The 576,716-nt window shown below is 40.6% G+C and overlaps 3 protein-coding genes, 2 non-coding genes and 1 pseudogene across 11 annotated transcripts; 4 read left to right on the top strand and 2 right to left on the bottom strand.

Moving 5' to 3' along the window:
- Positions 1-49,926: 49,926 nt before the first annotated feature.
- Positions 49,927-66,126, bottom strand: ZNF330 (zinc finger protein 330). Of its 4 annotated transcripts, XM_007189342.2 has the most exons (11): positions 65,944-66,122; positions 64,452-64,539; positions 63,924-64,055; positions 62,431-62,450; positions 62,259-62,329; positions 60,107-60,186; positions 57,559-57,685; positions 56,997-57,101; positions 53,224-53,270; positions 52,051-52,168; positions 49,927-50,887 (listed from the first exon to the last, which is right to left on the bottom strand). In XM_007189342.2, exons 3-11 carry the CDS (start codon positions 64,041-64,043, stop codon positions 50,613-50,615), a joined length of 963 nt encoding a protein of 320 aa, XP_007189404.1. In that variant the 5' UTR covers positions 64,044-64,055; positions 64,452-64,539; positions 65,944-66,122; the 3' UTR covers positions 49,927-50,612. The 4 variants fall into 4 exon arrangements, with proteins under 4 accessions (XP_007189404.1, XP_007189405.1, XP_057403403.1 ...); XM_007189343.2 differs by lacking the exon at positions 64,452-64,539 and having other exon boundaries at positions 66,087-66,126; XM_057547420.1 differs by lacking the exon at positions 64,452-64,539 and having other exon boundaries at positions 65,935-66,116.
- Positions 66,127-133,964: 67,838 nt separating this feature from the next.
- Positions 133,965-383,573, top strand: RNF150 (ring finger protein 150). The gene is made up of 7 exons (XM_007189340.3): positions 133,965-134,462; positions 286,449-286,699; positions 301,577-301,648; positions 303,068-303,150; positions 325,617-325,713; positions 331,347-331,557; positions 374,689-383,573. Exons 1-7 carry the CDS (start codon positions 133,967-133,969, stop codon positions 374,805-374,807), a joined length of 1,329 nt encoding a protein of 442 aa, XP_007189402.1. The 5' UTR covers positions 133,965-133,966; the 3' UTR covers positions 374,808-383,573.
- Positions 275,106-277,424, bottom strand: LOC103019891 (ATP-dependent RNA helicase DDX50-like; annotated as a pseudogene).
- On the top strand, positions 307,929-308,035 carry LOC114238755 (U6 spliceosomal RNA). Its single transcript, XR_003624040.1, has one exon. It is a non-coding gene; the product is annotated as a U6 spliceosomal RNA (small nuclear RNA).
- A 40,263-nt stretch (positions 383,574-423,836) lies between the features above and the next one.
- On the top strand, positions 423,837-423,967 carry LOC114238753 (small nucleolar RNA SNORA17). Its single transcript, XR_003624038.1, has one exon. It is a non-coding gene; the product is annotated as a small nucleolar RNA SNORA17 (small nucleolar RNA).
- Positions 423,968-455,512: 31,545 nt separating this feature from the next.
- On the top strand, positions 455,513-564,989 carry TBC1D9 (TBC1 domain family member 9). 4 transcript variants are annotated; one of them, XM_057547066.1, is made up of 22 exons: positions 455,513-455,646; positions 504,097-504,207; positions 515,865-515,983; positions 520,624-520,852; positions 521,293-521,554; positions 523,331-523,538; positions 526,272-526,499; positions 527,385-527,555; positions 528,177-528,327; positions 532,146-532,360; positions 534,470-534,587; positions 535,712-535,997; positions 536,491-536,620; positions 547,605-547,703; positions 547,877-547,945; positions 551,682-551,922; positions 557,320-557,385; positions 558,274-558,360; positions 561,506-561,580; positions 561,675-561,778; positions 562,456-562,636; positions 562,882-563,048. In XM_057547066.1, exons 1-22 carry the CDS (start codon positions 455,517-455,519, stop codon positions 562,902-562,904), a joined length of 3,303 nt encoding a protein of 1,100 aa, XP_057403049.1. In that variant the 5' UTR covers positions 455,513-455,516; the 3' UTR covers positions 562,905-563,048. The 4 variants fall into 4 exon arrangements, with proteins under 4 accessions (XP_057403049.1, XP_057403048.1, XP_057403046.1 ...); XM_057547065.1 differs by lacking the exon at positions 562,456-562,636 and having other exon boundaries at positions 526,272-526,478; positions 562,882-564,989; XM_057547063.1 differs by lacking the exon at positions 562,456-562,636 and having other exon boundaries at positions 562,882-564,989.
- Positions 564,990-576,716: the final 11,727 nt, after the last annotated feature.

Below are 576,716 nucleotides of genomic sequence, written 5' to 3'. Positions count from 1 at the left end.
GTTTTGGGAATCAATAAACACCATAAGGGAGAAGGTTTATATGAAAAAAAAAAAAAATCACAAGTGAGGCTCTTCCCTTTTCTACTAAGGTGCAATTTTCTCCAAGTTTCTTCCTCTTGGTACTAAAGCAAGGCAGCCAAACACAACCAAAACTTTCTGCAGTGTTCCTGAATGCCAGTGGTATTCAAATCAACTGGATCTATATCAGTAAATTAGAGTATATCTCACCATAAATGTCATCGAGAGCTCATCACATTGCGGCATATTTATAAAAATCCTCATGCATTTTTCAACTTTAACAACTTGAGGTCCTTCTCATAACACAACTCAATGTCAGACACAATTTACATTCTTGTTTGTAATAAGCCCTTAACTACCAATTGATGGATCAACTGATTGGTCGATATAAATATTTAAAGAGTATCTTTTCTAGAATTAGGAAACAGACTGCACAAAAGTTAAAAGTTTAAAATTTACTTTTAAATCTGTAATTTGTAAATCAGTTCTTGATGAAGTTCAAGGATGATAAAGGCCCTGAAATTAACACATAAATAGAAGCATTTCTAGTATCAAGGACCGTCTCTTGATTATGATCAAAATGCACCTTTATTTTCATCTCTCACTGTTTGGTTGACCATTGATGTCACATGAGGAAATTTACAGATTCTGGTGCCTGGGCCCCACCCTGAAATATTCTACTTTATTTGGTCTTAGGCAAGTCCTGAGCCTTGGGATTTTTGAAAGCTCCTCTGGTGACCCTACCGTGCCACCAAGATTGGCAGCCATGCTTTCTATACTCTGCAGTGGGAGTCCTCTGTGTCTGAACGAAGGTTTGGGTAAGTCCCTGACTTCTGGCAACTTTCAGATGGTACAGCCTTTTGCTTACTTTTGTATAAAACACAGTCTCCGTTCGGTAATTTGACTTTCCAATCTCATAGATACCAAGCATCTGAATTTCTCTATTTATCTTACTTAATCTCCTCACTTCTCATAGCTCACGTGGCCGGGGGCAGTAGAAGGGTGGCTGGTGGGTCCAGCCCTCCTGCTCTCTACCCGCTCTGCCTGATTCTGGCATTGGAATGCCTAGAAGAAGGACCTTGGTCCTTGTCTTCTTTGAAGAAAGAATTCAGCAAAGAGACTAAGATTGTAAAATAGTAAGCAGCGTTTACTAGAAGCAAAGTATGTGTGGGCAAACTTGGAGTAGTTGGGCTTAATGGGGGGGGGGGGCTTAGCTTACTTACATGGGGGCAGTTTTCTGGGTTGCCTCTGGCCAGTCATCTCACTTGTGCACATATTTGGTCTGGCTCAGGGTCCTTCCTGGTGTGCACGCACATCTCTCAGCCAAGATGAACTTCAGCACGTAGTTTTCTGGGAGGTTAGCAGGACATATTATGGGCTGGTGTCTCCTTGGCAGCAGGAAAGCAGTTGCAGCTGCTCAACCTGGAGCCTCGCTCTTACCTCATGCCCACCTGCTCCCACACTTTATTCTGCTTGCACAGAGGCTGGGGTGGGAGATAAACAGAAAGGTGAGGTGAGGAGAGATGAGTAGCTAACACAGTTCTGATCTGACTGGGAGGTTTCTTTGGACTTTGTGGGCCTGGAAGATGCTTAAAGTGAAGTCCCTGCTGGGTCAGCAGATGCCGAGCCATCTCTTTCCTAAATGATGTTCTTTCATGGCCTCAGAGATTTCCATGCTGGGACACCTCTCCCCTGAAGTATTCCTGGTTTTGAATTCCTTCCACAGTTACTCTGCAGTCCACCCTGGCCTCTTTCATCAGAGGTTGCCTTGCCTCAGTGTAAGTACCAAAATGAAATCTCTCCCTTCCAGCCCACTTCTGGTGCAGGGCAATGCCAGCACATTCCCTGAAGTGTGCTCTCCAGGCTTGACCACAGGAGCACTTAGCAGCCCTTTTATTGTTCTTTCAAATTCCTGGCCCCAGTCAGACTCTGTGCAGTGGCTCGTAACTTTATCAGGCCACCCAAGGCAGAGAGCACATTTCAGGGCATCTACTACTGGGCGTCTACTTGAAGCCCCCCTCAGCTTTGCGTGTTTAGGGCCAGAATGAGGCCAGTGTGAGTGGAACAGAGAGAACCGAGAGGTAGAGTAGGAGATGAAGTCACAGGGTCAGAAGTCAGAGTATAGAAGGTCTTAATAGGCAGGGGGACCCACTGGAAAGCTTTAAGCAGAGGAGTAACATGATGAAATGTCTGGTTTAACAGAGTGGATGATAGAGGAACAAGAGTAGAAATAGGGGCTGGATCAGTTACAAAGTATCTCTGGGAAGACATGCTCTCCTGTCTTCTCCTTCTCCATGGCCCACCCGAGTGTGTAGAGTGTTTCGCACTACCCTGCCTTTTCCTACAGGTCAAGAAGACACTAAGCTCCTTCCTTTATCCTAATCCTCTGCCCAGACCTGAGAAAAAGACAACAGAGAGCTATTGCAGTGAACAAAGTCTTCATGCCAGCCTCAAGAACCTCATTTAGGAAAGAGTTTATAATGATCTAATTGGAGTGAAGCAAATGCAGCTGTGCAAATCTATCAGCCCACTCAAGTTTTGGCCTGCAAAATTCTTTCAAGACTTTTTTCTGCTTAGTTCTGTCAAACAGTCTGAAGACTACACAGATCAATAGCTTTAAGTTATATTCTCCCTCTTGAAGGGTAATTTGACCACATATAATAAAATTTTAAATGCACATAAACTTTGACCCGGCAATTTTTACATCTAGCATTCATCCTACTGAAACACCTAAGTCTGTGCACAAAGTTATATACACAAGAACATTCACTCTGCATTACTTGTAAGAGTGAACACTGAAAACATCATACATGTCTCTCACTAGTATAATGGTTAATTAATTCATGATCATTCATATTACAGATTGTTATGCAGAATAAGGTAGACCTATCTGGACTCTTAGGGAACCAGTGGTAAGTCTTACAGTTAAGTGAAAAAAGTAACTAGTTTCAGAATGATATGTATGGTAAGAACGCAATTTGGGGGGAAAAGATAGGTGGGTAATGAACCCATACATGTTCACAAAATCATCAAACTATTATCAGTGTGGTCTTTGCGGAAGGGAGTGAGTGGAATGAGGAGGCAAAAGGGAACTTTAAGGATTGCTGAGCTCTCTATGTTATGATTTAACCTTTTGCAACAGTAATGCATTTGTACATTTCCTATGTGGCTTTTCTAAAGGGGAAAAAAGAGTTGCAGAAATATGATTGGCCTGAAAATCTCGGGTAGTGCTTCCTACTTTTCACAAAAATGTCCTTACACTCCCCGTCTCCTTGCTCTTTCAGCCTCTTAAATTCCTGGCTTTCGCTGCTCATCAAGCCCTAATTAAGCTCTTGGCTTCCAGGAGCCTTGCAGTGGGGAGGGCTGGTGCCTTTTGGGGGAAAACTCACACTCCATCCAGCAAAGACGCCTTCCTGGGTGCCAAGTCCTCGGTGTAGGCGATGTAAATGCCCAAATGGTCTCCATCCAGGCAGCTGGAACTCTGTAGAGTTCAGTAAATAATAGCAGATTGAATGCTTAACAGATTTCCTTAGGTATGGCTGGAGCTGCGGCCCCAACGCAGAGGTCATCAGTCCCCCACGTGACGGGCCATGGAGTTCCCTGCCTAAATGGGTCAGACAGGTTTTTCCGCCTTGGTACGAGCAAACAGCGCCCTCTTCTGCCCAGAAGCTGAACTTCTCTACAAAGCAACTGCCTCCTGAAGTAACTGAAACTTTCCTTCCGTCAGGATGTGTCTTGCAAAATGGGCCAAAAAGACTGAAAAGTAACGCTGATGAGCCAGGAAGCCATTTGTAGGAAAGCTGTCCCTCTGACTCTGCCCTAAATTCATGTTCCAGCCCTGAATTCATGTACCAATTTATAAGTACCCTATTTTAACTGCAGAAAATATGATGAAAATATTTAAATAATAGGGTAAGTCCTAGCCATTAAACTGGCACACAAAAAAATTAAAGTGCTTAAATTTTATATTGCTATGATGACGAGGAAACGTTATTCTTGGCAAAGCATGGAATACCAGTTCAAGTTTTCTGAGAAATGATCTGGCAATAAGTTACAATTTTTTTAAATCTCTTATTATATGTTAGTCCAGTAGTCATTACATTTGGGAACATTTACTAAGAAAATAGCCTCAAAGAAAATAAAGTACTTTATATAAAGATGTTTAGAGCAGTGTCATATTTCATTGTTATATAGCATAAAACTGGAAAAACTTACATACAAATGGCAAGCTGCAAAGAAATGGTTACATGAACCGCATAGTACAGCAAAGCTTTACTATAAAACCATTAAGAATTGTACTTTCAGGGAGTAACGATATATATACACTGTGGAAAAACACAGAATACAGAATGATGTTCATACTCTGACTGCAATGCAAGCGTGTACAATGGCAAAAGATTTCAGAGTAAATAGTGAGAGTGTAGTATTTGTTCTTATCTACAAAAATGATTAAGTATGAGCAGTAAAGAAAGGTAGGAGAGGGGGAGGAAGCAAGATGGAAAAAACTGTTAGTTATAATTTCATGCTTTATTCCTCCCTGCCTCATTTCAAAGCATTATTTTCTGTTTTGGAAGCCAAGGAAATCTATTTTATTACATTAATAGTTTGTTAATAGAGATATTCACTTACTGATATACAAAAAAGCAAAATAGCCTTAGAAAGCTATGCCAGATCTCCTTTCTCATCTCTTAAACATACAGCTTCTCCCAATTCATCCCTTTGTTCTCTACATCTGTGTCTCTATTTCTGCTTTGTAAATAAGATCGTCTATACCAATTTTTTCAGATTCCATATATGCGTGTTAATATATCATATTTATTTTTCTTTCTGACTTACTTCACTCTGTATGACAGTCTCTAGGTTCATCCATGTCTCTACAAATGACCCAATTTCATTCCTTTTTATGGCTGAGTAATATTCCATTGTATATATGTACCACATCTTCTTTATCCATTCCTCCGGTGATGGACATTTAGGTTGCTTCCATGTCCTGGTTATTGTAAATAGTGCTGCAACGAACATTGTGGAACTTGGGATTGACCTATATACACTATTGATACTATGTATAAAATAGATAACTAATGAGAACCTACTGTATAGCACAGGGAACTCTACTCAGTGCTCTGTGGTGACCTAAATGAGAAGGAAATACAAAAAAGAGGGGATATGTGTATACATGCAGCTGATTCACTTTGCTACAGTATAAACTAACACAATATTGTAAAGCAACTATACCCCAATTTAAAAAAAAAATACAGCTTCACACTTTTGGCTCATATAGACACAAGTTTAAGAAAATTCTAGGTCCATCTGTTAGCATTCATAATCTCGAATCTAAGGTTAAGAATCAAGTTTACCCAGAAGGTTCAGGAATATGAAAATCAATCTAAAACTAACAAAGTTTCCTGAAACCCCTGATGAGGCTGAAATATGACAGCTTCTGGAGGCATCCCGTATTGAGAGTTCAGGCAAAAACAGTGAGCTTTTACAATTCTTACTATTAAGCTCACAGTGTGTTCTCAGTTCTGGCCTGCAGGGATTTAAAGTGTGTGCTTGAAATGCTTAATGAGACACAAGCCTTTGCAAAGCTCAACTGTCTCTTTTTTTGTAAGGACCAGGCCATGGCTCAAAAGCTATCCTGCATCTAAATCACTTGAGGAGTTGTTAAAATCTCATATTCCTGGGTCTCCTCTGCCAGAGATTCCATGGAGGTTGGGGGCAAGGCTGGGAAATCTCTTCTGTTTAGCAAAAGCCCCAGGGGTTCCGATGTAGGCTGACCCACATTGCACTTGGATGAATGCTAGAGTAGCAGAGAGTAGGGTTCCTTCAGTTAACCTCCTTGAAAATGTATAAGTCTCCTTGGAGCTGGGATTCCAGACCCCTATGTTAGAGAACACAGAATCCAACCAATTCTTAGTATCCCCCATTACCCAAACCCTACTGGAAGCTTCCACTGTCTCTCATCTGGGCTCTGGTACTGGCCTCCTCAAGGGTCACCTGCTCCTACACAGGAATCAGAGTGACTTCTGAAGCCCAAGTCAGATCATGTTACCCCTCTCCTCAGCGCCCTCCCAGTTCCTGACCATGACCTACAAGGCCCTACATAAACCTGTTCCTAGCTCCCTCCCTAACCTTACCACCTTTTCCCACACCCCTCTCCCTAATATACAAAGGTGAGCCCACCCTCAGGGCCTTTGTGCTTTCCGATCCCTTTGGCTGCAATGATCCTCCAGCAAAACCCCTCCTACCTTCACTTTAATTTCATTGTCACCTTAAAGAGAGGCTTCCTTTCTTGATATTGTGCTGAAGAACCTAGGAGCAGGAGAGGAATAAAGACGCAGACCTACTAGAGAATGGACTTGAGGACACGGAGAGGGAGAAGGGTAAGCTGGGACGAAGTGAGAGAGTGGCATGGACATATATACACTACCAAATGTAAAATAGATAGCTAGTGGGAAGCAGCCGCCTAGCACAGGGAGATCAGCTCGGTGCTTTGTGACCACCTAGAGGGGTGAGATGGTGGGGTGGGAGGGAGATGCAAGAGGGAGGAGATATGGGGATATATGTATACATATAGCTGATTCACTTTGTTATACAGCAGAAACTAACACACAATTGTAAAGCAATTAGAGTCCAATAAAGATGTTTAAAAAAAAAGAGAGGCTTTCCTTGATTCCCCTAGACCCTGTCATCCTTTGTTCTCTATTTTGCCTTTTGGCACTCATCACATGACAGGTAGTAGATTTGCGTCTTGTGGGAGTAATGGCTTCATCCATCCGTTGTCTGCATTACTGCGTCCCAGCACCGGAGAGCACAGTGTGGCAGATAAAGGATGCCCAATAAATACCAGATGAATGAGTAAATGCGGAGATTTCACATATGGGGTCCATGGGAAACAAGATATTTAGAACCCATGGGAGTCTATTTGGAGAGTTCAAGTTTATATGTGAAGGGGAAGGTCTACTGCCTGGTGGGCTACATTCCTGGGTGCAGAGTGGGATATTCATTTTAAAAAACTAAGGCAGGGCTTCCCTGGTGGCGCAGTGGTTGGGAATCTGCCTGCCAATGCAGGGGACGCGGGTTCGAGCCCTGGTCTGGGAGGATCTCACATGCCGCAGAGCAACTGGGCCCGTGAGCCACAACTACTGAGCCTGCGCGTCTGGAGCCTGTGCTCCACAACAAGAGAGGCCGCGATAGTGAGAGGCCCGCGCACCGCGATGAAGAGTGGCCCCCGCTTGCTGCAACTAGAGAAAGCCCTCACACAGAAACGAAGACCCAACACAGCCATAAATAAATAAATAAATAATTTTTTTTAAAAAAAGTAAGGCAGTCCAAAAAAGAAGGGATATATGTGTGCGTATAGCTGATTCACTTCGCTGTACAGCAGAAATTAACACAACATTGTAAAGCAACTATAAAATAAAAAGTTAATTAAATAAAAATTAATTTAAAAAAAAAAAAAGGAAGGGGTGGGGAATTCCCTGGCAGTCCAGTGGTTAGGGCTCTGCGTTTCCACTGCAGGGGGCATGGATTCGATCCCTGGTCGGGGACCTAATATCCCACATGCCGCGAGGTGTGGCCAAAAAAAAAAAAAAAAAGAAGGGGTTCTTATTCTTGGCTGCAGTAATCAACACTCCCACACCCCTACTCCTGCCCTGAATCTCCTGAATTGTGCTGGAGACTAGGAGACAGTGAAAGGAAGAAAAGTTGTCCAATCTCTTCAGTTTACACCCTTCAGGTTTAAGACAGACAAATGCAGAAAGAATTCCAAACGTGATGTTTTTTGAATGTTTAGCACATTCCTTGGTGCTTCTGGCGTCTTTTACAGTTTCTTTAATGGCTTTTTAAACCAGGCGGAGGCAGAGGCACCAGCAAGCCAGGGAAGGTGAGACTCCACAGAGCTTCTCATTGAGGGGGGCTCGGGGGTTGGCCGTGGGAGCCGGGAATCCCTGGAGCTGTGGAATGTTCCAGATGAAGAGGGGAAGCCCGGCTGCACTCAGGAAGCATGTCTAAGCAAGGGATTTTGGTAAATTGCCCAGAAAGTTCTCAGAAGAAATGCACCCCAGTCTCCAAGTTTCCAGTAATTTATCACAATTTTCTTTTCCGGTTGTAAGGACTCAAAGTTTGGTTCCCAGTTCTGCATCTGTAGTTTTTTATTCGTTTTCCTAAAACGCAGACCTGTGTTGTACAGAATCTTTTTGTGTATGTTGGTCTTGACTTCTCAGTTAAGTTGGGAACTCCTTTGGAACTGGGATTGTGTTTTATACTTTCTCTATTTCCCATGCACCTGGGATAGACCAGAGCTCACAGGGGAAGCGGAGCTAGTGCCCTGCCCCTCAGCTTCCTGCCTGGGTCAAACTTGGCTGGGGGTTTGTAAAGGTTTGAGGGAACTTACTTGTTCCTCTGTGGTACTTCACTCGAGAAGCTAGGGCGTCATTCCTAAATTACAGCTTCAAAACCCAAAGAAGATTCTTTAACAGTCCATATTGACATTATGATATTTATTTTAAAAGATAATACATTTTTACTTCAATTAAAAATTTAAACATTATGGCTCTCTGGTTTCATCTGCCTTTGTTTTGAGTGAAAAACATATCTATGAAGTAATTATAGAAAAACATAGGGGAAGATGATTTTTTGTTGTTAAGTAGTGAGAAAAAGTCAGAAATATTTTATGAAGATCCAATTCAGACTTAGCTATTTATAATGGGGGCTCACTGACTTGTATTTCTTATTTCATGTAATTTTACTTATCAGTAATGGAACTCAATGAAAGAAAATTCTCCATGTGTATAGGAATTTTTGTTTCTTTGTTTTAAAAATTGAATTTTTAGTTAATCAAAAAAAAAAAAAAGACTGCTCTCCAATTTTCATATTGGGCAAAAAGAAAAAATTAATCACTAATTACAAGGAATACTTTGACCAGGCCCAATATTAGTACAGAAATACAAGCTCCTGTATTTCTTTCCACAAATATATTGTCTAGAAAAATGAGGAAAATGTAATACAAAACACCCCAAACTAAAATTTTTAAATAAGGGAATTTTTTTTATATATACTGCAATTTTGTTTCAATCGCACAAATGAAATTAGCATGTAGGAAATTTAAATGAAACAGTACAATAAAAATAGCAGAGAACCAAAAACTCTAATAAGGAAGTACACCTAAAGCATGAAAATTAAACATTCATTAGTGTTTCATCTTTACTTTTGATTGACACTTGATGCTTGCAAATTTTGAAACAAACTTTGAGATCATGATGACTATTCTGAAGAGATTTCAGCACCAGCACTAAGATTTGTACATTCAGTTGGTTTGCAATTGACTTGTTAGCCATTTACATAGTGTATAGTACAGATTTGTCATAGGTCAGATCACAGTGTTGAAGGAAAAAAGTACCTTCTTGTAATTAGAAAGGATCCCCTAAACTGCACTCAGCTTAAGACATCCAATGTACAATAGCACAAAAACCATCATAATATTGTGGCCCCAAGGAACATAGTTTTGATAAGGAAAATAAGCTAAGCTTCTGTTTCCCATTTTAATTACTGAAATCTCTAACAATGACAAAACTGTCACATAGGACAGTAAATGTATACAGTATTCAATCAAACTTCTTGGAAAGAACACATTTAGCAATCTGGGATAATGCAGAATGACAGGAAATAAAACGTCAGTCAACACTGGTTCTTTCTGTCATTTTACACAGACATCATGTTAATACTAGACAAGGCACAAAACGTTTAGTGCATAAACCAGTTTCTTTCTTAAGATCTAGCATTTTTACTATAGTCTTTTATCTTACTTTGGACCACTTGTACCTAGTACTCTATCCTACTATAGACTGTTTAACTTAATCAACAAAATCAAAAGTGATTTCTGACCAGATTTATAGGGGACATAAACATTTGTATCATCAAAGTGTTTGCATAACCAAAAGTACAATAATAAAGATGAAAATGCCTCCTACTTCTTTTAGAAAGTAGTACTTCATAAGCTTGCTGCATCTTTAATGTCTTCACTATTGGATGACAATGAATAGAAAAAAAGGACTGTATACTTGAATTATGATAGCTCATCCATCACAGATCTAAAAATAAAGTTTCTACAGAAACAGGAACTATTTTAACAAGGGAAAAAATTTCCCTCTTTCAAACCTCTTTGAAGTGGTAAAGGCTGCATACTTGCAGCGCTTAGAAAACTATGCTATCAACAAGTTCTGTCTTACGAACTTAGATTAAGAAATCTAGAAAGCAGATGAAAGTGGATTATGTCTTCAAAATTTTAGTAAAACTACTGATAATCAAAGGTTTCAAAGCAAATATGACACATAACAACTCAAGCATAAATCAAGATGGAGAGCCTGGAGAATTCTGATTTCCAAAAATTTCAAAAAATTCTATCATTGCAACATACAGAATTTCTCCCCTATTTTAATCTTAGAAGTTTCAAAGAAAAGGGAGTAGATAACATACACACACGTGAGTGCCCGCACAAACACACACGCACGCACGCACGCACTCACGGTGGTAAGCAGAGTATCTAGTTCCTTCTTCCCACCACCTAAGTCTCACTTTATTTATTAAAAGAAAATTAAGCAGGAACCCCCTCATTGTTTTCCCTTTATCTAATGATTTCTGTGACCTTAATTGCTCCCATCATTGTTACTTTTCTAGTATTTCAGCATAACAAGATTCAAAGGCAGCTTTGTAGTCAGGAACGTGTACCTGAACACCTGTATTACTGCAGGGCGCCTAGGTAATAACAACTGCCAAATTCAGGGATGGAAATTTTGAGTTTCACAGTAAGGTGTAATTCACGTGAAGCTCAGAATCATGTTTCAGACCATTGAACTTACTCAAGTTAAAATACAAATAGCTGAAGACATGATGTAAAAGATTAAGTACTTGGTGCTGTAAACATATTTACCAATTAAAGTCACAAAAAATATTCCTCGTTATTATTCATGCAGATAACTGAGAACGAAGATAGTGCAGAAATTAACTTTAAATAAAACGTTATCCCGGGCTTCCCTGGTGGCGCAGTGGTTGAGAATCTGCCTGCCAATGCAGGGGACACGGGTTCGAGCCCTGGTCTGGGAAGATCCCACATGCCGCGGAGCAACTAAGCCCGTGAGCCACAATTACTGAGCCTGCGCGTCTGGAGCCTGTGCTCCGCAACAAGAGAGGCCGCAACAGTGAGAGGCCCGCGCACCGCGATGAAGAGTGGCCCCCGCTCGCCGCAACTAGAGAAAGCCCTCACGCAGAAACGAAGACCCAACACAGGCAATAAATAAATTAATTAATTAATTAATTTTTAAAAAAAATTTGACTGCCTCTTTAAAAAAAAAAAAACATTATCCCTTCCCTTCCTCCCACTCCCCTATACTCTACAAAGTGTTTTCCCTGGGACTAGGCCTTGAAAAGGCCACTACATATTAGTTTGACATGCATACTGTCTGCAATTAAAAAAGCTAATTTTGTGGTGGTTATAATTACATTATAAAAATGTCCATCTGCATAAATCTAAAAAAGGTTGAAAACCTACAGTAAATCTACAATATATTGTTTTACATTTGACCACTGGTTTGTGTTATGTAAGAGTCACAGATTTGGTAAAGCACTGTATAACAATTTAGGAAGGCATCTAAATCTTTAAATTCTGGACGAATTTTATGTTTAAATCTACACAATTGCATGAAGGCTAAACTCGAGAGACTTCCCATCATTCTAAAATTCCTCACTCCGAACAAATCATTTTTAGGACACTTTCTTATAAATATCACCCTTTGAAAGCACATACAATTCCATTTGTTCCATATTTTATGATCTTCACCTACATAGGGCTGAACTCAATTATTCATGGAATATCAAATATGATAGGAAGCCAAACCTGAGAGAAACATTTACAATACAATAGCATAACTTGCTAAATTCCTCATCACCATCCTCTGAAAAAAACTTCTCAAGCCTCTCTCCTCTTTATTTTAGCAATGGATTGTGGAAAATGTACGATTTTCTCTTGACATGAAAATATTTCAATGCACAGTGATCTTGCCTGACAGATTCAGTATTTTCTGCATAACTGATACAGGAACTCCTATACGACTCTCTTCCATCCTGTTTCAAAGGTCAGAAAAAAGCAGCCAACTGGGAGGGAAATAGCTTATCGCCATAGTAATGTCTGAAGGCTTTCAAAGTATGTTGGTTTTTCCCTCCCTCTGACTGTTTGTCTCCGTTTTCTTCTTACAGCTCACAAAATGTAAGGGTTTTGCTGTTGTTAACACAGTTGTTCTTTGTAGGTTTTTGTTTTTTCCTTTCTCCAGATTAAAGTCCTGTCTCTCCTTAGTCTGATTCTCTATGCAGTATTTGACTTGCTCAGTTCCTGCCTGATTGCATCAATAAGCTCTTCTTTTAGTTAATTCTTTTCTCATTTCATCTAAAATGTCCTTCTTCAGCTTGTCCTAACCCAGTCCCTCCATCTGGACTCCATTGGCACTGGGCTGTGAAGAGGGCTCAGTAAATAAGGGAATTTTAAATAAACTTGTTTATAGCTATTAAGGCAGAAAACTATGAATAAAATCAGTAATAACACCAACTAGCCAATAACTTAGACCAGTAGCTAATAACAATAGCCTAATTGCACCCTAATTTTTATATGTGTTTAATAGACCATTACTAAACCAGAATTATCTTTTATCACTTAAATATAGAATTAGAGAAAAATAACCATAATAGTTTAAAATTATGATAATTCAATCCATCAGGACAAAATTTAAAATTTCAATCAAATACTAAACCTGGTTAGTAAATTTTCTCCTGAGAGAGAAAGCAATGTGATGGATGGACTTCATAAGCTGGCCAGCAATTCAGGCAATATAAAGCTGATGGATAAAAACAAAGTATATTCTGGACTATATATTCCAAAAATCATGATTCAAACTCTAAAACAGTTTATGTCAATTGCATTATTTCCAGACTTCGTAGTGCATTAGAAAGACAGGTTGAATCTTAAGTCCTTTATGGTTTGGGATAAAGCAAACCATGCCATCTATATAGAAGACAATAAAGTATTTATATTTTAATTCTATATAGCAGGGGACATGAATCCAACTGAACCCAAAGCAAGTCATTTAGAATCAAATTTGGAAGAAGAGGATACTAAATCCATCTCTGATCCATCATGAAAGGTTCGGATCTGATCTTAACTAGCAGTTAAGATGCAGTTTCTGGAGAAGCAGTAGTAACTCAGGTTCAATTAGAAGTTCATGAAGCTTAGACCGTAATGTCCACTGCCCACAAAGTCAGTCTCTGTAAATTATCGATAAATGTTGCAATCTTCTGTCACTCTTGCTAGATTTCTCCCCAAAGTCATAAGGTGCAGAGCAATGGTCAATGATAGTGAAATAACTGTGACTAAAATTCTTTAGACTTACATAAACTACCAGGCTAAAAAACACATACTTGCAATTTCTCAAGGAAGAAATTAGCATAAATTGTAAATTGAAAACATAAAAATTAATGAATCGATAAACAGGGATATCTCTTTAAAATTTTGAGATAGATTGCACAGATTCCATCCAGATGGAACCATACATACCAAGGTGTTGATGAGGGTAAACACATCTATAAGAATTAGAAAACTCCCATCATAGACATAATGGCATAAACTGGTTGTATAGTGAGTTTCAGTGCTTTAATCAGCTGTTCCATAGCAGAGCACATTACTAGGAGATAATTTGAGTAGGCTTGGATCAAAAAGTTTGGGGCAGTTGCTGTTGGTTTATTGCATTTTGAAACAAGAACCTCTCTGGGGACCATTAAAATTTGGGTTCATAACTTCAGTATTATGTTCAAGTAATGGTGCTTTTGACCCACAGTTTGCCCTTGTTACTTTTTCTTTTACCAGGACCTCCCATAAGGTTTTATTTTATGGAGGGTTTGGAGAAGCAATAGCAAGCTAGAAATACCATTTGTATTTCATAAACTACCTGGTACCCTCTGTATTTGCACCTGGCATCTACCTCTATAACCTGGCCAAGGCATTTTCGCCTAGTTGTCTTTTCAAACAAGGAATTATAAAAGCAGTGCCTGTATTTGTTTAAAACACAGCTGAAAAAATTAGCTTTCACTTGTCAGCTGTCCACTGATATGAGATGAGAAGTGGTGTGTGTGTGTATGTGTGTGTGTACATGCACACTTGTGTTTTAGTATGCACACATGCACGCACACACACACACGCTTCTCAGGAACAAAGTAACTAATGGAATTCGACCACTCCCATTCCATGTCACTCTTTCCAATTACACTAAAACATTAGCCAAGTTATAAAGACAAGAGAGCACTAGAGCAGTTATGTCAAAGATTAAAGCGAAGGTGAAAAATTGTTTTACCCAGTTCGAAATATTCTCCTTGAAATTGCTAGTGGGTAGCAGAGGCTAAATGACACAGTATATTATCGTAGAGGTTGCTCTGAATCAAAACTATAACCTGAGAGGCCCTATAACAAAATGAGGGAAGTTGTATTTTTGAGATGAGGAGCTTCCTCAAATTATGCACTGGAGTGATCCGAGATTGGCTCTTTCTGGCGATCTTCAGCACCACCCTATTGCTCACCACTATATGTCACTGGTTATTTCCCTCCACTTTCTCTCATCTTTCTCCTTCTCTCACCTCTCTTCTTTCCCTGACTCACTTTCCGTTCCCCTCCATCTTAGCGCTCACACTGTCAACCACGCCTCAAACTGGCCTCTAGCGTTCTAGCTTCTGGCCTGGCTGGATAACTCATTTTCAATCTTTTTCTATCCCAAGACACATGAAGGATGGAGCAGGAACTCCCATCAGTATTCATGGTTCTTTTCAGCACCGATTTTAGGAGGTGGAGAAAGGCAAATGAGATTCTTCCTAGAAAAGGAAAACTTGGCCCAATGAACATGTTTCCCACATTCTCTCCCTACCATATTGGGCATCTCTACTCTGGAGCTTGCTACCCAAAGTGGTTGTCCACAGGCCAGCAATACCGGTGTCACCTGGGAGCTTGTTGGAAATGCAGTGTCTCAAGCTTGTTGGAAATGCAGGATCCAAGACCTCCTGAATCAATCTTCATTTTGACTAGATTCTCATGCTGAAGTCTAAGAAGCACTGCTCTTTCATGATAAGAATACGGTGAAACACAACGTACCTAATGGTATAGATGTCATTCAACCATCAGTAACAACTTATGTAATAGAATATTATGATCTTTGGAGGAAAACAAGCTGTTTTATTTCTAACATTTAATAACTCTAAATCTTTAGCAAATTACTTAACCTTCTGGAACCTCAATTAACTCTTGTATAAAATGGAGATAATAATACCTATCTCGCAGAGATAACACATATGTAATTCTTAGCACAGTGCCAGGCATAGATTAGGTATAAAATAAATGGGGTTTTTGTATTTAATTGTTAAAATTATTATTGATATCATTATTATTGTCATTATTTAATCCACCCTGGCTTAATATGTTATTAAAAATTATTTAGATCAAGTTACACAGACATGCTGTTCATCTTCCCAAAGCTTCAACAAAAAATGGGCAATAACTATATGGGTAATTGCACAAAAACAGTAATGCAATGACAAGATAACACATTCAAATCTGTTTATGCTGAGATTTTAGTGAGCATGACCTTGGGTTTATTACTCTGACCCACTGATTAAATAGCATTATCAGAGTCATAAACTAAAAAAGCAGGAAACCACTAAGAAATGATGAAATCTAAACATTCACCAGATTAAAAATATATCAAAGAAGAGTGGAAAATTTAATAACAGAGAAGATTTTATTCTGTTAGATAAACTTTTTTATCATAATGTCAGCAATAATCTCTAATGGAATTTTTGATGATCTATTACAATCTGAACTGACTAAAATAAATAGAAATTCCTTATAAGCTCAAGCCAAACATTTAATTAAATATACCAAACATAAATGGGATACTTTTTAATCCATCCCCCAAGCAAAAAGGCTTCTTACTCTTTGTTAATTGAAAAATAAATAGATCTCCAGGAGAACAGAGCCACCTCTTTTCAACAGTCTACCCACCATGCAATTGTACTATTTACATCTGTTCTAGGTATGAGTGCTTGCTACTGCTGAGCCTGAAATTAGAGCAGAAATAAATTTTAAAAAACAGTATTTTTAAGTTATTTCAAGCTCTCTCTTTAGTACTTTGCATTTAACTCCCAATCCCCAATATACCTTCATTATGTTTAAAAATATAATTTTAATAAGAGATTATTTATATTGCTTTCACATAACCAAATGTCCTTTTGTAGTTGCTTTTCCAGTAATTGAGATATAACTGAGTCTTTTCCTAAAGACTACACATTAGTTGAACTTAGATGACTAAATAATCAAAACTCATTTCCAATGGGCTTTTACCAAGACCACTTCTCTGCTTTTCCAAGTTATATTTAAATTACTAACATCATTTACCTCTTTATTAATGTTTGAATATTCATAAATTTTATTAATTTAGCTAAGCCAAAGAACATTCTGATTTATAAAAATTCATTTGAAATGTATATTAGAAAATAATAAATCTTTTGAGACTTAGAACAGATTTCAGCAGAAATTCAGTTGGAAATTCCCAGTACAGTAAGTCCCCTATATACAAGCCTTCAAGTTGTGAACTTTCAAAGATGCACACATGCCCCTGTATGCCAGCTGTTGTACTGTACTACTGTATTTTTCAAGGTACTGTACTGTAAGATTAAAAACGTTTTCTTCATTTTTTGTTTTGTTTGTTTTTTATGTATTATTTGCGTGAAAAGTATTATAAACCTATTACAGTACAGTACTACATAGCCGATTGTGTTAGCTGGGTACCTAGGCTAACTTTGTTGGACTTATGAACAAATTGGACTTACGAATGCACTCTTGGAATGGAACTCGTTCGTATGTAGGGGATTTACTTTATATAGAACAGAAAAATGTTAAGCTTTGGAGTTTTCACTACAGACATTCCTTTACCCATTATTCATTTAGGACAGGATTTCCAGACCACAAGTATCTATAGATAACTTGAAACAACAAGGATTAGCTGGAAACCCAGTCATGGGTAGAACTCCAAGTTTGATTTAATTTATAAAGTAGGACACGATCCATTTTGAGGTATCAAACAAACACCCTTTACTTAGTTTCCTCTTTGCCTGTGTTTTTGCTTTGTTTGGGTTTGTTTTTAGCTCAACTTTCAGTCTAGAAATTGGAGGCATGTTCTCAGCCAGCTTAGTAGATTTCAAGAGACTAGAAGTAGAACAGACAATAGAAAGGGCTTCCATTCAGCCATCCTTTCATTCATTCATTCATCAAGGTTAATATGTGTTATTTGCTTCTAATCTCTGGAAACTGGGGGAAAAAAGTCACTGTTCAGCTGTTAAAATGGTTAAGTGAAATATCTTTTCTTTAATAAAAGGAAGAAGATGTTAACCAATGACTATTTAAAATCATGGTTTCCGGGATTTGATTAACAACTATTTATTTAGAAGCCATCATGTGCACTGGCATGTGATGAATAAGAAAGTAGAACCCCTATCCTCATAGATCGTAAAGTTTAGTGAAGCAGAAAGAAGTTAAGATGGCAAAAAGAAGGTGGCAATCCAAGTACAGAGTTCTATGAGAAGATACAAGAGGGGGCCAGAATGAAGGGGTCAGAAACTCTTTCCAGGAAAAAGAAAGATATCTAAGTTGAAATCTGCAGGGTATTGACACATATTTATTGCCATTAATGATCAAAGCAATAAAAAATAAAACAATAACATCATACAACTTGTTCGTATGTTATTACAGTTGACCTTTGAACAACATGAGTTTGAACTACACAGGTTCACTTATAAGTGGATTTTTTTTCACTAAACAGGTACCTCAGTACCACACAATCCAAGTTTGGTTGAATTAGGGGATTCAGAACCGTGGATATGGTCGGCCAACTATAAAGTTATACTTGAACTTTCAACTATGGAGAGGGTTGGTGCCCCTAGCCCCTACGTTGTTCAAGGCCCAACTGTATTTGCAATGATTTTTTTTTTTAATCATATCTTGTATTAGTGAAGATTTGGGAGTAGAGGAAGCAGCCTGAGAGAGTACTGATAAGAATGGAAGAATTGGTATTATCACTCTCTGTACAACATGGCAATATAATACACCAAAAATATAAAAACATGTATACCTTTTGACCTAAAATACCAATTCTAGACACTTACTCTAAAGAAACATTAAAGATATGGGAAAAATATTTACAATACCATCTAAATGTCTAAGTATATGGTGATGATTAAATAAACAATAGTGTATTCATATAATGGAAAATGATTAAGTCATTAAAACATTGTTATACATTTCTTTGACCTAAATGTATCTTAAGTAATTGAAATTGATATTTGATAGTTCACAAATATGTGATAATACATACTTTTGATTGATGCGAGATGCTTATATTTGAAAACATAGAAACATGTTATTAATCATAATTCTATCTTTCAAGGCACCTTGCAAATTGTTTTGTACATATAGTTGTTGAATTATTACTCTAGGTATTTACTTAATGGGGTTTTATGGCGTATTCTTATTACTGCATAGCGTTTAGTCTATATCTCATCAATCAAATAAAACCAATGCAGGGTAACATCACTCCCATGGATTATGTGTGGTCTGGGGCTCTACATAGAGTAATCATTTTTAAGGTTGAGATAAAAATATGGGCTACAAATTTTGATATTCCTATCCTGTTTTCACTTTGGTGTGAAATCCATGTGTGACATTAGAAAAGTCGCATTCCCTCTCTGGTCTTCCGTTTGCCCAATAATACTTATGTGGAATAAGTTATAGAATAGGCTTTCTCCTCCAGCCTATAACTCATAATTTGTTTGCTTTAATGTTTATGTAGAAAGGACAAGTTTTTGAGAAATGCCGTTTCCCTATTCAAGTGTTAGCATGATGAAATTGATTTTAATGATTAATTTTTAACTGTATAATGCATAATGTTTCAACGTCTTGCATGTAATTGCAAATAAATTGTCACGGTATCTAAAATTATATATTTTGTTATTTAAAATGACTATTGTTTCCACTATATTTTTGAACAATTTAAGCTAAAATAAATCAAATTAAATCCTTCAAAAAATTGTTATAAAGAAATATTTATTGACATGGATTCAGTCATGATATAATATTAAGTGAAATAAGAAGATTTCAAATATAAGCTTAGGAGGGACCCAGTTTTGTTAAAAAAGACACACACACACACACACACAAAAGTTCTGGAAAGATATAAAAAGTGTGTTAAAGTTATCTCTGGGTGGGAAGATTATGAATACTTTTTTTTTTTTTTTTTTTGCTTTTTGTGTGTCTCTATTTTTTAATGTTTTACATTGAAGATATGCTGCTTTTATAATTAGAAAAACAAAAATTATGGGGCCAGGACAAAACATATTAAGTTCTAAATATTTATAATCCTTCTGCTTCCTAAGGAGAGTAGATACTGAGAAAAATGTTTCATTTTGCTGCACAAAGGTAGAGGTGAGGACAAATTGAAAAGGTGAGAGAAAGTTGGATTTCTCTATATGGACCCTACATAGTGCCACCCAGAGGAGAATAATAAAAAACATGTGATCCTGGAAGGAGACACAGGGAGAGAGAGTGGAAGACAGAGAACCAAAGGAAGAGAAATGAGGGAAAAGCAGAAATACAGAGATGAGTATTAAGCAGCTACTATAATTAGTAGAACTCTGGAGAAGGGGGAATTTTCAAGAAGTTTTGATATATGTGGCGGCTTCTCCTTTTTGAGGGTTCACAAGAAAATCTTTAGCAAAGATTTTAGAGGAGACACCAGTGGAAACGGCCACTTTCCTATTAAAATGAACAACACACTCTCCCAGAAGTCAAAAAATAATTAACATTTATAATGATGTGACTGAGAACAACAACCAAAAAAGGTTGGAAAGGAGAAGATGACAGAAGATTTTGTTTTTCATGTTCTCAAAGCCATAGACACATGTGTGGGAGTCTCAGAGATGGAGTAGCTATTCTTAGAGCTGGCGATGCCTTGTATGGCTGAAAACAATGTACCACGTGGGAAAAGAACCTAGAGCAGCCCACCCTCAGGAGCAAAGCTAGGAGTCAGACAAGTGGAGGGCCCAGGGCAGAACAGAACACCAAAGGCTTGGCAAGCCTTGGAATAGGAGGAATCTTGAACTGAGAAGAGTCATAAATACCCCAAGTCTTTGATATCAAGGAAAGTGCTGGTTACAGAGGAACAACATAACAAAAGAGTGCAGAGAATTATATTCAATATCTTGTAATAACCTATAATGGAAAAGAATCCAAAAGAGAATACGTATTTTACATATATAACTGAATCACTTTGCTGTACACCTAAAAGTAACACAATATTGTAAATCAACTATAGTTCAATTTAAAAAGCTAAGATGATGAAGCAGAATATATTGACCATTTGTAAAAACAAGACTGTTTAGAAAAGTTCCACGTGGCAACGTTTGCATGCGTTAAGTTTGAGAGCGGAGGGGTTTCTCCTCTTTTTTTTTCTCTCCTTCAGCCTCTTTTCTGAAAATAAGTGCTTTCTCTATTGCACAACATGGTAGAGTTCACAAAAGCCCAGTTCCCACCATTATTTTTTTTCTTTTACTGTTACTTTGAAGATGTTGTCTGATCTTAAGTTATGATAACTTCACACAGCTCAGCAAAAATGGGAAGAGATACTAAATTCCCAGGTTCAACAGCTTGTAGCACCTTTTAGAATCATTTTAAATTCATTAAAATAAAGCAAAACACGGATCTATAAAGCCAGAATTGTTAGAGGAATTACTGTACAAGAAACTATGATTTTATGAGCAAACCATACATACATAAAATACTCTCTGTATTCCTAAACCAAAGTAACCCCATGTTAAAAAAAAAAAAACTGATAAATTTTACATATATTTCATGTTCATCTTCCTCTATCTTTGTCTCTCAATCTAAGAAGATAACATTTTTTTCTTACCCTCAGAATTTGAGGAAATATTACATCGTGAAGCATGTACATTTCAGAGTTACTGCTTGATCAATGAACAATTAAATCTGTTTAATATGTCACAATGATCTTCACGTTAATTTGCCTGGAGTAAAAACAAGAGCTCCACACAAGATTAATCAAATGACTTTTAAGCTCCCAGTTGCTATATGGTTCCAGAATACAAATGGAAGTGCATTATACCCACATGAGCACTCAATGAATTCCTAATGAGCAGGTGTCATCATGCTGATTGCAATATATAGTGATATCACTCTCAGATTAAAGGGTGCCCAGCACTCTGCATTTGAGACCTGGCACTGCAACTACATTCTTTGCTGGATCAATTCAAGCCTCATTTAGGCTGTAAATGAATGTTCTCTGGATGAGTGTATTTTCTAAATGGATTAAATGTATTTTATAAATGGATTTTTTTTTTCAGAATTCTCAAACATCCCTGTTTTTTCCATCAGAAATTATCCTTTCTCTGGCTGGGGAATGGCAGACTACGATTTCTAAAGACCTGATAAGAATTCAAGTTAAATGAACTACGGTGTTCCCTCCTCCTCCATAAAATATCTTGAATTCTTCCTTCCAGAGGCCACTATTGTACAAAGATTATAATGGCATAAAAGAATTGCCAGGAGAAAGAGAATTTTTAAAAAGTCTCCACCTCAAAATGAGTACTTCTTCACTGGTTTATTCAAGAACAAGGATTTCTAAAGAAGAGAGAATGTCAAATCTTCAGTCATTTTTTTCAAAGTTAGACAAGCATGCTCTTTCCTAGTGACTTTCCATTTTTTCAGCAGTTCCAAAGTCCTTTTCTGCTATCTAGTTGGCGTCTCATTCCCTGTTTTTGTAGTGTACTGTGTTCATCCATAAAATCAAACCAATGGGAAAATGTCCTCCTGTGATGCTTGAAAAAATTCTCAAGTTGGAGCCAGCACAAATGGATTAGGAATCATTGTACCCAGACACTATGTCTAATACTTTTCATTTAAGAAGGTACAAGTAAAAAGGCAGAAAAGCTCCAAAGCTTTGCACTCCTTAGAAAAAAAGACAACTGGTTATCAAAAATCAGTCAAAGATAGGTATCAGAGGAAAATTTCAGTGACTGCCAGTTAAGGTACAACCTAATTAAAAATAAAAAATGGGATCCATGTACATCAGTCAGGACTGGCTAGTTTATGCCATGGTGACTGAAAACACTGAAATACCAAGGGCTTAGCACAACAGAAGTGTTTCTTACGCACCCAAAGTCTTCTGCTGTCTGTCCTGGAGGCTTAGTCTCGGCTTTGCTGGCTGCCTTGGTCTCATTGTTAAGGAGATCATCGAGAGGACTTGACCGTGGGTTGACCCATGAGCTGGACCCTGGTAAACAAGAGGCTCTTCCCGCCCCGTCCTCAGGATGTGCACTTACCCACCATGCACACAGCGGGAGCTGCGTTCAAGGACGCGGCTTTCAGAGAGCAATGTGTCATTAAGACCATCTGGACAGTACACATGACTGAACCCAGCTAAGGCTTCTAACAAACTTTTAAGACTCTGGCGGGCGGGTGTGGAGATCACTCATCTCACAGCCTATAAGACATGCCTCCTATGTAAGTTTCCTTGTTTATTAACTCTGCCGCCTACCAACCTGGAGTGGTCTGCTGCTTTTTTTTTCAGTCACTCCTTGCCTCCATGTATGGGGGCTGGTTTGCAAAGCAACACTCCTGGCAGCCAAGATCACACAGCAGGGAAGGAGCACAGCTGGGCAATCTCCTATGGGTGTTACCGAACCACACTTGGGTCCGTTCACCGATGCACAGTAAAGCCAATCTACTGACACCGGGGTGTGGTGAAGGAAAGTGCAGCGTTTATTGTAAGGTGCCAGACAAGGAGTCTGGGACAGATAAAGCTCAAAAAAGCCTGAACTCCCCAATGGGTTTCAGAAAAGGATTTTTAAATGCAAGATGAGGGAAGGGAGTCGCAGGGTGTGTGATCAGCTCCTGCACAATTCTCTGATTTGTTGATGGTGAGGTAACAGGGCAGTGTCACATTATCAGTCCTCAGGCTCTGGTGCTCTGGGGGTTATGTGTTCATGGTCATCAAGCAGTTAACTTCTTCCATTTGCTGGGGGTTTTAGCATCTGTAGATCAACTCAGAAATGTGCATCAGATACTGTTATCTATGTATTTCAGGGAGAAACTAAAGATTCTGTGACTGATATATGGCTGATTTACTGTTTAAATTCTTACCAGTTCTGTGAGGTATCACCTCACTCCAGTTAGAATGGGCATCATCAGAAAATCTACAAATGACAAATGCTGGAGAGGGTGTGGAGAAAAGGGAACCCTCTTGCACTGTTGGTGGGAATGTAAATTGATACAGCCACTATGGAGAACAGTATGGAGGTTCCTTAGAAAACTAAAAATAGAATTACCATATGACCCAGCAATCCCACTACTGGGCATATACCCAGAGAAAACCATAATTCAAAAAGACACATGAACCCCAATGTTCATTGCAGCACTATTTACCATAGCCAGGTCACAGAAACAACCTAAAGGCCCATCGACAGACGAATGGATAAAGAAGAAGTGGTACATATATACAATGGAATATTACTCAGCCATAAAAAGGAACGAAACTGGGTCATTTGTAGAGATGTTGACGAATCTAGAGACTGTCATACAGAGTGAAGTAAGTCAGAAAGAGAAAAACAAATATCGTATATTAACGCATATATGTGGAACCTAGAAAAATGGTACAGATGAACCAGTTTGCAGGGCAGAAATTGAGACACAGATGTAGATAACAAACTTATGGACACCAAGGGGGGAAAACGGTGGGGGAGGGTGGTGGTGGGATGAATTGGGCGACTTGCCAGCCAAATGAGTGAGACATCTTTGATGTAGCTCCTTCAGTCCCAGTCAAGCCTCCAGATGACTGCTGCCTCACCTGATATCTGACTGCAAATTCGTGAGGAACACTCAGTTAAAACCACACAAGGGAGCCACTCCTGGATTCCTGACTCACAGAAACTGAGAGATACTAAATGTTTATAGTTTTAAGACACTAGTTTGGGGACAATTTGTTATGCAGCAATAGATAACTAATATAGTCATTCTCTCCATTGTAATCCTGTAGCTTCAGAGTTAACTCCTAGGGGCAAGAAAAAAGCTCAGCCAGTACTTAACTTCATACCACTACAGTTGATGATGTCATAGCTTTTTGTTTTTTGGCTGCACTGGGTCTTTGTTGCCGCGCCCAGGCTTTCTCTAGTTACGGTGAGTGAGGGCTACTCTTTGTTGTGGCGCACAGGCTTCTCACTGTGGTGGCTTCTCTTGTTGAGGAGCACGGGCTCTAGGCACGTGGGCTTCGGTAGTTGTGGCATGTGGGCTCAGTAGTTGTGGCTCGCGGGCTCAGTAGTTGTGGCTCACGGGCTTAGTTGCTCTGCGGTATGTGGGATCTTCCCGGACTAGGGCTCGAACCCGTGTCCCCTGCACTGGCAGGCAGATTCTTAACCACTGCACCACCAGGGAAGTCCCTGCCATAACATTTTTTTAAACTTCTTATTTTAGATAAATTTTAGGTTTACAATAAAACTGAGAGGAAGGTACGGAGATTTCCCATATGCTCCTTGCCCCCACACTTGCATAGCCTCCCGCATTATCAACAACACTCACTAGAATGGTATGTTTGTTACCAAGGATGAAACTTCACTGACCCATTATAATCACTCAAAGTCCATAGGTTACCTAAGGGTTCATGCTTGATGTTGTACATTCAGTGGGTTTAGATAAGCATGTTATATAATGATATATCCATCATTATAATATCATACATAGCATATGGAATATTTTCACTGTCCTAAAACTCATCTGTGTTCTGCCTATTTATCTCTCCCCTCCCCTGAGCCCTGTTGGCAACCCCTGACCTTTTTACTATCTCTATAGTTTTGCCTTTTCCAGAATGTCATACGGTTGGAATCATATAGTGTGTAGCCTTCTCAGACTAGCTTCTTTTGCTTAGTCATATGGATTTCAGTTTCCTCCATAAGCATTTTGATCAACTTTTTATCCTGTCTGCTCAGCCACCTCCATCCTTCTAACCAAATAAAAAAGAGCTACTCTGATATGTATTCTTTACTCACTCTTTGCTATACTCAGAGGTGGAGAAGCACTGGCCCTTGGAGCCAGTGAACTTGTCCCCTTGCCAGTATATAAGCAACTCTATCAGATTTCAGTGGCCTGGAGGGCTTATTTGTTGGAGATCTGCAGGTCTTCACAGCCTGCAAAGGTCAAGCAGCCAGTACTCCCTACCATCTTCATACTCTTAAGTGGAGACCCAGGAAATTGGCTTTCTACAGAATGAGAAGATGGGGTAGAAAGACTCAGTGCTATAGCCCTTCCCTTCATCTCTGCAAGTTTGAGGCTGTGCTCTTTCTAATACAGGGGTCAGCTAAGAAGGTCAGTTAAACCATTGATTTATGATTTCTCAAAGCAGGGAAGGGCACTATTGGTATGTGGTGCGGGGTAATTCTTTATTACATGAGACCGCTCTGTTCACTGCAGGATGGTAAACATAGCTGACACTACATCGTAAATATCAGGATCTAAGACACACACACACACACACACACACACACACACACACATTTCCAAACTTGAGAACTATTGATAAAAGATATTTCTTGCTACCCAAGATTCCTAAGCTGAGTGATACATTCATTTATTCAATAAATATTTATTATGTGCCAGGCACTCTGCTAGGCAGACAATAGAAATAATTTGATAAGCAAAACAGATAGACCCCTTTTATTGAGTTTATATGTAGAGATGAATATAGACACTAAATAAGAAATAATCAAGATTGAGAACTGGTATAAATGCATTGAAGGAGGATATATATGGTTTTATTAGAGGGTTTAATAGGTAGATTTGAACTAATTTTGAAGGTCAAGAAAAGGTAGCTGAGGAAGACACACAAGAGTTAAGGAAAGAGCATTTCAGGAAAAGAAAACAGCCTGGGCAGAGGCCCCAGAGTGTAAAGGAACATGGCCTAGATAAGAAATGAAAAACAAGTCATGTAGCTGGAACAGAAAAATCGAAGGAGGACATAGTGCAAGACGAGAGTGGAGAAGTATGAGGCCCAAGCCATATCATGGATTTGGGGTGCTGCCCTAAGAGCAAAAATATAGAAGTAAAGCTAGGAGATGTGGGGTCATAAAAAAATAAGAGAAAGTTCCCTATGGAAGCAGAGCTAATGCATCAATGCTGCTAAGGAGTCAAGGCAAAAGGTGTGGTGGCCAGTCTCAGCGACTCACTTGCACAGGGGTGCAGTGGAAGTGAGGCTGCATGACTTCTAGCAGTCGCTCAGAAAAGAGGACCCAGCTTTTGCCTTGCACTTTCTTGACCTGCCTGCCCAAGACATCATGCTGTGTGGAAGCCAAGCAACCACGTGGGGAGGCCACGTGTTGGGGTTCCAGCAACAGCCCCCTGAGGTCCCAGCCAGCACCCAGCGCCAGCCTGCAGGTGAGTGAGGGAGCGCATCTTTGGATGAGTCCAACCCTCAGCCTTGTAGCTACTGCAGCGGACGCTGAGCGGAACAGAGAAAAGCTGCATCTATGAATCTCTCTCCAAATTTCAGACCCAAGAACAAAATGAATATTGACATCGTTTTTGTTTTGTTTTGTTTATCTTCAGCTCTTCCCACTATATCCTTTTGACTTTTTAAAAAATTTTTATTTTATATTAGAATATATTTGATTTACAATGTTAGTTTCAGGTGTACAGCAAAGTGAGTTAGTTATACATATACATATATCTATTCTTTTTCAGATTGTTTTCCCATATAGGTTAGTATAGAGTGCTGAGTAGAGTTTTAAGACACTAAAGTTTTGAGTCATTTGTTCTGCAGCAGTGAATAACTAGAACAGTTACATATTCCATGTGGCGTAGCTAGAAGATGGAAGGGGCCAGTCTGAGGGAGAGCATCAGACTGTACATGATTAAGAAAGCATAACATTCATTATGTTATGCTACTGATGTTAAGGGGTGTATCTGTTGTCCGAGTTTCCAATAGCTTTGTTGACTAGTACAGATGGGAATGAAAAACATCAGCAGGGCTTAGCGAGAATGTCGTCATGGGTGATCTCCGGTGGAGAGATGGATGCGTGAGAAAGCCAGATACGAGAGAGCTGCGTATGAGGACATTGAGACAGAATTATAGACAACTATTTCCAGTCATTTGGTTCTGAAGAGCAGAGAAGAGGGAAATAGGGTGGAGCTGGACAGGGACCAAGAATCCTGTGAAGCTTTCATTTGTATTTGGAACGTGTAAATAGGGAAGGATTGGGCTGCTGGAAGTCAATGGGAAGAATCCACCTGAGAGTGAGGTTGAAAGAAAAAGAGAGAAAAGGGATTTATTTATGTAGGGATTGGGGGTGGAGAGGGGAGGAAATTGGATCTAAAGCAGGGAGAGGAATTAGTCTTAGAAAGACAACTTTTCTATTTCCATGAGAAAAGGGAGGAGCAGATGGGTACATATATAGGTAGGTTTGTACGTTTCATATTAAAATCTAAGACTGCTTGTTCTCTTTAGAGTAGGGGCAAGCTTATCTGCTGAGAGGGAAATGGAAGAAAAGAGCCCAAAATTGGAGGAGTAGAGACAAGGAAGCGAGACAGTGCAGGCTCTTACATCGATGATTGTGACAATTTTCCTCCTTGGCACCCCTTTAAAACCAGGGCACCTCTCTGAGCTTTCTCTCTCTGAAAGGCTCATTCCTTCCAATGGGAGAAATGTTGCTCCTTCATTCACACTCCTATCCCAGCCGCAAATTACCTAAGACTCTTCTGTCAAGATCCTTCACAGGCCCCCCCATCGTTTCCAAATAAGTACCTGAAGTATCTAACAGCAAGGAAACACCCTTATATTATTTACATACATATCTACCTCTTCAGTAGGTAATAATATTTTAAAAGAATGAGCATCATGCCTTTTTCATTTCGTATCTCCCACAATGCCCAGTAATTAGTAGATACACAGTTGTCTACCTAATTATGTTTGTTAACTGTTTTAAATTTGAAGTGATTAGCCACTTAGGGTATTAAGATCGATCCCTCTCATAATTCGTTGAAATGTTACAACTATTTTTCACGCCCTTTGTCGCCGAGCACAGTGGTAAGGCCCCGTAAGAATCACGGGATTGGAAATGGACAACACAGCCAATGTCCAATTCACGAATCACTGGTTTATTGCTCATAATCAGCACACAGCGCTGGTTAGTTTGAGAAGGGAAAATAGGAAAAGGGGTAATGAACCACGCCAAGAAAAGTCCGGGATGGATACATCTCGGCAGGAGCAGTGGTCTCTGGGCTGGCAAATGGGTCTCCCAACAGGTGTGAGTAGGAAGTCACCTACAGAGCCTGGGCCCATCATCGGGAAGGGCTCTCAGCAGCACAGAGTCGGTCCTCCAGCGAAGAGCCCTTAAGTAGCTTGGAACATTGGTCTCACCTTAAGGCGACCGCCAGTAGGGTGTACCGGTGGTTATCCCCCAGGAGGTCTTGTCTCCTTTTGTTCCAATGAATTCTTTCGCAGATGTTGGCAGATTCCTTATTTAAAGGAACACTCTTAGTTTATCATTCTAAGACACCTGCTGTCTATACCCCAGGTTTCAAAACGACTAATATGGAAGTTTACACTGGCTACTGTGACTCCTTTTTGAACTGCTTAACAGAGCTTAAATCCTATGAGTTTCACACAGATGAAACAGTGGGAATCACAACACAAAAGAAATCACATCATAACACATTCCCAACAATAGTACTGAGGAAGTAGAAGAGACATTAATAACAAATTATCTACAAAGACCATTCATGGTCTGCTCATAAATGGAGATGCAGTTTCTTTTCTGTCTGTGTAGTCCAAGCCTGGCCAGCTGTGTGCAAAAATAGATAAAAACAGGGACTCTGAAATCAGAGACCCCTAAGTGGAAGTCTCAGATTCAAAATGACTAGCTGTTTCTTCAAATATACCATCCTCCATTTTCTAATCTATAAATGGGAGAAATGACTACATACATTTCAGGGTTACTGTGAGGATAACAGAAAAACAAAACAAAAAACAAAACAAAACATGTACAAAATACCCAGCACTTAGTAGGGACCTAATAATTCATAGCTATTAGTGTTCATTCAACAAACATCTAATTGAAAATCAATATGGCTGGAGTTGATATGCAGACTATTAATAAGGAAATGATTCTCATATCAGTATTTATATTTGCTTCAAAGACATAACAGCTGTGTAAAAAATGAGAAGTTAAATTTCTTTCACATGAAAAATTTGATTTCTTTAAACCAAATTTATTTCGTAAAAACCATTTGAATGATGAAATAATTGTGGAAAGAATTAATTCTGTCATTTTTGTTTGTATCCACACAGTGATAAATCAAACACTTGCTCTCTTTTGCACTGTATGTGTTTGCTTAGTTCAAATTTATATCAGGTTCTTACTGAGGAAGCATTGCTCTTGAGGCTTCCAGAAAGCAATTTGCTCAGGACCACAGCTCTGCAAGTTTTAAGACAGCCTCTGAAATAACACTGGGCTATGTTATTCATTAAATTCATTTTGATCTTGATAGCTTCTGACCTGCACAGGTCGATAATGACCATGAAGATAGATGTCTAGGGCGTGGAGTTACTAAATGCATTCATATTTTAGAAGTAGATAAAAATGAAGTAAAATTTTCCTACCGATTCTTAGTTAACTAAAAAAGTTTAGGGTAGAGGAAAATAGTTTATCCCAATTCTTCTAACCGTATCCACTTGGGCTAAAAGAGTGAGTACTTGTAGGACTCGGCTCTTCAAAAAATAAAGAGGCCTCTTCAGCCAGAATGATCTTTCCAGCAGCAGTGATCATCCCTAGCACCTAAGTTTTGGTTTTCAAATATAATTTCTCATTAGAAGATGGTTTCTTGGAGACCTGGGTATGTTACATGCAGGGCAGGAAATGTACTCAATAAGCCTGGAACATCTTATCATTCCACATAGCAAAAAAAAAACTACCAAAGAAAACTAGAATCATATCCAAAGGACTCAGGAACCAAGTTGAAGAGGTCCTCCCTGGCCAAAAATAGGTTACTTTGAGCTCCAACAAGAATAAGTAACACAGTAGGCTAAAACCTGTAACATGTTTAAATCCCAAAATTCACAGTGATATTCTAAGAAAAAATAATAATTGGTGAGTTTCAAAGGACACCAGGGAATCCACTATTTGTTTTGAAAACTAGAAAATAAAAGGAAGGAATCAAGCATTATTATGCATTTCTTACAGGAACGATACCACTAAATAGCCTATAGTAGAGGAGGGAATTGCCTCTTTATGAAAGTATCGCAGTAAATAAAAGAAAAAGAATTGCAGCTTCGAATGAACTCATGGATCTAGGCTATGTATACACATATCCATATGCAATGGCTGCTGACTTCTCCAAAAGAGAGACAACCAGATGGCATGTGTTACCTGGTGAGAGTACATGAAGCCACCTACAGTCTTGCCACAGAGATCAAACATGAGTCTGATCAAGCCTTTGTATCCAGGTGCCAATTTCAGGAATTATCAAGGACACAAAAATACACAGAGCCTCACCAAAAGTAGAAAATCATGAAAATCCAGACTGTGTAAAACTCTACATGTCACATGACCTGAATTCTTCAACGGAGAAGTTATCAGCAAATGCAAAGGATAGACGAGGAGCCTATAGATTAAAAGACATTTAAGAGATATATCTAAGTTTTTCTTAACCGTCAAAGCTAAAATATAATGCCTAGGTATACATCTTGGGATAATACAATTACTTTTAAAACAGAAGTGATTATCTAAAAGTGATGACCTACTTTTAAGGGTGGGAGCAAGTCGTGATGAGGTTGGGATACATGGAAGTGTTTTCTGGCATAACTAGAAAAATTCTACTTCTTGACAGGGTTGCTTGGTTTATAATAATTAATCTACATATTTGATTTGTGTGGCTTTCTGAAACTAGGTTTTATTTTTAAATAAAAATGTTTTTTTTTTTAATAAAGAGGACTTTTGAATGGTTATGAATGATAAAGAAGAAAGTAGTCTCCCAGGCTTAGTCTCTGTGTTAAATACAAGGCTTCCCTAAGGATTTTGCAGACTACATATTGATGGTTCAAATGAGAGATTTAGACTCAACCCAACACCTTGGCTGAGGATGAAGATGAACTTTTCGAACTATCAGTCTATAAAGATAATCCCTAAGAGTGGCTTGGTGACCAAACACATTCAATCTGAAAGATGGCCATCTTTCATTCACTCATTTAGTTGTGTATTTATTAACTCACCTAGTAAAAATAAATTTTAGAATGCCTAATTTGTTCTATGCACTGGAGATATAGGGATAAAAACTCAACCAATTTGAAGAGATGGACAACAAAATCATGAATTACAACACTATAATTAATGCTAAAACATATAAATTCATAAGGGTGTATATAAGCATAGAAAAGTTGTAATTAATCCCAAATGAAGAGTCAGGTCACAGAAGACAGCTTAGAGAAAGTGGTGCTTGAGTTAAACTTTGAGAAATGAGTTCAAGGTAGTCCAGTGGCTGAGGAAGGAAAGGAATTCCAGACAGAAGCAAAACTAACAAGATATGAGAGTCATAGAAATTTTGAGGAATGTACATAGATCATTTGTAGGTCATAGATCATTTGTAGAGGGGGTGATGGAGAGAATAGGGGAGTGGAAAAACTTAAAGATAAATAAGGTTTTACAGATAGAAATAGGAGAGAGATAATGGAATGCCCAGCTGTGAGTAGGAACTATTTGTTTGGTGGATAGAGGATGGAGGGAGAATGAATGGATTATGAATGAATGGATGAGAATGCCATGCTAAGAAGTTTAAACTTAATCCTGGAGGTTACCTACAACCACGAAAAGATTTTATTTTTATTTATTTATTTATTTTTTACAGTAGGCCCTTGTTGGTCATCTATTTTAGATATAGCAGTGAGTACATGTCAATCCCGAACTCCCAATCTATCTCTACCCACCACCATTCACCCCTGGTAAGCTTAAGTTCATTCTCTAAGGCTGTGAGTCTGTTTCTGTTTTGTAAATAAGTTCATTTGTATTGGGTTTTTTTAGATTCCGCATATAAGTGATATCATATGATGTTTGTCTTTCTCTGTCTGACTTACTTCATTTAGTATGATCATCTCCATGAAAAGATTTAAACAGAATGATATGAGCAGATTTGCATTTAAGAAAAATCACTTTGACAAATGTGTGCAATACCAAGAAGGTTGGATAGTTGTGAAGAAGAACAAGAGTCCAAGTGAGAAAAAAAAAAAAATCACAGAACTAAGGCAATGGCAGTGAGAATGAGAAGGATGGAATGAATTTGAGATCAATGATAGAATCAAGAGAGGTGACAATTTTGTAATGGGGAAGGTTGATGAAAAAGGCAGATGTACTGATGTTTTCAGGTTTTAGCCTTGGGGTGATGTCATTAACATGATCTTGAAATTGTAAAAAGAGAGTGAGAAAAATATTTTAAATGATATGCAGAACCCAATCAGATGACAATTAAATACCTTAGAAGGCAAAGAAAGAAAAAATCCAATTCACGCAGAGAAGAAAATGAGTTGCAAATCTTGTGAGGGTTTTGCAGATTCATCCGACGTGAGAACTAGGGACTGTGTAACTGGAATCCAGTGAACAGACTTCAAGTCCACCCCATCTGCATTTACATCACAGTTCGAAAGCTTGGGCAGACAGGTGGTGGCATAAAAACAAAAAGTTCACCTTGCATATTTGCCCTGTAAGACCTCACTTTCAGCCCAAACTGCTCATGGCTATGCAACCTCAGTCAGCTGAAAAGCCAACCCTGCAGATCGCTTGGGGTGGTAACCTCAAAATTGTATGAGATGATAACATGATTACACTCTCAACCCCAGGAAGAGTTACATTAAGTATCAAAATTATTAAGTAAATAAAATCTATAATAGTAATATTTTGTGGCAAGGAAAAAATCTGCACATATTAGATATTTTAGGTTTAAGAGACTATTTCTTATTGGATTAATTTTATAATTCTAATCTAAAATGTATAAATGATAGTTGACTTAGACTTGGGGTCTTAAATTGCAATTCTACTAGTTCATAAACAATATTGGAACATTTCAGAGAATGTAAGATTAGGCATAGGTATAAATTTAATTTACTAACAAATATTGTATATTAACACATATATGTGGAATCTAGAAAAATGGTATAGATGATTTTACTTGCAAAGCATAAATAGAGACACAGACGTAGAGAACAAATGTATGGATACCAAGGGGGAAAGGTGGGGGTGGGATTAATTTGGAGATTGGGATTGACATATATACACTATCGATATGATGTATAAAACAGATAACTAATGAGAACCTACTGTATAGCGCAGGGAACTCTACTCAGTGCTCTGTGGTGACCTAAATGGGAAGGAAAGCCAAACAAGAGGAGATATATGTATACGTATAGCTGATTCACTTTACTGTACAGTAGAGACTAACATAACATTATAAGGCAACTAGACTCCAATAAAATCTTTTTTAAAAAACAAATTAAACAAATAAATTTAGTTTACTAGATTTATAAGAATTGATTATTGATTAAGCACTTGGAAAGGTTTTATTTTTATTTTTTAGTGACTCAAATGAAGTACTTTTAAAAGAAATCTAATATCAATATTTAAATGTAGTTTAGAATGTTTAGAGAAAAGGAAGTAAATGGTTAAAACAAACATAAGTGATTAAAATTGCCAATTAATAAATATAATAATTAAATTTGTAGGTTAGACTAAAAATAAAATATTAAAGAAGATGTAGCTCTGATCTTTTTTGGGCCCCTAAGCCATCCATAAGGGCATCAAAAAAAGTAACATTGACAGGTGATTAAGGGGCTACAGGAGAAAGGGCAATTATGGAGTTAAATGATGTGGTGCCTATGGGATATGCATATGAGATATGGATTATATTCTGAATGTTTATTCTTTAAAAAATATAGGCTGAGTGCCTATCAAATCCCATATGCCCTGGCAATATAGTAATGAACAAAATAAACATGATCTGCATATATTATTGGAGAAGAAAAATGGTGAACATGGACCTGGAGATTATCATGCAAAGTGAAGTAAGTCAGACAGAGAAAGACAAATATATGATATCGCTTATATGTGGACTCTAAAAAAAAAAAAAAAATACACATGAACTTATTTACAAAACAGAAACAGACTCACAGACTTAGAGAATGAACTTATGATTACCAAGGGGGAAAGATGGGGGGAGGGATATACTGGGAGTTTGGGATTGACATGTACACACTGCTATATTTAAAATAGATAACTCACAAGGACCTACTGTAAAAAAATAAAAAATAAGTTAAAATGTTTTAAAGTGTAAGTCTTGATAAGTGCAGTAGACAGAATTAAAATAGTGGAAAATGACAGAGAGTGTCTAAGGGCTACTTTAGATTAGGTGGGCAGGAGGTATTTATCTATGGAAGTAAAATTTACAACAAAATTCTAATTATCCAAAAAGAGTCAATGTTCCTACAATAAGAGGAAATGGATTTCTGTTCAGAGGGGTTGGGGCAAAGGCCCTGTGGCAGAAATAAGTTCAGCAAGTTTAAGGAAAATAGAAGCTCTTTGTCTGGTGTCTAGCAGGTAAGGAAAAGGCTAGGAGATGAGGTCAAAGACTCTGCAAAGGTCCTATTTTGTAAGACAAAGTGAGGAGTTTGGATTTTATTCTAAGGGTGGTAAGAAAATTTTAGAGAATTTCAGGCAGAGGAGAAAGATCTAATTTCAATTTTAACAAAATCACTGCATTAAGAATGGATGATAGGGCTTCCCTGGTGGCGCAGTGGTTAAGAATCCGCCTGCCAGTGCAGGGGACACGGGTTCGAGCCCTGGTCCGGGAACATCCCACAGGTCATGGAGCAACTAAACCCGTGCGCCACAACTACTGAGCCTGCGCTCTAGAGCCCGCGAGCCACAACTACTGAAGCCCGTGCGCGTAGAGCCCGTGCTCGGCAACAAGAGAAGCCACAGCAACGAGAAGCCCACGCACCGCAACGAAGAGTAGCCCCTGCTCGCCACAACTAGAGAAAGCTCCTGCACAGCAACGAAGACCCAAACGCAGCCAGAAATAAATAAATTTATGTATAAAAAACAAATAATGGATGATAGAGAGACAAGACCAGTTACCAGATATTGAGATCACCCTGTTGAGACATGATGGTGACTTGGATAAGGGTGATTTCGGATCTGTCTCATAGGTGGAGGAAACAGAACTTGATGATCGGGGTGGGGGGGGGTGGGGGGGAGGTGGGGGGCGTGGGGTGGTGGGGGGCGGGGGGTGGGAGAAATGGAAAAGTGAAAAAGAGGAGTCAGGAATAACTCGTACATTTTAGGTCTGAGCATATGGATGAATGTTGGTGCTTTTGTACTGACATAAGAAAGACACAGAGAGGAACAGACTGAAGAGGTGAGGTGCAAAATTCAATGGTTTAATTTTGTCCGTGATCGCTTGAGATATTTATTATCATTTAAGTGGAAATGTCTAGTACCTGGTTGGAAATGCAACTCTACAATTCAGTAAAGTGATTAGGTTAGACATAGATGGGAGGTTATTTGTATGTACCACAATGTACCTAAATATAACATGGTTTGTTTTCTTCCAAAAAATGATCGCTCAGAAGAGGAGCTCCTATACTTGAATGTCTCACAGGATGGGGCATAATAACAATTATATCAGTAGACTGATCTTATGAGCTGTTATCAGAAGTCAGACAAAGCCATGAGAAATATGTAGAATTCAATTACTACACATAGCCATAAGAGAGTTTGAGAATTCTGAGACTATCTATAAGAACAAAGGATTAAATCAAATTCAAAGATTTTTAGAATTCAAGAGAAAAGGTATTTCTATTCCTTATGACCCCCAAAAGCCAAAGAAATGAAAAATCCAGACAAGGGACCAGTCTCAGTAGGACATGCTAATTTCTATGGGTACAATAAAGAGTTAGGCAGTATATATACTAAGAATCCAAATAAGAAGTCTATGTGTCTATTTTGATTTATAGAGTCATAGCAACTATAAATAAAGTCCTATGTATTCCACCATAGTGACTGACAGGAATCCAGTGTGTTTCATGCCTAGAATCTCTGGTTGTATGTAAACTTAGTTAACTAGGATGTTAATTCTCTTCCTTAATGAGTACGCATCTTTCACCAGTGTGTTTATATTTGTAATTTATTTAAAATTGTTGAATATAACCAGTGGTAAAATTTTACGTTAGTTTGTTCCAGTCTACATCTAAGGGAGGCCAGTTTCCGAAAGCAGGAATTCACATTCCAGGTATAGATAGCTAGCATTTGATTGGAAAGTTCACATTCTTTGTGTGGCTAATAAATGCACGTCAAGTATGTTTAGTTCTTAGCAAAGCTGGGGCTTTGATAATTTGCATGACTCACGGCTTCTCATTGACAAAAATTAGTAATCTTCAGTGTTGTTTAAGATATTGTTTAGAATATTATAGAGACATTCCCCCACATTTGGATGAACCAAAATCTAGAGTCCTGTAAACTACACATTTACGTACAGCACCCAAGGCTGGATCCCTAAATGATCTCACGTTCAGCTGCTGGTTCTGAAGATTTTTGGTTGCCTGTCTCCAATACATGATCAGCCAAATCCTGACACAAGAATATTGCTGAATTTGCCTTCGGTAAGTCTTTCATATAAGAGGCTGTTTATCACCAAAAAGAACAGAGAGCTGTGACTTCAGTAGACTTACAGAACAGGTTACATTACTGTGATGTGACTTAGTGATTGCTCACTAAAAGGCATTGGTGTGGCAGGCAGAATCTAGGCTGACACTTTTCTGCATAATTTCCTAGTTGTGAAGAGGAGCTAACTTTCACCTATTTATTAGTTGTAAGTGACAATAAACATTTACCAAAAATAACAAATTGGTTCCAGGCAGTTTACAAACCCAGGTAAGAATGTGTATTAAATAACCTCAGTAGCTGTCTTTCTAAATAAACATGATTTTTCAATCCCAGTAATATCTAAAACTAATTTTAAGAAGATTAGAAAATCAAGACCAGAATATAGCTATCAATAATTTTGTGTTAAGAAGGAATCTGTGCAAAACACTGTAAATCAACAATACTTCAATAAAAATATTTTTAAATAAAGATAATTTTTAAAAAGAAGTAATCTGTGCATATTTGGTGATATATGTCATTGTAACGATTAAGAGAATTTGGCCTATTTAAGTGACAACTTAAGATCCATATCCGAGTAATTTATGCTTTGGGATTTGGAGTTTACATCTTACTACATTATAGTATTGAAACATTTACAATAACTTGAGTTTCACCATATATATAAGTTTATTTTGTTAGATTTATACAATTTTTTTTAGTATTTGGGAATGTTTATCCTTTAAAGCCAGGTAATTGAAGTAGTTCAAAATGAAATCAAATAGGTTAAATTTATAAATATAGTTTAAAATATTTGAAGATGTTTTATTAACTAAGCTTATAAACAGAAACAAACATTTTTCAAAAGCCGTTTTAAACATATTGTTTATATTTGCTATATTTATAAATAGAATGTAGAGATTTATAACCTCTACTTTAAGGAACAAAAGGCATTATAATATGATAACTCAATATATTATTACATTTTAAAACCAGAAATCAACTCTATTTCTGTGCAAAAGACAACAAACAAATCTCAAGGGCACCAAAAACTCAGATTAGCGGGTAACTCTATTTGAAAATCAAAGTAATATTTAGGGAAAACTCAGGCACAGAGGACTTCAATTAAGTTGTTTTTTTTTAAATTTATTTTATTGAAGTATAGTTGATTTACAATGTTGTGTTAGTTTCTGATGTACAGCAAAGTGATTCATATATAATATATATATGAATATATATTTTTTTCATATTCTTTTACATTATGGTTTATTACATGATATTGAATATAGTTCCCTTTGCTATACAATAGGACCTTGTGTTAATCCACTCTGTATATAATAGTTTGCAGTTAATTCTAGTTTTAGATGCCGATGGAAGCCACCTTTCATAAAATGGAGGCAACTAAATAAAACATAGATTTAACTATCATGGAAGGTATGACCCCACAATTTTAAGTGTTAGGTGCCCTTATAAGCAAATCTACTGAAATTACTTAAAGAAAGAGAGTGATTACTTTGTGGAGATCACAGATGCATCTATAAGACAAATGAAAAAATGGCTGTCCTAATGTTGCACAAATAATGTACAAATATCCCTAATGGGATAAAATGTCCAATGACAATATCATACAAAGTTCCTAAAGGGCCAAAATACAACAAACTAGTGAATAAAACAAACAAACAAAAAAAGCAGACTCACAGATATAGACAAAAAACTGGTGGTTACCAGGGTTGGTGGGAGGGCAATATAGGGGTGAGGGAGTGGGAGGTACAACTCCTGGGTGTAACATAGGCTCAAGGATTTATTGTACAACATAGGAAATATAGACAATATTTTGTAATAACTGTAAATGGAGTATATGCTTTAAAAATTATATTAAAATATTTTTTAAATTATATATTTTAAAAATTCCAGAAGGGCTAAATCTTAAACACTTAAATGGAAGTGAAGATGAACATATTCTGGAAAACTGTCTTTAATGACTTGAAAGTGGCTCTAATGATGACAGAGACTGATGCCCAAGGCCACAGTGAAGATCCTGCATGTATTTATTTCATGGAATGTAAGAATGGAAAAAGTAATATCTCTACATTAATATATTATTTTATATAATATGTGATTGTTAATATGTGCAATCAAATTAACAAGTAAGCATATATTTAGCTAGTGTCTCTATATCCCTAAAAGTGTATATATTTCAGCTGTTAAAATACAATTTTAAACCCTTTTCTTTTGATCGCCTCACTGGGAAAACTGAAAAACACTTTGTGTTTGAAGTCACCTTACATTCAGAAGATAAAATCAAAACCTTGGGACTGGATGAGATTATGTAGGTAGAATGTGTATGGTTACATGTTTAGTTACAACACTTAGATACAGCATTTAAAGCGGAGAAAGAAGGTGAGGCCAGCAAGGGAGAGAAGGAAGGGTCAGTAAGGTAAGAGGAAAACTGCAAGGGCGTGATACAGTGGAAACCAAAGGAAAAATGTTTGAAGGGAAAGATAGCAGCCATCTGTGTAAAACCCTGAGGAAAGGCTAAGTAAGATAACAGGGAGGTGACCCCTGGATGTAGGGTATGGAGATCACTGGTGCACTCCATGAAAACAGTCTCTGAAAAGTGGCTGGTGGGGTTTGGGTAGAAGCCAGATTGGCATTAAGAAGAATGGATGAGGGGGTGACATTACAGACCAAAATCCTCTTTCGATTATTTGCCCCCTTTCTACCAAAAGCTGCCTGGGAAGCTGCAGCTCCATCAGTCACTTCTTCAAGGTTCACCCAGCAGCCCTCCAGCTGGACCAGGGAACCCTGTGGGGATGAAGGTCTTCCCTTTTCTTGTGGGTGGCAGGCCCTCCTCACTCTCTGCCACAGTCATGTTGGTTTTTCTTATTTTCCTGTAACTGTTAAGAACAATACTCTCTTTAGTTATCCTTAAAATAGTGTCTCTATGGCGTAGTCTGATAATTTAGCAGTATGCTCGATTGCTGCTATCATGTCTATTTCTAGGTTTGGCTCACGGCTGAAATATAAATGAAGGTCACGGCAGTCTTGCAGTCTGGTATTAGAAGACATCCACGTGCTGAGGAGTCAGGAATCCTCTGAAAGCCAGCCAAAAGGAGCGTCTTTTTAAGACGAAAAGTGAGTAAATGACAAATGCCAGAGGGAATAAATATCTGATTTTATCACTGAATGCCTTATTATTTGAGATATAGTGTAAAATTATGCAAATGCATTTATTTGAACTACATATGATTATATTCTTACTTATTAATGGCTCTCTTAGCAGAAAATACATTCTTCCTAATAGTAACAGGCTTTCTGCCACAGCAGAAGCTGATGGATGTTTGATCTAAAATCAGAATGTTCTTACTTCCGTTTTATGTCAACAAAAATTAAGGCAACAGCGGAGGCCTCCTACTGAAGGCCAAACACTGAGTCAGAGAAGATCATTTAGAAAAAGGATTGGGCTACCCTTGTTATTCTATGTAGACTCATGAGACACATTTTGATAAATTATAGTTCTTTCTTGTACTGTTCTCTATTGTGATCTTTTGGTCTCTATTTTGGCTCCTCTTCACCCCCATGTACACACCCTACTTTCATGAAAGAGAGACACGGAGTGGGCATTTCAGGCTGGTAGCACTTAGGGAAGAGTTTTTCATAGGGTTCTGTTTAGGATTAAAGCAAAAGCCCCACCTGATAATAAAGTATAATTTTGCCCTTTTCTCTGCATATTTATTTCATCCAATGAAAGGTAGCTGTTATGGGGCTGGAATCTGGTATTCTTTTGTTACTTGACCAAGTAATGTCCTTGGGCAGCAAGTTATGTTTTCTTGTCCCAGTAAGAGCATACATTTTTTTTTTGAATTCATGAATCACTTTTAAGTTTTTTAAATATCAACCACAGAACTTGATCACACTGGCTATGTCAGTAATCTTTCATTTAACATTAACTATTGCCATGCAGAAGGGACTCAAGAAATACTTGTTGAATGGAACGAAGTGTTACCTTTGAGAATTTTTATTTTTTAAAGCTCTAAGTGAAGAAGGTAAATCCAACACCTCCTACTATTATTTCCAAACTATAGGATGAATAAGATTTTAATGAGCAATATTTTTAGAATGCAAACCTGGTGGAGTAGACACTTAGGAAATGTTCAAAGGTTAAGCAAAAAAGCCTGGTACCTTACCCCCAAGAGCTTTACATTTCTGAAACACATTGACAAGCACACATACAACAAAAAGGGGATTTCAAAGAAGAAGGACATTTTGTCAAGTTGAAAGACAAAGAAGATCAAACGTTTTCTTTAGACTCAAGCTCAAAGCTGGGTGGAGAGGACTGGGTGGCATTCCAGACTGAAATTCAGAGGAAAAATATTTTCTTTAAACTTTCCTTTTATCTAACTAAAAGAGTTTCCAGCCAAATAAAGCTTCAGTGACACTACTCCTTTTTCCCCCATGATTGTCTGGCAGCATTAAGTATATTTCTTTTTAAAAATAGAGATACCATCAGCAAAGGAAGATAATTTGATGAGCTCATCGGGTATATTATACACTCATGGGCTTAGACAGTAGTAGGCACCAGAGACTTAAAGGTCAAAACTATGTAGACTATGGGAACCCTACTTTCATTGTTTTTTTTAAAGTTTTTTTTTTTCTTTTGGAAGCTAAGAAAAACTTGATATCTAAGATTAGATTCAAGTAAATAAAGGATGCTTTGTACTAAACCTACAAAATATGAGGAATATACAAGCTTACAGAGATGTTACACAGGTAACATGTAAATCTCAAACTTTAAAATAGTGTGTGTGTGTGTGTGTGTGTACGTGAGCCCTGCATATTTATAATTGTGGTTCTCCTATACAGTCGGTAGTCGTTTCCTGGAATTAACCATGTAAAAAATTTTTTTGCCTCACAGTTGCATGAGCTATTTAGAGAGTCTACTGCTATTTGTACTCTGAACTTTATACCTGTGTTTAGTTCATAGATTTTGGACAAAAACAGCTATGCCCTCGTAACTGCTTCATCCCATGGACTCGTGGGAGTCCGCAGTTACATTCTCAGGGCTGTGCAAGGTCTCAGATATGAAATTCAGTCACAGACCATTTCTTTTCTCTCTGCACATTTTCTTATATTAACTCCAGTGTGGAATTTTCAACATACATCTAGCCCAGGGAAGTTGTACTGTCATGAAACCTTGCTTCTGCAATGTTTAGAATGAGTTTGTTTTGAAATTTCATTAATGATTTAGTCCTCATTGGCCTACAAAAACCTCATAGGCAGTACTGAACAAAGAACTCCAGAGACCAAACATGACAGCCATGATGACTGCCAGTATCAATAATTTAGCAACTTTGGTTTTCATTGCAGCCTGGTGACAGTATCCCAAAGAGTATAGTTTCATGAGTCAGTTTTAGATTTCTTCATTAATGTAAACACTACCAGACAATGTGCTGATATTGTGGAAGATGTTTTCTACCCTTTACTTTCTCTTTTTGGGGAATTGCATCACTATAAATTTCTGCACCTCACTTGTGGTTTACCTAATAATCTTCACAGTAAACTTCACAGTAAACTGAGAGCATTTAAATTTTGTTTGGAAATACTAATCATTCTACGTGAAAACATTTGATTCTACAGTTACAGAAACAGTAACAAAGTGTTATCAGGCCAAAGCATTAACACCTTCATTTAAGGTTTTAGAAATAATTAAGTCTGTTTGTTTCCTATGGCTAACATAACAAATTACCACAAATTTAGTAGCTTGAAACAATGCGAATGTATTATCTTGCAGTTCTGTAGGTTAGGTGTCTGACACAGGTCTCACTGGACTAAACTGAAGGTGTTAGTGCGGCTGCATTCCTTTCTGAAGGCTCCAGGGGAGAATCCAATTCCCTTCCTTTTCCATTTCTAGAGGCTTCCCATATTCCTTGGCTTGTGGTCTCCTTCCTCAAAGCCATCAAGGGAGACCTGAGGTTTTTTTTCCCATTATATCGCTGTGACCTTTTCTTCTGCCCCCTCCTCAAGTTTAAGAATCTTTGTGATTACATTCGGCCCATCCAAGTAATCCAAAATAATCTCCCTGTTTTAAGATCAGCAGATTAGCAAACTTAACTCCATCTGTTATTTTAATTCCTCTTTGCAATGTAACATAACATATTCACAGTTTCCTGGGATTAAGATGTGGACCTCTTCGGGAAGCCATTATTCTGCCTACTGCACAAAGATAGATTTTTAATGATGCCAAAAATCTATGCATGAGTCAGAATCCCATGATCCTATCTATTTAAGCCTCAGGTACATAAGTTAACAAACTTTATTCTGTATGATAATATTCATTTCCTGTTAAGCTATAGACGCAACTCTATGCAGTTCTTAAATTAAAAAAAAAAAAAAAGAAAAAAGCACAGTATTGAAATAGTTGGGATAAACTTAGCAATCTTCAGAAGACTCCAGAATAGGGTTGTAGGCTGGGAAACTAAACTAGGTGACACTTAGGGTTCTTTCTAACTTTGTAAATCTGCTACCGATCTGCAGAGCACTGCTCTTCTATTTATCCCTTCCTCTCCATCACCATGGAGACATAGATGCTTAACTTTTCAGGGTATAGAAATTAATGACAAAATGTCCCTCCTAGAGATTCATCGAAACTACAGAATTCTCACCAAGTTAGCCTTAGGACTTTTTTTCGGTGAATATAAAAATGTAACTTAAAAATTTTTTTTAAATAAAAATAACAATCACTGGTTGCCATGACAAGTAAAAACACATGTTAAACCTTCAATAAATATAATTTTTAAAACATATCACCTAAATATAATGTTGGTAGTAAGAATTTTTCTTATTTTACTGATAGAAAACCACTGACAAGATTTTTTTTAAGACGAGATTACTAATAGAACTAAGTTAACAGAGTTAGGAGTAGATATGCACAGTGCTGCAAGGAGATTTTTTTCAGCCCTTGTTCTTTGATGGATTAAAAATACAAACAGAATCCTTATAAATGTGGATGGAAAAATATGTCAAAGAAGAGTCAGCTCTGCAGAACTAGTTTCTATGTAGTAAAATATATGTTGATTATGACTGCACTTCAGCCATATTGGAGTAGCAGGGACCAGATTTACTCTCCCATCTGGAACAAGAAGGGAAAAAATATAGGAAATAACCATTTTCATGACACAGGACATCAGGTAATGAAGGCGAAAATGATCCCTAAGAGATGAGAAACTAACAAGATGAAACTTACAGTTGCCCCAACTTACTTCCTTAAGAGATTTTGCAAGTTGCCGCACAGGCAAGGTGGAGCCCAGCAGATGCCCTGAGAGGAGGAGAAAGAGGTGAGAGTCTGGATAGGCTTGCACCTAAGCCTCTCAATGTAGTTTGGGAAATTTTAGCAAATTGCACTTAGCACATTCTTTTGCCTTCCTACAAAGATTCTTTATCAGAAACCCTCTGACCTTTATATATGTTGTGTTTTAACTGATTCATTATTAAGAACACTTCAATATGTCTGACTTATCATTGTACTATCTATGTCTGATCCCACAAAATATGATTAAGAATATATTAAGCTGCATCCTTTGAATTGTTGCCATTAGTCAAATAAGTTGCTGGGGTCATTCTGTAAAGCACAGGGGTGCATGCTATATGGTCTATTCACTTCCTGAAACGGATTAATACATTCTGCATGAGCAGAAGCTCGTAGGTGACTTATAAAAGTCACTCTCACACACATCAATACAATATTCCAGCAAAGAACTTGCCAACCCATGACCAAAATGCAGACGAGGAAATTATATTTATCCCACGTTGTTAAGTGTCAGCTACTAGATTTTGTATAGGGATATTAACTTAATAGCTACTTGTCATGGTTGAGGCATGTTGAGCCAAAATAGCCAAATCAGTCGCTCAGTCACCAGATTTATGCTGTGCCCCTGGAAAGGCTTGATCCAGCTGAGGCAGCTCTGCAGCTGAGGCCAACCCAGAAACTGACTGCTACTTCCTCTGCTGGTTTCAGTGGCTTACCTGGTGGCATGACCCAGACCATCATCCTCCAGGGATCTAGTCACCATGCCCTTCACGGGCTGGGGTGCTTGGCCATGTCTATTTACCATCACAAGTGGGCCAAGGAACACCCAGAAAATTCAAGTGAATCCCCTGGATTCCACCCAAATTCCTTTCTGCCCCCATCATATAAAAGCAGCCATACCTCCTCCAGATGAAGAGAGTCACTTATCTATACCAAGATGGTGATTTATCTTCTTGCCTGTTGGTCCCTGGACATAAAAAGCCAAGTTGCAGGCACAGTTTATAGTTCAGTGGAGTGTTTGTATTGGGTACCCTGAAGAAAGGTGTCCCCGTTGAGGACATAGAATTGTAATCAGCAGATCCCAGAGTCAGTTGCAGAGATGGGAAGCAAGATGTTCCCCAGTGAATCTGGGAGAGATGACAACTCCTGCTTCCATGTTTAGTCCCCATGGTGTTTACGCAGGGCTGTCGTAACAAATTACCACAAACTTGGTGGCTTAAAACAACAGAAATGTACTCTCCCACAGTTCAGGAGGCCAGAAGCCTAAAATCAAGTGTTGGCAGAGTATGTTCCTTCTGGAGCCTCTCAGGGAGAACCTGTCCCAAGTTTCTCTCCTAGCTTCTGGTGGTTGCCAGCAATCCTCGGCATTCCTTAGCTTGCAGCTGTATCACCCCAATCTCTGCCTCTGTCTTCACATGGCCTTCTTCCTTGTGTGTCTGTGTGTGTCCTCTCCTGTCTTATAAGGACACCAGTCTTCAATTTAGGGCCTACCCTAAACCCAGCATGACCTCATCTTAAATTAACTCATTACATCTACCAATGTCCTATTTCCATAAAAGGTCATATTCTGAGGTTCTGGGTAGACATGAATTTGGGGGACACAGTATTAATTATAGACTAAATTCTGTCCTCTCAAAATTCACATGTTGACATCCTGACCCCCAATACCTTAGAATGTGACTGTATTTGGAGATAGGGCCTCTAAAGAAGTAACTAAGGTTAAATGAGGTCATATGGATGGGCCTCAATCCAGTATGACTGGTGTCCTTATAAGAAGAGGAAGCAGCATTAGGGGTATGTGTACACAGAGAAAAGGCCATGTGAGGTCACAGTGAAAAAGTGGCCATCTGCAAACCAAAGAGAAAGGCCTTAGGAGAAACCAAACCTGCCAATACCTTGACCTTGGACTTCTAGACTCCACAACTGTGAGAAAATAATTTTCTGTTGTTTAAGCTACTCAGTCTGTAGTATTTTGTTATGGCAGCCCAAGAAGACTGTTAAATACACTGTTTAACTACCACCCCACCTCACACACACACATGGATTCTCTATTGGGAACACAATGGAATAGAGTATCCTTGATTGAATGCGTATCTGTGACTTGAAGGATGAGGTCAAATCCTGGCAGAGTACTGCCTCTGAGCTGCTGCTTGAGTCTTCAGCAACCGTTGCAACATATCCTCGGGCAGGAAGTTTCTGGGTGGCATAGAGTGTGACACAGTGGATCTCGTGGTCACAGGCCTATTCCTGCTCCTTCTTAGCTTTAAAGATGGTCCCCTGAGCTGACACAATGTTATGTGGTTTCTCCTGCCAGTGAATCAAAGCCTTCAGGTGCTGATGCTGGATGAGGCCCTACAAAAAGGAAAGGCAAACCTGTTCCACTGAGAACGGACCACCGGCCTTTCTAGGCTGACTGCTCCGACCTGCCTCATAAAGCAGTGATGCCCTATCAGAGGCCCAGCATCCTTTTCTGCCGCTGATAGGTTTGACATTTTGCAGTGGTGGTAACTCTGGTAGCTTTGATAGATAAGTTGGAGTCCATGCTGGCCCAGGAGGTGTCTAAGTCTCTAAATGCAGAGGGCGTGGCCCTTTCTCTAGAACCTTAGGTGGCTGCATTGTGTTTCTCTTACTGCAGCTTGCCACACACTCCACAAAACACCTTTCTCCACCACTGTGATCTCCAGTACAATAGCACCTCTCCTATGGCCCAGAAAGCAGGGCTGCTTTCCCTGCAACCCAGACCCACTGCAGAGCTCCTTCCTGCTGTGGGTCCCATGCAGAACAGGCAGCCTTAGCATCACCTGGTATATGGCCCGGAACATTATCCTAAGGTATGAAATATGCTGCCTCCAGAACCCAGGAGGCTCAGCGGGCATCGTGCTGCCTTCCTCATGGCAGGAGGTGTATGTAGCAATTTTTCACTGTGGAGGTGATGCACCAGACTACCCCTGACCACTGGACCCCTAAAAATTTTATGGGTGTGGCATATTGTTCATAAGGTTTATCCCCTACTCTCTGTAACACATCTTACTAAGGCCTCATTGTTCTAGCTATTTTTTTCTTTGAATTTTATTTTTTTATACAGCATGTTATTATCTATTTTATACATATTACTGTATATATGTCAATCCCAATCTCCCAATTCATCTCACCACCACCACCACCACCCCACTCCTCCACCCCGTTTTCCTCCCTTGGTGTGCATACGTTTGTCCTCTACATCTGTGTCTCTATTTCTGCCTTGTGCTCTAGCTACTTCTTGCTCATCCATCCTCAGCATACTACCATTGATGAAGCAGGTGCATATTCTTTAGGATAAAGTGGATAAATTAGAGTTAATAAAGCCCTGGGACAAAACTATTGAAGTATAGTGTCCATTCCATGTGAATGCAAATTGTTTCTGATCCCCTTTTTCGATGGAGAGAAATCATTTGCAAAATCCAAGACTACATTCCTTGGACTTGGGCTACATGTATCTGCTCCAACAGAGAGGCCACATCCGGCATGGCATTTGCAATCAAGGTGACTACTTGACTGAACTTGAAGTTGCCTGTAGGCATCTTCCAGGATCCATGCAGTTTCAGCAGGGGAAAGACTGGTGAATTAATATAGATGGGATGGGATTTTCATCTCTGCATTTTTTAGATCCCTAAGGATGCCACTAATTTCTGCCATCATTCCAGGCTATACTATTGCTTTTTGCTATCTTGGCTGGGGTAAGGAGGAGGTAGGAGGGTAGTTAAGTTTCAGAGGCTTCCACTTAGCCTTCCAAACACCCAGTGAAAACACTGTAACCTTGCACTTAGTCAAGACCCCTGTTATTATCCAACCCCTCCCTCACTTTAAGAAGGGAGCAAAAAGGACACTTTGAGTCTCTGGATAGCAGTATCAATTCAGACTCTGTCCGACAGGCCTTGAAATATCTTATTTTCCTCCTCTCCCCAGAGTAGAATTATGAGTGAATGTCTCTAGGTTTTGGGGAAACACTGGGGGACTAACTACCTTGTCCAAATGCCATGGTGCTACAGGGGGTTTCCTCCTGGGGACCTCTTTCATCGGTGGGCTATGGGTCTGAAAAGTGACTCAGGTCCAGAAACTGAGCAAGGGCTGATAATTCTTTATCAGGACAACCACCCTTCGGCCTCCATGTTATCTATCCTTGATGTTGTCCAGTGGTACAAAAACTAAGTAGTACTCTCATTGTTACCCATTTATTTTGCCCCTAAGCTTGCTGTATTCTATTAACCTTCTCCATAACTCTCTGCAGGTCAGGTCCCCTTGACTAACCACTCCCACCTTGGTAGTCATTACCATAATTGTGACCCCACTGACTTTTGGCAAATAGGTACTGCCACTGGCCACTATTATTTCAGGGTCTTATCACCCACTGCCATCAGCAAGCTAGGTTTTACAATAGTTTGTTTCTATTGTCAGAAGTAGCCTACAGAGTTACCACTGAGCTTCTGGGGGGCCCTCGTGCTCCTTTCATCAGCACACGTCTTTAGGGCCTTGTTAAATGGTATGTCTGTTGGGCCTTCCTGTGGAACATAATCATCCAAAGATAAATCTATCCATTCTGGCATATCCACTTCCCTCAACCTTTTCGTTCTTTCCTCCACCATTTGCCACTCAACTTTGTTTAGAATTGGCCATTGCTTTTTCCATGTTTCTAGAAGCCATCCTGGTAGTGAGTTCACATCTCCTGGGATCCTAGCTGGGATGTTAAATCCTATTAAGAGAGTGCTTATCCTGCAACCCAAGGACCCAATGTGGGTGCTATTAGCAAACTCTCCCCTAATTTCATTCTGTCCCTCCTAATCAACAACTTCAGATTCCAGCCTCAATCATTCTCTTCCTGCTCCTCCCAATACATACAGGCCAATTCTTGCAGCTCCTTTGGGGTACAGTCTGTCTCCTGTCTCATCAGGCCCAGCCCCTCTCTGGCTGAGTTTTACTTAACCCTAATTACAGTTGCTCAACCCTAATTCTAGGTCTAGTGGCATGGAGATAGGGCAAGTCCTCAAGGGGGCACAGGTTGCCTGGGGAAAGAGACCTCTGCATCATCATCTCGCTTGGGAGCGGGTGAGGCGCCTTTGTCCTTAAGAGAGAGCAGTGGGCTGTGACTGCGGGCTCAGAAAGTTCAGGAGTCTAGGGAGTGAAAATCTTCAGCGGCATCTGTTGCAATGTCTCCATCTCACTCGTCAGGGTCCTGGATATTCCCAAACAGTCCCTTGACCTTTGCATAACAGACCTGCCGTGATGGGCAACTGTCTTTGAAGTTTATCCATGCAGACTACTAACTCCCGGCTTGGTCCTCAGTTTTCTCAGTTCTCCTGCTGCAAGAGATGAAAGCTTCTTCCGGTGCATCTAGAGGCCCTCTGGCTTCCTGTTGCCTGTTATCGCCCTCAGCTGTTCACTACGTTTCTCCGGAATAAAAATGGCTCAGCAATAGCCATCCGACCTGTTATCCATACGGCTACAACTTTCTCCATACTTTTCAAATGCCAGCCAGTCTGATGATGCATTCCTTTCTACCACACCACCCCGATTCACTGTCAGTGTAAACTGTAACCACTGGAACTCGTGCCAGCAACTGCCTGTTCTCCACCTACCACGGATGATGGGGTTCAGCTGCATCACTTTGTGTCTATCACACACTATTAATCTCTGCTACCTATCTTGCATATTAGACAAAAAAATGAAACAGTTTATACAAAAATATTGGAATGCTTTCCGAAATAGGCTTAAAATACTGAGAATAAGAAATCAAATAAAATATCAAAAGTATATAAGTGAGATACTAGATTTATTCAAAGAGAAATGAAATTTCCTGGGTAAAACATCTGTGTGATAATACTGATTCTGAAAAATGGCTATATAGTCACCTCTGTCTATACATTTAAGCATAAATAATAGGTATTGTTCAGGACACACGCTGTGAAGAAAGAAATGAATGAGTCAATTGCTAAAACACACATATAACTACTTAAGATAACATGAATATTTAATGAAAATTTAGCATAACATCTGACTTTTATCCTGTGGACAAACAAGAAAAAGTACAATAATTCATTTTCCCCATTACATTTTACAAAATCAGAACGATTTTCTAAGCAGTATTAATAAAAACAGCAATTTAATTTCAAACAAATATATTACCGTCCTATTCCTTTATCCTGTATATGTATTTAATTGGCAAACCTACTAGATTACTGAAATCAGTAAAATCCAATCCATGATGCTTAATTGCTTGGATCGATAAACATCTTGCATTTGAAATTCATTTTTCTTATGCTACAAGCCTGATTATCAGTTCCTATGAAAATGCTATGCCCTACTCCTTGCCCCAGTAAGTGTGACTAGTCTTTCACATAAGGCTAAGTGACAGTGTGTACGTCTGAATATCCACACACAATCCATCAAACACACACATTCCAGCTCCTCAGACAAGGTCACCAATGGGCAAGCAGCTTTCCTAGTTCTCTTGTTCCTCATAGTGAGCATAGCCACTGGCATAGGTCCTTCCTAAATTCAAATTAGTAAACAAATCTGATGACTCAGCATCTGAATCCTTTCCACCTTCATCTTCTTCCTCTTCATCATCCTCTGCTTCGTACTCATCTTCTTCCTCATCATGGTAGCTGCTATCACCATACTTATCAGATGCAAGGTTCTTCCAATAGGCATCATACCCAGAAGCTCCATCTCCCTCTTCACCTCCAGTCTGCCTGCCAAATTTCAGGGAGCGTGCTACGAAAGACAGATATGTATGTGGCACCTGATTAGCTCCAATTGTCTACATCCTCATTTTCCTCTACAATATATGAAGTTACATGAACTTGATTGGCTGCTTCTTACTCTCAAATGAAAAAGTCAGTCACATTTTCCTTATTTCCTCACTTAACATTTAACCGGAAAGAAAGGAGACCTTAGAAACAACAATCAGTTCCATCCTACTTAGAGTCTACATACACATCATATATAAGAAATGAGAAAGACGACAGTGTCATTTCATTAAATCTAGACAAAGTAGGAAAACGAAATAAGAATAATAGCATTCTCCATACATAAGTTAAATAAGGCATGTTAAAAACTAAAATGCCCTTTGTTTGATCAATTAAAAGTGCATTTTCAAATCACAGAACAGGTGATTTCATGTCATTACACTCTTCTCAAGAGAGCTACTGTATAATTCAGATGTCCTAGAAGACAAAGTCTGTCATTTCTTCTGCCTTAGTAGCAAAACAAAGTTGAGCGTAAAAAATTATGTCTCACCTCACTGTATAACTATATCTTTGATTAAACCAAGTATTGTCAGAGTCATTTAGAATTATGGTTCCATTATACGTTTGGTAAAGAGTCAAATTCTCTTTAACAAAATCGTGAGCTTCATTACTGTAAGCATGTCTGTAGTAATTGCATTCCTTCATAGAAAAGTTATATAAAAACTATAAAACAATTTCCTACAGTAGTGACGTATAACATAATAAGGATCACTGCTCAAATATCACACACATAAGAATAGCTTCAAAATGAATTCCAACTTCCAAGTACTGAAGATTACCACCACTTGAATAGTGAGGATTTATTGCTACTCAATTATTTAAAATGAAGCTTCAGCAAAAACAGAAAAATCATTCTTTTTGGTCTTAAATTTCAGTATTCACTATGTCATTAACTGAAGCAAATGCCAAATATCAGAGTGAATGATGGTATATTTCTTAAGTTAAATTGAGAAATTTTACCCACAAATTTTCCAAGGCTATAAAATTCCATTTGCATAAGAGAACACATTCATCTTTTCAAATATGAAGAAAAGGCAAAAACAAAAATAGAAAGAGAAAAAAAAGAGATAAATCTTGTCTAAGCAAGAAAGCAAAATCACCCCAGTGGTATTTTAACAAGAGCCTTACTTGACATGCTGAGATCCTTAGTTTCCTGAGTTTCGTGTCCACATTTAGGGCAGGGAGGCCGTTTTCCTTTTTCGTGCTTAAACACCTTGCTCCTTGTATGATCATCACAGAAACAAGCCTATATAGGAGAAATAAAAATGAGCAAGTTAAATAAGTAATTCAAAAAATATACGAAGGCATCACTTAGTATTTCAAGGAAATGTAAAGTTACATATATACTTTTGTTAGGGCAGAGATTAAGAGTTTTGTTGGGACTGGTCATGCTCCTGATTTCAATTCCTTAAAGGAAATGGTCTCTGCCAGGACTCTTCTGAACTATGGCCTAAACACAAGACAGAAAATATATGCAGGGTATGATATGTAGACACGTTTCTTCGTAAATATGAGTATTCACAAAGCCTCTGATGACATAATGGTGACCAGCTCATCTACCTGCACAGAGCACACAGTCTAACTGGGGACACAGACAAGTGGAGAGGCAGCTACACACATTACGCATTGCAAGGGAAGGGAAGAGGAGAAGCGCCAAACCAGACCCAGGATTCAGGAAAGGCTGCCTGGGAGATGTGAAGTCTTAGCCGAGATCTGAAGGAGAATGGGGGTGCAGCAGGGTAAGCAAAGACGGAAGAGTGATCTAAGGCAGAGGAAAACAGCACAGACAGAACTGGAGAAGAGTTGGGGGAGAATTAAGAGATAGGGTTAGGAGTATTAGTAGGAACCAGAGAAATGACTCTGAGAGGCAGTGAATCAGCTGCATCCGTTTAGTGATCTTTGACAAATGGAAATGCTGGAGACAAGGTCTAAGGAAACAGAACATTATAGAAATCTTCACTGTACTCAAACTCTACCAAACAAGTGCATTTTAACATAAAGTAAAATATACTCCCATCATTTTGGTCAGAATGTTCTCTATAAACATAAGGTATAAAAACACTGAGCTAAGATTCAGGAGACACACGCACTGGTGTCAACTCTGAGACAAGCCAACTGGATGACCTCTGAAATGTCTCTAAGCTGTCTCAACTTCATTCACAATCTCTAAAATAAAAGAAGTAAATTACATAATGTTTAAGGACCCTAGTAGATTTATTATAGCTATAAATAATCCAAGAGCTGGTGGATGAGTATGGGGATAGAAAACAAAATCTAAAACTAAAAAATATAAAAGTATACCTTACAACGGAGACAGGAATGCTGACCAAGCCGATTGCATGAAACACCTGTGAGGGAAAGTACATAATATCCACTTTCAAACTTGGAATGAAAACACTATTTCCCACAGATTTATACTTGATGTACTATCTTACATCAATTATCGTTTTTTTTTTCTGTCTCATAACCTAGAGGATACAAAAAAATGAGATGGAATCCCCAGCCAGATGCAAGGAATCCAGCAATTGCACAGACACAGCATTCTTTTATCCTCCAATCCCTTTCTATTGCTCCAAAACTAGGAGATAGCAAACTTCATTAATGATATTTAGGAAACTGAAATGGTAAAACATTTTTTCAGTGACACTGGCTGGACTCTTCACTTAAGGATATAACAGTTCAGGACTTCCCGGGTGGCGCAGTGGTTAAGAATCCGCCTGCCAATGCAGGGGACACAGGTTCGAGCGCTGGTCTGGGAAGATCCCACATGCCACGGAGCAACTAAGCCCGTGAGCCACAACTACTGAGCCCGCGAGCCACAACTACTAAAGCCCGCACACCTAGAGCCCGTGCTCCACAACAAGAGAAGCCACCGCAATGAGAAGCCCGTGCACCGCAACGAAGAGTAGCCCCCGCTCGCCGCAACTAGAGAAAGCCCACATGCAGCAAAGAAAACCCAACACAGCCAAAAAAAAAAGGATATAACTTCAATTTTTAAAAGAATAACTGTTTCCATTAATATATATTCTCTCCTCGTGTTGTAGGCTATTGCCATTTTTTGCAAACTTCTGATATGAGAATAGAATACTTCAGGTGGACTATGAAGAGAAAATAATACTCAAGTGGTCAGGAAAACAGATGGAAAAATCCTAAAATATTTTATCTCTATTTTAGTCAGTAAGCCACATTAATTTTGGTCATTATCTACAATTAATGCAAATATTAATGCAAATAATGCTCCTAAACTTAAGAGCAATTATTTTAGAAAAGCCAATTCGTCTGGCACATATTGAATATGCCAAAAAATGGAAGACAAAAATAATTAAGAGAGGTATAGAAACAAGAAAACAAACTAAGCCTTACCCTGATATAGTCTAAATTATAAACTATTAACTTTCAATTTACTTAGAGGTTTTGAAAAAGTAAAGAAAACAAAAGGAAATCTATCTTTATAATTCAAATATTGCAGATGTTTCTAAGTTGGGGATTCTTTTAAGTTTGCCTGGGTCATGGGGAGCTTTTTCAATCTGAACAGGAAAGTATTTTTTTAAAAACTCAAAGGTGATTTCTCAATTATGTGTATTATTATTGCTTCTGTCCAACCATCCTGCTTCCTTCCACAGTGACACTGCTATTTCAGATGGATTTATATTACTTGTCCTACATGCTAATAATAAAAGTAAAAATCAACTGAGTACTTACTCTCTCTCTCTCTCTCTCTCTCTATATATATATATATATATTAGGAATATATAAGTATACCAAATTACTCCAATAATAACTATATTATTTCAGTCTGTGGACGAAAAAACCTGAAATCTCAATCATTTCTACTTGAAGATATGCCTAGAGAGTTCTTAGGTTCATTCTTCATTCAGTCAAAAGAGGATATGTATCACCAAAATGCTATAAATTCCTTTCAAGTACAGAACCAGAACACAGACTGAAAGTACAAAGTGCCCAACCCAGTTTCCCTGTGCACCAGGCATTTCTGATACAGAATCTTCTCCCATCCCCACCACCTGAACCTTTGACATGCCACAACGACACAATCCCAAGAAACTCGTTGTTGTCTATCACACCCTCACCCTTACGGCCGGGAACCCAAACCGCTAGGATGGGATGCGGCCTTGCCAGGCTTCTTCCCCTAATTACACCTCAAAAACACACTGGCACTCCACTTCACTGCCCTGTTATTTTTCTCCCCAAGAGTTAAAATCTTGAACTTACATAAAAACTGCATTTCTCCCAGATTCTAAAAAATATTGTGACTTTCCTAGTTTTAGACTGGGGAATGGTTTTCTTTTTAAATCTATTTCTATGTCTTCCGAGTATTTTAAAAGAAAGCAGGTTGGAATACATCAAAGCCTGCTGACAATAAGCCATTTAAATTAGAAGTCCCCGGGCCACTTTTATTATTTTAAAAAATAAAGGCAGAGTACACACATGTGTTTTGTTTTTGTTTTTGTTTTTTCTCCTCGAAACATACTTCCCACTGGTTATACAGGCAAAGAAGTATTTTATAGAATTTCCGTATCTTCCAATTCATAGTTGTACGGTCAAACCCAAAAATGATGATATATGACCAATTAAGGGAGTAGAAACAAACTATCTTTGGGACTTATATGTATGATTAGGACAGTGTTTCAGAGAAAATATTTCAAGTAGTGAATGGCAACTGGCAAAGGAAAAATGGCAACGAAAAAATAAAACAATGAAAAAAAAGTAAAGAAAGACGATAAATTACAGTAAACCAAGGAAGCCTGTGAATCTGCAATGAGAATGACTTTAATATGAGGTATCAAAGGCATGGTAATACATTTATCTTAAAATCCTTTCAATTATTCAGTGTCTTTATTTTTCCTTTGTCTTTTACTGAATCACTAAAACTTCTTGATGGAAATATAGCCTTATCACTTACAGTTGCCTGTCTTTGGGGTGTAAATGCTACGAAATACACAAAGTTCCCAAGTCCCAAATAAAATAATTCAATTTTTATATTATACATTCTGCAGAAGCCTAGGAACAGCTCAAAAAGGCTAACTACTCTGAGATGTTCCTTTAATCTTTTGAGATTTTCTTTATAAATATCACAAGAATTACATACATGTGTGTATGTGTGTCTTAGACTGATGACTTATCAACTTTAAATTTATAGATGAGTATAGGGATTAGCATTTCATAGCAGAACAAGAACCAAATTCAAGAAAGTGAATTTGGAATTTCAGTCTTTCCTACAGTGGTATCTACTATTAAATAAGGGCTTTGTAAGTGGCAGGTACCATACTTATGCTTTATATGGATTCTCACTTCAATTAACTCTTTGAAAAAATTAGCATCTTTCTTTAATACGTAACAAAATTCAGGTTTAGAAAGATTTGGTAAGTTGCCCAAAAACATATGGCCAATAAGCAGAATTCAAGTAATGTCTGAATCTAAAACTTGAGCTTTTGAGAATCAACAGAATAGAAATAAAATAAAATGCAATCTATCTCTAAAGATGATACCATGAAACACTGGTTCTCAAACTAGAATATACATGAGAGTTATGTGTGCAGGTTAAATACAGATGCCTGGCACCTGCCACCCACTTAAAGACAGAACCTCCAGGGATGAGGCCTTGACACCTGTACTTTTAAATAACCTCCACAGGTGTTTCTGATGCACAGTCCTGTCTAAGAGTCACTGGAACCAACCAGCAGGAACAAACTAGGGGTGTACCACTTATCTGGGGACACCTGAAAACAGGGTGGGGGAGGGTATGTTAGTTGTTATAATAACTTGGAAGTGAGAATGACATTTAGTATTCAGGATCAGGAATGCTACAAGTCCTGCAATGCCTGATCAATCCCACAAAATGAAGAACTGACCCAACCAAAATGTCACTGGCACACTGCTGGACAAAACTGGACTGTATGTGTTCTGCATTTTTTCTACAAACAGAAAATAGATATTGAATTAAATTACAGTCCATAAGAGGCCGCATGAAAAACTAGATTCCTTTTTCATTAAGTTTAACACTTATACTATTAAGAATCTTGGGTATAAAGAACATCTAATATATAAAAACTTACATTTAAATGTTTCCGCTTCTAAAACCTGGCAGCTGGCTTGATGTTCAAACTGATCATCTTCACAAAGAAAGTTATGGCAAAAAGAACAACTGAAAATTCTGCCTCCTATTGGATTAAAGAACAAAACCCACAAATGTAAATATGATAAAGTTTAATTTAAAAAACTTATCTGTAAAACTGCTCAGAAAAGATGGCAAGTTATTTCAGATTTACACCAAAATAGCACGGCAGTTTTTGTTCTGGCAAAGGCTACAAAGAAAACTGACAAATTGAACCATAAAAGAGTGAACTCCCACTGTACCCTGGCTACCCATATACACTCACAATGCTCAGAGACACTTCCTCCCCTGTAACTCCCCTCCCTACCTGCCTAGGTAAAAATCCTAGTATTGCCTGTTACTGCTGGTATAAATCCCTTTTCCAACTAAACTGATAACCAAAACAGTGCCAGTACTTACGATTGACAGTATCCTAAAAAAAATCATAAAAAAAGAGCATCCAGAACGTGTCAAAGTCAGCCTTCACTTCCAGCAAAGCTCGTCATTTGTAGGTAACCACTCACCGTGATCCCAGACACCCCGTTCACATTCCACACACTCAGCATCGGTAAGCGGGCAGACACAGGCGTGTGTACTGAGACACTTCCTACCGTGACAAACCCAAGCTTCACAGAAGTCACATATTGCACCCTGCAACCAAAGAACATGAAAAATTAACCTTTGACACAACTGGCTACAGCCATAGTTTAAGCAGTGGCAACCACCAAAATTATATACATTTAGCCACTTATCAACCTTCAGTGATCATGAGTGGCTTCATTAAAGAAAATGTACTGTTTAAGCCAAAATTAAAGAGTGTTTCCTGAAAATCAAACTACTTCACCAATAGCTATTTACAATATACAAATCTATAAATCAAAAGAAAAAGAAGCAAAAGGGAAACTATGCACTTACGCTAATATTAATCATTAAAATAAGTCAAAGAGCCGACAGTGTTGCCCCCAAACTGAATTTTACAATAAATCAAATGAAGTCTAGAGCCCATAATTTAAGCGTTCCTGTCTGTAGCAATTCTGGTAACGAAATTAAGTTTTTTCAAATACTAACATTCCTGACTTAAGAAAGTTCCTTATCTGTGTAATTTATAAAATAAGTATATAGCTTTTCTAGAATAAAAGAGAGAAAATATTATACTTCTGCCAGCATCTTTTTTAAGGCAACTTATGCATTAAATCATTATTATAACTCTTTGTTAAATAAAACTAAAATATAATATCTGGAACTAAATGACAGGGTGAGACTTTCCAATTCTCTGTCAAGGTAAGACGGTAAGACTACACACACCTTTAATAACACAATGACATCTACAGAACACTAAGAGCTAGAAAGAATCTTAAGGAAATGGAACTGGACAGTTTTTCCTTTCCAGGTGAGGAGGGACAGGGGCCTGAGACTAAGTCCAAGTTCTACAGCTACATTAGAGCTGAGCTGTGATTCAAATCCAGGTCTTCCAACCCTCAAAATTCACTGTTCTACTATTCAAGGCACTGTAACAAAAGTGGAAAAGAGCAAATAGGAAGAATGTTTTGGGACTTGTAAAAATAGATTACCAGTGTAGATAGCAAGTCCTCGAATCTATCTCTTGGATTACTCAGGGTTCTAGCAAGAGAAGAATGACACATTAAACTGGGTGATCCAGGGGAGTTTAAAGAGATAATTCACAAAGACAGGGAAGGGCTTCGAAAAAACATCAGGGATGATGCAGATACTACCCCTAGGACTGAAGGGCCAAGGGCAGGGAAGGGAGGGAGGTTCTACAGCCGCAAGAGAGAGCCAGCCGTATGCAGAGGACTACCTGGTCATATAGAGAGGAACTGGTGGCCAATCCATGTCGAAACCAGGATAAGCTGGTAGGGCGTAAGCTGGGAGAATAAACACCCGGATGATAATTCCCTCCTATCATCAGGTCTCTTGCCAAAGTCCTTTATGGGCTGAACCCAAAAAGAAGCCCTAAGTAAGACACTGATCCAGTCCACCACACAAGTCAGGCTCCCAGGGCAAATCAGGGGGAAGAGTTGGGGAGAGGGAATCTTAATCAGCAAATAGAAGATGGCCAGAAAACCACTTTTCTAGAATTTAGAGCTAATGATGCATGATTCTACTTTAATGTATTCTTTATATAAGAGGTCATTCATACTCATACAACTCAGTGAATTAAAAAAATAATAATTTGATGAATCTAGACATAAGCGAACTACCAAGGAAGATTACAACAGCTTCTGAATAAAGGTAACACTGACGATGCTATACTTAAAATAAAGAATTTTCACAAGATGATTATGAATAATTCCAGTTCTTCTGTAAGATAGCCACTCATGAAAAATATAAAGGTCTGCCTCATGATGGAAAATTACGTGTTCTTAGAAAATTATGAATATTCTACTATAAATATTACTTTCCTCATGGACTGACATTTGGACCTAAGAATAAATTCACACAATAGAGTATAGTAAAACTGGTCAAAAGGATAACATGTGTTTTGAAAAAACAAGCAAAATGCCTCACACAATGCAACTGTTTCTATTACTTAAAATAATGAATTTTCTTTGAAACGTCTACATGTAACGAAGAGATAACGGCATGTAATGAACTACATGTAACTACATGTAGTAAAGAGCGTAATTCTGTGTTAACTATGTACTCTTTTTTGAAACGTAAAGCTTTAAAAAAACAATTAATCCTAGGTTCTTTTGGAACTAGGTTGCTTATTTAACCAAAAGACTGAATCTTAGTTTAGCAGGACTTTCAGTATAGTAAATAATATTTTGTGATGTCTAATTAAGATATATTAGAAAGGTATCACTAACAAATGAATGTTGTTTAGGTCAACATTAGATGAGTTTCCCTTCCTTATACATTTCCCAATAAGAAAGAAGAAAGCAGTCAAAAACAAGTGGATAATAAGTGAAAATCATACAAAAACATGCCACAGATAATCCAGATAACTCCAGACTGATTACATTTAGAAAAAAATAACTGCATATTGGTCAGAATGCCTTCTCCTTATCCTTGGAAACCTACTGGTCTAAAAGATAACTACAAGAAGCTTACCACCATGGCAAGGCCAGTACTGTAGACACCAGCATGTTTTATGACACAGTCAGAAGACTTCATCATGCACTTTGTTTTCCCTAGCAAAGAAACAAATTTTCACTATTAGTCTTGCAAAGTAGTACATACAAATATTCACTAATTCCTCTTTTTATCTAGCCCAAGTTCCTATGGAAATAAGTTGAAAATAAAGAGAGACCAGCACTATTTACTGCTTATATAACTGAAAAAAGAAAATGGATATAACCGAGACCTCATTACCTGAGTCAGATCTTTTGAGATTAGGAACTTATATGATAATTCATGTTTGTACTAAAATCAAAATTTGAAGGTTATGCTTTGTAATCTAATAATCACTAAAGCAGTTTAAAAATCTTGTGAATTTTCAGATGAATTCAGGCAGATTTTTAAATGATATGCTTTAAAAGTGAATTTTACATTTTATAATTCACAATAAAGGCAGTCTGATTTGAAGTTACTGCTTCTTTCTTTCCCTAGAACATATCAAACCAAAGCAAATCGAATAATAATTATGCAAATTATCTGGTTCATTTTTTTAATGTTTAACCATAGTTAAAAATTTACAAACTTAGCCCCCAGGTAAACATTCTTCTAAAAGAATTGTCCAATAGTGCCCAAATGAGCACAAAAATCAGGAATATAGTGATAAAGCTAAAAATCACAATACAGCCACAAGAGCTCTTATCTAGCAGCGAATCACCAACCCGAAACACTGTCAGGAAATTCACTGATCACATGCTGCGAGAGGATTAATGGCGACATATTAATCACGCATCTCAGACTCCACAAAGCAGAACACGACAGAAACAGAAGATGCTCAATTTTCCACTACCTTGATTACCTAAGGAACAAAGCTAGACAACAGGAAATGGGAAGAGAAACAGGAAATGAGGGGCAGCAGGCCCCCAGCTGCTCCCTGTCTAACACTAAGGACAAGAATCGGTGAGTGGGAAGTGTATCCGTGCACAGCACCACAAACGCTGAAAACAGGGGAAGGGCCTAGCGACAGCTTATCTCAATCTTCTCCACAGTCTATTTTCTCACTCTACATCCATTAGTCTTCTGTAAATAAGGATATTAAAAACTGGCAAATGACTGGTCTATCTAGGCCAGTGTTCTCTTTTCCATTAATTACAGACCTCAAAGCCGTCTTTGAAAGCTAGAACTACACTAGAAACATTCAGGGGTATGGCCCTAAGCCTTCCTAACTTTCTGCAATGTTATCATGCATAACATTTAAATGAGCATATCTCAAACTGTGTTTCACCTGAAACTATTATCCCATAAGCAAAGGGGATACTTGTTCAAATAAAAGTTTGGGGGGCAAATCTGGAGTCAAGACAATTAATCAGGTTTCTTTACTGGAGGTCTTCAGCACCTTTAACACATATACATAGTTAAAACAACTCTCCCAGGTGGGAATGAGGGAATGAAACACACAGCGTGTCTCAAATGTATGCTCTGCTTTAAGAAATACCTACTAATATCTCAAGTATTCTGTGGCAGACTATTTGGGAAACATGGATCTTGTTCTATGAACTACTATTTAGTTTTACTCTGAATAATCATTTACTCTGAATAAAAGTTTCCACTTATACTTGGGAACTAGGTAAGTGGCTTAGGAACGCTATTCTACTCACTTGGGAATACGTGTGAGGAAATTCAAGAATCATTCGCTAAGAACCAAACAGAAAAGCAACTGATCACAAAGACTGGCAGCAGGTAAATGTGGAACAAAATTATTTTCAACAGCCTAACACACTGCAGGCAGTATCAGCAGAAATCAAAATTTAGGAAAGTAAACAAAGGGTATCGACAAGACTAAGACAGTATAAATAAAAATGCAGCATCACCAAATGTTATTAGTCTGAAACCTAATCTTTCCATGTTTAAAACAACACGTGGTACCTTTATCTAAACTGTATCTTAATTATTTTCCAGCATTACATCAAAGAGACAAAACTAAGACTTGACAGTTTTTTGATAGGCCAAATAACATTTTATGTAGTCTTATTAATAGTAAGGCATAACGTTACTGTAAATGATAATGATGAACCCACAGGTTCAAACTGATTAAATGCCAAACAAATGTTTGATAAAAGAAAAGCATGTGTTTTGATCATATACTTACCACACTGTGCACAAATTGGTAACTTCTGTACAGAATTACAAAAATAGCAAAACGCTCTATTCTTCTGCCGTCTTGTCATGTAAAAGAAAATTTTAAAATTTAGTCAATATCAGATAAAAGGTCAGTCTATATTATTACATATAGATAGAAAAAGAAATAAATAAAAATTTACCTCTGACACTTGTCACATTCCTGTAAAATATAAAAACATAACATAAATTTTTCTACTGGCTGAAAACTGCAAAGTTACCCGCATTATAAAGAATACCGTTTTTCATGCTAAAATTTAAGTGACATTTGCCCAAACCCTCCAATTCCACCCATGAATACAAGCATCTACACATACTTTAACAACAAAGGTATGTTTTGGGGCCTACCACACTAGAGAAAGAAGTGGCCTTTTCACAAAAGAGGCTAAATAGTGGTCTGTTTTTTGGATTTTTTTTTTAAGCAATCAGAAAAATAATACAGAACGAACACAAGAAACAGTAGAGAACACAGTATGTTGAAGCTCACAGAAAATCCAGAATTCTAAACATGGTATTAAGAAGCTCTCCACAGTCTGGTCTCTAACCACTTTTCAAACCTCACTGGCCTATTCTCTTTAGATTCAAGTCACTATTTGCCAGCCATTCTCAAAATATGTCTTGTATTTCTTCTTTTCCATGCCTTACTTATTCTAATACTTTTCCCTGAAAAGTCCCTCCTCACTTCTTTACCTGCTGGAAGTCCTGGTGATGATCCCACCTCCTCTGTGAACTGTACCCCATCCCCACACTCACCTTTATCACCTCTTAGTCCTAATGAACCTTAATCCCAATTGTACCTTTTCTGCAGCACTTACCAAAGTCTAGCCCTCACTGTATATATTTAGGTATGAGTGATTTCTTTGTCTGTCCTCCTTCTCTTCTCTAGAAATCACCCTGATATGGACGAGGGAGTCCCCACCGTCCTATCTGTGCTATGTAATCTCACTCCCCCTCACCCCCCCCACCAGCCCAGTACAAATGCTGGTTAATCCTGGGATGGGCACCCACCCAAGCCCAACCCATCAGAGTCCTTTCCCTCTCTCAGGGCAACAATATGTGATGTGAGACATGGGAGCTGTGAACCCAGCGGCTATGAACCCCAAAAAATGGAATAAAACGATCTGAGAAAATGGAACTAAATAAAAGCAAAAGACAGAACTACAAGTTGTTTCAGGTTCCCGCTGTCCCTGCATCCCAGCTACATCCATGCCCTTCCCAACTACACAAGTTAGCCCATTACTTATTCAACAAACTATTTCTCCCTGAAGTTACTTAGGTTGGATTTCTGTCATTGATAAACATAAAGTAATACAGAAAACAACTGAGTTATAAGCTTGTGGAAACCAGGACTATGTCATGGTAATGATGACTTAGGATGAAAAGGCTCCAATTAATAGGACAAACTGAGGAAGGCATACTAGGTTAGAGAAGCTGGAGAATGTCACACAGTTCCTAGTGTGTATTCCTGTTCAGTACATATCTATTTGTCACCAACAGTAGCCAAGGTAATATGACAGGTTTCAGAAACAACAAAATCAAACAAAATTCACCACTACTCAGTGTTAATGAAAACAACAGACATGCCTTTAACATAGATTTATATAGTTTTTCAACCGATAACCAAAAAAACTGTTACCATTGAAGCATTGCACGGGTGTTTAGCTAAATCGATAGTGCTTCTTGATGCTCTTAGTTGTTTTTCACGTTCCCGGCGATTCTCTGCCTTCTTCCTCGCACCAGTCTTTTTTTTAGGCATCTCCCCTTCTTTCTACACAAGCAAACAGAGAAGATATAATTGCCTTGTTGCATCTGCTATTTTAAAGAAACTAAGGAATACCAGAATGAAATCTTCTAATTCTCAAACTTTAAACTCAACCCTGCTATTCTGATGGTTAAGCACATTTTAAGCCTTTATGCATCATTTAGCACACATCATCCCAAATAGATGGCTTTTAAAATAAGGCACTTATTTGTATTACCGAACAGTTCTAAAATATGTAAACATCAAAAAGATTTACCCTAACAGCCAAAATGGTTTTCTTTCCCACAGAGCAAAAAAAAAAGTTCCTCTGATATTCAATATTCTTTAAAAATTACTCTGTACCAAGTGAAAATTATTAGGAATATATAATTAACAAGAATCATTTAAAAGTATATTATTTACCCAGTTTATATCACTTTTTTAAGCCATATATTCAGATGACCTGATGCTGCCAAGTCTTCAAGTATGTCTAATTTATCCCGTGTAATACCTAAATAAAACATCCAATAGTCAAGTCAAATGACAACATTAACTACAGAGCCAAACCTCCCTCTCCGAAAAGATATTAAAGGCATCAGAGTAGCTTTGACTCCCTGAAAGCTGCCTTTCCCGCTACTTTTACCTGCAGTGAGCATGTAATTTTAACAGGGTTCAAATTTAAGAGTATGTGTTTACCACACATATCAAAATAAGGACTTTAAAACTGGCTTTTATCAGGTAGTTGAAAGAACTACCTCATTTAGAAAAACACGGTTTTCACTAAATAACACATTTTTATTTGGCTTTTCATCCCATCTGAAGACACAAGTTCCCTGAGGATTCCAGCCCTATCTTTCTTGACAATATCTTTCTTTGCCTCCCAGCCCTGCCTGGCATAAATTAAGCCCTTAACAAATGAAGAGAGACACGAATGAATGAGTCCATGTGCTTGCTTTGAAACAGAATCTCAAATTTCTTAATATTCTTCAAAATACATGTATTTTTAAAAAAGTCTTTTCTAAGAGTGGTTCTCAAAAATCAACTGTGGAATTCCCTAAAAGCACAGATTTAGACTTCTAGGCTCAATCCAAGATCTACAAATTCCAAACCTCCAAGCACGGTTTTGGGTTTCACTGGTGACTGACACACAACCTTCCTGAAGACAAAAATATTCAAAGAAACCAAAGTCGTGTCCATGATACAGGGAGAGAGTTCCATGAAAGCACACCTTGACACTTACATTTCTCATTACAATACAGCAAAATCATACACCAGCTTGTACCTGGAACAATACTAACGTCACTCATAAAGTTGTCCTACTTTCCGGGTTTCAACTCTAATGTTCGAATGCCCAATCAAAAAACCGCGCGGTGGTTAGTTGCAACTTAAAAATATGAACAAACCAGGCGAGGAGGTTTAGTGGATGGTTACCCGGAGTAACGTCCAAGTCCACTAGGTCACCCTTCCGGTATTTACCATGACAAAACTTACAGGGTGAAAAATTGTGTACTGCCCTCGCCAAAGGAGCTAAAAAAATAATCACAGGGTGATCACCGGTTGAATATCCTGCGTCCCCCGGGGAGAACCAGCTGGGAAAGTTGAGCCTCATTTTTTTCCCCTCTAGTTTGTTTTGTAAACTTAAAGAGTGAATTCTATTTCTTAGCGTTATAGGGGTTTAAGCCCTCCTCCAGGAACGCTCCCACTTCTTCAGGACGCGGCCCGTGCCACGAAATGAGAAAACAGGCCCGGGGCCACTGCGGCTTTGGAGGCAAAGCCTGCAGCCGGAGGACCCAGCGGGGCGCAGGGGGAGCCCAGGGGAGAGTCGGCGGAGGTGCCACGCGACTCGGGGAACCGACGGCCATCCCCGCCCGCGGGGCACCCTCCCTCGCGCGCGCTCCGGGCCGACCTCGCTCACCCTCGCGGGGAAGCCGGGCTCACTCCGGGGGCCGAGGGGCAGGGAATGGCGTGAGGCCGGCCCGCGGTGGCTGCAGATCCAATTCGAGGACCACAATTCCGGGGGAAAAAAATGCTACTAAGCCCCGAGGAAGGCGGACAGACCTGCTTCCAGGTACTAGGAGCCGGACCGGATGTCCTCTGACGTCAGCACGTCGACAGGGGAAGGCCCGCCCACTTCTCTTCGCTCCGCCCCGTCACTCCCCCTTCCGCGGGGGACGGGTCTCCCGATCCTGGGCGGAGGACCTGACTGAGAGGAGAGGAAAGATAGGGGAACAAAAGGAGGGAAAGGGTGGAAACGGCACCTCAGTTTTATGTTTTCAGAAAAGGAGAAATCTAAGCGAAGAGAAAAATCTAAAAAGAAAAAGGAAATGAACTTACGACCTGGTAGTGGATCAGTTGACTCAAACAGAAAATTCTTGCCTAATTCTTCTGGAAACTTTCTGCTACCCGCATATTTTGTGCCCTCACATCCCACTTTTCGTGTTTGCTCCACAAGCTGTCCCTTTAGTTGTCCAGTGAAGTTCTGTACTGCCCTCCTTTGTCTATCTCCACTGGCCTTCTGGAATTCCATTCTTTTGTGAACAAATTCTTCCACATTCTGAGCCTCTAGTGTGTTTGCTGCCTGTCCTTAGCTGAAACGTAACATCCCCCCCACCCCGTTGCAGAGTCCGCTTGCTTTAAACTTGAAAGTGAAGGTTGCTCATTTTCCCACACTTCCTTCATGTCTTGGTTAGGGGGGTGGGGTGTGTCCCCTTGCTTCCCAGTGCCTCACTCACATAATCCATCCTCGTTTTTATGTAGCAGTGCCACTTTTTATCCTTCCTTGTTGCTATGTTTTACCCTCTCCTCACTGATGGAAGACTCTGGAACCTGACTTCCAACTTGTGCCATCACCCAGAATCACATTAATATCTAAATGGAAGACCCATCCTCTTGGGTTCTGGATTTCTTCATCTCCAGTAGCCATCACCTCTGCTCCAAGACAGGCACCCATTCTCATGACTGTACCCCAAGCCTTGTCATGAGGTGGAACTACTCCACCACTAAAATCCAAAATTCAAACATCTAACCAACCAACTTCCTATATCACCAACTCTCTCAGCTGTCCCTAACGAAGACTTCGAATCTCATGATCCCTCTCTTTTCTCCCTATCAATTATCCCCCTGCTTTCTTCCCTTCGTTTCTTCCCCAGTTAATAAAACACAATTCATCACTTCAGTCACAATTTTCCATGTTTTTGTCCTGAGCAAACCAACTGGAACATTCCCAATTCTGTTAATTCAACAGCTTGCCTTTTCTTTCCTACTCTGGACATCTGAGTGTTATTAAGGAGAAAAAAAGTTACACAATCATGATTCTACTCTAAATCCAAAGTCACTGACCTCCACAGGTCTTTCAAAATTGCCCTGCAAGCCTCCTATATTTTCCTAATCAAGCCCATCATTCTCATTTTCCTTGAGGGCTTTATCACATCTTCTCCCCTTTCGTCAAACTTCTACCACTTCCTCCATCAATTTTAGCAGATATTATTGCCTCCTTTCTCACAGAGAAAATAGAGTAGTATTAGTAACAGCTAAACAATATCATTGTGTGCTCCTGGCATTCTAATTACATGTGTAGTGTTAACTCGTAATTTTACACATGATGAAACTTGGTCAGAGAGACTGTGCAACTTATTTCAATATTACCCAGATGGTTTCACTTGCAATGTCGTCTATTGTAGGAGTCTTAAAGCTTTTGGTCTCAAGACCCCTTAAAACCTCTTAAAAATTTAGAACCCTAGCAAGCTTTTGTTTATGTGGGTTATATTCAATTGATATTTACCATATAAAAAATTAAAACAGATAAATTTTAATGTTTATTTATTACAAATCATCCTGATAAATCTATCACATGTTAGCATAAATAGCATATTTCCATGAAAAACAACTATATTTTCCCAAACAAAAAACATAGAAGAGTGGTAATGATTTACAGTTTTGTAAATCTCTTTAATGTAAAGCTTAATAGCAGGCAGGTGAATTCCTGTATCTGCCATTCCATTGAGAAATGTTTTGATGTTTCCATTTTCCCTACAAATAGTTAGCCAAGGAAATGGCGCAGAACCCTCTGGGGAAGAACTGGGGGAATTATTGCAATGTACATCTTTTATGATATTTCAGGGCCTTCTTCCTATGGATCTGGCCTTTTCTCTATTGATGGTTTCCAGATCCAAAAACTGGCTCAGACTTTAAAACTGGGCAAAGAATTGTGACTCATTATTAGAGTATTGCTCTCAGGCTCCTAGTCGTACACTCCCTTGATTTCTTTTGATTGTACAAACTGAGCAATATCCTTGGTTGCTGCCCATCCCATTTTGTTCCCAGAGTCACCATATTTTGTTATCCATCTCCCTAATTTTATGAGGATCAGACCCCTCTCCCTCACTACCTCTCTGTTCTTGTCACTCATTACAGTATGGGCCAGGTTGCATTGTAACTTAAGCCAAGTTATTAACCCAGTGACAGGAGGGAAGCTGGGGGCAGATCCTGAGGGGAGCACAGGTTATACTACAAAGAGGAAGCCTCTGCATGGTTTTCAAGCCAGGGGAGCACAGGCCATTAATCGGGAAAATTGGACCATGTTCAGACTCAGAGGGTTCAGTGGAATCCAGGGATTCAAGATTTTCAGGTATCACAACCCAGCCCATTGCATCAGGGTTTCTTTCCAGTCCAGCACTGTGACCGTGGCACAGCCGACCTAGCCGGGTTGTGTGGTTGTTAATCTTCTTTGGAGCTCTGCCTCACTTACGATTAAGTGCTGGGCCTGTTCCTCAGCTCTTTCTGCCCTCCCACTGCAGGAGATAAAAGCTTCTTTATCTGCTACCAAAGAGGCCTGAATTTTACTCTTAAATTTTTAATAAACTTTAATCATTCTCAGCCCTTTGCTTTTTCCAAAGAATCAATTTTGCTTAACAACTAGTTCCCCTGACCTTAAGATTACTATTTCCCTCGTATTTCTTTCTTTTTTCCCCTCATATTTCTTAAATGTTTGGTACATTGCACCCACTAGTGTGTTACCTTCCATTAGAATACATTCCAGTTCACTACTGATAAAAGTTTAACTATTGCACTGTTACCTTGTGCCAAGGTCCATCTGTCCCTCATCTATCACCTATAAGGAAGTCTGCATTGACAGTCAGTGGCCAATGATTCAAGTCAAAAATCCCATATTAGCTCCTGCTTTCTTGGCTCAACCCTGACATCAACCATCTTGGGTTGGCTTCTCTGGAAGCGTACCCTGAGTCAAAGATGAGTATGGGGAGTTTGTTAGGAAATGCTTTGGGAATACTATCTGAGGAAGGAATGGTAGTAGCCATATTGGACAGAGGGAGGAGTTGGCCTGCAATGTAGTCTCACTGAAGGCCTTGACTTTGAACCTGGCATGTCCCTTCAGAGTTGAGGCAAGTGGGCCCAGCCTTTATATACCTGTGACATCAGTCATTGGATGTGGGCTGACAAGGGAAGCGGGTGTGACCTTGGACCAGATTACTCCTTAAGAGGACTGACAGCTGGATTTTGTCAGCTTGCTGCACTCCCAGCAGCTCAGGGAATAAGTCCTTCACTTCTGAAGAGGAATCTGGGTAGTACCTCCCAGTATTCACTACAAAGAGTGATGGCAAAATCAAGAAATATTCAGACAAAGACAAAGAATCTTTATCATTCACAGACCCTCACTGAAAGAATTCCAGAGAGTGTGCTTAGGGAAGATGAGAACGGAATTCAGAAGGAAGGTGGGGGGAGGGGGGGGAATGCAAAAAGCAATAGTGTATAATCAATTCATTTGACATATAGGGCAAATCTTAAAACATTATCCGTACAAAACAACAAAACTATAATAAACAAATTGGATACAAAAACTAGGTGGAACTGAAATATTCTCTAAAGTCAATGCAATTCAAATCAAATCCTGAGAGGGACTTTAAAGTGGAATTTTACTAGTTAGTCCTAAAATTCATATAGATAAGTAAAGAGCCAGGAATATCCCAGACCATTTTAAACACCAGCAGAAGAGAATACCTTTATTTATTATAAAGTTCCAGTAATTAAAACAGATGTCAACAAATAGACAAATGTGACTGAATAGAAAGCCTAAAGACTCACATACATTTTGCAACTTGGTAGATGGAATAGTCTGCGTTAACATCAGTGAGAAGAGAGGTATTATTCAGTAAATGATGTGGAGACTATTGGTGATCCATATGGAGGAAAATAAAATTAGATCCCTCCCTATTTAATAGCATACATAAAAATAAATTCCAGATGGATTAAAGATCTAAATATACAAAGCAAAAATACAAAACTATTGTAAGAAAATATATGAGAATGCCTTTTTGATCTCAAGTGATTTCTTAAATAAGTCACAAAAAGCAAGAAATTAAAGAAAATAAATAATGCATGTAACTGATTAATAAATTTAATTTAATAAATTTAATTAAATAATGTATGTACTGAATCAAAATTTTAAACTTCAGCATGAATAAAGACACCACAAGAAAAGTGAAAAGGCAAACTAAAAATTAGGGGATTGAATTTGACATGTATATAACTGACAAAAAATTCATATAGAGACTCAATTATCAACTGATCAGAATTATCAAAAGAATCACCATTCAGTGAGAAAACCACAAACAACTGAAAAGAATTACAGGCAAAAGATATAAACAGAAAATTTTATAGAAGAAGAAATCTAAATAGCATTAAAAATATCCAAATCAATATTACAATGGAGTACAATTTTGCACCCATCAGATCGGCCAAAATTTAAAAGTCTGGCAATTCAAAAAATTGAGAAAGGGTAGAGAAACATATTTTAAGTAATTCTGGTAGGAGCATAAATTGTTAAATCTGTAACACTGTTTTGTTTTTTGTTTTTTGTTTTTAGAAATGACAGCTGTACTTTTTTTTAAAGACCCGATTTTATTTTTTATTTATTTATTTTTGGCCATGTGGCATGTGGGCTCTTAGTTCCTCAACCAGGGATCAAACCCGTGCCTCCTGCATTGGAAGTGTGGAATCTTATCCACTGGACCACAGGGAAGTCCCCTGTAGCACTGTTTTTAATAGCAAAAGTTTTTAAACAACCTATCTTAGTTAGGGAAAGGTATAAATTATAGGCAATCTATATAGTAATTAAAATTCATGAACTTAATCTATAAGCATCAACATGGGTAACCACAAAACATTATGTTAAAGAAAAAATCAAATTGAAATACTGTTTATGTAAAATTTGTAATGCAAAAGACCAATTGTATACATAATTTATGGATACATATATATGTAGTAAAAGTACCAAAACATCCATAGAAATGATATTAACTTCAGTTTTTTTATTATCTCCGGTGAGGGAAAGGAAACAGATGGACGATGTGAGAGGTATTAACTGTACTTTTGGATGTCAGAACAACACTAATTTAAAAACATATGTAATACCATGACATCTACCAGAATGACTAAAATTAAAAAGACTGACAATACCAAGTGTTGGTAAAAAAGTGGAGCAACTGGAACTCTCATTCAGTTTAGGGTGTGTAAATCGGGACTACCTTTGAAAATCATTTAGAATTATGTACTAAATACATATTTATGTTTACTAAAATACCTGTAAAAGAATATTTATAGTAGCACTATTTGCAGTAGCCCCCAAACTAGATACAACCCAAGTGTCCCTCAACAGAAGAATGGATAAATGAGTTGTGACATATTCATATAACAAAATATTATAGGCCAACAAGAATGGAGAAACTACAACCTCATGTAACAGGATGGAATAATCTCACAAAAATATTGCTAAACAAAAGAAACCAGCAATGAAAAAGAAGCCAGCGATGAAAAAAGCACATTGTAATTCCCTATACACAAAGCAAAAACAGTCAAAACTCATGCGGTTAGAAGTCAGGACAGTGGTTCCCGTTGGGAGAAGGTAGTAATTAGAAGAGATCACAAGTGGGGTTTCTGGAATACTGGAAATATTCTACCTATGACTGTGTTCAAACTCTAAACATTCCTCAATCTGTAAATTTGTGATTAGTGTCATTTATACATGTAATAGTTTGTTACAAGTTTTGTAAAGGAATACCAATTAAAAATAGAAGCAGAAAATCTGGATGAAAGTTTTCAAAGAAGCCATCTACAGCAGTTCTTCCCAAACATTTCCTGGCATCAGTAGAAAATAAAATTTATAGGGCACACAGGGATAAACAGGGTAGGTCTGTTTGTTGCCAGAGGTAACTTTCTCTGTGACTTTTTCCTTTTCTTCTTTTTTGGTGGGAAGGTAAAAATCCTTATTCATTTATCTTCCTGAGAGTAGTGTTCTTTGCATTTTCATAACGGGCACCTCTCAAACTCATTTTTTCTAGAAGCAGAAGGATTTTCCATTTCTGTCCCAACTCAAGGGCCCAGATGGACGCATACTAGCAACTTATCTGCAGCACACAGATGTGCTGGGGTAGACACCTTGGGGACCTCTGAACTATGGGACTCCTTAACCTACCCATTTAAGGGCTTTTCAGTTTGGCTTCCTTTCCTTTTAATTCTGTGAACCAACATTGGTTTCCTGGCTCAGATAATCACTTTCCAAATCCAGACACCTATATGTCCATCTTTTGTGTATCCCACTATCCTCAAGAATCAGGAGGGAAGTGATTGGGGTTCACAAAATAGCTGCCGGACTGATGTCACTTCAGTTCTTTTAAGCATCACACTTTTTGGTTAGGCTAATAAGTGACCCTTAACACATGGTTAGTGTCTTCTGGAAAAGCCTTATCGTGTTCATAACCATCTAGCAACTTATTTCTCCTCTTTTCACTGCTTATCACACCCTGTTATCCACTGACCCAATTTATTGTAAGCAAGGCTCTAAGTACCCTGACCTATTAGCTTTGAAAAGAGAGGCAAGGTTTCTAAGTAGCTAATGCATGTATAGTCCTTTATTGTTTACTAAGATTTTCACATTCATTATGATATTTAATACCCATAAAAACTCAGTTTATTGTAAAGTAGGTTTTATCTCCATTTTACAAATAGGAGAGCTGAAATTTCATTGTATCAGTCATGACAAACGACAGCTGTTCAAAATTGAATTCAGCATCTTTCCCCCAAAATTGATACCCTCTTATTGGTGTCTTAAGTCAGTGGACAAATGGTGCTGATGCAACTGTTTAAGCCAGAAACCTGGGAGTCAACCCAGACAATCTCTTAACGATCAAGATAATCATTAAGCCTTTGTAATATGACCTTGAAATGATCTGTCAAGATCATTCCCTCAATAAAGTCCAGAACATCTATTTCTGCCAAGATGTCTGAAGAAAATTTATAAGGACAGAACACACACACAATTCTGGATAAAACAAAACAAAAGTAAACCCATAAAAAAAAACTTTCTCCAGGGCATGACTAAACTGACAGGGAAATAATAAAAGTTCGAGGAGACTGGGAAGGATGAGAAAGTGGGAATCCAGACAGTAAGCAAGCTTCAGAGCTGGCATCTGGCTGTGACCATCTGAAAACCCCCAGTGACCTAGAACCTGGATTCTAGTGAACGACATGCACCCCGGAGACAAGGGCCCTGTGGCCAAGAAGAGTAGGATGTTGGGTGAAGACTCTTGCATAAAGCTGGGACCCACAAAGGACAACACCCTAGTACAAAAGCAAAGTTAAAAAAAGAATCTTGCCACCTAGAGGAAGATGGGAGGGATAATTCCCTGTGTCACCTTTGTCTCTTAGTAGAGTGGGAAGCAATAAAAAATAAAAACACCACAAGAGAATTCCTAACCACAAGCCCACCTCCAGGCACTTGTTAGTTTGTTTGATTTTAAGGCTTCCCCACCGTATTCTACAATGAAATAAGGGTAGCAAATACCAAAAAGCATTTGGGCTCCAGAACATTCCTAAAGTTTGACATCCCTGGTCTGCCGTTACTAAGCCCCTTCCCCCCAGGCTCACTGAGAGGATTTAGTACGTGTTCCGTGTAAATTCTTAGCACAGTGGCTAGCGCACATGAGTATGGAGTTCAATAAGTATGGAGTTCTTTCTTCCGTGGCCCCCTGGCTCTAGGGGAGTTGCAGTGCGGCTGTGGTCCAGTCCCTGCTTGCCCATTAGCCCGGCCCCTTCTCCTTGAGGCCTCAGGCCCCCAGTGGTCTTCAGTGGGTCCTCCAGAGTATTCAGTGAGGTATTGTCTTTGCAGCACTGCGGACTCTGAGAGCTCTGGCGGGAAACATTTAAATCAGATTGGGTGGTTACAGGTTATCCCGTGAAGGCTCAACTCCAAATGAGTAACTCATCCTCTTTTTTCAAGTTTCCTCTCTGATTAATTTCTTCCCTTTGCTTTAGGAATGAACATTATTACAACTCTGCCTGAGTGTGGAGCTTCCGATGAAATGAGTTTTTGAAAATTAATTAAAATATTGACAATAAAGATCATACAGCCAAGTCAAACCACCCTACCTACCAAACCTGAAAAGTCAATTACTCTTACTTTTGAACATAGAATGTGATTTTTATCCAATATAGCCATCTGGATGGCAATAGTTACCAGATGTCCAAAAAAAATTATGTTAAAATAAATGAAAATAGTTAGAAGGATCATTGATTCTATTACTTTTCCACTTGGAGACTAGTGGGAAAACAATGTATAGATAACCTTCAGTGTCTTTAAAACAGACTCAATATGTTAATTGTCGAAGTACATTAATGTTTGTACTTGGAGGAAATAAGACATGATTATAAATGGAATCAGATACTTTTTTAAGTAGGAGTATAAAATGTAATCATGATAAATATCTGATATCAGATAATAATTATTGACTTAAATTATAGTTTCATTTTTTTTTGAATAGGATCAAATTATAACTTCAATAAAAATTTCTTGAAATAACAAGCCTAGATGTATCTCATCTCCAGCTGCTTCCATAATTAACCACGATAAAGCCAAACACTTTAAGTTACCAAATATAAAATAAATGGGATTTGTGACTGTGATTTTTTTTCCCTAAAGCCTGCTACTTAGAGATAAGACAACAATTAAAAATTACATCAAAATCAGATATGAAATATATCGGTTGGGAATTGTATTAAGCACATGTAACTGAAAACCCAAATAATAGTGAATTCAGCAAGATAGCGTGTTTTTCTCTTGTGTTACAAGAAGTCCAGAACAGGTACAGAACTTTACTGCCAAAGTCTTTGGGGATCTTTTGGCCAGGCTCTCAAAGAACCTCTTAGGTAGGAAAATTGAGGAAGGGAGAAAGGGCAAAAGGACCCACAACAGCTGAGTCAACCTCTGTCATCGGGCTTTCCTGAAACCCAAACAATGACTCTGGATTCTGATTATTGACCAGAATTGAATCACATGTGCAAGCCTAGCTGCCATTAAGACTGGCAAATGTAGTTTTTCAGCTGGACACATTGCAACCCTGAATAAAATTGAGGTTCTGTTATTAAGGGAGAAATGGATAATGGATATTAAGTAGGAAACTAGCAGTGTCAGCAACATTTTGATTTTTCCACAAGACAGGAAATTTGAAACCTTTAAGGGTGGATTGAAAAAATAATGTGGGTCAAAATGGGAAACAGTGTTCTTTAAAGATCCCTTCCAGTACAAAACTACTAGATCCTGCATGCAACTTAATTTTTAATGCATTGCTGAGCTCACAGGAAGTAAGGGAAATCTCTAACACCACCACTTCCCTTTCCCTGAAAAAAAAAAAAAAAAAAGCTAGAACTGCACCAGGGTGTTAAACAGTAAGCTAACATGAAAGAGGCATTTGTCTGATGGTCAAAACCGCATCAGGAGGCACATGTGAGACTAAGCCTCTTGTCAGCAACCAGTTCAAGGAGCCCAATCAGAGGCTCAGGTTTTAACCTGGGTCTTTGAAGACAGCGAAAGTGGCCCCAGGTCAGTTGTGTCCTCAACTTCAACAAGAAGCAAATGTAGATACTTGCCGAATGAAAGAATTGCCAAGGTAGGTCTCCAGGTTATCCAAAGCATGGATTAAAATCAACCAAGCATGAGATTACAATAAAAGATGAACAAATACCCACAGACGTGGCCTAAATACTCAAAAAAAATCTACAAAAGCGATTCATCATATAAACAGCTTAAAGACGAAAAAGTACATTTTCATCTCATTAGTTGCAGAAAAACATTTCACTCATCACTCATTTGTGATTCTAAACATAGCCATACAACTTATAAATTCTCTTAGCATTTCTAATAATTTTTTTCTGTGAATAATTTTAGCTTTTCTAAGTAGACAATGATATCATCTGTGATTGATGATTTTTCCTTTGTACATTTCCTGCTCCTTATATCTTTTTATTTTCTATTCTTCCCTGAATGAGATGGGTAGGACTTCTAGTACAATGACGACTAGAAGCCATGATAGAAGACATCTCTGTCTGGTTTCTGATTTTAAAGAGAATGCTTTTGTCATATTTTCATTTAAAAGATATTTGAAATTATAGCTTTTAATAGATAACTTTTTTTTTTTTTGGCAGCAGTGGCAACGGGGAGGGGTGTGGATTAAGAATATTCCTTTCTATTACTAAAAGATTTGGTTTTAACCATGAATGAGTGGTGAAACCATGAACTTTAAAAAATACATTTAAAAAGAAAAGCAACCCAGTAGAAAAATGAGTTAAGAATATGAACAGATAATTCATAGACGTGAAACACAAATTGTACATGAAATATATGAAGTTATTTTAGCTTCATTAATAATCAGATAATTTCACACCTAGTCAAATACTCTAGAGAAACTTCTGCACAGAGGTACCAGGAAATGTACACAAGAAGATTCATAGTAGCATAATAGCAAAATACTGCAGACTAGCCCCAATGTCCATCAACAGGAGAATTGATTAATAAACTGTTACATATTCACCCAATGCCATGCTATCTGATAGTGGAAATGAATAAACTATAACAATATGGAGAATTGGTTAAGTTTCAGAATTAGAATATTTGCATATATTATTTTGCATGTAGCAAATATTAAATGTTTTAAATTATAAGTGGTGGGAGAGGCAATTTGCCTCAGATGCACATTCTTGCAAGTGTGCCAAGAATGCAAAACCCTTTAGCAGGGCTGTTTCTCAGGGTTATATTTGTGGTGAGCAACCCTGAAGGTTGAGGTAATGTGTCTTGTTGGACAAAGATCAGGCTTGTTTCCATTTGCTAAAAGAAAATAAAAAAGAAGGCAGTAAATTCCTCAAGCTCAGTGTTCTCTGCCTATGATGCAAACCTACTGTGTGCGTAGCAGCCCTCTGCATCACTTCTAGGAGATTTGAGAATCAAGGGGGACAAATATGACCATCTGATACTCTGGCCAGTGCGGTACTAAAGGACTAAAGTCCTTTATCCTTCACCAGGAGTCTTGTGTCTTCTGCCAGCATCCATGAAGAGTAACAGGCAAACTTGTTAGCCTCTAAATTCAGTAAAATCCCAGACGCTTCATAGACCTTGACAGGAAGTTGGGAGACCAGAAAGACTTCATAAGACCTTGACCCTGTTTAGTCGTTAACCAGATATCTTGCCTTGAACTACTGAGCACCCTCTACAGATTTTTCATTCTTTTTATGTAAAAGGAGAAAATTGAAGTAGATACTCTCTGATATTCCATAATTCCATATTGTGAGTACAGAAAGAATATCTTGAGATATAGAGTGAAGGCACTCATCCAGCTAAAATGGGTCTTGCAGGGAAGCCTTTTTACAATTTCACTTTGTGTCTGAATCTTCGTCACTGAGTGCTTTGGTGGATGGTGTTCCCTTCCTCTTCCTGCCTTCATTTTTCTTTATTTTTCTACACGTGGGTATTGATGCAATGGCAACAGTGATATACAGCTATGCGCCAGCCACTCAGGGCCGTTTTCTTCCTGTGTTCGTCTCTGTATTGCAGAGACCGGAAGCCTAGGTTCTGGGTTAAATTCCACCAGTCACGTGAGATTCAGAAAGCAGAAAACAGGCAGAAGCCATTATTATTCCTCCTGCAGAGCAAGGCAGGCATTCACTTTAGCAAAGAGTAGAAATGAAGCTTTGGCCACTGTATCCAATCATTCTTCTGAGAATAACTCATTTTGGTGCCACAGATAACTGAGATCACCAGTTATAGTTTCTTGTAGTATTTCCATGTTTCATGAGAGGCGGTTTTGCTCACTTTTGTTCTCTCAACCCTTGTTTTTAAAGTGCTTAGTATCTTACGTTAAATCCTTCCTGTTCAAAACACCTGCAATCATTTCTCTTTTACTGACTGAAACCTGTCTGACAAAAAAAAAAAAAAAAAAAAAAATTAAATTTTGAGGACAAGCTACTCTAAATTGATTTTATTTTCTCTCCTGTCATTGTCAAAATTTTAACAGTAAAAATAGAACTAAAGATTCTATTAGACTCTGTAGCCATATCTCTTAGTTTTCCATCGTTTCCATAACATTTCCAAAATTTAGTGACTTGAAACAACATAAAGTTGGGTTTTTGAGGGGTTTTTTGTTTTGTTTTTTTAGGCTTACAACTTCTGTAGGTCAGAAGTCTGGATGGGCTTAAATGAGTATCTGCTTAGGGTTTCGTAAGACCAAAATTAGGGTGTCAGCAGGGCTGAATTCATCAGTGGAGAATGTGGCTCACAGCTCATTCAGCTTTTTGGTTCACTTCAGTTCCATATGGTTGTAGGACTGAAGTCCTCGTGCCTGTGCTGGCCATCACCCAGGGCTCGTCTCTGCTCTTAGAGGCTGCCCACATTTGTTCTCATGTTTTCCATGTGGCCTCCTCCAACAACAGACTCACGTGCAGGGTTGAGTCTCTCCCATATTTGTCATCTCTCTGACTTCTTTTTTTTTTTTTTTTTCTCTCTCTGACTTCTTTTGCTGCATCTCTCTGACTCCAGCCAGAGAAGGTTCTCTGCTGTGGCCGCACAGATAATCCAGGATAAACTCCTGAGCTCGAATAAAGACGCAGACGTAGAGAATGGACTTGAGGACACGGGGAGGGGGAAGGGTAAGCTGGGACGAAGTGAGAGAGTGGCATGGACATATATACACGACTAAATGTAAAATAGATAGCTAGTGGGAAGCAGCCACATAGCACAGGGAGATCAGCTCGGTGCTTTGTGACCACCTAGAGGGGCGGGATAAGGAGGGTGGGAGGGAAATGCAAGAGGGAGGAGATATGTATACATATAGCTGATTCACTTTGTTATACAGCAGAAACTAACACACCACTGTAAAGCAATTATACTCCAATAAAGATGTTTAAAAAAAAAAAAAACTCCTCAGCTCAATTTATCTTTAATTATACCTGCAAAGTCCCTTATGCCAGGTCACATAACATATTCATATGTTCCCAGGATTATAGCATGGTCACCTCTGTGGGGGTGGCGGGAGGGGGAAGATTTTGTTTATCACACCATCTAAACATGTGAGTGCTATTTCTTATATCTTCTTCATCTGACACCCTCACTTGAATCCTTATGATCTGCCTTGACTGTGGGAATCTTCTTTAACCTGGTATTCTGGTTTTCAGACATTCCCTTAAGTAGGAATAAGAGAAGGAGAGGTGGAAAGACACTGCCAATGTTTGATTTTTGGAGAACAATGATAACTCAAGGTGACGAGAGAGAGAAAGTGTTCCAGGAGTGACCCTGCATGGACCTGGAAACACAGTGCGTCATCTTATAAAGATATCACCTTAATGATTTCATTTTTAAAAATCAAGATGCAAGACCCACTTATTCCCTTCTCCACAATTGCACATATTTATTATTTTTAATTGAACAACTTCCCTTCCAACACACACACAAACACACACACACAAGCAACCAAAATTGGGAAACATAGTAATTTCTTAGAATCAGTTTTTGCTCAAAGCCTGATCTGAGGTGGATGGGGAATTTGGAATTGTTCCTTGGGACCTAGAAATTAAGAGGTTACTCTGTGGGATGTGAAGACATCATCAATTCTCGTGTCAAATAAACAAAATATGTGTCTAGTTTTATAGTGAAATGAGATATGTTCCCAGCTATTTGGCTCCCAAGAAGAAATGTTTCTCCTTATAATGGATATCCCTTCACACACAAATCCTGAAACATATTCATGTTTTGAACTGGAACAAAAATATTCATTAGAAGAATGATAACCTTTTGTCCTGCCTCTATAAATCCGTCACCTATCTCAATAACAGAAACTATTTTTCCTCTCTAATTTTGTCCTCCCAGACCCAATTCTCATTCTTTTTGTTTCGTTTATTACCTATGAAGTATAGTCCAGAAAGGAAAAAATGAAATATGCAGAGATAAATAATAGCTTAAAAGAATCTCCTATTTTATCATCTCAGGTCCTTTGGTTTCTGAGCATTCTAGAAAAAAATGGGATATGAAGAATATTTTACAAGCATTGTATATGAATAGCCTGTGTACATTTACCAGCCGCTTAGGGTGTGACAGGAGATACAGAAATTCAAAATGATTTCTTAATACTTAAGGTTTGTACTCTAAAATAAATGCAGTGAATTTCAATGCCACTTATTGGTTTAAAAAAATGCATCAAATCTAGCCTCCTGTTAACATTCTAGTCATATCAAATGACCTTAAAAAGCATGTCAATATTTATTTGATGTAGGATAATTTTAAGAATGTTTATCCTAACTGGGTTAGCTATGTTCAGAAAAGGCCTCAAGGCATGCATTTATAGGAATGTATCAGATGGCCTTGCCAAAATTCTACACTTAAAAATACCTCTGGGTTTCGCTTATATGAAAAAAAGTCCTTTAAAATAATAAATAGTCTGAGCTTGCGGTCAAGCTGAGATTAGAACATTCATATCTCTCACCCTAAAAACATTGATTAATATTCTACCAAAGACCGAGGACCAGCTCAGCAAATGTAGAATGTGCAAAAGAGCATAATCATAATCTTTATATTTATGTTAACAATTTATAGGTTATTGAGAATTTCACCCGAATTATCTTATTTGGACAAGACGTGTATCAGGGTTGTCCCTGTGAGTCCCAAGAGCTCTTGCCAGTTCTGCCACTGACAGTAACCTCAGTTTGTCTCCTTTAAAATCTCTCTCCACCCTCAGGGGAATATCAGTTTAAATGGCACATGTTCATAGAACAGGGAGAAGGAGATGAGCTGAAGAATATATGTACTTATTGTGTCTACTAGACATTCAGTCCTAGAGATGCAAAGATGACTAGGTAAGGAATTTTGTCTTTGTCTGAAAACACTGGGAAGTCCACGAAAGCACTTTAAACCAGGTGAGTGGATCATCGTAATTACTTTTTGCAATGATCTTTCTGGGTGCAGCAGGAAGTATGCCTCCCTTTCAACCCTCACATCCAGTAGATCATAAGTTATCAGTAATAGCTCCCACGTGTCTCCTGGCTTTTCCATTCTCACCACCCCTGCATAAGCTCACTTCTTTCATCTGTTCTCACATGGAAAACACTGGAGAACCTGATTGTAAGCACATCCGCCTGCATCCCTCCTCTAGCTGCAGAAAGACTGATGCTTCCAAACTTCAGCCTGCTCATATCGCTTCTCGATTTGAAATGGACCTCAGAGCTCCTAAAGTCCAAATTCCTTTACAAACCAGGATGCTTCATGGCCTGAAGCCACTGGTCTTGGTCCACAGTGAACTGTTTCCAGTTCCTGAACGTTTTACACAACATCACCTTGGCCTGGAGATCTTTCCTCCCCACTCCCCTCTGCCCTCCTGCTGATCCTTACTCATCCTTCCAAAATTCTTAACAGAAATGTTACTCCTCTGAGGAGATCTAGAGAAGATCTATTTTTTTCTTCACTGTGCTCAGGAGAGCATATTTCTGTTACTCTCATAATTAGAGGCCGAGAAGGCCTGAGCTGACTTGCAGTGGTACTGGTGCCGCTGGTGGTGGTGGATTGACCCAAAGCCACACCTTTCCTTTGCAGTGACCCTTTTCTCTCTCCACCTCAGAACCCAAGCAGCTCTCTTGGAAAAATCAAAAATAAAACACAACAAAATCTCCCTTGAAGGTGCTCCCAAGCTGATTTGCAAAGATACAAGAACAAGTCCCTGAAAGTTTCAGGAAGGGTGAAAACAACCTTTTCCGACCTGGTGCCTTTAGGTCTCTAGTAAAATAAATAGAAGTGATCCTTGTCTATGCAAAGACTGTAGTGGGATGAAATGGTGACTAGGACATAATTAGTTCTCAGTCAATCACACAGCATGATCAGAGGCCACCCTTTTCATTATAATCACATATTTTTGTACTATGATCCTTTATATATATATATGAATATTTATATTTATATATTTATATATATCTACTGTAGATATGTATATTTACTGCTGAAGATAGATCCAACTGCATCGTCATATAATCAAAATGTATATTATGAAACAAAACTGGAAATAAATCTTTTGGCAGTTCCAAAGCGACCATGAATTTTATTTTTAAATGCATGCCAAACAGCATACTTTTGTTTTAAGGATTTATTGCCACTGCTTTCTCCACATCCAGCGTTCCATTTTATGGACTAGTCTGCAGTTGCAGAGTAAAATATTATTGTTTGTTAATTTGGCAGTGGTCTGATCCCTAAAGACTTCTGAAATTATTTCACTGTCGCTATATACTTAATAACTTTCAGTCTTCTTCTCTTAAGACAAATTCTAATGATAAAACATTTGACTACAGACATTAAAATTTAATATGTTGTTATGAAGTAGCAAGAATAATTTTCTTGTGCAATTCACAAACTGATTTTGAAAGCATTTCTATAAAAGATTTCAGAAATCTTTTAAATATTTGCAGAATGCTTTAAAGAAGAGCATAACCTCCTTCAACAAAACTAATTTGAAAAATAATTATTCTATATTAGTGTGATACTTTTAAACAAAAGTCTTACTTTAAACTTATACCTAATAAACATAGATAAAAGTATCTTTAAGAATATATTTATTAACAAAATACTAGGATTCTGACTAAGCTCTGGTTGTGTCTAAGACAAAGATGATTGACATTTTAGTGAACTCAGGGCCATTATTTTTATCTGCCCAGGAAGTTTTCCCATCTCTCTTCTTAAATAACAGAACTTGCTCCCTGATTCCATTTGATCCACGGCTTGAATTCCCTAACGGTGAGATGGCACATGACCCAAACAGGGACCATCAGTATTTTCCCTAGGATTCTGGGAGTGAAACAAAGAAACAAAAATAATAATAATAGTAATTCTTTCTCTTCGGGTCTCTAAGATCAAGCTGTTGGTGGCCATCTTCCAAACTATATGGAAAGAATCTATCTGCAAAATAAAGCCAGGGAAGGGGGGAGGAGAGAAAGGGAGAGACTTGGTGAGGTTGAGTTTCTGACTTAAGAAGTTCCAAGAAGGAAGAAACAGCAGGACTACAGCCATTCTTTCATGTGGGCATTGGGGAAGTGGCATCCCCAGAGAAGAAATGAGGAAGGGGACCTGGTCAAATGTACTTGTAAACACTTCTGGAAAACACATCAATAATATTTACTAGGAGGAGAATCTTCATCTACGTAATGTCTTTAGAAGGATCTTCCTGGTCTATGTAGGGTCACTTAACAAATCTGGAATCTACAGATTTATGGCTCTCCAGAAAATCTCATGCAAGCTATGTAACTATTTGGGTAAAAAATAGAGATGTTTCATAACCAAACAATAGTCTTTTTGTGAGTAATATAGTCTCATGCATTACTTACAGAACTCGAATATAATCCGGGCCAGAGTACATCCAAGTGTGATAAAAAAAAAAAAAAAAGCTGTGTGCAGACACATGAAAGAATGCTCAACATCATTAATCATTAGAGAAATGCAAATCAAAACTACAATGAGGTATCATCTCACACCGGTCAGAATGGCCATCATCAAGAAATCTAGAAACAATAAATGCTGGAGAGGGTGTGGAGAAAAGGGAACACTCTTGCACTGTTGGTGGGAATGTAAATTGATACAGCCACTATGGAGAACAGTATGGAGGTTCCTTAAAAAACTAAAAATAGAACTACCATATGACCCAGCAATCCCACTACTGGGCATATACCCTGAGAAAACCATAATTCAAAAAGAGTCATGTACCAAAATGTTCAGTGCAGCTCTATTTACAATAGCCAGGACATGGAAGCAACCTAAGTGTCCATCATCGGATGAATGGATAAAGAAGATGTGGCACATATATACAATGGAATATTACTCAGCCATAAAAAGAAATGAAATGGAGGTATTTGTAATGAGGTGGATGGAGTTGGAGTCTGTCATACAGAGTGAAGTAAGTCAGAAAGAGAAAAACAAATACAGTATGCTAACACATATATATGGAATATAAGGGGGAAAAAAAAGGTCATGAAGAACCTAGTGGCAAGACGGGAATAAAGACACAGACCTACTAGGGAATGGACTTGAGGACATGGGGAGGGGGAGGGGTGACATGTGACAGGGTGAGAAAGTGTCATGGACATATATACACTACCAAATGTAAAATAGATAGCTAGTGGGAAGCAGCCGCATAGCACAGGGAGATCAGCTCGGTGCTTTGTGACCACCTAGATGGGTGGGATAGGGAGGGTAGGAGGGAGGGAGATGCAAGAGGGAAGAGATATGGGAACATATGTATATGTATAACTGATTCACTTTGTTATAAAGCAGAAACTAACACACCATTGTAAAGCAATTATACTTCAATAAAGATGTTTAAAAAAAAAAAAAGCTGTGTGGACCTGTGTTGGTGGCGCTGATCATTTCCTTGCTTCATCTGTGCATCACAATTACTTGTATCTTTGAAATTATTGATAGAACTTGAAAGAGTAAGGTGTCAAATTAACTTAAGTTTGATGTGATAAGCTGCTCTTTTGTATTATCTCAGTTTCCTACACCTTTTTCTTTTATCTTCTGAGTTCTGTGGGTCAGTAAACTATCCTGTTTAATCCAGTTGAAGTTGGGTCTCTGTCGTTTGCAATCTGTTGAGTTCTGAGTACAGCCATTAATATACTTGATAGATCTGATTTGTTGGGAATTCCGAATACACATGGTACCTGAACTTTTAAATGCCTACTTTTTTTCAACTTATTTCAGGAGCAGTGGTAAACCAGAACTGAAAACAAAGACAGTACTATAAAACCAAATGCAAAGATTTGCTCTCTCACTATGCATAGATATTTCTTGATAGTGCCTTGTATCTTTGTATGGGTTAGCCTTACTCTTTGTTTTCACAAATTTTTGCCCTAGAGCCTTATCAGAAATTACTGTTTTTAAAATTCACTTTCTCCATTCATCCTTTTATACTTCAAATGGTTGACATAGATTTATGAATTTAGCACTTTGAGTGTCAAGATCTATGTGTACATCTATGTAACTAAATAATCTATATTCTTGCTTGCCCACTATGAATATTGAGGGCTTACACAAAAAAATTGAGTTTATTTTTATCTCCTTATTTTATAATTTTGTGCAAGAGACTGGAAAGTAACAAACCTGCTTTTTTGCATTTTTAAAAAATTTATATACAGTAAAATTCATTCTTTGTGGTGTACAGGTCTATGGTTTTTGACAAAAATGTAGTTATATTTACTACCACAATCAAATTAAAATATTGATGATTAAATTGCCAAAAAGGAGGAAATGGAAACACTCAAAATCAAGAAAATATGTATCTAACAAGTAGAAAATTAAATTTGTTTTTTTTTTTTAATTTTATTTATTTATTTATTTATTTATGGCTGTGTTGGGTCTTCGTTTCTGTGCGAGGGCCTTCTCTAGTTGTGGCAAGTGGAGGCCACTCTTCATCGCGGTGCGCGGGCCTCTCACTATCGCGGCCTTTCTTGTTGCGGAGCACAGGCTCCAGACGCACAGGCTCAGTAATTGTGGCTCACGGGCCCAGTTGCTCCGCGGCATGTGGGATCTTCCCAGACCAGGGCTCGAACACGTGTCCTCTGCATTGGCAGGCAGATTCTCAACCACTGCGCCACCAGGGAAGCCCAAATTTATTATTGAATGGTTCAAAACAACACTGATATATATTCAAAGTAAATTTTTGACAATAAAAATAAATGAAGATATTCAAAATTGGGTTGCAGTTGTGAATTCACTGATATTTTAAGATGAATAATTTTCAGTAAAATAAAAATTTTATCATGGCATTTGTATAGCAAACAAAAGCTACAACTCAAATAAAAGGAAATGACACCAAAGGGTAAAAGAAAAATCATTTTTAAAACACTTTGGTTTGGAGACAAAACTTAGTCCAGCTCTTGATATCAGCCACTGATGGGAACAAGATTGGTTCATGCTAATGTTTTGAAAACTGGATATTAATGAAGTAAATCTCATCTTGGGACATACTGAAGATGATACTTCATCAACTTCTAACCGATCTGGAGTTTTGGGGTCAGCTGGCCACCTCTCTGGTCCTCCTCCCTATAAAGCAGATTCTGGGAGAAGGGGAGTGGAAAGAATCAATCATTTGGGCTGATGCAGGGAAAAGAAGGGTCAGTGTGTGAAACTAAAGGAAATGCCAAAATGCATATCTTGGCAAAGAGTCAAGGGCAACTACAGCTGCAATTCATCACCAGTTCCTCAATCCAAAGCCATGTACAGTGGGACGGTGTAAACACTTAGGAGAACTGTTAGTTTAAGGAGTTGGAACCCAAAATGCCAATTCTTCCTAACTTTGTATTTCTACTAAAAGCTTTTCTAAATTGAAGAGGAAGATTCTCAGAATCCACGGTAAACCTGAAGCACGAAGCTTGTGAGGGACAGAACCCAGGGCAACGCATCTAGTTGGCTGGAACTAATGACTTCTAAAACAGATCAATCAGATCCAACAGTTCTTGGTACTTGCATCACTCCTCTCAAGAATCCAAGTCCTAAGAGGGGGGGTCTAACTGGTCTAATCTGGACCTTATGCCCTCCCTGCTTTGCTATAGGAAGACTCGATCAACAATTTCATCATGTGTTCTCAAATGGAGAAGATATGATCCCTCTAAAGGGGGCCAGGGTTTTGGTAGCAGAAGAAAGGGTAAAGACACCTCAAGGTAAAAACCCCTGCCAGAGCCATCAGGCCTCTTTATTTTGCATATATCAAATTAATTTCTATTCTGAGCCCCATCCCATCAGACAGGTGGGAAACTGTAGGCCATTTCTTAGAGATTCTCCATGCACAGGCATCTTGTTGCTGTTCCAGAGCTTTCTGCATCACCAAAGCCTAGGGCAGGGGCACATGGATTCTACTCTACTGTCTACATAGATCACTTGGAGAGTCCCATAATCTTTGCCCACGTGTCTGCCTTCTGCCAGCTCTTTGTCACTTCCAACCCGAGCTTTGCGTGTGGAAATCTTTAACGAGGTACCTGTGATTCCAGCTTCCCAGCATACTCTGCAGCCAGTCCTCCTGGAATCACGTCACATGCTGGCATTTTTGTTAGGGAGCAATGTTCACGTCTCTTATACTGGTAAAACCTTCAGACTGCAAACCCTGTCACAATCCAATAGAACCTTTCAAAAAACTGCAGGAAATCTTTCTCCCCTTGTGTTTCTTCTAAACCATTTCACCCGCACACATTCACTTCACCTTTCTAGCAACTTTACAAAACCTCTAATTATCTTGCAGGCTTAGATTTTGAGCAAAGAAAGTCAAGACACTTTGCAGGTTACTAGCGCTTTCCATTCCAACCACACCTCCAACCCTGCCGCCACCCCCCACCCCCACCCCGCCAGCCACTGAACCAAGCAGAGCTGAGAGTCTAGGGTCAGCTTGTATGGGGCAGCGGAGGGAGAAAGAGAGAGAGAGATTGTCATGGGGCGTTGTTAAAGAAAAGATGCAGGGAGCAAGCCACAAAAATTATTATCTGAAAAGATGATGATCTAATCACACCAAGATCAAGGATTAGCACTCCTGGCAGATAGAAAATGACCTGGAACCAGTCCAGGGATGGAGCTCGGAGGCCTTGCAAAGCCTTTTAAGTAATCCCAGCTCAGGCTCACAAGGGCAAGTTGGGTTCACTTAAAAGGGCAGACACTACATCCAGATTCCCAGGAGAGAATTCCTGGTACCTTGTGAAGGAAGCTCTTCTCTTTTCATTTTTATGAGTGATTTATCAATGTGCGAAGATGCGTGTGTGTGCATGTGTCTGGAAAAAGATGTGTAAGGGGAAGGGGTGGAAAAGTGCTTATTAGTCCTATATTACGTATTTCTTCTTTGAGTATGTGGGCTTATCGTACGTAATAGTAGCTAATATTGTTAGGGGAACCGTTAACCTACACTGCCCGCCCTGGTCAGGTACAGTAGTAACCACTTGCATGAGTTATCTTACAACAGGAGCTCCTGGTAAGGAAGGCGGAACTGACAAGCTACCACCAATGGAAGAATTCGGGAAAGATCAAAAGGAGAGAGGAGACTTCAGTCCATATGTCCTACCAACCTCCCAGAATCCTTCTCGCTGGAATCCATCTTGGCAGAGTGATGCGGGCACCACCAGGAAGGACCCTGAGTCAGAATGATTGGCCAGAGACAACCCGGAAACTAATCCTATCACCATAAAACCCGAGGCTGCGAGCCACGTGGCAGAACAGTTCTCCTGGGTTCCTTTACCCTCCTGCTCTCTGCCCGGGCACCCCTTCCCAATAAAGTCTCTTGCTTTGTCAGCACCTGTGTCTCCTCAGACAATTCATTTCTGAGTGTTAGACAAGAGGCCATTTGTGGGCCCTGGAAGGGGTCCCCCTTCCTGCAACAATATTATTGTGTCCATCCCATGTACCAGAGACCATTCTACGCGCTTTCCATGTTTTAATTAACTCATTTAATCGTCGCCACCACCCTGTGAGGTAGGCGTTATTATTATTGAAACCAAGCAGGGCCCTGTGGGGCTCCTGGGCACAGAGGCCTCTTTTTCTTGTCCCCCGTTTCTTGTAGGCAAGGCTCCAGCCTCCATGACCTTCCTTGAGTTCCAAAGGGCAGATTCGAACAGTTGCTAATCAAGGGAGGAGCAGCCATGAAACCACCCGAGGCGAGATTACAGGGACCAGAGAAGCCCATCAAGATTAGGAGATGGGGCTTCCCTGGTGGCGCAGTGGTTGAGGATCTGCCTGCCAATGCAGGGGACACGGGTTCGAGCCCTGGTCTGGGAAGATCCCACATGCCGCAGAGCAACTAAGCCCATGTACCACAACTACTGAGCCTGCGCTCTAGAGCCTGCGAGCCACAACAACTGAGCCCGTGTGACACAACTACTGAAGCCCGCGTGCCTAGAGCCCGTGCTTTGCGACAAGAGAAGCCACTGCAATGAGAAGCCTGCGCACCGCAACAAAGAGTAGTCCCCGCTCACTGCAACTAAAGACCGCACACAGCAAGGAAGACCCAAACGCAGCCAAAAATCAATCAATCAATTAATTAATTAATTAAAAAAAAAAAAAGAAAGAAACTCTGTCTCTGCGATTCCATTAAGCACCAGTGTACAGAGAAGCTGAGATTTTGGCATCATTATCTGCATTTCTTAGAGCAGGGAACTGAGACTCAAAGTCAAGTAAGAAACACAGTTGGGATTTGAACCCAGGCTGTCTGGCTCCAGAGTCCACGCCTATTGCCACCTTTCATGTGAATTGTGTTTCTCTAAGCCTGCCAGTTTACATGCCGGCTCTTTGGTTAATTCTACCCCTACTGCATACCTTCTATCTGTGGGGTCTACATGGTGGTGCTTTTACATTGTTTGAGCACAAATAAGATGAATAAAATTTTGTCCCTATCCTGGAGGAGCTTACACTTATAAAACTGTAATAGGCAGTGTGATGGCAGTCAATTTTGTCAAATAGACCTAAAAAAGGTCTGTGGTTCTCTATTTATAATTACTCTAAAATTTGATATTATTATTGTAAAACACCTGACATTTATTAGATAAGAGTTTTATGTGGTCCAACCTAAACTATCAAAATAATATTAGCTACTAGGATTCAGTTACGTGTTGAAACACTGTACATTTATTAAAATGTAATGGCTGAATAACTATATAATAAAGTTATACTATATAAAATACTATATAAATAAAGTTTCTAATCCTTTTTCATGAGCTATTGTTACCCAAAAACTGGGTTCACCTCTTGGTGGGTGTCAAGTCAATAGACACAACCAAGCCAAAGATTGGGAGAAAGAAGGGTTTATTATTTGCAACAAGTAATGAGAACACCTGGGATCTTTCCCAAAGCAGCGTCTCCCTGAACAGCAAAATTGGGGAAGTTTTAAGCTCAGGGTCCATGCATATTCATGAGGGGGCTTGAGCAGAGGAGAATTCAGCATAGAATCAGGGCAAAGGCCCAGAGTGTCCAACCTTTAGTTGATTAAAGTCAGGAGAGTCAACACTATCATTCCATCCTCCACCTGGTTGGGGACCTCAGTTCCTGCAAAACTCAAAGATATGTTATTATGTACATCCCTTGAGGAACCAGAACCCTGCCCCGTTGCTGCCCTATGGTTTCTTGACTGCTTCTCCCTTGTTTCTGCATTCCCTCCCTTCCCTTAAGATCATTAATTACTGAGACTTGTTCAAGGGCAAGCCTTGTGCCCAGGCTTAGATCACTAAATGGCTTAGGCCATTCCTAAGCCATTTGTTGTTCTCTTTCTCCAGGGACCCTCTAACTTATCAGCTTACTCTATAGTATGCTAATAAAAATTAATCATCCCTAGAATACTTTCAGCTATCTTTCAATATTTTGAATGTATACAATACTATATCTCCAATTTCATTCATAGGAATTATTGTGATATATAAGGACTCCCCCCGCCCCCCTGATTGAAAGGCATTGGTGCCGGCTAAGGGTACCTGTCAGATTTTTCTGTTGGCGTTTGCCACATTGGAAGTGTGTCATTTAGAGTGTACAATATGTGTGTCTCAAATGGTGTGTCCCGTGAGCAATCAAGTTTTGCAAAACCATGTGCTTATGGGAATTGGGATGGCAATGCTTCATTGCTCTTTACAGTCTACACAGATGTAGCCATTCTTCCTCAGTGGCCATCCTAATTTATCTAAGAACAAATTCAGAATAAGTTATCTTCCTGATCATGTAAAGAGGAAGTGAAACAGCAGTGGGAAATTGGATGGCCAGCTTGTGTTTATCTACAACTAGGGACTTCACCTCACTGCCCCCTCACAGCAGAGTAATTCCTTCGGGCAGAGCTGCCCAAGCATCTCTGCCTCTCTCTGCAAGATTTGCACCAGACAGGTTCATCTCTCATTTCTGGCTCCTACATCCCACTCTGTGGTACCACATTTGGTGACTTCAATAGCGAATGCCCAGCCAGGCTGACCACTGCCCTTACAGCTGCCCTATAGCAGGTAGAGGCAGCAGAGAGTCAGGGGTGATGTGTTTGTCACAAAACAGAATCTCTGGGGAAAAAATCTGGCTTAAAGTCTAAGCTTGTGAAGACGGAGATATTGTCTTCCTCATCATCATGTCCCCAGTGCCCAGAACAGTGCCTGGTACATAGTAGGTGTGAAGCTGAATCCGGTTTCTGTACCCTGACACTGAATTAATTCTCAGAGACAGAGTTTTAGGTGACGAAGAAAAGAAGAGCTTTATTGCTTTGCCAGGCAAATGGGACCACAGTGGGATAATGCCCTCAAAACTGCGTGTCCCAACCTGGAGGGAGTAGTGAGGAGTTTTATAGTAATGGTTCAAAGAGGGCGTGGAATGCTCGTGGACATTCTTCTGATTGGTTGGTGGGGAGGTAAGTGGGAGGTTGGTGACATCATCAACCTTCTGGTTCCAACCGGGTCTCGGGTCTACGTGCTTGTGGGCAGCATACCATTAATTTCTCCCACCTGGTGCAGGTTTCGGTATCTGCAAAACTGCTCAAAGATATTGTTATGTGTATCCCTGAGGGGGAACCCGGACTCTGCCCCAAGGCTGCACTATTGTTTCCTGACTGCTCCTCCCTTGTCTCCACATCCCCTCCCTTCCCTGATTAGCATCTATGTGAACTGGCCCTTTGGAACTCAGAGAAGGTCATGGAGGCTGAAAGAAACCTATTTCCTATAATCAAGAAATGGAGGACACAGGAAGGCTTTTGTGCACAGGAGCCCCACAGGGTCCTGCTCGGTATCAGGTGCTCCACAAATAATCATTAAAGGCAAGAAGGAAGGAACAGAATTTGACTCACCATGTAAAAACCAGAAGTGTCAGATTGTTGGGAAATCACAAGCAAAGAACCTGAGATGATGCAGAGTGGGTTAAGCCCATAAGAGAGCACTGGGGGACTGAATTAGAGCAAACACCATGAGGCAGGGAAGAAAACAAACCAAGTGCACCAAAAAACAGTGTCAACCACTCATTTATTCATTCAACAAATGTGTATTGCATGGTTACTACGTGCCAGGCAATATTCTAATTGCTAAGATACAGTAGCAAATAAAACTGACAAATATCCCTGCCCTCATAGATTATATTACACGGGGGACAGACAATAAATAAGATACATGAATAAAATATACAGTTCGTTAGGGAATTTCCTGGCAGTCCAGTGGTTAGGACTCTGCGCTTTCACTGCCAAGGGCCCGGGTTCGATCCTTGGTCGGGGAGCAAAGATCCCACAAGCCATGCAGCATGGCCAAAATAAATAAGTATATATATAGATATACAGATAGATAGATAGATAGATAAAATATATACAGTTCATTAGATGATGGTGTTAAGAAGAACACTAAAAGCAGGGAAGAGTGACATAAAGTGTAGGAGGAACTGCAGTTTTAGATAAGGTGACCACGGCAGGTGTTATGGAGATGTTTGTGAGTAAAAACCAGGAGAAAGTGAGACATGATCCCTGCAGCTCCCTGGCAGTAGAACCTTCAGCCAGGGAATGGCAGGTGCAAAGGCCCTGAGGTAGAAACTTGCCTGGCGTGTTTGAGGAATGGGAGGGGACAAATGTGGCTCTTTCAGAGGGAGTAAAGAGGAAGGGAGTAAGGGGTGAGGTCAGAGAAAGAAAAGGACACCATAGCATTAGGTTGGAAAGGTCATGGGGAATTACACATGGCAGAGTGTTGTGGATGAGAGGACGACGTGGCCTCTGTCCTGAGTGAGATGGGAAGGAAGCCGCTGCTGGTCTTTTCTCACCCTCTCACCTTAGAACCATCCCACGTGTTCCCTCAGCCTGGAACACTCTTCCCCTGTGCTGTGCCTGACCAATGTCTGTTCATCCTCAGGCCTTTGTCACTTTCTCAGAGAGGCCTCTCCTGATGCCACTGTCTAACCTGCACTTCCCACCACTGTCAACCGGTCATTCTCTCTACCAGCTGCTTTCCTTCAAAACATGAACCACAAACTAGCAGTATACGCATATTTATATAATATCTGTTTCCCTCACCAGGCTATAACCTCCATGAAACAGAGATTGCTCCCTTTTATTCACTACTGAACACTCTGTATACTTAAGTAATTAGCCTTAAAATTATTCATGTATTTTCCTCTCTTGTGTTTCTGCACACAGGACTTTGTCTCTAGCTGGCCTGAGGCGTCCAACCGCCTGCTGGAAGTGGGGAGAAGACATTAAGGTTATTATATTAGGAACAGAGAGAGAATTAAAGAATTAATTTTCATTTTCTCATATTTAAAATAGGGGTTTTGCAGTCAGGCAATTGGCTTGAAGGAATTTCATGTTTTCTAAATCCTTTAGCGAACCAAGAACCAAGCATTCAGGATTCAGATCACTGATGCCCCAGGAGAGGAAGCAGTTATTATGTCATGGAAATCTTGACTGGAAATGGAAGAAACAGTCCAGCTTATGCTCTGTCTGGTTCACAGGGATCTGATGGGGAGGAGGGGCAGGCAGAGGCAGGAGAGTCTACAGAACCAGTGAGGATCAAAAGCAGGAAAGATGGTGAGGCCTGACCAAGCTGAGTAAGAAAACAAACGGGGCTGGGACATACCAGCCTCAGGCTGCAGCAGCAGACACCTGGAGGCCCCCAGAAATGGGACTGTCAGCCCTCAGTGGATGCAAGGCCAGGAAGCATCCCCTGCCAAGACGTTCTTTAAGTGCTTTATAAACAACATAAAGCATTGTCTATATGGATGGATGGATGGATGGACGGACGGATGGATAAATGCATAGATCTAGATAGCTAAAGCTATTGTGTATCAATGCATTACGTTAAGTATCATGTATGTGTATTATAAGTTTTGTGTTTATTGCTACTACGTTTATTATTTGTAAAGCACCCTTTGGATCCAAGCACGCCATCTCCCCTCCCTTGTCAAGCTATATCACCCCACCAGACACACAGATGCCCTCTTGGACAGGAGCTATGTGGAAATACAAGGAAACGTGCATTTTTATGTTTAGTTTGTTTTAGATATGAGTACTATCTAAAAGGGCTGTTTAAATGATGGCATCACACAAAGTTTAGCCTTCCGAGGAAAAGCAGACCAACTAAATAAGCTACATTTTCTTTCCACATCTGAGTGAAAAACTCTTCAAGTTGACTGCATGACGGTGCCCATTTGGGATCCTTAAGCCCCTGTGGGAATCACATATTTACACCGCTGACAGGTAACAAATACCCAGAGGATAATTTGAGAGTTGAAGCTTCTTGATGCCAACACAACGAAGAAAAATTTTGTATACAGGCAACTACAGACAACTAGCAGATTAAAGAAAGGAAGGGGAAGGGAAGTAAGGCCCTTTTCTCTTTGAAAGGACCGAACCTCATTTAGGAGAAGGAAGCTTTATTCTAGCAACCTGGGCCCAGGATGTATTTCAAAAATTATGCTTCAATGATTTACAATTGCCAAGATATGGAAGCAACCTAAATGTACATCAACAGATGAATGGATAAAGAAGATGTGTGTGTGTGTGTGTGTGTGTGTGTGTGTATCTACACACACACACACACACAATGGAATACTACTGAAAAAGAATTAAATTGTGCCATTTGAAGCAACATGGATGGACTTGGAGGGTATTATGCTAAGTGAAGTAAGTCAGACAGAGAAGGACAAATACTGTATGATATCGCTTACACAGGGAATCTAAAAACTACAACAAACTAGTGAATATAACGAAAAGAAGTAAACTCTCGCAGATATAGAGAACAAACTAGTGGTTACCAGTGGAGAGAGAAAAGGAGGAGGGGCAATATAAGTGTAGGAGAGTAAGAGGTATAAACTATTACATATAAAATAAGCTACAAGGATATACTGTACAACATGGGGAATATAGCCAATATTTTATAATAATTATAAATGGAGTATGACCCTTAAAAATCGTGAATCACTATATTGAACATCTGTAACTTTATAATATTGTATACCAACTATAACTCAATAAAAAAAAAAACAATGAAAAGAAAAAATAAATTATGCTTCAGAGAAGGAGAGCAGACTCCATACCTATATTTAAGCCAGTAAGTGTTTCCAGAGCTGATAAATAGGAAGCCAAGGTTGGCTTGAGAAGTGCACAAAGAGAGAGAGTGGAGACATTCTAGTCTCAGGGAGGTTAACTCAGCTATCATTTGTTTCCATTCTGGGTCACAGAATCAAGGCCAAAGAGACCATGGAGGTAAATTTGGGTTTGGAGATGGCATCCCATATAGCCTGCTGTCTTTGAACTGGGGATACATTGCTTCTCCAGCTAAGCAAGATCCCCTGAGACTCATCTTTGTTCAAGGGAAGCTCTACCTGCCCACATGGCCAGGATCCCTGAAGGGCCAGTATTGAGAAAGCATGGGTTTCCTTGGGTCTAAGATCTGTCCCTAGACATAGGACGTGACCAGTCCCAGATTCACCCAGCCACCCTGGGAGGCTCTGGGGGCTGGGGAAAATCAAAGAGTAGATTCAAGGCAAAGATTTAGCTCTTGCATTTTGGGAAAAGGGAGAAGTGACCCCTAAATAAGAGTAAATATCCACTGAAAAATGGGGAAGTTTTATTACAGGGGGATTGTAAGTAGGTAGACCATTTTTTTAAATACCTTCCAGCATAGACTTATTTACTGGTCAACCCGTCTTTCTCTATCATTCCCCTATCCTCCAGTATGGCTAAGGTATGAGGGATCCCTAAAGCCCTCCTTCCTGGCCCAAGGGTATGCAGGGAGTCCCTGGGAGAATAGAAAAGACAAATAAAAATGAGCTTCTTTCAGCATTAAAGGGATTGTAGCAGAATAAGGGGCTTGAGGAAGGAGAGGCAGGGGGTGAGATGTGTGTGTGTGTGAATCTGCCTTCAGTCTTTATTCTTGGTTGGGGAAAATGTGATCGATAAACCTATGGGAACACAGAAGGTTGAGAGCTTGGCTCTTTGTCACATGTAGGATTCTAGAAGGAGAGTGCCTTGCATCTTTGCAGCAGTATTGGTGGTGGTGGTGCGGGGGTCGATCTGGCAGAGGGAAGGCAGAATTTTAGCTGTCTCGGGTAAGATGAGACCCAGAAGTTTGCACATGCCCTTTGGATATGGAGGGAGATGTGAACAAAAGCTGAGTTATAACCAGAGGTTCTGCCATTCAATCTACAAGGGCAATGGGTTGAGATGGAACATCAAAACCAGTGTCAAATTGAAGGGGCTCAGAAGGGGAGCCGAGGAAGGCCGCGTCAGCCAGGGGGTACCTGCGGCCCAGACCACGTGAAGAGAGACAACCATGAGCTACAGCAGCTGGAGATGAGCAGCAGAATGACCAGGGATGGGACCAGTCCCCGCTTAGTGGTCACCACCCAGAGAGCAGCCCAGACCAACGACTTCACAGCTGAGACCAGTGAGGGACCAAAGGTCACTGCATAGATTTAAGGACCCATCTCCCTTCCCCCATCATGAACATGCAGAAGGACAATACATAATTAGGAGATCTACCATCATGATCACCTAGGCTTCTGAAGTGTTTTCCACACTACAGCTGGTAATACATTGCCCTTGCTAGGTAAGAGCACATACTTTCTGACTTTTCCTCACAAGAACACCAATGGCCACTGCTTTTAGGGGTGATATACCAGGATAATTAAAAGTGGAAAATGTTTTTTTTTTGGTTTTGTTCTGTTTTTTTCCTACTTGACCTGTTGATATTTGTTGGACACTTTACTCCTTTAATCAATTTTTCTTTTCAACATGATCAACACAGGAGACCCACATCTAAGTGCTTAAGAAGCTCCAGTGTAGATTGACATGCTGGTCCCTCTAAATCCTGGGGAAATCAATATAGGAAAGATCTTGAGGTGCTAGGTATCTTTTCTTAAGGCTATGATCAGGAAGAGGCTTTCCACAAACTACCTCCCCATTCTCACTCTTTTCACTTTCAACTTCTTCTCACCACTGATTATAAAAATGCTGGGTCTGTCTCTAAATAGAGCCTCCATTGCTATGATATGAGCCACTTACCACTTATGCCCAATCACCATGCAGCACAAAAACAATTATACGCATCTTTAAATATATACCAGATTAACTTTCTTATATATTTTAATTAACTAATTTATTTTTGGCCACGTTGGGTCTTCATTGCTGTGCACAGGCTTTCTCTAGCTGCGGCCAGTGGGGGCTACTCTTCGTTGTGGTGCATGGACTTCTCATTGCGGTGACTTCTCTTGCACAGGCTCTAGACGTGCGGGCTTCAGTAGTTGTGGCACACGGGCTCAGTAGTTGTGGCACACGGGCTTAATTGCTTTGCGGCATGTGGGATCTTCCCGGACCAGGGCTCGAACCTGTGTCCCCTGCATTGCCAGGCGGATTCTTAACCATTGTGCCACCAGGGAAGTCCTAACTTTGCTATCTATTTTAACACTGAACTCTCTTTGGATGAGCACCGTCTTCATGTTTGTAGATCATGACACATGGACATTTGATGACAGCAAAAAAAAAAAAAAAAAAAAATTAGAAAGAACATTTGTATGCAAAAGAGAAAGCATCACTGAGTCAGTAAGAACTTCTGTGCATGAGCAATTGCCAGGGCCCAATCAAAGAAACAAACAAAAAGCAAACACACACACAAAAATACAGGGTATTTTCAAAGAGGTCAAATCAAGGCTACCAAATAAATGAATTTCAAAAAAATTGTTCAGCTGGCAGAATTCATTTATTATTAATTATATACAGATGAAAAAATTTAAATAGTTCAGGTCAATCAATTTCAGCACCTAATCACAATTGTAGGAAGATTATGCAGATTCTATTTTCTTTCTTTCATGTGAAAGTTTAGTACATTAGGTGACTTTATAGAGTTACATACTGAACTACCAACAATTACCAAAAACATTTGTCCATTTTTCTTTTCATTCTTGGTGAAATGAAATGTGAATCCACTTGCCCTTCAAGGGCACTAGTGACTTAAAATACCACAGGTAGAAATTCAGTGACAGGTCATGCGCTAGGAGTTGATGAATAAACACAAAATGCTGTGATTGAGTGGTGAGTTACTAGTATACGATAACATCTCTAGCATGAAGAGATTTTGATTAAACTGTGTACTTTAGGAAGGCCGGGTGGGTGAGGGGCACTTCTATCTCATATTACCTTTTCAAAAAATAATAAATATAGACAAGTTCACCAGAACATTCTCTTGAATGTCCCAAATCATGAGGTTACTGATCTTACTTTATTTACATAAATAACAAATTACTGCAAACTGCTATAAACTTCTACATTTACTACTCTAGAAATTATAGTACCATAGCAAAAGGAAAATAGCACCCTATTTGGGAAGGGGGAACATTTGAAAATAATAAGAAAAGTATAATCTTTTAAAAATACTATATGCTGTTCTGAAACATTTAATCTACCATATAAATGGGTGATTTGCTGATTTTGTGCTGAATGTTTTTTTAATATAAATTTATTTATTTATTTATTTTAGCTGTGTTGGGCCTTCGTTTCTGTGCGAGGGCTTTCTCCAGTTGCGGCAAGTGGGGGCCACTCTTCATCGCGGTGCGCGGGCCTCTCACTATCGCGGCCTCTCTTGTTGCGGAGCACAGGCTCCAGACGCGCAGGCTCAGTAGTTGTGGCTCACGGGCCCAGTTGCTCCGCGGCATGTGGGATCTTCCCAGACCAGGGCTCGAACCCGCATCCCCTGCATTGGCAGGCAGATTCCCAACCACTGCGCCACCAGGGAAGCCATGAATGTTTTTTAAGGAAAGTTCAGATGGCAGGTTTGGCACCAAGCAGAGGAGACACGTACTAAGGTATGAGAGCAGGTCACCACCAAGGATGCAGCTTTAGTCCTGTAATAAAGCAAATTGTAAAGGGTTGGACAGAGTCCCCGTTTAGGACCCGTCGTGGGTTCTCCGGTACCTATTCAAAACCCATTTTCAATTCCCTTCTCCATTGTCTGTTACTTACTCTAAGGGTTGGACAACCGATGAATCATTTTTATTTCCAGCTGCAACAGTCACGTAACCCAATTCTGGTCAGTGAAATGTAAGGGGAGGTAACGGAAGCTCCCTCCTAGCTAAGAGGGTGGGAGTGAGCTCTTATCCCCTGCCACTTGCCCTTGCACCTGTGGGTTAGAGAAGAGGCTGCTGGGAGCCACAGGAGCCCTCTGACAGCCATGTGGGTAGGACCAGGACAGTCACAGAGACCCCCAGCCCCAAAGTCCTGACTTTGTGAGCCACTGAGAGAACGTCGGCGACAACCAACATCCAGATCTCTTGTAACGTGAGAAGACCTCTAAATACCACGTGGTATTTAGAGCCCACTGCATTTTAAATAGATACGCAATGATTTGAGATACCTGTGAATAAGAGGAGAAAGACAAATTGGATGGTCACCAGAGGTGACAGCGCGGCCAAGTCAAAGTTTTTGGCTTTGTTGACTCAGCTGTGTTTTGTTTCCCAGGAGAGAGTATCAGTGCGTGCATCTGAATCGGGGAACCCCAACTTTCTGATCAGTTGAGCAAACTGGGTAGTGGATTTCATTGTATCTTGTCATACTAACAGGAGATCTTCTGGCTTAAGAGTAATTGGTACTAATGAATCTGCCTCCTCTTTCTCCTGGGGCTGCATGTGGCATAAGGGTGGAAAAGTAGCTAGAGGACTCTGGCCTGACAGCGATCTCGTGCATTTAGAGGTTACAAGGGCAGAGTTACTGCCTGTAGCCATCCACAAGCAAAAAGGAAACAAATCTCCCCAAATCCCATTCAACTGTATCGTGGGAGTGGCAGAAGGTGACAATGTCCTTTACTGAAATACGAGTGGGTTTCAGCAGTTGTGAAAGGACACGGCCCTAGCAGTGAAAAGCTCATAAACAAGGGAATATCTTGAGAAAAGAAATTTAACCTTGAAAAGAATATGGAATGTTTATACAATCAAATGACCTTTTTCTTTGCAAGACATCTCATTATCAAACTCCTTTCAATATTAAATCCCCTGGGCAATGAAGGAAGAACTACAAAATGCTTAATCTAAACTGATGAGAAATAACGCCGATCAAAGTTTAATTAGAAATGATGACAAGGAAACTCACAAATTCCAATATGAGAAAAGGAGGCAATATTTACCGAGTTATTCTCTGAGGAAATATGGATTGGGTGTCTACCATCTGCTGCCACTCTTTCCAAATATGGTACCTGCCCTGCTACAGGATACGGTCCCATATGGGAGAGAAACTTTTAACAAGTAAGAGATCTTAATACGTAATTATACATGATATTCCTATACGTATACATGGATTTCTATACATATGCTTCTCTGAAGAAAAGGAGCAGGAATTTTACTAAGAGAGGAAAATTTTTTTTAATTCTCATTTAGAGATCAAATAAGGTTTCCTGGAGAAAGTGACATTGAGTTTAGACCTGAAAAATTCCTAGGTGTTAGTCTAGGTAGGAATATTCAACTTTGCAGGAATACTTTAGACTGCAGAAATACATGATTGAACCTGAAAAAATTTAAACTTGACATTAAGAAGCAATTGGAGAACCTAAACTCGCATCCATGTGAATCCCATCTGCCCTGGTTTTTGTCAGTACAAGTTCAAAGCTTGGTCTGTCCCACCATTCTTTTGCCATCTGTACCCTCCCCCAGCCCGCTCAACCCCAAGAACTCATCTTCTTCAAGCTAAAGACAGTAAGTGAATGATAAATGGGCCTCTCCGCTGCTAATTTTGAGTGGTTGAGAAGAGGCCCTGCTCTTTTGCCCTAAAATTCCTCCAGAACTTGTCCTTTCTGACACATTGCTCACAAGGAAAAAAATTAAGAAAATGTAAGAGAAAATTAACTTCTTTGAATCTGAAGCACAAAGATTGCTCTATTGTTTCTTATTTAGGAAATTATCATTTTTAACCTTGATACAGCTTTGGACCTCAAATTAGATAGAAAGCCTCCAATATGCTAGCATTGTTAATTCAGCTCTGGAGAAAATAGAATGTGCAGGAGTGCTCTTACGCTCTCTCTCTCTCTCTTTCACACACACACACACACACACACAGAGGTTGCAACAGACATTGAGAAAATATCCTTAGTTTCAGCCCTAATTCTCCTCAAATAAAGAAATCCCATTTCAGACACCTCCATAAAGAGAATTTCTACAACCTTCTTTTTCATTTTACAAATACTCTAGAAGTTTTAATAAAACCTAAAGATTTTTAGCTTACTTCCTTCTAATCAAATGACCAGATATGTCAGTTCTATAGATATTTGGGGACAAAATATTGCAGTTTAATTTGAAAGTGTAAAGTTGTCATTTCCCCCTAAAACTTTAGCTATCATATTTACTTTATGTTTATGCCACACCATAACAGTATGAGAGTCTTTATGATAAACAGAACACAAAAGTAAATAAAAACAAACAAAAAACCCTTTGCTCTGAAGGAGTTATCAGCAAACACCTCGGATCTCCCCAAGGTAACAATTCGATTTGCTGAGCAGTTAAGATGATAAAGCACCAAGCCTCTTAATTTATTCTGTTCCATTAATTTTCTTTCATTATGTCAGAGAAAACAGAACAAGAACTGAGTGTGAGAAATAATAGACCCAGGAAAGAAAATGTCAGGGCATGCATCTAGATTGTAGAAATTCTCTTAAAGAAAAATTGGCTTCCTAGGAGAGTTTGACATTCCAGGATAATGCAATGTCCTATGCCAGAGTTTCTGCCCTGATATTAACGTACATTTGAAGCTGTATCATGGATGGGGCAGGGGGCGGGGCATGGAAATCAAGGTTACATGCCCACAGCAATGTACCTGCTCTGTAAATCTGCCATGTTGCCAGACCCTACTATCCTCAGTAGAAATATGGACCGGGTTTAGGATGTATCAGAATGGAACAGCAAAGATCTAAGCCTGAATTTTCCCATCTCTAAGGTGGGTTCATTGGAGGGAATTAGAAACACATTTTAAAGAGAACATTGTAATCTTCCTTTTTATAGGATTGTGTACTACCTTAAGTCCAGGATACTTCCTCTTTTGTGATATTCCTAGTTTCGGATGTAACTATAGATTGTTACTAAAGATAGTATAGAATTAAACTTTTGAATATGTTGAATTTTTTACTAATCCTTGACTTCACATAAAACCAACCGACATGAGCGTGTTCAGTAGAGATGCTCAAAAAACTAAGACGCTCCGAGCTAGTGACATAAAATCTTAAGAATACAAGGCACTAAGTGAGCTATTTTGCTTGTTATCAGAATAAAAGATGAGGAAATAGTTATAAAGTAGATTCCTTGAATATACTAAAAATATAACCATAGTCTTGTGTGGTGAAGGTTCTTTTTCATCAGATTTTTGCTTGCTTTGTGCTCTACTGTTCAGCTGAACGTTTAAATTGTAGCTTGTTTGTGGGTAAAAGTAAACAAAGCAGTACTGCCAATGACTGGATGAGAAAGTTAGTCTAATTCTGAGGCACAGTATTTTGAAGTTCATTTTTGCAATGGACCAAGCCACGTACTTGAATTTAGCTCTTCTCAGTAACATTTTGCTTCAAAGTAAAATGAATATTCTGGTTTTCATAAATCCAGATTTTGACCCCAGTATAATTAACGCCCAAGTGAGTATGGTTATCTTGGGCCTAAAAGAAGGAGGATCCAACCCTGGAAGTTCACCTGGCTGACTTAGCATCATGGGCACATAGCTCACCGGCTGGTGGATGTACAGTTGGGTCACATCTCATCCAGGGGATAGGTTTTAAGGTCAACCGGTGACTCCGTAATATCTTTAATACCCTTTTAACCACTCACAGAGCATAGCAATCATTGCATGGGGTTGAAGGTGACTTGGGAGATTCAGTTACTGGCCCCAGTTTTTCACCTCTATCCTCCCTCACCCACAATGTTGCCACAGTCTCAATGTGGAGAGAGTGTATTTCTCTGCCCCTTGACTTTTGTGACTTGCTTTGGCAAGTTTGCCAGTTCCAACTCTAGGTCTTAAGAGTTCTCATGAGTTTCCACTTGCTCTCTCACACCTCTGCCATCACTATGAGAAGCACTTGCTAGCCCAGCTAGCTCATGGTTCCAGGACAAAATAAGAAATACGTTGAACAGAGCTGATCAGCAAACCCATGAGAGAAGAATAAAAACCTATTGCATGCCACTGAGATTTTGTGGTTCTTTGCTAGAGGAGATTATTGTGGCAATAGCTAATTAAAACACTGATCTTATAAATAGGTATAAAATAGTGTATACAGTATTATACAGTATATATGGAGAGCATATGATGAAAATATAATTTAAGTGTTTTAACTCACTCTTATCAGGACTAGATGATCGCAAGAAAAGAGGCACCTGGGTAGGGTAGGCACAATACCCACCAGCGACAAGCTTTTCAGGGGGTATAGAGATCTGTCTGAAACCTGAAGGAAATGATTGGCTACAAAGTATTGGGGGAAAACTTAACACCATTTAATTAAATATCTACAAAATAAAACGTGATGTCAACTAGTCAACTGTACTTCAGTTCAGGTGTTTTATAATTACGTGTCAGTTGTATTTAATAGGGGACGTGGATACATTTTTATAAGTTTGATTTAAGGTGGAGTAGAGCCTCAAAAGTCACCATCTACCCCTGTGTTCAGAGAAGGTCTTAAAGCAGTCTTGAGAGGTATGTGGAAACCGATTAATTGAGGGAAGAGAAGTTCTCCCATACCCTGCTCACTCAGGGGCAAGCAGTGAGTTTCTCTACTCCCTCCACCCCACCCCACCCTTTTCTTTCTCCAAATACATTTTATGGAATTCACCAATAAGGAGATTACACTATAAGTGTCAATCTTCACGTAGATCACCGTAGAGAAGGAAATCTCTCCCAACAGACATCTTTGTTAGTGGAAAGGGCACTGGAAAACATGAGAAGATCTATGGTTGAGTCCTGCTTCTATTACTTAGTGGGAACACCCCTCTCCCAGGACCACCCCAGATGGGCTGGAGGGAAGGCAGAGCCTCCCTCTTATAAACCTCCCTCTCACAAACCAGTCTTTACAGGCTCACGTTGGAAGCTCTTTCTCCTTGCTTCCTACATAGACTGTGTGTGTACTTATCATAACGTTTACACAACTGTATTAAAATTACATTTTTGCTCTTTCGTTTCCTCCAGAAGACTCTTGCTTTCTTGAAGAAGGATTATGTCTTATTCTTGGTATTCTCAGCTTCTAACACAGTGGTTCGTACATAATATCCATTAATAAGTGTTATGGACAAAAAAAATGAATCTTGATGCTTCATATCTTGGACACAAACTTATCCAGCTGGGTGGAGAGAGTCAGAGTGGAGACAGTGCTATCCCTTTGACAGTCCCACATAGCACTCAGGTTTTAGCAAGAATGAATATTCGATTATTCTCTGGAACACTCTGAAGCCAGCTGACACATGATGTGATTTGCCATTTGCTTACCGTGGCCATTTCCAAAATGAGATTATTTACTGACTGTTCTAGTATGACTGCATGGAACCCTACCTAAGACTCCCACTGTAATGGAGATATAATTTTGGAAATCAAAATAAAAGTTATGACCTTATCTTAGGAAAAAAATGAGTCATTTTTGACTGCTTTAATCATAGACTCTCCTTGGCAAAGACAGAAAAAATCTTTATAGGTTTCACTTTCCTAAGCAAAGAACAGGAGCTGTAACACAGTAATAGAAATAACAAGTTTGAATTAAGGGAGTTCCTTTTTTTTTAAATCTGTTGTGTAAAAATGGATTCTGACAGCTCTGATAATCTAGAAGCAACCTTCAGCCATTCAAGCATTATATGGTGATTTATGTCACAATAAAAAATCATCTACAGGTGCCCCAAGACGTGGGGTAAATATCATCTATAGGATAAAGTTCCTCAAAATAACTGAGAAATTACAGGCTACTTGGTCCAAAGTACAGTCATCAGCACACTGCATAACATCTAACTTATAACTGCTGCAGATATTTATAATAATGGAATATATTATTTAACATGATGAAGCCTGAAAAGGCTCATTAACTCTAAATTTGATTCAGTAACTCCACTTCTTTTCATTTGCAGACTCAAGATTCTGAAGTTCTGTAACATTAGCTTAATTATATGAGCTGTGAACCATCCCTAAATCTAGACTCATGTTTAGTTTAGTGCAAAACAAGTATTAACGTTGGGATTCTTATTTCTAAAATGCTTTTCTGAACAAATTCATTCATCTCCTTTATTTTTCTTCTTGGGATTTCTAGACTACAGCACAAATTAGAAACTGTAGAATCATAGAATTTGAGGGGTTGAGGACATTTGAGGTAACAGAGGTTAGAAAAATGTGTTAAATGATTCGTGACTATGATAAGCTAAATAGTTCTTGTGAAGGTACCAGAACAATAATTACCTTTATAAATGTCAAAAAGAAATGAATGGCAAATAATGCAACAAAATGAAGGTTAGACCTAAAAGATGAAAATGGATAGAATAATCAACAATTAGAGACTTGTATTTAATAACTTAAATAAAGTAGATCCAAACCTGAATAGATCACTCGAAGGAAGATGAGAATGTTGGAATATAGGAGGACATTTACTTCAAAATGTGTCCATGCTCGCTCTAGCCCTGTCATGAATCCCAGGCGAGACATCCTCCTTTAAAATTAAGCACTAAACTTTTTATTGTGATTCTTGGACATTTTCCTGCTGCTCAACATGTGTTTTGTTTCTCCTTCTTAAATGAATTACTCTGAATCTTTACCAAATTATAACCAGCTAAAAATTACCTAAGAAACATTCATTGAGAAATTAATTTTATTCTATGTTTTCCCATGGGGAGATACATTTTTAGATTATTTGTAAAACTTTACCATTATTCTTTTTATTCTTCTTTGCAAAGACGTCTTATACAATTGTATGACACCTGGGATAAGATTCGTTAGGATACCAGCCAGCATGTTTCCTGTAATGCAGATTTCTAATTCCTCCAGTCATTTCCTTCCATAGCTATTCTTGTAGCAGTTGATTTTCCTTAGCCAAATAAGCCATGACAGGTTTCAGACTTTTTCTTTCTTTTTCTTATCTTACAGTGTGTTCTGACTAGCGGGTGTAGAACAGCCATTTTTCAAATTTTAGAAACCATCAGGGTAATCTGGAGGGTTAATGAAAACAGAGGTTGCTGGACCAGCTCCATAGGTCTGGGGTGAGCCTGAAAACATGTATTTGTAACAAGGTACCAGGTGATGCCCGATGCTGCTGATCTGGAATCCAGCTTCCAGGATCATAGCTGTAGAATATTAGGAAACAAGGGAAATAAGCAACCAAGGATTGTTGCAAAGTTCTCACAATTGTTGCAAATTATAACAGATGAAAGTAGCTTGGGAGTTAAAAACCAACAACTGGTGTTGGACTATGTCTGAAATGTCAAGTAAACGAATCAGAAATAAGAAAGATGGAGTTGGAATAGTTTTCAAAGGCTGAAGATGCAAAAACTTTAAGAGGTCTTAGAATTTCTGAAACTGCCATCAAAGCTACCCCCAACCAGGGTGTCTGCCACCTTGACACCCCCAAATATAGGCTATCTACTTCTTTCTACTCACTTTTTAGACTTATTTTGATCTGCTTTGAGCTGACATTTCTAGCGTGCCATTCTAGAAGGTCAAGTTCTTATACTGGATTTGTTTCTTTTTTTAATTTCCCAGGTTTAGCTAAAAAAATATTAAAATTCTATACCTGGGATTAATGTTGTTTTCCCTAATGTGCCTCAGCTTTACTGGAATAATTTGTGGTCAAATCCCTTGTGAGTCTTTCTGCCCTCACATTCTTCTTTCCCTATTCGAAGCTTCTGGAATAATAGATAAACAAATAAAAGTGTGGATTCTGGATAATTTTGTCCTCCCTACTCTCCAGGCCAAATGACTAGATATTTAATTACTATCATTAGCGAACAGAAGATAGAATGTCATCTGTCCAGAAATAAAAGGAAAACCATAGTTTTTCTTGAATTACATATAGGTGCTTCAATTGTCCCTGTATACGTCCTGGGTTATTTATTTAAGGAAATGATACACCTAAAAAGAGATCTAAGAATACAGCCAATGAGTTACAGCGTTGTTCACAATATTAAAAATTAAAAACAAGCAAAATGTCCACCAAGATGGCTTCCAGCTGAAGACTCCACAGTCCCCTAAATCTTAATAGAATCTTAATAGAGAAATAAAAAAGGTAAGGAGAGAAGGCTTGTGGTCTAAAGCAGGGGGTGGCCAAAGGTGGTCCACTGCCTGTTTGGGTGTACATCACAAGCTGTGTACAAAATGTGTATAGCTGCAAGTTTTTCAATTTTTAAATGATTGGGGAAAAAAACAATATGTCAGTAACATTTCATGACTTGTGACAATTTTATGAAATTCAAATTTCAGTATCCATAAACAAAGCATTATTGGAACTCAGCCCCACTTGTTCATTTACATATTGTCTAGAGCCTCTTTTTCACCACAATGACAGATTTGAGAAGTTCCAAAAATAAGCCAGGATGACCCAGCAAGCCTCAAATATTTCCTTATCTGGTCCTTTACAGAAGTTTCAAAGATGTGGAAACAGCTTGTGAAACAAAGTAACACCAACTGTTTCTTTGTTGTTGAACTTCCCTCTGGCTCAATGCAGTTTCCCAGCTCCAGTTGGGGGCTATTTTTTGCAGTGGTTCCCAAACTGACTTGACTGAGGAACGCTCCTTTTTATGGAATGTCTCCTACTGTACATATTTTTAAAACGCCATTTTGGGAAATGCTGTTCTGGTGCACAGGCCCGCAAAGCGGGGATGCAAATTTAAGAAAAAAGAATAAAGAGCTAATGGTGAAATTTCAGATATCTGTGAATGCATTGCAAGCATCGCCCAGGGAAAAAGAGAATTTGAGTTCTAAATGTCTCTCAGATTATATCCATGGGAAATACAGATGACTCTTCCTTGGGAATATAACAATGAGGGAAAAATCAACTTTGAGGAAAGAACTTTTTCTGTTGACAATATCATCGCACCATCTTTATATTATAAAAAAGAAACGGTAATTCTAAATATGCGGAAATGTCACGGAAAAAAATGGCTATGTTGGCTCAGCAGAATGTTTGGTAAATGTTAGCTAAAAACACTAGACATGAGCTATGTATAACTGTAATTCTTAAAGCCTCAGGAAGTCAGTAAATGTTACATAATAAACGCCATCATCATTTCACCAGGGATTTAAACACAGGATCAGCCTGTTCTTTCTGAAATAACAAATTCTCCTTCTGTGAAATAATAGTGACCTCCAGTGGCTGTCTTGTTATAGTGCTTTACATTTTCTCAAACTCTCCTGGAAAAAAAAAATTACAGAAATGCTATGCACTCCTTTCCAGATTTTAAATGTTAATCTTTTTATTTAACAAGTTTGTGTTGAGTGTTTGTTAGGTTGTCTGCACTGTTCCGAGCATCCGCAGAGAAAAGCACTGGGCTAAGAGTCAGAAGACAGAGCCGCAGGGCAAATAAAAGCTGTTTGACTCTGGACAAGACAGCTTTTGACTTACCTAAGTCTTGGTTTTCTCACAATGCTGTTTTGAGTAACAGTGAAAGCATATGTAGAAGCCCTCTTTATACTGTAGTGCACATTACAGAGAGGAGATGGTAATATGTCATGTATGGCTCCTTCCTTAGAATTTTGTAAACATGTCAAGAAAGTCAAGATGCTTGGAGTCGATACAGGAACGGGCAACCGCTCAATTCAGACCCAAGAATAGGAGAAATAGATTGCCTTCTGAAAGCTAAAATGTGAAGTCAACTCCAAATAGACCAGGAAAAAGAAATATGAAGTCCTCTGAGACTATGGTGATCTCACTGAGGTGGACACCATTGGTTGTCCCTTCCCCGTTCTCCCGTATTGGGAGAGCCTTAGTTTCATTCTAGGGTTCACCTTCCATGTTCTATGAATCACTAGGGGCTAAGTCAATCATACTTCTATGCTCCTTTCCAGTGACTGGATTTGTTCATGGTTATATGTCCCAACCAGGTCGATAGGATCTGAATTCTTCCTGGGGGCAGCAGCATGCATGGCCATGGTAAGTTATTCTTGTTATTTAAAAAGTGTTTACAAGAAGTAACCTCCCTCTGCCCCCCATTTTTGAGGGGTTGTTGTCACATTTGCATAGGACACCTGAAGCTTCTGTGGCTATCTATGACTGTGAGAGGAGACATTGATGAAGTCCTGAAGGTGGCAGAGCAGAGACATAGAAAGCACCTGAGTCCTTGATAACGTTGCTCCGTGGGCTATGCCAGCCTTAGAACCATCTACCTCTGGACTTTTTGTAACGTAAGAGGCAAAGTCCACTGTTCTTCAGCCATTTTTAGTTGAGAATTCTAAACTAAACTTGCAGCTGAAGGTATCCTTACACATTCTACTAGGTGTTGCCACTCTCAAGGCCTCTAGGCTTGGAAATATCTGGACCTTGATGGGTTCCTTTATTTTAATCACCTACTGCATATGCTCAGAGAGTTATAATTAAATATAATGTATACCATAATTTTCACATTAGTGGAACAATTAGGGCTCAGACAAAAGAGGAATCTTTACAAAGGAGAAAGTATTGGTAAAATATCTGTTTGATGATGTGACTGACAAGGGATTAATTTCCAGAATATACAAACAGCTCATACAACTTAATATCAACTTCATATCAGAACAAACAACTCAATCAAAAAATGAGTAGAAGATCTACAAAGACATTTCTCCAAAGAAAACACACAGATGGCTAATAGGCACTTGAAAAGATGTTCAACATCACTGATTATTAGAGAAATGTAAATCAAAACTGCAATGAGATATCACCTCACACCAGTCAGAACGGCCATCATCAAAAAGTCTACAAATAATAAATGCTGGCAAGGGTGTGGAGAAATGGGAACCCTCCTACACTTTTGATTGGAATGTAAATTGATACAGCCACTATGGAGAACAGTACGGAGGTTCCTTTAAAAACTAAAAATAGAGCTACCATATGATCAGAAATCCCACTCCTGGGCATATATCCAGAAAAGACAAAAACTCTAATTTGAAAAGATACATGCACCCCAATGTTCATGGCAGCACTATTTACAATAGCCAAGACATGGAAGCAACCTAAGTGTCCATCAACAGATGAATGGTAAAGAAGATGTGGTAAATATATGTATATATATATATACGTATATATATATATATATATATACGTATATATATATATGGACATGGAATATTATTCAGCCACAAAAAAGACTGTAATAATGCCATCTGCAGCAACATGGATGGACCTAGAGATTATCATACTAAGTGAAGTAAGTCAGACAGAGACAAATATCATTTGATATCACTTATATGTGGAATCTAAAGTATCATTCAAATGAACTTATTTAGAAAGCAGAAATAGACTCACAGATATAGAAAACAAACTAATGGTCACCGAAGGGGAAAGGGGGAGGAAAAATTAGGAGTTTGGGATTAACAGATACACACTACTATATATAAAACAGGTAAAAAACAAAGACCTACTCTATAGCGCAGGGAACCATATTCAGTATCTTGTTGAATGGGAAAGAATCTGAAAAAGAATATAGATGTATAGAGATATAACTGAATCACTTTGCTGTACACCTGAAACTAACACAACATTGTAAGTCAATTATACTTCAGTTATATATATATATATATATATATATATATATATATATATATATAAAGATGACATCACCCAGCATTTGCTTTTGTGAAAAAGCACACAGTTCCTATCTCCTGTCACTATGTGCCAAGCATAAAGCTAGTTACCTCTATCCACCTTCAGGCTCATTGAGAGGATTAAATGGGTAACTGAATCTGAAACTTAGGTTCTCAGTGAGTAATGGTTTCCATCTTTTCCTCATCTCTACCATTTTACGTCCTTTTACCCATCAAACCTTATGGAGAGTTCACCTTCTCACACAAGCCCTCCCCAAATTAAACTTATCTGTTCATTTAGGTCTCCCGTGCACTCAAGACAGTGGTCTGAGTTTAGGTACAACTGCTAAGTTTTCTGCTGCATCTGGGCATGTCCTTCTCTCTAATACACACCAGTATTGCAAGGAAGTTAAGCAAGGCAAAGATGTTGGTCTCCATTTATTTGTGAGTATGTGCGTTCTATCATTCTCTGACTCTTCTCAACCCTTTGCCAGTCCCCCAGTATTTAGCTTTCTGACCTAAACATAGTTGTTACCCAATAATTGATGAGAACTGCCTACCTTAGCAACCCTACTGACATAAGAGTGCCCTCGCTGTTTAATACGCAAGCTGTGAAGTTCCTTTTTAGCTTTATAAAAGCCACTTCCTCTCCCGGAGTGGGGAGGATTGGGTGACTTCTGGCTTCATCTGTTCTGTCTGACACTTATCTCAAGTCTGTCTGTAATTTCCTAATGTTCTCAGGATGTGTTCTGATAAAAACCTCCCCATACCCCCAATTAATACTAAAAATTTACAAAAGATTATTCAAATACCTGAGGTTTTTTTTAATACTTGTACAGAGGAGTAAACAGGACCACAAATGTATTAAAATGTAACCCAAAGTAGCCATGATTGACTGATACCATGTATACTGTGTCTTTTTCTGATTTAATAAAAAATACATTTACATCTAAAGACAAGAAAGTTGGAATTTGGCCAAAGAACTGAGAACACCATCACCGGGACACAGAGTCCTGCTTTATGTCAACAATTAAAGCAGAGCTTCCCCTGTCACATACTTGCTGGACATTCTTGAAATGACTAATTTAATAGCAAACACTTAATAAGTACCTTTTATATGCCTGGGACCTTACTAAGAGCTTTTACTTTGAATAATTTAATCATGATTTTTGCATTCAACAATCACAGCAAACTGAGGAGGTGGATATAATGATGATGTCTGTTTTCCTCATAAGGAAACAGGCCCGGAGAGATGGAGAAACCTGGAGATGACCAATAACGTGGCAGATCTGGGATTCAACCTCGGGCCACCTCCCACCTCTCTTATCCGTGCATTACACCATGTGAGTGCTCAGTGCCACCACTCCCCCCATTAGCTATCGATCTGTTCACTAGGCATGCATGAGCGCCTACTGTGTGCAAGGAGCAGAGGGGTTGAAGACACCTTAGACATCATCTCTGCTCTAAGCAACACCACAATCCAGTTGGGAAACAAATAGAAAAATAGGTAAAGGAGACCCTACATCCCTCTGGTCTGTTTTTAACCTACTATGTCATCCCCCCATCCACCATCTTCTATTTCGATAGGTCAGTGCTCAACTGAAGATTTTTTTGCCACTATTGCCTTGCTCCATACGTGAGTCTGATAGGGTTGCCATAACAGAGCCTGGGTGGCTTTAAAGAACAGAAGTTTATTTTCTCACAGTTCTAGGAGCTAGAAGTTCAAGATTAAGGTGTCAGCAAGATTGGTTTCTTCTGAGGACTCTCTTTGGCTTTATAGATGGCTATCCTCGCCTGTGTCTTCACGTGGTCTTCTCTCTATTCCTATCTATGTCTAAACGTCCTCCTGGGTTAGGGCTCATTCTAAAGACCTCATTTTAACTTAATTACCTCTTTAAAGACCCTTTCTCCAAATACAGTCACATTCTTAGGTGCTAGGAGTTAGGACTCCAATATATGAATTTGGGGGGGGGGGCGGGGAGGACACAACGTGGTCCGTTACATGTATTAACTCCGCCTCCCTACCAACTTCTCCAAAAAGTACTTTGACATCTTTAAGGACTGTAAACCTCCAGCACTTGGAAAAATTAAAAGAAGAATTAAAAACTTTTCTCAGCTTGAGGCAGGGAAAGAAGAACATAATTATGTATACTGCAAGAAAAGTGTATAATTAACATGTTGTGAATGATTCCTGGGGACAAGCCTTTGGTTATTCAAAAACCCTGCCTAGAATTGTTTTCACAGGCTAATTTAACCTTCTTCTCATCACAAGACATTACATATATGTGCACCATGAAGTGAAGTTTATCCTAATAACAAAAAAATAGGTTGAACTTCCCTTTTATATCTCCCAGAAATGGTAAGTATATCTCAAACATCTTCTGGGGCAGGACAAAATTAAGAGTTTGCCCTAAGAAGGAAGATAAAGTAAATAGAAGGGTTGGGAAAGTCTTGTTATTACATAATTCATAGTTAGACCCATTATCCACTTTAATGAAATTAAGGGCAGTGCTTCCTGTGGGTGAATTTCACCTTTTTTAACACAAATAAATAATAAAATTGTAATAAACAATAACAAACATATTATATAAAATATACTACAATATATAATATAATATAAATAATATATAATATAATTAATAAAATATATAATCTATAGATAATATATAAAATATATAATATAATAAAAAAGAAATAATAAAAAAGAGTTGGATGGCACTTTGTAATTTGCAGTGTGTTATACTAAAGTGACAGTGTCACGTCACAGGCTGAAATAATATTCAGATATTCCATGTTCATTTTTCAAGGGGGTACCCAGCACTAATACTTAGCTATGTTCATCTCAAAACTTAATACCTTTAGAAAGAAATTCTCATGTTTTCTTTTCATGACTGAAGAAAATTCCACAGTGTGGGTATTTAATCCACTCTCCAGGCAATATAACCAAATTCTTAAGTGAATTTCATCCTAGCATTGTCTTACCCACTGAAGAATCCCTGTGGCATAATTCTCTAATAAAACTTCACAGCTCAGACCTTCATGTATTTCTAATGATTCATAGCAACATTTCCCAAATTGCTTGAGAGGGATTAACAGATTGCTTAAAGGCCATTGTTAGAGAAAATGCCGAATTTTATCACTGTGACTAAACTAAATATTTTCTTTGGACATAAATGAAAGGTTTGTAAAAGAATACATGGTAGACTTACATCATGAATTTTTTCCAAGAAATCAGTATTTCCCAGTAATATCCACCTGTTAAATCCATTAGAACAGCTTTTCATTTCTAAATGAAATTTAAAGCTGTTATACTAAAGACATTTTCCATGAAGAATTTTATTTTATCATGGGAACATATTTCCTTCCTGGAGGAATTTCAAATTATTTGTAAATACAAGTGTTATAAAGATTAAGAACATCATTTCCTTGCCCATAAAATCCAGACAACTTGGCAAGCAAGGAGTCACAGAAAAAATTTTTTTAAAATCTCCCATAATGCCAGAATTGTTCTATTTTAAGGTAAAATGTTAGAATAGATAAAATTTAAGTTTCCTCCTAATACTAATAGTCTTGCAGTTTTCGGATTCTTTCAAAGAGTAAAGTGTAATAATTAGGTAAACTTCTTTTAAAGAAAAACATCTCTTCAGCTCCCAGTGTTGACAAATTACTTTTATAACAATTTACTTAAATAGATTCAAACATAAAACTAGGTTTATTCTTACAATTCTTATACAGCTATTTAAAACAAAACTTATTAACAAGTCCAATAATACAAAAAATTAATTTAAAATAACTTAAAATTTAAATTAAAAAATTAATTTAAAATAATAATGATTCATTCATTCATTCCAGAATTGTTTATTGAGTGTGTACTGCATTCCAGGAACTAATCCAGGAGCTAGACTTCCAGCAGTAAAGAGTGTAGATGAAAAGCCTTGTAAATCAGAATTTACATTCTTGTAGGGGAAAGTGAGAGCAAGAAAGACAACAAAGTGAGGAGGTGAAGGGGAGAGTCATGTGGATAGGCTGTTCTCAAAGCTTTGCCTTTTACCCTAAATGAGATGGAGTGCCGCTAGGGGCTTTTGAGCAAAGGATTGACGCCACCTGCTGTGTTTTACCGGATCACTCAGGCAGCGGTGGAGGTAGGCCAGGCTGAAGAAAGGATCATATTTCCAAGTGGATGATTTTCCTAGAGCAGCGCTCCTGGATTCTCTCTTCCACCTTTCTCTGATTGATGAGATTGGAAGAATCATGAAGGTTCAATCAACACTTTCCTCCCCTCCCTCTGGAATCTATCTGCCCTACAGAGAGGGTACCCTCTGAGCCTCTCTCAGTTGTTCAAAAGCTTAGGGAAGCAGGTTCTACCCTGCAGGGAAGTTCTGTTGTTTTTAGGGGTAAGTCTGCTTCATTCAGGGAGGAAATTGTAGCTAGCCTGAGATTTAGTTACTTTGGCCAAGACGGCTGGGTTTTCACCAAAATCCATTTTCACTATCTTGTGAACGTAGGGCTACATTTCCCTGTTTTTCCAACCTTCCTTAGTGTCAGGTGAGGCCATGTGACTGAGTTCCAGGGGTGGAATGTGAGTTGAACTTTTGTCCGGTACAGGCACATACAAACCTCCTTTGTAACCTTTCACACTCACTCTTCCCAGTCTATTGGCCAGACATAAAGACTTCAGCAGAATACTCTAAAGCCCTTGGGGATGATAGAGCCATATTATGAAAGGTCATTGAATGATCTTATTGAAGCCTGCCTGCCAAGCAGGAACATCCTTACTGGACTTTGAATGAGCAAGAAATAAACTTTTGTTGTATTAAGCCACTGAGATTTTCGAGTTGGCTTGTTAGCAAAACAGCATTACTTATAACGAATACAAGTCAAATCCTCCAAAGAGCTTTTATCAGTCATAAAAGTAATATATTGCCACCATCTGTCTGAATCCTGGTCTATATCTCAATTTGTTCTAATCTTGGAAGGGGAAAGAAGGTGTTATTTATCAATTCCTTAAACCTCCAACAGATTGTATAGTTCTCTTGGTATCAATGATACGGCTGCGTTGCATGGGATATAGGACTTACAATATGGGTGCCAGCAGGGCCATTTGGTGGGTTTCATGTCTAAGAGTTTTCCAAGTTTTGGCCAACATGCAATGGCAACTTTGAGTAGGGAGCAGTGTACGGTCTCATCGCAAATGTTGACTTTTTTTTACCCTTGCATTACACCCTCAACAAGGTTTTCTGAGCACTATATTGCAGATAATTCCAGAAATTGTTGCCTATCATTCCAGGGTGCAGCCCAGTTTCATAAATGAGAAGATGGCCTAACCCACACTTTTAGGATAGTTGATTCATATTACATGGTCACGCCTACACGCTGACCCCTTTTCCTAAAGAATGAAATTAAAATTCTACGCAAGATATTGTGAACATTTCTTACATAAAGCAATTATTTTTTTGTTATAATATAATATTGGGGGTTGGGATAAAAAATGTTGAAGAGGTTTCATATAAGGAGTGTTTCACCTACAGACATTTTTCCTCCAAAAGAAAATAGAGTCAAAGTCTCTATTATTTGGATCCATAATGTGATGTGAATTTAAAAATTACTTTGGCTTAGTCAACAGGACAAACCTGTTTCTGATTCATTAAATGTGCATCCATAAGTAATACAAAGTAGTCAGTCCCACTGTTGGTTAGATATCTCCTTTTCCTGAATCCTAGAAAGATTTAACCAGCAAACTTAAGTTCTCCCTTCTGATGTATCAGGAAAAGGGACCCATGAGAAAATGATTATGTTCCAATGGCAGTATGTAGAAGGCAATGGGACACTGAAAATCTCTGAGCCCTGGACACCCACTGAGGCAGCTGTGGTTGATGTTACATTCATCCTGACACAGTGACACCCTGAGACACAACTTGACTCCTCAAAAGCTCCACAAGATATGAAAGTGGGGAACCTGAACCATGGTAGAACCTGAGCATTGGATCTCCCATAAGATACAGTCATCCAAGTAGACCCTGACCCAGGAGAGACATCTATCTTGGGTGAATAGACGGTTGGGCAATTGATACAATTTCTGTCTGTTCCTTTTTGTCTAGACACCAGAAAATGAGACTTTCTCTCTCTTTTTTTTTTTTTTTTTTTTTTGTCAAACCTGGTTTTAAAGATTATTCAATTTAGTGTGGCCATGGCAAAATACAGCAAGAGTTGAAATAGGCTATAAATCATCGGCTAGCCCACAGATGTTACTCTGTAATAAAAGGTCAACTATACTACTCACAAGAACACAGGTGTGCATGTGCATACACACATATACATACACACACTCACTCCTGTTCATTAGAAATGATCCATGTATATTTAGCTATATAGCCAATTTTAAAATTGCCTTCATAATAGCTTTATATTTCTTTGTTGCCTGCCTCATATTAAGGTAAGCTTCATAATATTCTGCATTTCGCAGATTTTTATTAGTTTAGTCTTATTATTCATGTCAAAAGAAAATATTCATAACTCAATTTGTATTTATTTCTTCATAGGCCAGTGGGGTTTTTTTGATCACTCTAATAATATTTTATAAACTATTTAAATTCTACACAGTTTTATTTGCCATTAAAAAACTTACATAGCACACCTAATTCAGGCAAAGTTCAGGAAATTATTTAGCTAGTCATAAATATTGCCTAGTGTGAGAATTGAGGTATAACTGCTATTATTTATTAATTTTAAAAAATTCTCACCTTTTTTTCCCATATTATTCACATTACCTATGTTTCTCAACCCAGCTAAACATTAGAAGCACTTGGGTTGCTTTTTTTTTTTTTTTTCCCTTTGGCTGCATTGGGTCTTCTTTGTTGTGCACGGGCTTTCTGTAGTTGTGGCAAGCAGGGGCTACTCTTTGTTGTGGTGCGTGGACTTCCCATTGTGGTGTCTTCTCTTGTTGCAGAGCATGGGCTCTAGGCGCCTGGGCTCAGTAGTTGTGGCACACGGGCTTAGTTGTTCCACGGCATGTGGGATCTTCCCGGATCAGGGCTCAAACCCATGTCCCCTGCATTGACAGGCAGATTCTTAATCACTGCGCCACCAGGGAAGTCCTGGGTTGCTTTTAAAATTACCATTGACCCACCCCAAGTCAACTGAATCCAAATCTCAGATATTACACACACACAAAAACACAACAAAAGACTTCCTAGGTGGTTCTAATAGGAAGCCAGGGTTAAGAATGTTGATTTATTCCAAAGTGTGAGATGGGACCTAAATGAACTGATTTGACAGTCCTCTCTTGCATAACTATCGTCACCAGTAAATCTGTGGATGTGAGTCAAGAATTAAGAATTAAGGGTAAAGTGACTTGAAATCTGAAGACCACACCCAGATTTTACACTCTCACTAAATATGATCGAGTATCTATATCTGAGTTTGAAATTTTAAAAATCTCCAAAATGACTTCTACAGCTAGTTAGAAAGCTAGATACATATACAAATACACACATATATATGTATATATGATTATGTATTTCAGTTTTCTCTCTTGTAGTGGGTCCTTGCCAACTATTTGCTTTAATAACACAGAAATAGTTTTAGTATAGATCATTACACATTTAGGGTCCTTGTTTGGTGCCTGATAACCAGTTGTGATAGCAGAAGTAATAGTAGTTATAGCACTAAGAGTTAATATTTTTTAACATATTTATTGGAGTATAATTGCTTTATAATGGTGTGTTAGTTTCTGCTTTATAACAAAGTGAATCCGTTATACATATACATATGTCCCCATATCTCTTCCCTCTTCCATCTCCCTCCCTCCCACCCTCCCTATAAGAGTTAATATTTACTTAGTGTTACTATAAGGAAATTACTATCCTATGTACTTGACATAAGTGAATTTTAGTCTATTTTGTATGCACCCTTATTATCTTCATTTTATATGCTCCATAGAAATGTGTCTGTTGCATTATGCTTTAATGCTTTCCTTTGAATTTTATAAGGGTAGAAATGCCCATTTGAACATGATTTTGCTTTTTGCAAAAGTATAGTCAGAGATATTATCGCACTACAATAATAATCACAATGAAAGCGAATATACTGAAATCAGTAATAAGGAAAACATATCTCTAAAGACAAATTGTCTTCATTCTTTTATCAAACAAACAAAATTTACTTAACCCAATATGTTTCCTATTATGAAATTTTTACTAAATTCAGCACAGAAGAACACTAATATATTCTTATATTAATATATTCTTGTGATGGTCACTTTTTTTTTTTTTTTTTGGCCACACCATGGGGCATGTGGAACTTCTGTGACCAGGGATCAAAACTGTACCCCCTGCAGTGGAAGCGCGGAGTCTTAACCACTGGACCACAAGGGAAGTCCCACATTTTTCTTTCTACTCCTCTTAATTTAGTTTACTTTTTTACTTCTAATTGGCCTACTTTCTATTATATTTGATTTTGTAAATCGATACCAATTGTTTTTCTAGAATAGGGACAATACAAATGTGAAATAAATGTCTTTAAATGACCAGGACTGCATTTCAATCTAGACCTTAGAGAAAATTCCATACCTAAAGTTCAGGTCAGAGGATATGTTGCTCTGTCCTATGGATAAAAATATTCTATTATCAAATTTAAATGCTTAGCTGAAGTAGCATTTCTTGTTACTAGGGTTGCACTGATTAATTAGCTTATCTGTTCCTCCTTCCTTCTTTCTTTCCTTCCATATATTTTATTGAGAATCTACTATATGCCAGCTCTTTCTACACTTTAGGAATATAGATAGGGTCTCTGCTTTCATGACACTTATTTCTAGTATTTAGGAAAGAAACACATAGTCCTGTAGAAAATATTGTCCAAGGTAAATAAATAATCTTTTCCTACATTTCCTCTGATGAAAAAAAATGTCTATATAATTATCTCATCCTTATCTTCTGTCACTGAAGGAAGGAATCATCTCTGCCCTGTTTTCTGGTGTCTAAGCATATTCATGCTCCTAAAAGCATCAGTGAACATCACCTAGAAAATTGAGCTTATCAGCCACAAAGTCCTATAGGGAGACAATCTTCTGCATAGAATTCATGCTCATTCTGAACAAGGGACGGGGCTCCTCCAAAGCAAAGGATCACTGAGAACCAGACTCCAAAGCAACTGTATAGCATATGACAATTGCCAATTTTAGACTATTTCAATAAACTCAATCTTTATCACTGTGGCACAGCTGGTGGCAAGGGGATTGGAAAGGCTGGTAAGCTATGCGCTGTGAGGGTCAGAATTATGTGTTTGGAATAGTGGCTTTTGAGCAAATGCATGTCACGTTACAGATCACAAAATCTTACCTAGTCAAACAGTGTTTATAGTTCTTCACAAAAGGATAAGTCCCACATATATGCAATATGGTGAGGATTCATGGTTTCCCTTCTACACATTTTATTTTTCCCCCAAGTGTTGAGAAAGATAATAATTGAAGGGGGATTTTTTTCCAGGAAGAGTGGTCAGGGGAAATATCTCTGAGAAAATGGCGTTTAAAAATAAAGGAAGAGGGGCTTCCCTGGTGGCACAGTGGTTGAGAATCTGCCTGCCAATGCAGGGGACGCGGGTTCGAGCCCTGGTCTGGGAAGATCCCACATGCCGCGGAGCAACTAGGCCCGTGAACCACAATTACTGAGCCTGTGCGTCTGGAGCCTGTGCTCCGCAACAAGAGAGGCCGCGATAGTGAGAGGCCCGCGCACCGCGATGAAGAGTGGCCCCTGCTCGCCGCAACTAGAGAAAGCCCTCGCACAGAAACGAAGACCCAACACAGCCAAAATAAAATGTAATTAATTAATTAATTAATTAATTAATTTAAAAAAAGAAAAAGTTCACTTTAAAAAAAAAAAAAAAAGGTAAAGGAAGAGGACTTCCCTGGAGGCACAGTGGTTGAGAATCTGCCTGCCAATGCAGGGGAGACGGGTTCGAGCCCTGGTCTGGGAAGATCCCACATGTTGCGGAGCAACTAAGCCCGTGAGCCACAACTACTGAGCCCACGTGCCACAACTACTGAAGCCCGCACACCTAGAGCCTGTGCTCCGCAAAAAGACAAGCCACCGCAATGAGAAGCTCACACACCGCAGCGAAGAGTAGCCCCCGCTCGCCACAATGAAGACCCAGCACAGCCAAAAATAAATGTAAATAAATAAATTTATTTTTTAAAAATTCATTAAAAAACAGAAGTAAAGGAAGAATAGTTTACATCTGCTAATCCCACAAGTTCTCTCCCCCACCCCCCTTCCCCTTGGCAACCACAAGTCTGTTCTCTATGTCTGTGATTCTGTTTCTCTTTTATAGATATATAGGATGTACACACAACAAGGTCCTACTGTTTATCACAGGGAACTATATTCAATATCCTGTGATAAACCGTAATGGAAAAGAATATTAAAAAAAAAAGAATGTCTCTATGTGTATAAATGGGTCACTTTGCTGTACAGCAGAGATTGGCACTACATTGTAAACCAACTATAGTTCAATTTAAAAAAAAAAAAGAGTAAAGGAAGAAGCAGTGGCTCTGTGAACAGTGAGGAAAAGAGCATTCTAGACATGTGCAAAAGCACTGGGACTTTTTTTTTCCCCATTTGAGGATCTAAAAGAAAACCAGGGTAATTCCCTGGTGGTCCAGTGGTTAGGCCTCCGCACTTTCACTGCCAAGAGCCTGGGTTCGATCCCTGGTCGGGGAACTAAGGTCCGGCAAGCCACGTGGTACGGCCAAAAAGAAAAGAAAACTAGTGCAGCTGAGGTGATGAGAGGAGGGTACCAGCCTGAGGAAAGGGCAGGGATAGCTCCCGTAAGTCATGGAATCGTTCAATGAGGCGGGGGGTGACCCAATCAGATTTACATTTAAAATTCACTTGAAATGCTGTGTTGACTCCCATGAAGGAGGGAAGCCTTAGTCCAGTTCAGAGACCACTATAGTCATCTTGCTGGGAGGGTCGTAGCCCGGACTAATGTGGTTACAGGGGAGATGGAGAGGAGAGAGTAGGTTTATGATTTTTTTTTGAAGATTGAATTAATGGAACTGGCTGATGGATTAGATATACGGGTGGGTGAGGGGCAGTGGTGAGGAAAAGGGAGGAATCAAGAACAACTTCTGGCTTGAGTACCTGAGTGGGTGATGGTGTCATTTACTATATAATGAACATAAGAAGGGGAAGAATTAAGAGCTCAGAGTTTGACATAGTAATTATGTGATGTCCATAAATCATCAACAGGGACATGGAAATTAGGCAATGAGATAAATGAGTTTGCGGCTTCAAAAGATAGGTTTGGGAATCATCAGTTATGAGTAGGTATCAAAGACAAGATCACTAAAACTGGAAACATCACCTAAATAGAGAACAAAATGAAAAAAAAAAAAAGGGTCACAGCAACCCTTGGGATCTTTAGGAACCTTTAGGTGCAGAGCCCTAGGGAACCCAACAGTTACACATCACACCGAGGGACCAAAAGAGGAGTTCTGAGGAAATCAAGAAAGGGGAGAGCTTCTCAAGCAGAAGGCCGTGGTCGACCTTGTCGAGTGCTGCTGGGAGGTTACATAAACTGAAGACAGAAATGTCTCCGTTGGATTTGGCAAAGTAGTGGTCCCTGGAGACCGGAGATGTTTCAGTGGGTGATCTGGGCAGAAGACAGAATATAGTGGGTGGAGGATGGAATGGGGTGACAGTCACTATAGCCAGTGTTTTTGAAAAGTTTTGCTATAAAAAGAGAGAGGAAAGGAGGTAGCAGCAGGAAGAAAGATCTATTTTAGGTGACACTTGAGCATGTCTGTGTGCTAATTGGATACTCCGGTTAAAAGGAAGTGATTTATTAGATAACTAATAAGAACCTGCTGCATAGCACAGGGAACTCTACTCAATACTCTGTAATGGCCTATATGGGGAAAGAATCTAAAAAAAAAAAAAAAAAAAGAGTGGATATATGTATATGTATAGCTGATTCACTTTGCTGTATACTTGAAACAACACAACATTGTATATCAACTATACTCCAATAAAAATTTTAAAAAAAAAAGAAGTGATTTATGATGTGGAGAGGGAGACATTAATTCTAAAAGCCAAGTTCTTGGGAAGGCGAAAGGGAACAAGATTCCTAGCAAAAGTGGAAGTGTTGGCCTCGATAGGCGGAAGGGTGTTTTTAGGGAAGATAAAATGAGGCAACGCTGGATGGCTTTTGGATCAGGTGGTGGAAAGATGAGGAATTTGATTCTGGAGGCTTCCTGTTTTCTAAATCAAATTTGAGGTGAGATAGTAAGCTAAAAGTAAGAAACTGAAGAGTGTGTAGAAGGTGTGACGAGAGGAAAGATATGAAAATATTCAAAGGGGAGTGGAAAAGTGAACGTACTGAAGAAACATAGTAACAATGTCGGGAGATGCCAATGTGAGGTTTACATCACCATTTTTTTATTATTATTAATTAATTAATTAATTTATTTATTTATGGCTGTGTTGGGTCTTCTTTTCTGTGCGAGGGCTTTCTCTAGTTGCGGCGAGCGGGGGCCACTCTTCATCGTGGTGCGCGGGCCTCTCACTGTCGTGGCCTCTCTTGTTGCGGAGCACAGGCTCCAGACGCGCAGGCTCAGTAATTGTGGCTCACGGGCCTAGTTACTCCGCGGCATGTGGGATCTTCCCAGACCAGGGCTCGAACCCGTGTCCCCTGCATCGGCAGGCAGACTCTCAACCACTGCGCCACCAGGGAAGCCCCTACATCACCAATTTAAAGCAAAATTGATCAGGTCAGTAGTGAGATCTTTGATGATGAGGATGACAATTATAATGGTAATGGTAATAATGATAATAATAATAATGGATATGAATGGGAATTCTCTTTGACTCTTGTCACCCAAATGTTCTCACCCCACGATGAACTGGGTGGCCGTGCTTGGTGTCACTTTCCTCCATATTTCATTCTTATTATGTTCAAAGAGGGAAGCATTTCTAGAGAGAGGAAGCCTGTTCTATCAAGTATACCGAGTGACTTGTTTCCCCAACTAGAAATTCCAAGTAAATTCTACAGATCCCTTTGGAGACCCTGATATAATCAAGCCTAACAGCAACAATAACAACAAAAGAAGCATATAATTGTAAGCGACCTGAGTAAGAGAGTTATTAAATCCATAGAATGTTCCAGTTGGAGAGGTTTGTTGAAATCATCAATTCTAACACCCTCCTTTTACAGAAGAGGAAGTAGACTCCGAAGGGACTGATCTGAGCTTTCACACTAGTCATTTGCAGCACTGTGGCAAGAACTCAGACCAGAGAGCCCATGTGAAAACCAGCACAGCACCTGGCATATGGGGAAAAAATAAATAGATGTTATTTCCTATCTCTTGTTCCTTCTCAGTGACCTTACCGTATGGTGAATGAGTCAATCGAAAAATAGTAATGCCGTCATCTTGCAACAGGTCTGTGTGACTATAGCTCAACGGACATATAGGCATTAGTATCAAAAATAAAGTAAGTCTGTGTTCTCTATCTGCAGGTTGGTTGAATCTACAGATTCAAAACTCGCAGGTATGGAGGACCGACTGTATTCACCGTACTACACCACTTTATATAAGGAACTTGAGCATCCGCATATTTGGTATCTGGCAGGGGCTCCTGGAACCAATTCCCCGTGGATACAGAGGGACGACTGTATGCCGAAATGAGTGATGAGTCATCCCGCAGTCTTGACCTAGATAGCAAATTAGGCACAGAGCTGGGATTAAAACCCTGACACCTGTGCCTTTCAGTCCTAAGGCTGTCTCCCTTAACTGTGGTGCTTGCTGTTTACCAGCTCTGTGGGAAGGGGCTTCATGGTAAAAAGGGAAATTGTTCATAAAAACATCCTTCTAAACAGCCAGCTCTAAGAGGGCAGGAAGAGGGCCTGGATTCTCTCCCATCTGGTAATTTTGACAAAGTACAGTTTACAGCTGCTCGTGACCATAGCTGTTATCGTCAGTCAGCATGCAATTCTCTGGATGTCTTCACCTGTAGATACATCCTCTCCCATCCCAGCCTTCTGGTGAAAGAGGACAAGATGGTCTTAAAAAGGACAGAAAAAGAAAAGATGCCAGTTTTTTTAAAAATGTACCCAATGAAAAGTAATAGTTTAGAACAAAAACTGAACAACCGTGTAAAAAAAAAAAAATAAGAAAAAGAAAAAAAGAGATGTATAGCAGTGAAAAAGTTTTCTGCTGGTTTTGGCTCAAGTCCCAAGTTAGTTTTTCTAGGCTGACTTTCCATATCTAGTTGGTCAAAAAAATCCATGACATAAAGTTGTTCGGAAGGGGATGTGGTTAATAAGAAAGACAAAGAAGCCCAAATTAACTGTCAAAATCATATCAAAGACTGAAATAACTAGAACTCACTTGATAATTCAAAGGAGCAAAAAAGAAAAAAAAAAGGTTATTTTTTAGCAAAGTATCCTGTTTTGAAATTCGGAAAGTTAGTAAAGGAATAAAGAGCAAAGAAATGAGTATCATTAGTTTCATGCACATTCTCCAAAAAAAAAAAAAAACAGCCATAAGCTTCCATTTCCATCTGCTGTACTTGTAGCAGAAGTTACAGGGACTTTTGGACTATGAAAGTTGTTCTACTTTGCCTGGAGAGCTAGTATGTGGTCTCAGAGAAGCAATACAGCCCACCAGTGTAGCAGGATAAATTGGCTATGAAAGCACAAACGAGTTAAAAGTGACTTCATGGGAGCTGAAGTGAACAAAGAAATTAACCAGAGGCACACAAAGTGAAGTTACAAATCAGAGTCAAGTTAACAAACAAGATGGTGAATATCTAAGACAAAGAGAATACCAAGGCAATAGGATAGCCCTTAAGACCGTAGCCTGGGGACCTCCCTGGCGGTCCAGTGATTGAGACTCCCCCTTCCAATGCAAGGGGTGCAGGTTCGATTCCTGGTCAGGGAGCTAAGATCCCACATGCCTCACTGTCAAAAAACCAAAACATAAAACAGAAGCGATATTGTAACAAATTCTTTAAAATGACTTTAAAAATGGTCCACAAAAAAAAAAAAAAAATCTTTAAAAAAAGGACCGTAGCCTGGTCTTCCAGTACTGGTCAGACTTCCAGTACAAAAGCCCCACCCTCCACCCTTCTGCCCTTGCTAGTTGCACGACTTCAGGCACTTGTGCAATGGGACTAAGCTTATTCTGAGAATTCAATAAGTCAGTCTATGTAAAGTGCTTAAAACACATAGTACCTGCATATATATTAAGTGCTCAAATCTTTGTTACTGTTTATTATTCAACACACTGGTGGATGCTCTTGTGGGCTAGACATGGCAGCGGATGCTTAGAATATGGCAGGCGCTAGAAGTCCTGGAGGAGAAGCTCTGCAAGCCTAGGCCTCTGTAGGTTACCTGCAAACCTGGCTCAGTCATCCCTATATTTTGTTATTTCTATGTAGCATTACTTGCACTCGCTGAATTCTTATGTGCGTGTTTTTAAAACTACCGCCCACTAACTTCACAATTCCCTTGGATGATTCTATCCATCTCTAAAACTAGACTCTAAACTCCTTGAGAGGAGGGCTCCTGTCTGTTCCTCAGCATCCAGCACAGGGCTTAACACAAAGAATGCAACCATAACTACAAAAATGAATAGACAGTCTTTCTTTAACATTTTTTTGGACGTTACATTTTCTAGACTTGTTCCATCCTACTCCTCTTGTGCTGACCTCCCTTGGGGTCTCACTCTTCTTTGTGCCCTTTAGGATCTTCCAACAGTCCTGGAAGGAGGTGTAATCATTCCAGTTTTAAAGAGAAAATTGTGGTGCAGCACTGTGAAAACTGCCCACGTGCCAGGACTGACATTCTAGTCTGGTTCATCTGCCACCAAAGCCCCACGCCTCCACCCCGCACATTGCACCTCCACTCCAAGCAAACGTGGAAGATGGGGAAGACGAAAACGTCGTTGGGACAGCCCATAGGAAACCAAATACCACAGGATATTACTGCACAGGAAATGGATTTTTTTTTCTGGCCGTGCCTTGTGGCTTGCAGGATCTTAGTTCCCCAACTAGGGATTGAACCTGGGCCACAACAGTGAAAGCACCGAGTCCTAACCACTGGACTGCTAGGGAACTCCCAGGAAATGGATTTTTAAAATAATAATGCCAGCCCTCACATGTAAAGTGAATCACCTATTGTATTTTGAGAATTCTTCCCCCTCTACAAACATATGGAAAATATTTTTAAAGAGTTTTCCCTCTTTTCAGTCATGGAGATAATTATTCAGGAGCTTATTGTGAAGAAAGAACCTACCCTGAAGAATGAACGGGCATCAATTTTTAAAAATTACAATCAATCAATCAAATCAATGAAAAGTACAATATGAATCAAATCTTGTATATTGAAACTTTTCCCCATTAAACTTTTATTAAGCCATTAAACGTGTATACATAGGAGGAATTGTATTTTCAAATGATTTAATTCATTTTTTAAAGTCTACAGTATAATGCCCTTTGAACACGCGGTGCACATGAATGGCAAGATGCCAAAGCAAAGCAGCGTCGAGGCTGAGAGCTTCATAAAGTCTAATTTGCTGGCATTTGGAGAAATGGGACCCTGTTATTCTCTGCTGGAGCTGCTCTCTATTTCTGACTCAGACACATATAGGTTGCATGCATTTAAGTCAATTCTGCCTCTACCATTTATGAAAACAAGAATACCTCCACACACCAAAGACACCTGGGGAGACCTACTCAATTCTATCTGGCCTGGGCTGCTTGGCTGGTAGAGAGAGTTCCCCCTCAGGTGGGGACTCCCCATGAAGCTGTGTTCTGGTGATATTTCTTTTTTTTTTCTAAAGAAAGTTTAAATGCTTTTAATCATTTTTCAATTTGTCCTCTATTGAAAATGTATGGGTAAGGGATTAAATTTATTCAAAAGAGGCCCCTACTATAATTCTTCAACTAACTAATTGAGAATACCTGCGGATATATATGAATTTATTACCATTGTGGACATGGTAGTGTGTGCTTAGTGTTCATGGGTGATATTGATCAGAATGTTTCCAATGATGTGGCCAGGTCACACTGCCATCTGGCTGTTTGCCTTTGTGCTTACTTTCTGTGTTGCTCTTTGCTGCAGTTTCTGAGGAATGTACCTAGGAGTTGGCCCAGACCTTGTTTTTGTAGAGATCTTTCATCGGGGCTACTTTATTCTGGTGATATTTCAAAAACAAATACTTGAAGGAGCTCACTTTACTCTGGGGCATGGTGTATTAAGTGAGGCCAACCTTTGGAAAAGTAATCTGGCCATCCAAAATATGTGTTAATAACTTGAAAATCGTTCGTGTGCTTTGATCCAATGATCTTCTTTCTGGAATTCTATGCTGAGGCAAATTACATGAAATTGCCATTTGGATATCTCTAGGCACCTTGAACCTAACATATTCAAAACTCTGGATTCTTATCCCAACCAACTCCTCCTGCAATCTCCCTCATCTCAGAAAATGACCCCTCCATTCTGCCAGTTGCTTAGGCTCCAAATGGTAGAGTCCTTCTGGTATTCTCTCTTTCCTTCACACCCCATTTCAAATGCACCAGAGAATACTGTCTGCTCCATCTTCAAAATAGATCAAGGCTCCAATCACTTCTCACCACGTTCATTGCCACGTTCTTGGCATGAGTTTCTGAATTATATGAGTTTCTGAATTATGGCTATAGCTCCTATTTGTTCTTCTTGCTTCCATACTGGCTCCAATACAGTCAGAATAAACTTTTAAACATGCATAGTCTGCATGTCAGACTATGTCACTTCCTGGCTTCAAACTCTCCAAAGGTTTTTCCTGTCACTCAGAATAAAATCCAAAGAGTTGATAGGCCTCTCATCTCTCTGATCTCATCTCCTTCACTCTTTCTTTCTCATACTCCTCCATTCTCAGTAGTCTCTCTGCCATTCTCCAAGCACATCAAATACAATCTCCCTTCAGGGCCATTGTGTTTATGGTGCTCTCTTCCTAATACAACCCGTCCCCCAATACATATATGGATCCCTCATGTCTTTCAAGATTCTGTTCACAATTCACCTCATCAGAGCAGTTGATCGCGATGTAAAATAGCACCTTACATAAAATAGGTCACCCTCCCTCACTCTGCTGCCTTTTTCTTCATAGAACTGTTATTGCCTGGCATAATCTACAACTTAAAATTTGTCTGTTTCTCCCACCCCAAAATGTCGATTCTATGAAATTTATCTGTTTGAGTCCCTACTGGATACCCAACTCAGTGGTTCAAGTAGCACTACTGGAAGAAAGGAGCATTGTGCTGGTGGAGAATCACCAGCACAAGGCTGGAAACACATTTTAAGACCCACGCCCCAAATGGACTTTTTAGTTTGTCATGAATTGGACCTCAGCTCCTCTGAAATAGTGGCTAGTGGAAATCAAGATCACAGAGATTACTATTATTCTTTTCTGAACCATTTAAGAGCAAGATGCAGACAGAATGCTTCATCCTACTAAATAATTCAGCATACATATTCCCCACATAAGGACATTCTTCTACATAGCTACAATATAAACATTCGAATCAGGTAATCAGCGTTTATAGGATACTACCATCCAATCCACAGACCTCATTCAATTTTGCCAACTGCTTGTTTTTCCTATCTGGTCCAGGAGCCAATCCAGACTTGTTCGTTGCATTTAGTTGTCATGCCTCTTAAGTCTCCTTCAATTTGGATCAATTGGTTTTTCTATCTTTCTCTGTCTCTCATGAGCTTAAAAGCTTTAAAGAATACAAGCCTGTCATTTTTTCAGATGCTTCTCCATCCAATGTCTCTCCATGTTCAGACTCAGGCTGTGCATTCTGAGCAGGACGCAACAGAAAAGAGGCTATGCTCTACTCAGCACATCACATCAGGAGGCACATGATGTGACTCGTTCCCTTCCAGATGATGCTCATCTTGATCACCTGGTCAATTTGGTGTCTTCCAGGTTCTTTCCAATAAATTCCCCCCTTGATCAGTAAGTATTTTTCAGAAGATGCTTTAAGACTAAGCTGACATCCTGCTTCATATCAAACACCCACCCACCAGCCTTGGCATCCACTGAGGACTCCTGCCAAGAATCAACCAACATCGCCAAATGGTGACTTACTATTTCCATCAATCTTATTAGTTGGCATTATTCCATAAGGAACAGCTCTCCTTTTTTTTCCATTTATTTATTTATTCCATCATTATTTATCTATTCATTTATATTGGCATGGATTCATGGATTCCTGTTTTATCCAATAGGTTGTAATCAGTTACTATCACAATTTATTTTGATACTCAAATTGTCCCAGATTTGGCCAGTGGGAGCTCCTTCTTGCTGGCTCATGTGTCCTTTTAGTATGTTCCCATCATGCTTTGAGCACTTCCTATAAAAGTTTCCAAGCTTACTTTGTACTTTCCCAGCCCAAGTACTAAATCAGCCCTGGTTCCATTTAACGGAGGATGGTACTTAGAAACCAAGATCTTCTGGCCACTTGATGTGTCCATTGCTCTGGTCTCTGAATGAAAATAGCTATCGTGTATATGTGTATATATATATATAATGATTTCACACTCATTTTGAATCCAATCCAACACCTCACGGTTCTTTATGAAGCTGAACAGGATCCTGTAGGGCCCTCCTGGGTACAAATCCTTTCCGTGTCCCCCCGTTTTTTGTTTAGTAAATAGGCTTCATTCAGCCTCCTCGACCTTCCCTGGGTTCCAAAAGGAAGATTCAAATAGTTGCTTATCAGGGAAGGAGAAAGAAACAAAGGAGGCGCAGTCAAGAAACAACAGTGCAGTAATGGGGCAGGGTCCTGGTTCCTCCTCAAGGAATGTATATAACAATATCTTTGAGTTCTTCTGCAGGAACTAAGGCCCCTACCCAGGTAGAGGATGGCAACTTCAGGCTGAGCACAGTATTGCTGGAACTCCACTCACCAGCTCTGTTACCTCACCACCAACCAATCAGAAAAAAGTCTGCACACAGGGGAAGATAATGAAGACTCTGACCCCTTCCCCAAATGATTCTCCCTTTAAGACTTTTCATGGTCAAGCAGAATTTTTGGAATTCATTTTTGGACACGAGTCTGCCTTCTCTCCAGGTTGCTGGCCTCCTGAATAAAGCAGCCTTTCCTTTCCAACCAACACCTGTCTCTCCAGTATTGGCTTTTGAGTGGCGAGCGGCAGAACCTGAGTTCGGTAACATTTATAGCTTTCTTTCCTTCCATATTCGTAAATTCCTTCTCCCACCTAAGAAACCTGGTTCCCATTATATTTAATATTTTACTTATTTGCCCAATGTCCCTGTAATTAATCAATCCCTCAGACAGGATGCTACCTCCTTGATCCTGCCGTCTTCTCAGCCTCTAACTTTTCCTCTAAGGGAAAAAAACGACAGGGGTAGTTGTGCATTCTTTTTTTTTTTTTTTTTTTTTAATGAATGATACCATTTTTACTTTTTTTTTTTTTAACTTTGGGTTTATTTATTTTATTTATTTATGGCTGTGTTGGGTCTTCGTTTCTGTGCAAGGGCTTTCTCAAGTTGCGGCAAGTGGGGGCCACTCTTCATCGCGGTGCGCGGGCCTCTCATTATCGCGGCCTCTCTTGTTGTGGAGCACAGGCTCCAGACGCGCAGGCTCAGTAATTGTGGCTCACGGGCCTAGTTGCTCCGTGGCATGTGGGATCTTCCCAGACCAGGGCTCGAACCCGTGTCCCCTGCATTGGCAGGCAGATTCTCAACCACTGCGCCACCAGGGAAGCCCCTGTGCATTCTTAATGACACAGATTCACTAAGTTTTGTGGCTGGAGAAAAACTGCTAAGAGACAGAGAGATATGGGGAACCACTTGGGTTTGTGAGACATCTGTACAAAACCTCGCTGGGGGTTTTTAGGCAAAGGACTCAGATCTCTGGTGGTTCAGGAACCAGCAGCCATGCATTCTTCACTTTTGCCTTTTTGGCATTAGGCACTATAAAAAGCACTGTCCCAATTGCCTAGAAGCCTATTTTCTAAAATGAATAAGTTAGGGAAATACACAAACCCAGCACATCCAATACCATAGAGACAAATGCTTCTAAGTAGTTCTTTTTGTGCCTGCTTCTAATTTGGGTATAGCTGGGATTCTTTGCTCTCCCCTAACAGCCACCAGCTGTTCGTACTGCTTCTGGAAAAACAGCAGTTGTACTGGTGGACAGCCATTAACAGATTTCTGTAAACATGCTAACTAAGGTCCTGGGGAAAAGGTGGACTTTTGTTTTCATCATGAATGGGTCCTGAGTTCCCTGAAAGATTGCCAGTTGGGAAGTACAAGGTGGGTGATTAAGGACCATCACACAAATTGCTTTCGAGACGTGACAAGTATCTCAAGCCAAAGAAACTGTTGGTGTGAAAAGATAACCGCTCAAACGTTAACTGGTAAGGAATTGTGCTGTGTCAAAGTTTTAAGAACACGACTCTAGAGGGGCTGTACTCTCCACTAACTAGTTGTAAGCTCTATGCACAACTGGAGAATATCCTATAAACAATAATAACCCAAACAAACCTGCCTTGCCTATTCATGCTCTAAGTCCTCTGTTACCAGTCATGACAACCAGAATAAACACAGTGAAGAAATAGCTCACCCAATTTCTTTTCTTACAGAGTTTGAAAACGCTCATTCTATAGGAAAACAAATGTCACATGTTTGCTGCCAGAGGGTAAGAAAGAAGCCCATTTCTATACTCATTTTAATACAGTGCAGCATCAGCATGACCTGGGAACTTGTTAGAAAAGCATATTCTGGAACCCACCTCACATGTACTGAATGAGAAACTCTGCAGCAGGGCCCATCAGTCTGAGTTTTAACAGACACAGATACACACACACACACACACACACACACACCGGTGACGGTGATGTACATTTAAATTTGATAGTCACTGCCCTAGATATTCGAGGCGTGGTGTTCGAAGGACCCAGCTACCAACTAACCTTACCAGTTGGCCCTAGGATGAGTAATTAGGGAAAGTTGTTTATGAGAGATACATTTCTCTACATTTGAGACGCAGGAAGTTGTTCCTCTCTTCATAGGTCAAGAGGTCGCTTCCCCTTTTGCCTCCACCTGGACCAAGTCGCAGAGTAGGTTGAATTTGAGACCCGGCAGGGGTCGCTGCTGCCCATAGAGAGACCGAGGCGAGCGTGGCAAGAGAAGACTAGAATCTTTGACATCACATTAAGCTCCTCCTTGCACGCACACATTAGACACACACACAAACATATACAGACACACACACACACACACGGACCGCGTACTCTTCTCTGCCGGCTCTCTCCCGCTACTCCCGAGCCGGCCCCTCCCGCGGCAAGTGTGCGCCGGGCGCAGCCAGAGAGGAGCCGAGCGCCCGCAGCCCAAGGGACCTGGCGCACAGCAGGGGTGGCCGCCGCGCCCCCAGCCGGACCCGCACGCCCCAGCGCTCGGCGACGGCAGCCGGGACTCCTCGCCGGCACCCCGGGCTCGGAGCAGCCGCGCCCGCCCCCGCCGGGGCTGCAGGGCGCCGGGCCGCCACCCCGCACGCTCCCGGGCCCCCTGCTACCCCTATGAGAGAAGGAGAAGCCGGGCGAAGGAGCAGGACGCTCGGCAGCCGGACTCCGCCGCAAGCCCGGAGCGCCCCCTCCGCCCGCGCCCCGCCGGCGCCCGCGAAGCAAGATGCAACCGCCGCGCTCCGGCTGAAAAGGGAAGGGGCCGGCGCCACCCGCTCGCTCGGAAGCCGGTCGCCGCGGCGGCTGCGCGTCCCGGCCGCGGCCCCTCGGGCCCGGGAGTGAGCGGGAGCAGGAGGAGGAGGAGAAGGACCAGCGGCCGGCCCGGCCTTGGCCGGGGCTGGGGAGGAGGAACGGCGCGGGGGGAGCGCGCGGGGGGCGGGGAGGGGGCCCCGGCGGATAAAGATGGCAATGTCTCTCATCCAAGCGTGCCGCAGCCTGGCTCTCTCAACATGGCTGCTTTCCTTTTGTTTCGTGCATCTGCTCTGCCTGGACTTCACCGTGGCCGAGAAGGAAGAATGGTACACCGCCTTCGTGAACATCACCTACGCCGAGCCCGCGCCGGACCCCGGGGCCGGGGCGCCGGGCGGCGGCGGCGGCGGCACCACCGCCGAGCTGCACACCGAGAAGACCGAGTGCGGGCGCTACGGGGAGCACTCGCCCAAGCAGGACGCCCGCGGGGAGGTGGTCATGGCCAGCTCGGCCCACGACCGCCTGGCCTGCGACCCTAACACCAAGTTCGCCGCCCCGGCCCACGGCAAGAACTGGATAGCCCTCATCCCCAAGGGCAACTGCACGTACAGGGATAAGATCCGGAACGCGTTCCTGCAGAACGCCTCCGCCGTGGTCATCTTCAACGTGGGCTCCAACACCAACGAGACCATCACCATGTCCCACGCAGGTAAGCGGCCCCGGCGGGCGCGGGGCGGGGGAGGGGAGCCAGAGGAGGATGCAGGCGCCGAGAAGGATCCAGCGCCTGCCTCCTAGCTCCTTCCTGCGAAGTCCGTGCTTTGCGAAAGACGCGTCTCTGTTCCTCGGACCTACTAAGTTTTGCTCTGCGTTACTTCGTGGGGTTTACAAAGAAGAGAGGACTAACAGCATTGGGGGCACCAGAGAATGCGTTCCATTTAGCATCGCGGCACTCGGACGAAGGTTGGCCGAGGGGGGCTAACTTTTCCGAGGAGGATCTGGTAGGTGGGGTGTGGGGGGCAGGGTTCGGAGGTTGTTCTCGGCTAGTGAGCGGCCCCGCACCTGTTTGGAACCGGGAGATCTGATAACTCAGCTCTGCACTTGGGTGTGTGCATCAGGTATACTCCTGAGGCCGGCGTTTGTGTATCAGGAGGCGGGTAGGGTTACTGGTGCTGGCGCTCGTCACCGCCGACTTGCTCAAGTCGGGTTTCAGCTCTTCGTGGGAGATTGAGTACCGCTCCCCCGCCCCCGCCCCGCGCCGCCCGCTGGGTTGACGCGAGTCATAAATAATACCGAAAATCCTGTGCTCTGCCAAGCTGTCATCCCGAGGAGCTGACAGGCGGGCGCGATGGTAAAGAGTAACAATCCTCAAAAAGCCACCAAGAGCATGGTGGCCGTAAAGTTATGCCTGCTTTTACAGTGTTGCATTATCCTTTGCCCGCTTGGGAGGTTAAATATGCTGAAGGTTTTCTTTATGGCGAGAAGGAGATTTCAGGGTAGAAAGAATAAGCTTTTCGTAATGATCGCAGGGTGCTGGGACGAGAAGTCCGTGACTGTCCTAAAACTCGCTCTTTCCCCGTATGCCTGACGTAACAGTGCTTCCGTGGTAGGAATAACAAAGTCCTCTCCAGGCTTGTCAGCAAAAGCAGCTCGTTTTAGCAGCCTTGCCTCCTTGAGTCCAGGGTTACTTCTTGTTTCTGTGCGTCCGGAGAACCTTGCTCTCCTTCCCCAGAGGGGTTGCTGGGTTTGAGGCTGTGGCATCCGGCAGGAGAAGAAGGGAGTGGAAGTGACAGATGCATTTTCTGATTGGAGTCACCGAATCAAAACATTACCAAAATCTGGCTTTTAAAGAAAATAAACAGTTAATGCTACTGAAATGGAGTACCGAGCTTTGGCCACATGGGGGGTGGTGCATTCTCTGGGGACAAGTTTTCATTCCCAGAGCTCATGTCACCTATTAGGGAAATGTGCAGTGGGTTTGCCTTTGGTAGTCAACACCAGCTGTTTCAGACAAGGAACTTGTCAACCCTAATGCAAACAGGTGGAGTGGGGACAGGTCAGTGCTTCTAACACAGGGGCCAAAGATAATGCAGTGCACTAATTCATGAAGAGGAGGAAGGGACAGTTAACTTCTTGGAAAAGTTAGGATAGAGCACTGAGGAACATTTGGTTTACTTTCTTGAGCTCAACAGTTTTGTAAGTGAAAAGACTGTGCTCTGACCTTGAGTCATAAGAGCACTACTTAAACTTTATGACAGTCAAGGATTTGAAGGACTATGGAAAGAGCTTTTTAAGTCATGTAAAGTACCTTTAAAAGCGTATTTAATATATAAACCTCGGTGGGGGGAGTGTGAAGGAGCGTTTTTGTTGTTGTTGTTCTTTCAACTCCCAGAAGATTGTTAGCTGACTTTGCAGGATCCTTTAAATGTTTCTTTTTGCATATGCATGAAATCGAACTCTGCAGCTTTGAGCACAAAGTTAAGAGGCATCATTTGTTCCTGTCTAAAAAGAACTGCCAACACATTGGGTCAATTAATGGCTCGCCTGTTTTTAAAGGAAGCCATAAGCTGATTTGCCACACAAATAATGCTTGATTAAGATGTAGTGAGAATAAATAAAGGGCTTGGTAATAGTTTGAAAGTCAGACTAAAACAATGTCAAGGAAATTCTCTACTATCTAACTGTTCTGTTTCCAAAAATGTGTTAACGTTGTATCTGCTAATAGCCATGAGGCTTCCATATTATCATTTGATGTATTGCCACATTAGGAGACTGGATTCACTTTAGTCAGAGATTGCATTGATTTCTGCTAAAGTCTCATTATAAGGAGATCCATGACAGTGTGGCTTGGCGAACCTTTCACTTTTAACTTTTTCTACCTGAATGTGAACCAGTGCCAGCACTGGTCTGGCTATCGGTATGTTACACTTAGCTCTAGAATGTGAAGGCTTTACTTTTTCTAGTTGAATTTAGAATTCTGACTCAAATTTATCTTAGGAAATGGTGTACATTTTAGATGCTAATCAAATATTCTTATTTTGTGAACATGGGATGCAGTATAGCAGAGGATCCTTACACTTGTGAACTTTTTACTTCAGTCTCCAAAAAGTGAACTTCAGCCTTTGCATTTTTTTTTTTTTTTTTTAAGTACTAACTGCGCTTTTTTTTTTTTTTTTTTTTTATTTCTTTCGTGTGAGGGCTTTCTCTAGTTGTGGCAAGTGGGGGCCACTCTTCATCGCGGTGCGGGGGCCGCTCTTCATCGCGGTGCGCGGGCCTTTCACTATCGCGGCCCCTCCCGTTGCGGGGCACAGGCTCCAGACGCGCAGGCTCAGTAGTTGTGGCTCACGGGCCCAGTTGCTCCGTGGCATGTGGGATCTTCCCAGACCAGGGCTCGAACCCGTGTCCCCTGCATTGGCAGGCAGATTCTCAACCACTGCACCACCAGGGAAGCCCCAGCCTTTGCATTTTTTAAAAATCTCACCTCTCCTCTAGATCCTTTGTTTTCAGCACTGATAGCTTTCAGGTGAGGAGAAAGTCTGAATTTAGTGTTATGCAACCCACTGTGTAATATCTATGCATTTGCGGTGATGTGACCCCAACACACCCACTATCTTGAAATTCAGTTAAATAGAAATCATTTCCCCTTCCCCTTTCCATAGAGCCTTTCTTACTGATTTTTCCTTTCCCGCTTATGATTTTGGGTTTCTGACACTTCTGCAATTATGGTTTCTCTTTCACAAAGACACAGATTATCCTGGGATAGACTAGTAGCTTTAGTTTGTAACCAGTTCTTTCAAATCTCTTTAAAAATATGACCACATTGAGAGAGAGTTCACATAGCATACAGTTCACTCATTTAAAGTATACAGTTTAATGGCTTTTCCTCTGCCAACAGAGTTGAGGACCCTCACCACTCATTCCAGTAAGAAACCCTGTGTCCATTAATAGTTACTCTTCATTACTCTCCAATATACCAGCCCTAGTTAACCACTAATCTCCTTTCTGTCTCTGTTTGCCTATTCTGGACATTTCATATGGATGGAATCAAGTTATATGTGTTCTTCTGGCCTCTTTCACCAGCATAATGTTTTCAAGGTCTGTTAATGCTGTAGCATGTCTCAGTACTACATTCCTTTTTGTTACCAAATAATATTTCCTTCTATGTATATACCACATTTTCAAAATTCATCAATTAATGGACACTTAGGCTCTTTCCACTTTTTGGTTATTATGCATAATGCTGCTGTGAACATTCATGTGCAAGTTTGTGTGGACATTTCTTTTGGGTACACAGCCAGGTGTGAAATTTCTGGGTCATATGGCAACTGTATGGCTTAACCTTTTGAGGAACTGCATGATTGATTTCCAAAGAAACACACCATTTCACAGTTCCACCAGCAGTGTAGGAGTGTTCCAATTTCTCCACATCCTCATCAACACTTGTTGTTATCTATCTTTGATTTTGGCCTTCCCAGTGGTTGTGAAGCGGTGTCTTCATTGCCCTTTTTGTTTGTGTTTCCCTGATGACTAACAGTTACTTTTTAACATAATCTTAATTCTTCCTCTGCTTTTCCTTTTTCTCCTTTTCCCCTTGCTCGCGGTTATTTGTTTTTTCAGCTCAAACACGTTTTGTCTTGAAGAAGAAAGGAGATTAATAGAGAAAAGAGATCTACCTCTTCCAATTATGAAGGAAAAATAAAGCCCATGGACCAGAGACTTTATATGTCCCCTCTAAAAGGACGTGAGGAACTGCATCTTTCGTGCTTTAGAGAGCTTCTTGCCAGGTTGGCTTTGTGAAAGAGCAACAGGAGGGCTTGAGTAAAAAGCTATGTAGAAATCCAGCCTCCACCCGAGAGCCCCAGAAGTACACTTCCAGGTACAGGTAAAAGCAGCCAGATCCAAACGATCTCCTTGGAGCTGGTCAGATGCCTGTGAACCGTGAAGTATACTCTGAGGGAAGTGATATCAGCCATTTCTAGAGGCAGTTTTGGGAAGTGGTAAGGTAGGAGTTTAGCCTCTCGCCCGCCCCTTGAGTTTGTGTCCTGCTTCTGCTACTTCCTCACTGTGGATCTTTGAGCAAGTTAGCCTCTCAGGACCTCAGTTTCCTCTTCTGTGAAATGGGGGTGCCTCAGTTGGTTGGTATGAGAATTAAATGAGTTCACACATGTACGGTGCTTGCGTCTGTAGCTGGCACCTGGCCGTCAGTACACGCTAATCCTTACAGGCTTCGTGCACAGTGACACACAGGAGCTACTGCGTGAATCACCAGACCCCGGGCGCTCACTGAGGCTCTGGCAGCCTTAGGAAAGGGCTCTGTATTAACCCTCTCCTGCTTTGGACACCAGAGCCATCATGCCAATTTCTCTTCGTGGTTTCTGTGATTCGAGACAGGGTGTCCCAGCTCCCTCTGATGGCTGGTGAATATTTTGAGGATTCTCCTGTGGCATTTGTGCTTTCTCTTGGGTTAAATTGAAATCTCATCAGAGCAATACGAGATGTATCTATATATGGTTTACATATATTTATATGATAAACATGGTAGATCTGTAAGTATGCGGAGTTGGTTAAGTGTCTGAGTCGTGATGTTGAAGAAATGATGCATTTTCTTTTTTCCTTTTTTGAAGAGTGTGATTGCTGGCTTTTCGTCTCTCACTAGTACATAGTTAAAGGGAAAGGAGGAAACTAAACATCTAGGAAGAACTTTTGAGAGACTGGATTCCTAATAGTAACTTAGAGATGGAGCGAGGGAGGAGATGTTTGCAGTAACTATTCAGAAAATAAGCTCAGCCCTTGGCGAGGAGGAACCCAAGATGGAGTATATCTCATGTATTCTAGGACCTTCTCCAAGGTTGGAGGAGAAAACATAGGAGATGTACTGAGGCTCTTTCCTGTGTAAGTGGGTGCTAAGATTTTAATTCATGGGTTCATGCTACATTTACTTTAACTGATGAAGTCCACCTTTGCCTTAACCTCTGTAAAGGAACTAGCTGCTAGAATTTTTTGTTTTTCAGGACGCATATTTTTTAGAGTATTTGTGTGCAGTTTTGTTTTACATTTTCCGTTAAGTAATATGTTTACCTCTCTTCAGCATATGGCTGCCCTCTGCCTGTGTGGTGCTTACTCTGTGTCAGGCATGTTGTAAGCGCTTTGTGTATTAGGTCATTTAATTCTCACAATAACACTGAGCGGTAGGTACTGTTATTGGCGCTGTCCAGGAAACTGAGGCTTAGACAGGGGAAGTGACTTGGTCATGCCGGTAGTAAGTGATAGAGTCAGGCTTGCAAACCTGAGCAATGTCTCCTGAGTCTCTGCTTGTAGCCGCTGCTTCATGTACTTTCTCAACTTGAGAGGATACTATACAGACTAGCTGTGGACAGTGGTGACTTCATAATGGAGACAGGAAGTGATCTAAAGCTGATGCCCATTTCAGAATACTCTAGCACATCTATCAACCAAATGCACTTTGGTTGAAGGGCTTTTTTCTTCCTTCATAACTGGAAGAGGTAGATCGCTCTTCTCTATTAATCTCCTTTCTTCTTTAAGACAAAACATGTTTAAAGCTGAAAAAACAAGCCTTGCAGACTGCATTTTTGCGACAGGAGAGATGGGACCTTATGTTTGGGGCTGCTCTCCTCCAGACTGACCTCTGATTAACCATTTGGCTTCAGTCCATCCCTTTCTATTCTGGACCTCAGTTTCTTACTTATAAAATGAAAGGTCTGAATTAGTTGAGCTCTAAGAGCTGCTTGAACTCCACAATTTATTCCTTATATATTCAAAACCCAGGATATTTTTACTGAAATTCAAATTTCTGGCTTCTGATGAGAAAATCTGATGACAGGGGCCCATGTACCTGCAGAGCAGTGGCTGGCGGTTTAGGTGAACAGCGTGCCCATTACCTGGCCCAAAGCCCCTTCACTACTTATGGCCTGGCTCTCGGCCAGCTCTGCTCCTGTGTGCCCCTGGCCTCAACCCCGAGGCTTGTGTATTTGGAAGCTCAGCTTTACGGAGTCAAACTAGGGTTAGTGAGGAGAAGTTATAGAAAGCAGACTTGCTTTAGTAAAGGGAGAAAAACTCATAAAGTTAGAACTGTTGAGAGATGGAAGAGGTTTTCTTGGGAGGTGAAGCTTTCTCTTGCATTCAGATGGAAACCGATCACAGGATTTATGCCCAGAGTTCTGATGGGTGACGACGGAAGGGTCTTCCCAAGCCTGAGAGCTTGTGATTCTCTATCGTTTAGATATTTAAGAAACATTTCTTAACAACAGCCTCAGTTTCCATTCCATTTCCCTCTTAAGGTACATATAAAAAACTTATTTATGCTTGGTCTTAATCTCCCAGGCCAAAACAATCTCACCGGCCTCACTTAGTATTTATTTATTTGGTGCTAAACTGTACCTCTTCACCTGGCTCTCTACTGGCAGGCAGATATCTAATAGCCAAGAACTCCAGACTCTTGTCATTAAAAGCCATAATTCAACATCAGTGTTAAATAACATTATTGGCAATGTAAGTCAGTATGGTCTGGGGACTTCCCTGGTGGCGCAGTGGTTAAGAATCCACCTGCCAATGCAGGGGACACGGGTTCAAGCCCTGGTCCAGGAAGATCCCACATGCCGCAGAGCAACGAAGCCCATGCACCACAACTACTGAGCCTGCGCTCTAGAGCCCGCGAGCCACAACTACTGAAGTCCGTGTGCCTAGAGCCCGTGCTCTGCAACAAGAGAAGCCACCACAATGAGAAGCCCGCGCACCACAACGAAGAGTAGCCCCTGCTCGCTGCAACTAGAGAAAGCCTGCGCGCAGCAATGAAGATCTAACGCAGCCAAAAAAAAAAAAAAAGATACTGTATGGTTTGTTTCCTCATTTCAGATCATAGAGATACGTGTCTGGGGATTTGGAAGGAATCCTACCTTTATCTTCTAATCTTTAGTAAGAATCCCATCCTCATCTCTCCTGATGCCTCTGTTCTTAAAAATCCCCTGGCTTCTCAAAAAGGAAGGAATTTTATGACCATGAAATCAGGAAAGATTCAAAAAGAACCCAGGACTCTATAACTTATTCTTTTAGTTTTTTAGAAAGGACTGATTATGTTTCCAATGCAATATTAATTTATTTAGAAACCAGTCTCAACTTTTTAAGAGAAGACCTTGACCATTATTGTTGCATTTTTGGACATGAAACTTGGTATATAAAGAACTTAATATTTTATTAGCTCCTGAAAGTCTTCAGTTTATCCCCAGAAGAGATACTTCATTTTGTATATACTCAAAGGAGGACCTTCACTTAATACTGAGTGACTGAAGTGATGCTGAAATTCTGTATATTTGATCATGTGAATTGAGAGGTGCTAAATTTGAGTTAACCTGAATAGGATTTGACTTTCATTTTATCTCAGCTCTGGAGGATTTTGTGGTAATATAAAACCCAGAGAAATAAGGCTACCTTGTACTGTGTGGTTGTTCTTCTACGAAGCTGCAATTATGGTGGTTCTATTAAATTGAAACCTTGTCTGTAGGTATACTATAATCTTTTATTTTAAACTTTGAGGGGTTAATCACTTGGCAGTTTAACTTGTGGTGGGTAAGTGTGCTTTATAGATTGAAGTAAAAATATTAATGACTAGTATTAGATCTAGTTCTTTTAGTTTTCTATATGAGAGGAAAATTTTCTTTTACTGCTTCAAAAGCATTGGTTATAAATTGGTTTCTACAAGTATCATGCTTTTTTAAAAATCTCGTCTATTCCATGAAATAGCAGTATTTAGAAAATCTGTTTTGGTAGAAATAAGCATCATTTGTCATAAAATTAAAGCTTATGTATCAGATTGTTAGGCTTTTCCATACTCATTGTATGGACATATATTTCATGATATAGATTTGAAAAAAGAAAGTATTTTTGCATTAAATATATGGCTTATTCATGTTCTTTCCAGCCAAAGATATATAAAGAGCTCATATATTAGGTAAGATCCAGGAAATGTCTTCTTTCTTAACCAGTTCAGCCTCTTATCTCTCCATCATAAATGGTTTTTTACACACACAGTCCATGTAAGCACTATTGAAAAGGCAAACATTTGAGGTTTTTCAGAGGTATTGTCAGTGAACCTATACAAATGCCCTTTTTTACCCATAAGTATTTATTTTCCCTGGTCCCCATTTTCTACAGATGTTCACCTGGCCATTCTGTAACCATGAACTGACTACACCTACACGTAGTTCCAAATGACCCAAAGAATAGCAGAAGAGAAAAGATGTTTTCCCCTTCATTTATCAAGGTGTTTTCTCCTTTATTTACCAAGGTGCCTGGAATGTTCTTTCTCCCAGATACGAAGGACTGTGCCTCTCTAAGGTCACTTCTCTGTGACCTCATCACTCAGGCACTCCTAGTTACTCTATTTGGATAGCAGCATCCCTCCCCCTTCCCATCCCCAGCACACCCTGCCCCTCTCCCTGCTTCATTTTACTTATCCTTAGCATGTGTCCTCCCACCAGAATGTAAGGGCTACAAGAAGCAAGGCTTTTAGACAGTTTTTGTTCATGGTAAGGTTCCCAAAGACTAGAATGGTCCCTGGTGGAAATGGAAAGCGCTCAGTAAGTCTTAAGATCTGTTAAGTAAGACTGGAAAGATGGACTACGTTAACATGTTAGTCTCTAATTTTATGACACTAAAATTTTTTTTCTTAGCTTTTGACTTATATAAATGAGGTCAGGGAGATTCTAATTTGAGTCTCCTGTTAAAATAATTGAGTCATTGTGTAGAATATGACATGAAGTGGGAACCTGGTTCATGCCCTTCAACTCAGGAGAAAAAAGACATACCGGTAACAAGCAGAAGTTACAGGGTATCCAGAAATTTTGTAACCAAATACAATTCTGTGCATATGTTTATTGTCCTGTAGCTTTAATACATATGTGTATATGTGAGCATATATTTTAAAATGAAAGATATATGCCTTATAGAAAATTTTGAAAATATGGGACATTTAAAAAGGGAGGAAGGTAACCTCAATAACTCAACCATTCACCCACTCAACTCTAGTGTTTTTTTCATTCTGTGGTTACATATTTACTTTTACCAAACTGGGAATATATTGCATAGGTTTTTGTAGCTTTTTAAAATTTAAAGGCGCATGTTGGAACTTCCTCGATATTTCTGTGATGTTTCTACTTTCCCCCTACATATACACAGCGCTGCTGTAAATGTCTGTATGTGCGTAAAAATCGGTGCATATCCATGATTACTTTCTTAGACCAAGTTCCTGAATATGGCACTAGTAAGTCAAAAGCTATTCATGTGTAGCTATAGAGCAGGGGTTTTTTGTTTTGTTTTGTTTTGTTTTTTAAGCCCATTTAGTGATGTCTTCAGTTATACGCTCACTCCCTAGTATGGCTGTCCTTTGAAGAAGAAAGAATATCTGTCAGCTGACAGTTTTGTTGCAGGGTCCTGGCACAGCTTTCTGCATCACTTTGCTCCAAGCTAGATTGGTCTGGCAGCCAGGGCAGGACACAGAAGGTGGAGAATCAAAAGAGGAAAACAGCCTCAGTGATAGAATCATCAGGCTTGCAATTGGTGAAACCCCCGCTGTTCCCTTCCATTCTTCTGTGTCTTGCGGATGTTCAGTGCAAATTGAACAGGGAATTAGGAAACTTGGGTTTCAGTTGTGGTTCTGCTTCAAATTGGCTTTACCGTTGGCAAGTCACTTCCCCCCTCTGGATCTCTTTCATTTGGTTTTCTTTCCTTTCAAAATGATAAGCAGGAGGCTCCTGGAGGGGAACTTGGTTTAGATCAGTGCTTCTCCATCCTGGTCGCACATGAGGATCATCTGGGGAGTTTAAAAGTTACAGACTCCCAGGTCCCACCTGCAGAGATTCTGATTTGTCTGGTGGTGGGAGGGCACTCTGCAGACGATTCTGATGTGCTGCCGATTCTGATGTGCTGCCGGGACTGACGGCCGCCACACTGGGTGAATCCAGAGTCTTCCTTTGGTTCTTCTATCCCGTGGTTCTTTAGTTATTTAAGAAATAGTACTTTTTCCTTTGACGATATCAAAATCCTACATGAAAAAAAAGACGTTTAAAATGTGTTAATTGTAACGATTAAAACTGATAGTATGTGCAGTTAAGTATTACCTCAAGACATGAATTACTGACTCACTAATAATCACCAGATTTTGGAGGCCAGCACGAAGACAAACAAATGGCAAACACAGCAAGTGGAGGAAAGCACACAAACTTCTGTAAAACAGTCAAAGAGTACAATAATGAGTCAGAAATGACTAGACATTTTAATTACATTTAATTTGTTGGGTGAAATTTGCACTGATAGGCTAAATGCTCGTTATCTTGATTGTAGGCCTCTGGCAGAAGAGGTAGCAATACCATGGTATTTCTCCCAAGTAGGGAGGACCCCATTTTGCTCATCAAGGTTGTCATTATCCAGTTTGGGGGGCAGTAAAGGGTGGTGGTGAAAAAGGTGATGCTGGTACCCAATTGTCCTGAGTCAATTGCCAGGGAAACATAAAGCAGCGTGGGGCTCAATATAGAAGTTTGACGTCATTGAGTTGGTAAGAGTGAGATTCCACCATTCTAGAATGTGAGCACAGTGGTAAAGGAGCTGCCAAAACTGGGGTCGTGCTGGGCAGAGAGGGCCCGGGAGCTCAGGAACCATGTGATTAACCTAAGCCTCCACCTGTGAAATGAGCCTCATGGGTCCCTATCAGAGCTGTCATGAGCTCTTACACTACATGATGCAGCAAAGGGGCAGCTCTGAGCATCGAATATATGTCCACTCCAATCATTGTCAGAAGAAACATATTCAGAATCAGACTACATCTTACCAGCTTTATTTATTTATTTATTTTTTAAATAAGTTCATTTATTTATTTATTTTTGGCTGCGTTGGGTCTTCGCCGCTGTGCGTGGGCTCCTCATTGTGGTGGCTTCTCTTGTTGCGGAGCACGGGCTTCAGTAGTTGTGGCACGCGAGCTCAGTTGCTCCGCGGCACGTGGGATCTTCCCGGACCAGGGCTCGAACCCATGTCCCCTGCATTGGCAGGCGAATTCCCAACCACTGCACCACCAGGGAAGCCCTTACCAGCTTTATTATCACCCACTGAGTCCCGGCCATCATCATCTCTGCCCGGACTGCGGCTGTCACCTCCATCCGCTGTCCAGAGCCCATTCCTGCCCCTGCAATCTGTTCCCCGTATAGCAGATAGAACGAACTTAAAAAAAAAAAAAAAAATCAAAGGACATCGCTCCTCTGCTTATATCTTCCAGGGGCTTCTCATCATACTTTGGACCGAGTCAGAGTTCTTGCTGTAGCCCCCAGGGTGTGACCTGATTTGGCCCCTGCATTCTGTCCACCTCTTTTCCAACCATACTTCCTCTCACCCTCCTACAGACCCTCTTTTCTCCTTGCTGGTCCTCAAATACACCAAACTCGCTGCCACCTCAGGCCCTTTGGAACCCTCTTGCCCCCAACTTTTCGGATAGAATTATTATTCACATAGCAGATATCTCTTTATGCATCTGAAATATGTGAGAATGACTCCCAAACAAGACTATCTGGTAGACATTTATCTACTTCTCCCTTATTTAACCAACTCATTTTGAAAATTCAGCTTGCTTCTATGCCTCCTGTACCCTGAGGAAAATATCTTCCAACAAAAGGTAATTATAAAATCGTGAGGTTTTATTACTCTTGTGAGCAGGGAGAGTTACCAGGTACCACCCTCAATTTTTGCAGATTTCCCTCAGATACTCCCCTGGCTCATGCCTCCATAGCGCTGCTGACTCTTCTCAGTCGCCCCTTCGTCAGTGTTTTCCCTGGCCACGTTAAAAACGTCATCTGTTACTTACCCTCTCTTCCCTTACCCTCCCTTATTTTTCTTCATGCTATCACTACTTGAAATTGTTATATTACATCTTTCATTAATTTACTTGTTTACTGTCTGTCACCCCTATGAAAATGTAAGCTCCACAAGGACAAGGTTCTTGTCTTGTCAACAGCTGTATTCTGAGAGCCTGGCACTCGGTAAATAGCTATTGAAAGTATGAATGGATTAGTGAATGATAGAACATGAACCCATCCGCAGTTGTCAGGTGCATCACTCACTTGAGGGATGGAGTAATGACTTTATATTCCATACTTTTTATTTGCCTTATGTTGAAGGCAAGATTTAATTTGAGGGATTACAAACTTCATTTCTTCTCCTGTGCACAGCAGAGCGATTCTTGCTGGGTCTGTGCTGAGGGATTCATCTACTTTCTAAGCCAAACTTGACCCTTGATGGTCATTATGTCCTGAGATCTTTTCCTGTTCTCCTACCGGTGTTTCTGAGACCTAGTTGCCTACTCCCCCAAGACCTACAAGCAAGTGCTTCTCTGTTCTGAGGAGTTTTGCTTTGGAGGTTCTGCAAGGGGACTTTTTACAGATAATAGAATAGAAATGTCCTTTGGAGTCAGCTGTTATCAAACACAGAAAGAAATCTGCAAGAAGTAGCTGGACATACATAGTGCTGCCTGATGTTTTTAGGGAGACGGGCATCTGGTAGACCTGATACTCCAAGGGGACCCAAGTGTTACTTTAGAAGGAAATCTTAGAGGTTGATCGTAAACCTTACCTGTATGGTTTAAGATGAATCTGTCTCTGTAAATAGCAAATGATCAGTGAGATATGCCAAATTGTGACCTTTTGGGCAATGAGGGAACTGTAAGAGAAAGCTCAAGTTTTCTGTGAAGTCAGAATAGCAGGCATTGGTTACAACAGTTGTTTGTTAAAGCAGTTTGCTCTGGAATGAATTTAATCTCTTGTATACTTGCATGCCTTTACTTTTCAGCCCTGAAGAAGTACATGCATAGAGAGTTTGAAGCAATTCGGTGATATTATCCTTATCAGTTTGAGCTTATTTCTATGGAAAGTACATCTACTGTATCATTACTTTGTTCTTTCTTCCTTTCCTAAATGCATTTATTATATGAAATGGATTCCACTTCACTGAGATTAATTCCTTACCTGGCTGTCCCTCCTGCTAGACTGTGAGCTTCCTGAGGGAGGGCGCTGTCCGCACCCAGTGCCTTACACTGGGAACTAGCACCAGTGTCTAGAATGATTCTCCGTCTGTGGTCATGTTAGCTAATTGTTCTGCTTAATCATGACCATCTGGATGCCCTTCACTTGGTGAGAGGTACCCGGAGTTTAGACCAAATGTTTCAAGGAACTAACGAGCATCTCTAAGGCTCACCTTGCAAACACTAGACCTGTGCAGGAGAGGTCAGTGTTCCTCTCAAACAGGGCCATGCTCAGAAAAGTCATGCAGTGATGCTTTACCAGGGTCTGCAGATTAAAAAGTCATTAGTCTCTTCTATCTTCTTGACCTCTGGGACTATCTTGAAAAGCCGTTCACCTAATTAAAACTTGATCCTTTAAAATTAGAAAGTCTTACTCTCTTTGGTAAAACTAAATGAGTCGTAATTTGGCTTACTGCTGTCTGAAGCTAATCAATGTTCTTTTCTACTGAGGTACTATATTAAGTAAATCTTAGTGTCTTACTCATAAAAAGACTTTTGTGTTTCATTAACTTAGAGTGTGAAAAATACATTACATCGTAGGTAAGAAGAGAACAAGCCATTTTCTTTAGTGAAGCTAATTAGAACTCATTTTGAACCGGACGTAACCATGAGCTTTTTAAATTTTTATATTTAAAAATAAATAAAATATATTTATATTTTTATATTTGGTCTTTGAAAAGGTGGCACATAATTACTACAGTACAGTTTGTGTATTTCAGAATAAGTGATATTTTTGGCATTAAAATGAAATTTATGAGTAGGTTAAGATACTGGAACAGCACATGCTGTCACTGGTGTGTTAAAATAATTATGGTTCATTGACTCATGCAAATATATTCTTCTGTGTTTCCTGTTTGCAGTTTGTCACTTTCACCACCAGAACAATTTAAGTAAGAAAACAGAAAAACAGCTCAAACTTTGGCCCTTGATTGATTTTTGGTAACTGAGATGGGACGCATTTTTTAAAGGAGCAGTAATCCTGAAATAGGCCATTACCTTGCCTGGCCTCTTTGGTAACCACCATGTTGCTAAAAAAGATGTGTTTGTCACTTAGGTTGACTGACTGGGGCGGGGGGGGGGGGTGGTCACTGTCACCGAGCATTCATCCCACTGTCCTATGCTTCTGGGTGACTCTCAGCCCAGATTCCTCCCATCTTTTTCAGAGGAGTGGGCATTTCTGGTGAAGCAGATGCACTGCCCTTCTGGAGCCAGCAGCCACTTTGAATAAGATTATCTCAACACCAAGTAGCGAGCCATCTATAAGCGTACAGTGTTGGCCATTATTTAACACGCTGCCGGCTGAGAAAAACCCAAGGTATGAGAAAAACCTGAGATCATCCAAAACCTAAGTTGTCAAGGTCACAGGGCAGAAGGATTCAAATGCAATGAATGTGGCCTGACCCTTTCCACCTGCCAGTGCCTTGGTGTCTAGCAGCTCAGTGATGGACAAAGTCAGACCATGCCTTGGTGTTCATGAGCTTAGGGCCAGACAGTGGTCCTGACACTAGTTCCCTGGGGACCGGGGCCTGTGGAGCTTTGACAAAAGAGCTCCAAGTGAGATGGCTGGACGCTAGCTGGGGAGCCTTCAGCGGCCACTGTGTGAGGGTCACGTGGCTGTTCTAAGTAGCCACTGAACTCGGTGTCCCCCACGTCCTGTCTTCTCCTTCCATAGGAGACCACTGGGGAAAATTCTCTTTTTGAATAAGCCAGGACATCCTTTCTGCAAGTCACCTCTTCTGGTTCCAGGCCCATATGTTAAATTCATCACCTTGTTCATTAGAGGAACTCAGCAAATCTTTGCTGGATTGAATAAATATTAGAAAGGGGAGAATCAACACTCGTTCTGAACACACAAGGCTCTGGGCACTGCATTAGGTGTCTTTCGTACTTCATTCCTTTCATACACCCTCTGAGTTGGGAACCTGCCCAGAGTCACAGATGGACAAAAGCAAAGCTGATATTTTAATCCAGATCTGTATCACTTTCAACTATATTGGGAGGCGTGTAGGATTTCTTTGACTTTCTACTAATTTTTATGTTTCAATGTATTTTTTTAAGAGGGGGGAACAAAAAGAAACTCCTTTAAAGAAAATCTGTCTGAAAACATTGTTTCCCATAAATATTAGGTAACTTATCGTTTACCATTGTTATTAAATTGTATATTTGCAGCAATGCAATTCTTTCATTGCATGAGAAATATTTCTTATGGACATATAAGGTACAGACTGCTGTGGATTTAATTCACAAGTCAAACCTTGTGCTCTGTGGATATGGTAATGTCTTTGGTTATATGAGAGTCCTTGTCTGAATATTTTGGCTTAAAGATAGTTATAGTTCTCAGACTGACTAATTCCCATTAGTTAAAAATGCTGATGTTCTTAGAGAATTGAGTCAGGTTCCCATCTGCTAATGCTATTGAAATAAATGGGTCTATGCAAATTTCTACCACTAAATGTTACTTTGAGTTATATAAATAAATCACTTCCTTGACATTTATCCTACTGTGATTTTTCCTAAATTTGTAATTCCTATGAATATTTGCAAACCAATATAAATCCCATTTACCTGAAAGATATTTTAAGGTCAAAATAAAAGGATAACCTTGTGACTGTCACTATGGGAATTTTAAAAATGTGTGTGTATACATGTACATATTGTAATATAGTTTAGAATTTTAAGCGGGCTTGGATGATGCCTGATTCACATAATCCCAGAGCAATTTTGCTTGCTCATTAAATTGCTACCCCCTTGATTTTAAATAAGATTTTCTTTAATTGCGTTTGTGATTCTTCATGCTTGGTAATTCGTCTATTTTTAGTGTGCCCTTTGGTTGCTTATTTTAACATAAATCCTAGTATTTTCACTTGTACGATTCTTATTAGTAAGTATTCCTTAAAATTTTTTTCTTAACGTACATACACTGTTTTACCATCTGCACAAATCTCCCCAGGCAAGCTGGCCCAGAAGGCCCTTGCAATGTGAACTTATGTCTGCCTGTAGACCAATGGATTTATAATTTTTTCTCTCTGTATTATCAAAATTACCCAGATATTATTTTTTTAATTAACCACAAAACAAAAACAGACTTTTTCTGAAAGATTTTAGAGATCATCAAGTTTAATTATTTTATTTTATTGATTAAAAAGTATGAGTTAGTTATTTTATCAGTGAAAAACACAAAGCCCCAAGAGTTTATGGCCTTACTGGAGACCACACAGCAGGTGATAAGTATGGTTGGGAGGAAAGTTATCTGTGAAAGATTGAAGGACCACTCCCTCTGGATCAGAATTCTCAATCATGGCACTATGGGCATTTTCTGCCCAAAAATTCTTTGTTGTCCTGTTGCTATAAATTTATTGAGAATCTTATGAGAATGCATGTAAAGCATATAGTATAGAACCTGGCACATGGTAAATGCTAAAGACATCATTATTAAATATGACTATTAAATATTGATAATGCACCAGTACATAATTCAAGAACCCCTGTGTAGCTGACAGTGGAGACACATGGTATTTATTGAAATAGAAAACAATATTAAACTAGAAGAAATTTTTTAAGAAAACAGTTAAAAAGCATGCTGGTACCAACAAAGATATGTATGTAAGAATTAACCCAGTTGGAGGAACTATGAAGAAGTCTGTCTACCCCAGTAGTTGTAAGCAAATGTACTTTTCAGGTCTGAAGCAGGCGCCAGCCAAGAGCACTGCAGAGATGGGAGCTATATTTGGAGAGAGTGTTTCACACTGTTCCTCCCTGAATGATAGGCTAAAGAGGGAACTGAAGCAACATCCCCATGAGAGGAGAGCTTCCAAGATTATCAGAGAGGAGGGAGAGCTGGAGCAAGTTTACACAGCGCGAACCACGCTGACTGTAATAGACAGCAGCACTGACGCGCTAGGATTTGTCAAAAGACAACCAGAGGGTCTGAAAGAACAAAACTGGAGAACTCTCTACCTTTGCCTCGGCCCTGTGTAATGACATTTTAATGATTCGACAAAAGAAATAATAGATCTATCTAGCTCCCATTTGAATGGATGAATTAATAGCTAGCTAAAATGGTTTGATTTTTTTTTCTAGTTTTCTTGGAAATTCTACTTATATGAGAAGGAGGGTAATATACCATACAGATAAGATCTCCATTTCACGGAGTCCATATGGCGTGGGAGTGTAGTCAGGAAATGATGGACCTCAGGACCACTTGCATGTATCATCGTCACCCAAGCGTCATTAAGTACAAAAGGAAACCAGTGTTTGTCAAGAATTCACTGTGGGTCAGGCATTGTACTAGCCTGTCACGTCATTATTTAGATCGGCCGCATGGGTTAGTGGTTAGAGCCAGACTAAAACCAGACCACCCAGACTCACATCCCAGCTCTGCCTCATAATAGCTTTGCTACGTGGGACAAGTTAACCAACCTCCCTGTTTCAGTTTTCTTGTATGTAAAAATGGGAATAATAGGACCTATTTCATGGGGCTCTTGAGAGAATTAATGGGATAATATATGTAAAGTATTTATACATATAATAAGTGCTATAAAAGGCATTTTATAATTAGCATTTTATAATTTTATGATGCTAATAAGAAAGCAAAGTAATACATGGTGCTAGGATTCACACCTATTTTAATCAAAAGCCTATGCTTTTTTTTTTTCTATAATATAGTGAGTGCTTCTACATGCTAATACTTAATGCGATCTGTACAGCATAATGATATTAAATTGAAGTCACCCTTGATTTCTAGGAACACTAAATGCTAAGATATGTAAAGTACCTATTTTTCATTACTTATATTCATCCCCAATTTAGGCATTGGCTATAGAATCTTTTAACCTTTGATATATCTAGGTGAAAGAATAGACATGAAAAGATTATACTCTTGGATTATACTTAATATATTTCTCTGTATTTGAAGTACAGAGAAATAGTACTTCCCTCAACTTGATTTCATTTATTCTCGTAATAGTACTTCATAGATAGAAAAGATACTATTATCTCAGCCTACAGACGAAGCTCAAAGTTTGAGTCCTAGCCAAGGTAGGACTGAAATTCACATCTTCTCTTAATTCAAGAGTGTTTTTCACTGTGTTTACATATTTACTTAGCAGTTGTTAATTGAGCACCTACTATGCACAGGTGTATTAAATCCTGGCTATACAAAGAGCAAGGTACCATTTTTTTTTTTTCCTAAAACAGGTTACCATCTAGCAGACAGGAAGGGTATAGTCCATGTGTGATATTATTAGTGTGAACAAAGTGCTATAGGAACACCCAGGAATGATTAAGTGGGCCTGGAGATTTGAAGAAGGCTTTTTAGAGGAGGTGACATTTTAAAGTAATCAGAGTTGTGAGAAAAGTAGAAGATGGGAACACTGTAAGCAGAGGAAACCGTTTATTTGATTGTTGAGAGAAGGTGAGTGGGCCTGAGTGACAAGCAGATGGGTTGTATGGTGAGACGAGACCAAAAAATATTATAGTTTGAGATGGGAAGGATACTAGGTTGTTGGACATTTTCCTGTAGGTGATAGGAAACCATGAAAGGTTTTTTTTAAAAAATAAATTTATTTATTTATTTATTTATTTATGGCTGTGTTGGGTCTTCGTTTCTGTGCGAGGGCTTTCTCTACTTGTGGCAAGCAGGGGCCACTCTTCATCGCGGTGCGCGGGCCTCTCACTGTCGCGGCCTCTCTTGTTGCGGAGCACAGGCTCCAGCGCGCAGGCTCAGTAGTTGTGGCTCACAGGCCTAGTTGCTCCGTGGCATGTGGGATCTTCCCAGGCCAGGGCTCGAACCCGTGTCCCCTGCATTGGCAGGCAGATTCTCAACCACTGCACCACCAAGGGAAGCCCACCATGAAAGGTTTTTAAGCAAATATTGTCAGAGCTCTCTTTGAGAAAATCATCATCCTAACTCTGATGAGGAATGTATATAGGAGACATTGGCTTTAGAGAATGTAATTATGAAGCTGATAACAATAGTCTGGAGATTTCAGAAACAATTTTGAGAAACTGATGTCTGAATGAGGGTGGACTCAAAAATGACAGTTTTGGATGGGTGAATGATGAACGACATTATGAAAAAGGATACAAGAAAAAGAAGAGGTTTGGAAGGAAAGCGTGGATTCAGTGTTGGGCATGTTGTGTTTGAGATCATCGAGGCTGGACACATAGATATTGGCGCCACTAATATAGCCCTGAGGGTTGAAACTGTGAGGATGGATGGAACCAACACTGGCGGAGGTGTAAGGTGAGGATACAGAACAGAGGGTGACGGTGGGAGGGCAGCATTTGGGGGGGTAGTAGTGGAAAGGAGCTTTTTGGTTACAAGAAAGCCAAAATAAAACTATGGAAACCTAGGAATGAGAGAACTTCTGTCAAGAGGTACATAATGCCACTTGTTGCCAAGAGGTCAAAAGGCTGAGGCTATGGGATTTGATGTGTGATGATGCACTTGGACCTGATGATGTCAGAAATCCCATCCAGTTAACATGCTGGACCTTAATTTGGGAGTTTGCTCTAGATTCACTCAAGGGCAAATAATAACTTTAGGTAAGTTGGCCAATCTGAAGAAATCCTTTAATTTACAAAACCATTACCAGAAGCCTTTTCCTGCGTATGGGTGTGAATTTGGTACTGCCATTTCTAATCCTGGAACTTCAATCTCTGGAAAGAAATTTGTTAATGGTTGGATTGTATAGAATATATAGAATTCAGAAGACTCTAAATTTAACTTCTAAACAGTAGGTGTACAGGGTTGGGATTATACAAATGAGGGCAGTGCATAGTCATCATATTAGCATTTGGATTCCAAATCACGATGGGGATAAATGATGTCTGGAGTAAAGAAGTGTAGGGGTGTGTGTGTGTGTGTGTGTGTGAAAGAGAAAGAGAGAGAGAGAAAATAGATCACTATGATAGTGCTGGCAGTGCCTAGGTTTGTATTTTGGTCTTACTGGAATGATTTCAATGTAGATATCTGTTCCAAACTTACAGACTCATACTTTAGAATCTTCATCATTTGAATGATCATCGTTCATGCCATTGCAAATACTGGCATTTCAGCAACAATTACTTTTTTTTTTTTTTTTTTTTTTTGCACAAAAAGGTTAACAATTTGGGCTCTTCTTGTGTGTGCAACCAATTTGGATTTGGGACATTGAATAGAATCATCAAATTATTGTTGTTATTGTGTGGAGTATCATTTGTTGAAGGCTTCAGAGAGGGGGAAGCAATGTTTTGCCCAAGCTTGAACATGCCATTCTTAATGGATAAAGAGATCTAAAGGCAAAATGTAGTCATTGGAACCTTGCAATCTTTTAATTAACTTTTTCCCACCCCCACCCCCCCAACCCCGCTTTAACAATGGAAACATTTCATAGCTCTCCTTTTTTTTTTTTTTTTTTAACATTTCATAGCTCTTCTGCTGCCGAGTTGCTACTCAGCTCTGGCTGCCATTAGCTTTGTTGGAGATGATTCAGAACAGATAGAAGACAAAGGTTTCTGCCCTGAGAACTTTGCCGGGTGGTGGTGTTGGTGTGAGCAGTTGGGAAGATGGCTTTTGCGGTGATGCTTGCAGCCCATGTAATAAGGATGAGCACATCCTGTTTTGGATGTTGATTGGTGACCTCTGACCTGAATTGCAGGAGTCTCTGTTCTCTCTGTGCTCCGAGCAGCAGCTGCCAACATTCTCCACTGGATTCAGAAGTGAGCCAATTAGGTGATGTGCACAGACCAAGAAAACTTGCCCTTCGCTCCCTTCCTCCTATGCCCTTCAGCCTCATCACCTCTTGCTTCCCTTAACAATCCCTGATCAGAACAAACACACTGTCTCCATCAAGTATTTCCCTATTGCAGTGTAACCTTGTTAAATTATTACAGATTTATTCAGAACTGAAGTAAAACACTGCTTTTTCTGCCTGCAATCTTACTGCCTTACCCTTTAATAAAAATTAACTGAATGTCCACAGACCTTTGGAATTTTCTATAAAGGGAATCATTCTAGCACCTAAGGGAAAAGAACTTGATATCTAAAACTTCCACATCAGTGTTTCTGAGCTTTCCTATAAATAGATCAATTTAATTATATTTCCACTTGTCTCATTAACCTTTTATATTCTTTTTCTAGTTCCAGTTTAAAAATAAATTTAGGAGGTTGTATAGCACTCTTAAAAGTGAAACAGAAGGGGAAACTATTACACTTCACTGCACGTAGTATGGGTAGCTATTATTTTGCAAAACTTGTGTTTTATTACGTATCCATGTGTGTGTGTGAAAGGGCACAGTGGATTTAAAAGCCACAGTCTTAGATAATATCCCAGCGATTCACCATGGTTTTTCCCCTACTCTGTAAAAATGCCTGCCACGTCCAGCCTTATGAACCTGTGTAATGTCCCCTGTACCCAACAGTCCCAGAGCAGGCTGATACCCACTGCCGCCAGGAGGTTTGGTAACAGAAGCTCACACAGGAGGGCTTCTGGGTAAAGGAGAGTCTTCCCAACTCGGAGGCTAGTCTTTCCTGAACTGAAACCAGGAAGCTCTCTAACACTCTCTCTCAACTGTGCAGAGGTGTTTACGGTTTTCATCAGAGGCAGAGGGCTGTGTATTCATGCTGGAGAAGGGTCTCCAGCAATTTTATCTCTTGTGCATGAGCAAATGGGATCCAGAATCTCTAGAGCAACGGGAGTACGGTCGGTGGAGCCTGGAGTCCAGGAGAAAAGCTCTGTGCTTTCATCTCCAAACCATAAAGGGTGATGGGATGAAGATTATGTCATTGGTGTCTTCATTCTGAAAGTGTCTGAGAAAATGGAAGTGAATGAGCCTATGACAGAGAATCGGGGGACAAGAGGGAAGGGCTCGTGAACTGGAAATCAGGACCCCTGGTCTCTCTCCAGGCTGTGTTTTTAGTAATACCTTGTAAGGAGGCACTGTTGTAACACCAGAACCGCACTCTCATTACCCACAGTTTTTATTTCTACCTTTATTATTCTATTTGCTTAAGACCACTGCTTAGTAAACAGTGTACAGTTCATCACATGGTCTGAGATAAATTTCTCCACCGTGGCTTGGTAAATTCGGAAGTTAAAAGTCCCCTCCTCATGAATTATCCGCAGGTTTACCTGTTGTTGCATCCCCTGGGTTGAAGTCCAGCTGAGCCAGAGAAGCAGGCCTTCTGTAGAGCGGTTTCTGGATCATGTCTGTAAACACTACCACTTAGGTAGGAATTTCCCAACGACGGGGTCAGTGTGACATCACTTCTCCCTGACTAGGAAAACAGCAAGCCTCCAAGTGCTCCCTGCTGTTGTTTGGGAAGGTAGATGGCGGCTACGTGGCTGAGTATCTTGCTGAAAGCTGGAATGTTCATGGCCTTTAGGAACAGAAAGGATCAGGGAGCAGGTATCTGATGTATGAGTTACTGCTTTGCCTTCTGGTTTCTTACATTCTGTGTCTTTTGGCCATTCTAGGTTTTTTCGAGAAGAGTCAACTAAGCAGTGAAATCCTAACCATTATTTTTTTCTCCTTGTTAACAGTATTGTTATAGTTAACCGTATGGGTAGAGAAATGGCTTGAAGAAAAGACTAAAGTGTGGTTTTGTTTAGACACCTTCTGTGGATATACTTGAAAGCCTATCATGAATAAATCAATGTTCCTTGCATGCATACTGGTGCGGTACCCTCAATCAGATGACTCCCAGGTTATCAGCTGAGACTGAAAAATGTCAAAAACGGATCAGGGGGCTTCCCTGGTGGCGCAGTGGTTAAGAATCCACCTGCCAATGCAGGGGACACGGGTTCGAGCCCTGGTCTGGGAAGATCCCACATGCCGTGGAGCCCGTGCACCACAACTACTGAACCTGCACTCTAGAGGCCGCGAGCCACAGCTACTGAGCCTGTGCTCTAGAGCCCACGGGCCACAACTACTGAAGCCCGTGTGCCTAGAGCCTGTGCTCCACAAGAAGAGAAGCCACCGCAATGAGAAGCCCACACAACGCAACTAGAGAAAGCCCACGTGCAGCAACGAAGACCCAACGCAGTGAAAAAAAAAAAAAAAAAACGGATCAGGTGCAGTAAAATCATGTGCCTGTGTTGACTGTGTGTTGTATTGGATCAGTTTGCAACAGGCAGGTCGTTACTTCATAGTAGATGTACACTACTTGTGACTTTGGGTGTTGTAGAAGAAAAAAAGATTACTCCTTTTCATTAGCGGAAAGATTCCAGAATCCATTCCAGAACTTCATCTCCAATTTGAGATGAAAACCCCTCACCTTGTTCTTCCGAAAGAGAAGAAGGTGTTCATAAATGTAAAGACTAGAACATAATTAGCACACTGTGGAGCGATGCGAACTGTATCTGCGTAGAGAAGTAAAATCTGGATAGCAACTGGGGGCTCCTAGTCCCTTGAGGTCTACGTGATGAAGATTTGAACCATCATTCTTGGTTCTATAAAAGATTAAATCCTTCTCTGGGATATTTTGAGCTTTCCAGGGACCTTATATTTTCATGGTTGTCGTGAGATCTTTACTGATGTCTCTGTTTTCCACCAGGGTGATCCAAACCTAATCAGGTGTCCGACTTTCTCTCTCCCTCTTCACTCCCTCCCCAAGACAAAGACCCTACTAAACATATCCCTCACCCCCACCACACACACAATCACACTCTTGTTTTAGTGCACAGGATTTTCCTGAACATCTGAGGGATCACATCACATACTGTACAGTTCAATATTGCCTTTTAGCTATTTTGTTCTTTTTTTTTTTTTTAATTTTTATTTATTTCTTTATTTATGGCTGTGTTGGGTCTTCGTTTCTGTGCGAGGGCTTTCTCTAGTTGTGGCGAATGGGGGCCACTCTTCATTGCGGTGCGCGAGCTTCTCACTATCGTGGCTTCTCTTGTTGCGGAGCACAGGCTCCAGACGCGCAGGCTCAGTAGTTGTGGCTCACGGGCCTCGTTGCCCCGCGGCATGTGGGATCCTCCCAGACCAGGGCTCGAAACCGTGTCCCCTGCATTGGCAGGCAGACTCCCAACCACTGCGCCACCAGGGAAGCCCAGCTATTTTGTTCTTGAAAGATTTTTTTTAACTTTGGTGATGTACATGAGTGACACACCCTGCTGTTTGCCATCATGTCAGTCATTCCCTGGTACCACCCTATGTTCACACCTGCATCTTTGGTCCCTGGTTTTTCCATCTGCTCCCCTGAAATAGCTATTGCCTCAGAAGTCAAAATAATCCTTACTAGCCCTCCCACTTCCTCACGTGGTTTCTCAACAGACTTTCCAGGAGCCCCGTCCCCTTATTTTTGGTGTAAGACACACGGTCAGAGTACAGTTCCCACGGTGGCTGGGCAAGAATTTGACCACCGCTCACCGGAAGTTTCTCTGTCTTCAGTTTTCCCCTGGCTCCTCTCCACCTCTCCCCTCCTTTCTTCTAAAGCGGCTACGCCCGAAGAGTGCATTTCTCTCCTAGTTTGTTGCAGGGCGGTTTCACCTCTTCCCTGGAGCTTTGGAAGCAGTGGATGATCTGCTCCTGAGTTCTTTCACCTCCTGCCCCAAGCAAAGACATTTCCCATCTTTAGAGTAATTCCGGTGCCAGCTCTTTGGAAAGTAGTATTTTTTCACCCTTTTACACCAGCAGTAGTAAGTGTGATCATCATACAAAATTATATTAAAACTATAAATATTAAATCTTAGGATTAATTTTCAGGATAACTGTATAAATAGGAGGAAACCTAACGGGATGGGGATAGGAGGAAGGGGAGGAATCCCCCAAAGGCTACATTTCAGGAAAAGAAACTCCTATGAGAGTTCGGCCATTGCAGAATAGATGTTTTTAAGGTCATGCTAAAAGAACTCCATCCTTGTGATTGTTAAAAAAAAACAAAAAACAAATAATTTGACGTGCTTCTAGGGCCAGTCTGTGTTGGCTGAGGGGAGTGGGTCAGAAGTCCAATAAAGCTTTTGGAGGTTTCTAACCTTGACTCTCAAGTCAACCCAGTCCTTTTGAAATGAGAAGGAAAACACAGATCAAACTGCCCTCCGTTAATAGAAAAGTGCAACACTCCTGAATCCCTTTTCAACTTAGGGCATCAACACCCGTGTTTTTCATACCATTATTATCTGTGCCTTCAAGAGCTCTGAGGATGCAGCATTTCATAAAAGAGCTCTGCTTATTCCTCTGGAATTTTTTTTTTCTAAGCCACTGAATTTCTGCTAGATTCAATGTTGGTACTTTCTTAATCTTAAAGAAGGTATCACAATGTTTTCAGACGATAGTCAGCACTTATATCCCTTCCCAGAATGGGATCCGTGTCGTTTTCTGGCTGAGATGTTGCAGCCTGGCGCAGGCAGTTAAGCAGGTCCTGACAGCCAGCTCCCTGCCGGGGATCAGAAGATACCACCAATTATGAGGGACGTGATTTCAGAGATGTTAGAAGGTGAAAACAGTGCATCGATGAAATGTGGGATTTGCTACTGTAATATACATTATTGCAGTCTTTACATCTGACCGTGTGTATTCTAGAAAATCCTTTGCAGCCTGTATACTTTTAACCTGGAAAATAAACCTCTTAGGCATTTACCCTTACGTAGTTATCGTGAATGGACATTTCTTAATAAAGATGTTCATTGTTTTTATCTTTTTCTAAAAATTTATTTATTTTATTTATGGCTGCGTTGGGTCTTCGTTGCTGCGCGCGGGCTTTCTCTAGTTGCGGCGAGCGGGGGCTACTCTTCGTTGCGGTGTGGGGGCTTCTCATTGCGGTGGCTTCTCGTTGCGGAGCACGGGCTCTAGGCACGCGGGCTTAAGTAGTTGTGGCTCGCGGGCTCTAGAGTGCAGGCTCAGTAGTTGTGGCGCACGGGCTTAGTTGCTCTGCGGCACGTGGGACCTTCCCGGACCAGCCTCGAACCCGTGTCCCCTGCATTGGCAGGCGGATTCTCGACCACTGCACCACCAGGGAAGCCCTTCATTGTTTTGAAAAGTGAACTTTTCAAATGGCCCAGATGTCCATAGATGGGGAGTTGGTTAAGCAAAGTCGGCTCCATTCCTTCTGCCTGCAGCCATTATGCCAAAGCACTGTTCCAGAATGCGATGATCTTCAGCGAGAACGACGTGTGCAGACACGAGAAGATGTGTGGTGTTTGAAGAGTCAAGATCAAGCTGTAAGACACGTGTATAGTAAATTACCGGCAATGTTTATTTTTGTTTTGAGTTTTTTGTTACATTGATTATGAGAGCGAAAGAACAATGCTGTTTTCCTTTTAGTGTGCCCAAGCCATCAGTAGAAATGGTTTCAGGCTTATTAACATCACATTTGGGGGGTCCCCACAGATTGTGCAGTATATGTTGTGCTGAATGAAAGGAAGGATTAAGGAGCACCCAGAAGCACAGGAAGAGGCCAAATGGAGCAGTTCATGGAGTAGAATGTTACATGTTTATGGGCTTGAGAACTTTTGAGAACCTAATACATCCAAAGCACTGATAGGTGGTGTGAGTTAAAGATTGTTTCACATTTTAACACAATACTTAGAGTTGAGGAAAGTAAGGGAGATGCATTAGTAAGATGCTGTGGCAGTTCCCGAGGAAGGAAGCATTCATTCAAGTTTGGGGCTCTGTGGGGACTTAATGCAGGAGGTTAGATGGAGATTGGCAAAGTGTTGAGAATGCTGAGCTGTATGAACCGTAGAGAAATCCACTTAGACGAGCCACACGCTTTGTTAAAGTGTTATTCTTTTGAAAAGTGAACTTAAAGTGTAACACGCATATATAAAAGTTCCCAAACCATAAATGTACGGCTTGATGGATTTTCAAAAAGTGATCACGTGACGATTAAGGGGGAAAAAATAAAACCCACTCACTGGTCCCAGTAGCCCCCTTCAGGCCTCCTTCTGGTCACTAAACTCCTCCAGGGTAACGACTATCTCAACTTCAAATTCCGTAGATTAGTTTTGCCTGTTTTGACTTGATAGAAACAGAATCATACAGAATGTACTCCTTTGTGTCTAGCATCTTTCAATCAACATTGTGAGTTTTATCCATGTTGTTGCTGATAGTTACAATTCCAAACTGTACTTTGGTGTAGACTTAACCTTCTAAAGGCATAAAAGTGTGTTAATTATATTTGTCGTCTCAATATCTGCTATCATATTGGCTCAGAATTGGCGCTAAATAAAGGTCTGTGAAATACATGGATGGTTGGCTGAAAGAAGTTCGTTTTCTTAGCTGCAAAGCAAACAAATGCACTGAGCAAACAGTTTATCAGTACCTCGGGTGCTCCCGGCACTGAACTAGGCTCTGGCAATGCAAGGATGCACACACAGGCCCCTTGTTCTATGGGACTCACGCTCTATTTGGGGAGAAGTAAGATTCCCAAACAACACAGTTCTGCAGATTGTGGTCTGCTATGGTAAATAATGCTTTTCTATTCAGTCTGCTTGTCTCTGGGAAAACCACATGAAAGAGAGTCTAATTGCATCACATTTTCTAGCGGCTGAGGACCTAGCTGCGTTTAAAAGAAGCCCAAAAGATTTTTCGACCTGGGAAAGAGCATTAGAGAGTATTAACTCCCACATAAAGACCTTCTCACTCTGGTTATTGGTCATTGTTAATCAAAGGAATTTGGAAGTCATTTAGGGAAAAAAGAAATACAACACTGATTCTTGGAGTTTCTTGGAATTTCAGCCAAGCATTCAAAGTACTTTCTCCACTTGGCTATTCAGAACTTCAAGATCTCTTGTCTGTGTAAAAGAATACGCAGTCTTATAATCACCATGTTACCTTGTCCAGAATGAAAATAAAAAGATTATTTAACCACAGTAAACTTAAATACCATCTTTTCTAAAGGGAACAAATATGGCAAAGAAGGCTTTAAAGTATCATTAAATACGGTATCTTTATTTTTTAATGATTACATGTCTTTTTGTAGCTTTGAAAAATGAAAGTTGTATAAACCTCATGTTCATCCTTTTGAGGTAATCGTACTATGTAGCAGAAAGGACTCTTCCTAAAATGAACATAATTCATTGTTTAGTAGCTAAAAATTACCTTTAGTGTTTAAAAAAAAGAAGTATAAATGCACACTACTCCTTGTGTTACCAAAAAAAACCCAAACAAACCCAGAAACAGAAGCACGTTGAGCAAGAAGTAAACGTTGCTATTAACCCTCCCCTTCACCCTCCCCATCACAGGGGGGTCTACTGTTAACTGTTACGTGCACATCTGCACAGAACTTGCATTTTAATTACAAAATATATCATGCATTCCTAAGGGTGCATGTAACATATATGTGAGGTTAAAGAATAATGATAACTGCAAATAAAACATATTCCCAGCAGTCAGTCTATTAACTAGATTATTCATAAATAGCACTTTAGTAGTCCCCGGGCGCCCCTCCAGTATTGCATGGTGGATTCAGGACTGTGGCCCAGAGGCAGCCGCTTTCTGAAGTTCTAAAATTATCCCCTTGCTTTGTTGTTTACGCAGCCCTAAAAGTATATACACACACATTTTTAAATTTTGCTTCTTTTGCACACTATATAAAAATGTATATGTATCTATCACCTTACTATAGATACACTTTACACACAAATTTTATACAACTTTATAAAACAGGTTAGTTTTACATACATAGAATCATTTTGTATCTGGTTTTTCCCTTAGAATTAAGCTTTTGGGATTCATCCATTTTTTTTTTTTTTCTCATTTTAAGGAGTAAAGCCTGTAGGATATTCCATTGTATGAGTATGCCATGATTTATTTATCCATTTTTATCAGTTCCTTTGTTGACAGCCATTTAGGTCTCTTCTCCTTTGTTTTTAGTTCAGTTTGCTCCATATGACAGAAGGATATGGATGAGGAGTGGGTTTTGTGCCTTCCTGGGCAAAGTGGCTGTTCCCTCCCTCCATCCCTATACTAAGGGGGGGTCCTCTTTGGCCCCCTTCCCTGCCCCTGGTCTTTCCCGGGAGAACTCAGCGGAGGCTCCTGAGCGTGAGTTTCCTGCTGACTGCAAACCCCTCTATGTTTGGGGCTCCCAGTTGTTCCATTATCTATATAATAAAAAACATGTCGTCTGGCTCCCACATGGCTTCCGGCAATTTCTTAAAATGGTAGCTGATGTCATCTTACCCCTGCTGTGTGGCCGTCCTGCCACATGAACCAATTTGTGCTTCCCCTCCCTCCTTGGAATTCATCATCCTTGGGTTCCCTGTGTCCTCAGCCGTCTGATAGGGTCAAGAAGAGTTACAACTCTGGTTTTTTCTGGTTGTTGTTTTTTTTCTTCATCATCAAGCGAGAATGGCACTCTTTCCAGTATTCTAAGTCATCTGCAGAAACTGAAGCCCACTGTCTAGTATTTAACTCTATACTCTTTTTACTGCACATGTTATCTATATAATAGAAAACATGTGTAATGTTTACTTGGATTTTCACAGAGTTTTGCTAATACTTGGCTCATGTTTCTTCTTGCATCTCAGACTTTTTGGTGTCATTTTGCATCTTCCTAAAGTATATCATTTTAAGGTTTTCTTAATGAGAGTCGGTGGGCAATGTCTTTATTAAAATTAATATATGAATTTATTAAAATGTCTTTATTTCTTTCCTGACAGAAAACTTTGTTAGCTCTTCTCAGGCTTGGCAAACTGAGGCCACTGGGGCCAAGTCTGACACGAGGTCTGTTTTTGTACAGCCCCGTGCTAGGCGTAGTTTTTACATTTTTAAAGTGGGACTAAAGAACAGAACAACAACAAAAAAGAATATGTGACAGACAGGCTTGCAAAACCTAATGATTTACGATTTGGCACTTTACAGAAAGTTTGCCAACCTCTGGCCGTAGTCTCTATTGACAGTTACTTTCTCCTGGTATTTCAAGAATAATATTCTATTGTCTTTTAGTTTCCATTGTTTCTGTTGAGAAATCAGCACATAGTTCTGAGTCACTGCTTCGTAGGATTATGTCTTTTCCCTCTGGATACTCTCAGCATCTTCCCTGTGTATCAAGTGTCCTTCAGGTTCACTGTGACGTATGTGGGCATGGAGCTCATCATCTAGGAAATCCTTAGTTATTTACTTAGAATAGTGCCTCTCTACTCATCTTTCTTTGTGTTTCTGACCTTCCAAGTAAGCGAATGCTGAGTATTTTTATTTTATCTTGCACATCTCTGAACCTCTGTTTACATTTTCTCCTCTCTGCATTCTGTGTGATATTTCAGCTCTGCTTCCTCTCTCACTGTCTCTTTTAGCTGTGTCTGTAATCTTCTGAGCCTGGGCATGGATTTCCAGTTATAGTTTTCGTTTCTGCAATTCTCTTTCTGTTTTCGTTTAAATCTGTTTAGTCAATTTGGATAGTCTCTTGACCTTTCGTCATCTTTTCAGTCTCTTCTTTTACTCCCTTAAAAATAATAAACCCATTAATTTTATATGCTGTTAATACCTGCAGGCTTTGCATGTCTGCTTCTGTACTTTGTTTTTTTCTAAGTCCTGGAGGCTTCTGTTTTCGTGTGTTAGCGAATTTGATTGTGAGTTTATGTTCCTTAAAGCTTTTTCCATGAAAGGTGGGTTTCTTTGTTTTGTTTTGTTTGAGGCATGTGTTTATAGAGTTCTGTTTCTAAAAGACTGTGGGTTTTCTTCTACTGAAAGCTCAGTGCTAAGGCCACTTTAAAACAGTTTGGAGAGTAAGGTGTTATGGGTCACCCAGGAGGGCGAATTCAGGTCCAACCTGTGTAGATGTATGTTTGGGGTGAGAAATAACCCAAGGGAGATTTTCTTTTCCTTTATCACATTCAGCTCCAAGGCTTAAACAGAAACTCTCCTACCAGGCAGGTTTTTTTTTTTTTTTTTTCTTTTTCTCTTTTTCTGGTTCATCCTCTTCAGGGCTGCCCTTCAGGGGTTCCAGCTTTACACAGGAGTCTTCCTTTTCATCCTCCCATTCTGCTAGCCCCCAGGCTTTGTCTTCTTTCCCCCACAGGTGTGGTTTATAAACCCTGGTTCAGGGCCAGGGTTACAAGAAAAAGAGTAAGATAATGTATCTTTGAATGTGATAAATCTAGTGTCCGTAAATGTATGGCATTATTTTTAATGATGTTAAGAATAAACATTTTAGGTACCTGATATCGAGTGCTTTCAAGAAAAAAGCAATGAATACAAATTTCCTTAAGATGTCACACTTGTTTCCCTTTTCCTCGATGCCAGCCAAAATAAAATATTGGATCTGGGAGCTTTTATGATCACAATAGCCTCGACTTAAGTCAGTATACCTACTGAGATTGCACTCAGGTATGTAGGCCTTGAATACTGTATGTTATGTGTGTGTGTTGGCACCATCAGTAGAACTCTTGGTGGCAATTCCTTTCAGGCAAATTTTGCTTGTAGTTCCTTTGTATGTTGGTAGCTTCTTCCATATGAATCAGTTCTATAAAGGACGTCTGAGAAATTGAATGTATTTGCTGCAGTATAAGTACATCACAGAAGTCTTGGGGTTGGAAGGTACCTGAGGGTCATCTAGTTTATCTAATTCATACACCTGCCCTAGTTCAACATTTGAACTCCCTCCTGCTGTATCTGCCCAGCAGCTGTCTAATTTAGGTTTAATTTTCTCCCGTGAAAGGAAACTACCATGTTGTCTTTGGAGACATCAGAGTCTGCTTAACTTCTGATTGTTTCTTTGACCGGATCCAAATGCACCTTCCTTTAACGTTCACCCATTATTTCTTTCCAGTCCTGCCCTTGTAACCTCATAAATAAGGCTGGCTAAGCCATCCCCATAGTCAAACAGTTGATGACAAGTACTGTGTTGCCGTTTGATCTTTTTCTAATCTGAGGGAAAATCTCAAGTTCCCACAGTTCCTTATGAAACAAATGTTCATGTTTTCTCATTTCCTGTTTAGTTTAAAATGTGTGATACATGGGCTTAGCTCTTTGAAGACATTAGCTCATTTACTCCTCACATTTGTCCAATTGGGGTAGGTATTAGGATGCTCCCCCATTTTACAGATGAGAAACACTGGGCCTGCAGAGGCCAAGGAAGTTGCTTGACACTGCATTTCTAGTAAGAAGTGGAGTTGGGCTTCTAACCCTGGTCTCACTGGCTCCAGAAGCCAGACCTCCATTTCCCTCACTGGTTCACCACTCTTCCTTCTTGCTGTTTCTCCTTAAGTTTAGTGCCCAGGAAAACACACTATGCCAGGTGTGGCCTCACCTAAGTTGGATAGAGTGGGACTGTCCTCTCCTGTCATCTGAAAAGGTTGCCTGAAAACAGGCAGGCCTCCCATGAGGGTATGGCTCTTTTTGGACAAATGTAGTTTTATTTAAAAATTTTATATTAAATAACCAGTGTTTAGAAAAATGGAGATGTCACATAGAAACCCACATTTCTAACTTCTCTGGAAAAATTGGGAACTCTGGTAACCCTGGGCCCTCATTCCTAAAAAGTAACCATTGCCAGGAGCAGAGCAGTGGCTCTGACTAAGGACAGAGTATGTGTTCCCAGTTCACTGTCTCTTCCTGACTGGCGTCCTTCACCTACACACCTGTAGCCATCTGAGTGTATGAACCCAGCGTCTAGGTATTATGTTTTTATTATGTAACTGAAGGACACATTGGCTCTTTGAGCTGCAGTATTACTATGTCTTGTACATGGGGTCTAAAATTGCTTTCTAAGTGTGCCACTAGGATATGCTTCCCTATCCTATTCTTATGTGATTAGTTTTATATGTCAATAAATGTAGAAATAATTTTTTTCCTGTATACCATTAAATTTTATTTGGTTAGATCAGCCCCTTTTTTTGCTAGCTAAAATCTGATGCCTTTTCTTTCCCAAACAGTAGCTGAGATTTCATCAACCCTAGACCTGCCTTACAAGAAATGTTGAAAAGAGCTCTTTTACCAGAAACAAAAAGGCAAAAGTACACAAAACTTTGAGTAGGGTGATGGATAGAATCAGAAAATTACAATGCTGTATCAGAATAGGTTTGTAAACACTTTGTTATAGAATAAAGGTTAAAGGGGAAAAAAGCAGTAAAAATAACTATAGCTACTTCAATTGGTAACAAACTCACAGCATGAAAAAGGATAATTTGAAACAACAAAAACATACAAGGGGAGGAGGAAAAGGATGGAACCTGTTTAGGTAAGTGAAGATAAGATGCTATCAGCAGAAAAAGGGCTATTTTATTTGAGCCATTTTCTACAAATCTCATGGTAACCACAAAACATAAATCTAGGGCAGAGACACAAAACATAAAAAAGAGGAAACTGAGAGAAACATAATAGAAAACCACTAAACTAAAATGGCAGGCAGAAACACAAGGAAAAAGAATCAATGGAGATGTAGAGAAACCAGAAAACAAAAGGTAAAATGGCAGTACTAAATCCTCATTTATCAATAATCACCCTAAATGTAAATGGACTGTATTCACCAATCAAAAAATAAGAGTGGCTGGATGGATTAAACCACAAGACCCAACTATATGCTGTCCCCAGGAGATTCACCTCAGCTCTAAAGACAAACATAGGCTCAAAGTGAAGGGATGGAAGAAGACACTCCAAGCAAATGGCAGCCCTCCCCCCCAAAAAAGCTGGTGTAACCATACTCATATGAGACAAAATAGACTTCAAGGCAAAAAAGGTAAGAAGAGACAAATATAGACATCATGTAATGATAAAGGTGACAATTCATCAAGAAGACATGAGTTATTAATATATATGTACCTAACATAGGAGTGCCAAAATGTATAAAGCAATTATTAACAAACCTAAAGGGAGAAATTGACAGCAACACAATAATAGTAGGGGACTTAACACCCTACTTACATTAATGGATAGAGCATCCAGACAGAAAGTCAACATGGAAACAGCAGCCTTAAGTGAAACATTAGACCAGATGAACCTGATAGATTTATAAAGAGCATTCCATCCAAGTTCAGAATATACATTCTTAAGTATGTGTGGAACATTCTCAAGGATAGACCATATGCTGGGACATAAAACAAGTCTCAGTAAATTTAAGAAGATTGAAATCATATCAAGCATCTTTTCTGATCACAATGGTATGAAACTAGAAACCAACTACAAGAAGAAAGCTAAAATAAATATGTGGAAACAACAACATGCTACTGAAACAACTATTGGGTCAACGAAGAAGTCAGAGGAGAAACCAAAAAATACCTGAAGACAAATGAAAATGAAAACATGACACACCCAAATCTATGGGATGCAACAAAAGGGGTACTAAGAGGGATGTTTAGAGCAGTACAAGCTTACCTCAAGAAATAAGAAAAATTTCAAATAAACACTCTAATGGAACTAGAAAAAGAAGAACAAGTGAAACCCCAAATCAGTAGAGGGAAGGAAACACAGTTGACCCTTGAACAACATGGGTTTGAACTGCACAGGTCCACTCATATGCAAATTTTTTCAATAAATACATTGGAAAAAATTTAGAAACTAATGACAATTTGAAAAAACTCACAGATGAACCAGGTAGCCTAGAAATATTAAAAAATTAAACACTTAGGAATATCATGAGTACATAAAATACATATAGATACTAGTCTGTATCACTTACTACCATAAAATATGCACAGATGTATAAAAAGTTAAAATTTATCAAAACTTGGGACTTTCCTGGTGGCACAGTGGTTAAGAATCTGCCTGCCAATGCAGGTGACACGGGTTCGAGCCCTGGTCTGGGAAGATCCCATATGCCGTGGAGCATCTAAGCCTGTGCACCACAACTACTGAGCCTGTGCTCTAGAGCCCGTGAGCCACAACTACTGAGCCCGCATGCCACAACCGCTGAAGCCCGCGTGCCTAGAGCCTGTGCTCCACAATAAGGGAAGCCACCGCAATGAGAAGCCCACACACATGAGGAAGAGTAGCCCCTACTCGCCGCAACTAGAGAAAGCCCGCATGCAGCAACAACGACCCAACGCAGCCAAAAATAAATAAATAAATAAATAAATTTGTAAAAAAAAAAAAGAAAAACTTAAATACATACAATTACAGACATACGTGGCACCATTCCGTGAAGACAAATGTAAACAAAGATAAAGATGCAGTATTAAATCATAACTACATAAAATTAAGTGTAGTACATATTATACTATTGTAATAATTTCATAGCCACCTCCTTTTGCTATTGAGATGAGCTCAAGTGTTGTGTGTATCTGCTTAAAATGCCACGTGACACTAATCATCTCCAGTAAATTGTGTATCACAGTAAAAATTTCTCTCCCCTGGTTCTTGTGTATCTTTCATCATGTTTAATGCAATGCCATAAACTTTACTAATACCATGGGACCCATATGAAGTGCCAGTAGTGATGCTGGAAGTGCTTCCAAGAAGCAGCGAGAAGTCATGACATTACAAGAAGAAGTTGAATTGCTTGATGCGTGCAGATTGAGGTCTGCAGCTGTGGTTGCCTGCCATCTCAAGAGAAATGAATCCAGCGTAAGGACCATTGTTCAAAAAAAAAGAAGAAAGAAAAGGAAATTTGTGAAGCCATCGCTGAAGCTATGCCCAGAGGAGTGAAAACCTTGCATTTTTTGTGAAATACCTTTTTATCTCATATTGAAAATGCAGCTTTTATGTGAGTGTAGGATTGCTATAAGAAAGGCATACCTATAGACTCTAACCTGATTCAAGAAGATGCAAAGTCATTAAATGACAACTTAAAGCAAAAGGAAGGTGGAGGATCTAAAACTGGAGAATTTAACTGTTTCTTTGCTGTACAAAAGCTTTTCAGTTTGATGTAGTCCCATTTGTTTATTTTTGCTTTTGTTTCCCTTGCCTGAGGAGACATAGCCAGAAAGATATTGCTAAGACCAATGTCAAAGAGTATACTGCCTGTGTTTCCTTCTAGGAGTTTTATGATTTCAGGTCTTACATTCAAATCTTTAATCCATTTTGAGTTGATTTTTGTATATGGTGTGAGACAGCGGTCTAGTTTCATTTTTTTGTATGTCACTGTCCGGTTTTCCTAGCACCATTTATTGAAGAGATTATCCTATCTTTATTGTATGAGTTTTGCTCCTTTGTCATAAATTGTCTATATGTGTGTGGGTTTATTTCTGGGCTTTCAGTTCTCTTCCATTGATCTATAAATCTGTTTTTCTGCCACTACCATACTGTTGTGATTACTATAGCTTACTATACTACCTTAAAATTTTTTTGATGCCTTTTTTTATTCTGATTCACTTATCCATCTTATTAGCTATTAGTCTTTTAAGATTAGGTACAGCTGCAAATAGCAGAAAATCCAAAATAACAGGGCTTAATCCAGGTAGAAGCTTTCCTCCCATGGCGATGAAGTGTAGATTTGTATTATCCAGGGTGATTTCAGCAGCTTCATGATCTTCAGGGACCCAGGCTTTTCTTAATATTGTAGCTTCACCATCTTTTAATACATATTCTAGGGCTGCTCAGACTGCCTTCTGGGACCACTCAGAAGTCACCGGTTAACATTGTCACTGACACTTGACTTAGGCCAGTATCAAGCTTCAAAGGAGGCTGAAATACGCTGACTCTATTCACAGTGGCCATGCGCCCAGCTAAAACAAAGAAGATGCAGTTGAATTTCCTATTTAATTGCTTTCCTTTATTTCACTTTTTTTTTTATGCAGCTCCTCCCAAGCAAATTTCTCCTAAGGTTTTTATCAGTAATTATAAGGCAAGGAAGAACATTCTTTTAGTTTGTAAGACTACCATTCTAATAAGAACTAGTCATACCGTTCAGATTCTTTCCAGTCAAGTTTCTCCTTCAGGTTGGCGTTAAGCCTCCCTAAATTGTAATCATTCTGATAACGTGATACTTTTGTCCGTTCCTCCCTTTTCCTCTCACGGAATGAGAAGCAGAAATGAAGCTTGTTCAGATGAGTTGCAGGGCACAGTGTGTATGCCAGGGCACAGATGGCAGGAACAGCTAATATGCAGTGAATGCCTACTGTGTGTCAGCTACTTTACAGACATTATTAGCATATTGATCCTTACAATCCCCTGAAAAGTGGTTTTTGGTATCCCAGTTTATGTATGAGTATATGGAGGCTCCGAAAGTTTAAATAATTTGCCCACAGTTACTGAACTAGTAAGTGGCAAAGCTGATTTGCAAACCTGCTCTGATGGGCCTCCGAGCCCATCCTCCTTCTCTTAAACCACACTGTTGCCCACAGGGAAGTGTGCTACCCGCCACTGCTGATATTCATTGGGGGAAGCTTTGGATACCAGCCTGAAGAATTCAGAATTAATCCTGTAAGCATCTACGTTTTCTTGTTGATTAAGAAAAAAAAAGTGGTCTGTGAAGCAGCTGTCATAAAAGATATAACTGCCATTATTACAGAAACATTCTTGTAGTCCAACTAATAAGTGTGGGATGAGGAACTTTTTCTCTAGGGAAGGTCCCTGACCCACAATAAGAAATTAAGGGATATATGGAAGAAAAAATAGTGCATGGTGCTTTTTTTTTAAAAAAGAAATATATAAAAGCTTGGATGATTTTTAAATTAAGGGCAGAGACTTTAAAACATCATTTATTAGCTACTGTACAACTAAAATTTCAAAGCAGATGTGATTTCGTGGTGTTGAAAGTTAAAAGGGATGGGGGAAAAGAAAGGGAGATGGAAAGAAGAAATTAATTTTTAGGGTAGAAAGAGATGATTAGCCTCTTAGAATAAGATGAAGGAAAGAGTAGAAAAATAGGGAGAGGGAAAGGTAGAGGTAAAAAAAAGAAGCAGTAGAAAAAATATGCAATAAAGAGAAAAGAGAGTAAAATTTTCCAAAACACAAACTCCTTAGTCGTGCCCTGTTCAGTTGGGCTGTTGACTTAGTACAATTGTATCAAGGGGGTGGCAGTTTTATTTCAAATACACAGTGGTAGTATATTTCTACACTTTAGGATAGAGAACAGTGTCAGCTGTGACCACCCACTATAGGTATCTCTCTTTAATACCTGCAGGAGTTATTCTGTGTTTCAGTGGGACATCAAAAGGAGTGCATTGCCATTAACTAAGTACTATACACTGTATACATCTGACTTAGTAGTTCATTTAAGTATATACTTTTACTTGCTAAACTGAGAAGTATACCTTGCTAAGCTGGTAAGCATATTTGTGTAGAGTTCATCTACAGTACTCATTAGTTTGATGCTAATATACTGCTTTTGTGTGTGTACACACACATACAAACACACACACACACACCCCTACTAACTGAAAGCAAGCTGACCTTAATGATAGTAATATTCAGTAAAATAGGAATTAAGGCAAAAGCATTGATAGGGATAAAGAGAAATACTGTTTATTACTAACAGGAACAGTTAACTAAGAAGACATTACAATCATGAATTTGTGCTGTACCTACACTATCGATTCTAAATAAAGAAAACCTAGTGGCCTCACTATAAAACCTTCAGAAGTCTACACTTATAGGAGATTTCAACATATCTTCATGAAAAATAAGTAGATCAAGCAAAATTAACTAGAAGGGTATCGAAAATGTGACATATTTACTAAGTTTATAGAGAGCACAGACCTACTGGAGAAAACGTATTTGGAAGAGTGGGACAGAGCTGGGGAGAAGTGATGAGAGCCAGGTTGGCTGGAGTTTGGGGAAGAAAAAGAGATTTGTGACAAATAGTTGTAATGAGTAATGGGCCTTTGAAGAGAAAGAGGTAGTATTAGTTTCCTAGGACTGTCAAACTACCATACTGGATGGCTTAAAACAACAGAAATGTATTCTCTCTGAGTTATGGAGGCCAGAAGTCTGAAATCAAGGTGTCAGCAGGGCCATGTTCCCTTGGAAAGCTCTAGGGGAGACGCCTTCCTTGCCCTTCCAGCTTCTGGTAGTTCCAGGCATTCTTTGACCTGGTCCTAGTCTTTGCCTCTGTTTCCACATGGCCTTCTCCCCTATATGTATGAGTCCCAATGATCTCTCTGCCTTTCTCTTATAAGGATACTTGCATCTCAAGATGATCTTTAATTACATCTGCAAAGACCTTTTTCCAAATAAAGTCACATTCTCAGGTTCCAGGGGATATGACTTGGACCTATCTTCTTCGTAGGAGCCACTATTCAACCCACTAGAAGGTCAAAATAGGATTTTTAAACGTTTTGGGGATTTTATAGTTTGGTTGCCTCCCTGATACCTATCAGAGAGAATTCAGTAAAAATTCAGATTACTTCAAAATTTTTAAAAAATTTGGAGTTATGGCTATCTTTGTTTTTGTTCTTTTGCCGATTTTATGCTGGTTGCATTTTATAATATCAATGTTTCCTACCATATAATGGGTTTCATGTCACTATGAACTGTGATTGATTCATCTTTTACGCAAACTACTTACAAAAACCTGGCACCTAGTGCTTCTCAGGTCTTGGCTGAATGAATGCACGAACGAACGAGTGCATGAATGAATGAAAATCTGGAGAGTCATGAGTGAAAAGGTTTCTCCCTCACCCTAACTTTAGCAGGCGTGCTGTAGAATATCGTAAGAGGAGGGGAGGGTTTAAAAGGTCCTGAGAGATTCTCACCTAAACTGCTTCATCTGTAGACTGGATTATATGACTTCCAAGGCCCCTTCTAGCTCTGAGTCCCCTGGTTCTAGTTCATGTCCCTGGATGTATTGACCATGGCTAGCTGGTATTGGTCTGTTGTTTCCCTAAGGTTTACATTTTTAGTTTTGTTGCCAATGTTCATCTTGCCAAGAGGAGTCAAAAGAGCAAATACTGTTAGAAGCCAACCTTCCCTTCAGGAACCCTGGGTCATACTCCCAGGTGCCCAATGCATATTCTGTTTCTCCACTTAGCACAAGCTCAATTCCACATATCCCCATTTATACTTCAGTTTTTCTCTGTTCTTTGCAGATATGTTACTTATGTACCTCTACCCAAATAACTTCTGTAAGTACTTTTTTGTGTAAATTGAATTTACATAACTAAAATAAAATGTAAACAGACTTGAAGAATTTACCAAGTAGCATTTTAACAAAAAATAATGGATCATTTCTTACTGTAAATATTTCCATTGTTAATTTAAATTTCTTGGTGACCATCAGGGTATCCCTCCATGTTAGCCATTTTAGGACAATCTTTCATACTGGCCTGGACAAAGCCTACTTGGAGATAGATATAAAAGGCAGATCAGGGAGTGTATCAGTCAGCTCAGGCTGCTATAACCAGACCATTATAACCAAAATAACATATACTGGGTAGCTTAAACAACAGAAATTTATTTCTCACAGTTCTGGAGGCTAGAAAATCCAAGATCAAGGTGCTGGCAAGGTGGATTTCACTCTAAGCCCTCTTCTCTTGGCTTATAGACAGCTGCCTCCTTGCTCTGTCCTCACATGGTGGAGAAAGAGCTCTGGCACCTCTGCCTCTTCTGATAAGGACACTGGTCCTATCGGATTAGGGCCCCACCCTTATGACCTCATTTAACCTGTATCACCTCCTCATAGGCTCTAGATAGGAGATCCAAATACAGTTGGGGGTTAGAGCTTCACATATGAATTTTAGGGGGACACAGTGCAGGCCGTAGCAAGGAGGAAATTAAAAAGAGTACGAAATATGATGGACAAAGGATTTGCATGATGAGGGAAAGGAGGACAGTGCAGAAGGGGAGGCCTGAGATGGAGGGTGGGGTATGAATGGGAGCACTGAATTAGAGGTAGCCAAGGAATTGTGGAAAGAGGCAGATGCTGGGATTGTGAATGAAAAGTGACATAGTGTATACAGATTTTTCTTTGATAGTTTTTTTTTAATGCCTGGCGACTTATAGATGCCCTGTGAATCTGGAACGTTTGGCTCTGGAATGTTTCGTTTCTTATAATTCTTTTCACAGAGCAATTCCATTTTGTACTTTACACTACCCCCTTTATACAGATGATGTATAGAGCTTAACCCATCTTTTCCCTTAGGTTTTAGCTCTTTTCTTTCAAGCTGCTTAAAGAGACTGTCCTCCTGGGTGCTCTAGATTGCATCAGATTTTTTGAGTCTATAACACAAGCTATCTGTCTTCTCCCACTTCCTGGTAACTGGCTGTCCTTTCTGTTTGTCCTGCATGTGAATGGCCCCTGGGAGGCTCCCCTCACTCCTTTATCTTTCAAACTCCATTAGCATCAAAACTCACTTGGGAATTCCCTGGTGGTCCAGTGGTTAGGACTCTGCACTCTCACTGCTGAGGGCCCGGGTTCAATCCCTGGTCAGGAACTAAGGTCCCACAAGCCACGTGGTGTGGCCAAAAAACAAAAACAAACAAACAAACAAAACTCACTTGGCTCTTCTATACTAAACGTATCTTCCCTCTTTCTCTTTCATTCTCTTCTACTGAAATTAAACCAGGCCAATGTTAGAATTTCTTTAATGATTTTTCCTTCTTACTAACTTATCCTCTCTACTGTCTTAAACTCTTAATTACAAAATCACTCTGCTTGAAAATCTCCCATGATTTCCCATTACACCTCTCAGTCTGGTCATGTGAGTTCTAATATTTGCCTCACAATAGTTATCTATTCCAGTTATTAATACTTTTCCTGTTTAACCAACCGTCCCAGCACTTGGGTGGCATAAAACAAACATTTTTATGGTCACAGATTCTATGGGTCACAGATTCAGTCAGAGCACAGAGACAATGACTTAGCTCTGATCCCCAGTGTCTGGGCTGTCAGCTGAAAAGACTTAAAAGTTGGGGTGACTTGACGGCTGGCGCAGACTGGCAGCGTCTTTACTCATGTGTCTGGTGGTTGATGCTGGCTTGCTGTGGAGACCTTACCTGGGGTGTCAAACGGAGCACCTATAATACAAACGGCTTCTGCATGTAGTCTATCCACGGACTAGTTTGGAATTCCATGCAGCATGGTGACAGGCAGGCCTCAAGAGCGAATATCACGAGAGCAAGGCGTTTTCATGATCTGAACTTGAAAGTTGCAGAGCTTCTATAATACTTTGTTGGTGGAGAGAGTCATAAAGGCCTGCCCAGCTAGGTTCAAGGAGAAGGGCCTAGACAACCCCCCATCTCCATGGGAAGAGTGCCAGGGTCACATTCTGAGGAGAATCTATGGGATGGGAGATATTGCAATGGTGTATTTGTGAAATATGGTCTGCCACATTGTCCAGCCACGTTCTGCCAAAATTCATCTTTATTTCAACCAGTCAATCTTTTCACCTCTGTGTTCTTTGGGCTTATTCCTGAGTCTACTCTAGTTCATTCTACGTCTATACTAGAATTATCCATGACCGTCTTCTCTATTGATCAGAAACCTAAACATCCTTTAGTACCAACTCAACCTTCAGGCTGCCACGAATCGACTTGGTGGGAAAAGTGAAAGTGCTTCTCTGTTATTTTTAAGGTCCATTTTGTTTCTGTAGTTGGCAAATTTAAGAGAATTATAGTTAAAATAGACACCAGGATTATTTTCAAAATGCCATATCCCTGGTATTTAGCTTTGTGTTTTCTGCAAGTTCCCGCTTTTAAAGGATGAAACTCTTTATTTGGTTTTGTTTCCTGGAGAAAAGTTGTATCTGGATATTCTTTGTCTTTCAGATGCATAGCTTGAACAGATATTTCAGCATATACAGCATTACTCCAAACTCTGAGGAATGATAATATTCTTTTCAACTCTTTAGGAGAAAGTGATAGTACTTCCGGTCATAGAAGCAATTATCTGCTAAGCTGAAATCATTAAAATGGTCAACATTAAGGAGTGCTGAGTTGTCTGTCATTGTTTGTCATGTGTTTCTGATTCAGGCCTAGGAATGAATTGGGTACATTCTATTTGACTATGCGTTCTACATAAATTTAAACATAATTCAAATTTGGGGTAGTCTGACCCATACCACACTATACTACTTACTAAGAGATAGAAATTAGGTATTGTGTACAGAGGTGGGGATGGGGGACTTACAAAATCTGTTAACTTGATTTCTCACTACACTTCCAAAAAGCATATCTTTAATCTTTGCTCAGTCTTCATTTATGCATATTTTAGTAATAAAGCTTTAGTCATTTGCCTTTGTAGCCTTCAAACATGCCTAGAAAGATATCAGTCATGTGAGGGATTTGTACTATGCCACTTTGTGCATATACATGCGAATTGTGTGTACACATTCTGTCACACAGGCGGAAGGGACTCCACAACTCTCCAGACAGAATTTGGGTCCATTCTCAAGGTCTCTATGCCTTTGGGCAAAATAGAAGAGAGGCAAATGGAAATGTATAACAGAACCCTCTTCCCGAGACATAGCTTTCCTATGGATCAGGTTCTCACTGGGCCCTTTATACACTCACATCTCTTTTATGGTGCTGTGTCTCAGTTTGGTTCAGCACCTCTTGTAACTTCAGCTTTGTAACTTCCAGACAAGGCAGGGCCAAAACTCCTCACTAAAACCAACACTACCAACCTGTAAATCAAACCTGTTTGTAGTTCTAAGCCAGAGTAGAAAAGGAAGAAGAGGAAGGCAAGAGAAAAAGTTTAAGATCAAGACTGTGACCTCGAGCACAAGGCATTTTCAGCAAGTCATTTGATTGGTTTTTTTGAGTCTGGTTATTGGTGATCTTTTTCCTACTTATGGTAAAAAGTCAATACCTCAGGATCTCATTTCCTAGTTATACAAATTCAAAAGAATTGGTTATTTCTTTCTGCTTTTCTTGAGTTGTTGAGAAAACACCTTATGGCATAAGGGGGAATCGTGTAGTACCTTTACTGGATTCACCATCCTTCATGAACCATTCTGACAGTTCATTAGGAGTATGCCTTTTACTGACTGTCTTAAAAGTCAGAAAACATAGGGGAAGCTTATTTTTAGAGCACGTGATGAGTGTTGAGAGAGGGTCTAAAAGATTGTAAACACAAGAAAAATGGTGTATTGCTGTATTTTTTTTCAGACTCACTGTTGTACCCATTGCTTTAATGTAGAGATCCTTCACCTGAGTTTGAAGAAAACCATACTGAATGTGATATTTGCAAATGTACCTAACATACTACTTAAAAATAAATTTATCCTATTTCTTGACTTTGCACACACCCCACTTGATTAGGCTCATTTTTTTCCCTCCTGCACTGAGTTAGGAAGGCAGAGGCGAGGAAGGTAGGAAGGCAGAATCAGGAGCACAAGGAAAGCTGCCCCCAAATCATCTCAGGACATGAAGACCAGAACAATCAGAAGACGCTAGAAAAACCAGTAATGGTGCCTGTGACTGTTGAACAGTAATTGAACTGAATTCCTCCATTACCCAGGGCACTGGTTTCAAGGTTATGTTGTTTCCAGAAAACGTGGCCCATAATGTATACAGCAGTGCCACAGTGATTTCAGAAGCACTGTTTAATCCCTCAATTATTAGGCATGTTGATTTTAGGCTTAAAAAAAAAAAAACCTTCAAGGAATATAGTCAATAATATGTATAACACTCTAGATTATTTTAGTCCCTTTTTTCTGAAGAGTTCAGAACAGAAGAGGAACTTGGAGGTAAAATTATTGTGCTTCAGTGGTGCCTCTGGCCCACATGTTGAGACTGAGTACTTAACTGAAGCGGCCAAGTTGAAGTGTGCTTTTGAGAAGCAAACGGCATTCAGTTTCTTTGGTACAAACACATAATTATACATTGACAGTGAAACAGTAGTGAATGCAGAGTGACCATAAAGTTCGGAGAACCCTGGGGCATGAGTGGAACAGTTGACGGTTTTGAAAATTAAGCAGAATTCTCCAAAATCTGAAAGAAAACAAAGTTTTTCAATTCCATTGATATACAGTGGGACCATATGCAAATACTAGTGAAGAAATCAGTTTAAGTGGTTCTTTAAAACTCACATGAAAATTGCCTGTCTCTAAAGGAATGAAAATTGCCTGTCTCTAAAGGAATAATCAGTTTTAGAAAACACTATCAATCTATTCTCTCTCTAAATATAAGGACATACATATTCTCTCTCTCTCCCTCCCTCCCTCCCTCTCTCTCTCTCTCTCATACAGACACACACACACACACACACACACACACACACACAGAAGAAGAATTCAGTTCTTACTTTGTTGTAAAAAGTCCTGAACCTCACAGACCTCTATTTTGTCTTTGCTTATTTTTCTACATGAGGCTTTTAGGTGGTATTCAGGTGGTTCTTTCCCAATAAATTTTGGAAGATAAAAATTCAACTCCTTTAGTAGGGAAATCTCATAAATCTAAAGTTGCTAAGTATGGAACACACAAAAGCCCTCCCGTGCTAAGATTTGGTTGACAATGCTGTTTTTTCATCTCTCTCCAGTCGGAGCAAAAGGTCTTCAGGTGCTTCCATTCGGGGCAGCGTGCGTTTCCTTTGTCTCATTTATTTCCTGCTCTCTGTCAATAGACGTAAGAAGCCCTCTTCTGCGATGTCTTTGCTTAGAGTGAGTTGCTTGGCAGATGAAGTTAAGAAGGGAGCTCAGAGAAGACACAGGAAGAAAGCAGAGAAAATTTACCCAGCTCAAAATAACGGCTCAGCTAACATCTACATGACACGTATTTTAATGACTGATAGAGCTGTTCATAAAATAAAGTGGAATTCCCCAAATGCTGGCATGTCCTTAGCCCGGCCTGCTTTTCCAAACTTTGAGCGTTAAAGCTGTTCCAGCAGTAATGGCTGCTTGCACTTGACAGTGTGTGTGCCCTCGGGGCTGACAGCCATGAAGGCTGTAGACAAAGCAGCAGGTGATCTAGATGGCTGTTGACTTAGGGCTGTGCTGGGAGCGCTGTGACTCAGACGGCCCCTTACCCAAGAGTAAGATGTTAGAAATCCTGCTGCTGCTTAACGGTGACAAGCTCAAGTTCAGTGTGGTTGTGGCTGTCCCCATGGAGGTCACTAGATCCACAGTCAGATGAGCAGATCCCATTTGGTCATCAGACCTCTCACCCATAGCCTGGGAACTGTTCCACCCACGGCAGCACCCCTGCCCTCTGAGAGATTCCTGGGGACTTCCTGTCCCAGCCTCCCTGTACCTTTTCCTTCCCCTGCTGGGCATGCGCAGCCCCGTATCCCTGTCTCTCCCATCCCTGTCAGCCTGTCTGGAGGACTAATTCTAAAGCCCTTCACAGAGCTAAGCTTAGATTGTACCAGCTGACAGGTTGTTGCCTTGCCCTTTCTCTCACAAATATAATTTGTTTAGCGGAAGAAAAGGGGGGAAAGGATGCGATTTCAGATAAGTAGTTGATATTTCACGGAATAGAACTTTTCCTGGGAGATGTTTGTGAAAAGAGGACATGTTTGAGATGAGTAAGGAATATCAAATGAAGCTAATTAAGAAATTAAAAGACGTGTTCTAAGCAGTCATAGTGACACATTTTGACAATGAGAAAGGGAAATGTAAATTGATAATAGCAGCTAGCCCTGGATGGGGTGAAGATAGCAAAGTAGCCCACATCCAGATAGGTGATTTCAAACTTGATGATGAACTAGATGTTTTGTTTCATATTTATCTTTTGCAGCAAAAGCAAAATAGTAGTAAACTGGGGGAGAATTTAGCAGTAGAGGAAGAGGGGAGAGGACAGATTTCAGAGATTATTGAAAGAAGAGGCAGTGGGATTTCACGACAGATTTTGGAGGGATTTAATGTGCCGCTGTAGGTTAATCTTCCTGTTACAGCCGACTAATCTGGCTTCACTGGGAAGAGGTGTTTTCCAAGGGAGAAGTGCTTTTTCATTTTTTTTTTGTTTAAAAAATTACCCAAATATATCTTTTAAAACTAGAAATATTTTTTTCCAGTTTCCTGTATAATATATGCTGGCTTTTTGACAGGAGCGACTATGACTATCTTATAATTTTAAACAATGTGTATTGAGGCCTGACTATGCTTTATGGGTCTTATTTCATATAATCATCACATCAATGCTATGAACTCAGTACTACATTTATGGCCATTTCCTTAAAAGGGAACCGAACATCAGGGAGGTTAGCAGTTTCCCCAGAGTCTCACAGGCTTTCTGGTTCCAGAGCCCACAGTTCTGATTACTACCATACAGCAGCAGGATTCTAGCTAAATGCTAGGCATTAAATCTGTGTCTAACAAACAGTCCTGGTAGGAGGCATTATTAGCCCCATTTACAGATGAGGAAACTGAGGCTCAGAGGACATGCAGGTAATACATGGTAGAATTTAAGGTCTCATGTCTGTCTCACCCCCCAAATCATTCTCTTTCCACTGCTGTATGTGGTGTTCAGCAGATGTTCACCTAATAACAACAATGACAGCTACTTATACTTTTGTAGAGCTTACTATATGCCAGGCACTGTTCTAAGCACTTTATATATTTTAACTTTTTTTTAAAAACAATGATCCTGCATGATAAGTACTCTTATTGACCATTCCTTTTTTTCAGAAGAGGAGATTGAAGCTCAGAGACGTTAAGTAACTTGCCCAAGCTCACATGACTGTTAAGTGGTGGAACTGAAATTTGGGCCGAGGGGGTCTCACTCTAGCAGTTGAGCACTGTGTACGCTCCTCAAAGAGTGAAAATAAGAAAGGAAAAAGGTCAAAGCAGCCGTTTGGCATTTTTAGGAGTTTTATTGGCCTAATGTTTTTCTAAAATTAAGCTTTGTTAAAAGCAAGCCTTAATTTTAAGATCATTGAAAACAGGATAGGGTGTGTTGAATATGCAAGTAGCTGGGGACTGGGGAGAACAGAAAACCAACATTTTTAGCCAAGTTGACCTCTCCAAACAGTCTCCACACTAAGAATGCATCACAGCAACTAAATACCCTTTATCATGTTTTACAATGAATTAGGCACATCCATTAACAAATTGTCTCTATTAGAACCTGACAGAACTGATAGAGATGATGAAACAAGATAACTCTTCATTAAATAGCACTGTCTAACCCTATGCCATCACTGTGGATTGTGCAGAGGTATTTTGCAATTGAAATGGAAGAGAGCTTTTAGAACCCATCTTTAATCTTAAACTCCTTTTAAAACTATTTATAGACACAGTCTCCTCTGCTTTTGAAAGCAAGCCTAGTAATAGTTAAATATGGGATAAAGTGAAATCATTTCCCTTGCAAAGCAGCAAAGTTTATAAAATGGAGGCCCTCCCTTCCAAATACACCTTTTCAAAATCCCACAAGGCCTTCTGAGATTTTAACTTCTGAGGTTTCAGAGGGAAGAAAATAGATGCCTGTTCCCTTTATTAATTAAAGTCCATGTTGGCTGAGGACAACCCTGTCAGCCTTCACCATTTACCCGCTTGCCCCAGGGAATCGTCAAGTACAGGTATCCTACACTAGCATTGGGTTTCATTTCGGAACAGGATAAATTCTCAGAAAATCGATTTACGCCATTTGTGTGGCCTTCTCAGTTTCAGAGCATGATTGCACTTTATAAAAAAAACGAGAGCAGACTATTGTGCTTCCCTTGGGACACTTAGGTTTCAAGGAAAAAAAAGATTCTTTTTTCCCTGACCGAAATCTCAGAGATTGACGCAGGCAACAGCTGCTGGGTTTTTGTTTGTTTTGTTTTAAAGCTGCTGCAAGAAAAATCAAAGCCTCCATCATTTAGATTAGAGAAACAGCTTAACCTCAGTGGTCAGAGAAGCAAGCAGGACAAAGCCCCAGGCAGAGCCCAGCCCTGGCCAGGTCTCTAGCCACAGAGGATGGATTGCTGGTCTGTCTGCAACAGGGCTCAAGGCCAGGGTAAGCAGCACTTCTGCAAGCACAGATCCTGACACGTGGTGAGAACACCAGGCTGGCTGGTCACGCTTCACCAGGGAGGGGAAACTTCAGGAAAAGAAGTCGAGAATCTCCCCCCAAGTTGTTAATTAAACAGTGGCGGAATATAATCTTCAGGGTCTCTGTTCTTGCTTCTGCAGCCAGGAAGCTCTCCCCTCTCTTGGTTTGATTTTTAAAAGAAGATTTTGACATTTAGTTTTTTAATTGCATGTAGTAAGTAAAATTCACTTTTTTTTTTACAATCCTGTGAGTTTTGACAAGAGTCAGGTACCACCACCAAAATCAAGATACAGAAGCGTTCCATCACCTCCCAAAATACTCTTGTGCTGCCACTTTGTAGTCACATCCTCCCCCCACCTCCATCACCTGACAACCACAGTGGCGTCCTCCTACCCTATAGTTTTGCCTTTTCCAGGACATAGACTGGCTGAATGGATACAAAAACAAGACCCGTATATATGCTGTCTACAAGAGACCCACTTCAGACCTAGGGACACATACAGACTGAAAGTGAGGGGATGGAAAAAGATATTCCATGCAAATGGAAATCAAAAGAAAGCTGGAGTAGCAATTCTTATATCAGACAAAATAGACTTTAAAATAAAGACTATTACAAGAGACAAAGAAGGACACTACATAATGATCAAGGGATTAATCCAAGAAGAAGATATAACAATGGTAAATATTTATGCACCCAACATGGGAGCACCTCAATACATAAGGCAAATGCTAACAGCCATAAAAGGGGAAATCGACAGTAACACAATCATAGTAGGGGACTTTAACACCCCACTTTCACCAATGGACAGATCATCCAAAATGAAAATAAATAAGGAAACGCAAGCTTTAAATGATACATTAACCAAGATGGACTTAATTGATATTTATAGGACATTCCATCCAAAAACAACAGAATGCACATTCTTCTCAAGCGCTCATGGAACATTCTCCAGGATAGATCATATCTGGGGTCACAAATCAAGCCTTGGTAAATTTAAGAAAATTGAAATTGTATCAAGTATCTTTTCCGACCACAGGATGCTGTGTGAATGGGATCATACGGTCCGTGGCCTTTTGCACCTGGCTTCTTCTACTGAACGTAATGCATCTGAGATTCATTTCTGTCGTTGCATGTCTCGGTAGTTGGCTCCTGGGTAGCAGCTTTGTCTGTGGGTGTGCCACAGTGTGTGTGTCCATTCACCACTGAGGACATCGGGGTTGGGGTGATTGTAAATAAGGCTGCTAGAAGCGTTTGTGTACAGGTTGTTGTGTGGACCTATGTTTTCATTTCTCTTGAGCCCCTCTTGTTTTGAATGGGCATAACTCATTGATTTCCTTCGCCTTTTTTGCCTCCTCTGTCCCAATATAGTCAGAAGGAAGTGTAGCAGGTGCAGCTAAAGAGCACACAGCCTTCCACCAGGCAACTTTTCCAGGGCCCCAGGCTTCTACCCACACACTGTACTCCTTAGACCTACATTTTGGGATTTGGGAGGCAAAAATAGCAGTTCTGCTGACCTCAGGTGACTGGCGTGGTGATAGAATTAGCTCTCCTCCTCCACATGGGATCTTTTTGACTGAGGGAAGGAAGTGACACTCACTACCATGTATTAAATATCTAAACATAAGCAAAATTGTCAAGAATTTTGTGTAGTGTTTATCATATGAAATCTTTTTTGGGAATGATATTAGTGCTTTATGGGCAATGTGTTTTTCTTTTTCATCAGAGACTTGGAAGTAAAGATCTCAAGAGGGTCAGACAGACAAATGCCAGTTTGACAAAAGAAAAGTTTCAAAGTTGATGTGTAAACAAGTCAGGAACAGAGAGTCAGGGTCCACCCACATAAAGCGGCTCATAAATTTTGCAAGAGGAAGAATACGTGAAGAATGGAAGGCCAGTTTGAAACCTTGACAGAAAAACACATACTGTGAAGATAAGGAGGATTAAGTCAGATCAGATTAGCTTGTGTTTTAGAATCTGTGGCCTCATCTTGTGCTCTAGGTCAAAGAAGAGACAGCAAGCATCTATCTTAAGAGAAAGTGCAAAGAAAAACTGAATATCACTGGTACAATTTTTATTTTTATTTTTTAAAAAAACATTTTTCATATAGAAGTGGGAAGTAGGCCTAACTAAAGACTGGTAGAGAGAGAAATGAATTTGGAGCAAATGGCAAACAGCAAAAGGCATTAGAGCAAAGTTTGCAAAGTCTAGAAAGGACTGGAAATAATTTAACCTATGCATGACAGCTTATGTCATGCAATTTTAGAAAACTTAAAAGAAATCTTTAAAAAGTAGTTCCTATTTGCAATTTTATAAAAAGATATGTAATCTTTTAATGGATTAAGAATGTATATTCTTATACATTTTTATGAAAACAACTGAGTAGATAGTATCACCCATTTTCAAACATACCTAGAAAAATGTTTTTTGAAAGAAAAATGTTCTTATGCTAGAGATTTTCCCACCAAACTTTACATAAGGGAAAAAAAAAGAAAGGAATGACAGCAGATTGTTTAAGTACTAGGAATGAAAATATTTTGAAAAGCACAATGGAAAATTCTTTAAAGTCCTATTTTAATTAGATGCAACTCAAATTATATAGAAAAGCAGTAAGTCAAAAGTCATATGAATATAAAAATGGTTCTGAGACAAAATAAAACTAAAGAGATTTTCTGAGTGATCTGTAATATAAAGGAGTTCAGGGGAAAATATAGTAAAAATTTGAACCTTTTACTAGATTGAGATTAAAGGGTATAATTCCAATTAGTAAATAGCAATGGATATCAGCCATACCCAAATTTTTAGCTACTTATTGCTTCATTTTGAGAGTTACTTCAAGATGGGCTTCCTTTACTTGGTTGACGTTGGTCTGGACCAGGGGTCAGCAGACTGTCCCAGCCTGAGAGCCAAATCCGGCCCATCACCCTTTTTTGTCAAGTTTTACTGGGACACAGTCACACACATTTGTGTAGGCATTGTTGAGAGCTGCTTTCTCCCTGTTGTGCAGAGTTGAGCAGTCTACTGAGTACGCAACAGATTATACGGCCCATGAAGCCTAAAATATCTACCTTCTGACTCTCCAGAAAAAGTCTGTCCATCCTTACTGTAGAGTCAGCCCTGGAACCAGGGCTACCCTTAATTGGGCAACTTTGGTCTAGATTCCATTTTTAGGACCAAGATCTTGATTTCTCATTCAGAGAGATTGAATTGCAATAACAGAACTCATGGGAGACGATGTTGAAGCCGGAAGAGTTCCGGTTTGTTAATTTACAGTCAGAAATTTAGCTGCCAAGGGAAATGGAATACTTAATTTGCTGGTCGGTGAATCGTCTCTGTTCGCTAAACAAATGGCATTTGGCAGGTTGTTGGCTGTGTGTAAGATCAGTGCAAGGGGTTAACTAACTGGATAACCCTATGAGCTGAAGTCTTGGTCTCCGTCATCTGCCAGTTAACGTCCCTTGCCCTTCCCTGTATCCCAGGGAGCATTCCATGTTCCCCTGCCAGCTGGTTTGTGGGAAGGTTTGGCAACGGGAAGCACTGATAGAAGCAGAGGCAGGAGAAGCCTGGATATTTCTCTCTCTCATTCTGCCTTGGGTGGCATCTCCTGAGTGTTTAGCCCGTTTCGTGGCTCTGCTCCACTGGGCAGCCTTACCTTTGGTTCTAGAACCCACAGGCCAGCCCCAGCCTCGGGGCTTTAGTAACACTCTCTTTCTTTTGATTCCTCCGGCCCCAGGAGTGGTAGAATTTCCTGCGGAGGCTAATCTCTAGGTTGCCTCAAACTCCCCTGTTTGCTTTTCAGCTTTCCCTGGCGAACCAGTTTCCTTTGTTTGAAATACTTAGAGTGGTTTCTGTTTTTCAAACATGACCCCGACCGATAGAGGCATCTAGCCCGCCGTCAGGAATAATCCTGGAGTCACCCGTTCACATCCTGACGGTCAGGATTGCCCTTTTTCTGGTTGCTGGACACACCTGCCCTCTCTTGTCAGCAGTCTGCGGTCATGCCACACAGCCAGCGAGGCCCGACTTGCGTGCCAGCCACTGTGACTGTGATTCGCATGACGCCAAAACCCAGTTCTCTGCTGGAAGGACGTTGCTCAATATCAGCCACTGCCTAACAGATTGTATTCACTGGGGATTATTTTTAAAATAATGTATTCTCCAAGTTCAAGGTCAGTAATTACACTGCATTATACCGTGGTCCCTATGTACTGGGTATGTCTTCCGTCACTGCCTTCAAACTACCAGATTGGGCTTCCCTGGTGGCGCAGTGGTTGAGAATCTGCCTGCCAATGCAGGGGACACGGGTTCGAGCCCCGGTCTGGGAAGATCCCACATGCCGCGGAGCAACTGGGCCCGTGAGCCACAACTACTGAGCCTGCGCGTCTGGAGCTTGTGCTCCGCAACAAGAGAGGCCGCGATAGTGAGAGACCCGCGCACCGCGATGAAGAGTGGCCCCCACTTGCCGCAACTAGAGAAAGCCCTCGCACAGAAACGAAGACCCAACACAGCCATAAAAATAAATAAAAATAAATAAATTTAAAAAAAAACAAACAAAAAACTACCAGATTCTTCTACTTGCCGCAGAAGTGCAGGATGGGGAGGGTCCCAGGAACAGTCGTCCACTTCCAGATCATCACCCTGCCCAGGTCCCCAGCCTGGTGCTGCAGCCGCCTGAGCTGAACACTCCGTCAGGCCTTACACAGCCTCCAGTTCTGTCCCAGAACCCCTCCCTCACCCTTTCTTAGCCTGGACAACCTTATTCATCCATCGTGTCTTTGCTAAAACTACTATTCTACCTGCAACTCCGGTCTTCCACGGAGCTCGGATTGTAGAGATGCGCACCAGGCCTGGCTGGTCAGACAAACAACAAGAATTACGTGGAATTTAAATTTAAAAACTAGACTTTGCTGCCATTTTCCCCCAGGCTTTTTCACTGAGCGCCACGCGTCAGTTGGCCCCTTGAATCCATGTAGCGGGACTTCCCTGGTGGTCCAGTGGCTAAGGCTCCTCGCTCCCAGTGCAGGGGACCCGGTTCGATCCCTGGTCGGGGAACTAGATCCCACACGCGGCAACTAAAAGTTCCCGCGTACCGCGACTAAGACCCGGCACAGCCAAATAAATATTTAAACAAAAAGAATCCATGTAGCAATGCAAGTGATACATTTAAGAAACAGAAGTATTGTGAGAAATGATAATAATGATGAATAACATAGTCCTTTCTCTTTCCTGAGTCTTTTTATTCATGTTACCTCATTTTATTCTGCATCCCCCATGATCTGGGAGTGGTGGGGTGGGGAGTGGGGATTATCACTATGTTATAAAAATTAAGAAACTGAGGCACAAGGATCTCAGAGGGCAGGTAAGGGTTGGTCTTCTGACATTTTACCTTGGGAATGAGGACTGCCTAAGATGTTTGTTTTGGATCAGAGCAGAGGTAGAGAGCACAGGTGGTGCTGCCCCATCAGGTCTCAAGAGTGCCCCCTTGTGTTCGTTCTCTGGGATGGTCACTGCCGCCTCCCGTGGCTCTTCCGAGGAAGCTGAAAGAGACAGGCTGCAGACTTGGAGGGGCCATTTCCCTCCCTATCCAAGGCTGTTTCCACTTCAGGTGCTTCTTCTTCCTCTTCTATTGGGTCCCACGTCCCTAGCTCTGCCACAGCCCCTGTGAATAACATCACCGCTGAGCAGGCAGCGTGATCAATACAATGTCCTGATGCCTGAGGAATCACAGACAATGGAACCATTGTGGGCTATCCTCTGTGATGCTGGCTTACCTATCAAGCAAGATGGAAGACATTGACAAATATGAAGCATCAGGGAGAAATTTCCAGTGTAGAAGGTGGAATGATTCGAAACAATGTAAATTCATTGTTTTTAAGTATTGAAGCTCTCTTTGCTTTGGGGCTGTGACTCTTAGAGATGATTCAGCAAGAAGGAGGCAGACTGGTGATGCTGTCTTGCTCATGGGTCATGGTGATGCCCTGAGTAAAAATCAGATTGAGAATCGATGTTAGCTTGGGGCAGGGATGGTAAATGAGCACTTCTCATATCTGTCTGTTTTATAATTTACGGTTTTCGAATGTTTATACAAAAGCTATTTTGAATGCACTTATATTTGTGATTGCTTTTTTTATACACTACTTGGTGGGATACAGACGTTATATCACTTGACGTTGCACAGAATGTTCAATGAAAGCAACTTAATAAAGATAAATCTTAAATACGTCTGTGACTCTTTCCTTTTTGTCCCACTGAAAACACATGCCCGAACTACGAAGCACTAGAGAAGCAGACGTTAGCATCTCCATCATTCTGTACTGTCTCTGTTAACGAATGGCAACGTGAAATGACTCTGAAGAGACCCTCAGCCACAATCGAGGTTTGTGATACGCAGTTTCTGTTTTCCAGAAGTGGTCAGTGGGTAGCAAAAAATTTCATCCTTTCATAATATAAAGCACATTTATCTGTCCCTTTCAACATCTAAAGCACTCTACCCGTGGCAACAGTTCCTGTGACACTGTTGCATGGTTTTGGATGATAAGGGTCCTCAGCGCTAAGTCCCTAGACTCTTTTCTGCTCCCATTGTGTTCATGCTGCAGAAGCGGCCGTGTCATGCAGAGTTTCAGGCCCCAGACCTATTGAATCAGAATCTGCATTTTAACAAGACCCCTAGGCGGTTCAGAGGCACAGTGAAATTTGAATAGCACTGCACTAGAAGTTGCTTGAAAGTATGGTAGAATCTCCCATTTGTATTGATATCTGATTGTTCTTCTCCCATAAAAAATAACAACTAAGTGTTACCAGAGAATGTCAACCCTGATACTATAGCTTTCGGTCTTTGGGACTGTACAGATGCAGTGCTGTCAAGATTTCAGTAGTGGCGAATGGCCTTTATTCTGAAAGAACAAGGCTCCCATCCTGATGTCTTTCCATTAAAACGTCTGTACTTCCTAAAAGTGTGTAGGTGACTCTGTTACCCATAAAACTATTCCTGTGCCTCCTATCACATGTCCTTTCAAGAGGCATAGAATGCTGTATTTTCATAGAGAATGTTATCACACTCAGAATCCGCATGTTTAGATTTGAACCATATTCTAAATTAATTAAACTCTAGGCCAAATATTGCCTGCTTTTTCCAGCAAGAAATTTCCTTCTCTCCCCTCTTACTTCCTCTCTCACTGTCTTCCTTTATTTTTTTCCTTCCTTTTTCTTTTCCTTTTTTTCTTGTCGATAATGCAAAAGCATTCAAAGTCTTCAACTCTTCAGAATTAAACTGGAAATGCTACACAGTTTTCTTTTTTTAAACTGAAATATAGTTGACATACAGTATAATGTTAGTTTCAGGTGTACTACATCGTGAGTTGACATTTGCACACGTTATGAAATGATCACTGCGTTAAGTTTCGTAACCACCTATCCCTATAAAAAGTTATTACAGTATTATTGACCATATTCCACTACCCAGTTTTCTTATTCCATTTTTTAAAAGACAAAATTCACCAGTAGTAACCTGGGAAATACTTTTTTGTTTGTTAGATCTCAGTGCTAAAAGTTGTTATATAAAAAAATCAAGTGATAGAAGCCAATTTAGCTCATTTAGGAGAATGTCTCTTGACTCTATCCCAGTGGTAGAAAAGTGTCTTATATATGAATTTTGCCATAGAGATCCTTAATTTTTACCTGCATCCCTAGATGATTGTAAAATTCTTTTATTTGGATTTTTCTCTGGGCTTTTTGAGATGTTTTCCATCTTAGTATAAAAAGCCTTTATGAGAAATTATTCTCTCTGCACTTGAAAACATGAATCAAAAGTGAAAGTTTTAAAAGACCACCTTTTAGTAATTTATAGTCAAGTCATTTGGTAAATAACCAAATAATTATGTGGTGATATTGATTGATCATGAAAACCAATCTAGATCATTAGGATCAAAGAATTTGTTTCCTCAACAGCAGGGAAATAACATGCCCTGAATTTAATCAGCATGTACCCCCCTCTCTGGTTTTGACCATGTCTAGACAGGCACTAAATGCTTAGTCTAGATCCTTCTGGTTCTTGCATGTTAGTCAGATTGTTTTTACCATATAAACATACCCAGCCACAGACTTTTGATGAATCCAGTAAATAACCTGTCAACTCATTGCAAGAGCTGCAATAAAGCTGATCTATTTGGATTCTACTGGAGCTGCAATAAAGCTGATCTATTTGTGGTACTTCTGATAGGACTGACCTGTTTTCTCTCTGAAAAAAATGTGACTTAGAATGCTAATAGCTTAAGGATGACTTCAAACTTCTACAAAAAAAGATTGACAACTTCAATCACTCTATTATTACACATTCTTTTACAAATAGTAAGCAATTGGTATTCTAACAACAGATTATTTTATGTTATTAAAGCAATTACATGCGAAAACTGAATTAGGAAAGATGATCTATTTGCAAGTAATTAATCTGAAGTTATTTAAAAACATGTTGTATATAGTGGGTATTAATAATTCAACTTTACACTAATTTACATTAGTCAACCAAGTATTCTACATTATTTATGTTTTGTGGTTTTGTATGTCTTTAGTGTTTTGGGGAAAGATCTGCTTTGCAAAAATTTGTAAAAATATTCAGATAGAATTCATATTACAGAGACCATTTAGTTTCACAACCTGTCATAGCACAATGCTAACTAAGGTGCTCTAACCCTTTGCTTAGAAAGCTTTAGAACATATATGCTTGATTTAAAATAAAACATTTTAATGTGAGTTCTTGACATGGATAACCGCTTTAGTATCAAGATGTTATTTGTATTTGTGTCTAAAACACTTTGGAAGTGTAAACTAAAAAGTTCCATAAAGGTGGCATCGGTATCTATTTTTAGATTAGGCTTCAGTGTCTGAATTGCTCTTGGCTCACTTGTTCACAGTTTGAGGGTCGCTTTTGACACCTTCTCCATGGAAAGGAAACATTGATATTGCTGCAAAGAATCAACCGACCTTGCAGATCACGGAGATACCCGCTTCCGAAATGTAAAGTGTAATTTGTAGATTCCTCAGATTACTGAGGAATGGATTAATATTATTACACACACACTAAACAAATGATAACCTTTAACAGTTGCACCTTGCTCTAATATTCCTGCATCCAGAGGAGAAGGGTCATAAGGAGAAATAATTTAACAATAGGAGGAGGAAGTTCATGCTGATTCATTCCTTTGCAAATTGAACACGCTTGGATCGGACGAATCAAATAACATTGAGAAGGCTTAGAAGTTAATCACAATGAAAAGATTAGGAAGATGAAACTGCCCATGCAGAGAGAATGCCTGCAAGGTGGAGCAGCTTCAGGAAATCAAGCCTTTTCTGAAGTTACTGTATAAAGATATTGGATTGCAGCCAATTTCGACATCCAGATAGAGATGGATATCCTAGCTGTACACCGTCTCTATTTGGGAGATCCTATGTATTGTTTTTTTGTTTTTTTGTTTTTTCTGAATCAGAATTTTTATTAGAATAGAAATCTTCAGTTATTTTTCCAATCTTTTACTAGTGCTCTAAGAAAAAAATAGCTCTTTGGGGTATTATAGAAAGGACAATATAATCAATATAAATGCATATAAAAATAAAAATAAAATTAATATTTTTTCAGAGTCATTTCCAAATATTTATTTGGGATTCACACATGTGAATTCACATGTGATTCACACATTCACACATGGCATTTAATGAAACCCATATTACAAATCTTTGGGATTTAAGCATTCTTATATAAATGACAAGATTTGTATTAAAGAATACCGTGCTATCTCTCCTTCTATAGACTTTTTTTTTTTTAAACATCTTTATTGGAGTATAATTGCTTTACAATGGTGTGTTAGTTTCTGCTTTATAACAAAGTGAATCAGCTATACATATACATATATCCCCATATCTCCTCCCTCTTGCGTCTCCCTCCCACCCTCCCTATCCCACCCCTCTAGGTGGTCACAAAGCACTGAGCTGATCTCCCTGTGCTATGCGGCTGCTTCCCACTAGCTATCTATTTTACGTTTGGTAGTGTATATATGTCCATGCTAACACATATATATGGAATCTAAGGGAAAAAAAAAAAAGGTCATGAAGAACCTAGTGGTAAGATGGGAATAAAGACACAGACCTACTAGAGAATGGACTTGAGGATATGGGGAGGGGGAAGGGGAAGCTGTGACAAAGTGAGAGAGATCCTATGTATTGAATAAGTTGCATGACTTTGTGTAGTTAGATGGAGGGCATACGTGTTGAAGGAACTGGAGTTTGATAGACAATTGGAGTGAACGTTGGCCTCATACCCCAGTTGTCTTAAGGATATCAAGGCCAGTTTTTCCAGTGTTTGACCTCTTGAGAAATATTATTAAATATTATTAAATTATTATTATCTAGTCTACCTTTAGAGTGAATTGTAATGAATTTCTTCTTAGAGCGTATCGTATACACGCTAACCCATTGCCCTTTAAAGTTCACCTTTCATTAGGGGGCATCTCTTAATGGTTACCTAACAACCACTGGTATAGAAAACTTGAAATACATTACAAACAGCAAGGGTTTTTTCCTATACTTAATTCTAGGAACTGTTTCTGTTTCAATAGTTTTAAATACTATTTGCCTATTTTGAGAGGGGTCAGAAACATTCAGACATAAGACAGTTTCAAGGAATTCCTTTATGTCGTATATTTCTCTCTGGCACTTTCCTTTCTTGCCTCTGCCTCTCACACACTGATCCCAAGCCTGTGACTGCCACAGTAACCCGAGTGCAAGTGTTCATAGCTGAAACTAAAGAAGTAGGTTGATCAGGAAACATTGAGCCCTGTGATGTACAGAGAACTTATTTAAGAACTGTCAGGCTATTAAACCTGTAGCTTATAAAGCCACGTCGCAGTGTCAGATCCTCTGCCTTGCCTTTAATTCAACAAATAATCCTTGAGTGAGACTATCTACTCCCCACTCCCACCTCCACATTATTACTTTTTGCTTTTGTCTTTTATTTTGTGTCATTGGTTTTTTTAATATGAGTATAATGGAAATGTAACTAATTAGTTTTTTAATGGAGGAAAGCCACATTCAAGATATTCTAGACATGACCCTTGACCTCACAGTATTCACAACCTGTAGGTCAAAACAGAAACATACATAGCCAATGGTGGTTAAGATTTTCCGAGTGCCTACTTTGTAGTAGGCAGACCTAGTGTGCATTTCTTTTTCTGGTCCGCAAAGATTTAAATCCCACCTCTGCCACTTACTAGCTAAGTGGCCTTGGTTTTCTTGGATGTAAAATGAGGGAATTGATAGTTCTTAACTCATAAGGGTGTTGCCAGTGCTACATTAAAGTATGCTAAGTGCTTAGAATAGCATCTGACACACAGCAAATGTTCGATACATGTTTTATGATTATTAAGTAGAGCTTAAAAAGTAAAAAGGAAGAATAAAAAGAAATGATGAAGTTGTTTGGTTTAATCAAGGGAGTCTGTTTTTTAACTTTGATTAAAATCTGCTTGTGGAGGCACCAATCAGTTGCCTTGGACATTTTGTCATGTCTTCATTCTTAAATAGTTCTTACAGTTCAATGAGCAAGAAAGGCTAAAGCCAAAACCTTCACCTAAAATAAAGAGTATGACTATTGGTTATTCAATTTTTGTCATTACAAACCCCCCAACCATCACAAACAGTTACATGTGCACACACACAGGGACGTGTGCACATTCTAAACTGTCGTAGTCTGTAAAATCTGCGAAGGAAAGAATATTATATTTATTTTTGTGTCCCTGGAGTCTAGCGTAATAGCTTGTCTATAGCATGTTCTAAATAATCAGTTTGTTTCTACTGATAGCCCCAGTTTTGTCAGGTCCTTCTTAAAGAACTAAAAACAATGTCAGCTCCAAACCATCACTTTTCACCTGTGACTGGTGGAAATGTAAGGTGGCACAAACTTTCAGAAAAGCAATTTGCATATTTTTATTAAGGACTTTAAAAATAATTCATATTATTTATCTTACAAATTTAATTTTTGAGACCCTATCATAAGGAAATAACTTTGCTTTATGTACACAGATATTTGCCTGCATTTACTTATTAAAAAATAAAAACTTTGGGCTTCCCTGGTGGCGCAGTGGTTGAGAATCTGCCTGCCAATGCAGGGGACACGGGTTCAAGCCCTGGTCTGGGAAGATCCCACATGCTGTGGAGCAACTAGGCCCGTGAGCCACGATTACTGAGCCTGCGCGTCTGGAGCCTGTGCTCCGCAACAAGAGAGGCCGCGATAGTGAGAGGCCCGCGCACCGCGATGAAGAGTGGCCTCCGCTTGCTGCAACTAGAGAAAGCCCTCGCACAGAAACGAAGACCCAACACAGCCCTAAATAAATAAAAATAAATTTTAAAAATTAAAATAAATAAATAAATAAAAACTTTGACACACCTACCTAACTGTAAGGACAGAAAGGAAGATGATTAAGTAAATCTTATATGCATGAGTAGAATTTAAAATCCATGTCCTTTTAGGAGGCAATTTCTTCAGTTTTAAAATTGGGGTTTTTATCAGTTGAGGTAGGATCTATTTAATTCAGATCCTTTTGTGAGTAGGTGGAATACATTATAAACTAATTTGCTAATGACTCATTTAATGCATTGTCTATATGTTTAAATTTATGAATGAATGAGTCATTAAAATTCTTTACAAATTTTTTTTTAAAACAACAAATATAACATTATCTGTAAAACATATATATATACAAAATTGCCTACACAGAGAATCTCAACTATCTAAAGAATGCATAGGCTCAAGGTCAGCTGGCTGGATGCCATGTTGTTCAAAGGTGCTGCTTCTAAGCATAATATTATGAGTGATTTTGCACCCCAAGTGTTTTATACGCATGTATACCGTGTGTGTGTGTGTCTGTGTCTGTGTATTTCTTTTATAATATGAAGAAACTTAAAACAATAACAATTTTACATAAAAACTCAAAAGGAAAACTCATCATTCCATGCCTTTAAAAAATAGATTTTTACTATAGTTTTTCTTACTTCCCTTTCATATCTCACTTTACCTTGGGCATAATATATTTCATTTTCCTTTTTCACTTTTAAAAAGCTAATTTTTCTACTCTGGTATTTAAATAAGTCTCCCAAATCTTCAAATTTTAAGAAATCAAAAGATAGCTACAGGTGATTTGAGAAAAGTATTTAGTGTGCTTATAACAGTTTTGCAGCTCCTAATTATCTGATTGATTCTCTTTTCTTAAATGCTTCAATAAATTAAAAGATCTATATACTTTGGGGAGGCATCGCCTTTACTTTTGAAATTTGGTTTATTTATATCAGTTGAAGTACAGCCTGCTTAATTCAGATCCTTTTGGGAGTAGGTGGAATATTCTATAATAAGCAGATTTGCCAATGACTCATTTAAAGTATGATAAAATACTTTGTGTTATATTTTTATGAATCATTTATTTCTTAAATTTTTTCACATGTGGTGGCCACTGTGCTCTCTAGGCAAAGTGAGCCTACATTTGCCAGAGTTCCTTTGAAGCAATGGTAAGAATTTATTGACATTTTTCTTTGATATACTGTAACTAATTTTCTCTAAGATAAGTCAGATTTCTTTTTTTTTTAATATAAATTTATTTATTTATTTATTTTTATTTTTGGCTGTGTTGGGTCTTCGTTTCTGTGCGAGGGCTTTCTCTAGTTGCGGCAAGCGAGGGCCACTCTTCATCGCGGTGCGCGGGCCTCTCACTATCGCGGCCTCTCTTGTTGCGGAGCACAGGCTCCAGACGCACAGGCTCAGTAGTTGTGGCTCACGGGCCTAGTTGCTCCGCGGCATGTGGGATCCTCCCAGACCAGGGCTCGAACCCGTGTCCCCTGCACTGGCAGGCGGATTCTCAACCACTGCACCACCAGGGAAGCCCAAAGTCAGATTTCTTTTACAGTGAGTTCAATGGCATCTTCTAACTAATGTGCATTTGTGTTTACGTCTCCCATCTTTTAGAACACGCGTATTGCATTTTGTTTATTGTGGACCATACTGGGCTTAAAATAGTGCATGCCAAAAAAAAAAAAAAATAGTGCATGCCCCTGGTATGATTATTGTAAAGAATCATTTCTTTTGCTACCATATAAAACTAGGAAATATTTAGTGTTAATGAGTTCCTTTTGCCAAGCATCCTTTAAGAGTGTATTTTATTTATACCCAAGGTGTGAGCAGATAGCTCACTAGCCCAAAATTTATTTTCTGAAATGGCATAGAAAGAATAATGAAGCCTCCATGCAGTCATAAAAGATGGAAATTTAGTCCAGCATATCTCTATAGGATCTTATGTGATCTTATGTGATCTTACAGCTACCCATGCTGTAGCAGCATATGAGAGGTGATATGAAGCATCATTATTTTCCTTTGGATTTCTTACATCTTGACATAATTTACATTAGTAGATAACACAAATGTAAGGCCAACGACCCCACACCCCTGTTCCTTGTATTTTACTCTCGATATCTATGTTTATTTTTAGATTCATCTATCACGTATTTGACAGTTATTCATAGTAAGCATATTATGGACAGTTATCTATAGTAATCCATAGAATCTCCTAAGCTAAAATAAACTTTATATAATAGAGTTTTATGGCCAGCTTTCTCAGTCATGAAGATGAATGTGTTTTCAATAAAATGTAGAATTATTGGAATTGAAATATAAGCTATTTAGAAATAATATATGATACAGTGAAAGCTTCAATAAAATTGTATAAGTCTAGATTACTCCTTTTGTCAACTTACAGTCAAATAACTCAATTGAAGATAGAACTACTTCCTCACATAGCAAAGCATATATTCAGAGTTTTGTAATATTAAGGAAGTTTTATTGTGAATTTTAAATTTCATCAAATACTTTTCTTCTTTGAAAACTAAAAGAATCAGCTGAGAATATTAGAAACCAAAAATATGAACACTAAAGATGTTAAAGTTATGTATTTTATTCTAAGGTGTGACTATATAGATAAAAGATGAAGTTTTATTAACTTGTGAACTTTCCCAAAATAGCCAAATTCTTTAAATCTCAGATTTCCAGGTAAATTACCTCAGCTTTTCATCTTACTTTGCTTATACAGGTAAAGCTAAAATTTCAACCTGAAATCTTAATGAAGAGTTGATGGTATTCAACAGAAACTTTTACAACATTAGGAAAAAGTTACTGCGAAATGTATGGAAACTGCAACTAGGATGAATTCTAAAGAGAAATACAGGAAATTGGGCCCTGGGATAAAACCTTTAATCTTCTGATGAAAGCACACATTTTGTTAAATTAAAAAAATATGACTCTATGGTTGAAAACAAATCAGCAAGAGAACAAAAATAAACAAATGAGACCTAATGAAACTTAAAAGCTTTTGCACAGCAAAGGAAGTCATAAACAAGATGAAAAGACAACCCTCAGAATGGGAGAAAATATTTGCAAACGAATCAACGGACAAAGGATTAATCTCCAAAATATATAAACAGCTCATGCACCTCAATATTAAAAAAACAAACAACCCAATCAAAAAATGGGCAGAAGACCTGAATAGACATTTCTCCAAAGAAGACATACAGATGGCCAGGAGGCACATGAGAAGCTGCTCAACATCACTAATTATTAGAGAAATGCAAATCAAAACTACAATGAGGTATCACCTCACACCAGTTAGAATGGGCATCATCAGAAAATCTACAAACAACAAATGCTGGAGAGGGTGTGGAGAAAAGGGAACCCTCTTACACTGTTGGTGGGAATGTAAATTGATACAGCCACTATGGAGAACAGTATGGAGGTTCCTTAAAAAACTGAAAATAGAACTACCATACGACCCAGCAATCCCACTACTGGGCATATACCCTGAGAAAACCATAATTCAAAGACTCATGTACCCCAGTGTTCGTTGCAGCATGATTTACAATAGCCAGGTCATGGAAGCAACCTAAATGCCCATTGACAGACGAATGGATAAAGAAGGTGTGGTACATATATACCATGGAATATTACTCAGCCATAAAAAGGAACAAAATTGAGTCATTTATTGAGACGTGGATGGATCTAGAGACTGTCCTACAGAGTGAAGTAAGTCAGAAAGAGAAAAACATCATATATTAACGCATATATGAGGAATCTAGAAAAATGGTACAGATGAACCTGTTTGCAAGGCAGAAATAGAGACACAGATGTAGAGAACAAATGTATGGACACCAAGGGGGGAAAGCGGGGTGGGGGGGTGGGTGTGGGATGAATTGGGAGATTGGGATTGACATGTATACACTAATATGTATAAAATAGATAATAAGAACCTGCTGTATAAAAAATAAATAAAATTCAGAAAACAATTTAAAAAATATGACTCTATGGTTGAAAACAAATCAGCAAGAGAACTCTCCGTTTGATGATTTTTAACCTAGTATATTTAGACTTTGTGGAAATGATACAAAACCCAAATCATTGAAGTCTGTATCCGAAAAAGATCAAAGGATCATAGAATACAAGTGAGGAGGCTAAGGAATAAGTTATTTGGCTAAATGTACAGCCCCCTGGCTGGTTTGCTGGTGGCCAAGAAAGCCTCGGTGAGAAAGGGAGCTGCTGAGAAGGAACGGGGCCTGCAGAGCAGACTTTGTAGCCAGAGGAAGATGCTGGGTTTAAAGTGAGGAGAGCAGAACAAACCACTCGATCCAGGATGGGGGCAAATGTTGTCTCCTGTTGCTCTCAAAGCTTTGTAAGGATTATGTACTGACCAAAATATGTTCGCCACCTATCTTGTGGAAAAAGGCAGACTAAAAATCAGAAGGTGTATAATAGTCTCAGTTTTAAAAAACCACCAAAATATTCACGGTATTATCCCTGGATGGTGAGATCAAGAGTTTTCCTCTTCCTCCTCTTCCCTCTACTTCTCCCCTTTCTCCCTTTCTTCCTCCTTTGTATATTTCTCAAACGATGAATATGTAGTCATTTTATAATAAGAAACCTGTTATCAAAGGTTTCCAATAGGACCACATCTTCTATATATAGAAAAATAGATGTTCAGTCATCTTGATAGGAATGCATTTATTTGACATATCATGATCAGAATACGAATTGTGTGTACATGATTTATTGATGCGACGTACCTTTGATTTTGTGCACAGATTTGCTTCATCTGGTAGTTCATGGGATCACTGCCATAGGGCCTTCCTATTGTTGCTTAGAGTTAAGTATTTCAGTTGTATCAAAGGATAAGTGATGTTGGGTTTAATTAGGAGAAATCACTTGGAGTTATCATGTCCTATACAGTGAAGTTGAGTCTGCACACCACTTTAGGAGTAAAAGGATTTTGGTCCTGTTGGCGGGCAGGATGCCCAGAGTGGGATGTTGGACTCTTGCCAGGTCCAAGAGGAGGGCAGATACCAGAATACTTGGGCTCTGTCGAAGGGACTGCTGATGCGTGTAGTAGGGGTGAGCGGTTATCAGGACACAGGGAAGTCCCCTGGGATGCAGTGGGGTGGGTCAACAGGAAAGGGTGCATGGGAAGAGTGGGGTGGAGGGTTGCAGTAGCTCAGTGACTGTTCAGCAGGCTTGTATGGGCACTTACTGTGTTTTAAAGAACCAGAGACGTATTCATCAGCGGACTGTTTCTCTGGGTTCTTTTCCGATGTCAAAGCTCATCCAGAGAAAGCAAATAAAAGCATTGTGCTCTTAATTACCTTAGTGTGAATTATTTGCTTTATGGTTTGAAAAAAAGAAATTGAATACTGACCAGTGTCTTTCAATTTCTCTGCACGTGACTGAACTGCTTACTCCCAGAATAATGAGAGCAAATTTGCGAAACGAATCACAACTTCATTCTAAAACCAAATAGAATGATTTTTCAGTGATCTGTTTTCAGTCATCTGTTCCCTTGTTACTCTTGATTAGCAACTATAATTAGTTGCTTCTATCACCACTGTCATGTCTGGGTGGCTAGAAACACCCAGTTGGAGAATCTGAATGGTTGAGATACCTAATCCCATATTATTTTCAAATTAAATAACCCACTTTGGCTCTGAGAGCCTCCAATTGGACAATGTATTCCCTTCATCCCTGCTTAATTTTGACACCTACATCAGTGGTTGTGATATGTTGGTTTCTTTCCTGTATGGAATTAAACTACAAATTTCACGTTGGCAAACAAAAAATTTTTTGGTGATGTTCTGATAAAGAGTATAACAGCAACACAATCAAATGTATTGAAACTTAAGGAATATTGTTCAGTTACATTTTCTCTAGAGCCAATAAGGATTTTGGAAAGTCTTGCATTGATATGAGCAAACACATGTTGGCTAAAGAAATTTTACTGTCTTTTTGTAAGAATAATGTTTTTCAAAAAAGTAATTTTTAAAAGAATATTTCAGAATACTGGGCTATTTATAAAAGCTAAGGTAGTTTAGTCACGTAAGGAAACATAATATTTTTCAACATCTTTATATTTGGGGAAACCAAACTAAAATGATAGCTGTTTTAATTATTCAACTAGTGGTTTTTAATGAAATTTTTTTTCTTTTTATAAGTAAAAGACAAAAGATTTATACAATCTGAAGAGAAACCAGAGTATATTCTTTTTATAAGTGTATTGGTAGTTAATTGCAGACAAATAGAATCAATTCACATAAGTAAAATGGGAAAGAAGGAATCAACCCCTAACCTTCTTCTTATTTATTTATTTTTTCAACGCCTAATCTTCTTAATCAGAGATAACCGCTACGAACCTTTTTGGTTATATCCTTCCAGACTTTATCTAAATTACTTTACAGTTATACTTATATATAATACAAAATCATACATATAATTTTAATTATGTAAAACATGATTGAGATATAACTTATAATTATATAATTTTTTTAAAGTACAAATAAACATTTATTGAATGCCTGTCATATTCCAGGCACTGGAATATGTAAGTTCTAAGTACTTACTGTTTCAAAACGAAAGTCAGAAGCTAAATTTGGATACAGTAGACCCTAATGGTGTACTAATTTACACTTCACAGAATCTCTATGAGATGGGTACAGTTTTTATTTCCATTTTATAGATGAGGGAACTGAGACGCAGAGAGATTAAATAATAACTTGCCCAAGAGCCCACAGCTAGTATTTGGATAGTCGAGGTTTAAGCTCAGTCCTTCCTTTTGAAGCAATTTACACTGTTGTGAATCATGCATAATTTTTTTTAAAATCCAGTTATACCTTTTATGTAGGTAGATTTTCTTCTTTTGTCAAATTCTGGGCCCTGTGTTCTGTGATCTTCAAAGGGATGCAAAGATATATTAGGAGTAGGGAAAGGAAGGAAGGCCAAGAAGTCTTAATGGGCCCTGGTTTTCTACCCCCTTCCTGAGACCTGGGATCTCTGATATGAGGGGGTGGGAGCTGAGGAGAAGAAGAGCCTTTTCTTCCTCCTTCGTATCTTTGGCTACTAAGGGAGGAGTTGAGGATTAGGTGCAGGGGAAGAGAGGAATGCAAAGGTTGTTTGTTCCTCCCTCTGTTGCATGTTTTTAAAATGTGCTACAAAGGCCTCAGGCTGAGGAGAAAGGAGCTGAGGGTCGGCCTAAGACTCTTTCAAGTACAAAAAGACCTTGGGAGATTGTCAGCGCTGACTATTCAACCATGTTTCTCTCACCAGCCCACAGCCTTCTATTTTAAAGGCCTGGGCAGGTGTTTAGGTATTATTTTGAAGTTTATGTTAACAACAACTGTAAAAATAGCTGCTTTCACAGATATGTGTTTACATCTTGTTTCTAGAAAATGTAGTGTGTGGAAAATCACAATTTCTTAATATTTGTTTTATAGAAAGATTCCCATCTTTATCAAGGGCTATGTAATAGGATATTTTAAAATAGCAATATACTACATTACCTTTAAAATATGATTCAAGAAAAAAAAGTTATGCAAAATTTGGGGTCAACAATTCCATTGTGTAAAGAGAGGAACACCTTAATTATAATGAACTGCTCTGGCAAATTAGTGCCTAGAACAGTTCCTGACTCAGAGGCATTTAGTAAATGCTGACGTAAGATGCACCATGTTTTCTTTAAAATGTGCCTCTGTGCATGGGGTGTATGAGTAAAGCATTTTTTGAAGTATGAATTCTTGAGTCATTTTTTTGAAAGTGTGCTTCCTGTATCTCTGGATTTTTTAATCACTTTTGGAAAATCCTCAGACATTATACCTTCAAATATTGCCTCTTTTCTATTTAGTTTCTCTTTTTGAAGCTCTCATTAGATACACATTAGACCATCTTATTTTTTGCATATTTTCTGTCTCCACGTCTCTGTGCTGCATTCCGAGTAATTTCTTCTGATCCATTATTCTGTTTACTTATTCTGTCTTCAGCTGCGTTTAAATGGTTATTTAATTCTCAGGGCGCATTGTACCCAATTTTAACATTTGAATTTCTTTTATGAGGAGTTTGAACTATTTGTAAGTATTAATAGCTTATGACTCTCATTATTTCTTAGAGGTCTTTTGAAAAACAAAGGGAAATCTTACTAATTTTTCACAGAATAAAACTCACTCTCTCTTGGAACTATCAAATGGATTCATTGAATCCTTTTATCACTTTACTCTTCTACAGATTATTAAAATGGCTTAAAAATATAAGCAATGAAAGGATACATTGGACTCAGATGGTAAGTGGTGATGAGTATTTTTTCTGGTATATTCAAGATGGAACATCAGCAAAGTATTTTTATTTCAATACTTAATTTTCTTTCCAACAGTTCCATTTTTCAATCCCCTAATCATTTTTTATCTCCTATTGCTTGCTTATTTGGGAGATTCAATTTTTTAGAAAAATTTTTAAGCATTCTATAGTTATTTTTAATTCAAATATATGAAGTACTTGTTGTCTAACTCTGTTATTTGTTATTTCTGCTGACTCTTACTCATGGTGGAATTCAGATTTGGTTGATGTTAACTGTGAAAAACTATAAGGTCTAAGTCGAGGTTACTTTTCTCCGGAGACTCTTTGTGTTTGTCATCAGGACTTGCTGACTTAGGGCCACTTTAGCCCCTGCCCAGCATCTCAGGCTTAATCAAGGGCTCTCTGGCTCTCCTCTGCCACCTTGGTCCTGCCTCACGTCCTAGTCTCCCACTGTAGCCCTGACAATAGCATTTGCTCTCAGGAAAATACCACTTTTTCAAGCCCTGGCGTATCTTTTATTTTCACCTGAGAAGTTTCTCTTACATCCTGTGAGTTCAGAGATGCAATACAGCTTTTTCGTGCTGATTGTTTAGTATTTGAGAAGGCCCTTCAGAACATCTAAACTACCACTCTCTTGCAAGTGGAATCATATAGCGTCACGTCACCTTTGATATATAATGTCCCTTGAAAGTAGTTTGAGATAAAACCAAGAAACCAGTGCCCTGAACCAGAGCTGATTGTGTTGCCAGAGGACCAGATGGAGAGAGGCTGCCACCCTGTCTATAAACTGGCAAATGCAGGGCACCATTAAGTTGACCATTCCTTGGGGATCGCTGCATATCTAGAGACTACTGTCTAACCAGTCCATGGAGTGGGTGGCTGAGAGAAGCAGAGCTTATCGTGCTCTCATTCTGTGATCTGCACATTGTCACTATAGAGGCGTGATCTCAGTGTGCCCAGCACCCACCAATGGCATTGGGCACCTGGCAATAAATAGTGTTGTATTACCCCAGGTGGTCAAGTGAAATTAGAAAACTTCCAGAGCTGATTCTTTCATCCTGATGAGATTAACCAAAAAACTAACCAATCTTCATCTCACCTTGCCTGCATGAAGCTAGATTTAGTCATTTTTCCCAAGGCCCTCCATCTTTATTAAAACCTACCACTACTCCTTCCAAAGCATTTTTTATTACCAACTGCTCAGCTAAAAGCTGTGGTCAAAGTTGTTTCACTTTCATTGTGCTCTTCAATAATAATAACCTCGACGTTTCTTTTTCACGTGTATTTTAAAGTAATAGTGTTTTATAAAATGTCGCAGGTTCTCTAACCTCGACTTTATTCTTCATTATCACAGTTTCTCTGGTGCTGTGTATGGTTTGTAGTTTCAATTTGATGTGTGCATTCACCTCATCCTTTTATTATATTAGTGCCTAATACAGTTCACAGCTAGGCCTCACTCATCTTTCTCAGTAGCAGCTCATTCTTCTTTATTAGATTTCAAGGCTTGCAGACACGCTATTATATCTCTCCTGAGCAATTTATCCAAAGAGAGAAGGTGGCTACTTATGTCTTTACTGGCAGCACATTAACTTTGTAGGGGGAGTTAGGGAGGAAAAAAGGAATGTCCTGACATTCGATTGGACTCTATTAAATGGCCAGTATCTAGTGTGTTCAGACCCTTTTGAGGCCGTGGAGCATTCTGAGAACTGAAGTGTGAGCTGGTATAAATCACACTCCAGGCTAAGTGTCTTTGCTTATGCATTCCAAGTTGCCAGGTACAATCAATCCATACTCATTTTAACATAGGTGAGTTAAAGGGAAATTAAAGTGCTCATACCATTGGGCCCAGCCATCCCACTCCTTTGAACTTATCTTGAGGAAATTGTCCCACAGAATCTTTAAAAAGCACAAAACTGTGCAAAACAATGGGTATCGTAGCATTTTCTTTGACAGAAAAGAACAGACAGTATTTAAATGCCTGATATTTTAGCAAATTAGGGGGGCATCAACTTGATGAACTCGTATGCAGATATAAGTCATAATGCAGAAACTTGGGGGACACTGGGATACATGGCAAATGAACAAAATAGATGATGGAATTGAATATACACAATGATTATAACTTGACAAACCTGTAGACGTAACAGACAGAAATTAGACAGGAAAGTATAAAAATGAAAAGAATTATGTTAGCTTTGGGAAATAAAGGTAATTTTATTCACTTGAGATATTTCCCTTAAATGTCATTGTGTGGTTTTTACAGCAGATGTGCGACTTTTTTAAAAGGAGTGAAGGAAAAAAGTGTAGATAAATATAGGACATCTCAATTGTCTCACAGATCAGGTGCTTGCAGAGTTTTCCCACTGCCTGGGGAGGGAGGGCTTTCGATGTGCTCTTACAGGGACCACGTTTTCAACACAGCTCCCTTTGGAGGGAGAGAGCATTTTGAAGAGGCAGCTTTAGCAGAGGAAAGGAGGCTGGGTCATGTATCTCATTTTCTTTTTCATTTTTATCACTGTTGACAGATTTAATCTCTTCTCATGCCTACCCCTCATAGCCAAATGCCAAAGACCCTTCTTCCCTTTCCAGAGCTCTGCTCCAGCCAGGGAAGACTTTCTCATATGCACGCTGACACACTTGTATGACTTCCATGAAATCTTCCTTCACTTCCTCATCACTTTTCTTTTCCATTGTATCCAGCAATTTAAATATCATCTCTTGTCCTGTTTTGAAACCTGCCTAAACACTCATTTTCCTAAGGAAGCTACTCAGTATGGACTCAGCCCACACCCAGCCCTGCCTTATAATCCACCAACTCACATTGCTCCCTTGTCTTCAGATTCTCAGCTTAACTTATTGTTTTGCTAATATCCATTTCATGAATTTTGGTGCATGTCCTTAAGTTGACTTAATGCTCATTTACTCTGCTTCTTCATTCTAGTTTTATTGGCAAAGGCAGGTACCATGTTTATTTTCCTTGCCTATTTGCACAGCCCTCAGAAGAGTGATCTCCACTGCGTGTGTATCAGGATATGTTCTCAATTGACGCAGAAGCTTTGGTGATTTCTAGGTGGGCAGATGCCAAGTGCTTATTTTCAGTGGAAAACTAATCATGAGAACAGTAACTTTTTTGAGGACTTACTATAGAACACGCACTAGACGAAACACTTTCCATTTATGATTTAGTTTATTCCTAACTGCAATCTTATTAGGCGGTGGTGGTATTATCCAAGTTTTACAGTTAAGGAAACTGAGGCATAGAATGACTAGCAAGTAAGTAAATGACTGAAAGGGTATCACAGGCTCCAAAATCAGATGGCAAAAATGGCCACAGCTAGAGTTGAATGCGATTGTGGGAAGGTTTGATTTCATTTCAATATTTCAAAACTTGGGAGATTTCACATAAACATCTGAATTTTGGCTTTTCTTTGAAAAAGAGAGGAGTCTGGCAACAATTTGCTGGAGTTGAATAGAATCTGTTCCTTTAGAGGGGAAATAGGCTCCCTCCCAGCAGGCCACAGTTGGGCTCACGCCACTTAGAATTTTATCATACTTCTTAATATTTAAAGGTTTTCCTGTTGATGTGGACTCTTGCTTTATTTAGGGGTTTCTGATTGTTTAATATTTGTAACTTTGAGTATTACGGGGAAAAGTTAATGTGAAGTCCCAAGTGGTTGAAGAATTTGAAGTTCGTCAGTTCCTGTGAAATGGACTCAGTGAACATAACCACTAAAGTATAAGGTTGTCATAGAGTAATGGATAGAAATGGAAGCTATTTGACTAAGGAAGATTTTAGTGTTGCGTGAAATCTCCAATAAAATTCTGTTGGTCTCCTTTTTATGCCAGAGTTTGATATTCCCTATGCTTCTTTTAAAAAATCAGCACCACCAAAATAATGACTTTTAAACACAACTATGATGGTATCACATCTCTGCTTAACAGCCTTTGCTTGTTCCTCACCACCTTCCAGAAAAGGTCAAAGCTTTGCTTGGCTCACCAGAGCTCTTGTGATCTGGCCTGTGCATTCTCCTCAATCCTCGTCAATCCCATTAAAATGCTTTAAACTAGGCGTACTGGAAATGGAATCAAAGTAAATATTACATAGGTGATATAGTCTAGAAAAGTTTAAATTTAGGTAGACGGGCTGGGTAAGACTTCACTAAGAAAGTGACTTTGAGTAATATGAAGAAGCCATCCAGGTGAGTATCTGGAGAATAGCATTCCAGGCAGAAGAACGAAGTACAAAGGCCCTGAGGCAGCAGCATGTCTGACTTGTCTGAGGCACAGAGGGGATCCCAGTGTGGTTGGTGGAGCAGTGACAGGTGAGGTCAGAGAGATAACAAGGAGCCAGGACAAGATGAGCCTTTAGACTAATGACATCAAGGTGACATGGAAGCCCTGGGATGGTTTCGAGTAAAGGAATGACATGATCTGACTTCAATGTTTTAACAAAAGCATCCTGGCTCTGGTGCTGTTATAAATTGAAAAGAACAAGGAGAGAAGCAGGGAGATTATTTAAGAGGCTTTTGCAATAATACACAGAAGATATAATGCCAGCTCAGGCCAGAATGGTGGAAATGCAGGTGATGAGAAGAGATAAGATTCTGGATATCGTTTGAAGGATGAATCAACACATTTTGTTAACAGACCAGATGTGGGGCATGGGGGAAAGAGTAGTATCAAAGATGAGATTAAGGTTTTTTGGTCTGACCAGAAAAATTAATATTAACTGAGCTAGGGAGGATTTAAGAAGAACATGTTTTGGGGGGTGGTAAGCAAGGAGTTCCATTTGAGACAAGTTTGCCATGCCTGTTCGACCTCCAGGGGAGATGACAAGCAAGCAGTTGGATAGATGAGTCTAGAACTCAGGCTGAAGGTAGAAATTTGGGAGTCATCCGCATATAGGTGTTATTTAAAGCTGTGGTTCTTGCTAAGAACACCAAGGACTGAGCCCAGGGGTGCTCCAACCAGTCTTAGAGGTCAGGGAGATGAGAGGGCGATTGAGAAGCAGCAGCCAGAAAAAAAAAACCCAGCAAATTAAACACTCTTGGTGTTCTAGAGCTTAGGGGGGAAGGGGTTCAAAGAAGAAAGGATGGTCACCTGCTAATGAGAACTCAAAGATGAGAGGTAAGAATTGACCATTGGATTTAGCAAGTGGAGATCACAGGCAACCTTGAGAAGAACAAGCAAGGTCCCTGCCCTCTTGGAACTTACGTAATAGGAGAAATACAGACAATAGAAAGTTTGACAGATAAATACATAATATACATTGGCAGGTAATGATAAATGCTATAGGGAAAAAAAAAGAAGGTAGGGTCACAAGATAATGAGTGGTATGCTCCTTTAGGTAGGGCTCTCAGGGAATACCTCTCCAAGAGGTGATACTTGAGCCCAGATCTGAAGGGAGTGAGGACACGAAGGCTGACATCCAGTGGGGAGGCGCCTGTGTAGCCTTACAGATTTTACACCCAGCATCCTTCTGATTGGCCAGATGTTTGGACTAATTGGTTGTTTCCCAAAAGTATGCCAGTCGTTTAATATTTTTCATATAACTTCTGGCTGGACCATGTGAATATATGGGGAAAATAGTGTTCTAGATGAGAAGAACAGCAAGGTCAAAGCCCTAAGCCAGTGGCTAGGGCAGGGAGAGGCATGACAAGGAGCTCTGATGCTTTCAGGAAAGCTCTCCTGAATATACACGCTATTATCTAACAGTGCCCATTTACCTTAAAAGGTTGTCATTCACTGAGTGTGTGTGTGTGAATGTATAGTGCATGTGTATGTATATATGTGGATGTACGTTTGTGTGTAATTATTACACACATAAGTTTGCTCATTGCCAGTGAGAAGAATTCTCTCTCTGCAGAGACATCAAATATACCACCATCGAATATTATACTCATCAGTTTTAGAGTCACATATTTCTAGAGAGAAAGGAGAATTGTAAGGGCTGAGTTTTGTCTTGAATATTTTCTCACTGAGAGGGATTCTTATACAAGTCAAATATCAGTGACCTTTCATAACTCCCTTTCTGTGCAGTCTAGGTCTAAAAACTCATCATTTCTTTGGGGTTTCTTAAAATCTAGAATATGTCGACTGGAAAATGCTTTTCTCTGGGTTCTCTTAAATCTACCTATATAATAAAAAAGAGGGAAAAATTGAATTGTAATTATAAAAATATTTACCAGTAATAAACATTCCAGATGCCACAACTAGTTTCATTTCTTTGTGCTCCCTTCTGTTTCAAACTTACAAAAATAAGTATATATAATTGCACTATATTATGCATGTATGTATTTATGTGTGTACGTATGTATCTGTTGACTTTTAATATTTTTTGTAAATACTTCTCTATATTTCTTTATATATACATATATAGGTGTATATATATCTTTTTAATGGCAGCATAATATTTGTAAATTTAAAAGTAATTTTGGTAACTTTCTCACATTCTATACAAAAATAAACTCAAAATGGTTTAAAGACTTAAATTTAAGACCTGAAACCATAAAGCTCCTAGAAGAAAACATAGGTGGTACGTTCTTTGACATCCGTCTTGGCAATATTTTTTTGCATCTGTCTCGGGCAAGGTAAACAAAAACAAAAATGAGCAAATGGGACTATATCAAACTAAAAAGCTTTTGCACAGCAAAGGAAACTGTCAGTAGAATGAAAAGGCTGTCTACTGAATGGGAGAAGATATTTGTAAACAATCTATCTGATAAGGGGTTAACAACACCAAAAAAACAACTCGATTAAAAAACGGGCAGAAGTCCTGAATAGTCATTTTTCCAAAGCAGACATACAGATGACCAACAGACACATGAAAAGATGCTCAACATCACTAATCATAAGGGCAATGCAAATCAAAACCACAGTGAAATATCACCTCACACCTGTCGGAATAGCTGTTAACAAAAAGACAACAAAAGACATCTGTTGGCGAGGTTGTGAAGAAAAGGGAACCCTCATGCACTGTTGGTGGAAATGTAAATTGGTGCAGCCACTATGGAAAACACTATGGAAGTTCCTCAAAAAGTTAAAACTAGAACTACCATAGGATCCAGCAATTCTACTTCTGGGTACTTATCTGAAGAAAAGGAAAACACTAATTCAGAAAGATAATCATCCTTATCTTCACTGCATCATTATTTACGATAGCCAAGATATGGAAAGAACCTAAATGACCATCAAAAGATGAAAGGATAAAGAAGATGTAGTGTGTGTGTGTGTGTGTGTGTGTGTGTGTGTGTGTGTGTGTGTGTATATATACATATATATGTGTGTGTATATATATATGTATATGTATGTATGTATATATACATATATGTGTGTATGTATGTATGTGTATACACACACACACACAATGGAATATTACTCAGCCATAAAAAATAATGAACTCTTGCCATTTGCGACAACATGGATGGACCCAGAAGGTATTATGCTACATGAAATAAGTTAGACAGAGAAAGACAAATACCATATGAATTAACTTATATGTGTAATCTAAAAAAAAAATGAACAGACAAAACAAAACAGAAACAGAGTCATAGATACAGAGAATAAATAAGTAGTTACTAGAGGGGAGGGGGATGGGGTATAAGAGAAATAGATGAGGGAGATTCAGAGGTACAAACTTCCAGTTACAAAATAGTCACAGGTATGCAATGTACAGTGTGGGGAATATAGTCAATAATAACATAATATCTTTGTATGGTGACAGACGGTAACTAGACCTATCATGGTGATCACTTTGTAATGTATAGAAATATCAAATCACTGTGTTGTGCACCAGGAACTAACATAGTGTTGTAGGTCAATTATACTTCAAAACAAACAAACTCATAGAAAAAGAGAACAAATTTGTGGTTACCAGAGGTGGGAGGTGGGGAGCGGGGGGATTGGATGAAGGTGGTCAAAAGGGTCAAACTTCCAGTTAGTTATAAGTTAAATAAGTACTAGCATTATAATGTACAACATGGTAAATATAAGCAACGTTGCTGTATGTTGTACATGAAAGTTGTTAAGAGTAAATCCTAAGAGTTCTCATCATGGGGAAAAATTTTTTTTGTTTTACTTTTATTTTGTATCTAGATGAGAGGATGGATGTTCACTAAACTTATCAAGGTCACCATTTCATGATGTGTTTAAGTCAGATCATTATGCTGTACACCTGAAACTTATCCAGTGCTGTATGTTAGTTATATCTCAATAAAACTGGAAGGGAAAGAAAGTTTAAGTAATTTCTATACAACTTCAGTAGATGTATGCATACATATATGTATATTTTACATATATATTTCTACTTTTAATGATTTTGTAAATCTCCACATTTTTAAAAATCGGATTTATCCTCTTAGTGACAGCATAATATTCAGTTATATCAATTACACTCTAATATACATGGCTTTTCCCCCATTAACAAGCTTTGAAGTTGTTTACAGTTAGTTTTCAATGTGTCATACACATTTTTAAAATTATGTCCATAGATAAATAACAACTGGGGAGTCACTGAACATATTTACTGTCTTCTCATTGGCAAATATCTCTCCAGATAAGTGCTATTTATAATGTCATCAGCAATGAATGAGTTTACTTATTTTCTACACGTCATCCCTGAAGACCCCTTAAAAAAGTTTTGCTGGAATATTCACTGGTATAATTCCATTTATTTATATTTCTTTAGTCATTAGCAATGGTTTTGTGGGGTGTTTTTTTTTTATGTTCTTTATTTCCTCTTTCATTAAATTTTTTTTTTTTTTTTAAACAATACAGTTTTTTTTTTTTTTTTTATAGCTACTTTATTTATTTATTTCTTTATTTTTGGCTGTGTTGGGTCTTCGGTTCGTGCGAGGGCTTTCTCTAGTTACGGCAAGTGGGGGCCACTCTTCATCGCGGTGCAGGGACCGCTCTTCATCGCGGTACGCGGGCCTTTCACTATCGCGGCCCCACCCGTTGCGGGGCACAGGCTCCAGACGCGCAGGCTCAGTAGTTGTGGCTCACGGGCCCAGCTGCTCCGTGGCATGTGGGATCTTCCCAGACCAGGGCTCGAACCCGTGTCCCCTGCATTAGCAGGCAGATTCTCAACCACTGCGCCACCAGGGAAGCCCTCATTAAATTTTTGAATCTCTTACCCACTTATCCATTGGGATTTTGATGGTGGTCTTATTTTAAAATTTTTTTAATGTCTTAATTTAGAAAAACATTTCTTAATGTTTTTTTATTTTACTTGAAATGAACCCTTTACTTGTTAAAACCTTTGTAAAATTTTTTCTCTTCCATTAACCTTTTTTTTCCTTAATTCTGTTGTCCTGACAGCTCTTATCTTTACCATTTTCCTCTCAAATGTGCCACTTCTTTTTTTCGTCTCTAAATCTATTTCTTAAGATTTTTTTAGACTAATGTCCTTATCCTTGATTTTGTTGGCTATACTTTCAATTGTTACCTCTAGTACTTAATGATAGACTATACTTCCTCTTTCACTATTAGCAAAATATAAACCCTTGAAATACCTAGCTTCTCCTTATTCTCCCCTTTGCTTCATACTTCTAAGGTTTTTGTCATCCCTTAGTTGAGGCACAACAGGTATTGACAATATTTCATAATACCTGGCTCTCAAAATAGGTGCCGACCATGAATAGCTGGCCTGGTGCTGCCTGTGGCTGAATATCAGGCCTGACTGCTTCTTTTATTTTGGAAGTCTGTTACTTCTGCCCTGGTTCTTAGATTTTATCAGAAGAGAGAGTGAGAGATGAGAGAAGAATTATGTTGATTTTCGTCACCTTGTTATAGCTAGGTAGCTTCCACAAAGCTGTATGTATCAAAGATACTTTCTTCTTCATCTTCGCAAAATTACAACAGCCAGTTCTTTGTCACTCACACACAGTTCTGACCCATCCGGGATGGCTGCATGCCAAGATGGGTCTTCTTGTGGGCTCTGTTCCCCAGTGGTCCATGAATATGAAATATTATATCCGTAACATTCCATCAGAACATAGCTGATTGGAGACCTTGCATTTCATTGTATTTCCAGCAGCTTCTTTTAGCTTCCTGGGTAGCAATTGCTGTGAATTACCCTGCCACTCCTTCCCCACACATTCTCAGCCAAGTGATGGTGTATTCAGTAAGTAGATTTCACTTACTGTAATTAGGTTCCATTTAAGACTTGGTTTTCCATGGAGTATAAGATACAGCTTTATATGACATGGATTAATGAGCCCATGAAGGTGAACACAGGGTGCAGAGTAGATCTTGTTCTTTGAAGACCCTACAGAAAGTGGGTCACAACTCCTTGGTTTGGGTTTTTCCTGGTCCTCTCTGTGATAGCTTGTGTATCTCAGGCATCATCCTCTTATTGTTCTATTTGCTTCTCTTCTGGTTAATTGCTGGTAGGGGCTTCCTGGGTAATTCTGCGTTACAAAAGTGACAGCTTTGACCACCTTTGAGTGACGAGAAAAAATGACATCCTGTGGAAATATAGGATACATTCAATTCATCGATGAAAAAACAATATACAATTTTAACAGAAGGAGTGATGGAAAGAGTCAGGGTACCTTTACCAGACAAAGATTGATGAGGCCCTTTTCAGGTTCAGTCTGTCTGTAGCCTTACTTGTCTCTGACTGTGATCCCTGGAAGACATTCTTGTGCATATGATTCAAGAACAAAGTCAATTGTATAAAGAAGTTTCTGGTGTCCATTTTAACTTAATTTGACATGATTTTTTTGTTTTGGGGGCATTTGGGCATTTAAAAAAATCTTTATTTGGCTCCCATTTTCTCTTTTTTTTTCCCCAAGGTGAAATGATTTATAACCAATATCCATTGATATTTTACTTGAATTTATTTATTTACGATGAAAAGTTTATCCCATGAGTCTCCATCTTTGTGTGTGTCTGTCTTTGATCAGTTCTGGGAATGTGCTCAGAGTTACCAGCCCAGATCCTTGATCAGGACCAGCCTCTGCCTTTCTCTGCTGCAAATAAAAACCCTGTTGACAGTGGAGAGCTGTGGGAGTGCAGGAAGAGGTCAAAATTCCTTCAGCAGGAAATGTTGAAGGCATTTGACATGTTCAGAATACTGTCACAGCATTTTAACATAGCTAAAAACTAGCGACTTTAGAAAGCCAATCCCCCATTTATGTTTTTTGAATTTTTTTCAGATGTAGGCAAGCTGTGAAATATTAAAGCACACGCGCGCATGCACACACACACAAACACACACACAGTGTGCTCCCATGAGCCTGAGAAACTCTGAACTGGACTTTAAAACTGAGTTTGAGTGTTTTATTGTGTGCTCTTTTAGTTGCGGGGTAAGGAGGGACCATTTTTTTAAATTGGTGACTAGGGCAAAAGTTAGGATTGAAAAGGCAAAGAAAATGATAGGCTCCTACAATGTACTGAAAACCAGGTGAAACAAACAAGATGTCTCCTTTTTTCCTTACATCTGTTTGTAAGGAATAACAAACATACCTCCTCTTACCTAGGCCCAGGAATTATGAGGCCACGTGACGGTACTGTCTGGCAGTAATTCCCTTACCAATGGAATAAATGTGGAGAAAACTGAGCATGATGAATTGCCTTTTGATTTGAATTAATCTTCAGCTGGCAAAATACAAAATAAAAGTGGTCATGGGAACAGAGCAACACAGATGTTCAGAAACTGAGGAAGCAGCAGTTTGAAAAGAATTCTTCATACGCCATGCTTCCAAAGATATGGAACCAATGACTCATCAAGTGGGAACTTCAATTTTGGCCCTGGTGGGTGTCAGTAAAGTACAGTTTTATGAAAGCAAAGTCTACTCTGCAGCTTCCTCCCAGACTTGTGGTTGTGTATTTCCTAGAATGCTTCAATAACAAGTTTATATAACTTGTCCCAAACTTTGGCAACCAAAGAATAGAGTCTAGACCAGCCATAAATGTGAGTAACAGAAAAGAATGCCTTCTGTTTAAAGAGGAGTGTTAGTATCTGTTTAGGTAGGAGACAACATTTGAAACCTTTGTAGAAATATAGCTCCCCCCAGCCCCCATCCAAAGTTATAAGAAAGAGAGACAAAACTTTATCACCTATCAATCAGAACAAGCTGATACTTGATAACTTTTGCCTGTTGTACTGAATCCCATCTTAGGATCATAATTAATGCCAGCATTTTTGTAATTTTAAAATGTTCCAATTTCTATCCATCTCCTAAATATCTCCTAACCCTTCTCTTCGGCTTTCCTATTCAATCATTTTTCCTTTACATTTGTAATTTATTTCAACTCAACCTTCCATGTGGAGACCTTGACCAAGAAATATGGTGTATCTGAATTTCAATTTCTTATAAAATATATTCTAAAGATATTTATACTTGAGGACTAGGAGAATCCTTTATTGGGATTATTTATCTAAAAGTGATTATAATAATTGATCAGGATATCTGTATAAATAAAAATGGGTCTGTATACTTCATAGGTTACTGCATCAGCATAATTGCTTGAAATCAGGCAAATCATTGACTTAGAAATGTTTAGAACCCAGAATCCAAAGCAGTGTGATTTGAATGGAGTCAGGCCCTAGTAAGGGTTCACTGAACTTAAGTAAGGGTTTGTTGTATTGAAGAAAATGATTTTGAAGTGCTCATCCAGTTTGTCAGGCATGCACACATTGGAGAGTGAAAGGGCTGGTGTGACCTTCCATTTGACAAGATGTTTCTGTGAAGTCTCCTATTTTGATTTAACAGTGTTGAATTCTAGTCCAGTACATCAGTGTTGGGAGTTCAAGTAAAGCTTAATGAGTCAGAAAATGGCTTGCATTCCTGGAACCAACACTTTTTAGCCAAATGCCTTTGTACAAGTTTCTTAACCTCTCAAAGCTACTGGTTTTCTTATCCGTAAAACGGGAATTCTATTGGGATGAATTTCATAATCACTAATAAAGCATTTTGCTGGCATTTTGCTAACATTATATGTTATGTGCACTCCTTCCCCCTTCCAAAAGCCATCCTCTGTGATATGTTTGCTCTATCGCCTTAATTAGGCATGCATCCTTTGGAAATATGTAGGGTTACTTTGCATATGTGTGTTTAATTTACATAAAGAAGAGAAGGAAATCTTGATCGATATCAATAGAATATATTGACTTCAAAACTACTACATGCCGCACAAGGATATTATGAGGCTTAAATAAGATAATGTAAAGAACCTAAGTGCTTCTCAAATTTTGGTTGTTTTGGAGTCTCTCTGATCCTTCCAGGTACCCTTAACACTGTTGCATGTGTATTGAGGATGGGGAGATTATTTTACGGGTCTGAAATCAAGGTTGTGGTCCATGAATCTTGAATAGTATTTTCACTTCTGCATATACTTTCACTTGGAGGATAACCTCTTTCGACTCTCTTTCATAGTACAGAAAGGAATGATTACCAATCAAACCACTGTGTTCCTTGGAGTCAGAGACTGGCTGATAATTGAGCCACCCAACCAATGTTCAGCCATTCCTATCAAAGTAGCTTCCCTTCCCCTTATGCCAACCTTCAATTTTCTACCCTCCTAAAATAACTTAATTCTGCATGAACACCCATAGCTAGTCTGGTTAGCAGTACAAGAGAATAGACGTCCAAACCTGGACTCAGATGCCAAGAATGTATTGATAAGAAGAAAGTGTTTACATACGTTTAGTCTCCCTGTGCAGAACTTCTGTGCACAGGATGTTAAACCTCATGTATCATGTGAATTTGACAGGGAATGCCTAGAATCGGGCCTCCTCTTTCTAATATTACTGAGCATTTTGGAACAAATGTTTTTGCTTAGCTATTTGTAGGAGTGATGAATACTTGATGAATTCGTGCATATAAAAGTGACCCATTGTCATATTAATAGTAAACTTCTAGAAACACTTCTTTGCTGTCATTTAGGTGTGGCCTGGCATCTTGCCTTTACCAGAGAGACTCAGAAGTCAGTTCTCTGTGCGGCTTGCCCCTCTCCTTCACAAACACACCAGGTTTTGTGTGTCCTAAAACCTGCACTCTCTTCTTTGCTAGTTACCTACCTAGATCTTGGGAAGATTTCTAGTTTTCCTTTCCAAATGGGTCTGTGTTATTTATTTGCAGGGTCACTGCCCATAAAGGAATGATTTATATATTTGAATGATTTTTTTACATACTGATAGTCAGATTGTATTTTCCAATAAAAAGTCAAAGCATTTCCCCCAAATGACTTGATCACTGAAACGCATTTTCGGTCTGAGAAGAGATTGTCATACAACTCTACCAAAGTCTTCCCTGAAATGTTTACCCCTCCTTTCAGTTTACCTGGAAGAGTTTACTGAAGACAAGGTTCAGAGACTTCAGAAACTTTCCTGAGAGTGCTTTATGTGTGTACCTTTGAGGTGGATGTAAAGAAAGAAGGACAGACGCCACCACCCCTACCAGCCCCCGGCACACACAGAGGAAGGGAGGGAGTGAGGGATGGAGGGAAAGAGAATGAATATATGAATATCAGAAAAGGAAGTTGAACATCTGCGCAGGAGATGAAAATCACTACCTTCAATAGAAATTACCAGTTGCCTCTGATTTTTATTTTTCAGTTTATATATTCTGGTATTGGGTTTTCTGTTTTGTAGTTACTGGTAGCAATTGCTGATATCTTTTGCCATCCTAGAGCTTTTAGGATTTGTTTGCTTTAGGACATAGTGAAAAATCAAGAATGCAGTCATGGGGCCAAATTGCATTTTTTCAGACTCATCTCATTCTTGCATAGAAAGAGCCTCAAGGGAAGAAAACCAACTCAGCAAACTAGCTGAACTTTGAGAAAGTACCCAGTTTTTGAAATGCCTCAGAACTTTGGAATAGTTTGTTCTTTCATAATAATGTCAGGGGCATTTGATGTCGAAGTAGAGAGACCTGGAGGTGTTGAACTGCCCTTTGTTTAATCTGGTTAATTTAAAATTTTGTGTGTCTTGAACAATCTAATTCTTTAGATAAAATGAAGCTCACATTTTATGCAGTGAGACTGACAGTCTCCAAATGCACAATGTTTCCTTCAAGACGCTGTTAAGTAAATTGAATTTCTCTGATTCACTGGAGGTTGTTGGGTTTTATTGATTTTTTTTTCTCACTTTATTATAGGCAGGTGAACTGCAAATGTCAACTGCCAGAACATGTCCAATAAATACCTGTTTAATTTTTACTGATGATTTAATATTCTTGAATCATTAACTTTTCATAGAGAAAGTAGATATCTTTCTAGTATGAGCCCCATTGAGACCTACAATTATATACATAATTCTTTAGTTATCAAGATATACCTTCATGAAACGTTCTTTGAAAATAAGTTAGATCTTATATTATCTGTGGGGCCTGTCATTTCCTAAGAATGAAGTGCACTCATCAGAGACTTACTTCTTGAGATATAGTTCATGGTAGCTCTGCAGATGGTCCAAGGCTTAATGTCATATATTACTTATAGTATTCATCTATATAATATACTATAATTCATCTATATAATATAATCTATACATTTGAAAGCTTTATTCAGTTCTTTTCTATTTTCTTACATTATAGTTGATTTAAAGCAAATATCATCTTATTGGCATCTCCTCAAAAGTAGTGATGTACTTTCCATTAATTCTGTGGTGGTTTTCTTTTTCTTAATTTTTCTTCCCAGGGGCAAGCAAAAGTAATCCATGGAACTTTTTTTTAACGCTAAAACAGCCCACAAAGGAAATACGTTTGAAAAATTCTCCTGGTCAGAGGTTTCGAATTGTATTTTACAGAATCTTGGCATCTGGGGACTTTGGGCCAGGTGCAGCTCTCTATTTATGTGAGAAGTATAATTTTTTGTAACGTGGGTTTGAGTGAGGGTATTATTTCTGCGTGCAGTTCCTCTGTCGTCCTTTGTTTGCACTTACTCTCCCTTTCTCCCCTGCTGAGCGAATCACCCACTAACTTTAACCAGTGAAACTGGTCTTAGGTTATCTTCTGCTCCAAACCAATGTCTAGAATGTTGTGCTCCCTGTTTGGATCTCACCTGCTTTTCACTAAAGAGATTCTTGAGGGATATCTTCCTCCAATACGTGTTCACAAACCACAAGCAGGAGAAGTGCAGGGAGTTTTTCCAAGCACCTCTACTTTGTTTTCTGAAACTGCTATTCCCACATTTTGTTCCCACCCACTGCACAGATGCAACTTGGGCTTTTGCATCCTTCCTAAGGGTAGACAGTGTCTTGGGTGGGCTTGGGTACCAATTATAGGGGCTCAACTTCCTGAACTCTGAATCTGTCATCCACATAAGACCTTCAAGCCACCCCCCCAGAGCCTCCTCCCTTCTCCCCAAGGGCTTGGCTATTGCCCATGTCTTGCTTCTGATCATCTTCTCCCTCCTCTGGTTTTGGGGGCCTCACTTGAGGCCCTCAGCCCGTAGTAGGAAAAGGTGGCCCCCATTCCTGTTCATTCTTTCTGCTTCTGTGGCCATGGTCAGTGCTTCTCCAGGTTCCTCTTGCCAATCTCGTACTGTTTTAAGTCATTTCTATGCTCTTACTGCCATCAAATGTGAATGAGATTCTTTTGAAAGCTGTTATTAGGTCCCCAAATGTCAATCCATTCGGGCTCCTATAACAAAATACCACAGAATGGGTAATTTATAAACAACAGAAATTTAGTTCTCACAGCTCTGGAGGCTGGAAGTCCTAGATCAGCATGCCAGCATGATAGGATGAGGGCCCTCTTCTGGGTCGCAGACTTCTTGTATCCTCAGTTGGTAGCAGGGGCTGGGGAGCTCTGCGGGGTCTCTTTTATAAGAGCACAAATCCCATTCATGAGGGCTCCACCCGGCCCAGAGGCCCCACCTCCTAACACCATCACGCTGGGCATTAGTATTCCAGTGTGTGAATTTTGGAACACAAACTTTCAGACCGTAGCACCAAAAGAAGCTGCCAGCTTTGTCAATTTTTCAGCCTTCTTTCTTGATTTCTTGGACTAAGTCCTCTGGACAAGGTAGAAGATATTTAACTGGTGTCACCAAATGTCATGTTCTAAGGAATATCCCAGTGTATAGCGCACACCCCAACTGTCTCCAGTGTGTTTCCCAGAGATGGAGAGAAGTCTTCATTCTCCCTCTTTGGGAATTTTATTCTGGGACCTGAAAATTAGCCAAACATTCTCTTCACCTGAAACCATGGGGACTAACGCGACATCCCAGATTTCTCAGGGTAGGCGTCCAAAATAGAGTGTCCCTTCTCTGCATGTGTTACAAATAAAATTTAAATTCTATAAACTCTAAGTACTTTAACTTAGCAAATAAACAATTATTTATATTTCAGCTTGTTAGTATATATGCTTGTTTGCGTGTTGGCTGTTTTGAAAGGTAAATCCCTCTAGCATAGATATATCTAGGTGGAAACTTAAATTTTTTTAAGACTGTGGTTAATTCTATATGTGTACAGGGGGCCCACTAGTATTTGCATTGTTAATCTTCCATTGATGTGTCCTTTCTTAGACGCTACACAAATGGCATTGAATTCCGCTGATACCAGCTTTCCCAGGAAAAATGAAATCAACTTTTACAGCTGGAAGTAATTTAGTCCTTGGCATTGAGCTCCTTAACTTTCTATCTTGGGAAAAACGCTTTTTTGATCTAACAGTCTATTGCAAAAATGGTTCAGGCTTCTGTTTACATGATGAAGAAAGAAAATAAATTATATTATTTTATTGGGAAACTGGGACTAAACGCCTTCAAAGTAATTTGGAAATTCCAAACCTTGAACTATTTCATTTCCTTCAGAGGAAAATGCAGATCTGATATTCTCATCAGACTGTTTATGTTTTCTGTCTGCTTCCAAATTCTCTTAATGAAATTGATTTCTCTTGTTATTAGCTTATCCACACATTAAACTTTTCCCTGTAAACACTCTTCTTGGTCTCTTAGTCTTTATAAATGATGAAGTATTGACGTAAAGTAGGGTAGTTTAATTTATGCTGGCTGTTTGCGTGATCTGCGCTACATTTAGGGGCGCTACATTTAGGGGCGCTAGCTTTTATGCTTTCTAAAAAGCTAAGGGATGATTTAGTAGGAAGATGATGAGTAGAAGTGATCTTACTTACAAAAAAGAAAAACCCCCAGAAAACAAAAAACCTTAAGTGGAATATCACTTTAAAAAAACAATAGGGGCTTCCCTGGTGGCGCAGCGGTTAAGAATCCGCCTGCCAATGCAGGGGACACGGGTTTGAGCCCTGGTCCAGGAAGATCCCACATGCCGCAGAGCAACTGAGCCCATGCACCACAACTACTGAGCCTGCACGCCACAACTACTGAAGCCCGCGCGCCTAGAGCCTGTGCTCTGCAACAAGAGAAGCCACCGCAATGAGAATGCGGAATGAGCCTGCGCACCGCAACGAAGAGTAGCCCCCGCTCGCCGCAACTAAAGAAAGCTCGCGCGCAGCAACAAAGACCCAACTCAGCCAAAAATTTTAAAAAATTTAAAAAATAGAGTACTGTTAACATGGGAGTAAATAAGGACAACCGGCCAGTCTATAATTTCTTCTACAACTACCGCTATATAGCATTTCTTCTTATGTCATATTAAAAAATTGTATGCAGGAAATAAATGAGATGCTGATTCATCTGTGCTAAATACTGGGTCGAGGCCAAAAGCATGGGCGCGTGAAAGGCTGGGAGTGAGGCTGGTGGAGTGCTTGTTGGAAATACACTCAAATCAGCTGTCCATGACATGCAGCTCTTTTGCACTAAGGGCCTTTTAGGTGAGATAGATGGATAGATAGATAGATAGATAGATAGATAGATAGATAGATAGATAGATAGATAGATAGATAGATAGATAGATATAATTAAGAATATGTTTATTTTGTGCTGTGCTGTTTGATATTAGGATATTCTTTTGAATAATTTCTTTTTTAAAAAATTAAATGTGACATGAGCAAGCATTATCAATATTTTTCAGGTGAAGAGTGGATATAGGTATATGTATAACTGAATCACTTTACCGTACACCTGAAACTAACACAACATTGTAAATCAACTATACTCTAATATAAAATAAAAATTAAATTTAAAAATATTTTAAAAATATTTTTCAGAAAAATGTATATATCAACAATTCTAACAAAAATGCTGCACTTGGGATTTTCCTTAACAAAACAGGAATATAAAAATGGCCAGTTCACTATAGAGATTCACTAACCACCTAATGGTTTTCCCTTCATGGAACCAGTTGATTCTCTAACACACATTTAGCCTTACTTACAGGTTACTTCCCAAAATGCAGGAGTCTTTCTCAAAAACTTTCAGAGATATAGTATTGCCAACAGAACAAAATCCAAGTACTCACTGAAGAGTTGTTGTTCAGTGGTACAGTTTCTGTTTTACACACTGGAAAACTTCTAGAGATTTTAACCCAAAAATGTGAATGTATTTAACACTACTGAATTGTACACTTAAAAATGGTTAAGATAGTAAATTTTATGTTGCATGTTTTTCACCACACACCGAAACATCAAATACTAAACCTAGCAGTCAAGGGCAGTCGTGATCTGGCCCCTCCACTGTCTTTTCTAGCTTCATCTTTGTTCATTCATTCAGTAGATCTTTTCAAGCACCTATTATATGCCAGAAACTTATAAAGTACAGCAATGAACAAGACAAGCACAGCCCCACATGCAAAATTTAAAATAAAATATTGCCAGAGTGGAAAGGGCAACCGTGTTTGTTTTTGTACCTTATGCTTTTGCTATTGATCTTTAGTATTCTTCATACATACTTCACATTTATGTACTTTTACAGCTTTGTTTATGTTACTCTCTTAGTCCTAAATGCCCTCGCAGCTTTCCACCCACCTCTCTATTCTCATTTTTTCTAAACCTTTTATCTTTTAAGACATCATTACACGCAACCCAGTGATGAAGCTCTTCCTTTAACTGCCCTATTGTGTTGTGTTATTTAGCTTTGCTTGTTCCCCCAGGCCTGGCCCACGGCTTAGTACAGTGTTTTGCATGTAACATACATAGAAGAAGCCTTGTTAAATGAAGTGACACTGTTAAAATATCTTGAAAATTATTTTCTTAGTACATACCAAAATACATTGCTTTCGTTGTTTTAATATTTTTATATCTAATTTACATTTAATTTTAAATTAAATTTATATATAAATTTGTGTTTGTTTATATTTAATATTTATTTCTATTTAATATTTATTTATTTATAATATCTATTATCTTTCCTTTTTGACTCAAGGGTTCAGTTGCATACCACCGAATGCCATCCATACTTCATTATGAGTATCACATGTACTTGGACTTAGGCTCCGATGAATCAGTGTGGGGATGTAGCCTTGAGGAGAGTAATTAATGAGGGTCACTGCCTTGTTCTGCCATGTTCTGATAACTAGTATCATCTCCTGAAGCAACAGTGCCATTTTATGGGATTTAGATTTCTCTTACCACTTGGGGCTTAGGAATACATGCACTTTTCCGTGTTGATATTAAATGCATAATTAACTTCTGTGTGTCCTCATCTCCATTCATCTACTAAGCATTCCAGGGCATTCTTCATAGAGTAAACTGTACTGAGGACTCGGGTATTTCTGACCTTGAAGTCTGTGAGGGTGAACAGTTAGCCGCAGCAGAAAGGACCTCTGATTTGGAGCCTTTTGTATTCTGGCTCACACTAAGAGGACTTGTAAGATGGGCCAGGGCCAGGTCCTCCATTCCCCAGAGCCGGAGCGGACATCTAATTCGAAGTAAACATTTTCAGTTATGTCTCTTTTTTTCTTTTAAACTTTCAGCTCCATTGAGGTATAATTGACATATAAAATAGTAAGATATTTAAAGTGTGCATCTTGGTGATTTGATATACATTGTGAAAGGATTCTCCCCATCTAACTAATGAGCATCCATCACCTTCCTAACTTATTCACCCATTTATTCATTCACCTGTTTCTTGGTGAGAACATTTAAGTTCCACCTCAGCAAATTTCAGTTTTGTCCCTTTATTGTTCACTCAGCTTTAGAAGGAAAAGTGCCTGACCACCTCAGAGTTATTAAAACATATTGGAGCTATGACTTTTTGAGTTAAATGGTGGAGAGTTGTTGAAAGTAAAAGATAACTTTCATTACCTTAAAGTTGCTTTGATCAGATGAAGAGCAACTAGCCCTGCCTTTGGGAGCCATAGGGTTCTAAGGGACTTTTCATAACTGTGGTTTCCTAGACTGGCCAAAAGGACTGTGTTTCCTTTTGTTTTGTTTATAATTTTTTTAAAGGTTTTAATTGTAAAAAACCACATAACATAAATTTTACCAACTGAACAATTTTTAAGTGTACAATTGAGTAACATTAAGTATATCTACATAGTTGTGCAACTGATCTCTAGAACTTTTTCATCTTGCAAAACTGTAATTCTGTACCCATTAAATCATAACTCTTATTTTCCCCTCCCCACCCCGCTCCTACAAACCACCATTCTGCTTTCTGTTTCTATGAATTCTGATTACTTTAGATACCTCATACAAGTGGGATCATACAGTATTTGTCTTTTTGTGACTGCCTTATTCAACTTAGCATAATGTCATCAAGGTTCATCCACGTTGTAGCATGTGACAGGATTTCCTTCCTCTTTAAGACTGAATAGTATTCCATTTTACGTGTGAGTGTGAGTGTGTGTGTGTGTGTGTGTGTGTATACACCACATTGTATGTATTCATTCGTCTATCGATGGACACTTGGGTTTCTTCCACCTCTTGCTATTGTGAATAATACTGCCATTGTCATGGGTGTGCAAGTATCTCATCAAGATCCTGCTTTCAGTTCTTTGGGGTATATACCCAGAATTGGGATTGTTGGATCGTATGATAGTTCTATTTTTAATTTTTGAGAATCTACCATACTGTTTTCCAAAGTGGCTGCACCATTTTCCATTCCCATCGTTGGTGCACAAGAATTCCAATTTCTCCACATCCTCGCCAACACTTGTTATTTGCTGTTTTGTTTTGTTGATAGTAGCCATCCTAGTGAATGTGAGGTGAAAATGTGGTTCTGATTTGCATTTCTCTAATGATTAGTAAAGTTGAGCATCTTTTCATATGTTTGTTGGACATTTCTATATCATCCTTGGAGGAATGTCTATTCAAGTTCTTTGTCCGTTTTTCAGTTGAGTCACGTGTTTTTTTGTTATTGTAGTTCTTTATATATTCTGGCTATTAACTCATCTGATATTTGATTTGTAAATATTTTCTACCGTTCTGTAGTTTGCCTTTTCACTCCGTTGATTGATAGGACTAGCTTTAACATTTGATGCCATTATTTGTGAAGGAATTATCTTTGACTGATCTGCTGATGTAAGACCAGTCATTTTTCCTGCCCAAATAAGTACTAACTGTGAAGTCCAGTTCTATGTCGTGTTAAGGTTATCCAACTTCCATAAAACCAGTAACAACAGTAAGAGCAATGTTTTTAAACTTTTCTGTACACTAAAATTTTAATTTAAAAAACTTATCAAGAATGAAATATTGCCATTTGCAGCAACATGGATGGACCTAGAGATTATCATACTAAGTGAGGTAAGTCAGACAAAGACAAATATTGTATCATAGCACTTATGTGTGGAATCTAAAAAAAAATGATCCAAATGAATCTATATATTGTACAAAACAGAAACAGACTCACAGACACAGAAAACAAACTTATGGTTACCAAAGGGGAAAGGGGAGGGGCAAGGATAAATTAGGAGTATGGGAGTAACAGATACAAACTACTATACATGAAAGAGAAGAACTTAGCATCTTCCTTGTTGTAACTACTAATGTGAAAAGAGTTAAAGGGTACTCTGATTTAAAGCTTTTCATAAATTGAACAAGAGCTGAAGAAGGAGGTGCAGAGAGGCTGTTTTGCCATATGTCTTGTATGCCTGACCCTGAGTCTGTGAAGGAGGATGTCTGGTGTGTATTGTATAGCCTCTCCAATGGTATTTGAGAAAATATAAGCTATATCAGTAGAGACGATCTGGAAGATACTTGGAATTGCAAGGGGATAGAGCTTGTTTCTATAAATCATCAAGGAAATGACATACTAGGTAACCAGGATAGAATCCAGGGAAAATGTTTGCCTTTTGTTTTCAATGAAATATGTGCATTCTATGGTTTCTGAAGAACCTTTTATCTAAGGGGATATCAATGTGTTCACAAGTTATATATAGCCAGCTTCTCCATTAAAATGCAGCTAGCTCTTGGGTGACTGCAAGAATAGCTATGAAAATACCTAGGCCACCCATTCTTAGAATCAAATGCTTCCTAATTACTTGTGGAGAAAGCAAGTAATTGTTAATGATTATGGCATATTTTAATATCGATAAATGATATTGGTTTTGGTAAATCTTAATGTTATTTTTGATTGCTGATTTCTGAATCTTTCCTAAAAATTAATGTCATTGTATCAAAGAAAGTCCAATAAATAATTGGTTACCTTCTAGGGTATGCGCTCTACTGGCAAGGATTTTTTATTTGAAATGATACTTCCACTGTTAAAAAACATGAAATAAAGTGAAGTGTCAAGATTACCTTTGGGAATTTTATAGTGTTTTAAATTTAAGAAGCATTCATTTTCACCATAATCCCAGCACCAACCCTAAGGTCCAGAGGCTCAAATACTCAACAGTTCTTGCTTGAAAATAAATTGCAAAATCATAATCGATATTTAATTTTAAAGAATGATATTAAAGAGCATGGTACTGCATTATTGCTTTCTTTTATTACTTTGTTTTTTAGTGCTCTCTCCTGACAGTAAAATTCACACTCCATTTATCTAAAGAGCCATAAAACTGGAATTTCCTAAGAGCACTGTATGTAATGATAATGGCAAAATTCCAGAAACTTCCAGTGAGGAACAGGCTTTTATTCTTTTTTAAACTGTCAGACTGTTGGCAAAAGCAAGCACTCTAGTTAAATGACTAAGCAAATGGTTTCTGAGACATGCCCCAGTCCTTCAGAAGGATCCATAAAAAACATCTGGCTGAGTGACTGAGCACCATTTGTGGCCATGCATATCACAGATTAATCATCAAGAATTCTAACTAATTCCAGCCACTACCTCTTAATGAATGCCAAATGTGAACCCATCAGGCTTTTTTTCACATGACATCAGTGACATCTGAATGGAGCAATTGTCTAGTGCTCTACGCAGTAATATGATTAATTCCACAGGGGGACTTTGGGGTTCCAGCTGGTCCCAACACTGTGTACTCAGTATGCAAAGTGAGATTTCAACAGGGTGTCTATCAGTAGCCAAGTATTCTCAGCCTTGTCACCATCATCTGTTCTATTCTAGCTTTATGTTCCTGTCAGATTGACTGCACTAGATCTACATCTTGATCAAGCAGGAGTGGACCAAAAAATATTCTAAGCTCATTAACTATCTAATGATCTTTAAGAATGCTAGTGCAGGGAAGATTAAAAAGCTGTGTCTAGTCTAGTGTCCATGAATGAGAGACTGGTTAAAGCAATGGGAATATATCCATACAATCCAAACAACGGGGGCAGGGCGGAGTGCTCCGCTCCATTCAGTCATTCAGGGACCAAGGCTGATAGAGACCTCACCTTCCTAATGACATGGCTTCCAAGGTTGCTCTAGGTGCCGACATTCAGCCAGCAGTTGGGAAAAGAGAGGGAGGATGAATGTGGGAGTTTGTTGTGGACCAGGCAAGGAAGTGACTCATATTCTCCTGACCAGGACTTAATCACATGGCCGTATCCAGTTGCAAGGGAGGCTGGGAATTGTAGTCTGTGTGCCAAGACGAAGAAGAAGCAGGTTTAGACACTAGCTACCCAGCCTCTGATGTAAAAGTGATGGGAGCTACGTAGAAGAGCAGAACTGAGGCATTTCCATGTATAACAGTATGTGTGCACGTGTGTGTGTGTAATTTGAACAACGTGACTATATGACCTATTCCAAAAATAAAAGACATTTTTCAGAAAAAGTAAAGTCATTGTCTGTAGAACACTTTGGGCCCTTATCCTCAGTTGTACATCATGTATTCCAGAGGATTTTGTCATTTATCATGGCTTATGAGCATGCTCTAATTCCTTTTGAACCAAACTGTTTCCAGAATCAGGGGGAAACCTCTCCATGACCTGGGTCCCTCAGTTTGGGAATTTTGTTTTCCTCTCGTCTCAGCTGGGTCACCCACTAAGGAGGAATGATTGCATGATTAGCTGATAAGAGCGGCAGCCATAGCGCATCATAGCTTTATAGACCACCTTTGAGACCCAGAGCCATTACATCTCATGCCCCTGCTCAGATGTCTTCAAGGCTTCATACTTCTTATTATTGCGAGACCCAAACTTCTTAGCCTAACAGATAAGATTCTGATCTGATGTTTGCCTGTGTTTCCAACTTTCCATCTTGCCAAGTCCTTCGAGTTTTCCCTATGACTGAAACCAGAGTTCCTCACACTGATATTCCACAGCAGATTTTTCTGGGAGGCATTATCAGGTGTGGGGTAGACAAAAAGTAGTACATGAGCAAATACATTTGTGAAGGATTATATACTACATCCCCTCTTGGGAGTATGTATGCATTGAAAACTTTGAGAAGCTCTGAAGCTTAGACACTTGTTTAATTTTGTTCATCCTAGGATTTACAAAACTCAACTGAATGCAGAAAATATATCACATACCCCACCTAAATGTCCCTGGGCACCGATACACAGAACATCAAGTTGGAAGCTACTGCTCTCGACCCGTGTGGTCCAGTGTGTCACCGCTGATCACATGGAACTGTTGTGCACTTGACATGTGTCTCGTATATTTCTTTGCTGCTCTAGGATTCCTTGTTGATTCTTCCCTGAACGTTCTATGCAGAATAAATCATTCCTTCCAGCATACTCTCACTTTGTGTCTTTTCTCCATGTATCATAAATATTTGCCTATGTTTCTTATTCATCAACTATATGGTTTTTTCCTTGATGATTAGTTTGTTCATTCTAGGGATTGCAGGGTCTAGTATGTGCCTGACACATAATGTTACGATTGGGTTTACTTTGTCCACTCTTTCTTCTCTACATATTTTAAAGTTAAAAAAGTATTTCAGGGACTTCCCTGGTGGCACAGTGGTTGGGAGTCCACCTGACAATGCAGAGGGCACGGGTTCAATCCCTGGTCCGGGAAGATCCAACATGCCACGGAACAACTAAGCCTGTGTGCCACAACTGCTGAGCCTGCATGCCACAACTACTGAGGCCCATGCGCCTGGAGCCCGTGCTCTGCAACGAGAGAAGCCACCACAATGAGAAGCCCGTGCACCACAGTGAAGAGCAGCTCCGCTCGCCACAACTAGAGAAAGCCCGCACACAGCAATGAAGACCCAACGCAGCCAAAAATAAATGTAAATAAATAAATTTATTTTTAAAAAAGTATTTCCTTTTTTTTTAATTTTGCTCTTAAAAATTTTAATGCATATATGACTTATAAAGCTAATAAGCATCCTGTTCTCAGAAGAAACTTGGAACATTTTAACTCCAGTCATTTCCATCCCCTATTCTTGTTTCTTTAGGTCTGTTTTTTCTTATATTATCAAATAAATTGTCATAATTATTATTATACCTGTTTTAAACAGTTGATGTTTGTTTATATATAAACCCATTTTTACCAATTTCTTTATTCATCATTCCTTCTCTTATCTCTTTTTTTTTCTTCTGGGTTCAGTTTTCTTCTTCCTAAACAATATTTTTTCATACTATTTTTAACAGGATGTTTTAGTGGTAAACTCTAAATCTTTGCCTAAAAATGCCCTGAATTCAGCATAATTCTTAAATGATAGTTTATCTAGTTATGAGATTATAGATCATTTTCTTCTAGTTTACTAACATTTTCTTCAAACTGGGTCTAAGTAATTATTTAACCCAATTATTGAGGGGTTTTTTTTTTAATTGAATGACTACTTATCACTTCAAGTACAATTTGGTTATTTGTCTTAATCTGCCTGTTTTTTTTTTCATGATCTTTGTTCTTTTCTCATGTTTTTGCTGCCTTCTTTTATGACTTTAATATGTTGGGTGTATTTATTTTACAAGCTCTCTTTTGATATTTCTTTTTTTTTTTTTTTTTTTAGAAATTCACGTTCTTATTGATTGATTGATTGATTGATTGCTGTGTTGGGTCTTCGTTTCTGTGCGAGGGCTTTCTCCAGTTGTGGCAAGTGGGGACCACTCTTCATCGCGTTGCGCGGGCCTCTCACCGTCGCTGCCCCCCCCCCCCGTTGCGGAGCACAGGCTCCAGAGGCGCAGGCTCAGCAATTTGTGGCTCACGGGCCCAGCCGCTCCGCGGCATGTGGGATCCTCCCAGACCAGGGCTCGAACCCGTGTCCCCTGCATCGGCAGGCAGACTCCCAACCGCTGCGCCACCAGGGAAGTCCTCTTTTGATATTTCTTTTATGAGAATTTCTTGAGGAAGTCTAATCCTGCTATTTGTTCTGTCACCTAACTCTTGCCCCAGATCTACTGTTTTCTCATTTGGTTTATAATTTACAGTTGTGAACTCATCTTTGATGGTGTGCCCTGGGATAAGGGTGTTCCCCCCCCCCATGAGATATTTTGTGCTTACTTCTGCACCCAGTTGCATTTCTGGGTTTTACTGGAACATACATGTTAGTTTAAATTTGAACCCTAAGCCTAAGTGGGGAGAGGCCCACAGATATGAATTTTTTTCCAAAATTATCATGATTTATTAATGTTATTTTAAATCCATATGTGCTTCTAAATTAATTTAAATTCCATAAGTTAAGTATTTGGCTGTTTTATCTATATCCCTAGAAGTTTCTATTCAAGTTGGCCAGAAAACGTTGTCTTCTATATTCTTTTTTTATTGAGATATAGTTGATTTACAATATTATATTAGTTTCAGGTGTACAACATAGTGATTCAGAGTTTTTGTAGATTATATTCCATTTATAGTTATTATAAAATATTGGCTATATTCCCAGTACTGTACAGTATATCCTTGTAGCTTATTTATTTTATACATAGTAGTTTGTATCTCTTACTCCTCTACCTCTATCTTGCCCATCGTACCTTCCCTCTCCCCACTGGTAACCACTAGTTTGTTCTCAATAAGCATACATATGACTTTTAAGAGGACATTCTTTTCCCTATTTATCCTTCTTCTCCTATGATTAAGGGAGAATTTTTTTCCAGATTCAGTGTTTTACTGTGAGAATACCATTCTCTATTCCTATTGCTAGAGATGAATCTCAACTCCAACTCATGTCTTGAGCATCTCTGCCAAGCCTCTTTTTTTGTTACGTAGAAGCCAAACTTTTCAGTTGCCTAGGACCAACCCATTGGCAGTTCAGGCACCACCACCTCCACCCTGTCTGCTTTTGGGTTCTGGAAATTTTCCTTATGGTCTTACAATACTAGCTATGCGTTTCAAAGAGTAGCTGTTAGGTTTTAGCAAGCGTTTCTTAGGATTTCATAAGAGATACGTTTACCAGCTAACTATTCTGCCACATTGGCATAAACTGAGGTCTGATGCATGTTAAGTCTGATGTATGGACAAAGTATGAGAACTTTCTGGCAGAAAGAACAAGCAAACGAGTAAGCAAGGCAGGAAGGTGCAGAGGTGGTTTGTTATTGTTTGGTTTGTCTAGAGAGATGCTGTCCAACTTGTTAGCCACTAGCTCTGTACGGCTGTGGAGCACTTGAAATGTGGATGGTGAACAGAGACAAGCTGAAAGTGTAAAATGCAAACTAGATTTTGAGGACTCAGTATAAAAAAGAATAAATAAATAAAATGTTTACATTGATAATCTATTGAAATAATATTTTGGATATATTGGGTAAAACATATTAAACTAAATGTCACATTTTTTAATGCAGCTACATTTACATTTTATTTGACTCCCCTGTTTCTCTTGGCCAGCTCTAGAGTACATTGTAGGTACACAATAAATATGGATTAAACAAAAGAAAATACTTAGTACACTCACATTATCTCTCCTTATTCCCAAACTTGCTGCATGATGGGTCCCACAATATCTACAAACACTTCCCATACTTCATTTACTGTGGATCAGATTCCTGCATCCCAGGAAAGTACAAGGTGAGAGGATAGAATTTAGTTCTCTCCAGGTGGCAAATTTAGATGGAAAGTAGTTGAGGGAAATGAGTTTAGATAAATGCTTTTGACAATCACTTGAGTAGAACAACATACCCATCTTTGGTGATAGTCTTCCACATTTTTGTCATGCTTTGTTTTGGTGATGTAGAAGTTTGGGCATAATATATCATGAAAAGCACTTAAGGAATCTCAAGAATGCAATAAAAACTTTCTCAACTTGATACTGTTTTCTTCTCTGACATTTTAGCCAATCTGCTTCCCTGAATCAGCTCTCATTCATCAGTTGTGTGTACAGAATGAAAAAGAGGGCGCTGGGATGTAGAAAACACCATACGTCCAAAGTATTTATTCCATACCAGGATGTTAAAACTTGCTTGGTCGTGGAATAGTATTTTGCCTTTAGGATGAAAGATGAGCTGTAACTGGCAACGTCAGACAACCGAACAAAAAGTTTACAAAGGCACCTCCTCACTCCCATTCCCATCTACATAGCCATGTGACATTTTTAAGGGTGCTTTGCCTTATTTTGCCTTTGTCACTCTATACATTGCATAATAGCCCCTCCAACAAAATCCATATGTTCTTTTTCTAAGGGGAGGGGTAGTGAAATCATGAAAGAGGATCATAATCGAAAAGATCCGAGGTCTAGAGAGCTATTGTTCCACCAGCCTGTAAGGATAAACCCAGCTGCCAGGAGATCATGAGCCTTGGTTGCAAATTGTGTAGCAGCTGGCTGTCCCCAGAAGAGACCTTCCTTTCTTGTCGCCCCTTGTTCTCTTAAATTGGCACCAATGCCTGAGGACATTTGCTGGGCCTCCAGCTGTTGTCAGTCACTGCAGCTGCTGTCCCAGCGTTCTGCTCAGATCAGGAATGCAGCATGAGTTCCTGTGCAAACTCTCCTCTGTTCACTGGTTGCAAGAGCAGTTAGCAAGCTGTGTGGTTCAGCTAAGTCTCATGTTTTCCCTTTTGAATCCAACTGCCAGAAAAGTCTATTTCGTTCACAGTTTCTCCCGTGCATGGGGTATGGGTGTGGGGCACCAGAGACAGATGGCCTTTGGCATGGGGTGTTACTGATGGCCTGATTCCCACGTGTTGGGCCTTTACCGGTAACAGTGGGACACATCTGTTCCCCCAAGGGCCTATGTTGGGGAGACAGGCGTATGGACCAATTGATTAAAGCATTTGGAAATGGAAAGCACAGTTATCTTTGAAGTGGAATTATCTGTAACTTTTATCAGATGTCTCCCTGACTTCACCCATATGTTTAGTGTTCCAGTTTGCAGGCAAGGAATTGCCCAGTTACCTCCGTTATTAGCCGGAGGAAAAAATAGTCCCAAAAGTCAAGTAGAGAGCCAGATTTTGTGATTGTGCCTCTCTTCTTCCATTACCTCTTGACCCTTTAGATTGCTGATGCTACTCGGTAATGTTTGTGGGCAAGTTGCTTTGCTTTGCTGGAGTGTGCAGCCAAAAAAAAAAAAAAAAAAAAAGGATGAGAAAATGTCTTATCTGTTCAATGCAGCTTAACCACAGTGTTTATTTTCATGGCCAGCGTGAAGGGTCCAGTCTAGCCAGGATCTACCCCTCAAACCTGCATGGATCTTATTTGATAATTTAATCAAAGGAAACAGCTTAGATCATGAAGAGCTTCTGGAAAAAAAAAAAACCAAAACACATCATGAAATGACTCTAATTGGCCAGCTGAGCTGAGTAGTTAGGTAGGAACTATATAGTTGGCCATGGTTTATAGAGTTTGCCCTATTCTCCTGTTTAGAAAGAATAGGGTGAAGATGCCCACAAACTCTTGGTCCCCTGGGCAGTAGAAAGAGGTATTACAAACAAGACAAACAAAGGAAGGGTATTTTCTAGAGCCAGGGCACTTGGGAAGTTGCCTCTGGGAAAATTTGAAGGACTCCATGGGCACAAGGCTTGGATCACAGAGATTAGGCTGGATTCCAGCCCATTTGCTCCTCAGCCTAAAGCCCTTGCCCAACACACACTGCCTTTTACAGTGGCTTTACCTTAGAACGTGGAATTGCATCACACGTGCATACAAGTTACCCACATGAAACTCTTTCTTAAACGAAAGTGGAGGAGTGGGGAGATGAGAAAAATCTCTCTCAATATTCTCACTGAACAGAGTCAGCCAAGGTCCCAGAGGCCACAGAGCAGTCAACACAGTTAGACAAACCTACAAAATGTCTGTATGAAAGAGTTGGAGGACTTTTCTTGCCATTGACCAATAAAACAAAATAAAATGAAAACAAAGCGACATGCCAAAAAAAAAAAATCTCCAGTGGCCAAGGAACTGGGAAGAGACTGCTTTGTGGATGAAGCAGCTGAATGCTGGGGCGTCTAGAGAAGCAGTGACTATCAAAAAGTTAAAGGAGGTGATAAAATCACCAAGCAGGTAGTGCAGTGTATACAAGCCAATGTTTATATTGTAATTTATGGGTGATTCGAGGAGTTTGCCAGGCTAATTTTGACTTACAAGCTGAATTTAGAGTCTAACCATAAACTGCTAAACTAGTCAGTTTATGCATTTAAAGCTCTCTTCTCTATTACCTTGAGAGGGTTTATCAAAGGACCAAGGAAATAATCTTGCTGCTGGGACCTTCTGTACTTTAAATACCTGCTGTTCAGAAACCCATTGGAATTGGTTAGTATTAAAGACACATGAAAGAGGCATTGCTCTTACCAGACTTGGAAATATGGAAAGGTTTTCATATGCATTTCCAGATGGCATATACTTAAATCTCAGTTGAGTTCCTAAACATATGCTGGGGAGTTTGCCGGGGGTGGGGGGGTGGATTGGGAGAGGTGATGGTAATGATGATGAAAATTTAGCACACATTTCTAATCCCGAGCACAGCTCACTTGAGAAATCACTTTAAAACACTGTATCTCATTCTGAGAGTTATTTACAGTAAAATTCCCACTAAAATGAAAACGATCTGATTGTTGATTTTCTTCATCTAATAAGAACTAAATATAGTCTTTCAAAGACTCCTACCAAGCCTGACAGCGATACTTCAAAAAATCCCTTTTCATGCCTAGAGACAAGAATTGTAAATCAATTACGTAGAACTAAAGAGGCACCAGCCACAAATACCTAAAATTATTTTCTTGATGATTATAAGGTATTTTACATTTGACATGAATCTTTTCATTCTAGACCCTTGATTTTATTTACATTCTGAGATCCAAGAGTTTGAGTCTTTTGGTAAACAAGATTAACATGTTGATGTGGTCTGTACAGAACCAGAAATTACATTTCAGGAAATCCTGAACTCATTTTATTTATTGCAGTGCATTTCTTCTAACATTCTTTGGGTAAAATTCCGTTTTTTAGATATACATTTCTTTGCTGTCAGGTTGCTTTCAAAGGATTTTTTTGGTAACTCTACAGATAAATAGGAAAAAAACCCGGCAGTGTCATAGATCCGGGACAACCCCCAGGAAAAAGTCCTGTGCCGTATTTCGGTGAAGTTACTGCCCTTTCCACCTTTATTTCCTTCAGTCAAAAAATAGGCGGTCAGTAGTTTTGGTGACAGTTTTATTTTCCCTTTAAAAAAAAATTTATATGTGAATACAACTGCAGAATGCTGGGAAAGTGACTTGTTTCATTTTCACTGCCAATCCTTTTTGTGATTACACTGGCAGGCATTGACAGCTGTGAACCATTCCTGGCCACTCTTCTCTCTGTGCTGCCTGTCTCTGGAAGCCATGTGCTGAAACCAGCCAGCGAAGGTGACAGGGAGGGTGTGCAAGGCAGAGGGCTTACTTGAGTGGCAAATACTTAGAGGAAGGCACATAAGGCCAGGGATGTTGCTATGCCTGTTAATGTATCGAAAATGCACAGGGGCCAGAGGGAGGCACGGGGCTCCAGCCTGGGTGCCTGTGAGAGTACCACGGTGAGACGTTTGGACTTTATTCAGCAGGCAGCGGAGAGACCCCAAAGTCTCACAAGCAGGGAGGAGATGGTACAGTATATTAAGACACTGGATGATGTGGTCAAGGTGGTGAAGTGGAGAGGGGTTCTGGTGGACCAGGAGAAGTGTAACCTGATAGGAGAGTATTGTGAGAGTCCCTGCAAAGGATGAAGAGGTCCTTTCTGAACCCCACCGGTGACAGCGGATATGAAAAAGAAAGGGGGGACTCAAGATGCAGAATATTAGGACTTGGCAACTTAGAGGGACTAGACTTAACTTTAAAGGAGAAAAAGCCTGCGCTCAAGTTCATGCACTTTCACCTTCATGCTGTGTGACCTTGGATGAGTGCTTCTCATCTGCCCCCCATCTTGTGTTGGTAGTTAGGAAAGTATAATATCTGCATCAAACAAAATGGTATATTTTATGTGCTTGCAAACCCTAAGCAGTATACAATGTTTTATTCTTGGAGGTTTATTATTAAAGGTTATTTATTATTTTTTAATTGAAGTATCACTGATTTATTGTACATGGTTGTGTTAGTTTCAGGTGTACAGCAGTTATTCCATTATACATATATACAAATTCTTTTTCAGATTCTTTTCCATAGTAGCTTATTACAAGGTTTTGAATATAGTTCCCTGTGCTATTCAGTAGGACCTTGTTGTTTATCTATTTTATATATAATGGTATATATATGTTAATCCCAAACTCCTAGTTTATCCCTCTCCCCCGTTCCCCTTTGGTAACCATAAGTTTGTTTTCTATGTCTGTGAGTCTATTTGTTTTGTAAATAAGCTCATTCATACTATTTTTTAGATTCCACCTGTAAGTGATATCATATAATATTTGTCTTTCTCTGTCTGACTTACTTCACTTAGTATGATAATCTCTAGGTCCATCCATGTTGCCGCAGATGACATTATTTCATTCTTTTTTATGGCTGAGTAATATTCCATTGCACATACGTGCCACATCTTCTTTATCCACTCCTCTGTCGATGGACATTTAGGTTGCTTCCATGTCTTGGCTATCGTATATTTATTATTATATTGGATTTATTATTGGAGGTTTACAGGGGAGTAAAACAAAGGATCTAAAACCTGCACACATGTTTATAGCAGCTTTATTCATAATAAAGCTTGGAAGCAACCATGACGTCCTTCATTCAGTGAATGGACAAATCAACTGTGGTAATCCAGACAATGTAGTATTATTCAGCACTAACAGGAAATGAACTACCAAGCCAGGAAAAGACATGGAGGAATCTTAAACGCACATTACTAAGTGAAAGAAGTCAATCCGAAAAGGCTACAGACTGTATGATTCCAACTATAGGACATTCTGGAAAAGACAAAACTATGGAGACAGTAAAAAGATCAGAGGTTGCCAAGGGTTTGGGGGAGGGAGGGATGAATAGGTGAGCACAAAGGATTTTTAGTAGCTGTATGATACTATAATGGTCGATGCATGTCATTATACATGTGGCAAAACCCATAGAATGTGTAACACAAAGAGTGAATCCTGATGTAAACCGTGGACTTTGAGTTATAATGATGTTTCAGTGTAAGTTCATCGATCGATCGTAACAAACGTACCACTACGATGAGGGATGCTGGTGGTGGAGGGGGTTGGATGGGGTGGACAGAGGGATGTGGGAACTCTGTACATGCTGCTGTGATTTGCTGTGAACTTAACACTGCTCTGAAAAATAAATTCTTTAGTTGAAAAAAAAAAAGGTCTAAGATGACCCCAAGATCTTAAGCCTGTAACAAAAATAATAGCAATAAAAATGCTCCTCACAGGAGTAAGGATGTTAGGAAAAGAAGCTGATTTCCGAGAAACATGATAAACTCTCGGGACATTTGAAGTCCAGGGGACTTGAAAAACAATCACGTGGAGACATCCAGCAAGTAATTGGAAAGCAGGACCAGGTCATATTATACTCGACATTCTTATGGCACTTTACAAAGGGTGTCTGCATGTGTTGACTTTTTTACTTTGTATCCCGCACGTGGGATAAGGGGATCAATTAGATGATTTCTGAAGATTTCTTTCACCCGTGAGATTTTGTGAGCTTCAGGAAAAAACTGGAAGTGGGGTAGAGATGCGAGAGTCACCTCAAGGCGATGTTGAGGCATTGAAGGTGGAGGAGCTCATCAAAGGGAACAGATCTGGGCTCCAAATAGAATCTGGAGCAGGGTACTGGGTGCAGGAGGAGATTCAGGCGAGCTGTCAGAGCTGGGGAGGAGAACCCACACAGCCTAGGGGCACCACGAAGAGAGTTTCATGCAGAAATAGATGGTCAGCCAGCCGCAGAGATATTAACGAAGCAGGATGGAAACTGAGAAGTCTCCAGAAGGTTTGGAAATTAGGTGTGTTTTTACCTTTGAGAAACCTGTTGTTTTCAGTGGTGGGGACAGACAACATTGTCAAGAGCTGGGCAAACGGCAGGTGTCAGGGATATTGTCAGGGAAGCAGAAGGCATCGGGCTGAAGGGATGAGGGCATCGTCAGAAGGTGGTTTTATAATGGCAAGACCTTGAAAGAAGGTGGAGAGGTCACGTCAACAGTGCTGGAGGTAAGAAGTGTAGAAGTAAGAATTCAGGTGTTTCTCTCTAGGCTGAGGACTGGGGAGAGGTTGCATTGGAAAAAGGAAAACTTGCTCAGAGACTAGGGTGAAGAAAGAGCGAGTGCTTGTCGATACAGAAGTTCTGATGTAAAGAGAAGGACGGCAAAGAAAGCTTAGAAGAAGAGCCACTCTTAGGAGTGAGATAGGCATTAACTCAAGAGAACTTTGAACACCGGCTCTGTGACCTTAGGCAAGTTACTCAACCTCTCAGGGCCTCAGTTTCCTCATTTGTTAAATGAGATACCTGCATTTAAAAAACTTATGATATTACTCAGCCATGAAAGAGAATGAAATAATGCCATTTGTAGCAACAGGGATGGACCTAGAGATTATCATACTAAGTGATGTAATTCAGGCAGAGAAAGACAAATATTAAATGATATCACTTACATGTGGAATCTAAACAATAGTACAAATGCACTTATTTACAAAACGGAAGCAGACTCATAGACGTAGAAAACAAACTTACGGTTATCAAAGGGGAACACGGGGTGTGGAAGGGATAAATTGGGAGTATGGGATTAACGGATGCACACTACCATATATAAAATAAACAACAAGGACCTACTGTATGATCCGAATCACTTTGCTGTACACCTGAAACTAACACAATACTGCAAATCAACTGTATGTCAATTAAAAAAAAACCTCAAAAAATTTAAATGCTGGAAAAACACTTCTTATCAAAGTTTTCAAACGTACTACAAATATCAAAAGAATAGTACTCCATGTTCCCATCACACAGCTTCAAAAATTATCAAAATGGTACCAATATTGAATCATCTGTCCACTGTGTACTTTTGTGGGGTGGAATATTTTATAGCCCACCCCAGCCAGCATGTCATTACTCCAGTATGGAGCTCTGGCTGCTAAGTGCATTTTAAGACTCATGCAACCACCGTGCCGTTATCGTTAACTCAAGAAAATTAAAAAACATTCCTTAGTAGCTTCTGACACTGTACTCTGGAAAATTTCTACTCTAATTTCCCTAATTGTCTCAAAGATGTCTTTTTACAGGTGATTTGTTTTCAATCAAAGTTCACAGAAGGGCCAGTGGTTGCACTTGGGTTCCTAGAACTCTTATAGAAATCACATGAGGTGAGGAGTATGGATGTACCCCGTTCAGTTTGGGCACATGACAGGCACCCCATTAATATCACCTCCCTTCCCACTGGGAGTTTGGGATTAGCAGATACAAACTGTTACATATAGAATGGATAAACAACAAGGTCCTACTGTATAGCACAGGCAACTATATTCAATATCCTGTGATACACCGTAATGGAAAAGAATATAAAAGAGAATATATACATATGCATAACTGAGTCACTTTGCTGTACAGCGGAAATTAACACAACATTGTAAATCAACTATACTTCAATAAAATTTTTTAAAATATCATCTCCCTTCCCATCCTTACCTCTCCAGCTTCTGGGCAGTATATTGGCAATTGAAGATGGGAGTCAGGGGCACAAGATCCCCCTGTGGTGGTGGAGATGGTAAGATATCAGGGCCTGGACCAGCCAGCAAAAGTTTAGAGGCAGAAGATGGTGGACAAAACGCCTCATATTCGAAGATCCTGTTGATGCCAAGATAATAGCTAATAACTATTCAGTGTTTACTCTCTGGCTGGTGCTGTTCTAGTACTTTATATTTATTAACTCATTTATTCCTCACAACAGTCCTTTGAGTTAGGTGATGTTATTCTCCCTGTTATAATGAGGAAACTGACGCACAGAGAAGTTAAGTAACTTGCCTAATGTTACACAGCTCATGAAAATGTTGGAGCTAAGACTCAAATCCCAAAAGTCCATCATCAGAGACCAAGCACTTAAGCATTCCTCCAAATCAAATTAAAATTTTAAATCTAAGGACCTTGCATAGCCTAGAGTCAAGGGAGGTCAAGGGAGTTCAAATGATATCAAGTGTCAAAGCAGGGAGTTTGATCAAGTCCCCCAGGAAAGCAGGAGGTGCAGAAGCAGGTTTTCCAAGAGTTATAAAGTGGGCTTACAAGGACTAGGAGGAGAAAAGTGGGAGCAACAGGACACTCTGAGGGGCACCAGCGGAGTGTGTCCCTGGAATGAGGGGGAAGCCAGACTCGGCAGGGAGGAACTGGGCTAAGAAAGCAAGAAGGCGATGAACAAGGGGCATTCACAAGGGATGTCTTTAGGAGGAAGAAGGGCAGAGATTAAGCGAGTGTTGTAGATTCCTCTTCTTTCTACCATATCATTCGTGCTTCTAGAAAACATTTTCACCAGGTTTGTGTTTGAAGCATCATTTTCTCCTTCTGAAATGATATCTTTTTCTTAAATGTTTTTTTTGTTGTTGTTTAGCTCGCCAGAGCATTTACATCATCAGAAGCTCTCACTTTTTTTTTTTTTAATTTTTTTTTTTTTGGCTGCGTTGGGTCTTCGTTGCAGCAAGCGGGGTCTACTCTTCGTTGCGGTGCATGGGCTTCTCATTGGGGTGGCTTCTTTTGTTGTGGAGCACAGGCTCTAGGCACACGAGCTTCAGTAGTTGTGGCATGCGGGCTCAGTAGTTGTGACTCGCGAGCTCTAGTGCAGGCTCGGTAGTTGTGGTGCACAGGCTTAGTTGCTCCGTGGCATGTGGGATCTTCCCGGACCAGGGCTCGAACCCGTGTTCCCTGCATTGGCAGGCGGATTCTTAACCACTGCGCCACCAGGGAAACCCAGAAGCTCTCACTTCTTAGCATCCTTAAATTTACTAGGAAAATATAAACTTTTCTCCCAATTGGAAGGCCCATCCGGCTCTCTCTTGTCCTGGTTGTTTGCTTCTGTATGTGTGTGATTGGCAGCTCTGTGGATTACCAGTAGCTGCTACGGCTCAGAGGTAGTTTAGACTCTTCAGGATTCACAGCGAATGAAAAAGAACCCAGAAACTCTGGTGACATTGTGATATTTTTCATACCTTCTTAGAACTGTTTTAAATGTGACTGTAGCATACTCCTAATGGCAAGAACTTCTTTATCTCTTAAAAGACAATTATTTTTCCTGAAGCTTCCATTCCGCTGCTTCACGGGGAGTAGTGCCTCAACCAGACATCGCCATGAGTCGTTTGCAGACAAAAACACCAGAAATTTACATGTCCCCACACAATTTCCTTTAAATATAACATCAGTGTGTCTGTCACCAGTAGCTTTGAGTCGTTTTTTTATTTTTAGTGAAGAAGTTAGAGCATCTTTTACATATAAAAAGAAACAACACACACATATATGTATACATATTTCCCATTTTTCATGTGAATATTTGCATTTTGCTGAGGTGGCACACGCACGCACACAAACTCAAAGTACCGTAATATTACAAAGCAAAAGGAGAGAGGGAAGGAAAGCCAATTTGTTTATCTGTGAATAACCAACGATTACATTTCAGGTCAGGGAAAGTGAATTCCCGTGGCTTCTGCCAGGTTCCTGCAGCAGACCAGCCAGCTCAGCGTCAGTGACGGGACCCCGTCGTGGCCCCCCAAGACAGGTGGGCCTCTGAGCTTGTCAGCTCAGAGCTTCCCAGCACATCTCCAGGAGAAGCAGCTGCCTTGGGAGCTTTCCTAGCTCTTTGTAGGGCCACAGGTTATGATTTGAATTGTGGCTTTTTGAAAGAAAAGATCCTTTATTTTGCAATAACTTTAATGTGATTGGCAGTGATTAGTGAAAAAGTAACTTCTAAAAAGTGTAGCTGCAACCTCTTTCAACAAAAGAGCGAGGTTAACTGGAGTGCAGCTACAACCTTAGAATGAGAAGTCTTGGAGCTCAATTTAATATCAAGCACGTTCTTTGTTCTGAAGAACAAACCACCAGGTACCTCGCTTGATAAGCTTCCAAAATTCCTTTCGCTCTAAGATTTCTGTGCGTGTGAATCTGACTTTGGATTTTATATGTTCTAATACAGAATTTATAATCATTGAGTGAACGAAATTCATGTATGTTCTAATTTGTCATTGTGGATCTACTTTTGTGATGATTTAAAAATTTGAGTTGATACAGTGGAGAGAGATAGAGAAGACAGGAGAAGATAAAGAACGTTCATTGAATGTCTCAGCACTATGCCAGGTAAATGATTTCATTTAATCCTCACAAATTGTGGACTTTGTGGTGTTACCCACATTCATGTCACACGGTGATAAAACAGCAGAGCTAAAATGGGAATCAAATCTATTTGACTTCGAAGCTTATTTTTGTGTTATTCAGGCATGCTGTCTGGACCAGGAGGTGTCTAGGATAATATATGACAGCTTTTGTTTTTCTCAGAATGAGTAAGCAAGTAAATCTGAAGTTCTAACGTCTGTGTTTCTGAGAGGAGGGTAGACCCCCCTGAGAAGCAGAAACTGGAGTGGAGTTAGACCACTCAATTCAAATTACCAGGGAAGAGGGTTTCTGATGAGCCTTTACCAATAAGCCTTTACCAATTACCCATCCTCCAATTGGCTGTGATGGCCCATTATGACACACTTTTATAGAAAACCTCTTGGAGTTTTCTCTTTTTCTTTTGAATTAGTTCGAATGATGCAGAAATGGCACTAAGTCCATGGCTTTCAAAATTATGGTGGGAACAAAGCTCAAGTAGAATTGCTTGCTTTCTGGTATCTACTTATATTTCAGTTTATGACAAATTTTTTAAAGTTGAAGGCTTTTCATTGTTGGGGAGGAAAGAGTGACACCGGAATTTTGTTTAGTGTTATAATACTGGCGATTAGGAATGACAGAAGGGCCTATAAATAAAGGTCTAAGAATACCCCGAGATATGTTATCATTATGCATATTATTTAAGTAGCTTCAGTGCTGTTCTTAGACCCAAGCAACATGGCCAACAGGTTAGAAAACCTTGTCTGGGTCTTCTTCAAGCCAAACCCTCCCCACAATGCAAGGGAGTGAAACACAGAGCTTTCCTTCCCCTCAGTGTCACACTAGAGTTCCCAGACCCCCAGAACTCCCTCTTCCAGGGCCCCTGCAGCCCTTTTCCCTAAGTCCATCTTCGGGAAGGCAGACGGTGCTGTCTCTGTGCACTCCCCTGGGCCCAAAGGCCGGCTCTTTGTGGCAAGTGTGGCTGGAACTTGGACATATGGGCTGGGCTGTCCACACCTGCTCAGGAAGCCCCCCAAGATCAGGGACAGCAGGGGCCGGAACAGAGGGAAGCCCTGTACCACCATGTCCCATTGTGGAACTTTGAGGAGCACAGGAATTCTAAATTTGATCATGGCTTCCAGGTCTTATGAAGGTGGGAGGATAGAATATATTTTGGTTAGCAGTTCATTACCTTAATGTACACCTTGTACATATTTACACATGTGGTATGAGGTCCCTATGTGCACTCCTGCCTGGGGACCTGCATGGTCGGTGGCCTGAGAAATATAACCTCTTTCACTGAAGCACTTCAGAGATTTTTGTAAATAAGACTCAATGTGAAATAAATTAAAGTCTTTAGCACAGATTGACCTTTAGAGTCAACCTCAGTAAATAGAAACTCTAGGACTAAAAACCCAACGCTTTCTAGCCACAAACTCAAGACTGAACCCAGTTTATGAAAAATCCAGTTCTCTTTTAAAAATGCAAGTATCCTGGGGCTTTCCTGGTGGCGCAGTGGTTGAGAATCTGCCTGCTAATGCAGGGGACACGGGTTCGAGCCCTGGTCTGGGAAGATCCCACATGCCGCGGAGCAACTGGGCCCATCAGCCACGATTACTGAGTCTGCGCGTCTGGAGCCTGTGCTCCGCAACAAGAGAGGCCGCGATAGTGAGAGGCCCGCGCACCGCGATGAAGAGTGGCCCCCGCTCGCCACAACTAGAGAAAGCCCTCGCACAGAAATGAAGACCCAACACAGCCAAAAATAAATTAATTAATTAATTTTAAAAAAAAAAATTGCAAGTATCCTTACAGTATCCTGTAAGGCAGTTACTGCTTTTGAGATCATATTTTGAGAAATTTCCACCAACTTCACATTTTCATAATAGAGGCAGATTTTACCACAACCAGTGTTTTCATGCCATTGTTCAAGCCACTTTCCTGGATCTTAGCACAAGTGCTCATTGTCAAGCTCTTAGATCACTAAGAAACTGTCTGTCCATTGAGCTCAACCATTTGTTTACGGGAAATTCCAAATGACAAACTTCTTGGAAAGCAAACACATCCAGTAACATTATTACTCAAAGGTACCTAGAAATCTCCCTTCCTTGATTCAATTTGATGCAATGTAACAAACATCTATTGGACATTTACGTGTAAGAGCACCAGGCAGAGGTCTAGAGAGACACTCAGGTGAGCAGAGACTTCCACCTTCAGGGTGCTCTCAGTCTGGAGGGGCAAATGCCAACAGAACAATTCACAATCAAAGCCAAATGTGAGAATGAAAAAACAAAGATTTAAAGTGTAAGGAGAGAGGAAGAGGGACTAAATGTCAGAATTAATATTTCCTTCCTCTTTGTCTGAAAAAAAAATTCATGGAGGAGGTGCAATTTGAACTAGGTAAGCATTGAAAAATAATAGGTTTACAACCGGTAGAAAATAATAATAATAGCTAACATTTATTGAACCCTTACTAGTGGCTAGGCACTGTGTCCTATGGGGATTATATCATTTAATCCTCCATTCACAGCAGTCCTATGGGTAAGTATTATCCACTCCCTCCCCCAACTTGGAGATGAAAATAATAAACAATGTGCAAATACTCTAACCATTTTGTCAGCATGAGATACATGAAGTTAAGTAACTCACCCAGAGTCACACAGCCAGGAAGGTGGAGCTGGAATATGAAGGCAAGCAGTCTGACTCTAGAACTTGTGCTATAAACCACACACTGTAGAGAGAAAGGTATTTCACGCATAATAGAAGGAAGGGTGTAGCGGACATGGAACAGCATGAAGGGTTGGAGTGAAATCACTGGGTGAAGTACAAACATATAGTTAGTTTTGGCAAGGATTGTCAAATGTTTTTCCAAGTGATTGGATCAATTTGTATCACACGAGCCGCGTAAGAGAGTTCCAGTTGCTCCACATCCTTGACAGTATTTGGCATTATTGGGTTTTTTTTTCTTTTATAAATTTCAGCCATTTTGCTGGATATGGAGTGGTATCCTATTGTGATTTTCACTTCTCTCTGATTAATTATGATAATTCTCTCAAAATGGGTCTATAGATAGCGTAAAACCCAATTAAAACCCAAAGCAGGCCATGCATGTGTATATGTGTCTGTAAATTGAAAAACTGATGTTACATTTATATGAAAATGCAAAGGGATTAGAGATACCCAAGGCAATACTGAAGAAGATGAGCGAAGAAGGAGAACTTATAGTAGCAGATATCAGACTTATAATAAAGTCACAGTAAATAAGACAGTGTGGTATTGGTGCAGGGATAGACAAGTCAGACAGTGGCTTAGCAAAGGAAGTCCAGAATCAGACCAAAATATATAGGATCACTTAATTTAAACAGTCTCCTTTGCACTGTAGAGAAGAGAGGAAGGTCTTTTAAATAAATGGTCCTAGATCAATTAGAACTATGTGAAAGAAAAGGCTCTTTGAATGCTACTTCATGCTATTTAAAAAATTAAGATAGATAGCAAATCTAAGTGTGATAGCTAAAACAATTTAAGAGTGATAGCTAAAACAACTTCCTCCTTTTAGAAGAAAGCATAAGTGAATATTTTCATAACAGTGGGATAAACAAAGATTCCCTAAATAGGAAATAAAAAGCACTAACCATAAAAAGATGGATAAACTGGACTTAATTATATTAAGAATGTGTATTCATTAAAAGGCTCCATTAAGAGAGTGAAAAGATAACCACACAGTAGAAGACATTGCATTACATATATGCAAAAAAAAAAAAAACATATTTAGAATAAAAAAATCCTACCAATCAGTAAGAAAAAGACAGCCAACCCAATTAAAAATTAGCAAATGACTTAGACACCATACGAAGGAGGATAACAAATTATCAAAAAAAAATTGAAATGATGCTAATAAGGTTTTCAAATATATATTGCAATTCACTTCTTTTAAATCTGTACTAATCTGAGGATCTGAATCGCCAAAGCAGATAGCTATAGAGAGAGTATATTTATCTTTTAATAGGAGTGCCTGCCCAGGGGGTAGAGTGCACCTGGAATCCAGCCACGATTGCTGAGCGCTGCTGGAATTTGTGTTGCGGATTGGAGCTGCATGTCTCCCTATTGTTATTCACAGGCTTTCTTGCTCAAGGTTTTTTACTTCACTTAAAGCCTTCACTCACTTCCCTTGGTCAATTGAAAATATACTTGTGCTCACAAAAACTTGAAGAATCCCTCTTGCAGGGACGCCTACTGTTTGGAGGTAGGAATGGAGCTGGTGATTATATATCTCGCTGGGATCAGCCAGATGTGTGCATACACATGCGCATCTGCATGCGTGTGTGTGCACACACGCACACACCACAAAAATCCTGAAGGCTCTGCAACTGAAATACCCAGAACCAGAACGTCAAACATTCTAAATACCAAAATGTAGTCATTTTGGTCCACATATACAAAGACCTCTATTAATAAAAGAAGAGCTGTAATTGACCCAGTACACCAGTCCATAAGTTAAAGGACATAAGCCCAGGACTTTTTTTTTTTTAATTTAATTTAATTTTATTTTTTTATACAGCAGGTCCTTATTAGTTATCTATTTTATACATAATAGTGTATACATGTCAATCCCAATCACCCAATTCATCCCACCACCACCCCACCACCCTGCTTTCCCCCCTTGGTGTCCATACGTTTGTTCTCTACTGCCAGGACTTTAACAATGGAAATTTTTTACCCCCCAGTCTTCCCAAATTAATCATTGAGCACCTACTATCAACACGAAGCAAGGCTTTGTGTTAAGAAATGGGGATACGTAGGTAATAGAATGCCTTTTTCTCTTTAATAATTCAAGGAATTTCCAGTCTTTAACCGGCTTTCCTGGAGGCAAAGTGATACAATAGAAAGAAGATGGGGTTTGGAATTAGCCAAGGCTGAGTGTGTACCAAACCTACTAAAACCTGTGAAGCCAGTCCTCTGACAGCTAAATGGAAATGGTGTCCTCACATTCCCACCTGAGTTTTAGCTCACATTATTCTTTCTAAGCCCCAGATGGAAGTAGAGGTTTGTAAACAAAAAGTCCACCTCTATTCATCCTGTTACTCACACCAAGGAGGGGAAACCAGATCAACTTTTGAATCTGCTTTTGGTCAGATAAAACCTTTAGATCTTTATTTTGGTGAAATATTGGGGAATTCTAATTCAACATCCAGTTTCATTTTTAAAAAGAAGCAAATTTAAATACACAAAGAACAAATCAGACTGCCTTTCAAGTACCCAAAAAGATTGGGAGCACTCAGGGTGCCCAAAATCAACTGAAACATAAGAAAAATATGATTGTAGATCTAGCAGAAATTTTAAAGGATCTGTGTGCAGTCCACTCACCATATGTTAGAGAGGAAGAAGGTGCGTTTCAGAGACATCTACTCAATAGGCCAAAGTCACATGTTTAATAAGGGCAGAACCAAGACATGAACCTAAGTCCCCCAAACCTCTGCTAGTGGTCTTTCACTTTCCAGGAGTATTTTCAGAGTCCTTACAGAAGACTGTCACTGCCACTACCCCATTCCCACATGTAGGTCAGCTTAATGTTCAGTACATATGTCTCTGTTATGTTGAAACAAGGATGAGCCCAGGTTGCCTTCCAGCTCTTCTGTATTTTGGGTGTGTAGGTATAAATCAATGGGCTATTCAGGGGATAGACTATAGAAGCAGAGGTGGGGATTGATTAGTGCCTCAGTTCTTTTCTAACCTTTGGAAATGAATAAATATTTTATTCTAAAAATCAAAAGGCAGTATAATGAGTAACCAGCAAAGGTTGGAAACTTCGGAATGCCTATTAGGAGCTAGCCTCATACACAGAACTCTTTGTTTCCCACTGAGAATTAACTTTCTCAGACATCTGTAGTCTTCTTACAAATGTCTAGTTAGACCAGATGTATTCTCAGTACAGTATAAACTCAAGTATATATGCATTTTGCTTTAAAGGAAGAAATAACTAAATCCAGTTGGTTCTTCCATGTTTTATATTCTCAAGAGTTATTCTGAAACCTACATATATAGGTTAAGAACTGCAAAAAAAAAAAAAAGATTTATTAATCTCTAAAGTACTTCTTGATATTTAGGAATAACATGCTATTTTAAAAAGACTGTTGGGTGTGAATGAACATCACAGCTGGGAATCCAGAGCTTGTGCTTTATCAATGTACCTCCCTGTCCCTGGGAAGCTGATAAGGATTTTAGTAGAGCCACAGCCTCAAATTTCCAAATGTCAACTAAAACGAACAAGCATCTTTTGCCTTATCAACCATGTCCAGTTCAATCATGTTTTACTGAGAGGATTAAATATAAAGGAACTTGACACTTGTCTCTGGTTTTAGCTGTGTTCCCTTCTACAGCTCCTGGTTGCCAGACTACACTTTACCAAGGATCCTCTTAGTCTGTTCTTTCTGCTGCCACACAGAAGGCAGGGTTTAATTAGTTTATAGGAAACTATAGAACTAGCGCTAAACTGATCATTCAGAGACAAAAGAGAAACGTACAAAGAATGGAGAAATGTACATATGTCTCATTTCTCATTTCATTCTAGTTCTTAAAATTAGAAATTCAAATTACAGCAACTTGCAGCAATAAAGTGCTATTTTTAAAAATTCTATTCACTTAAAATATTTAAGATATAACAAGTAAAATGTGTCCCTCTATCATAGTACATGATGTACTCAAGTTACAAATGGGTTGTGTTCCAACACTTAGCATGTAAGGTGGGTTGGTTAACACCCATTTTGGTGTAGCCACTTTTCTCATAGGCTTCACCTGCAATTCAGGATAAATTTTCCAGTAAAAGTATTTTGCACAGTGCTTAGAGCCTCATACATTTTTTTAAAATAAATTTATTTATTTTATTTTATCTTTGGCTGCGTTGGGTCTTCATTGCTGCGTGCAGGCTTTCTCTAGTTGCAGCAAGCAGGGGCTACTCTTCATTGTGGTGCGCGGGCTTCTCATTGCAGTGGCTTCTCTTTGCTGCAGAGCACAGGCTCTAGGCATGCGGGCTCAGCAGTTGCGGCTCGCGGGCTTAGTTGCTCCGTGGCATGTGGGATCTTCCCAGACCAGGTCTCGAAGCCGTGTCCCCTGCATTGGCAGGCAGATTCTTAACCACTGCGCCACCAGGGAAGTCCCTTCATACCATTTTAAAGAAGCCTACTGATCCTAGGATTCTAGTTCCTGAAAAAATACTTCCTCTCTTACCAGGCGTGGTTGCAGCGTTGGTCATGCCTGGTTCCTTCCCCTCCTGTCTCTGGGTGCTTCTTCCCTGACTCTTTTACAGGCTCCTTCTCTTATGCTCAGCACTAAGTGTGGAATTCTCAATGCTTGATCTTGGATTTCTTCCATGTGTCCCCAACTCAAAGAATGGCTGGCTCCCCCAGCTGTCCAGGTGTGTAGATCAGAAATCTTGGGGTCATTCTTGGCACCAACCCCTCCCTCTACGCTCATGTCCCTACAAGCCCTGTAGATTATACCTCCTCACCTATCCATTTCTCTCCAATACTCTTTGAACATTCTGTGCCATTTGTTGCCACAGGGCCTTTGCTTGTGCTGTTTGTTGGAACAAAACCCCCTCACTTGAGCTTTTATTTTTTTTTGAAGAAGGAAGTCATCTGCTGTAGTCGCTGATTTATGGATTCATTCAGGCCTGGAGGGAAGAAGAGTAGAGAGTAGAATTTTGAAGCTCTTCTGTAAAATACGAGGTAGAGAGCAATTTCTTGTGACAACCAGGATTAATTGTTATATTACAAAGGCAAACACTTTTGAAGTCCATGTGTCTCAAAGACAGCTTCTTAAAAAAATAATCCAGCAAGGACAATTAAGTAGTTTCAAAATACAAAAACAGGGTGATTACAAGACATAGAATTGATGACACAAGAGCCACTAATTAGAATCCTGTCTCCATACTCACCTGGGTCTGTAACCTCTTACTTTATGAGTATTCTCACAAACAACTGTCTTTTAGAAATTTTTCAGACATGATTCTACTAGCCATATCTACATAAAATAATGTAGAAAATTATAGACTAGACTTTAAAGTTCACAGAGGTGGGGCTTCCCTGGTGGCACAGTGTTTATGAATCCGCCTGCCAATGCAGGGGACACGGGTTCGAGACCTGGTCTGGGAAGATCCCACATGCCACGGAGCAACTAAACCCGTGTGCCACAACTACTGAGCCTGTGCTCTAGAGCCTGTAAGCCACAACTACTGAAGCCCGTGTGCCTAGAGCCCATGCTCCGCAACAAGAGAAGCCACAACTAGAGAAAGCCCGTGCACAGCAACAAAGACCCAACGCAGCCAAAAATAAAAAAATAAAATAAATAAATTTATTTTTTTAAAAAAGCTCAAGGAGGTTATAATTTCCTACCTCCTCATTTTTCTTCTCCCACCCCGACCTGTGCTGAGAAATTTCCTACTCATTATTCAGAGTTCAACTGTAATGTCAGTCCTCCAGAAAGCCTGTCCTGACTCCTACCCCTGTATCAGGCTCCTTTGTAGAACATTCCCAGAGAATCTCATTCTTTTTCTTCTTGAAAGTAACCTCAGTTTGTAATTGAACATTTATGGCTAGAGATTTTTTTTTTTTTAATTTATTTTTGGCTGTGTTGGGTCTTCGTTGCTGTGCAAGGGCTTTCTCTAGTTGCAGCAAGCGGGGGCCACTCTTCATCGCGGTGCGCGGGCCTCTCACCATTGCGGCCTCTCTTGTTGCGGAGCACAGGCTCCAGACGCGCAGGCTCAGTAATTGTGGCTCACGGGCCTAGTTGCTCCGCGGCATGTGGGATCTTCCCAGACCAGGGCTCGAACCCGTGCCCCCTGCACTGGCAGGCAGATTCTCAACCACTGCACCACCAGGGAAGCCCATGGCTAGAGATTTTTTAAAATTAATATCTGTCTCTTCCACTAAACTTTAAGCCCCACGAAAGTAGGGAACGTGTATTTTTTTGTGTTCCCCATCGTTATAGCCTCAGAGCTTAGCATGGCACATTGTAAATGCTCATAGATGTTCACTGAATGCTGTGCAAGGAATGGCCTGAAAACAGTACAGAACCACTGTAGGTATAACGAGTTGGAGAAACTGAATTCAGAATCCTAATTGGTTTCTGGTACACAACCCCATTCTTTCCACTCCCTTTAAGAACCTCCCTACCTGCCCTGACCTTGGTGGGCCTCCCCTGTCTGCAAGCTATTCTGAGATTTAAGCAGCTACTGGTATTCTGATGGCCTAAATCAAGGGCTCACTCAAAGCTGGGCTGGGGAAGAAGAAAGGTGAGAACGAGGAAAGACCTGGAAGGGAAACAGAATGGAAATAGAGTGCTGGACAAAAGTGGGGCGAACATCCTCAGTTGTGGAGGGTGTATGATCGCACAGAGAATCTTGTAGGGCTGCTCCCCTTCTTCCCAAAGGCTCTAGTGGTTGAACTGCCCCTCTACTTCCATCCCCTGTGGTCCTCACCAGGACCCCCCTCTCTGCAGAATAGAAGAAAATGCAATCTTTGCAGTGCCTCTGTTTTGCGCATGTGGTCAGCAGATGCACCCATGACCTTCTTCCCCTTCCCTGGGATTTCAGGGGTTGTGGTGAGACCAGGCAGGGAGTGCGTGCACACTGGGGATTGCGTGGATGTAGGGGATTGGAATGTGGCAAATGTTCCTGAAGTAGAGAAAAGCAATGGCGAAGGTGAGGGAATACGAGAGGACAAGCCTTTCTCTCACTTCCTACACCCTCAGTCCCCTCAGCAGACTTCAGCAAAGTTTGTCCCGGTGGTTTGCAAAGGTTGTATTGATAGTTCAGTCCAGTATCAATATATGTGTGTGGTGGGGTGAGGAGCACTGCCTAGCTCCCTCTGCAGAGCCTCCTGAGAGAGTTATACCGTGTGGTACGTGTCCTCTTCTATGGGATGAATTACTCTTGAAGCTAGCACCCATTGCAGTACCGTTTTGTATGGTGTGTTTACTCCCTAAAAATATTCCCATGGCCCTTTCTCTTCTCAAAATTCAGTCCTTTGCTAACTGTTTATTTTTACCTCTCATACTTGGCCCAATAAGTAATAAGTAATTTTGTGTCTGCTCAAGAGATAGAGCTCTTCCAGGGCAGAAAGAGAATCTGAGTCTCCTAAATTAATGGCAGTCACTTTAGAGTCTGGGGGGGTGGGGAGGTGGGCAGGTTAGTTCATTCTTACTGCAAAGAGCTATTAAGCACCTACTATGTGTCAAGCGGTGTTGCAGACATTAGGCATACAGTGGTGAACAGTACAGGTCACGTTCTTTCCCTTTTGGAATTGAGAGAGCGCTCCTTGAAGAGCTTAAACGTCACAACCGGAAGAGACCTTGGTAAATGATGAAAGCTGACCTCCTCATTGAGAAAATGGTGGCTGGGTAGGGAAGGAGCGCTCCCAGGAACCCAGGTCTCTTTGCCCTGCCTTCCCTCTGCAGTTCTTCACACTGTACCACATCTGGCTTGGTTCTAAGCTGCCAGCCCTGTTCGAATCTTAGTTATGTCACTTGGTGCATGCATAGTCCTCCTTAAAAGGTCAGTGGGATTAAGCTAAGCAGTATTATTTTCAATGCAAGCCCAGGGAGGAGAGGCATTCTCTGAGCTGAGAAACCTATTGAGTAACTCACAGGGGAAGCATTTCCCTAAGACAGAAATAGTGAGTGTTTATGTAACCATATCATCTTGACCCAAGCTCTTAATCATTCAGTGTGGCGTAGTTGAAGATAGTGAGGCGAGGAAGGAGGTGGGGAGGGAGCAGGATTAAGGGCTGACATCATAGATCCGTTCTTAGAATGAGAGGCTGTTGACAGAACTATGATAGGAGTCAGACAACCTGTCCTTAATCAAACACAATAAAGGCTGTGTTGTGCATGTGACTTTCACAATAAAAAGTTCAAGAAACACTCCGGTGAAAAGCATTACTAATACTCAGAATTGTAACTCTTCAATTACTGCTGCTTTGACTGTATAATAATCTGTAATAAAATTTTTTGCTCTTTCTAAGCAGACCTGAGGTAATCCCCAAACTAAAGTAGGAACTTACACCATGAAATGATTTCAGGTGATGTGTGGGTCAGTAGTGCAGATAGACATATACACACACACGTATCAACCACATCAGGTCCATTATTTCACAAATGTTATTCATTCGTATGAAAGCAAAAGTTCAAGTGAGTGAATTTAAATAAAAATGAAGTGAGTTTTTGTTGTAAACTGCTTAAAATTCTTTCTGACAATAAGCACGTGTAAATCATTGAACAAACTTTAAATAGATTTCAGTTATTGATACTATCTTTAGAATTTTGGACCATGCCTTTAAAACACCCCGATTTTTCAAGAAAGTCTTTTCTAATTAAAAAAAAAAGAGTACTCTCATTCCTGTAACTCTCCTTCATTAAATGTATTTACTCTTTTGCTTACATTTAATACAAAAATCTATTGAGTTATTTTGGATATTGTTTTAAACCAAAATTAGGAAAATAAGTTCTGTAAAGAACAGAAAACAAATTGAAAGATTATAAAAAGGAAACTAAAAAAAAAAAAAAAGCCGTAATTAAATTTGGTTTTATCTTTAATCCTCCTAGGAGATTATATAAACTACTCCTTCCGTCTTCTTTTACAATTAAGAATAGAAAACAGAAATCTCTATTGAATAATCATTGAAACTGAAAAAACAGGAGAGAAAGGAGTAGAGAAGACAAACGAAGAGGAAGTATTACAAGAATGAGCAAGAATTGGGGAAATAGAAGGACAGAAGATGGTGAAAGAGAGAAGTATAAATAGAATAATATCTTTAGAGAAGAGGCAGAGGAAGATACTCCGAGAGATAGGCTTTGGTGGAATAACACAGAGTTCAATTCATTTTGAAGGATTTCTGATTAAACTTTTAAAGATAGGTTACATTTGTACAACCATAGGCATAGTGGGAATATGATCTCTTGAACGTGTTCCATAAACCTGATCAAATGGAAATTTTCTAGCCTATATCTTAAGTCTGTGCATCTCAAACATTTTCCCAACAGAATTATTCAATTATAAGTAAAGTCAGACTAATTTATTTAATTCCTTTCCTGTGTGGCAGTTTTCAAAAGGCCATGGATAAATTAGTACTGAATGAGTCATTCTGGTAGTTATTATGCCATAAGACTTGAAAAACTCAACTGAGAACCTTCCATCTTGTTATACTTATTTATATTCAGTGCCATTTGTAATTGTAGCAAGTTGAAATAAGTTTTGAATAAGGATGACTATCTCGAGGGTTTAACATTTGTGAAGCCTCCCAAACAAAATCCCATGTTGAAATATAACATTTTAGGCAACATCTCATTTGGGTTGTGAGGCAGCAAATTTTTTAAAAATCCCATTACGTTTGTCTTGACCTACACGTGTGCCAAGAGCAAAGTCAAAAATTTTAAATCAGCGTTGGCAGTTGTATTTATCCTGAAGTTGATATACTTTGAACATCCTTTGATTTGTTCATGAAAATTTAATTGCATTTACTTTTAATCTTCTGCAAGTTATTAGTCTAATACCTGCCTGGTAATTTGATGTTGCTCAAAATTGGATATATTTGTTGATAAACCAATATATCTTGCATACTTACAGTTTGTAATAACGATTCAAGGGGTAAACCTCTCTTGCATCCAGAGTTCTAAAGATTTTCCAGGATTAAAAACTATAACCAAGATTCTTCCTTATATATACTGACCCAAGGAATCAAGAATGTATTTATGAAATTTGTGCTTAAATAGCTTATCCTTCTAGTTTTTGAACTACTTAAGTGAGTAAAATTTGGACTACTTAAGTGAATTTATTCACTTAACTACTTAAGTGAATAAATTCAGGACTATCTACTAGGAGAGATTTGGAGACAGAATTTCTCTATACTGGTTTCCTTGAAGAGGCTTACTTGCCTTCCAAAACCAGTTTTCAGGTCCATTTCAACTCCTGATCTGATAAAGCTCTTTCTTCAGCTTTGCTAGGAATGAATATAATAGAAATGATTTCTTTCCAGAGTTCAGGATGAGTTCAGTAATCTGAAGTTGTTGCCTGCAATCCTGAGTTATATTTTCTCTTGAAACCACATACCTGAGTGTTTGTAACAAACAACATCGCCATTCCCCTAACCTCACTGTCATTAAAGCAGTTATTCCACGCCCAGACCATAAGGATATCCATTCCTAGGTGTTGCTACATCATGTATACCCTTGATAATAAGAATTAAAACCTTAAACTGAGAAAAAAAAGCTATCAGCACTTCAGTTAGACTTTCCAATATTACTGTTTCACTATGGTGTATGTTTCAACCACAAGAGTATTTTTGGGTCTTTCTCTTTCAAGTGTGGGATCAGCCCATCAACAGAGTCTATTCCTTATTTGGTATGAATGATACCCGGGCCATGTGAGTTTCAGTCAATACCACCTCTCACACTTTGATAACAACAGGAATTGTCAGAGTCTTGTCTGTTTGTGAGGTGGAATGACCTCTTCGCTGCCCTTTTTTGGAGTGTCAGGGTTTCTGAAAGGTGGATTTCCAGAGTAGTGAATTCTCAGAGTAGAACATGTTCTGCCTTCCCTACCTTGAGAATGCCCGCAAAACTCAGGGCGGGGTGGGGGGTAGATTCTGGGTCTGCAGCCTCAGCAGCTACAGTCAGCTTTGAGAGGCTTTGCCATCTAGAGTAGATCTGCCCTCACTGATTGGGAACTCCTAGGTTACAGGCTGCTATTTGTCTTTCACAAATATGAAACTGCACCATTTTTGGAAGCGAACTTGGCAGCGGCATGTTTTTGCTGTGTGTCACAGAGCTTGGAACCCACGGGTTGCAAGGAACTTAAGAGATTCTTGAGACGAATCCTGCAGAAGCGGATAGTTCAAGGTCACAGTGCAGGGGGAGGAGGAGGTGGCGTCCAGAAACCGGGACCCTGGGCTGCTGCACGCATTCTTTCAGTGTTACCTAGCACCGCACTATCGTGTTTCAGAGGTGCTCCTCTGCAGGCCAGGCATTGCAGAGAGCACACGAGCTCAGCTCGCCCCTGGCTGGAGGATGTGAGCGCTGGCTTAAAGGCCTGAGCGCCGTCCCCCACCCCGAGAGTCCACGATGGTCCCTGTCTTAGTCAGCTGAGGCCACCATATCAAAATACTACAGGCTAAGTGGCTTAAACAACTGAATTTTATTTTTTTACAGTTCTGGAGGCTGGGAGTCCAAGATCAAGATGCCAGGAGGGTTGGTTTCTGGTGAGAACTCTCTCCCTGGCTGGTGGATGGCTGACTTTTTGCAATGTCCTCACAAGGTGGAGAGAGAGAGAAAGCTCTGGCGTCTCTTCCTATAAGGACAGCAGTCCTATAGGATCAGGGCCCCACCCTTATGACCTTGGGTAACCTGAATTACCTCCTTAAAAGCTCTGTTTCCAAATACAGTCACTTTGGGGGTGAGGGCCTTAACATCTGAATTGGGCCTTTTAAATAAAGTTCGCAGGGAACTGGATTGGACTCTATGCTGGATAAATTTATTTTGTCCCATTATCTACCTGGATTTCAAATAGAGGCTCTTTAGGGAGCATTGATCATCTGGGCTTCCTAAATTAAAGTCAGAGTACAAATTTATCTGGAGTCTCTGACAGCACTGGGCCACTGAACCATACTTTGACAGTAATATTTGAACAGGTGATACACAGGATGGTATGGAATTCAAAGGGTATATAGTGAAAAGTATGTCTCTCTCTCTCCTCTGCCCTAATCTGTTAATAGTGAATTCTTTACTTTTATACAGGTGGTCTGTGCATTGACAAGCAATCTGTATGTGGTTTTTCTTTTTACACAAACGGTAGCATATTGTACTCACAGTTCTAGACTTTCCTTTTTTCACTTAACAATAAATTATGACAATTATTCAACAGCAGTGCATGTGGAGCTAATACATTTATATACTTTGCATTTTATAAAATCTGTGAAATACTTCATTGTGGATATACCACAGTTTTCTAACCAATCTCCTCCTATTGATGACCTCTTAGATTATATTTCTAGATTTTAAATTATCTCTCTCAAATATATAAACTGGGCTGCAGTGAATATCTTTATAAATATTCACATATGTAAATACAAGTACATCTGTAGGATAAGTTTCTAAAAGTGGAACTGCTGTGTCAAAAGGTATGTACAGTTTATGATTTGCTGGAGATGACCATATTGCTCCCCATCATGGTTTGTAGAAGAGAGTTTTAAGTGGGTCTGAAATGTGACAGAGTTTCATGGGAGCAGAGAAACTACACAGGTTTGCTTTGCACTATCTGTATTGGCTCACAAATCTCATATTCTGGAATGTTCTCCCAGGTCCTTTCTGCCTCGTGATCCCCAGCTCAAACTCTTCTCTTCCATGAAGTTCTCCTTGATGACGGTTTTCTCACTTTTATTCTTGATCCGTTCCACACGATGAACCTTCTGTACATGGAATCAGGAAATCTAATTCCCTATAGACATGACTCTCTAACACTTTGCTAAATACAGTATTTCTCTTTAAATATTTCTTGTGTGTATATTATTTCCCTAACTAGATTCCATAATGAAAAACCAACATTTACTTTGCTTCTATAATAGTAGTATATAATCTTTATAACACTTAATAGGATAAAAAAGAACTTTTGCATTCATATTTTATTGTTTCCTCAATGTTTTGAAGTAGCCATAGCAATAATAATGACAAAACATTCTCATATTTACATAAATTATTAATAATGTATAATATATAATAATTATTATTGTTATTATTATTTCATCATGGAGGTGAAGAATTTGAGACACAGTAAGATTAAGTGCCCAAGTCACACAGCTATGAAATGGTAAAGGCAGAACTTTAAACCAGTGTTAACTATTCCAAATCACGTTTCCTTTCCACTGGCTCACGCTTTCTTTTACATTTAGTAGTGCTGAGCACTCAGTAAAGAGCTGTAGATTGATTGAACATAAACTTGCATCCAGATGATCCAGGTGATAACCAGGTGGGTGACAGCCTTGAGTGGAAATACACCCTGCGCTCTACTGCAGGGAACCTAGCAAATGGATCGTTTTGCCCTTCAGGGCTGCCAGTCTTCAGGGAGTACCTTTTTTCATTTTTGCAGAGCCTGGATTTCCTCGCTGGCAGGCCTTGCTTTGGTCTTGATGCCTTTTAAATGTGGTTTTTGTAGTGTGGCCAGCACCACAATGACGTCACTCACTGTTCAATATTAGCCTCTGGCTTGGGTTTGTGAGGGCTGGTTACAGAGGCAGTGGGTTAAGTGTGTGAGCATGAGATCCACAACCAATACCGGTATTCATGATAAGTAAACCTGCGGATGAGTCTTCTTCTTGCCTCCCGCTTGCGCCCTTGGTCTCATACGCGTGCAGATCAGCTGGATTCTAGAGTAGCCTCTCCCGACAGATCCTCCGGGCCTTTGTCTTCGAGTTCGGTAACTCCTCTTGCGGGGGGTTGGCGGTGGGGGGGGGGCGCGGGATGTTAATCTGGCTGCAGCTTTCAACACTTTGCTCTCTTTAAAATCTTTCCGGATTTGGCTGGGCTGCTTGGAAGCAGGCATGACCTTGGATTTCCACTCCAAACATGGTTAATCTGCTGGCTCTTGTTTTGATGCTTTCCACGAGCCATTCTCTTGGAGGAACTAGAGGCATGCATGTCTCCATGTGGCTTGCGGAGGTCTGGAGGGAGCTGAGGTGGAGTGGGTAATTATTTAGAAAGCTCTTAACATTCTCAGATTCTGGCAGCAGCTATATTTAGACCCTAGGAGGCAAATTACCACTGTTATGCCAACAACACTCACGCAGGCAACATTTTTTCATTTTTTCGTGCCAGGCCTGTCATTCCTCCCGGCCAGTGTTTTATGATGAGTGATTGTCACTGCCTTCCTTACAGTTCTCTCCCCAGGTTCTTGCTTATGGCTGCATGCCTGCCAGTGTGCTGGGATTTGGGTTTGGGGGAGGGGAGTGATAGGAGCTATTAGGGAGAGAGAGGAGAGAAAGGAGACAGGGAATAATTATCCTTGTCAACTCAGAAATAATGGCTTTAACATTTATTGAAATCAGTGCCTGGTTGAAGTCAGTCTATTCAAGCAGGATAAAGACCTTAGAGAAATCATAAACGATCTTATTTCTCCAGACCACATAAACACCTAGGAAAATCAGGGGCATTCACTATGATCAAGGAAGTTCTGGCTCGCGTTGCATGGCCCTGGGAGGCCTACTCCAAAGCTATGTCCTATTGCCACCTTCACTATGGTAGGAAGCATGGTGCCCCCTCCCCCCAAAGAGGTCCACATCCTAGTCTCCAGAACCTGTGAATGTGTTGTCTTATGTGGCACAAGGAACTATGCAGATGTAATTAAGGATCTTGAGATAGGGAAATTATCCTGGCTTATCCAATGTAATTATAAACATCTTATAAAAGGGAGGCATGAGGATCAGAGAAAGAGGAAGAGATGTGATAAAGAAAACAAAGGTTGGGGTGATGTGACCACAAGCCAAGGAATTCAGGCAGCCTCTAGGAGCTGGAAAAGCCAAGGAAACAGGTTCTCCCCTAGAGCCTCCAGAAGGAGCCCAGCCCTGCGGACACCTTGACGTTAGCCCAGTGACACCCATTTCAGACTTCTGATGTCTAAAACTGTAAGTTAATGAATTAGTATTGTTTTAAGCCACCAAGTTTGTGGTAATGTGTCACAGCAGCAATAGGAAACGAATACACCCACCAAGACGGATTTTGACACCTGTAGGGAAGATGCGTCACTTCCGAGGGCGTCACCTCCCCATCCTCTCTGCCTCTCATGGATCCTGGGGAGGACGGTGGATCCCACTGTTCCTGGTCACCTGCTGCTCTGTTCCAAAGGTCATCCCTCCACTCCTGTGTGGGAGGACACAGCGCATGGAATCCCGGCTCTTTTCCCCAACAAGAAACAAAGCCCTCTCCATGTAGCACTGACACCAACTTCCAGAGTTGCCCCTGGGAAAGTGGTGGGGGAGGATTGCTAGTTAATATGCCCAGATCACCCTTTGAAATAGGTGTTTCTGAGTGCCTCCACCCCACCAGGGAGGACCAGAGTCAGAGAGCCTTGTCACGCCCAGGAAAGCTTCCTTCACCCAGTGAAAGGTGGAGCATACCATGGTCTTCCCTGGGCTGCTCTGGAACAGACCGTGAACCCCTCTTCTGCTGCAGCGCAGGTGCAAGACCCAGGCCAGCTGACCATGCTGCAGCCTCCTTTTCCTCTCTCAAGCCTGCCCCAGAGATACAGCTCTACTGCTCAACCTTCTGCTTTATCTTCCTTCTCTTCCCAATCCCTTGTTAACTCTTTATCTCCTGATCCCTAGCAAGTTTGTCTGACAATTCCTGTGCATGCAGATGGAAATTCTGAGGCTGAGAAAAAGGTACATTAAAATGCACCCAAGTATACTAAAATTTTAAATAAAGAGAACTCAAGTTGGAATCATTACCACACATTCTTTTTTTTTTTTTTAAGTAGAATGGATCAATTTAATTTTATTAATTTATTTATTTTTAATCAAAGTATAGTTGAGTTACAATATTATATTCATTTCAGGTGTACAATATAATGATTTGGTGTTTTTATAGATTATACTTCATTTAAAGTTATTACAAATCAATGGCTATATTTCTCTGTGCTGTACGATATCCTTATTGCTTATTTATTTCATGCACATTCGTTTGTGGCAAGGAATCTAAGAACTTGAAGAATTTTTCATATTATCAATAAAATCCCTTCCTCCTGGGAAGAAGCCAGGTTTACTATATTGTATATATTTTCAGAAGACATTTTGATTTTGATTTTTTGTTTTTTTAAATATATACAGTTTTTATTTGTTAATTATACTCCAATAAAACTGGAAAAAGTAACAACACCAGCCCCAAAAAAAGCAATATCACCTTCGATATGTTGTTTGTGAAATTCATCTTTTGTTGAAAAAAATCTGTAGTTCATATATTTTTGTTACTGTTTGTATTTCATGATATGGATATTCCACAAATGATTTATCCATCCTTTTGTTGTTAAGCATTTCAGTTGCTTCCAGTTTTTAACCTTTATAAATTTTTCTCCAATGAACATCTTTGTCATGTCTTTTTAAATTTTTTATTGAACCATAGTTGATTTTACAATATTGTATTAGTTTTAGGTGTACAGCACAGTGATTCCATGTTTCTATAGATTATGCTCCATTTAAAGTTATTACGAAATAATGGCTATGTTTCCCTGTGCTGTACAATATATCTTTATTGCTTATTTATTTTGTACATAGTAGTTTGTGTCTCTTAATCCCATACACATATTTTGCCCCTTCTCCCTTCTCTCTCTCCACAGAAGACATTTTGCATTATTTTAAGAATTTTAGTTCTCGAATTGACTCCATTAAGATTTGGACTCTCTGAAGATGATTAACATGATTCCAGTCTTTCCACATTTGGTGTCATTATTCTATCATTACATTGGGGAAAAAAATCAAACACGCTTTTCTTTGCTCTCTAAATTTATCCTTTAGTTAATATTATTCCCTTATGACTTATCGTTCTTAAATTTCACTTAGAATATATTTATTTGTTTCAGATTTTGAAAGATGCTTTATCGGTTGCCAGCAACTCAAATATGTAACTATCTTTTGCCTTAGTTAGAATCTTATTTAAGGCTGAAGTCTTGACTTTCAGAGTGGTGTTTTCTAGTGAGGAAACGAAGATTTATGGTTGTAATGTTAGAGTGGCTCTGAGGTTCCAGAAACTAATACTTGCAAATGATTTTCCAAAGGAAAGTTGTTAGTGAAGAAAGCTATCATTTTGTTTCACTTCAGAGTTGTCTACAAAAGAGAAAGCAAGTAGCAATTTCTAGAAAAAGCAAAGGGAAACGATTAGCTCCAGATAATGAACACTCTGCATTGTCTGTGGAGGCATTATATGGAGAGCCTGTGATGCGTGTCTGAAGAAGCCTTTGGTTCCTTGATGTTTACGGTGCAGGCTGTGGGCATGTGTCCGCCAGTGAATATAAATGCCAAAATTGCCATGCATTAGCAGGGTTGTCTAGAAGAACCTAGCTATAATTTGGAAAATTCAAATAAAAAACAGATCCAAAAGAAAGGAAAAACAATTCTTTTTCATTTTGTTCATTTGTTCTTGGTTTTTTGTTTTTTTTTTTTCTTTTTTGGTTACTGGCCACTGTCTCTTTGTACAAGTAAGTCAGTGAATTTGCTCCCGTGTCTAAGGATTTTGGCAAAGCTCTCTCTGAACAAGAAGTGAAAGGCTCTTAATTTATCTGGTTGGTAACCTATGACTGGCTGGGTCTTTCCAGAATCAGCCTGTCAGCATTCACCTGTAACTTGCTTCAACTATTGCCTCTAAAGCCAGATGATAAATAATTAATAAGTCCTCAAGATTTGTGTTTCATGTGGTTTAGGAAAAAAAAAACAACAAGAAGATAGAAAGATTGTGATTCGATGCTTCAGTTTACACAGTTAGTTGTTAATATTACAGGGTAAATGCCCAAGAGTTAGAATTATTGATATGAATATTTAAATGATTTTGCTTCTTCCAGGAAGCTTAGCTTATACAAAATGACAACATCCATCTGTAAGATCATAATTTATCTGTTACCAATCAGTTACTTTCATCTTTCTGAATGTTTTTAAAGCCTACTTAGAAGCTGCCACCGGCTTCCTTTTTGTCTTGGGTAAGCTTCCTAGGCCTCAGTTTTCTCTTTTGCAAAATATGGAGTTTGGACTTGGCAGGTGGTCTCTGGGTAGCTCCCTGAAGTAGAGCTCTATGGTTCCAGAAGAGTTCTCCATAGCTCTGCCCACATCAGGAATCTCCTCCGTGGACTTCCTGTGGATGAGATTGGGTAATCAGGAACCAGATGCTACCACCACCACCATGATAATAAAGCCTGTCTTGAAATTCCAACTGGATCCACATTACCTTAGCTTAAAAGCCTCTTGATGCTATTTTCCAAAAGTGATGTGATACATAGTTAATAACCCTGGAAACCTCGCTGACACCAGCACCTGTGCACTCCAGACCTTAGGGCCACTTTGGAAGCAGCCAGGGTCTGGGCAGCAATGGGGCTAAACCTCTATGGCTTGTGATAGCCTTTGCTGGAGGGGCAACCAAAATGCTTAAAATAAGGGCTCTCTTTTTCATTGTACGTATTCATGAGAACTACCAATCAGCGTTTTCAGTGTGCGGGGTGCTGGGTTGTTTGTGATGGTGGTGGTACTGTTTTGCTGTTATTTAATATATGTCTGCAAAATACAAATCAGAGACAGTTTTACAGTTGACTTTAAAAGTGAAAAGTCAAGTAAAATTTTCCCATTATTAGATTGCCGTGTAAGATAAGCCCCTGATAATTGCTGTATATTGAGCTTCAAAGAATTCAGGTCATATTGGAGCAGGAGGACAGAGGGTTCCACGAGGGAATTGTTCCCGTATAAAAGACAAGTGGAACTAATGTGTTTGAGGATTATAGAAAATGTTATTTGTAAGCACGTGCAGAGAGAGTAGCATTGGGGGTGGAGGGAACAATGGAAATATGGAAAACCAGGCAAAAGGAAGAATAATGCAATCATTAACTTCAGGAAAAATGAAGAAAAGGTGTATAATTGTAATATACTACCTGGCTCTACAATGAACAGTATTTGCATTGAATATTATTGATTCATCCAATGAGGGCTTAGGTGGGGATGTAGGGATGGTAGAGTGAGTGTGAGTTAAGTCATCTACGATGACAGGGTGTCAGTAGAAAATGTCCAAAATTGATAATCCAGGAAATATTAGTATAAACATATTTGGAAATATGGAAGGAAATATGAGGGGAAGTATCAAGAAGAGTTGGTCCATCTGAGAACCACCAGTTTAAATGTATGAGCTTTGCAATGACAGAAAGCGTTTTACTGATAGAACATAAAATATATTTGAGAATGAATGTTTTTTGTCTCCTTTGAGAAAGAACAAAATCATTTCTTTTTTTGAATTTTCATTGGAGTATAGTTGATTTACAGCGTTGTGTTAGTTTCAGGTGTACAGCAAAGTGAATCAGTTATACATATACATACATCCACTCTTTTTTTAGATTCTTTTCCCATATAGGTCATTACAGAGTATTGAGTAGAATTCCCTGTACTATGCAGTAGGTTCTTATTAGTTATCTATTTTATATGTAGCAGTGTGTATATGTCAATCCCAATCTCCCAATTTATCCCTTCCCCCCTTATCCCCTGGTAACCACAATGAGGCATCACCTCACACCAGTCAGAATGGCCATCATCAAAAAATCTACAAACAACAAATGCTGAGAGGGTGTGGAGAAAAGGGAACCCTCTTGCACTGTTGGTGGGAATGTAAATTGGTACAGCCACTATGGAAAACAGCATGGAGGTTCCTTAAAAAACTAAAAATAGAGCTACCATATGACCCAGAAATCCCACTCCTAGGCATATATTCAGAGAAAACCATAATTTGAAAAGATACATGCACCCCAATGTTCATTGCAGCACTATTTACAATAACCAGGGCATGGAAGCAACCTAAATGTCCAGCAACAGAAGAATGGATAAAGATGTGGGATATATATACAATGGAATATTACTCAGCCATAAAAAAGAACAAAATAACGCCATTTGCAGCAACATGGATGGACCTAGAGATTGTCATACTGAGCGAAGTAAGTCAGAAAGACAGATGATATCACTCATATGTGGAATCTATAAAAGGGTACAAATGAACTTATTTACAAAATCATTTCTAACCTTTAAAAAGTCACCTAACCTGGTTAGTCCATATTTCCCTCATTTGTAAAATGAAGGAGAAGATGATGTCAGGGTGGATGATGAAGCCTCTTCTAGGACCTTATTGCCTGATTATTTTATCCCATTCAAGTCTAGAAAGCTGACATCAGCAGAGCATTTACTTCAATGTTCAGGCAGAGCAAGCTTTGTAGGCTTTTAAAGAGGATAACATTGTTTCTTAAATCACTTTCTGTAATTAACTTTAATATCAGTAATCTATTCATATAAGAAAACTTTGCTCTTAAGTTTGGCTTCAATATTACTACCAAACTTGTGACATTCCTTTTGAAATGTCAACCCCTTAAGAAAAGAGAGTGTTATTTCTTCGTCTTAATCTTTTTATATAGCCATGATTTTACCCACTAGGCTAGCAAATATAAGTTGTGGGTAACGTGACTGAGCAGCGCTATCCAATAGAAAAATAATGTGAGCCACATATGTAATTTAACTTTCTAGTAGCCACATTTTTTTAAAAAAAAAAGGAAAGAGAAACAGGAGAAATTAAATTTAATATATTTAATGTAACCCAATTATCAAAAATGTTATTTCAATATCTTATCAGTGTAAAATATCTCATTATTGTCAAATGTTAATAATTTCTAATGATATTTTTCATGCTAGTCTTCAAATTCCAGTTTGTACTCTACACTTCATCACATCTCAATTTGGATGCTACATTTTCATCAGACATACTTGATCTGTATTTAGATTTTATAAAACTGACACTTGAAAAAAGTAGATTCTCCTACACAAGTTGTCTCAGACATACTTAGAAGTTTTCCAGTAATTGAGCTGAGTAGTGGTTTTAAATTAAAATTTAAATTAACTAACATTAAAAATTCAATACCACAGCCATACTAGCTACATTTCAAGTACTCAAGGGCAGCATGTGACTAGTGGCTACCATGTTGGACAGCAGGCCTTATAGAATGACTGACATGTTCAGTGATTTCAGTGGATGCTCAATATCCAAAGAATATCCTTCTCCCTTAAGGGTAGAGATGGGAGAGAAGGATGGTTGACTCTCCCTTCAGATAGGTGGTTTGAATGGTAGTTTTCAGTAGCTATATGTGACTACAGCTATATGAGGACAAGTGGGCATGAGAAAGTATGAAAGAGCTACTTCTGCTAAATGATTTTTTTTTTTTTTTAGTTAAAAAATAGGTGGGGAAGAGTTCATGTTTTTGCTTTTGATTTTTTTTTTCTGTGTGTAAACCTCTTGAAGAGTGATGTTTATGAAGCAGTATATGTCACTAAAGTACAAGCCAGTAGAGCAAGTTTTTAGGATATCAGAGAACTGTAAAGAAAGAAAAGAAGAAGAGTAGTACTTTTGGCACAGCTTGGGTTTACCCAGAAGCAGACCTAAGGCAAGGATTCAAGTACAAGCCATTTATTTGAGAGGTGATTCCAGGAAACACCAGTTGGGGAATGGAGAAATGTGGCAGGGAAGGAAAGAAGCCAATAAAGTGTGTTATTAAGCAAGTTACCACCATGAGCCACTGAAATTTAATCCCACTGGGGAGCTCTGGGAAATGGCTTGGAAATGTGCCACAAAGTTCTACCAGCACAGGGAGGAGGGAGCTGAGGTATTTATGCACCAGCTTTCTCAGTCACTAGTTCAAGACTGCTCTCCAGTGGTGGTAATTCCTCCTTATCCACACACAGTCCTGATTCTAGTGGTCAAGGAAAGCCATTTACTCAAAGAAATCCAGGTGCTGGCAATTTAAAGTCAGGACAGTGTATACTAAAATGATATGCGCTAGGGGGTATGGGTGGGTAATGGACAGCATCTGCTGCAGACACTCTTTGACTTACAGTGTAGAATGTATTGAACAAAGGACAAGAGAGGTATATTTCAGATCTGTGAAGGTTTTTCAAAATACATACTCAATTTCCCAACCTTCTCCCCTTCCTAGACCTGAGATCCTGATAAAGTGGACCCACTTCTCCCTGTCCTGAGATCTACTGATAGAGGCATAAAGACCAAGGAGCCTTATAAACTTGATTCACTTACCTGTTCGTCTAAAAGCATTTTACACCAATGTCTATCACAACCAGTTGCTAGAATTTATGGGTCCAGCCAAAAGATATGCAGTGTTTTCCATTTTGGAGTTTGGGCTCTGAGAAGCCATTTACTATCCACCAAGATATATCATCAAGTTCTGTCATTTTTGATATGTTTTCTCAATATATTAACAGTTGGTCTTTTAACTGACCTTAATATTATTTGTTGAATTCATAATCCATGTCATCTTACCACAGGGAAAACTATGTGGGGACTCCGAGCTTCTAGAAACCAAAACAAATAATTTCTCTTAAGAAAGGGATTTTCCAATCTGAAGTTTTAATAAAGGGAATTTTCACTTCTAGTTTTCAAAGACTACTGAAAACAACTTTGGAGAATACTAAAAAGACACTAGAGACGAATCAAGTAAAGTAATGAGGCATTTAATAATTATGCAATGAATTGAGAATTCTGGGCCATTTCTACCAAACAAATAAGAAAAATTATGAAAAGATATGATTCATATATATTGCTCTATTCTGCACAATGGTACATAAAATAAATATCTAAAAGTTCATTAGATCCAAGATAATATGATTGTTTTTAAATTGTAATTATAAATTCTGGCCATGCAATGTTAGAAATAGTCCAGTGGGGAATAATTGATGTGATTTTTCCCAGTAGTTCAAAGCAGAACAAAACACAAATCCATGTTTGTGTTGATTATGTGACTGTTTCAAACTAAAAGTTATCCAATTTTTATTTTTCACTACCTTAAGAGAGCAACATGAGATGAGCCATTAATTGCTGACCCAGTTATGTTCACTTTTCCTTTGAAGATTAATTTTTGATATAAATGCTACAGAGTTTCCTTTCATTGACCAATGTGAGGTCATGTTGTAGAAACGGGAATTTGCTCAGCATGAGCCTTGTGGCCCCAAGCTGTTTCGAGCTGTCCCTGTAGTATTCAGGTGCTCTAGGTTGTCCAGAAGCTCATCCTTTGTTTCTGGGCCCCAGTGGAAGCCAAGGTTGGTGTGCTCCTTCCCACCCCTACCTACCTCCTCTGGTCTAAATGCAAATTTTACACTGTCTGGAATGTTTTAAGTAATTATTTGATTGATGAAATACATGATATAATAACTATAAATATTTATTGACTACTTACTATGCTCTGGGTTCTTTATATACATTATCTCATTTAATCCTCACTCAACCCTTTGGATTAGGTACACTTACTATTAGAGTTTTGGAGGTAATGAACCTGAAGCTTAAAGATTTAGTAAATCTTCCAGGGTCACCAAGCTAGAAGTTATTGTAAATGAATCTGCTATTTAATTTCATTTATTAGATTACTAGGAAGAGAAAATGCTGGGGAGTTTTAATCTCTTGTAATCTCCTATCCTGCAATTCCATTATTCTGCTCCTTAATGAGACTTACATGTATATTGGTTTTTGTACAAACTAAAATTAGAACTTAAAACATGTTATATGTAAGCAGAAGGTTCTCTAAGCATGATTATTTGCTCCAATAAAAACTGAATTATTGTAAAAGTCAATTTAGTGTTCTGTGATTTGTCTTATGTCAGCCTGGACTCTGTATCATTTTTAGCCATTCAGAATTCTCACAAAAACTAGAAGTAAGTTATTTATGATTCTAATTTACTGAATATGTTCCAAGAAAATGCCTACAGGTCAGGCTATAAATAAAATACGTTATTTTATATTCATCACTCCCCCTACAGTTATCACAAATTCACAGAAAATTCTGCACACTTGTAAATTAGGAAAAAATATAAAACTTTTTAAAAGCCTGAGTCATTGATCATCTCAAGTGTAGCTGAGGAACCAACATCAGTGAGTTAATTAAGTTACTAGAGCTTTTCCAAGGAAAATAAAGTTAGCTATTGTGAACATCTCCTTTAGAAAATTTTTGACCTCATGAAAGTTAGTTGTTATTGAGTGTCTGCCTCTAAGTATAGTAACAAATCTCCACTTAAGGGATCTGGTGCATAATTAAAGTGCACTTTAGAATGAAACAAAAAATAGCAGACTCATAGATACAGAGAACACACTAGTGGCTACCCATGGGGAGAGGGAAGGGGGGGCAATACAGGGGTAGGGGGGAAAAAAGGTTATTATAGGATTATATGGAATAGTGTGTGAAACTTTCAAAAATTGTAAGCACTGTAGAATTAAAGAATCTTTCATTCAGGGGCTTCCCTGGTGGTGCAGTGGTTAGGAATCCACCTGCCAGTGCAGGGGACGTGGGTTCGAGTCCTGGTCCAGGAAGATCCCACATGCCAAGGAGCAACTGGGCCCATGTGCCACAACTACTGAGCCTGCGCTCTAGAGCCCGTGAGCCACAACTACTGAGCCTGCGTGCCACAACTACTGAAGCCCGCATGCCTAGAGCCTGTGCTCCACAACAAGAAAAGCCACCACAATGAGAAGCCCGCGCACTGCAACAAAGAGTAGCCCCTGCTCGCCACAACTAGAGAAAGCCCGCACACAGCAACGAAGACCCAACGCAGCCAAAAATAAATAAAATAAATAAATTTATTAAAAATAAATAATAATAATAAAAAGAATCTTTCATTCAAAAAAGAAAAAGTACCTAGTCCATATGGCTGACATATATTAAGTAATAAGTTATGATTTTGGCTTCATTTAAAAAAATAAAGTGCACTTTAGTAACACCCGGAGTTTGATATATTTCAAGTGGTCAGCAAAGCATTGAGGGAGCACAGATGACCAGTTTTTACCCAACAACTCAGATGAACCTTTAATATTTTGAACTTAGAGGTCTTCTGGAGAAAAAATATCAGTTGGTTTGCACTGCGGGTTATCAGTTTGGTTCCTGAATGATCAATTTCTACACTCCTGAAGTCATCCTACTGTGAATTTGTTTTTATCCCCTGAAAACTATTTTTATTGTCCAGACTAAGACTGTGTCCCAGACAACATCTTTCCCATCCCCAACAAGTATAGTAGTACATGGGTTTCAGGATACATCTGGCAGTGGTTAAGACAATAATAATACCAATAAAACTTAACATCTGTATTGTGGTTTTTATATGGCAGGCTCTGTGCTAAGTTCTTCACTGTGAATTACCTCATTTAATAATAAGACAGGATATTTCCCTCTGATGGGTATTTTTTCTCAGTGACTCCTGCAGTAAGATAGCTAATAGAGAATGTGGGTGGGAAGGGGTGTACAGGAGGTTTGAGGAGAGATATAAAGATATGAGGTCATCACTTGGACAAAGGGAAAGCGGGTCCAGAATAGAGTAGAACAGGTGTTCTACATTATGCTGAGTGAAAAAAAGCCAAAGGCCAATCTCAAAGGATTGCATACTGCATGATTCCATTTATATAACATTCTAGAAATGACAGAATTATAGAGATGGAGAACAGATAAGTGGACATCAGGGGCTAGGGAAGGGGAAGGAGAGGGCAAGGGGTTCATTCGAGGAAAGGGATCATAAATTCAAAGTGAAAACAGCTGACTTGTGAGATTTTTCTCTTAGCCATGTTCCCATGATGAAGTGGAGGCATAGGAAAAGAAAACTTTGTAGGGCATATTCTATGGAGAAATGGAAGAGCAAGGGAGCTACGAGTATTTTTAGAGGAGTTCTTATAATTTTGGACCATGTGATCTAGGCGGGGTGAGGACAGAGGTGAAGCCCGGAGGGGGTTGATGGGTAGTAAGAAAGTGACATCTTTGAGATCAGAGGTGGTGCAATTTCTAGGAGTGACAAGGGCCAGAGTAAGACAGTGGGAATGTGTATCTAAGAAGGACAGGAGGCAAAGGAGGGTCAATGGAGAAGAGGGGAAAAAACAGCCAACAGGCCGGAGTTTTGGGTGGATTATCCTTGTGAATACTAAAATTCCAGTCCATGAACAGATATTTGTACACTCATGTTCATAGCAGCATTATTCACAGTAGCCAAAATGTAGAAGCAACCCAAGTGTCCATTGATGGGTGAATAGGTCAGTAAAATATAGTTAAGTACATACAATGGAACAGTATTCATTAATGTAACAGAAAGAAAATCTAACACATGCTGCGACATGAATGAACCTTGAGGACTTCATGTTAAATGAAGGTAGCCAGTCACAAAAAGATAAATGCTCTATGATTCTAGTTATATGAGGTATCTATAGGAGTCAAATTCATAGAGACAGAAAGTAGAATCATGGATGCCAGGGCCTCAGAGGAGGGGAGAATATTGTATAATGGGTACACAGCTTCAGTTCTGCAAGATGAAAAGAATCCTGGAGATGGATGGGGATGATGGATGCACGACAATGTGAATGTACTTAATGCCACTGAACTGTATACTTAAAATGGTTAAGATGGTGAATTTTATGTTATGTGTATTTTACCACAATTTTAAAAACCCTGTACATGAAAAAAATAAAATTCCAGTCCAAGTAGGATGACTGTTAGGAACTAGGGGAGCTGAAGAGGGTGATAAAAGAGATGAACAGATGAGGCCAGGAGACCCTCTTGAGAGACCCTTTTGAGAGAATCTCAAAAGATAAGTGGTTTTTGAAGGCAAATAGGATGAGGTTAGGAGTAAAGGTTGGGAAGTAGCAAGATGGATATGGACACCCAACCATCTTCTGGCCCTGAGGTATGTGGGTTTAATAAAAATGTAAAAAAAAGACTTGCCCCTTGATCACAGTTCAGAGAAAGTCGTGTCCTCATAGGGCAGCCAGCTCAATCAAAGCAAAAAGGTGGAGGATCAAGGGAGTGAAACATCATTCCCAGAAGAGATGGAAGCTACTAGAGAATTTGATTTAAACTTCCAAGACTTAAATTTCTGAGAGTCATAGAGGAAGGGTTTGAGGAGCAGGAGGACATGGGTAGGAAATTGGGTTGGACTAGATGATGGACAGAGCAGTGTAGCTATAAGGATCTGGGAGATAACTCATGACTTAGGAGGCCTAAACTTCAGCAGCGCGTCAGGTTGGGGATGGGGCCAGGTGACAGTAGGTTAAGCAATCCTTGATATTAAAGGGCCTGCCTGAATGGGAGGAGTCGCTGGCTCTTCTGTGGTGCTTGGGGCCATCTGAGCTTATTCATATGTCTCCTTAATCTTCTGGAAGAACAAAACTAGGGCCCCTGCCTTGGTTATTCCCCAGAAAACATGAGCAGGCAGAGTAGCTGATTCCACGAGGGACACATGAGCTCACGAGACAACTGAGGAGTATCACCATTATTAAAGAAGGTACAAAATGAGTAGATACCAGCTGAGAAAGAGTGATTGAAAAGATGGACCACAAATAGTAAGGGAAGAGTCTATGCAGCAGGAGCTAAATGTTGTTAAAAAAAATAAGAAGAACCAATGGGAAACATTTAGTATGAAAAATACAATAGTTTAAATATTAAAGAACACAATAAATGAGATAAAATACAGAATGGATACAGCTAAAGACAAATTCATGAGCTGGAAGATCAGCTTGAGAAACTTCCATATGTCCGCCAGAATGGACAAAAGACACAATGAAATATCACTATATATCTATTATGATGGCTAAAATTAAAAATAGTGAGCATTCCAAATGCTGACAAGTATGCTGAGAAACTGGATCACTCATATATTGCTGATGGGAATGTAAAATAATACAGCCACTCTGGAAAACAGTTTGGCAATTTCTTTTTAAAACCAAATATGCAGTTATCATACAACCTAACAATTGTATTACTTCTTGGCATTCATCCCAGAACAAGGAATACTTGTATTCATACAAAAACTTGTACACTAATGTTCATAGAAGCTTTTTAATAACCAAAAACTGGAAATATCCCTTATGTCCATCAATGGGTGAATAGTTAAACTCTGGTGTACCATATTCCATACCATAGAATACTACTCAACAATGAGAGGGAATGAATTACTGATACATTCAATCTTACAACCTAGATGGATGTTAAGGACATTATCCTGAGTGAAAAAAAGCCAATCTCAAAAGGTATGATGCCATTTATATAACATTCTAGAAAACACAAAATTAAAGAGATGGAGATACATAAGTGGACATCAGGGGTTAGAGAAGGGGAAAGAGAGGGAGAGGGAATTCCTTTATGGTGATGGAATATTTCAATATTTTAATTGTGGGTAGTAGTTATATGACTGTATATGTGTGATAAAATAGAGTTTTTGTTTTTTTTAAAGAGACAATAAAAGGAGGTATTTTATTCAAAGGTATAACTGGATAAGTAGATTTGTTTACAACCATTCTTGTGAAATACTTTAAAAAAAATACAACCAACTTCTTTGCAAATAGCAGAAACAGACCTCAACTATGACGACCTAATTTTTGGTGGATAATGTACATGATTAGCCAGAAATAGGCAAGCTCACCCTGGTAGATCAACTATCTCAGTCAAAACTCCGTTTGTGGCCCCCGCTTCTTGACTGATTTCTGTTCCCACTTCGTCTTCTACTATCTTGTCAACTTCCTGACCGACTCCCCTGTGGACTCTGTCTACCTGACCGGCCACCAGATCAACCACCTGACCGGCCCGACCGGCCACTTGACCAGCCACTTCTCTGTCTGGAATTAGAAGATGTGTTTCCATCATAATATTCTTCAATTTCAGGCAACTTGGCTGGCACTGAGAGTATCCGGTCTGAATCATGCCACTCTGCCTGTAACCATTCTGACTCAGTTGTGGGAACATCAAAGCAAATGCCCGTATTTCCTTTTAGGAGGCACATTCTGGTAGTTTGGGACACAGCACTACTACTCAGCTTTCTGTTAAGTTCTTTCCAAGCACAGCTAACATCCTGTATTTCTTCTGGGCTTTCCGGAGTCACGGTCACAAACCCCTTATCAGAGGTGATTAAAGAACGTGGTTCAAAACTTGATGCGCCGGAGATGTGGGCTAATGCTGCAGCCAGTGCGTCCACTGCCCCTTTCTCTTCTATCAGTCTCTGAGCTGATGGACGGAAAAAATCAACAGCAGCGTAAGAAACGGAAGCCAGAGACCTGATGGCATCCATGCTTTTTGATTTAACTAACTCCATTGTAGAAGGAACACCTACATGTTTCAAAGTAATTCCTGCTTTTTGTTCCACATATCTGAATTGACCTCTTTCTCTTGGTTGATAAAAACATATGCAAATCCCTGTCCGGCCAGCTCTATCTTTGCATCCAGAGCGATGAATATAGGACTCAACATCCTGTGACGGTGAACTCTGAATCACCAGGTCAACCTCAGGAATGTCCAAACCACGGACAGCCACATTGGTTGCCACCAAAACTTTAAAACTACCCTCTCTGAAGCCTTTCAGTGTAATTTCTCTTTGTGACTGTGTGATGTTGCCATGTGAACACTGGGCATTCTCTTTGATGTGTGGATTCATGGCCATTTCCGTTACATTCTTTTTGGTCTCACAGAAGATAATAGCCCTCTCCCTTCAGACCCGCTGTAGACTTGAAGGGCATCTCCAATAACTGCTGGCCTCAGAGACCAATGGCACTGGATGGCCAGAGGTTCCACAGTAGTTGCAGCCTTTTGAGTCATTTTCCCAACAAGGTCAACCTGTTCATATCTGGATTTCATGTATTTTTTTGCAACTTTGTATACCCACTGTGGGCAAGTTGTAGAAAAAAGTAAAGTCTGAGGATTGTCTTCAGAATCAGTTTTGTAGGATCCGTGGATAATATCTTCAACTTGTTCAGCAAAACCTAAATCTAACTTTTGATCCACTTCATCAGGCACAAGGTGGTGCAGTTTAGAAAGATCTAATCAGCCGCTCTGCAGATGATCTTTGATACGACCAGGGGTCCCAACCAAGATGTCAATACCATTTTGAATATGATTAATTTGGCTTTGATATGATGTTCCACCATAAAAACACGCCACACTGAGTTTCCTACTTATATATTTGAAGTCTTTGGCTACTTGGTTTGCCAGTTCCCTTGTAGGAGCCAAAACAACTACCTTTGGTGAGAGGCTTTTTTTAATTGTCTCTTGATTTCTTTGGAGTCTTTCAATCAAGGGGATGGCAAAAAGAGAATGTCTTTCCTGTTCCTGTCCGCGCTTGAGCAATTAAATCTTTTCCTTCATATACAGAACCAAAAGTCTTAACCTGAATAGGAGAGAGATATGTTACCCCTCGACCTTTCAGAAGCTTTATAGTCTCTTCAGAAATAGGGAAATTGGAGAAGGCTCCTTCTTTCTGTTCACGTGTTAGGGTCTCTTCTAGTTTATTATCACTTGATTTATGAGTAGAGCTATCTAAGGATGACACTCGCTTTGATTTTTTTTCATATTCATCAATATCTCCATTTGACAGATCTTTTCTTCTCGACTTATGAGATTTAGAAAATTCATCTGAAAGTCTGTTACATCCTTCCTCGGTGTCACCATTTAGCTTCTCTTTCATTTTAGCTCTTTTGGGTTTGGCAACATCCCGGTCATCTGCAACACCATTTCCTCTTGTTTCTGATTTCTCATCTGAGTCATAACGGTGCTTTGACTTCCTTCTATCACTCCAGCATTGTGTAATATGTTTTCGGCTTATCTTGTTTACATCTTCATAACAGCCCTATAAGGGAAGTACAGGTCCATAATCCCTTATCCGAATTCCGACATCCATAGAGCTCTTTTGCCTCTCCTTCCTCTGGCTCTCGGTCTCCTCCAAAGGTGCCTCCAGCTCCATAATGTCCCCCCAGGGGAGTTTCCCAGGCATCATTCGCCACCGCTGCCGCCACCTCCCTCTGGGCACGGTGGCCACAACCACCTACGGGCAGCCATCTGTCATAGAGTTTTATACAAAGACATTTTGGGTGTAGTTTTGCCAAAACTAATGACGTCTAAGTCCTATAATCTAGTTGATTGTATTGTGCCAATCAATTTCTTGTTTTGATAATGCACTATAATATGTAAGATGCCACCATTGGAGGGGGCTGGGAGATGGGTGCATGGGACCTCTGTGTATTATTTTTGCCACTTACTAGTTTATAATTATTTCAAAATAAAAGTTTTTTAAATGAGAGGGGGAAAGTATTAAAAAAATATGGTGACCAGAAAAATAAGTGCCACCAACAGGATAATAGGAATCACAGGAGAGAAAAAATATAAGAGGAAATATTTCAATAAAGTATGAAGATAAATGTTTTAGAATTAAAGAAAGAATGAAATAGCTTGAATTGAAAGTGTTCCTGTACTACCAAACTAATGGATGAATACTCATAAATAGACCTAGTGACATTTAAGAATATCAAAGACTATTCTCAAATGTAACTCCAAAAGGTTACAAAGAGGAAGAGCAGATCAATTCCAAACAACAAGCATCATGATGGCATCAGACCTCTCTACAGCAACAGTAGTGTAAGTGGATATAACCGTCATGAACACACATGCAGTTAACTACACAAACTCAAAGTACAGCAGCAACTGACAGAATTTCAGAGAGAAAACATATAGAGCAACAGTTGTATGAGACATTTTGACACTCCCCTTTGAGACAATCAAGCAGGCGAAAATAAACAGATACAGAAGATCTAAATATAATTAATAAGCTTAATGAGATATGTATACACAGCAAATAATGTTTTCGAATACACTGTTTCTGAATACAAATGGAACATTTACCCCCAAAAAATATATTAGATGATTAAGGATCAATATCAAGAGACTGTGTTCCTTTGACCATAATGCAACAATAGCAAAATAATAATGATTGCAAATGGATAACTTTAAAAATCACATATGTTTGGAAACTAAATACATAATACTGAAAAACCCTTTGGCTGAAATAAAATCTGCTTCTTCAGAAATTTTTGATGTCTTACAAAGAAACTTTATGGTATAGTTTTCTTCATATAAGGCTAGTATTTATTAGGTTTATCCTTAGATATTTTATGACTTCTGCTTCTATATGTATAGATCACTTTTTCCATTACATATTCTGGTTAGGTATTACTGGTGTATAGGAACCTCCTAATTTTTATATGTTGATCTTGAATCTTATATTTTACTGAGCATTCTCCTAATTTTAATAGCTGAGTTATCTTGGCTTTTTTAGATGGTCATGTGATCCGTCAAATAATGACAGTTTGTACTCTTCCTTTCCAAGATTTACCACTTTAATTCCTATGTTTCTTTGCACCAAATATTACTTCTACTTTAAATATTGGCTCATCCTTGTCTTATTCATGATTTGAATTGAAAACTTCTAATGTTTCTTCCATTTAGTGTACTATTTCTGGAGATACTTTATATCATATTAAGTAAGTTTCCATATATTTCTCTTAATAAGAATCAGAATGGGTACCATTCCCAACATATGACTTAGATCTCTAAGAAGCTGGCTGCTGTACATCTCTCCATATTAAGTCAGAGAAAAGGAGAGAGGATCTGGGGTGCACATACTCAGCCCTTTTATGGATAAGACCTTGGAGTAGCAAACGTCATCTCCACTCAACATCTCAATGGCCAGATATTCATCACATAGCCATATCTAGCTGCAAGGGAGGCTATTGATGATTAATGCTTTTCACTCAACAGCCCGTGCCCATCTGAGACACTAACATCATAGAAGTACAAGAGAGCAGATGTTGGAGGACAGCTAGCTACACCAGATAATCATATGTTGTATTCCTTTGTTAATGTACTGAAATGCATTAACACATTTTTTTAAATTCCCCCCAAAAAGGAATTTTAATGTTTTATTCTCTGGAACAAACCTGGAATCTTTAGTAGATACTCAATATCAGATTTTATTTGTTTTACTGATGTGATGAAGGAAAGACACAGTGTTCTAAATGTTTATCTAAATCTTTTTTCAGATGTAGACTGTTCCTTGTTTACAGTAATGCCCTTATTTTCAGTGTATATACCTGATTCTCCTGTCAAAAATGTATTTGACCTCTTTACTGTTACTCTTCCTGTTTTCACACTAGATACTCAAACCACTTCTCAAATGAATATTTTACCATTTTGAAATTTATTTACTTTTGAGGCTCCCTCCCCTGTTGGTCCAGGAATAATTCCCGGAAAGCTGTGGAATGGAGAGAATTGTGGGATGTGCTTATGCATAAAATATAGCACACACAGTGATGTGTTAAGGTTTGGGGTGAGACATTCACCGGCAGTCTGATAGTTGCTACCCTCATTTCTCCCTAAGTGCAAACTTTCATTTACACAGAAAAACTGTATTTGAAAATATTCTAGGCCTATGGTCTTATTTCCAAAGTTCATTGAACATTAGCTCTTTACTCCATAGGGCTTCTGTCATAAAGTCTGGTCTACTTTTCCATCTGATGCTGGGCTAGACAGACACCTCAAAATCCTTTTACTCTTCACTCTTAAACTCTTGAACCTATCATGGATTGAAAACTAGTGGCCCAAAGACTAACTCCAGGTGCTTTCCAGTTAAAAAAAAAACAAACAAACCAACCTTTAGATGGATGTGTGTTATTTTCTTCTCAAATCATCTCATTTCCTGTTGTCTTTTCACCGGGCTTATATTTAGATTCCTGGCCTGGCACCTGTAGGATTTGAATTTATGATTCTCTGCCAGGAATAGCCCAAGGCAACCATCTCTCTGCATTCTAAGCCCTGGACTCTTTTTTTTTTTTTTTTAACATCTTTATTGGAGTATAATTGCTTTACAATGGTGTGTTAGTTTCTGCTGTATAACAAAGTGAATCAGTTTGACATATACATTTGTCGCCATATCTCTTCCCTCTTGCATCTCCCTCCCTCCCACCCTTCCTATCCCATTTAACACACAACTCATATCCTCTTTGGGGAAGCTTTCTCTGCCCGCCTCTCTTCCTCTGTGGTTGGTTTGCCATGTGGCTCTCCAGAGTCAAGATAACCCAAACACAAGGCACTCTCCTCCTAAATACACCTCCTCACTTGGTTGTCTCAGTTAAGATGCATCCAGAGTGGTAGATCAAATAACCTCTAATTAGACTCTTATCTATTACCAAACAATAAGTATAAAAAAACCTATAAATAAGTTTTAAACTTTTTTGGAAATATTTTTAGACTTACAGAAAAGTTGTAAAACAAAACCTTCTTGTACATCCTTTACTGAGCTTCCCCTAATCATTAACACATTTTCTAATGTTCAATCACCCTCACCTTCCTAGGATAAATCCCCTGGGTCATGAAGAGTTTTTACTATATGGCTGGAATCTATTTGTGAGTGCTTTATTTTTGCATCTGTGTTTGTTAAAAATAATTTTTAAATTAATGCAGAAAGTGATAGTACTTTACATTTCTATGGTACTTTGCAGGTTTTGTAAATCATTTCACATACATTATTTCACTTGAGAATAGATAATAATCAGGAGCTGACTCTTTTAAAAAAAAGTAGATATTAAGTGTATAAATAAAAAATATCTACAAATGGAAACTGCAGGTTTCTCTTAGTATTGACTAAATTCTAAAGGGCCATCCATGGAACTAAAGTAAGGATTAGGGGAGAGAGGATACAGAGAATTGAAAAAGGATTTTTGCTCACATGAACTTAGGAGGGATTTTATCACCCTCCAAGATGCACAGGAAGGAAAGGGGCTGCCAGCTCTGTAAAATATCTAGCCTTTTGCTGGTTTTCTAAACATTCTATTAACACAGTGTTTAAACAACCTGGTTTTGAATTCATAAGTAAAGGATTTCCTGGTTATTCAACATTCTTTGGCTTTTTGAACTTTTGTTTTGATTCCTTACTTATCTGAATGTACCAAATTAGATGATGGCAATTGAGCCCTCTCCCGGGAAAAGGAAGCACTGAAACTACAGGCTGCTCCTGCTGTTTAACTGGCAGCAGGGTCCTGTGTGTCCTGGCCACACGTTCTCTCGCAGGGCTGAAGAGTTTTTCCAGGATACACGATAATTACACAGCAGCGATCACACAGAAGCAGAGAGTGCCTTTGGGAGGAAAATAGATGGTAGGCTGACATCATTTTGCAAAAAGAGACACTCTATATTACAGTGACTAGGAGTCAGAGTATACATAGAATTGCCCAAATGGCAGGACCTCTTTGTAGATTTTACCCATACAAAATATGCTTTTTCTGTGCTCGCTTCGGCAGCACATATACTAAAATATGCTCTTATTTTTTTTATGAATGGCTGTTATATGTTTAATTTTTTCATTTAACATATGAAGTGGACATTTTTCCAAGTATGTTTGGATAGCATGAGTTTTTTTTGTTGTTTGGGGTTTTTTTTTAACATCTTTATTAGAGTATAATTGCTTTACAATGGTGTGTTAGTTTCTGCTTTATAACAAAGTGAATCAGTTATACATATACATATATCCCCATATCTCCTTCCTCTTGCGTCTCCCTCCCACCCTCCCTATCCCACCCCTCTAGGTGGTCACAAAGCACCAAGCTGATCTCCCTGTGCTATGCGGCTGCTTCCCACTAGCTATCTATTTTACGTTTGGTAGTGTATATAATCTATGACACACAAGAGGCTCGGGTAAGAGAAGTTAACAAAAAGCATATTTTGATATACACTACCAAAATATGCTTTTTGTTAACTTCTCTTCCCAGAGCCTCAGAGCCTCCTGTGTGTCATAGATTAGATGCTTAAGGCATCACTTAACTCTGAGGAGATCTCCCAGCTGGGCTTTCAGCGCTGTCTCCCCCATCACCCCCACTTCTCCCCTCGCTCCCTCCTCACGTACACCCTCAGAAGCAATTACACTACAACCTACCTGGGGAGAATCTGCTGGCTTCTCTGGGACGCTAGCTGCATCTTCAAAATGAAGCAAAGATCTGGGAATTGTCTGAAAACTCACATTGGTGCACATGTCTTATTTGAACAGATTAGATCCTATAGCAGCTTTTGGTCCTAGATTTTGTGCATTGATCAGACTGCTCAGATAATTCATCTAGCCCACTTTGTACCATTTTTGGACACCCTAAATACCTAAATTCTCAATGACTATTTCTATTGGGATAAATGGATACCCTCAGTATCTCTTTTTATCACGCACAGTAATAGCCTAAAGTGCATGGAGAAATATCCCAGAATCCCATCTATTTTTTACCATCATCAGCCCTAGAAATTCATTATGAATAATGAAGATGAATAAGGTTGAGGTGCAGATGAAAAGAACCGCCCCATTTCCATTTTCACTGTCTTTTCAAGCGGATGTCGTATATCATGAAAGCACACCAGTGGGATGAACAACACAGGTAGTGTAACTAAGCACTTAAGTTTAAAATAAGTGTGTTAAAGTAGCTAATTATACTTTATAGGAAGAGAAAATGTTTTCTCTTGTCCTGAAAAATAGGTGATGGGTAATTTAAAACTTCGTGGATATCCAAAATTTGGTTGCCTATTTTTTTTTTGAATTTTAGAATTTTATTTATTTTTTTATACAGCAGGTTCTTATTAGTTATCTATTTTATACATATTAGTGTATACATGTCAATCCCAATCTCCCAGTTCATCCCACCACCACCACCCCCTGCCACTTTCCCCCCTTGGTGTCCATACGTTTGTTCTCTACATCTGTGTCTCTATTTCTGCCCTGCAGACCAGTTCATCTGTACCATTTTTCTAGGTTCCACATATATGCGTTAATATATGATATTTGTTTTTCTCTTTCTGACTTACTTCATTCTGTATGACAGTCTCTAGATCCATCCACGTCTCTACAAATGACCCAATTTCGTTCCTTTTTATGGCTGAGTAATATTCCATTGTCTATAGGTACCACATCTTCTTTATCCATTCGTCTGTCGATGGACATTTAGGTGGCTTCCATAACCTGGCTATTGTAAATAGTGCTGCTGTGAACACTGGGGTGCATGTGTCTTTTTGAATTATGGTTTTCTCTGGGTATATGCCCAGCAGTGGGATTGCTGGGTCATATGGTAATCCTATTTTTAGTTTTTTAAGGAACCTCCATACTGTTCTCCATAGTGGCTGTATCAATTTACATTCCCACCAACAGGGCAAGAGGGTTCCCTTTTCTCCACATCCTCTCCAGCATTTGTTGTTTGTAGATTTTCTGATGATGCCCATTCTAACTGGTGTGAGGTGATACCTCATTGTAGTTTTGATTTGCATTTCTGGTTGCCTATTTTAAACATGCTGAGCTGAAGTTTGAAAAAGCTGTCCAGTTCCAGAGCCCAATTCTTCACTGTTACTCTCTATGGTCTCTTAATATAATTAAGGAGATAATAGGAACATTGTTGTGCAGGGAGGGGCGGAAACTAGTGAAGAAAGGGTTAGGCTACCAAATAGTAAATATGTTAACAGCTCCACAACCAAAAGAGCCTGGTATTGGGTCAGCGAAAGATAGACTCATCTTACAAAAAAAAAAAAAAAAATCCAAAAGTAGACAACAATATATGTCTGAGAATTTAGGGGAAAAATAAATTGCATCCTATCTGTCTCCTTTCTGCCCAGCACCTTATAGGAGCTCAATAAATGTGTTGTTATTGAATCACATTCAGATTGTTCAAGATTTAAATGGAAAAATAAAAATACATTTAAGGTTTCAAAAAGCAATTTTAGATGAGTATTTCTATCATCTTTGGTGGAGAAGAGCTTCCTAAGCAGAGTATCAAAACTAGATGCCATAAAGGAATATACTGATAAGTTGACTACTAAAAAGTATAAAACTTGTCCAAGTCTGAGCATACAGAGTCTTATATAAATAACCCCAAGATCTTATCCTCAAAAAAAAAAAAAATCTCATTCTGAAGCCTTGAATAGACACGCTTAAAAAATATAAATAAAAAATTAAAATGAAAACTTAGGATTCTGTCACTGATTAAGTATCTACAAAGTGCCTACAACACTGGGATGAGCTTCAACAGGCCGGATTAGTCCAGTATGCAAAGAGGATCATATTTCTGTAGAGACAAAACCTTCCAGCAGCTTTAATTCCTCACGAAACCTCAGACCACATGCAACCATTAGCTGAAGTAAACATGATGAGAGAACAAGCATCAGAATTGTCAGTAAATTCTGCAAAGTTGAAATCTAAGCCATCAGTTTCAGTAATTCCCAGAAATAACAGCCAAATCTAAACACTGTGTAGTTTTGTGATTTTTACAGTTGAGCCAGTGCAAAGGTTTTAGGAATTTAAAAAATCATATAATTGATGTCTCATACACAGACACCATTGTATCTAGTTAGCTTTTAAAAGTATTCATGTCAGCCTAAGTGAAATACCATCAAAGAATTTAGGATGGAAAAACTGCATAGAAATCAAGGTCAAGTGAAAGCCCTAAATAACTTCTAAGAGACTTGCAACACCCTGAACAAATATAATCTGGTTGTTCCGTCTCGCTGACTGACCTCAGCACGTGAATAAGGCCAGCTTTAAGCAGCTGAAGTGGTGTTTAATTTTATCCAGAATCCATACCCTAATTGTAAATTTGCACTTTAATTTGTAGTAACCCCAAGTAATAGGATATTTCCGTGTCAAAGTGGGGCCCGTAAAGAACGTTGCGGGCGTGGGTTTGAACGGGGGTGATCCCTGAGAACTATCCTAGCGAAACTGATGTTCTAATCTGTGCATCAGCCACAGGGGCATGTCGAATCGGCTCATTTGGAGCTGATATCAAATCCTTACTAAAGACCCCTTACAAAGGCCCCTGAACTCCTCACCAAGAGGCTGTGCCTCAGAGTGTCATGAAGAACAGGGACAATGAACCAGGTAACTCAGACTGAAGAAAGGTACCACTTCTGCTTCAAAGTGTCCAGTAAGACACTTGGCGGTGAGAGTATTTGAGAGCGGAGGCAAAACCATCCTGGAACGATCCATACAGCCTCTATCCTCCCTTTGCTTGGCGTGAGAATACACAAACTGTTTATATTGAATTAGGTAAAATAAGCAGAAGATAATTCTGAGACCATTATTTTATGTTGGCGGGTCATATTAGAGCTTGTTAAGAAGACTCCTTTGGCAGAAACAGACTCACAGATATAGAAAACAAACTTGTGGTTACCAAAGAGGAGACGGAAGGCGGCGGGGACAAATTAGGGGAATGGGATTAACAGATACAAACTACTTACTATGTATACAATACATAAGCAACAAGGACGTATAGTATAGCACAGGGAATTATAGTCATTATCTTGTAATAACTCGGAGAATAATCTATAAAAATGCTGAATCACTATGCTGTACGCCTGAAAGTAATATAATGTTGTAAATCAACTATATTTTAATACACTTTGGGGTTGCTTTGGGTACTCATTGTAGGAGAAAACTGCCTTGGGAATGATTAGTAGATATCTGTAATTGAGTATCCCTAGTGTCTGTGGGAAAGAGAGAACTCACAGACAGATGACATAAAACTGGGCATTTTATCCTTTGCCATGGGGTACAAAGTGCCTTTGCCCCTCCTCGGGGGGATCTGTGAAATGCAACTTAGAACTGTAACCTAGGCTGGTTGGGAAGGGTCTACCCTTTACTAGACCAGGGTCAACCCCACCTTAAGGAGCTAGAAAGTAGCACCGTCATGACCTCGCTGGTACCAAAATCACGAGTTTGTTTTAGGTTCTTTTCTCATATGCAAGATAGCAGCATCCCAAGGTAGCTGAAGAAAGAGAAAATTCAACTCCATTTCTGGCTATTAGATCTGAGAATTAGACCTGGCTATTTGATCTGGCATAGAATCATTGAAAGAAGTGTCATTATTTGGTGCCTGTTCCTTTGTCCAGACATTTCACTATGATTTTCTCTTTCTCTCATCCCCTTACCCTGTTGTCCCTCTCACAACAGGTGTAGAAGACATCGTGGCAATAATGATTCCGGAGCCCAAAGGGAAGGAGATAGTAAGCCTGCTGGAGAGAAACATCACCGTGACGATGTACATCACCATCGGAACCCGGAACTTGCAGAAATACGTGAGCCGCACCTCGGTTGTGTTTGTCTCCATCTCCTTCATCGTGCTGATGATCATTTCCCTCGCCTGGCTGGTCTTCTATTATATCCAGAGGTTTCGATATGCAAATGCCAGGGACAGGAACCAGGTGAGTAGCAGAAAGTTAAAAAAAGAAAAAAGTTAAAAATTATTACCAGAATAAGACATATTATTGTGTAAACTTTGGAAATCACAGAAAATACCAAGACCAAAACCAAAATTACCTATGATGCCCCGACTCAGGATAAACACTGTTAACATTTGCTGTATTGTTTTTCAGATCTTTTCCAAGTACACATATTTTGATGTTTTGCTAACATTGTTCTGTAACATGGAAGCGCTTTGTCCCACATTCCTATTGCTCATTTGGGGGACAATTATTTACTTATTTAGGCACAAAATAAATGGAGAAAGAGGAAGGGAGCTGAGATTATGCTAATTGTATCAACATAATGTGGAAAGAGCCAGGATGTCCTCCTTGTGAACAGAAGGAGAAAAAAAATAAAAGGTATTTTAAAAAACAATTAATTTTGGAACAGACAGTGCCTACACATAGTATAAAATGCAAAAGGTACAAAATGGTATACGGTGAAAAGTAATTGCTTTCCCATGTTTGTCCCTCAATTCAGCAGTTCTTCTCCTTGGAATATCTTCTCTTCCAGGGATATTTTATGTGCTTACAAATGTGTGTGTGTGTGTATATGTGTGTTTTTAAACAAATGATAGCACACTTAACTCTGTACCAGTATTTCTCACTTCATCTTGGAGATTAATTCTTATCAACACTCAACCCAAGCTGCCTTCTCATTTCTAATAACTGTACAGGCAGACCTTGGAGATATTGCAGGTTTCATTCCAGACCACTGCAATAAGGCAAATATCTCAATAAAGCAAGTCAACAGGAATTTTTTGGTTTCCCAGTGCACATAAAAGTTATGTTTACCCTATACTGTAGTCTATTAAGTGTGCGATAACATTATGTCTAAAAAAACAATGTACGTACCTTAATTTTAAAATATTGCTAAAAAAGGCTAACCATCATCTGAGCTTTCAACTCATCGTAATCTTTTTGCAATAGTAACATCAGAGATCACTGATCACAGATCACCATGACAAATATAGTAATAATGAAAAAGTTTGAAGTATTGTGAGAATTACCAAAATGTGACACAGAGACACAAAGAGCAAATGCTGCCAGAAAAAATGGCGCCAATAGACTTGCTCAATGCAGGGTTGCCACAAGCCTTCAATCTGTAAAATACACAGTATCTGTGAAGGACAATAAAATGAGGTATGCTATATAATGTTTTATTTTCTGCATATGCCGCATTTATCTAACCAGGTCCTATTAATGGACATGTTTTCTTTTACCAAAAAACAAAACACACACACACAAACCTGTCCACGTGACACAGCACATTTGTGAGTATATCTGTATGGTAAGTTCTGGAAGTTTTATAGCTAGGGCAATAGTATGTGTACTTTAAACTATAATAGATACTGCCAAATTGTCTGCCAGAAAGGTTGAACCAATTTATACATTAACCAACAATATAGTAATACTGTGTTTATTCTAATATAAATGACATTTGTGCAGTAGTGTATTAATTTAATACTGCTTATACTAACATATACAACAATTACTAATAACAAACACTATTTACGCATATCCTCACCAAATGAATGTTACAGCTTTTTTGTTGTATGCAATTTAATAAGTTAAAAATGGTATCACATTTTTCTTATCACAAATAACATAAAATAGAAAAAGGTGATTTTTTTTTTTTCTATGAAGTATCTGCTTACATTATTAGACCACTTTTCAATTGAGCTGTTGGTCACATCATACTGATGTGTATAAGCTCTTTACTGGTCAGAGCAGTTAACCCTTTTTTGGGGAATCCTACAGATTCCATTTTTTTCCTCCCAAGTTGTCATTGTCTTTGATTTATCTTTGGAGCTTTTTACCATGCAGAAATTTGGGGGTATTACATAACTGAATTTATCAATTTTTTATAGCTCCTGAGTTTTATATAATAAGATCTTCTATAGCCCAAGACTATAGAAAAACAGTATCTCATGGTTTCCTCCACTGCTTTTTTTATTTCACTTTTATGATTAAAACTTTAATCTACAGAGAACTTATTTCAGTGTAAGGAATCAAGTACAGAGCCAACATTATTTTTGTTTCAGATTGCCTACCAGTTTTTGTAACTGGTATTTATTGAATAATTAATATTTTCCTTCTCATATGCAGAACCCTCCCCCATCTAGCATATATTAAAGCCCCATATGTATTCGGTTCTATTTCTATGCTCTCTAAAATGTAGCTTTAATCTGTCTATTCACATTCCAATATCATACTATTTTGAATATTTTAGCACCATAATATGTCTCATATCTGTTCATGCTAATCTTCTTTTATTGCTCTTTCACTTTTTTCATGTTTACCTTTATACGATTTTAGAATCACTTTTAGCTAGGTTTTTAATTTATAGAATAATTTAGAAGGAGTTTATAACCTACTGATGTTGAATCTTCCTATCGAAGTGTAGTATATGTTTTCCCTTTATTCAACTATTCTTTTTATTCCCTAATAGCATTCAAAATATCCTCATTTAATCTTGCACATTCTTCTTATGTTTATTCCTAGGTCATTGTGTTGCAATTATAAATGAAATCCCCTTTTTCATATGGGAAGTCTTTTGATTTTTTTATGTTTATTTTGTACATTATTATAATTTAGTAATTTATGTATTTTATAATTTATTATCATTTTAAATTATTATTATTACCATAATAATAGTGATATTATATAGTATATATTAAATGCAGGCATGTTGTAAGAGCTCTCTATATATTTACATACTTAATCTTCTTAATAACCTTATAGCAGATAATTCTGTTTTCTTCATTTTACAGAGAAGGAAACAGAGGTTAAATGAGTTGCCCAAGGTCACACAGCTAGTTACTAATAGAGACAGCAACTGAACCAACAGCAAGGCTTCAGAGTGTATGCTCTTAAGCACTACATTGTAGTACTTGTGATTGTTTGTATTAGTTTATCAGGATTATACTAATAATATGCAATCAATGATAATTCTTTCAAATTTTAAAACTCCTTTTTTTCTCTATTATCTGACTTCACTGACTTGTGCCTCCAGAATCAACTAAAGTAATAGTAGTAATAGTGAACATATTACTCTTCATTCAGTATTTAATGGGAACATTCTGAATTTAATGGATCGTTTTTATCATTTCTCAATTTTATTATTTCCCCATGCAGTCTTCTAGGTTAAGATCTATATTTAACATGTTATATAAATGTCAACATAGTCCTGTTTTATTCAGAGTTTTAATCAAGAATGTACTTTTAATTTTAACAAATGCCTTTTCAAGAGCTGTAGTCTGGGTTTTCTCTTTTGATCTATTAATAGGAGTGGTTTAAATTAATGGATTTCCTAATATTGAACCATCCTGAATTTCCAGTACATGCTACTCCTCTAATGTGTGCTAGATTGTTTTGATCATATCTTATGTGGTACATTCTTTATTTTTTACCTTGATATTCACATGTGAAATTTGTCCATAGTTTACATTTTTATCATGTTTAGGTAATGGCTATACTGGTTTTATAAGAAGAATTTGCAAATTTTCCTCCATTTTCTGTAGTCCAGAGTTGCAGTGTCCAACGTGGTAGTCAGTAGCCACGCGTGACTATTTAAATTTAAATTAATTGTAATAAAATAACATGTAAAATTCTGCTCCTCAGTCATACTAGCTACATTTCTAGTGGCTACTAGAATAGATACAGCATAGATAGGACACTTTCATCATCATAGAAAGCCCCATCGGACAGCCCAGTTCTAGAGCATTTTAAACAGCCCTGGAATTAGCTGATCCTTAAAGTATTATAGAACTTTCTGTAAGCCAATAAATTCTAAGTTGTTTTAGGAGGACAGCTCTTGGACTTTCTATTTATTTTATGGAAATTTGTCTGTTTAAATTTTCTACAGCTTCTGGAACAATTTTTTTAAACATTTTTATTGCTTTTTTCTGACTCTCAAAATGATGCATGTCTATTCTAATAAATTTTGGCAATCATAGAAAAATACTAAAAGAGAAGACAAAATCACCCATCACCTTACTGAATTGTTAACAACTGAGTACATTACCTTTCAGACTTTTAACCCCAAATATATATATATATTCAGTAAAATGTCATCGTATATGTGTCTATGTATGCATGAGATACAGACATACATGTAAGACATGTAAGTTTGTGTTCTCTTTTTTTTATTAAATAGTGAGCATTTCCCCCATCATTAAATAATCTTTGAAACATGATTTTTGGTGGCTACCTAGTATTCCGGTTCCACCACTTACCACAAGTGGACAAGATACTTTATGCTTTAGTTTTCTAAACTAAATGGGAATATACCTTCTTTGTATAGTTATAGTGAGGATTAAATGGCTTAATGTATCTTATATTTTAAAGTCCCTGAACATGATCAATCACTTACAAAGCTCTCAATGAATGGTGTCATTATTACTATCATATAGATTCCATAACGATTACATACAATTCCAACTTTGCCACTTTTAGTGAATATTCTGGAATTTAAGTGGACAGTTATTACCAGTTAGACACAAGGCAGTGAAACTAGATATAGAACAAATATGTTCAGTTCCACTGGTTCCTAAGGGTTACATTTGAAGAAACCATACAAATATAAATCAGTTATTGCAAAGACACTTACCAGCTGATCCAACAATGATAAATAGAAATGGTACCCATATCTTTTTGAGTCTATAGATAATCCAAGCAATCATTGGGAAATTGAGGTAAGGATGAAATTTTAGGCTTGACTTGGTTGAGTGACTATTTCAATTGCTATTTCACTTTGTGCAGGTAGTTAGAGATTGCATTTCTGTCTTGGCCTCTGCATACTCTGTGATGTATGTGAAAAGCAAATTAGAAGTGGATGGGGTTTAAGTGTTTACTCTGCTCCCTTCCTTGAATTACAGGATGTTACCTTCAGGTTACTCAGTGAATTTGGATCATGCTGAAAGTTAGCACTGTTTCTTGATCAAAATAGACACCATACTTTAGCCCTTTTATGAGTGGAATAAGAATATATAATTTCCCTTAGAAAAATATTTTTCTTTTGATGGGCAGTGCTTCGTTCCATTCAGCAGAAAGTTACAGCTGTATAAGCTATAGCTGTACTAACCATCAGGTGAACTGAAGTCATCTATTTTTATTGAAGCACTATTGGCCCTTCAGAAGGAGTAACTCTCAGGTTAGATGTAGGCTCACAGTCTGAAATGGAATATCAATATCAAAGGCATTAATGTTACATTGGTGAAGTATCTAACCTTTCAGGTGTGTGATAGAGAGACTGAACTTGAATTAGCCCGAAGCATACCTCAGTCTCTGCTTGGCTTGGTGGAGATCACACTTAGAGGAAAGTCACCATCATCTTACGCAATCATTAGCCTTTTCAGATCATTTCAATGCAGTTTCTCACAGAGTAAGATTTGCTAGATGTTCTTTATGTTAGTAACCTCACAGCGAGGTAGATGATGACATGGAGAATAAGGGCCACAATTTAAAGTGGAGAAGGAGATTTGGCTGGAGTGCCATGTTTCCTAAAGCAACTATACCAAGATAGTGCCAGTGCAAGGTAATAGTTAAACACACAGCTTTGGAGTCAGGTCTGGATTCAAATCTTTACTCTGGCAGTTTCTAGTGGTATGATCTTATGTGGGTCTTCACCTTTCTGTGCCTAGATTTCCTCACCTATAAAGTGGGAATGGGGACTTCCCTGGTGGTCCAGTGGTTAAGACCGTGCGCTCCCAGTGCAGGGGGTATGGGTTTGATCCCTGGTCGGGGAACAAAGGTCCCGCATGCTGCACAGTGCAGCCAAAAAAATAAATAAATAATAAAAAAATAAAGTGGGAATGACCACGGGTCATCCCCACAGGCTTGATGCAAGGATCCAATGAGAAAATATGTGTGATTGGTTATCTGAGAGTTGTTAACTGGATCGTTCTTATTTTATTTTATTTTATTTTTTGGAGCAGAGAAAGGTTTATTGCAGGGCCAAGCAAGGAAAATGGGTGACTCATGCTAAAAAAAACTCCAACCTGGATTGTCTTTTTAAAGATAAAGCAATTCTTAGAAAATAGTATTTCCCCCCCAAATTTAAATAGCCCCATTTTTTTATAACTCACATGTAGTTAAGTCTAGATATGGGCTTTATGTCCCAGGTGACACAGTTTGAAACAAAATGGGATTTTTTTGTTCAGAGTTATGGGAAAAGGAGGGCATATCAATAGACTACAGAGAAAGAATCTGGCATTCTTGGAGAAAAACTTCCCATGAAGCAGTGTGTTGATTAACAATAACAGTGTATGCACACTGTAAAAAAACAGGCAAAATAAAAGAGCATCCATTTAAAAGTAAGCATTCTCCCTCCCTCAGACTCTCTTTGTCAATTTCCCTCCCTCTAGGTCTCCCAAGAGGCAACAAGTCTTAGCACTTCCCTTTCTATGCTTCCAGAAGTTTCTGTGTCTATAAATAAGAAAAGTTCCTTTCCACATTTATTACATGCACGAGGACTCTGCCTTCCCATAGCATATGTTGTAGTGGCATCAACAGGCAATACACATAAAAACAGATACGAGCCCACGTGGAGGGCTGTACGGGAGTCAAGATGACAGGTGATGGGTTTGGATTAGAGGGAGCAAGGTGGAGAAGCCAGATGGGCATCAGATTAGGGCAATATTTTAAAGTCCTGTGGATTAGATGTAGAATATAAAACACATATCCTAGTTTATACCTGTTGTACCAGCCTAATTATTAATAACCCCCATTTTACTCTCCCAAGTGTTCCAGTTTAGATAATAATCACATGGTTATCATATGTGTGAGGGAAGGAGAAGAATCAAGGGTGCAGTTAGGTCAGTTCTTAGAGCATTAACTGAAATAGGAAAAACAGAAGAGATCCTGAGGGGCTGGGGAATCTGGAATTTGGGTATGGAGATGTGAAATTTTAGAAGCCGACACAACAGTGTAAATCAACTATACTTCAATTTTAAGAAAAAGAAACAGATACTAAATCAACATTGGGGGGAAAAAGAGAAGCCTATTAGATAGAGATGCCAGGTAGGTATTTCTTATACAAGCCGAGAGGTTAGGGGAGAAGAGCTGGAGGTGGAAATATAAGAGTCATCGGTATAGAGACACACCATTTAAATGGTCAGGACAGGGTGAGCGCCCCCTGGAAGTGGGCATCCAGAGAAGAGGCCTGAAGACAGCCTGATGTACACTCGCGCCCCGGTCTCTCTCCCTCCATCATATTATTGTATGCATTTGTTTTCTTTTCTTCCCAATTCGTGTCACTATTTGAAACCATTCCCTCCTCGCCTTGTACCTTCCCCTGCCTGCAGGCCCTCTGAGGCAGGTGCAGCAAGGATGCTGGTTTGCAGAGACCAAGCACAGCCTCACGCTCCCTCTGGATGCACTGCCCCTTGGCTCAGGGTCACTGCTCTGCCGTGACCTTCAGTCGCGAGGCTTGTTTTTCTTGGAGCCCTGTCATCTTTTCTCCAGGGCCAGGCTGCTTTGGGAACCCTGCTGTCAGCCAGCCTGTGGATGCCTGAGTCCAGTGCCTGACTGTTTCAAGTTCCCTCTCCACGGAGTTTAAGGAGGTAGCTGGACTCCTGTCCCCCATTCCCAAACAAGCCCTGGGGCCTGGAAGAGCCCGTGGAAGCATCCTGCGTGGGTTAGGATACAGGTTGGCCCAGAGCACACATGGAACCGGTAGGGGAGCTGCTTTTCATAATGTCACATTCCAACCAACCGGGTCTCAGCTCCGACCGGGCCCAGAGTTCTCTGTTACATAATCAAACATAGACCCAAACACAAATGGGACCCTCCCAGGCAGCTGGTGAAGATCTAGAATACTGTTAAGACTGAAGTGTCAGGAGCTGGGACCACTTAAAGGCGAGTAGAGTGTTTGTATCTAACGCCTGTTTTGGAGCAAAGTGGAATCAGAGACTTGGGCAAGGCGGGGTCATGAGGCAGGAGAACAGTCCAGTGCAGGAAGCGCTTAGAGGTTTTGGAGTCAGGAACCGGGTCTGAATCATAGAGATAGGAACAGTGGTCCAGCCAGCCAGGCAGAGCAAGGCGCGAGGAAGCGAGGAAATCGTGCTCAGGCACAAGAAGCCTTTTCTATCACACTCACACCTGTGAAGTGTGCAAGGACACACGAGTAAAAGCACGAAGGCGGTATGGGAAGAGAAGCTGCAGGTCACAGCCCACTTCTCAGAGATGGAAAGGTCCTATGATGATTAGGAAGAACATTGTGCTGGCCATTTAACACATGCCAAGGTGGCTTTTAAGTGCTAGGCCATGTCTCTCTGTCTCTCCTCACAAGTCTCATGATGGCCCTGGATCAGTACTTTAAGGAAATAGCCCACGGATGTCACCAGGGTGGACCTCTACCCCGCATCACCCAGACACCTCTCAGATCAGCCCTGAGAACCCCAGTTCTCAGAAGGGCTGCAGATGGGAAACCACAGCTGTAAGGATTTGGGAGGCAGTAGATACGTGGCCATTCTACTCATCTATTTGAGAATGCTGGCTGCCTGATATGAGAATCATAGTTTTTTTTTAATTTTTATTTTATATTGGAGTCTAGTTGATTAACAGTGTTGTGTAAGTTTCAGGTGTACAGCAAAGTGATTCAGTTATACATATACATGTATCTATTCTTTTTCAAGTTCTTTTCCCACTTAGGCTATTACAGAATATTGAGCTGAGTTCCCTGTGCTATACAGTAGGTCCTTGTTGGTTATCCATTTTAGGTATAGCAGTGTGTACATGTCAATACCAAACTCCCAATCATAGTTTTTAGAATTTAAAAGGACACGAGACTTAATGAATTTGAGAGAGAGAAATGTTAAGTGATTTTTTTTTTCAAGGGCACACAACCAGGTTTTTGATTTCAAGGTAGAGTGATTGCCAGCGGACAAAGCTCCCTTCACAGTACTGAGGTACTGAGGAGACCTGGCCCACCAAGAGGGCCGCCAGCCCCACTTCAGTCACAGCAGGAAACGTGAGCAACTCCCTACCATTCTACCGTTTGAAGATTGGCCCTTTTTGGCTTTAGAAGTAAGGATTGATTGCTAAGCCCTTTCTAGTATCTGATTTAAGATCCTCCACCTCATGGGGCTTCAGAGAGGATGCTAAAGGTTACTCCTTATTCTACCAACGAATGACCTCTCATCTGGGGACCTCTTCTTTTTATTTTAGACACCAATTGTACTTGAACATTTGTTTTTTTTTGTTTTTTTTTTAATTAATTAATTTATTTTTGGCTGTGTTGGGTCTTCATTTCTGTGCGAGGGCTTTCTCTAGTTATGGCAAGCGGGGGCCACTCTTCATCGCGGTGCACGGGCCTCTCACTATCGCGGCCTCTCTTGTTGCAGAGCACAGGCTCCAGATGCGCAGGCTCAGTAGTTGTGGCTCACGGGCCCAGTTGCTCCACGGCATGTGGGATCTTCCCAGACCAGGGCTCGAACCCGTGTCCCCTGCATTGGCAGGCAGATTCTCAACCACTGCACCACCAGGGAAGCCCTGGGGACCTCTTCTTGAACCTTGAGGCGGGGAGCCAGATCCGAGACTGACTCTTGATCCTAAATACCAGTGTGCACCCTGGGCAGCCCTCCACTCCCCACCAGGAGGTTAAGAATCCCTGTGTCCCCCATTTCCCAGGTGTGCCACTTTGGCTGCTGTTCACTAATTCTTATCCTGCTTATAGAAACCCTACAGGACAGGGTCTTCCTGGTGGCGCAGTGGTTGAGAATCTGCCTGCCAGTGCAGGGGACATGGGTTCGAGCCCTGGTCCTTGAAGATCCCATATGCCGCGGAGCAACTAAGCCCGTGAGCCACAACTGCTGAGCCCACGTGCCACAACTACTGAAACCCACGCACCTAAAGCCCGCACACCTCAACGAAGAGTAGCCCCCGCTTGCCGCAACTAGAGAAAGCCCGTGCGCAGCAGCAGAGACCCAACGCAGCCAAAAATAAAAACAAATAAATAAATTTTTTAAAAAAAGAAAAGAAAAAGAAACCCTACAGGACAAAGCCCGCCAGCAGCATTCCTGCCATGGCCGTGCCTGTGACCTGTGAGCCTGTCTTCTGGTGATGCTCTGGGACATTGTCTCACTGTCTCCTAGGACATCCCACCTCAGACACAAGGACTGGGTCTGCATTCTGAAAACCACAGGACTCCTAGTAGATGGCAGCTCTTTCGAATATGAGCAGATCAGATAAACTAAATCAGGCTCTTTTTTGTTTTTCATAAACAATATTGCCTTTGAGGCTAACCCAAAAAAACTAGACCTGTTTTGTATTGTTTCATGTAAGGTCTGGTAATGACATTCAACAAAGCTTTCTTGAAAGAGTTACCTCTCCCTGAGAATACCTTTTCCTATTATTTGCATGTACGTGGCCCGTGTCCCTTTGATTTCTTTTGCACATCTTTGTGCTGAAGTGATGTTGGAACAAAAGAAGTAATGGAATTTAAAACAAACTTGAACTTCACAGGAAAAGAGAAAGGGAGGGGATAGGAGTAGGCCAAGTATCTGCCATCCAGGGAGGGTCTGTAAGTGGAGATGCTTCTGTGGTCCCTGATTGACGCTGCGCTGTCCTCAGGGGATAGAGGGCAAGTATTCAGTGAGGTCATTAGCCATTGATTTACTGTGTTTCGATAATTCAGGTCTCAAAGGATCTTTGCCTCCCAGTTCTGTTCTGCGCGGCTGACAATGATGAGCTGGTAAAGCTGGAAATGACATGGCTTTACCTACCTAAGCTTACTAATAAAAGAAACTAAGGTCCAGAATATTTAAGTGACTTGGCCAAAGTCACACAGTCAGTGAGTGCCAGCAAGAGGACTGAAAGCTGGATTTTCTTACTCCCAAGCCATTGCCTTCTCCTCTACAACACCTCCCCCCAGAAATAATCCTGATGTTTTTACCTCATGCCCTGTGTGCACAAACAGCTTTAAGTCCTTACCCTGTGGAGTCACCATGGCCGCCAAAAGAGTCTAATTCTTTTATCCATATTTCTAAATGGATGGAGGGGTGATTTGCATCATAGAAATTGATTGGACTTGCTGTGCAATGGTTTCTGTCCCATCAGGCAGGCCCAGGAGAATCATTATTATGTATTAGAGCAAGTGCGGGAAGTGGCTGAGTCACCCGTGGCCACATGAGCATCCAGATGACTGGGACCAACTCCATTTATGTCTATAATGTCCTCTCTTCACCTAGAACATAAGGACACTTAGTTATTTTTCCACTTGTTCGTGTTGGTGATGACAGTAATCATGATTAGAAAATATAGCTGTCAGAAAAAAAAAAGAGGCAAAGATGATACAGAATTATTCAACCAAATGAGATAAGAGGAACATAAACTCGATTTTGATGCTGTGTTTTGGCATCCTTATTCCTAGTTTTTTCTCACCTTGACTGCATTTCTGTTTATAACAGAGGGGAACAAGAGGGAGATGTCTTATTTTTCTCAGTTTCTTAAGTATTTAGGAGATAACTAAATTTTATCTCCTAAATTATACATCTTGGGTTGGAGTCTGTCATTGTTTACTATCATTGTTGGTATTTATGTCAGACTTTATTCTTCTTATAAATGGCTCTGTGTTTATTTTCCATAAAGCTGTTTATCTTCATTCTTGTCAAGGAACCAGTAACCTTGGTAAATATTTTCATATACCTGTTTCAATCAAATTGATGAGTAAATCTAATTACCAAGATGGCTCAGCTCCTGACAATTTTTAGTGAAAAGTATAATATGATTTGGATCTGGTTGGGTTAGAGAAAATCTATAGGAGCATCCTGGAGAAGGGATAGGAATCCCTGCCTGAAACAACAGGTCTGTACAAACCTGAGGTGGTCCCTATCTCTGCCCAAGGTGGTCCCTACATCTACCTGAGGTGGTCCCTAAGTCTTCCATTAGCATCACATCACTCTGCATTTCTAAGGAGCACAAAGGAAAGAGTCTGTTTTGTGATGATCTTCTGCTCCAGTCCCTAGATTCTCTGCTCAACTACATAGAAGACTTGGTTTGAACAAGGTCTGTAGCTTTCCCTCTCATTTATACTTGGTGCAGTTAAAATCCCAAAGACAGAAGAGACCAACTACAAGAGCAACAACTTCCTTATTTGGGCCATTTTATTAAGAATGTTTATGGGCTTCTGTCATTAGTTTGCATTTTGGAAATCCAATAATACTAGTGTGAAAATAGTTGAAAATGGGACGGACAATCGTCTTTATTCAGAAGTCAGTATTTCTGATTTTCATGTCACTTAAGAAGGAATAGAGACATGCCTATATTGACAAAATTTGGCTACATGCACATGGTCATAGCATTTTTTTAAACTTTACAGTGCTTTCCCCTGGTCCCATAGTTATCGTCTATATCTCAGAAGCTGGTTTTTCCATATTTTCCAGGTATCTAGATCATCTGTTTTTCCCCTGGCAGGGCAGACTTTCATATCCTTCATTAGTCCCTACCAAAATGCAATCTTTTTCCTCCTCAAAAGAGGTATAGGTAAGCTTTGCTTACCTTATCACATGTATTACTTATAGTTTTCCATAAATCTTCCCATTAACTGGCTGAATTTCTCAGGTTGTATTTCATGCTTTTAAAAAATCTCTGGATTTAAGATTTTATTCACCTATCAACCGTTCATGGAGTTTCCATTAGAGAGTAAGCTGCAGAGGGCAGGGAAGTGTATATATTTTTTCACTACCGTTGTTTCAAAACCCATAGCTAGGCCTGGAACAAAATAAGTGATCCGAGATATGTGTGGAATGATCACGGGTCACTGATTGAAGGCAGCTTTATTCTAGGTGCTGGGGACACAAGGGGAAGCAAAAATAAACCCAGTCGTGCACTCAGGGAGCTCACTTGAGCGAAATGGAACAGGAATTGATCATCAAAATAAACATCAACTTGCAAATGTTGTGACAGTGCCGTGAAGCAAAGGTACAAGGAGCTGTGAGGATCTGGACTCAAGGGGTCCTCTCTCCTGGAAGAAGAGGGCGGAGCTGCCTGAGGAAGTGGCTTGAGTTAAGACCAAAGGATGGTTAGGCACCAGCTAGAGGAAGAGGAAAGGAAAGAGAGTTGCATCGTGTTTAGTTTCATCTCAGTTCTTTTCTTTTCCTCTCACTCTATGTTCCCCCTTGGTATTTATCACTATAGCCTCTTCCTATTTTTCCCACCACCTTAGTTTGCTCAATACTCATGGATTTCCTTATAGGTCTCAAGTGTATGTTGGTCTCCTTTTAGGAAACAACCAAAGCTTACTTTTCTGTTAAAAATGCCAGTAATTATTTTAGAAACTAAGGACAGAATATCAAAGAGAAAAATTAATTAACAAGGGGAGCATGTCCTCTTCTACCTATTTAATTGGGGTATGCTTAGGGACATGCCGTATGACAGGTACTTAATAGATTTTGATTGGTTGGTCAGCTGATTGGTTAGTTGCTTGGCTGGTTGACTGAACGGCTGGTTGGCTGGCTAGATGTTGGTTGGTTAGCTAGCTGATTAGTAGGTTGGCTGGCTAGCTAGCTGCTGGCTGACTGGGTAGGTGTTTGGTGATTGCCTGGTCGGTGGATTGGGTAATTGGTGAAAAAATGAGAGGGGTAATTTAGCTTTGGTTTTAAATTCAGACTTAATTTTACTCAGATTCTGACTGACCTGTCACTGACTCTCTGATATTAGACAATTTACTTAAGCTCTTTAAGTCTCAATTCATTCTATAAAATGGTATTTTTCTCATAGAGCTGTTGTAAGGATAATAGTGATATAGCTTACAAAGCTTTAGCATGGTACTTAGGCTAAATGAACTCTTCATTAGTATATGCTCACTATTTTAAAGAAAAGAAAGAAGCTAGAGTTTTATTTCCAAAAGAAACAAAATTAGTGAAAGCAGATGATTATTCTTTTTAAATGTTTGCCCTATTTATCTTAGCCCTTCAAATATGTTTCACTGCTGCAAATACACTTCTGTTACAGGCTAGAAATACACAAACCTGAGAAGATTACAGTATGTGGAAAACTCATAAGCGCACAAGCAAACCATTTTTTTCCTCGACAGATTAAAACGTAATTCTCTCCTCACCCTCTTCCTCTCCCACTCTTCCTCGTGGCCCTATTATTGTATTATTGTAGGGTGCATTAGGATACTAACTTCCTCTATTAAAAAAAGGAGTGCATAATATATTATTTCTTAATGTGGGTGATGATGGTTACCCAGGTGTTTTGCTTTATAACTATTTGCTAAACTGAATATGTATGATTTATGTATTTTCCTATGTGCACACTCACACTTAAACACACACAAAAGAGGTGAAATTGGCATGTAACAAGGTGATGGGATAGGATAGTACAGACCAAATATAAACCTAAGTTGGGTCTAGACAAGCAAAGGAAATTGCTTAAAAATTCCAAATTGAAAGGAATACACAAACAATAAACCCTGTGAACAAGAGATGAAGATTATTCCAACTACTCCAAATTGGCTATCTCCATGTCACAAATTGAGTGGCTAGAGTGACAAATTAGGGAACTGTTTGTTTGTTTGTTTGTTTTGCTAATCTGCATGGATGTGACCTGCACTGGAGTCACTGTGGGGCGGGATCTTTCCATGTCGTATTCCACTTGCTTAACCTCAGGCATGAAGAGCTTCTCTCGATGACAGAGCTCTTTAGCAGGCCGCGATGAGTCAAGTCCCTTTGCACAGGTATCACTGCCCCGTCTCCTCCAGCCGTCTTCATTAACATTCCTTCCACTTGTGCATGATTTCAGATACAGCTGCCCTGGTTTACTGAATGCTATCAGACACAAAGTTAAGAATTACAAGTCTTTATTACTAACAAGCAGCTTTTGGTTTTTCAGCGCCGACTGGGAGATGCAGCAAAGAAAGCAATCAGCAAGCTCCAGGTCAGGACCATCAAGAAGGGTGACAAGGTAACAGCCTCTTTTCTTTTTGGCGAGGAGCTATTCAGAGAAGCTCCCGAGTTTCCTAGCAGCCAGTGTGGAAAAGAAGATGAGGAAGGGAAATACGTGCTAATAGTTCTCCTGTGAACATCTGTTATTATACCCATCATTATTTAACATAATTTAAAGCAGTTTAGAAAATGCATACTATAGGACAACAGAGTAGTTGGAGGAAGAATTGAAAAGTAGGTATAGGAAAAGTAGACGCAACCAGGATGAAATCAGTATACACACGCATTACCTGAAACGTATAGCAGAAATGGGTCCCAAAATTTAAGTTGGGGCTCTCCAGCAAGCCAATGCAAAGAAGGAAGCAATATTCAATATTCAAACAAATCTAATTACCTTATTCCAGTGTCCCACAAGATAAAAGCAAAATGGCTGTTGCTGGTATTACAGCTTGAGAAAGTTTTTCCATGAATCCTTGCAAGGAAGATTGTTATATGCTGAGTGATCTCCTCCACTTGAGTCTGCAGCAAATGCAAGAAGCATATTTAGTCCCTCTGAAATTGAGTTTCTAGAACCCCAACGTCAAGGCAACAGTCTCCCTAGCTGTAGAATGATGACATAAAGCCAAAAGCAGAAGCATATCTTAAGGAAGGACCGCAAAGTAGGCCAGTCTAGGCCCACAAGCCTCTCAAGGGCCTCTGTTCTCCCCAGGAGAATTTTTCCCCCAGGAGAAATTTTAGAGCAGTGAATTGCAGTACATGGGTTTGGGGCTCCTTGGGGCATCTTAAGAGATTCACAGCTCTACTTGTATAGGAGGTGTTGTCTCTGGTATGAATAATTGATTAGTCTCGCTAATTATGTGCTGCTGTTTTTCAACTATATAAAAATACTGTTGAGCTTAACAGGATAAAATTCATTTAAAAGCATCACTAAATTTAAAGTATATTTTTTCATTACTTTTTTATCCTCAAACAGGATAATAAAAGAACAAGGACTATTACATAAGTAATGTATTATGGGGTGTTGAAAGAGATTTATGTCCTTGAAAAGAAATCTGGAACCACTATTTAAGAGTTGTACACATTAGATTCCCGAGGAATGGATAGATTAAATATCATTTTGACAATTCTCCATGAATAGTATTTCTCATCCTCGAGACTTTGCTACGTCACCTCTGATTGTAATAAGTAGCATTATTAGCAATGGTACATTAAAAAACTGTTTCCTCACAAAAGCTCTTGCAGTGGAACCCAGAAACAGAAAGTGGAGGTTGGAAGGAATAGAAACTAAACCAGTGTACAATAAATTATGGATTAAGAAAACTGGCGCCGAGACAGTTGAAAGCCTTGCTCCAGGCCAGCTCTCCTTTGGCTTGTTATTTGTGTGTTTACAGGAGTTGAAGGTAGGAAAGCAGGTTCATCTGTGCTGTCTCTCTTGCAGGAAACTGAGCCTGATTTTGACAACTGTGCAGTTTGTATTGAAGGGTACAAGCCCAACGATGTGGTCCGGATCTTGCCCTGCCGGTGAGTGGCGAGGCTGCCTGCTTTTGACTGGGGCGTGTGTGGAGAGTGTCTGCTAGCCTTACTGGCTCCGACCTGCTCGGCCTGGCCCTGCAAGGTCAGTCTGCCCCAAACGGTGCCCTATTCGAATAAGAAACCACCACCAAGCTCATTCTCTTTGTATAACCTTTCTCCTTGAAAACATTTTGTCTTGTGACATCAGAAATATTTTTCCGATCCTCTTCACACCAAAGGGAGGAGACTACTGCTTGACCTAGGACCTCATGTACACAGTTTGATGATGTAGCTCCAAGTTCAAGTTTTTTTTAACAACAGGTCTATAATATTCAGAATCATACGCGCTTTTACAAGTGCTATTTTAATTAAAATAATAAACTCTTAAAAATGTTTTCTGAATGATCATGAAAGGGTCAGCAACCAGAATATAGTCAGGAGGGAGTAGGAAGCCAAAGGCAGATTTCATTCCCCTTTATTTTTTACTGACAAGAAGAGAACGTGACAATCACCCCGAAACTTCTAGAATCTAGGGGCGGATGCCAGCATGTGTAGTTGGAAAAACTGCCAACTGGTGATTCTCATAGAACCTTAATCCCTCTCCCTCAACTGAAATTCACCGTTAAGGTGTCTAGATTCTTTTTATACAGTTAACATTAGATAAATTTAAATATTTCCATAAAAGAAAATATTTTAAAGTTGCCTAAAGCTTTTTTAGTGTTTTTGCATCTGTGCAGGTGTCCTAAAAATAAAAATTAAGTACTGCCTTAAACAAAGAGTCTTCACTTAGAAATACTGGCTTTAAGAATTCTAACAGTATTTAAGGAAATAAAGTAGAACACAGTCACCACCAAGATATAAAGCAATCCATTCGGTCATAAAACAATGTGATGTTAAGAACTATTTAATAGAAACACAAAAGAAATAGGATATGCCTTAGGGGAATTAGTTTAATAATCGCAAAGTGACAAAATCTCAAAGTGACAAAAAGGATCAAGATATTCAGATAGATGCAGACACTCCAAGGGGAGTGGATTGTGCTTGAAATGCTCTCAGGCAAATTGATCAGTAGGAAAACCAGCTTGAGGAAAGTGCACTCTGGTGGCCCCAGCTGAAACCTTCAGGCGGGAGTCCCTTTCCTTAGTTTATAGATGGTTGACTGTCTCTAAGAACAAATCATAAATTGGGACACATAAAGACTCGGCAGCGTCCTTTATATGAGTGTACTATAGATAAATTCTCTCTCTAGACATTATACTTGGTATTTGCTTGGTGGCTTCTAGAAGTGCTGGCCAAGAATGGCAGTATGTGAACTACAGAGAGCCTCTCCCGCTAGCATCTTTCCTCTCTGCAGCATTTTATTAAGAGTTTTATAAAGCCTCATAGCTATGCACAAGGAAAGTGCTTGATTTTAGTTTCCTTTGGAGCTGCCTTAGAGCCCTGTGAGGCTCCTACTAATAAAAAATATCCAAAGCTAAAATTAAAGGTAAATAGCCTCTTTCCCCTGAGAATCCAAAGAACTTTACAAATGTAATTAAGAAAAAAAAAAACCTAAAAATAGAACTACCATATGACCCAGCAATCCCACTACTGGGCATATACCCTGAGAAAACCGTAATTCAAAAGGACACATGTACCCCAATGTTCATTGCAGCACTATTTACAATAGCCAGGACACGGAAACAGCCTAAGTGTCCAACGATAGGTGAATGGATAAAGAAGATGTGGCACAGATATACAATAGAATATTACTCAGCCCTAAAAAGGAACAAAATTGGGTCATTTATAGAGATGTGGATGGACCTAGAGTCTGTCATACAGAGTAAAGTAAGCCAGAAAAAGAAAAACAAATATTGTACAATAACACATATATGTGGAATCTAGAAAAGTGGTACAGATGAACCTATTTGTAGAGCAGGAATAGAGATGTAGATGTAGAGACCAGATATGTGGACACAGTGGGGGGAAGGGGAGGGTGGAACGAATTGGGAGATTAGGTTTGACATAAATACACTACCATGTGTAAAATATTAGCTAAGGGAACCTGCTGTATAGCACAGGGAGCTCAGCTCGGTGCTCTGTGACAACCTAGATGGGTGGGATGGGGGATGGTGGGAGGGAGGTCCAAGAGGGAGGGGATATAGGTATACATATAGCTGATTCACTTCGTTGTACAGCAGAAACTAACACAACATTGTAAATCAATTTTACTCCAGTAAAAGAAAAAAAAACTATATATAGGCTTACTTTAGCTCCGTCATTCATACTGCATAAAATAGCTTGTTCAATTAGAGCTCTTTCATGAGTATATCTCATGTTACTACATATAATTGCTGGAGGCTGCATAATATCTAAGCCACAGATGTACCACAATGTAATTTAGCATGCCCCTGTTGTGGACCATTCGGCTGATTTCAGTTTTTAATTATGACAAATTACGTTGCTTTAGCAGTATTTAAATTGTCATGATATATTATTCCAGATCTGCTTTTATAGTATATTTTTTAGAAATTTTAACGAAGACAAAAATAGCACGTTAGTACTTGTCACAAAAAAAAAAAAAAAAACCTTTAGGAAGTTTAATCTTATTTATGCTAACACTTGCCCTAGGCCAATTTAGTTTGGCTTCAGGCTCCTCCTTTTTACATCATCCTTTGCTTCTCAGCTCATTTCTTGATTCTTTTTGCTTCAAGTTCCTCACTGTACATCTGCTTTTATTTCCTTCCTGTGGGCCCTGCTTTAAATAACAAATACATTGAGCATTACCAAACGTAGGTTGTAGTTGCTGTTTGACCTTAGACTAGCCACACAGGTCTACGTTTTGAAGAGCTCATCCAATTTTTCCATGTGGCTTTTAAAATCAAGATATTTATGCCTGTTGCTGGTTTCTGCCAGACAGTTTGCACTAATGGATGTTATCAAACAAATGCACTGGCATTTGCTTTTTTGCTAGATAATTTCCCCTGGGGTATTATTAAGCCTTTGCTCCTGTGAACTTCATAGTCTCTCTTACCAGTTATTTCCAGGCTGACTCATCCACAGAATTCTTTGCATCTCCTTGGAGGAAAAACTGTTTCAAAAAATGTTCCAGCATATTGTCTTTCTTCTCTCACACTCTTTTCGGTGGGCTCCTAACTCCTGACATGCTGGGTGCCTGTCTTCTCCATGGTTGCCATTTAGGGTGTCTTTCCAAATCACCCAGTATCGTACCATGACTTTTTCAGAATCATTCTCTTGCTTGTGTCCCTTTTAAAGACACTTGCACAAATTAGGATGAATTAATAAGTGATTCTTCCTCTTTATTTGTAGTCATGGTGATGAATAAAGTCAAACTGTGCACATATTCATGTGCCATTTCTCCCCCATTGTTCTTTCTTTGTCAGGGTCCTTCTCTAGCCCTTGGAGGCAAGCTTCCCCATTGGGTGAGCCTGGACACCCACATTTCGTGTGAGGGAGGGACCACAACAGCACACAAAACACCTCAGGTCTAACTTTTGTGGTTTGGATTTGATCCTAATACACCACTAAGATATTTTCCAAGGAACTGTGGTTTTGCCATAGCATACCTATGCCAAAACATACAACACACTGCATTTTAGGGCTGTTTTTTGTGACTAGGATCTGTACTTGCAATTATGATTTTTAGCCACAAAAGGTATCTTATTGAAGTTCTATTGTCTTCTCTTGTCCAGAGAAGAAGTTGGGCTCTCTGATTCTTCTTTGGCTTTTACCCTATGGTGTCCCCACTGTCCTTCAATGGTTATTCACCTCAAACTGTTTACCCAATTTCAAACGCCGTATCTCAGAAAGAGCATGATCTCCTTGGGCAGAGCAAACGTCCTTGTTTGTCATTTTTTAAAAACAAAGCAGTGTATGCATCCTTTCTCTACATGTTTGTCATTTTTTAAAAACAAAGCAATGTGTACATCCTTTCTCTACGTGCCTATACAATTCTTTCCTATCTCTAATTTATTACTAAAGCGTTATCACTAATTTGGGAAGATATTAGTTTCTACTACTGTCTTTTCCTTTGTTTGCAAACTCTCCCCACAATTTAGAAAAAAGTATGAAAGCTCCTTGGCAACAACAGGCCCTTGCCATAACCTTTTTAGTAACTAAATGCTTTATTCAAAACAACAAACATTTCTTTTGTAGCAACTGTATACCAGGAATAGTGTGAAGTACCAGAAATGAAAAGATAAATGGCATGTTCCCTGCTGTAAAGGAAATCAGGCTAGTGAGGGAGAGATAGGAATTCAAATAAGTAATCACAATACAGAGTGACATATATGCAGCAATAATAGCAGAATGAATTAAAAATTTGGAGGAACTAATACCAGGTGCAAGGAAGTTAAGAAAGGCCCCACAAAAAAAAAAAAAAAAAAAAAGCAATGTCTTCATATTTTCTAACCATGGTTGTTTTTCCCATTATATCCTCATTATAGAAAATTTGTAAAGAGGATAAATATTTAATCATCTGTGTAACTCCCTCATATAGGGAACAACTGCTAACATTTTTATGACTTCCTTATATTTCCTATGCCTATTTTCTGCAAGTTTGAGATACTGCTGTCAACATCAATTAATATCCTGCTCTCTTTTAATATCCTGCTCTTTTCACTTAACATTAAAAGAATTTGCTAGAAATAGGACTAAGTTATTTGTGGCTCATTATGACCTTCCTTTGGCCTCTGACTCTGTAGGCAGAAGCTGATCAAAGTCTAGGTTGAATAAATCAACCAAAGACCCTGGGATGTTGGCTCTGAGTCCTCAAGAATCAGGGTCCTGTGCTCGCTTCGGCAGCGCATATACTAAAGTTGGAACGATACAGAGAAGGTTAGCATGGCCCCTGCGCAAGGACGACATGCAAATTCGTGAAGCGTTCCTTGTTTCATGGGGTACAGAGCTCTAGTTTGGGGTGATGAAAGAATTCTGAGGATGAATAGTGGTGATGATTGTACAACAGTGTGAATGTACTTAATGCCACTGAATTGTACACTTATAAATGGTTAAGATGGTAAATTTTATATTATGTATATTTTACTTTACCACAATAAAAAATTAAAGGAAAAAAAAAACCCAACGCAGCCAAAAATTAATTAATTAATATTTTTAAAAAAGAATCGGGGTCTTTTCATGGGCCAGTCAGAATTGTCCTCTGGGGTAAAACCGGAATGTGTCCTAACTCCCCTTAACTCATTCCATAGTAACCCGTCGACGAGCTATTCAACTTGCATCATCCCCAGCCCCCTAGAGAGACAGAAAAGCAGTTTCTGACAGACGACAGAGTTTGGCTGGGTACTCACGGCCCCGTGGAGGCAGCATGTCCTGCTGGCCTGTTATTGTCACAGTTGGATTACAGATAACATCCTCTAATGCTCAAGCCATTGTCTTTGGTAGTCGTGCCTCCAACTTTTCACCAGTTCCTACACAAAATTCTCATGATTACAAATTAGCTCCTGTAGTTACGTTTTGTAAATAGTGCTTCTTGGGGGGAAACGATAGGAGGCAAGTGCTGTGGACACTGCCTGCACTTTTAATCAGGACTTGGTGCGTATTTCGGAGCCGGGAGTCCAGGTCAGTGAGCGGCTCTGCAGGGCCATGGCTTGTTGGGCTCCTCCCTCTTCACAACACGATTCAGTTTTGTCCTGAGCAAGCTTACCTGGTAGAGAATTCTGGAAGGTGGGGGGGTGCGTGTGGTAAATATATATATAGCATAAAGTTGATCATTTTTAACTGTTTTTACATTTATATTTCAGTGGCATAAAGTATCTTCAAATTATTGTGCAACCATGAGGACTATCTATTCATCTCCAAACTGAAACCCTGTAGCCATTAAACAATAACTCTCCATTCCTCCAGCCTGGAGTTTTGTGTGTGTGTGTGTTTTAATTTAGGCTTGATTTTTATTAACAGAAGAAAATGTCAGTGAAGGAACTTGGTTTTGATTCAAGAATCTAATTTAAGTTAGCTAGCTAAAAATTGATTTTTACGTATTCAATTCGAAACCTGATAGTGAATGATAATTCTGTATATATCTGGTATTATTATTATTGCTATTATTACAATACTAATATGATGTTACTCTTACCATTATTATTAGAACTGTTACTATTCCTATTACTATTACTAACATCATTACCACCATCCATTCTTTCCTGGCTTTCTGAAGTAGCCTTCTCACTGATCTCCCTGTTTCTACTCCTGCCCCTTAATCATTCATTCTGATAAGTCTGTGTTTAATTATCCAGCTAGATTGGCTGGACTCCGGGTACTTTTTTAGAGAGTACAAATTTAAACTCATTAAGTGTATCAGAAGTATGACTAAAAAAACTGTTTGTTTATGAAGATTAATTGAAATTTACTTCAGTCCTTCTGTTTCTCTAAAATGTGTTTCTGTAACAAGGTAGATTCACAGAAAATTAAGAACGTGCACTATTTCATATTCGCTCCTTACAAGAGAATTTAGTTGGCTGGTGCAATTCCCACTGATTTTATCAGGAATTACTGTAAAAAGCAATCTTAGGAAACTTGCCATTGTGGCTCTTGTTAGGATTTCATCGTGAGAACTCACCAGAGCAGTTCATATATGGAATACCTGCATTTCTCCTGAGCAAAGGAATGTTTTTATATTGTGGATACAAAACTGTGCTATTTTCCAGATTTTTTTTTTTCTATGTTTGTTGATAGAAAGCCAACAGCCAAATCTGGAGCCCATCCCCATAGCCAAAAGGGATTTTTTTTTTTTTTTAGCTTCATCCCTGACTCTGTTTTATGTCTCTATTCTTATTTTTCTTTCTTCTTTTGCTTTTATGGCATCTTTTTGGATATCTGCATCTCTTAAGGTCACCTTAAGTCCTTTCTAGAATAAACATTTTCCATGTGTTTAAAACTTTCTCAATATCATTTTTAATTGGTATATAATATCCCCTAAGTCATAATTTATTTGACTCTTTTTGGACATTTAAGTTGTTCCCCCCTTCCATACCCACATACTTTTTTTTGCTATTATAAATAGGGCTGGGATAAATTAGCTATGTGTGTGTAGACCTTAGTTACATTTTGGATCATTTCTTTGTTTCTAAGGCTACAAATTCAAATTGCCTTGTTACTTTCCAGAAAGTGGTACTGAAGAAGTTTTCCAGTCAGTCAGATCTAAGAAGAATATTCCAAGCAAAGATAACTAGTGGTAACCTGGAATTGTCAGAATATAACACACGTGTCAAGATAATGGTAGCGAGGTAGGATCAGATCATTTAGGACCTGAATGCCCAGCTGAGGAACTGAGGTTATAGCTAAGTCCTGGAAGACCAGCTGACGGGTTCAGCTTATGCTCTATACACAGCACACTGGCACATGTGGAATGTGGCTTAAAGTGATGTGAACAGAGTCAAGGGGACCAGTTAGGAGACTGTGGCAAAGTCAAGGCAAGAAATGCTGACAGCCTGACTTGGAGTGCTGGCATTGGGCATATAGGGAGAAGGATCTAGTCAGGAGAGAGTCAGGAGGTAAACCTAGCATGAGTCAGCCATTTGGAATACTTGAAAATAGCTGCCCTGTCAGATGGTGACTGATAGATACATCTATATTTGTTTGCAATTAAAACATTCTCATATCTTTCCATTCGGATTCTAAACAATAGAAAAAATCCAGCGGTTAGCACACTGTTATTCAAAAACTGTAACAGAAGAAACAGATTTCAAACGCTGAAACAGATTTTCTTTCTCACTCAAAAAAAAAGAAAAAAAAAAGAAAAAAACTTGAAGACCAGCTTTGGCTTATCTTTTTAAAATTTCTTCTGAGTTATTCATCCCAAAACAATCCCATAACTGGGTCATTTAGTCAGAGTTCCATTTTGGGTAGACAATTGTTGGATTCTATGTGTAAATGCTATGCTACCCTTCCTCTTTCTCATCTCTCTGTTTTAGAAATGAGGCTAAATTTCAAGTGTATCTGTGTAAGAGATCTCTTTACTAATTCAGGACATAGAATATATCATACTGTTTCTTTTTTCTTTCTTCTTTGAAACTTGAGTCTACATTTTTACAAAGATCAGAACATGACTCACCACACTGGTGTTGAAAGAGATGAAATGGAGATTTAACACAATAATATGCCAGACTGAAAAGAGAAAACAGAATAAATAGTTACTGTTAAAGTACAGAACAAATGAATAGAGAAGGACAAATAAAGCTTGTATGTGCAAATCAGGGCAATACAAACCCTAATTTGCAAAGGAATTTCTAATGACATTTCAGTTAGAGAGATATTAAAAGGGATAGGCCTGGAGATTTGGAAAAGGAATTTTTTGAAGGCTGTTGAAAAGTCAAAGCCAAGATTTGGTCTTCTAATTCAATGAATTCAGTGGAGGTCTGTTACATACCACGTATCTACAGTTGACAAGAAGCTTATATGTCATCTTTGTCCATCTACCCAAATAACCAGCTACTTTCCTTTCTCAGTTGATGTGACTGATGTATGTATACTTTTAACATGGACCTACTTATTGACTCCTCAGCTCCATTAACAATGGATCCATTAACAATCCATTAACTCCTGTCCGTAAAGACAGGTGGCATTTTCCTCTACAAGAGAAGCAGCTCTGGGAGAGATCTAGTAAAAAGGTACATGACAAACAGAAGAGGGATCCATTTGTAAAGCTTTCTGAACAAACACGAATCCTAAGCCTTCCAGAGTGACTTGCCTGCCAAGTACCAGCCTCCTTAAAATCAAATTAGTAAGATTTACGGAGCTTATATAGGTGAGAGCACCGTGCCTACGTAACAAGTGCGTTACCACCAGTGGCTTCATCCGATGGGCCTCTCTCTCTGCTTATTCACTGTGTCCCAGAGAGTTTCCTTGTTCCCATTGGATGCTTCCAACCAAACCCACCGGGGCAGTTCATAGCCTCCCCTGCTTCTCCTGAAACTTTGATCTGGGATCCAGGTCTTGGGTCCTTTAATGACAACTGAAGGCAACATCACAGTTGGACTCTGATATTCATCTGTGAACTTAGGGGCTCTCATTCACTCTCCCTACCAGACACAACATGATCATAATAAAGAACATAACATAAAGAAGAATTATAACTTGATGTAGAAATGAACGTCATTTTTTTTTTTTAAAGGATTTTCTTATTTATTTATTTATTTATTTATTTATTTATTTATTTATTTATTTTTGGCTGTGTTGGGTCTTCGGTTCGTGCGAGGGCTTTCTCCAGTTGCGGCAAGCGGGGGCCACTCTTCATCGCGGTGCGGGGACCGCTCTTCATCGCGGTGCGCGGGCCTCTCTCTATCGCGGCCCCTCCCGTCGCGGGGCACAGGCTCCAGACGCGCAGGCTCAGCAATTGTGGCTCACGGGCCCAGCTGCTCCGCGGCATGTGGGATCCTCCCAGACCAGGGCTCGAACCCGTGTCCCCTGCACTAGCAGGCAGACTCCCAACCACCGCGCCACCAGGGAAGCCCGAACGTCATTTTAATATTTGAAAACTTCAAAAATCACGAGTTTTATGGAAAGCCCAATAAAAGACACTAGCCCCTTAAGATTTCTAACCCCAGGACCCATCTAATTTTAAGATGAGTCAAATGAACTGAATGTCTGTGTGAACAGAAGATTCCAACCTCTTTACGGGTAAAAAAAATTTACAGAACACTCTAATGTGATCAGGATTCCGACTCTGAGCCTTATAAGTTGTGAAGTGGAAAACAAAGGGATGCTTTCTAGCCAGGCAGAAATGGTCTGTCCTAACTTTACCCTGTTGTGCCTGTTACATATGCTTGATTAGGAACAGATTTTTTTCCAAGTTCCTTTTTTTAAAAAAGTGGTGAATGCTGGCTGATTTTCATAAGATTTGACGTACTCTTTCATGCCCATGTTACGCAAATTAGATTATTGGTCATTCTTTTCTCTGCCGTTTTATACTTTTAAAATAACTATGAATGTTTCATTGCTAATTGTAAGAAATTTTGAAAATGGTGAAAAGTATAAAGAAGTAAGGAAGAATAATAATCTTACCACCCAGAAATAATCACTATTAATATTAGTATATTTAATTTTTATGATATATGTATATAATAAGCATCCCATGTATGTTGTTAACCATTGTAGAGTCAAGCCATTAATATAATTTTTATTCTACTTTCTCATCTAATATTAAAAAGTAAGCATTTTCCAGTAACTTTAGAAATTATCTTAAAATATTTACTGGTTGCATAATGGTCCATTATCGGAGTTTCTTTACCTGTCCCCCCCTATTGTATAGCATTTAAATTGCATCCAGTTTTCATCATTATAAAATCATGATCTCAATTGTTTATTTTTTTTTTCTGTATTTATTGCTTAGGATATATTCCTAAAAGTGAACTTCCTGGGTCAAAAGTGCTTTCCAAAGGATCTTGATAAGTTTTGTCTAACTGCTTTCCTGAAAGGTGGTAACGATTTACACCCCACACTAGCAGGATGTGCTTGCATTAGTGTTTTTTTGGAACCAAGAAGTAGTACCATTTTTAACCATCTTTCTCATCTAGTAGCCAAATACAAAGGTAGCACTTAGCTTTAATTCCCATGTCTTTGATTTCTCTGAGATATTATTCTTGACTAACCAAAGCTCTTCACATATCGCATCTGTCAACGAAAAATTTTCACAAAGTGAGAGTTGTGAGTTCAGTTTTATTTGGGGCTTAATGAGGACTATAGCCCGGGAGACAGCCTCAGATACCTCTAGGGAACTGTTCCAAAGAAGTGGAAGGGGGAGGTTGGAATATACGTGATTTTGGTGAAGGGGGATACGTGCAATCAAGCACACATTTTGGCAGAAGGTTGCTGCTGGTCACAAGAAAGTGTCTGCTAGCCACAAGGAGCAGATGTCTCCATTAATGATTTTAGTGCTTTTCTAGATATGAGAAGATGCAAGGAATTGGGCTCATAAAATCTTCTCCTGAAAATATCTAACTGTCTGAAGGCCTGTTCTGCCAGTTTTTCCCAGAGCACAGAGTGCCTCATTCCTGGTCTCCACCCCAAACTCCTTTCAGGGTGTGTTGAAGGTCAGCAAGTAGCTAGTGACTTCATTCTTTCAGAACCAGATGGCAAGCAACAATTTTTAGTTGGCATATCTACTGTAAATGTAAATCGTCATTGATGGTAAGATGCTTCCTGATTTCAGAGATGTTAAAATGGGGGAGGAAAATGATATGGCATAGAACTGATAAAATGTGGTATTAACTATTTTTAACATTTTGTTTTCATGTTTTGGTAAATAGTGTTTTTTCTCATTTAAATATTTTTGGTTTTTATGATGCTTTTGGATTAATAGAAAAAAGTTATAAAATTTATGAATTTTTATCTTTATTTTTATCTCCTCTTCTTTCATCTTTCTTTACCCCCCAAAAATAATAATAATAAAACAACTGAACAATTAACTGCATTTTTCAAATTTCTCTGAAATTTATGTTGGTATAGGCATCCCACTCAATAGTCATTATTTATGAAAACTGTTATTTTAAAAACTCATTTTTTCAGGAACATAATTTTACATACTCTGCCAGATTAAAAATTATATAGTGTGGTGGGAGTTTAAAGTGGCACAACTGCTTTGGAAATTTGTCAGTTTCTACTGAAGTTAAACATATACTATCCTCTAACCTAGCAATTTCACTCTTGGATATATACCCAAGAGAAATGAATGCATACATTCACAGAAAGACTTGTACAAGAATGGTCATCATAGCACATTTATTCATAATAGCCAAAAAATAACCCCAAGGTCTAACAACAGAAAAATCTGTAAATCAGTTGGGGTACAGTCATACACTGGAATACTACTCAGCAATAAAAAGAAACTAGCGATCGATGTACATCAAAGCGCAGATGAATCTGAAAAAATTATGTTGAACCAAAGAAGCCAGGCAAAAAGAATAGATACTTTATGATTCCATTTATATGAAATTCAATCACAGGAAAAACTAATCTTTGGTGACAGAAGTCCTAATGACGGATTCATAGCAGGGAGTGGATATTGTCTGGACAGGAGCAGGAGAGAGCTCTCTGGGGTGACAGAAACAATGTATATCTTCATCTGGGTAGTGTGTACATAAATGTATACCTACTTAGAAATCATCCAGCTTACTTAAGATACAGTATATGCATTTAAAATAATGAAAGAAAATTTTACAGTACCAAAGAAACTACATTGTGGACTTAAAAAAAAAGTTCACTTTTACATTAGTCAAAATTATATAAAATGTAAGTTCGGAGTTTGTTGATGGTGCATTCTAATTCTTTTTCTTTGATTACTTTGGATTTTTGTGTATGAACTGCCAAAAATTAGCGATCACTTCATCTAGGGGATTAAAGGAAGGAAACATGAAAGGAGATGTGGCAGCATTGATAAATGTCTGATGTGTTATTTTCTGTTATATTTTCAACAGAGCAAATGCCGCCTTCAAAAAGATGTCTTGAACTCTAATAACCTTGTTAAATATGACATTCTGACTTCAAATGTCCTGATCCCCATTTATATTCATCAACTAGACACTTGGGACAAATGCCAACCAGCTCTGCTACCCCAGCCAAACAATATAATTAGACCAGGGTCAAGTTTTAAGCACAGAGCTTCCCTCTGCCAGAACCCAAAGGAATGAGACACTCTATAAGAAGACAATTCTGCAATTCCCTCGGAACTTGCATTCCGAAAGGATCGATTTCTTCCAGTTGCTAAAAAAGAAACTGAGTTCCATAGCAAGAGGATCTGATGCAGCTTCTTAGTTCTTTAAGTTTTATTGGTTTTTCTTTAATGCTACTTAAACCCAATACTTTGGACAAATGGCTGAAATAACTGGTCATTTATTACAATACTTTGGAAAGCATTCTACTGTTTACAAAGCTCTTTTACATATACTGTCTAATTTGCATCTCACAGTAGCCTATAATAGAATTAGGGCAGGGACCATTAACACCTCTTTATTTAACTAAAAGAAAACCTTAACTCATAGGGTCATAGGGTCCAAAGCACAGCGAGGTTTCTGACTTCTAGACCAGTACTCTTTCCAAGGTCCTGGTACCACTGCTAGGCTATTGACACCTTAGCCCCACCCTTCCCCTGCCCCATGAGGGTGCTCTGCCATACACTCAACTCTCTGGGGCTCTAGTTTTGGCTAAAAGTCTGCCTCAGAAACCCCTATCTCACTCTAAGCCAATGTCTAAGAACCCCAAGGAATCCAGATAAACTCTAGCCCAGCTTTAAGGGATTTGCTTTCTCCACAGTGATTCCAATCTTGTTATCCTGGGCCTGAAAACAGACCAGCCTTTTGCACAGAAGGGCAGTATTTGTGCTACTGAAGTGAGCCATAATTTACTTTATTGCGTTCTTTTATTTTCCCCTTCATCAGGTAAAACTGCTAGCATAGCAGATTAGCTTGCCAAAACAAAGCAATTGTATTTATAACAACAGCCATGATGTGGTTACAACTGGTTCTGTGTGACAGCTCTTTTTTTCCCTTTCCTTGTCCTCTTTCTCCTTTTTTTAAAAATGATGTTTACATAACCTAAATAGGGAGCATCAGGGATAAATGCAGCTTCTCAAAATTGGTCCAAACATTTCAGACCAAACCCAATAGGAGAGCCAGCCCTACAGAGAGGCACTGGGCTGGTTGGGCAGAGTTTCTGGTAGGGAGAGGCTGGTGTCTGCTTAACTGACCTCACAACGCTGCATGACCACTGCATGACCACCCCTGCAAGGACTTTCTGTATAGGAGACATAAGAAGATGAGACACCATGGAAGGAAGTAACTTGATGGTGAGGGAAAGTCTGGCTCAGGTCCATGTGTTTTTCAAAGTTCTCATTGAATTGACCTGATTTTAGGAGCAAGGGTGGAGTGAAATCCTACCTAAAATCAATGAGGGCACTTTAGATTTCCTTCCTCTGGGTAGGAATGGAGTACATTTCTCCTAAGCAATATTCATGACACTGTCTGGGCTACGTTGACATTCTGTAAGTGTCATCACCAATGCCATTTTGGTCATTCTAACCGAGTAATGCCTGTGCCCAGATCCATAAATCAATATTCTTGAAATGAGATTTGCATGGAAGGAATGGCCCAGTGTGATGTCTACCAGACAGTCTGGGCAGAGCATGGGCTCACCAACCCCATAATGTCCTCATTAGGCCCCCAGAAGAAAGCAGAATTCTTTCATATTTTAGAGTCCATAAAAGTTAAGGAAAGTGCTTCCAGAGTAACCTCTACCATAGAAAACTCACTTGCAAGGAATAGGAGCTAAATTACTGTTAATTAAAGAATGACACTTTAGCTTCTTATTTGCCAGGTAATTTTTTTTGTCGTTTGTTTTCTTAACAACCTAAATTTATTCTCACTTTGAAGACATACATCTAAAGTGAAATCTTTTTTTTTAACTGGATCAAAAGAGTTATGCATTTCAAAATTGATTCCACTCTGCCATATTGCCTAACCAGATCAATTTACATTCCCACCAAAAGTATATAAGACTGTTTACACCATTGCCAACATGAGCAATTATCAAATTTTAAAATAAATGCCAATTATGAACAAGAATGATCTTCTTTAATTTCCATTTTTCCGATTTTAGTTAGGAAATATTTTTACAAGTGTTTTGACACATTTATCCGAAGTCTTAAAATGAGTTTGGGCAAAAAAATTAGCAAGAAATATTTTTTACCAACAGTGTAATTCTCTATTATTGAAAGTGTATTAGAACAGACAAAATAATTTTTAAGTTGTCTGGACATAAGATCAACAATCAATGGTTATCAATTCATTGGAATGACATTAGCTAAGCAGTAACAAACCTTTGTCCCTTTCTTTCTTTTTTTCTTTTCTCTCTTTTTCTTTTTACTTTTGTACCCCCTTCACCCATTTCTCCCACTCCTCATCCCACACCTCTGGCAACCACCAATCTGTTCTCTGTATCTATGAGCTCGTGTATGTTTGTTTCTTCGTTTTTAGATTTCACATATAAGAGAGATCATACGGTATTTGTCTTTCCCTGTCTGACTTATCCACTTAACATAATGTCCTCAAGATCCATTCATGTTGTCACAAATGGCAAGGTTTCATCCTTTTTTATGGCTGAATAATATTTCATTGTGTATATATACCACAATTTCTTTATCCATACTGTTCTAATTACTATAGCTTTGTAATATAATTTGAAATCAGGGCATGTGTTGCCTCCAGCTTTGTTCTTCTTTCTCAAGGTTTCTTTGGCTATTATGGGAGGGGAGGGTTGGTGGTTTCATACAAATTTTAGGATTATTTGTTCCATTTCTTTGAAAAATGCCATTGGAATTTTGATAGGGATTGCATTGAATCTGTAAATTGCTCTGGGTAGTATGGACATTTGAACAATACTGATTCTTCCAATCCATGAGCATGGACTATCTCTCCATTTATTTGTGTCTTCTTCAGTTTCTTTCAGTAATGTCTTATAGTTTTCAATATGCAGTCTTTCACTTCCTTGGTTAAATTTATTCCTAGGTATTTTATTCTCTTTAATGCAGTTGTAAATGGGATCGCTTTCTTAATTTCTCTAATAGTTTGTTATTCATGTATAGAAATGCAACAGATTTTTGAGTATTGATTTTGTATCCTGCAACTTTACTGAATTCATGCATTCTAACAGTTTTTTGAAGGAGTCTTTAGGGTTTTCTATATATAATATGTCATCTGCAAATAGTGACAGTTTTACTTCTTCCTTTCCAATTTGGAGGCCTTTTATTTCTTTTTCTTGTCTAAGTGCTCTGGTTAGTACTTCCAATACTATGTTGAATAAAAGTAGCTAAAGTGGACATCCTTTCGGCTTTTCACCATTGAATGTGATATTAGCTGTGAGTTTGTCATATCTGGCCTTCATTATGTTGAGATACTTTCCTGCCATACCTGCTTTGTTGAGAGTTTTTATCATAAATGTTGAATTTTGTCAAATGCTTTTTCTGCATCTATTGAGATGATTATTTGACTTTTATCCTTCATTTTGTTAATATGGTGTAATTGTGGATGTTGAGCCATACTTGCATCCCTGGAGTAAATCCCACTTGATCATGATGTGTGATCTCTATAATGTATTGTTGAATTCACTTTGCTAATATTTCGTTGAGGATTTTTGCACCTATGTTTATCAGGGATACTGGCCGGTATTTCCTTTTCTTGTGAGGTCCTTGTCTAGTTTGGGTATCAGGGTAATGCTGGCCTTATAAAATGAGTTTGGAAGAGTTCCCTCCTCTTTTATCTTTTGGAAGAATTTGAGAAGAATTAGTATTCGTTCTTCTTTGAATGTTTTGTAGAATGCACCAGTGAAGGTATCTGGTCCTGAACTTTTAGTTGTTGAAGGTTTTTGATTACTGATTCAATCTCCTTACTAGTAATTGGTCTGTTCAGATTTTCTATTTCATCATGATTTAGTCTTCGTAGATTGTACGTTTCTAGAAATTTATCCATTTCTTCTAGGTTGTCCAACTTGTTGGCATATAATTGTTTATAATAGTCTCTTATGGTCATTTGTACTTCTGTGGTTACAAATGATAACATCTCCTCTTGCATTTCTGATTTCATTTATTTGGGTCCTCTCTCTTTTTTTCTTCATGAGTCTAGCTAAGGACTTGTAAATTTAGTTTATCTTTTCAAAGAACCAGCTCTTAGTTTCATTGATCTTCTCTGTTGTGTTTTTAGCATCTATTTCATTTATTTCTGCTCTAATCTTGTTATTTCTCTCCTTCTACTAACTTTGGGCTCCATTTGTTCTTCTTTGTGTCTTTTGTCCTTTAACTGTGATAAAAACCCTCTGTTGGGTTATCACAGACTATTACTTCATAGGGCTGTCAGTTGAAGGACATTGTCATAAAACATAGAAGAGAAAACTGAGCCACAGGTAACTTAAATTACTTGCCAAAGATCACAGAACTAAGGAGGGGTCTTCAAACCCTGAAAGCAGAGCACATACTCAGCTGCTGCGACATATGTGAGAAAACAAAATAGGAAGAAAAAGAAAAGAAACCGACTGTCCTTGGCAGTTTGGAGAAAAGGGGTGGGATGTTCAGGGAAGAGAAGGGACATCTGAGCTGTGACTTGAATTATGAGCAAGATTTGCCACACCAAAAAAAATTTTTTTTAATTGAGAAGGACACTCCAGAGTTATGGTGAGAATGTGAGGTAAACATGGGGGTAGAGCAGAAGATGTGACAAGGACCAGATTGGGTGAGCCTTCTTTGTGTGCTGAGACTTTGTGTTGTAGGCAGTGGGAAGCAGCTGAAGCATTTCACATGTGGGGAGTGATATCATATTTGTATTTTAGAAAGCTAAGGCAGGAAAGAGAAACCAGACCAGGTTGGGAAGAGCCTTGAAAAACAGTGGATATTTCTTTCTGTGATACTTCATGATACAGATTTGAAAACTTGTGCAAAGGTAATGGAGCTGCCAACTAACATTTACCAGATTTATTGGGCAGTGGAGAGCGGGGGAGGACAAAGCATTTCGAGAACAGTGTTACCGTCTTCCCAAATAAAGCAAGCAGACTGATGGCTAAGTGTAGGCCTGATGAGGCCAATATTTGACAGCTTTTCCTTCTGTAGCCAAATGAATACACTTAAGGCAGGTGACTTTTCCTCTGGTTTTGCTCAATTCCCAACCTCTGTAACTAAGATACTGCCCCCTTGAAGCTGGAGCACAAAAATACATTGGGGTGCTTCCCTGGTGGCGCAGTGGTTGAGAATCCGCCTGCCAATGCAGGGGACACGGGTTCGAGCCCTGGTCCGGGAAGATCCCACATGCCGCTGAGCAACTAAGCCCGTGTGCCACAACTACTGAGCCAGCGCTCTAGAGCCCGTGAGCCACACTGAAGACCCAACACAGCCAAAAATAAATAAATAAACAAAGTCACCACAACTCTCCCTGTCTTGCTCATGACAGTTCAGTGTGGGAAGGAAGGACGTGGAGTGTAGATTTGGGTACAAACACTGACAGCAAGACTGAGTTTGAGTCCCAGCTCTGCAGTTTACTAGCTCTTTGGATAATTTAATTTACTTTAACCAGCTTCAGCTTCCTCCTCCATAAAATGGGAACAATAATTTCTACCTCATAGGGCTGTCGTGAATGAATAATGTCTGTAACGTGCTTGGTACATAGCAGGCATTTGATAACCAGTAGATATTGTTTATTAATTAAATTCTATCTATTCATTAAACACTGACTCTTAAATCATTGACAACTTTGCAAATAAGATTCAGAAGCTCTGAAGAAACATTTCGACTCCCCATAGAAGCACTGGATAGATCTTATCTAAACATGTCGCCTAGGAGAATGGGATTCTTTGGTCCCTGAGTGACTCACATTCTTTGAGCACTATTTCATCAAGGGGAATGAAACAGCTTGCATTGGTGTCAAAAGGAAAGCCCCAGGATCCTAATCTCCGTGGGAGGGTAGCAGGGTCTAAGAAAGCCTGCAAAAGTAAATGAGATAGAAAAGCCAGAACAGTCCCCTTCTGCCTCCCGGTGGGGAAAACCTGTCATTTAATTGAGGGGGGAATCACACACATAGGTGAAAGGACAATAGAAAACAAGAATGATATTGCTTATATGTGGAATCTAAAAAATAGGTACCAGTGAACTTATTTACAAAACAGAAGTAGAGTCACAGATGTAGAAAACAAACTTACGTTTACCAGGGGGGAAGGAGGGTGAATAAGAAAGGAGAAGAGTTTTGATCAACCCTCGGTTGTATTTCCAGCTTGTCAGGATCGTTAGGAGATAAACTATCTCATCCCGTTGTTCCTCTGTATGTACTTTCTCATGCAGCCTTTGTTACAACGTGGGAAGGGACAGTGGCCTGCTGCGAATCGTACAAATAGAATGAGTGAGATAGACTTGGCCCTAGAGATGTTTGTTGAACTGTTGGTGCATTTCACTAAACTCCAGATTCTTTCCCTGTTCCTTTATTTATTTAGTCTAGTGACTTTTATTTTTCTTTCCATATGGGAGGGAAAGAATTGTTTGCAATCCCAATTATAAGGAAGTAGTCTTCCTATTTGGTCAACACAAGAAATATGGTATTAGGAATAAATGAATGTTAGTTAATAGCCAACACGATCACCCTGTGTATCATTTTAGCACTGTTTTTGTTGTCCTTAGTTATCCCTTTGATTTTTTTTTTAATTTACAGTTACTTGCTTTCAGCACTAGAAAGTTTAGAGAAGAAATCAGAGTGATAACCTAATATCTAAAAACAAGATGTGATAGTGGTATTAATAAGATGAATGATAGCTTACAATTAAGGATGATCAGGACTTATAGTTTAAGCTTCATGGACATTATTTATTCCCTCTCTCTCATACACAAATACACACACACACACACACACACACACACACAGACTCAATCACTGTCAAACTCCATACCATATAAGACAAAATTTCCATATAAAACAACATTTCACAGATGAGGAATGAAGTCTTGGAGAGCTAATCCTTGCCTAAGATCAAACAGCCAGAAAACGATGGATCCATAAGGGTGACTCTTCAATGACCTTTTCGGTTGTAGTTCCCAGGGAACCACTGAAGCACTGTGATACCGCCTTGAAGGAAAGGACCTTGTCTTATTCATCTTGGTGCCCAGCTCCTAGTGCAGAACAGAATGGAACAAGGGGGTGACGTAACTAGCACTTTTCTGGGCGAAGATAAATCTGGCAGGGATGAGTGGGATGAAAAGAACAGGGAAAGATTGGTGGCGTGGAGGGCGGTTTAGATGTTAGTACAACAACACAGAAAAAGAGTTAATGAGATCATGAATGAGGGAGTGGCATGGCAAAAAGAAAATAGGCCATGAAGGTAGAAGAGATTTAGGAAGAATGAGTCCGTGGGACTTGATGGCCATGTGTAGGCAGTGAGGAGTTCCAGGCCTTTTGAGAAATATCCATTCATGTAGCAAATATTTCTGGAGCACCCTCTGTGTGCCAAGATCTAGTCTAGTTGCTGGGGATCTAACAGTGAATTAGATAAATGAAGATTTTGCTCTCGTAGAGCTTATATTCTCATTGGAGGATGTGGCAGTCAGAGTTCTCCAGACAGCCACTGTGTCCCACTATATATTCTTAAGGAATTAGCTTATGTGATGGTAGGGGCTGGCAAGCCTGGAATCTGTAGGGCAGGTCTACAGGCTGGAAACGCTGAGCAGGGGCTGGTGCTGCCATCTTGAGGCGGAGTTTTTTCTTCCTCAGGGAAACCAGTTTTGCTGTTAAGGCTCTTCAACTGATTGGATCAGGCCCACCCAGATTATTTAGAATAATCTCCTTTATTTAAAGTCAACAGACTGCAGATATGAATCACATCTGCAGACTACCCTAAATTAGTGTTCGATTGAATAACTGGTACTATAGTCTAGCCAAGTTGCCACATGAAACTAACCATCAGAGAGGAGATGTAAGAATGACCAGGGCAGACGGAGAAGTCACTCAGGGTGTAAGAGTAAGTACCAGCTTCTGTGTGTGGGAGACTCAGGGAAGCCTCCTCTGCAGGAATAGATGTATCTTCATCTTACACATGAGGCAGAGGAGACGTGGGAATGTTAAGTGACTTATTTAGGCTAAAACAGCTAATGATTGACCCTGCTGTCTTTCTGACTTCCAGCACATGTGCAGGAAACACAACAGAGCCTGCCTCCCAGGAATGGTCAAAGGGACCAGAATGTCTGGCTTTCTTTTCCCCAGAAGGAACACCAGTGGGTGAGCAAATTTAGATCAGGCACTTGTTTTCTGAACGTAGAGCCTGAACACAGAGAGGTCGATTATTGCTTTGGGGTAGGGGTGCAGGGGGACACTTCACCCCGCATCAGCCCCTCCCTCCTGCTGCTGCCCTGGCACTGGCCTTCTTCCTGTGCCCAGGTCAGGGCTTTTGTACAAGCCAGTCATTCTGCCTAGAAGACTCTTCTTCCTCTCCTCCCCTTCCTGTGGACAATGTCTGTGTAGCCCTCCGGGGTCTGAGCTAAGGCACCTCGTCAGGGAAACTTTCTCTGTGTACCCAAACTAGGATACATCTCCCAGGTACAAGCGCCCTACCAACTGCGTGTTCTGCTAATGTGTACTTAGCGCTATTGTCTTTAAGTAGTTTATCTCTGTTTTATTAGTGTCTGCCTCTCCGATTATCCTCCCAAAGAGGAGGAGCCAAATCACTATCATGCTGATTCCCAGTGAGGAGCACAGTTTTTGGCAGATATTACTTGTCACGTGGATGCACAGATAAAGGAATGAATGAATGGGATATATTTACTTGTGAGCAGTAAATCTGTAGGGCATTCTAAATAATGACCTGGAAACACACGACACATTCAGGTTGCTCCTCTCCTTTTCCTAATCCCCAATCCGATCATGTCCTGTACACAGCTAATGCTATCCTTGGGACATGGGTTCTTCTCCACGTCAGTTTCAGAAGTGACACTTCTTGAACTCTTCTCTGATTTGAGGGATCCTTGGTACGCATTGGAACCTCAAGCCTTCTAATGCAAAGACAGCTGTTACAACTGTTAGCACAATAAAAGATGAGAGTGAGGGAAGAGAGTGCAAGGGTTCCAGGAATAGTGCAGCATGGATGGCGTGTCCTAAGGATGCCCTCATACTTGACAGATAGTTCTCTCTCTTCTTGCCCCAGGCAGGAAATTCTGACTGCTTCTGCCTGTGGTCTGGAGTCGTGTGCGTGAGAAGACAAGCTTCTGATTCGAGCAGCCCCTAACGTCTCTGAGTGGGCTCTTGTGGGCCACGTTGAGAGGAAGTTTAGTCAGGACTCCCCACCCCCGCACCTACTAAATGCCCCCCTTATCCTGTCACTCAGAGGAAGGCTCCAGAGGGCTGGCGCATGAGGCTGGTGATGGAGTTGAGCACATCAGCTGTACAAACAGGAAAGCTTACGGTACCTCTCACTCTGGCTTCTGATGTGAGAGCCACCAGCCATATCAACTTAAAACATCACTTGTGCTGTGAAATGCTTGCAGGAGCTCTTCTGCCCTTTTGTGTGAGACCCCAAATATCTACAGAAATGAGGCTTTATTTTGCAGTTTTCTTCTGACTGTAGGAAAAGAAATTTTGGATTGATTTAAAAGTAGCAACTCTCAGGTTATCCTGCAAGGTCTGCGCAGATTTCCCCACTTGCCTTCTTTCCATTCAAGATTCTTCCTGTCGAGAAAGAGAGAAATTTCTCTGTTTCTACACTCTCTGCATTTTCTGAAACTTGGAAGGCTCAGCTGCAAATCATAGAGGACCCTCCTGGGAGCCAGACAGATGTTGACTGTATCACCGCAGGGTGTAACAGGAAGCATTACTGGCCCAGGTGTTCGGAGACGGAGGTCCGAGTCTTGGCTCTGCCAGCGAGCAGTGCGTGACCTTGGACAGGTCTCTGGGCTGGAGTGGACTAGGTGCTCTCCGCAGGTACCGCCGCGCTAAGATGTATGGTTCTCATTGCAGGCATCTTTTCCACAAGTCCTGTGTTGACCCCTGGCTCCTAGACCATCGCACCTGTCCCATGTGCAAGATGAACATTCTTAAAGCCCTAGGGATCCCGGTAAGCACAGCACGGCCTCCAGCATCTTCGTGTCTGTCTTTCTGCCTTTCCCACAAAGCAGGGCGAAAACAGCATCCCTGGATTTTCTGTGTCCCCTCAATCCCATAGCAGTGGCGTCACCTGATGAGGCCCTCAGAGCGCTCCCATGCCTGGATATATTTTCTCCTCTCACTTTTTCTCAATCTGAGGACATCGTGACCCTCTCGGCATGTCCATTGTATTTGTCTGTGAGTTGAGATGCTGCCTGAGCAGCTCACAGGCCCCTCTTCTGGGCTGCAGTGGGTGAGAGCAGGTGGGACACCCACAGAGGCCTCTGGGGCCAGTTGTACACTGATGACACTCTTGTGTCCTTTACCTGCGCTGTCATCAAGCAGACCCGCACGCCACACTTGCTGATGTTTCCCCACCATCGCCTAGCTTCCAGAGGAAACAAGCTCTTCCCAACGATGGGAGGGGAGGTCATCCACTGGGAATCTGGCTCAGGGGCCTCTGCTGAACTCAGATCTCCGTGGCGAGCTTGAGTGAGGAGGAAACCAGAGCCAGAACCACTGAATTCTAGCGCTACCCTCAAGCTGGCGCCCTCAGTTATATGTTTTATCAAACTTAGTCATTTCCCCTGTGCAAAGAGAATCCCCCCGGCTGGCGGGCTTGATGCTCCAGGGAAAGACTTTTCAGGGACCATATTGAGTGAAGACCACGGGCTGGTGAGACACCATCTGCCGTGGTGAGGGCAGGAAGCAAGCCAGGCCACCAGACCCGAGGGCTGCGCAGAAATGTGGGAACAACCTAGGCGCCGTCTACAAGAAGCTAGACAAACAGCATACAGAGACCGGCCTCCCCCTTCCCCCTCCGCTTTGCTATCTCCTCCTCTTGTCATTCCTCACTACTAATGGCAGAGAATAAATAGAATTTTAAAAGTCCCAAGATGTCACTGAAGAAGAAAGGATCAGATCAGATATCAAAAGCTTCCTTTAATGCCAAAGGGCTAATTATCCCAGGAAGATCAGAGTGACTCTGTTTGAGAGGGCACACCTGAAGCATCACGAGGTCATGGATTGGCTCAATTTTCTACCCTGCCTCCCTGCCAGCTGTATGCTGATATTTTTTTTTTTTTTAACAGTCGATACACCAAACACAAATCGATTTGTGTGACTATAGCTTTGAGCTAGATTTTGAAAGGCAATGCATTAAATTTTCAGACCAGAGTTGTGAAGGCATAATACCTTCAAGGTGAAAATCACTGACAGTGAACATGAAACATGAGTAAAAACCCAACATCTCTCTCAGATACTAGGGACTTAGAAAATTAAACTCGCTGTTTGCATGTTCCACATTTCTGGCTCTAACTGGTTCTTACCGGTGTCTGATTTTAGTCTTTGTTTTGTTGTTGTTAACTGAGTAGCCTTGTGCCTGCCCGTGCTGTAAGGCAAGTAAATATAAGTGGAAAGCTAAGAGCTGGGGACATTTTCATTTTGTAAGTGGATTTCTCTAAAATGAACTAAAGAATGAGAGCACGGCTCACGGATGGTGAAATTCCTATTACAGTGGTATCTTCTCCCATTATATTTTGCCAAGAGAAATAAAAGACTGAACCTGACAGGGGCAGGTCCTTTATTGTCAGAGTGTTTTCAATCCCCTTATCTACATTCAAGTGCTTCATCCTATTTCTCTCCAGTCAGGTCTAGGGGGTGTCTTTGCAGGATGACAGATCACATCCGTGAGTGCTCCTATAAGGTACCATATAACATGAGCCTTTTTTATCCCAGCACACACCGTCTCCTATCACTATTATCCTGGTATAAATAAGATGATCGTAAACGAATAGAAAATCCCGTGCAGCTGGTATATTCACTAGTCCCTAACTATTTCGCATCTGGTTTATTTGAGGAGTTCTCCCTGCTAACCTGAATTTGAAAACCTATAGGCTGTTCACTTACAGATGGTATTTGACATCTCTTACTAAACATTATGACTGTCATTTCTCTTAGAGGTATATAAATTGGGTTTCTATTCAAAATATTATTCTATTTGATGAACCATTTCGAGTGGATATCAACTGTGAGGTTCTGTAAGGTGGGTCTGTTAAATATTGTATCTAAGCCACATTATTCGTTCGTGCTCTCATTAACAGTCTCACTGAGCTAATTCGCTCTTTCTCTTTTCCTCTGCTCACCTCTGTTAGAGACATAACACTATTCCTGCTAGCCCACAAAGTAAAAGCGAACACCCTGCCTCAAAACTAATAAAATAACGCTATAAAAAGAAAAAAGAGAGAAAACAGGAACTTGATCAACAAGCAGAGTCAACATTGTGAAAAATATGTCAGTTGTTCTTGCATCTGTGGTCACATTCAGATGCTTATGGCTGGAAGAACAGCCAGCACAAGGATCCTCACTTGGAACTCTTTTCCTCCCTGATACCCGCACACAATTTGGATCTGCATCTTTACATAGCATAGTGGAGGGAAAGAAGTTATTTTTTCTCCTACCCTCCTTGGTTCTCCAGCTGGGCCCTGTAAATTAGACTTGTAAAAGACAGATTGAGAAGAGAAAATCAAACAGAAGTTTATGAACACATGCATCGTGTGTGCACATAGGAGCACTTGGCGATGAGTGACTCAGAGGGGTGGTTAGAACTTCGGCTTCTATAGCATCTTCAAAAAAGAGCAATAAATTTTTAGAGAAGTGACAAGAGAAAGGGAAAGGACTTTGAGTTTCTAGGACAGCAAATTGCGGGGAGGTAAATATATGGGGGAGACCAATGGCAGATAAGGGCATGTCAGTTAGGTTTGTTGTATGTTCCATTTTGGCGTCAACTCCCAGTCGCTGGTGGTAAGAATGTTCTTCTCTTTCTGGTACAGAGAGGGGGACACCCTTACAAATTTATGTCTTGCTTTTAGGCAAATAGGGGGAAGGCAGAGAGCATTTCTTTACCCAGTTCTCAATTGTTTCAGCTAAAAACAGTTTCTATGCCAACATAGCATATTTTGGCAGTGGCATACTCTGCTACCCTTCAAAGGCGTACTTTACCTTTGCCCAGAAATTGAATTTCTTTAAGTATTTTCTCAAATCTTCCCTTCACTGATCTCGGATCTGGGCAGATACTAACATTCCCAAGTTTTCAGAGCAGTAAACTGAGACTTAGGTAAAATTTCCAAATCAACATTTACTGAGCACTTAATAATTGTCAGGTACTATGTGAGGGCTTGGAACTCAAGGTCAATATAGTGTAATTGCTTCACTTTAAAAAGCTTGTGTCTCACTTGTGTGTGGAATCTACGTGGCATAGAAACAGAACAGATTTGTGGTTGCCAGGGGCAGGAAGTGGGGAGGGTGAAATGGGTGAGGGGGTCAGAAGGTACAAACTTCCGGTTACGAAATAAGTAAGTCCCAGGGATGTAATACACCGCATGGTGACTCTAATACAATACACAATACTGTATTGTATATTTGAAAGTTGCTAAGAGAGTAGATCTTAAAAGTTCTCATCACAAGATTAAAAATGTTGTAACCATGTGAGGTGATGGATATCAACTAAACTTATTGTGGTGATCGTTTCGCAACATACACACATATCAAATCATCATGTTGTACAACTTAAACTAATACAATATGCCATGCCAATTATATCTCAGTAAAACTGGAATTTTAAAAAAAAGCTTGTGGGCTAGTAGAGTGAGACTAACACAGTAGCAAATGACTGTAACAGTGGGAGAAGTGTGAAAAGAGTTACAGTGTCAAAGATGACTACCTGGGAGGGAGCACTGCTTAGCAAAGAGACATTTGGCCTGGGAGTTGAGGGATGATTAGGAGTTCACCAGGGTTAGTTTGAGACCTTGGGATGGGAGAGGGGAAGGGGATGGTGATTTGGGCAACTGTCATCCCGAGTGGAAGAGCAGCATATGCTAAGGCGCTGAAATAGGGACTATATAGTTTATTCTGTGTGTTTCCAAAGGCTGAAGGTATTAGGGCCAGAAGAGAAGGCTTGGGCCAGACTGTACGGTGCCTGTTTTGCTATACTAAGGAGCTTGTCATTCATTCTTTAGGAGGAAAAAAAGAAAAAGAATCATATCTGTGCTTTTTTTAAAAAAAAAGAGTGCTCTGGTGAAAAAGTGGAGAATGAAGTATACCGGGGAAGAAACTAGAGGGAGATTGGGAACTGGTAATGGGGTAAGAAGCGTTCAGAACATACCCGCTCATGTCCAATAATCTCAATCAGTAAATTTGGCGGATCAGTCATTCAATGAGTTGACTTTCGACAACTCGAATTTCAAGGAGTTGGCCCACTGCCAATAGAGATGGAGACGGCAGAACACAAAGAGAATATGAAGGAAAGGGAATGAGCTGGATTTGAAGGTTTTGTGGGATAATGGAGATTTCCAGCTGACTGTTGGAAACACAGGTGTGGGGTTTGGGAGACTTGGTTTGAGAGTGGAAATCCAGGGCAAGAGTCCAGCAGTTTGAATTTCTTGCTTTGTGCTCCCAATGAGCCCATGAGTGGTAGATTTTCTCTTTCAATGAACTTTGCACACAATCTAGTCATTGTGGTGTTATTTCAGACAGTGTCAACCTAGGATTCTCCTCACCCAAGCCTGCCACCCTGATCTGCATCCTTGGACGGGGTGCAAAACCGTGTCATTGTCGTCGCTCAAGGCAATGTCACTATCCAGAGTGGAGCAAAAAGTGTGATTAACAGCCGTTCTCAAGACCATATCTCTCCTCCACCACCTTTAAAAAATAATTTTTATGAGCTTGGTCAGAGGCAGAACAACTGAAAATCATTTTTTAAAAGCTGTTTGTGGAAGAGAGATCAATATATTCAACACCACTTCAGCCAGCAGAACTGAGACCATAGAGTAAAAACTGCCCCGCTGCCCGATAAGAGAAACTGGCCGACAGAGGCTGCCTTGCGAGGCACAGAGACTCCCGTCTCTACATTTTTCAAGTGGAGCTGTGAGGACTATTGGGAGGGAGAGTCCTGTAGTGAGTGGGTAATTAAAGTAGATGGTCTCACCTTAGTTTTATGATTCTAAGATTTTAACTTAGAGGATTTGACAAATGTACCATCAATTGCATGTTATGTAAATAGGCCTTTCCTCTGCAGCTGGTTTTTTGGCTTGTGTTTAACAACACCTCACCCTGTGCTCTTGTGTTTGTGTGTGCGTTTGTTTATGTATATGTGTGTATCTCTGATGCACAATTCACGAGTCAGATTCTGTCTCCCCTCTCATGCCATCAGTCTGTTTGCAAACAACACATGGGTCTGTGGGGCTAATTATCAGGCTGTCAGCTACTTCCTATACGAGAAGTAAACACTAGAGATAAGGAAGAGCTATCGTTATAAATAAGTATCATATTATTCTCCCTATGTAATTATATTAATGCGTGGCTAGTGCTACTCCTGGAATTAAAACCTTGTCTGTAGATCTAAACGGAACCTTTGGAAAGAAAATTTTGGAAGATGTTTTCATGTTAATTACAGGAACTATATGTGGAATGTCTTTCAATAAAGTGGTTCAGGAAGAAAACAGTAAAGAACTTGGTTTTCCATCAGGACAAAATATTTAGGCTGTAGACATCTCATCTCTAACTTGATGATATACACTAAGATAGGTCCTTTTCTGCTCCTGTCAGCCCAATGCCGATTGCATGGACGACTTGCCCACTGACTTCGAGGGATCTCTGGGAGGTCCGTCAACCAACCAGATCACCGGCGCAAGCGACACAACCGTAAATGAAAGCTCAGTCACTTTGGACCCTGCTGTCCGGACCGTGGGAGCCTTGCAGGTGGTCCAGGACACAGATCCCACTCCTCAGGAGGGAGAAATCATCTTCACCACCAACAGTAAGTTCTGCTGCGCCACATGCCAATGCCATATTCCAAAAGGCTGTTGCCTCGTGGGAATTGGAAAAAGGCACTTTTCCTCAAGAAGAAAGAAAAATTAAATGAATAGAACGTTGCTAGGCTAAACAGTCGTACCTGACGGGCCTTGAGAAGCCCAGCTTACTCCAGAGCCAGCAGGGCAGACAACAGTGCTAGCTGTGTGTGTCACCCACCTACACACGCCAACGCCACAGTACTGAACACGCCCCACGGTACCCAAACACCAGGCCAGGTGGTGGTGCTGGCCTCTGAAGGTGGAAGGCAGGTGAGAAGAGCCACTGCCGGCGATGTTCAGTGGGACTGGGGTAGGGCACAACCCACTCACTCATGTGCGTGTGCATGCGTGTGTGTGTGTGTACACAGGCTTTTAGCCCTCCCGAGTGTGCAGGTGGCTGTCTGAGCTGGTCTGGACAGCATGCAGGAGGGTTCTGCCCCGCCGTTGCTGTAGGACTCAGATGCAAGTGTAACCCCTTTAGATGGGCATTCTTGCAGTACCACCTAAACCCCTATGCATAGTGACGTATTAAAATATCTTTAGTGTTTCTTCCGCATCTCCTGCATAGACTCAAAGTAAATGCTGTTCTGGTTGAGGGTAGTTATAAAAATATTAAAGTAGCTATGTTAGCATACGGTTGAAGCTCAAACCTAAAGTATTTACTCTACCGTCTAATACAGCAGAGATAAAAGGAGTTCTAAGAAAATCAGCATGCAAATTAACTTAGGTTTAAGGTTAAAAGGGTGGATGAATATTGCAGGTTTAAAAGGAGGTGTGTTTTTTCCCTTGATGGAAGTAACCTATTCACTATAGAAAATTTGGAAATGGAGCAGAGCAGATGAAAGCACGTTGGGATATTTCCTTTTAACTTGGCCTCTTTTTTACTTATTCGTGATGTTTATGCAGTTCAAAAAATCATTCACGCTGAAATTTAAAGACGCATTTTTCTGATGAAGAAACATAACAGTCCTCGTCGTTGAAAGACTGAAAAATGAAGAAGAGAATAAAAAAAGAATGCAAAAATCACTCAGTACCCCACTACCCAGAAATAATCACTCTTAACATTTTGGTGTATTTGCTGATAATCTTTTTTTTTTTTTTTACATTTTTATTGGTGTATAATTGCTTTACAGTGGTGTGATAGTTTCTACTTTATAACAAAATGAATCAGCTATATGTATACATATATCCCCATATCTCCTCCCTCTTGCGTCTCCCTCCCACCCTCCCTATCCCATCCCTCTAGGTGGTCACAAAGCGCCCAGCTGATCTCTCTGTGCTATGCGGCTGCTTCCCACTAGCTATCTATTTTACATTTGGTAGTGTATATATGTCCATGCCACTCTCTCACTTTGTCCCAGCTTACCCTTCCCCCTCCCCTTGTCCTCAAGTCCATTCTCTACGTCTGCGTCTTTATTCCTGTCCTGCCCCTGGGTTCTTCAGAACCTTTTTTTTTTTTTTTTTAGATTCCATATATATGTGTTAGCATACGGTATTTGTTTTTCTCTTTCTGCCTTACTTCATTCTGTATGACAGACTCTAGGTCCATCCACCTCACTACAAATAACTCAATTTTGTTTCTTTTTATGGCTGAGTAATATTCCATCATATATATGTGCCACATCTTTTTATCCATTCGTCTGTTGATGAATATTTAGGTTGCTTCCATGTCTTGGCTATTGTAAATAGAGCTGCAATGAACATTGTGGTACATGACTCTTTTTGAGTTATGGTTTTCTCAGGGTATATGCCCAGTAGTGGGATTGCTGGGTCGTATGGTAGTTCTATTTTTAGTTTTTTAAGGAACCTCCATACTGTTCTCCATAGTGTCTGTATCAATTTACATTCCCACCAACAGTGCAAGAGGGTTCCCTTTTCTCCACACCCTCTCCAGCATTTATTGTTTGTAGATTTTTTGATGATGGCCATTCTGACTGGTGTGAGGTGATACCTCATTGTAGTTTTGATTTGCATTTCTCTAATGATTAGTGATGTTGAGCATCCTTTCATGTGTTTGTTGGCAATCTGTCTATCTTCTTTGGAGAAATGTCTATTTAGGTCTTCTGCCCATTTTTGGATTGGGTTGTTTGTTTTTTGATATTGAGCTGCATGAGCTGCTTGTAAATTTTGGAGATTAATCCTTTGTGAGTTGCTTCATTTGCAAATATTTTCTCCCATTCTGAGGGTTGTCTTTTCGTCTTATGTTTTCCTTTGCTGTGCAAAAGCTTTTAAGTTTCATTAGGTCCCATTTGTTTATTTTTGTTTTTATTTCCATTTCTCTAGGAGGTGGGTCAAAAAGGATCTTGCTGTGATTCATGTCATAGAGTGTTCTGCCTATGTTTTCCTCTAAGAGTTTTATAGTGTCTGGCCTTACATTTAGGTCTTTAATCCATTTTGAGTTGATTTTTGTGTATGGTATTAGGGAGTGTTCTAATTTCATTCTTTTACATGTAGCTGTCCATTTTTCCCAGCACCACTTATTGAAGAGGCTGTCTTTTCTCCATTGTATATTCTTGCCTCCTTTGCTGATAATCTTTTGATATAGTTGAGACAGTAACCATGGGGGTGAACATTCAGTATTGTAACCATAGAACTTTCACAGGACCTCGACAGAGAGTAATTTCGAGAGGAACTTGGTGGTAAACATCCACCCATGTAGGGTTTATTAGTTTTTGGTAGATATGAGTTTTAACTTGACTTTTAGAGGCATAAGGACCTCAGTATTGAAACATTGGCCATTAAACATTAAAAAGTCCTTAAAGAGAGATTTTGATCCATTTGTTTTGAAGGTCTAGAGTGGTACTGTCTAGTATTAATATAATGCAAGCCACAAAAGCAATTTTAAATCCTCAATAGCCACACTAAAATAAAAATAATAAGCTGGTCAAGTTCATTTTAATAATATTTTTATTTAACCCAATATATCCAAAATATCTTATTCTTTTTTTATGCTAACTCTTCAAAACCTGGTGTGTATTTATATGCTTAGAGCACATCTCGGTTTAGACTAGCCCCATTTCAAGTACTCAGAAGCACGTGTGGCCAGTGGCTACCATATTGGAGAACACAGATTTAGAATCCTAGTAATTTAGGGATATAAGAACCTTAAAAAAAACCTTAAAGGTCATTTAATCGTTACCATGATAAACTTTTGATTTTCACCATATGAAAATTGTGACCCAGAGGAATAAGTGGCTGACTCAGATCTGACAGTAAGTTCTCTTTTCAGAATACAAGATTGCCCCATAATTTTCCATTTATTGGACATCTTCAGTTACCATCAGGCATATCACCATTAGTGGTCTAAGTGAAGTATATTGGAAGGCCTCATAAAATTTTGCTAGCAGTTCAGAAACATTTAAGGCATGAGCCTTTTTTGAGCCCATAAAAAGAACCAAATCAAAAATGGATCCTATTTCTTGCAATGAAATGATTGTTTGATTTTCTGTTAGATTTCTTATTTTGAAAAGTGGCTATGTACTTCATCCATCTTAGTAAAGCCCAGATGACAAATGAAAAGGCATAGTTTATGGGTTAAAACACAACCAAAAATGAAATAGGAAATTAAAGTCTGTATCCATATAATTCATAATCCCAGACAGTTTTGGCTAAAATAGACACAGAATGTTTAGGTTCATAGCAGGCATTCAGTAGATGTTGACTTGAGATAAAAGTGTTTGATCTAAGCTTCAACAGGGAGCTTCTGTTCACAACAGAAAGAAAAATGCCAGGTAACTTCAAAGGAAGGTCTTGGTAAAGATGAAGAGACGAGGCGTGAGACCACGTCTGTAGTTTGAAGACTGATACTATATATCAATATGGCTAAAGATATCAGTCTCTTAGTACAGAAACTGAATTTTTCTCACAAAATACTTTTCCTAGACCATTTATTTAATTTTTAATGAAGTATAGTTGATTTACAACATCTCAGGTGTATGGCAAAGTGATTCAGTTTTATATATATGTATAAACATATACATATATATATATACATATATATATTCTTCAGATTCTTTTCCATTATAGGTTTTTACAAGGTACTGAATATAGTTCCCTGTGCTTTACAGTAGGTCCTCGTTGTTTGTCTATTTTATATATAGTAGTGTGTATATGTTAATCCCAAATTCCCAGTTTATCCCTCCTCCCCTTCCCCTTCTGTAACCATAAGTTTGTTTTCTATGTCTGTGAGTCTATTTCTGTTTTGTAAATAAGTTCATTTGTGTCGTTTTTTCTAGATTCCACATAAAAGTGATATTATATGATATTTTATTTCTGATTAGTTTTATTTATTGGGATTTCACAGAATATTCCAAGCACAGTCATTCTGATTAGATGTTCATGTTTTATACCACTAACTAAATGGCTGTAGATTCCTTAAGGGGAAAATTCTTTCCTCTCTACAGGTTTGTACATTGCCTAGTGCCCTAACTCAAATAAATAATTAATAAATGAACAAACAGGATTGCATGAATAAATGAGCGAAAAGATTCAAGTTCTTATCAATGTTATTGTAACCATTTCTCTAATGCTATAGAAAAAAATGCAGATGGTGAAAGAAATATAGTTGGGATACGATATTGCTACAAATCACAAATAACCCACTGGAGGTTGGACCTGACGTTTCTCTACCTTATCCTTTCCTACCTCACATCTCTGCAGACCCAGGAAATTACTAGAAAATGAAGAAGTAACAGTAGGTAACAAATACATAACACCAACTCTGTACCAGGCACCCTTTTATGTTGTTTCCATGTATTAGCTCACAACAACCCTATGAGGTAAATGTTATTTTTAACTTCATTTTCCTGATGCAGAAACAGCAGCACTGAGAGATTACAGTAACTGACCTGAGGTCATAAGCTAGTGACAGGTGGAGCTGGAATTCGAAGGAGCAGCTAGCTGGCTCTATGACGCCATGCATAGCTATGCTCAGAAGATGAAAAAGGGGAGAAAACGCACACAGTTCTCATTTCATTTTTTTCCTCTTTTCCTCCATTTTTCTAAATCTCTGAAAGACCAAAAATGTGTTTAGTTTCAGCTTGCATTCTCATCCCTACCTCCGTTCTTCCTTTCCTGGCAAACAGTCTTGCTGTATAGTCGATCAAATGCACATAAAAGTCATTTCAGCGCTCAAGGGGAAACAGCATAGAACAGATTGCCCTTAGAGTAAAGATGGAAAAATCTGGCATTAAAGGATCATCTTCAGCTCCCAAGAAAAGAAAAAAAAAAAACATTTACAAAGGAAAGGAAATGCAAACTGGTAGGCAGTCTGACATTTGGGAGAAAGACATTCTTGTATGCATATCTTTAATGTTTCTGACATTTCAGCTTTTATAACCTCACACAGCAGCCCCAAATCAGTGTTTCTCCTCCACGTTGGTGCAAGGTGTCATTTGTACGCATGCCCTGATGTCACTCACCCAACTTCATCTGCCCACCCAATTGCACCAAAACCATACTCTAACTTCTGACTCCCCAAGCCCAGGCTGCAGCTGGTTGGATTAGCTTCAGCAGGGAAAGAAGTTTCTTAGGACCAAAGGAAAACACAGCTGAACAAACAGCCCGGTGTGTTTGGAAACTCCAGACAGGAGCTAGAGAAAGACACAAAAGGAGAAGACTCTATCATTCCTTCCTCAAAACACCCCGCGCCACTCCACACCTTCTCAAGAGGGTCTGAAACCTTCCCTTTGTTTTCCAAGGAAAGTCACTGACCCACCATCCGTGTCCTTTATTGAGTCACCACACAAGTCCTCTAGTGCTGCGTCTAGAATTGTTACCCCCTTGCCACTCCTTCCACCTCAAACTGGAAGGAACCAGCAGTCAGCCCGAGGGGTGGAGGGTGGAGGGAACTAGAAGCTAGAAAGGGAGGAGATGGGCAGAGTCAAGGCCTCCCAGATCTGCCCCAATACGTTCTGAGGAGCACATGGCATAATGTGTTTGGCCAGGAGACCAGGTCTTCAGACGTCACAGAAGGAAGCAGGACCCATGAACTGTTATGTAGGCTAATAGGCTCAAACTCGGCCGGTTGAATTGAAACGTGGTGTAGGTTTCCCATGGGAAACTTCCTATCCACTCTGAACCTTTCGGGGAGTATCATGTATTTCATGTGTTGAGCCAACATGATTTGTGATGTGTGTAAAACGCATCTTGCTTTTTGCTGCTCTGCCTGAACCGTCTGGAGTGGGTGTAGCAGCCCCCTGCCTGGGGATGACAATTCCAGCAGGAATTTTCTGCTCACTCTTAGGTAACGGACAGTTCCAAGAGTCCCTTTAGGTTCCAAACACAGACAAAAGAATTTTTTTTTTTTTCTCTGCAGAGCCCTTCTCCCTTGTAATCCCCATCACTCAGGACAGATGGGCCTCCCTGGCTTACTCACGAGGCCTCCCGCAGCCTTCACGCTCTCCGCCCAGGTGCTCTTATGGCTCCAGGAGGTCTTTTTGGATCGGGCCCAAGTTAAGCCCGGTCCTGCTCGCTCCCCACATGGCCACCTCTGGGACCCTCGCACATCACCTGCCCTGACACCTGTCTCTGGTACAGCAGCTGTTTCCAGCCTCTGACCCCATGCAGGCCATCAGCCTCCTCCCTTCAGACTCCAGGCAGGCAGGAGGCCTGAGTCCACAGCCTGCTTTAGCTTTTCTAAGGCCTAAGTCTGCTCTCTCTGAGTGCCACCTACAGGAGGCATAGTTCAGAATCTCCTTGGTGATGGAGGGGGAAGGGTTTCCCTTGCCGGAACCCCTCCCTGGGCTTGGGTTTGGGAGATAGCCCTTCCCCACCCCTTCTTCTAGAGGAATGGGATTCAGCGTGACAATACTCTCTCCACAGACAAGCTCCTTTCCAATTTCCCCACCTTTCTCTCCCTCTCTCCCCTTGTTATTGTCATGAACTGGGTGATGAGGTCCAGAATCATAGAACAGGTACCCTTCACATCCGCTCTACCCAGCAGTGGGGTGTCGGGCACAGGGTTGGGGGGAGATGGGAGAGGCCGTCTCATACTTCTTTTCTGCCCATAGCTCTTCAGTAGAAACTGAGGCAGGAAGAGTCCCATGAATGCAAAAGAATTAGTTCATGAATGTCTTGATGGGCTTCACCAGAGGACACCTTCCTAGCTGATATGGCGACTAAACTACAGTCCCTTTTCAGAGACCCTAGAGACAAGTCAACCTTTTTGGAAAAAAAAAAAAATATATATATATATATGCTCGCACTCTTCAAAATGCACTCATGAGACAAAAGTCATTGTTAAAGCACAGCTGAAACTGCAGCCCAGCAAAAAAAAAAAAAAAAAAAAAGGAAAAGTCGTTTTCAGCAAAAAGTCATTCACTGCGATCACCAGGAGCTCTCCAGGGACACAGACCAGACACTAATTACAGGAAAAACTTCCAGTGAGTTCGTTCAGAGACTTGTGTATAGCAGTTTCTGGAGTGACCCGCTTTCTCTTCTTTGAGGAATTCGATAGGAACATCTCTGGCGAGTCTTCATTCCTAAAAAAAACACAGTCTCTTAAAATTAGGCCAGAAATGACATCCGTTCTTTTCTTTTTTAAGTTCTGTGTTTATTCGTTAGGGAGCCATTGAGGAATTATTCAGCGTATCTATATTCAAAGGTTTTAAATGCCTCTAGGCTTGCTCCAGTCGCAAGCTGAATATGAACACAAGAGAGTGTGTGTGTGTGTGTGTATTCAGGGCTTTTCCAGGGAACCTGAGTTTGAACCTCTGGGTCAAAGCAACTGAGAGAAAAAGGGAAGGTTGGCATGAACATCCCATTTCTGTTCCAAATGTTCCTTTACATTTGCAGAGCAGCAATCTCCAGGTTTTAATGTGACCACAAAATATACCGGTGCATCCAGAAATAAACACCTGTACAGAAAGCATTCCAGCGTGTATGAGAAAGGACAAGAGGGAGTAACCACATCTGCTTTTTCGACTTGCATCAAAGCCTGAACTGACAAAGTAGCTCCCCTTTGGATAAATATATGCTGGCTGGAACTAGCAACAAGAATGATCTCCCTTGGTGCCCATAAGATTCACATTAGCCCTGGAAAGATGATTGCTTTGATTTGTGGGCCTTTTCCATTGTGGCAGGCAACAGAATCGGCCAACCAGTTAAGATTTTAGATCCCACTGTCGTGCATCCTTCAGGAAATATTTCAGCCACGGTGAATGACTTCTATACAAAATGAAGCATTTGAAGATGGTGATACTGCGCCCCCCAATCGTCTCCATAGCTCGTAATGTACCAGGTCCCTACAGTCACATCCCCGCCTTGTTTCTGAGCCTTCCAGCTCACCAGCTCGACGATGGCTTCAGGAGAGGAACAGCTGTTCTGAAGAGCAAAGATCTTTGTGATAAGCACTTGCCTTTATCATCAACTGTCCCAGATGGCAACCAGTCAATCCACAAGCCACTGGATTTTTTTTGCGATAACATTCCTCCTCAATTAAAAACACTCACCAATCTCAGAAAGCTCACTCGGGGCCAGACTCCCAGGGTTTTCCTGTCCTGTGTGTCTGGTGCCTTTGACAAGGGAGTGTTGAGCATCTGCAGATGCACAGACTGCCTGTGAGAGAGCTCATCAGTTTAGACCACAGATATATTGCCTCTGGGAGCACTCAGCCTGGGCATGACACCACGCCATCCACTCGGAAGAAACTTGTCCTCCTGAAATGAAGTGGCCCAGCCAAGCAGACAAAATCCATCCATCGTGGGAGATTGTCTCAGATGTCCTGAGTTACGCACTGAGAGCACCATCTCCAGTTTGATTGATTCTTCCCAATGCTGTCTCGCTTTTGGTAAGCATTCCAAAAGCGGGCTAGGGAAAGAGCTGTTGAGCAGACCTGCATTTTACCAGATATTGACACACTGAGCATGGATCTCAGCAGGGAGGTGGCAGCTGATGGCAGGAAACATAACTGGCAGGTCAGCCCTTTTTCAGTGTTGGAACAGCATCCATTCTAAAGCACATGGGGTGAGGAGGCGGGGGAAGGTCCATCATTCGGAGATTAAGATAGCAGGGAACAGCTGAAAATGTCCTTTGGCTGACATAAGAATTGGCTCTGAAAATTCAGAGTCAGGGTTCCATAAGTCAAAATATTTCAGAAATGGGGCTTCCCTGGTGGCGCAGTGGTTGAGAATCTGCCTGCCAATGCAGGGGACACGGGTTCGAGCCCTGGTCTGGGAAGATCCCACGTGCCGCGGAGCAGCTGGGCCCGTGAGCCACAATTACTGAGCCTGCGCGTCTGGAGCCTGTGCTCCGCAACAAGAGAGGCCGCGATAGTGAGAGGCCCGCGCACCGCGATGAAGAGTGGCCCCCGCTTGCCGCAACTAGAGAAAGCCCTCGCACAGAACGAAGACCCAACACAGCCATAAATAAATAAATAAACAAATACTTAAAAAAAAAATTTCAGAAATGAAATTCAGTGGTTCAGAATAAAAAAAAAAAAGTGTAACTATCAGAACATCACTGGAGCTACATGAGGTAAGATGGTATACTGGAAACACCACTAGCCAGAAACAAAAAAGTGGCACCTTAGGTGTGATTTGGCCTCCAGTTAGCTGTGTGACCTTGGGCAAGTCACTCACCTTCTCTGTACTTCCATTTTGTCAGTTATCGAATGAGACACTTGTACCAGCAGTTGATTTCCAAGATCTTTCCAGTTCCATAATTAGACTCCCTCTCTTGGTGTCCTTCCAAGTCTCACCAGGAAAGGCTCAATTAAGACCTTGCATCCTGGGGGCTTCCCTGGTGGTGCAGTGGTTGGGAGTCCGCCTGCCAATGCAGGGGACACGGGTTCGAGCCCTGGTCCAGGAAGATCCCACATGCTGTAGAGCGGCTGAACCCGTGCGCCACAACTGCTGATCCTGTGCTCTGGAGCCTGTGAGCCACAACTGCTGAGCCTGCGTGCCGCAACTGCTGGGGCCCAAGTGCCTGGAGCCTGTGCTCTGCAATGAAGGGGCATCGCAATGAGAAGCCCGCTTACCACGGCGAGGAGTGGCCCCCGCTCGCTGCAACTAGAGAAAGCCCACACACAGCGGCGAAGACCCAACGCAACCAAATAAATAAATTAATTAAATAAATATTTTTAAAAAAGACCTGCATCCTCACTTAAAGCCCTTCCTGATACCCCTCTCCTTCCAGCACCAGGAAGCCACCCTAGCAAGGAGCTGTGTCCTCGGCTCTCTCACCACTGCCGTGTCCTCTGAGACTCTAGAGGGTCACTATGAGACTGCAGCGTCTGCCCAGTCTCTTATCTTACAGATCAGATTTTATGTACATCTTCATCTAAAATGAATGGGAGAGAAGACAAGAGGGTGTAGCTGGCTGGAAGAACAGCACAACCCTAGCCCGGAATCCTCCTAGGATTCCCATGTGCAGTGGACCCTGTACTCAGACCATCACAGCCTCCCGCCCGCAGAAGGCTCTTAAGCAGTACTTACCTGGGCTACCTAGGTGCTGGCTATGCCCAGACTCAGACCTATTCATTTTCTTTGTCCTTAAAAACAGTATTAATAACAGTTCCCATTCATTGAGTGCAAACTTTGTGCTCAGCACCGTATATGTACTCTACATAGAGTGTCTTATTTGACCGTATTAACAACCTCATGAGATTGTCATCTGCATTTTATAGATAAGGAAATAGATTCCAAAGGTAAAATAACATGCCCTAGATCAGTTGTTTTTCAAACTGTGGGTCGTTGAATGAATCTAGCGAGTCCTGACCAGTATTTTTCAAATGACACAAAATAAAATACATCTGAAATCCAAATACACACACACACACACACATATATACAGTCTTTAATGTTGATTTTAACAATAATAGTTATTGTTGATGCCATCAAGGAAGAAATGTGTCATGTAAACCAAAATATTATGCAGGGCAACTCTCTTTTATTCTGTTTTAATATTGAACCTAGACAATTGGCAAGCAATACTTAGAAAAAAAACATTGTATTTCTTCAGTAGATAGTGGTATAGGTGCTTATGGGTCTATGTTTATGTATTCATATGGATGTGAATACACAGTTTGATATTTAGTCCCAAATCTACACATAGGATTTTTTTTGCATGTTTATAATGCTTTTTTTTTTTTTTTTACAGTAAATACCACATTTGTTGTCTCATTTTCTCTTCTCAGGGAATTAGTATTTAAAAAAAAAAGACATCATTTGGAATAGACATTATCTCCATTTTATAGATGAGGGTATTGAGGCACAAGTACCACATTCAGAGTTGTTGCTCTGATATTCAGGAAGTAAACCCCTCTCACTGGACTCCATTTCCAGGGTCGCCTACACTGTATGTGAATCCATTCATGTATCTGTCCCATCGTTTTAAAGGAAATTAGTAATCATCTAAAAATAGCTCCAGTTCATCTAAATATTTTAGAACTTAGCTCTGTTTTACATGTCACTAAAATATTTAGGCTCCAGATGCTTTATTAAGGATTTAGTTGAACTGTTAAACCAGTTGAATACTAAAAAGCGAATTTCTCTCTTTCTTAACGACTCTGAAATTACGATGCAGAAACATGTTGTGTAAAGAACATTTAATAATTCATGTCCATCCATCATTAAAGCAGCAGGAATAAGAAATCTTAATGTCATCTTTCAAGGATTTGAGGTTTGCTCTCTTCTGGCAGAAAGAAATACCTCAAATGCATTGATTGATCATTCTTCCCAAGATCTCAAACTGTACTTCACCCATAATATATTGTTCTGTCTTCCTAACATTCCTGCGCAGTAGAAACAGACAGTAACCTCTATCCCGAAAGGAAAAACTGAAGCAGAGGGGCTAAATCAAGTTCTTGCCCCAGCCCAATCGTCTTTCCAGTATTCCGTCACGTGCTTAAACTGGTTCCCTATAAAGAAATGCCAGAAAAGCTCACTTGTTCCCAGTTAACAGTACAGAGTCAGAAATTGAATCAAAGCATGCCCACATGAGAATGATTTTTAAATCGAGGGCATCAGGACTGGTCTTCTTGGTAATCATCTAGAATCAGCTCAAGATTTCTGGCTATACATGGCAGATTGAGCCCACAGGTTTATCTCTGCGACCCCCACAAAGTCCCAACAAAGGGTTCATGAAAGGTATAAACCTGCATGGACACTAAGAAGAGGGAAAAGATTATAGCAGATGATATGTCAACAAATTTTGGAAGACAAATGAGTAGAAGTTCATTTAGTGAAGTGGGGAAAGCTGAAATCTGAGTGCCTTCTTAGTGAGGAGCCAATGAGAAGCTAGCAGTTTTGCAGCTAGCTCATAGTATAGGGCACCAGATACATAGGAAGGCTGTAGCATGCAGTGGCGCTCAAAAGGTCAGGTGATAGCATACTGTATTTGTTTTTCTCTTTCTGACTTACTTCACTCTGTATGACAGACTCTAACTCCATGCACCTCACTACAAATAACTCAATTTCGTTTCTTTTTATGGCTGAGTAATATTCCATTGTATATATGTGCCACATCTTCTTTATCCATTCATCCGATGATGGACATTTAGGTTGCTTCCATGTCCTGGCTATTGTAAATAGAGCTGCAATGTGCTAACACATATATATGGAATCTAAGGGAAAAAAAAAAAAAGGTCATGAAGAACCTAGTGGCAAGACGGGAATAAAGACACAGACCTGCTAGAGAATGGACTTGAGGATATGGGGAGGGGGGAAGGGTAAGATGTGACAAAGTGAGAGAGTGGCATGGACATATATACACTACCAAATATAAATAGATAGCTAGTGGGAAGCAACCGCATAGCACAGGGAGATCAGCTCTGTGCTTTGTGACCACCTAGAGGGGTGGGATAGGGAGGGTGGGAGGGAGGGAGATGCAAGAGAGAAGAGATATGGGAACATATGTATATGTATACCTGATTCACTTTGTTATAAAGCAGAAACTAACACACCATTGTAAAGCAGTTATACTCCAATAAAGATGTTAAAAAAAATAAAAAATGGGCTTCCCGGTGGCGCAGTGGTTGAGAATCTGCCTGCCAATGCAGGGGATGCGGGTTCGAGCCCTGGTCTGGGAAGATCCCACATGCCGCGGAGCAACTAAGCCCGTGAGCCACAGCTACTGAGCCTGCGCGTCTGGAGCCTGTGCTCCGCAATGGGAGAGGCCGTGACAGTGAGAGGCCCGCGCACCGCGATGAAGAGTGGCCCCTGCTCGCCGCAACTGGAGAAAGCCCTCGCACAGAAACGAAGACCCAACACAGCCAAAATAAATAAATAAATAAATAAATTTAAAAAAAATAAAATAAAATAAAATAAATAAATAAAGATCAGGTGAAAGACTATGTAAAGAGCATTTAGCTCCCCCATCCTGAGCCACCTGTAGCTGCTTCAGGCCCTTACTGAGGTCCCTTCCCTCGTTCGCAAGCCAACTTAGGCATGCATGCTTAATCATAATGTCTCATTGCAAATATGAATGGAGGGTAAGGATGGCTAGAGAACTGCAAGAAGCCACAAAATCTAAGAGAGAGAAAGAACATAACAGATAAAAATAAACTCCAAGGAAACAAGATAATTCAGATCACAGAATTCTATAAACTACCATTTGTATCCTGATGGAAATATGTGATAATATTGCATCCATGGAAAAGAAACAGATGATAGCAATTTTCTGAGAATGAGAAAGAGCTCTTGGAAATTAAAAAATAGAGCAGAGTGAAAATTCCCATATTGAAAGATACAGTAGCATTTGTTGTTAAACTATGTTCTTGCTGTGAAATAAAAAATGGAAAAAATTAATTTGATTTAAAAATTAAGTTTACAAATAAGGAAAAACAAAAAGGGTCAATTTACATGCCATTGAAGAATTAATCTACTTATTTAGCACACACTTTACATTAACATCCTCCCCCAAAATATCTCTTTACTATGGTGAAGAATTACAGCCTCGCATGGCATACTTGGCTTCAGAAAATGTTTGGTACCAAACTTGTAAGAGCATTTCCGTTTTGTATGCTACATTTGTGTTATATTTTCAATATATCAGTTCATAGGTTTATTTTATAAATTAGTGACTTCAGTCTTTATAGTGAAGTCATTCTTCAGTGTTCAAGCTAACAAACTTGGGGTTATCTCTATTCTTCTCACTCTATTGCCTTTCATAGTCAAATAATCACCAACCCATGTTCATTCTGCCTTTTAAATCTTTCTCCATGTGCCATTTCCCTCTGCATGGCTATAGTACAAGACCTTAGCACCTCTGACCTTGGTTTTTGCCATGCCTGCCATTTCACTCTCCCTGTTTCTAGTCTTACCATCCTCCAGTCTGTCCTTATCCTGCTGCCTAGATAATCATCTGTAGAAGTCCTGTTGCTGTTTTGCTCAAAACACTTTTATCCCCTATGGGTTAAAATCTCAAGCTGGCTAATTTAAACAAATCATTAAGCATTTGGTCTCTGCATATCTCTCCATGATTTTTCGCCACGCCCAGCTGGCAAGCTTTGTAGGGAAGCATTTCTAAACCACTAGTGGTTCCAGACACAGCCCCCAACTCTTCTCCCTTCTTCTGCCAAGTCTTTCACATCCTTCAAGCACATCTCATCTGTGGTATTCTCTGAGATGCCTTCTCTGCTACTCTGAGCAGAACTGGTGATCCTTCTAGAATTATCTCCTTTCAAACAATTCTCTCTCATTATTCCTTGAGAAAGCATCTGTCGCCCCACTAAACTTGTAGGTCCTTAAAGGGTTTGGACTGTGGCTTTTCACTTTCATGTTCTGAAGCACAGCACAGGTTATGGCTACGGTTAGACTCAGTAACATTAGTAGAATAAATGAGTGAATAGGCTGAATTTTAAAGGAAACCAACAATAGCAGTAGTTCTAAGTACAAGAGATTGTGTTCCAATATGTATCTGTGTTTGGTCTGCTAATGAAAAGAATAGGTATATATTCTCCCAAGGACACTCAAGCTGGATCAAGGCACCAGCAGACAGGCCTGCCTATAGCCAGTTCCTCTGGGACAACACTGTGACCCTTGCCCCTTGTGACAGGAGCACAAATGCTGAACTGGTCCCCCGTCACAAGGAAGGAGGGAGACTAATGCCTTGTAGGAGTGGGTTGATGATTTATTATTTATCATTATTGATATGGGACTACACAGCCCAAATGAGGGATTAAAAGCAGCATAGAGAGACGAAGTGACAGAAATTGCAGCAAAGGGAAATATGATGGGGAAAGGTTCTACTGCCTGACTGTACATTCATTTCTGCAAATGCCCTGGGAACGTCATCAAACCAAGTGCCCAGAGGCCAGTGCAGCGCCAATGAAGCTCTTCAGTTTTTGTTTTACACCATCGGCACTCCTCTTCTTCCTTTATATTAACCCGTGATGAGTGAAGATGACCTTCCTGAGAGGAAACCTAGACTTGGGGAAACCAGTTGTCTTTGGCATCGGGCAGATCTGGGCTCAAATCCTGGCTGGCCACTGACTGAGTAGCTGTGGTCAATGAATAACATCCCTGGGCCTCAATTTCCTCAACTTTAAAATTGTCCACAGACTTCCCTGGTGGTCCAGTGGTTAAGATTCCACTTCTGCTGGTTGGGGAACTAAGATACCGCATGCTGCACAGCGTGGCCAAAAAAAAAAAAAATTGTCCAAATAAAATCTACCTTGCAGGTTTGTTGCAAGCATGAAATGAATCAATGTGTAGACTGACTCAGAGCCTGGCACTCAATCAATCGTAAACGTTACCTCTCTCCCCACCTTGCACACCATCTCTGCATGAGAATACACATTGGATGGACACATCACAAGTACCTATTAGCTCAATGGAAGTGTCTTGATAAAAATATCTATAAACCTTTCTCAGATAGATTCCAAGGCCCGATAGCTCTAGGTTGTATCCTTAATCATTTGCCCGTGGAGATGAAAGCCAACGTGACCTTGCTCTTCTTCAATTACCAGAATTACTTTACTTCCTGAGCCAGAACTGCATGCTCGCTTTTAGTTATTTATCTTTTCCACTAATTGATCACTTGAGGACTACTGAGTTATAAACAGCAATCTTTATTACCATGATCTCATATAAAATAATGACTGTCCTTATAATACCATTTACAGAGAAACCTCTCGAGTTATCAGCATAATCACTAGGCAGCCCATCAATCAATCAACAACCGATTACTGTCAGTTCCTAGAAAGCCATAATTAGGTCTTTCTACTCATGGTTCTGTATTGGTTATATTCAACAGACAGCAGCCCTCCCACTAATCTTAGAGAGTGCTTTGAGCATACAGACCAACAGACGAATGACCTGTGGATAAACTAGTAATTTCAGATCTGCCAAGTCTTGATGTTCTTTTTGTGTTCATAAGTCAAACCTCAGGGAATGACTCAGAGCAAAACTATTCAAAGTAAAGGCAAAAGAGTCATTCGATCATGAAGAGAAGCATGAGTATAGATTGGGATTGACACATATACACTGTTGTGTATAAAATGGATAACTAATAAGAACCTGCTGTATAAAAAAATAAATAAAATAAAATTCAAAAAAAAAATATTGGAAGTATCCATTGATATAAGCCTCCAAGTTTTCAGCACATGTGTCTCACACCCACCGCCAAGAAAGTCCAGTAGGAGATCTTTTAAAATACAGAAGTAGCTAACTCATCGGCTTCAGCGGGGGTGGTCGTTACTGCACTTCCTCCATTTGGGGGAAACATTGGCAGGGAAACTTCTGAAGAAAAGAAAATATATTGTGGTTAAGTAGTTGAGCCGAAGTCTCCTGGCCGGCTCCGTCCAGGACACAGGTGTGGTGATCAGTTAGGTCTGGATAAGTCAGAATGCCAGGATGGTGGGGAACTGTTCTTCCCCCTCACCCCAGAGGCTTTCTGTGGAGCACGCACCAGGATGCCAGGGTGAGAATCAAGCCAGGTTCCCTGTGCGCTCCTGTGCACACGTACATATACACACATATGTGCACATGCGCTCACACGGTATGCATGCATGCCCACATACACACCACCACCACCAATCCTCAGGGCCTTCTCTCATCCTCTCAATCCACTAGGAAATAGATCTCCAGAGATTCCCGGAAATTCTTCTAGGCAGAGAGGGCAAAGCGATGTCACACGTGACTCCTTCTGCCTGCAGATGGGCTGGGTTTAGCCCTGAGAATTTCTGATAATGTTCAGTGAGTAGCCAGCATTTAAATATGGCAGAGTTTTCCATACAGATCTGAATTTCCAACTTGAAAATGTTGGAAGCAACAGCAGTTCTGGGCCTCATTCTCTGATGGCGGCAATTGGCTGGATCTGAGTTGGGGCAACCCCAAGACAAGGCATGTGCTCTGCAGTCACCACAGCTCTACAACCCCAAATTTAGGGACAGTCTCAGGGCAAAAGCACTTCCTTCATACGCAGTGATTTCTCAGGGACAATCACTGTTTTGAACTGTCCTATTAGGTCTCATTAAAATAATACCTATTGGTAAAGTCACGCGCAGGGCAACTGTGTGTGTCTGCTAAGCAACCACGTACACAGTTAAAACTCTCACTGGTAACTAATGTTCCCAGCAGAGAGGAATGATTAGTAGATTTATAGACTCAAGTGCCATCAAATTTCTTTTTTTGTCAAACCAATCATTCATTTATCTAAATACTTATGCCTTAATCAGAGCTGTCAGCACAAGAAAGTATTGGCTGCCCTTAAACTCCTGCTGTGCAGCAGGAACAGTGGAATGAATTTTTTCAGAAAAAAATAATACCATAATAGTACCGCAACTGTTATTTAAATGGGGAGTTAATTAGAAAATTGGATCTGGAAGTCAAAGTTTAAGCAGGAACACAACGGATTCAAAGGTACATCTTCTCTGTTATGGAGATGAAGAAAATGTGTGCAGTGGAATAAATAAGCACTCGTATGTGTGGACGCACACGTGTCCTATGTGGACACATGTGCGTGTAGGCACGTATGTATGCCAAGAACACGCCTGCACCTACCTGTACACACACTCACACGCGTATACACACGTTCATACCTGCATATCAGATGTAGCGTGCAGAGTGCCTAAACAGTGGTTACACACATGTACACGTCTCTGTGTTTAGATGGCATACGTGTGCACATATATCCAACTCAGTACCAGCAGCTTTGTGTCACAGCAGTTAACCACGTCTCAGCAGAGGTAATGGGAGTTTCTGGTCATGACTCAATTTATTCCTCCTGGAAATGAAACCATGCTTCCAACTTAGCTCGTCAGAAAGGAAGCAGATCCCCAAATTTATATAGGTTTTTGTTTCTTTAATAGACCTAAAGGCTGTCTAATATCTGGGAAAAGGAAACGCACCCCTACAAATAAGCCAGTTCCTAGTTTGAGGTACAGTGATTCCCAGCACCTGTGCCCTACAATAGAACAACACACTTTACAGCTAAATCACAATTGTGGGTGCCTGTGTCCACGCTGAGCGTGTCATCTTCAGCTGGCAAGGCATCAGGAACATGGCCGGTTGGTAAAGCTGCTGGGAAGTGAAGGGTGGGTCTTCATGAGACAGCAGAGAGAGGCTTTGAAATTTCCCATCCCTAATTTATACCCCTGAAAATAACGTAAGGTCTCAGCAGTAGAGCTAAGTCAAGGCTGGCCCTGCCACCTGCTGCCTGGGTAACCGTGGGCCAATCGCTCAACCTCTCTGGTCTCTATTTCTCACCCGTAAAATGGAGTGATAAGAACACCTACCTCATGGGATTAGATGTAATGAAAATGCCTTAGAAAAGCCTCTGGTTTATTAAAAGCATTTGAAAAACGTTCTTTCTCATTATCTATGGGGCAGAGGAAGAGGCAGAGGGAATTCAGACACTATTTAGCATATACCATGTGCCAAGAATCTTGCAGAGAACTCCCTTTACATATTTTATTTAACCTTTACAATTACTGTCACTGCTTTACGTATAGGAAACTGAAGTGGAGAGCGGTCCGGGGACCTCACCAAAAGTCTTACGTGGAGTAGATCGCAGGCTGGAGTGAGAACTCTTGTCCCTCTACAAAGCCCAGGCTCCTTCCCACACACTGAAGCTTCTCAAGTGTGGTCTGATCCCCTACCTGGGTTATAATAATACAATGCAGACCCCAGGCCCCACCCCAGATCTGCTAAATGACAATTTCCAGGGGTGAGCCGAGAACTGTCATTCTCACCAGGCTTGCTACGCGATTCTTTCTAAAACCAGAGTTTGAAAACATGTGCCACTATCCCAGAATGCCCGCCCAAGCAGGACAGAACTTGGACGACTCACACATCTGAAATGTTGTCATACCCCTACAGTCCATTTAAATGTGGTCTGTATCTACCCTGATATTAATTTCATTCAGGGGCACTGGAGTTGGAACATTCTCTTCAACCCAACTAACTTCACGTCTTTCTTGTTGATTCAGCTTTGTGAATTTCCCAGCTGAACATAATAGTGCGGTTTTGTGTGATTGGTCCTCGGTTGGATCCTTCTTCATAGATCCCACGCTGTCTATCCCTGCCTGTGATAAAGATGATCACTGGCCCCTGTCACATTGATCCCAAGGCCAAAAGAAACTCCGTAGAAAATACAAGTACATTTTTTTTTCAGTCCTGCCTTGCTTGTGATCTTGATGGAGATTTAATCCTAGCAGCCAACATTGCTATAGGTGGCAGAGGCCATTGTCTTTTTGTTGTTATAATAATTGCTCCTTTGCTCATGAAACATTGTGTACCTGATGTGTGACCTACACGCTGTGACGGGGGCATTCATTTACATTATGAGCATAAGAATTGCCTACTGGTAAAAGGAATTGTTTTCTGTAGAGAAAATGCTTTAACAATTTGAGATGCTAAAGCAAGTCCTTGATCCAGTAGAGCAAAAGATGAATCTGAAAAGAATCACAATTGGTTTTCTCAGATATGTAATTTTACTGAGGAAAGAGGTCTTTAGTGTCATAAAATTACTGCTAAATGGAAAAGGATAAGGCAACAAGGTTACATTTTATAGTTCCTTTGGGTTCTTGGCAGCTAAGATCTGCAAAATTGTTCTAATTAGTTGGTAGCTGCTGAGCGGCATTAATTTCCACCAAAGATGCAGTGTCGAAAATATATTTGGGGAGCTTAACACTTGGAAGGAGGTAATAATGGTAGGAACTCTATCTTTCTTTGCTTTTATTTTTCTGTCTTGATGAACAATGACAGTTATGGAATGTATGGAACCGTGACTTAATCCTCATAATGTATATAGCTAATTTCTTAGAGTTGTTATCCTCCGAAACATATCGGTGGGACTTTGCCCTTACGGCGATGCACGTCTGTACTTACGATCTGCTCATCTTCCGCCTCCAGGGTTCTCTCAGTGCCTACATATGCATCCCTCCTCCTAGAGAAACCCTGTCTCTAAAAATGCAGCTGTAAAAAGGAAAAATGTGTCCACCCTGATACTGGCATTACAGTCAACGATGTTTTGAGGGGAAAATGTTCAGTCTCAGAAATCCCAACCAGCTCTCACTCTGTCCACATCCCCTGGTCCCTCTCCAGGAGATTTTTTCTTAGGGGAAGTGGAAGAAACCAAAGGCAGCCTGGGACTTAGTGGGTTAAGGAACAAGATCAGCAAAGAAAAAGTTCTCAAGGACCCTCTCTGCTTTTTGCCAGGCTTGCAGATCCCAGGGGTGAGAGTCTGCTCTCCCTGGGACCTCCCTGGAATTGAAGATGCTCCCTTGGTATCCATGGAGACTTAGCTCAGCATCAGATGAGGGAGTTATATGAGATTTGGGGATTTATGAATTTTCTAACCACTCTGTACCATGTGTTTTATGGGGAAGTAGGTGGTCAGAATGGTCAGAAACAACAACTATGTTAAAAACCTTAAATCGATTGTGGTAGTAGAACAGGTTGATGTCAAATGATGCCTGCACACAGGACTCCAGTGTGCTCATGGCAGTGTTGTGTCTCTAGTTCAGCGCTGAGCTGTTTATTTACCTTATAATTGTAAAATGTCAACTTTATTGACAAAGCACCCCACATTACCGGAGACTTTAGAAATAGTCTCAGGCAGCTATTCTTCTGACAAAGTAATATAAAATATTTGCAAGCAGGAAAAGCAGGGAAAAAAATGAACATGGTAAGATCTTTCCAGCAATAGAGCACCTCCTATTTGGGATGTGGGCTATTCTTGTGGCTGCAGAGTCTTTAAAAATACAAGTTCAAAATGTTCATTGGTCGTGTGCTACTGGGAAACATTAACAAAATGATAAATGCAGCCTGTAGCAATCAAAGGGAGTTAGACAGGAGCTCTGTCCCAGACAAATGTGTAAACCAACCATGGAGTAAAAAAAAAAAAAAAAAGGTGGGGGGAGATATATTATAAACATCAATAATCATTCCAAAAAGCAGCAGCATGATTCTTTTAAAAAAATTCAAAATTCAGAATCTACATGGGCCACATGTTGAAATGACTTTCTATTGTGCAAAATCACAAAACATATTAAGAACAACTAGGGAGAAGAGACATTGTAAAATACTTTAAACTATCTAGAAGACCTCACCAGAAGTTCATCTCAAAGTCTGTTTTATTAATTAAACGAAACCATTTGCCAATGATGTTAGCAATTTAGTGTAATATTTATTAATGCCTATTTTGAGCTAGGATAAAATTGCCCCTCCTCTGAAGAAATTTAGATTCTAACAGATGTAAAACAGATGTGTACAAAGTAGAAGTTACTTTGCCAAGTGCTCTTTTATAAAAATAGGTGTCATTTGCCAGATCTGCTAAAGGCTTTGTCTGCATAAGGGATTTGTACCGCTTTCATTAGTTTACAAAAGAGAGGAAGGAATGATCCGTGTCAGGCTGGTGTGGGGAAATACTAAGACCTTAACCCCCATGTTAAATTCCAGAAACTCCCGACAAGCTTGTTCAGGGCATTTGGCCTTTGAACACATATTTAAGAATATTAGGATGAAATACCCCTGTCTTAGTTTTTTCATCCTTCGTACTAGAACACTGCTGCGTTTTCAGTCATTTTCCTGATTCTGTGTTTATGGTAAATACGTTTACCCAGTCACAATCGTCCAACTATAAATGGTACCTTTTCAACTCTCATTTTCAAGGTTAACAAGCTGCTGGCAAAACAGCCGGCTTGGCCACACCCCTACCTATGCCAGCCATGGGGACAGAAATCTACACAGGGGGCCTTTCTTCTCAGCGAGGTGCTGAGTATAATTCAAAACCATTAAAGAGAAATAAGAAACCAGAAAATACCGACTAAGGTGGAAGAGTTGGGGAGAGCAAGAATAAGATTCCTGGCCCATGTAAACAAATGAATCACTTGGTTTACTTGCTGTGAGGTCTAGATCTTCTTTTCCTTAGCCTATTCTATGGGCTCGCCTGATGCCTTAGTGGAATGTATTCCACGCAGCATTGAAATCAGAAGAGCAGGAATCTCCCTCCCCAATGTTTTTAGCCTTTAAAAAACCAACATGAGGGAATTCCCTTATTAGGACGCTGCGCTTTCACTGCCGAGGGTGTGGGTTTGATCCCTGGTCGGGGAACTAAGATCCCACAAGCTGTGCAGCCAAAATAAATAAATAAATAAATATAAATAAAAGAAAAATGAAATTATTTTTAAGAAAACACGATTTCTTCAGATCTTCCCATTCATTTATTTGATACATTTAGGTGATAACCATTATATTTCTTTTATTTGCATAGCGTGGAGGATGGAGGTTTGGTAGTACCTATGCAAAACAAGTCCCTGCCCTCTTAGAGCTAACAATCTGCTCTAGGTAAAGAGAAAATCATCCATGGGTGGATATTTGTTTAAATAATGATGTAAGGCTGTGCTGTTAATCAGGTATCAGGAATATTCTGGATTACAGGTGCTCTTCAGAGAAAGGGGGGATTGTGGTGGGCAACAGTACCCACCAACCTGTGGCTGTGCCCCTCCGCGACGGGAAGGAACCCTCAGGGGCCAGGAGGAGGGTCACCCAGAGCCCCTACCCCACTTACTAGAGACCAAGTTAGGATGCAAACTGCCATCGTGGGGAGGGCCGAACTTGGCCACACCCTTCTTTTTATTTGGGATTTTAGTAGCCAAACCCTTTTGTGTGTACAATTCAATACGGGTGTACATTTCAGATGTTGTGAAGATGTACGTTTAAACTCTTTGGTTTTTTGAGCAAATAAGTGAAAAGTGCCCAGCACAGAATCTAGCGACATTCAGGTACTTCCCCCTCACTCGTTGGATCACCTTAAGAAGATGCATTTGGTGAAGTTAATTATAGCTACCAGATTTTTGTTTTGTTTTGTTTCGGCTTTCCGGAAAATAGAGATCAGAGGAGCAAAGGAAATGAAGATCAGATTAATGAAGTCAATGAGAGGGTTTAACAAATGATTTCAGTAAAGATTCATTGCACTATTTATTAGTCATCTGCCTTTGAATATTGCTACACTGAATGCTAGGGGAGTGGTGGGGGGTAGACGGGTTTGGGAAGAACTGCTTCAGCTGTCCGTGTGCTAGTGACTGTCGTCAACTTCATCATCATCACCCTCGTCACCCACCGCTGCTCTGCCTCCCCGATTCCTCCCACCGCAGAACCCTAGGGCTTCGTGAAGCACCATAAAATCCACCAGGGCAGGAACGGCAGAGCTGTGTTCAAGTCCCAGGTCGGCCACTTCCTGGCTCTTCAGGAGACCCTGAGAGAGCGACTTAGCCTTTCTGAGATTCAGGCAGCCTGCGGTAAGACACACTCAAAGGTGGGACAGACATTATAAACTAAAAGCAAACGTAATGGATGATGGTGGTGGTGGTGATAAAATAATAAGAGCTGTGAAAAAGTGTGTTAAAGTATTTCCGACCCAAACCTACCATTTTCGACCAGCACTGGTACCCACCCACTCCTCCCACCTTTGTTGCCCCCCTGCCATATCAATGCCCGGCCAGCTTAACGTCCCCCCTTATTCCCTATGCCCTTTTACGTCCCTTGTTGAACAGCTTACCTCATTTGGATCTCCTTTCTTCTCACCCTAAACTCATGCCAAGGGATTCCCATCGCGTGGCCAAATATTGATGAAAATTCTGGGTTTTGTTCCAAACACAAAGAGCTAGAAATTGCATCCTGTGAGCCAGAGGAATGGGTTAGGTTATGATTAGATAGCATGCATGACTGGCCCATGGCTTGTGCTATTATAAGCTGCAGATAGAATCCATTAGGTTTTCCAGGAAGGCATATAAACACATCCATCTAGGTGAATTACAGTAAGTTATTGTTGTGATACCTACTCGTGCTCTGGGTCAAAACATCAGGCCTCTTTTCTATAGCTAAGAGTGTGTCTGTCAGTTCTCGAGGGCTTATTAGTGCCACCACTTTGAATCCGCCCCTCCCGCCCCAAAACACCAGGTGGTGACCTGTCCTCAAAACAGCCAGAAGTGAATTATGCAGTATTTATTGGAGGAGTTGGAAGCAGTCTGGGGTTCTTCTAAACAAATGACTTGCAGTCGACGTTTTTTAAACAGGCTTCTCCATGTGTTTTATGGGGAAGTAGGTGGTCAGAATGGTCAGAAACAATAACAGTGTTAAAAACCTTAAATCGATTGTGGTAGTAGAACAGGTTGATGTAAAATGATGCCTGCACACAGGACTCCAGTGTGCTCATGGCAGTGTTGTGTCTCTAGTTCAGTGCTGGGCTGTTTATTTACCTTATAATTTGCTTAAGCTCTTCTTGAGGACTTGTATTTCAGCAGTTTCACTGTTTAAAATGCTTCTTTCTTTTTAAAAAACATATGTGTGAGAAACTGTGTTCCTGCTTCTGTCCTCCCCTCCCCAGCCCCTTCCGGAGTGATGTAAAGGATCCCCTACTTTGCTAAATGTTCTGCAGCTTGACCTTTAAACTAGACCTTGGGTTTCCATCAGAGCCTGTTCTCTAGTTTCTTCTTGCTCTTATGTTGGACTATCTTGTAACAGGGCGACACTTGTACCGGCAGGAGGGATAAGGCTGTCACATGGCAAATGAGCTCTTTATGAAATGTTGATGCATCAACCTACATCGAATCACACTGAAGAAATAGAGCATTACAGAAACAGTGAGGTAGTGGCCAGGGAAAGAAAGGACACCCTTTATCCATCAGGACCTTGATAGGCAAAGAAGGAAGTCAAGAGGCTTAATGGGATAGAAATAAAGCAGTTCTCAGTAAATGTACTAAATACAATAATAGCTGCCTGTTCTCTGGCACACCATGCGCCAAACGCACTGTGAAGTGAAGCGCTCTGTGCGTGTGTGTACATACACACACACCAGGTCTCGTTACAGCTACAAAAATATTATTGTCACTATTTTACTGATAAGGAAACTGAGGTTGTTTATTTTCACCAGTTTATTTAAGCAAGCACTTTTTATGCACAAACATAATATAATCCAGGTACGTTAAGGTCATGACACTTCAGCCTGGCATTCAAATCACTCTTCAATTTTAGTACAGCCTACCTCTCCAACCCCATGCCTGACAGTGAGACCAGTCAGGAAAGTGGAAATCTCTCTAAGTATTTCAAAATAGGGGAATCTAATGCAAGAAATTGATTACAAAAATATCAGGAGAAAATAAACACCAGCCTTTATCTTGCACCATACATAAAATTAACTCGAGGAACTTCCCTGGTGGCACAGTGGTTAAGAATCTGCCCGCCGATGCAGGGGACACGGGTTCAATCCCTGGTCCGGGAAGATCCCACATGCCGCGGAGCAAATAAGCCCATGCGCCACAATTACTGAGCCTGCGCTCCAGAGCCCATGAGCCACAACTACTGAGCCCAAATGGCACAACTACTGAATCTCGCGTGCCTAGAGCCCGTGCTCTGCAACAAGAGAAGCCACCGCAGTGAGAAGCCCGCGCACCACAAGAAAGTGTAACCCCTGCTCGCCGCAACTAGAGTAAAGCCCACGCCCAGCAACGAAGACTCAACGCAGCCAAAAATAAATAAATAAAAAATAAATAAATTTTTAAAATAATAAGAATAATAAAAAATAAAAATAAAATTAACTCAAAACGGGTCATAGATCTCAGCATGTGATACACCACTTTAGTAGAACAAAGGATGAAAATAACAATATCATGTCAATCGATGCAGAAAAAGCATTTGACAGAACACACAAAAACCAGCTGATTTTCCAAAGACTAACAATGAACAACCTAAAAAGGAGATTAAGAAAACAATCTCATTTACAATAACATCAAAAAGAATAAAGTATTTAGGAGTAAACTTAACTGAGGAGATGGAAGACTTGTACACTAAAAATGACAAAACATCGCTGAAAGAAATTTAAAAGACACAAATAAATAGAAAGCCATCCCCTATTTGTGGATTGGAAGACTTAATATTGTTAAATGTTCCTACTACCCAGAGCAATCTATAGATTCAATATAATCCCTATCAAAATCCCAATGGCATTTTTTGCAGAAGTTGAAAAAAAAAAAAATCCTAAAATTCATATGGAATCTCAGAAGACCCTGAATAGCCAAAACAATCCTGAGAAAGAAGAACAAAGTTAGAGATCTCACACTTCCTGATTTCAAAATATATTACAAAGGTACCATAATCAAAACAGGGTAGAAATGGCACAAAGACACATAGACCAATGAAACAGAATAGCGAGCCCAGAAATAAACCCTCACATATATGGTCAAATGCTCTGTGACAAGGGTGCCAAGACCACACAATGGGGAAGGATAGTCTTCTTGACAAATGGTGTTGGGAAAACTGGAAATCCACGTGCAAAAGAAAGAAGTTGGACCCTTATCTTGCAGGAATCATGCAGGATGGTGGTGTCCTGGGCATCTGTGGCACGACAATGTGCATGTGGTCAACAACATTGTACTGTATACTTGGAAGTTGTTTTGAGAGTGAATTTAATGTGCTGTGGTTTTTTGCCACCAAAAAAAAAAAAAAAAGTTGACTGTTTCTTATATAGTTACATATACCCACCATATGGACCCAGCAGTGCACTTCTAGGTATTTACCCAAGAGAAATGAAAATGTATGCCCTCAAAAAGACTTGCACACAAATGTTCATAGCAGCTTTATTTACATTAGCCAATCACTGGAAATAACTCAAATGTTCATCAGTTTATGAATGGATAGGCAAAATGTGATATATACACACAGCAGATCACTGTTCAGCAATAAAAAGGAGTGAACTATTGATATAGGAAACATCATGGATAGATTTCACAATGAGTATACTGAGTGAAGGAAACCAGACACAAAAGAGTACATACTGTAAAACTGTATGTGTATAAAATTATAGAAAATTCATCTTAATCTAGAGCCATAATTCTCCACTGGGGGTGATTTTGCCCCTCCAGGGGGCATTTGGCAACATCTGGAGACTCTCTGATTGTCATAGCTGGGGAGGGGGTACCACTATTGGCATTCAATGGATAGAGACCAAGAATACTACGAATCATCCTGCAATTCCCAGGACATCCCCCCTACGAGGAAGAATTCTCCAACCCCAAATATCAATTATACCAATGTTGAAAAACACTGATAAAGAGTTATAAAAAGAAAAGCAGATCAGGTGTTAGCTGGGGCCAGGGACAGAGGGAGGGAATGACTATAAAAGGACATGAGAAAGCTTTGGGGGGGGAAATAGAAATGTTTAACATTTCAAATAAACACCATCAGGATAGTAAAGGTGGTTGCAAGAGTACATCCATGCATTACATCCCTCAAAGCTCATCAAAACTATGATTCCATAAAGTTGACTTAAAAAACCAGTTTGGAAGCCTGGAGGAGCAAGAGGGTGTTACCCAGAGCTCCTGAGCACGCTTCCACTCTTCTGATGTTGCCGGAGCTGTCTTGCTTCTCCTGGGGAGACCGCCAGCAGTGAGTAGGTAATCAGGATACTCCTCCCCTGATTCTACTGAAAGCACTGTCAACGCTTCTGGACCCCACAGGGACCTGCCTGAACCAGAGCATAAGAGCTTCCCTCTTCCTCCCACCTTCCAATATCCTTGGCAGGACCTAGGAGAAAGCCAGCTGGCAAAGGAGTCTGGGAAATGCAGTTCCCAGCCTTCTAGCTCCCTAGGAAACAAGAGAGCACAGAGGGCAGAAAGGGGACACAGTACCTACGGACGAGATCTGGCACTTTGCCGTGGTTCTCCATACCCTAAGCTACAGCCAAATCAAACCATCCACCTGCCTTGTCATGTGCTCTGGTGATAACTAGTCAAGTTGGTTCTCCTGAAAGAAATGCCATCTCCCCTCATCTCCATACTTGCCGTGCTAATCAGATCTCACCCCTGGTTTATATGCAACCTACTTCATGAACCCTCTGGGTTACCCAGTTGGAGGTGAAATTTACCTCACCTTTCTGTTTCTTTTGCATTTTATTTATACCTCTCTTTTAGCATATATCATCCTGTATTAAACTTATGTAGACACAAGTCTGATTTCTTTTACTAGATCAAATTCAATTTAAAAGCAGAGACTGTGTTTAGTTCATCTTTTTTTTTCCTCCAAAGGTCATCAACGGTGCTGTGTACCTAATAAATGTTCAATAAATTCCTATGGAATACATAAGTGGTAAATAAGTTGATGAATGAATAAATGAAGTCTATAGATAATTTTATACAATTGCAGAAATGGATATCTGCATGATATCTGCCTATCTCTCTAAATCCATCTGGTAGATGGATTTCTTTTTTGGATTTCTTTCCCTTTTTTATTCTTTTCTCATTCCAATCATATTCACATTTATCAAGAGCCTTCCATATACCAGATACTAGGCTTAATGCTTAAGGTTTTATGTGGGTAGTACTAATTAGGAATTGTAAAATAGCTATTAACGACATAAATGTTCACTAGATTTTGCCTTCTTTCCTGCAAAAACGAATGTAAAACTAATGCAAAAATCACATTATCCCATCTTTTTGCTCTTGGTAAGGAATTACTCAATGAATGAATTGTTAATGAAACCATAAGGAGTTTGAGCAATTGGAGAAAATCTTTCTCCTGCTGGGTGAAGTGTCACAGGGAAAGAAAACCAATGATGAAGAGATAAAAGCAGAGAGTGAAATCCTAACTTATGATCTTATTTAATATCCACATTTCCAGGGAGTTCTCCTTTACCAAGTCAGAATAAGAACAATGCTTTAAACGTCCCCAGGTGAAAAAGAATTTTCCTGATTTGAGCTCACCATGTCTATAATTATGGAGCAAACATTTAAAAAGGCAAAAGTGCCAGTTATATCTGAACAGTTCTAGGAGTCACTTGGCCAAGTGGATGAATTTATATTGTAAGCCTGGAATGCTTGGTTCTCTAAGGTGACCAAGCATTGTCTTTGGGAACAACCTAGCAGCCAAATAGAAATCTAGCAGCTGTGTCATTGCAGAATAGCATAGCTGTCAACAGCACTGGCTGTTGCGTTAGGATTCCATTTCTGCCTCTTTCTATGTTTTTGACCGCGGACAAGTTGACTTCACCTGCAAAATGGGAAGCAGTCATTGGGGTAATCACCCACCTACTCCAGAACATCCTTGTAAGGATGACATACATAGCATGTAATTGCTTAGAACAGTGCCCGGAACATAGGAAGCAATCCTACACTCCAGCTATTATTATTAACATTATTGCACAGCCTCTGAAGAAAGTGACACAAAGGCCTACCATTCTCACAGCAGAAGCCACTCATAAGAGGGAAAATTTAAACGAAACTGGAAGTTTATCTCCCCAGAAATTCTTGTTAAGCAAAAGAGAGAAAAGCAAGGAACACATGTGAAAGGAATACATTTCCTTATTGGAAACTGCGTTTGAAATCAAACTAACTTTCCCGCTTAGATTACGACAGGGAGTATATAAGCAGTGCTCCAACCCTAAGAAACCTTAATTCTGAAAAGAAATGAAAAGACAGCAATATTGTAAGGCAGCCAGTCTGGTTGTGTGTCTCCCCTATGGTGCTTTTGTATAATACAGGGTGATCGGAAATGTCCTATTTTCAAAAAGATAAACATCAGTAGCAACGGACAGAAGGATGCTGTTTTTCCTTGAAAACTTATTTTTCAAGTACATGGGGAAAAATAAGCTTTTATGTGATGCAGAACAGTTCCGAGCATGTGAACATCAAGCCTACTGGAGAACCAGGACACCTGGGGGATGATATTCATCACCCCCTTATTTTCTCTCGACACAGAGAACACTTATTCTGAGGGCAATGTTTGTTAATTCCTAACAGAACAGGACTTATTCCAGCCTGCTACGGCTCTATGCCTCCTTTCATAAGTCAGGCAGTGGAGTAAATATCAAGCCTCATTCTGGGATGGATAATTTTCTGCTTTAGCTGTGAATAACCATCATATAGAAACAATTAAGTAGGAAAGCGGTGACTTCAGATGAAAAGTGTCCTGTCAGGTTAATAAAACACATGGTCAGTGAAATGTAAACCAAAAGATGCATTTTTTTATAAAAAGCCAAGCCACTCTTGTTGCAGGCAGCAATGTGTTCTTCGACTTACCCAGGATGGAAAACCCCTTAAGTGAATGCTTCTCAGCCTTTTGTGGTTTCTGTAAGGATCTGGTAAAAGCAAACCGTCTCACCAGAAAAATGCATAAATGCACATAACCGCAGAAGTGTGTGTGTACGTTTGGGTACCTGGACTCCCCCAAAAGCCCACTAATCCTCAGGCTAAGAATCTCAACTCTGAAGTATAGATATGGTCAGGTTTGTGGACGCTGGTGTCAGACAGGCACCAGGAATTGGTGTAAATTCTGGATCCAACTCTTACTGCCATGTACCTTTCTGAGCCTTTCTTAGTTTTATCACCTGAAAATAGAAATAATAATTATTCCTATGTCATAGGTTAATTGTGAATATTCAATCAATTTAAAGTATTTAGCTTAATCCCTGGCATATACTAACAATAAGCACTAATATTGTTATTAGTTAATAAAATATAAAACTTGACACCCTATGTGTCCACAGAGGAACTTCAATGCAATTTCACTGCCACAAACATTTACCAAGTGCCTCCTACTTCTGAAAGAGTGCAGTGGGATTCTGAAATGGGAATGTTGACTAATGGGTGGCCCTGAGCCAGCGAAGTAAGATAGGCCCGACGTGCCCAAGACAGGACAGGCCAGATCTCAGGTTGGAAGGAACTTTAAGTCATCCAGCCCCACCGTTATAGACAGTTATATCAAACCCCCAGCAGAACTACAACTGCAATGTCCATTTCACAAAGGGAAACCTGTGACTTTTTAGGTAACACTTTATGTATTAAAGAGGAAAGGAATAAACCAAAGATATTGATCACTCATGGACTAAATGGAATTAATAAAAACAAATCCCGCCACTAAGAATTTTTTGGTTAACCACAGTTAGCCTACTGATGGATTTTACTTAGAATTAAATGTGGAAATATGTGAAAGCAGTAGTTATGGATCAACAAAATCGGTCACAAAGCTCCATTTAAAACAGTGTTTTCTGCTCACCGTCTAATCAGGTGCTCCTTAACACTGTGATAAAGAGATTCAAGACGGAGCCTTAGATGACTTGCGATCAGTCTTTAAATCCACCAAAACACCTTCTCTGTGCTGAAGTGAATAAAACATAAAAGAAGCAGACTCATAGAGAACAAACTAGTGCTTACCAGTGGGGATGGGGTAAGGGGCAATTTAGGGGTGGGGAATTGAGGCACAAACTATTGGGTATAAGATAGGCTCAAGGATGTATTGCACAACACAGGGAATATAGCCATTATTTTGTAATAACTGTAAATGGAAAGGAACCTTTAAAGTTGTATAAAAATAAAAAAGTAGTTAAAAAATAAAATAAACTATTACTTCAATTTGTCCTCTTACCTCCATTCCTATTACAACAAGCCACCACCATGTTTCATCTGTTTTGCTGCAGTGGTTTCTTCTGGATTATCTCCACCCTTGACCTACCAATCTATTCTTCACTTAACAGCAAGAGTGCTCTTTTAAAATATTAAGCAGATCATATTACTCCCTGTTTAAATTCTCTCAATGTCCTTACAATGCATGAAACCAAGAGAAGAAAGTGTGTCAAGTAGGTATTATACTACTGTGTCAAAGGGACTAAGGCTTTTATTTTGTTTGTGAAATAAGAATAATAATCCCCACATCAAAGGGTTATTGTGAGAATTCAGTAAAGGCCAATGTTATTTTTGCATTCATTTTATATTAGCTTTTGCAGGGAAGAAGATAAAATTCAGTGAACATTTATATTGTTAATTGTTACTTTATACTCCTCAATTAGTACCACCTACAGAGAACCTTCTAAATGTTTTAGTGTCAACATTTTTATTTGTATTATTTTGGCCTCGAAGTAAGACATCTGCCTTGATTAAAAGATAAAACCCTGCTTTTATAAATTATGGAGCAAACCAAGTTCAATTAAAAACACAGGACAGACTAAAGAATAATTTCAGATGTCTTCAGATCAGTTTTTTAAGTTTTGGCATGGAAAATGATTAGATATTGTGGTTGATGCAATGTCACATCATGAAAATTGCACCATTTTTGGCAAATCTCTATTTTTATTGGTTTGAATTCATCTTTGCCTAGAGCAGTGCAGGACAATTTCCAAAATAGCATCATGAATTCAACAGCCCATAGTTATAGCAGTCCCCACAGCCCTTTTCTCTTTCAATTCACACATTCTGATTTAGAAAACACCACGCTGAGAATGAATCCTTGAAATCTGCTGAGGCTGGTGGCTGAGAAGATAGGAGTGTAGGTGAAAAGCTGCAGGTACAGTAAGCTATCTCTGCACAAGTCACCTCTTATCTGTGCTTCCTTTTGTACTAGCTCCATATGAAAGCTATAAGATCACTCCATGGTGAGCTCTTCGGTTGACTTATAGTTTACGTGTGAGCTGTCATTTTTGGCTTCTTGTGAACTAAATTGGTTCATGGACTATTGCCCAAAAGAACAAGAAGAACAAGAAGAAGGAGAAGGAGAAGGAGGGGCAGGTGAAGGGGGAAGGGAAGGGAGAGAATATATCTCTACAATACAGCCCTCATTTTTAAAATTTTTAAAATTTTTTATATACTTTTTAAAGGTTACATTCCATTTACAGGTATTACAAAATACTGGCCATATTCCTTTGTGTCATACAATACATTCTTGTAGCCTGTCTTACACCCAGTAGTTTGTGCCTCCCACTCCCCCCCCATCATGACCCTCCCCCTCCCCCCACTGGTAACCACTAGTTTGTTCCCTCTATCTGTGAGTCTGCTTCCTTTTTTGCTGTATTCACTAGTTTGTTGCATTTTTTAGATTCCACATATAAGTGATATCATACAGTATTTGTCTTTCTCTGTCTGACTTATTTCACTTAGCATAATGCCCTCCAAGTCCACCCATGTGGCTGCAAATGGCAAGATTTCATTCTTTTTTATAGCTGAGTAGTATTCCATTGTACATATATATGTATATATAACACATCTTCTTTATCCATTCAGCTGTCGATGGACACTTAGGTTGCTTCCATATCTTTGGCCCTCATTTTTATTTCTTAATTTATTTATTTATTTTTGGCTGTGTTGGGTCTTCGTTTCTGTGCGAGGGCTTGCTCCAGTTGCGGCAAGCGGGGGCCACTCTTCGTCGCGATGCGCGGGCCTCTCACTATCGCAGCCTCTCTCGTTGTGGAGCACAGGCTCCAGACACGCAGGCTCAGTAGTTGTGGCTCACGGGCCCAGTTGCTCCACGGCTTGTGGGATCCTCCCAGACCAGGGCTTGAACCTGTGTCCCTTGCATTAGCAGGCAGACTCTCAACCACTGTGCCACCAGGGAAGCCCCCTCATTTTTTATCTCCAGGAATAAGAATATTTCAGCTTTCTTTACACCTCAGAGTAGTGCTTTCTCCCATTTAGTACATACTTGTACTAAATATACACTAGCAAACCTTCTTTTTGATTAAGAAAAAAATTTTTTTAATAGAAAGCAACATGTTGAAGGGTTATGACAAAAGAAAGACAACTCTTTCTCACTGGTAATTCTTTTAAATAATTATTTATTGAGCACCTGCCATGTATGAGGCACTGTGCTAGACTGGCATCAGCATATACATGAATAAACTGTAACAACTGGAAAGGACTCTAAGATATCTAGTCCAAACTCTCATTTTATAGACATTTAAACTCTAGTCCTAAAGGAGAAAGTGACTTATACAAAGTAACATGTGTAGTTACTTATAGCCGAGACTAGAATACAGTCTCCTAAAGTAAGATAGGATCCCAGTTCTCATAAATATAATTTTCAGTATATAATTTTCTCATTGTAAAAGTGATGCTTACAGAGAGCCCTGAGTAAAAAGAGTGGATTGAACACATGAAATTACTTCCAGCCACTCCTAAAACCCCACAAAAACTATAGCAAAGGGATTTTTGTAAGGCATAGACCAACATGGACAGGGAAAATGTAAAAAGAGACAAAGGCAAATTTTGGGCAACTGGGAAAAAAATAAGGGGTCATTGACCTAGTGGACCTAAAAATCAGAGCGAGGTCCTGTCTCTGGCTGTGCAGGCTGTGTCCTGCTGAAATTCAGTGCCCTGCTCACTGAGCCTCCAGAGTGAAAGCTTCCTCCAGGTGGTGCTGAGTGCAGCCTACACAACAGCAAGCCACAGCCCTGCGGAGAAAACAAGTGCGAAGCAGGAAGGGGAGGACCATCCTAGTTTGCATCAAAGAATTCCCCAAAGGTCAGGGACGGAAGGTACCAGATGGCTCTGGAGAGGAGGATAAATGGGAAGGAAGTACACACACACAAAATAAAGATGGGCTATACGTACAGGTATAGATACAGATACAGATATGGATGTGGATACAGATATAGATATAGATATAAATATTTAGCCAGCCTAGAATGTATACGGTATGAGGCAGGAATCCAGTTTCCACTTTTTCTAAATGACTAGTTTTATTGAATTTTTCTTGAATGTCACCATTTTCAAAGACTAAATACTGTACTTCTATCTTCCAAGATCTGCTTCCAAAGTTTTATTCTACCCATTGATCTGTCTACATGTCTACGAACCTCATGCACTTTTGGATCTGGGAAACATTTTAGATCTCAGTCTTTAGGTATATCCCTGTGAAATACCTCATTTCTCTAAAACTGATTCTAAGACCATAACTCTTTGTTAGTTCTCTGTTTGTCTCCTTTTAAACATCTGAAGAATTCACTACCCTTCATGAAACTCATATATTTTTCTTAACTGCACTTCAACATGAAATAAATTATATCAATGATTATGAGAGCAAAAGTGTATTATAACCATCCGCATTCTTTAGCACTTAGATGTTTTGTTGGTCTTTTAATTGTGTATTTCTTCTGCAGGGTAACGGAACATACAAGATCTTCTGGTTTTAAAGCTGCCTTACAGGCAGCTGAGCTCCCCAACCTCCCCTGTTCATACTCCCTAGCTTGCCTCTGCATCCCAGTCATATTTAAATATAGTCTGATGTCCGTCTGCACAAGGCTCCCAATCACCTACAGCCATCTGTGCATGCTATTGTTAGTGCTTAAAAGATTCATCCTTCTCATTCATCTGGCTAAAATACAAGTTATCCTATAGGACTCAGTTTAGATATTGTAGCCTGTGGGAAGCCTTCTTTGATTCACTAAATGGTTATGTAGCCCCGTTACCTGCTCCTATAAAACCGGTACATCTTCCAGCAAAGTGCTTATCCAGTTGGGTGGTAATTGACAAGTAAATGGTCTGCCTGTCTACTGGACAGTAAGCTCCTTGAGGTCTGGAACTGCCTCACTCTCACCTATATCCCTACAGTTAGCATAAGCCTTAGCACATAGTAGGGACTCAATAATTATGTCTTGAGTGAATGAATGATATCTGTTCATTGAAGAATGGTTAGGAGTAAAACCAAATTTTTTTTAAAGAAAAGAAAATAATTATAAACCCTAAAACTTGAGACAACTCTTATTAACATTTTTGGTTTTCCTGCTTCTAGTTAACTTTCTCTGTCGATTTCACTGCACTACAAACTCTCTGGAAACATCACTTTAGTGATTAAGATTGTCTTTAGAAGAAATAGAGTTTACTGAGATATTTTTTATTATTGGACTTCTTGCAATGTTTTGCTGCTATAAATAATGCTTAAATGAATAGTTCTGCATCTCTGATTATTTCTCTAAAATGCATTCTGGAAATGAAATTACTGAGTGAAAATTTCACAGTTCTGAGTGCAGTTGATCAAAATACCTACCTCAATGTACCCTTAACTGTAATACACTCTTTTTTAAAGAGTGAAGATTTCATAAAAAAAAGGAATAGCTTCTTTTTACTTGATATTTATTGGCCATTTATATTACATTTTTTGTGAACTGTATAACAGTAACCCTTACCCATTTTTCTATTGGACTGTTAGTTTTTCTTATTTATTTAAAAGCTCTCTGTTAAGAATACAGTCCTCAAAGATTGGTTCAAGATGGCAGACTAGAAGGACGTGCTCTCACTCCCTCTTGCAAGAGCACTGGAATCACAACTAACTGCTGAACAATCATCGACAGGAAGACACTGGAATGCACCCAAAAAGATACCCCACATCCAAAGACAAAGAAGAAGCCATGATGTGATGGTAGGAGGGGCGCAATCACAATAAAATCAAATCCCATAACTGCTGAGTGGTGACTCACAAACTGTAGAACACTTATACCACAGAAGTCCACCCACTGGAGTGAAGGCTCTGAGCCCCACGTCAGGCTTCCCAACCTGGGGGTCCAGCAACGGGAGGTGGAATTCCTAAAGAATCAGACTCTGAAGTTAGCGGGATTTGATTACAGGATTTCAACAGGACTGGAGAAACAGAGACTCCACTCTTGGAGGGCACACACAAAGTAGTGTGCACATCGGGACCCAGGGGAAGGAGCAGTGACCCCATAGGAGACTGAACCAGACCTACCTGCTGGTGTTGGAGGGTCTCCTGCAGAGGCCGGAGGTGGCTGTGTCTCACCGTGAGGACAAGGACACTGGCAGCAGAAGTTCTGGGAAGTACTCCTTGGCACGAGCCCTCCCAGAGTCTGTAATTAGCCCCACCAAAGAGCCTGGGCAGGCTCCAGTGTGGGGTCGCCTCAGACCAAACAACCAACAGGGAGGGAACCCAGCCCCACCCATCAGCAGACAAGCAGATTAAAGTTTTACTGAGCTCTGCCCACCAGAGCAACAGTCAGCTCTACCCACCACCAGTCCCTCCCATCAAGAAACTTGTACAAGCCTCTTAGATAGCCTCATCCACCACAGGGCAGACAGCAGAAGCAACAGGAACTACAATCCTGCAGCCTGTGGAACAAAAACCACATTCACAGAAAGATAGACAAGATGAAAAGGCGGAGGGCTGTGTACCACATGAAGGAACAAGATAAAACCCCAGAAAAACAACTAAATGAAGTGGAGATAGGCAACCTTCCAGAAACAGAATTCAGAATAATGATAGTGAAGATGATCCAGGACCTCGGAAAGAGAATGGAAGCAAAGATCGAGAAGATGCAAGAAATGTTTAATAAAGACCTAGAAGAATTAACAAACGAACAGAGATGAACAATACAATAACTGAAATGAAAAATATACTAGAAGGAATCAATAGCAGAATAACTGAGGCAGAAGAACGGATAAGTGACCCGGAAGACAGAATGGTGGATTCACTGCTGCAGAACAGAATAAAGAAACAAGCATGAAAAGAAATGAAGACAGCCTAGGAGACTTCTGGGACAACATTAAATGCAACAGCATTCGCATTATAGGGGCCCCAGAAGGAGAAGAGGGAGAGAAAGGACCCGAGAAAATATTTGAAGAGATTATAGTCAAAAACTTCCCTAACATGGGAAAGGAAATAGCCACCCAAGTCCAGGAAGTCCCATACAGGATAAACCCAAGGAGAAACACACTGAGACACATAGTAATCAAATTGGCAAAAATTAAAGACAAATAAAAATTATTGAAAGCAACAAGGGAAAAACGACAAATAACATACAAGGGAACTCCCATAAGGTTAACAGCTGATTTCTCAGCAGAAACTCTACAAGCCAGAAGGCAGTGGCATGACATATTTAAAGTGATGAAAGGGAAGAACCTACAACCAAGATTACTCTACCCAGCAAGGATCTCATTCAGATTTGATGGAGAAATCAAAAGCTTTACAGACAAGCAAAAGCTAAGAGAATTAAACACCACCAAACCAGCTCTACAACAAATGCTAAAGGAACTTCTCTAAGTGGGAAACACAAGAGAAGAAAAGACCTACAAAAACAAACCCAAAACAATTAAGAAAATGGTCATAGGAACATACATATTGATAATTACCTTAAACGTGAATGGATTAAATGCTCCAACCAAAAGACACAGGCTCACTGAATGGATACAAAAATAAGACCCATGTATATGCTGTCTACAAGAGACCCACTTCAGACCTAGGGACACATACAGACTGAAAGTGAGGGGATGGAAAAAGATATTCCATGCAAATGGAAATCAAAAGAAAGCTGGAGTAGCAATACTCATATCAGATAAAATAGACTTTAAATAAAGAATGTTACAAAATACAAGGAAGCACACTACATAATGAACAAGGGATCAATCCAAGAAGAAGATATAATGATTATAAATATATATGCACCCAACATAGGAGCACCTCAATACATAAGGCAACTGCTAGCAGCTATAAAATAGGAAATCGACAGTAACACAATAATAGTGGGGGACTTTAACACCTCATTTACACCAATGGACAGATCATCCAAACAGAAAATTAATAAGGTAACCCGGGCTTCCCTGGTGGCACAGTGGTTGAGAATCTGCCTGCCAATGCAGGGGACACGGGTTCGAGCCCTGGTCTGGGAAGATCCCACATGCCGCGGAGCGGCTGGGCCCATGAGCCACAATTACTGAGCCTGCGCGTCTGGAGCCTGTGCTCCACAACAGGAGAGGCCGCGATAGTGAGAGGCCCGCGCACTGTGATGAAGAGTGGCCCCCGCTTGCCACAACTAGAGAAAGCCCTCGCACAGGAACGAAGACCCAACACAGCCATTAATAAAATAAATAAAATAAACACAGAATAATCATTAAAATAATAATAATAATAAGGTAACCCAAGCTTTAAATGACACAATAGACCAGAGACATTTAATTGATATTTATAGGACATTCCATCCAAAAACAGCAGATTACACTTTCTTCTCAAGTGCACACGGAACATTCTCCAGGATAGATCACATCTTGGGTCACAAATCAAGCCTCAGTAAATTTTAAAAAATTGAAATCATATCAAGCATCTTTTCTGACCACAATGCTATGAGATTAGAAATCAATTACAGGGAAAAAAAACATAAAAAACACAAACACATGGAGGCTAAACAATACGTCACTAAATAACCAAGAGATCACTGAAGAAATCAAAGAGGAAATCAAAAAATACCTAGAGACAAATGACAATGAAAACACGATAATCCAAAACCTATGGGATGCAGCAAAGCAGTTCTAAGAGGGAAGTTTATAGCAATACAAGCCTACCTCAAGAAACAACAAACATCTCAAATAAACAATCTAACCTTACACCTAAAAGAACTAGAGAAAGAAGAACAAACAAAACCCAAAGTTAGTAGAAGGAAAGAAAGAAAGAGCAGAGCAGAAATAAATGAAATAGAAACAAAGAAAACAATAGCCAAGATCAATAAAAATAAAAGCTGGTTCTTTGAGAAGATAAACAAAATTGATAAACCATTAGCCAGACTCATCAAGAAAAAGAGGGAGAGGATTCAAATTATTAAAATTAGAAATGAAAAAGGAGAAGTTACAACAGACACTGCAGAAATACAAAGCATCCTAAGAGACTACTACAGGCAACTCTATGCCAATAAAATGGACAACCTGGAAGAAATGGACAAACTCTTAGAAAGGTATAACCTTCCAAGACTGAACCAGGAAGAAATAGAAAATAGGAACAGACCAATCACAAGTAATGAAATTGAAACTGTGATTAAAAATCTTCCAGCAAACAAAAGTCCAGGACCAGATGGCTTCACAGGTGAATTCTATCAAACATTTAGAGAAGAGCTAACACCCATCCTTCTCAAACTCTTCCAAAAAATTGCAGAGGAAGGAACACTCCCAAACTCATTCTATGAGGCCACCATCACCCTGGTACCAAAACCAGACAAAGATACTACAAAAAAAGAAAATGACAGACCAATATCACTGATGAATATAGATGCAAAAATGCTCAACAAAATACTAGCAAACAGAATCCAACAACACATTAAAAGGATCATACACCACGGTCAAGTGGGATTTATCCCAGGGATGCAAGGATTCTTCGATATACGCAAATCAATCAATGTGATACACCATATTTAAAAATTGAAGAACAAAAACCATATGATCATCTCAATAGATGCTGAGAAAGCTTTCGACAAAATTCAACACCCATTTATGATAAATACCCTCCAGAAAGTAGGCATAGAGGAAACTTTCCTCAACATAATAAGGGCCATATATGACAAACCCACAGCCAACATCATTCTCAATGGTGAAAAACTGAAATCATTTCCTCTAAGATCAGGAACAAGACAAGGATGTCCACTCTCACCACTATTATTCAACATAGTTTTGGAAGTCCTAGCCACAGCAATCAGAGAAGAAAAAGAAATAAAAGGAATACAAATTGGAAAAGAAGAAGTAAAACTGTGACTGTTTGCGGATGACATGGTACTATACATAGAGAATCCTAAAGATGCCACCAGAAAACTACTAGAGCTAATCAATGAATTTGGTCAAGTTGCAGGATACAAAATTAATGCACAGAAATCTCTTGCATTCCTATACACTAATGATGAAAAATCTGAAAAAGAAATTAAGGAAACACTCCCATTTACCATTGCAACAAAAAGAATAAAATACCTAGGAATAAACCTACCGAGGGAGACAAAAGACCTGTATGCAGAAAACTATAAGACACTGATGAAAGAAATTAAAGATGATATCAACAGATGGAGAGATATACCATGTTCTTGGATTGGAAGAATCAATATTGTGAAAATGACTATACTACCCAAAGCAATCTACAGATTCAATGCAATCCGTATCAAATTACCAATGGCATTTTTTACAGAAGTAGAGCAAAAAATCTTAAAATTTGTATGGAGACACAAAAGACCCTGAATAGCCAAAGCAGTCATGAGGGAAAAAAACGGAGCTGGAGGAATCAGACTCCCTGACTTCAGCCTATACTACAAAGCTACAGTAGTCAAGACAATATGGTACTGGCACAAAAACAGAAATATAGATCAATGGAACAAGATAGAAAGCCCAGAGATAAACCCACACACCTATGGTCAACTAATCTATGACAAAGGAGGCAAGGATATACAATGGAGAAAAGACAGTCTCTTCAATAAATGGTGCTGGGGAAACTGGACAGCTACATGTAAAAGAATGAAATTAGAACACTCCCTAACTCCATACACAAAAATAAACTCAAAATGGATTAGAGACCTAAATGTAAGACTGGACACTATAAAACTCTTAGAAGGAAACTTAGGAAGAACACTCTTTGACATAAATCACAGCAAGATCTTTTTTGATCCACCTCCTAGAGTAATGCAAATAAAAACAAAAATAAACAAATGGGACCTAATGAAACTTCAAAGCTTTTGCACAGCAAAGGAAACCATAAACAAGACGAAAAGACAACCTTCAGAATGGGAGAGAATATTTGCAAACGAATCAATGGACAAAGGATTAATCTCCAAAATATATAAACAGCTCATGCAGCTCAATATTAAAAAAAAAACAACCCAATCCAAAAATGGGCAGAAGACCTAAATAGACATTTCTCCAAAGAAGACATTTCTCCAAAGAAGACATACAGATGGCCAAGAAGCACATGAAAAGCTGCTCAACATCTTTAATTATTAGAGAAATGCAAATCAAAACTACAATGAGGTATCACCTCATACCAGTTAGAATGGGCATCATCTGAAAATCTACAAACAACAAATGCTGGAGAGGGTGTCGAGAAAAGGGAACCCTCTTGCACTGTTGGTGGGAATGTAAATTGATACAGCCACTATGGAGAACAGTATGGAGGTTCCTTAAAAAACTAAAAATAGAATTACTATATGACCCAGAAATCCCACTACTGGTCATATACCCAGAGAAAACCATAATTCAAAAAGACACATGCACCCCAATGTTCATTGCAGCACTATTTACAATAACCAGGTCATGGAAGCAACATAAATTCCCATCTACAGATGAATGGATAAAGAAGGTGTGGTACATATATACAATGGAATATTACTCAGCCATAAAAAGGAACGAAATTGGGTCATTTGTAGAGACATGGACAGATCTAGAGGCTACCATGCAGAGTGAAGTAAGTCAGAAAGAGAGAAACAAATATCATATATTAATGCATATATGTGGAACCTAGAAAAATGGTACAGATGAACTAGTTTGCAGGGCGGAAACTGAGACACAGATGTAGAGAACAAATGTGTGGACACCAAGGGGGGAAAGTGTTGGGAGGGGGCGGTGGGATGAACTGGGCAACTGGGATTGACATATATACACTAATATGTATAAAATGGATAACTAATAAGAACCTGCTGTATAAAAAAATAAATAAAATAAAGTTCAAAAAACAAAAGCAAAAAAATGAATACAATTCTCTGTGAAATTTTTGCAGATATTCCCAATGTGACATATACCTTTGATCTTATTTTTCATGTTTTTAATATTTTAAGAATTTTATACACATTTATCAATCTTTTCATCTGTGAATTGCTCAGTTGCTTTTCCATGTAGAACTTCTTGCCTTACTTAGAGATGTTAGATATATTTTCTTCTTACTTAGAGATATACTTATATTTTCTTCTGGGTTCATTAGTTTCTTTTGTTTACATTTAACTTCTTGACCCATTTAGAATTTATTTGGGGATGTAGTGTGAGAAAAGTCTCTAACTAAACATTTTTTCTTTTTTTTTTCTTTTTTTTCTTACAAAGTAGCCTAATACCTTCTCTTGGGCTTCAATGAAATGTTATTAAAGGCAATTGTATTGAAATAATCAGCATCTGAAGACATAGCTCAGTGTTCACTGTGAACTTTGTTTCCCCCCACCAGGTGAGCAGGAGCCAGCTATAAGCAGTGATTCTGACATCTCGCTGATCATGGCAATGGAGGTTGGACTGTCTGATGTAGAACTTTCCACCGACCAAGACTGCGAAGAGGTGAAATCTTGAAATGGCGAATATAGAAAAAGGGGATGATAGGACCCAAGGGGAAGGAAGGGAGGAGTGCCCCAAGACTGGACCAGGCACATGCACCTCCAGAACACCTTGGCAACTCCAGGGCACTCCACACAAGAATGGTACCGAAAAGCAATATCCAAAGTCACGTTCATCAGGATGCAGTTTCTCCGTCTCTACAACAGCTCATGGCCTTGGCACCTTGGAAGTTGAAAGCTGATTTTCTCTCCCATGTCCTTGGAGACACACACTTCCGAAGTTCCTCAAACAGACTGAAAAGACACTTTTAGGGCTTCTTAGTTTCATTTCAGTTTCTTGTTTTCCTATTTGGGGAATGTTGTTGATTTCTTTGGCGCTTTCTTTTTAAGGACTATGTGTAGTTTATGTTCACTCTTTTGTTTTTCCTTTGATTCACTCCAGCTTTTGTACAGAGTTCTGTTTAGAAGCATCAGTTCCTGCTATGACCGGTTTGTATTCCATCTCTGAGATTAATGGCCTTGACCTCTCAGCATGAAGTGTGCATGGCTTTAGGAAGTGCCTCAGCACCTTGAAACAGTCTTAAGGCCAGCTTTCGTTTAGAATCTAAATTCTTTTAAGTGGATCTTGGAAATGCCAGCTGCCAGAGACCCCAACACCAAGCTCTGAATCTGCTGAGGGCACTGCTCATTTTTTTCAGCTACACACGCTGGCTTCCACTTGCCAGGCTCTGTTAAGGACCCACGTGACTTGAGAAGGAAGCTCTAGGGAGGCACTTCAATCCATCTGATTCTTAACAGTCTTTGGCTGAAATTCTGAACTCACAAGTTCCCACTAGGGCGTTAGCGCCATTCTCTGTGGCTGTAGGGCTTGTCCATCACTGGGACCGCAAGCCTAGTTTTCAAACCAGATACCATATACTCTTCCTGAAAGCAAAATGTCTGTTTCCCCAAGGCTACAGCAGTCTTTTGTTACCTCCACAAATGGGTTCTGCAGGAGATGGAAGCTTTAGAAAAGATCCCGTCATCTTTGGATCCAACACAGTGAGGGCTGCAGTAGCATCTAGGTCTTACCTTAATTCCAATATTCTGTTCAACCTCGCCAGACCCCGAGGGAGGATCTAGGTAAATCCTTAAGAAATTGCTTCCCAGGGCTCCCCTGAGTGCGTCTAGATACCAAGTGAGGAGGGAGGTGTGATTTGATAAACCATTTGATCTAAAAAGTACAGCATGGGAATTGTTGACGTCAAGTTTCTCCTGACTGAGAGGGACAAAGAGGGAAAGGAAACGAGGTATCAAAGTGAATTCTAAAAACCCACCGGTGTTTTTAAACTGTTTGTTTTTATTCTTTTTTTGACAGAGGTGTGCTATTTTTTTCAGTGGGCAATTTTGTAATACATTGAGACTCTCCAGATGCAGGGATGACTAAGGCAGTGTGAACAGCTTCCCTGGACCATTAGATGGATCACCTCGACATCCGTGAAAGGCCATTCTGCTGCGTGGGTTACCTGGGAGAGAAAGCTTCTCTCACTGAGTTATTTATGTATGTGATGAGGCCCTTCTGTCTCGCTACACGCACACTCATGCAAAAACAGAGTTTGGTTCTGCTGTAAGAGCTTGCTGCCTGCTGGAACACGGTGTACGTGTCAAGGGAGACCCCTGGCTGCTCTTTTTTCACCACCTTGAACAATTTCCTATTTGACGCTTTCTAAGTAGGCAGCAAGGCAAGGAAAAGGATCACCACCTTCACAAATGTCACATCTCTCTAGGAGTCCAACACCTGCAGTAATGAAATCCAGGGTCTCCAGGCAGGGAGACATGAAGGCAGTGCCAAATCAGGAGTCAGGAGGCGTAGATGAGCAGCGTGCTTGCTGGGCCTCGGCTTCTCCATCTGTAAGTGAATGAGATTAACAAGATGATGCCCAAGCCTCCTTCTGGTCTCAGGACCACTAATGAGCATTTTGCCTGGGGATCCATTTTTGACAGAGAGCTATGACATATAGCAGACTTTCTACCTTGGGGAGGCACAGTTACTTGACATGTAACGTATAACAGCTTTTGAGATTTGGCACCCCTGCGTGGCTGAGACTATCTAAATGACTGAATTTTAAGTGCAAGTAAGAGTTGGTTTGTTTTGCCTTGTTTTAAAAACCACACTTAGGGCTTCCCTGGTGGCTCAGTGGTTAAGAATCCGCCTGCCAATGCAGGGGACACGGGTTCGAGCCCTGGTCCGGGAAGATCCCACATGCCGCAAAGCAACTAGGCCCGTGTGCCACAACTACTGAGCCTGCGCTCTAGAGCCCACGAGCCACAACTACTGAAGCCCGCACGCCTAGAGCCCGTGCTCCGCAACAAGAGAAGCCACTGCAATGAGAAGCCCGCACACCACAATGAAGAGTAGCCCCTGCTTGCCGCAACTAGAGAGAAGCCCGTGTGCAGCAACGAAGACCCAACGCAGCCAAGAAAAATAAAAACAAAAACCACACTTAGTCACAGAGTTTGCAGTCTCTGGATACTTTCAAATCCTCGTTCTCGGTGTGGAATTCTTCGCCTCCCGGTATTTCTTTTTCCTGGTCAGCGAAGGCCTGCACTGCCGACCTCTCATTCAGTGGGCTTTGCCCAAAACAAATTTTGGTGTTAAGTCAAGGGGAATTAGAAGGACAATTCAACAGCAAAGGAAATATAAATTGTATTCCATGCCCAGAGAGAAAATGCCTTTTGGATTGATGGGTGTTCTCTCTTCCTGCCAGCGACCAGGTAGATCAGGAATTGGTAGCTTATGTGCGCTGTGGCCCAGCAGCCCCTATAAGATGCTGCACGGGGGATGAGGGCCCCGACCGGCCAATCTGAGGCCTGTGGACCTGACCCCAAGGAGGTTCCGCTGCAAACTCTCTGAGCCTAGAAGTTTCTCCTTTACCGAAGGTTTGTTTCTGAAGAATTTTCCTATGGCTTAGGTAGTTTTAAACAAACAACAAAAAAAAAGGTTAACTGGCATGGGACGTGTCCCCCCCCCAAAAAAAAAAATGGAAACAATCCTTCCTCCACAACCTTCTTCACCTCCTCCCCAACGAAGAAGAAACTCTGACCTGGGGCCCCGGTAGCTCAAAGAGTATCAAAGGGTGTGGGAACCTTCTAGGGGTGTATGCAGACTTGATGTGTATTTTTCTTTAGTGTCTAGACCAGTACTGTTCAACAGAAATATAGTACAAGTCCCACGTGTAATTTTCAATTTTCTACTGGCCACATTTTAAAAAAGCAAAAGGAAACAGGTAAAAGTAATTGTAATAATATCCTTCTTTAAGCCAATATTATTGTTTCGACACGTAATTAGTGTAAAAAGTATTCATGAAATACTTGACGTTCTTTTTCCGTACTAAATCTTCTAAGGGCAGTGTATGCTTTACGCTCACACACCTCTCCGTTCGGACTGGCCATTTCTCCAGCTGTCAGCCGCGTCACATGGCTCGTGGCCACCTTGGACAGCGCGGGGCTAGAGCTTCTCCAACATTCTCACAAGATTCCCTGACCCTCACAGAGTAAAAAGGTTAAAAAACCTAATTACCTCCAGAAAGAACTGGACTCCACCCAAGCCACCTAATGAGAGGCCCAGAGATCCATTTGTTTTATAATGAGTAAATATGCGGACCATCCTTTTTGAAATTTTTGCTGGATCTTTCTAACCACACCACTGACGTCCATGACCGTATTCTGTTGCTTCCTTGACCAGTTGTTTTTTTAAAAGTCACACAAAGCATGTTGATTTGGTGCTGAGACAAAATTTTATCCTTCACTTCCACCCTTGGACTGATGTGTGGCACTCAGGAGCCAAAGAGAAATCCAGACTCTATTCATCCAACTTTACCTCAACCCCTGGTCTGCCTTATTCCTGATTGGCAGAAGGTCTTTTCCTGGTCCCAGTGCCCCGTAGTCCCACCACTATAGCTAAAATGCCTGGATTTGGGAGGAAAAAGTGGGAAGGTACATATTGACTCCAAATACAAGACTTTGTGTGGCCTTCTCAATAGAGAAGAAGTCTTTGGGGCTTGTGACCGTCTGGCCCCAAGTTGGTGAATTATGACCACCTGCAACTCAGAAGCCAGCTCTCAACTTGGAAATAAGCATCCCCCTTAGACCCCAAGGCTGTGGGCAAGAAAAGGAGCATCTCCATTCCCTCAGAATAATTTAGTCCCCCCTAGGAATTGCTACGTCCTGTGTGGCCAGTCCCTTTGGGAAGAACTGAGCCCTGATCATGCATAGAGCATAGGAATATTGATGATTTCATCTCTAGGGTTTGGTCACCCCCTAAAATGTCATATCCATCATCTAGGCAGGGAGCGGTGGAGAGTTTGGAGAAGGTAGAAAGTTAGAAGTAGCAAAGGCACCTACCTTTTCTGACATCACTTAGTCATGATCATGACCATGGCGTCAAATCTTTGTCCAAAGAGGGTTTTTTTGTTTGTTTGTTTTGTTTTGTTTCGAGCATTTTCCTCATTCCTGATGGAAACATCCTGGATGCTCCTGGGTCTGGATTTGGTCATATCAAACCGTGGTACCCAGTGGTAGTGCAGTTAGTGCTCTGACATCCCTGAAGCTGCCATCCTTTCAGAACCAAAAATGATGACAGATAGCCTATCGTGGGACTCTTTTACTCCCATCATGTTGGTCATGTTTAGATGAAAATTCTTGCAGAGCATACAAAATAAATGGCATTTAGTTGTCCATTGGATGCATCACCTTGACCAAAAACAAAGAAACCTCATTAAATCAAAACCCTTTCAGAAAACCTGAGATAGAGTCACAGCCTCTGAGGAGGGAGGACCCAGCCCCCCCGTGATTCTAGATAGAGCCCCTGAGTCCATTTCTGGTAGCGTGTTTTTAATAGACCCCCACTTAGATTTCTTGCCCTTTTTTGTCTGGGTGTGTCTCTCTCTATCTCTGGATCTCTCTGACTGCCTGTCTCTTTCTTTGTACACACACCCACACACACATCCTTTTCCCATCTTTCAGGACCAAAAAAAAAACCTTAGCGGCTCTGGATCTATAGGGTTGTCACTATTGTGATTACCATTGTTCCTGTTGGCATTTTTTTACTGTGCAGCAGTATCTATCTTTTCACTTCTGATGAGGAAAACCAGTTGACTATAAAGGCAAATTAACTTCCTCTGTAATGGGGTTTGCCTCATTTTCACTTCTCATATCACTAATTTTATCACAAATCACCTCTAGCTATTGCCTTTTTTTTTTTTTTAAAGGGTTCCTTGCCAGAAAAGTCTCTGAGGTAAATAATGGCAAGGTAACAATTCCAGAATGCTGTCTAATCTCTTATCTTCCACCTCTAGCATTTGTGACCTTCTTAGTTCACCACAGGCCCTCCCCACCACAGGGTTAGGATTTCTTGGAAAAAGATGTGGGCTGTACCGTATCCGATGTCCACTCCTGCTTCTTAACTCTCTTGGCACGAGAGTTTGCTCTTTGTAAGTGATCTGAGAGGCCACTTCTTCCTTAAGACTGAAAAAGAGGCAAAAAAAAAAAAAAAAAAAAAAAAAAACCCATTCCCCTAAAGTGACAGACACACAGATTCTTGTGCAGTGGGCTGCAGTCACAGAAGTCCCTCCTCTGTGCTATTTGCATGGCCGGGACTGAAAAGTACATTTGATAATGGCAATTAAAAGGTGGTGGGGATACTTACCCGCAGGAAGTCAGAAAAGAGGATGGCAGCGTATGAACATGGATGCTCTTCCTGAATCCACGAACATCCCCTAGCTTTAGAGATGACCTGTTTGGGGGAATGTGTACGTCTTAAGGAGTTTAACGCTCATGAGTTTAACTCCTGATTGCAAAGAAGGTTGGGATTACCTGAAAAATAAATTAATTCTGAGAAGCAGGTGTGAGTTTCTCATCACTTACCTCTTCCCTTCCCCTGCTCCCCTCCCCACCTCACAACCCCAGGCCCTTTGTAATAGGAACAATAATTTATAAAGACCCATAGATCAGTAGCTATGCTCTCCCCTTTGAGCCTTTCGATGGCACTAAATTAATCATCCCAAAACCCAAGCAGTGATTCCAGATCCTGGATGTAGACCCTTAATTATCAAGCCCTGTAATTGCAAAACCTGCTCACTCTACAAAGAAGCTGCTGAGGTCATTTACATCTCTCTTTACATACTCTGAATGTTGCCTGCCTTGCATGCTTCATGATCAAGTGGCTTCTTCAGGAACCTCCGTGATCAAAGACCTTCTCATCCTTGTGATACTGTTAACATTTGTACTTACTACCGAGCTATTCTCTCTCTGGCCACCTGATAAATATTTGTTAAGGATAATGGTAAGGCAAGAATATACATCTCTTCAGAGGTTCTGCCGGTCTGAACAGAGTGAGGGAGAAAACTGTGGAGAAGGTAGCTCAACCTGAGTTACCTAAAGTCATTGCTTGACAGAATGTCTGTGGTCTTGTCATCCTTACTGAAGTGAAGGGCTTGGAGAAGCAGGAAAAATGTGGGGACCATGTGTACTGTGTAAACCAAAGACCGATCACCATCCAAATGGACACATGTTTCTTCCAGTGACGAGTTTAATTTTCTCACAATGTGCTCATAAATAAAAGTGAAGGTGGTTTGCTTGGTCGAATGAAACTGTGAAACGGGGGGTTTTCTCTTGCAGGCTGGTGATTGACCTTACTAAATCCAGAAATCTAAAAAGAATGTATCATGGCCTTAGTACCGCACTATCTTGAAAGTCTAGTGCTTAGTCCCCTTTTCCCTCAAAAGTTTCAGACAAGTCGAGCGCTTTATTGAACTCAGAATATTGTTCTCTTTGAGAATGTGAAGATTTTAAATAGCCAAAGAATTTTCATGGATAAGAGCTCATTAATTATAGCATATCCTGCTCTTTTGAAGAAAATACCAGACTATTGCCTGTAGTAATAGATAGTGGAGAAATGGAAGAAGGACTGTTCAGGACTTTTCAGTCCGTGTTTGTGTTGGCGTCTGTGGTACTTAGTGTTAAGTGGGATGTTATTGCAAAGGGGCAGAGTGCCCTCTGCTGGAATTCTCGCCACTATTCTTTCAGCCAGCTAATTTGACTAGGGCCACCATTTCCTCAACAACTAGTAGTGATTTGCCTTTCATCATACAGTTTCCTCAGTAGTTGAGAATTTGGTCCACATTTGTCAAAAGAGGAAGGAATGTCACAAACTCTGAAAAGTTGGAGGAGGATCCTGTGGAAGATCTGTCAGCAGCCCCTTTCTTCTGCAGAATGTTGAAAGAGTATTGTTTGCTCTGTTTGCAGGCTGGAATGTCTGTGCAGAGTTATAAGGCAAGGGCCTAATTGTTTTGTAACGTTAGCTCAACTTTTTTCTTGTCAGATTGCAAAGGAAGATCAATAAACAGACTTCTTTCATATGAATGTAAATGGTGTGAAATACTCACGTGTTTTGTACATGTACATAATAATATATTTACTTCCTGCTTTCACATTAGTAATCTGAAATGGTTGTACCATTTTATAATTAGAAAGAGATGTAAGGTTGGGGGAGGGAAGGGAGGGTTGTTATTTTTATAGTGGGATGTCCCTTATATTTAGAAAATGAAGTAATTTTGTACTTGTGAAAAGTTACATTCCATTTATTTCCTGAAAAAATAATGGGTGTTGTTCTTTAAAATGTTCATGAGCTGGGAGTAGGATTATTCTAGTTTCCAGGGGAACCTCCCAAGCAGTATATATGTGACACTGATTTTGTGGACTGCAGATCATGACCAGCAATTGCCAGCTCACTAATGTGAAAAAAAACCACAAAAAACCCAACTTATTTAAACCTCTTTGTATAGAGCACATTATTATTTCCACTGGAAAAAACAAATGTGTCTCCTACAAAGAATGAATCTACCATTCAGAAATAGTCCAGACATGGCATCATAAATCAATCTCTAGTCCCTCCTTACTAGCAAGAAAAAAATCCAGTAGATTTATTTTTCCCCTCCTGAACACAAATGATGTGCTTTCGTTGTAAAACGAATGATGTCACTGGTAGAATTTTACTTAGCGTCCCCTCGAGGTCTTTCTGGCCAGTCTGCAGCTCCCACGCATAATGATCCCTGACCCATCCTCTCCATATTCCGATAATGAGACTGAGCTTCCTTGATTTTTTTGCCACATGACTCAAAATCACCGAAGTTATTCCTCATGGCATTTGCATGAGTAACTTTTTTTTTTTGGACTTTGGTTAGCTCTTAATTGCTGAAAAAATTTAGTAGTGAATTATGTAGCTGTTTTACCCAAACATCTTCTATACAAAGTCACAGGTGTATTTAAATGATTAGTTAAGGCAGTGTAGTTATTAATTTTTGTTTTGTTTTCTGTATAATCTGTTTCTCTTTCCCTCTTCCCCACCTCAGGCACCTACCTTACTCCTTCTAAAGCACTTTATATATCTCTTGAAATACACGGAAGTTTTACAAAACTGTCTTTAAAGGGATTTGTCTTCTATTAGGAGACACGACTTTTATCTTGCTTTATTGTATTCTCTATGTGCTTGGAAAGCATAAGCCGTTTGTCTCATGTGGGCTAGTGATGAAATATTAAGGATAATAATTGGAAACGTTCAATCATACAACATGGCTATTTTTGTTATATAGAAGACTATCGTGTAAATAAGTGCAATCGTGTTCTTATGTACTGGTTCAAAAAAAATGCAACTATGAAGATTTGAAAAGGATTGTGAATTCCAGGAAATTTCATTGCAAAATTTCGTTCGGTTTTGTTTTTTAATAAATTGGAACCAGATGTATGTGTTTGTGTCACCCATATTTCCTAACTGTGTTGCCTCATCTGGAGTTCTAGAGGTGGCACTGTGGATTGTAAAACATTAATATTTAGGGACTTCCCTCGTGGTCCAGGGGTTAAGACTCTGTGCTTCCACTGCAGGGGACATGGGTTCGATCCCTGGTCAGGGAACTAAGATCCTGCATGCTGCACGGCACAGCCAAAAAATAAAAAATCGGTGTTTATTGTCAAATCATGATTATGTTAAAAGAGCGAGAGATTTTTAATAACTTCTTTATTTCTCTCAGGTAAGTCAAATGCCAGGTACCAAGACCTCTGCTTAGGTCTGTCCCCCTAAGTGAAGTAATTAAAAGATTTTGAGCAACTCAGCAGAAGAATGGCTGCTGAATTCACCTGAAGTGCTCTTGCGTAGGAACCGAGCCCTTGATCTGAGCCGCTGTGGGCAGGTCACCCTAAGGGGGGTTACACCGTGGAGCCCACCAGGTGGACTGGGGCAGCCAGGTCCTTCTTTGTATATACTTGTCCACCTTTAAAGGATTTTAAATAGCAATTCCTTCACATTAGCAAGAAAATGCTACAAAAATTAAAAAGATGGGAAATGCCAACCTGGGAAGCTAGGAAAGGAAGATGAAAAAGGGGAGAGGTGCCCCTATTCATTATTATCACCCACTTCAAACTGGCAGGTCCTGGTGCAGCTTAGAGCCTCTGGGTCTCGCCCATCCAAGGTGCTAGCGCATCCCCTGGAGGAGCAGGCAGGGTGGGACATGCCAAGTGCACTTTGGCCGATGACCGAAGCCTTCCCTCTGGCCGGGCACCCCTCCAGGGGCTGTGGATGGCACTCTATCTGCTGGCAAAAGCCAAGCCATGTTGAGTGCCCTGGCCTCCCAGAGCTCCTTCCTGCCCAGGTGACGAATGTGGATGGCTGTGAAGTGTCACTGCCCCAGAGGCTTGGCCTCCAGGCCAGTCCATGCTTAATTCCTAGGTCGGAAGATATTCTAAGGGGGTCGTTGGTAACGATAATAATTGTGCCACATTACGAGGCCTTCAAATTTTGTTTATGCTTCCATGATCACAACTTTTATCTGCCCAGACAACTGTTGTCACCAGTGAAGCTGCCATCTGGGGTAGGAAGCTATTACCAGGATCTAGAAACCATCCCTCTTGACTCCTTCCTCCACAATCCTTCCTCCAGACCAGGGACTCCCAAATTGGGAAATGTGTTCAGTGGGACACATTCCAGGTTATGTTAGAAACTTCAGCTGCAGAGTCCCAAGGTCAACTCAGCTGGAATAAGGCTTTGTACAATACATATCAGCTATTAAAAAACTTCCAAGCAGGTCCTCACTAAGTCACCACTTTTCCTGAAGCTGAGTGATGACAGAATCCTCTGTTTCTCATATTTTTCAACACTACTCTGGACGAGACCGCTTGCATGGAACATGGAAGTTTTCAAGCTAGAATAAAGCTGCTGGACCTTGTTTCCCGCTTCAGACCATTGTCCCTGCTCCAACTTTTACAGGAAAAAGTCTGCGTGCACACCCTGCACCGCCAGCCTGGTGCCTGCTTCCCGTGGAGCGGAGATGGCCCGGGAGACAGGTCACCAGGGGCCCTCAGAGTCACATGTGCGGCAGGGAACAGGCCGACCACGTTGCTTATTTACCATTCATTCAGGAGTGGAGGCCCTGCCCTCCTAGACACTCCACTTCCTGGGCTTTTGAGAAGCCTTGCAGCATACTCGGCCTTTGGAGAATGGAAAATGTAAAACTCCCCAGCACTTTGGATGTAATAAGCCAGCTGGGCCAGCTTGAGCACCCAATTCTTAGTCTATTAATGCCCATGTTTGGGGTAATAGGAGCTAAACCACTATTCAAAAAGAACAAAAATGTTCTTCTCTAAATCTCATAATCCCTTCTAAACCAATGTCAGTATCCCCGCTCATCTCCTTGCCTTGGTGGAGTGATACATTGTACCAGATTGGGGAAACGGGGCTGATGGGGGAGGAGGTGGATTAGTCTTGCTCTGTGATAATTACTATACATAGAAGAGTGAGGGTACCAACTGATGAGAAAGTCAGTGACGGAGAGAGGTTTCATTATTTCTGAGATGTTTTAGAATAATGATTCCATCATCCTCTGTGATCCAACAACAGAAATTAGTTGGCACGTTATTTCATCCCACTCATTGGTAGGGTCTCCCTCAGATCTCACGGTGACTCTTTGTTCATGGCTGTAAGAATAAAGGACAATAAGCTTTTGGCTGTGCCATCAAAGACCAAGGGAACCGACCGCTCTCCGTGCTTAGATCTCCCTTCATCGAGGCATGGCATAGGTAGGATGCCACCAAAGTCTCCACCTGGGGGGAACCTGTATTTGCTGGCTCCCTAGAAGATAACAGTCAAACTCCCCAAAGCCCTCAGACCTTTCTGTTGTGGAAGACGTTCCCGCCCTGTCCCCATGGGAACATCCAGAAGCTCTGATCGTAGTCATGACGCGTCCCCCCCAAAGCTAGGCTCCCTCTCTGTGCCTCCTTCTAAAGCTCCTGCCTTCTTTGCTCTTAAGGATCATTTACTAAATAGTCAGGGGAGAAACCAGAGCCAGTTTTCACTGGCGGGCATAGCCCTTGGTTGCTATGAGAGCTGTATACACAACACATCTGTCGTTGGTATTGTAGATCTAATGGGAGCCAAGGGTCTCAAATCTCGAAGAAAAATAATAATAATTCAGAGCTTTGGAATAACTTCAATATATATAAATAAATATGAGCGCAGAGAAGTTAATTACAGAATGTAAGAACACAGTAGAGTTAGACCTGGGAATAAGATTGGGTCCGGACCTGATGTAACACAAGCAAAACCCTTGTCCATCTAATAACACACAGTGCCTCCCAAACGATAAAGTTAGAAGTGGTCCATTTGCCTCGCATCACTTTCTTTTTCTCTCTTTTTTATTCTCTTTCTCTCTTTTTTATTCTCTTTATTTGAAATGAGGAGGAGGAGAAAAGGGAGGACGTTATTCAGGGCCAGAGTTAGGGCTGGGACTTGGGTTTCCCGACCCCCTTGCCAGAGATCCTGGGGCTGCACTGCACTGCTTCCATAAATGGGCAGGCACCTCCAGACAGCTCAGAAATCTCAGGAACGGAAAGCTAGAAAAGCTGAAAGCTGGATTTCATTAGACTGATAGGAAGAGTGTTGTATAGTCAGGAAACACTCCCTGAACAGGAACAATTCTAATCTGGAAACAGAAATAGGATGGATGCGACCACGGTCTCCAAGCAGGGACACGTGTGCACCCATACACACCATCCACAAGGTGGGTCCCAGTGAACGCTGTCTAATTTTAGCCGTGCGAGAAAGCTCCTTGCCTTAAGATCCCAATGTGAGTTATTAGTCTCTGTGCGCACTCCTTCAAAATAAAATTAGTTACGATGTTGTGCTTTCCAAAACTGGCTCACTGTCAACAGCCTGCCCTTCTTCTAGCCCCTGCTATGACACTGAGACTTACTTGACGGAAGGTATAGGGGTGGACTTCTTTTTCATATATTATGGGGAACCAGATATCCAGAGAAAACCCCCAAACTATAGAACACTTAAAAACATTGGACAAAATATTTTAAAATCTTCTTTAAGATGAGTAGCTAAATTGGTGGGAAAGTAAGAAAACTTCTTGGAAGCCAGAAGCGATAAGAAAGTACTACCTACCCGGAGGGGAAGATGAATACCAGTCATGGAGTTTTCCCTGGGTGTATATGCTGATCCCTGAAGGTCTAGGGATACACAAATTTTTTCTGTGAAGGACCAGGTAAATATTTTACGCTTTGTGAGCCATATATGATTTCTGTCACTTTCTTTCATTGTTGTCGTTGTTTTTAACAACCCTTTTAAAATGTAAAAACTGTCCTTAGCTCAAGGGCTACACAAAATCAGGCCACAGGAAGGGTTTGTGCTTCTGCAGGGGACAGGGACAAAGTCCAGGGTCAGAATCAGAGACCCCAGCCCCAAAGCAGCGCCCACAGTGGCGAATAAACTAGGAAAACCTCAGTGGATAAACTAGAAAACACACGTCTGCTGGAAGGAGTAGGGACAGATGTTTATCAGTGGTGGCCTTGGTTCTAGATAAAGAGGGAAACGCTAAAGTACCCTTCCCCCCACCCCACTTCTCGTCCCAGATGCCCTAACCACGGACAACCCTTCTCATGCACTCTGGACCAGAATCCAGCCACCTGTGTGATCTGAATACCTAAGGCACAGATTTACAGTGGGCCCAGACTGTTTCTGTTTTGTATATAATTCATTTATGTTATTTTTTAGATTACAAATATAGGTGATATTTGTCTTCTGTCTGACTTCTTTCACTAAGCATAATATTCTCTAGGTCTGTCCACATTGCTGCAAATGGCAATATTTCATTCTTTTTTATGGCTGAGTAATATTCCATTATATATATATATATATATATATATGTATGTATGTATATATATATATATATATCAGATTTTCTTTATCCATTTATCTGTTGATAGACACTTGGGTTGTTTCCATGTCTTGGCTATTGTAAATAGTGCTGCTATGAACATTGCAATGCATGTATCTTTTCAAATGAGTGTTTTCATTTTTTCTGGATATATATATAAATAAATGTATATACCAAAGAGAAACAGACTCACAAATGTAGAAAACAAACTCTTGGTTACCAAAGGGGGGAGGGAAGGCGAGGAGGGACAAATTAGGAGTGTGGGATTAACAAGCAAACTACTACTACAAACTATTATACATAAAATAGATACTAGATACAAACTACTATATATAAAATAGATAAGCAACAAGGGTGTATTGTATAGCACAGGGAATTATACCCATTATCTTGTAATAACCTATAGTGGAATATAATCTGCAAAAATACGGAATCACTGTGTGTACACCTGAAACTAACACAATATTGTAAATCAACTATACTTCAATTTAAAAATAATAATGATAATAAAATTAAAATAAAATAAATTGGGCCCAGACTGATAGTTGCCCTAAATGTTTGGTAGAATCAAACTCATATCCTCCCTGGAGGAATACTCTTAAACCCAGGCTGCAAATAAATCCTTACAAACCAAGTTCCAAAGGAATATGAACTCATAATCAAAAATCTCAAAACACATGAGGACTCAAGCCACAGTGAGGCAGAGAGTCCAAAGTCAGACTCAGAAAGACTGACAAGATAGGAAATATCAGGAAAGGCATACAAAACGTGTGTGTAAAGGGCCCTCTGGGTGATTCTAATGCACCCTAAAGTTTGAAAACCGCCATCCTAGTTGTTTCAGGGCCCAAGAGCAGAGCCTCCAAAAATAAAGTGGGAAGAGGAAAACAGGTGAAATCATTACTCAGTTGGGCTGCTTTGATCTTAGGATGATGGATTTGGAGGAGACTGAATTTCATCCAGAAAATGTTTTATCACTTGGGACTACGTGACTTGCAGAGGGGGAGGAGTAATCAAGGCTATGCACATACTTTACCCGCAGGGCCCAGTATGATCTAACCCTGCCTGCATCTCCTCTTTCTCTGTATCAGAACAGTCTTCACCTGACTAGCAAGGCCACAGCCACTCTGTATCTGTTGTTGGCTCAGCAATGTATCCTCAGGGCCCTGGGGGCGCTCAGGGAACAGTCAACTCAAGACTGGTCTGTAAGGGCGTCACGATAGGGAAAGGCCCAAAGGAGGAGTACCATGTCTCACCACCAGGGGGCGCAGTTCCCACAGAGCACAGCCTATGAGCCCAAAGGCCCCAAGTCCAGGACGGCATTGTTAATGCAAAGCATTGCATGCTGAGAAATTGCTGCTACTGACAATGCAAAACAAACTCCACAGTGACTTTAAAGAAATACATAATGTTAATATGATCGCTGCTATCATATTAACATCAGTAATCACGGCGAGGACTTGAGTGTCAGAGCGAGTTGCATGTTTGTGTGCCAGGTCTTTGGTGAGTGATTTTCTTGAATCATGTCATTTGGCCCTCACTATCACCCAGCAAGTGAGGAAAGTGCTGTCATTATGCCCATTTTACAAATTCTAATAGTGAAGCTTAGGAAGTAACGTGTCCAAGATCACACAGGTAGTAAGTGGCAAACTGCTCATATACCCAAGTCTTTCTAGCTCCTAAAAGCTGTTCTCTTCTGAAGGGAAAGCTGACAAGTTTCTCTAGTTCTGTAAAATAAGAGGGAACAGTTTTAAATTTAAAACGACAACAGCAAAGTATCTTTGTTTTTCAGTGGAGAAATCTGACACTACCTCAGCCAGGAGATCAAAACCAGCCTCAACAGTGATGTCATGTTGCTAGTGTGTCCCTGTGTATGTTGTAATAAAAGTGTTACTTTACCATTGTGATCTTCCTCCCAAAACCCTTCTTCCGAATCAATGACCGATACTATCAAAACTGTCAAGATCATCAAAAAGTAAATCACAAAAACTCTCAGAGATCAGAGAAGCCTAAGAAGACAAGACAATGAAATGTAATGTAGTATCCAGGATGGGATCCTGGGACAAAAAAGGGCATTAGGGAAAAACTAATGAAATCCGAAAACAGGCTGGAGTTTAGTCCATAGTAATATACTGGTGTTGACTCTTAATTGTGACAAATGTACCAGGGTGATGTCAGATCTTAACAGGGAAAACTAAGTGAGGGACAACAGGAACTCTTCATACTATCTGTATAACTTTTCTGTAAGTCTAAAACTATTCTAAAATAAGTTTATTTTAAAAGAGATATTTTTATCAAATATATGAACCCAGTGGATTGCTAGAAACACAGAAATTGGTTTTTGATGCTATTGTGGTGTGTCCTTCTCCGGAAATTTTTGGAATAGAACTGAGAACTCAGTATCTTGAAGAGGTTAGATGTTCTTGAAGCAGCAGACTGGACCAAATTATTTCTCAACATCAATTCCAGATTTTTCCGGACTATAAATCTGTGATTTGTATTCATTGTTACAATGACTCTTCAATCCAGAGTCATTGGAAAATGCACAGAATGAGAATCTAATCATTTCTAATTATATGTCAGAGTGATTACAAGTGTAATGAGTAGTTTTCTTAGCTGGCCACAGTAATTACATTTAACATTGACTAGTAAACCACACACACAAATGCAACAAACGTTAGAGACACTTGCCCTCTGTGTTGGCATTTGTGTCGTTGAGCTGTTTCTCCCAGTAGGGGGCTCTGTTGACCATCGAATGGAAAAGGAGACCTGGCGATGGAGAATAGAGGTGTGTGGATTCCACTTGGAACAGAGTTTGCACGGTAATTTTGAGAAAGAATAACTATTCAGAAATCTTCTCCAGTAACACTTGTACAGTCGGAATGGGGAACTAGATACCACCAACCAACATGGTTGAGGTAGTGAGTGTTTCAGAGAAGGAAGAAAGTGTATTGGACTAAACCAGAAAACAGAACCCTTAGGCCTATGTATTACTGAAACCATATATCCCCTGATGAAAAGCAGGTTAGAAATGTCTTGGACTTCCCTGGTGGCACAGTGGTTAAGAATCCGCCTGCCAATGCAGGAGACACGGGTTCGAGCCCTGGTCCAGGAATATCCCACATGCCACGGAGCAACAAAGCCCGTGCGCCACAACTACTGAGCCTGTGTGCCACAACTACTGAAGCCCACGTGCCTAGAGCCCAGGCTCCGCAACAAGAGAAGCCACCGCAATGAGAAGCCCATGCACCACAAGGAAAAGTAGCCCCTGCTCGCCACAACTAGAGAAAGCCTGCTCACAGCAATGAAGAGCAAACGCAGCCAAAAATTAATTAATTAATTAATTAATTTTAAAAAGTAAATAAAAGTATACCCTTAAAAAAAAAAAAAAACCAGAAATGCCTTCTCCCCAGCCAGACCTGTGTTCCTGAAAAGTCATGTGGAAGGAATGTTCTTAGAGTAGCATCTTTTCACTGATTGGCCACAAATAATCTTATTCCATATAGCATTTCACAAGATAGCTCATGCATTTAATTCTTTACCTTAAACATAGTAGCAAGAGCAGCCCCTACACACACACACACACACACACACACACACACACACACGGACACACGGACACACACTTAAAATCCTTTAATGCCCTCCCATTTCTATTAAGTCCAAGTACAGTACATAATCCTTAACATGACCTCCTAAGTCCTGCATGATCTGGCCACTGACACCTCCAGAATTATCTCATACCTCTCTCCACTCACTCCAGGGGCTCCAGCCCCACTCCACCCCCTTCTTCTAGTTCACGTCCATTCATCCTTTGGATCTCAGCTCAGCCGCTTTCCCTTGGAGGAAGCTGTTCTCACTCCTAGGTCAGGTAGCCCTGTTAAATGCTTACATCGCACCTTGTACTTTGCCTTCATAGCTCTAATGACAGGTCAACCGAGTGTGCTAAACATAGCACTAAACAGTGTTCAGCATTAATAATTCACTTATGTGATTGTTAGATTGGTATTGATTTTCCTCTCTAGATTGCACATTCCTTAAGATTAAGGTTCATGTTTTTATTCTCCATGTATCCCAGTGCCCAGCACAGGACCTGGCTCAGAGTAGGTTTTCTATATGTATTTGTGCAATAAATGACTGAAGGATCGACAAGGTACCTGCCAGCTGTCCAGCTCCCAACTACCTGTTTTACTCTTTTCATCCAAAAAGAAAAAAAAAATTTTACGCAGGATTTAGAATTAGTAATATTTGAGTATTATATATCAGGCTATTTGGGAGATTGGGGGAATATAATGTAAGCAAAGCACTTCAATGTTAGCTGCAAAATATGGGAGAAAATAATAGAAAAGAATAAGAGATTAGATGACATAAGGCAAACATTTTGTCATATTTGAGACAGGTCATCAGAGGGGCATATTTTCTAGAGAAATATCTCCCAGGATGCCAGTGTTGATGAGGAGGAGATGAAGTATTAATTCAGGTGAGGCAGGGGATTATTATTAAACCAGGGACTTGGAAAACTCAGCTCCAGACTCAACTCAGCGTCCCCCTAGCAAAGCAAGGTCCCAAAGAGAGAGAAATCTATTGTATAAGGGACGCCAGGGAAAGCCACGCCCTGTGTAGGACTCTGCTAAGCTGCTAAGTATCCTCTACACCAATGAGGATACTCCTTTAGCTTAGACTTTGCTGTGAGAAACTCAAGTTGTCCTATCTTTGGCCAATGGGAGTCTCTTTGAGTTGACTCCTAAGTCCTTCTTCGATGATATTACTAGTCTTTGAGAGATTTCCCACTCTCTGGTATAACGAAATGTTCCAGAATTATCTTGTACATTTCCTGCCCCAAAGATGGAATTTGTCACAGCTCTAAGAAATAATATGTCATTGGACACTAATAATCCTCATTGCTACTGGCTTGGTTATTGTTTCTATGCCTCTTCAGAGTTATACACAATTTTTAAAAGAAAAAGAAAAAAAATACCTCCTGAGTTTATACCGACACTTCCATTCCAAGTTTTGTACTACAAAGCTTTTAACCACTTCTCTATTACATCTGTATGCATATTTTTTATTCTATAATGAGAGTTCTGAATCTCAAGGACACAAGTAATGATAGAGTGACAATATCTATTAATTATTCATTTATCCTATACCACACACACAGTCTCAGAAAAACAGCACTTGGATTTCAGAATTTACTACTTCTGATGAGATAAAAACCCATTCCTGCTGGCCTCAGAGGAAGTGAAGCCAGAGAGACAAATAATAAAAGAGAATATCTTTGCCCACAGTGTGTAGGTTCTATGACATATACTCTCTTAATAAAACCCATCCCATTTTCTGAAATGCTGAGTTAAGTTAGTCAGACCAATGCTCCTGGTAAAAACTTATTTTTAAAATGGGATAAAGTAGGGAATTCGCTGGTGGTCCAGTGTTTAGGACTCCGTGCTTTCACTGCTGAGGGCCCAGGTTCAATCCCTGGTCAGGGAACTAAGACCCCGAGAGCCGTGCAACACAGCCATATAAATAAATAAATTAAATGGGATAAAATATAAATAAATATAGATTATATGTATATCATACATCTTAAAGGAATCAAAGGACTGACAAGATAGTAAGGAATTACCAGGCCTGCAATGAAGGGAAATCAGGATCCCAGAGGTACAAATAAAGACAGAAGCTTCTTCCGATCTGGGAGTAGTTATTCACCGTAAAAATATTGGATTTTCATTTTGGTGACCTTCTGGAGAGAGGAAGAGAGAAGTCAAAGCCCCCAAAGACCACATAAAATAGGAAGTCTAATAGGAGATTCACCCTGTGATCATCTAGGCTGCAAAGGGCTATACCCCACATAGCTGCAAAGGGCTATACCCCACATAGCTGCAAAGGGCTATACCCCACAGTCCTGGCACAGAGCTGCCTGCCTCCTGGTTAAACTTTGCTGTGTCTGCTTTATCTTCCCGTAAATTTCAAGTCTTGAATTTGGTTTGGAGTTGTCTTAAACTGGTAGTACCTTCAAGTGTCTGGCAGAATCAAATGTAAATCCTTTCTGAGAAAAGCCAATTTCCTGTTAGGCCTCTGATAATTTAACCAATAACATTTTCAAATCCAAGGTTAAGTCAAAGATAACCAGACACATAATGAAAATAAATGCCATAAGTGATATCCAGTGGAAACTATAGACTACAGGAACAGAATTGCAAAGGCTTCAAATCTTGGAATTATATAATCCAGTATATAATGTAATTATATATTAAATAACCATGTTTAAATTTTTGTTTAAGAATTAGTCTCTGAAGAGAAAGAGAAACTATAAACAGATTTATGGTTTTATAGTTAAAGTATAAGACAGATTTTCAAAAGAATCAAAGGTAACTTTTAGAAATAAGAAATAAAATAACCAAAATTAGGGTTTCCCTGGTGGTCCAGTGGTTAAGAATCTGCCATCCAATGCAGGGGACATGGGTTCGATCCCTGGTTGGGCAACCAAGATCCCACATGCCACAGGGCAACTAAGCCTGTGCACCGCAACTAAGGAGCCCACGCTCTTGAGCCCACGTGCCACAACTAGAGAGTCCGTGCGCCTCAGCTAAGACCCAACACGGCCTAATTAATTAATTAATTAATTAATTAAAAAACAAAAGAAATAAAGTAACCAAAATTTAAAATTCAACAAATACCAGGTTAGACAGATATATGAACTGGAAACATTTAAATAACTATCCACAACAAAGGATAGTGTGACAAAAAGATTGCTGATAAAGAAGTAAAGTAAGAGACATGAAGAATGTTGCATGTGTTTAATCAGAGTCTCAGAGGGTAACAAGGGAAAGAATTATAGACTTTATACCAAAATCATGATCCATAAGAGAAAAAAATTGATAAATTGGACTTCATCAGAATTAAAAACTTTTGTTTTATAGAAGACCCTACAAAAGGATGAAAACACAAGCTGCAGAGTGGGAGAAAATACTTGCAAACCATGTACCCAACAAAGGATTAGTATAGATAAACAACACTCAAAACTCAACAATAAAGAAACAAACATTCCGATTATACATGGGCAAAAGGCATGAAGAGACATTTGCTGAAGAAAATACATAGATGGCAAATTAGCACATGAAAAGATGTTCAACATCATTAATCATTAAGGAAACACAAATTAAAATCAAAACAGGATACTCTTAAAAACCTATCAGAACATATCAGAGCTAAAAATTTTTTAAATAGTGATAACAACAAATGCTGGTGAGGATATAGAGAAACTGAACCACTCATTCATTGTTAGTGGGAATATAAAATGATACATCCACTCTGGAGAAGAGTGTGGCAATTTCTTAAAAACTTAAGCATACGTCTGCAACTGCCATACAACCCAGCAATTATACTCCTGAGCATTTATCCTAGAGAAACAAAGACTTATGTTCATGCAAAAACTTGTACATAAATATTCATGGAAACTGTATTCATGATAGCGAAAAACTGGAAACAACTCAGATGTCCTTCAATAGATGAATGGCTAAGGAAACTGTGGTATATCCCTACCATGGAATACTGCTCAGCAATAAAAAGGAATGAACTATTGGTACACACAACCTGGATAAATCTCTAGAAAATTATGCTGAGTTTAAAAAGCCAATCCTAACAGATTACATATTGAATGATTCCATTTATATAATGTTCTTGACATGACAGAATTATAAACATGGATAACAAGTTAGTGGTTTCCAGGGATTAATGAGGGGACAGGAGCAGGAGGAGAAATGGGAGTTGTTATAAAAAGGCAACATGAGTGACCCTCACGGTGATGAAAATGGTTATGTCTTGAATATATCAATGCCAATTTCCTGGTTATAATGTTGTGCTGTAGTTTTGCAAGATGTTACCCTTAGGGAAAACAAGGTATAGGATACACAGGGTCTATCTGTATAATCACCTGTGAATCTACAATTATCTCAAAGTAAAAAGTTTAAATCTAAATAAATAAATAAGCAAATAAACTGGTAAAACTTGCTGCCTGAAAAAACTGCTAATTTTATAAAAAGTTTTAAATAAAATCTGGAACTAAAATTCCAGGTGATATAAACAATGGTGTGGGAGGGTGTCCTGGTTATCTATTGTTGTGCAATTAACTTCCTCAAAATTTGGAGCTTTAAAAACATTCATTTTGTTTCACTTTAGATTTTGTGGGCCGGAGATTCATGGAGGGCTCAGCTGGGTGCTTTGTCTGATCCACGTGGCATCGTCTGGAGTGGCTAGGACTGCAGCATCCGCTTCCAGATGGCTCCTCCCCTCACTTTTTGGTGACTTAATGTTCAGTGGCCTCTTGCTCTATGTGTTGTCTCATCCTCGGACCTCTCCACACATCTAGGGCTTCTCACAGAATGATAGTCTCGGGTAGCTGCACTTCTTACATGGTAGTTGACTTTGAGGAGGCAGAGGGCAGCTGTCAGAACAGTTAAGGGCTACTTGCAATAGGTACGCATGTCACTTCTGCCATATTCTATTGGTCAAAGTTACAGAGCCGTCCCAGATTCAAAGCGGTGGAGAAACAGACTCCAACTCTTGATGTAATGGGAAATAGCATCGTGGTGATCCTTAGGAAATAAAATTTTCCCCAAGGGATAGTGGGGGAAATGGAATAGACACTAAGCTTCTTGTTTGAGAGAGGGTTCTTATGGTTTAAATGTAGAATTATTAGGGGAAAAAAAAGTTGATATATGCATTAATAATTCAAGGATAACGCCTAGAAGAATAGAATGAAAATCGTATAACTTTAACACTGATACAGAAAAAAAAAATTCAACAAGAAAACTTGGCTCAATGGAAGGCAGAAAACAGAAAAATTAGAAACAAAGAGAGAACATGGTAAATAGGATAGCAAAAATAAATCCATATATCAATAATCACAATAAACACAAATAAAAGGTGAAGATCCTCAAATCCAGTGCTATGCTATTTACAAGAGATATACAAATTTAATACAGAAAGGTTGATAACCAAGAGAAGAAAAAGATTTATCAGGCAAAGATTACTGAAAGAAAATGATATACTGACTAATACCATAAAAGATAGAAGTTTGTATGAAGACTATTAAAAAAAAAGTGGAACATTTCATATGAGAAAGAACAAAGCAACAGAAATTATAAGGTATGAACTTGTATACCCTCATTTCAGGCAGGATAGGCTAGTCTACGTTGACAAACAACACTAAAATTTCAATGGCTCAACACAACAGAAGTTTACCTCTCATTCATACAACATGTCCAATGTGAGTTTGTGAGGACCTCCGCTCCATCAGTCACTCCAGCTGATGGAGGCTCGCCATCCTGTAGCTCCTCTTTCTACAACACACCTTCAATCTCAGGCAAAGAATCGCTGGTAGAGAGGGGTCACGTACCAACTCGAAAATGCTTCATCCCAGAAGTGACACACATCACCTGACTCATAGCCCATTGGTTAGAACTTGTAACGAGAACTTACCGAATTGCAAGGGGGCCAGGAAAATACAGACAAACGAATATTTGGTTAGTGGAAAGGCTGTGCCACAACTCCTAGTGACAGGGTCTACAAGAAAAAAGAAATTGCAAAGGATTACAAAGAAAAAAATGAAACTCCACTAACTGAAGATTTCAGCACACTTTTCTCAGTGACCAAGCTAAAAACAATGTTGTGTCTGAAGTTCCTTCACTAGAGATTTAACTCTTTGAGTCTTGAAACCCTAGATTTCCAGTAGTTTCCTATTAAAATCCATTTGGATCACCTAGGGTGGGAGAAGGGATGGGGGAGATGTGGTTATCAGATCCCTACTTTCTGAAAGTAAGACCCAGTGGGACTAGGTCATAAGATGGGGAGGTATAGGTGGCAGAGAGGGGACTAGGGAGAGGGGGGAGGGTTGTGCAACAGACAGGGCAGGGCAAAGAAAGAGGGAAAAGCACGTTTTGTACTTTTTGCCAAAGTCACCCAGCAGGAGATGGAGGGAACACAAAAAACCAAAAGGAGGGGATTGGCACAGAAGCATCAAGCAGCATGATTAAGACGAAAGTTTACTTAACTGTTATAAGCAGTTGTAACCTTGGCAACCACAGTCAATAAGAATCATTACCCTGTGACCATCTTAATTTAGGTGGATGGTTGTGAAGGAATGAATTGCCAGCGAAGGGGCGGTTTCCCAAAATGTTTGCTTTTTGCTGGAATGGAAGCAGAAAGCTCACATATAATTAAAACCACTAATATTTTTAATTATAAAAAATACATAATTTTACCAAATACTGCAGCAAGCTGATACCAGAATAGATTATCTCTTATGAGTGCCCTGCCCCCCAGCTTACATAAAACTTGTTTTCATTATCTCACCTGATCCTCATAACAGGTTGGAGAGTCATGTTTGTTAGTTTGTTCATTTACTTATATATAGTATGTGTTGTTTCAGAAAGGACTTACGAGCACTTAAAGAGATTCATAAACTACAGCAAGATATCAGAAAAGAAGTGGAAAAGTGATGGGATATTGCTAAATAAGAGGCACAAATTATAAAACACCATGACACAATTTATACCAGCACATCCAAATCTTAATGTTATGATTAGTGAAATTATGGGTGGTTTTCATTTTTTCTTTATGCTTTTTCATTTCTCAATTTTCAATAAGTAAATGACTTATTTTGTAATGAAAGAAAAAGTTATGTTTAATGAAATGACAATATAAGTGAAAAAGAAGAAAAATAAAGATGGAGAAAAAATACTCCTTCATAGTTTTTCCAAGGATTAAAAAAATGGAGTTAGGGATGAAACAAATTTAAAGTATACTGAACACTGTGGGAGGAGGGCATAAATTAGGAATTTGGGATTATTAGATACACACTACTATATAAAAATAGAGGGCTTCCCTGGTGGCGCAGTGGTTGAGCGTCAGCTTGCCAATGCAGGGGACTCGGGTTCGAGCCCTGCTCTGGGAAGATCCCACATGCTGCGGAGCAACTGGGCCCGTGAGCCACAACTACTGAGCCTGCACGTCTGGAGCCTGTGCTCCGCAATGGGAGAGGCCGCGATAGTGAGAGGCCCGCGCACTGCGATGAAGAGTGGCCCCCACTTGCCGCAACTAGAGAAAGCCCTTCCACAGAAACGAAGACCCAACCCAGCTAAAAATAAATAAATAAATAATAAAAAAATAAAGGAATTCCTTTAAAAAAAAAAAACAGATAAACAACAAGGACCTACTGTAAAGCACAGGGAATTATATTCAATATCTTGTAATAACCTATAATAGAAAAGAATCCTGAGAAGAATGTTTATATATATATATATATATATATATATATATATATATGAATATATGTATATAACTGAACGAAGAAAAAAATATATATATATAACTGAATCATTTTGCTGTATACCTGAAATATTATAAATCAACTATACTCCAATTTTTTTATAAAAGTGTTCCAAACACATGCATATACGGGCTAGCGGAGATCACAAAGGAAGTTTTAACCTATAAAGAAAGGGAAACCTGGTTAGTTATGCAATTCACATTGTCCATACATAAATCCTAATCAATTGCTCAGAAGTACAACTGTTTTCAATGTTAAGGATGGTCAGAAATAGCTCTCAAGAGGGGCAAGATAGGGATAGGGGATTAAGAGATACAAACTATTAGGTATAAGATAAATAAGCTACAAGAATATATTGCACAACACAGGGAATATAGCCAGTATTTTTTAGTAACTATAAATGGAATATAACTTTTAAAAGTTGTGAATCACTATGTTGTACACCTGTAACTTATGTAATATTGTACATCAACTATACTTCAATTTTAAAAAATGAAACAAAAAGAAATATTATAAACAGTACTCTCGCAACGGAAAGACTCAGATGAAGTAACACGCCCCAGGTGAAGCAGGCTCCACACATAGCAGTGTCCTTTCTCTACCCTTGAAGTCCAGGAACGAGTGGCACTAGCTTCCTCTGCTTTCAAATGATAGTGTTGACCAGCCAGACGAGTGAAAAAGGAAGACAAGGAGGGAGAAATTACCTGGGGTCTCACAAACTGATTACAAGCCCCCAACTAGCTGATTTGATGGTATGTAATGCACAGCAATGCCTTTCTTGAACATTCAGGGCTGAGGAAGCAAGCCTCCATAAAGTTACATCTGAGCCCTCCATTTAAAACCTCCTTTAGGGCTTCCCTGGTGGCGCAGTGGTTGAGAATCTGCCTGCCAATGCAGGGCACACGGGTTCGAGCCCAGGTCTGGGAGGACCCCACATGCCGCAGAGCAACTAGGCCCGTGAGCCACAACTACTGAGCCTGCGCTCTAGAGCCCACGAGCCACAACTACTGAAGCCGATGCGCCTAGAGCCCGTGCTCCGCAACAAGAGAAGCCACCGCAGTGAGAAGCCCGCGCACGGCAACGAAGAGTAGCCCGCTCTCGCCGCAACTAGAGAAAGCCCACGCGCAGCAACAAAGACCCAACTCAGCCAAAAATAAATAAATAAATAAATTTATATTAAAAAAAAAACCCCTCTGCTTGTAGTCTGCCTTCACTGAGCAAGCCCGCTTTCATTATTTTGTTGCAAACTGCATACCCTCCAAGCTTCTCATAGGCTAAACAATAAGATGTTTGCCCAGGTTGTTTTCCAGGATCTTGGAGTCAGTTGCGTCTAGTGAGCTGGAGCTGGTTAACACTGGTTGGGACCACTGACCATAAAACTGGACCTGCTCAGGTGTCCAGTGAATGACCTTTTGATGTCAGAGGGTCAAAAACTCCACCCTCAGATCATGCTAACCACCCCCATTTATGAACATCTATCCCACAAATAAGCACGTAATTCAGGTACACCTGCATAGCACACCAATTGCCTCAATTTCCCCTAACCTTTCCCCATGCTTAAGACCACCCTGCTTCTTTATTCCATAAATATCTCAAGCCCCTCGCCTTCGGGGAGGTGCATCTGAGACTTGTTCCACCATCTCCTCTCTTGGCAGCCTTGTGAATAAACCCATTCTCTGCTGCAAATCTCAGCGTCTCAGCATTTTGGTTTGTTGCACATTGGGCAAACCAATTTGGTTTGATAACAACTGGACACTACTTCCAAGGGAAAACCAGATGAATTGAAAAAAAAAAAAAAAATGAATGGCCACCCAGGCCAGAGAGGAAGAAGCAGAAGTGAGACTTTGAGGGTAGACAGAGAGAAGAGAAGATAGGGAAACAAAAGTGAATGATTCTTTACTTCCTTCTGAAGTGGACTCTGTGTAGACTAAAGCTGCCACAGGAGAGAAGCAGAGATCTGTTTCTTTGGTTTGTTTTTTGTTTTTCCATCATCCTCTGGATGTGTTTGTGTATGAACTTAGTTCAATCATGAAGTAAAGCTTTTGTAACAGGCTCTCCACCCATTAAAATGGTAAGGGCTTAGCTGAAGAATTATGCTTAATTCAAAGCCATTGAGCATTAAGTGAACAAGACAAGTGAGAACAAATTTAAACCAAAAAGGTGAGGTCAGCCAGAGTAACTTCACTTCCCATAACCACTTCCTATTATCTGCAAGGCCTGGAAAAAAATAGCAGCCTTAAACTTTCTGAACTGCTTGGGAAATGCAATTGTTGCTTCCCAGCATCTCCTCATTCTTTGGGGGATAAAGGGTAAGGGCTGCTGATTCTGTTCTAATTAGACACAACTCAAACCAAATCACCAGGCAACCCCAGGCTCTCATTACCCGGCCTGCTCAGCCTGCAAAGACTCGAGAAGACAGAGTGAAAACAAGGCAGCTGTGGGACTGACTACATGGAAGAAAGAATGAGGAGGAGAAAATGATGGCCACACGTCCATCATTGCCCAATTTTCCATTTACTAATCACATCTTATTTCTTAGCCCTATGAACAAATTTAACCTAATTCCCTTTGGGAGAACCAATAGTCACAGCTAAGAGCTTCACTGCTTTTCTCTGCATCTCTGTTCCTTCACGAAAATTTTCCCAAACGACAAAGTGGAGCCTAAAAAGGAAGCCTGGACCTGAAGGGGCTCAGTTCATTCATTCAACAAATATTTATTGAGCGCCAACTCTCTGCCAGGCACTAGTCTAGGCTTTAGGGACACAGCAGAGAAGAAAGTTAAGATCCCCACCCTGTGGAATTTAGATTTAAGCAGAGGGGAGCTAGACAGGGAAGAGTGAAGAGAATAAGTAAATTATAAGTACAGTCTGCCCTCTGTGTCTGCTGGTTCCACATCTGCAGATTCAGCCAACCATGTTTCTCCATTTGTGGACTCTGGAAATAATAATCCTTGCTGTTAACATGATTCTTATGGAGATCAAACAGGTTTCACAGCTCGAAAGTGCTTTTTAACATATATTTCAGATACAAATGTAAAGACATTATTAATATAAGGCAAGTGTTAAAAGGGTCCTGGGACCCCTGCTTCCTACATCTAAATGTGGCTCTCCATAGCGCTAGCTTCCTGTGAGAGGACCACGCCTTTTAACAAGTGGGTGACAGCTTCGGGGTGAAGACAAGGCCAGGTCCCGCTATGCAGCCAAGGCCACGTGGGGGGCCCTGCAAGGTCAGGGCCTCCCTCTCACTGTGAAGCATGGTCTGCACAAACGGAACCAAATTAGGGGAACTGAGCCAACCACGGTCAGAAAAACAAAAAGTGCTCTAACTGGTAAACAAGTGTGCACTTTCCATACATTGCCCCTGCTTTTGTGTGTTAGAAACTGAAACAGCTGATACTGGAAATGAAGTGTGTAGGAAGATGGCGCCTGGCCTTGCTTAGCAAGTGTCTTGAATTATTCTTGGTAACCACCCAACTGGTAGGAAATTCTGCTCTGCCCTGTGTCTGTGCTTGGCCCTTAAGCAGTTCTCCTGTGTTACTGAACTGACAGTGAGTCTTCACTCCAAAAATAGCAAAGGGAGAAGTTAGCTTGCCGATGTCCACATACCATCGGTAACCAGGCGCCATGGTTTCAAGCTCTTTTACCCACACCAATCCTACGAGCTTTTCACCTTAGGATGACATGGAAGTCAAGTGGGTTTTTTTAAGACAATAGATTCCTGGAGGAATATGCAAAATCTGTCACCCAACAAGAGAAAAGGTAGTTGTTAAGTATCTGAATGGGGCAAATGAAATCATGGGGCTGCCTCTAGTGTTTTCAAAGGAGGACCATCGAGTTCAAGTGAACACCAGAATGGTGTTGAAGGGGAAAAGAAATCAGAAAAGGCAGACTTTTGGGGGTGACCTAAGGGGAGGGTTGGGCCATGCCCACTCTGCCTTGTGATGTTTTAAGAGTGATGGCTGGCATAGCACAGGGAGATCAGCTCGGTGATTTGTGACCACCTAGAGGGGTGGGATAGGGAGGGTGGGAGGGAGGGAGACGCAAGAGGGAAGAGATATGGGAACATATGTATATGTATAACTGATTCACTTTGTTATAAAGCAGAAACTAACCCACCATTGTAAAGCAATTATACTTCAATAAAGATGTTTAAAAAAAAAAAAAAGAGTGATGGCTGGTAGGTTTCACATCTTCAGGAGTGCTGTTGTTTTAGCAACAGGGAAGCTGCACTTCCTCGCACCATGCCTTCAGATGAGGAAGACAGACAGCAAAGAAGACAGCTAGTTCATGGAAAGAGAGAGCCAGCCCTCTGCCATGTACTCTACATGGGTAGCAGGGCACTAAGAAAGAGTAGTACCTCACATGGCCAAGAGTGTATCGGCAAACTTCTATCTGAGAAATATACGCCAACATTAAAACCTAATGTGTTTTTTTCTTCCTGCTGGCTGCATGTGGGTCTGTTTTCTCAATTATGTCAAAGAGAGGCAAGTCTATCCCTTTTTCTAGCTCAACTTGGTTGATAAGTTCCGGATAAAATGACATTTTAGAAATGACTCATGAATAACACTCACTGGTAGTACCATATTCCTCTGCAGAGAAGAGAGAATACAGGTTTAATGCCAGGCAGGAGACCTGGGTTTGGACAGCATCTGTCTCATTAACAACAGCTGGTCCCTGAAGACGATATTGAAGTCTTAGTTCCTTCATTGACAGAAAGCGGCCCATAGCTTCTTGTGAGAAGGGAATCCATTAAGGAGTTAGGTCAATGTGCTCACAAGTTAGGTCGAGAGCATCATGAAAATGTACAATTATTAGTAATAGCAGGAAAGGATGCTTAGGAACTGTGGGCAGTGATCCTTGAGAAGTTCACACAATAGGAGATACACAGATAATATACATCCAGCTGATTCAAGGTGTGAAAACATCTTTCCTAATAAGACCAAGTATATATAGTGGAACCCTAAAAGTATGAAGTTCATCTGTTAATAACTTTATCTTTGGAAGAACATCCAGGAGATAAACAAGACACATCTTCACAGTCAGAGCAAGTTTACAGAGGCATGTGGAAGCTTTGTTGATATCTAACAAGAGTGTCATATGAAATGTCCAAGCCTCCAAATTAACTTGGGAAAAGAACAGTAAACAGTCTCTTTAGTGATGTCATGGCTTGAGATTGGGCATAAGTTGATAGGTATTTGGAACACTTTATTTTGGTGATTTAACACATTTATCTGGTTCACTCCCATCCACCTGGGTGGGGCTTCCTGCTGCCTTCCTTCAAGCCTTCCTGGGGCAGAGCGAGAACGCCCCAAATACTTTATGCCACTCCTGGACTTCTGTGCTTTCTTTTCTTCTGCTCTGGCTCTCTTCCACAATTTGCCTCTCCTCTACCACTGGGGTTGGCCATAAAAGTCACACTGAGCCTGCAAAGATGTGCTTTAAAACAGCACTACTGAAGTGGGGACCATGCCTTCCTCTGCCACCCTCTGTCACCCTGACCCGAGAAGAGATTTGTCCTGGGTTCCCAACGCCCTCTCACCACCTGTGTGTGAAAACCATTCTTCGAATTTCCACTCATCATCCCTTCCATCTGGCACAAGTCATGTGACTAGCAGGAGAAAGAAACTCTCAGAATAGAGCCAATACTCTCCTCCAAATTCTCATCCCCCTGCTTTGATCCTGATTACTTTCTCATACCTTCTGACCAGCTACGCCAAGGTCTTGCTTCCACCGTTGCTCCACGATCAACTCACTCTAATGCAGTTTTGTGTTTCACTATGAAACTTTCATTAAGTGATAGTCGTAAACATTTAGTCACTCTTTAATCAAGAGCATCCTGTATCTGGTACTTTCAGGAAGCAGCCTGATGGCAGAGGATGAGCTACCAGAGCCAGCGGTGAGCAGTGGGGAAGTGCCAGCTTGAGTTCTAGCAAAAACTGGGACAATCCCAGCACAGATGTAAGATTTCCATTATTTGTATGGTTTTCTTCTAAATTTTCTTCTCCTGGTGCCCATGAGCACCAGAAACCATGCCCGTGAGCCTCAGTTCACTGATGTTCTGAAAACAGTTCTTTGCGTGCACTTAGACAGAGCTGATTCCAATTCCCTCTCTTTCCCCAATCAAAAACACTAAGTTCTGTAAACCAAAATGGCCAGGCTGACAAAATACCCCTGGCAGTAGAATAATGCTCTGAACGATGTAAGCAAATTCTTTCATGACAATTCAAGCACACATTTCATTATGACCAAATTACCAGGTAAACGTTAGGGAGATGAGTGCATGTGCATGTGCAACTTGAAGTCTAGCATGAATGGTAATATTCTTAACTGAAGTCGATAATACAGTAGAAGGAGCAGATTGACAGGTCAGATAACAAGCTCAAGTTTAGGCATGTTGTGTCAGGGCCAGCTGTGGGACGTTCAGATGCAGATGTCTGATAGGCACTTGGAAATTTTAAGCTGGAATTCAATTCAAAACGTGAGTCTGGGTGCAGAAAATGTATGAGAATGAATAAGATCACCTGAAAAGAGTAGAGTAAGAAAAAGAAAGAATGAATGGTAAAATTTGGGGGACTACAGAAAAATTTTGGTGGAAGAGTATAGAAAAATAAGAGTTAAAGGAATTGTGGGAATTCCCTGGCTGTCCAGTGGTTAGGCCTCTGTGCTTCCACTGCAGGGGCACAGGTTTGATCCCTGGTCTGGGAACTAAGAACCCTCAAGTGATGCAACCCCCCTCCAAAAAAAATAAATAAAATCATTGATGGTTATATGGAAAAAAAAAAAAAGAGTTAAAGGAACTGACAAATTGCAGTCAGAGACAGAGATGGACACAAGAGGCTCATAAACCAAATGAAAATACCAGCACTGTGAAAGGAGCAGAGGGGAATACTTGTTAAATTTTATTGTTGAACTATTTTTACATAGTTTTATATAAAATATCATTTTTTAAGTTCTTACCTGTTCTCAACCGAGGAATTTATAGTTGTCACATTGCATTCTTTTCCAAAGAGTTTCACAGGTCTTAGTTTTTCTTTACTAATCAGATTGGTTTATTCTCTCGGGAACACCTCTAAGTGTTTGTGATGGAAGTAAACTAGAAAAAATGTTATTTACTTTATAGACAGCATAGTTAGAAGATATTTTTTTTTGAATTTTATTTAAAAAAAATTTTTATACAGCAGGTTCTTATTAGTTATCTATTTTATACATATTAGTGTATATATGTCAATCCCAATCTCCCAGTTCATCCCACCCCCCACCTCTCACCACCTTCCCCCCCTTAGAAGACATCACTTTCAACAATTAAGAGATACCTGATTTTGAGCTACAACTATGTTAGAGCTATGCTGTTTGATGCACACAACCAAGTCCAAGTATTTATTAAAACCACTAGCAGCGATGCGTCAGAGGAGGATCTGCTTGGGCGGAGGAGGGAAGATCAGGACTGCCTCTCAGTGGCAGGGGACAGACAGCTGGGGCTCTGCAGGGCGCGAGGCACTCTTGGCCCAAGCCTGCTTCTCTAAGGGGACTGCTAGGGGGCAGTTGCCGGCTGCAGAAGAGGCCACTAGCTGAGTCTGGGGTCACTGGCGTCTGGAAAGAGTCTCCAGTCAGGCTGAGACTCTGAGGCTCCTACAAAAGCTGTCTCCAGCTCCCCAAAGAGAGGTGCCTTATGTTCTCACTAGGAAGTCTTCCCATCTGTTCATCTCCCTGTAAAAATCAGCAGCCTGGATCTGAATGGCATCTCTTCCTTTTGACCTTCTCCCATTTAGAGAGCTCAGTTTATTTGTTTTCTAGTCTCACAAGAAAATATTTCTAAGAAGCCTGTTCATTAAAGCCTCTATTTGTTACTCAATCCAGTAGGGCGTGAAGCTCCCTGTTTGAAAGGAAACGTCATACCTTCTCCTCTCTTTCTCCCACTGTGATGGTTAATTTTATGTGTCAATTTGGTTGGGCCATGGTGCCCAGATATTTGGTCAAACGTTATTCTGGATATTCCTGTGAGGGTGTTTTTTTGTTTGTTTGGTGAGATTAACATTTAAATTCATGGAGTCTGAATAAAGCAGATTATCTGTGTCGGTGGGCCTCATCCAATCATTTGAAGGCCTTAATAGAACAAAGACTGATCTCCCCAGAGCAAGAAGGAATTCTGCTAGCAGACTGCCTTTGAACTTAGACTGCAACTCTTCCCTGAAATTCCAACCTGCCAGCCTCCTCTGCAGATTTTGGTCTTTCCAAGCCTCCAGAACTGTGGGAGCCAATTCCTCAAAATCAATCTCTCTCTCTCTCCCTCTCTCATATATAGATATAGATATATAAAAACATATCCTGTTAGTTCTGTTTCTCTGTAAAACATTGACTAATCACCCATCTTCCCCTGTTCCAAACATTCCCTTTCTGGTTATGAGGTTTAGAAAAACATCAGTCATGTTCAGTTTAGGGCAAAAAAAAACCCCATTAAAATAGGAAAAAAAAAATGTGGGATGCTTTGTAAGATAAAGGTGAAATTCTTAACAAAATCCAATAATTATGATAATCTACGTGCTAAATAATACAGCATTAAATCTCATAAGAAAACGGGCTTCCCTGGTGGTGCAGTGGTTGAGAGTCTGCCTGCCGGTGCAGGGGACGCGGGTTCGGGCCCTGGTCTGGGAGGATCCCGCGTGCCGCGGAGCGGCTGGGCCCGTGAGCCACAGCTACTGAGCCTGCGCGTCTGGAGCCTGTGCTCCGCAACAGGAGAGGCCGCGACAGTGAGAGGCCCGCGCACCGCGATGAAGAGTGGCCCCCACTCGCCGCAACTGGAGAAAGCCCTCGCACGGAAACGAAGACCCAACACAGCCCCCCAAAAATAAATAAATAAATAAATAAATAAATAAATAAAAAATTAAAAAAAAAAATCTCATAAGAAAAATAGCAGAAGAAAAAATAAAGAAAATTTTTTAAAAGAAAAATAACAGAGGGTAAAATAAGAAAAAGAAAACAAACCAAAAACACTACCAAAAAAACAAAAGAAAAGAAAATCGCCATGGGGGGACCTAATTGAAAGCTTAAACAAGGTCTGCTGAGCTAGCCTGGTGTCCTACCTCCGAATGGCTCCTCATCACCGAGGCACGGAGGTGTGACAGGAGAGGAAAGGCACCCTCCCAAGTCAACAAGTCATTTCCAAGAACCAGTTTTGGGCCCAGCACTGGCCTGGACCTGCCCATGGAGAACACAGTGCAAGGAACCTGTTCACTCAAGTCTTCTCAAGGACGAGGCTCACCACCTGAGGTGATGGATCTAAGACAGGTTACGAGGGTCTGTGATGTGGGAGAGACCCCAAGTCCCACAGGAGTGTAGAGAAAGGAGGGAGAAGCCCCTGGCCCGGGGCAGCAGAGGCCGCTTTCTTAGAAGAGTCGGCACCGAGCTCCGCCTTGAACAATGGGTTGGGTTTGAATGTGAGAAGAGCCACTTTCCTGTGCAGCAGAAATTCACGCAACGTTGTAAATCAACTCTACTATACTTCAACAAATTTAAAAAATACTAGCCACCTCACAATGTTATTGTAAGGGTACATAGCACAATGTATATAAAACACCAAGCCCGGCACTCGGGGCAGGGAACTGGTCAACAAGCTTTGATTGTTATTAGCTGTTATCTGCAGAGGAAAAGAACTGAAACCTCTAAGAGGAACTGAACAGAGCCGGGTTGCAATGTTCTTCTGATGAAGTGTTCATGACCTCGCGACTAAGTAGAGGAGTTTGAGAAATAACCTCCTCAGTTATGCAAATGTTCCTTCACAAACATCCGAGTTATTCCAGGAAGCAGGGGAAAACAACTCCCAATCAGCAAGGACTGGACACTTGAGCAGGAAACTAAACAAAGGGAAAAAGCAAACATATCTTAAAATGCAAATAAACAGTATCTGCGATAATGCAAAATGAATTTATAACCATCTCCATGAAATGGGGGAGAAATCCTGAAAAATGTCTAGCAAGCAGGAGGTTCTACAGGCAATTAATTGTCCTGTGCCCTTTAATTTAGGCCACGTTTAATGTCAGCGGTGGACTAGTTAGTAAGTGTGCCCTCCATTGTTTGAGTTTAGAAAACATGACATTTGTAAGTTCCCACAAGGTCAGCTCCTCTGTCCTATTTTTCCCCTAAGGCCTTTAAGTTGCCCAACCATAGAATTTCTTTCTATATCATTTTTAGGCTAAGTTTCAGGAAATTAACTTTTAAGTTTTGGGGAGGAAACTCTGTTCTATTATTGGTTACTACCTAAGTGATTGCTTATTCCCAGTGCATTTAGCTGCCACCAGTTACACTTACATAATAGGGAACGCTGTTTCTATCTACAATCTTCCCTTTGCCAATATCAATGTCTGGCCTTTGGCCTTTGCACTATGCTAATAGCTCTCAGTTTCACCTTTGGTCTTAAATAAGCAGTAGCCCCCATTTTCACTTACCAGCTATACCTGCAGGTAGGTGGATATTCTACTACCACTCAGACACACCATGACCCAAACTGAGCCTCCCAGCCTCTTTGTTCACCAGCCCGCCTCCTAGGTCGCCTAGGTCTCCAGTCTCCAGGTGGGAAATCAGGACTGCCACATATGACTGTTGACTGGACAGGAGCACTTGTCCTATGGGGGCTGCAAGCCAGCCTGGTGCCCAGAGGGGTGGCTTTATCCAGTTCCCATAAAAGCACTGCCCAGGTTGTAATGGGCCTGCAGGACAATTGCAAATATCTTTATCGATGGAGACTCCCTTTTTTGTGTGTTGCATCCAATTGGTTGCCGAGTCCCAGAAATTATACTTTCTTGTCAATTCCCGCATCAGTACTCTCTGAAAAGCCCTGTTCAGGCCCTCAGTACTTCCCACCCTAGACACAAAATTCTTAATCAAAGGGTATCAAAAGCACCTCTGAAACGAATATAATATTGTGAATCAACTATACTTCATTAAAAAAAAAAAAAAAAGATACCTCTAGAGAGTGTGAGTCAGTAGACGTGGGATGGGACCCTGGGCTCTACAGGTGATTTGGATGCACGGCTCTGGTTGAAAACTACCATGTTCCGCCCTCAGTCACCCCCCAACCCACAGCTGACAGTTCATCTTCACTGTGGAGGTGACGCTCCTCCCTTGACCTTAAGGATGAAGTTTAGAATCAGAAGAATACTAAGCCTTATACTCTTTTCTCCCAAAGATCGCAGAAAGTAAGAATAATGAGGCAGTTGGAGAAAGTCTTGCTCTAATACTTTAATTAGGAGCTTGGTTGACCTTCTCGGTTGCCTAGGCATTTGCTTCTGAAGCTCCCCTCCAACCTTGCCATCACCATGCTCCATCACCTGGACCACCTGGCCCTCTGCGATAACTTCTAACTGGTCTCCCTGCCTTCCATTTTGCTTCTTACAAGCCATTCTCTGCACGGCAGCAACTCAAATCATTTTGGATGTAAATGCTATCAAGACACTAACCTTGTTTAATAACCCCCAGTGCTTTCCTAGTGCCTTGGGATAAAGTCCTACTCTTAACACATGTCCCTCTCAGAGCTGGCCCTTCCCTAATCCCCCAGCCTCTCCATGGCCTTTCTCCCTCTTGTGCTGAAGCTGAAGAACTTGATGAAGTTGTATTAGTTTTGTGCTTCTTATGTCTGCACCTTCAACACACTGTCTCCCACCTAGGACACTCTCTCTAACCTCTCCACCACTCCATCCCTCTTCCCTCTGACTTCACCACCACTCAGCTTTCAGCGTTCAACCATAAACACTTCCCCACAAGTCCCTCTTGACCCTTCTTTAGAATCATCCCCTTTACCGTATGCTTAGATGGCATCTCTACTTTTCTTATCACTGTATCATAGGCTCCTTCAATGTCTGTCTCCCCCACTAGATGCAAACTCGTTGAGGGCAGGCATCATGTGTAAGTTTACCAGCACTCTATCACCATGCCTGAGGGTGACACATGGCTAGAGGGTTGAATACATATTTACTAAAATAAAATGTTGTGATCAGCAGAGAAGTAAAACATAGTGGTCAGCTCTACTATCTGAAACAATTAAAGGAAGAGTGTGACATGTATTGAGCCATTACTCTGTGCGAGACCTTTTGCAAGGGCCTTAGAAAACAAAAAGAACAAGATGAGTTCTCTGATCTCCAGGAGCTGATAATTTAATGGAGGAAATCTATGAGTAAATGAGTCATTATAATCCAATTCTAAAATCTCTTGAGTAGAGGTCAGAAAAAGTGCTTATGGTTTTAATATCAACTCTGGAAGAAGCAGTGGTCTAAATGTCTAAAACAACGATTCTCGAAGATTGTTCCAAATTGTTCCATAGTCTTCCATTTTTATCCTTAAGGGCTGCCTGCGTTCCTTTACCAGTTCCACTATTTTTCAGCTGTGTCACTTGAAGTAAGTTACTTAACTTCTCTGTGCTTCAGATTCATAATTCCTATTAATGCACTGTGGTATTTAGCACAGTGCTTGTCACATAGTAAGGGCTCAAAAATGTGTTTTCATCATTATTATTATCAAGACTTCCTAGTTACAGTAAGCCTCCAAGTATTAATAAAATCAGTGTTTGTAGTGAAAATTAGCATAGTCTACAGTGTACTAAGGACTGTAATTCAGTAGACTGCTTGCTACGTAATACTTGTTAACGTATCAAATTTCCTCTTGCCCATGCAACCCCATAAGTGTGGATTGGAATTCCTGATGCTTTCAGGAAGCGCGTCCAGTCATCAGTGTTATTCTGAGATGGCTGTATTTTCTATTATGACACTTTTTTGTTCGTGTAGCTACCAAGTCCCATTAGTTTAGTTTCATTGCTATCCACATAGTTTATTGTTGGTTATCTAATTAACTGAGGTTTGTTAAACAGTTGCATCAACTTTTTTTTTTTTTTTTTTGGCTTATAACTTCCCTGTAAATATACTTTAAGATAGGTAGACAGGGCGTTTCAAATTTACTTACAGGGCGTTACAATTCTACTTCTATTGTGAACACAAATGGACAGACAATCCTTCCACCTCTCCTTTCCCTCTCAGTTGCTCTAATAATAATATTTCACTGCTATTACTGGAATAACTAAATTCTTTTACTAGTAGAAAATTGAAGTGGGTGATGTAGGTGGGCCAAAGGGTCTCTTGCACTGCAACGAGCTGGGGCTACTCTGTTGCAGTGCGTGGGCTTCTCATTGCGGTGGCTTCTCTTGTTGCAGAGCGTGGGCCTAGGTACGCGGGCTTCAGTAGTTGTGGCTCTCGGGCTCTAGAGCGCAGGCTCAGTAGTTGTGGCACACGGGCTTTGTTAGTAGCCCCCGCTCACCTCAACTAGAGAAAAGCCTGCATGCAGCAACAAAGACCCAACGCAGCCAAAAAAAAAAAGGAACTGAGTCAAAAATATTTAAGGTGAGAAACAAATGGTTACACACACACACACACACACACACACTTAAAACATGTCCAGCACATAGAATGCACTATATAAGTATTACTATTATTATTTAACACAAAATTTTTTGAACTTTTTAAAAGAATTGAAGTATAGTTGATTTACAAAAGTTTTGTAGTTGATTTAAAAGTTCTGGACTTAAAAAAAAAAAAAAGGCCTCCTTTCTGTGGTAGGCTGAATAATGACCCCAAAGATAATCCAGGTCATAATCCCTGTATCCTGTGAATATTATCTTATAGAGGAAGGGGGTTTTGTAGATGTGATTAAATTAAATATCTTGTGATGGAGAGATTATCCTGGAACATTCAGGTAAATGCAATCACAAGTGTCCTTCTGAGAGGGAGGCAGAGGAAGATTTGACAGAGAAGAGAAAGTAGGAGATGCGATGATGACAAAAGCAAGATTTGAAGATGTTAAATTGCTGGCTTTGAAGAACGAGGAAGAGGCCATGGACCAAGAAATGCCAGCAGCCACCAAAAGCTGCAAAAGGCAAGGAAACATTCTCTCCCCTAGAGACTCCAGAGGGAGTACAGCCCTGTGGTACCTTCACTTTAGCCCAGAGAAACTGAGATTGAACTTCTGGCCTCCAGAACTATCAGAACTATCACACTAAATGTGTGACACGTTAAGCCACCAAGTTTGTGATGATTTGTTACAGCAGCCATAGGAAACTAATACATGTTATTTTCTTTCTTTAAATGAAATCTTTTAAAAATATTTTATTATGTCTTACTGGTAACAACCACAAAACTTTTTAAAATTAATGGAAGCAAGATTGAGCTGTGAGAAGAAAATTCAGAACAAGCCTCAAATTGGAAAAATTTCTACTCTTTTCTCTTTCTCTATAAAGGTCCTAGAAATAATATTTGGGGGAAAAGTCTCAGATTACAGTAAATGCTCTTTGGAGGGCTCAAGGTGGAGGAAGCAATGCAACTTTTTACTCCAAGAGGCATATACTTGTGTTTCTTTCTTTTTTTTTTTAATCTCATAGTTTATTTCTTTCTTTTTTTAAAAATTTTAGTTAGTTATTTTTGGCTGCATTGCGTCTTTGTTGCACGTGGGCTTTCTCTAGTTGCGACGAGCGGGGGCTACTCTTCATTGTGGTGCACGGGCTTCTCACTGCGGTGGCTTCTCTTTCTTGCAGAGCACGGGCTCTAGGCGCGCGGGCTTCAGTAGTTGTGGCACGGGGGCTCAGTAGTTGTGGCACGGGGGCTCAGTAGTCGTGGCTCACGGGCTCTAGAGCGCAGGCTCAGTAGTTGTGGCTCATGGGCTTACTTTCTCTGCAACATGTGGGATCTTCCCGGACCAGGGCTTGAACCTGTGTCCCCTGCGTTGGCAGGCGGATTCTTAACAACTGTGCCACCAGGGAAGCCCCTGTACTTGTGTTTCTGGGTAAGACTAGTTTACACACTATAGAAGAATTTCATAGACTATAAGGGCTACACTTTCTTATTTTATTACATTTTAAATTTCAGCTTTATTGAGATATAACTGGGATATAAAATTGTAAGATAGTCCAAGTGTACATTGTGGTGATTTGATATATATATACATTATGAAAGAATACCTCCATCTAGTTAACTAACATATCCATCACCTCACATATTTGTCTTTTTTCTTTTCTTTTCTTTTTCCCCTTTGGTGAGAGCATTTAAGTTCTGCCTCCTTAGCAAATTTCAATTATACAATAGAGTTTTATCAACTATAGTCACCATGCTTTATATGACAGTCTGAGACCTTATTCACCTGATAGCTGAAGGTTTGTACCCTTCTACCAACTTCTCCCTATTTCCCCCACTCCCAACCCCTGGCAACCACTTTTCTGTTTTCTCTTATAATACTTTTATTTCAATATAAATAAAAAGTGTATACGCCTAATATCTTTAAAGTACTATTGCATCCTATTATATAATTTGAACCTCACAACATAGACAGAGCAAATAGTGTACTCATTCTACAGATGAGGAACTGATTTTTACCAAAAGGAATAAAGTGATGTGATTTGCATCACAGAGCTAGCGGGAGGTGGCTGAAGTCCGCTTCTGCTGAAACACTCAAGAACATGCCCAAAAGACGTGTGTGTGCCTCCTGTCCGGGGAGGAAGAGCACCTAATCTTACAGCGAAGAGGAAGGAAGTAGGAGTGCCTAAGCAGGGGCAGGGTGGCCAGAGACAGATTTTTCACTTCCACATTCTGCAGGTTGATGCAAGTGAGGCGAAGCGTACAGGGCAGGCATAAAATAAAAATGGAGATGTTCTGCTGGCCGAAGAGCCACCCCACTCCTGGTCCCCCGCCTCCCCCATCTGCACCCCAGCGTAAAGCGGAACCGATGTGCACCTTTTCTGTGTCCCAAGAAAGGAACGGGAACTAACCTCGATTGGCTGCACGTTGTGTGCTGGCACGTGGCAAGAGCTTCTTTACTTTGTTCTCAAGGACCAGGCTTCATCCCAGCAACTGTTTGAAAATTCAGGTCTGGAACCTGAAATTCTGAGTTTGGTAACCATTAGCATAGAAGGAAAACTTAACACCGTGAAATCTCTTTTAAGAGAGGAAAGCAGGGGAATATAGTGTCAAATTGGTGGGGAGAAGTGAAAAATGATGATGCGGGAAAGGTTCGGAGTGTATCGTAAAAGCAGAGAGCCCCAAAGTCCAGCTGTTTTACGATGTGGTGTACAGTGGGGTAAGCGGATGGCTTCATAGTCAGACCGTCTGAGTTCGCCTAGAGGTTCATTCATCTTATCAATATTTATTGGGTACCTACTACGTACCAAGTCTCTACATTCATGGTGTTTACATTCAGGTGGAGAAAGACAGATAACAAACAGATGAATGAGCAGATCTTGCTGTGAATTCATTCATTCTTCCAACAGACATTGCAGTTATTTATTCCAGTTATCTCGGAGGTCAGAAAGGTAAGGAAGCACAGAGAGTGCAGAGATACTGGCCCACTGGGAGGGCTCTGGCTCTTACGGAGTGAGACAGAAGCCTATTGGTGGGTTTTGAGCAGACAAGTGATGTGATCTGACTATTTTAAGGGGATCACTTTGGCTGCTCTGTGGGGAGCAAAGAGACTTGGGCCAGAAGCAGGGAGATCAGTTAGGAGATTCTTGCAATAATTCAGGTGAGAAGCAAAGGTGAGTAGGACAGGAGGCAGGGGTCGAGGCGGTGAGAAGTAGTTGAAGCCAGGATATCTGTTGCAGGTAGAGAATACGATTTGCTGACAGTTTGGGTAGGAAGTGTGAGAAAAGGAAAGACATGAAAAGTGACTCTTATGGTTTTTCTTCGAGGGATCGGAAGAATAGGGTCGCCATTAACTGAAATGAGGAAGATTGCAGGAACAGCAGATTGGGGCAAGGCAGGATCTGAGGGATCTGAGCTCCCTTTGGGGTAGAACTTCAGGGAGTTTGAGGAAGCTGACTGACAGCCAAGTGGAGATATTAAGTTGCCAGTCACAGGCTGGAGTTGGGGGCAGAAGTCCTGGCTAAAAAACTTATCGCTAAAAGAAGCCATAAGGCAGGGTATGGGAGATAAAAATTGGCAAGTGTTGGGGATGCCATTACAGATAGGAGAATTAAAGAAGACCTTACCGAAAAGCTGATATTTGAACTGAGACCTGGGTGAAGGGAGGGAGAAATCCACGTGTTATCTGAGGGAAGATGAGTCCAGGCCGAGGGTACCAGCATTTGCTCAGGTCTTAGAAGAGAGTGTGCTTGGCTAGAAGAGAGTGTACTTGGCTAGAAGAGAGTGTACTTGGCTTTAGGAGCAAGAGCCAGAAGCTCAGTGAGGTGACCAAGAGACCACCTGGGCTCTGAAAAAGAGAGAGAGAGAGAGAGAGAGGGCCCACCTGGTAAGGGTATAAAATCAGAGAGGTGGGAAGGGATCACACCATGAGTTCAAGTCCTTGCTCTGCCACTTGGGCAAATTACTTACCTTCTCCCAGGTCCGTCTTCTTTATAAATAAGGGTAGTAACAGAACCTACCCACACAGGATCTTGAGAGGATTAAATGAGATAATGTTTATAAAGTGTTTAACACAGTACCTGTAACATAGTTAACACTTACCAAGTGTTTACTATACACTTTTTTAAATGTCCTACAGTATTTCCTGGAGGTACGTAGGGTTTCTGGTTGAAGAATGTTGTCCCATGTGGAAGTTTGGATTTTGTCATTGGTGTTACACTCCTCAGTCTCTGTTTTGCTGGTCTGGTTGGTGGAGATGCCCATCTTGTAGCTTATCCTTTTTTTTTTTTTTTATAGCCAGTTTTTTGGGTTTTTTTAAATTTTTACTTATTTATTTGTTTTTGGGCTGCGTTGGGTCTTCACTGATGCGCACGGGCTTTCTCTAGTTGCTGCGAGCGGGGACTACTCTTCGTTGTGGTGCGCGGGCTTCTCATTGCGATGGGTTCTCTTGTTGTGGAGCATGGGCTCTAGGCGCGCGGGCTTCAGTAGTTGTGGCACGCAGGCTCAGTAGTTGTGGCTCACGGGCTTAGTTGCTCGGCGGCATGTGGGATCTTCCCGGACCAAGGCTCGAACCCATGTCCCCTGCATTGACAGGTGGATTCTTAACCACTGCACCACCAGGGAAGTCCCTGGTAGCTTATCCTTGACAACCACAACGGTGCATGGGCATGTTGGTATAGACAGGGAAATTTGGGAGATCCACAATCACTGAACTGAATTGCAGATGGGTGACAGGATACTCACCCAACCCCTCCAGCTTCTCGGTGATAACTCTGGGGTTTCCCTTCTGCAAGGGGCCACACTAGGGCAGGCAAGACGTCCAGTCAAGTCATCCCACCCACATTCTGGTTCTCACTAAGTCACTTCTGGCCTCAGTTGACAATATCAGCCATCACACTGACGCTCAAGTGGAGCAGTGACCTTGGAATATCCTACCCTGGGCCTTCCTTCAATTCTCCTGAACTGGCAAGGAAAGGGGATGGTTAGAGCTCAGAAGGTTTACTCTAGTTAAGTAGAGCTGTAAGCAGATAGGGTAGGGGGTCCCTGGAGAAAGAGAACCAGGCATGGCTTTCTTGACAGAAGAGAAGCCATTTTTGGCCTAAGCCATTTTGTGATCTCAGCCTGGGCACAAGGCTTGCCCTTGGAAAGGTCTCAGTAATTAATGATCTTAAGGGAACAAAAGAATGCAGAAACAAAGGACTGTTATCAGGCAAGACAAGTAACAATAGTAAAGATAATATATCAGTTGTAAAGACTCCCAGTTCTGTTTCAACGGTAAAGATTAGCCTGAAGCGCTCAACCACCAGGACAGCTGGAACCTAAGGCATGATGACATTGACATTTCCTTTTTTTTAAAAATTTATTTATTTTAATTTATTATTTTTGGCCGTGTTGGGTCTTCGTTGCTGCACTCAGGCTTTCTCTAGTTGCGGCGAGGGGGGGGCTACTCTTCATTGCGGTGCGCGGGCTTTTCATTGCGGTGCTTCTCTTGTTGCTGAGCACAGGCTCTAGAGCACGCAGGCTTCAGTAGATGCAGCACGTGGGCTCAGTAGTTGTGGCTCGTGGGCTCTAGAGCGCAGGCTCAGTAGTTGTGGTGCACGGGCTTAGTTGCTCCACGGCATGTGGGATCTTCCCAGAGCAGGGCTTGAACCCTCGTCCCGTGCATTAGCAGGCCGATTCTTAACCACTGCACCACCAGGGAAGCCCGACATTGACCTTTTCTGACCCTCATAACTTCAGTCGACGAATGCCTGGACTCTGTCAACTGACAAGCCCCTTCATTAATATGCACGTACCCTTAGCTTAAAACTTCCCGAATTTTGCTATTCGGAAAGACACTGATTTGGAAAATATCCCTGGGGTTCTTCTTACCTGTTGCAAGTAGTAGATCCTTCCTTCTCCTGATCTTTGGCTTGGTTGTGTCACCAAAACATAAATGCAGTTTTTTAGATAACAGAGCTATGTCGGGAAAATGCATTTCATTTCATACATCAAATATAATTTAAGACCTCCAGTGTAATATTCTGGTTACACCCTGTTACAAAAAGGATAAGCAGGAAGAACAGAAAAGGTTGAGGAAAGGGGAAAAGAAACAGCAAAGAGAAAATGAATTTTTATTGTCTTACCCAACATTTGAGTCGATCATTCAGAAAAAAATCAGATAATATGCTAATGATTATAATCTAGCCAAGGTCTATCACACACCCTTTATTATGCTTCAGATTTATCCTCTGAACCAGATTTATCCTCTGCCAGGAGAATCTGACCATTGCTCTTCCAGTATTCAGTGAAAAAGAAAGATGAAAACCTGGGAGGAATGATAACAAGTCAAGGGGACGTGGAGGTCAGGAGAAGCTGAATGCCAACAACACCCTGACTGTCAAGGATAAACAAAGCTGGAATCTAATTAGAGCAGTAAGGGTAGATTTTATTCAATAGTAACTACTGCAATAGGGAAAAGAGTCCAGTGTGAACTGACTTCAACTTGGCTGAAACAAAAGCCTGGAGACCTTTCCAGACTGAGGTGTGCTCAGGAAATGCACTGGGGGCTGGGAATAGGGTTGGTCCATGTGACTAGGCCATCTAGGGCTGTCTATTGGTGCTTACCAGAGGAGAAACAGACTTCTCCAGGAGGCCGTGATACCAGTTAGGAAAGATACCCAGGAGCCTGGGAGCAAACAGTGACCTTATCTCCTTGAATGTTTGCATCTCAAAGAGACAGCCCTCAGGTCCTTGAAAAGTCAGTTCTGGGTGGTAGAAGATTCATGTCTCAAAGGGGCAGAGAAAGCATTTATAATTGCAAGCTTTCTAAAGTAACTGCTCAGTGGGAGGGTTCAGCAGCCTACCTGCCTATTCCCAGTTTGGGCTGGAACAGACAGTAAATTCTCCTGGCAACACTGAGCTTTTTCAAGCAGCAATTTTAAGGGGGAGCTGGAGTTACCCTCAGGATGTGGCCTTGAGCTGTTGGAAGCGAAGCCAGTGTCTGTTCAAGTCTCATAGTGTGTGGGGGCCAGGGGGCAGGGTGGGGTGTGGGTTTGGGGGGGGAAGTCTGCATTTTTATAGACCAAGTTTGAGGTTTAGTCGAGAAGCCGTCTCAGAGGAGCCTGACTAGGGTTTGATCAAGGAGAGTCTTTGTTGCGACCCAGCCACAGAGTTTCCAAAGCTTTGATTTCCTCTCTTTAAGCCTATAATTTTATTCAGTGGTCTTGTGAGGAAAATATAAATAGATATTAAGCGGAAGGAAGGGATTAATCCAAAAAAAAAAAAATGAGAATAAGAGGAACTAGGAAAAACACCTTTGAATACATGTCTTGCCCTGTGGTGAATGTGAATTCGGTTCTAAGTCAGGAAACTTTGACTGCTCCCTGCAGCCCTTCCAGCACTGAGACTCCCTGGCAGCTTTCAGTCTTTCATTCTACAAGCGTACAGAGTGTATTTCAGAAGATAGGGTGGTTCCAGTGCCCTCAAGTTGACCCAAACTGTGGTCCACAGACCCAGTGGACCTATCTGGATGTTCAGCAATGTTTTTCCGAGATAGCTTTAGTTCCTTCTGTTACCACTTCCTTCCTTCCACAGCTCAGAGAATCTCGGTGAATCTCAAATTCCCTCCATAAACTTAAAGAAGATGGTGGCACTGCCCAAGCTGGGCACCAGAAGCCAGAGCAGAGTGTCACAGTGGATTGGAATTGGCCTGAGGCCGAAACAATGAAACAGGAGGGAAGGGGGCAGGGCACAACCTTTAAAAGAAAGACATAGCCTATGACAAAAATTGGTTAGAACCAACTAGATCCAAGATGGCAGAAGATTCAACTTCCAGTAGACCTTGAGCCTCATTATACACTCATTGTAATACATTAGCATATGCGAAATGACACACCTACCAGTGCCATGACAGTTCTAAGGCTGACCATAAAAGGCCAAAAAAAAGTGGGCAGTGGCCCAATTCCTGGAAATCCCCACGCCTTCCCCAATAGAATTGGAATAATCTTCCCACTCGTTAGCTTATGAAATTACCCCGCCTGTAAAAACTAACCACCCCATGTTTCGAGGCCTCTCGTCTTCAGAGATGGCCCACAGTCTGTCTGTGGAATGTGTTTCTCTCTAAATAAATCCACTTCCTACTTTGTCTCTCACTGAATTCTTTCTGCGACAAGACATAAAGAACCTGAGGTTCATTAAGTCCTGAGACCAGGTGTGTGATCACAATTAAAAGACAGTGGGTTCAATAGAGACACAGATGTAGAGAACAAACGTATGGACTCCAAGGGGGGAAAGTGGTGGGGGTGGGATGGTGGTGGTGGGATGAATTGGGAGATTGGGATTGACATGTATACACTAATATGTGTAAAATGGATAACTAATAAGAACGTGCTGTATAAAAAAAATAAAATAAAATTCAACAACAGGGCTTCCTTGGTGGTGCAGTGGTTGAGAATCTGCCTGCCAATGCAGGGGACACGGGTTCGAGCCCTGGTCTGGGAAGATCCCACATGCCGTGGAGCAACTGGGCCAGTGAACCACAACTACTGAGCCTGAGCGTCTGGAGCCTGTGCTCCGCAACAAGAGAGGCCACGACAGTGAGAGGCCCGCGCACCGCGATGAAGAGTGGCCCCCACTTGCCGCAACTAGAGAAAGCCCTCGCACAGAAACGAAGACCCAACACAGCTAAAAATAAATAAATAAATAAATAAATAATTTTTTAAAAAGATGTCCTAAAATATAAAGTTTAAAAAAAAAAAATTCAACAACGACAAAAAAGACAGTGGGTTCAAAGTGCCAATCTGGGTTGCATGGTTTCAGTAACACGTAAGAAAGAATGAGCGAGAACCCGTTCAAAACAAACTCTGGGTAAAGAAAGCAAGAAAGAAGGAACAGGCAACTTGAAAAATGGGGAAATCCCCCTGGGGCTGCTGAGTTAGAGGAAGAGGCACCTAACCAGCAGGAGAGCCCAGAGGCTAGGAAAGAAGCCTTTCAAGGTACCTAGCAAGTTCTTAAAGTAATCACAATAAAACTCAGATAAAAAAGCAAAGAGCTATTAAAAGGAAAAGCAGAGTATCATCCAGCAAATCTTCTAAGTAACGCAATTTAGTCCTGCAGAGATTTTTTTTTTTTTTTTTTCTGACTCTGGTTACAGATTCTGGTTTTCAATTCACTCAAATATATTCAATGTCAACACAAACCTGTCTAGTCCCTCCTGGATCAGACTGTTTCCCAAAGTGAGTTCAATGGGACTTCTAGTTGAGAAGAATACCTCTGGTTACTGCAGAATTATAAAAGGTTTGTGTGTGGGACTTCCCCGGTGGTCCAGTGGGTAAGACTGTGTGCTCCCAATGCAGGGGGCCCGGGTTCGATCCCTGGTTGGGGAACTAGATCCTGCATGCATGCCGCAACTAAGTGTCCACAGGCCGCAACTAAGAGCCAGCATGCCCCAACTAAAGATCTCGCATGCCACAACGAAGATCCAGCGTGCTGCAACTAAGACCCTTCACAGCCAAAATAAATAAATATTATAAAAAAAGAAAAAAGTTCATGTGCGTTGCAAATCTCTGCATAGAAGATGGGCATTGTCTACTGTCTTTCCCAAACTCCATCTGAAGTATACTAAGAACTAAGTGCTAAGTGCATAGAATTACTATTCCAAGCATCACAGCTGAAGAAAGTTGTCATCCATATGCGCCCACGATCCCATGTACCCATCCTGTATTTTATTTCCTCCTTTCATTTAAGGCAATGTCCTAATTCACTGCAGTGTAGAGAAATAGCCTCCTTAGAGAAAGATTGTAAAACATATGTGGAATCCAAAAAAATACAAACAAATGTATATGCAGAACAGAAATAGAATCACAGATATAGAAAATAAATAGTGGTTACCAGTGAGGAGAGGGAAGAGGGGAGGGACAACATAGGGACACGGGATTAAGAGACACAAACTACTATATATAAAATAGGTAAGCAACAAGGATATATTGTACAGCACAGGGAAATATAGCCATTATTTTGTAATAACTTTTAATGGAATATAATCTGTAAATCAGACAGAGAAAGACAAATATCCCCTCATGTTTGACTTGTTTATTTCCTCCCAACCCCCTCCTCCTTCCTAGATTTTCCTTCTTGTGCTTTCTCCTAGGGAGAGAGCTCTATCCTCTACCTTGGTTCCTTCAGTGTGGCAGCTCCACTCAGTATTCCCAAAGCCTGGTAGCCAAGGAACAAGCAAAGAATCTTCAGGAGGATAGAGAGGAGGTGAGAGGAATGTTGTAAATGCGCTTAGATTTCTTTTTGCACTTTGACACACATAATCTCGTTGTCTTTTCTGAGAGTGGATGGCCAAAGGTACCAGAGCTATTAATGGAGCTTCTGCGAATGCCTGAGGCAGCAACAGAGGTAAGCTTTTTCCAGGTCCTACCAACCTGCTGGTTGAGGCCCCTGCAGTGCACAGAGAAGTGTGGGGAAAGGGCCGCGGTCCCCCTCCCCCCTCTCCCTACTCCCTCGTCCCCAGCTGCACACAGACCACAGCCTCGTCCCAGGGAGGGAAAGGCCACTCCCCACCTATCATCTCTCTTGAGTCTCCACCAGCCTGGCGGGAGGAGAAGGGGCACCAGGGATGTCTCCTCTGCAGCTGCTGTTCACACAGAACAGGAAGGTCCCTCTCCCGTCTCACCCTGGGTCTCCAGCTAAGGTGATGCTCTGCAAACCCATCCTGTCTGTTGCAGGAGGAGTAGGGGAGAGAGGGTGGGAAGCAGGAACACTGAGATGAGATGGGGAAGAGCCAGTTCTAGACCCTCCTTTACGCTCCATCCCTTCCAGGGCACCCATATACTAGAAACGAACTAGTCATTGCCAGCAGTGTCCAGAAGCCATTTAGTTTCATCCTTTATATTTTTTCTGACCTTTAGGGAATAATCTCACCTTATTTTACATAATTTTATTTTACTATTTTTATATTTATAGGATCCTTTAAAGTAATCTTTAACATTAGAAAATACAGTGAAGGTAATCTTAAGTATCATTTAACTCTCTGGGGAAGAGTCATTCTTTAACTTTTCAATACACTATTTGATTATCCTTATCAGGTCATTTACAATTTGTTCTGCCCCTAGAGACGTTGCACATGTGGCTGCCATGTCACATTTGTGTCATTAGGTGGCGGAGAGAAGAGAGGCTTGTCTACGCTCAGTGTTCTGGCCTGTGGACGTCTGGACGATTGACAGTCTGACACTTGACAGAAAAGGACTTCACTGGTGGTGCAGTGGTTAAGAATCTGCCTGCCAATGCAGGGGACACGGGTTTGAGCCCTGGTCCACGAAGATGCCATATGCCACAGAGCAACTAAGCCCGTGTGCCACAACTACTGAAGCCCGCGCGCCCTAGATCCCGTGCTCCACAACAAGAGAAGCCACCACATTGAAAAGGCTGCACCGCAACGAAGAGTAACCCCTGCTCGCCACAACTAGAGAAAGCCCGTGCGCAGCAACAAAGACCCAACGCAGCCAAAAATTAAATAAATAAATAAATTTATAAAATAAATAAATAAAATTTGTTTATCTATTTTCACTTTGGAAACAGAAAGTGTTGTCTTTAGAAAGGACCAGATACCAGTCTATGTGCCAAACCTGGGGACGTGCCTTCTCTTTATTAGCTGCCCTTAAACAGGCCCTTTTCATACTTCAAAACAGATTGCCATGGTGATCTCGATAAAGACCTAACCCTAGTCAGATAGGAAATACTGAACTCTGCGTTTTGAACCATTCAGGTGGCTTAGGAGATGCTCAATCAACTATCTCCAAAGAAGATCCATGGAAACCGCTCAAATGATGTTGCCATTTTGTTTCCAAGATTATTGTCTCCATCTGAAGATTCTTCTATGTTCTCGGGCCAAACCTAAGTCATAATAGGCTGAGGGTCAGACCCAGAGAAGAGGTGGGCTGAGGAAAAGAAAAAAGTAGCAACGTCAAACAGAAATGGAGAAGTGCATTCCTGATCGTGGGTCTCTAGCAGCTCATTGGCTTTAGGGGTTGCCAAGCCAAGGACCTCACTCTTCAGATTTGTCAAAGTGGCAGGGGACCCGGGCTGGTCCTGGAAGAAGTCTCTTCATCCACAGCCATCATAGCTGACAGCTCCTTCAAAATTAAAGAGTCTTAGGAAGAGTAGCAATTCATAAGGAGAAGCATGAATGAATTTCTTTATGTTCTACTAAAAAAAAAAAAAAGAAAGATAACTGCCCTTATATATATATATTTTTTTATAGCTACTTTATTTATTTATTTATTCATCTTTGGCTGTGTTGGGTCTTCGGTTCGTGCGAGGGCTTTCTCCAGCCGCGGCAAGCGGGGGCCACTCTTCATCGCGGTGCGGGGACCGCTCTTCATCGCGGTGCGCGGGCCTCTCACTATCGCGGCCCCTCCCGTTGCGGGGCACAGGCTCCAGACGCGCAGGCTCAGCAGCTGTGGCTCACGGGCCCAGGTGCTCCGCGGCATGTGGGATCCTCCCAGACCAGGGCTCGAACCCGTGTCCCCTGCATTAGCAGGCAGATTCCCAACCACTGCGCCACCAGGGAAGCCCAACTGCCCTTATATTGACTGTCTTCTCTTATGAGTCTTCATTGGTTTGATAATTAAAGGTAACTTTTTAAAATTTTAGAACTAGTATTGAAAATGAGCTTAAACACAAACCCTATTCATCACTTTATTGTGATCAATAAATACTTCATGAATTTGTCATTACAAGAATGAGAGTTTCCATCTTTCTAAACTAATCTTTTTGCCATGTTCACAAATCTTGAGTTAAAGGATCCTCTAAGTATTATAAGATAGAGATGTCTTTATTTATTTTATGGTCCCTACCATTGGGCTTCAAAGTTTTGATCACAAATAAAGAGTACCCTAAACAAAATTCTGAGTTAATGAGGTTTCTTTCCACTGGGTGTGTTACACGTTGCAGACACTCCTGTTGTCACGATGCTGGTGGCCTTGGACTTGGGCACGACCAACCACACACTCAATGACACTCCTTACTGCAGCCCTGGTTTGCTCTTGAGAGACATCACAAAGGCATGGTACCCTCCCCTTCACACTCATCCCCACCCTAACCCAAAAGAGGAACCAAAAGAGTTCCTGGTAGAATAGAGGCAGATCAGAGAGAGGATGCACAGTCCTGAATACCCTCATACACATACTTGTGTGTGCTGTACAGTGACTGGCCTCAAATCACAGTCCTAAAGACAAGATGTCTGTTCCAACTCTTGGATACTCAAAACCAAGCAGTAAATATATCTTGCAAACAGGGATACCTGCCATTTCACCGAACTACAATAATAGCTGACATTCACTAAGCTTTTCTTATGTGCCCAGCACTGTTCAAAGTATGCTCTATGTGTCTCCAGAGAGGTTAAATAATTTGCCTAAACTGACACAACTAATAAGTGGTTTAACTGGGATGGGAACATGAGCAGTGCTGCTCTAGAACCAGATGATTTTAATCTTTACACCAGTCACCCTCCCTTAACTTCTCTTTACCTTGAATGTCTTCAAAATAACGACAATACAACCTTATGATAAGGATGTTGTGAGGATCCAAATAAATAAATAAAACACTTGATACAGTGTCTAGTACAGGGGAAAAGCTCAGTGAGTGTGAGTTGGTAGGAATAGTGGATAACTTGCCCAAAGTCACAGGAGTAAATGGCTGAACTAGGACTCCAATCAGGGATCCTGCTCCCAGGGTCCACCCTTAACACTACTGGTCCTGCCACTCTGCGTCAGCGATGTCACAGGTAAAGTACCCAGAACCAGGGCTGGCACAGAACAAACACTCAGGAAATGTCAGTCACACTCCTGTCTCACGTCTCCCTCCTTCTTGCCAAGAGATGAACCAAGGCACAGAAACACTCTTGTTTAAGGTAATGACCAACGTTGAAAAGAGAAGCTGATTCAAATTCCACCTCATACTTCCTTTCTCATGCTTACATACGAGACCAAAAGTACAGTCCGTAAAACAGACGGCACAATTTTTTAAAAATATATTGTGTATTTGGCTTCCTCTTTTACTTCCCTATTATCATCTTGCCCCGTTGTATTTAAACTACCAGAAGGAACGGATCCCTCGTTAGTCATGATTTATCATCTGCCTCGTGTCAGAGAGGATGCTGAGATTAATCATATGTTCACAGTTTGCTTACGTGAGGCACACGGCATATTTCATTGTGCAATGAACAACATTCATTCATGCTGTAAGTATGAACACTCAAGTTTCAGTTTTGAAGGAAGTTAGCAACCATCCAATATGTCTTTAGCAATATAATAGTGCACTTCTAGATTTTTCTCCTTAAGAAATCTTGTACTCTAGATATTATAGAAGACAATCTTCCAACTTTGTCCTCTGATTTTTTTCCCTGTGATGGAGCCATCTTTAAAATCACGAGGCGATCACTCTGGGCTTCTTGGCTTATCTAGACTGCAAATCAAATCTTAAATATAGTAGTTGTGACTACTAAATAGCAAAAGAAGTCAGTTTGGCTAAATGCTTTAAGCAATCAGTCAACTCAATCAAAAACATCAATTAAGCCGTATGTTTATTTGAATCTATTTGTTGTTAGATTAACAAGAATAAGTTTATTGGGCTTCCCTGGTGGCGCAGTGGTTAAGAATCCGCCTGCCAATGCAGGGGACACAGGTTCAAGCCCTGGTCCAGGAAGATTCCACATGCTGCGGAGCAACTAAGCCCGTGCACCACAACTACTGAGCCTGTACTCTAGGGCCCGCGAGCCACAACTACTGAGGCCACGTGTCACAACTACTGAAGCCCGTGCACCTAGAGCCCATGCTCCGCAACAAGAGAAGCCACCGCAATGAGAAGCCTGCGCACCGCAACAGAGTAGCCCCCGCTCACCGCAACTAGAGAAAAGCCCGCATGCAGCAACAAAGACGCAACATAGCCAAAAATAATAAAAAAAAAAAAAATGAAAAAAAAGAATGAGTTTATAGCTGATCCACATGTAAACTCAAAAACTGTTTGAAAAAGATAATTTCATTCACTGCAAATATCCCTTCATTAGTTGTCGACATATTTTCAGGATAAATATGGGTTTTGCTAAGATGTACATTTTAAGCAACATTAAAAGGCATGAAGTTGATTCTGCTCAGTTTTAGGAATAAAATTTTATTTTATAAAATATTAATTTTCAAAAGAAAACCAGATTTACCATTTGAGTTATTCACAGAACCTGATTATCCAGACTACATTTCATTTAATCAGTCTAACCTTTAGATTCTGTTGAAAGCAATGATAATTGACAGATAATTTTTTAGCCAGGAGACCATATTAGACTGAACTCAGTACTGTTCAAGGTCACAGGATGTTCTAAAGGGAAAACAGCAATGACTGATTTAATTATTAAGAGTAGAATTAAAATAAGTCAGACAGAGAAAGACAAATACTGTGTGATATCACTTATATATGGAATCTAAAAAAATACAACAAACTAGTGAATAAAACAAAAAAGAAGCAGAAAAAAAAAGAGTAGAACTTACCAAAGTTGGTACTTCCTTTTCTTACTCTTTAACAAAGTATACAGGTCTGTCAGTTCTTAAACACTAAAAATGTTACACATATGGTCATACACAAAATTACATTTGTCAAGAGAAAGAAATCTAACTTCCACAAACTTACAAAAGATTTTCCAAATTTGCGCAACTCAAGGTCAACATTCAACTTGCTATGCACTCACAGATTGCCTAGTTGAAACCATTCAAGACAAAGTATTTTCATTATGCTCCTGCAGTATAGTAGGTCAAGTGGCATTTTTTGTAGGATGCAGAGCAATGCTCTTCTTATCTGTGCTTTATTTAAATATAATATTCTCATAGACGCTTTGCTTAAAGTACAGCATGCCACTGAAGACCACTGGTCAGCCCTTGGCATGAAGAAACATTTAGAGACTTGGTCCAGGTTCCTTTCCCCTAATCTCACCAACCTTAGTCCTGGCTGCCAACTGGCCTATTTTTTTTTTCTCCAGCTGCACCATGAAGCTTTTCCAGGGACCAGAGCCTGCTAGAAAAGTCGGGTTCAGTTACATTTTTTATTCTCTGCAGTCAAGAACGCGTCCCTTGAAAGAAGGTGTGCCCTAGATTATAGAGCTAGCCCTAAATCACACTCTGGGGGCAAATCCTCCTCTTTAGGAGCCAATCTTTGCATTACTTAGTCTTGTTAGGAGTCTGATCTTTTTGGACAGAACAGAGGAAATGCTTTTCGTGCTGAAAATGGCATCTTTGCTTTATTTGTTATTTTCCTCACAAAACCTCTGCTACCTGTCTCCCCCTTCCCTAGGAATAGCCTAAGATATTAAATATGTACTTATCATAGTGCACAGTAATTACAGAAAGATGTTCCAAATCTCCTTCACAAATGTCTAAATTCTCAAAAATTTTGACAGAACATATTTTCCTTACAATATGCAGTATAGTGAAGATTGTAATTTACTAACCTCAGGGACATATTAAGAGCTATTGCAACCAACAAAGACCTACTGTATAGCACAGGGAACTATACTCAATATCTTGTAATAACCTATAATGGAAAAGAATCTGAAAAGGAATATATATATCTGAATCACTTTGCTTTACCACTGAAACTAACACAACATTGTAAACCAACTATACTTCAATAAAAATTTAAATTAAATAAATAAATAAATAAAATTAAGACAACATACAAAAAAGAGCTATTGCAATCTCAATTTTGAGAAAAGAATGATGAAGAAGATTAAAGCCAATATAGGCTGAGATGATGGGTTGTTGGTTACTCACTAGCTAAGAGTTAATTTTCTCTGATACTTGGGCATGGGCAGAAAGATAAATCACTGCTTTTCATGTGCTTTCCATCAAAACAGTAAACTTTATTTTTTTTAAGTGTTTTAAAATATTTATTTATTTATTTTTGGCTGTGTTGGGTCTTCGTTGCTGTGCGTGGGCCTTCTCTAGTTGCAGCGAGCGGGGGCTACTCTTCGTTGCAGTGCACGGGTTTCTCATGGCGGTGGCTTCTCTTGTTGCAGAGCACAGGCTCTAGGCACACGGGCTTCAGTAGTCGTGGCTCGTGGGCTCAGTAGTTGTGGCTCACGGGCTTTGTTGCTACGCGGCATGTGGGATCTTCCCAGACCAGGGCTGGAACCCGTGTCCCTTGCATTGGCAGGAGGATTCTTAACCACTGCGTCACCAGGGAAGTCCCAAAAAAATAAACTTTAAGTGCTTGAGAAGGATCAGCTGTATTTGTTTACACTTCGATCAGCCAAACAAGATGGTGAATTCTGGGAGAGCAGAGTCTTTGTATTATTTTGGGCAGGTAGTACCAGGCCTGTCTTAAGGTGAGGCTGTAATAAATGAATGAATTAGTGAGCATTTACCCAGATCCTAGAGTAAAGAGCTCTTGGCTTTCCAACTGCTCTCTTACTGCTCATGTTTGAAGTGTTTCTCCAGTTTTACTTCCAGGTAAGCAGGCAGGCACCTTTGTGTTCTGAGCTCCTAGTGAGCAACGATGTTGTGTGTTCACCTCTAGTCCCAAGTCTAGTCTTCTCCAATCACCAGTTTAACTAGGAAAAATTTCTGATCCCTGGAAACAAGTATCAGATTTGTTAGATAAATTAAATTTGAACAGTTCAATTCAAAATGTGTTTTTGAAAAATACCTACTGTGTACAGGCACTATGCCAGTTGGTTAGAACTTACAAAAGTAAGTTATGACAAAGAGAGGAGAGAGGAGAGGAAAGATGGGAGAGGGGAGAGGGGAGAGAGAGTAAGTGATCAGAGCTGAGGAAGCTTGGAAGAGAGGTACTTCGCCTGTGGACCTAAAAGAGGCTTCCCGGAGGTGATGATGATTCATGTGCTGAATGTTGGAAGATGAGATAGAATTATCAAAGCAAAGACATGTAGAAAGGAAATTTCAGGTTCGGGATACAGCTTGAGTAGAGGCAGGGAATCTGGAGTCAGTGTGAAGGGGCTGGATGTCAACAACCGGACAGGTCCGTATTGCCAAAGCATAGAGTATGAGGCGGGAATGTCGGGGGTAGGGCTGAGAGGGAGATGCATGCCCTTGTAGACCAGGCTGAGACTTGATTTGGAAAGCTGTGGCAGAACACTTCAGGATTGCAAGCAGGGCCAACTGCACCCATCTGACTTGCCATGGACCTCTGACTCCCCCTTTGACCTCTCTTTACCCTCATCCTTCACCTCCATGTATTTCTTGTTCATGTGGGGTGTCCTTCCCATGCTTTGAAAAGCACTGGAAGCAAAAACATGGCCCACTTAGACAATCAAGTTCTCTCCCCCAGAGACTTTGTAAATTATCATACGGGACAAGATGTCTTCTAATGCATTATGGTTCACAGGCTAGAATGCACTGATAAAACCAAGGACATTCACATGGAAGATAGTGAAGGCCTCAACCATTACTTTCCATTACTTTCAAACTTCATGCTTAGCAACTGACTTCATCCCATTAAGGTCCAAAGTGGAGAAAAGGAAGCTCATTCCAAAATGGAGGCAACGAACTCTTTCAGGAAACTGCTTTATTTCATCAATTACTTTGCTGTAGATAGTCTTGCATATTCTTTTTTTTCCTTTTTAAAAAAATTTTATTGAAGTATAGTTGACTTACAATGTTGTGTTAATTTCTGCTGTACAGCAAAGTGATTCAGTTATACATATATATATTCTTTTTCATGTTCTTTTCCATGATGGTTTATCACAGGATATTGAATATAGTTCCCTGTGCTACATAGTAGGACCTTGTTGTTTATCCATCTTATATATAATAGTTTGTATCTGCTAATCCAAATCTTGCATATTCTGGATGCAGTGAAATCAGGGGTAGTTTGTGATCAACAACTGTCCCCAGTTGTTGGTTTTGAGCCCTAGAATGCCAAGAATCAGGGTGTGGTCATGATAGAACATGAAAGCCACAAGCAATATCAGCTCCAGAGTTAAAGACAACTTCTTCCCCAACAATCTCTTGCTCTGGTTCTTACCTCCTTGCCTGCTTCTACTGGTGCTAAAAGGAATGCAAACCAAAGGCTCTTGGATGTAAGAAAGGCAAGGCTGATTTGGAAATATGTCTGTACTCTGAAATTCACTTAGCAGGTGTTATGGACTGAATGGTGCCCCCCCCCATTCATATGTTGAATCCCTAACCACCAAAGTGACCGTATTTGGACATAGGGCCTTAAACGAGGTAATTACGATAAAATGAAGACATAATGGTAGGGCCCTAATTTAATAAGATTGATGTCCTTATAAGAGGACCAGACACCAAAGGTATCTATCTTTCTCTCCTTCCCTCCCCCCTCCTCATGTGTACAGAGGAAAGGCCATGTGAGGACACAGCAAGAAGGCAGCTGCCTGCAAGCCAAGGAGGTTGGCCTCAACAGAAACCAACCCTGCCGGCACCCTGATCTTACATTTCTAGACTCCAGAACTGTGAGAAGATAATGTCTGTTGTTTCAGCCACCCAGTCTGTGGCATTTTGTTATGGCGGCCTGAGCAGACTAATACACCAGGGTTATTATACGTATAACGTAACCTCTGCTTTGTGAAACTCAGAAAGCCCTGTGCATGCTAGAGTATACGAGGAGTATACACAGGCCCTTTTTCCTTAACCAAACAAACAAAACCAAAAGACTTTCTTGTTAGTTGTATAAGGAACACACGTGGGCATAATAAAATGTTCATATAGTACACATGGGATTTGAGGAAGTTTAAACTCTTCCTCTCGTCCCAGACAATCACCCTGCCATCTTCCTTTCCTAGAGGAAAATACTGCTATAATATATTAGAATATAGACAGATCGATGGATAGATATAGATTAACCTCTCTTTTAATATGAATGAGAACATTCCACATACACTGTTCTTTTTTTTTTAATTAATTAATTTATTTATTTATTTTTGGCTGCATTGGGTCTTTGTTGCGGTGCACGGGCTTCTCATTGCGGTGGCTTCTCTTGTTGCAGAGCATGGGCTCTAGGCACATGGGCTCAGTAATTGTGGCACGCAGGCTCAGTAGTTGTGGCACGAGGGCTTAGTTTCTCCGTGGCATGTGAGATCTTCCTGGACCAGGGCTCGAACCCATGTCCCCTGCATTGGCAGGAGGATTCTTAATCACTGCGCTGCCAGGGAAGTCCCTACATATACTGTTCTGAATCTTGCTTTTTTTTACTTATTAACTTAAAACTCATTTCACAGTAGATGTGTATGTAGAGGGACCTCGTATTTTTAAAACTTTGATTTCCATGATTTATAGGATATAGTACAAATTATATAACCTGTCTTCCGTTGAAAGGTCATTTAGGTTTTTTCAGTCTTTGTGCGTCAATAGAAATGATACCACAATAAAATGTACATTCATCTTTGTCACATATACAAGTATATGTGTGAGGTAAATTCTTGTAAATAAGATTCTGATTCAAAAGACATTTGCAATTTTAGATACTTTATTTTTATTTTATAAATATAGTAGCCAAAGAATTCAAGTGGGAGTTTATTCCAGAAAATCTTTTGCAGTTAGTGAAATTAGGGTATAACTAAGAACATTCAGAATACAGCACACACAGTTTAGGTGATCTTGGTATAGTGGTCGGACAGCAGTGATTGGAAAATGAAAGTAATCAACATGTACATGCTCTGTTGAGGGAGACTGAAGGGAAACAGGTGTTCAGCCTAGAAAAACATTTCTCAGTGGACTTCCTATGAAGTCAATGTGTCTTGGGTTTAACTTTGAAACAAATTTTAAAACTTAAAAATTGAAAAAAAAAGAAATTGCCAGATGTAGCCATTCTTCCAACTTTTAGAGGGAGGAGGGGGCATTTAGTTGGCCACATCTCACCATTATGTCATTATCAAAGGTCTTTCCTAAACAACCTCCATGTGTCTAGATGCCATATGACTAACCGATTCCGGAACTTGAGATAGGGAATAATCCTAGAAGGCTGGGTCACCAGAGGTCAACTGATCTGCTGAGCAAGTTGGTCTTATCTCTGTTATTACACATGGCCGTGGGACTCTTCTCCTCTTCCACCTTGCCTCTGGGGGAATTATGTTGACTCAACTTTTCAGATTCTTCTTAGTTTCCACCTAGTAATTGAAGAGAAAGAGAATCAAAATTAAGAGTTGTGTCTAAGTCAAACCTCCAACTTTAATATCACAGAGCCCATGGCCTTTTCCTTCTTAGCACTTACACAATTGAATTTTATGTTTATCTTTTGAATAGTACTTGATCCCTACCTGTTGTAAGCTTCTTGTGGTACCAGTGGTGTTTGGTTTTCTTCAATATGCAATGCCAGCATCTTCCACAGCACCAGGAATCTAATGTGTTCACCAACAATTAGTGGATTAATGTGTAGGTTATAAGTAGAGTCTAACACACGAATACAGGATCGCAAAGGTAATTTGGGGCCCAGTGTACAACTGAGAGAAGAGTTTAGATCATTTCATAAATCAGAGTCTGATGAAAAGGGATAAATTAATCCAGGGCTGAAGGCACGATACCTAGATCCCGCAGGTACCTTTAAATAAATCCATAAGAGAGATAGCCTCCAGCTGCAGTGCCCTTCTTAGATCTATACCAGCGGTTCCTGGAAGTGTGGTCCCTAGAGCAACGGCACCAACGTCACCTGGGGACTGGTTGGAAATGCAAATTCTCAGGCTTCAATCAGAAATTCTGGGGCCAGTGTCTTTTAACAAGCCCTCCAGGTGGTTTGGACACACTAAAATTTGAGAACCGCTGAGATACACAAATCTTACCACTTTCAAATGATAGGGGGAAAAAGACCAGTAAAAAGTCTAAGTTTCTTGATGGAAATGTGAATGAAAAATGAAGGCAAGAACTGGAGACCAGAGCCTGCACAAGGTTTTTAGCTGTTCAACAGTTCCCTGCTGGCATCTGAAGACTCGATTTTTTAAACTGTTAACCTGTTGCTGACATGACTGTGTTAATTCCCATTTCAACAGCTGTTTCCCTTAATTCAGAATACAACTTCTTGTATTTGACAGTTTTCCTTCACACACCATTTTTGTGGGTATGTATATACCTGACTTGGGGAAAATTGGGGAAAAAACCCACAGCTTTTTAATTTGTTTAAAAGAGACTTTCTGGGCTTCCCTGGTGGCGCAGCGGTTGAGAATCTGCCTGCCAATGCAGGGGACACGGGTTTGAGCCCCGGTCTGGGAAGATCCCACATGCCGCAGAGCAACTAGGCCCGTGAGCCACAACTACTGAGCCTGCGCGTCTGGAGCCTGTGCTCCGCAACAAGAGAGGCCACGACAGTGAGAGGCCCGCGCACCGCGATGAAGAGTGGCCCCCGCTTGCCACAACTAGAGAAAGCCCTCGCACAGAAACGAAGACCCAACACAGCCAAAAATAAATATAAATAAAATAAAAAAATTAAAAAAACAAAAACAAAAACAAAAGACTTTCTGCCTGTTGCGTTTTGTGCTCTTAACCAATTTAAGAAGCCAAAAGCATTCTTAGTTTTATCTTGTCTATGTTTTCCACTGTTGATTTGTTTGTGCTCTGTATTAACTGCTATTTTCTAAAATTTCTTTCAATAAAAGGAAAGAAGATGTGAAAAAATAAAATTTTCCCTGCCGAAAACGCCTTGGAGAGGGTAGCCCCACCATGTTTCCGTATTCACCGTCATGTCATTCTTTTTGTACAATCTCATTCAGAGCCTTGCCCATCTGCATGCAAAGCACTTATAAGCCCCTCATACACCAAAGATGATCTGAGAATAATTCCATCACTTAAAAATTTATTGAGATAGTATTGAAACAACTATAATATAGAATAGTGGTGATAACAGACAATATTTATAGGAAAAAAGTAGGTTATAATGAAGAGTGCAGGCTAGATTTAGGTTGCCTGGTTTTGAATTCTGACTCTACGACTTCCTAGTTGTGTGACTCCAGTCAAGTTACTTTACCTTTTTGTGACTTGGTTTCCTCATCTGTAACATGGAGTTCATTAATAGTATATTCAGTTCCTACCTCACAGGGTCACTGTGAGGATTTAGTGAAATAAAATATATGGCCTTGGCACATAGTACATGCTCAATAAATATGAACCATATAACATGCAGAATGTCTGCATATATACCTACATGCACCCACACACACACACACAAACCCAAAAGTCTTGTCCCCAGAGCCTCCTCGGGCTGAATCCCAGGTGGTGTTGTGACAGCAGATTTTCTGCTATCAGCCTAAGATACAACAGAAGGAGAACGTGGGCCTCTCATGTAAGTGAACCCATGTGCCTCAGCGAGAAGACATCCCTGTCCTGCTTTCCCCCAATTCCCTCATCAACACACACCCCCATCATGTTGAGCCAGCTGTAACTGGAAATGGAGTTGTGCTATGTCAGTGGGGACGGGCTAACCCAGGAAGGATCCAAAAATGTCTGTCTTCCTTTTGTCCACTACACCCCAAAACCAGGAAGGAATAAAAGTTGCCGGCAGGCCTGGAAGGGTTGTTGTGACTGGGAGAAGGGGAAGTGGCATCAGAAGGGATGTGGTGTGGCCGACTCCAGGGCTGGGTGTGGATCCAGCTACACAGCTCAGTGGTACACCAGTGCCAAGGAGGCAGGTGGGAGCTAAGCCAGTCCTGGCTGAGAGTGTCTGATTGCCATTGAAGGGGCTTCCCTGACAAGAGGAAGAGTGTTCAGATGATGAGCAAACAGACAAATGTTCACCCTGAGTATCAGGCATAGGAATCCTCGTCATGGAGGGAGATGAATTCCTTTGAAAGTACCACGTTGGCAAAACCACACTTGCCAAGAAAAATCTATCATAACAAATAGATTAGGGAAGAAACATTTAAAATGAAATGGCATTACATGGTTATATTTTTAACTGTAAAAGGAAGTTCTAGAAGGCTTCAGTTTTCAAAACATGTTAGATTCATCAAAACACTGTGAGGCAGCTGGGCTATTTGGTGGCTCTCCTGCTGCCTGAACCTGGCCCTCCACTGTTTAGGAAACACTGTGTCTGCATTGGCAGCTGCAGAGGGTAGATTACCACAAGTTTTACACAGGAACCCTGCATCTCTTTTAAAGGGGGGAATTCAGAGTCATCTGCATTATCCCCTGTTTCCCTTTCAAGTTTGAGCAAGTGCTAGGGTAACCACTGACCTTTTCATACATTCTCACGACTCTTTTCAGGGTCAATTCTACACATAGATAAGAACGTGGAACAGAAACACATCTTCTTCCACCCAGACCTGCCCTTGCACACTTGGAGAGAAAGAAGCCTTAGTTGAGGTCCTGACCTTCAGTTAACTCTGCATACTAAAGAAGCATCAAAGAAATCTTTGGAGTACAGATGCAAAGCCACGTTACCTCAAAATAGCACTTAGCCATGGGAATAAAGGATGTCTCTTTGTCCATATATATTAATAGGCAGAGATTAATATTTGGAAAGATGTTTACCAAAAGACCAATTGTTATCTCTAAGTGGTGATATTTTGGGAGACTTTCTTTCTCACTTATACTTTTCTATCATGTTCATTTTTTATAATAAACATTTGTTATTTTAATAATCTGAAAAATTAAACTATTTTATTCTTGGGGAAAAAGAAGTACTATTGTGTCTGTTGAAAGCCCTAAAATGCAAAGTCACATTACTATTCCACCCAAAAAAACAGTGAGAGATACTTTCATACAAAATATTAGATAATGTTGTGGAGAATTGGATGCTGTCCCATGCTGCTGGGGCAAGGATTAGATACAATCTTTCTGGGGAGTAATTTGCCAATGTGTGCTAAGAGCATTAAAAAGGTACATTCCCAATGTTCACAGCAGCACTACTTACAGTAGCCAAGACCTGGAAACAACCTAAGTGTCCATCAACAGATGAATGGATAAAGAAGATGTAGTATATATAGAAAATGGAATATTACTCAGCCATAAAAAAGAATGAAATGTTGTCTTTGGCAGCAACCTGGGCGGACTTAGAGAATATCATACTAAGTGAAATAAGTCAGACAAAGAAAGAGAAATATTATATATCACTTATATGTGGAATCTAAAAAATAATACAAATGAATCTATTTACATAACAGAAACAGACTCACAGACATAGAAAACAAACTTATGGTTACCAAAGGGAAAAAGGGAGGGGGAGAGGGATAAATTAGAAGTACTGTATGGGATTAACAGATACACACTACTATGTATAAAATAGATAAGCAACAAGGATTTACTGTTTAACACTGGCAACAATATTCAATATCTTGTAATAAACTATAATGGAAAATAATGTGAAAAATATATATATATGTAACTGAATCATTTTGCTGTATACTTGAAACTAACACAATATTGTAACTCAACTATACTTCAATAAAAAATAAAATAAAATATAATTTTACATCTAAAAAATGATGCATTCTAGGGGGAGGAGCTTCAAGATGGCGGAAGCGTAAGACGCGGAGATCACCTTCCTCTCCACAAATTCATCAGAAATACGTCTACATGTGAAACAACTCCTACAGAACACCTACTGAACGCTGGCAGAAGACCTCAGACCTCCCAAAAGGTAAGAAACTCCCCACGTACCTGGGTAGGGCAAAAGAAAACAGAAAAAACAGAGACAAAAGAATAGGGACGGGCCCTGCACCTCAGCGAGGGAGCCGTGAAGGAGGAAAGGTTTCCACGCACTAGGAAGCCCCTTCGCGGGCGGAGACTGCGGGTGGGGGAGGGGGAAGCTTCGGAGCCGCGGAGGAGAGCGCAGCCACAGGGGTGCGGAGGGCAAAACGGAGAGATTCCCGCACAGAGGCTCGGCGCCGAGCAGCACTCACCAGCCCGAGAGGCTTGTCTGCTCCCCCGCCGGGGCGGGCGGGGCTGGGAGCTGAGGCTCGGGCTTCGGTCGGATCGCAGGGAGAGGACTGGGGTTGGCGGCGTGAACACAGCCTGAAAGGGTTAGCGCACCACAGCTAGCCGGGAGGGAGTCCGGGAAAAAGTCTGCAGCTGTGGAGAGGCAAGAGACTTTTTCTTGCCTCTTTGTTTCCTGGTGCGCGAGGAGAGGGGATTCAGAGCGCCGCCTAAACGAGCTCCAGAGACAGGCGCGAGCCGCGGCTCTCAGCGCAGACCCCAGAGACGGGCGTGAGACGCTAAGGCTGCTGCTGCCGCCACCAAGAAGCCTGTGTGTGAGCACAGGTCACTCTCCACACCGCCCCTCCCGGGAGCCGGTGCAGCCCGCCACAGCCAGGCTCCCGTGATCCGGGCACAACTTCCCCAGGAGAACGCACGGTGCGCCTCGGGCTGGTGCAACGTCACAACGCCTCTGATGCCGCAGGCTCGCCCCGCCTCCTCCATACCGCTCCCTCCCCGCGGCCTGGGTGAGCCAGAGCCCCCGAAGCAGCTGCTCCTTTAACCCCGTCCTGTCTGAGCGGGAACAGACGCCCTCAGGCGACCTACACGCAGAGGAGGGTCCAAATCCAAAGCTGAACCCTGGGAGCTGTAGGAACAAAGAAGAGAAAGGGAAATCTCTCCCAGCAGCCTCAGAAGCAGCGGATTAAAGCTCCACAAACAACTTGATGTGCCTGCATCTGTTGAATACCTGAATAGACAACGAATCATCCCAGATTCAGGAGGTGGACTTTGGGAGCAATGACATATATATATTTTTCCCTTTCTCTCTTTTTGTGAGTGTGTATATGTATGCTTCTTTGTGTGATTTTGTCTGTATAGCTTTGCTTTTACCATTTGTCCTAGGGTTCTGTCTGTCCTTTTTTTTTTTTTTTAACTTTAAAAAAATTTTTCTTAATAATTATTTTTTATTTTAATAACTTTATTTTATTTTATTTTATTTATTTATTTCTATTTTTTCTCCCTTTTATTCTGAGCCGTGTGGATGAAAGGCTCTTGGTGCTCCAACCAAGCGTCAGGGCTGTGCCACTGAGGTGGGAGAGCCAAGTTCAGGACCCTGGTCCACAAGAGACCTCCCAGCTCCACGTAATATCAAATGGTGAAAATCTCCCAGAGATCTCCATCTCAACGCCAAGACCCAGCTTCACTCAACGACCAGCAAGCTACAGTGCAAGATACCCAATGCCAAACAACTAGCAAGACAGGAACACAACCCCATCCATTAGCAGAGAGGCTGCCTAAAATCATAATAAGGCCACAGACACCCCAAAACACACCACCAGACATGGACCTGCCCACCAGAAAGACAAGATACAGCCTCATCCACTAGAACACAGGCACTAGTCCCCTCCACCAGGAAGCCTACACAACCCACTGAACCAACCTTAGCCACTGGGGACAGACACCAAAAACAACGGGAACTATGAAGCTGCAGCCTGCGAAAAGGAGACCCCAAAAACAGTAAGTTAAGCAAAATGAGAAGACAGAGAAACACACAGCAGATGAAGGAGCAAGGCAAACACCCACCAGACCTAACAAATGAAGAGGAAATAGGCAGTCTACCTGAAAAAGAATTCAGAATAATGATAGTAAAGATGATCCAAAATCTTGGAAATAGAATAGAGAAAATATAAGAAACATTTAACAAGGACCTAGAAGAACTAAAGAGCAAACAAACAATCATGAACAACACAGTAAATGAAATTAAAAATTCTCTAGAAGGGATCAATAGCAGAATAACTGAGGCAGAAGAACGGATAAGTGACCTGGAACATAAAATAGTGGAAATAACTACTGCAGAGCAGAATAAAGAAAAAAGAATGAAAAGAATTGAGGACAGTCTCAGAGACCTCTGGGACAACATTAAATGCACCAACATTCGAATTATAGGGGTCCCAGAAGGAGAAGAGAAAAAGAAAGGGACTGAGAAAATATTTGAAGAGATTATAGTTGAAAACTTCCCTAACATGGGAAAGAAAATAGCCACGCAAGTCCAGGAAGCACAGAGTCCCATACAGGATAAATCCAAGGAGAAACATGCCAAGACACATATTAATCAAACTATCAAAAATTAAATACAAAGAAAAAATATTAAAAGCAGCAAGGGAAAAACAACAAATAACACACAAGGGAATCCCAATAAGGTTAACAGCTGATCTTTCAGCAGAAACTCTGCAAGCCAGAAGGGGGTGGAAGGACATATTTAAAGTGATGAAAGGGAAAAACCTACAAGCAAGATTACTCTACCCAGCAAGGATCTCATTCAGATTTGAGATCAGAATACACATTCTTCTCAAGTGCTCATGGAACATTCTCCAGGATAGATCATATCTTGGGTCACAAATCAAACCTTGGTAAATTTAAGAAAATTGAAATCGTATCAAGTATCTTTTCGGACCACAACACTGAGACTGGACATCAATTACAGGAAAAAATCTGTAAAAAATACAAACACATGGAGGCTAAACAATACACTACTTAATAACCAAGAGATCACTGAAGAAATCAAAGAGGAAATCAACAAATACCTAGAAACAAATGACAATGAAAACACGACGACCCAAAAACTATGGGATGCAGCAAACGCAGTTCTAAGAGGGAAGTTTATAGCAATACAATCCTACCTTAAGAAACAAGAAACATCTCAAATAAATAACCGAACCTTACACCTAAAGCAATTAGAGAAAGGAGAACAAAAAACCCCCAAAGTTAGCAGAAGGAAAGAAATCATAAAGATCAGATCAGAAATAAATGAAAAAGAAATGAAGGAAACGATAGCAAAGATCAATAAAACTAAAAGCTGGTTGTTTGAGAAGACAAACTAAATTGATAAACCATCAGCCAGACTCATCAAGAAAATAAGGGAGAAGACTCAAATCAATAGAATTAGAAATGAAAAAGAAGAGGTAACAACTGACACTGCAGAAATACAAAGGATCATGAGAGATTACTGCAAGCAACTCTAGGCCAATAAAATGGACAACCTGGAAGAAATGGACAAATTCTTAGAAATGCACAACCTTCCAAGACTGAACCAGGAAGATATAGAAAATATGAACAGACCAATCACAAGCACTGAAATTGAAACTGTGATTAAAAATCTTCCAACAAACAAAAGCCCAGGACCAGATGGCTTCACAGGTGAATTCTATCAAACATTTAGAGAAGAGCTAACACCTATCCTTCTCAAACTCTTCCAAAATATAGCAGAGGGAGGAACACTGCCAAACTCATTCTAAGAGGCCACCATCACCCTGATACCAAAACCAGACAAAGATGTCACAGAGAAAGAAAACTACAGGCCAATATCACTGATGAACATAGATGCAAAAATGCTCAACAAAATACTAGCAAACAGAATCCAACAGCACATTAAAAGGATCATACACCATGATCAAGTGGGGTTTATCCCAGGAATGCAAAGATTCTGCAATATATGCAAATCAATCAATGTGATACACCACATTAACAAATTGAAGGAGAAAAACCATATGATCATCTCAATAGATGCAAAGAAAGCTTTCGACAAAATTCAACACCCATTTATGATAAAAGCCCTGCAGAAAGTAGGCATAGAGGGAACTTACCTCAACATAATAAAGGCCACATATGACAAACCCACAGCCAACATCGTCCTCAATGGTGAAAAACTGAAGCCATTTCCACTAAGATCAGGAAGAAGACAAGGTTGCCCACTCTCACCACTATTATTCAATATAGTTTTGGAAGTTTTAGCCACAGCCATCAGAGAAGAAAAAGAAATAAAAGGAATCCAAATCGGAAAAGAAGAAGTAAAACTGTCACTGTTTGCAGATGACATGATACTATACATAGAGAATCCTAAAGATGCTACCAGAAAACTACTAGAGCTAGTCAATGAATTTGGTAAAGTAGCAGGATACAAAATTAATGCACTGAAATCTCTTGCATTCCTATACACTAATGATGAAAAATCTGAGAGTGAAATTAAGAAAACACTCCCATTTACAACTGCAACAAAAAGAATAAAATATCTAGGAATAAACCTACCTAAGGAGACAAAAGACCTGTATGCAGAAAATTATAAGACACTGATGAAAGAAATTAAAGATGATACAAACAGATGGAGAGATATACCATGTTCTTGGATTGGAAGAACCAACACTGTGAAAATGACTCTACTCCCCAAAGCAATCTACAGATTCAATGCAATCCCTTTCAAACTACCACTGGTATTTTTCACAGAACTAGAACAAAAAATTTCACAATTTGTATGCAAACACAAAAGACCCTGAATAGCCAAAGCAATCCTGAGAAAGAAAAACTGAGCTGGAGGAATCAGGCTCCCGGACCTCAGACTGTACTACAAAACTACAGTAATCAAGACAGTATGGTACTGGCACAAAAACAGAAATATATCAATGGAACAGGATAGAAAGCCCAGAGATAAACCCATGCACATATGGTCACCTTATCTTTGATAAAGGAGGCAAGAATATACAGTGGAGAAAAGACAGCCTCTTCAATAAGTGGTGCTGGGAAAACTGGACAGTTACATGTAAAAGTATGAAATTAGAACACTCCCTAACACCATACACAAAAATAAACTCAAAATGGATTAAAGACCTAAATGTAAGGCCAGACACTATCAAACTCTTAGAGGAAAACATAGGCAGAACACTCTATGATATAAATCACAGGAAGATCCCTTTTGACCCACCTCCTAGAGAAATGGAAATAAAAACAAAAATAAACAAATGGGACCTAATGAAACTTAAAAGCTTTTGCACAGCAAAGGAAACCATAAACAAGACCAAAAGACAACCCTCAGAATGGGAGAAAATATTTGCAAATGAAGCAACTGACAAAGGATTAATCTCCAAAATTTACAAGCAGCTCATGCAGCTCAATATCAAAAAAACAAACAACCCAATCCAAAAATGGGCAGAAGACCTAAATAGACTTTTCTCCAAAGAAGATATACAGACTGCCAACAAACACAAGAAAGAATGCTCAACACCATTAATCATTAGAGAAATGCAAATCAAAACTACAATGAGATATCATCTCACACCAGTCAGAATGGCCATCATCAAAAAATCTAGAAACAATAAATGCTGGAGAGGGTGTGGAGAGTAGGAAACCTCTTGCACTGTTGGTGGGAATGTAAATTGATACAGCCACTATGGAGAACAGTATGGAGGTTCCTTAAAAAACTAAAAATAGAACTACCATACATACTACTGGGCATATACCCTGAGAAAAATGTAATTCAAAAAGATACATGTACCAAAATGTTCATTGCAGCTCTATTTACAATAGCCAGGACATGGAAGGAACCTAAGTGTCCATCAACAGATGAATGGATAAAGAAGATGTGGCACATATATACAATGGAATATTACTCAGACATAAAAAGAAACGAAATTGAGTTATTTGTAGTGAGGTGGATGGAACTAGAGTCTGTCATACAGAGTGAAGTAAGTCAGAAGGAGAAAAACAAATACAGTATGCTAACACATATATATGGAATCTAAGAAAAAAACAGTGACCTTGAAGAACCTAGGGGCAAGATGGGAATAAAGACACAGACCTACTAGAGAATGGACTTGAGTATATGGGGAGGGGGAAGGTTAAGCTGTGAGAAAGTGAGAGAGTGGCATGGACATATATACACTACCAAACGTAAAATAGATAGCTAGTGGGAAGCAACCGCATAGCACAGGGAGATCAGCTCTGTGCTTTGTGACTACCTAGAGTGGTGGGATAGGGAGGGTTGGAGGGAGGGAGATGCAAGAGGGAAGAAATATGGGAACATATGTATATGTATAAATGATTCACTTTGTTATAAAGCAGAAACTAATACACCACTATAAAGCAATTATACTCCAATAAAGATGTTAAAAAAAAAAATGATGCATTCTAGATGGCCCAGAAATTCCACTTTTAAGAGTCTATATTAAGAAAATAATTGGACAAATATGCATAGATACATAGCCAAACATGTTGATCAGACATTCACTTATAATATTTTAAAGAAGCAAATAATTAAGGCAAACAAGTTAAATAAATGAAAGTCCATCGAATAAATAATATGCAGTCAATAAAATTAATGATATAAATGTCCATTTAAAATAATCTGGGGGGGGGGCTTCCCTGGTGGTGCAGTGGTTAAGAGTCCACCTGCCAATGCAGGAGACACGGGTTCGAGCCCTGGTTCGGGAAGATCCCACATGCTGCGGACCAACTAAGCCCGTGTACCACAACTACTGAGCCTGCACTCTAGAGCCCACGAGCCACAACTACTGAGCCTGCATGCCACAACTGCTGAAGCCCACGCACCTAGAGCCCGTGCTCTGCAACAAGAGAAGCCACCGTAGTGAGAAGCCCGTGCACCACAATGAAGAGTAGCCCCCGCTCACCCCAACTAGAGAAAGCCCGCGTGTGGCAACAAAGACCCAACTCAGCCAAAAATAAATAAATAAATAAATTTATAAAATAAAAATTTAAAAAATTAAAAAAAATAAAATAATCTGGGGATGAGTCTTCCCTGGTGGTCCAGTGGTTAAGACTCTGTGCTCCCAATGCAGGGGCCTTGGGTTTGATCCCTGGTCAGGGAACTAGATCCCGCATGCCACAACTAAAGATCCCGCACACCTCAGCCAAGATGCTGAGTGCTGCAACTAAGACCCAGCGCAGCCAGATAAATAAAAAAATATTTTAAAAATAAAATAAAATAATCTGAAGATGTGCTCACAATATTGTTATGCACCAAAAGCAAGTTACAAAAGTCTATGTGTAGTGTCAACTCATGTCTGTTTGGAAAGAAAATTACACTATACACTGTAGATTTCAACTTTTAAAATTTTTGCTTCTCTGTGTTTTCTAACTTTTCTATAATCAACATGATTTACTTGTGTGATTAAAAATGAAACATCAGGGGCTTCCCTGGTGGCGCAGTGGTTGAGAATCTGCCTGCTAATGCAGGGGACACGGGTTCGAGCCCTGGTCTGGGAGGATCCCACATGCCGCGGAGCGGCTGGGCCCGTGGGCCACAATTGCTGAGCCTGCGCATCTGGAGCCTGTGCCCCGCGACGGGAGGGGCCGCGATAGAGAGAGGCCCGCGCACCGCGATGAAGAGCGGTCCCCGCACCGCGATGAAGAGTGGCCCCCGCTTGCCGCAACTGGAGAAAGCCCTCGCACGAACCGAAGACCCAACACAGCCAAAAATAAATAAATGAATAAATAAATAAATAAGAAAATCCTTAAAAAAAAAAAAAAAAATGAAACATCAGAAGGAATATTAACTGGAGATATTTAAATTTGTAAAATAGTTCATGTGACCCCCCTGTTAAACACACATACACACACATCTTATAATATAGATGGTTACTTGTTCCACGTTTTGGTAAAGCCTATACATGATGTGACACCAACTTCAGGGGGTCCCAATGTAGCCGTAAAGATAGTAACATAGAGATGATTTGATCAGATCTAATCTCTACTGCAGCACTGTTTCATCTAACCACCAACCAGCTAACTTTATTTAGAATTCTGTGATTTTCTATTGGCACATCTGAGATAGATTTTAAATTTAGATTTTGTGTTAAAACCCGAGGCCCCAGTTTGTAGAGAAAGATGCATTTGATAGGTATTCTTTTTTTTTTTTTCAATATGTGCCTTCTACCTCAGTGTTCTTTAGGTGAGTGAGGGGTGGTTCTGTGTAAGGGAAGAAAGAAGAAATTATGTTTTTAAAACTTCCGTTCAGGGACAGAACGTCTCAGCTTTCAATTTGATTGACTGAGTCATCCCCATTAAAAGCAAACTGTAATTTTCATTGGAATAGAAATCAGTGTGATTTAACACATTTCTTTTTATGGAAGATTGCATTTCACAGCCTATAAGAGGATTGCAAGTGACAAAAAAAAAAAAAAAAAATTCTCACCAGTACAATTTTATGATGGAAATGCCTATTTAGGTCTGTATTTTACAGAAGAAATAAAAGACATCATAGAAGGGCAGTACATCCTGTAAAAGAAACCTCAGTGATAAATGCTTAAGGAGAGTGCTGAGAACCTTGGGACAAATAAATAGCGAGTCATTTTTCGCCTTTTCCTCATTTCTGATAAAGGTAGCTCGACAGCCAGCTCTCATGCTTATCCTTGGGGAATTAAGTGATCGGAACTCTGTTATTTCTCCTTTAGTGCAGTGAATAAGTTCCTTTTCTCATTTCATGTTTTATATCTAAAGTTTTTCAAAGACTTTCGAGTATTCAGATCATATAAATTTTATGATCCGTAATCTTGTTTGAAAGTTCTGAGAGGCTGGAAATTAAAAGGTAAAGGGTTTAGGGGCTTCCCTGGTGGCGCAGTGGTTGAGAATCTGCCTGCCAATGCAGGGGACACGGGTTCGAGCCCTGGTCTGGGAAGATCCCACATGCCGCGGAGCAACTGGGCCCGTGAGCCACAACTACTGAGCCTGCGCGTCTGGAGCCTGTGCTCCGCAACAAGAGAGGCCGCGATAGTGAAGAGGCCCGCGCACTGCGATGAAGAGTGGCCCCTGCTTGCCACAACTAGAGAAAGCCCTGGCACAGAAACGAAGACCCAACACAGCCATAATTAATTAATTAATTAATTAATTAATTAATTAATTTAAAAAAAAGGTAAAGGGTTTAAATATAATTCATCAGTTAGAGGGCTTTGGTAGTAAGTTGTTCTTTTGTGTTAGTACTGGTGCCTAGGTATTCTTTCTTATAAATCATTTAGTCAAACACATATAAAAATGTTTGACGATTTGAGATTCAAGATAGACTATAGTATTTCTCCAATGAGAATGTTGTCAGTATAATAGAAAGAGAGCTGAGTTGTATTATTCTGCAAAGGAAATTTTCCCCTCAGGTTGTTTTTTAAATTTTTTAAATTCAATTTATTTAAACTGAAAAAAAAACCTCACAGTTCACCCATTTCTCCCACCTGCTAACCCTCACCTCTTGCTGCCACCAATCTGTCCTCTGTATCTATGAGCTTGGGTTTTGTTTGTTTGCTTTCTAAATCCCACATATAAGAGAGATCATATGGTATTTCTCTGTCTCACTTATTTCACTTAGCATAATGCCCTTGAGGTGTAAAGTTAGGTTGTTTATTTGAGACTTTTCTTATTTCTTGAGGTGGGCATTTATTACCATTAACTTCCGTCTTGGGACTGCTTTTGCTGTATCCCATAAATTTTGATATGTTACATTACCATTTTCTTTTGTCTTAAGGTATTTTAAAAATTTATCTCTTTGATTTCTTCTTTGACCCATTGGTTGCTCAGTAGCATATTATTTAATCTCCACATATTTGCAAATTTTCCAGTTTTCTAGTTTCATACCACTGCGGTTGGAAAAGATGCTTGATATGATTTCAATCTTCTTAAATTTAAGTAAGACTTGTTTTGTAGGCGAATATATAATCTTTCCTGGAGAATGTTCCTTGAAAAGAATATATATTCTGCTGCTGTGAGATAGAACGTCCCATAAATATGGTCTAACATGTAGTCTGTATCCAAAGTTTCCTTATTGGTTTTCTGTCTGGATGATCTATCCATTGATGGAAGTGGGGTATTAAAAGTCCTGAACTATTATTGTATTGCTATGTATTTCTTCTTTTAGGTCTGTAAATATTTGCTGTATATATTTTGTTTTGTTTTTCTTTTTCTTTTTTAATTTATTTATTTTGGTTGCACTGGGTCTTAGTTGCAGCAAGCGGATCTTCATTGCAGCGGGTGGGATCTTTAGTTGCAGCATGTGGACTCAGTTGCAGCATGCGGGTGTCTTAGTTGTGGCATGCAGACTCTTAGTTGCAGCTTGCACGTGGGATGTAGCTCCCTGACCAGGGATCCAATGCGGGCCCCCTGCGTTGGGAGCTTGGAGTCTTACCCACTGGCCCACCAGGGAAGTCCCTGCTCCATATATTTTGGTACCCCTAAATTTAGTGCCTAACTATTTACAAATGTTATATCTTCTTGTTGGATTGACCCCTTTATCAATATGTAACACACTTCTTTTTCTCTTATTATAGTCTTTGTTTTAAAGTCTATTTTGTCTGATATTAGTATAGCTACTCCAGCTTTCTTTTGATTTCCATTTAAATGGAATATCTTTTTCCATACCTTCTCTTTCAGTCTCTTATCTAAAGTGTGTCTCTTTTAGGCAGCATATATGTGGGTTTTGGTTTTTTGGGGTTTTTTTATCCATTCAGCCACTCCATGTCTTAGATTAGAGCATTTAGTCCATTTACATTTAAAGTAATTATTGATAGGTCATGTGCTTATTACTATTTTGGGAATTGCTTTCTAGCTGCTTTTGTTTCATTCCTCACTGTTCCTTTCTTCTCTTTGTCTCTTCCTTTGTAATTTGATGACTTTCTTTAGTGGTAGGCTTATATTCCTTTCTCTTTCTCTTTTGTGTATTTACTACAGGTTTTGCTTTGTGGTTACCATGAGGCTTACATATACAACTTATATCTATAAAAGTCTATTTTAAGTTGATAACAACTTAATTTTGATCCCATTCTAAAGCTCAGCATTTTTACCCCCCGACATTTTAGGAAGTCTTGAAATAGAAAATCTGAATAAAATTTTCTTTCATAAAAACATATGGATGCAAATAAAATTTTATTTCAGAAAGGTCAATAAAAATATTGATTCTTACCCTAAAAGGAAAAAAGTTTGTATTCTTCTATTTTAAAAATAGAAAAAAACTATTTATTAGGTTTATAGACATGTGTGCAATTTAAAAAAAAAACAAAACACTACTGTTACCTTGATATCAATGTCCCAATCTGCTTTTTACCTATATTTACATGTTTGGTACTAGTACCTGTGGTGATTTAAGAAATACTATTCATAGTGGGGTGTGTGTGTGTGTGTGTGTGTGTGTGTGTGTGTGTTTCATGATAAAATGGACAAATGGGTCACTGGCAAAAGAACAGCATGACTGTGTGGGGGCAAAAGGAACTTCATCCCTAAAAAGAATGAGGAGGCTATTTGAGGCTACTTTACAATCATCAGAGTCCACAACTATATACCACATTAAAGAGTGTTTGCCTTCATTGATATGGCTTCTTGGCTTATGTAAAAGAGGGGAGACCTCATACATTTCCCAGCTAGTAGAGTATTTGAATGCCAAGTCAACTCTCAAAATGACTCATTTTATACTAAAAATGATCTTTAAGTGAAAATTTGTGAAGTATCAGTTGCACAAAATATGCATACATACAGAGCTGCCATGTTTTGGTCATCTGACCAAATGGCAGCCAGTCATAAGCTGGGCAACAACCTGGTCATTGGATGAAAAGGTAAGGTGAGCCCATCAATTTCTCTCTCATGAGTTATAGGTATGAAATACCTAGATAAACTATTTAGTTAATGGTGGGAGCTATAGCTTGAAAGCAATAACAGAAAGATAAATCCAGAGAGGATCTCATGAGTCATGAGTTATGAGGGAACAGAAACTATGGGTAAGGAGAAGAGGTTGGTTGGTGGAGAAAAGATGCTAGAACAAATATATACAGAGAAGCAGAGATTCAGAGAGAGTGAGAGAGACAGAGGCAGAGACACAAACTGGTCCCAGAACTTTCTGAAGGGCTCTGGTCCTAATTTAGTCTATTTAAGCCTTACAATAACCTCTCTCTTTTTTTTTTTTTTAAGGTAAATTAAATGACCTCTGACCTTAATTATCAAAAGTGTCAAACCACTAGGTTTCTTAGCGTTAAACAAAACAAAATATGTTATATCTGTGTAATATAAAATTGCAACCAAGAAGATATAGTCATTAAAAAACAAATTGTAAAATTTAAAAAAAAAAGAAAGAAAAGAAAAAAGGAAAAGAAAGAGATTGTCAAAAGTGGTTTTCCATTAGATCTCTTGTGCAGGCTTGCCCACAGCTCAGTCACCTTATTCTGATAACAGTTCTCTGGTATCCTTTTAGGGACTATCCCACACCTTCTGACCCCTCCCCTCTGTCACCACCTTCCCAGGGTAAGCATGTGACTCAGTTCTAGCCAATCAGTGGATCCCAACACCCAGACCACAGTGATAGATAATGGCCATGAAAACATTATGTAAATAGAAATTATTTTAATTCTTGAGAAAAAAATGTGACAAATAATGAGTGCAGAAAGAAGGAAAAATTGCAGTTAAGTTTGGGGTCATAATAGTTTCCTGAACAATAAGACCAACTTCCAAGTCAAGTCCCTTCCCTTTTCTGAGCTTCAGTTTCCTTGTATACAAAATGAGGAGCTCAGCATTACTGTACTCAGGGTCTCCTAAAAGTCCTTTCCTTTCTAAATCTCTAAACTTTTCTGAAGTTTAGAAACTCTGGAGTCTTGTAAGTGTTTCCTTTTTGGGCATTTACAGAGGCCCCAGTGCTAGGCCTGGGGATATAAGAATGATCTCACAGTCTTGGCCTCAGGGAACTTGTAGTGGATGAGAATGAAGTAGGCAAAGGGTCTACTCACCCTTCCGTGTGGTTTAAGTTCTTTACCTGTCACTCTTTCCCAATCATTACAAGGTTCCATTTTCAATGACACTTAATCAGAAAACAAACCTCTGCTAATACCTTGCTTCATTTTTCTCCCCTGGAGAAGTTGTTGTCTTTGTTTCTTCTTTGATTCCAGGAACAGAGATGCATTTGACAGAGGTCATCTGGCCACAGTTTCTCTAACATGAAGAGAAATAATGTTTTACTCAGTTTTGATTTCCAGGGCATCTCAGAATTCAAAGGTGGAGTGATCCACTGAATGGAGGCAAGGTAGAACTATTACATATAGTTTGCAGAATCTTTTCCCTCAAATCCCCCTCTATTTAAGGATGGTCCTGGCTGCAGATCTGTTCAGCCACTTACAGCTGATAGAACAAAACTGTGGCTTCTGTACCATCAATTAACTCCATTACTTGCAGACTAGATGGTTGTGGTGACTGGTTGATCTAGTTTTTCCAGTCGGAGTCGCAACTCAGATCCATTGTGAAGGTCTCTATATCAGATATCAAAGCTACTGCAAAGGCTTGGATCTTTGAAACAATGTTAATGTTACTCTTCCCTATCCCAACTGGTTACCCTTCTCCTTCTACCTCACTGGATACTAGAAATCTCAAATACTCTCCTAGAAATATTGCCCTTCCAGGTTGGACAGGGAAGGTCTGGGCATTAAAAGAACAAAGTCCTCGTTGACATGTTACCTTCAGCATCTAGAAGGCAAGGGAAGGAGTTGGCTTCTTCAGCATTTTATTAATCTGCTGGGTGAGTTCTCTCTGCTGAAACGAGAACTGAATTTTCTACTGGCCTGACCACTCCTGGTGCTGCTGGGCAATGGGAGGGTTAGTAGGACTAGTGTTCTGCAGCCTTCATGCCCTTACTTCTGGGAGAACTGGGCCATGAAGTTGTGGGCACTGCAGTTGGGAGGTGGATGTGGGCAGAAATAAAATCCCTAAGACTCCATGGTATTTCCAAGGGTAGGCAAGTCCCTAGAAGACAAAGTAGAGGACTTACTGGGAAAGGGGTGAGGATACGGAGGAAAATACACCACTGTGAAGGTGATAGAGCAGGAAAGATGGAAACATGTAGGAATGGGGATGAGAGTTGGCAAAGACAAACTTACTACCCTCGCAATTTTGCTTCAATCAGATCTGCCCACTAAGTAGTAAACCCACTGATTGCTCCAAAGTGGCCCATCAGAACCCTACTGGAGTAGAATTTTTCCATGGGGGTGGGGGGCAGTAGGAGATCTCAGCTGACATAAAGACTGTGAAGTCACTTACTGCTATCTTATCTAGGCATGTGTCGAATGCCTCTTTAAGTGGTCTGAGACAATCCTTGGGCTTAAAACCAATGAGAATGAATTGAAAGCTAAAAACACTCACCTATTTTACTGAGGAACTGGTTGGATTAATTAGGTTCTTTATCTGTTATTTCTAGTTCGGGCATATTTGATTGTCTTTTTTTTTTTTTTTTTAAACAAAGCCACATTTTAATAAGTGAGCTGTTAACAGTATGGGACTGGCAAACTGCCATAAACTGCTTGTAATTTCTTTGGTTCTTTGCAGTGTTCTTTTACCATAGGTTATCACAATTCATTATCATAATGGAAGCCCTGATTTCCTGGACAGAATGTGCTCTAAATCATCCCCCAAAAACCCCAAAAAAACCCCCTAGAAAAAAAAAAACACCACCCCAGAAAATAGCTAAGGTCTTAAAATTTTTTTTCTTCTTTCCTCTTGGTGTCCAATCTTGTTCTCAGAGCAAATTTTTGTAAGTTCTTTTTATTATTAATTTTACTTTTTTAAAAATAATTTATTTATTTATTTTTGGCTGTGTTGGGTCTTCGTTTCTGTGCGAGGGCTTCGTCTAGTTGTGGCGAGCGGGGGCCACTCTTCATCGTGGTGCGCGGGCCTCTCATTGTTGCGGCCTCTCTTGTTGCGGAGCACAGGCTCCAGATGCGCAGGCTCACTAGTTGTGGCTCACGGGCCTAGTTGTTCCGCGGCATGTCGGATCTTCCCAGACCAGGGATCGAACCCGTGTCCCCTGCATTGGCAGGCAGATTCTCAACCACTGCGCCACCAGGGAAGCCCCCTTAATTTTACATTTTAATCTTCATGAAGGCAGAGATTTTGGTATGTTATGTTCACTTGTTATCCTCAGGGCCTAGAGTTGAGTAGACATACAATAATTACATTTTGAATGAATTAGTGAATGAACGCAGGAATTATATAAGTAAGTACCATTTTAGCACCAACAGATAAAAAGTGCTAAGCTAAGACCACATTTTAGGGCTAAGGTAGAGATGTCTAGCCACAGCTTTGAGCAGTATGATAAGGACACTCCAAAAGACAGTATGAAGGCACTTAGTGGAGTTTTAAAAATGCTAATCATATAAAATAAAAGGATGTCTATGGAAGCACTTCAAAATATTAATATTATATAAATATAAAATTAATAATTATACATATGTATGATTTGCAATCTTGTTTATTTTTTTAAATTTGCAATAGATTTTCATGACTGAAGGCACTGTACCTTGACCAAAGGTGCCAAATGACATTTTTGAGTCTGTGTTAAAAATATGACAAATGCCTAGAGATGTAAAATGTTTCCTAAAGAGGCAGAAGACCAGTCAGTGTGATAACGTGAAGGGAGACTTCCATTTCTCCAGAGCCCACCCGGTAGGACACCAACGGGTACAGAGGCAGCCTCATTAAAATGGCTGGGATGTGCTCCCTCAGCCATTTGAAGGAATTCAGCAATCCAAGTGCGAGCTACATAAGTAAAAAATTTGAAGTCCCCACAAGAAAGTCTCATTTGAATGCTTCGCTCGTTGGGAAAGGGAGAAGTCCTTAGGATTGTCCAGCTTCCGCGACAAAGCAGAGCTTAGTAAACTCCCATCATCTGGGAAGAGGAGACTCTTTTTGCTCAGCTATCTGAAGATCTCCTGGGTGTAAAAAAGAAGTGAGAAAAAGGTCATCAGATACGTAGGTGGATGGGCTGTGATCACCACTAAGAGACTCGAAATACCGGGGGAAAGCAAAACTGTCTAGGGATAAGGATGGCCTGGGTTGTGTGTCTCTAATTTCAATAATTCTTTGAAAAAATTTAAATCCATCTATTAAGTGTGGATAAATCCTTGAATTCTGCCGTGTCCTGTCCTCGAAGAGCCAAACGCCTCATATAGGGACAGCTGTGGTGTGAATTAGTTGCTCTAAGCTTTTGGGCTGCTTCCAACTTCGCTCTTGCTCATGCCCTACAGGTCAAGGAAAGAAGTGATGTAATGCACTTAGCTGGGCCATTTTAATTACCATGGAATGCAGAGGGGGCGGGGTTACAGGCGGTGACACGTTTGGCGCATGACTTGCTCTAGGGATGCAGGAAACAAAAACATCGACCACCATTGGCTGCGTCCACTTCCGACCCGGGTCTCTTGCTCCAAGTCTGGAACCTTGAAACACATTTCTTGGGAAGAGGGGTGGCGCTAGTCTACCGAGCGTCAACCATAAACACACATAGAGAGTGCGCGCGCGCGCACACACACCCCCACCCCCACCCACCGACGTCCTCCCTGCTGGGATGGGCGTGGGGCCCAGTGCTCGCCACCCGGTCCCCAGAAGGTTCCCCCAAAGCCAGCCGCTGCGGCCCGGCTCGGCGCGCAGGGCCCAGGGAGGATTCGCGTCCGCGGAAGCTGGTGTCACTCGGGCTCGCTCCTGGTGAGCCGCGCTGTCGTCATTCATTCGCAGTGTCCGGATCGTCCTTCCAGCTGGGAGCTGGGCTTCGCCGAGGGTGCGAGCGGCCCCGACGCGAAGTGTTAACGCGCGGTGACCTCGAGGGCTCTGAGCTGCTAGAAACGGAGGCGGCCCGGACCCTGGGTGGGCGCTGTGGGAGCAGCCGCGTCCCAGCCCACCTCTGCCCGACCCGCGGGGCCGAATCAGCTGGCGGCTCCCGCAACCCTGCCCGGCGCCGATCCGGATCCCGGGGCTGAGCCACACCACTTCCTCCTCCTCCCGCTCCCCTTCCTTCTCCGCCTCCCGCTCCTCCCGCCACCGTGGGCCCCGGCCGGGCTGCGGAGCGAAGAGCCTGGGCGTCTGCGGCCGCGGGCTCGCGGAAGGCGGCGGCGCCGGGGCGAGGATGCTGCTCGCGGTGCCCGCGTCCTCGCCATCCTCCCCGGCCGCCCGCGGGGGCTTTGTTGTGACCCGGGCGCCGCGGGCCGCCCCCTGGTGAAGTCGCTCTCCGCCGCCGCACCTAGCTGGCGGGCTGGCGAGCGGACGGGCGGGCGCGCGTGTGCCCGGGAGTGCGCGCCGGTGCGCGCGGGACCCGACCTGCCGCCCCATTGTGCGTGCGCCCGCGGCGCCCGGGAACATGTGGGTGAACCCCGAAGAGGTGCTGCTGGCCAACGCGCTGTGGATCACGGAGAGGGCCAACCCCTACTTCATCCTGCAGCGGAGGAAGGGGCACGCGGGCGATGGAGGCGGTGGCGGCGGACTGGCGGGTAAGGACCCGCGGCCGGTCCCTGCGGGATGGGGGCCGGGAGCTGCGGCGGCGCCCGCCGCCCTGGGCTGCGGGCACCCGAGAGACGCCGCCCCGTCCCTTGGGGCTGGACGACCCGCCCCGCTCTGCTGCATGGAAAGCATCAGGAGTCGTAATTTTCAGACTGAAAGAGATGCTTCTTTTCTCAGCCTGTCAGGCGATGGGGCCCTTCGTGTCCCGGGCGCCCCATAAGTGGGTGATGTTTATGATAATGGAGATGAGTGAGTCTGGGGAGCGGGGTAGTGTCAGTCCTTAGGGATTGAATGCGGTACTTCCCCTCTCCCCCTTTTAAAAAATATTGCTTTCTATATGGACAAGAGAGGGGAAGGGCGGTTAATTTTTACTTCATTCTCTTTTGGTAATGGCAGGATCAGGTTATTAAATGCTCTTTTGTTTCCAGGGAAGCAATCAGTAAGGAGCTGGTGTGGTCATTTCCTATGTTAGTTACGCCTGAAGAGAAAAGGAAAAAGGAAGGAAAAGGAATATTGTTGTTGTCGTTGCATCTAATTAGGCATAACAAAGCAAGTTGTCTGGTTATAAAAAGAATCAGAAGTATAACTGCATTTTAATCATTTTAACTCAGTCTCTTCCCCAAACCCCCTCCCAAGGTATTGTTAATATTGTAACTATTACTAAAACCATGCCATATCATTCCACATGGTAAAATCAGATGCTTATCCCAAGTAGTGCCATATTAGAAAGGTCTTCTTTTATTAAGTAACTAGTTTGCATGGTGGGAGATGACAGATAATCTTGAACTCATACCATACTAGAGAAATTGGACCTTCCCCTCTCCCTCTTGGTTAGAATGAACAGAACTGGGATACTTTTTAGAACGAAAAAGTTAGCAGAAGAAACAGGAGAGGTTTAACCAGGAAAGATATTGTAGAAAAGAGATGAACCTTGACCTCTGCAGAGTTCAGAATATATCCCCCACCAGGAGCTTGCATGCTAGGTAAATTGTTGCTTTCAGAATGCCCTGCTATGAACTCAAAATTCTTGATATAGTGTGTATTTAGTTGTGATTCTAATTTATGAACTAGTTTTCTCGAGTAAAATTCAAGTGTCACACGGTACAGCATCTACTAGTTTGCTTGCATATCAAGTCGCCTCTAGATAATCTGATTTTTCTACACTTATTCTACCATAAAAGAAGGGAATCTGCAGAGCTCCAGGTTGTGTGCCAGAAATTCTGATTAGTGGCCTAGAATCAGTATTTTCCAGTTCATTTTGTAGAAGTTGTCTAACTATGTACATTAATATGAAACTTGCATATCTAATATTGGTATCAGCCCAGATTGTCCTTTAAGTCTAAAGCAACAACGTAGAGTAGATAGTTTACTGTATTAACAAAGAACATTTCCTGCCTGGAGATAACCCTTCCCACACCATCGACTACTAAGTATTTATTTTCTAGAGTCATTTGCAATAGGTTATAAAAAATAAAGAGATGCAGAGCCTTCTTTTTCTTTTTTTTTTTTTTTTTTTTTTTTTTTTTTATAAATGTATTTATTTATTTATTTATGGCTGCGTTGGGTCTTAGTTGCTGCGTGCAGTCTTTCTCTAGTTGCGGCGAGCGGGGTCTGCTCTTCATTGCGGTGCGCAGGCTTCTCACTGTGGTGGCTTCTCTTGTTGCAGAGCACGGGCTCTAGGCACGCAGGCTTCAGTAGTTGTGGCACACGGGCTCAGTAGTTGTGGCTTGCGGGCTCTAGAGCGCAGGCTCAGTAGTTGTGGCGCATGGGCTTAGTTGCTCCACGGCATGTGGGATCTTCCCAGACCAGGGCTCGAACCCGTGTGCCCTGCATTGGCAGGCGGATTCTTAACCACTGTGCCATCAGGGAAGTCCGAGCCTTCTTTTTCTAATTAACTTTTTTACTGTGTTCCTACTGACTCTTAGAGCTGTAATTAACTGCAGTCCACTTGGAATCTCATCATCGATGACTTATTTCAGATAAACTTAGCTTCTTAACTGAGAAATCATAGCTATTGCACTTATCGCTAGAATAATTGACATCATTGAAATGAGTAAAAATATTCCTGCCAACAAGGGCTATTTTCAACCAACATAGGAAAAATGTTTGCTCGGATTGGTTGGGGCCATATCAAATGTATGAGGGGCATTTTAGAAATCCTTGTCCAATGTATAGTATATTCTAATGCTAATGTGGGCTCATTCACGCATTCATTAACTCACTCTACCATTTAAAATATTGGTTGGTAACTTCTAAGGTGCCAGTGTCATGAAGCTCACAGCCTAGCACGAGAAGACAGATGCTGATAAAATTATCCTATAAATTAATATAAAATCTCCATTCTGCAGGGTCCCGGCAGAAAACAGAATCCAACCTAGTTCAAGTGAAGAGAATTTAGTGAAAAGACAACCTAGATGAAGGCAGGGTTCCCAGGACCAGTGAAAGGCACAGCAGTGGGGAGTTGTTAGAGGTGGCAGGAATGATGCTGCTGGAAGAGTTTGGGCCTCCAGAGAAGCAGCCATCCCTAGGAACACAGACCACAGCAAAAGAGGGTGGGAAGGACATGTCCGACTTCTCTCTTCTCCTCACCTCCCAGCTTCTGCCGTTGCCTCTCCTCTGTGGAACCCAGTAGAAGCTGGCTGGATGGACTGTCCTGGTGATCTAGTGCCTAGGGATCAGCCTCCCAGGGATGGATCTGGGAGGTGGGGACACACTGAGAATGACCAGCACTAACGTCAAAAGGAGATGTTACCCCATTCCGGGTAGGGGTAGGAGCAAGGAAGGATTCCCTGTAGAAGTGACCCTGGAGCTGAGAACTGAAGAAAGAAAAAGATTGGCCTGTGAGGAGAGGAGGGAAGAGCAAGTGTTGGGTATCCATTATTGGAGATCTTATGGAAGATCTCAGGACCTTTATATAATGTGCATTATCTGGACCAGTGCACCATCGTCCACTCATCGAATGGATTACGGATGAGTGGGAAACCCACTCATTGTGAACTGGTCAGGAGTGCTCCATGGTTCACAGTACTTGGTAAGATGTTAGCACAAAAGCTGTAAAAAATAATGGGCCACAATGAGGATACTTGCCCCCCCGCCGCTTTTCAAGCTATTCTCTTTTTGATTCCAGGCAATATACATGGGTATTGACACAATGAAGTTTTTTTCTTAATTGTAGATGCATTTGATTTATTTATTAATCCCCTTTAACTGAGATTTCATACACATACAAAAAAGTGCACAAAATAAAGATGCAGAGTGCAGTGACTTATCACAAGTAACACCTTGTAACCAACACGAGGATAAAAATTGGAACACTGCCAGTGCCCTAGAATCCCCTCATATGACCCTCTCCCAATCACTACTCACCCTCGCCCAAAGGTAAAAAACAGAAAACCTGTCCTGATGTTTTTCGGTAAACATTTCCTCACTTTTCTTTACAGTTTTCCCACAAAGCGCCTATCTCTAAACACAATATTTTGGTTTCGCCTGTCTTTTTTTTTTTTTTTTTTTTAAAGGAATTCCTTTATTTTTATTTTTTATTTATTTACTTATTTATTTTTGGCTGTGTTGGGTCTTCGTTTCTGTGCGAGAGCTTTCTCCAGTTGCGGCAAGCAGGGGTCACTCTTCATCGCGGTGCGCGGGCCTCTCACTATCGCGGCCTCTCTTGTTGCGGAGCACAGGCTCCAGACGCGCAGGCTCAGTAATCGTGGTTCACGGGCCCAGCCGCTCCGCGGCATGTGGGATCCTCCCAGACCAGGGCTCGAACCCGTGTCTCCTGCATTGGCAGGCAGATTCTCAACCACTGCGCCACCAGGGAAGCCCTCGCCTGTCTTTTTGAGCAAGGAATGAATGGAATAATGGAGTATGTATTCACATGTGTCTGGATTCTTTGCTTTGTGATATTTATGAATGTTGTTGCTTGTGGCTGTAGTTTTTTCATTTCCCTATGCTGTGCGGAAAACTATTATATGAGTATAGCACAATCATTTATCCGCATTTATCCACTGTTTTGTTGGAGGACCTTGGATGGTCCATTTGGGGTCTATGGATAAGGTGGCTGTCATCATTCTTGTTTGTGTTTCTTGGTACCTGTGGACATGCATTTCTGTTTTGTCTGTACCCAGGAGAGGAATTGCTAGCTCATAGGTTATGTGTATCATCAACTTTAGTAGATAATACCAAACTGGTTTCCAAAGTAGTTGTACCAACATACTCCCACCCACAGCATATGGGAATTTCCCTTGCTCCTTATCCTTGCCAACATTGTCAGTCTTTGTAATTTTAGCATTTCTGGTGGTTTTGCAGCAATATCACGTTGTGGAGTTAATTTGCTTTTTTCCTTACTGATGAGGTTGAGCACTTTTTCATGTTTATTGGCCGTTTGCAATATTTTGTGACATGGTTGTTCGTCTCTTGTCCCCTTTGTCATTGGGTTGTTTGTCTTTTTCTTACTGATTTGTAGGTATTTTAAAATATTTTCCGGATATGAGCTCACTGTTGGTCGTACATGTGGCACAATCTTCATTCTGTTGCTTGCCTATTCACTCTCTTAAGGATGAAAAGAGTTATTTTAATAACCAAGTCCTTTACAGATTCCGTTTTCCTTTATGGTTAGTGTTTTATTGTGTTCTGTTCAATAAGTCTTTTCCTACTCTGAGGTTATAAACATAGTCTTCTATATTATTTTCTAGAAACTTTTCAGTTTTCACCCCCAAATTTATATTTACAATTCACTGGGAATTAATTTTTGCATATTGTGTGAGATGGGGTTAAAGTTTTAAATTAAAATAATTTATGGACATCCAGTTATCCCAGCATAATTTACTGGTAAGTCCATTCTGTTCTCACTGCCCTATGGGGCTACCTTGTTCATAATTCAAGTGTCCCAATATGTGTTTGGGCTCTCTAGTCTATTCCTTTTGTCTATGAGAATATTTTTGCACCAATACCACACTGTAGTTTTATAATAGGAGTTTATATTCATTAGATCAAGTCCTCTTATTTTGTCCTTTAAGAGTTTCTTGACTAGTCTCTGTCTTTTACATTTATGCAACATTTTAGAATCAGCTTATTAAGTTCCACCAAAACAAAACAACAGCAACAACAAAGACTTACACTGTTGGGATTTTGATTGAGATCACATTGCGTTTATCAATAAATTTGGGCAAAATTAATATCTTTATAATATTGAATCTTCTGGTCCATGAACATGGTATATGCCTCTATTTATTTAGAGCTTTCAAAATTTCTTTCAATGATGTTTCATAGTTTTGTCTGTAAACGTCTTTCACATCTTGTATTAGATTTATTTGTAGGTATTTTTTTTACTCTGCTGTATATTGTTTCTTTTTTAAAATTTTATTTTCTAATTCTTTTTTTGCTAACCTATAGAAATATAATTGTTTAAAAATTGACTTTGTATCCAGAGCCTAGCTAACTTATGAAATGAATTCTAGTAATTTATCTGTAGATTCTTATGTATTTTTTACATACACAGTCATATCATCTGAGAAATTTGTTTTTTTCTAATCTTTATGCTTAAAATTTTTTTCTTTGTCATTTTGCACAGGCAGATTGTACAGTGTTGAATAGAAGTGCTGATTGTACATATCCTTTTCCCTTTTGAGGTCTCGAAAGACTTACAACGTTTATCATTTGTTCATCAACTATAGTGATTTTGTAGATTTTTTTTTTTAATTGAAGTGTAGTTGGTTTACAATGTTGTGTTAGTTTCAGGTGTACAGCAAAGTGATTCAGTTATACATATGTCTATTCTTTTTCAGATTCTTTTCCCTTATAGATTATTACAGGATATTGAGTATAGTTCCCTGTATTATACAGTAGGTGCTTGTTAGTTATCTATTTTATATTTAGTAGTGTTTATATGTTAATTCCAAACTCCTAAGTTATCCCTCCCCTCCTTTCCCCTTTGGTAGCCATAAGTTTGTTTTCTATTGTGAGTCTATTTCTGTGAGTCTTTCAGTTTTGTAAATAAGTTCATTTGTGTCATTTTTTTGGATTCCACATGAAAGTGATATCATATGATGTTTGTCTTTGTCTGACTTATTTAACTTAGTATGATAATCTCTAGGTCCATCCATGTTGCTGCGATTGGTATTATTTCATTCTTTTTGTAGCTGAGCAATACTCCATTGTATATATGTACCACATCTTCTTCATCCGTTCATCTGTTGATGGACATTTAGGTTGCTCCCATGTCTTGGCTATTGTAAATAGTGCTGCAGTGAACATTGAGGTGCATGTATCTTTTCAAATTATAGTTTTCTCCAGATATATGCCCAGGAGTGGACCATATGGTCCACTGGATCATATGGTAACTCTATTTTTAGTTTTTTAAGGAATCTCCATACTGTTCTCCACAATGGCTGCACCATGTAGATAATTTTTTTTTTCATTTAAAGGGAATTCTTATCCCTAGTTTGCTAAAAGTTTTTAATTATATATGGATCCTGAATTTTTTCAAATGCTTTTCTATATCTATTAAGGTAATCGTATGATTTTTCTCTTTTATTCTGTTAGTGTGATGACATATTAACTGATTTTCAGGTGTTAAATCAAACTTGTATATATAAAATAATCCAACTTGGCTGTGACATGTTATTGGGTTTTTTTATATGTTTATTTAATATCACTAGCTAATCTTTTATTTAGGATTTTTGCACCCTGATAAATTAGTAGAATTTTCCTATAATTTTTGTTTTTCACATTATCCTTGTCAAATTTTGGTATCAAGATTATACTGGCCTTAAAAATAAGTTGTGGAGTGTTCACTCTTCGTTCTGTTTTCTGGAAGAGTTTGTGTGATAGCAGTATTGTTTCACCTTGGCACATTGGCAAAACTCACAGGTGAAGTTATCTGGCCTTGAAGTGATCTTTGTGGGTTTGTTGAATGGTATGACAGCTATTCAAATGTTTAAAATTTTTCTTTTACTGTCAGTTTTATAAGTTGTTTATTTCTAGGTTTTATCTTTTTCATCCTAGATCTTCAAATATATTGGCATAAATTTGTTAATGATATTCTCATATTTTTAATGTCTGTAGGATGTACAGTGATAGCCCCTGTTTTTATTCCTGACATTGGTTATTTGTGCCTTCTCTTTCTTAATCGGTCTTTCTAGGAATTTATCAGTTTTGTAAAGAATCAGCTTCTAGACCTGTTGACCTTTTCTGTTTACATTTATTTTCTACTTCATTAATATCTACCATTTATTATTTCCTTCTTTCTGTTTTCTTTGAGTATACATTGTTATTTTTCTAGCTTTTGAAAATGATATTAGTTCATTGATATTCAGCCTTATTTTCTAGTATATTTATTCTAGATAATTTTTCCCTCTAAGCATGGCTTTACCTGCACTTCACAGCTAAGTTTTGATATATAGTGTTTTGGTGGTTATTTCACTCAAAATAGTTTTTTTCCATTCTGATCTTTTTTTGCATGTTATCTTGAGTTATTTAGATATATAGTTCTTAATTTTCAAACATTTTGGTATTTATTTTACTGCAGTTAGAAACCATAACCATATTTATATGATTTCAGTGCTTTGAAATTTAGTAAGATTTGTTTTATTTCCTGTTGATGGTCAATTTTTGTAATGTTTCATGTTGTGCTTGAGAGGAATAATGTGCCTTGCAGTTGCTGGCTAAAAGCTTTATTTATGTTCAGTGGTTAACTTTGCTGCTTGTGTTCAATTCTTCCACCATAATTGTGGTTTTGACTATTTGTCCTTGTAGTACTTCCAATTTTTGTTTTATATGTTTTAAGGCTGTATCATTAGGAATATATACATTTATAATTGTAATATATTTCTGGTGAATTGAACATTTTATCATGAAATGTTTGTATCTCCAGAATTGCTCTTTGCTTCATCATTATAGTTACAGCAGATTTATTTGGCTAATGTTTGTATGGTTATCTTTTTCATACTTTTACTCTCAACCTTTCTGTATCCATCTATCTATCTGTCTATCTATATATATGTGTGTGTGTGTATATATATATATATATACACATATTTTTTTTTAATCCATTTTTGGCCATGCCTCAGGGCATGTGGGATCTTAGGTCCCCGACCAGGGATTGAACCCAGGCCCCCTGCATTGGAAGCATGGAGTATTAACCACTGGACCACCAGGGAAGCTCCTGTATCCTTATATTAGATGTCTTTTATAAGTAGTAGATGGTTGATTTTTTTTTCTTTATCCAGTTTGAAAATCTTCACCTTCTAATTGGATTATTTAGTCAATGTACATGTGACTTGGGTTTAAATTTACTATCTTATTAAGTGCTTTCTATTTTTTTCTATTGGCTCTATGTTCTTTTTTATTTGCCTTCCTTCCTTGCCTTTTGATAGCATATGGGTTTTGGGGGTTTTGTTTTTTTTTGTTTTAAAGTAGAGGGAAGGATTTTTTATTTATTTATTTTTGGCTATGTTGGGTCTTCGTTTCGCACTAGGGCTTTCTCTAGTTGCGGCAAGCGGGGGCCACTCTTCATCGCGGTGCGGGGGCCTTTCACTATCGCGGCCTCTCTTGTTGCGGGGCAGAGGCTCCAGACGCACAGGCTCCGTAGTTGTGGCTCACGGGTCTAGTTGCTCTGCGGCATGTGGGATCTTCCCAGACCAGGGCTCGAACCCGTGTCCCCTGCATTGGCAGGCAGATTCTCAACCACTGCGCCACCAGGGAAGCCCCGTTTTTTGTTTTTTTTTAATGCATACATTTTTAAGCCTCTATTAGCTAGAAGTTTTTTTTTTTAATTAATTAATTTATTTTTGGCTGCATTGGGTCTTCGTTGCTGAGCATGAGCTTTGTCGGGTTGTGGCGAACGGGGGCTACTCTTCGTTGCGGTGCGTGGGCTTCTCATTGAGGTGGCTTCTCTTATTGCAGAGCATGGGCTCTAGGCGTGCAGGCTTCAGTAGTTGTGGCACACGGGCTCAGTAGTTGTGGCTCGTGGGCTCTAGAGTGCAGGCTCAGTAGTTGTGGCACACAGGCTTAGTTGCTCCGCGGCATGTGGGATCTTCCTGGACCAGGGCTGGAACCCGTGTTCCCTGCATTGGCAGGCAGATTCTTAACCACTGCGCCACCAGGGAAGTCCAGCTAGAAGTTTTATATTCATTTATCTATTCTTTTAGCGGTTACTATGGAGATCATAATGCATTCATGACTTAAAATATATTGTTAATTGGTATTTTCATTTTATTAAACATTTTTTTAATTGGTACTTTTAATCTCTTCCCAGATAATGCAAGGACCTTGGCTACTTTAACTCCATTTACCCCTCACCCCCACCCCACACCCTCAATTCATACGCCATTGTTGTAATGTATTTTAATTTTTTATATATTTTCCACACAAGAGCATATATATAATTACTACTAATTTTTAAAGTCTGTATTCAGTTAGACTTCCACATATGTTTACCATTTTTATTGTTCTTTCCTCTTCTCTGCTCTTTTTTCTAGAATCATTTTTCTACTGCCTGTAAAACGTCCTTTACTCTTTCCCTTAGTGAGAGCCTACTGGTGACAGATTTTCTCAGCTTTTTTATGTCTGAAAATGTCTTCATTATGCTTTCATTTTGGAAGTACATTTTTGTTTTGAATGGTTGGCAGTTAATTTTTCAAAGCATGGTTAAGATATTGTTCCATTGTCTTCTGATTTGCATTTGCTCTCTCTCTTTTTTTTCTGGAGAAGTAAACTGTCACTCTGAATTATTGCTTCTGTGTAATAATATGTCTTTTTCTCCAGCTGCTTTTAAGGTTTTCTCTTTGACCTTGGTTTCCTGCAGTTTTACTATGATCCACCTATTTGTGGATTTTAAAAAACTCTGCATGGGGTGGTAGGACTTTTTTGATCTATTGTTCATTGGCTTTGTAAACTTCATCCAGTGGCTCTTCAAATATTGCCCTTACCCCATTCTCTTAGTCTTCCTTTCTGGAACTCCAATTACATGTATGTTAGACATCATTGTATGTTCTATGTCTGTTACCTTCTGATTTTTACTTGCTTCATTTTGGTTATTTTCTTCTGATCTGTGTTCCAATTCACTATCTATTTAACTGTATTTAGTCTGTATAAGCCTACCCGTTCTTAATTACTTTTCAATTCTAAGATTTCCGTTTGGTTCATTTTTACGATTTCCAGTTATCTATCAGAACTCTCCATTTTTAAAATCATTCTTGAGCATGGCAAGCATAGTTATTTTAAAGTCCCTTTGAACTGCAATATCTTCAGCCCATGTGGGTCTATTCTATTGTCTGTCATTTCTCCTAGTTTTCATGAACGCTATTATATCATCCTGTATGCCTGGTTACTTTTCATTATGTAGGGACATTGTACTTCTACTTTGCAAAAGTAATCTGAAATAGAAGACAGTGTAACAGAGAATTTTTTTCGGCCAGTTGCAAACCAAAATCACTTTATTTTTAGGTATTGATATATTTCAAAACTGACCTCTAACCTGGGTGGTTTTGCCTACTTAAGATTCACACTTACGATTAGGTTGTGGATCTCTAAGGTCTCAACCCAAAGAGAGAGGAGCATCATTACTTTCCTGCCTCTTTGCTGACACTGATTGCTACCCTTGTCTTTCCAGTTTCTGATTCTGTTAAAAGCACATCCAGACTCTCAGCCACGCAGCAGCCCCTTTGGGAAGAAGCACATGCCTCCCCAAATAATAGTTTCCTCCCATGTAGGGCTCTTGTCTCTGAGCCACTTTCCCAGGTAAAGTAATTTATCTCTTTTTAATTCTTTGATATCTTAAAGTACATTTTTGTCCCATTTGTATAGTTGTCCTCAGTAGCAGATAGTTGTGCAAATTACCTTGTATGCCATTATAAAGTGGTGCTACTATTATCTCCATTTCATAGGAGAGGAAAGTAAGGCGTTAAAGAGATGGAGTGATTTGCCACAGATCACACAGCTAATAAGTGGGGGCCTATTTGACTTTGTATTTATTTTTCTTTACAAGACTAATTATAGTGACATAGGTTAACTTTATTTTCCTCACTATCCCCCTTGAGAATCTAATAAAAGCAATTGACTCTACCTCCCTAAGAATGAAAACACTGGAAAAAATTTACATGCAACTCTAGGAGCTTCATGGATCCTGACGAATTAGAATATGGGTGCTTCAAGTTAGAGGACATCACCAAGAGATTGAGACAATTTCTCATTACCCAAAACCAAAAGTGTGAAATCCTCAATTTCTCATTACCCAAAATCAAAAGCTGTTCTGTTAGAAATGTTTGAGTACTAACTGTGTTTAGAAGGCTGCACTTTATAAAGATATAAAAGAAAGAAAAGGCAAGTTTCTGTTGCTGAGCTATTACTAACCTAGCAATCAAACCTGGATGAATAGGGACTTCCCTGGTGGTCCAGTGGTTAAGATTCCATGCTCCCAATGCAGGGGGCCTGAGTTCAATCCCTGGTCAGGGAACTAGATCCCACATGCTGCAGCTAAGACCCAGAGCAGCCAAATAAATAAATAAATATTTTTTTTAAAAACCTGGATGAATAAATTTGGGAGAGCTAAAAACATAGGCATGGGAATGATACAAGTGCAGACTAAGACTGTATCAGAATATTTTGATCTGAGATTTAGCACTGGACTGTCCAGGAAATGGACTTTTTGCACCACATGGAGACCATCACAACTAGGGAAACATGACATTTGATAAAGGAAGGCAGTTAACAAGCAGTAAACATAGGGAAAGCTCCCCCTTTCCTGCATAAAGGCAGGAAATAAATTCTCCTTTGGCTAGAGACAGACTCTTATCAGCCCAGAGACAGCACCAGAGGACTCTGCAAACAAACCTTGTTAAACTATCCCTTATCTTTCTAGTTAAGGAAGATGAGGACTACCTAGCCCTAGTTGGATTATACTCCTAGCCCAAACCCCTTTGTTTTGACAATTCTTCACAAATATATTGTTTCTTTGTCTAAAAGTTCTAAGAGTTTCCGCCTTTGGCCACTTCTTTGGGTCTTCATTCTCTTGTGAAGGCTCTTGTGTACATGTACAGATTCACTACAGTTTGTATGCTTTTCTCCTATTAGTCTGTCTTTGTCAGTTTAATTTTCAGACCTAGCCGGGGACTCAAAGAGGGTGGACGAAAACTTCCTCCCTACACCAGAGAACTCCCAGGAGTGAGAGAGATACCAAAGCGATGTTCTAGAAGGCCTCCTGTTTTTAGGGTAAATGCATTCATCTCGCCAATTTGCAAGTTTTTTTTTAATTAATTAATTTTATTTATTTTTATTTTTGGCTGTGTTGTGTCTTCGTGGCTGTGCGCGGGCTTTCTCTAGTTGCGGCGAGTGGGGTCTACTCATTGTGGTGTGCGGACTTCTCACTGCGGTGGCTTCTCTTGCTGGGGAGCACAGGCTCTAGGCGCATGGGCTCAGCAGTTGTGGCTCGCGGGCTCTAGAGCGCAGGCTCAGTAGTTGTGGTGCACGGGCTTAGTTGCTCCGCGGCATGTGGGATCTTCCTGGGCCAGGGCTCGAACCCGTGTCCCCTGAATTGGCAGGCAGATTCTTAACCACTGCGCCACCAGGGAAGCCCACAATTTCCAAGTATTAATGAAGTTGCTCTTAGTTGCACTTAGCAGTTAACATTTTTCTTTGTAGATTAATTATGTATAAAAGCCAGTAAAATGTGTAATAGTTCCTAATGGAACCTAATGTTATAACTGTGTGTTGTCGTGGGCAGTGATCTATAGTTGTGTATGGGGTTGGCTCATATACTTACTTAATATGCAAGTGCTGCTAGCGAGAAGCACGGTTAGACAAAAGCAGATGTTGCTTGCTTGTTCCATGAATTCCTCCCCCTCTGCTTGTTATTCTCAACCTCAAGAGGATTTTGTCCACAGAATGATTTAGTCACCCATTCCAATTTGTCTTGAGACCTTACATTATTCTACAAAAAAAGCTGTAAGAATGAATACATGTAATTTGTGTAGGGTTTGAGATGGCTTTTGACATCTTCCAGGTGTTTGTAAACTGATCTCCAAAAGTAGGGAAGAGAAAATTTACTCCAAGCCTCCTTTTCAGAAAGTTGAGGAGTTGAGGCTGACTTCCTGTTCTAGGGACATGGCATTTGTTTTCTGCTTTACCATCATCACACGCAGAGGGGGCACACTTTATTTTTTATTTATTTTTTTATTGGAGTATAGTGATTTACAATGTTGTATTACTTTCTGCTACACAGCACAGTGAATCAGTTATATGTATACATATTTCCACTCTTTTTTAGATTCTTTTCCCATATAGGCCATTACAGGATATTGAAGTAGAGTTCCCTGTGCTATACAGTAGGTCCTTATTAGTTATCTATTTTATATATAGTAGTGTGTATATGTGAATCCCAATCTCCCAATTTATCCCTCCCTCCCTTTCTACTCTGGTAACCGTAAGATTGTTTTCTACATCTGTAAGTCTATTTCTGTTTTGTACATAAGTTCATTTGTACCATTTTTTTAAGATTCCCCATGTAAGTGATATCATATATTTGTCCTTCCCTGTCTGACTTGCTTCACTCAGTATGACAATCTGTAGGTGAGGGGAACCACTTTATGAAGAGATCGGGTTTTAAATTGTGGGATGGTTCCCAGGCCTGCACACAAAAACCTGTTTTGTAGTTGTGTCCAAATCCGGAATTTGTCACTTGGAACTGAGCAGATTGTAATGCTGACAGCTGTGGTGGGTACCACCTCCGGTCTGGGTCTGGGTCTCAGAGGCTAAGCCCAGGCATGCTTCCTGGCACCCTGAGTGCACCAAATACCACAGGCAAATTGGGAAGCCACCAAGGTTGCTCTTCTCACTACTTCTTTTGTGTTCTCTACCAGCTCCCAGGGCTCTAGTCTTTTTCAGCCCTTCCCTTAGTAAACATACAACCGGAGTCAGAACCTGATTCAAATCCCAGCCCCATCTGTTACCAAGAGATGTGATTTAGGAAGTGTCTCTTCCTTTCTGAGCTTGATTTCCTTATATAATATGGCTTAATCACCTTTCAGCGCCAGGAGTGAGGATTCTGAGAGATAAGTTATGTAAAATACAGGGAACACAAGGAGCCCTTCATAGGTGATGGCCCATCATTGTTCTCCGATTGCTGATGATCTCTATTAGGTGTTAGGAGGCCATTGGCTCTGAGTAATAAACACCGGTGTGTGAGCAACTCAAGCCTTACGGTTTACAGAGACATTGCATTTTTAAAAGGTGCTGATATAGCAAATGGTTATCTGTCTGAGGTTTAGGCGGCTTAAAAAAAGTTAAGTGAATATTCAGGCTTTTTGGTGAAGGGAATTTTTGATCAGCAACTTTATTTTTTATTTATTTTTGAACATCTTTATTGGAGTATAATTGCTTTACAATGGTGTGTTAGTTCCTGCTGTAAAACAAAGTGAATCAGCTCTATGCATACATATATCCCCATAACCCCTCCCTCTTGCGTCTCCCTCCCACCCTCCCTATCCCACCCCTCTAGGTGGTCACAAAGCGCCCAGCTGATCTCCCTGTGCTATGCAGCTGCTTCCCGAAACTATTTTACATTTGGTAGTGTATATATGTCAATGCCACTCTCTCACTTCGTCCCAGCTTACCCTTCCCCCTCCCCATGTCCTCAGGTCCATTCTCTATGTCAGTGTCTTTATTCCTGTCCTGCCCCTAGGTTCTTCAGAACCTTTTTTTTTTTTTTTAGATTCCATATATATGTGTTAGCATACAGTATTTGTTTTTCTCTTTCTGACTTACTTCACTCTGTATGACAGACTCCAACTCCATCCACCTCACTACAAATAACTCAATTTCGTTTCTTTTTATGGCTGAGTAATATTCCATTGTATATATGTACCACATCTTCTTTACCCATTCATCGGTCACTGGACACTTAGGTTGCTTCCATGTCCTGACTATTGTAAATAGAGCTGCAATGAACATTGTGGTATATGACTCTTTTTGAGTTATGGTTTTCTCAGGGTATATGCCCAGTAGTGGGATTGCTGGGTCGTATGGTAGTTCTATTTTTAGTTTTTTAAGGATCCTCCATACTGTTCTCCATAGTGGCTGTATCAATTTACATTCCTACCAATAGTGCCAGAGGGTTCCCTTTTCTCCACACCCTCTCCAGCATTTATTGTTTGCAGATTTTTTGACAATGACCTTTCTGATGGGTGTGAGGTGATACCTCATTGTGGTTTTGATTTGCATTTCTCTAATGATTAGTGATGTTGAGCATCCTTTCATGTGTTTGTTGGCAATCTGTATATCTTCTTTGGAGAAATGTCTATTTAGGTCTTCTGTCCACTTTTGGATTGGGTTGTTTGTTTTTTTGATATTGAGCTGCGTGAACTGCTTGTATATTTTGGAGACTGATCAGCAACTTTAAATCATTCTACCTGCATACCTTCCTCCCTCCTTCCCTTCCTTCCTGGGGATGCACATTTTGAAAGCTCTGCCAGGAAACGCAGACCTCTCTCTCCCTCTCTCCTGGCCTCAGTGACTCTGTGGCAAACTGCGGACACCAGGGAGAGGACCGGGGTGGGAGGAAGGGGAGGGGCCACCTTTTCCTTATATTTCTATATATTTTTGTATGTAAAGATGCATGGTTAGTCATTCAGGAATTTGTAATTTAGAAATGTCGTCACTTAGTAGCTAGGTGAACCAGAGAACTTATAAAGAAATCATTGACCCACTTTCCCCTTTGCTTTGTTTCCCTTTCCTGTCAGGGGATGTGTTCAGAGGACAGCCAGTCATTTTTCAAGTCATTCTGCAATTGCCTCTGGCATCTGGTTTGCTCCAAATGGCATTTCACAGGGTGCTGTTGGTTATTTATACTTGCTTTCAGGGAGCCAGGGTTCCTTGGCTGTGGGATCCAATCAAGAGATCCATTAAGGTCCTCCTAACTCTCCACGGGAGAATCTGGATTGGAAACTTTCATTGGGATGAATCAAGTCTTCTACTTTCTGTTTGAGCCCAAGGAACACAAGACGAGGTGAATACCTATCCAGCCCCTGAGGTGAGGTCTGTGAAATGCATGCCCACCTTCCAGCTCCATTATTCTAGGCTTGCTGGGCAAGTATTTGCTAGAGGGAAGGTCAAGTAGAACATTAAGGATTTGATCTGTGTTTACCCTCTAAACACAAAAGGTGAACTCTTGTTTTTCTCATTTCGTTTTTTCTAGATTCCTTGTCTTTAATATTTCTTAATAAGGAAACTCTTTACATTTCAGTGGTACAAATGAATTTTTTAAATCTTTGTGTTAACCTAGGAACCAAAGCAATCTCTAATAAAAGTAAGCAGGCCTTAACAGATTTACATTTGGACTCTTTAATTAAAGCTTTTAAAGGAGAAATCTTTAATCTTTTGTTTACTCCATTGGCGTTTTATAATATTTTCATATCTATTACTATAATGAATAATGTAAAGTACATTATTTCTAAAAGCATCTTTGTAATAATTTTCAAATCTATGTGGTCTAAAGGCTAATTTTCAAAGTTGTTGTTGTGGTCATATTATTTTATTAATGCTTGATTGTATATATTTTCTATTATTTATACAATTAACAGAGTATAAAGGCAGAGGAGCTAACATTTGTTGAGATTCTTCTGTGGTTCAGGCATTCTGCTGAGAACTTTTCACACATCACCAATTTGATTTTCATAACAACCCTGTAGGTTAGTTATTCTTTCCTCTGTTATAGATGAGGAAACTGCCTGCTGGAAAAGTTAAGTTTCTTACTTGAGGAGACCCTGCTAGTAACAGACAGAGCTTGGATTTATACTTAGGTTTGCCTGCATTTGGAAAGAAAAAAGGATAAAAAGGGAGATAAAGAAAAAGGAGAGAGGAAGATGAAATTGGAATGCACCCTTTGGAAAGCCAAAGGAAACCGAGGCAAAGTCAGTCCCAGTCTTAGAAATGCAACCTTGAGCGTGGAAATGAAAGGAAGAGGCAGAGCCAGGTGTGGTGTCACTGGCTCGTGGCTGTCGTGGTTACAGCTAGCTGACTGTATGCCAGGGAGGAAGCCTGAAAACTCTCTCTGGATTTTCCTAAAAAAGGTCTTCAAACTTTCCCCATATCCAGCCTTCTAGTTAAGCTGTCTTTGGGACCATGATGTAGAGCCATTCCAAGTTATACAACTGAGAGAGCATTGAACCTTTGGATGGAGGACCAGGGAAGGAAAAGGCCTGTTTGTGTGGATATTGCACAAAGAAAACCAATATCCGTGTTTATTGTGTGGGAGGTCAATCTCAAAAAGATTACGGCTACCAAAGGAGGAAAAATATATATTTGACATACACTATTGATTTTTATTAATGTAATCTTGTCAAATGTCATAAAGATTTTTTTGAATTTAGTGTCTGCTTCTTTTTTCTTTGTGGATATAAAAATATTGAGTTTTATATAGGATTGTTGTAATAGTTTGGCTCCCCAAACTATTTTTTTTCTTTTAAAGATACGGTAGAAGAAAAGGGGATTTCAGGTCTTTGAACGACCTGAAATTATATACAAGATTTATGGGAATTCATTAGGAAGGTGTATTTTTCTGGACCTGAGGCTCCACCACTTTCATTGGCTCCTTAAAGTGGATTATGAATCAAAACAATGAAGAGCCAATACTCTAAAGTCTTACCTTTCTCAACTCTGAATTTTCTACCAAAGTGATTTTTCAGGAATTCATTGCTATTGCTTGCAGCAGGATTATTATAACTTGTAAAAAGTCTTATACCATTTCCAGGTAATTTTGTTAGCCTTCTGACCAGTTAAAGATGTTCAGTTTGCTATATAGTGTTTAAGCAATAGAAATGTATCACTGCCTGAATACAATGATAAAAATGTTAGTGCTTCTTTTTTTTTTTTTTTTTTTTAATTTTTATTGGAGTATAGTTGATTTACAATGTTGTGGTAGTGGTTCTTTCTTACTCTTATCCTGATACCCATATATGTGGCCTTTCAATTATAGTTCTCAGTTTCTCGTTGTGGGGAAGACCCTAGAAGTGTGTGTGTGTGTGTGTGTGTGTGTGTGTGTGTGTGTGTAGAGGGGGGAAGAAGAGAAGGAGCAGGGTCTAGATAAGCCAGGGGAGGGTCTTGCCTTAGTCTAAGGACTGATATTGCCCCAGCTGCTCCCTTCCTTGCAAATGCTTCCATCAGGGAGTCCTCCCTGGGATGCTCTGTCACGTAGAGCATACAACTCTGACAGCTAAATCCCCTGGCTCTCCCTTGTTAATTCTCCTTCCCTACAGGTGAATGGAGAGAATAATTGGGTCCAAATACAGAACAGTGAGTAGGCATTTCCCTTTTGCGCTATAAAATTCAGCTATCATATAATTTACAAGATGTGGACACAACCTAAGTGTCCATCAACAGATGAGTGGATAAAGAAGATGTGATTTATATATATAATGGAATACTACTCAGCCATAAAAAAGAATGAAATGTTGCCACGTGTAACAACCTGGATAGATTTGGAAGGTATTATGCTGAGTGAAATAAGTCAGACAGAGAAAGACAAACACTGTCTGATATCACTTAAATGTAGAATCTAAAAAATAAAACAAACTAGTGAATATAACAAAAAAGAAACATACAGATAAAGAGAACAACCTAGCGGTTAGCAGTGGGGAGAGGGAAGGACGAGATAGGGGTAGGGAATTAAGAGGTACAAACTATTATGTACAAAGTAAATAAGCTACAAGGATATATTGTACAACACAGGGAATATAGCCAATATTTTATAATAACCATAAATGAAATATAACCTTTAAAATTCGTGAATCATTATGTTGTACACCTAAAACTTATATAATACTGTACCTCAGCTACACCTCAATAAAAATAAATAAATCAAATCAAATCAATTTCAGCAGTTCTGATAGGATGGTGTGGCTAATCATTAGAGATCATGCACTCCACCCCGCTTATTAAACGATCATCAGGATATTGACCCTCAGGCTAGGAACTGCAAACTCCTCTTCCTTCCTATTCTCTATTTTGCAAAAGAACCATCTCTGGTCTCTCAAATAGGGCCCTGCTTGGGTGTAACCTGTGAGCTTTAGGAAAAGGGTGCCACATGCCCTCTGACTTTCACCTATTAATCTGCTCTCACCTGTTTATGTGCCCACCGTCCCCTCCCCCATCATTGTGTCCTTGATAAAAGTCAGTATTCCTCTCCTGACAACCCGCATCCTCGTGGCAAATTCCATGGAGTCGTCATAAAGGCACCACGTGGTTTTGCTTTTGAAAAGGTTCATACATTTATGGGCTGTTCTTTTCAGAGCCCTGCTGTTCTCGTCCATATGATTCCAATTTTGGGGTGTACCCCGTGACTTTTTCATAACTTCAATAGCTTGGGTTGTACCCTTGATAGAAATATCTACGATGAATTATGATCTGTCTCTCTTTTCTTAGTGCCAATAAAAACTTTGGCTAGCAGAGGGCACCTCTTTGTTTTATATTTTTTTGGACATTTCAGTTTGTCACAGGACTGAATGCAATTGGATGTTACAGCTGTACTAAACTTTAGCATGTGTGCTTTTAACGGCCACTTGCAGATTTCTATTTCTGTGTGCTCGTAACCCATGTTTTTTAAAGATGAACACAGGGATTTTATAAAGTCCTTAGATGAATTCATTTTTTCCTTGCTCTTACTCACCAACTAGATCTTTGTCTTACAGGATCCATAATTCCTACACAGAATGGGAGAGAGTATTTTCAAAAAGCTTTGTAAATGGGGACAATCATCTATGAAAGGGCCTTGGAAATGTCCTTCAAATAGAACGTAAATGTCAAAGAGGGTATCTGGTCGTATTTAAGGTCATGTATGGCAGATAGAGTTTGATAAAAAGAAATTCTATATTGTCTTTTATTATAAATTATATTTGGAGTGAAGGAGTTTAAACATTTCTGGTGGTTGTTATCTTAAAGGACTTTCTGGAATGGAAGGAGACCCAGCAATGCCATGGTTTTTAACTTCTTTGAGACTGGTTTTCAACTGAAAATGGACATGGTTCCCACTACCCACCTCACACCTTTATCGTAAGGGCCAAATGAGATGCTGAAAGTCCTTTGAAAGCCAGAAGTGTCAGGTTTAATATGGTATTAGGATTCCGTGTTTCCAAATGAAGTCCTCTTGTCAGAGTATCATCCATCTACGCAGCAAAACCGGGAACAACCCAATGACAGTATCAAAAGCCTACTGGGCAGCTATCGGCTTAGTGGTAGCATGTACCAAGTAAAAATGGTGTGTAAATAAAACGGCCTTGCCCACAAGGAGCAGATGTTCACTGAAAGAAGGAAGGAAAGAATGAGAAGAAGAAAAGGAAGGAGAGAGGGAGGGAGGGAGGGAGGAAGAAAGAGAAAAGGAAAATGAAGAGAAGAGAAAGGAAAAGAAAAATGTTTTGTACAGTAACTGTCTGGGATGGTAAATTGTCAGGTCCTTAGTTTTTTAAATCTAGGTGAAACTGACTATTTCTTATTTCTTTGGAAGTAGTTTAATACCTTATTTTACATCAATCACAGAGTTAAAAATAAGCGTAGGTAGTTCCAAGTACTTTGAGATTTCATGTACCTTTGGATTCCATGTACCTTGTTACGATTTCATTGCAGGATAATCCAAGTAGGAAACAGAGAAAGCCTGCCTAACTGTTCTTGGGGGGCCTTTTGCCCAGGTACAATCAGAGGAATCTGGCTTTATGGAAATGAGTGCAAATTGAGGTAAAAAGAATTTGATGTTGCTTAGTTTAAGGTAGTAGGGTTTTGTGCTGAAATTAAGAGGGAAAACAAAGATCCAGGTGTTAAGAAGTATCAGATCTACAATCCCTAACACCCCCTGAAGGATCTAGAAAACCTCTCTCTGAAAGACATTTCTTTGGAAACTTTTTCTTATTTTCCTGGGCAAGTCTGGTCCTGACACCAGCTAAATAAAGGAGGGATTAGTACCTGGATATTTAAGAACTCCTGGCATTTAAAACTCAAATAATTATTTTTGAAGGGATTGAGGAAGGAGGGAAGAGGGCTATTGTCTATATTGTAAAGGGCAATTTTTTAAAACATTAAACATTTAGGAATATTCTTCATTGCACAAAGAACTATCTTTTCCCAAATATTATGAAACTCCTAGCCCTTTCAGTCTATCTTTTTTTCTTTCCAGCTTTGATGCAGATGTAGTTTATGTTTATAGAGATACATTTCATTCCTATGAACAATGATTGTAGTTTTCTTTAAAGTACAATGTGATGAATGGAAACTGGCACTTGGCCCCAATCTCAGGGGGACAATAGGGAGTGGTGGGGACCAGGGCAAATTGGGGAGTCCATGCCCTATCAAAATACCTAGTCACAGGCCAATATTTACATTGCAATTGTATTGTATGGTGTCACCATGATGCATATTGTTATAATTTATAAATATATACTGTCAGTTGAATTGTATCAGTAGGGATGTTCATTCCCTGATATTCATTCAGGATGTTTGAAATTAGCTCCAAAGTGCTACGGATTTAAATAATCACGCTTTCCATAGAGAAGTGGTTTTCTGGTAACAGGAACGGGATTCTGGGTCTTGGTGGAGTGTTGTGTCCTGTGGTATAAACAACTCTGGAAAGACTTGAGTTCTATGTTGAAACCAGTTTTAACTGGTAATGGTGTGTGTGGCTGATTTTACATGACCAAGACCAGATTTCATTTCAGCTAATGAAATAAGCACTCAGTGAGATGAGAACTGAGCAGTGTTTGTTTAGGACTAGGAGAACATGGGTGAATAAATGATAACAATGTCCTAAGTGGGAAAGGTGTTCTGGTTTCCTCAAAGTCTTCTTGTGTTTGAGACATCTTACATTAATGTCTAGCTATTAAGGCAGAATGTGGTTGCACATTTAAATATATTTGCAACTGAACAAAGGTACTGTTAATGTTTGGTTTTCTTTACAAACAAGACCTATGACAGGTGTCTGACAGGGAAGTCAGCCAGAGAAGATTAAGGTATAATTTACCCCATCCCTCTAAATCCCATTCCCCTTTAACCCATTCCGTATTATATATTATTCATACATTTATCAATACTCTTGAGTTTATATTTTCAGCTGGTACTACCTCTCGGGACAGCAGTCAAGTGTTTAAGAGTGTAGACTTGTGGTTAAGAGCGTAGCTTTGGAGCCAATACCTGAGCAGGTCCTACACAGGGCACTGTGCACTTGGAAAAATGCATCCCTTCTGAGCTGTGCCACTGTGAAGACAGCCCCCAGGGCAGAGTTGGGGCTACACTTCAGCCCCACCCATCTCTCTTATCCAGGTACCTTTATGCAATGCACGAACAGCTCAGAGATCTAGAATAGCCCCGTATTTGAGTTTGAAACCCACTTGTCACTTCCAAGCTGGTGTGGTTTGGGGCAAATGGTGTTTCCCTACCTCACACTTCTCATCTGTAAGGTGAGGAGGAAAGTAGTGCCTATATATTGGAGTTGTCTATATTTATAGTTGGAAAGTGTTGAGAACAGCCATCGGAACCTAGCAAGAGCTCAATATGTCATGGTGATCGTTATAAGGAGTGGGAGTGGGGAGTTTCAACCTATGGCATTTGGCTCCATTCGTATTGGGTGATGGTTTCTATTAGCTGGAAGAGGTGGAAACTGAAAGTACTCTTGCTTCTTACTGGATTCAGCCTTGAGGTCCAATGCTCCAGTTAAGGAACAGTTTCACTTCACAGTGTAGTGGGAAGAGAAGAGGATTTGGAATAAGTTGGCCTGGCTTCAAGTCCCAACTCTACTAACTTCATGTTTACATGTAGGTATAAGGCGAGAAAAATAATACCTACTCAGGATTTTCTCTAAGATCAGCGAGTAATCTTGAGAGCACTGAAGCGCTCTGCAGGTGTTTAGTTTAGTTTTACTATGGGATCGCATAGGGTTTTAGACCAGGTGTTCCTTCCGCAAGATGGGCACCAGCTTGCAAACCATTTACTCTTTTGTGAGTCAGTCGTTTCAGTGGTTTCAAAGAAGAAAACTTCTGGATTTTGGCAGTGAGATTCCTCGTAATAGTTAGCGACCTTCCTTAATAATAACAATACGTAACACCAGTTGAGCGCTTACTGAGGGTCTGGCACTCTCACTTGACCATCACAATGACCCCAATAAGTAGCACTTAACATTATCCTCATTTTGCGGAGGAGGGTTCTGAGCCTAAGGTCACACACGCAGCCGGTAAGTGCTTGAGCTGGTGGTGTGTGAGCCCAGGGCAGCCTGCCTTGAGTGCACCTGCTTCAGCACTCTGCAGCCAACTTCCCTTTCCCCCTTGCGTTTCCCCCTCAAAAGCTAGTTTAAGTGGCCCCATGGTCTGAGTAAGAATGTGGCTGACCCCCTTGGGATAAAGGGCAGGTGTTGGTGTCATTTCACTTGAGTTCATGGAGGATGGACAAGTAACGCCTGATTGATTGCTTAGAATAGCAGCTCAGAACGTATGCAGGGCGGACAGTGGCTGTTCCAGCAGTGGGAAGGGTGGTCTGCAGTGTTCTCCATGTTGGGGTGGGGCGCACCCACCGTTCACACGCGCTCCTTGTGGTGCTCAGCTGCTTAGCATTGTTTCGGGGGCCTTGGGGTGCAAGCAGATGCGTGTCCTGTTTCTTGCTGCTATCTCGGTGCCATCAGATCCATTCTTTGTCAGCGTATCTGACATCTGATTTCCTCTGGTTCCAGCAGTTAGAGGGAAGGGCTTTTCCCTGACTAGGTGATCTTGGTCTCAGAGTGGCCAGCTTGCACACACCAGGCTGTAGGAGAGACGTTAATCACTGGAGTGGTCTGATGATGACCCTTGCAGGCTTACTAGTCATATCCTGGACTGAAAGTGAACCTCAAGGGTAAAGCTCTGTGAAGTTATGGGAAGAGACCAAGTGGGTGGAGTTTTTTGCTACCTAACTAGGAGTCCATGTGGGGGAAGACATAATCCCTGCCACTCACTAATACCAAAATTTTTAGCCCCAGAGAGGCCACAACAAAATGTCTGGGTGAGTCGGTCTTGATATCCCTCCAAAACAGAGTGCTTGCTCAGATCCAAATGACATAATTGCTCAAAGGGGATTTTCGCTAAGGAACACAGCAAGGGAGAAAACCCTGTTGCATCATTATTTCTATTTTGAAAACCAAGAGGAAGGAGAGAACAGCCTGTTAAATGGAACTGAAATTATCATCTCCCTGATGCCATATTGGGCTCTTGGCTGTTGTGATGGACAAGCTGACCTTTGGGGGTGAATCTGAATGCAATCTTATCTTCACACCATCAGAATCCTCTCATTAAAGCTGTAGGGATTTGTTCAGACCATGCATATCTCTAACATATTAGGAAAAACACATTAGCCAATATCCATCTTTACCATCCTTACTCTTACGAGAGCTTCACATTCTGAAGTCCAGTGAGGTGGTATTGCCGTGTAGTCACGTGAAAACTGAACTTTCACCTGAGAGAGAGGGTAACCAGTTAATGGCAATTCCATAGCGATGGTGAATAAGGACTGTGTGACATAGGGACCACCCAAAAAAGGAGGAAGAGTAAGAATTAAGGATACAGAGGGACTTCCCTGGTGGTCCAGTGGTTAAGACTCCGAGCGCTTCCGCAGCAGGGGGTACGGGTTCGATTCCCTGGTCGTGGTCGGGGAACAAAGATCCCACATGCCACGTGGTGCAGCCAAAAAAAAAAAAGAAAGAATTAAGGATACAGAGGGGAACAGAGCAGTGATGCCAGGACCCCAGAATGGCACTAAATGCTGCTGTTTATTTGTCTTACATATGCCTACATTCTCATCAAAGGAAGTAGATTTCCATCTTTTCTGCCACAGCTGACTTAAATTAATTGAAAGCTTTAGGAGCATTGTTACCTCTTACTATTTAAAGTAAAAACAAATAAAAAAATTCTTCAGGTAACTCAGAAACTGCTTGAACATGAGAGAATTGTTTCCTTTCCCCCTTATATTGGGTTGTAGCCAACGTTCCTGGCTGACCTTGAACGTGGTATCAAAAGAATGTGCCTGAGGTATGTAGCCAGTGACCTTTATTATCACTATACACATTGAGTGGAAGGTGTTTACCATATTACAGTCTATCTTAACTTCAGTCATATAGAGTCTACTTGTTTTAGCTTTAGCCTTGGCAACAGGCCAACTGTTAGAATGACTCCCGACACTGAACTTGCAAATGCTTTAAAAATAAATGGCCAAGACAACTCTACTACGTTTTTCCAGTAGACTCTGGATTTAAAGAACATCATATATGGAGAAAGATTTTAGTTAGAAAAGGGTACTACTGCTTCTGTGTAATCAAAGAAGGGCGTTAGAGATGTAAAAAAGAGGGCAACTGATGTTTCAGGGGCATGCAGTAGTTGGACGAGCTTTTTTCTTTTTTTCCTTTCCCTATTTTTACTTTCTGGCTAATTCATCACTCACTTTATTCATTTATTCATCCATTCACTCCCTCCCTCATTTATCTGTTGAACAGGTATTAGGCACTTACCATGAGTTAGGCACTGAAGATGCAAAAATGTATGACATCATCGCTTTGCCTGGGAAACTGGATTCAGCAAGAATCTGCACAGATGTTTAATACTGGAATTAGTTTCTTGGGTTTTGTTAAGACCTAATGAGAGAAGCTTTGAAATGCAGATTGAAGTGTGTGTGCCCTCCATGGGGAATTGTTATTTGTGCTAAATGGAGAATATACCATCATGGATGGTCTACGCTCTCATCCCAGTATATGAGTGGTTTGAGACTGCCCCAGGCTCAGGTTTGAGAGTCTGCAAGTGGGCACGGGAATGGGGCTGGGCTGCTTCACAACTGTGGGCAGCAACGCAAAGAAGGAATCGTTGGTGAAGGCAGACTCAGGGACCAAAGAATCTGACTCGTCAGAGGCCTGAACAGCAAGTCCAAGGCAAAGAGTCTTCAACTGGAGCGGAGACTAGAGGCACTGCCCCTCAAATGTATTAACTAATTACAGCGGTGTTTGGCAGCTAGTTTTGTAGCCAATTTTGCATCTGTGAACTGCTGGAGGTCTGTGTACACTCTCAGTCTGAGTTCTCTCCAGAATTTTAAAATTTGATGTTTTCATTTTTATTATGTTAATAATTAATAGTGTGAATAAAAGTCAATGCAAGTTATTCTGGGTTATCGGAATGACCACCTTTTGACCGACACGTGTTAGTGATCAAGTTAGCACTTGGATTTACGACTGTGATGGCTCCACATCAGTTGTTTTTGAGCCATGGAGAAAGTGGCGGAGGCGGCTTGAACAGCACAAGGTGCATTGGGCCAAAATAAGGTCAGATGATTTCACAGCACTCTACGCAAAGGTGTCCTGAACCTGAATAGAGGAAAATGGCTGTAGAGTCACTGCATTGCGTAACAAAAGGTAACTAAGTATGCTGACTTCCACTCAGCCTGTGCAATATTCCTGCTCCAAGCGACAAGTTAGTGTCAACAGTACAACCCAGTCTTTCACAATAAGTTAATGTGGTTATTTCAGACTTCTATTGGTTTCATAATTTTGCTGTATTTGATTTGTAAACATATTTTGGTTTTATAATTGTGAATGAGTTTCGAGCATGAGAAGTTTATACTTGGTTTTATGTGTGTGGGTGTTTGTCACACCATTTTAAGGAAAGGTAGTACTGAGGGGGTTTGTGAGAATGTTTCTACCTTTAAGGTCCATAATTAACATTTGGGAAACTTTTGAGAAGAGGCTGTAATTGCTGACCCTTACCAGCTCTCCCTCACGCCTCCCCTAATTCTTGAGGTTATCGATTATTAATGTGCTGAGCAAAACCTGCCTTTGACACAGTCACAAAGACACTCTCTAAAATTTAAATAAATTTTGAGTAATAATATATTCATATGGTTCAAAAATCCAGAGTTTTTTAAAAATGTTTATTTATTTATTTATTTGGCTGTGCCGGGTCTTAGTTGCAGCACACAAGATCTTCCTTGTGGCATACGAGATCTTTAGTTGTGGCATGCAGGACCTTTTAGTTGTGGCATGTGGGAACTTTTTTTTAATAGCAACTCATAGTTGCGGCATGTGGGATCTAGTTCCCCAACCAGGGATCGAACCTGGGCCCCCTGCATTGAGAGCATGGAGCCTTAGCCACTAGACCACCAGGGAACTCCCCCGAAGATATTATTATAAATCTACTATACTTCAATTTTTAAAAAATGAAAAAATAATTATTGAAAAATCCAAAGATATTAAAAGGCCTGCAGTGGAAAATGTCTCGGTCCCATTACTCTTAGTAACCACTGTATTCATTTTTTGTGTATCTTCCCCAGATCCTTTTTGCACATTCAAGCAAATACCAAGTCTAGCTTTATCCCACCCTTTCCCCAACCCTTCGTACAGAAAGGTTTCCTGCACCACCAGACTCTTTCAGCGAACACGTATCTTCGTGTAGCAGGACAGAGAATGTCGCCATTCTTTTTATTTTCTTTTGTACGGCTGCCTATTATTCCATCAATGTCATCATTTATTTAACCGCTTCCCTATTAATATACATTTATACTGTTTTCAAACATTTACTATAAAACTAATGCTGCAATAAATAATCTTGTCCATGTCATTTAGCCAAGTGAAACATCTGTAGGACAAGCACCAAGGAGTGAAATTACAGGGCCATTGGGTCCATGCATTTGGAATTTTGATAAATCTTGCCAAATCACCCTCCCTTGAGGTTTTATCAAGTTTCTCTCTCCCAAGCAATGTGTGAGGAATGCCTGTTTTCCCAGTCTTGTTCAAGAGAATGTGTTATCAAACTTTGGATTCTTGCCATTCTGATAAGTGAAAATGGTGTCTCAGTGTATTTTTAATTTGCATGTCTCTTGTAAGTGATGTTGAACAGTTTTTCATCTATTTACAAGCTATTTCTATTTTCTCTTCTGTAAACTGTCTTTTATTGTTCTTTGCCCATTTTTTATTGAATGGCTGCTCTTTTTCTTACCAACATTTAGGAACTACTTTTAGGGACGTGAGCCCTTTGTCCGTGACCTGAGTTGCATCTTTTTATACCCCTAGTTTGTCTTTTGACTTAACGTATAGGGCTTTTGCCATGTAGAGGTTTGGGGGTTTTATGCAGAAGAATATATATATATATATATATATATATATATATATATATATATATATATATATATTATGTGGTTTCTGAATTGTGAGGCATAGTAGAAAGGCTTCCCACTCCCAGATTCAAAGGGAATTTTGAAAGAACCTTTCAAAGATGTTGACTCACTGGTGCTGATTAGGTTGCTGCCCTGGGCTACATCATAGCCCCTTGACCTCGACGCTCACTATGGCTCATCCTGTGTCATTCTTGTCTGTGGCATAGTTTTTGGGAATCTAAAGCTGGACAAGGGTATTTTCAGTTGCCTATCGAACTACTAGCAGACCAACTCGGTCAGCTTATATCCTGTTTCTTTTTCTTGGGCATTTTTTGAGAGGGTAGTAAGAGGGAAAGGTAGAGCAGAAATGGCCAGCTGACCCTGGAAACTGTGCAATGACCTTCTTAGTCATGCCTGTTTGCGTCAATCAGGCCATTTCACAAATATTCTGTCACTTGTTACTTTTGTGATTTTTTTTAATTAACTTTTTTTTCCAGAAAGTAATGCTACTTGTATAGTTAAAAAAGTAGCACTTTGATCATTAAACTTGACATTTTTATGGAGCCAAAGCGTTAATATTTTCTGATTTCAGTCATTCTAAGAGCCTGTCTAGATTGGAAGGAAGCTGTCAAAGACTGGGAAGTAACGATGTGAATCAGTTAGTTTGAGCCTGGCTCTGTTGGTGATGCCTTCTTATAGTAAACCCTTTAAAGAAGGTTGTAATGATCAAGTTGTAGTATATGGACATCTTTTTCTTTATGCCAGCCACCCAGGGTCTTGAGAAGGGAAGCTGCGAGTGCATGGCATAGAAGGGGTAATTACTAGGAGTTATTAGAGTTTGTAATTCAGGACGCCATAACCACTGAGACACAGTAAGGCCTTTGTCATTTGAAAGAACTCTAATGCATAGGTACCATGATTTCCATCATACAATGTAATCTGATAGTCTAAGAAAAATAAAAAGCTCACCCCCCTCCCAAAGGAGGTCGAAAGAAAGAAATAAGAGAGAGGCAAGGTGGGGGGTCGAAGGGGAAAGAGAGGGAATGAGAGGTGATGAGAGAGAACCCCAAAGAGTCATTAGCCATAATTCAGTGACCAGGGAGGAGAAATCACTGGCAGAATCTAATCATCTGAGAAGGAAGGAAGTGGGGGGGGGGGGATCAGAGACACACGTTGGGGAGGGGGTGGGCCGGGGAAGGTGCTGACAGTTCAGACAAAACGGTGATCAGAGCCTTTTCAAAGTAAAATGAAAACAAACAAACAATTCCAGCATTTAGCAGAAAATAAGGGTTTAATTGTTTTAATAACAGTCAAAAAGTGAAAAGAAAGTATAGAATGGTACCACTCTGAAGAATTATAATTAGGCCAGAATCATAGCGTTATCTATCATATATTAGTTGCCAGACTGGTTATTCTCCAGTAAACCAAAGGTTTATTAAGATCAACATAACATTGCCATGACCCAGCCCAATACCAGTCATGTGTTAAGTCACTACATAAATGTTTCTGGATGAATGAATGATTGAATGGTAAATGAATCGTCTGTTTGGGACATATTTAGGTCTCTGACCTCAGTTCAGATTGAATAAAGATATTTATGGTCTTGGCTTTATTGTGACCGTGATTTACCTGTTTGTAGAACCAGATGGAAAGGTTATTGGAAAGGATTTCAACGACCGTACTTGGGTGCCGTTTACATTGCCCCGGCTCCTTCTCTATCTCTGAGGTTTGGGGGCGGGGAGTTGTTTTCTTTTTCCATTTATGGGAAATGAATGAGTGGAGTTGTAAAAAGATCAGTGATCAATGGAACGTCTCAAATGACCAAATACCTTTTTTAGCCCTGGCATCTGTAGTGGTCACTTTGACAAACAATAATTGATTCATACACCCATGTGATATTATGTTCTCGTCCTTGATTTTTATGTCATTGGGAGCTGTTGTTTTTTTTTAAATAAGTTTATTTATTTATTTTTGGCTGCATTGTGTCTTCTTTGCTGCGTGAGGGCTTTCTCTAGTTGCAGTGAGTGAGGGCTATTCCTTGTTATGGTGCGTGGGCTTCTCGTTGAGGTGGCTTCTCTCATTGAAGTGGTTTCTCTTGTCGCGGAGCACAGGCCCTAAGGTGCGCAGGCTTCAGTAGTTGTGGCTCGCGGGCTCTAGGGCACAGGCTCAGTAGTTGTGGCGCACGGGCTTAGTTGCTCCGCGGCATGTGGGATCTTCTCGGACCAGGGCTCAAACCCATCTCCCCTGCATTGGCAGGCGGATTCTTAACCGCTGCGCCACCAGGGAACGTCCCTGGGAGCTATTCTGATTGTTGAAGGTTGGCCTGAGTAAATCTTTTCTCATCCCCCAAAGGTCCCCTGCTTCTATGAATTGGGCATCAGTTATTACTTCCATTGTTTGAAAAAATAGGCTCTAGGTCTTGTGGGGATCCAGGACAGGGGAGGAATAAATCCTGGGTTGGAGATGAGACAGTCCAGCCCTGGGAGACTGGAGGAGGAATTTAGACCCACTGAGGCTAGGCGTGTTGTCTGAGAAAGTCTTGGTAAAAGGCAGCCGGCTAAGACCAGGGCAGAGGTGAGCAGATGTTAGCAAGTAGGGAGATTGTGTGCTCAGGGAATTGGAATGTTGGGGGTAGGATACCAAGCCTGGTATTCAGTCACAGGGGAATAATTCTAGACACTGGGTCAGAATGATCTTGTTATTAATAGGACCAGCAGGAAGATGGCGGTTCCTCAAATACTCTTTGCCTCAAAACAGATCCTATAGCCAAGTGCCAGGGTTTTATGTTCCTCCACTCCGGGGTTTAGGTAGCTGGAGAAAGAGAGGAGATGAAGGAGTTCGTTTGGACCACTGCAGGCTCACAGGCTTGGGGGCCAAGTCAGGGTCAAAAACAGGCTAATCAGCACCCCAGCTGTCTCACGCTTTCCAAGGTGATGCCTGTTGTCAGTGTTTCATCCTAACTGTGAAGCATCTTTATTTATGAAAATTGCTAACTACACAAGTGGGGGTTAAGGAGAATACTGTAATTTTTATAGATTGTCAGTTAAAAAAAAACAAAGGATGCTGTGGGATCTAAAGTACATAAGGACATTGGGTTTTCGTTTCTGTGCGAGGGCTTTCTCTAGTTGCGGCAAGCGGGGGCCACTCTTCATCGCGGTGCGTGGGCCTCTCACTATCGCGGCCTCTCTTGTTGCGGAGCACAGGCTCCAGACGTGCAGGCTCAGTAGTTGTGGCTCACGGGCCCAGTGGCTCCGCGGCATGTGGGATCTTCCCAGACCAGGGCTCGAACCCATGTCCCCTGCAGTGGCAGGCAGATTCTCAACCACTGCGCCACCAGGGAAGCCCCAGGACATTGAAATAAAGTTGAAGTTTCTGGAAGCTAGAAGTCCTTATTTTTACTCTTTTTATTTGTACTACTTCCCTCTAAGCATCCTCAACCCCCTTAAAGAAATTATTCTAGAAGCTGATGCAGTAAAATGAGCACAGGCTTTGGAGTCTTACCGCCCTAGACCCACTGACTGGGGCTGCCACCCAAGTGGCTGTGTGCCCATGTTCTCATCCATCAAATAGGGATGAGTTGCATACATGTCATAGGATGTTGTGAGGATTAATTAGAAAGTGCTCTATGTAAAGTGATTAGGTTAGCAGCTGACATATGGTCAACACCATTATTGGCTTTGTTTGGTTGTTGTTTTAAGGTCAATTGGAAAAATACACATATGCTTGGCATATATAGTACATTTCATTCCATTTCTTCAACCAGAGTATAAACAAGGCTTCTAGTGGAAACATAAATTCTGTTCCCCAGACCCTTAGGATCTCTAGGGTCTTCTCCACCCTTTGGGCCTAGTTGTCTGTTGCCAGTTAGATGCCAGGGTAATTCTGGAAACTTCCTTCGAAGGCTGGCTGAGCCCTAGCGAGGGCACTTATCTCAGAGAGAAATCACCTTCTAGGAACTAGGAAAGGAGTTGTGTGTGTTGTTTGGGCCACAGTGGCTCCCCTCTGGGTGTCCACACAGGAGCTGGTCTCTGGTCTCAGTCACAAGGGTCCATCATTCCATTCTGGAGAATAAACAGAAAATACCAAACTGTGAGGCCTGAACTTGCCAGTATTGGTAGAAGCTTTGGGGCCACCTTGGAAACCAGCTCTTCAAAGGTTAGTCCCCTCCAGGAGAAGGTGGATGAAGGAGGCTTCTCCCTAATAGAAATAAAAACAGCAGAGATTTTGCCACCTTCCCTGGGGCGGACCATCTTACCTCCCAAGGAGCACAGTGGCACTTGGTTTCCCTTGCTGCACCTGCCAGCCCAAGGCCCTTGTCACCCTGTGAGTGGGAAGCAGCTTAGTGGACTCTCTTGGCCAGTGAAACGGATCCTGACTTCACTCACTTAATGTCTCTGAGCCTCCATTTCCTCATCTGTGAAATGGGGATTTCATCTGGGTTTTTTGCAAGGATTAAAGAGGTGATTCTGTGTAAGGACAGTTCCTAGTATAAAAGAAGGGGCTCAATTAATCTCCTCCTCCTCATAAAGTTTCCTAACTGGTTTTTCCGCTTCCGTTCCCACTTCCCTAACGACTGCATGCTGCCATCAGAGGGATTTCTACGCAACGCGTGTGACTCCCCAGCCCCCAAAACCTTCCCCGGTAGGGTAAAGTCCAAACAGTGCAGCATGGGCCTGCCCAGCTACAATCTGATCTCTATTCCAAACCCGCAGTCATGCCCCAAACATGCCATGTGCGTTCCCACTGTGCTGGGTCACCTCGCCACACGTGGGCAGCTGCAGCCAGGAATATGACTGAACAATTCCCGAGTGCCAGGCACTGTAAATGTTCCATGCGCCTTATCTGCTTAAGTCCCCACCACAGCCCCGTCAGGAAGATACCATCATCTTCATTGCATGGGTGAAGAAATTATGATTTTTTTTTTTCAAATTATACACCTTGCTGCAAGGTCATGACCCTAGGATGCAGTCAAACTGGGATTCCATCCAGGTTCTTGGTGCTTTTAAGTGCTATCTTCTACCAAGCCCAACACCAGGACACTGTTCGAAACACTCTCTCACATGAGCATCCCAGCCCTGGTTAATCGCCCTGGAGCATCTATTCTACGTACCCTTGAACTGACCAAGCAAATGAGCATTTTATTTCTGTGAATTTTTTTTTTTTAAATAAATTTATTTATTTTTGGCTGCGTTGGGTCTTCGTTGCTGTGCGCGGGCTTTCTCTAGTTGCAGTGAGAGGGGGCTACTCTTTCGTTGCGGTGCACAGGCTTCTCATTGCGGTGGCTTCTCTTGTTGCGGAGCATGGGCTCTAGACACTCGGGCTTCAGTAGTTGTGGCTCACGGGCTCTAGAGCGCAGGCTCAGTAGTTGTGGCGCGCGGGCTTAGTTGCTCCGTGGCATGTGGGATCTTCCCGGACCAGGGCTCGAACCCGTGTCCCCTGCATTGGCAGGTGGATTCTTAACCACTGTGCCACCAGGGAAGTCCCGAATGAGCATTTTAATGGTTGCTGTTTGTATGTGCTGCTTCTGTCTTCCCAGTTGGATCCTTGTCTCCCCAAAGACAGCAGAGATAGATTGTGTTTCCAGTGGCCAGCAAAGAGAGCTACGGGAGCTCAGTGTACATTTCATAATGACAAAGATGAAAACCCGGCCTCCAGGAATGAGACCGTATTTATTCCTTCACTTCTTCTAGAGACTAATAACCATGGTGACCACTTAACTAAGATTCAAAACGTAACCATGACAAGCGCTTTTTCACCTACCACTCAGTCTCCTTTGTAATGTAAGATGGAAGTGTTATGACCTAAAGCTCTTTTCATGCTGTCAAATTAAGCATTATTTTAAAAAATCCTGCATACATTACATGGACAAGATACTCCACGGTTTATGTAGCACTTCCTTGAACAGTATGTCATCTGATCTACTCAACAACCCTGGGAGATGGGCAGAGAAGATAAATGATTCTTGACTTAGTGGCAGGAAACTGTGGCTCAGAGAGACCAAGTGACCTGTCTGAAGTCACACAGCTCGTGAGTTAGGGAAGCCAGAACTTGAATTCGCCACCTCTGATTACTTTACACAACCCTGGGTGGGCTCTGCCATGTTAGAAACGTGCCCATTCCCATCAAGGAGATAGACCACTGCCATCTAAATGTTTCCCTTGTATTGCTGGCACTGTCCCAAATTTAAAGGAACTTAGTTTTTTTAGGGGTTTCCCTGATGATCTTTTTGGAAATTATTTGAAATAGGCATGTTGGTAATTTCCTAATCATTTGGCTTGCTAATTGTTAAAGTGTTCAGTCATTGTGGTTCTTTATTCGTTGGGCCTTCTGTGGAGGGCCAGGAGGCCTGAGAGCCTGGGCATTGGTTACATGGGGGCCCTGATTCACTTTTCCTCGGAGTCCATTCAGAGGAGTGAGGACTGATGGTCAGAGAGCCTAAAACTTTTACAAGGAAGGGATTTTTCTGTCCTAATAAAAATTTTCCAAGAATGAGCCCAAAGTGAATCAAAGATCAGGCAAAATGTCACATGAGTCACCTCCCCATGTACATGGCTAGATGTATTCTTTTCCTATTAAAAAAAAAAAAGAAAAATATGTACATTGCACTTAAATAAAGTAAAGCGTGTTTAGCGTAACTTTATAGACAAACTCTTGGAAAACTACATATTGTCAACTCGAATGATGTCAGTATGTAACAAAATTAAACATATAGAAATTTTGTAATGCGCTGAAAGGTTTTTGTGCTTTGTTTAGTCTATCCAGAGCTTTCCACCTATTTTCACATCATAACACACTTAGGAATTGGTAGTATTTACAGGGCACATGGGGTAAGTGTCCACCCAGCTGCCCTAAAGGGCTGAGGGGTCTGTGTGCTGCCCCATGTGTGTCACCATCTCCCGGGGCACCACTGGGAAGCCCTGTCCTGATAGAATTAAGGGCTGGGCACTGGGGGACCCAGAGCCCTGCTTTGCTGTCTCTGTCTCAGAGAATGCACTAGTTTCACTGGTGGAAACCCTGAGTGCATGAAGCACAAGCCTCTCCCAATCTTATAATCTTCACGCTTTGACAGAGCCATGGAAAGAATCTGTTTTCCTGATCTGTGTTCTAGATTTCAGAGGCCCTGGCCCTCGACCAGCAAAGAAGAAGTTCTGAAGCTGGAAGTGCTGTGCTGGGATGCCCAACACTGCCCAGTTCTCAGCTGGGCCTTTGCCTCACTCAGGACCTTGTAGCCAGTATCTTCCTTGACGTCCCTGTGTCCCTAGTTGTAGCTGACATGCTGCCGGGAAATTAGTCTGAGAGCCGTAAATGAGATGTTGTCACAACAGGAAAAGGGGAGGCATGTCTAAAAGGATAAGGGCTGGTGAATTAGCCATCAAGGGAGAATCACTGACATTCTGGAATTGTCTATGTAATAGCTGTCGAACAGGAAGCCTGTGCAGTTTGAAGAAGCACCTTAAATATTGTTCATTTACAACTGGAAAATATTTAAAACTTAGGCTTTTTCTCCCTCTGTTTCTCCCTCTTCTCTCTCCCTTCCCCCCCAAACCAATACAGGTGACAGAAAGAAAAGTTGGGGCAAAAATCTTCTCTCTGTATCTTCTGGATTCAGGGAACATATGGTGACTCTCTACAGAGGACGTTTAGGGTTGCATAAAAGAATCTGAGGGAGATAGTGTGGAACTGTTACGTGTTTTCAAAAACTGTACTGGTTGAGAAACATTGGCATAAACGGAGTTCTTGCCTGTGATTATATTTTTTAAAAGTTTTAAAATACTGATTTTGATGTAATCCTGTTCTTTTGTTGCATATTGTGTTCATTAAATCCGAAGATAGAAATCAAAATTTGAGGGTTTTTTTTTTAAGAGCCTCCCCTACTCTAAACTCATTTTAAATGAGCATGCTTTAAATGAGCATATTATAATATGTGTGTATGCATATATATATATATATATATGTGCATACTATATGTCTGTATATGTATGTATGCATATACATTTATGTGTGCATGTGTCATTTTTGCTTAGAGATTAAGAAGCTAGGTACAGAAGATGTAATTCAGGGTGAAAGAAGCAAAGCACGACCTTCACTACTTTCAGTTTCCCCATTCCTTGATAAAACAATAATATAAAAAATAATTCCCCCTACCTTTCATCTTTCTTCATCAGTCTCTGCTTGAAGATATATGAGTCAGTGACATTGCTGGTATTGTATAGTTGGTTGTCATACTGCTCTCTATGTCTATTGTGTCTGGATTATAGCATGAAAAAAGAACAATTTCTTGGTAATGACTTAGAAGTCACTTTGCAAAAAAATGCCCCCCCCCCACAGTATACTGCTTTTATTATTGCCAGTGAGCCTTTTTTTTTTTTGCCATCCATTATTGATATTTTTCAGAGTAATTTACAAGGACTTTCCAGGCCATCCCTGAACTATTTCTTAAGAAATCTTAATTGGGTTTAATATATTCCATAAGGGACTCACCTACATTTGCAGGTCATTAACGTATATTGAAAAACACGTCAGGTCATAATACACAACTTGACGAAATAAGGGCATTACTTGCTACCGCACACCTGGCTTTGCAAAGTCAAACCATCTTTGGCGGATTTCCTGGTTTGGTTTCTCCCACTTGTTGGTGCCATGGTGTTCTTTTTATTTTCAGATCCTCCCAGCTTAGTTTTCTCTTTAAAGCTTTATCTGGACCTTAGGTGAAGATTGCTTTCACTCGATTCATCACAAACTGAAATGTCTCTGTGAAATAGCCCTTAGTCTTGTCCAGGTGACTTAAGGCTAAGCTAGAACCAGGATTCTTCTGAAGAGTGCATGCCAGTGGCGTTGGATGCCCTCGAAGGGGTAAAGTCAAGACAAAACACCCAGTGATCAAGCCAGGCTGCTACTGTACCTCTCCCCTGTAAATAGCCTGATTGTTTTAATTAAAGTTCTGTAGCCGCTATTTTTATCTGTTCTGGAGTATTTGGATGCAAGTCTGGAAAGCGCATTATTAAATTGCTGTTAATGCCTTGGCACTCTGTTCTGTAACACTTGCCTTGCCAGCGTGCAGAAGGGGACATTTATTCAGAGCCCATCTTAGACGGAGCCAGGGGGGTAGTTAGGGTTTTAGTTGGACACTTTTGGTTACAAGGACCAGAGACTCAAGTTACCTCGGGTACCTAGGTTTCCTTGCCAGGATACATGCGACCTGGAACCGGGCCTGGAGAGCTGACAGAGAGCCTGTGACAGCTGTAAGAAGTGACTCCCCGCCTTTCCCTTGGCTCCTTATCACACCCGCTCCTCTGAGCTCTGCATTTCTGCTCTCTTCTCCTGAAGACTCCAGGCTTCCTCAGCCTCTGCTGTGTATCTGTTCTTTAGCTCAGTGTTTCTGCCTCTGTGTCATCTGGCTTGTTTGCTGCCTTCCCTTCTCATGGAATCCTTTCAGCTTCCGCTTCTGTAGCTACTTGGCTTTCCTCTTCCTCTGTCTCAGCTCAGATACCCTTGAGAGGGTGTGATGGGCCGGCTTCATCTTCCACTTAGGCCCCTGTGTGTTTGCCCTGATCGTAGTCTCGGGTGAAAGGCAGCCTTATTTTATACAGTGTGACCCCATGCGTGCATGCTAAGGGTGACCAGTTCTTAGGGTGGCTGGTACCCATGACGGAAAGTAGCAGGAGCTGACTGGTTACAGAGTCTCATCTTTTATGAAATCTTACTGGCAGGATCTTCCTTATGATATTTTGTATTCCTTTAGTAGTTCTTTTATTATTGCTTTATTATAATATATGCACCTTGTAAATAATTATGAATACAAAGTTTTATAAAGTATAGTTCTAACAGCATAACAATTACTTTTGAAAATATAGTTCTAACAGTTAAAAGAGTTCCTAATTTCTTCCCCATGGGGCATCTCCCCATACGGATGTCATTCTCCAAAGGGAACCATTATTAACAGTTTGATGTACAACCTTCCAGGCATTTCCACTGTAGGTATAAACACATATTGCCTCTTTATTTGCCTTGCTTATGTGTAGCTAAATGCAACACTGTGGGTACTTAAAATATAATGAATACACAGTTTTAAAATATAATGAGTACTCAGTGATGAAAGTTGAGAAACTAATTTCATTCATTTAACTTTTATGGTTTTTATTGTGGGACTGTAAACTTCCTGACTTAAAGATAAGCTAGTTATTAAAAACACCCAATCACTACAACTGAGTTAAGCCCTGTGTGTATTAATATGTATCAATTTGTTGTATTGCTGTGCTTTATATACTAAAGGGAAAAAAATGTACTTTAAAAAAAATTTCTAAAAGACAAAGGCCAGACCTCTCTCCATCAGAGAGTGTTTTAAGAATGCCATTCATTTAAATATTGACCCGTAACTGGCACGTTGCATCCTAGCAACAAGATTACTAACCTGTGGTTGCGAAGAGCAGCTTTAATGTAAACACAGTAACCATCTATTTACTTGATGGCTTACCTGATCTCTCTTTGAGTAAATAAAGCCCAAAGTAGAAGGTTGGAAGTAATTGAGAAAACAACAAAAATTTTTTTTATATCATAAAAGTATTGAATGTACATTCGAGAAACTTTTGGAAACAGAACAACACAAAAGAAAGTAAAATTATTTTACCCACCAAATATGTTAATTTTTGTAATCTTTAATAATAATGTTATAATTCATAGCATAGACAATATTATACTTGTAATTTGACAGAGTGGGATCATATAGAACAAAAATTAGAGTTTTGTGGAGTTTTTTTCCATATAACATACTAGATATGTTTTGCTATCTCATTAAATAATTATTCGAGGACATGAGTTTAAATGTCTAAATGTCATTGTATAGATGTACTATAATATATAGAGACATTCTAGGTCATTTCCTAGATGTAATTTTATTTTTTTTAATTTTTAATTTTTAAAAAAATATTTATTTACTTTTGGCTGCGTTGGGTCTTCGTTGCTGCGTGCGGGCTTTCTCTAGTTGTGGCGAATGGGGACTACTCTTTGTTTGATTGCCGGCCTTCTCATTGCGGTGGCTTCTCTTGTTGCGGAGCACGGGCTCTAGGGTGCACGGGCTTCCGTAGTTGCGGCGCACAGGCTCCGTAGTTGTGTGCACGGCTTAGTTGCTCCACGGCATATGGGATCTTCCCAGACCAGGGATGGAACCTGTGTCCCCTGCATTGGCAGGCAGATTCTTAACCACTGAGCCACCAGGGAGGTCTTACCTAGACGTAATTTTAAATTCATAACTGTTTCTATTTCGTGATATTATTTCATTGTGGAGAAGGGGTTAGGTGAATTAGGAGAAGGGTGGGCAGTCATCTTGGGACAGTAAGTGGCTCCTGCAAATTCGGCCCACCTGACAAAAGGAGTCGAGGAACATCTCGCTCAGGTTTCCTTGAAGCGGTGGGTGTGGCTTACCTGTTAGAAATAGTGGGCTTCTCACCAATGAATTGCTCCCACCAGCACCAAAAGAACTCCTGCGTCCTTGCTCTCATGGCTGACCTTGGCCGGCCTTGAGCCATCAGTTTCAGGTGTTCAGACTTGCCTCCACAGACAAGATGAGAATCAATATACCTTCCCATCGTATACATGGAAGCGGCTGTAAATATAATGAATATGCATCTACCTTCCTCTTCCTGGGTTGAGGGCTTATTTGAGGATTTGGATCACAGAGGTGCCTGGAGTGCTTTTGAATAAATTCAGTCCATTGTCCTCATTGGTCTGTATCAGAGCAGACTTGAATCCCTGAAAAAAGTCTGAGAACAACAGCTTGCCTGTGGAGATGAAATCACCCGGGCACTGCCGGGGTCGGGGCTGGCCCCTGGGTATGTGACCCATGCTGGTGCACAGGGACCTGCATTTAGAAGGGCCCCAGCCTTGGTTTAATGTTCTACTGTGGCTGCCGAGGAATTCCTAAGAATTTCTAAGCAAGGGAACATGCATTTTCATTTTGCACAGGACCCCAAAAATTATGTAGCCGGTCTTAACTGGGGTGTAAAGTAAGGTATGAAAGAGATATTTTAACGGTTCCTTCTCAGACACGGAAGAGAAGGAAAAATCAATTCCACCTGCCCTCCCTTTTTGCAGGAGAAGAAGGTGCATGTGACTTTAAGAGACGGGCCTGCAGGGTGAAATGGAGCAGCTCCTGGAAGACTTGGCCTTCAAGGGTGCTTGGAAGATTTGAGCAGCACAGAGCTAACTGGCTGCTTGACAGAGGCTCTGCAGGAGAAATGCTCTTCCGATTTCAGTTTTCTGCCCAGTGTGTTTAGTTATAAACTAGCCTGTGCTTTATCTTTTGTGATGGAAAATATGAACGTATAGTTTGAGCCCTAACTTTCTGGGTACTTATATAAGCATGAAATTCAAAGACCCTGTGATCCAGAATGAGCTTGAAATACTACAGAGGGGGGGGGCCCCGCCACTCGGACCTTGTCATTCTACCCCCTCGAGCCTGCTCCCCTATCGGTAAAGAAATGAGTCAAGGGTCTCTTCAAGAATCACCTAATAGGCTAGTTCAGATTCTCCACACTTATTTATTTTTATTATTTTTTAAAATTGAAATATAACTGATGTACAATGTCATGTTAGTTTCAGGCTGATTCTTCACCACGCTTTTAAACCTAGGCCCCTTGAAATAAATATACAGCGAAAACCTCATGCCTTTCCCTATTCATGTATTCTTGCTTTCAGTTGAGAAATGACTTTGTGGGATTTTATTTTAGTTTGCAGTGGCAGAGCAATAATCTTTTTCATTTCCCAAATAAAAAGTTATATCATAGAATTGAATGTACTCTTTAAAACTATACGTGATTCTAGTAAACGCGGTCCCAAGAATATTGCTGCCCTCCAGCCTTCCCTTCCCTAATTCGGTGCTATTTAAAGTGCTGGTTTGCAACCTGTTTGTTTCAACTGCCTTGAGCTAAAGAACAGAAATTGAGATTAAGCATTTAGAAAGCTAGAGCCATTTGTCTGTTGAATTAAATGATGAAAAATTGGAGGCTTGTATTTTCTTTGTCTCTTTTCATATTCTCTAGCTCTATTTTAGTATTTCCTAGGCACGGTATTTTACAGACGTCTCAGTGAGCAACATACTGGAAACTAAAAACAAACTGATTCTTAACCACAGATAGTTTAAGAACTATCCTAATTGACAGAATCAGCAATGTTTTTCCTACACTAGCAGAATTCTCATTAATCCATCTTTCCACAAACAGAAACAAGTTGTGTGTGTGTGTGTGTGTGTGTGTGTGTGTGTGTGTGTAGACGCGCCCCCTGCCCTCTAGTAACTTGTCCTATTTCACGGCAACCGTGATGTGAGATACACCTGGCTGGACTAGGGTCCTGAGAGGCAGCTGTGAAGGTGAGAGGGGAAGAGCTGTGTGTGGCCTTTTTCAACCAATAATCATGGTTTGAACTGTGTTGAGAAACCATTTTTACCTAAATATGCGAGAGGGGTTGGAAAAGAAGCAATACTTATGAAAACAAAAACACTCCCAGACTGTTCTAAGCTGAAAGTAGAATTCCAGTGTTGGGATTGGTCTCTCCCTTTTGGCCAGTTATACCCATGCTTGAGAAAGGCTGTTAGGCTCTTTGAGGTTATGACATTGAGAAAACACATTGCTCAACACATTCTCAAATCTTGGTCTCCTTTCGTTGTCTGATTCTTAGACAAGTTTAATTATTTATGGCCAGTTTGCTAGAACTTGTTATATTGGGTTCTGCGGGGCAGAGATGAATAAGCTCTGAAAATAATTCTTGGTTTCTCCCAATGTCCATCAGGTTGAAAACTTTGTGGCCCATTTTATAAATATTCAGCATGATGTGCGGGACATTATTCCAGGCTTTGGGAATTCCAAGGTAGATAAGGCTGTGCCTGCTTCAAGGAGCTCACAGCCTGGTGGAAAGAAACTAGTTTTTTTTTCAGTAGGAAACAATGTGATAATCGCCTTAGTAATATGAAGTGCAAGGTGGTTGACAGATCACAGACAAGGGGACAGTTAATTGCCAGGAGATTTGGGGGTGCGGGGTTGAGAGGATGGGGAGAGTGTGGGAAGAAAGCAAAACAAATGCCTGCGGCTTCCCTGGTGGTGCAGTGGTTAAGAATCCGCCTGCCAATGCAGGGGACACAGGTTCGAGCCCTGGTCTGGGAAGATCCCACATGCCACGGAGCAGCTAGAGCCCATGCGCCACAACTACTGAACCTGTGCTCTAGAGCCCACGAGCCACAACTACTGAGCCCACGTGCCACAACTACTGAAGCCCGCATGCCTAGAGCCCGTGCTCTGCAACAAGAGAAGCCACCGCAATGAGAAGCCTGTGCACCGCCAGGAAGAGTAGCTCCTGCTCGCCTCAACTAGAGAAAGCCCTCGCCCAGCAACGAAGACCCAACACAGCCAAAAATAATAAATAAATTAATAAATAAATAAAATAAATTTTTTAAAAAGCACAGACTCTTTTTAAAAAAACAAACAAAAAAAATGCCTTGTGACCCTTGACCTGGATATTGAGGGAAATGGACATTTTCCAGAAAGAAAAAAAAAGAGAGGACATTCCAGATCAAGTAAAATAACTTGGGTGAAGGCTTGAAGGCTTTAAAAACAGACAAACAAACAAAAAAGATTTATTCAGAGAAGTGTAAAAATTATGATGTGGCTGGATTTTGTATATATATCCGTTAGCAACTGCTTCTGGATGTTATTGTTTAAGTGCTTTCTGCCTATTATCATGTAGCTCACATAAGTGCTAAGACATACAGGCAGGGCTCCAATGACAAAGAGGCAGCAGCAGGTAGAAGGACAAGGTGGGAGCCTGTGACCTACAGAAACCTTACATGGGAGAGAGGCAGAGAGGCTTGCAAATACTGATCTCAAGGTCTTGCCTTTATATAGAACATATAAAGAAGTAAATCCAAGTGTACTGCCCCTCTGGCTTTAGAAATATCAGTGTGTATTTGCTGAAGTGAATCGAAATCCAGTGTCTATCTGAGTGAAAGCCTCTAAATAGTAAACTGAATTTCTGATCTGGAAGTTTCAGCAAATGTCAGAATATTAGGAAAGGCAAATAACTCAGAATACGGAACTGGAATGGCCAATAAACAGGAAGAGATACCCAAACTCATTAATCGTCAGAAAAATGCAAATTTCAACAACAAATAGGTATTGCTTCTCATCCTTGAGATTGGTGGAAATAAACAAACAAACTGATAATACTAAGTGTTGGGGATATTATGGAGAAACGGATATTCTCTCACTTTCCTGGTACGGGTGTAAATTGGCACAATCACTTTGGAAAGCAGTTTTGTAATGACTAATAAAGTCTCAACACACGCCCTATGACCCAACAATTCCATTCTAAAGAAAGTGCTCACATGTTTGAGGATCATGTACAGAGAATGATTGCAGTGCCTATTATAGCAAAAAAAAAAAAAAAGAAGAAGATAAACCCAAATACCCTTCCTTAGGAAAATGGATAAGTTACAGTATATTTAAACAGCGGACTATTACACAATATTTAAAATGAATGAATCAGATTTGCAAGTATAACCTGGGTAAATTTTACAAACATTGGGTAAAAAAGATTGCAGAACAATATCTACTCTTTATCATTAATGTAAATTTAAAAATATACATCAGTGTTAAATCTATATTCATGTACATACATGGGGGGGGTCAAAGTATAAGGACCTGGATGGGAAGAATGAAAAACTGGAGGGTGGTGAATGGAGAGGGAAATAGAATTGAGGGGAGCACAGGGGGGACCTTTACCGTGTATGTTGTATTTTCTTCTAAAAAAACAGATCAGATCTGAAGCAGATAAGGCCAAGTGTTAAAGTCAGAGTGGTGGGATATGTGTTTTGTAATTTTCAATACTTCTCTGTGGTTTTGAAATATTTCATTAAAAAGTGGTGCTCAGTACATATTAGCTGTGCCGCGTGGCTTGTGGGATCTTAGTTCCCCGACCAGGCATTGAACCCAGGCCACCACAGTGAAAGCACCAAGTCCTAACCACTGGACTGCCAGGGAATTCCCTAGTGGGTACTACTGTAGCTTCCATATCAGGAGACAGCCCACTCCCCAGACCACTCCAGCATGGTCTTTGTAGGGCTCTATCTCTGACTGGCTACAAAGCTGAGGGAGTAGAGGGAGACCAAGTAAGCTTTAGGATCTTGTCCACTTTAACATTAAATTATCCCAAGATCATCAGTAGATGGATTGATCATTGCCATGGGCACATCCCTATGTGTCCCACACTCTTCTGATACATCCCTGCCCCCAGAGGGGTGAGGGGCCGCCCAGGAGTGGAAATGACTCTGTCTGCATCACGTACCCTTTAGCGCCCACAGCTGGTGGGAGGCCTAAATGTACCAATTCTGCAGAGTGTTTTCTGAATCTCCTTGAAAACAGCAGTTTAATGTTACAAGATGCCCCTGAGCTAATGTAATAGGTAGGTGCAGAGAAGAGTTATTGTGAGGACCATAATTTGACTTAGTTATCTCAGGCTATCAAAGATTGTTTAACACCAGAAATAGCTGACTGGAACAGCTGCTAAAACAGTGCTTTGTGTGGGAAATGATGAAAAGTTCAGTATTTTGACAGCCACTTCAGAGGGATGAGTAAGTAATAAGACTTCTAAGAAAATCCTGATTGCTGCTTTTTTTGGGGGTGGTGGTGGCGGGGATTCTCTAGGCTAGATATCAGATTTCCCATCTTCTAGTATTCAGTGTAGACAGAGGGTATAGGAGGAGTATTTTCTCTTTTCCAGTCTCAACTCCTTGTCTCAATAGAGATTAGACAGCACAGTAATAACTTATTATTTAGGTTTTCTAAAAATACCTAACTTGTCCTTTCATCAGACGTGTGTTCAGGGCTCGCTGTGCTCCAAGCAAAGGGCGGGGTCCGGGGGTCCAAAGCAATCAGTCAGACCTTGCCATCTTGGAGCTCCCAGTCTGGAAAGAGGAGAAGAAACGGAACGAGGCAAAATGTACATGTAATTTTAAATAAATGCAGTGGGTATTACAGAAGCAGAACTCAGAGGGAGATCAGGGTTAGAAAGAGGTGGCGTGAGATAATTAGGAGTTTGTCGTTTGAGGTGGTGGGAAGTGGTCGTTGACGGGCAAGCACAACATTCCAGGTGGAGGGAAAATCCTGGTCAGTGCTACAAAGTTAATGGCAGAATGTATTTATTGATTTGACCAACTATGAGTCTCGATTCACGACATTACTTTCTGTTGGGATATCCAGTGCCTTAAGTTTTCAAAGAACTTTTACAAAATGTTTTTAATTGTATATGCACCTAATGTGAGTATCCCAGTATTATATTGTCTATAATTTACTTTCAAATATTTCAGCACGGACCCTGTGGTAAATATGCATGAACATGTTAGTATCCATCTAAATCTTCGTGGACGCACGCTCAGGGTTGGTGAGCTGGCATCTCATCAGAAGCCCTCACTCTGGGGGAATCTCCTTGAAGCCACTCCGTTTTCTTTACCTCTGAGTAAAGAAAGTACTTCTTTACCAGAGGTTTTGTTAATTAGGATAATGGATGGTGGAGATGGATTGTAGCTGGGGACATTTGTGGTGGTCAAGATGTGCAGATAGGTTTGGACCGTTTCAGAGGTCTTCCCTCCCTGGTGTTACAGAATACAGAAGTCTAGTGAGACATGAAAGATGGGGAAACTGAGGCTCGGAGAGGTTGGGTCTGGGAGTTGGCAGAGCCAGAACTAAAGAACTCCAGAACCCGGACTGCCCCTTGTTGGTTGCCCTGCCCAATGAGCTGCGCTCGCCCTTGGAAGAATCTTTATCTACCCTGACACCCCTTTAGAGGCTCATTAAACCACAGAGGCTAATCCTTGACTATGACTCCCTAAACCCGGGCTGAAGTTTGTGTGCCCTAGAAACAACGTATGTGATACTTCCAGTATTTTGATTCAAGAAGAGGGAAGTATTACCAACATTCGGTTGTTATGAGGGATGAATTTGTATTTCACATGTCTTTGTATTTCTAGTTAACACAGAGGGCAATCCAGTTTAGCTAGCACTCTTCTGCTTTTCCTATTAATACACACTACCATCTGCAGATAACTGAAGAGTAATTAGAGGTCTTTGCGGTAAATCCGAGTCACCGTAGAGAAAACAAAAATGCACATGTGCGTGGTATTATATGGAAGACGACTCCTTGGAAAACTCTGCAGACTCTAAATATTTGATTTTTGATGTATTTCATACAGGCCAGAGCAAACAAATGAATTCATTTACCCTGTAGCGAAAGTTTGTTTTTCCTGGTGTATGCAGGTCAGCTAATGGTCGCTGTGGTCTGCCGTGAACCTAAGTGGATTCCTGGCCTTGGATAAAGACCAAAAGGACACCTGTAGTGTTGCCCCATGTTAACCTGCCCTAGGCTTCTTGCTTAACCCCAGGTTCGGGAAGGCAGGTGCTATTACAACCACTTTACAAATGAGGAAATGAAAGCCACGAGAAGTTAAATGGCCTGTCCATGTGGCCCAGACCTGGTCATAACAGAGTCAGAGCCAGGACGGAGCTGTGGCAGAGCAAGGGAGGCTGGGGGCCTTTACCTCCCCCTCCCGGCCTCAGCTACCATCAGTTCCATACCAAAGCCATCCTTAATAACCATGCAATCTAAGTAAAAGTAAAATTAAAGAAAGGAGGGTCTTGGCAGGTTCTAGAGAGGTTGCCTAACCCCTCTTTCCAACCAGCCTCTTGCCCCCAAACCTTATTGTATTCAGTCTTTAAGAACAATCTTGTGGGACTTCCCTAGTGGTCCAGTAGTTGCCTCCGTGCTTCCACTTCAGGGGCGGACATAGGTTGGATCCCTGGTCAGGGAACTAAGATCCCACATGGCGCACGGCGTGGCCAAAACAAAACAAAACAAAACAAAGCAGCAACAACAAAAATCTTGTAATCATCATATCATTTCCATTTTACATCATATCATTTTCCATTTTGTGAACACCAAGACATTGGAAAAAAAATGTCCTAAGATTATTCAACTAGCCACAGTTCCTAACTGGTCTTTCTGAGTCCAAACCCTGCTCTATGCTGGGTTGCATCTGACTTTAGAATAATTACGGGCATTTACTTGATGGAAATCTTTTAGATTCATCCTGCCAAGCAAGGAATCCCGTTTATTTGACTTTGTAGAATTTGTGTGTGTGTATCTGTGTAATTTTAGAATAGTATAGAAAATGTTTGGTGTCTAATTCCAGCTTGGTGCGGATAAAGGAGGCACCCCTTCCTGGAGGGGAGATGTTGGCTGAAAGGTGGTTATAAGAGAATTTGCGCTCCTGGCAAGAGATGGCACTGCCTCTTCTTAAGTGAGCATCGGTACGCTGGACATTTGTATTTCTCACACATAAATTGCTAAGTTCGTTTGTTGAATGTTCCACCTTGCCTCGACTTGGATGATGTGAGTGAGTTTCCCCCAGGACCTGGCAAGATCACTGAGGTTGCCGACCGGAAGAACTCAGCTTCGTACTACCACAGTACCTTTCCTGATCCTCAGCCTAATTACTACATCTTTGCAGAGCTGAGTGTAGACCAGGCTTCAAGCATCTCTGCTTATAACGATTGATGTGACAAATGGCAAAGGACTCTGCCGTTGAGATGGAGAAATGCTTGTTTCACAGCCCTGTTCACTTCTAAATGCAGCCCTAAAATACTGCTTGGCCCTCTCCCCTACTGGTATATAAATGCCTTAGGGACTCTGTCTTATTCAACTTTGTGCCCACAGGGTTTGCCTTGAACATAGTAGGCACTTATTGTTTGCTGAGCTGAACTGTACCTTCTCAATACAAAAGAAAAATGAGGCGCACGAAAATAATACATGGGGCAGCCTGGTACACGGACTCAGATGTACGTCACTGGTACCTGTGGCTTTGTCAAGTTACTCAAATTAAGGATTTGTTTCTAGGATGCTAAAGGGGAGAAAATAATACACATTGGGTGTAATGTAGGTAAAGCAGAGACCCCAGGATATCAGTGCTTAATACCTTATTTTTTTGGTTTGAAACAGGCATTTATTAATACTACCGTGTGCCAGGGACTGAGCTAGGAGATTTGCAGTGGGTGGAACAAGTAACGTAGCTGACTCTTTTAGCTTGTGCAGTGTCTCTTGGAGGTGGGTGGAACAAGTAACGTAGAGTCACCCTCATCACGTCTGAGAGGAAAGTTTTGTCCAGGTGGGATGCGGTGGGAGAGGGCTTGTTGGCAGGTCCCCCGGAAGGGGAGTGTCCACACTGCTGCCTCTGGGGATTTAGAGGAAACCCTTACTCATTTCTCCCTCTTTTCTGCCCTCAGGCCTCCTGGTGGGCACCCTTGATGTCGTGTTGGACTCCAGTGCCCGGGTTGCTCCTTACCGCATCCTGTACCAGACTCCAGATTCTTTGGTCTATTGGACCATCGCCTGTGGTAAGTGCAGTGTTTGGAAATATGGAAAAAAGTTATGATTAACAACTTTCTGTCAGAGGGGAGGAACATTTAATTGTGAGATGCAATCACTTCGTATTTTAGGGTAAGTAACCCTAGCCATTTCGACAGATGAACCCTAAACCTCAGTGCTTAACACAATAAAGGTTTCTTTCTAACTCTGGTGAAGTCTTGTTTGGATCCTGTGGCCATCTCCATCTGTAGTAACACCCGCTAGAACACAAAGGCTCCAAGGTCAACTTACAAGGAAAGTGCGGGAGGTGGAGGCACACCTGTGTTTCACTTGCTTGACCCAGAAGTGCCACCACTTCCACTCACACCCCATTGGCTAGAACTAGTCACATGGCCCCAGCCTGTCTTCAGGGAAGCTGGGAAATGATGGAGTCCTGGGTGGACTAAGTAATACTCACTTATCCCAGTGCAGTCCTTCCTACTGAGTAGGGATTGTTTATTTCTCCTGATGATAACCTGTAATAATGTGCTGGGATGATGGTAAACAGTCATGCTGTTATCGGATCTCTCACAAGAACCGCCAGTCCAAAGTGGCTAAGATTTTTTTAGTTATTTGTTTGCATGTGGCTTTTCAAATAACCGTAGGAAGAACAAGGGCACTGAACACTTACCTTTTTTCTTTTCATTTTTTCGCCTCCACTTGATTTTTTTTTTTAATTAATAGATTTTATTCTTGAGAACAGTTTTAGATTTACAGGAAAGTTGAACAGATAGTTTGGAAAGCAGCCAAATACCCTCCACATACATAGTTTCCCCTATGATGAATACCTTAGGACGGAACATTTGTTCCAATGGATGAACCAATATGGATACATGGTTACTAAATAGAGTCCTTAATTTATTTAGATTTCCTTAGTTTTTACCTGAAATCCTTTTTCTGTTCCAGGATCCCAGTCAGTGCACCATTTTATATTTAGTTGCTGTATCTCTTTAATCTCCTCTTGGCTGTAGAAGTTACTCAGACTTCCCTTGTTTTTGATGACCCTGCCACTTCTGAAGGATAATGGTCAGGTATATTGTAGAATGTCCCTCTGTTGGAATGTGTCTGATGTTTTTCTCATGATTTGGCTGCGGTGATGTATTTTTATGAGGACTATCACAGAGATAAAGTGCTGTTTTCATCAGGTTATGTCAAGCAAGGGCACCTACTGTCCAGATGATTGATGACTAATGATGTTTTTTATCGCCTGACTGGAGTAGTGTTTTTCAGGTTTCTCCACTGTCAAGTTGCTCTTTCCTTCCCCTTCCCATACCGTCCTCCTTGGAAGGAAGTCACCGTGCACAGCCCACACTTACAGAGTGGGGAGTTTTAACTTATTCAATTATTTTTATCACTGTGGACTCATGAATATTTTACTTTGTACTTTGGGTTACAATCCAATACAACTTTATTTTGTTGCTCAAATTATTCCAGCTTTGGCCATTGGGAGCTCTTTCAGTTGACTTTATTCAGTTTTTAAATTGATCTCTGCTTGGTAGGAAGTGTCGTGCTGGGATCTAAAGATATAAAGGTAATTAGATCCGGCCCCTGCTTTGGAGAATACAAGGAAATACTCAGTTCTAGCCCAGTGTGAACAAGTACCATACAGTGCCATTGGCTGGTGGGGCTTCCAGCTAAGGACAGGAATCTTGGCCGGCCTTCTACAAGGGTAGGGGGAGTTATGTGGCTGTGATTTTAGGCTGCTGGAAGGCTCTGGTGCCCTAGCAATGCACCCTCAAGGATTTAGTAGCACTGAAATTCTAACACTGTAGTTGTATCCCTTTAAAGTTATTCTGGTTCAGATGCAAATAGCCCCATGAGAAACAATGAAATGAATCAGCATTTATACACTCCACTGAATGAAGGAATGGCATCTGGAGTGGGCAGGGAGAAAACCACCCAGGAGTGAAGGGGATAAAGGATAAAGGAAGAGAGAGGCTGGGACCCTGAGGAAGACAGACTTATCAGGGTAACCCCATGTAAGATAGAGTTCCAGCCTTCTGTGCGGTTCATTCAACACAAAGGGAAACACCCAATAGCTACTGTAGAAGGGGAGGTGCCCTGTGGAAGTTGGTTGGGAAAATGTCACCTTTAGTTGGCGAACAATGTAGAATGGTGTTAAAATAGACAGGGGAGCCAGCAACTGAAGAAAGAGAAAGGAGATTAGAAATCAGGCAGAACCACCAACGCCCCTGGACTTAATGAGGGTTTGACACTCTCACTCACCTTCCAGCACTTTCATCACTTGTGCCTGGAGGCTTTTGAGAACGTGTGCAGCGTGGAGGTCCTCAGAGCCCTCTGGTCTCCTGGCCTTCCCAGGTCAATGCACGTGTGTATGGGGCTGTGACGAGCTGGTTTCTATCTGTGACTCTTCTTTTTCCACCCCCTCAGCCCATCCTATTTTTCTCCCCTGTTACCTGACATCACTACTCCTCACTTTGTTTCTGGGGCTTTGCCATTCTACTGTCGACTTTAAAAAAGTACGCAACGTGAGTGTTGCGAGTTAAGTTTTATTGGGGGCAAAATGAGGACTATAGCCTAGGAGACAGCATTTCAGATAGCTCTGAGAAACTGCTCCAAAGAGGCAGGGGGGAAGGTCAGTAAAGATGTGATTTTTGTGAAGGGGGAGTACATGCAATCAGCACATATTTTTTTGCAGAAGGTTTCTGCCAGTCTTGTGAAGGTTATTGCTAGTCACAAGGAGCAGACATCGCCATGAAGGATTTGAGTGCTTTTCTAGTTATGAGGAGATGCAAGAATTGGGCTCATAAAATCAGCTCCTGAAAATACCTATCTGAAGACCTGTTCTGCCAGTTTTTCCCAGAGCACAGAGTGCCTACTTTCTGATCTCCACCCTGAACTCCTTTCAGGGGGTGTTGAAAGTCAGCAGCTGCAGTAGCACAGGATTTAATACTTGTAGAGATAGATGGCAAGTGCCAGTGGCAAGTGCCAATTTGTAGTTGGCAGAGGCTCTACAAGAGCCAAGCAGAGGCTCCTATGAAAGCTCCTGTGGGGAAGAGCCCAGAGTTACAAAGCCGAGTTATTCCTGAGTTATTTGCCAAGCCAAGGCTAAGGAACACTGGGCAGTAATTGCTGATGTCATAATTTATACCTCAAAGAGATGTACTTTTGTTTTCCCAGTAAGTGATGCCTATCACAAGTGCATGATCTCATTATAATAAACCCAGAGCGGTTTTAGCTTTTGTATATATATTGATTACACGTAGAGACAGCTCCACAATTTCCTTGTAGAAGACACCACGGAAGTGACAACCATTGTGAAAGTCCCATTCACCCACTAATTGTTCCTTCTTATCAATTTCTCTCTGAAACCCAAGTGCCTGCCTCCCTTTCATGAGAAGATTTTAAGAGCGGAAGCTGCTACCTTAAAAAGGATTCTTTGATAGGCTGACCTTTCGGTTTGTAATTTTAAATGTTGTTTTTTCGTAAACTACAAAGTTGGTATTTGGTGGGACAGTGTGGCAAGGGCTTTTTAATTTGCTCTAGTTTCATGAATCATTACTGTAAGAGAAGCTTCAGCAGAAAATTGGATGTCCAACTCACTGCCCTGTAGAATCCATAGCTTTGCAAAACCTTTGTTTTATGCCATGTACCTTGTGAATCTTTGCTTTGTGTAAGTTGAACTAAGGGCACATGTACCATCAATGTCTTCACCTAGGCCACTTTCTGTAGGAGAACAGTAGTCTTAGTGGTAAATCCCAGTCGTATGTTTGCCTTAGACTTGAGCCACATGAAGCCAGGCAGGACCTAGTTTTGGACCTAGTCTAACTTACTCCCAATATAGTAATCACCCAGCCCTTAACAGTATGAACCATACAGAAAGAAGAGGGGAACAAAAAACAAGAGTTCTTTGGTGAAACATTATTTTCAGATGCTTCTTCTTATTATCTTCTATCATCTGTATCCAGATTGGTTTGAAGAAATTGATTTTTATGTTTCTTTGGCACTGAGACCTTTAAGTGGGAAGGGGAGCCAAATCCCTGCCTAAGTAATGACTCTTTCTTTGCACTGCTACCCAAAATGAAGCCATCAGTCTCTTTGGTGGATATTCCATTGTGCCATCAATTCCAGCCTACGGACTTGCGTTTTCTTCAGTGGTTTGTGCGGTAAAGTATCAGTTTTGCCATTTCTTTTTTAATTTTTAATTTAATTTATTTATTTTTGGCCACGCCACACAGCCTGCGGGATCTTAGTTCCCTGAGCAGGGATCGAACCCAGGGCCCACGGCAATGAAAGCACTGAGTCCTAACCACTGGACTGCCAGGGAATTCCCTGCCATTTCTAAGAACATAAAGGAAGTAGTACCAGAGGAATTGGTCCAGTCTGCTTCGTTGAGCTGGTTATACTCCGACAATTCTGCCTCTCTCCCACCAGTAATTGACTGAGTATTTCACAGCTGTGCTCTCACAAGGGCACTAGACAGCTGCAGGCGTTCCCCCAACAGCTGGTGTTTTGGCATTGGTACCCCAGAGGCAGGAGAGAGCCCAATCCTTTGCACCCCTCGAGCGTCAAGGTACTTAAGTAGACAGCAACGCATTTGGCTCTCCCCATTAGAAGAACTGGAAGGTTTAAACAATAAAAAGGGTTAAACAGCCTCATGAGAATATGGGCACATAGAAATGCAGGTAGTTCCAAGGATATTACTTAAAGGGCTCTGGGACAGAAGAGTTACAGTTGGAAAGATAGAAGGAAATGTTGACAGTTTCCTCTGGATACATCTGACCTTCCAACAGGACTGATAAAGGAAATGGGGTGGAGGGAGCATGCTTGATGGACACCTCACTGATAACACAGCCCTGAATGGTACCTTGATTCCCCTGCCCATTGATTAAGTTCCCTTTTCTTCACCATCTTAGAATCTCATCTGGATAGGCATTCATTTTCAGAATGGAAAGATAGATTAGCCACCACCTTTTCCAACACTCAGATTGTGATAGGGTACCAGGGCAAAGTGAAGTGCCCAAGTTCACATTGCTAGTTACAGCCAGTTAGCGCAGGGCTGAGATCAAGTTCTCAGGCCTCCCCACTCCCAGCCCAGTCCTTTTGAAGCAGCACCATGCTGGCTTTTATGATTAAACATTCTTTTAGTTGGCAGCTGGTAAGACCATGAGTTTAATGAAAGGTTGCTAATTGGTTCTGCTTCTGCTGTTTCTCTACACTAGATAGCGAAATGGTGGGTGATTTACTTGCCTTCCACATGAGATATACCTAATGTAGAGGTTGGTCAATGTTTTTTCATCCTTTCTTGGTCTGTGTACCTCAAGAACTATACTTGTATCCTTGGGAACACAGCAGCATAAAAAAAAAAGAACGTGCTTTTTTTCTTTAAGCAATCATGTTTATTGCAGGAAATTAGAAAATGTAGATAAGCAAAGAAGATAAAATATTATAAAACAATAATACCACATTATAAATCTTCACCTTCCAGACTTTATATATATGTGTGTGTGTCTATACAGATATATGTCTATACACATATATATATGTGTCTGTATATACACATATATGTATAGATTTTCTATGTCAAGAAATACATGTCTATAATGTCAATTTTAACAGGTAGATAATATTTTACTGTGTTTATAATGTAATTTTTCTAACTTATGTGTTATTTTTTGGAAATCTAAGGTTTTATTCCCCTAATGTTAACTGCATTTTGAAAAACCTTAGTGAATATCCTCTGAACAAAATATTTCCACATTACTTTAATTATCACCTTAGGATAAATTTATAGAAGTAGATATGCTGAGTCAAAGAATATGCATGTGTGTGAACCTTTTAGTGTCATTAGCCTGACTGCCCTCCAGAAAGATAGCCATTTACATTCTGTCCATCAGGGTAGGAGAGGACCTTGGCATTTAAGTAAAGTAAACACAATAACGACATCAACCACTAATTCTTACTGCCAAGGTTGGATGAGTCACCTGGGCCTCTCTTTTCTCAAAGTGATTATAAAGCTATGAACATACTGTTATGGCCTGTAAGAGATTATAAGCAGAGTTTTGTAAGAAGCTTACAATAGTTACACAAGGATTGTTCAAGTAAAGGCCTGCTTTACTTCAATCATACCAATGCTTTTCAATCAAAACCTAATAGTGTCAGGGCCAGAGAGATGTGTGCTGAACATATGGTAGTCTGGCAACAGTTCAGCAACTGATTTCTTAGTGCTCTGACATCAGAAGTTAGAAATGTCTTCTGCATCACATTTCAAGAGGAGATCTTTGTGTCCTGCTGCTTATGATGATAATAGCAAAGTAACTGTTTATTTAGTGCTTTGTATGTTCCAGACCTGTGCTAAGGACTTTACGTGTATTGTCTTCCTTAATCTCTAGCACAAACTGCTGTGGTAAGTGTTGTTACCTACGTGCTACAGATGAGGACTCTGGAGTACAGAGAGGTTAAGGAACTTCTCTGTGCTCACAAAGATAGTATGTGGCATGGTAGGATTTGAACCCAGGTGTACTTTTTTGACATCAAAGTCTGTGGTCTGAGCCATTAGGTAATATTGTCTCCCTGATAATCAGACCCCTTATTACTGCAGAGGATCTAACCTCTATGCATACTTACCACACGTCTAAAATATGTCAGGAGGGGCTACTGTGCAACAATTAAGAGTGTAGGTTATGGAGGCAGAAAACTCTGCATTTGATTTCATAGAAACGTGGAAACCTCAGTTTCCTCATCTATAAAAGGAGTGTAATTGGACCTACTTGTAGAATTGCTGTGAGCTTGCATGTCTATAGTGAAAGCATGGCGCTGGGCCTTGGTTAAGCACGAATAAGTAATAGAAAACACATCATTATCACTATTTAACCTGTTTAAAATTTTAGCTTTAGTTGGATGTGGATTTTTAAAACATGAATCTCCCTTTTGTTTCTAAAACTGTTCAAATCACCACATTTGGGGGCGTTGTATCTCTTGCCCTCTCCAAATACAAGTTTGTCCTTTTTCTGGGTGTAGAGAGTACAGTGGTGGCTTTGTAAATCCTACAGGGACAGCAGGTGTCACTCCAGTGTATTGGGTATTGCCCTTGACTTTACTAGGTATTTAAATTTCAAAATTATCATCTTTGGGGCTAAGGTTGTATGTGGCTAAGGCCATAAAATAGATGGTTCCCTTTATTTAAGTAGCTTCAAGTGCTATTCATTTGAGGACTGGATAGCTCTGGGATCCAAGCAGCCTGTTCCAGTATCTGAAAACACTGGATTGGTTGCATTTTAATCTCTGGGAGGTTTAGTGGGTTTGTTTTGCTTTGTTTTGTTTTCTGCTGTGTCACAAGAGGTTATTATTTTTGCTTGTACACACAAATATATACCTACCTGAGTGCATACACACACTCTTGATCGGTAGGAATTTACCATCTTAGATATCCTGGAATTCAGGTTTTTAAGTCAGTGCTGCAGTCCCAGGGCCAAATTGTATTATTATTAATCATGCATCACAAAAAAAATATCCACTGAATAGCTATCAGTGGGGCTGTAAGCCTTTGTTCTTAATCCTCAGAGGCCAGATACAATAGAATCAATTTTGTGGGTCTGTCTTAATGCTTCTTTCTTTTTATTTCAAGTGGACTTCATGTACTTTAAGGTACATCTCAAACCAGATGAGAAATTAGACTAGGCTGACTTAGTATTTTCTTTCCATCATCTTAGATAGTCTTTAAGTTTTGCCCAGGTATACACACAGGCCCTGTGGCTGGTATTCTGAAAACAAAACAAAATGCAACACTGCAAATGATAAAGATTCTCATTTTTCCAAAATTAATTTCTAAATACCCTTAAGCCCGTCAACTGTTGATCTGGTTTTTCCCACAGCAGAAAGCTTTACCCTGGATTTCCTGAAGGCTTCTCATACCCAACACAGCTTTCTTTGTTGTTTCAGCTGATTGCACAGTCGGGTCAGCTTGTTTTTCCTGCTGTATCTCTGTAAACGCAGCCTTTCCAGAAAGTTGACTGCCAAATCCTTCCTTTCTCTTCCGAGCGCCTACCACATTTTGCTCAAACTGTTGGGTAAATAGACCAACCCCCTTTTCAGAGTCGTGGCAAAAGAACTTCCTGTTATCTCACTTTACACAATAACAAAAGGAAAATTCCAGGCTCTTAAATATGGCAGCACTTGCACTTATTTTCTTGAGAAATGAAAGAGCCATTTATAAGGAACATTGAGGATCCCAACATGTTTCTTTTGGAGTTTCGCTGGTTCCTAAAGGGTGGTCCGGCCAAAGTGTCACTTGCTCTTGAACTGTTAGCAGGACGTTTGCTCTGTGATCTCTGAGAGGTACCGTGGACTTTTTGTTTGTTCTGGGATGAGAAGTGGACACCTGCTTTCAGAGAGAATTTTTACTCAATTGACATCTTCAGAATGTGTCTTGTCTGCTGGGGGAGGGAATCCAGCCCTGCCTTTTAGGTATCCTCATGCTTCCCGTCTCCAGAGTCTGGAGCTTTGAACACCTGTCCTCATTTATTTTTTGTGCATTTAGGAAAGTGTTCAGAGAATATGGTGCATTTGCACAGTAAATATAAATGTAAAACGTACATTTACATTTCTCTCCCTGGAAAGTATCTGTTGGGTATAGATCGGAATCCATAGTTAATTCTTGAAACTACCATTGGCTGATGGCATTTGTGTCTTTTTCTTTCCTCAGTTATGGTGCTAATGGTTTCTTATAATGGTATGCAAAGTTCTTCCTTATCTACACCTCAGTCTTCTGTAACTTTGGAGTCTTAGGTCTGGATATAACCAGAAGAAACCTCTGAAACCTCTTTGGTAGCATAGGAGTGGTCCCAAAGCACCCAGCAATCTGAAACAGTTGAAAACTTAAAGATACTGAGCTTTGACATCCCAGCTCCTCTCCTATACATGGGAGCTGTGAGCGGCCGGTGATGACTCCGAAAGGCCAGCCTTTTCATGTGACAGTGACAAGTGTGGGAGAAGCAACAGGAGATGGAGGGTAGCAGAGAAGCAGCACAAGCAGTGGGGGGAGGGGGCAGTGGTGGTAATTACAGACAGAAATATGGGGATTTACATCCCAGGCAATGAGAAGTAGAGAAAAGAGCTGGTCGTCGTGTTAGGTGGTGGCAGGCGGAGATTGTGGAAATGACGGACAGTGGGGCAGGTGAAGAGGAGGAGGTCTTGGGGCAACAGAGAAGGCAATTGAGGGGGGGGAACAATGTGAGTAGTAAACCTGAACTTCGATACAAGTGTGCTGAGATGGCTACTTGAAGACGGGGATCAGCCATATAGACCTTCCTGTAATAACCATGAAGATCGGAGGTATGAGTGAATGTTTGTTGAATGAGTGCATGGACGCATACACCATTTCCACCATGGCTCTGTATGTGTGTGTGTGTGTGTTGGGGGTGATGGGGGGGTGGACCTATATGAATAAGCACAAAAAAACCTGAAGGCAGTGTGTGCCAAGGTGAAGGCACACCTGGTCTGTGCTGGGTCTTGTAGCCGATGGGCTTTTCTGTCCAGGATAACCAAGGAACAGCGAGGGTGACTTGTGGTTAGATCCCACCACCAGTATAGCAGGGACTCCAAGGTCAGGTACCTGATGTGATCACCTGGTAAAGGGCAGCGCATGGTGGGATACTGGTCAACAGCCAGACCGCCCCGGCTGAGCCAAGGGATGCGTGCAAACCAGCCTCTGGAAGGCACATCTGCGATCAACATAGGCAGGGGCGGAGGAGAAGCAAAATCAGAGGCTGGGAATTGTGCCCAGGGGGTCTGCAGAAGTCCTGCAGTCCCGTGGGTGGCCGGAAGTGCCTCTGTCCTGAGGTGTGAACATCTGACTGTTGCCAGTAGGTACAGATGGGACGGCGGATGGAGGGCACGTGGCTGGCATTCACTCTGGACTGGGCCCTGTATGACAGCCAGTCACAGCTGGTGATGGGAGTGACCTGTTTACAGACAAGGAAGGGTGCAATATGCTTTAGAAAATTCTCCGATCCCTATTTAAAATTTTAAAGTCTAAAATGTTTAAAGCTCTCTGGCTGACTCATTCCCTAGCTATTCCAAATGGGCATTGTACTTTGCGTCTGAGCAGTGTTTTCTACTTTCCAAAGTGTATCTATAGACATTATTCCGTGTGATTTTTTTACAACGTTGCTCTGATATGAGTAAGGGGTTGGGTATTTTTATCTGTCTCCATGTTACATGTAAAGAGTTTGAGACAGAGCGAGATGAAGCAAACTGTCTAAAGGCACCCAACTGGCTGGTGGCAGAGAAGGAGGGGGACCCAGGTACCCTGAGTTCTACCTCTTGCCATGACAACGTAGTACTGAGTCATCGATTGCTTTTCCATGTGGTTGACGATGTCCCCGAAAGAGTGAGCCATGGAAAGAGCCTGTGAAGAGCTCCAGACAATCTCTTCTTTCGTGTTTCCGTAGGGTTGCCTCTCCCCTCAGAAATTTGCTCTTCATCCTCTACAGAAGCATTCCATGTAGGCAATTTTTGGTGTTTAGGCTTAAAGTCAAAGAAAACGAACGTGGGTTTGGTTTGGTTCGGTTTGGTTTTTCCTTTCCTCGATCAGCGGATCTGACACCCCTCAAGCCTGCCTCTTATTCTCCAAGAGATTTTCCTTCTCCTCCTCGCAATTCTGAGTATCATTGTGGACACATTTGTACCTTCGACCTTTCCCAGTCAGGAACGACAGTGAGATTCTGAGATATATTGAATTGCTGGTGACGAAGAACAGAGAGAAGCCATTTTTAAGAAATTAATTAAAAGATAACTTGGAAATCTAAGGAGACATCTGAAAGGGTGAATCATTCTTTAATTCTGAATTTATGTATATGATATGGATGATTTCTAACACACTGTTCTTCTGCAGGATCATTAATGATCCCAGAGCAAGAAAAAAAAATTTTTAAAAAGGAAGGCAATTTATTACAGTGTCTTGACAAACACGTTGTGTTGGCATCCCTGTAATGCCCTGCATTTGTGAGCAGAGAGCAGGGTGCCAGGTTATCTATGCTTACGAGGCTGAGGTTCTTTCAGTTTAGAAGTTGCCAGGCGAGGTGACTTATGCTTCTGCTTTCTGATTTGGATGGAGGCTATGAGGATGACCTCATCCCATTACAATTCAGGGCAACTGTGCTGCTGGGAGCCGGGCTGCTATTCCCTAGCGATAGTCCATTTTCACATCTCATTCATAATTGAAGGGAGTGAGGATCATTTTTTGCCCATTATAGGAGGTGGTTACGTCAGCTCTCCAGTGACATACCAGAGCCCTCATACTGTTGCAACTTAACAGCTGTAACCTAGTATCCTACAAGATCTGCGTTACCCTGAAAAGTGCAGGTCCTCGGGGGAGAAAAGGGGATAGGGCTAAATCCAGAAAGTGAACAGGAGAAACGTTGCTGTCTTCTACTCTGCAAGACTGTCCAAAAAGTTTCCGGATTCACGTGATCAGACGTGACCATAACACAGTACTTATTCTTTGGGCTTCTATATCCTTCAACATCTTCTGTGTGTCCCTTCTGAAGGAGAGAAAGCATTTGAAGGCAGAGCTGGTGGGAGCAGTATTCTCCTTTCATGGCACTGCATGTGGAAGAAGTGAGCCTGGTTTTTAAAGTATCTTTTACTGGCTGACATTTATTATTATCATTTTACATTCGTACAGGTGGTTCCAGAAAAGAAATCACCGAACACTGGGAATGGCTTGAGCAGAATCTGCTGCAGACACTTTCCATCTTTGAAAATGAGAACGATATCACCACATTTGTGAGAGGAAAAATACAGGTAGTGGCTTATTAACATGGAATCTTTTTTTTAATTTTTTTTTTTTTTTTTTTTTAATTTATGGCTGTGTTGGGTCTTCATTTCTGTGCGAGGGCTTTCTCTAGTTGTGGCAAGTGGGGGCCACTCTTCATCGCGGTGCGCGGGCCTCTCACTATCGCGGCCTCTCTTGTTGCGGAGCACAGGCTCCAGACGCGCAGGCTCAGTAATTGTGGCTCACGGGCCTAGTCGCTCCGCGGCATGTGGGATCTTCCCAGACCAGGGCTCGAACCCGTGTCCCCTGCATTGGCAGGCAAACTCTCAACCACTGCGCCACCAGGGAAGCCCGGAATCTTTTTTTTTAAAAACCTTTTCACTGGAAAGAATTTCAAACTTACAGAAAAGTTGCAAAAATAAAAATTGTATAAAACACACCTGTAGACCCTTTACCCATATTTGCCTGTTGTTAACAATTTATCCCATTTACTTTATTATTTGTAGGCTCCATTACTCTATTTTAGAGGAATTTCCCCCAGATGCTTCAGTGTATATTTCTAAGAACAGAGCTCTTCTATTAAATAACAACACGGTGTTAACAACAGTTATCGCCTGCAGTAAATTTAATATGAATACTACAATTGTTGGCACATATTCCAATTTTGTTAAATGACCCAATAATGTCATGTATAGCATTTTTTTCCATTCCAGTGCAAGATCCAGTCTAGGAAGCTATTGGATTAGTTTTTTGTCTCCTTCAGTCTGGATCATTCAATTGCCTTTCTTTGTCTTTTATGACATTACTGTTTCTAAGTGTATGGTTCTGTTTTTTTAATAGGACGTTTTTCACTTGGGGTTTTGTCAGATGTCCTTGTATGATTTGCTTCAGATTATGCATTCCTGGATGGGACACTTCGTAAGTGATCCTGTGTCCTTTCCAGAGTGTCTTTTCTGGAGGCACGTGACACCCGTCCACCACCCATTGGTGATATAAACCCATCAAAGTGCTAGCCAGTTTCTCCCCTGTAGGTTACTAATTTTACCCTTGCAATTTTCTGTAGGAAGACACTTTAAGGCTCCACAAATATCCTGCTGTTTATCAACATTTCTCCCTTGCTTTAGCATTCATCAGTGATTTTTTTTGTTGAACCAATCTTTGTTGTGATGGTTTACAAAATGACGATTTTCCAACTCCAGTGTTCCTTCACATTTACTAGTTGGCACTTCCACTCTAAGCAAGAGCCCTCCCTCTATTTACCTTTTTATCTGTTTATTATTGATATGGACTTGTGGCTTCCTGTGTTTTTCAGTAGCTTCTGTTTCATTGCTGGGCTTATTTTGGTACTCACCCTCTCCCAGATTTGGCTAGAGCCCCTATCAATTGCCTCCTTTTCTAAGTAAGATAAAATACTGAAACATTCATTATATTTTTAAAATTTTTTTATTTTTTATTTATTTATTATTTTTGGCTGCATTGGGTCTTCGTTGTTGTGCGCAGGCTTTCTATAGTTGCGGCGAGCAGGGGCTACTCTTTCTTGCGGTGCATGGGCTTCTCATTGCGGTGGCTTCTCTTGTTGCGGAGCATGGGCTCTAGGCATGTGGGCTTCAGTAGTTGTGGCACGTGGGTAGTTGTGGCTCGCGGGCTCTAGAGCACAGGCTCAGTAGTTGTGGCGCACGGGCTTAGTTGCTCCGTGGCATGTGGGATCTTCCCGGACCAGGGCTGACACGTGTGCCCCTGCACTGGCAGGCAGATTCTTAACTACTGCACCACCAGGGAAGCCCTACCCTTTTAATAATCTTTTATTAAATGTCTTTTAGTTGCTAGATACTGGTGGTAAAAACTGTTCGAGGCATTATATTTGTTTTTGAAATGTATATTTAGTGGTCGAGGGACATATAAGCAAAATACTTTCAGCCAACATATAAAGAGAACACAGAGATGAGAATGCTAGTCCTCATTTGGGATTGGGTTAGTTTCACAGAGGATGTTTACACTGAGCCTGGATAGGTTGATTTGGGCAGATCGAGAAAGGGGTTTTATGGCATGAGATGCAGATTGGACTTTTTCCCTCTTACACTGATAGCCTGTGGACATTTTAAAGGTGGGAATGCGTGTAGCCATACAAAATATATCACAGGGTGGAAAGATGCCTGATGGCATGCCAGTTGCAAAGCCATTGTGATAATTCCTGGACTATGTAAAGGGGCTGAAGTTGGCTTCTTATTAGAAGAATAGGCTGGAGACTTGTCTTGGGTTGTGTTTGCTGTTATGATTGTTGTTTACATAGTCTGTTTTTTACTAGAATTGAATGGTGATGGAGATAATGGAAGACTAAAGCCCTCCTTCCCCTCCCTCCCGCCATCACTCCTTAGTACCACAGCTGCTGGCAACTAGGGTGGAAGGTCTGGCAGTGAAAATAAAATTCAGGACATTATATGTATTGAAAAATAAATTTCAATACATCAGGCAGAGAGAATCAAAAGTACTTAATGTGAGGAAGGACAGTCATAGCTGGGAGAAGTATTCATAAGGAGGTGGGAATTAGACCAGACTTTGAGACTAGGTAGGATTAGTGAAACAGACAACAGTCTGATTCTAGATTTTAGGCACTCAGAATGGCAGGACCGCAGACAAGAAGGTGGAAAAGGACAAAAATGACACATTCAGGCCCTGAGTGTGCCTTAGGCTGACTGAGGCAGAAGAAAACAATTGGGACTCTTGTCAGATGTAGTACAGTGAGAGCAAAGGTTGCAGTGTTGGTTGGATCAACAACGTGCATGGTATAGAATTTTAGATTTTATATGGTGATTATAGGGAAACAGTCAGAATTTTGATAATAAGAATTTTGTAGTTTTTTAATAAGTTTTATGAAGATAAATTTATAGGGAACATCCAGCATATACTGGGAGCCTAAGAGCCCAAAGGCAGGAATTCTAGGTATGAGGCAATTGCAGTTTTCTATCCTTGGAATACAGAGGGCTCAGTCATGTCAAGGAGAACCTGAGAAGTTGCCCAAATTCACACAGACATGCAGTGACACCTTTGGGATCGAAACACAAGACTTTCATGCTCATGCTTTTCTAGCTACCTTGTGATCAGAGAAAATGGAGATGAGGTGAGAGGTATTTGGTGATCACAAAGTCAAGGTGGAGTTCCAAGGAGCGTTTTCTGTCAAAGGATATAGGTAGAAGCCATTTTTCAGGGAATTATGAAGGAACTGAGTAACAATGAAACAGCCTCTCAAGCTACTATAATGATTAAATAGTAGATTAAGCCAGTCACATGCCATGCATATATTTTATTTCCTGTGCAACTGACTAAAAGTTGTGTGTCTACTATAATTTTTGCTCCAATATTCACCCCATTTCGGCTCAGATGGTGGCTTGTTCCTTTTATCTATGTTGCCTGATGTTATTCATGGCCCTGAGACAGTGCGTCTGTGGCCAGTGTCAGTTAGTGGCATGTGTTTTGGTCTTTCTTCCTCTCTTTCCATTCATGATGAAATTTCATTGAGTTTTTGTTTTTGTTTTTTTATTTATTTGGCTGTGCTGGGTCTTAGTTGCCGCATGCAGGATCTAGTTCCCTGACCAGGGATCAAACTCGGGCCCCCTGCATTGGGAGCGTGAAGTCTTAACCACTGGGGCACCAGGGAAGTGCCAATGTCATTCTTTTATTTATTTATTTATTTTTAAAATATTTATTTATTTATTGGCTGCATCGGGTCTTAGTTGCTTAGTTGTAGCACACAGGATCTTTCATTGCAGCGTGAGGGCTCCAGAACGCATGGGCTCAGTAGTTGCAGCACGCGGGCTTAGTTGCCCTGCAGCATGTGGGATCTTAGTTCCCTGACCAGGGATCGAACCTGAGTCCCCTGCATTGGAAGCCGGATCCTTTTTTTTTTTTTTTTTTTTTTTTTAATTTAATTTATTTTATTTTTGGCTGCATTGGATCTTCGTTGTTGTGTGTGGGCTTTCTCTAGTTGCAGCAAGGGGGGCTACTCTTCATTGCAGTGCAAGGGCTTCTCATTACGGTGGCTTCTCTTGTTGCGGAGCACGGGCTCTAGGTGCGTGGGCTTCAGCAGTTGTGGCTCGCAGGCTCTAGATCACAGGCTCAGTAGTTGTAGCACACAGGCTTAGTTGCTCTGCGACATGTGGGATCTTCCCGGACCAGGGCTCAAACCCATGTCCCCTGCATTGGCAGGCGGATTCTTAACCACTGTGCCAGCAGGGAAGCCCTGGAAGGCGGATTCTTAACCCCTGGACCACCGGGGAAGTCCCTCATTGAGTTTTTGAGAAAGGCAGACATTGGTTGACCTTTGGGATAAGTCTATCATGATAAGCTAGGAAAAGTAGTAGAACTAGCAAAATCTTTTCATCACCTCATTTGTAAAAGAAAACTATGGGCTTCATTCTAAGTGAACTTAAAAAAATGATTAGTACCAATAAACATATTAAAATCTATATTGCTCTTTAGAAATCTTTTAGTACATAAATGCTGCTTGTAAATTGGCTTAGAATTGGGGAGTTGGCTTTGAAAATAATTCAATTTTTTTAAACTCCAGCCTTAGAAATTTTTCGTTCCTTTCCAATTATGTACAAGATATGGGAAAAAGCAGCTCTAGTCATAGTGATACCAGTTGTGTGTTTTGTGCTTTATCGCTTCTTAGGGCATCATTGCAGAGTATAACAAAATCAATGATGTGAAGGAAGATGATGACACAGAGAAGTTCAAGGAAGCCATTGTGAAATTCCATCGGCTGTTTGGAATGCCTGAGGAAGAGAAACTCGTCAACTATTACTCTTGCAGCTACTGGAAGGGGAAGGTTCCCCGCCAGGGTTGGATGTACCTCAGTATTAACCACCTTTGCTTTTATTCTTTTCTGATGGGAAGGGAAGGTGAGTTCTCTAGAATTTCAGAGGGAAGCTTTTGAAACTCTACTGAGGTTTGCCTGCCCTGAACACATAAACCACATCCAAACATCAACAATAATAAATCTGTAGTTGTAACTGAGCCAGCACTATTTTGTGATGACTTAACAATTGAATCCAATCATTTTTGGCTCAATGGTTGTAACGAAATTAGTTATGAAGTAGTAAAGATTCACCAAAGGTATAATTCATTTAGTAGACATGGGCTTAAATCCGTAATAATTGTTAACTCAGAACTTTTGTGGTCCAGATTTGTCTGTTGAAACTAACAAACAGAACAATGATAAATATGGGCACATAAACTCAAGGGAGGTCAGTGAAATTGGGGGGTGGGGTTGTTAGTTTCCAGTATCTTGAAAGGATTTTGAGCAGCTGTGTGTTGACCCAGCCTTGTTGCCTGTGCTCAGCCAAGCTGGTCATCCGGTGGGCGGACATCACTCAGCTCGAGAAGAACGCCACGCTGCTGCTGCCTGACGTGATCAAAGTGAACACGAGGTCCAGCGAGCATTTCTTCTCCGTTTTCCTCAACATCAATGAGACCTTCAAGTTAATGGAGCAGCTCGCCAACATCGCCATGAGGCAACTCTTAGACAATGAGGGGTTTGAACAAGATCGATCCCTGCCTAAACTGAAAAAGAAATCTCCTAAAAAAGTGTCTGCTCTAAAACGGTAGGTGTCAGAGACTTAGAGTCTTTTACAGGCTTTAGAAGCAAGAAACACATCTGTTCCTTTATGAAAGTTAACCTTTTCTGAACAACTTCAAGGGTTCAGAACAGTTTTCCAGGTACAGATACAAAACTGAAAAAGACTACCCAAGGCACTCCCAGTTCATGAAGCGAGGCAGACACGACCAGCTCCAGTACAATGGGATGGGACCTCTTCTGTTCCTATGAGCAGAACGCCATGAGCACACACATGGGGAGATGGGCAGAGTATGTAGGAAAGACCTCTCAGCGGAGCTGCTTGGAGCTGGGCTCTCAAGACATAGTAGACATTACTCATTCAGAGTCAGTAGGATGGATATTTCAGGCAGAGGGAATAACATGATGGGAGAAGCACAAGGGAAAAGCACAGAGGGAAGTTAGTCCATCACATGTGTGAAAGGTGACTGGGCATGAGATGAAGCGAGGCTGCAGAGAGGCCTGGAAGTCTGGATCTGGGCTAGAGAGAAGACGAGGGAAAACTTGATGCTCTAAAGTGTGACGGTATGCATGGAATTACCCCTAACTGAGGTGGGGATGAGGGAAGGAAGAGCGTGTCCAAGGGATATGAGGGCTCAGTTTTGACCGTGTTGAGTTGAGTTGCCTGGAGGACATCGAACTGGAATTGGCAATCATTGCCATACAGCTGGTACCTGACAAGAAGTCACTGCAATTAAAACGCCTTTGGTGATTTGAGACATGTTTTGATAGAGTGACAAGAGGATGGGTTACTGCAGTGGGTTGAATAGCACGGGAAAGGCCAGGCAAGGGCGTTAGGACAGTACAGATTGCTTTTTCAAGAAATTCAATGGTAAAGGAGGGGGCTTGCTCATTTTAGAATGAAAAAGATTTGACCAGAGGATGGTATGAAGTAGGCAGATGGGAAGAGTTTGTTGGTGAGGGGTAAGTGCAGGGACAGAAGGGAGCATGGAGATAAAACTAGAAGAAAATGAATAATTTAAAAAGTGACATCTCATAGGACATGGAAAAGGATGCTTATGTGTGCTGATACATCTCCCTTTGAAACAGGGAAAGGAAGTAGGATGAGATGAGGATGGAGTTGGTTTTGGAGATAGGAGGGAGGGAATTGGAGGGCCTGTCTTTACCCTGTGAAGTCAGAAACTGGATCGTCAGGGGACTGAAGTAGCATAAAAGCTTGAGCAAAGAGGTTTAAATCACTGCCATGATGAACAGGAAAAAGGAACTCATTAGGGAAAAGATCATAATTACCTGAGGACCCAGATGAGGTTAGATACTCTGGTTGTCCTGGAGGTGGGTCATTCCTGTGTTTTGGACAGTTTTATTGTCTACTCAGTGTGAACAGTGCCAGTCAGCAGATTCATGTGACTTGCGTGTATTTGCATTAGGTCGTTCTTAAAAGATAAGGCCCCGAGAGTGGCTCTGGATGAGTCATGGATAAATGTACTCATCTCTTAAGAAATTACTGTATTCTTTTAGAAAGAGAATTATTTCCTGTCCAGGTCTTGTTTTCCTAAGATCCTTTGACATTCACAGACACTGATTGCAAAATGGCTACACAAGGGACCTAAATATATTAAAATAATTTCATTATGCTTTTGGGTCATAGTTTGGAGTTAACGCCAGTAGAAAGCCAAGAAGGTAGGAATAAGTCTCACAAGATGGAGGAGGGGAAAGATGGGCTGGGGAACCTCCATTGCCGCATCATTTAGAGGTACTGAAACTTTTATTTTGTGTGGGGTGAGTTATTTTTGTTGCTTTCCAGCGATCTGGATGCCAGGGCAAAGAGTGAGAGATACCGTGCACTTTTCCGGCTGCCCAAAGATGAAAAATTAGATGGCCACACAGACTGCACCCTCTGGACTCCATTCAACAAAATGCACATTTTGGGGCAGATGTTTGTGTCCACAAACTACATCTGCTTTACCAGCAAGGAGGAAAACCTGTGCAGCCTCATTATCCCACTCCGAGAGGTAAGTGGCAGGTGAAAATGGAACTTTTAGGGTATTTTAAGAGTTTTACTGGTAATACTTTTCTGTGTATCTTTTACCGGCAGTGAGTTGGCTTTTAACCATAGGTGAGTGTTCATAATTCTTTGGTGGAATCTGCCACTCTTTTATTTGTTGTCATGGCTCTAAGTGACCATGGGACCTGCGAGATATTTTCTTCCAGAGACAGCCTGGTATTTTATTTTATTTTATTTTATTTTATTTTATTTTTTATTTTTTATTTTTTTCAAACATCTTTATTGAAGTATAATTGCCCCACAATAGTGTGTTAGCATCTGCCCTATAACAAAGTGAATCCGCCATACATATACAATACGTTCCCATCTCTAGCCTGGTATTTTAAAATGTAGATTTCATTCTTGTTCAGGTAAGGTGAGGCCAACAGAGCAGGAGATGACTGTCATTGAAAAGATTGGTTGTTATACTCACGGATTCCACTAGGCGGGGCACGCCATGCCGTGGGGACCACGCAGGGAAGCACCAGGGTGAGTCAGCCGGCAGAGGAGCAGGGGAAAACATGGGCAAGAGCCTTTATTGTGGTTTCCATGGGAAGAAACAGGCGAGGCAGGGTAAGCAGGCTTAGGATTGGCAAGTTGAATAATTTTGGCAGGCTCCAGGGCAGAGGGCCTATCCCTAGTTGTCTGGTACCTGGCCCTGGGGTGATGAGGGCAGGTCAATGTGGCCCTGAATCCTATTGCTGTAGATTTTATAGAAATTACTGAGGCAGCAAAGCAGGAGGATAAAGTGAAGTGATCAGGGACCTCATTAGAGATTCCAGATGAAGTCTCTCTTTTCTTTCAATTATAAATTACCTTGTAAGTGTTCCATATGACGCACCAAGATTTGATTAAATTTGATCTATATTATAACCCAAGTTGGTAACGAAAACGTGTCTCATTATTCTGTAGAATATTCGGATATAGCTGTTGCCCGTTCCTGGTGGCACAAAGCTTATGGGGTAGAATTCTACTAGAACTCATTTGCCCATGAAAAATAGGTTGTAACCCGTGGGAACCTTCCTAGGTTTTCTGAGGGAGCTTTCTTGCTGTCTCTGTATTCATAATCCTGCCAGATACAGGACATTCCACTTTGACTTCATCACGATGCACATGATGTCTGTGTTTTAGACACAGAACTTGAACCTTTCATTCTCTTGACATCTGTCATTTAATCACAGACGCCTGGTGACTAAAAGAATCAGAAAAAAATCTACTGAGAGAAAAGGAAGTTTTTATCAGTCTTTTAAAATAAGCATTGTTTAACACATGTCTGAAGTGTCATGGGAAAATCCTTTTCATGATAAAGAAGTTGGGTTTTTTTCCCCCAATTTCTCTAGCTTCTTTTGCATTGAGGGAAAAAAACACTTTAATGTGCAACTCCAGGTATCTCGGAGATTCCTTTAAAAAAGTGTAAATATATATCTAACTTGTACATATTTATGAAGTCTGAGAACAGAAGACAGGTCCTGCAATTTTTCCCTTTATGGACCCCAGTAATACCTGTTTGCACTTGGGACCATGCAACTTTTTAGGCAATTCCAAGAAGTTCCTTAGCCTTGAAGGGGAGAAAAGTTTTTAACATTCTACTTGGGAGGAAATGTATTTCACATGAAAATGCTGATGAAGAGGTTGAAGTTGAACCTGTCTAGACTGCTTACATGTGGAAATGAAGAAGGGAAAGAAACTTAACTCTACAGAGTCAGAGCTGCTGCAAATAAACCATTTATCTAGGGCTGGCCTTGAGATTTTCTTCCTAATGTGCTAAAGAAAAAAGTTGTAATGCATTTATCCTAGTTTCCAGTTGGTGAAAATCCTATTATAAACCACCAAATATATGTCGTCATTTCAAAACTAAAACACATGCCCCTCTTTCCTACTTTTCTCCTGACGTGGTAGACTTACTCCATCACACATGCTATGCGTGCACGCGTGCACGCGCACACACACACACACACACACACACACACACACACACAGAGTCAGCCAATGCAGATAGGGTTGCAGTTAAGCTGTTTAAGTCACGTCTGTTCAGAATCAAGCCTTTAAAACTTTGAAGTGGTAAGACGTGAGGGATGCAAAGCCCTGGAGTCTAAATGAGACGTTTGAAGGATTGGTGGTGTTTTGAAAGCCATCCCCACATTAAGCTGGTAAAAGGACCCAGTGTCATCGGTTGTTTCTGTCTCTTACAGATGAAGCAACAGCTAGGAGTCCTCCCTCTTATGGTTCCATGAAATTTTAATGAAAATCAAAGAATTCCTTTACGACAAGGTTTCTCAACCTTGGCACTATTGGCATCTTGGGCCGGACTTTGTTGGGGGCGGGCCGTCCTGGGTCCTGTGTACTGCAGGATGTTTAGCAGTATCCCTTCCTCTACCTATGAGATGCCAGTGGTGCCCTCCACTTGTGACTACTAGAAGTGCCTCTAGATGTTGCCAAATGTCTCCTGGGGGGCAAAAATCACTCTCGATTTATAACTACTAATTTAGAAAGACCAGCAAGGTGATTCCAGCTCCAGTTTGATTTGTTATGAGCTGTTTTATTTTATTGGAACAGGGCTAAAGAATCTCAACTTGCCTCAGTAAAATAGAGGAGGTTTCTACAGAGATTTAAAAGTGTTGTGTTCTTTCCAGTGCGGCTAAGAGGTTGCTGTCGGATAATCCCTGGAAAGTAATATTCTTGGTGTCCTGTTTCTTTTCAGGTGACGATTGTAGAAAAGGCAGACAGCTCCAGCGTGCTCCCCAGTCCTTTATCCATCAGCACCAAGAACAGGATGACCTTCCTGTTTGCCAATTTGAGAGATAGAGACTTTCTAGTGCAGAGGATCTCTGATTTCCTGCAACAGACGACCTCCAAAATATACTCGGACAAAGAGTTTGCAGGAAGCTACAACAGTTCAGATGATGAGGTCTGTGGAAGGCATCTGCAGGTGTTTTGGCTCATCTTATTACTCTTCCCCGGGGGTGTTCACCTCCCTGTCTGTTAGTTTGATCTTGAAGCTTTGCAGCTGTGCTAAGATGAACCACCTACTCTGATGTCCAGAGCAGTATCTCATTTAAATCTCATGGAGTTTATGTTTGGGATCATAGAGCCGGACAGAACCTTAGAGATCATCTGGTCTAACCCTCTTCTTTCACTGTTGAAAGCATTATTAAGTAATTTGTCCTGGTTACATAGCAAGTGACTATGGTCTATATAAGTGACCTTGTTGGGAATGGTACAGAGGTCACTCAAAACTGAAATACAACATCATTATGATGATTTTATGATGATAAAATACAAATTATATCCCTATTGAATTAGGCCCTAGACATCCAGGGAAACTGGGGCCCTGAAAGATATGTAATTAGCTCAAGTGATAGAGCAACTTACTAGCAGCTAAAATACATTTGCAAAAATGGTGAGCTCATGAGTAACATCCCTGCCCCTGTCTTCCTGCTCCAAGCTTCTGTAAGCATTTCTGAGGCACCAGAAACTAGAGAGGAGGTGAGGGAGGTGGTCCCATGAGCAGCTGATTCAACCACATCATGCTTTGCATGCATACTAATCAGAGAGACACGTGGCCAACCAGTTTGCTGTAAAAATGCATCTAAAATACAGAGGAAAACTATTTTGGGCATTGAAGCTCTGTGGCCCATGACCCCATCTAATCCCTATTGAAGTGCTGGCTTGCTGCCTTTCTCCTGTTTTGTCACGTCACAAGAAACCTCTTGGGAACCATGACGTAGCTATTGGTGTCTGTCCAGAGGACGCTGAAGAAGTAGATTCTGTAGCCAAAATGGTTCCAGCATCTTGTTGCTCTCTGCATCGGCAGGTGTATTCTCGGCCCAGCAGCCTCGTTTCCTCCAGTGCCCAGAGAAGCACGAGCTCCGATGCTGACGGTGAGCGCCAGTTTAACCTCAATGGCAACAGCGTCCCCACGGCCACACAGACCCTGATGACCATGTATCGGCGGCGGTCTCCCGAGGAGTTCAACCCGAAATTGGTGGGTGCCGCCTCCTCTTGCCCGGAACTTTCTATATTAGAACAATAACGTTGAAAAAATCTTTGTAAATAAAAGTAAACGCATCAATATGTCAATAGATATTTTCCTACAAGTAAAGGATATTTTGTTGAAGAAGCACAAATGACATATAAATATAACATATAATGACATGGTTATATGTCATTGGGTTTCAGAGTGGCTTGATCGTGGAAGGAGACGAGTTATAGAGGGTACAGCTGACATTTTTTGGTCTTGTTTTTAACTATTGTATAAGTCAGCCAACAAATAAGTACATAATGTCTCAGGCCACGTTTAAAAAACATCCACTGTTTCACTTGGAGGTATAGACATAAAGCCATAAATATCATTTGCATTCTGCTGACTCATCTCAGGTAAGTACAATTCTGACTCTAGGCCAGAAAATTTCATGGCAGATCCACGGGCATACACGTGTCCTATCTGGGAAGGACTCCAGAAAATCTGAGTTCTTTGTTCTCATGAATTCTGTCCAGAACTTAACTGCTCCACTCACCAGGGAAAGTGTTCTGACCTTCCATCGAACTTGTCCTAACCATTGTCGAAGTACTTTGGGATGTAGTGATGCTTCATTATCCCTTTCAGGCCAAAGAGTTTTTGAAAGAGCAAGCCTGGAAGATTCACTTTGCTGAGTACGGGCAAGGGATTTGCATGTACCGCACGGAAAAGACACGGGACCTGGTGCTGAAGGGCGTACCCGAGAGCATGCGCGGGGAGCTCTGGCTTCTGCTGTCAGGTATGGCCGGGCTTGGGGTGGGAGCACTGGGGACCCCGGAGCTGCCCTTCCGCCTTCCATCGTGCCTCAGGGCTCTTTCAAATAGGTAACCCCCTGATTCAGTGCTAGATCGCAGTTCCTTGCCAGAGTGTTGAATTCCCTCAGCAAAAATACAGGACACATAGTCAACAGACCAGATGTTGAAGACACCATCCCTCGAGTCCTCATAACCTCTTCTATTCCTTCACTAACTCTATTTAGGATAAAACAGAGACTGAAGAAAGAGTATAATTCTTTGTGATTTTTGGAGTCCGTTTTCCTCCTTTCCCAGCTGTGTCAGCTTCGTTGAGGATGTTTAAGTGTGGCACTCCATCAGTCTTCGTTGGGATGGGGAAGAGGGTAGAAATGAAGGAATAAAAGAAGCTTCTCCTTGATTTTTGCCACCTCTTGAATTTGCTGGTTATCACTGGAGACCGGGAAGAGAGGCCAGAGTTAGCCCTGGGAACGAAAGCCTTCCTGGATCATACACTCCAAGCTGGAGATGCCGGGAAGGACAGAAGGGGACGTGTCCTGGACCCATGGGAAAGCTGTGTCCATCCTCACTGGCCCACTGCCAGGCTCATACCCAAATACAACACCGTCAGGTTAAACCTTTGAGCCCTGCTACAGAAGCCAGAGGTCCTTCGGGCTAAGCCCATCATTCCTTCCTCCCAGCCTAAACACCCAGTCTATGCCAGGGATCTATTCTGTCACAAACATCAGAGCATTCCTTTGGGTGTCACCAGTCTTTAATATATAAATCAGTTACTTTACCTGGTTAGAAGCTTGAAATGTAATCGTCTTAAATAGGCCCATGTGAAAATTTTTATTTGAATGTGAGGTGGTCTGACACAAGTACTATTATCAAAACCTTTTATTTTAAAAATGACATTAAAATTAAAAGCATAGTTACCAGACTTACAAGAAAACCTTTGGAAAAAAAAAAAACCTGTAGCTCTTTCTAAAAGTGGATATAAATGACAATTGCCTATAATGAGATATATTATATCCCAGAAGTAGGGGGATAGAATCCTGAAAAATAATTGGTTTTATCTGTTTCATGTAAAACTAGTTTGTTCTATCTTCATTTACACGTCTTGTTTTTCATTTGCTTTACGTACAGCAGCCATAGCTCCTCATTTAGAAACCCAAATTTGAGTCAAATCATTTCTAGCTACCAATCCAGCCCAAGAAGATCCTTACCATCCAGTCTGCTGTCTTCCTTGTGTGTGGCCAACAGGTCACCTTGACAACCTGATTCAGATCGCTGACAGAGTAAACAAAAAATTCCATTTTCATTTTATTCAAATTGGAAGTTATTTACAGCCACATTTTAGATGAAAATGAAACACATTAGCCGCCAGGGAAACAGCCTATGACAGTCCACAGCCTTGTTATAGACACACATTCAGAGTTAGACCCAGCGTTTTCTTTAACTGTGATGGGCTATGTGAGGCCAAAGGGTATTGTGGTCTACACACCGTCTCTGTTGGGTAGAGAACTGAGCCCATATTTGCACCCAGTGCACAGGGCGTGGGGTTCATATGGAGGCCAGCCCACCCACGGGGAGAGCCCAGCCCCCAGCAGCGGAGCCCCGCCTGAGTCCTGCCCTGCTTCCCATAACTCTTAGGACCCCTGTACCAGGGCCTGGCTCGCTGTACCCACTGAAGTGAGGTGCAGGCCAGACGGCAAGAAGTCCTTGCAAATCTCCCTTGAGAAGAGAGCCAAAGCCAATGTTATGTTGCCGTCAACCGGACTGCCTTTCCAGGGCAAGTGTGAGTGATGAGGCTGGCTCTCTGGGTGACCACCTGTGGCAAGGACTGGGTCAGCCCAGGGGTCTAATTCCTAATCAGTGAAACACAGATCAGTTTACCCTGTCATTAAATACGTGTGTGTGTGTGTGTATAGTGTGTATATATATACATATATATATTTAACATATATGTACCTATTCATTATATAATATGTACATATATGTATGTGTATTTTTATCTGTATATATATATGTGTATATATATATAATTTATACTTACGTAAATTATATTTAACTAGATTTAGATTCAAATGTTTGCATCCAGAGTTTTTCTGCCTTTTTGTTTTTTAAACTTTGTTCTCATAGAATTTTTTTTTTAATTTATTAATTTATTTATTTTTGGCTGTGTTGGGTCTTCGTTTCTGTGCGAGGGCTTTCTCTAGTTGTGGCAAGCGGGGGCCACTCTTCATCGCGGTGCGCGGGCCTCTCACTATCGCGGCCTCTCTTGTTGCGGAGCACAGGCTCCAGACGCGCAGGCTCAGTAGTTGTGGCTCACGGGCCTAGTTGCTCCGCGGCATGTGGGATCTTCCCAGACCAGGGCTCGAACCCGTGTCCCCTGCGTTGGCAGGCATACTCTCAACCACTGCGCCACCAGGGAAGCCCCTTTTCTGCCTTTAAGAATCATAAAATGCAAATCTCTCACCGCAGTGCTTCTCACCCACCTCTCCGTCCTCGCCCCCAGCACTGAGGAGCTCCCCTCCATAGCAGAAGCTCGTCACTGCCGGGGATACCCTCCCCGCCCCCTGCAATGCTACAACTCCTCCGTGTATCCTAATATCTCCTCTTACTCTTCAGTATGGCTGTTTGTGAGCCCTTCGAAGCTTATGCTTTAGCAAACAGTTTTCAAACTTATTTTGAGAAGCAGACCCTCCTTTTTCAAGTGAAATCCTAAGGAAAACCCCAATAGAATACAAACAAAGCTGCTAGGTTGAGGGAAGGCTGAGGCAGGTGAAGCCCCAGTTTGGCTTTCTCTGCCCACCTCCCTTTTTTTCTCTGAGCAGCCCCTCAGGATTGTCTGTGGAAGTTCCTTGGGACACAGTTTTTAGGTTGGAAACCTCTATCTTAGGGAGGTTTTTTTTTTAAATTCATCGTTATTAGTTTTTTTACTGAAGTATAGTTGATTGTATTAGTTTCAGGTATACAGCATAGAGATTCAGTTATCTTTTTTCTGATTTTTTTTCATTAAGGTTATTACAAGGTATTGAATATAGTTCCCTGTACTATACAGTAAATCCTTGTTGCTTATTTATTTTATGTATAGTAGTTTGTATCTGTTAATCCCATCCTCTTAATTTGTCCCTCTCCCATCCCCTCTCCCCTTTGGTAACCATAAGTTTGTTTTCTATGTCTGTGAGTCTGTTTCTGTATTGCATATACATTCATTTGTATTATTTTTTAGATTCCACATATAAATGATATCATATAGTATAGGGAGGTGTTGTTTTTTTTTTTTAATTTATTTTTGGCTGTGTTGGGTCTTCGTTGCTGCATGTGGGCTTTTCTCTAGTTGTGGCGAGTGGGGGCTACTCTTCGTTGCAGTGTGCGGGCTTCTCATTGTGGGGGCTTCTCTTGTTGTGGAGCATGGGCTCTAAGCAGGCAGGCTTCAGTAGTTGTGGCTCATGGGCTCAGTAGTTGTGGCGCACGGGCTTAGTTGCTCCGCGGCATGTGGGATCTTCCTGGACCAGGGCTCGAACCCATGTCCCCTGCATTGGCAGGCAGATTCTCAACCACTGTGCCACCAGGGAAGCCCCTGTAGGGAGGTTTTTAAACAGCCTCTTACTATGGAACGAGAAGAGAGAAGGAGGACAGAAGTGAATTTACAATCTGGCCATGATTGCAACAGACACATCATCATGGGATTTCGTAATTATCTCGCAAGTGTCCTTTGAGGGGAAGGAAGGTGAAGAGTCTGGGTCAGTCAGCTGTGGTTACAGACCAAGGGCGGGGCTTCCACTTTCTGATGTTGCGTGTGTTGGGCATTTCCCAGGTGCTATCAACGAGAAGGCCACGCATCCCGGGTACTATGAAGACCTCGTGGAGAAGTCCATGGGGAAGTACAACCTTGCCACGGAGGAGATTGAGAGGGACCTGCACCGCTCCCTCCCAGAACACCCGGCTTTCCAGAACGAAATGGGCATCGCCGCTCTGAGGAGAGTCTTAACGGCTTATGCTTTTCGAAATCCTAACATCGGGTATTGCCAGGTGAATGTCACAGAGGGGTGAGACTTTAAAAAAATGTTTTATTAGCCAGTAAGTAATGAGAAAGGCGTTATGGCTAAGAGAACTATTACTGCACCAGGGTCTCTCGACCTTGGTACTGTTGACATTGTGGACTGAATAATTCTTTATGTGGGACGGTCCTGTGCTTTGTAGGATGTTTAATAACAATCCTGTTGAGTAACATGTTTAATAGCATCTACCCACTAAACGCCAGTAGAACTCCCCAACTGTGACAACTAAAATGTCTGTAGACGTTGACAAATGTCTCTCAGAGAGCGAAATCTCCCTGAGCTGAGAACCACTGCGCTGAGGTTCTCAGCCAGGAGACAAGAGTGCCCTTTCTGGATCCGCCACCGTCTGGTGACCTAGCTGGTCACTAGCTGTTCCTGAGCATGCCTGGGCACCAGGCCTGGATTCTAGGTTCCACAGTGCCCCTGCTCTGCATCTCCTAAGCAACTAATGTCCTTGAGAATGTAACTTTTATATGCTATGGTTATATTTTAAGGCACTTTAAAATAAATGCTTAATTCAGTATAAAAAAATGTTGCCCATATCCCCGCTACAATTATCTCTTATACTAGGTACAGATACCACAATTTGGGAAGCTCCGAGATAATGTCCTTAGATTTAAAGGCCACATACATACTCAGAGAGACCTTCCCTGACCATCTAGCTAAAAGATAAAGCAGGCTTAATTCCTTTACACCTCTACACAAACATACACACACACATACACACACACACACAGAGCACAGGTCTCCCTGTACCACATTTTATCTTTTTGATAGCACTTAATTTAAATATACATCCAAATTGATTAATCAACCTTTACGTTTTTATTCTCTCTCTCTGACCCCAGCATTTATGCCCTGTGAGACTTGTCACCACTGTGTCCCCCCTCCCCCAATATTTAGTCCAGAGCCTGTTACCAAGTAGACCCTCAAAAGAACTTACCTTGACTGAATGACTAAGGAACTAACCATGACCATGATCGTGGGCTAGGCAGGTTAATTCTCAAGTAGAATTTTACTAATGATTTCACTTGGGAAGCTATTGAGTAAGGCTTACAAGAAAGAGCCTATTAGACCAAAATTCCTTTTTTTTTTTTTTAATTAATTAATTTATTTTTGGCTGAGTTGGGTCTTCATTGCTGCGCATGGGCTCAGTAGTTGTGGCTCACCTGCTCTAGAGCACAGGTTCAGTAGCTGTGGCGCACGGGCTTAGTTGCCCCACGGCATGTGGGATCTTCCCGGACCAGGGATCAAACCCGTGTCCCCCGCATTGGCAGGTGGATTCTTAACCACTGCGCCACCAGGGAAGTCCCCAAAATTCCTTTTTTGACGTTTATATTGTTGAAGCCTGATGAACACTTACTGGTTTCTAGAAGATCAAAAGAAGTACAGGAGTGACTTCCCTTCTAATATAATAGAGTTCACATTTATCTTTTGATCTTCCTCTTTTTAATTAAGAGGACATTAAAGTAGTTGAGCCTTGAGTGGTTGTGAGCTATCTGATAATATCTTTTAATAAAGTAGGTTACTTTAGAATAAAATCCCTGTTACTTATCACTACCATCCTTATCCAGATGGAAATAATGGGTGAGGACTCCGGCTTTGAAAGGTTTCATTGTTCCCCGAGGAGAGCCTCAAGCCATGTGTACTTGGTTTAGACACAATTATGGAAGATTAAAAAGGAACTAGTTACCTCACTGAATTAAGGATTAAAAACACGGAGATTTTTAACAGGTTAAAAGCTTTGTCAAATAGCCTTTGGACAAAGCTTTTTTGAATGAGGGTTTGCGTGCACGGGTGGGCTCAGCCCTTGGTGAATATTGGTGTTCACGGAGGCTCTCAACAGTTAACAAGCTCAAGGACTAAGGGCTTTAACATTTTTAAAGGGTTGGAAAGAAGACAAAACTTGGAAGAAAATGTGTGTGTACTTGCAAAGCCTTTAAAAGTTTATTATCTGTTTTTTTACGGAAAAAGTATGCTGGACCCTGTGGGACTAACTCAGTCATTTTTCAGGTTAACAAGATTGTTTGTGTGTTAAAATGTAAAATGTGTTTGATGACATCTTCTTTCATCCCTTTAGGCCATGAACATTGTCACATCAGTGCTGCTGCTTTATGCCAAAGAGGAGGAAGCTTTCTGGTTGTTGGTGGCTTTGTGTGAACGCATGCTTCCTGATTACTACAACACCAGGGTGGTTGGTATGTGAGGATGCAGTTAACATTTTAACCCTTATCTCATCAGGAAAATGTTTCTAGAACCGGGATACCAGCTGGAAGCCCATTTCCAGTCACCATTGGTCAAAAGAGTTTCAGACTACTGCAGCGTTCTAAGATGCGAACGAGAGGGCTTGAATCAATATAGATTATACACAAAGGAGCCCCATGGAGCTTCTCCCCATGGAGAGAATACACGTGTCTCACTGTTTTAGAAAACACTCAATGTGGGTGTCAGTCTGTGCTATGTGAGAGCTACACCAAGCACACAGATCATCAACCCAAAAAGGTTTAACAATTCTTTCATGAAGAGCATGGAATCTATGGAAAGCAGAAGTATTCAAAAAAGGAGTGGGCAGAATAGCATATAAAAATGTATCCAGAGCTCAGTTTCTAAGGTATTTTTCAGAACTGGTTTCATTGCAAAGCAAACAACGGTGGTGAGCATTTAAACAAATTATTGGCATTTCTCCTTATAATCCCCTCCAGTGTTAGACATTCATTTTAGCGGGATAAGCTTTTCATTGCTAGTGTAGCAAAAGGTATGCTTTATGCTCCCCTCTTGTGTTCTGTTTTCATTTCTAAACTTTTGCACGCTAATTTGACTCATTGGAAATACTCTCCAGAAATGTCTACAGCTGGAATGCTTTTAAATTGAAAAAACAATTGTTCAGAGAAATGATTCCTATGTGGGGACCATGCATCCAGAAGAGCGATTTTTTTTTTTTTTTTAAAGAGTCTGCCAAGAAATGAGGCTACTTAGATATACATTTCATGCCTAACTGAACATCATGTTGCCAACAAAAAAAGAAATTGTGTGCCAGGAGAGTTTTGTAAATTGACCTTTTCAACAGCCTTTAGAGTTCTCATATTATTGCTCGCTTATGGTAAAGAAGCAGGAGAGAAAGACCCCAGAAAGAGAGGATGTAGCCAGAACTCATCTGGTGACTTGACTGTGCTGACACCTTGGTCTAGTAACACAGTAATTAGAGTTCTGTCTCAGCAGCAGTTGTGAACTGGATTATTTTCGTCAAGCCATTGGGTTGGGTTCATTAGTGAGAAGGTGCAGTTGGTTGACCCATGGCCTTTTGCGTCCACCTCCACTGCAGGTGCCCTGGTGGACCAGGGTGTCTTCGAGGAACTTGCCCGGGACTATGTCCCACAGCTGTATGACTGCATGCAGGACCTGGGTGTGATTTCTACCATCTCCCTGTCCTGGTTCCTCACACTGTTTCTCAGCGTGATGCCCTTTGAGAGTGCAGTTGTGGTTGTCGACTGTTTCTTCTATGAAGGAATCAAAGTGATATTCCAGTTGGCCCTGGCTGTGCTGGACGCAAATGTGGACAAACTTTTGAACTGCAAGGACGATGGGGAGGCCATGACCGTTTTGGGAAGGTATTTCTCACTTTGAAAACTACCTTTGGGTTTTCTTCCCTGTCCTTTATTTGTTATTTTTTTTTTTTTTTGGCCGCGCCACGCAGCATGTGGGATCTTAGTTCCCCCACCAGGATCGAACCCAGGCCCCCTGCATTGGAAGCACGGAGTCTTAACCACTGGACCGCCAGGGAAGTCCTCTTCCCTGTACTCTCCATGTATCTTTTTCCTTGGTTTCACGAGTCTTAATTGGCCTGATGGTAATGATAATGCCCACTTTTCTCTGTGGCTGAGGATTTCTTTTCATATGCTTTGTCTTTAGAAGTGAAGGCAATCAACTCTACTTCAATTAAAAAAATAATACAATTTTAAAAAAAAAGAGGTGAAGGAAATTTTATTCTGCTCTTAAGGAAATTTTAGTCTTTTGTTTTGATATGCAGAGTTTGCAGCAAATGGGTGGACAGGTGTAAAGGGTTTCGCCTCCCAGTGACGCCGGATTCATTTCTTCTTCCAGGTATTTGGACAGTGTGACCAATAAGGACAGCACGCTGCCCCCCATCCCTCATCTCCACTCCCTTCTCAGTGAGGATGTGGAGCCCTATCCTGAGGTCGACATCTTCAGACTCATCAGAACTTCCTACGAGGTAGGTCACGTTCCCTGCCCGAGCATCACAGCACTCTGAGTGCTGAGCCCGAGGGGCTCGGCTGGACGTGTGCCACAGCTTCCATTGCTAACCCAGGGGCGTCCCTGCTTCCCTCCGCCTTCTGAGAACTAGTTGCCGAAGCAAGCAGCTCCCTGCCAGCTGACAGCTTCGAGCTCCAGAGATGGACACTGAATGGATCTAATACCACAGAGCAATTGGCATGACCAGCTCAGGCCCTCCGGTTCTTGGCTTTGCCCACCCTGAAGCCTGATCGAGTAGCAGCTCCTATTCAACTCTGGGTGGGTTGAGGAGGGACTGTTGAAAGCAAGCGTGGGGAGGTTGGCCTGCACAAATCAGCTCACTTCCCATGCTCATGCCAAGTCCTTAGGTCTTCTGGGAAGTACACAAGCCAATCCTCTTACGTCCAAGACACATAGAATACTCTATACCATCCTAGAGAAGAACCAGAGTCCTAGGATTCCTCTAAAATCGCTTGGCCTGGGTGTGGGAGGGTGCCTCCTGGTCCGTGATGACCCCAGATGTGGTCCTGAATCCCATAAAAGAACTAACGAGCGTCTAGAGGTGAAGGAACCACGGTCCTGTGTACCCCATAGCACTTGGGGTTTGTGGCGCCCCCCAGGACTCAGTGCCCATGACATCTCATGGTTTGTTCATTTCCTGATCATTAAGAAAGAGCATGAATGTTCCGCTCAGCACACTAGGCCCTCTCCTGATGTTTTGGGATCATATGACTGGCGATTGTCAGCATTTCAATTAGCAACAGCCTGGATATGGGAGAAATGGTGAGGAAAATCTCTCCTAAAGAGAACCGAAAATGTGGTGCTTTTTAAAAAATCGGCATGGATCCAGACATCTTTTCAGAAATGTGTGTCCTTAACTCAAAATGGGAGAAAGACTGGTAATTTATTATTTCAGTAAATTTTCATTGACACTCCATGTATATTGAAAACAAAACATTTTTGGTATGTTTTAGAATCATAAAAGTAATGCAGGTTTATTGTAAAAAAATGTAGAAACTGTAGAAAAATATGAAAGAAAAAACTATATCCTGTGAGCATCTCACCGTATTTCCCTCAAGTATGGTTTTTTTAAAACTTTATTTTAATTAATTAATTTATTTATTTTTGGCTGTGTTGGGTCTTCGTTGCTGCACGCAGCCTTTCTCTAGTTGTGGCGAGCGGGGGCTACTCTTCATTGCGGTGCACGGGCTTCTCATTGTGGTATCTTCTCTTGTTGCAGAGCATGGGCTGTAGGTGCGTGGGCTTCAGTAGTTGCGGCACACAGGCTCAGTAGTTGTGGTGCACGGGCTTAGTTGCTCCATGGCATGTGGGATCTTCCCAGACCAGGGCTCGAACCCATGTCCTCTGCATTGGCAGGCAGATTCTAAACCACTGTGCCACCAGGGAAGTCCTCAAATATGTTTTTATTTTTGCAACTTACACTTAAAAAATAAGTTTATACTAAAAAGTGTTTTGTAGCATTCCATTTTTTACTTAAAATATATCACGAGCATTCTCTGATATTTAATATATTGTTTGCAGGTTTTCGTAGATTCTTAATAGTCTGCTTTAATGAGGTGCCAAAAGTTATTTAGCTGATCCCTTTTTGTTAGACATTTATTTTGGTTGCTTCCAAATTTTCAGTACCATATGGCAAATTTGTATGGTATTATTATGTATTTACATAGTATATAATATGTATGATATTATATATTATATGATAAACTAGTGCATAAATAATACATCTCTGAATTTTTTCTTAGAGTCCATTCTTTTTTTTTTTTTTTTTTTTTTTAAATTTATTTATTTAATTAATTAATTTATTTATTTTTGGCTGTGCTGGGTCTTCGGTTCGTGCGAGGGCTTTCTCTAGTTGCGGCAAGTGGGGGCCACTCTTCATCGCGGTGCGGGGACCGCTCTTCATCGCGGTGCGCGGGCCTTTCACTATCGCGGCCCCTCCCGTTGCGGGGCACAGGCTCCAGACGCGCAGGCTCAGCAGCTGTGGCTCACGGGCCCAGCCGCTCCGTGGCATGTGGGATCTTCCCAGACCAGGGCTCGAACCCGTGTCTCCTGCATTAGCAGGCAGATTCTCAACCACTGCGCCACCAGGGAAGCCCTAGAGTCCATTCTTAGGAATAGATTTACAGTAGTAGATCAAAAAGTATGAATTATTTCCAAGCTCCTGGCACACACTGTCCAATTTCTTTAAAAATTGTCCCAATTTATATTTCCACTAGGAGAGATTAAGGATGGCTGTCACTTCACTCTTTCCAAAACTGGTTATTATAATGCATTTTTTTAAAAATCATTGCCCCAGGACTTTTGGATAGTCCTCTGTCAGAAATTTTGGATGATTATTTTTCCCAAAAAGAGCCCATGTGACTGAAGGCAATAGTTACTATTATAGCTGTGGGTTGTTTTTCTAAAGGCATCCCCTGAAACCTTTATTTTAAAGAGAATTCTAGACCAAAGTAATAAAGCTTGGTATATGGAAACTCAGCTTTGTTCTTGATAGCAGATAAGCTAAGGTCTTGCTGAGGTCAGCACTTGGCCCATTTTTAATAGGAAAGAGAGGAGAATGGAGACAAGACCAGGGCTGGTCTCCATTTCCATCCTGTCTGCCTGGTCCCTAATGGTGACTCTTAGGCTGCCAAATATCCTATCACAGGACACAGCAGCAGTTTCCTTCCTCTGCCTGGGAAGACAACCCCGTTTATTTATAGCAATGCCTACATTACCTGGCCTTTCAATACATGATGATTGGTTTTTTGTTTTCTCTTCTCTGCTTAGTGTCACTGCCCTGCTCGTAAGTTTCCATTGCCTTCCCAATGCCTTCTAGGCCATCCTAAAGAAAACACCACAAACACTTGCCTTTCTTTTTTTTTTTCCCCACCTATTAGATTGATGGTCCTCAATTCTGCCTGTGCATTAAAACCACTTAAAAAAATTTTTTTTAAGCCAAGCTTTTAAAAATATACATTCCTAGGCTCCATTCTAGACCAGTCAACTTTGTATTTCTGGTATGAGGCCTAAGAATAAATATTTTTTTCAAGTTCCCAGGTGATTCTAGAGCCCGGTGAGGGTTAAGAATCACTGCCCTAGATGCAGAATGGGGCCACTAGACACAGAGGCCCATTATAACCTGGTTATACAGCACAACACTGGTGTTCTGAAGCAGGCGACTCATTGCTTTCTGTGCTTCAGGATAATTAGTCAGGAAAATAGAAAAGTAGGAAAAATACCGAAAGCACATTCAGCCTTGAGATCCCTAGGTTGATGCCAGTTGATCAGCTTTCTCCTGATGAGTAGAGATGGTAACTTGATTCATAAATGCCTTACTCATTGTGAAGTTCTACCGAGCCCCTCCTGGAAGGAAAGGTATGGACAGTCTGAGAGACAGTTTTCTTCTGTGTGCACCCCGTGTGCAGTTTTGTTAGATACACAGACATAGAAGACAAAGTCCCGGCCTTCAGGTTCACCCACAGACTGAGATGAGCTTCCTGGAAGGCACGGGGCACTTTAATAAAAGACCTTTCAGCAGACGCACGACCACCACAGTTTCTTCACATTCAAGACGACTTGCCCAGGGCGTCTGTGAAATGTTAAGCGGGGAAAGGAGGTGGCTGATAAAACACAAGGAGGAGTTTGTGCAGAAGGACAGACAGTTTTAAAAGTTCAGAATAAAGTGTCAGCTCCTTAAAGGTGATGATAACAGCTGTCACTCAAAGAGAACCCACCTCTTGTGGGACAGGTGCCGGGTGCTTCACAGCCCCACCAGGTACATGTTAACACATTTTAAGGTGAAAATTTAACTTGAGAGAGGTAGAGCTAGTTTTCCCAAGGCACACAGTTAAGAAGTGGCAGAGTCAGGAGCCAAATAAGAGCTCCCCAGCATTAAAGCCAGAGCCAAGGAGGTTTGTCTGGATAGAACGGAGATGGACTTGTAGATGTACATATGGACAGGAGTTCAATTGGTCCAGGAGAGGCTGGTTAGTGGAGAGTCTGAAAACCACCAATTGATTTGCCAGGCACCCAAGAACCACTGGAAACTGAGGGGAGTTTTTCTTCAAGTACATTATTTCTCAAGCTCCCTGTGCAATAAATTGGGGTGGGGAGAGCTGAAGGAATAGACTAGCAAGGGCGATACTACAGTTTGCCATAGTTACCTTATGTGACAATGGCTTTTCTAGCCCTTTCTGCTTGGCAAAGACCTCCAATGACATAGTCCCCCTGAGACACATAAATTTAGTTACAAAATACAGGCCTGCTCTCTGACAGAGTTATGAAGGTGTCCCATGGGTATGAATATTGCGGTGAGTGCAGACTTCTTTAAGATCAGAGGGCTTTAGAGGGCAGCCCATTCAGCGAACATGGGGCTCCAACAAGCAAGGTCCTCACACTGACTTCATATCCTGGTCCCCTCCTGTCTTCTCCTTCCTCTTCCTCCTCCTCTTTCCTCCTCCCAACTATCTGTTCCCCCCACGCCACCGCAGCACACAAGGACACAGGTACAGACAAGTGCCATCACCACAGAAGGCAGGGCAGAGTCTGGGGGAATCGCTCCTTCAGCTGTATTGGAGAATCTCTCTACCATCTTGGTCTCAGCCTCCTATAACTTTATGCTGATTTCTGTAAATCCAAAGACCCACATTCCACCCGTTTCTCCACTCTGTCCCCTCAATCTTCCAAGGCAGAGCCTCACTCTCTGCCTTGGGCATTTGGAGATTTTCTGATACAGAAAAAGACTCTCAAATGTGAGTCTCCTTTCATACCCATATTCGTGAGATAGCTCAGTCCTCTGGCTAACAACAGTGAACCCCGTACTATATACTGGGAAAATAAGGGCTCCACAAACTAAGAAACATATTAAAGGCACCTTTGGCATAATTTCCATGACCTAGTCTTATTTAAAAACAGAAATGAACCATAGAGTTTGGATATTAGAAATGACACTTTCTTTTTGTTTCAATAAGTCTTGCTGTGATGGGCAGATTTGTTCAGGTCACTCCATGGACCTATGGCCTAAACTAAGATTTTTTTTTTTTTAAGCTTCAGCATTTAAATATTTCTGAGTCCTCTTGAGGATTTAGAAAGGAGGGGCCTATTGCACTTGATGGAGCCCTTGTGGTCTCTTTATCTGTCTGTATCTGTATCTGTCTGTATCTGTCTTCCATCATCCCCGTCTTCCCAACAACGCAAGGGAAAGCTTTGGAGGATGAAGGAAATCACAGAGATGCTGTCCAGCATGGGGGGGGAGAACTCTTGTCCCACCCAGGAGTGATGCTGGGGGTGGGAGAGCCCACAGAACATAAACTGGGAAATTGGGATAGACTTGTCTCCACCTCATTCTTTTATCTGACTTTTTCCTCGTCCTCAGTCTGTCGGGGGAGAAAGGGAACATTGCACGCAGGGCAGGTGAGATGGTACAAAATGAAGGGCTACAAACCTACCTGTTAGTTGGTATCAGCAAGCAGGGGGGCAAAGCAGCACAAAAAGGACGTATCGCCTGCACTGATAATAGTCTCTCAGCTCATAAAATCGTTAGGCATCAGATTGGAAAATGAGACACAGGCCACAGGAACATTCAGAGAAAAATTGAGTTGGAGAAGAGTTGGAGATGAGGATGGATAATTTTACTGTTTAAGGAAGGGGAGACTTTAGAAAATTAAAATAAGCTTAGGTTCCCTCACACCCATCACCAAATTCTATTTGTTACAAAGAGTATTGTTAAATTAGTGAATTCATTCTTTTGCTAGAACTGAAATTCCTCCGGAATTTCCCTTGTTTTGGGTGATGGAAATGCAGCCTCCAGGATCTACTGAGCCAGCGTTTGTTTGCCCTATTTTTAGCATTTCATTCTGTCAGAGCCCCTCCAAAAAGGTGGGTGGTGGAGGAGAGGAGACCACAACCCAGTCCTCCTCATTACCCATTTTCCTTTAGAAATCCTCCGGAAATAACTAGGCAGGAACTTGGAGTTTAGGGTTTCCTTTCAGGTTGGGACCATTTGCTCCAGATGGAAGGGCCATTGTATGTATTCCATTGTGTTCTGTGTTCTACTGTGGCCAGTCCCTGGTCCTGCCTAGCAAACTGCAGGGTCCCATTTCTAGTCAAGGAATGGACGTTAATTAAATATAAAATATACCAGGCTCTTTGAAGGTCAGGCTTGGGGGGAAATAACTCTTTCTTTAGCAATCTGTGAGGATCACCGAGCCAATGTTTACTATGAGTTGCTATTACCAGTACTTTATATTAATATATCTTTATCTCTAATGGCAATTCTTCAAGGACAGTTTTGGGGTCTCATTTTACAGAGGAAGAAACTGGGAGTCCGAAGACTTGACTGAATTGCCCAGAGTCACACAGCTAATTAGTGAAGGAACAAGAATTTGAATCAAATTTTGTCTTGCTCCAAAATTTATGTTCTTTTCTACCCAGAGACAAGGAAAAACCTATTAGCCACTAGAACAGTAGGTGGTGGAGTTATAAAGCCAATGACTGAGCCTCAAATTGCAGCGCAGCCCCTGTGGGATGCTGGGTAGCTTATAGAACCTCTCTGAACCTCAGTTTTCCCATCTGTTAAATGGGAGTAAGAGTAGCAACTCATAAAGTTATTGTAAGGAGCCAATTACATGGCCTGTTAATGTCCCTGCCAGTTGTAGTGCAAGAAAATTTAGTTTCCTTCTGTCTCACAGCTAATGTTTTTTTGTTGATCAAAGGCATACTATATAGCCTGGTTTGAAGTAAATCCAGTCTTCCATCTTCAGCATGCACTTTGCAGTGGATGCTTTCCACTCTTCTGTTAGGATCAAAAGAGTTACCTTTCCTGGGAGTTTAAATCCCATCCAAGGATTTAACCCAGAATGAATTAAATATGGTATTTTTCATCACTAGTGGCAACTCCTACTAACAACTTTTGAATTCTGGCTTCTAAGTGGCAGTAAATACTGCGTCTTTCTATATAATGGAGAGGATTCTGGTCTTTAGAAGATGCTTCTCTGGAGATGAGAAAATTCTTGCATAAACCCTGCGTTTGTTAGGTCAAGACCCTCCCAGCACATAAGTGGTGAAAGTTCCACTGGCCAGGCTCCAAAATGTCAGTGTACGCTCTTGTCTTAATTATCGGAAAAGAACGCCTGAGTCAAAACTCAGTTCTCTTTCAAAACAGAGGGAAAGTATTGAATAGATAGAAATAGAAAGCACTAGAAAGGTGGGGTTTTTCGCTGTTAACCCCAATTTGGGGAAATTATAAATTATATAGTTCAGAGTCCACCATGTGGAATAACCTATAGAGAGATGCCGTTTCTGGGGTTGTCAGATAAGATACAGGACTGACATGGCCTGGGACGTACTTACAGTAAACAATTACTCTTGTTTATCTGAATCAACAATTTAACTGGGCATCCTGTATCTCCTGTATTTTATTTTCTGAATCTGGCAACCCAAGGCCTTTATTGAGTACTAGCTGTGCTCTGTAGCAAGTCAGGGAGGTGACCCCTGGGAAGTCTCCCAGGGGTGGGGCTCTGAGTGCGAATGCTAGAATCAGACAGCCTGTATTCAAACTGGGCTTCACCACCACGGCTCCGGACATCCGGGCAAGTTAATGCCCAGGTAATGATTTTTGTTAAACTTCCGTTCCCTCATCTCTGAAATGGAGATAAGAAGAGCACTTACTTCCTGGAATTATCCTGAGGATTCAGTGTGTCCGGCAAATAAGTGTTGAGCGCTTGCTGTGAATCAGCACCTGTCCTCCGCTCTGGAGGACACAGTCTCTGCCCTCACAGTAAGGGGTGAGAGGTATGGTGAATTCAAGTAAGAAAGAACACAGCCAGGGCTTCCCTGGTGGCGCAGTGGTTGAGAATCTGCCTGCCAATGCAGGGGATACGGGTTCGAGCCCTGGTCTGGGAAGATCCCACATGCTGCGGAGCAACTAGGCCCGTGAGCCACAACTACTGAGCCTGAGCGTCTGGAGCCTGTGCTCCGCAACAAGAGAGGCCGCGACAGTGAGAGGCCCGCGCACCGCGATGAAGAGTGGCCTCCGCTCGCCACAACTAGAGAAAGCCCTCGCACAGAAACGAAGACCCAACGCAGCCAAAAATAAAATTAATTAATTAATTAATTAATTTTAAAAAAAATTTAGAAAGAACACAGCCAGGTAAAAAAGATGGGGATATGCTGTTTCTCTGAGGTTTGTGTGTCTGGTGAAGGGACATTCAGCAGAGACACAAATGACTTGGGGGAGCCAACGCATTGTATCTGAGGGAAGCAGTTTCCAGGCCGAGGAGGGGCTGGTGCAGAAGCCCCTGCTGGCAATGGAACCACTATGACGTGCTTGAGGAGCAGCAAGGTGACTGAGGGGGTGAGAAAAGGGTGGTGGCAGGTGATCAGAGAAGTAGCTGGGGGAGGGAGGGAGAGGGTGTAGGGCTAGGAGGCCTTGGTAGGACTTGGAATTTGACCCCGAGTGAGCTGTGAAAACGCTGGAGTTGTGAGCAAGGGAGTAGTACCATGTCTCAGGATTTAGAAGGACCACTCTTGCTTGTAGGGGGAAAATAAAGGGGGGCAGTGCCTCAAAGATCAGTTTCGAGGCTATTGTAAGGCAGCAGTGGCTTGGATCAAGGTGGTAACGGTAAAGGCGGCGAACAGTGACAGGGAATCTCTAGGCAGTAGGTGTGTAGAGGTCTGAAGGCTGAGCCCCGGGGCTCCCCAGGGTTTCGAGATGGAGAGGGTGTGCAAAGGAGACAGAAAAGGAGTAGCCAGTGAGGCATAAACAGAACCAGGAGAAAGGGATTAAATGATGGAGAAATGTCTGTTTAGGTCTTCCACTCATTTTTGGATTGGGTTGTTTGTTTTTTTAAACAGTGAGCTGCATGAGCTGTTTGTATATTTTGGAGATTAAGCCTTTGTCAGTTGCTTCATTTGCAAATATTTTCTCCCATTCTGAGGATTGTCTTTTCGTCTTGTTTATGGTTTCCTTGGCTGTGCAAAAGCTTTTAAGTTCAATTAGGTCCCATTTGCTTATTTTTGTTTTTATTTTCATTACTCTAGGTGGTGGGTCAAAAAAAGATCTTGCTGTGATTTATGTCAAAGAGTGTTTTTCCTATGTTTTCCTCTGAGGGTTTTATAGTGTCTGGCCTTACATTTAGATCTTTAATCCATTTTGAGTTTATTTTTGTGTTTGGTATTAGGGAGTGTTCTAATTTCATTCTTTTACATGTAGCTGTCCAGTTTTCCCAGCACCACTTATTGAAGAGACTGTCTTTTCTCCATTGTATACTCTTGCTTCCTTTGTCATAGATTAGGTGACCATAGGTGCGTGGGTTTATCTCTGGGCTTTCTCTCCTGTTCCATTGATCTGTATGTCTGTTTTTGTGCCAGTACCATACTGTCTTGATTACTGTAGCTTTGTAGTATAGCAATCTACAGATTCAATGCAATCCCTATCAAATTACCAATGGCATTTTTCACAGAATTAGAACAAAACATGTTACAATTTGTATGGAAATACAAAAGACCCCAAATAGCCAAAACAATCTTGAGAAAGAAAAACAGAGCTGGAAGAGTCAGGCCCCCTGACTTCAGAGATTTGTCTTTTTTCATTTGGCATAATTTCTTTGAGGTTCATCCAAGTTATTGTCTACATCAGTAATTGTTTTCTTTTTTTTCATTTCTGTGTAGTATTCCATGGTATGGAATGTACAAAGGCACTCTTTAAACCTTCTGTTTAACACACCCATGTGACCGTTTTCCAGATCAATGCCACACCCCAAAAGTGCCCTTTGTGTCCCCTTCCTGTCACTATCCATCTAACCAAGGTTAATAATTCTCCTGACTTTTAGCACCATAGATTTTGTTTTTGAACTTCACATAAATGGAATTATACAGAATGTGCTCTTTTGGTTCTGGTTTATTGTGCTCAGCATTATGATTGTGAGATTTGTCCAAATTGTTCCTTTTCATGGCTGCATTGTAACCCATGGTGTGATAATACCACAATGCTACTGTTAATGAGCATTTGAGTGGTTCTTGCTTTTGGCTAATAGTGGCACTATGAATATTCTACTCTATGTCCTTTGTTAAAAATATACACACCTTTCTTTTGGGTATATACTTAGGGAGGAATTTCTGGGTCATAGATATGTATCTGTTCAGATTTAGTAGATGCTGCCAGATAGATTTCCAAAATGGTTGTACTGGTTGATACTCTGAGCAACAGCATGTGAGAGTTTTGGTTGCACCGTGCACTTGCCAACACTTGATATTGTCTGTCAGCTTTTCCTTTTTCCTTTAAATGTCTTTAACCATTGTAGCATTGCTTCTATGAGTTAAGCTTCATGCTTTATGCAGAATTTCTTTGTTTTTCTTTTGCACCAGTAAGAGAGATAAAACCTTATATATTCTTTCTCTGCCTTCAGATTGGAAGACTTGTTTTGCTTTTGAAATTTAGTTCAACAAACACTCAGGCAATGCTAGGCATCTGGAGTTTAAAAAGGTTGCTAGCCCTCAGTGTCTGCCAATGAGAGACAAATGCTACTGAACTAGAGATCAGGACAGGAAGCCTCACTCCAACATTTCCTACAACCTCCCAGTTTAATAGTTAGCCTTGTATACTTCCTGTCTTCCTGCGAAGAAAGTTCTTCCTTTAAAGCATTATTTCATCCACAAAGGGCCCTTGTAGCCTTATTTAACCCTCTCCTTCCCCATGAACTGTTGATTAGAGGAAGACTCATGTGGCTTTGAAATTTGGTTCAACTGTTAAGAAGCATGAGAATTTTCTGTTAGTTATTTATGGTTGTTTAATGGCTTCAAAATAAACAAAGGCCATATAGTAAATAAAGGTATAGTCTAGGAGGCCTGTCATTTGGCAAGAAATTTCCCACAGGTATCAGTATTTATCTCCATCAGTCCTGCAGACATGATATCGAGTGCTTTAGCAGATTTCTCGAAATACCAATGTTGTTTTTTTCCAGAAATTTGGAACTATCCGGGCAGATTTGATTGAGCAGATGAGATTCAAACAGAGACTGAAGGTGATCCAGACACTGGAGGATACTACAAAACGGAACGTGGTGAGTCTTTTGAGAAATGGCATGTGACCTTCTTTCTCCATCCTTCCTTACACTCCTACCAACTCAAATTCCTGCTTGACAGACTGAAGATGATTTAAAACAAGAAAATCAGGAAGTTTCCCATTATGACAGTTTTGAGTTTGTGAAATTCATTGTGTTTGTTCTTCTTATAGGTACGAACCATTGTGACAGAAACTTCCTTTACCATTGATGAGCTAGAAGAACTTTATGCTCTTTTCAAAGTGAGTTTCAAAGAAAATTCATGTACATTCAGGGGAAAAAGGAGTTCACTTTAATAATTCAGTTAGTTCTAGATTTTTCTGTTAAATTGTGAAGGGATAGCATGAGTGTCAACATGCATAAATAGGAAGATAGAGCTGAGAGTGTAAAAATAGAGTACTTAATATGAAAAATAAAGATATAACTCATTTAAATTGATGTTTTAGCTTTCTTCCACTCCATGTAGTATTTTAGCTGTTTCCTTGGTCTTAAGAAAATAGGGCATTACTTTATAATTCTCATTGGAATGATGGCAATCAAGTTTAAATTCTTCCTGAAACTCTTGTAAATTGCAATTTCCTATATTAATCTATATTAAAGCACTCTTAAAAAGAGATATGTAGCTAGAATAAGAATAAAGCTACTCAAATGTCTAAGGAAAAACTTAGTTGTTAAATTTCTGCAATTTTCCTTTCTAAGTCAGCCCATACCAATCTTGATCCTCAATAAGAAAATATTATGTCAGTAAATAAAGCAGTATAGAATGGCTTTTCTTCCAGAAAAAATACTTTTGTCATAGCTGTCATTACCAACATTGTAAAAATGCAGCAATTGCCAAGAAAAAAGTTTTAAAAGATGCCTTTTATGCGGGTACCGATTTTATCACAATCTTTAATTGGCTAGCTTCTTGTGTACAGAGCCTTTTACTTCCAGAACTCAGGAAGACGGTCGAGGACTGCAAAGATATTACAGGAACGAACATAAAGGGACAAACATAAAGATCTGAGTTGCACACTAATAGATCTTAGGCTCAGAGAACGTGAGAGCTGGGAATATCTTTGCAAATGTTCCCGCTTGCCTCTTAGCTACTGGAGGCACCACTGTTTTATTTCCTTTTGTCTCACTGGTGCCTAGTTTAGTGTCTCTCCCCGCTAGGTGTTCCAAACATGTGTGTTGAATACGTAGGTGAATTAGTGATCAGTTTTCCATCTAGTATCATCTCTGCGTGCTTCTGGGGCGGGCAGAGAGAGGTTGATGGCTTTGTGCAGCCCAGCAGCATGACCAACAGAGTGGACCACTGCGTCCCCACCAGGCTGCCTTCAGCACTTGACGGCGAAGTGTCTAGTGCCATCTCATTCGTGTTTTATTCAGAAACGTAAAGCGCGGTAGCTAATTGCTCCGCGTACGCTGGTTTTCCGTAAGGAGGGAGTCCCTCTTCGTTTCGTTAAGCAAAAACGATCAGTGATCCAACTTGGATCAAAACAAGAAGATACAATGATCCAGTTGAGATCAGATTTTCAAAGGATACTGAGGACTGGAAGAAATCTGCTTCACAGGGTGGTGCTGGTAGGACCAGGATTTGGGGGTAACTAAACGGACACGGGAGTCGGCGGCAAGACCACGCACAGATAACGGGAAGCGCTACGACCTTAGAAAGAGGAGGCTGGCTCTGGGGACACCCGGAAAAGGAAGACCAGGGCTGGTGGTGCAGAAGTCCAAGATCCGGAGATCACTGAAGACACAGAGGCAGGGGTGCCCTTGTCTTCTTACCCCGGCACCCCTGCACTCTCTGGTCTATGCACCTCCAGGTACCAGGTGTGTCATTTGTACGCCGAGGGTATTGCCTGAAGAAAGCTTTCTTTACACTCCAAAACCCTGCCCTAAGGGTGTGTTGACAAACACGAGTTCCCCAAGTCTGCTGAGCGCCCCAAGAGAGAACCCGAGACCCTTGGCTGGTGTCAGGGTGGGAAGGACTCTCGGGTACTGTGGAACCCAAGACAAAGACTTCAGTTACCAACTCTTTCTTGAGTCTTGTGAAGACTTTCATTGGCTTTAATTCATCTGAACGAACGTTTATGGAGGCATTACTGTGTCAGACATGCTGCCAGACTCTTAGTCCCTTATAAAGCCAATTTCTGGGGGTTTTCCCTTGGATACAAAGGAAAGAGACATTTATCTCCCACGGAGCTTTCTGCCTTGGGCTTTGGCCTAAAACTTGGTAGAAAAAGATGAAAGGCCGCCACCCTGAGGCAGATTTGATGGAAAATGTGGTCAGAGCCCCTATGCTTTAGTTTCTCTTGAACTCTTTCTAAATTAGTCCTTTTTCAATCTCGGGTCCCTAGTGCCCAAATGATGGAGTAGGGGGTCTCATCAAAGAAGAGGGTCATGGTCTGCATGGCTTGTCGTTTCCTGAAGGTTGTGAGCACGGTGAAAGTGCCTGCACCACATTCAGGCCTGGTTCCAGAGGAACGTGAGCGCTTTAGTTAGGAGGAAGTGCTATGGGTAACCTTCATCCACTGACGAAGCTCTGGTAAAGAGGACCCTTCCTGGGGATGTATCACCAACACCGTCCCACCCAGAGGGCTGCTGGGCATCACTTCAGAGCATAGCTCAACCCGTGCAGTCCCTCGGACCCTCCTCTCCCTGATGTCACCACCATCACCACTCCTCCCAAGCCCACCCCCATCTCCACCCGAAGCCTGGTGGACCTGACACACTTCCTTTATTCTCCCGAGGCTGCCCTGCAGAAACCTCGCCTTCCTCCTTTCTTGCCTACTCTCGCTCCACTCTTTGGGGTTATTAGCTACAATTCCCAGCAAACAGTGAGGACAAAGACATTGGTCCTCTTTGCTCCATTCTAAGTGAGAACAACACTGAAGTACACTACACACTCACCACTGACTTTCCCTTCTCAGAACCCCTAGGCACGGGGAGGGGGAGATCTGTTTTGTAAGTGCCTTTTGCTCTTGCAATATTTATACATGCTTATAATGAAATACTCAGTACAACAGAGAATAAAGTAAAAAGTTAAGTCTCCCTCTGGATGCCCCTCCCGTCTCCCCAGGCTACCATTCAGTGTTAACGGTAAATGTCTCCATACAGGGGAGCTGGGGTGTTCTTCCTGGCCTTTCTGTTAGCTGTTTTTTCTTTGCGGTCTTCCTAGAATGGGCGTATATTTCTACCAGAATCAGTATGACATCATGAATAAAGAGGCAGCCTTCTTTCCAAGGACAGAAATAAGAAGCCTTTTGTTGGATCTCTGTACTCCTCACCCTAGTGGTTCCTACTCATAATTTTCCTGGAGCTATTTTCAGATGCGTGAAACAGGAGGACCGCACACTTGTAGCCTGACTACTGGATGACTAGGATAATATTAATGTGATTTTGATGACCAGGAAGCAGGGGGTTTACAGGACACTAAACTAGGAGTTTGGAGACCCAAAATCGCATGATGATTCTGCTTTGACTAACTGGTTAGATGACCCTGCGGGAGCTACTTACCCTCTGGGCTGTACCATCCTCACTGAGGACACAAGGTGATCAGATTGCCTGAATTACAGATCCTTTTTTCAGGTTAACATTCTATGTATTTCTTTTAAATTAAAAAAAAAAAAGTTTGTCTTTACGGGAGTTACTTCTTAAAATGCTTGTGAGTGTGGGGATGGGTGTGGGGAGAAGAAAATGGGGAGGGGGAGGGTTTTCTTTCTTTTTTCACCTATGCCAGTAATTGAACCGGGTTTTTCATGCCAGATGTAAACACAGAGACAGTTGCCATGGAGTTTGTGGGGAGCGGGGTCAAGTGGAGATATATGTAGAAGAGAAGCCGAGGGGCCCTGGGACCAGACCGCTGCCCCCCACCCCCAGGAGATGCACACGGGTGACCTAAAGCCTTTTTCCAAATTTGAGGGAAGGCCTTTCTTCTTGGTATTTGCTGTGAGATGCAGTCCCCAGTAGTCCTCCTGTTCTTTGATTTTTCAGGCGGAACACCTAACCAGCTGCTACTGGGGTGGGAGCAGCAATGCCTTGGACCGGCATGACCCTAGCCTGCCCTATCTCGAGCAGTACCGCATCGACTTTGAGCAGTTCAAGGGCATGTTTGCTCTGCTCTTTCCCTGGGCCTGTGGAACTCACTCTGACGTGCTTGCCTCGCGCTTATTCCAGTTATTAGATGAAAATGGAGATTCTCTGATCAACTTCCGAGAGTTTGTCTCTGGACTGAGTAAGGACGTGATGTTATTGCATGAGTTGGGGCAGGGGGAGGGGGGAATAGGTGGTCCTCGTGGTTCTCTGTGCCGCCCTCAGGACCACAGCCCCGCTCGCTTCAGAAGACAAGGTTTACAGGACAGAGAAGCACATTTTAAGGTTTGCAAGCTGACTGTAAAATTCGTTTTTAGTTAATGGATATATTATATGATTAAATCGTTACCTTCTACATTCGATAGTCCTCAGCACTAGTTAAAATACATTATCAGAGAGTTTGCAAGAATGCCAACTTAAACACTGAAACCACAAATTACTATAACTTTACAAGGGAAGGAATGTTTGGATGGATTGCTTTTCTTTGTCAAAAAATATATTTACAGTACATATGTTTCATAAAATTTTATAAAACATTTCATAATGTTTTTAATAAAGAGCTGAAAAAAAAAAAAAAAAGCAACAGCCCCGCAGTCTAAATGGAAGTCTTTCCTCTCCATTTTGCGGGGAGGAAGGGCGTCCACCCTGAGAACGCACACCCTCACCTCACAAGCAGCACGAGTTTCTGCCTGTCCGCCTCACTGTCTGACCTGTTTCCTGTCCTGTATTCCACTGGACTCTTGTTCCACTAACATTTGAGCAGAAAAGCTACGTGGTGGTCAGGCTTGGCCCGCCCAGTATGAGGTTGTGGATATAGCAGGCATGGTGTCAGGCTGCCTGAATGAGATGAGAAGGAAGACTTTCTAAAATTCCAACTGTGCCACTCTGTGACCTTGGTCCATGCTCTTGAACATGACCTGTGCCCACGAAAGATGAAGACGTCAGACATAGAGCCAACGATGATTCCAAAAATTACCCTAAATCATTAAGAATAATGACTGGGGGCTTCCCTGATGGCGCAGTGGTTGAGAATCTGCCTGCCAATGCAGGGGACACGGGTTCGAGCCCTGGTCTGGGAAGATCCCACATGCCACGGAGCAACTAGGCCCGTGAGCCACAACTACTGAGCCTGCGCGTCTGGAGCCTGTGCTCTGCAACAAGAGAGGCCACGATAGTGAGAGGCCCGCGCACTGCAATGAAGAGTGGTTCCCGCTTGCCGCAACTAGAGAAAGCCCTCGCACAGAAACGAAGACCCAACACAGCCAAAAATAAATAAATAAATAAATAAATAAAGTTAAAAAAAAAAAAAAAAGAATAATGACTGGAAGCCTTAAAGGCCAGAGAAAGCTGATGGTTGTTAAAAAAGCAAAGGGGGGGTAGATAAGGTCCTCTTAGATAAGTAAAAACTATTTGTATAAAGCACTCAGATATATCCTTCAAAGGGGGTACATGGAGGAAACTAGCCTTTTTTAAGTGCAGGTTGTGTTGTGATGCTTTAGAACTTGTACTTTATCACTTAATCCAAACAACAGACCTTTGAGGGTAATAATAGTATTGATGACTAACATTTATACAGCATTTACTCAGCCAGGCACTGCCCTCATGCTTTATGTGCATTTAATTTACCTAAAGCACACAACTACAAAGTTGGAGTTTGAACTCAGGCACCCTGGAAGCAGCGTTTGTGCAGTTACTATCAATATTATGCTTTATTACCTGTCTGCTTACTATTAATACCCCCATTGTCAGTTAAAAGATGGAGGCTTAGAAAAGTTAAGCAACTTGCTGGAACATTCATTTTTAGCAAGTCAGTATACGTCTGTTATTGAACTGAAAAGCACAGTTAGTACGTACTGGGCCCAGGATTCAGATAAGGGCTGTTCTCATTACTCTGTGCTAAGGACAGCAAATAGGATTTTTTTTTTTTTTTTTAGGGAAGAAGGAGGCATTAATTTTTAATTACAAAAGTAACATAAATACATTCTGCTTTTCAAAAAAGTGAACAAAATAAAATAAAGTAAAACAATCCAGGCAAGGCTAAAGACCCTTTTGACCCTCTCCTAATCTTTTCTGCTCCAAAGTAACTGTTATTATCACCTTGGTGTCTATCAAAAGGGAGATTTTTTAAAATTACCTTTGGACAAAAATAAGGAGGAGAAAAAAAGAGACAGGTTCTGCTCGTAGAAAGGGTTCTAGGAATTTTTGCCGTAAACATCTTTGCTGCAGCCAGTTTTGCTGCAAAGCTAATTGGCCATAAGGCCATTTTGCCATAAGAGATAAAAATAATTGGTTGACAGTTACGACACTAGAAAAAGATAACAAATCAGTTTTTATAAATCCTTCGACGAGCACAGTCATGCCTCCCACTCGTCGAAACCAAAAGTTTACCAAGCTATGGCAAATATAAAAGAAGCAGCTACTAATTCACAACAGCCTTCGAGAACATTAATGATTGATTCTTTAGCTAATTTGGATACAATAGATTGTCCTCTCAGGCCGTCTTTACCAAATTTATCATGCAGTATTAGACGTTGGAGGCAAACAAAGAATCAAGCTCCTCCTATCCCCCCAAAAGGAAATGGTGATGTGATTCCTGATGGGTATAAGTTTCTTGAAAATGGTGAAAATTTTAACACAGTCTGGCTTAGATTAGCTCGCTGAAGGATTTGCAAAAATCAATATCTTATTTTCTAGTGTAATGTAACCATCAACCAGTTATTTTTATCTCTTATGGCAAAATGGCCTTACAGCCAATTAGTTGTGATGCAAATCTGCTTCTAGCAAAGATGTTCATAATGAAAGTACCAGACACGTGTAGAAAGTGATAGGAAAAATATAAATATTTAATTTACTTAAGCCTAGTCAAACCCCAACAAGGTAAATACTCTTCAAAATCTTCCAAAAAGGAAAGAGAGGTTTGCAGTCCAAGATAGTGAAAACATTGGAGAAGAGTACTTAGGCTTCTTAAAAATGCAGTTGAGTTCTCTGAGCAAAGTAAACTCCACCCAGATTGCCGGGAGGGGTCTCAGAGGTGTAGTCAGTCATGCGGGTTGATTACAGCTATGGAGACAGACAAGTAGACTAGAAAAGAGAAATTCTGTTCAAGTCTTAAGAAACTAAAGAATGAATTCTGGAAGAGATGGATCAGTAATTTCAATGTTCATCTCCAGAAAGATCCCTCTAGAAATTAGTGAACAGACCATCTCTATGGAATTAGGGATGAGGGATTACAATCGCAAACCACAAATTAGCTGGACCTCCTTTTCCAGTGGTATTGCTGGAAGGCAGCATTTCTAAACATGCCATAGATGTCATGAGGCAGCTGGTCACTGGACAGATAACTCATTATAGACTGAAAGTTGGAGGGATATGGATGTTGGTGATTCAATGACTGTCTGAACCCTGCACCCAAAGCATGACGGTCAATGGAGAGTTCTCTAGTATGCTGAGCTTGGTATTTAACCTCTGTGATTGTTCCCTCATTTGCAAAATAGTTATTGTCAGGACTAAAAGAAATAATTCAAGTTCCTACAACAGTGCCTGGCTCAAAAAGTGTTACTTATTGTTGTCACTACAATTACTGCTTATCCCCCTCTACCTGACTCAGTCAGGGATTTAAACTATAAAGGTAGAGAAGCTACCACAACCAAATGTGCTGGCTACACAAAGTGAAGAGAGACAACCATTGTGTTGGAGGACAAAAACAAGATTTAAAGAAATCAGAGGAGGAAATGATTGGCAAAAACAAACTGATAGAGATAAATCAGAAGTCTTAAATTTTAAGAAATGATGGTAAAAGAACTGTATGTCTGCATATATAGTATAGTGGTTTCAACCATGTGATCTAGGGTCAGACAAATCTGAGTTCAAATCCTGGGCCTGCCACTTGCTAGCTTATGCCCTTGAACATTACTTAATATCAATAAGCCCGACTTTTCTCATCTGTAAAGTTGGGATAATAATTGTGACCATCTCGTAGAATTATTGTGAGAAGAAAGTGAAATGCATATGGAAAGTAGTTAACATAGGGTTTCACACAAAGTGAATGATTCATAAATGTCTGTCATTATTTTCATGGTTAGTATTAGTCAGTGTGTAAGCATCTGGGGGTTTAGTTAACTATGTGGTCAATAAGAAACTCCAGAGTGAAAAGTATAAAGAGTTGAATGCAGATTTAGGCTAAGAGTCAAGAACAGTTCCACTATTCTCTGCAGCGGACGAGAGGCTTCTGGAACTCTCTGTCCGGAGGATTATTGATGGACACATTAACACATTAGGTGAATGTGGGTAAGAATAGGGAAGAGTGTACAAACCATGTGGTATAAGAAAGTTGAAAAAATGTAGAGAGGTATAGCCTGGGGGACATAAAGTTGCCTTGAAAAGATAAGCTGGAGAGGAACAGGACAGCTGTCCTTAAAATCTGAAGGATTGCTGTAATGAAGACATAATAGACCTATTCTGTTTGACTTTAAAGAGGAAGGAAAAGGAATAGTTCTAAACCTTTTTTTGAGTTGTGATCTCTTTGAGATCTGATAAGGACTGTGGAGATCTTCCCAAAAATTGACATCGGCACGTGGCCACATTTTACATCGTTTGTGGTTCATGGAATTTATGCACTTGAACCTGCAGGTTAAGGGTCCTGACTAAAGTAAAAATGACAGGAGCCCTTTCAGTGTTTCTAGAATTCCCCGGTGAGATGAGGTGCCTCTGGTTGTGATGAGTTTCCCGTCCCTGAGGAGGCTCAGACATCTCTCTTACGTGGACATGGATGTGTGAAGAGGCCCCTACGTTAAGTGGGAGGCCGGACGAGATAACCCCTGGTGTCCCCGCCAACCAATCCAGATCCTGTGATTCCCCTTTTCCCAAATCTGATTAACCTTCAACTAGGCGCTCTGAGAACACGTATTTACAAAGGATTTTCTGATTCCTGAAATACGTATGGACTGTAAGGGAAAAAGTAACAGGATTCTTTGGCTTGAAGCAATGGTGATATAATGGCGGCTAGGTTAGGCTAAATTGAACTGAAGAAATATTTAAGAGACCCCAAAAGCAACTAAAAAAGATTTCTAAAATGAGTAATTTGAAGCACTCTTAAACATGTATTGAGATTATTTCTGAACTCTAGCAAGTATTTAGGGTGTTGAGGCCCAATCACCTGACTTTTCTTATTAATAACACTAGTTTAATTTGTGCCAACCGCTATTCTATTCTAAGTGTTAACACCTTTAGTTCTCACATTTCATGGGCCCTGATATCAAGACCACTGGTAGTATCTTCTAATTTATCATCCTGCCTCATAGAGGGGAAACTGAGGTACAGAGAGGTTCACTCTCCCAAGGGCACGTAGTAAGTACAAAGCATTTGAAACCAGGTATCCTGGTTCCAGAGCTTTCAACCCAAATACGTCCTGGCCAAACTTTTTGCCACACGACACCTGGGTTTCAATTTGTAAAAGTACGTGCTTCAGAGGGACGCTGAGCCTGGGGGGGGATTGTAGCACACATGGTGCATTTCACATTGGTACTTATGTGACTTCTAGGTGCCGCGTGCCATGGGGACCTCACAGAGAAGCTCAAACTCCTGTACAAAATGCACGTCTTGCCTGGTAAGCGAGACACACAGAGTAGCACATATACCTGTGACTCTGGCCTGGCTTGAAGTCTTTTTTGGTGAGACCTGTTTGCCTTTTTTTTTGATGTACAAAATCACTCATTGGTCACTAAGAACAAACTGAACGATACTTTTTACATGAGTTCCTGAATCAGCAGGTGCTTGATTCAATGATCATTCACCTGTCTGAAGTGTGAGTTGCAGTAATAGAAAAGAGCAGGCTTCTGCAAGAGAACGAATAGCATTTGGTAACTCATGGGATTCTGAGTCGAGGAGGAGCAGTGTTACCACTGACAGAAACAGTGGGAAAGATGGTGAAGTTGTGAGTTCAGTTTTAAACAAGGATGGCCTCCAGCTGGAAATATCTAGCAAATACTAAAAAAGAAAGGGAGGGAGGGATGGAGGGAAAGAGAAAGAGAGAGAGAGAGGAAGGAAGGAAGGGAGGGAAAAAGGGAAGAAGGAAAAAGGGAGGGAAGAGGAAGGGAGGAAGGAAGGGGGATTAGCTCCGAGGATACAGATAGGGTAAAACTATAGATTTGGGAATTATCATTATAGTGTACAATTTCCCAAAATTTGGTTCCTTAAAGCATCATTCCTTAGGATTTAGGAAAAGTCTCCAAAAAAGGCAAATGTGAAGGGACACTTCAGTGTGGGGTTGTTATAAAGGAAGGTGGAGTTAGAACTGGAGGGAGACCCTCCCCCATAAGGGTTTTGAGGAGGTGGGCATTCAAGGCCCGCACCAGTGATGGGACCCCCCCCACTCCAGCCCACCTTCGTAACTTCAGCTTCTCATGAGCCCCATGTCATTTCTTCAACAATGAAAGCACACTTTCATTGAGTCATGGCCCTGCCAATATGAGAATCATCTCTCCTCCCTCTCCAGAGCCATCCTCTGATCAAGACGAGCCAGATTCTGCTTTTGAAGCAACTCAATACTTCTTTGAAGATATCACCCCAGAATGCACACATGGTAAGTGACTTTCCTCGTCAGGGCCTCTCTGTTTCTTTTCTACAGAGCCCCCTGTTATTGGGAAAAGTTGCCTCCAAAGCTAGGCAATCAAAGAAGTATAATGAATACAGGTGCCTAATATGCTACTTTCTTTTTAAATTTTTGAACTTGAGTAACTACTGGGGAGTGGGTACTTCAGCCCACCAAAAGGACCATGTACATTGTGTCCTGCTGGCTTAGAAAAAGCGTTACCTGTAGGGCATATACTTTGCTCCCCTCTCCTTGATAGGGAGAAACATTCATTAAGAACGTCATTCTGGTGTACGCTGCTCTCCAGAATCTGGACTAGCATTGATAAAAGATACGCTGCTCTGCAACAGACGTCAGCAAACTTTGGACCAAATCCAGCCCACCACCTATTTGTACGGCCTGTGATAATATAAAATTTATATCAAAGAATTAATATAAAATTTAAACATTACTGCCTATAAATAAAGTTTTATTGGAACACAGCCAGGAACACAGCCAAGCTCATTCAGTTATATATTGCCTATGGCTGCTCTCACGCTACAGTGGTAGAATTGCCTCAGATATTTGCCATCTGGCCCTTTACAGAGAAAGTTTGCTGACCCCTGCTCTGTGAAGTTGTTAGATCTACACAGACATGATCTGGCTCATTAGAAACATCTCCAGATTTACACTTGAACCTGTTCGGTTGTGCCATGTGTGGATCTAAGCAGCGTCTGGGCTTGCTGCTGCTGTGCGTTATCTCCATTCTATTGATACTTCATCCGTAGGGCAGGCAGCCTCCTGACTTCACCCAAGGTTGAAAGTCAGCATGGGTTGCTCCTGGGTCCTTTTGCCTCTTAAATCTTACGGTCCCCAAATAAGCACAGCTTACACCTGCTTTTAAACCGTGAGCACCTAAGTGATTGAGTGGAGAGGAGCGAGAGCCAGACAGTCTTCTTATTGGTGATACGTGTTAAGGGCAGGAGCTTTGGACAGGATGCTAGCTCTGTTTGTCTAGATGACCTCAGGCAGCTTCGGGCATCCGGGAGCACCAGGGTCCTTGTGTGGAAAGTGGAGATGAGAGCTGTCACATTGGGTATAGTAAGGACTTAGTGAGATAATGTAGTAAGCCTCTTAGCATAGTGCCTTAGCACATCCGACAATATTCTTCAAATCCTTAGCAATCATATTTTGGCTGCAAAATGTTAGCCGCATCTTTCTTAGTGGGCACTCATCTCAGAATAGGAGTCACTTGTTTCAGAAATGCTTCAGGAATGGTTACATGCCAGTAGCATTTAATAGCCTCAAAAGATGCTTTTTAAAAAATGTTTTTTCTAACTCCAAAAGTACTACTGCTTTGTATCAAAATTTTTTAAATATGGGTCAAAATATATAAAATAAGCCAATGATGTCTTAAAACTGCATGATATAAAGATAACTATCAATAATAATTAATATCTTGAGGTATTTATTTTCCTTTTTTATCCATATAATTATAATAATATCCATAATATATATATAAAACTGGGATCAAACTGCCGATACAGGTTTGTTTGTTTGTTTGTTTTGGCTGAAGGATTGTTTTATGAACAACTTAAAAATAGAACAAGTGTGTTCTGGCACATGCCATCTCCACCTCTTCTGCCTATACAGTTTTGTATCCTTTTTTCACTTAAAATCCAGTGAGCCTATTACGATGTCATTTACATTCTCTGAAAACATGGTTTTTAATTGGCTGTATAATATCCATTGCATGGGGCTTACCATAACATTTTGGAATATCTACTTGTTCCCTAAAGCTAACTCAACATTAAGAGGAGAGGACTTTCTCCACGGCATATATAGTGCATTGTCCTCAGTCTGTCTTAAAAGCTGCTGAGATTTTAATTTGACACTAAATACATAAAGGTTACATATGCGACAAACCAGCCACCTTTTGTATGGCTGAGGAAGTGCTTGGGATGCATTCTTACAGCTGACAAACTGAATGGGAAACTGGGGGGATTGTACACCTCTCCCTTTTGAAGCCCTGGGATGTCCTATTTTAAGAAGAAAGAAGAAAACGATTATAAGTTGTTTTCTTGAAAGTCAAAAAATGCCAGATTATGAATCTGAAGGAATTTAGTAGCACATGACATTTGTTTTCTTTTATCAACATAGATGTCAGTTTCTTTTTAAAAAGTGAGTTCTTGATCTTTTGCAGAGCCTGGCAGAAGATCAATCTCATGTATACAAAGTTAAGATGATAGTGTAACAGACAGAGGAGGGAAATCAACATTCACTGGGGCCAGCACCACCATTTTTTAAGTACTGAACACCACATGAAATCACTCCTTTAATTCCTATTTATACACCGAGCCCTGCTTGTGAAAAAGAATTCTTGGGGAATCTTTCACCTAGAGAGAGAGTTTTTCGATTGGAAAAAAAAAAAAAATACACTACCTAAAAGTTGAGAATTACGTTTTATTCGGCAGACATACTGAGGACTTAAGCCCAGGAGGCAGCCTCTCGCATAGCTCAGAGGGACTGCTCTGAAGAAATAAGGGAGGAGAGCCAGGATATATAAGGTTTTTTTCGGGAAAAAAAACACAACAACAACAGGTAGTGGGAACATCAAAAGATTAGTGTTAATTAAAGAAACAAGATACCTCAAGTTAATGAATTTAGTGCTTTTCTGTGTATGGGAAGATGCAAGAGTCTGGGCTTACTGAAACCATTCCTTTGATATGCACCTTAGCTATCTAGGGCCAGTATCCTATTTTTCTCCATCCTGAATCCCCTCAGGGTGGAGATGGCATAGTTGGGGGCAGCTGCAGTGCTGCTGGCTTGATGGCTGCAACATCCTTTGTTTACTGATCTGGCAGGCAACACTCAGTTGTCAGATCAAATATGAGACACCCAGTAAAATTTGAATGTGAGGTGGACAAAAAATAATTTGCTTAGCGTGAGTATGTCCCATGTGATATGTGGGAGCTCACACTTTAAAAAATTATTTGTTGTTTACCTAATTATTTATGTGCTGGGGTTTTGTTTTTGTTTTGTTTTGCTATATTAGGCAACTCTACCTAGAGGTTTTTCTGTTTTATACTACACCTGCTAAACCTATGGGTTTATCATGTAACATTCTCCTTTTTTTCTTCCGAATCTTTCTTGGTAGTGGTTGGATTGGACAGCAGAAGCAAACATGGTGCAGACGATGGCTTTGTTACAGTGAGTCTAAAGCCCAACAGAGGTACAGACTTTCTCTTCTCTGTGTTTCCTTTACTGCTGGTTCAACAGTTGCTTCTTGACCTTTGAACACTTATTTCTTGGCATTTGGGTTTTAGGGAAGAGGGCAAATTCTCAAGAAAATCGTAATTATCTGAGACTCTGGACTCCAGAAAATAAATCCAAATCAAAGAATGCAAAGGATTTACCCAAATTGAATCAGGTGAGTACCGAACAGTGTAGTTCATGCATTTCAAACCTTGAAGCTCTGTTTTCTAGTCATAGGTAGGTAAATGTCGAATAAGCACTCCTCAAGGTGCTTAATTAGTACCTGTTTGGATCTATTTTGTGCATGCTTTTGTGCATTAAAAGTATGCTCTGTTGTGAGAAAATGACCTCCTCAGAGAATATGTGAACCACGAAATATTCAAATTTGAGAATACATGCATTCTCATCCCAATCTTTAACAATACCCTCAGATACTCAGAAGACAAGCTCATGCTGTTTTCAAACCACTGTGCTCAGCTATAAAGGTGTCTGACATACTTTTTTCCTTAAACAGCTGAAATGTAATGAGGGCGATAAAACAATATAAATAATTAAAATACAGGATGCAAATGCTGTTTTCTAACAGAAGAACAGATAAATCATCCTGGTGGGGGTGGGAGGCATGACTTCGGTCCGTGGACACCAGCAGATGTGTCGTGGGAGAGGGGATTGGAGCTGACCTTGGAAAAATTGGGCTGCCTGCTGTAGTGTGTAGATATGAGATGAGGTGAGGTCTGCGATTTACTTAAGATACTGCAAGAAAGGATAAAACAGTTAGTGAAACATTTGTATAACATGGTCCTTCTTCTTTTTTTTTTTTTAATATTTATTTATTTATTTTGGCTGCACCAGGTCTTAGTTGCGGCACGTGGGATCTTCATTGCGGCACACAGGCTCTTAGTTGCGGCATGCATGTGGGATCTAGTTCCCCGACCAGGGATGGAACCCAGGCCCCCTGCATTGGGAGCGCAGAGTCTTACTCACTGGACCACCAGGGAAGACCCCGTGGTCCTTCTTGACTCTAGAATGATAGGTACTATTATAAAGGTGTATTATTTCATTCTTTCTACTTTCATGGATGTCAGAAGTTTTCCCAGTTTAAAAAAAGGAAGCATTTAAAGAGACTTTAGACTACACATCCATCCACCCTAGGGTAGGACTCTTCCGGGATCTTGTAGGAGTCCCGATATTAAATGGCTCTGCAGTCCGCTTGGGTCCTGCCTCCGTGCTCCTCATGAGGTGGCCAAATACGTGTGTTTTCCCTCCATCCCTTTTCAGGGGCAGTTTATCGAGCTGTGTAAGACGATGTATAACATGTTCAGCGAGGACCCCAACGAGCAGGAGCTGTACCACGCCACGGCGGCGGTGACCAGCCTCCTGCTGGAGATCGGGGAAGTGGGCAAGCTCTTCACTCCCCAGCCTGCCAGGGAGGGCGGGAGCGGAGGCGGCGGGCCCTCCGGCCACCAGGGCGTCCCCGGCGGCGTGCTCTTCCCCACCAAAGGGCCGGGCCAGCCTTACGCGCCGGAAGCCGCGGCGCCCCTCCCGGCCAGCTTGGCGGGGGACGGCGAGGAACGCTCCCTGGGGGGCCAGATGGAGGACATCAAGCTAGAGGACTCCTCGCCCCGGGACCACGGGGCCTGCTCCTCCATGCTCATCTCCGACGACGACACCAAGGACGACAGCTCCATGTCCTCGTACTCGGTGCTGAGTGCCGGCTCCCACGAGGAGGACAAGCTGCACTGCGAAGACATCGGCGAGGACACGGTCCTGGTGCGCAGCGGCCAGGGCCCCGCGGCGCTGCCCCGGAGCAGCAGCCTGGACCGGGACTGGGCCATCACCTTCGAGCAGTTCCTGGCCTCCCTCCTGACAGAGCCTGCCCTGGTGAAGTACTTCGACAAGCCCGTGTGCATGAAGGCCAGGATCACCAGTGCGAAAAACATCCGGATGATGGGCAAGCCCCTCACCTCGGCCAGTGACTACGAGATCTCGGCCATGTCCGGGTGAATCCCGCGCCTTCTGTAGGGACACGCGGCACGGGGGCGGGGGGGAGGGTCTTTTTTATGTTCTGTGTTGGGGTTTCTTTCTTCCTTTTAAATTAAATATTTATTAGTACCCGGCTTAAAGCCTAGTGTTTTCATAATATAATACAATGAAAGCTGTTGGAGAAATACTTAAACACCTCGATGTAGGCACAGTACACGCTCTTGTCGGGGGGGAGGGGGATTTACCAGAATACGGTTTGATTCCATGAATTCCAAAAGAAAGGTGACTCTGTCCGTGATATGTGTGTATTTATAACTTCTTAATCTTGCTGTTGAGCTGTATACGTAGTGCTGTTTAACACTAAATAAGGCAGCAGACGTGTATTTGGGCTTTTTAAGTAAAATTAGAGCTGTAAGGAACGTAGAATGCCACAAACACAGAATGTTCTTAAATGGAAGAGGCACTGTCAGCTGGGGTAAATCCTATACCGCTTTTAGGGAGCATTAAAACGATTTTTTAAGATTTGAAATATATTTCATAAAAGTCCTCTATTCAAAAATCATGTTTAACTGATGTTCCCTTTTGAGGTTCTAAGCAATTATGAAAGTGTAAGTGATTTTTATGTGATGCCAGAATAACACCTCTATCTGATCAATTTGGACAAATACCAGGCCAATTTTGCATTTAACAAAACTGATGATTTAAGTCAGCGGGCCAGAATTCAGGGGAAATGAACAGTCTTTTGTTACAGAGAATCTGAAAGTGGCAACAAAAATGATAAGAGGGCTCAGGGTTTTTTTTGGGGGGTGGGGAGTAAAAATACTGATGCTTCTCATACTAGATTTTCAGCTTCTTGTTACTATTTGCAAATGAAGCAAAAAGTAAAAGAATAAACTTTACCATTTCCATACTCTCCATAGGTTCAAGAAATTATACCATGTATCACATAGGACCATCTTTCCAGTTAAATCCATGTAAAGTAGAGATAATGTAAATTGAAAAAACAACCTGCAAGATAACGTAACTGAATGTTTAAAGCGGAACTTGTCACTTTATATAAAAGAATAGTATGCTCTATTTCCTGAATGGACTTGGAAATGAAAACTATCGCACCTGCACTTTGTATTGTTGCTTCTTTTTTATTCCTATTATAGTTTTGTCTTTTACAGATGTTGGAGTTTTTTTCTCTTATTGTTGAATTCATAATCATGGTCACGTTTTCTTTGCTTATGCAGAATATTCCTTCCAATGCATTCCTTTATTTTAGTATCCATTGTGTCTTTATTTTAGCTGTTGCTGCTCTTTTTTATTTTGTTTACAGAATGATTTTTTAAACTGTCCAATGAAGTAGTGTTAACCTCAAGTAGGATAAATGTGAACAAATAAAATACATCCGATACTCAGATGTGGCTTTTATCTCAGTGCTTGAGTTCCTGTCTAAGGTGATGATAACATTATTCTTTTGACAATTTTGCAGGGGAAATTATGTTAGGCAACCATTTTGACTTAGGTAACAAATTTTTGTAGGCAAATATTTTGAGATAAGAAATACAGTATGGGGAATTCCCCGGGCGGTCCAGTGGTTAGGATTTGGCGCTCTCACTGCTGGGGGCCCAGGTTCAATCCCTGGTCAGGGAACTAAGATCCCAAAAGCCCGCAGCATAGCCAAAAAAAAAAGAAAGAAAAGAAAAGAAATACAGAAATACACTACATAGTGATGTGCATATGAATGTAAAATAAGGAAGAGAATCATTGTCAGTCATCTAATTATTTAACTTATCCTACATAAGTGATAAAAGGGTGAAAATCCCTCTGTTTAACCCTGATTCGTACACTGTAACACCATGTGGTATGTATTTAATTGAGTAGTCATTCATTTGATTCGACTCTTAGATGGTTATACATTATTCCATTATTCTGTCTATCACTTAAAGATGCCTCAAGAAATAACTCTATAGAGTCTGATACTCTCTCTCATCTCCAGAATTAAAGATGGGTTTGGGAGGGGAATGAGCATGTATTTAAACGTGTAGCCCTAGATAAATGAGAGGAGCCAGAATTTTCCATTATCACTGAGAACGGTATTATAACTGAACAGTGCATCACCCTGAAAGTGTATGTTCCTATTGACACTCTGTCGTAATACCGTCCTTATTTGTTCAAGCACCTCATAGTGTTTCTATCACAGTGTCAATATACTTTATAACAGCAGGTTCTAGTCTGTTTGCTTCTAAAGGCTACCTATGGAGGAGCCGTGAGCCTTTGAGTTGATTCTTTCCAGCTCAATCTCTTGAGACCGTCTTGTCAGTGCCTTCCTCCTTAGCCTCCAGAGGCAGACAGGGCATTTCAAAGAGCATTAAACTTCCTGTCTAGTTTTTAATGGTTGTGTGTATGTCTTTTTAGTATCTTCATGGATTATTCTCTTTGATTTCAGTGTATTGTGATTGACCATCTTCTCTGAATGGCCACTTCCCATCTAGTTCTGTGATGCTAATAATCATTACACCATCACAGATGATGGGCTCAATGTCTATATCCTAATAGACTTGATCTGGCATCCCAGGGAGCTTCTAGCTCCAGAGCCCTGGGCACTGGCCTCAGTGGAGCTTTCATATATGAAAACTCAAAAGAGAAAGCTACTGCTGGGGGAAAAGGGAGAAACCATTTGGAGCCTGGATGCTTGGGAAGTGAGTGTTCCAGAGAAACCACGGATCTAGCCACATCATCCATCCTGCGTTACTTCAAGTCTGATTCTGGGTAGGAGGGGGATAAGCTTTGTGCAAGTGTCACCAAGGGAGCCATGGACAATGAGAAGGTTCACTGCCAACAGCGTCTTCATCCCCCACCAAGGATGCAGGCTGGGAACCTTGGCGGCCAGGCAGAGGGGAGCCCTTTCCTGTCCCCAGAGATAGAGTAGCTTCCCAGTCCTGGTAGAGTGACCTTGACCTGGTCTCCGATGGAAGCTTTGTAGAGGGGACCTCAACTCAGCTACTTAGTTCATGAATCTAACAGTGAAACTCATGGGGTGTCCTGGCCGATGCCTCATTCTCCTGTACATCCGGTTAAGGGCTCCTCTGTGTATTCTTCACGACTCGTCCTGTAAGGCGGCTCTTTTGTTACAGCATCAGCTTCTAACCTGAAAAGAACAGCAACTGATGTGGTGAGTACAACGTTTCACACTGTTTTCTGTTTTAAAATAACTCTTTTACTTAATGTTTAGGGCCCTGTGCCTTTTGTTTAACATATTCGTGACAGTCTAATTCTTTAAAAAGAAATCTTAGGCAGCCAGACAAAGGAATTTATAGAGAGACACAGAGTGAGGAGAGAAAGCAGGGCCTGGGATGCTCTCCCTGTGGGCTTTGGTAATAGGACTGTCTGCCGGGAGATGGGTCTGCACATCGGCTCGGAGTAGACGGCTGAGGGACAAGCTGTGGATTATTTGGGCTTCCTGGATTCACAGCTACTTCCCCTCACCCTCATGGAGAGGCCAGGACTCTGCAGACGTAAATCCTGTAGCTGTTCTTAGAATACCTCAAGGGGAAAGTATCAGCTAGACGGACGCCACATCCTGCGGACTAGGTTGGAGATAACCTATTGTCTAGTGAATTCCCTTATTTCATGACTATCCACCACCTACGGTGTTTCAGATACTGTCATGCACTTCAAAAACTGAATGATTTTGTCCCCATAACCTGTTTCACTTTGTTATTCCTTAACTTGATTAACAATACCAATATGCATCCAGTACCTGAAGCCAGAAATGTGAGAGTCACCCTTGATTCCTCCTGCTTGCCTATGTCCTACCTCCAGTTACTGAGACCAATCCATTATTTCTTCTGAGTGCCTCTTAATCTCCGTTCCTCTGTCTATTCCCAATTATACTGTCTTAGTCCAGCCTTGTATTTGTCTGTATGTCCAACAGGGTTTTTTTTTTATAGTAATCTTTTATTTATTTATTATATTTATTTTTGGCTGTGTTGGGTCTTCGTTTCTGTGCGAGGGCTTCCTCTAGTTGTGGCAAGCGGGGTCCACTCTTCATCGCGGTGCGCAGGCCTCTCACTATCGCGGCCTCTCTTGTTGCGGAGCACAGGCTCCAGACGCGCAGGCTCAGTAGTTGTGGCTCACGGGCCTAGCTGCTCCGTGGCATGTGGGATCTTCCCAGACCAGGGCTCGAACCCGTGTCCCCTGCATTGGCAGGCAGATTCTCAACCACTGCGCCACCAGGGAAGCCCCCAAGAGGGTTTTATTAGACTCATATATTAATATTTGTTCTATCCTCTTCACTGCAGACTGTACTTAAAAAACAAAAATAGGTTATCCTTAAACAAAAGTAGTAATCTCAACTACCTGCCACATAACAGGAGATCAATTGCCTTTTACTTAAAAGAACAAAGCATGCCTCAACCTTGGGTGGATCAAGCAGGTTCTCAGCAGTTTGTCTCTTCTTGACACCTCTGTGTAATAGCTGATGGTCCAAGCCTTATGCCCCAAAGTGTGACTTAAAATGAGACTCACAGGTTTATGCTCTGATGGAAGATTATATGTAGATTTATAGTCCCTGAATCTGGCGACTCCAAGGCAACTTTCCTTAATTGGGTCTGTTTTTTAACAATAGGAAGGCAGTCATTCAGGATAGCCCTTTGGCTATGGGTTAGTCTGAGTGGGATATAGTTACTCTTCCATCCACTGGCAAGCAAGAAAGAAATGGTCAATTTTGCCACTGCATGATGCCACGCTTTCCTATGTGTGTATAAATGTTTGCGGCAAGTGTTTGAAAAGAACAAAGATTTGATTACAACAAAGATTGCTGGATTGTAGTCACTTTGTCTGCCCCTAGGCAACACCCTCACACCCTCCAGTTACTCTTTTAAGCTGCTGCTTACAGGATCTTTCTAAAACTTCAGTGTAATCATGTTTTCCTCTACTTCAAACCTCTTCAGTTTCCTACAGGATAATAAACAAGCATATAAGAATGTTTATAATCAGTTACTGCTTGTTTCTCCATAGAAATTTATCTTCACTTATTGGTATTCTAAGGGCCAAGGAACCTAAAATGTATGAGGTTTTACAGTTTATTTATTTTTCCCACTTGCTGGGTTTGGTACATAATTTACAGCATCCTTTGTCATACTGTCAAAATCTATGAACCACGTGCAATATTTCAATCCCTCCAACAACTCCTGTCCCAAATTTAGACCTAAGAGTGAGAAATAGAGGACAGTGTTGACATTTGAAGTTTTGGAAGTGAACGAAATCTTGGTATGAAATGATATATGATCAATATGACATTTCATCAAAAGCCAAAAAGGAGGGTTTAGCATCACATATTTGGACAATATTCCTCTGTAATTTGTATTGAAATATCAGCTATTTCCAGTGTAATGCAACACAATATCTCTTCTCACTGTGAGAAAGAACTGTATGTCAGAACAAGGAAAAAAATAAGGGAGTAACATTTGAATTCACTGGGTCCTTCTTGGAGAAATCAATCAAAGAGATGCTCATATAAGCTGAGAAGACCTTTGAGAGAGTCCATGAAAAAAATAAAAGCACAAAATATTTTGGAGTGAGGCCCTGGGTTATTTCTTCAAGAGCTGCTCTCATAAAGAAGAAGATGCAGCATGCAATAAGGGAATTTGTGAATGCCTGCTGAGGTGAAGTTAACCTGGGCATACTGACTTCCTAAAAGACTTCAGCAACATATGAAACGCCTTTGAAAATGAAATGCAAGATGGAGTAGCTTTAATAATACACACAAGTTGACATGGAGTTTTCAGAATCTCCTTCGGAATTCCATTTTCTTTCTAAATGGGAGGGGGGAAAGGACAATTTTGGAGCAAATTGTCTCCTCGGTGGCTTGACCAGGTTCAGGGGTGTTTGCTGGGAAGAGACGTGATGGTTGGAGTCTCCGAGGTGGCCCTCATCACTCCCCCAGCTCTGCTGCCGCCTCGTCCATCCTAGCCCACTCCAGAGCCCCGAGTAAACAGCGCTGACTCGGGCAGTGATGAAGCCAGGAAAAGATTCGGACTATCTGGAAGATTACAGATCCACTCATTTCTCCAGCAAAATGTTTACCCAATGTGCTGGGATTTCCTGAAAAATGACACTTGGTAGAAAGACGTCACTGGGTTTAGCCTTGCTACTATGCTAAATTTATAGTTTCTACACCCCACAGTAGTGAAGTCTCCAATCAACATCAGTATATCCACAAGAACACCACATAATTATATCTAATTATTTTTGTTTACTTTTTACGCACAAGAAATACACAGATGCAACAATCAAAAAAGAATACCCATATCGAACACCAGAAAATTATCTAGAAAGTCTTCCTTTATTAACGAACTCCTATTTCCCTCATGGTAATATTATTGAGAGATTGAAGCTCATTGGTTCCACAAATTTATATACACATCTATGTACATACACACATAGGTGTTTTTTTCTCTTTCAAACTCTTTTCCCACTTAAGTTATTACAGACTATTGAGCAGAGTTCCTTGTGCTATACGGTAGGTCTTGGTTGATTATCTATTACATACCCACATTTTAAAAAATAGATCAAACTAAAAGTATTCTCTGATTTCATTTTTTCACTTAAGTGTCAGAGAGATCGTTCCATGTCAGTATAGATAGATCCACCTCATTTGTTTTAATGGCAGCACAGTTTGCCGTAGAAAGGGAATGTTCCATGTTTTATTTAACCACACACCAATCCCCACTCCCAGGTGATGGACTTTCACTGTGGTAGACTCTTCTAATTATAAACCTTGTGGCACTGAATATCACTGTAAAGAGATTTGGATCATATGTAAGAATATTTCTCTGGGACAGAATTGAAGGAGTAAAATTATGGGATCAACGCATACACCCGTTAACACTGTAGCGCACCCCGCCTAATGGGCTTTCAAAATAATTCACTTTGTTCACACTCCCAACAACAGCCATATGCATTCACCGACATTTGAAGTTAACCATCTTTTGATGTATACTAATCTGATAGATGAAAGATGATATTTCATCTCAGTTTGAATTTCTCTCATAGTAGGAAGGTTGAATATTCTTTGAACTGTTTACTGGTCCTTCCGGCTTCTTTTGGATTTGTCTTCTACCATTGGATGTCACGTGTTCTACAGTAGTGTGTAAATTTTCATAAGAGCCAATCTGTTACCCGTTTTAAATCTGGCTTCTGGTTTTTGCTCCTCTAGTTCTAAATGCCATTCACTGTGGCAACAAAGAGAGAATAAAATGAAAGAAAATAAGGAGGTTATGAAGCATGATGAATTGCTCCACCCTCACCAAAGGCTAGTGACTTTCCAAACGTGAGATGTATTTTTAAATTTTCTTCTTTCTCGTCTGCTTCTTTCTTTAGTCTTAATAGCCACTTGTATTTGTCACAGAGCCGACCTGACACAAAATCTCCAGTTATACCTGTTCAGCTGCATCTTACAACCTAATTAATATCCATTCTACTGTATCCCACTAGAGGGTAATGTTGGGCTAAAGACCATTCTCTGTGACTAAATTTGAGGCCCACATTCAATATATTCCGGTTACAGTTTTACATCTCTAGTAAAAAATAAAAGGACATGTTGCCCCTTAATGCTCAATACAAATCGGGCAGAAAAGGAGGGCAGAGCTGTGAATTCAAGTGTAACTCAAAGGATATCAGGAAGAACTTGACAGATGCATCTGCTTCAGGTCACACAGAGCAGAGACGGTGCACTTTATTCTATTTTGAACACAGGAAGCCAAAGGATCAAAGGACGAAAAGATTACAAGGAGGAGAGATGATGTCCTCCATGATGCAAACATTACCTAATGTGAAATATTTCCACAGGATCTTCTTTCTGTTTAAAATGTAATTTCCTCTTGGGTTCATGGCCTTAAACTGGCAACATTTCCTTATAGGCCATGCCAGGGCCAGGCGGTCCCCAGAGGCACAGAGCCCTCAGCTGGCACCTCCCATCAGGTGCCTGGATCACAGATGACTTCTGGTGGCCTCCCCTGACAGTCATAAGCTCAGGGAAATCACGTACAAAAATCACGTCCAAAAGCACGGGTCTACGTCAGACCCCTTCATCCTCCGAAAGGTCCTCCTCCTCTCCAAAGGCACTTCAATCTACTGCACTTAGTATTTTCTCCGCAAAAGAGGCAAGCTCAGTTGCTCTTTCAAAAGCTCCTTTAAAAACATGAGAGGTCTGAATGAAGAAACAAAGGTCACAATGATCCACATTCAATGAGACAACCATCTAAAAATTCAAGGGTGCTACTTTTAAAATAATAAAGCCTTAACTTTGACAGAGGGCTCAATGCTGAGTGGACCTTCCACCAGGAAAGCTCCCAGACAGCAACACCAGCAGACAAAGCTGGGTAATGTTCTTTCTCAGTTTGGCAAAGGGGAAACAGGGTGGGAGGTGAAGGGGCCCGGGGGAGAGAAAGAACACAGGAGAGAAGGACATATGGGCTCACTGTGTGAAACAGCTAGGCCAAGATTCAAAATCATTCGGTCTAGTCCCCTTGAAATGTCCACGTCCTATTTCTGATTGGCACCTCTGGCTGTGATGGGCAGGGATGGGGCAGCGCTGAGTCAGGACCAGCAGGTGAGACAGCCACGTGCTTACCCTCCCTCATATGTTTTCTATGGCTTTCCCTCCCCCATCTACAGATCGAGCCTTTGAAACGGGAAGGGATACCCTACACCAGTTTAAAGTCTCTAACCTGAGAACTTAGAGGAAAAAAGAAAGAGTCAACAAAGCAGAGGGCAGATCATTGGAGCCATCTCTTATGCCAAGAAGCATCCTTCCTGCACACAAACTTCTGCCCTTTCCAACTGACTCCCTTTTCTATCTTCTCTTCCTCCTCCCCTCTGACTGCAGCTGCCATGGAAACTCCTGTGGGAAGAAAACAAACCTGGAGAGTTTAGTGACCCCCCTCCTCCTAAGACGAGGAAAGGAGGAAATTCAGTAAAACTGCTCCATGAAGCTAAGCTTGTGGGCAGACTTGACCCCAGATATCTGTCCTTCCCTCTGCCTGTATTTTAAAATATGTATTACATATTTAATATAATACAACCCGAAATGCCATGAATCAGCGAGCCACTTGGGTTCAGTCCTGTCCTCAGACATGAGCACTTGGTGTCCTGTCTTGGGCCCTATTCTTTAGTGGGCCCTGCCTTGTCCACCCACTTGGGTCATACAGCTCCCTACACACCACACCGGAAGGACCACGGAGACTGTGGTGTGGGGAGCTGCATCATCCTTACCATCTAGACCACACTCCAGACCCCAGACCCCATTATTCCCCACCGAGTCCTCTTCCCATCCTGCTGAGATGTGGGCACCCTAGGGGACAAAGGTGCCTGCGAGCTGCCTGTTGGGAAGACTGTTTACAGAGCTACGATGTAGGAGCTGGGGTGTCGCACCATAGACACAAGGCCCCTCCCAGGGAGACATGGAGGGGGTGATAAGAGAAGGGGGCAGGCCTAAGGTCTCCATGTGTGCTCTACCCCCACCCAAAAATGCTTTGGAGTGGGCTTGCTTGGGTTAACGATCTTTCTTCAAAAAAAGACGACAGTTACTCATTAGTATGAAATCAGTTTATATTGGATAAAGAAGATGTGGCCCATATATACAATGGAATATTACTCAGCCATAAAAAGAAACGAAATTGAGTTGTTTGCAGTGAGGTGGATGGACCTACCTCGCAGGTGAAGGTAGAAGTGAAGTAAGTCATACAGAGTGAAGGAAGTCAGAAAGAGAAAAACGAATACCGTATGCTAACACACATATATGGAATCTAAAAAAAAAATGTTTCTGAAGAGCCTAGGGTCAGGACAGGAATCAAGATGCAGACACAGAGAATGGACTTGAGGACACGGGGAGGGGGAAGGGTAAGCTGGGACGAAGTGAGAGAGTGGCATGGACATATACACACTACCAAATGTAAAACAGATAGCTAGTGGGAAGCAGCCGCATAGCACAGGGAGATCAGCTCAGTGCTTTGTGTCCACCTAGAGGGGTGGGATAGGGAGGGTGGGAGGGATACGCAAGAGGGAGAGGATATGGGGATATATGTGTACGTACAGCTGATTCACTTTGTTATACAGCAGCAACTAACACAACATTGTAAAGCAATTATACTCCAATAAAGATGTTAAAAAAAATCAGTTTATAAAGGATTTGTTAGACCATAACACGATGCATAAGTAGGGTCAGGGCAAGGATGGAGGGCAATCCAGCTGTAAGACTGGATCCTGCACTAATGCTGTTTACCATCCAATGTCTAATGATTCTAACCTCTGGGGTGAAACCCTTCTGGGTATTATTCACCTTGTGGAAAGTGGTGACCGGATTTCAAGCCTAATGCCTAAGACGGGCATGGTTGACAGGTTTTATCCTGTAAGCCAGGTCCTGGCTTGTGTATTACATGTGTAAGGATTCTGAGACATTCTCTAGACTCACGAAAAAGAGTGCCATGATCAGTTCACCAGCTCCACCATCGGTGCAGGATGGCGAAATAGCAGCACACGTGCCAAGTATTTGCTACCACTAGTCAAAGAGGAAACATTTTAAAACTTGCTGAGGATGTGCTCTTTAGACTTAATCCTATTTTAGACTGGAAACAGCCTAAGGAGCCTAGAATAGTTGAAGACTGGACTCCCATCCGGGGCATTTGGGTTTTATTTTCTGGAAACCAGAGACACTTCCCTTCTACTAACCCAAAGTTGAGCAGATTTTGGTCATGCATTCATTGTCTTCTCCTGAACCCCTCCTTATACTAGTAGAAGCCTGCCTCTCTGTCCTCATCGTGTGCCATTCACATGCCACCTCTTGCTGCCACAATCATGCCATTTTTCCTGTATGAGTGGCCTCAGGCTCTTGAGAAATACAGGCGGATGACAAAGCGTTCTCCAAATTCCAGACTATCCTACTTCAGCCCAAATGGCTGGAATAAGATCAAAATGGCCAGGGTGCCAAGCTCTCAATGGTTTATGTAGTAACAGCGGCAAAAACTTCTTCTACCCACTTTCTTCTACCCACAGTCCAGCAAAATCCATAGGGATAGAATAATATTTTAATATTTAAAAGGATCACAAAGATTATCCAGTTCAAACTCCCCAATTCCCTTTACTCAATTTGATGTTATAAAAATGGATCTGGCCATCTTCAGTTTCAAGCTTGTCTGATTTCCAGACAAGAAACTCTGAGAGTTTTGGACCTTTTGTGATATGTCAAAACATGTGTTTGGCATAAATATTAATAGTCAAGTTTTCCCTTTGAGAATTGCTAGTATTTCACAGTGCTTTTCTCTACATCCCCCAGGCAGCCTTCCCCCCGAGCTACTTATGTCCTGAGTATTTTTCCTTAGTACACACTCGACAGATGGGAGGGGAGTATCCACCTATTATCTTCTCTGTGACCACAGGCCACTTCACCCCCAAGAAACATCAGAGTTCATTTTAAAATGGAAATTTATTTTTTTTAATTTATTTTATTGAAGTACAGTTGATTTACAATGCTGTGTTAGCTTCCGGTGTACAGCTTCTGGTGTACAGATTCAGTTATACATATATATATACATATTCTTTTTCATATTCTTTTCCATTATGGTTTATTACAGGCTATTGAATATAGTTCCCTGTGCTATACAGTAGGACTTTGTTGCATCAGCTAATCCCAAACTCCCAATCCATCCCTCCCCCACCCCCCAATCTAGGGATTATCATACTAAAGCTATGAAAATTTTTAAAACATAAAATTAATAAGTAGCAAAAAACTAATGGAAAAGTGGCTGTTAAGTAGAACAAGAATGTGAAACCATTAAAAACCATAAACTTGAATATAATATTTTAAAACAATGCTAATACCCAGAAAGTTAAACATTTAAAAGTAAAATAAATATGCCCTTACTAACAAAATCCAAAAACAAAATACAAATAAGAATGAAATTTTATAAAGCAAGCAATTAATCCTTAAAGATGAGGGGAAAATATCAATACCATAATCAAAAACACTAGTTTCTCAATGATCAAATTGTAAAATATTAATAGCAATATACACCTTTACCCTCCTACACTCATTAAAGCTGCTCAAAATAGAGACAAGTTTTAAAAATGGAAATTTAAACTTCTCTGCTGCTTCTCACTATTTACAGTAAGAAGAATCCCTTTTGTTTTTAACTGGCAGTAAAAATGGCTCAATTTGTACCGATGGCATTGAAATATAAGCTTATGGCTGCAGAGTACAGTACAGACTAATTGGTTTCATATAGATTTTGATTTAGAATGCCTCATATATGCAAACCAAAAACTCAGAGAATGTATGTAAAGGAGATGCTTTACTTGTTTCAGATCATTTGGTATTCTTAAGGATTTCTAGTACAAATCAATTTTCATAATCCAGATAAACTAATTTATGTTTAAAGGTATGAGTCTATTTTAATTTTTCTAGTTAAATAATAACTTCTAATAGCATAAAGATCAAGCATCTGCTCACCTTTATTAATCTCCTTAAAAAATATGCTGCTGAGGGACTTTCCTGGTGGCGCAGTGGTTGAGAATCTGCCTGCTAATGCAGGGGACACGGGTTCAAGCCCTGGTCTGGGAAGATCCCACATGCCGTGGAGCAACTAGGCCCATGCGCCACAACTACTGAGCCTGCGTGTCTGGAGCCTGTGCTCCGCAACAAGAGAGGCCGCGATAGTGAGAGGCCCGCGCACCACGATGAAGAGTGGCCCCCGCTTGCCACAACTAGAGGAAGCCCTCGCACAGAAACAAAGATCCAACACAGCCAAAAATTAAAAAACATATAAAAATAAATAAATAAATAAAAGGTTACTATTAAAAAATATATATATGTTGCTGAGTACTTCGGCTTCTAGGTACAATAGACTACCTGTGTCAGACTGACTCTACTACAAGAACAACTAGAAAAGCTGCATAAAATACCAAAAACAAAAATGAAAACAAAACAAAACAAAGAACCTATTTGAAATAAGACATGAGGAAGCTATCGAGGCAGCTCAGACTTCAGGGACTAAGGTCCTGGAAAGAAGAAATATGCGTGGAGGTGATCCCTATATGCATGGAGCTGCTTAGCTTTTCTCCTTAGAATTTGTCAATTATTTATC

This window comes from Balaenoptera acutorostrata, chromosome 5, assembly GCF_949987535.1.
Source record: "Balaenoptera acutorostrata chromosome 5, mBalAcu1.1, whole genome shotgun sequence".
Classification (NCBI taxonomy): domain Eukaryota; kingdom Metazoa; phylum Chordata; class Mammalia; order Artiodactyla; family Balaenopteridae; genus Balaenoptera; species Balaenoptera acutorostrata.
This window is presented reverse-complemented; position numbering and strand designations above follow the sequence as displayed.

Bases quoted from the DNA above. Each gene is read 5' to 3' on its own strand.
- ZNF330 (XM_007189343.2), bottom strand. From the start codon at position 64,043: ATGCCTAAAAAAAAGACTGGTGCGAGGAAGAAGGCAGAGAATCGCCGG. The intron at 60,187-62,258 runs GTAAGTATATGA...TTTCTTTGCTAG, and splicing joins ACCAATTTGTGCACAGTGTG to GGAAAACAAAGTGCATGATG. The intron at 53,271-56,996 runs GTAAGTTTTTAT...TTTCCCTCACAG, and splicing joins AGAAGCGGAAACATTTAAAT to GTGTTTCATGCAATCGGCTT.
- RNF150 (XM_007189340.3), top strand. From the start codon at position 133,967: ATGGCAATGTCTCTCATCCAAGCGTGCCGCAGCCTGGCTCTCTCAACA. The intron at 325,714-331,346 runs GTAAGCACAGCA...TGCTCCTGTCAG, and splicing joins TTAAAGCCCTAGGGATCCCG to CCCAATGCCGATTGCATGGA. The intron at 331,558-374,688 runs GTAAGTTCTGCT...TCCCCCCACCAG, and splicing joins AATCATCTTCACCACCAACA to GTGAGCAGGAGCCAGCTATA.
- TBC1D9 (XM_057547063.1), top strand. From the start codon at position 455,517: ATGTGGGTGAACCCCGAAGAGGTGCTGCTGGCCAACGCGCTGTGGATC. The intron at 455,647-504,096 runs GTAAGGACCCGC...TTCTGCCCTCAG, and splicing joins CGGTGGCGGCGGACTGGCGG to GCCTCCTGGTGGGCACCCTT. The intron at 504,208-515,864 runs GTAAGTGCAGTG...ACATTCGTACAG, and splicing joins CTATTGGACCATCGCCTGTG to GTGGTTCCAGAAAAGAAATC.